Source organism: Bos indicus, chromosome 16 (assembly GCF_029378745.1).
Source record: "Bos indicus isolate NIAB-ARS_2022 breed Sahiwal x Tharparkar chromosome 16, NIAB-ARS_B.indTharparkar_mat_pri_1.0, whole genome shotgun sequence".
NCBI classification, from domain to species: Eukaryota; Metazoa; Chordata; class Mammalia; order Artiodactyla; family Bovidae; genus Bos; species Bos indicus.
Window position 1 is genome coordinate 81,346,517 of NC_091775.1, and position 443,348 is coordinate 81,789,864.

Below are 443,348 nucleotides of genomic sequence, written 5' to 3' on the forward strand. Positions count from 1 at the left end.
GGCAAGAAATGCCACACCTCTTTCCCTTCCGTCACTTTAGGTCAGACAGTCTCTCCTCCCAGCTGGCGAGCAATTCAGGCTGCGGTCCCTACAGCTTGCTCCCCTGCCAGCCGGGGTCACATGGTCTCAGGACCTCACACAGTGTAAACTTGGGGGTGGGCTCTGTCGAGGGCTCGGGGGCCTGCACATCCAGCAGCCTCAGTTTGTGTGACCCAAGCGCAGGGACCCGCCAGGGAGCCCTGGTGCTCGGCCAGCATCGGGTCCCCAGACTGCTATCCCCTTCCTTCTGGGAGCCCTCTTCCTTCTCTCTCCCTCCCTCGCTTCCCCTAAGACCCTGGACCTAACCTCAGTTCACTCGGGGTTTTAACCTAGCATCCAAAAGCAGGTTATCCTCAGAGTTCTGCTTTCCCCCTGCAAAAGCAACTAAGGCAAGGAAATGCAAGAACTCAGCCAAGTTCCCGGAACAAGTGGAGGGGCAAAAACCTAGTGAAAGCAGATTAAGACAGCTCCCGGCAGCACCAGGTCCCTGGGAAACGCTCTGCTCATCAGGTGGGACGCTGGAGCCATTCCCGCAAAGGCTCCCCAAGGCCCTGATTCAGCAGCAGCAGCTGTGAGGTGAGCTGAGTCACCCTAACCCAGGGAGTCAGGAAGACCACCCCACAGAGGTGGGGCAGCTGGAGGGCGGGGAGAGGACACCCTCCCGGCCTGAACCTATGGGCCTGGAGTCCAGCCCGTCTTCACCTGCAGCCACAGCCCCGAGGCAGGGCGAGCTCTGAGGAGGCAGGACGGGAGGGCGGTGCTTCCAGCCCTGACTCGATCTCTGCACCTCCACCTGCAAAGGGCATGGACAGGCCCCTGCTCTGCACGGCCAGGGCCGACCCTGGAACAACACGGGTCTCCACTGCACAGCTCCACAATGACGCAGGCTTTCTCCACCAGCAACTCCAGGGCTACCCCGCCCCTCGTCCCGCATTGGCTGAACCTCGGATGCAGAGAACCTAGGCCCACCTCTAAGTTCTCTGACTGCCCACGTCCCTCACTGTGGTCAAGGATCCTCAGTAGAGAATCTAGGCGAGTTCACAGGTGACAGAGCAGCCCTAACGTCGCGTGCTTCTGACAGGTGGGCGGCTGCCAGCCACTTCCCCCACCCGCCCCCCAAGAGAACCCCCTCTGCCCTTCTCCTCTGGGGCAGCAGGCACTCAACCCAGAACCGATGTATCTGGTCAGGTCCCCAGGCCCACTGTGCTGCTTAGCATCCCCAGCTAGACTGGCTCCTGGTGGAAGGGGCCCTGCACGTGAGGGGCTTGGTATTTGCTGGAATGCCATGGAGCCAGGAGCTGGCTGTGTGTTCCCATCTCCTTAGTGACCATGGGCCCACTGGGCGCCTTCCAAGTACAGGCCCCTTTAAGCTTCCGGAGCAGAGTCCTGTCTGCCCGAGTCCCCCAGCCCTTTGAGCCTCTCTCCTCGACCTGACCTGAGTGCTTGGCCTTCCCCCTGCGGACGCGCCGCCTCTGCCACGCAGCCCTGGCTGGGCAGCAAGCTGGGACACAGTGCTTGGGCCCGCAGCAGGCACAGGAAGGCCAAGGTGGCCCAACAGGGCTCCGGACGCCGTGCCCTGACCCCAGCCTCAGTCTACACGGGGGTTTTACAGATGCAGGGACAGTTCCTGCCACACCGCCCGTTACCGGCACAGATCATGCAAGCACTGCTCTATGCTCGGGAATCCTGGGTGTTTTCACAGGGACTCTTATCAACCAGCACCTTGGAGAACAAGCTTACATAGAGGTTGTGCCCACGTTTGCTCTGGTAGAGATGCTTGGATTCTAAGTTAACAGCCTCCCCAGGGACTCCCTGTTACCCGAGAACCTGATCGGTGTCCACGTCCTCGTCCAGCACTTACTTCTGTAAATGGCCTCAAACCGTCTTCTGGAAGGTAAGGTGTGAAATGACCCCTCGTCGGCCACTTACAAGATGGGGGCTGAGGGCAGAGTGCCCTGGGCGCGCCACAGACCACCCACCGGGCTACTCTGCAGTCAGAGCTGGCGGCCGGTTGCCGCCTGCTGTCCTATCTGGTCTGTCAGTAGAATCAGATGCTGAGGCCCATCTGGCATCACACACTCCAGCCACCCGCCCTTCATGTCGGTCCCCATGGGCCGGCGCTCTCGGGGCGGAAAGGGAGCTGGGCTCTCACGTCCTTTCCGGCTCCCAGTGTGGTCTGCGCCCCCCTCCCCTCCTCCCCACCGAGCTCCCTGAGGCCCAGCGTCCCGGCCACAGACCTTGATGTCCTGGCCGCTCTCCTCCAGGGTCAGGGCGCCCATTTCTCGACTTCTCACCTTGAACCTCCAGTCCTTCTAAGCAGGCAGCCCTGCCCTTCCTACCCGGAAGCTAGTTCTCTTTGGCCAAAGAGATGGACACGAAGGGGGAGTCAGAGGGTAAGTTCTCGTCAGGACCACTGGCCTCCGGGAGGTCTTTTCCACTCCCTGCCGAGTGGATGCAGCCCCTGAATGCACTTCCTCGTCAACAGAAGGGAAACATTATCTGTGCACCTGCCGTAAAGGTGAACGGGAAACAGGAAGGGCCTGCACGTCAAGGGCTCCAGGGAGCGCAGCGGGAGAGGCCGGGGCCGGGCTGGCAGCCCCGCTGGGAACCTGCCCCTCCAGCTTCCCACTGGGGGCAAGGTGGGCGGGAGGCACACCTGATGACACTGAGCCTGAGGCTCCCGCAGCAGCCCTGGGGCCCTTCCCTGAGAACTAGTCAGCTGCACTAGTAGCCCACCCCTGCTGTGAGACCACCGCCTTAAGGAACACTGCGCAGCTATTCAACACGGGCTCTGGTACGGGCACGACCAGAAAAGGGGGTGCAGGGCCACTGGCTCCCTCCCAGAAACTGAGCACGTAGCTCCGTCTCTAGGAGGCCCTTCCCAGAGGCTCAGCTGCACAGTCCGCGGGGCTGCACCCGGCCCCAGCCCCTCACCTCGCTGCTCCTCTGAGAGCGACAGGAGGCAGTGCCAACATCAGAGAGCATGCAGACTGCACTCGTTTGTAAAGATCACTTTACTCTCCTAGAAAAATACACATTGCAAATGTGAGGGCCACAACGTCCCCACCTTAGAGGATTCCTGAGGGAGAGGGACAGCCTCAGTATCAGGCTGTGTGTGGGGCGTGTGTGCAAGAGGCATGTTAAATATGGTGGGGGCAAGTGGACTTTTAAAAAAATTTGTTTTTCCATTTTTTTTTTTTTCTAAAAAAGGAAAACCAAATTGCCATCTGTCTGGCTAACCTCGTGTGCGTGCATGTACGAGGAACAGCATCAGGGAGGGGCTGTCATGCAATGAGGCAAAACCAAGACGGCCTTCTTGGACGGGGACTCTCAGGGTTGCAGGAGGAACAGGGTCCCTGGGGGGCTCCCCTCGGCCCCGAGACAAGTGCATCAGCGGGTGAGGGCAGAAAGCCCACTTCTCTGCGAGGGGAGCTGGAGCGGAACACATCAGACAGACTATGAGACACCAGGTCCGTCCTAGAAGACGAACGGTCGTGACTTCCTGTGCTCCAGGTGGGGGCCCACAACCAGGAACGCGATCGTGCCAGGCAGTGTGCTCTGGCCTGGCCGGCAGAGGCCTGGAGCGCAGAGGGGCTCAAGTGGGAGGAGCCAGTGCTCCAGCGCACGCTCCGAGAGGCACAGGCCACCAGGCCTCGACCGTCAGCGTAGCCTGAGGCCGCTACTGCAGGCCGAGAAGAGAGAGTCCCAAGGCCAGGAAGGGCTGCACGCCGGGCATGGTGGGCGGGGTTCCCCTCAGATGCCGATGGTCTGCAGCACCCGCCTCTCACTGTCGCTGAGGTGGCCCGAAAACATCACATAGCAGGGCTGCTGGGCGAACTGGCAGAGGAAGTCTGTGAGGTAAGCCTAGAGGGCGGGAAGGGAACGCCTGAGGGCTGCAGCCAGGGGGGGCCGGGCTCTGGCCTTCAGACGAGAGCCCACACCCCAGGGTCCAGTCTCTGGCGAGGTTCAATCCAGAGGCGGAGTGCCACAGGCACTTCCCAGGACCACGCCTCACATACTACCCTGAGAACGTGCCACTCTGAGGACTCTGACCATACAGCTGCAGGAAGCTGGGTTCTAGCACTGAGTGAACCTGAGGAGGGAGGGAGAGGGGAGGGGGCACCTGGGTGGGGAGGGGCATGGGGGGGAGGGAGAGGAGGGGGCACAGGGGGGAACACAGGCACCGGGGTGGGGAGGGGCACCGGGGGCGAGCACAGGCACTTCGGGGAGAAGGGCACCAGGGGGAGGAGGGGGCACCAGGGGGAGCACGGACACGGGGGGGAGGAAGGGGAGGAGGGGGCACCAGTGGGGGGACACCGGGGGGGAGGAAGAGGAGGAGGGGAGCACCGGGGTGGGGAGCAGGGGCACCGGGGGTAGGTGGGAGCACCGGGGTTGGGAGCACAGGCACTGGGCGGGGGGGGGGAGGAGCAGGGGTACTTGGGGAGGAGAGGAGCACTGGGGTGGGGAGCACAGGCACCGGGGGGGAGCACCAACACTGTGGGGAGGAAGAGGAGGAGGGAGCAGCGGGGTGGGGAGCAGGGGCACCGGGGGAGGGGGTGGGGGGGTGGAGCGGGGAGCACAGACACTGGGGTGGGGAGCACGGGCACCGGGGTGGGAGCACGGGCACTGGGGCGAGCACGGGCACCGGGAGCCCCTCACTCACAGGGCACCGTACCTGCAGGTCGAGCTGATAGAGCGGGTCTGTCAGGGCGTCGGGGTCGTCCTCCTCGTCGTCCTCGTAGTAGTCCTCCTCTGCAGACACACGCGGGGGCGGGATGGGAAGTGTCACCCACGAGGCTGTGCTCAAGGGGCACAAAAACCCAGGTGCCGCCCTTTGAGGACACCCCCACCTCCTGGCCCCGTGTGTGTACGGCTGTTATCCGCACTCACCATATTTACTCGTGGCAAGAATGTCGGACAAGAGCTGGCCAGCCAGGCCGTCCTCCTCCTCCTCATCCTCCTCGTCCTGGTCCTCCCACATGTCGTTGGCGTCGTCTGCTTGGAGATGAGAAGCAGCTGGCACGCGCCTCCCCTCCCACCAGACTGGCCAGGACGGAAGGCCCCGAGGGTCCCTGCACCACGCCCCTAGTCCCAGGGAGAACCAGGGGTGAGCAGACCCTCCCGGCAGTCTGCCTGAGAGCCGACTGTGCTGGGGGGCGGGAACAGGCTGAGAAGCCCCCAAGAGAAGCCAGCCGGGAAGGGTGGCCTCACGTCAGGCAGCTCCTGGGAGCCAGCCCCACGTGGGCCTGCAAGGCGAGCCCCAGAGCAGTGGGTAGGGAGCGTGCGGGGACGCAGGGCACCTTGGTTCCACTCGGCGGGGGCAGCCTGGCGGGCGGCATTGGCCTCCATGACGCTGGACAGCTCGTTGATGATGAGCTTCAGGATCTTGACCAGCAGAGGGATGTTGGTCCAGCGCTCGGGGTCTGGGGAGAAGAGAGGAGGCTGCCCTGGGCTGCTCCCGCACAGCACTGCACCCAGCACTCCACCCCCAGCCACACACGGCCCCGAGTGCGTGTGTGCAGAGTGCTCAGGCGTGTCCGACTCTGTGACCCCGTGGACAGTGGCCCCACCATGCCCCTCTGTCCATTGGACTCTCCAGGCGAGAATACTGGACTGGGTAGCCATACCCTCCTTCACGGGATCGTCCCGATACGGGGACGGAACCTGGGTCTCCTGCACTGCAGGCAGGTTCTTTACCACCTGAGCCGCCAGGAAGCCCCCCAGTCATGAGGCTCAACGTTAAGATAACTTCATTGTACTCTACATCAGTTTAGAGGTCAGGAGAGATGAGAGCCTTCAGGGGCTAAAGGGGACGAGCTGTGTCTGTGAGAAAGCTGGGACACAGGGGCCTGAGCAGGTCAGAGCGCCGCAGGCCCCAGAGACGCAGCCTCAGGGACAGCGTGGGGAGTATGAACCTGCAGTTGGATGGCAGCCGTGACAGACATGGACGCAGGGTCCCGGGCCCAGAGCGGGCTGGCCACCAGACATCCTGTCCACTTGCAGCCACAAGAGGACCACACACGCTGTGCCCCTGCTGCGCCGGAGGAACCCATCTCTGACGCCCCTTCTGAATGCCCCCCAGGTGTCCTAGTCCAGCGGGGGTGGGGCACGGCGTCACGCACTCTTGGCCGACTTGGAGCGGGTGCGGACGCCCTCGTCGGGGCTGTGGAGCTCCTCGCCCTTCACGCGGATGTCCTGCAACCGCCGGTCGTCGGCGGTGATGCCGTGCTGCAGCAGCTTACACAGTGCCACGGAGCTGCAGGGAGAGAGCGCTGTGAGCCGGCCTCCCCAGGGACGCACCCGACCGCGACTGGGTGGGAATGCGCCTCCGGGCGGGCTGGGGGAATGCCAGAGTCCGACTGAGAGGGGCTCCTGTTCCTAAGGGCGGGTGGGTGAGAACAGCTCTTGAGCAAAGCCACATGGACGTCCACCCTGGAAGGCGTGGGGGGCGGTGAGAACAGGGGATAAAGTCCAGGGTAAATTGTTAGAAACCTGGCTTTAAAAACAAGAGGAAGCCAGCAGCAGCCCTCAGGCGGGGCCGGGGAAGGGCTCTTGCCAGGGAAGATCCCGTTTTCTGGAAATTTCAAGATGGCAGCTACTCGCAGCTACAGTTCAGCAAGAAGGAAGAGGGGCCGGGAGCGTGGTGGGCAGTGGGGCCGGGGGGAGCACGAGGCCCACCTGACTTTGCCCTCGTACTGCCCGTAGAAGAGGTGCTGCCGGCTGGTCCACTCGGCCATCACGAACTCCAGGGCGGGCTTGCCGGTGGGTCCGGGGAGGCTGCACAGGAACTCCAGCAGGGGCTCCAACTGCGTGTGCACCAGGTGTGCGAACACCATGATGAGGGACTAGGGGACAGGGGACAGCGGCTCAGGGACCCGGCACACAGGCCCAGGGCCCCCCGCGGACGCCCCCGCACCTGCATGACGCTGAGCGTCTCGGCCTGCTGCATCTTGCTGAGGACAGCGCGCAGGATCTGGTCCAGGCTCTCGCCCAGCTCCCGGCCCGCCCGGGCGATAAGTGTGGACACCAGGCGGCCCACGAAGGCGGCGGTGAACTCAGAGGTGCGGGGGTCCAGCAGCTGGCTCACCACCTGCATGACGTACCACAGCCCGCTGTGGCCCTGCTCGTCGCGCCACTGCGCCACCTGCTCCAGCGTCACCGACACATAGGCCCGCAGGCACTCGCCTCCGTTCTGCAGACACGGGCAGCCTGTCAGCGCCGGGCTCCAGACCCATACGCACACACCCTCCTCCCAGCCCCTCGTGGGAGCCCAGACACAGATCTCTCATTAGAGGAGGAGCTTCAGCTGCCAGGCTCCACCTCTGGTCCTGGGGAACGCAGCTGAGCTGCAGCTGAGACGGGCCCAGGTCTGGGGACAGAGCAGACCACTGCCTCGAGCCTCCCCAGGTCATCCCTCTGCTGACTCTACTGACGGAAGAGGGCTTCTCGGGGCCCGAGCCTACACGGCTGGGATCTCTTCTGCTGCTCGGACCCCACGCCTTTGAGAAGTCGGAACCTTCCCGGTCCTCCGGACAAGCACAGATGGCAGGGGTTTCTTTCTCCAAGGCAGGAAACGTCTCAGCCTGCTGCTCGTGCGCCACGGCTCAGACACCCACGTGGAGGTACCTGCATGGTGGCGTTGTCGTCCGTGTGCAGGGTGCACTGGGCCACAGCGGGGAAGGCCTGGCAGATGAGCAGCTGGGAGAGAGGGGGCTTTGTGCTCCGCACCACCGTGGTCAGGATGTCGATGGCCGTCTGCAGGAGACAAGTCAGGCTGCCTCAGGGGCGGGAAGGGAGGGAGGGGCCCACGGGCCTGCCCGCCCACCCACCCAGAGACACTCAGGCCCTAGTGAGAGGCCCCACCGTTCTGCGCCCAGGGACACCCCTGCCCCGAGAACACATCACGGCTGGTCAGGGGTGGCGTAGGGCCATAAGGACGAGGACGCACCGCACACAGCCCCGCGGGGATCTTGTCCGCGGGCGCCTGCATGATGCTGACCAGGGTGGGGATCAGCCGTGTCTGCATGGGGCCCTGGCAGGCCTCGATCTGGGACAGCTCCTTGAAGACATCCTGAGACAGGGAGGCCACCACAGGGTCTGGGGAGACAAGACACGAGCGCTCTGTCCACGCTGCCTGCCACTGGCCCACACCCAAGCCGCCAGCTTTTGCCTGACCTTTCACCTGGACCTGGGGCCCGGGGCAGCCGCTGGGGCCTGGGAGGCAGCATGTGTGTGAGCTGACAGAGTTGGGGACAAGTCAGCAACAGCTGCTCTGAAAACAGAACCTGCCTCTTTCCCTGGGACAAATCTCTAATGCCTATATTCCTGTGAAACATGGATTCATTATGAGCCCAAATGCTTAGAAAAGCAGCCCCCACTGACAGCTTGTTAAGAAGACACCACCGCCTCAGAACTGCCTCACACTGATTTTTCCGGGTCCCACATGTTGAGTAGGACTGCATGTCATCTCCTGGGGGTGCTCCCAAAGCCACTCGAGGCAAAAGAGAAGACCTTCAAACAGCAGAGCCTTGTGAAGAAACGGAACTTTAGCTAAACCTGCTTCACCTACCTAAGAAAAACAGAAACACCCTCCAAGGGGCACTCAATGTGCCGGGCGCTAAGATGCACTGTCTGTAGCAGACGAGAACTGCAGCCCACTCGGGGGTGCACGGCCACGGCAGCAAACAAGCAGCAACATAGCCCCTGGGGGAGGCCGCGTGGCGGGCAGGGAGCGTGCAGGGTGGAGTCCTCCTTAGGGCACGCTCTTGTCACACAACGAATCAAGTAAAACACCCACTCCTGCTCAGTTGTTTAAGTTACGTCCAGCTGTCAGTGACTCCACAGACCATGGCCTAAAACGTCCAGTTGACCTCACATTAGTACCACCCCGCTTCCAAGCGTCAATATGCATTCTTCAGGTATACATGTCCTCAATGTTTTTTCTGATAATAAAACCAAAATCTGGGATTCTATTCTACGAGTTTTGGAAAACAATCTATTTACTTACTACAAGGTGAGCACCTCCCTATGGCTTTATTTCTTTGAGACTGGATTATTAATGGCTGCACAGCATTCCATTTTATGGATGTAATTAATCTCTAATTATTTCCAAAGACTTGCTACTACAGAAAACACACTATGAACACCTGATCCTAGACCTCTGTCTGCCTCCTCTTCTTCAGCTCCCCTCTAATCCTAGTTCTAGGCCTCTTCTTTCAGAAAGCTTTTGATTTTGCTGCTCAGCCTCCCACCTCACTGCTGGCTCTTTTCTCCAGCTCCTAAAGACAGCAAGTCACAGGCGCAGGCTCTCTGCTGTCTGCATCTACACACAAGCAGCCTCTTGCTAACTCACGGTCCCCTCTGCCCTAACACACAGCCCACGAGACTCGGGGGCATCCGCGCGGCCCCGCCCCGCGTACCGTTGCTGTACTTCAGGAAGATGGCGATGGTGAAGGGGCAGATTTTGCTCTCCATGCTCGCTGTGAACTCAGGGTCCACCGTGCACACGATGCACAGGGTCTCCATCACCAGGTTGAGGACCTCGGAGCTGAACTGGGCTGCGAGGTGGATCAGGCCGTCCAGGATGCTGGGGAGGAAGGGCTGCAGCACAGCTGTGCTCTCCGAGACTTTCAGCTGGTCACAGTAGCTGGGGAGCGAGACAAGCAGATGCTCACCAGCAGGTCCGCTCTGGGCTCCCCAGTCAGTGTGACCTCTTACAGAGTTCATGAAGCTACTTCTAGAGTTCACTAGACTTTTACATCTTTGTGTAGCTTTTTTTTTTTCTTTTAGAATTTTCAGCACCACCATTTCTATGTTTTCTAAGGTATTTCTGCTTTGGTCTTCACGATTTCCTTTAAAATTTCTTTCATCCCATTTTGTTATGAAATCCCAGTCATAGCTATATCCAGATCATTAAGATATTAAGTCAAATGCATTATGCTTCCTCGGACTACAGTTTTAGGCACATTCCTCAGATAGATAGATATAAAGATATAATATGTACTTTTTTGTTATTTTCCAGTTAGTGTTTTTAAATCTCTTCCAATACAACGGTTATTCATTAATAGTAGACTATTCTTTTACTTTCAAGTTACGAAAATTTTGTACTTTTTGGCAGTTTTTGCATCCTAAAATTAGATCAATTTATAGAAACATTTTACTCATACTTACAAATTTGGTGTACTATTTGTGGGGTTTAGATGTTTGTTTTAAAACAGAAAGACTCACAGACTTTGAACCCATGGTGACAGGGGCAGAAGGTGGAGAAGAGGGATAGTGGGAGTTTGGGATGGACATGCACCCACTGCTGTACTGAAAACAGATGACCAACAAGGACCTGCTGTGTAGCACAGGAAACTCTGCTCAGCACTGTAATCATCTAGATGGCAGAAGAGTTTAAGAACAGACACGTGTACGACTGAATCTCTGCGCTGACCCCTGACACTAACACAGCACTGTTAGTCAACTACACTCCAACATAAAAATTTTTTTAAAATTTACCTTAAAAAAAACATTACACATACTTCTACCTCAGTTCAGTTCAGTCGCTCAGTCGTGTCTGACTCTTTGCGACCCCATGAATCGCAGCACGCCAGGCCTCCCTGTCCATCACCAACACCTGGAGTTCACTCAGACTCATGTCCATCAAGTCGGTGATGCCATCCAGCCATCTCATCCTCTGTCATCCCCTTCTCCTCCTGCCCCTAATCCCTCAGCATCAGGGTCTTTTCCAACGAGTCAACTCTTTGCATGAGGTGGCCAAAGTATTGGAGTTTCAGCTTCAGCATCAGTCCTTCCAATGAACACCCAGGACTGATCTCCTTTAGAATGGACTCGTTGGATCTCCTTTCAGTCCAAGGGACTCTCAAGAGTCTTCTCCAACACCACAATTCAAAAGCATCAATTCTTCAGCGCTCAGCTTTCTTCACAGTCCAACTCTCATATCCATACATGACTACTAGAAAAACCATAGTCTTGACTAGACAGACCTTTGTTGGCAAAGTAATATCTCTGCTTTTCAATATGCTATCTAGATTGGTCATAACTTTCCTTCCAAGGAGTAAGCGTCTTTTAATTTCATGGCTGCAGTCACCATCTGCCGTGATTTTGGAGCCCCCAAAAATAAAGTCTGACACTGTTTCCACTGTTTCCCCATCTATTTCCCATGAATTGATGGGACCGGATGCCATGATCTTCGTTTTCTGAATGTTGAGCTTTAAGCCAACTTTTTCACTCTCCTCTTTCACCTTCATCAAGAGGCTTTTGAGCTCCTCTTCACCTTCTGCCATAAGGGTGGTGTCATCTGCATATCTGAGGTTATTGATATTTCTCCCGGCAATCTTGATTCCAGCTTGTGCTTCTTCCAGCCCAACGTTTCTCATGATGTACTCTGCATAGAAGTTGAATAAGCAGGGTGACAATATACAGCCCTGATGTACTCCTTTTCCTATTTGGAACCAGTCTGTTGTTCCATGTCCTGTTCTAACTGTTGCTTCCTGACCTGCAAACAGGTTTCTCAAGAGGCAGGTCAGGTGGTCTGGTATTTCCATCCCTTTCAGAATTTTCCACAGTTTATTGTGATCCACACAGTCAAAGGCTTTGGCATAGTCAATAAAGCAGAAATAGATGTTTTTCTGTAACTCTCATCCTTTTTCCACAATTCAGTGGATGTTGGCAATTTGATCTCTGGTTCCTCTGCCTCTTCTAAAACCAGCTTGAACATCTGGAAATTCGCACTTCACGTATTGCTGAAGCCTGGCTTGGAGAATTTTGAGCATTATTTTACTAGCGTGTGAGATGAGTGCAACTGTGTGGTAGTTTGAGCATTCTTTGGCATTGCCTTTCTTTGCGATTGGAATGAAAACTGACCTTTTCCAGTCCTGTGACCACTGCTGAGTTTTCCAAATTTGCTGGCATATTGAGTGCAGCACTTTCACAGCATCATCTTTCAGGATTTGAAATAGCTCAACTGGAATGCCATCACCTCCACTAGCTTTGTTCGTAGTGATGCTTTCTAAGGCCCACTTGACTTCACATTCCAGGATGTCTGGCTCGAGGTGAGTGATCACACCATCGTGATTATCTTAGTCGTGAAGCTCTTTTTTGTACAGTTCTTCTGTGTATTCTTGCCACATTAACCTCTTAAATCAATAAACATTTACCAGATGCTGCTCACCATGTCCAATGGGATACATTATAAAAATACATCATCCAAGTCTTTATTTCTGTTATCTATGGAATGGTAACAAGTCAATAACAACACTGTTTCTGTACGTTAACAGAACCTGGTGCAGAGACAAGGCCCTCCCCAGGTTCTCAATGAGTGGTTTCTCTTGGTGTAATTTTTAGATGTCTCGTAACATCTGTGTCAGCCGCTGGGTTCAGAGGTCATGGTGACCAGTATACCTGTGGGCTTGGACCTCAGGTCTGACCACTCCCTGTTCCTGGCTCACAGCTCCTTGATGCTCAAGGCCACTGTGCTCTGCACCACCCCTCCTGAAGAGTGGGCTGGGCAGACACTTGCGCTGGGACTGACTGGGCCCACTCCTCCCAAGGCGGCCACACTCTAATAAGTGTCAGCACAGCCTGGCAGGTCAGAGGGGCCGCCCTGTGTGCTCAGACCATATGGGATCTTCTACGCCATGCTGAAGAGGTTAAGCTTTACTCTGGAAGTCAGTGTGTCTCAAAGTTTTTTTTCTTTCACAAACCACTTCTGACATCTAATTTCTTCTTTCCCCTAGAGTCTTCAGGGGAACCAACACCCCAGGAAAACGCTGTTTGTGTCCAGTGGCCTCATGGATTGCCTGGCACGCTCCTTCTCCTGGGTACCTTCATCCCAGAGCTTGAAGAGCATAACCAGGGCCAGAGAGTTTCCATTGTAGCAGCAAAAATACAAGTACTCAATTCTAGAAAGAGCAGTTTGAGAGCTGAGATAATAAAGATGGCAGCAGTCTGTGGTTGCAGGCAGCAAAACCCCTCGGGGGCCCCTGCAGGAACTCAGGCAGATGCTGAGCACACACAGGGCAGCTGGAGTGGGAGGGGGGCAGGGGGGGAGGGGGAGAGGAGAGTGGGGAACCGAGCTCCAGAGGCAGGGGATGGTGTCTCTGGAAGAGCTCCGGAGGCAGGGGCTGGTGTCTCTGCGAGGACAGAGCTCTGCTTTGGGTGCAGGACCCACAGGTGTGGGGTCTGCACCTCTATGGTGACAGGGACTGCAGGCAGGGGAGGCCTGCAGGTGGTCGTGAGGAGGCTCAGCAGTGGCTGCTGTTAGTCTTCAGGTCCTCACGCCTGTCCTGGTACAGACAGGAGCACACACGTGAACCTGGAGCTGTGGAGAAAGGTCGGCACACATGTGACTAGAGAAATGTGGCCCACGTGTAAGGATCTGTCACCAGTATCCCGCACAGGAGCGCTCTGAGGCAGTGTGCACTACGATGGACAGGAGGCGGGGCAGGCTCAGGGATGCGCTGAGGACAAGCTGGGCTGAGACTGGCTGCAGAACTGAAGAGGGCAGGGCCACACGTGAACCCTGGCTGAGGACAGGCACGGCGAGGACCCTGCCCTCACAGGAGCTCGCCCCCCGGGGTCCGCTCTTCCACACGTGACGCACAGCTCTGTAAACGTGGGCCGTGCCGTTTCTCTGCTCTGCGTGTTCATGGCTTCCGTCAGTTCTCCCGGGACAGCGGCTACACCTTTCAAGAAAGCCCTGCCTGTGTAGTCAGAGAACTGAAAGTTATTTAAAAATTAAAAAAAAAAAAAAAAAGCTTTCTTCACGTATTTTTTTCTGATTATAAAAGCAGGATAAAATGTCAGCTCCTCTCAGCGTTACTGCGGCGTACTCCATCCACGACACGGTGAGCACGAGCGCTGTGGCACCCGGATGCGTGTCCACACCGCACAGGTTTCCCCTCATCCACTTTCTCACCACGTCCGTCCCCTCAGGCTCCCCTGCTGCTGGGAACGTGCGGTCTCCACTCTCCGTTACACACAGTGCAGGCGCCGAGTCGCGCTCCATGCTGGAGCCTCAGGCCTGACTCATCCTGGGACGACAGCGAGCTCCCTTCCCCCTTCCCTGCCCGCACCCTGACCCCGGCCTTCTGCTCTCCTTCACAGCAAGTCTGGCCTTTCCAGAAGCCTCCAGAGGGAGGTGTGTGGCTCAGCTCAGTCAGCACAGTGCCCTCGAGGTCCACCCGGCTGCTGCAGACGGCAGGCTTCCCTTGCACAGCTGAGTTCCGTCCACTGGACACACATCACCTTTGCCCACTCCCCGCCGATGCCCTCAAGCAGCTGCCACAGCCCGGCTACGTGAACAGCACAGCAAGGAGAGCGAGCACAGGCGTCGGTTCAAGATTGTGTTTCATTTCCTCTGGTTGGATCAAATGGTAGCTCTATTTTTTAATTTTTTTAAGACCCTCCATACTCTTCTCCACAGTGGTTGCACCAATTTACACTCCCACCAACAGTACAAAACTGTTCCTTTCTCTCCACTCCCTCGTTAATCTTGTTATCTTTTTTAAAAATATTAACTAGCTTGCTTATTTCTGGCTCTGCTGGGCCTTCACTGCAGTGTGTGGGCTCTCTTTAGCTATGGAGCGTGGGCTCAGCAGTTCTGGCACACAAGCTGAGTTGTCCCGCAGCACATGCAATCTTCTCGGACCAGGAATCAAATCCGTGTCCCCCTGTCCTGGCAAGTGGATTCTTATCCACTGAACCACCAGGGAAGTCCTCTTCTTGTCTTTTTGACACTAGCCATGCTGACAAGTTTGACATGAGAGCTCACTGTGGTTTTGATTTGCATTTTCCTGGGACCTAGTGGTGTTGAGCACCCTGTCACGTACCTATTGGCCACCTGTGTGTCTTCTCTAGGAAAAAACGTCTTTTCCAACCCTCTGCCATTTATTTTTTACCAGATTGTTTATTTGCTATTGAGCTGTATGAGCCTGTTAAATATTTTGCATATTAACCCCTTATCAGATAAATGGTTTGCAAATATTTTCTTTCACTCGGTGGCTGCTGCCTCCTTCGGCTCCCGGCTTCCTGTGCTTTTAGTCTGATGTGGTCCCACTCGTTCATTTTCCCGGCTTCCTGTGCTTTTAGTCTGATGTGGTCCCACTCATTCATGTTTGCTTTTGTTGCCTCTGCTCTTGGTGTCAAATGTAAGAAGTCACTGCCAAGACCAGTGTCAGAGAATTTAATTTTTAGGTTTTCTAAGAGTCTCGTGATTTAGGTCTTAGTTCAAGTCTTCATTTCGAGCTGACTTCAGTATATGGTGTAAGACTATTGTTGTTCAGTCACTAAGTCGTGTCCGACTCTTTGCGACCCCATGGACTGCAGCATCCCAGGCTTCCCTGTCCTTCACTATCCCCCAGAGTTTGTTCAAACTCATGCCCATTGAGTCAGTGATGCTATCCAACTCTCATCCTCTGTTGTTCCATTCTCCTCCTGCCCTCAGTCCTTCCCAGCATCAGGGTCTTTTCCACTGAGTCGGCTCTTCCCAGCAGGTGGCCAAAATAGTGGAGCTTCAGCATCAGTCCTTCCAGTGAATATTCAGGACTGATTTCCTTTAGCATTGACTGGTTGGATCTCCTTGCAGTCCAAGGGACTCTCAAGAGTCTTCTCCAACACCACAGTTCAAAAGCATCAATTCTTTGGCGCTCAGCCTTCTTTATGGTCCAGCTCTCACATCCATACATGACCACTGGAAATGGCCTTGACTAGACGGACCTCTGTTGGCAAAGTGATGTCTCTGCTTTTGAATATGCTGTCTAAGTCTGTCATAGCTTCTCTTTCAAGGAGCAAGCGTCTTTTAATTTCATGGCTGCAGTCACTGTCCACAGTGATCCTGAAGCCCAAGAAAATCACTGTTTCCATTTCCCCCCCATCTACTTGCCATGAAGTAATGGGACTGGATGCCATGACTTTAAGTACGCTTTTTGAATGCTGAGTTTTAAGCCAGCTTTTTCACTCTCCTCTTTCACCTTCATCAAGAGGCTCTTTAGTTCCTCTTCACTTTCTGCCATTAGGGCGGTATCATCTGCATATCTGAGGTTACTGATATTTCTCTCAGCAGTCTTGATTCCAGTTTGTGATTCATCCAGCCTGGCATTTCGCATGATGTACTCTGCATATAAGTTAAATAAGCAGTGTGTAAGATAAGAGTCCAGATTTTCAAATACCATTTACTGCAGAGCCTGTCCTCCCCCCGTGTGTGTTCTTGGCTCCTCTGTCATAAAGTAATTGGCCTCAGAAGTGCAGGTGTACAGCTGGGCTCTCTATTCTGCTCCATGATCTTTGTGTCTGTTTTTAATGCCAATACCATCCTATTTTGATTACTATCACTTTGTAATACAGTTTAAAATCAAGAACTGTGATACCATACAAATTCTGGAATTGTTTGTTCTATTTATGTAAAAAATGTCATTGGAATTTTGAGCGGGACTACACTGAATCTGTAGATTGCTTTCGGTAGTTTGGACATTTAAATAGTGTTCATTATTTCCATCTACGAACATGAAATATCTATTAGTTTGTGTCTTCAGTTTCTTTCCTTGATGTCTTATAGCTTTATGTGTATAGATCTTTCATCTTGGTGACTTATGTTTATTCTTAGATACTTTATTGTTTTTGATGCAACTATTTTTTAAATTTCTCTTTCTGATAGCTCATTATTCTTTTCTAACTGCTCTGCTCAGGAATTCAGTACTATGTTGAGAAGGAGTGGTCACAGTGGGTACCCTTACCTTGCTCTTGATCTTAAGAGGAAAAGCTTTCAGCCGTTCACTGCTGAACATATTAGCTGGGGGCGGGGGGGGGGGGGGGGGGGGGCGGCGGTCATATATGGCCTTTATTGTGTTGAGATGTGTTCCTTCTACGTGCTTTGTTGAAAGCTTTTGTCATGAAAGGGTACTGAATTTTGTCAAGTGCTTTTTCTGCATCTATTGAGATATTCACATCTTTTAATTTTTCATTCTGTTAAGTGGGTATTGCATTTATTAGTTAGTTTACGCATGCTGAGCCCTTTGCATCCCAGGGGTCAGCCCCGCTTGATGGCGGTGTGCTGCCCTTCATGGTGCCACTGGGCTGAGTTTGCTGGCGCTGTGCTGAGGGCCACACTCGTCCGGCACACTGGCCTGTCGTTTCTTTTCCTGTAGTGTCCTTGTTATCAGGGTAATGCTGGCCGAGAAAAAGGAGTATGCAAATGTTCCCTTCTCTTCAGCATTTGGAAGGAGTCTGAGAAGGGCTGGCATTTACTTCTCTTTGAACATTTGGTAGAGCTCACCAGTGGAGCCATCTGGTCCTGGGCTTTTCCCGTGGCAGCTTTCTCGTTACTGACTCACGCTCCTCATCAGCTACTGGTCTGTTCAGATTTTCAAATTCTTCTTGTTCAGGTTTGCTAGGCTGTATGTTTCTAAGAATTTATGCATTTCTTCTAGGTTAAGCAGTCTGTTGGCACACACTTGCTCTCCGTGGTCTCTCGCGAGCCTCTGTCTCTCTGTGGTGGCAGTTGTGAAGGCTCCTGCTTCGTTCGTATGAGGGCTCTCTCTCTTCGTTTTAGTCTAGCTATAGCTTGTCAACTGTGTTTAGTTTTTCAAAATACCAACTCTTACTCTCATCAAACTCTTCTAACGTCTCTCTGGCCCCCACTCATCTGTCGCTGCTCTTGCCTTCCTCCTGCTGCCTCTGGGCTTCATCTGTTCTCTTTTGAGCTCCTGAGGAAGGAAGTGAGGTTGTTTGAGATTGTTTTTTCTTTTTTTGCTTTAATGTAAGTGTTCCTTTGTTAGAACCCCTTTTTCTGTACCCTGTAAGTTTTGGTATGTTGTATTTCCATTGTCATGTGTTTCAAGACATGTTTAGATTTCTCTTTTAATTTTTCCTTTGACCCACGGGTTGTTCAGAAAAGTACTGTTTGATTTCCATGTATCTTTGACTTTTTTAGCTTTCCTACTATAACTAATTTCAAAAGTTTCCTCCACATGTGACTGGAAAAGACACTCGATATGATTTTCACCTTAGATTTACCAACGTTGGCGTCACAGCCTGTCCTGGAGCACACCCCATGCAAGCCTGGGAAGGAGGTGCGCTCAGCTGCTGCTGGATGAACTGCTCAGTAGGTCTGCTGGGTCCATCTGGGGGAAAGTGTAGTTTAGGTCCAATGTTCCATTACTGATTTTCTGTTTGGACAAACACCCCCTGTAAAGGGGATGGAGTATAAATCTGCTGTTATTGTACTGCTGTCTGTCTCTCCTTTCAGATATGACTATCTGCTGGGTGTACTTAGGTGCTCTGATGGCAGACGCACACGCATTTGTGACCGTCCTAGTTTCCTGATGAATCAGCCCCCTTATAGTATAATGGGCGGTTTCGTGTTACAGCTTCTGAATTAAAGCCCACTTGCTGATAAAAGCACAGATTCTCACTCTCTTCTGGTTTCCACGTCACGTGGAGCATCTTTTCTCCTCTACTTTCAGCCTGTGTGTCTTAAGACCTGTAGCCTCAACTGGTTCTTTCTTCTAATCCATTCAGCTAATTTGACTTTTAATTGGAGAATTTAGTCCATTTATATTTAAGATAACTTTTGTAAGTGAGCCCAGTTTACTAGCTGCCATTTTACTAACTGTTTGCTGGCTCTCCTGTGGTCCCATTCCCCATTGCCCCTCTGGCTGTCCTCCTCTGTGAATGGTGATCTTCCAAAGAGAAATGCTTTCCTTCTTTTCTCTTTACTGTTTGTGTGTCTATCACAGACTTTGCTTTGTGGTCACCATAAAGCATTGTACAGACATAAAGAAACTCTACTCCTTTACTCCCATCCGTTAATGTCTCTGATATCACAATTTAACCTCTTTTATACTGTGTATTCATTATAATGAGGACTTTCCTGGTGGGTCAGACAGTAAAGCGTCTGCCTACAATGCGGGAGACCTGGGTTCATTTAGCTGGTTATTTGTAATACTTTCATATTTTACCCTTTAGAATCAGGTGGTTAACACCATCATATCACAGTATTAAGAGTATTCTGAATCAATAATATACTTACCTGTAGCAATACATTGTATATTTTCACATTAGTAATATGCATCTTTTCATTTCAGCTTGAAGAATTTCCAGTGTTTCTTGTAAGGCAGGTCTAGCAGTGAAGAACTCCTTCGGCTTTGTCTGTCTTGGAAAGTCTTCATGTAGTCTTCACTTCCGAAGGACAGCTTTGCTAGGTAAAGTGTTCTTGGTTGGCAGCTTTTTCATTCAGCACCTAGAATGTATTATTCCACTGTCTCTTGGCCTGCAAAGTTTCTGCTGAGAAATCTGTTGCTGGCCTTACGGGAGCTTCCTTGTATGAGCAAAAGGTTTTTGCTTCTTAATGCTTTGAAAATTCTGTCTTTGATTTTAGATAGTTTTATTATACCATTTGATTCAAATGGCGTTTATTTGAAACGAATGGATCATTTACTGGATAACCAGAGAAGGCAATGGCAACCCACTCCAGGAAAATCCCATGGGTGGAGGAGCCTGGTAGGCTGCAGTCCATGGGGTCGGGAAGAGTAGAACACGACTGAGCAACTTCACTTTCACTTTTCCCTTTCATGCATTGGAGAAGGAAATGGCAACCCACTCCAGTGTTCTTGCCTGGAGAATCCCAGGGACGGGGGAGCCTGGTGGGCTGCCGTCTATGGGGTCGCACAGAGTCGGACAAGACTGAAACAACTTAGCAGCAGTAGCAGCATTATACTGTGTCTTGAAGATCACCTTGGACTGAAATTTTGGGGTGAAGTATATTAGCTTTATGACTAGGAGGTGCAAGTCTCCTCTCAGATTTGGGAAGTTCTCATGCATTATTTCTTTAAAAAGGCCTCTTCCCTTTCTTCTGGGGCTCCAATCATGCATCTACTATTTCTCCTAAAGGCACCACTGGGTTCACATTTCCTCCTTGGTTTTCATTCTTTATGCTCTGTCATCCTCTGACTGGAAGGCCCCATCTTCTATTTCACAGACCTCTTCTACCTGATTCATTCTGCTACTGATGCTTTCTATGGTATCCTTCAGCTCCAGAATTCATTTGTTATTTTCTTATGATTTCTCTCTCTTGGTTGAATTTCTCATTTTGTCTGTGAGTTGTTTTTCTGATTTCATGAAGTTGTGTTTTTGTGCTTTCCTGCAGTTAATTGAACTGCTTAAAATGATATTTTGAATTCTTTATCAGATGAATCACAGATCTCCACATCTTTGGGGCTGGTTACTGGAGAGCGACTGTGTTTCTTTTCTGATGCCATGCTTTCTTGGTTTTTCAGGTTCCTTCATGTCTTTCATTGCAGTCTTCACATCAGAGGTAGCAGTCAGCTCCTTCAGGCTGTAGTGACCAGCCTCTTACAAGTGCCCGGTCCTGAATTTCTCACCCTGGTGCCGGGCTGGAGCATCCATTGGGCTGTGGACTTCAACAAAGGCTCCCCCATCTGTGGGTAGCTGGGTCAGTCAGTGTTCTCCAGGAGTTCCTGGACCACTCCTCGATCCAGAGCTGGGACAGCCTGTGCTGCTATAACCTGAAACACAGGTTGGTGAGATTCCCCCTGGCTGCTTGGTGTACGGTGATGATGACAGAACCAAGTCAAATGGAACCATAGCCAGGACTGTGGTTGGCAAATCAGCAGACAGGATGTGAGCCTATCTTCTCCAAACAGCTCTCTTGTCCTCAGGCGGCTCTGACTTGGACAGATGCCAAACTGTGGGTGCAGGAGGGATAGGGCGAGGGCCCCTTGTTCAGGCTCCTCTGACAGCCTGCACCCTAGTGCCCTCTGAGGACACACAGTGATGCCCAGCGTCTCAATCTGCTTCAGAAGGTCAGGAGGCAGTGCAGGTGGGTGGAAGAGAAATTGTGTTTTTAGGGTTTCAAGCAATTCTTAGGACTCAACTGAGGCTCTCAGATTTGGACTTGAAAACACCCCTGCAAACGCCAATGCCTCTCTGGTCTGAGGAGGAGCGCAAATAAAGGACCACCTGAGCCATGAGCTGTGAGAAAGGCGCAAAACTGGGGAAACACGCAGTTTCCAGGCCATATGACCTGAGCCATGAGCTGTGAGAAAGGTGCAAAACTGGGGAAACACGCAGTTTCCAGGCCATATGACCTGAGCCATGAGCTGTGAGAAAGGCGCAAAACTGGGGAAACACGCAGTTTCCAGGCCATATGATCCCAAGTTTGGTTTCTAGCACAGATACCATCAGTCAAGCAGGCGGGCTGGGCTCTCAGCCCGCTTCTATGCTATGCTCCACTACCGTGCAGCCCCAGGCAAGTCAGGTCTCTCTCAGAGCCCAGGTTCGGCCCCTCTGTGGGGGAGGGAGCAGTCCAGATGGTCCCAGAACTGGACTGATTTGAAAAGGAAAGAGGAGTAAAAACAGGACACATCTGGGACTCACAGAAGCCCTGTCCTGCCAACATTCATTCTGCAGGAGATCTTCGTCAGAAATTTCCGAGCGACACGGTGAACAGGTAACTGCTGTTTGGGACTTCTACCCTGAGCAACTTTCTCTTAAGACAGGTCTGCTTGCTCTAAGGTGGCGTACTCACCCCCAGATGGCTCTCACTGCGGAGATTCGAACTGATGGGGGTTGTGTCTCATGAAGACCACTAACCGTTGCCTGAAGAAACTGCTGGATCAATTCAGGGGACATAGCAACTGTAAAGCGACTGGCAGCCCAGAGGGCCCGGCCTAGGAGGAAAGGAGACACTGGGGAGGAGAGAGAGCAGTCAGGGGCAGGGCACGGCACACTCCAGCTCCTCGCCCCTCCTCCCAACCCCCACGCCTCGGCATGCCGCAACAGGGAGGCACTGCCTCACACACACACAGCTAATCAACAGGAAAAGGAGGACTGGAAAAGACAAGCAAATGTGTGACCTATGGCACAGAACCTAGAGCAGTCTCCCAGATTCCCAAGGTACATTCTGAACATTCCTAGACTAAAAAGACATCCCAGCCCTAACCCCACCCCAGCTCTCGCCATTCCTCATGCACTGCTAACCAGCTCTCTGGAAGCTTCTCCATGGCCAGGTTTTCCCTACTCTTGGACCAACTGGAATATTACAAATTACATCTCTGTCATTCTCTTATTTAAAATGTCAATAAATTCCACAGCTTACCAAATAAAGTCCCTTGGATCAGTGCCTCTGGCATCACCTCCAATTCCTCTCTGTGCCTCCAGACTCAGGCATGCAGCCCACCCTAGCTGTCATCTTATGTTGCCATTTCTGTGCTTGGCTTTTAAGCCAACACACTCACCTCTCCTTGCATTATCTAACCGATCTCTTGGGCTGAAGTAATCCTAATTGTCTCTGAGCCACTTTAATCTCACGTCATCAGCTTTCTAACATGAACTATATATATATATATATTCAAATATATATACACTGATATTCCAGCCACCAGGATAAGGATTACTATGCCCTGCCTATTATTAAGATGTTTGAGAATAGAGACTATACTTATTTAGCTGTCACAGGGCTTAACCTTGTTACCTGTACAATAAACATTAGTTGATGGGACCTATTCAACAGAACCTACCAAACTGTGCCAGATAATTACATAATAAATTACATAATGGAGAGTAACAATTCTCAAAATACGGTCCTGGAAGTTACAAAAGTGAAACATTTTCGTAGCAAAACTAAGACAACGCTCAACTGTTTCAGTCTCACTCCCTGTGGAGTACACAGTGGTTTTCCAAAGGTTACATGACGTGTCACCAGGGCTCTAACAGCTAATGGGATGTATGCTTGCAATTCTTATGTTCTGAAAGCTTCTCAGTTTTAATTTCTAGTATGTCAAATAATGTCACATGTGACAAAAAAATCTCCTTGGGGTTATTGATAATTTTTAAAGGTGTAAAGGGGTCCCGAGACCAAAGAGTTTGAGAATGGCTCGTATAGAAAAGCTTTGCTATGGCAAATTCTGGAAAAAATATGCTGGTGGGTGTGAGAAACTCCAGCACTGTCATCAACATGTAATCACACTGTGTGCGTCAGGGGCCAGGCGCTGCGGGATGGAGGGTGTGTGACAAGGCTTCCACTCGCACACGTACATTTCAGCAGAAGAGACAGAAACATTCACCAAGCTCAACAGACTGCACACATGGTAACTGCAGAACAAAAAGGAGTCTCCTCAGTGGGTCTGAGATCACGACGCTCAACTGCTTAGTTCTATGACCCGTGACTCAGAATGAGAGAGGACCTAATGACCTCAACAGAGACAGCGGAGAAGATTCTCCAATGGCTTAAGCTACCCAAAGGGCTAACTCAGGACAAGGACACAGGACAGTGCACTGGCATGGCAGGAGCAATGAGGGCCCCACGACTTAGGCTCAGAGAGGAAGCAGAGACTGAGCTGGGGTCTGGCTCTCAGGAGGCCGCTGTCCCGCGGCCACAGCCCTGTGCCCCGAGGAATGGGCTCCATGCAGTCGAGGCTATTCCTTTTAAGGCTAGCAGTGATCACGGACGTGAGAGCAGAACACTTTAATTATCTAGTTAGAACGGTTTTAGAGAGAACAGATAGTTTGAGAAAACTGATGGGAAGCAAACAGAGAGGATGAGCCTGACACAGACTGCCTGAGGGTACAGGGGGCTCTGCATTTACAACTCCTGCCAGAGTGCTCCCTGCACAGCAGCCACACTTGCGTCCTGTTCAGACGCCAAACACCACCCCGGGCAGTGGGCGTGAACCCGGGGGGCAGATGTGGGAGAGTGGTAAGGAATGAGCAGTGAGGCCGCCCCAGACTCAGAGCTGCTGAAATCTGAGTCAAGGTCCCCGGGCAGTGCAGAGTCAAAGGAGCCCCAGCTCCAGGCTGCAGGAAGAATTCCACCCCAAGGTTTACCTAAGTGAACAACAGAGCTGAGACCCCCAGAATCCTGCTGTGCTGAAACACACCTGAGAGGTTGAGGTCTGCAAGGACGACGCCCGTCAGGAAGCCGTGCATGTCGAAGGGGATCCTGCCGCTCTTCACGCTGTCAGTGACGATGGACTTCACCGAGCCCAGGGCCAGCATGCAGGCCTCGTGGACCTTCCACCTGCCAAAGGGACCCCATGGCCAGTCACACAAACCCCCCGCCAGAGACACAAGCACTCGAGGGAAAGGCACTTCAGCAAGCCTGACCCTGAAGGGCACTGAGCTACTCTTCCAATCTAAGCCTATATCTGAAAACAGTATAATTTAACAGTAACAGGTTTTTCTAACTAAAAACAAAGCAAAAGCCCTTCCTTTCCAGGCTTTTTAAAAAGGAATAAAAGCATCGAACCAACTATTTTAAGGAAAAACTGCTCTAGAACAGGTGATTCAGAGCCAGGATGCCTGCCCTCACCCACCGCCCAGAGGGTGGCCCCACGACGTGGCCCGCCGCCCCCTCTCACCAGTGCTCAGCGCCGCTGCTCTTGGTCTGCTCAGCCTCCTGTAAGTGCCGAGCGGCCGCGGCGGCCAATGCAGCCGCGCTCTCATTCTGGAAATCAGAGGCCACAGCCTAGGATGAGAGGAGAGGTGCCAACGAATATTTCTGTGCAAATTAAAAGCATAAACTGCATTGCTGTGCATGTGGCTAACGTGATCAGATACACTCATAATGCAACCCCGAGCTGTATGAAGGTCTCTAAGTTAAAGCAACACCCGTCTCTCTGCAGAGGCTGAGCTCTCTAAAGCTTACAGAATGGATGGCTACATTCTGCAGAGCATCAGGGGTCAATGAGAGACACAGCTGTGGACAGCAATGGACCAGGTATTTATCTCTGGGAGGTCAACTTGGAAAAGCAGAGCTAATCTACTAAGTGACATGCCGTGGCCCTCCTGAGGTGCCTTAGAAACACCAAAGGACAACAGACTGCCCACCAACAACGAAACGGGAATAAGTGTATCACCAGACAGGCAGCAGCTTCTCCACAGACCTCAGGCTAGAGATAGCTCTGTGCTCCGGTCAGAGCCACAGGAGACGGGCAGCCACCGGGACGTTCACCTCGCAGCAATCGAAGCTTTTCAAATCTGCCAGCCTCTAGTCTGTGCTACACACAGACCCTTGCTGAAGACTGAACTAAACCGAAGAGTTCCTGATTCAAACACCCTCTCCCATTAGAACAACACGCCCCGCACAATTCTTTCATCAATATTGGCATGTAAATCAGAACCAGACCAAGGACTTTAGAATTCCTGCGTCTCACACTTCACTTGAGATGCTCTGTGTTAGTTCTCAGTCACCTCTGACTCTTTGCGACCCCATGGACTGTGGCCCACCAGGCTCCTCCGTTCATGGAATTCTCCAGGCAAGAAGACTGGAGTGGGTTGCCATTCCCTTCTCAGGGGATCTTCCTGACCCAGGGATTGAACCCGGGCCTCCTGCGGGGCTGCAGGCAGAGTCTTTACCACCTGAGCTGCTCTGTTACCCACCCCAGTCTGAGGTAAAGCTGTCCAAAACCAGTGCTGAGCAAAGGCTCGAGGGAGGTCTAGAACAAAAAGGAGAAGCCGACGCCGTCGGGACCCCGGTGAGCGGGTGTCGGGGCAGCCCTCTCACCAGCAGCAGGTCCTGGGCCGCGATCCTGACGGTGTAGGAGAAGGTATCGTCGTCCTCGTCTTCCACAAACTGCTGGGGGTTGGCGGTCCACACTTTGATCTGAAAGAACGATGCGGTCAGCTCTGTGAGGCTCCCTCTTCTAGTCCACACACACGGGAAGATTCCAACCTTCTGTTTTTATCTTGAACAGAACGCTACTCTTTCCGATGCAAAGAAGCAAACCCTTTACCAAACCATGCAGCTACGGCCGCTGTGGAAGGTGGCTGACTGCTGGCCCCTCCTACTGCCAGTCGGCTGTGACCCCAACAGGCCAATTTGCTGAGTCTAGTGGGTCTGATGGAAATCCAATGTGAAAATCATGTCAATTCCTAGGACACAGTGGCATTACCATATTTTTAATGCTCTCTTCTGGTCTAATGACTCTCTGACTAGGCTAAGGATCTGAACGCTGTGTCTCACTATCTACAGAGAAAGGCCAGGCTCTTCTTGCTATCACACCCTTGGTTAGGGGTCCCCTACAGATACCGAAGTGGGAGTATTCTACAAGTCCAACTACCTACCACAGAAGCCGATAAACCCCAGCACCCAGGGCCTTGGCAAAATGATGTGAATGAAATCACAGCTTTCCTAGCACTTCCGGTCACGTTGCTCTTCAGGTATCAGTTTTTAGAAATTAACAGATGCCTGACCCAGACCCCACACTGAAGCTGCACTTGCACGCCGCTCACTGACTCCACCACGCAGGTACCTGCTCCTCAGTGATCTGCATGTAGAGGATGATGTAGTAAATCAACTCAGGCAAGGCCTTCTTGACAGTGCTTTTGAATTTGCTATTTTCCAGGAGAGCGTGGACAAACTCAAAAATGCTAAAGACGAGGTTTTCAAAGCCCAGGACTTCACCTACAGGAAGTACGTGAGAGAAGCTCTTAGTGGCAAGAAGACAGAAAGAAGCACAGATGCTGTGAAGGAACTACACCACCTCTGTGAGCAGGGGTCAGTTAAAGCACTCGTGGGAATGGAAGAGGCCCAGGGGATCAAAGAAGGGAATTTCGGGTACTAGGCACTCTTCGGTTTTTCCAGCACAAAAACCAGGGAATTCCCTGGTGGACCAGTGGTTAGGACTTTGGGCTTTCACTGCTGAGGGCCTGGGTTCAATCCCTCGTTGGGGAATTAAGATCCTGGAATTCACGCAGTGGAACCAAAAGAAAGAAAAAAGAATCTGAAACACTGAATATATTTTCCACTGAGAAATTCCATGATTTCGTAAGACTTATGCAAATGCTGACGAGGAACAGATTACAGATTTTCAATTTTTGTTTCCCCACATCTAATCCACTGACAGGAAACTCAATGAGAACATTCTCAAGAGAGCAAAGCCTCTAATTTCCTGCCTTTGTCCTGGCTCCCTTCTCCACTACGAGGTATACGACCAAACGCGCTACATACCGTCGGAGTCCACAGGATCCTCTACTTCCTCTGTGTAATTGACTTCTGTCCTCACATAAGTATGATGAAGAGTAAAGAAACAGAATTTGCAGTCTGCTTTGCACACATTCTACAAGGGGACATGACACACTCCGACACTACGAGTAGATACTTTAAGAAAGTGGAACCACGTGAATGTGAGGCCCGAGGCTCTAGACCCCCAACTACAGGGGTGGCAGGTCCCTGCCCTCTCCCAGAAAGGATATAAGGCTGCACTTTCAGTCAGGGTGTTCCAAACAATGGGCAGAATCTGCTGCATGGAGGACACCATGTGCTTTGGGAAGTTTTTCACCAGGGCTGTCACTGCCTGAGGAGTTACAGGAAAAAACCCGAGAGTTACAAGTGAAACGGGAGAAAAATTACTGGTGTCAGACCACCCTGCAGACTCCCAGCACCCCCAACAGCAAGCACTCACCTTCAGGACCTCCATCTTGAACCCACTGTCTGACGTGGGACCGTCTGGGATCTGCAGGGCCTGGACAAAGGCCTCTGTGAACTGCTGCACCACGGGAAAAATCAGGACTTTGGCTGCACCCTGAAGGCAGAAATTACGATCAGTCCTGGACTCAGCCCGAATCTATGGCATCCAGGCACATGGCACCTCCAGACCCTCCAGGCTCAGGCCCTCGTCAGAAGGGTGTGGCCACACGGTCACTGGAGGTGTCCCCAGGGTCTGCCGTGTCCTTATTCAACACTGGCGGCTCCTCACCAGGAGCTCCTCAAACCACTCCTGATTCCAGGGACTGTTATTTCTTAGCTAGGCTGGTCCCACACAGGAGGCAATGAAAGCGCAATAAAGCCCTGGGTGCCAGCTAGTGCGAAAAGGATGCAGGACAAGATACCAGGAAAAGACAGACTCAAATGAAAGGAGACCCAGACGCACATGGATGCTCACTGCATCAAAAGCATGGCTGCTGCGCCCAACACGCCCGCCAGCGGCCACGGCAGAGGCGCGCTCACCTTCTCCAGCTCCTCCATGTTGCAGATCATGTGGGCACAGGTGGTGAAGATCTCCACGGCTCGGGAGCGGGTTCGGATCCCATACACCTGGGAGCGAGTCACAGCGGGGCTGTGAGGCTAACGTGCGTGCATGTGTGATTCAACTGTGACCACTCAACCCTGACCTGGGCACAGATTTATTTAATCCACAGAATAAAAGGCAACACAATGTGAGAACTTACTAGAATCAGCCGTGTATAGAGGCCCCTGTGGGCTAATCTGACTGAAAACACGAAGCTGGGTACACCTCGGAATCCCAACACAGTGTAGTGCTTTCAAAATACAGCCCCTGGCTAGGGATGGGGAGGAGCAGCGAGGCTGAAACATCCCCCAGTGGGCAGTCATCAACCCAACACACGCAGTAAGGCCCGTGGTGAGCAGTGCGGGAGACTGTCCCCGACACGCGGCTGAGGGGGCAGGAGGGTGGGTGGCCCCAGAGGGGCCTGAGCAGCCTCTCGGTGGCAGCTTGGAGCTCCAGCAGCCCCTCTGCTCTCCCCAGAGGCCTGGCCTCCCAGTCGCAAGGGAAGGGGCCGAGGCTCGTCCGACGCAGCCCTCGGTCAGCTCTTGTCTTCAGGTATGGGATCAGCAGCAGACACAACAGGCTCCCGAGAGCCAGGGCCGCTCTCGGCAATGCGAAGACCCTACCTCGGCCATGGTGAAGATCTTGTACATCTCTGGGAGGATGACGGGTGCAACCAGCGGCATCTGCGTGTCGGTGACTTCTCGAGTGAATTCTACAGAGAAGAAAGGAGGCAGTAAAAATAACACTGCTTTATAAAGACATTCGTGTGACAACTGCTGGACTGCTCTAGGGAGCATGCAGGGAAGATGCTGGCCAGGAGCCCTACCCTGGGGCGGGGAAGCAGCGTGAAGCATTTGTTAGAAGGGAAAGGAGCCCCGCAGGGGAAAAGGAGCGCACACCAGACTGTGGAGCGCGCGGCCACTGGAGAACCTGGGCTCAGCCTGGCCTGCGCCCGGTGCCGGCACCCAGGCGCACCCGGGGCCGCCTCGCTGGGTTCCGCCTTCAGCACCTGCCCCCCTGAAGCCGCCGTGACACAGGTGAGACAGCCTGGGAGACACCAGGGCCCCGCTCCAGCCTGCACATGGGGACGACGGCGCCGACCAGGGTCAGGCTGCTGCTCAGAGGAAGAGCAAGGGGTCGCTACCCCGTCAGTCTGGCCATCGAGCCAGACTTTCCGTTTGCGTCCAAAACCTCATGAGGCGCCGAGGCAGCAAGCTGAGCTCTGAAACGCATCACTGAAAGTGGAACACAGGACCCGAGCCCTCGTCCGCTCACTTGTCTGCTGCTTGACCAACAGCATTTTGTACTCTAATGCTCATTCTTCACTTTACAGCCCTTCATGTAGTTAAGTCCAAAATAAGTTTTCTGAGGGCACTCATCAAGTCAGAGAAAAGTGCAGGACGCCAGCAGCTGCGTCTCCAAAGCGCTTTGAGACGAAGAGGGAACCAAGGCCTGTGTGTCAGCGGACTCAGCCGTGACAGCTGGGCCTGCGCTGCCTTCCCACAATCAGCCTTGGTTCTCATGGATGAACGGTGAGTTTAATGGGAAGCTTTGCTAAACCAGGCAGACAGGAGCAGGGCCTTGAACAGCCCCGATGAGCCCCTTCTCCTCCCGGCCTCCTGCCCACCCATGGCACCCTGCGCCCTACACGTGCGCCTCAGCGGCCCCCAGAGCGCGATCCAACCTCATGGAGCAGCTCCCTGGTGTGAGGTGGCGCTCTCCACCCACATCCGCTGCCTCCAGCACAGCGGCATACCCTGCCAGCTCCTTCCCTGCGGCCTAGTGCAAAGTCATCTCACTGAGCAGACTCCCCCAGTCACACACAGCGAGGGCTCTGCAGTGAGACAACTCTGGGGACACGGACAACTACCTTTTCTTCCAGGTTTTACAAAGAGCAGCTGAACTTTGTTGGCAGACAGGGAAGGAGTAGGCTTCCTTTCCTTAGCAGAAAACAGATCTGTTAATTGATATTTTGGCATCAAGAGGCTGTGAGTAAAGAATCCTAGAAAGCTCACTCCACAGAAGGGTACGAGAGGCCACCTGAGAAGTAAGCCACACGGAGAAGCAGAGCCATGAGCAGGGAAGCCAGAGTCCGAGCAGAGAGCGTGTGATTTTCTCAGCTGGGTGGCTGCGTGTGCCATGAGCACGTGTCACAGGTGATCACACAAGTGTACCCAGCTGGGCGGTGCGACGAGACAGGGGCGTGGGAGGAGGGGCATGAAACGCAACTCGAGGAGGGGCTGCCTTTGGACGCAGATCTGGCACAACCGTCAGTGTCAGACTGCTGCTGTGGCTCAGCTGCTCAGTCGTGTCCGGATCTTTGCAACCCCATGGACTGTATCATTCCAGGCTTCCCTGACCTTCACCACCTCCTGGAGCTTGCTCAAACTCAGTACTAGATGAACTTGTAAAATTGGGCCCCGATGCCAAGTTTAATAAAGCAAGACCTGTAGAAACGCCGTTCCTAACTAGGTAAGAATACCTGTCAGGAGAGACGGCAGATCACGGAGAAGAAAAGATACGAAAACCTGTAAAGGAGAGGGGACCGTGCTTTCTGACACGTCAACATCCAGCGGCTAAGGTCCAGACAAGGACTCCCTGAAAGCAAAGCAGAGGCGGCGGGAGGAAGCAGGGCAGGATCTGCAGAGGCGGGGCTTCCGGCCGTGTGGGGGCTGAGGGCGCTGAGATCAGGCCTTTGAGGGACTGACAGAGCACCATGCTTAGAAGAGCGCCTCACCAAACCTCTCAGGACCAAAAGCTCAAGCATTTCTCTCAACGGCTCACACCAAAGACTACACATTCCCTAAGCTGGTCAAGTGAAGGTCCTGATTACATCGTGTGACTGTTTTTATCTTCTTTCCACATTCCCAGAAAAACTTGACTACTCTTATCTTTGCATTGAACTACGTAGAAAATACTGTGTAATGATGATGACAATCACAACAGCTACAATCTCTTGCAAACCTGTTGTCCTGGCATAGGACACCTCACCGAGACGAGCTCACCAAAGCCACCAGAAGCCCTTGCCAGGTGAACTGTACCCTCACCTGAACTTTACACACCAGGAAAACTCAGGTTCAAGAGATGAGCAGGTCGGGTCAAGGTACAGCCAGACTGTGAACTGCAGTCTGCACGCCGGACCGCCACGCGTGACCCTCTCCTGAGGGGGAGGGTCCCTGACGTGGGAGGGCAGCATGGAAGTGAGAGCCGGGAGGAGTGGGGGGCGCATGGGGTCCAAGGTCCGAGGCCAGGCTGCGGAGCCCGTACCTGTCAGCACCCGCATGGCACCGTGGACGGCGTTCACATCTCCGCTCACCAGCATCTCCATGAGCAGGTTGAAGAGCTGCGGCCAGGCCTCGGGCCAGTCCCAGTGTGCGATGGCCGACACCGCGTAGGCCACGCTGGAGCGCACCTTGCTTATGGACTCCCTCAGGCCGTTGGGCAACAGTTCCCGGATGACTATCTTTGCCTGGAGAGGAGAGAAGCCCGCCTCCGTCTGACCGGGGTGAGAGAGCAGCAGGTCGCTGCCCAGTTCATGTGCTGGAAAAGCAGCGTGGGGGGGACACTGCACACCTGTGCAGAGCCCCACACACACTGCACCCCGAGTCACCCCCGGCTCCACACTCACACTGTCCACGACAGGAACCACCAGGCACATGCGGCCATTTAAAGTGATGAAAACTAAATGAAGTTAAAAACTGAGCTTGTCAGCCGCCTGAGCCCCATCTGAAGCGCTTGGCACCACGCACGGAGAGCAGCTGTCCCAGACGGCACAGGCACGGAACACTCCCACTGTGGCAAGTTCCAAAGGGCCTCAGCCCCTGAAATGTCATAGGGCCCCAGGACGGCTGCACAGCACTGGACCAGGGAGGAGCGCTACCTCATGCAACCCGCAAACAATTCCCTGAAGCTGGAATTTTATTAGATATTTAGGAAACTGAACCTCAAAAGTTATACTTTAAGAACGTTTTGTAGCTAGTAAAAGGCAGGCTGGAATGTGAACAAGGTCCGCCTGGCACTCGAGCTCTCTCATCTGCAGCATGTTGCCCAGAATGGCAGCCGCCAATCACTCCATCCCCTTCTGCCCGGCCTCGTGACAGCCCCAGCCTCCTACGATGGCCCCTCAAACCTCCACAGCAAGACAAGTCAAGTGCCTCTCCTCACCCTTTCCGTGGTCTCAGGAGGCCTGAACTTCTCCGACTGGGCACACCAGTGAGTCTCCACATACTGTTTCAGGATGACTGATGCCAGCTGTGAAGGAAACAAGCCAGGTGGGAAAGCAAGGAAAGCCTTTCTTCACACATACACCTATACACAGGGCCTGACACACCCATCTGAAGCCTGTCCAAATCTGGTGCAAAACTCTAAGTTATTCATAAATTGGCCTTACCCTTTCACTTTCCCATAAAAAAGTTTTACCACCAAGTAGAGAGAACTTATTTATAAACGGGGCCAGTCAGTCTTGACTTACCTGACGGATCGCCAGTGCCCCCTGGGGATCGACGGTCAACTCTGCCAGGTGGACACCGAATTCTGGAAGAGAAAATTCCACTGTGAGTCTAAGAACACCCAGGAAAGCCATGGCGGTTCACTGAGCTCTAACCCTGATGCCAACAAGAAAGATCTCAGAGTCTGATTCGGCGTCTCCAAAGGTGCTGGTGACCGCTCAGACCAACTTCCCTAAGAAAGACGAGCGGGGAGCCTGCAGCGTGGGCTGCTTGCCGTGGGCAGTCCCAGCACCTCTCACTTCCCCCGTCACTGCGCCCTGTCTTGCCCTTCAAGGTGGCAATAAACGCAGTGTCTAATCGAAAACTGGTGCTACCTAACCCCAAAGAAAACTTAAAAGCTGAGACTTCAGGAGTTGCCCAGATCTACGCCATCAGGTAAGAGATGATTAAGTCTAAGAAAATATGGTCTTAACAGGCTTAATCCTAAAAACACAACCGTTACAAGCCAACAGTTTCTAATAAGTAATATAAGTGGTAATTTCAAAATGCACACTGGGGGCTTCCCTGGTGGTACTGTGGGTAAGAACCCTCCTCTCCACACAGGGGACATGGTCTGGATCCCTGGTCTAGAAGACCCCACGTGCCATGGGGCAGTGAAGCCCGTGCTCCCTGAGAGACGCCACTGCAACGAGAAGCTCGAGCACCACAACCAGGAAAGGCCGTGCAGCCACAGAGACCCAGCACGCGCGTGCATGCACACACACACACACACACACACACACACACACACACAAGCACATACGGGGAGGCAGCATGTACCACAACCAGGAAGACCATGCGGCCACGGAGACCCAGCACACACACGCGCGTGCGCACACATAAGCATATGGGGAGGCTGCCACGCTCACTCCCAAGTTAAAATTTAGATCCTTCAATGCAATCCCTGTCAAAATTCCAATGACTGTCCTGTAGAGACAGAAAAACCCATCCTAAATTTCATATGGAATCTCAAGGGATCCCAAATAGCCAAAACAATCTTGACAAAGACCACCTGAACTGGAGGATCCACTCCCCACTTTCAGAACTTGCTACAAATCGACAGCAATCAACAGTGTGGTGCTGGCAGAGCCAGGCACACAGACCAGCAGGACATACTGCCAACGCGTAAAGAGCGGTCTGCTCGACGACGGGCGCTGCGACAACTGGGACAGCCGCGTGCGGAGGGCTAACCTGAGCCTCAGCTCACACCATACACAGAAATTAACTCAAAACGGCTCAAGAACAGGTGGGATCTTAGCTCCCCAACCAGGGACTCAACACAGGCCCCCTGTCCTGGGAGCACAGAGTGTTAACCCATGGACCACCAGAGGAGTCTCCTTGTCTGAGAAAGTCTTAATTCTTCAGCTTTAAAGGTTAACTTAGCGGATAGAGAATTCTAGGTGGGTGATGTATTTTCTACGATCACGTTAAATACTTCACTCCACTCCTCTCCTGCTTGTATGGCTCCTGAAGAGCCGTCCAGTGTAACTGTTAACTCTTGTTCCTCCACAAATAAGGAACTCTTTTCCTCTGACTCCTTTTAAGATTGTCTCTTTCTCTTGGTTTTCTCCAGTTTGAATATGCTAGGCACAGCTGTATTTTAGTCTTGCTGGTCCTAACTTTTGTCAAATTAAAATTTTAAGGTCGTCAAATTTATCAATCTTTTGCTGCCTTTGGATTTTGGGCCATAGTTAGAAAGCCTTTCTTTATGCCAAAGATAAAGAAAAGTTTTCCCATACGTCTTTCTACAATTTTTATGGTTTCTTTTTAAACATTTAGGTTCTGAATCCCTTTGCCGCTTACTTTTTGTATGGTGTGGGAATGGATCTAATTGCAACCGCTCCCCACGCAGCTGTCCCAGCTCCTTCACTGAAGGTCCGTCCTTACCGCCGTGTTTTGAGACGCCACCTTTGCCAACACTAAGCTCGCAGGTGCTCGCGTCTATTTCTAGACTCGCTGCCTTACTCCGCAGTCCTACCTGCCTGTCTGTGCGCCAGTGCCCCGCTGCCTGTTTCGACTGTAGAGGCTGCAGGTGAGGTTTCAGCGTCTGCTAGAACTAACCCCTCTTCCGTTTGCTGCTTTCGGTGTTTTGGGAGCTACTCCTTCCACGCTTACTTTTTGGTGACCTTCAGAATCAACCCGTCTCACTCAGAGCTGTCCTATCGAAGGATAGCTCACCGTCCTATTCGTCCATGCCCGCTTTTAACCCTTTCAGGATGGCTAGCGCTGCCCCAGGAGTTTTCCGCATAGTTCCTGTTCATCTCACTCCTGGGCACTTATTCTTTTTGTCGCTATTGTAAACTCCTTAAAAAAAAAAAACCAAATCACTATATCCTCTAGCCTTTTACTGTTTGTGTATGTGAAGGACACTGATTCTGTGTTTTAACTTTTTTGTATCTTTAATTTATGCTACCTTACTGGATTCTTACTCATTCTTATTACATTCTTATTTTAAGCTACAATTACTGATACAATCCTATGGCACTTAAGTCTCACTCAGGAAAGGAGAGTTCTTGCAAGACTAAAAAAGTTGCCACATTCTTTCTATAGCAGTTACTAAGTTATTAAATCACAAGCAAACAGTTAAAATCTGCAGAACTACCTCTAAAGACACTGAAGTCCATTCTAATTCTTAGGGTTAATCTGGCTAGTTCAGTCTCTGTTAAGTTTCATAAAACGCATTTTTACTAGAATAAACAATAGGTCCCTACAACCCAAAGATATGGGAGTCAACTTTCCCAATGGACTAACATAGATGAGTCAGACTGCTTGGATACTGACCAAAGCTCAAGCTGAGTGGGAGAAAAACCCCTGAAGTGCACGTGTGACACCCACAGAAGGGGGAGAGGGGAAAGGCGCCTGTCAGGGACCCCACACGCCCTCTGACCTCAGATCCTCGGTGTGTAAACGGGCGCTAACCTGACGGCTCCAAGTCGGCCAAGAAGCTCGGGATTCTCTCCCCTGAACCCTGTCCGCCGATCCTGGTGAGCCTGTGTGAGGCCCTTCAGAACGTCTGTAACACACTCGCAAGTTACCTGGGACACACACTGTTTTCTTTTAAGGCATCATTTCAACAATGGTTGCACGGACCACTCTGATGCGGGTATTAATGTCCCCACCAAAAGTACAAGGTCTGGATCACCACAACAGGGACAAACAAGATCAAGATCAACAAAATCTTTAACCACAAGGTGTGAAAAAGAAAGATACTGAGGTATAAAATGGGGCATTTTTGAAAGGACTTGAAACTTGAGTGGAGACTATAAAGCTTAAGCCGATCTGAATAATTACCTCCCAACGCAAGCACAGATAGAGGTGGAGCGCTCACACTGAGGCTCACAGAAGGGAGAAGGAACCAGGCCTTTCCCACCAGCCCACCCTGCACCCGTCAGAAAAGTCATTACTGCAGAAAGACCAGGCGAACTACACAGGGGCCCTTTCTCACCAACCCTAGAACTGCCAAGCCCACTCTTTTTAAAGAAGAGCTTTGTGTGAACACACGCTTTCCATCCAAGGCCATGAGGAGGTGGTAGTCTGGTGAGGGTCACAGTAATTGGGAGCTATTTACTCAAACATAATCTTTAAATTCATCTTGTCCTGGAACCTATCAAAGATCACACCCCAATTTCCACCAATCACCGTGTTTCACACATCGCTGAGATTGCAGTACAAGATGGTGAGAGCAAGAGACCACGAGAAGGTTAAGATCCATGTGGGGGCCCCAAAACCTACGTCAGCCAGGGGATTTGTACCTTCAACCTGGTTCCACAGAGGATTTTGTCTGCAAGTTTATTTCCTCCACAGAAGAAAGAAGAGGCGTGAAAGTTCAAAAAGATGACTCTCTGCTCAAAAGCCTTAATGGAAATAAAAATCTTCAAAGAGTATCACCTAAGGACAAATCTTTAAAGTAGAATGGATAAACAGAATAGATTTTCTTCACCACAGGCTCCCAGAGTTTCAAGGACAGTGTCATGATCAACTTTGCTTTGGAAACCCCAAAAATTCAAAGACAAAGAGCTCATATGCATTAGGTTAAAGGGGGATATAAGAAGGAAGATAGCAATTTTATTTAACCTAATTTATTCTAGACTACAGGCTTCCCTAGTGGCTCAGACAGTAAAGCGTCTGTCTGCAATGCAGGAGACCCGGGTTTGATCCCTGGGTTGGGAAGATCCCATGGAGAAGGAAACAGCAGCCCACTCCAGTATTCTTGCCAGGAAAATCCCATGGACCATGGACCCTATACACCCATTAGAAATATAGGCAATCTGTCACAATAGGAGTTTCATACTATAAGATTTAATTTTATTTTCAGTTAATCTTAATCTACTTAAAAAACCATAAGTGTGACAAGGTATGACATTGGTGCTGTGCAGATGGAGAACTCTTACTCTATAAAACTAACACACAGGATGAAATGCCACGAAAAAACCTGCAAGCTCTCTGACTTACTTATCAATACCATTGCCTTATCTGCTGATGACTTCTGTGAAGTAGGAAAAACTCCTATTTACAGATATTCACTTAACAGAGATAATATAGTAGTTTTTGATGCACTGTAACTAAGGATATCCATTAAAAAAAAGTATTTTTATTTTGCTGTGTGTTGGGGGATTTTCAGTTTTGCTGAAATTAACGTAATTTCTTCAAAAAGCATGAGAACACCCGAATAACTTACTCTGGGATGATTAAGGCAAGGAAAATACAAGAGACACAGACAGGCATAGCTCTCTTACTTCGTCTTGCTTGAAAAAGACAAATACAGATTAAAGTAAGATTCAATCTATGAACTTAAGCCGAAGAGGGACATTCTCAAGCGGGCTCTAAGAAGTCAGCTTTCTAAAGCCATTTTCCTTAAGAAATTGCATGTCTCTGGTTCCCTTTCCCAAGACGAGGAAGGACAGGCCTGTGAGCCTGGGTTCACACCAACTCCAAGAGGGGCTGGATTCACCCTTAACCCGACCCCACAAGGTGCCTCAAACCTCCTTTGGAGGAAACCTCTCGCTCTCTGCAAACCACCCTCTGGCCTTTCAGTCTCTGTTGCCCTCTCTGGTTTTCCCTGCTCCCCTTTCTTTCACTTCACCCCACTAGGCAAAAACAGGATCGTCTACAACTCGGCTTAGAAGGGAGCTCCAAGGCCAGCATGGAGGAGAGAGGATAAGCTGGGAATACAAGCTCCTGGTCTCAAGGGCCGACTGCAGACTTGAGCTGGACGGTCAGGAGAGCTCCTGTTCCAAGAACTGGGGACCAGCTTGTCTGGGAAGGAGGGAGTCTCTGGGAAAGCCCCCTTTCTCACAGGACTGTCACAAAACCACAGCTGAAAGGAAAAAGAAAACTCCACCACTGGCCTTTTTCCGAGCGCGGCCGCCTTCCGCGGGGCTCAGTGCCCGCCACGCGCCCAGGAGTGCATCTGGATCCTGGAGGGGCTCCCTTCGCAGCTGACAGTGCTTACGCTACACTGCAAGAGAGCCAGAAAAGCGCTCGTGAGAACCAGGAAGCAGACCTCAGCCCGCAGGCGCCGGAGACGGAGTAACACAGATGTCTGGGCAACAGGAGATGCCAGGAAAAGCGCGCGAGAGAATCCCCCTCCCCAGCTCAACACAGCAGTGGTGGGAGGAAAGGAAAAAATGTGTTTTCTGTGACCTATCTGCTGGCAGCAAGACATAAAAAACTAAGTCAAGGCCAAATGTCTTCATTTCTAACAAGAAGAAATACCTAAAAGAAGAAAACCACCTAGGCTCTCACGTCATATAGCAAGTTTACCATCTGCCCCGCAGTGCAGGGGGCGTGCGCTCAGCCCCCGTCAGGGAACTAAGACCCCACACGCCACGCAGCCACTAAGCGCGCGCTGCAGCCAAAGGTCCCCAACAACAACGCGAGGACCTGAGTGCTGTAACCGACCTGACACAGCAAAATGAGTAAGTGTCAAAAGGAAAGTCGGTACTATGCTGGCCTGGAGAATTAAAGCTTACGAATGAAAGCAACACATTCCAGCACTCAGGTGATGCTGCTCTCAGAGGAGAGGAGACAGAGAAGAAAAGAAGGAAACAACTGTGTTCTGAGACATAAAAACAGGCCGAGCATAAACACACCAAAAATGAAGAGCTGACACTCTTCAAAGTTACGATCGTGGTGTAAGCTGTGCGTGCGCACACACACACACAGAGTTCAAAAAGCTGAGTAGAGAACACCAGACTTTGATGTAAGTGACCTTCAATAGTTCATGAACTTTCCTTCTTTTAAATTACCATGTTTATAAGATGCGTGATATGATCCCACCTATTAAATAAAATGGAATTAGAAGAACACTTGAACAGATCAAAAAGACTAATTCCTACTTTACGGAGGCAGAACTAAATTCCTACAAACACTGTTGATAAAACACAAAATCGCAACCTTCCTAACGAGACAAAGGGCACCAATCATCTGCTGGAATTGTACTGTGCAGCCCGGGACCCTCCAGACTCTGAAGTGCTAAGCGTCTCAGGCTGGCAGTGCCGTCTGAAGAGGGTGGCTCTATGTCCTCCGCCCGTCAGCCCTGTTTACAGGCTGCACGAGTCGAGAAGGCTTGCTGGGTTCCCTCAGGTGCCCAGTGACCAGGGAAGCAAGACAATCACTCCAGCACACCAGGCTGATGTAAACAGCCCGTCCTCATCCTTTCAAAGCTAACTCACTACACGAGTCAGGTGGATCTCTCAAACACATACACTTTTTTGGCTTAAGAGAACAGACTCCCATACTGGAAAATCTGGGAACTGGTGAGCGATGAGTTATTTCCTGGAAAATACCTGCTTGCTGGCTGAATGACCCAGATGTACCTTGGGTTCCAGCACCTCAATTTTCCACGATAACTGCTTCTTAAAATTTCTTCTATACCAGACTCTGCTCAGAGCATGACGACCTCTTATCTGTCTACTTAACATGGACTTTACAACTGACCTGTGTCTTCCCCCCCAAATTAAATGAGAGATTCTTCCACTTAATCTCCAAGACTCAGGGTCATCACTCGGCAGCCAAGGAAGGTAGCAGACTGTTTGTCAAAGAGAGCAGATGCCGGGACCAGCTCCCACGTGAGGCAGGAATAAGTGGCTCATAAAGACAGTGTCCTGCCACTTCACGGCAGATAGATGGGGAATCCGTGGCAACAGTGGCTGACTTTATTTTTCTGGGCTCCAAAATCACTGCAGAAGGTGATTGCAGCCATGAAATTAAAAGACACTTACTCCTTGGAAGGAAAGTTATGACCAACCTAGACAGCACATTAAAAAGCACAGACATTACTTTGTCAACAAAGGTCCGTCTAGTCAAGGCTATGGTTTTTCCAGTAGTCATGTATGGATGTGAGAGTTGGACTATAAAGAAAGCTGAGCGCAGAAGAATTGATGCTTTTGAACTGTGGTGTTGGGGAAGACTCTTGAGAGTCCCTTGGACAGCAAGGCGATCCAACCAGTCCATCCTAAAGGAGATCAGTGTTCATTGGAAGGACTGATATTGAAGCTGAAACTGGGTGTTCATTGGAAGGACTGATGCTGAAGCTGAAACTCCAATCCTTTGGCCACCTGATGTGAAGAGCTGACTCATTGGAAAAGGCCCTGATGCTGGGAAAGATTGAGGGCAGGAGGAGAAGGGGACGACAGAGGATGAGATGGTTGGATGGCATCATCAACTCAATGGGTTTCGGTGGACTCCAGGAGTTGCTGAGGGACAGGGAGGCCTGGCGTGCTGCAGTCCGGGGGTCGCAAAGAGTCAGACACGACTGAGTCACTGAACTGAACTGAAAGACAGTATGGCTATTCAAGGGGTCTAGAAACAACCATGTCTGGCTGTCATCCAACCTTGGGCCTCATGGAACCAAAAAAGGATCAAAAGACCACAAATAATAATAGACAGCAACTCCCAGATTTCCCATTAACGCCCAAGTTTTAAGGAAGTGTATTTCCTAGGACCAGAGAGCAAGGTTTCTCCTACTAGTATAAAACTAGAGCAGGAAGCAACTCCAAAGGAGTGGAAAAGATTCATTCATTTGCAAGAACAGCTGCTCACCTTGGCCTGCAGGGTGTTCTAATGCTGGGAGCAAGGCCCTGCCCACTTCACTAGGCCAGACAGCTGGCTGAAGCCTGGCTGGGAAGCCATGTGCTCTGTTTTCATTAAAGAAGAAAGCAACCATGGAAAGGAAACGCGTGAGAATGAGAATATGAGACAGAAGGTACTCTGCACCCAAGGGCAAAACACAGCATGTCAAACACCAGGAGAGGAAGAGAGAGAAGCAAGGCACTGCTTCTGAGGGCGGGATCGCCACCCTCCCTCAGAAACAGGTTACTGAAAGGGATTTCTCTATAGTTTTTACTTAACAAGAATTAGAATATTTGAAAACCTAAATAACCTCCAAAGGGTCCAAAGTACTGCATTCAATTCCACAGACTCGACATAGCCTGGCACACTACATCCCACAGCTGCGTCCACGCCTTCCTACCGGGCCGCCAGCAGCACGAAGTCTCTTCACACCTCCAAGCACGTTCCCTAAGTTATGCGGGGGGTGTGTGTCAATCTATTCCCATCAGTGGCAGCGATCAAATGCAGAAATTCTGCCCTTCTGTTTAATTTTTCACTTTGGGATCCAAAAAGATGAAGTAAGAGAGCAGAACTGCAAGAAGATCTCAAGATGATGGCTGACTCTGCCTAGATGGGACCGTCTTGCTGGCTGTGGCGGAGGGGCCCAGAGCCCAGCTGCCGTGGGACAGCTCTAACAGGAGCCAGGCTCGCCTTCCCGAGGGGCATCGGGCACCCTGGTGCCACCCAGGGAGGGCACCACATCTGCAACATCACTCAAGTAGTAACCTAAATGTGACAAAGTTCCTCTGCTTCTTTCGCCTTCATACCCAAGGGAGGCAGAGGCATTTGTGTGAGTAAAGGAATTTCACCTAGTAGGCAGAGATGACTCCCGCAGATCAGTCTGCACACGGCTCTCAAAGAGCTTTCTCCTGCCCAGTGGTTGCTCCTCTTACAGGGTCTGACATTCACAAAACAATGACAGTTAAAACTGGGCCTTCAAAATGGTCCTCAACCCCCAAAATCCCAGATCTCATAACTTAGGTTTTCAAGAGCTTTCTCATGCTGTGGGAGAATACAAAATTAAATTTATGGGAGCTCTGTGTTAAATTATTAAAAAAAAAACAAACACAAAACCCTCAGTCCATAGGAGGGCCAACTCCCATGGCCAATCTGAGAGGTTGTGGGGCCGTCCTGCTGAGGTCCGGGAGTCCGCAGGTTTGGAGTTTTGCCCACGAAGCCCCGACAGGCCAGCCGTGTTCCCGACAGAAAGCTCGAGCGGATTCCCCTCCTCGGGTTTCAGGATCCAACGCTCGTCGGAGCGTGGCTGCCCCGGGGCCTGCAGAAAGGCCCGCTCGGCAGGAGCTGGCGGACCACCTCAGACCAAAGGCTTGTCTCGTTCTCCATCACTCCCGAGCTCCCAGTAGAAGGAGGCGGACAAAGACACAAAGACAAAGGACGGCCGGCCCCTCCGAACAGCGCCGGCCGATCGGAAGACCGGCGGGGACGCGGCGGGGCGGGGAGGCGCCCGCACAGAGACCGACTCCCGGGGACGCGTGCGGAGGCCCCGCCAGGCCCCCGGCGGGCCGCGGCGGCCGGGAGCGCGCCCCCAGCCCCCAGCCCCGAGCCCCGGGCTGCCCGGAGCCCTCCGCGTCGCCGCCCAGTCCGGCCCTCCAGGCCAGGCCTCCCCGGGCCCAGTCTCCGGCCGGGGCTCGGGCAGCGGCCAGCGCGGCCCAGACCCGCCGCCCTCACGGCGGCCCGCCTCACTCACCCTCCGTCACCTCCAGCACCTTAATCTGCTCCTCAGCGGCCGCCCGCACCTCCTGCACCGGGGACAGAATCCCGGTGAGCGTGTCCACCAGCGCCTCCTTCAGCCCCTGGGCCACCGGCCCCGGTAGTCCCGAGGCCGCGCCAGCCGCCGCCGCCGCCATCTTGCCCCGCGCCGCGCGCCCGCCCCGCGGCCCGACCCGCCGCCGCCGCCGCCGCCGGACGGCTCCCGCGCGCGGCCAATCCGCAAAGCCGCGCCTGCGTGCTGGCCGGCGGAAGCGCGGGGGCGGGGCCGCGGCCCGAGCCTCCGGAGACAGCGCCACCTGCCGCGGGGACGAGAACTGCACTGTCTCCACAGGAACCGGACCCGGTGGCGGAAGAGGGGCGGCCAGCTGCCAGTGCGCAGCGTCCGCTGGAACGCAGCCCTGACTTCCACAGGCACGGATTCCTCAGGTGTAAGACACCACGTCAGAAGAGGGCGGGATGAGGATCTGCGGACACGGCTTTAGGGAGAGGATCCGGATTAGCGCCTACTTCAAACCAACCTCTTTTGCCCCCAAACAAGCGAGTTTTCCTCTCTCAGACGGGAATCCAGAGGTCGGGGGAAAGACTCTGAAGCGGCTGGCAGGAGTGCGTTGGTTTTTCAGGTGGGTGAGTCCAGCCTCAAGGACTGGGCCAGGAGAGACTGCCGTGGGAAAGGGCATTCCTTCCAGAGTAAGTGCTTATATGACTATATGAGAGTAAGCCCTATTAGTTGAGAAACTGTAACTTTTTTCCAAGGAAATTATGGCTGGACCTTAAAGAGGTGGAGGGATGAGTAGTTAATATGGCCCTCCCGGGCCAACCCGGGGCAAGTCTCAAGGTGTAGACACTCCTGAAGCCTGAAGGACTGCTGAGAGGGGTTAGCAGTGCAGGGCAGGGCGCTGGGTCCCTTCTTGGACCGGGAGGGTCAGAGCCAATGGGAACAGGCATTCGTTAGTAAGCGGTTCAGGTTAAGCCCCTTAAAATGTTTCTAGGAACCATGACTCAGTCCCAAGCAGCAAAGGAAACCAGCCATCAGTTCCTAGCCCAGTTCTAAGACTGCGGAGGCTACGTTGGCCGCAGGGAGAAGCCACCTCACCTGAGTATTCTTCCGAAAGAATGATTCCTTCATTACTTACATTGAGAAGAGCTCTAAACCCATTTGCCACCTCCTATTAGATGGCAGAACCCACTCCATCATTCTTGCCTGGAGAATCCCATGGACAGAGGAGCCTGGTAGGCTACAGTCCATGGGGTCGCAAAGAGGCAGACACGACTTAGTGCCTAAACCACCACCATTAGAGGGCAGAGGTGGCTTGTGTCACGGGCACAACTTTGTAGGGGAAAGATGTCCATTTGGAGGCTGCAGTTCCCCAGTAAGAAAGAGGCTGTTCTTTCAGTGGCCAGGAAAAGCAGAATTCCATTAGAACAGACGTCCATTAGACGTCATGTCACTTTTACCCCCAGAAGAAAACTTAGGCAAGTCCGGAGAGGGGTCTGTTTTCGAACATCGTGGCAGTGGATGGAGAATGCCAGAGCCTCCATGTCTGCACTGGACGTTTCAGGCTCTGGTGAAGGACGTTGGTCCAGTATGCAGGCAGGACCCCGAGCCACCCCAGCCAAGGGGGCCGAGGGACTCCTGCTTAAGGACTGAGGAGCAGATATCTGGGCAGGTGGGTCTTAACTCTGGGTTTGGCAAATGACCTTCCCCATCAAGGCATGGACCAGAAGATAAATGAGACAAAAACCAGACAGAGGGAGCTAGAGAGAGCCAGCGGACAACACAGGAGATAACTTTATTGAAACGCAAATGGCATTGAACAGGTGACTTGCTGGGAGGAGACATGCCTGATGGACAGAGGACCCAGGTGAGAGGGCTTCTGGCAGTGAGGGAAGAAGGCCTCATCCGCTGGCCCCAGGATGGATTTAACTGTCAACTGACTTATTATTTAAGACAAATCACCCAGCTCTCTCATGATTGTTACCGCAATTATGTATAAATACAACGGCTCCCTTTCTCTACATCAGATATGAAAGGGGGTAGGTTGAAAGAGGGGAAGACCAATGATAAAAACTAAAATATGAAGACACACACATATCCTGGTTTGGGGGTTTGTGCCCAATAAATTAAAAAAAAAAAAAAAAGTGTTGTAAAGATCCCTGCCCACCTTCCACCGGAGGATCGCCATGCATTTGAGAAACAAAGGCTCCATCACGCAAACAGTGCTGTCTAAAACAGGGCAGGTGAGAAGGACAAGGAAGGGAACCCAGCAAGGGCTGGAACTCATTTGAGAAAAAGGTTGTTCTGTTAAAGAAACAAAAACAAGAACACTTAGGAAGCGGGAGACTCCTGCACAGCAGTGGTCTGGAGACCGTCTGGGACAGGGAGCTCTTGCCTTCTCATCTGTGTCTTCAGTCTGGAGACATGGCAGGGATGCAGGGACATCCGCAGATGAAGAACCTGGCGGGCCGTGGGGTGACTTCAGTGCAGGCTTCACGCCTTCCTCAGGCTCTCATCCTCCTCCAGGCACTTGGTCCCTGACCCCAGGAGGCCCAGTGCCAGATGGGTCTTTGTCCCCCACCCACAAGCGCTCTCACAGGGCAAATGGACTAACTAAACAAGGCCAGTTGTACACACATCTCCCCCATGGCCCCATCTGTGAGTTTGGGAAAATACGAAGCTCTTTTCAGTTAAAAAAAAATTGTTTTAATCGGGGGAAAGATGGACGCCCCGAGGGCCCTCTGCTCATCTCTGAGAAGGCTCTCCTGTGGCCAGGCAGGACCAGGGGTGGGGCGGGCAGAAGGTTCTGGCAGGTGCCCTTTAGAACTGGGACAAGGGTGAGGGGTGCTGCCAGGACAAGCTTCGTGGAAATACAGATCAGACTTTTAAACTGCTCTCATCCCATCAGCAAAAAGAGGCCGAGTTGAGAAGTAGCACCCAGCAGTAGACACCTGGAGGAGGCTTCCCTCCGCGTCCCCTCAGGAAGCCCCCTGGAAATCTCAGAGCTGTGATATTTTCCCCTGGAGGTTGTGTTCTACGAGGAAATGCGAGCATTCCCCTAACTTCTGCCCAAAAGCACACACTCTGTTAAATAAAAGGAAAGACAGAATCATGCGGACACGTGAGAAGACCTTGAAACTAATGTTAAAGTCTGAATTTTACCCTAGAACCTTATTTGTGGTCCTAAAGCCCCACTGTGGGGACTCTGGTCCTTGGCTTTCCCCGACACAGTGGATTGAACCTGTAGTGTCCAGCACAATTACCAAGAGGGTCGTTAAAACAAAACTCGCCGGGCTGTCTCCCTGGTTTCTGATTCAGTAGGTCTGGGACGGGGTCTGAGTTTCATTTCCACAAGCCCTCAGATGCTGCCGACACTGATGGTCTGACACAGATACAAGAACTGCTGCTTTAAGAAATGAAAGAGGTGAATCAAAGGACCGATGTTGACTTCCTTCCACGACCATGCCCGTCACAGAAAGCTCTCCAGACACAGCCATTAAGAGACCCAAAGGCCAAACTGGGGGGACCCAGTAGCACAGGCTTAATACCCCTGGCCTGGCAGCCCTGCAGCTGCTGGGTTTCTCTTGGTGTGTGCCCTTACTCTCAGACTGCGCCGTCTCCCACAGGGTCTGTGACGGGAGTATGTACTCCAGGCTGGGCTGACAAGCACACGTGGGCAGTGGGCAAGCCAAGGTGGTGGCCCCCATGGCTCTGACAAGGTTGACTGAGGGTTCATGAATATATAAAGCTCCTTTCAGTTATAAAGGGCGTTATTCTCAGGCTTTGGTCATCTGAGAACAGTGTCCCTAAAACCATTTTCTTACTGTGGCCTCTCTGGTGGGGCCATGGGCCAGAACTCAGTAGTATAACAGTTATCCAGTTATCATAGGACAGTTCCAGTGTTCCAGCAGCAAACCCTCTGGAAAAGTACATTTCATGCCATCAGTGCGCAGGCAGCGGGGTGGGGGTGGGGTGTTTATAGAGTCTCCCTACTGGCTTCTGCTTAGCTAAGGCCCAGGAGTAGGGGAGGAAGCATGAGGAGAACGCGATCAGCCCTAGAGAGAGGGCTGTGTGAAATGTGCAGTGAGGACAAGACCAGCTTCCCTTCCCAGACACCCTGCAATAGAGGGTCCCACAAGCCTCGCTCTCACAGGCAGCCTTCGCCTCTGTGCAGGGCTCCCGTGTGAGGTGTTGCTGGGAGGGGGCTCTCTCCTCCCTCTGGAAATAAAGTGACCTCTGAGACTGACGGGGTGCCCCCTCTGAATACGTGGGGTCTTGTTGCAAAGAGCTCGAAGTGGAGATGAGATTAGGCCCAAACCAGGAAAAGTGGAAGAAAAAAATTTTTTGAATGCCTATGTTGTCTTAGGTCCTCAAGGAGGATGGGCAGACTAGTTGGTCATTCAAAACCAAAGCTTAGCCTGCGGACCGCTAGGGACTCTGCGAGGGGACCCCCAAGACCTCAGCCAGCCTCCCACTTCCCAACACACAGATCACGCAACAGAGACGCCGAGACTAGACGCGCAGAGATAAGCACCGCGGAGCTGCCTCGGAAGATGCGACGGCGGCAGCCAGCCGCTCCCGGAGACACACACAGACAGCGCGTCCTCTGCCGGCCTTGACACCTCGCGCTTTATTTCTGGTGCCTAAGCAGGAACGGAGGACAAACACACTGGACAAAATGCGGTGGTCTCCTTCATCCAGAAATGGGGGCCGTGCTTGCACCTCTGCCCGGAAGTGGGGCTGGGCGCTGAAGCACATGGTCTGCTCGCCAGATGCGGTGAGGAGAGGAGCTGGGGGCAGGAGGGGGCGGCACCCAGCCCAGTCCTGGAGGGGCCGGGTTTTCTCAAGGTGCCGGGATGCGAGTTTAGTCCTGGGACCTGGCCGTCCCTTTCTGAGGGGTCCCAGCGTCTCAACCAAGAAGCAGGGGGACCAGTGGGAGAGGATGCTGTGGATCTGCACTGGCCACTCACTCCAGGGCAGGGGCGGAGGGCGGGGAGTCGGCTTCAGAGGGGCCTGTGTGAGCGCCGAGGGGCCTAGCACCGTGAGGAGGCTTGGCCGGCCACAGTCGCCACGATTCCTGGGGGATGATGGACGCCCACAGCCAGGGGCCCAGGTGGACAACTGGAAATGGAGTCCAGACTCCAGAGGGACAGTGGTGGGTGGTGCCCCCGCGCTGGCCGGGAGCCCACTTTCTGGAGGCTGGCAGCTGAAGAGCCAAGTGCAACGCTGCCGTTGGCTCTGTGGGCCAGGGCTCAGAGATGAGGCGCAAGAACCCGAGGCCGCCAGGGCCAGCCTGCTGAGATCCAGGCAGACTGCACCGTGGCCTCCACGCTGGCCGGGGAGGCAGGCATCGCTCCGGGAGGTCTGAGACAGTTGGAATGGAGGAAGGGGGTCACCCCTTTCCTTTTTCTCAAGTAGCCAGTAACACCCAGGACAGAAGGCACCGGCCGGGCAGCACCGAGAACAGAGATGGGGCTCAGCCCTGGGGGAGACGGCGCTGGAGCCGGAGCCGGAGCCCAGCCCCGGGTCGACAGCCAAGGTGGGGCTGAGAGGCCAGCGCCCAGGGAAGGCCCACCTGGCGGGGTGTCTTCTCGTCCTTCCAAGCTGGGACGCCCCGCTCCAGGGCCGCCTCCTTCTGCACGGCAGAGACCTTAAGGCAGTGATGTCAGCACCATCCTTGGACAGACAGCCTCTTCCCACAGGAGAATTGCATATTTTCTGGCAGGGTTGGGGTCTTCACAGCTCTAGCAGCATTAACAGACATTCCCTTCAGCAGATAAGATCCGTCATCCCTGGGAGCCACCAGGGGAATTGCAGAAGCCTCTGAAAGGAGCAATCTGACCACCTTTTGGACCTAAGTGAACATCTTCTAATAGGAAGATTCAGATGCAGTTGCTCCTTGGTTTGGTGGGACAGAGAGATCCAGGTTAGTGGTTATTGTGCCTGTAGGTTCTGATAAGAGTGTGTGCTACTTGGGGCTCCAAAGAGCATCACAGATCCCTGGTCTGCAGAGCCCAAAACCACAGCCTCGCCAGGCAACCCAGTGCACTGGGCAGTTAGTCGAGGGCTTCTTTATGGCCAGCTCCTGCGGTTTGGACGCCATTTCTCAGGTGATCCTGAGGGCCCACAAGATAAGATGTGTGTTTAGTGGAGATTAATGTTTCCTGCTAGACAGTGAGTGTAAGGACTCACATCTTTTTTTATACCTAGTGACTGGTACACACTAAGTGCCCAATAAATGCTTGTCCAATGAAGGAATTAGCACTGCCGAACCTTCAGGGCAACTTCTGCAAAAGGTGGATCCCTTTCGAAGGCAGATCTTTGCCACCAAATCAGACTCCTTATATTCTGATTGGGAGCGTCTCACTTGGGTGTCCACTCCTAAGTGAATCTTCGCTTGTTCAGAACCAACAGTAAAAGCCAGCCAGGGATTTTGGATTCAGTTGGGCAAAGCAGTTGCCATCAGAACAGTGCATGGAGGGGCTCCACAGGCCACAGACAGAGGGAGATTTCCAGTTTCCAGTTACCCTCCAGTCCACGGGGAAGCTCAGCTGAGGTCTTCTGTCAGGATGGGCCCACGTTCTCCTCCAGAGACTGGCCGCCATGCTCCAGGCAAGATGTGTGGCACTCGAGGTCCCTCCTGTCCCACTGCTGAGCTGGCACTTCAGGTCCCACGAGAGCCCCCAGAGTGCCAGACACGGCTGCGTGGCAGGCGCCTTGTGGGTGCCAGTTGCCTGGCATTGGATTCTCCACAGGGCGACCTGGAAAAGCCAGAACAGCCCCAGGATAAGCAGCTTGAGCATTTCATGGACTTGTGAGGGTACAGGAAAACAAGCCGAGAAAGAAGAGGAGAATAAATAGGCAAATGAGAGGGAAAAATGGAAACAAAACAAAAATAAAAAAAAAGTCGGGTTTATTGACTCGTGTGCTAACTTAGATGCTGTGAGCAGAGCCGGTGGCGTTTCTCTGAAGGCTGCAGTGGCGTCCTCGTGGTCTGGCCGCGTCTCACGTGGGTGCCGTGTCACTGGTATCCCTCATGTGTCGAGAGGGGGGGCAGGTAGCGCACCTTGCAACTGGACTTCCTCCCTCCAGCTTCATTTTTTCCTTTTTTTTTTTAAACCTTTTACAGATTGATTTAAACGTTGTAAACCACATGCTTTTTTTTTTCCTGCAGCCTGATCTTGGGGGCAGGGAGAGCTGTTGGCAGTGGCTGGAACTGGGCAGGGTCCGAGGGAGGGTCCAGGAGCCGCCTCCTCCCAGAAGACTTCCCCCGGCGAGGCTGTGTCTCTGAGCCGTTCGTGAGAATCAGGAACTACCGCAGGCTTGTCTGATGTCTTCTGAACCCCTCCCCAGAAAGCCCAGGAGTTTGTAATTGAGACGAGAAATCAAGGAAAAAGAGCCAGGATCATCTTCTCCTCAGAGTCACCAGAGGAGACTAGGAGATGGATCTGGGGACGCGGGTCCACCCGCCAGTCCCACAGGGAGTTCTCCAAGGTGCAGCACCAGGAACCTGCCCCTTCCTCCACGGCCCCTCCTGTCCTGGGGCTGGAGAGCCCGCGCTGGGAGGAAGCAGGGCAGAGGGGATGGCACGGCACTGTCCCCCGCCCCGCTGTCCCGTGACTGGCTGCTGGGCCCTCAGAGCGTGGCCTGGAGGCTGGGGTCCAGGATGCTCTCTCTGTCTGGAGACTCGATGTAATTGGCAGCTTCCTGCAGTTTCAGCAGCATAGCCATCTAAAGAGGGGCAGAGAGACAGCTAAGGAGAGTGGGGACTTGCAAGTGGTGGAGAACCCAGGGAGTGCAGGGCTGGTTCCACCCTGTGTGAACCTGGCCCTGGGGAGTGAGGGGCGACTGGGGGTGGCGCACGCTGTGACCTGCTGGCCACTCCCTGGAGGGTGTGGGGGCCCCAAGGCCGCCTAACAGCTCTTCTCCAAGAGGCTGCAGCCCAGAGGGCTAAGCGCCGAACTCAGGTGCCATTAGGACCTGCTTCTCCCCAGGCCCGCCCATCTCTCCAGCCCCGCCCACCCCATCCCTCCAGCCCCGCACCCCTCCCTCCCCACCCCGCCAGGCCTGGCCTGGATGCCAGTGTCTTCACCTCCTGCCCTGGTCCTCTCGGCTTCCTCAACAGGTCACAACTCTGACCCCCTCATTCAGCTAAGGAAGCATCGTTGTTCCAGCCTTCTGTTTACACGATTAACACTGTCCTGACTTAAAAGCCTTTTTATACAGAGAACACCTGTTTTCTACAAGGTCCAAATTTAAATAAAATGTATTAGGATTAAAGTAGAATTTAAATAAAATGTATTAGGATTAAAGTAGAACGATCTCCTACTGGCAGTGTAGAAGTGCAAGATCTTGGGTTTGTGCATGTGTCCATCAGATCAGATCAGTTGCTCAGTCGTGTCTGACTCTCTGCGACCCCATGAATCGCAGCACACCAGGCCTCCCTGTCCAGCACCAACTCCCGGAGTTCACTCAGACTCACGTCCATCGAGTCAGTGATGCCATCCAGCCATCTCATCTTCTGTCGTCCCCTTCTCCTCCTGCCCCCAATCCCTCCCAGCATCAGAGTCTTTTCCAATGAGCATGTGTCCATACCATCTGCTAAACCGTCCTGCCAGATGGCTTGATGACCAACACCCCCTCCAGCAGAAGGAAGGGCCGAGCCTACCACATGTGTGACTCTGCCACCATTGAGCTGGTTACCTCCTTGTCATAGGCTTCCCCCCAGTGATTAAAGAGGGGAAGGGTCGTCTTCCGTTTTTATCCTCTAGTCAAAGCCTGCTCATATCCTTGGTCCATGTTCTGTATGGAAGTTTCAGGGTTTGGGTCATATGTTTTGGGTGTCAGTTCTCTTTGTTACAAGCACTGTAGATATTTTTGTAGTTTGTCACCTGTCTCAGCCCGTTTTTTTCTTTTTTAAAAACTATTTATTTATTTGGCTGCACTGGGTCTTACTGGCCACACACAAACTCTTAGCTTCAGCACGTGGGATCTAGTTCCCTGACCAGGGACTGAACCCGGCTCCTGCCTTGGGAAGGCGGAAGGAAGCCCCTCAGCCCACTTTCTAAGAGCTCCTGGAGTCACTGCACCGTGGCTGTCCCCAGGACGACCCCAGGGAGCAAGGACAGGAGCAGGACCAACATCTATGATCTATGGGTCCCTGGCTCCCCCGCTCTGCATGCTGTTCCCACCTGGCCTCTGCCGGATACACCTGTTGCTGGTTAGCGACACCGCTTAGCTCAGTCTGGGGTTCTGATGGTCAGAGCTACCACCACTGGCCTCACGTTCACCCCGGCCTCTGGGCCCAGCAGGGTGTGGACGAGGCTTCCGTTCTGTGACACCCTGACTTCTGCCTTACAGCGGCCTCTACTCACCAGTGGGTCTGAGTCCAGGGAGCTGGGGGTGCTGTCCTTGACTGTCCTGTCCTCTGGGGGCGAGGCAATGCTGTGGGGGCCCACGGTGGGGGGCGGCAGGTGGTACAGCTTTGACTGGTCTTGTTGGGCTGAGGGCCAGGGAAGAGTGTCCCGGACCCACTCCACAGGGTCCTCCCAAGCGGCTTTCTGCCCGTGAACCTGGAGAGAAAGGAGCAGTGTGATCACTGGTGAAGAGCCCGCGGGTGAGCAGCTCCTGATGTGTGTGCCGCGTGCGCAGTCCCTCAGTCGTGTCCAATCTTCTCGGCCCCGTGGACTGCAGCCCGCCAGCTCCTCTCCATGGGCTTCTCCAGGCAAGAATACTGGGTGGGTTGCCATGCCCTCCTGCAGGGGATCTTCCTGACGCAGGGATCGAACCCTTGTCTCTCGCGCCTCCTGCACCAGCAGGCGGGTTCTTTACCACTAGCCCCACCTGGGAAGCCCCCTGAAGTGTCTATACTTCCTCAAACGTAAAGCCATGAAGTTTGGATTCCTGTAGGGTTTTGAGTTTCCCAAAATGGGAAATAAAATAAGTTGGCATAGGTTGGTAGAAGCCGTCTTCTTTGTTTTTTAAGTTTTGACCACAGCACACGCATGTGGGCCCTAGCCCCTCACCCAGAGACCGAACCCGCGCCCCAGGTGCTGAAAGGCGGAGTCTTAACCAAGGGCCGACGGGGAGTCCCGAGACCATCTTGGAGAATAATTTGGCAAACTGTATTAAAACTTGACATGGACCCCACAAGTCATATGACCCTGCAATTTTACTTTCCAAGTAAGAAATTTCAGTTCGGTAATAATAATACCTTTTGAAAGAAATTTGGGCTTTGCTGAAAGGAGATATCATCTGTGTAAAAATGGTTTAAATTACAAAACTGTTAATAATAACCCAAAATTAAAGGAAAATGGTGACACACGGCATCTCTGGAACTCTCCCACATCATCAGATGGTGTGTGTCACACCGACACATGACTCTTATGGATAAAACATGACCACTGGTCCAGTCACCACGTCACCGGTCAGTGGACCAGTGATGAGTATGCCCTAATTCACGGGTGAGAAAACTGAGGAGGTTTTTAAAAGCGACAGCTGCCTTTTGCACAAAGTTCTTATTCTCACTTTTACAAACGTTTTCACACATTTCATTTGACTTCAAAACAGAGCGAATTTATACTGTCTCCTTTCTTACATACGAGGAGTTTAAAAAGGTCAAGTAACTTGACCAGAATAACATTTTTATTAGTAATTAGTAATGACCTAAAGCTATAATAGGATTTTACTTAATTCTTAACTCAGTTGTTTCTCTATCTGGCCAAATCCCTAGGGAGTCGTTTGAGTTTGGAGGAGACTCAGAGGCCGAGGACTGGACACACAGCCCCAGGCCAGTGGTTGTTAGCCGTTTGCTGGGCGCTGGCCATAGGCAGGAAGGCAGCAAGGTCTGCATAGCGCCTCGCCCGGCCTGTTAGGAGGAGAGCCTAAAAATCTCAGGGGCCGCGTGTCGGACTCTGTCTCCACTCTGTGAGGTGGGCCAGCCTGGCCTCGGTTGAGCAGGGTCCAGGGTGGGCTCACCTTAATGCCATCCTTGGCCCCTTCCTGTAGGTAGGGGATGATGGAATTGTTCCACAGGTCGATGAACCAGGTCCGGAAATCCTCGATGCCGATGGGGCAAGACAGAAAGAAGCAGGGACCTGGCAAGAGAAGAGGGCTGTGAAGACGGCCTAGAGCCTCACTCCCTGGCCGTCTGCCCCACTGACTCCCTAATACCAGGCAGAAGGTCTTGGAACTAGAGCATGAAAGCAGCACAGGGCTGGGCTAAACTGAGATCGTGGGCAAGACAGTGGGAGCTGACAGCCTGCTGCAGCCTCAGAAATGATGTTTCTCCAGGTGGATGGGAGGCGGGGGAGCCAGAGGCAGCTTTCAGCTCCCCTAACACCTCCCCTGCGTCTTCTCAGCGATCCTGGGAGTGTGGGTGAGGTCAGGGCTCTGACAGCTGACGCAGGCAGGGGGACCACACTGGGCACTTACTCAGCGACCCGCGGCTCTAAGGCTGCAGGCGTGGGGCCAGTGAGTGCTCCACACACTGAGGGCATGGAGGGAAGGGGACCCACGCCAGGCGTGGGGCCAGTGAGTGCTCCACACACTGAGGGCATGGAGGGAAGGGGACCCATGCCAGGTGTGGGGCCAGTGAGTGCTCCACACACTGAGGGCATGGAGGGAAGGGGACCCACGCCAGCCCCGCCCAGGCGAGGCGCAGGCTGTACCGATGAGGAAGTCGGAGGTGCTGTGCTTCTCCAGGAAGGTGTGCAGGTGGTACCACAGCTTGGGCACCCAGTCCAGCACCCGCAGCAGCTCCTCCCTGTTGGCGTTGATGTCGCCGTCCGACTCCACCAGCTTCCTCCTCAGGTAGCGAACCAGGAAGCCGTTGGCGGGCTCCACGTTGTTGGAGAAGGTCAGCATCCTGTGGCCAGGGATGCAGAGGGTCGGCGGGGGCACTGCACGAGGGTGTGTCGACTCCGCTCCCACCCGCCCTGAGCCGCCTGCCTCCCACTGATGCCCACGGGTCTGCTGAACTCAGGGCCGAGGAAGAGCTGGCGCTCAGATCAGTGACCCCCTCAGGTAACCATCGGACCCCACTGGCCTGGACGAGGGGTGTGTGGGCAGAGGCTGCACCTCTTCCTGTGTCAAGGGCCCTTCTCCCTCTGCACCGACACGGCACACACCTCCTCTCCCAGCCCACAGGGCGCTGCTACTGTCTTTCCTTCTGCTGTGCCTCTGGCCAGATCCTGGACTGAACTGGTTTACAGACTTGGGGGCATCTGGAGGCCCATCCAGGGCCATAGATCTTACCTGAAGCTTAGGTGCAAGCCGTGATTGGGTGTCATTTTTACTGGTTGATTAGTGGTACCAATAATATAGGGACTGCGGGAAGACAGAGGAAAAAGACTGGCTTAGACCTGTCTGAACACTGGATTTCTGCCGTGTGCTACCTCACTCCGGGGAACGCCTGGGGTGGACTGGGCTCCCCCCGCCCGCCGTGGGGAGTCTGGTCCTGACCCCAGCTCACCATTTGTGGTACTTGCAGGTCAGGGCCCCATTGACCAGCTCGCTGATGGAGCCTGCCTCACTCAGGTCATCCAACAGGATCACCAGGGGGACATCCCCAGTTCCTGTTTCCCGGTCTATCTGGTTGGCCAGGTTGGAGAGATACAGCTGCAGGTCCTGAAATGAAAGAAGGGGGCAGTCAGCACTCAGGAGCAGCGAGCCCCCGGACCAGCCTTGCAGAGGAGGGTTTCAGAGGAGCTGGGCTGGTTCTGGATCCCGGGAGGGGCCTTGGTTCCTGTGTGATGCGCTTGGACCTGGGACTGCAGAAGCCACCACCCCAGCCCCATCAGCAGTGGCCCCTAAACCCCTCAAGGTTGGGGAACACACTTGTCAGATAGCTGTGCACAGGATCTGCACTGGGAGCCACCCGAAATGGACGCGCCTCCCCGTGGGGCACAGCACGCAGCGACCTTGGAGAGGGACCTGGCAGGGCTCAGCACAGCGTGTGACAGTTCCGAGGGCTCCCCTAAAGGACGCCAGCCCACGGTCAGAGAGACGTTCTAGAAAGAGGCTGAGGGGAGGCAGAGGAGAGACTGACAAGGCGGGCAGAGGGCCGGTGGGACGTGAGAGGGACGGAGCGCCCCGGGGAGGGAGGAGCCTGGATAGGGCTGCCGAGGGGGTAGGGCAGCACGGTGGAGCAGGGCGGTCCGGGCGAGCGCGGGCACCTTGCAGGACTGCTGGTGCATGTTGAAGGTGCTGACGATGCCCTCGGTGACCTCTCGGCCAGAGCGCTCCACCAGGTACTCGGCCAGGCGGTTGGTCAGGTAGGTCTTGCCGGTGCCGCTGGGGCCCGAGAGGACGAGCCGCCGGTGCTTGAGCAGCAGGCCGATGTAGTGCTGCATCATGGGCTTGGGGATGAGCGTCTCGAACACCAGGCTGTCCACACACTTCTCCCTGAGACCTGCAACACGCCTGCCTGTCTGAGCCGGCGCCCCTGGGCCCAACAGGACCCCCTGGGCTGGCTCTGATCACGCGGGGCAGGCTGTGTGCTATGGGGGTGGGTGGAGGGGAAGCCCAGGCGAGGCAGAAATGTCCTGTGAACACGTTCCCTGGGACGAGTCCGGAGCAGGTGAGCCTCTCTTGTGTTTCACGGTGACCTCCACCCTGCAGCCCCTCAGCCAGCTCCTGCTCCAGGAATACACGATGGACCGCCTGACAGTCCCCCTGCACCCCACAGCCCTGCACCCAAGGGTCCGGGACTGACCTTTGAGGGAGACCACTATGTTGTTAACCCCTCGGCGGCAGGGGGGCAACTCTGGGGGCTCCGCGTCCAGGAGCCGTTTCACGTGGCTGATGCTGTAGCCGTGGATGGACTCAGTGCTCAGTCCCAGCGTGGAGGCCGGGTCCATCTTAGAGATGTAGTCCTGACGGGAAGGGAGGCGGAGAAAGAAGGTGCTTGAGAGGGACGAGGAAGAGATCAAGACCACAGGACGAGCAACGCTACAGGGCACAGCGATCCACGAGGAAGGGGAGGAGCCGTCTGTCTCCTGGGGGCTTCTGCACAAAGGCTCCGAGGCCCGGGCCCCCGTGTTCTCAGAGGACCGGCAGCCCCTGAGCTCCTGCACCTCTTACCTTGAACACCTGGAAAACAGCGCCGTCCAGCAGCTTCCAGTCAACCTGCCCGCTGACCTTGCTGCACCCCAGGAAGAACTCCTGCTGCTTCAAGTCCTGTGAGGCCAAGGTGGGCGGCTCAGGAGCCACGTACGCTGGGCTTGGGGGTCCTCAGAGCCAAGGCTTCTTGGGTGGAAACGACGGTGTCACGCCCCCCGAGTTCCTTACCCCTTTGATGATGTGCTGGGGGGGCATCCTCACCACCACCCGGAGGGTCACCTCCTCCTTTGGGCCGCAGGTGCTGATGCCATCCATGGGGGACAGGTCTGGAGGTGGGGACAGGAATGCTGGTTGGGGGCACCCCAGACTACCCTACACCTTCTGCCACTCCCCTTTCAACAAAGTCTTTATCTACCCCAAAGAAGTACCAGGAGTCCAAGCCCAAAGAGCGAAGAGGGTTTCAGGACCACAGCGATCCTTGGTGTCTCAGGACTCTGGCGTCGGCTCGCCGCAGCACTGGTACCTCTCTGACCCCGGAAGCCGCACCAGAGTGCGTGAGGGGGGAATACTTTCCTTCTTTTCACCCGCCCAGGGCCTTCGCCCCAACAGGTACCTGTGTCTGCGAGGCTTGGGCTGAAGGAATGGGTGAGCGCCAGGCCCAAGGAGCGACGAGGGGAGGGTAGAGCCGAAGATCCCGGGATCTGCCCAGGAGCGGAGCCCGCCGAGGGGCCTGGGGCCACCTTCAGCCGGTCGTTCTCTGCTTTCAGCAGGTCCACCTCCAACTGTGGCGAGAACAGGCGGGTCTGGAGCCTCGGCCGCAGGGTCCTGCAGCCCCGCCCCGCGCTGCATCCCTCTCGCAGCCAAGGACCCACGTCCCTTCCCATCCTGCAGCCCCGCCCCTCCCCGTATCCCCGTCCTGTGCTCCATCCCGCAGCCATCCCAGCAACCCGCCCCGTCCCGCGGCCCCGCCCCTCGTAGCCCCGCCTGGTTCTGCGGCCCCGCCCCTCCCGCAGCCCCGCCCCGCCCAGGACCGACCTGCATGTTGTGCATGGTCTCCCGCAGCTGGTCCAGCTGGTGGGCCGAGTTGAGGGCTTCCAGGCGGATGTCTGTGAGCTTCATTTCCTTCTCCCACAGCTCTGAGCGCAGCTCGGACACCTCCTTCTTCTCCGGCTCCTCCTCCTCGCTGCCATGGAACAGCCGGGCGTGGGGGGCCGGGGGAGCGGGGCCCCTGGAAGTAGGCGTGGAGCACTGGGCGTTGGACCCTGAGCCCGCGGGCGGCCGTCACTGGCCCCACGGCCTGGGGAGGGGGCTACAGTGGGGGGCGGCCTGGGAACACTTACTCGGGGGCGTCGGTGCCCGCAGAAGACGAGGTGGAGGACTTGATGGAGGGTGAGGCAGTCTCGGTGGACGCGTGCTGCAGTTTGGGGGACGAGGGGGCGGAGGAGTCGGGCGTGGCGATCTCCTCGATGTCAGAATAGGAGGAGGCTGACTTGGGCCCCTTCTTTATACTGAAGGCTTTGTTGAAGGAACTTCGGAGCTAAAACAAAGCAGATTGGGGAGAGAGCTGTGAGGCCAGGCCCTGGAGATGGGGAGGTGGGAGGGGGCTTCTGAGACACGGGCCAGAGGAAGGGATGTGCGGCAGTGAGCACGCCCTCAGGAGGGCTTCTCTGGCCTTGTGACATGAGGGTGGGAGGCTTGCCTAGGGACTCAGGCTGAGTGAGTAAGACTCCCCGCACTGTGGGAACGTCCTGGGTTTTTTCTCCCCCTTGGGGGCTCCCTGCTGTGAAGGGACGGAGGGGACCCCCGGGGCACAGGGTGTACCTCCTGGTGACCCCATCCTGCTTTTTTCAGCAGATCAGCAATTGCTTAGCCTGCAGCCTGGCTCATTTGGGCCTCAGGACCCACCTCTGAGCTGGGCTTATCAGATCAGAGCCTACCCAGCAGACAGGGACAACATGATTCCGTGAATCAAAAGATGGGAGTGAACCAAGCTCCTTTCACTGCCGCCCGCGCTCAGCACATTGCAGGATACAAGTGTTTTCGACCATGTCCACTCAAGTGTGCCAGAATTAAGGGATACTTCCCAGTATTTCCTCCGAGTATGCAGGAGGAACTGGCTTGGTCTTGGGTGCTGACGAGCTGGATGTTAGGGATGCGGGAGGCAAACCAGGGATCTGCCCCGCGCCCGTCACATGCATCCATTCAGCATGCACACACACGCAGGGACACGGAGATGGAGCTGCAGCCGGAGACAGAGTGCGGAGGGCCAAAGCAGACCAGATCGCTGGGACGGCAAGAGCAGAGTGCAAATCTGAGGACTCTTCCCAGGTGTCTCCTGGGGCTCAGGGCAGCTGTGGGTGGTGGTGATGCAGCAGGGGCGTGTCGGGGTCTCTACCAGGAAGGACATAAGGAAGACCCATCTGGCTCGATGGGGGTGTGAGGGGGGAGTGTGTGTGCAGGGTTGTGTCCTCTCTGGGTAGTCAGGGCTCAGTGTCAGAAGTGCAGTTCTCTGTGGAGATGGAGACCTGGGACTAGGACACGAGCCTCCCACTTTTGTCTCGAACCCTTGCGTCTCAGGAGACCGTGTGTGTGTCCACGTGTGAACTGTGACCTCCATCTGCAGGCCCCCCACCCCGCTGAGGTCATGGAGATCCTAAGTGGGAACAGTGCTCTGTGTGAGTCTGTTTCCAACGCAGAACTGCTGGGCAGAGGGACTGTACGGTGCGATGTGGTAAGGGACGCTGGGGTCAAATGATGGAGCAAGACAAACCCAGATTCTGTCCCGAGGGACATCTCAGCACGTCTCCAGTGAGGCCGTGCGTGTAGAAGGCAGCACTCCTCAGATCTGAGCATCTCGAGGGGCTGGTGTGAAACTCGGGGCAATGCCAAGCTATGACTCAAGTTTCAGTAATCACCCTGCTCCCCATGACCGTTGGACAGGCTCTAGGGGACGGAACCTCTCCCTGAACCTCCCGCTTCTGACCGGCATCTGCAGGAAGCACTGCTCTCTGTCCACCAAGATCCCACCTCGATTCCACCTCCAGTGGGCTCCTGCCCCGTATGACACTCTGCCTGCCTCCTGGGACAAGCCGTCTATGAACTCCCAGAGCCTCGCTCACTGAATTAACAAGCATTCTGACACCACTGGATTGTCATCAGTCTTATATAGACTATTTCTGTCTACCTGGCAATTTCCCAGGCTCTTTGAGATCACAGATTCCATGTTTTGGAGAAGGCAATGGGAACCCACTCCAGTACTCTTGCCTGGAAAATCCCATGGATGAAGGAGCCTGGTAGGCTGCAGTCCATGGGGTCACTAAGAGTCAGACACGACTGAGCGACTTCACTTTCACTTTCCACTTTCATGCACTGGAGAAGGAAATGGCAACCCACTCCAGTGTTCTTGCCTGGAGAATCCCATGGACGGAGAAGCCTGGTAGGCTGCAGTCCATGGGGTCGCACAGAGTCGGACACGACTGAAGCGACGCAGCAACAAATTCCATGTTTCCTACCCTCAGACACCCAGCCAGCGTTGGCATAGGGTCCGAGTGGACTTCATGGGTCTGGTGTGTCAGGGTTCGCTGTTTATTTCTGACGTTTATACCCTAATCCCCGAAACCCCTCTGTCAACCCCACGGCTGCTCGGAGGGCTCAGGCTCGGGGGTGATCTGAGGTCCCACCCCTCACCTCTCTCAGGCTCATTTTACTTCAGAGCTAAATCCGCAGGCCGCACCCAAGCTGACCTGGCCTCTGGCGAGCGTGGTAACGCTCACCCCCTTAGAGCCTTCCGTGTGGGGGGTCTAGGGCTTGGTGGAGCGAGGGGCCAGGGCACACTGTCTTGGCAGCCTGATGGGCACTGTCCCGTTTGGCTGCTTTCGTAGCAGGTGGACTTTGGCACCAGGGGAGACGGGAGGGGGCAGCACCCTCCCACTGCCCCAGCCAGACCGCTCCTCTGTCCTCCAGGAGCGGCCGTGGGTCGACATGCAGGGAGGGTTAGGGGCTTGGTGGAGGTGGTCACGGTTAGTTTCATGAGTGGTTGTCTCTGTTTAGGGGGAAGGGGTTGCTCTGGAGAAGGGGAGGGTGTGGCAGAGGCAAAGAGGAACGGGGAGGAATGAGTGTCTTACCTCGTAGACCTGGAAAAAAATAGGGATTTAAGTCAGCATTTTGAAGGAAAAAAAAAAAAAAGAAGCAACACTTAATCACTCATTTCACACAGCGGCCCGTCTGGACTACACCACGCTCTGTGCACAGGCTCACTGGGTGGGGCCAGTGGGTGGGTGTGCCCCTGGGGCTCCCCTTCTCCACATGGGCAGCAGGGGGCATGGCGATGTCGGAAAGGGCACCCCAAGTCAGCTTAAGGTTTTCTGGGAGATACGAACAGCTAGAACATCTCTCTCTGGACCAGTCAAGCAGTGCAACAGTTCCTTTTGGAGTGATCTGGCAAGTTCCACGGATACCTCTCCAGGAGCACCTCAGGTGAGTAGCTCTGTTCATAACATCTCTCCACAGTATGGGAGGGGTGGGCACAGGTAGGCCAGTCCCTCTGAGGACCTCCTGCTGCTGCTGCCCACCAGACATGTGCAGGGCTGCAGGGGGTGGCTGGCGGGGGGAGACCCTGCTCTGGGCGGACACCACCCAGGGCTCCCATCAGACGGGACTCTAGCGTGGCAAGTTTGGGGAGGTCAGCTCCTGTGCTGCAGTGGGGTGGCCCCCCGGTGGCCCACACGGCTCCCCCCAGACCTTCACCTACCCAGCTCTTCTTCTTCTTCTTCTTGGCATCGGCCTCCTTGCCACTGCTGATGCTGGAGTGGCTGGTGATGCTGTTGAGGCTCGAGATGCTGTCGGAGGAGTTCTGCCTCTTGATCCGGAGCTCTGGGGGCCAAGCACAGGGGCGGACACAGACCCAGTGGCTTTAAGGCAACGCTGTGAGGCTGGAGGCCGGGCTTGCTGCAGGAGGAGGGGGAGGAGGAACCCACCTCCTCATCCACATCCTTCACTTGTTGGGAGCATCCTCTCCACAAGCCTTTGTTGGGTGTCAATCATATTTCAACATAAACAAATAAACAAGTAGGAACCGATCCCTGTTCTCAAGAAGCTGCCGCCTAACAGGAGAAAGACCAGCACAGAAACCAGTGCCCTTGGTTCGAGCAGCAGGGATGAGGGGCAGCCCAGGCCTCCACCGTCCCCCAGGCTCTCACTGGCTGCCACCCTTGGGACTTGCTTCAGAAATACTGGCTGCCAATACTGGGAGGAGGCGGGGCGCGCAAGGCCAAGGGCCTTGCATTTAACCCAAACGGGCTTTAATTTCCCTTTTAATCTGATGGGCAGAAAATCTCTTCAGCTTTTGGAAAATGTCTGTAACAGCACCGAAATGCCCTCCTCTCCTACTTCAGGGAAGGAAAGGGTTAATAAAGGAGGCAGCCTTTGAGTGGTGACAGAACAGAAGCTCTTCATGTGGGATGTGGAGAAGCCCCTGCAAAGGCTGCGCGGGGAGCACTGGGGTTTGGGTGCGGGCACAGCGAGGGAGCCGGGCCAGCCGGGTGGGCGAGTCCTGGGTGCCCCTCACAGGACTGTGCCGTGTGCCACAGGTAAGGGGCGGCGGAGTCTAAGCAAAGGCCCCGGGGGATCAGATGTTTTTTATAAATTAATTCAGTTGTTTTTGGCTGTGCTGGCCTTCGCTGCTGCCTGTGGCTCTCTCCAGTCGCGGTGGGCAGGGGCTGCTCTCTAGTCGCAGAGGCTTCTCCCTGTGGTGGCTTCTCTTGTTGCAGAGCGATGGCTTAGTTGCCCCGAGGCATGTGGGATCTTCCCGGGCCTGGGATGGAACCCATGTCCCCTGCATTGGCATGTGGATTCTTAACCACTGAACCACCATGGAAGTTCGAGGATTGGATTTTTAAAACCTTATTTTGAAATCGTTACAGATTCACAGGAAACTGGGGACAAGTGGGCAGGCAGCCCTGTGCAAGGCGCGCGGGCCGGCGAGCTTTTACTGTAAAGGCCAGAGAGCAAACATTTCAGGCTCTGTGGTCGGTTGATCTCTCTTACAACTGCTCAGCAGTGCTGCGTGGTTTTAGAACAGCCACAGACGACACGTGCATTAGTGAGTGTGGCTATGTGCCAGTAAAGCTGTATTTGAAGGCAGGTGGTGAGCCAGATTTGGCCAATGAGCGATGGTCTGCCAACCCCTAGTTTGCATTTTCCTCCAGAACACGTATTGCTTTTGTGACCAATTTAATTTACAATTAGTCAATTATAAAATAAAGTGAAAAGCAGCAAAACAACTGTCATGATACCTGAAGATCCAGTTAGTTGTGAGCCTATCAATTAAAATTTTAAAACATGCTATATAGTACTTTTAAGAGCAAAGGATATGCTTTAGAATCAGTCTTCAGAGAAAAAGTTAGGAAATCTTTTGTGCCTTTAAAATTTCGTGCCATATGCATGTGTTACTATCTATACACCAAATAAAGTTAGGCATCATTGCGTTAAGCATTAGTTCTGTGAAGGCTCCTAGAAATCCTGACCGAGCTGGACCTGGGTCAACAAGAAGGACCACATGGAAGCCAAGGGCACTCCACACAAACGTATCTGAAGAGTCAGGTTACTCGGGAAACCAGAAGCAGCTCAGCGTCCCAGACCTGTCACTAGGAGCCGTGTTTGAGCAAGTTGCCTGTCTTCTCCGGTCTTACTCTGAACTGCAGAGCACACTTTGTAGGGCTGCTGTCTGGACTAGATGAGCTAATGTAAGCAGTGATCAGAGCAGGGCCTGGTGTCCTGCAGATGCTCCTGAAGGCTGGCTGTGTCTGTGGCCAAGTTGGGCAGAGAAGACAGGAGAGGCGACGGGAGACGTGGACACAGCCTGCACCAGCGAGAGGTGGTGCTCCTTTCCTGACGGTTGGATACATTCTCTTTCCCTCTCACTTGCTTTTCTGAAATGTTTCAAACTCACAGAAACACTTAAAACCAAGGCTGACCTCTCCGTTGAGCCCTGAGATCCACTGATCTCTGTCTCACTTGAAGGGGAGCTTCTTTCCCCACAGAGAACCGAACTAAGCATCAAATGGCGTCACACACACGCCTGTGCATGCACACACGTTGTCCAAGTGGAACGTGCTAGCTCTTCAGAGCAGCTTTAGGTTCCCAGCAAGACTGAGAAGGTACAGAGGTGCCCCACTCCCCCCCCCCGGCCCCACGTGTAGGGCCCCCCGATCGGCACCCCCACCGGATGCTACACCTGCGGTAGCCGACGCAGCCACCCAGGCATCTCAGCACCCCCAGGGCCTACGGCCTACACTGGGGTCCACTCAGCGCCACATCCTGGGGGTTCAGACAGACGGACAAGGACCTGTGCCCCCATCACCACGTCCTCCAGAGTGCCGCCATGGCCCTACGGATCCTGTACCCCGGCCTGGCCACCTCTACTCCCCACCCCACCCTCCCACGCCCCGAGTCTCGTCTTTTCCACAGTGTTCTACAGCTGGCGTCACGGAACACGCAGCCTTCCCGCTGGGCTCTGTCACTGAGTAACGGACACTTAATCCGTCGCTGTCATCGTGCGGCCAGATCACTCAGTGCTGAGTGATAGTTCATCGTCTGGCCACCGCACCATTTACTCATACACTTGTCCATGCAGGACAGCTGGGTTGCTTCTGAGTTTTGGCGACTGTGAATAAAGCTGCCGTAAACATCCACGTTTAGGTTTTTGTGGGGACGTGATATTTCTGCTCCTTTGGGGAAATTTCAAGGAGAGTGACTGCTGGGCCGCACCCACTCATTAAAGTGCTATTTTAACAACGGTCTGTGGCAGTCATCTGGGGTCCAAGGAGAGGATCCCTGGTCTCCCTCAGTCCCTTGGGTGGTGGGGGCATGTCCCTGCCACTCCCCTGCTGACTGTCAGAGGACCCTCGCCTTCTAGAAGTTGCCTGGAACATTCTGGGGACACAGAAGCCCTGCAGTAAGTCTCCTTCCAGCCCAGTCCTGCCACTGCCCAAAGGTAGGGGGCCTACCTTTGGGTGTGGCCTCTGAGGCATTGAGGGCCCCTTGAATGACAGCCTGCGCCTCAGAGTTCTTCTTCTTCAGAAAGTCTATGGTTTCCCGTAAGTCCAGCAGCTCAGTGTCCTAGGGAGAAACGGGAGTGGTGTCAGGTGGGAATGGGGCTCCCGCTCTGTGGGCTGGGCCTGACGGGGCGGGCAGGACAGGTGTGTGCCGGGGCAGGGGAGGCCTCACCTTCTCCTCGGCGGTCTCGGCCAGGTGCCGCAGGCGGCAGGTCATGCTCACCAGGCTCTGCTCAAAGGCTGCCACCAGGTTGGCCTGAAAGAGATGGGCATGGGATGCCTCAGGTGCCATGGCGTGGGGGGCGGCTGGGCTGACTCTGGGGGTCTCAGGGAGGACCAGTGCCAACCAGCCTCGTGGCAGCCCTTAAACCTTGCTTCCCACTCTGGCCTGAAGACATGGCCTGGGGCACAGACATCACCATGGTGGGGTGGGTCTCTGGAGGCATCTAGAGGCCCGGCTGTCCCCCGCCCCCGGGAAGCTGTCCCCTCTGGGGCCCTGGCTCTATTCGGTGTCATTCCTTGCCCAGAGCCCGCCACGCCCCAGAACGGCCTGGACTTCTCCCCAGCCCCGCGCCCCAGAGCCTCTGTTCTCGGTTCTCCCTGCTTTTCCCCCGACAGATGCAGCGCAAGGCCCTCGGGGCAATTCCGTGTCTGGCCGCTAGGTGTCAGGCCTGCTCCACGGGAGCGAGGGGTCCCCATGAGGACTTCGAGGCAGGGAGGGGTGAGGGGCCCACAAGGCAGAGAGGAGGGGGTCAGGTGGGGAGGGCAGAGCTCCAGCTCTGCCAGCTAGGGGGCTGGGGAAGTGGGAGCTGAGGCTGCGATCAGAGAGGGCAGGCTCACGGAGGAGAGGGCAGGCTCACGGAGGAGAGGGCAGGCTCACGGAGGAGAAGGCCAGCCTTGGGGGGCGTCTAAGCCAACTGTGACCTGGGGAGGGAGCGGGGGACGCCCCTCGCAGAGCTCTGAGACCTGCGACCCGCTTCCTGTCGCCCGGCGTCTGCCTCCCTGCCCTCAACAAGCCTGGAGGCCTCTCGGATCCAGGGAGCAGGGCCCCCGTGTGCTGGACTCCTGCCTTCCCGGCCCGGGGCCCCTCTTGCTTGGTGTCCACCTTCCTACCCATCTGTGGACACGGGTCCCCTCGCGAGAGGCCTTCAGACCCCAGCTCCTTGGGCCCACCCCAGCCTCTTTGGTCTGGGGCTCCCTCTCCTTGGGGGGTGCTGCTGCCCGCCTCCACATTGTCCCCGCCCACTAGATGGCTCAGATGCCCTTGGCCAGGGCTCAGCTGGGGGCCTAGAGAAAGGCTGGTGAGAGGGAGGGCAAGGTGTCCAGACTGCCCCGTGTGGGCAGCTGGGGAGGCCTGGGAACAGGGCCCAAGGTCTGGAATCAGGACCTGAGGACCTTCCAGAGTGTTGGCGTCGCAGCTCCCACTGAGGGCAGGGCTCCGACCCTCGAGGCCAGGCTGCCTCTGATCCCCAGGAGAGTTGGATCTCTCTCAGCCAGGGGCACGTCCTGCTCTGAGAGTCACCCTCCAAGTCCACAATCCGGGCCCCCCCAGAGAGTGTGGCAGTGACAGGGTGCAGGGTCAACGGGTCAGACGCGCTCCTGCTCTTTGTCCCTGGGGCCCTCAGACAGGGACCCCCCGGGCCTGCGGGTGTGATGGCCTTGGCGGGCGTGGGGCGCGGTCCAAGTAGAGACGGGTCTTGTTTCTCTCACTATTTTGTGTCCCAGCTGCGGGGAAAGGCCTGCCAGGGGCTGCACACAAGCTGGTGAGGAAACACTGACCACTGGGAGCCTGGGGAGGGGAGACAGGGACCCGGGTGTGGGCAGGATGCAGCCGCAGGGATGTGCTGGGGACGCCTGAGCTCTCGGCGCGGTCTCAGTTCCATGGGAGACCCAGGTCGGACAGCTGGGCTCCCCCGGGAGGAAGGCGAGAGAAAAAACCAGCGGAAACTGCAGACACGGCCACTCTGTGCAAACGCTTGGAAGGCTCCGTAGATCCGGCTCAGCTGTTGTTTACAGCTTTTGGGGGAAAATGGCTCTTATGTTCTCTGTTTGCAGCTTGGCCGCTGGGGAGACGCTGCCGTGGCCTTGCTCGGGGCTGCTCTGTTTCTCCCCATCGTGCGGGGTGGAAAAACTGAGGCCACCAGAGACTCGGTCTAAGTCGGCGGACTCTGGCAGGCTGAGGGAAGGGATGAGAAGGCGGGTCCCCAGCAAAGCTCACGTCCTGAGGAGTTGAGGCCACTGTGGCCAGGGGTGGGGGCTGGCTCCTAAAGCCTCACCAGCTGGAGCTCCAGCGCCCAGCCTGGGGCGGTGCAGGACAGGGTGTGAACAGACAGGGCACGCCCCAGGCGGGGCACAGGGCTCCCGGGAACCTCCGTTAATTCTGACCCATGACTAACCACCACTGTCTGAGCAAGGCTGCTTCCTCCTGCACACACAGCCACTGATACAATCCTTTCTCCAGCGAGTTCACAGGCATCACACGGGCACTCGTCCACGCCCGTGAGTTAGGGTGGGGGTGAAGTGGCTGTTTACAAACCCACAGACTTGGGGGAGGAGAAGCCAGCCCCCAGTCCTCCGCGCCCGTGTAACTGAAGCCCAGGGGACACCCGGGGAGACCTTCTCTTCGGATGGACTTGTCCAACTGGGGCTCACACAGCTGCCACCACCCGGGCCCACCTCTGGGCACTCACATTGGCCGAGAGCTGAGAGGTCAAGGTGGCCACTTTCTCCTGGGACGACTCCAGTTCCCTGCGAAGCTTTCGGATTTGCTGTGGAGGGAGAGAGAGGCACACTCACGTTGGCAGAAGGGGTGGGAGGCGTGGGAGGAGGCGGTGCGGGGTGTTAGGAGGCAGAGGCAGAGGTGGGGACCCTACCTCAGACTGCATCCTCTCCTCAGCCTGGAGAAGGAGCCCAGAAGCGGGGGAGAGAGAGGAGGTGGTTACACGGAGGAGAGAGTGCACAGATGCGCAGCGGCAGGAAGCGGGGCGCCAGGCCCTCACAGGCTCAGACCCCAGGCCAGCGTTTAGTCTCCTGCCAGAGCCGCGTCACCCGGGGGCCCAGAGGGAGCTGGCCCGAAGACTGACCTCGTCTCCACCGACCGCAGGACGGCCCAGCCCCGCCAGGAGCTGCCGTCTCCACACACCCAGAGGGTCCCGGACGCTAGGGTTGCCCACCTGCCCTGCCTGGCACAGAACCCAAGACCAGGGCACCCTCTGTGTCGCAGAGCTGCTCAGGGACTGGCTGAGGCCAGAAGGGCCCGCCCAGTGCCCTGACGTTCAGGGGCTCCCACCCGGCCCCCCGCGGCACAGGGTCCAGGGTGCTTACTGAGGAGTATGTGGACGAGGCGCTGGAGGCCAAGGAGAGCACAGAGCCGTGAACTGCAAGAGAGGCAGTGCCAAGGGTTAGCAGAGGGCTCAGGGAGGCGGGGCGGCCAACACAGGGCCCGGCGGCCTGGCCCAGCGAGGACTCCAGGCACGCTCAGAATGGGGCGGCCAGCACAGGGCCCGGCGGCCTGGCCCAGCAAGGACTCCAGGCACGCTCAGAACTGCTCCCCCTCCGAGGGTGGGGGCAGGAGAGGACACGCCCCCGCGGGACTCAGAGTCGCTGCAGCAGAGCTGCTCAGAATGAAACATAATCCTGCCTGCGCCTCCTTTCCTCAGTGGGAGCCTTGTGGATGAGAAACCCCCAAGTGCAAGACACTCATTGTGACCCCGCGATCAGCACGGCAGCCCTACTGAGAGAACTGAATCAAGGCAGCTGCGGGAGCCCCGGGACGAGCGTCCTGAGGTCCCCAGGTCTCCCCGCTGGAAAGCCCAACTCCAGATTTGACCACACACCGGACCGCGGCCCTGAAGCTGGTCTTCGGAATGCTCTGAAAAGAGGATGGAGAAGCCTGCTCTCTGAAGGGCTGGAGCACCAACCCCGCGTCCCTGCCAGCTCCGTGTGGGGTGGTCCTGTCCTCTGACAGGGTGGGGGTGGGGGGGACAGCCACTGCCCTGCCCACCCCCAGAGGCCCTGGCCCCGAGACCCTTCAAGGCCTGGGAGGAAGTGCGGAGATGGCCCGGGGGGATGTTCTGTGAGTCAGACACTGTGAGGGGCGGTGGAGGCGGGCGGGCCAGAGGACCGGTGGAGCAGGGATGAGCGTGAACCGCGCGGGCGTGAGGTCTCACCGTCGTCCGCAGGGTCTCGGAAGGATCCTGACCGGATCATCCCCTTGGGTCTCTCGGCCAGGGACAGGGTGCTCCCCGTTTGGGAGCCGCTGTACAGCTCGAAGGCCGTCTCGTGGGCGGGGATGCTGTTGGAGCGGGTGATTCTCGGCGTGGTGGCCGCGGTGGGGCTCACTGGAAGGACAGAGTGGGGCAGGCGTGGGGAGAGGCGATGGGGGGTCGGGAGAAGAGGCAGGGGCGTCAGCCTCGGTCCCAGGGCGCGGGGGGCAGAGGTGGAGGGGAGGAGGTCAGGAGAGGAGGAAGGCGTGTGTGCTGGGCTGGGTGTGGGGAGCAAGGCCTGGGGGGGCCCTGTGTCTGAACCAAGGGTTCAGAGCGCGGCCTGTGTGAAAGCCCGCCTGCCCTGGAGACAGGGCTGGGGGTCAGGCTGGGGGCCTGGCAGCTCTTCCAAAGCCTTTACCTCGCTCGGATGTGCCGATGAAAACGGGGCCCCGTGCTTCCCTAACACACAAAGGGTGGCCTGAGAGTTCAGAGCAAGACCCAGATCTGAGCGACGAGGAGAGTCAGCAAGGGGAGCCCCCAGTGGACACGCCGCTCTGGGTGGACCTCTGGGACACGGCGGCGCCTGGCCTCAGCCTGGCCTGGGGGTCAGAGCCCCGAGCACTTCAGAGGGCTGTGTAGCCAGCCTCTCGGCCTGCCCGCCCGGGGGGCTCCACAAAGACCCGGGCGGAAGACCTCAGCTCCCTCGGGGCCCCTCAGCCGTGAGGTGACTGACGACCACAGCTTGGCCGGCCCCTCAGTGGGCGGCCCCTCTCCTATGTGGTCCCCGCTCTCCCATCAAGAGCCCTGCGGGGACTGGTTGACCTCTCCTCAGCCGGCTTCCCTCCTGCGGCAAGACGATCCCACCCTGGTCTGCTCAGAGGCCGGGTCGCCTGCAGGTGCGTCCCAGGACCTCGGGCTGGGCCAGCTGCCTTCCTGCAGAGGCTGGCAGAGGAGGAAGCCGCAGGCCGGGCCGGGCGCCATCCCTGAGGGCCCCTGGCAGTCAGCTTCCAGGAGCCAGTGCCGTGAGCCCTGCCTGCGCCCCACCTGTCTCCAACCAGCCGCCCCCTGTGCTTACAAGCTTTCCCTTGCCCTCAAAGGCCAGAAGCGTGTGGCCAGCACGGGCTCACTCGGCCCTGCTCCCGGGGCAAGCCCAGCCCCGGTGGGGGCAGACCCCCTGCGCCCAGATGGTGCCCCTCCAGCCCCCCAGCAGCCTGGCACCGAGGGTGGCACACGGCGTGGGGGGCAGCTGCCTTCGGGCTTGAAGCACCGGTTTCTGCTCTTGGCCGCGGTTCACGGCCTTTCCAACACTCAGACTGCTGATGCTGCACCAGCTACACCGTGTCCCGGGGCCGCCTCTCAGCTCCAGGTCGCGGCGCGCTTGGCCTTCAGGCTCACACAGCATGGGTGAATGCAGGCTCCGCGACCCAGTCCGCACAGGTGGACTCAGCGTGAGGCGGAAGCCGAGGCCCCCCGCCCTGCCCCCTGGGCGCACGGCGGTCCCCGTGGTGCTGACCAATGTTGGTGAGCTGGCCCTTGGCGCTCAGGGACATGGACAGCGCGGGTGGCGACGGCAGCTCCGACTGGTCGTCCGACTCGGGCAGCCCTGCCGCGGCGTGGGAGCGCCGCCGCTCCTTGGCCTCTTCCTGGGATGGCAGCTGGTACCTGAGGGCGGCAGGAGATGGCATGGCTGGGCGTCAGCCACCGGGGCTGGGGGCGGGCGGCGGCAGGAGCAGCCAGGCCGCCCTCAGGGGCAGTGGGAGCAGCGTCTGCCCCCCAGCGAGAGGGGCTGGGGGTCCGGGTGTCCCTGCACGGCTCCCCAAGGCAGGGCCGAGGCGACAGAGCAGGTGCCAGGGCGCCCTCCCTGAGGCTCGGGACACAGCCCGGGGCTCCAGGCACGGGCTGCAGGGCCTGCTGCTGGGGGCAGAGCGACCCAAGGCCTGGGCCAGCACAGGCCAGCATGAGGTCCCGCGTGGAGACTCTCCCTCGTCACCAGAGCAGTGCCCGGCTCCCAGTGGCGCTCGGGCAGGGTGAGCCTGGGAGTGGGCCCCAGAGGAGGCGGGGGGTGGCACGCACGGCCGGGGCTGGCGCAAGCACGGTGGCTCACTCAGGCCAGGAGCCCCACGAGCAGGAAAGAAAATACACATGAGGTAAGTTACCTGAGCCCCTTCTTGGGGAGAGTGTTCCGATCCCGCTGATTACTGTGGGGGAAGAAAGAAAGCTTGTGGGTTCAGAGTTCAGGACCAGAGGCTTGACAGACACGAGACAGGGCCCCGGGCATCGCTGTGAGCCCCTTGGTTCCACAAGCACAGGGCAGGATGGCCCTGGCACCCCTCACGGTCTGAGAGATAGTTCCGAGATGCTCCATGTTTTTCCCCGATGAGCTTTGTTTTTTGACCAGGGATTGAACCCACGCTCTTGGCAGTGAAAGCGTGGAGTGTAACCACTGGACCAGCAGGGAACTCTCTCTGACTTGCTTTTCAGAGATCACATTAGGGGGACATCCCTGGCAGTCCGGGGGTCTCTCTACACTCCCAGTGTGGGGAGCCCAGGTTCAGTTCCTGACCAGGGGGCAAAGGTCCTGCCCGCTGCAGAGCATGGCCAACGTAAGTAAATAAATACAGATAACTGTTCTCATAAGATGATACAATGGGACATGGAAAGCAGCATCTGACATTACAGGAGTGACTTAGGGCCAGGAAGGAGAAGCTTCAGTTGACAGGTGAAACCCTCCAGAAGGTCCTGGAGAAGTCCGCCAGCATCTAAGGCCTGGCTTCCCATACGGGAGGTGAGAATCGGGATCAAAAGACAGAAACGAAAACCTGTTCATCCACAGTTCGAGGGGCAGACAGTCTTAACCACACAGACGCTGAAGCTCACAGAGTGGGAAGCTGACTTGGCTGCCTACCTGTCCAGCTGCCCGGCTCTGGGGCTTCCGCTCCAGGCCAGCTCCTCAGCGTCCTCTGCGGTGGGGGCGGTGGGGGGAGTGGGGCCGCCGGGGGCAGGGGTGCTGCTGGGGAAGGCGCCTGGCAGGCTCATGGGCATCTGCAGGGACTCCATGCTCCGGTGCAGCCCCGAGAGCTTGGGGTACATGCGGGGCTCCTTGGGGACGCCGAAGCTGCTCATGAGCTCCAGGCCCTGCGAGAAGCTAGCCGAGTTGATGTTGAGGATGGGGGCTGGGCTGGGGGTGAAGCAGGAGGCGAGGGGGCCCCCGGCGGCCGGGCCCGGAGTGTGCAGGTCCGCGGCCTTGGGCGCATGGGCGTCGCTGGACGCCGGCAGGTCCAGGCTGTTGGAGTTGACCTTGTCGAGGTTGGCGAGGGACGGCGGCTTGATGAAGCTCTTGGCTGCAGCCCTGGGGAAGCGAAGACAAGACAAACGTGTGGGCTCCAGGGTTAGGGAGGCAACGGGCAGCTGGGACCTGGGCCAAATCCTCGTCCTCTTCAGCGCTCTGGGGCTCTGAGCGCCCCTGAGACCAAGGAGGACCCTGACCTGGCATGGCGGCACAGGCCACGGTGGGCGGGGTGGGCACACACACAGGATGTACCTGAGTGGGGTGGGGGGCAGCTCTGCCAGCTTGGGGGCCGGGGCATGGCCCGCCTGGCTCCGGGGCGTGCTCTCAGGGGAGCCGACGCTCTTCAGGGACAGGCTGTCGGGGCCCAGCGCCTCGGCCTTGGCCTTGGCCTTCTCCTTCTCGCGATCCGTCTGGTTGACGGGGGCAGGGGCGGCCCGCCCGCCAGCCACTTTGGAGGGCTCCTTCAGCCTGGAGGGCGCCAGGCCCGCTGGCTTGCCACTGAGGAGGCTGGGGTCGATGCTGCTGCTCACGGGCCGGGGGCCGCCACGCCCGCCGGTCACGCTCATGGAGCTGGACTTAGCCGGCCGCGGCAGGCTGCGGTACTGGATGTTGGAGCGGGCGCCCGGGGCCAGGAACCCGGGCTCTGTGCTGTTGGGCACGTCCAGGCTCGTCTTGCGCCCATTTGCCGGCTTCACGGGGATGCCTGAGGACTTCTGGGCCTTGCCAAGCGTGGCCGAGCCCCCGGTCTGCACGACGGTAGCCGTGCCCGTGGCAGGAGGGGGCTTCTTGTAGCCGAAGGACCCTGACGTGGACGGGCGTGCGATGCCTGAGGGAGGCTTCTTGGCGTCGCCCAGGCGGTCGCGGCCGGCATCCGAGGAGGAGCGTTGCAGGCCCGCGCTCTTCACAGCCAACTTGGCCTTGTCGGCGGCCTTGCCCTCGGGTTTGCCTGTGGAGGGCGGGCGCTGTGAGCAGGGGAGGGCCAGCGTCTGCCCCCTGGGAGGAGGGGCACAGTGGGGTGGAGGGCCTAACTAGGGGCGATCGGGGACCCACGGGCCGAGGACCCTTCTGGGCAGGCCTCACGTCCAGCTGTTCAATTTCTCTTGTTTTTTGGTGTTTTCCGCTCCCAGGCTAGGAGGTCCCAGTTTGGTTGAAATCACAAGATGATCAAGAAGGGCACATGTCTCATAACAGGTCACCAAGGGCCCGCCCTGGGAGCAGCAGCACTCTGACGCTGCCAGTATCTCCCAGGATGCCACACGGGCCCCCGGGAGGTGTGAGGACGTCACCCGAGATCCCAGGAGAGGAAATCACTGGGCAGCGTGGGAGGCGGGTCAGACCAGGCTCCTCCTGCCCTATGTCTGGGTTCAGCCTTCTATGCAGGTGGAGCCCCTGTGCGCCCATCTGTCTTCCCTGACTCAGGACGGTCTGGAGACCCGCCGGGTGATGTGCCGAAGCTGCATGCAGGCTGCCCCCCCACCTCAGGGGTTAAGAGCCCAGAGGACAGGAGCCACCAGGAAAGCAGGGCGCGGCCCTGGGCCCTGTCCCCGGGCTCACCTGCGACCTTGAGGGCGCTCTGGGCCGTGTGGGTGATGGGCGAGGTGACGGCCACGGGCGGGGTCTTGCCCTTCTTTAGGGGCCCTGGGGGGCCCAGGCCGGCCGGCTTCTTCAGCTCCCCGGCCTTGGACGCGTCATCGCAGCTCTCAGGACGCTCCCGCCGCCACTTGGACGCCGCGGGCTCCATCTTCAGGCTGCCGCTGTCATACTCCAGCTTGCGGGGGGCCTTCTCCTCCGACTCACTGAACCAGCTCAGCCCGCTCTCCGCCAGCGAGCGCTTCTCCGAGTCTGTGCGCAGCTGGAGGCGAGAGAGGGCAGGGTGGATGCTCAGCGGGACAGGGAGGGCAGGGACAGAGGGCGAACGGGTGCTGAGGGGGGCCCTCCTCTCCAGGGGGACTCGGGGACCCAGGCTTCCGCCTGCACCCCAGGCCTCTGGAGAGCACAGCGCTCACAGGCACCCTCCGAATGGGCGTGGGCACCAAACAGACCTGTCCCCAGGAGAGCAGATCACGCCCCAGGCAACTGCCTGGACGCTACCGGTTCCTTCCCGCCAGCTCGAGGACTCGATCCCGTGCACGTGGGGACCAATTCCCCAGATTGGTACACGCAGTGTACATGCCACCCCGCCGCGTGCAGGGCACACGCCACCCCGCACACAGGCGCGCCCGGGTCTTCCCGTGGTAGGCCTGGAGAAGGTGGCCCCACATCTGCACCGGCACCTACCACTATTGTTGAGTTCCTGCGAGACGCCGTGGGCGTGGTGGGCAGGGAGTTGAGTGAGGAGCTGGCGTTGAACTCTTCGGAGCTGAGGTTGTCGGAGGCATCACTGAGCCCACTGCTGATGGAGCTGCTCTCATCCCAGCTGAGGGCAGGAGAGAAAGGTGAGCAGTCAAGACAGAAGCCAGGGCGAGAACTAAAGCTCCCTTAAGGAGAGGACGGCTGCACTCCAGCATACAGACAGGCCACGAGCAGAGTCTGGGGTTAATCCTAGATTTGCCAGCAGCGCAAAGCATGAGTTAAACTTGCTTATATTAAACAACCTGGTGATGTCCTTCCACAAAAGGAAGGGACTGGCTTTATTTGTTTGTTTCCAAGGCAAAACAATCAACATCAACCAATATGACAGTAATCCAAGTCTATGCCCCAACCAGTTATGCTGAAGAAGCTGAAGTTGAACGGTTCTATGAAGACCTACAAGACCTTCTAGAACTAACACCCAAAAGAGATGTCCTTTTCATTATAGGGGACTGGAATGCAAAAGTAGGAAGTCAAGAGATACCTGGAGGAGTAACAGGCAAGTTTGGCCTTGGAGTACAAAATGAAACAGGTCAAAGACTAACAAAGTTTTGCCAAGAGAACGCACTGCTCATAGCAAACATCCTCTTCCAACAACACAAGAGAAGACTCTACACATGGGCATCACCAGATGGTCAATACCAAAATCAGATTGATTATATTCTTTGCAGCCAAAGATGGAGAAGCTCTATACAGTCAGCAGAAACAAGACCAGGAGCTGACTGTGGCTCAGATCATGAACTCCTTATTGCCAGATTCAGACTTAAATGGAAGAAAGTAGAGAAAACCACTAGATCATTCAGGTATGACCTAAATCAATCCCTTACGATTATACAGTGGAAGTGACAGATAGACTCAAGGGATTAGATTTGATAGACAGAGTGTCTGAAGAACTATGGATGGAGGCTCGTGACACTGTACAGGAGGCAGTGATCAAGACCATCCCCAAGAAAAAGAAATGCAAAGAGGCAAAATAATTGTCTGAGGAGGCCTTACAAATAGCTGAGAGAAGAAAAGACATGAAAGGCAAAGGAGAAAAGGAAAGATATGCCCATGTGAATGCAGAGTTGCAAAGAGGAGCAAGGAGAAATAAAGCCTTCCTTAGTGATCAATGCAAAGAAACAGAGGAAAACAATAGAATAGGAAAGTCTAGAGATCTCTTCAAGAAAATCAGGGATACCAAGGGAGCATTTCATGCAGATGGGCACAATAAAGAACAGAAATGGTATGGACCTAACAGAAGCAGAAGATATGAAAAAGAGGTGGCAAGAATACACAGGAGAACTGTACAAAAAAGATCTTTATGACCCAGATAACCACGATGGTGTGATCACTCACCTAGAGCCAGACATCCTAGAATGAGAAGTTAAGTGGGCCTTAGGAAGCATCACTACGGACAAAGTTAGTGGAGGTGATGGAATTCCAGTTGAGCTATTTCCAATCCTGGAAGATGATGCTGTGAAAGTGCTGCACTCAATATGCCAGCAAACTTGGAAAACTCAGCAGTGGCCACAGGACTGGAAAATGTCAGTTTTCATTCCAATCCCAAAGAAAAGCAATGCCAAAGAATGCTTAAACTACCACACAACTGCACTCATCTCACACGCTAGTAAAGTAATGCTCAAAATGCTCCAAGCCAGGCTTCAACAGTACGTGAACTGTGAAGTTCCAGATGTTCAAGCTGGTTTTAGAAGAGGCAGAGGAACCAGAGATCAAATTGGCCACACCTGTTGGATCACTGAAAAAGCAAGACTGAATTCCAGAAAAACATCTACATCTGCTTTATCGACTATGCCAAAGCCTTTGACTGTGTGGATCACAATAAACTGTGGAAAATTCTTCAAGAGATGGGAATACCAGACCACCTGACCTGCCTCCTGAGAAATCTGTATACAGGTCAAGAAGCAACAGTTAGAACTGGACATGGAACAACAGACTGGTTCCAAATCGGGAAAGGAGTAGGTCAAGTCTGTACATTGTCACCCTGCTTATTTAACTTATATGCACAGCACATCATTCTGCAAATCCCAGTACAAAATCCCAGGCTGGATGAAGCACAAGCTGGAATCAAGATTGCCAGGGGAAATATCAATAACCTCAGTTATGCAGATGACACCACACTTACGGCAGAAAGTGAAGAAGAGCCTCTTGAAGAAAGTGAAAGAGAGTGAAAAAGTTGGCTTGAAACTCAATATTTAGGAAACTAAGATCATGGCATCTGGTCTCATCACTCCATGGCAAATAGATGGGGAAACAGTGGAAACAGTGACAGACTTTATTTTGGGGGGCTCCAAAATCACTGCAGATGGTGACTATAGCCATGAAATTAAAAGATGCTTGCTCCTTGGAAGAAAAGCTATGACCAACCTAGACAGTATATTAAAAAGCAGAGACATTACTTTGCCAACAAAGGTCCGTCTAGTCAAAGTTATGGTTTTTCCAGTGGTCATGTATGGATGTGATAGTTGGACTGTGAAGAAAGCTGAGTGCCGAAGAATTGATGCTTTTGAACTGTGGTGTTGGAGAAGACTCTTGAGAGTCCCTTGGACAGCAAGGAGATCCAACCAGTCCATCCTAAAGGAAATCAGTCCTGATTATTCACTGGAAGGACTGATGCTGAAGCTGAAACTCCAATCTTTTGGCCACCTGATGTGAAGAACTTACACACTGGAAAAGACCCTGAGGCTGGGAAAGATAGAAGGCCGGAGGAGAAGGGAACGGGAGAGGATGAGATGGTTGGATGGCATCACTGACTCGATGGACACGAGTCTCAGCAAGCTCCCGGAGTTGGTGATGGACAGGGAAGACTGGCGTGCTGCAGTCCATGGGGTCGCAAAGAGTCGGACACGACTGAGCGACTGAACTGAACCGAACTTTATCTGGCCAAGGAGGATGTTCTATCTGCTTAGCAGAACAGTGTATTATAAAGACAAGGCAATTCTTTTATTGACCTAACTCTACATACCCATGTCCCCTCCAATCGTAAAATCACCATGTCTTTATTTTCAGATGTGTTCTTTTAGGCATTTCGTCTCCCTTTTCTAAAATTCTCTACACCTGGTAACAAGGGTAAAGGGACTGATCTTTTCAGAGTGGCTTAGACCCATCACTTCTCACGCCTCTCTTTACGGGCTTCACCCCATTGTGAGACCAGGTCCCACTTCTCCACAGCAAGCCCTGCTGCTCTGGGTGTGGCGCCCGCTCTGGGTGCGGTGGCCAAGTGCAGGGCCACGTGCTGAGAGGTCCCCTTTTCCTGCCCGCAGCTCGGAGCACCAGACGGCTGTCAACGTCTGCCTAAGCGTCTTTCCATCGGCACCTGGCCCACACTCCCACAGAGCCGGGCCCAGCCTCAGCCACTCTCCTGCAGTGCCTTGGCTATTGATTTCTGCGTTTGACAAGTTTCACTGTCAGAGGTTTACTTTTAATATCTGAAATGCCTCCTGCCCCATTCACATCAGACTCCTCTTGTGCCATCTGAGCTTGCTACCAGAGGCGTCTCTGTGTTCACACATTATTTTCAAAGCTCAAATTTCATCTTCTACAACCTTTCTTCAAACGTCCTGTTCGCCACGCCTTTCCCCACTTCTATTTCTTCCTTCTGGACCCTAACGAGTTCTCCAGGTTCCTGTGAAACCTGAAGTCCCACTTTCAGTTCTGGAGGCTCAGACTGAATACGGACCTTTAGTGAGAGTGCAGTGCATGAACCTGTGTCGGTGGGAACCTCTAAACCCTCGTTCATCAGCTTTGCATGTGTGCTGAAGAGGCTGAAGATGTTTTCCATGAATCTGCTGGTTGCTGGAACACTGTTCCCTTTTGATTTATTTTGAGTTTCATCTCATGGAACAAAAATCAGACACACAAGGCATCTAAGGGCTTGGCCCAGACTTAGGCCGGTCTCCCTGTGATTTATTTGCTGGGAAGAGGAAAGTGGGTGGTTTAGACGTTTGGCTTGTTGTTCTGCAGGGATTGATCCAAGCACAGTGAGAAAGCAGAGAGCAGGGGCTTGGACCACACCGCAGAGCAAGCTCGGCTTCATCACCAGGAATCACGGCCATCATGAAACGACCATCCGCCTCTCCCCCCGAGTGGTGACGTATATTAAATCTCAAGCCTGTCCTGGGCTAAGGTAATCCCCCCACATTTGGAAGAGAAGAGACACTGAGGGGGAAAGATCAATACGGTTGTAACATCCCGTCGGCTCTCCTGGGTCAAGATGAGCTCTCTGGCAAGTACATACACACAATTCCCAGGGTGTTCTCTCAGGTCAAAGGCACAAGAAGTCTGTCCTTCCACTGAACCCTCCACCGAGATTAACTGGTGGTCCTTGAGGCTTCGCAGCAGAGAAAACTCTTACGGGCAATGAGGACTCTGCAGTCCACCAATGCCAAGAAACCTGCCCTTGCCCACTGTTGATGGAAAGCCCAAGGCTGTGATGGGGAAGGGGGGACACACGCTCCTCTTGGCTCCAAAGACGTCCTCTCCCGAGTCACAGGCCCTCCTCCGGTCGTGAGGCAGCACAAGCCCAGCTGTAGGGCAAGGCTTCCTGGACAAAGTCCTCTGTAGGTGCTGAAAAAAGGGAAATTCTGTGTTCATGACTGAAGGGGCAGGCATCTCCAGTGGAGAAATTAGACAAGTATCATATGATAGGCAAGGCTCGAATATCATGTAAAACTATCCAAGGAGAGAGGACAAGCGCCCCCATCTGCGGTGACTGCAGGTAACGGCTCCTTGTGCCCCCTACAGCGCAGCCCGCACGGCCCCCTGCCGGCCCCCGCGGCCTGCAGCCCGACGCCCCAGCCTCGCGCGCCTGGCTCTCAGGGGGAGCTGCGGCCCGTCTGTGTTGGATTCCTCTCGTGTTCCAGTGGTGTGCCTCTTGCAGCAGGTTCCTGGAAAAGCGTCCTCGGAAAGCAAGCTTTATAAGATCTAACACATTACAAAATATTTTTCTCTTTCACGTGTGAGATTTTGGCTGGACGTTGAATTCCTAGCTGAAGATAATGTCCTCTCCAACCATGAGGGCCCTGCTCCACAGCCCAGCATGTGCTGCTGGCGTTCTGACTCCCAGTCCTTAAGGCTGCGGTCCGTTTCCTCTCTGGAAACACTCAGCACCTCCCCTGGTGTTCTGAGGCATCGAGGACGATGGGGCTGGTGAGGCCCTGTGTATGCGTGAGCTGGTGCCCCGCTGGGCCCCTGACACCTAGACACTCATGCCCTCAGCTCTGCGAAACTTTCTCCAGTTATTCCTTTGACGGTTTCTTCCACTTCCCAGCTCTCTCTCTAGACTGTTATCAGATGATAGATTCTAAGGTTACGATTCTGATTTTCTCTTATTTTCCATCACTACACACACACGTATGTATTTTAAACTCTACTCTTTGGGCAGTGGCCCCAGTTGCCTCCTTTAAGATTTCCATTTCTGCTATCAATATATTTCCATTTTATACAACAGCATTATCGGTCTTTCTCTCAAGGATCTCTTCTCTTAACTCTCAGAGACACTCACTCGTCTGTCTGGAGGGGCAGGTCCACAAGCTCTCTGCCTAGTTCCTGGCTCCAAGTAGCTTTATTCCGTCTGTGCTGGTGAGACTTCTGGGAGCGCTGACGACCCATAGCTGACGCTCACCTGTAAGCCTGGCCCCACCCTGAGGTCTTTGGAAGCCCTGTGTTCACAGGGAGGGCCTGCCAATCGTCTCCACTTTCCCCATCTATCTGCCACGAAGTGATGGGACTGGATGCCATTCTCAGTGTTTCGAATGTTGAGTTTTAAGCCAGTTTTTTCACTCTCCTCTTTCAGCCTCATCAAGAGCCTCTTTAGTTCCTCTTTGCCTTCTGCCATTAGAGTGGGATCATCTGCAGGCTGTTGATATTTCTGAGGTTGTTGATATTCCTCCCTGCAATCTTGACTCCAGCTTGTCAGTCACCCAGCCTGGCGTTTCGCATTCTGCTTTCCATCTACACGTCCACACGACCGTCACTGACGACACTGGCATGCACGAGCGGTGTTCTCTTGTGCGTTTACACCAGTTCACAGCATTAACGTGGAGCCAAGCTTCCCCTCCGCGGCAGCTGCTCCAAGAGCGGCCACACATCACCTTTCTCACTCAGCCTGAGAGAAGCAGTGAATGCGTCTCAAGAAGCTCGGGAGGGACTGAGTCACACGGGAACCAGACCAGACAGCAGAGGCGACTCGAGGGCAGCCCCCAGCACGCTGGGGCAGCGCACGCCAGCTTGGCAGCTCCCTCTGCAGGGTGTTCACCTCCCAGTCACCCATCTCCTCAAACCCCTCCCCCTCCCCCGCCACAGCGTAAACTTCCCACCTCCTGTTTCCACCAGAAGAACGACTGTTTCTTCCTGTCTTCCTACCAACACCTTACTACAACTCCAACTCCTCCTCTGTGCTCGCCGCCCAGCCCAGCCCCCAGTCCCCAGACCACCGGCCTGTCTCCTTTTCTTCCTTTCCGTCTCTCTCGCTTTTGCTCCGGGTCAAAGCTGGACGTGCTCACACTCGAACCCCCGTGAAGGCCTCTACCCACCCCACTGTCTACCGAGCTCCCTCTTCCCGGGATACACCAAACAGCATCAGAAGAAGCCTGACAGCCTTTCCAACACCTCCATTAGTTCCTCGCTGCTGAGACAATTGACTCAAACCCTGCATCCATGAACACGCGTGTACTGTATGACTAAGAACACAAACGTGGTGGCCGGACTCTCTGAATTCAAGTCCCATAAACTTTGCCCAGGGTTAAATTCGATGTCAACATGGTGAACACCAGGGAGTCACATCTACGGGGTGGCGTCAGCTGTGGGGAAGTTTGATGAAGACTGGAGAATCAGCTCACCACACAAGGAGGGGAAAGATGAAATGAGACAGGAAATCAGAAGAGAGGAGACAGAGAGCAGGGCGGCTTCATTCTCCACGCACACCCGGGAACGTGACGTGGCTTCGCGGGACACGGGTGGATGGGGCGCTCGTCCCCTTGCCTGTGAGCCCCCGCTCTCACTCTACGGAAGCACAGACGTGCAGGAGGAGGCTCCTCACCACGTGCGTGACCTCTCTGCGAGGGTTCAGGAGTCCTGGCACCACCGTGGGCACCTGACAGGGGGTGCGCAGACCCGACCTGCCTGCACGGGTTTCTCCCAGTCCGCGGGGTGCAGCCAAGGCCCACGCCAAACACCAGCTTCATCCAGGCTCCCGTGGCCCTCCGCGCCACCCTCTCCCGTGTCTCCTCATCGCGTCTCGGGCTCTACTGGAGCGTCCGCCTTGCAGGCAGTCTCCCAAGGGGCAGGGCCGAGGTCTGGTGCCGCCGTGCCTCACAGTGTCTACGCAGAGGGAAGACCTGTGAAAGTGGGGCGCACATCCAGGGAAGCGGTTACAACCTCCCAGTGCCAGAGATCTGTTCTCTAAGAGTGACTGGCAGTTTGTTTCTGAAGGACCCTCGCTTCAGTGGGAATCGATAACCTTTCTCTCTGTAGAACTTCCAGATCTCCGCTTGAATTCTCGGTCTATACAAACACATGATCCAGCCTGTCTACCGGATTCTTCAAAGTCCTTAGAAAAAGTACTCAACGACCCTCCTGCCAGCTTCAACACCGAGTCAGCTGTCGGTTCGCTGCGTCCATCGCACTCCCGCCCGTGACGCTTCCCGACTCTTCACGAGGCTCGTCACTGCTCTTCTGCGCCAGATGCTGCGTGTAGGCGCGTGGGAAGCGACACCTGGGAATGGACGCCCGCGGAGCTGAGGGCGGAGTTGGTCTCCCCTGCGGTGGAGCCAAGTCTCGGCTCTGTGGTCACTTTGGTTAAAGTCGGTTCCGAACATCTCCGGGTCCGGATCAAGGCTGCTCTTCCCGTGGGGCTGGGATGTGCCCGCGGTGACTCCAGCCCTCTCTGTGCCCTACAGCCTGGCTGCCCACTTGCAGGGGCTGCCCCGGGTGCGAGAGGAGGGCCTTGCGCTTGTGGGGGCCTCCTCCGCCCCCGGGCCCTGCTCTCAGCTTCTTCTGTGCCGTGCGGCTGATGGGCACTGGGTGACTGCTCTGTGCACCCTGGCCGGGAAGGGCCGTCTGCCCTGTCTCTCTACCCTGCCCTTGGTCACTGGCTTGTGGCCCGTGTGTGCCCAGGGAAGGTGTCGTGGGAAAGAACTGGGGCTGGCCGGGATTGTACTTGCTCTGTGACTGTGTCTCCTTGTAGTCAGTTCACATGTAGCCTCCAGAAGTTTGTACGGAGTCCAATTATCTCCTTTTCTGCGTCACTGGTAGGTTGACCCCCCTCCCACTGGGCCCCTCGGATAAGAGCCGCCAAGCACTCTCGCTCCCCTGAAACTTAGTTCAGTTAGAACACTCTGTATCCTTAGACACTTATGTTTTTCTTTTCTAGATCATAATTGTTACTTCTCCAGCTTCCTACCATTGGGTGGAAGTGGCGGTGTACGGCCACTCTGCACCGTTCCCGTCAGTAAATCGCTAAGCCTTCCATCTAGGCTGTGAGTGTGGCGGCCCTGGGCTTGTGTGGGTGCACCCATCTCCTCTGTGGGAGGAGAACACAGCCGCGGAGGGAGTGGAGCAACTGGACGCTGCCTTGTTTGTCTGCAGGCTGGGGCGGGCGTACCCTCTGGGATCTGCACCAGCGCTCACAGAGCTCTTGGCTGGGGTTGTGGCCCCTCCCAGACGTCGCCTGCAGAGCTCAGTGGCCGAGGGCGCCTGCAGGGGCCAGAGGCCAAGGGCGTGGGCTGGTGGTAGGATGGGCCGGGGGGCCGGCGATGCACAGGACAGATCCTCAGGTCTCCCTTGTCCAGCACGGTCTTTGGAAATCAGGCCTGACACTGAACCCAGAATATATGTGCCTGATGAAACCACGTTTCTCTGGTTATTTACCACTTTATGGATAAGAGCTCTGTACACAAAATCTTATTTTTTCCTGAGAAATATCCAAGACACAACAGACTGGTGTAAGGGCTAGGCTGATCGTTTTCTTCTTGCGGAATCATTTTTACTCCCAGATGGGGCTTTCCCAGAGGCTCGGTGGTAAGGAATTAGCTTTTAATGCAGGAGACGTGGGTTCAATCCCTGGGTTGGGAAGATCCCCCGGAGAAGGGAATGGCAACCCACTCGAGCATTCTTGCCAGGAAAGTCCCACAGACAGAGGCGCCTAGCAGGCTACAGTCTACGGGGTCGCAAAGAGCTGGACACGACTGAGCGACTAAACAACAGCTGACTCTGAGGGTAGCATCAGGCAGACAACAAGCCGGAAGCATTCGCAGCTGCGCTCTGCGCCCCGAGGGGGCCCCTGGGACACAGTGCGGCACAACTGAGCGGCTGAGCACACGCTGCTCCCAGGGAGAGTTTACGGAGCTGAAGCCTGGGGTTACAGCCCCCGCAGATGCCCAGGCCCTCCTGGTCTCCATCTGGTATCGCTCTGGTCTGAGCGGAAACTCGCTCCAGGACAGCAGGAGGCCCTCTGACCACAGAGTGGAAAGCCTTCAGGAAACGTCATGAAAAGCAGCCCGAGTCAGACATGGGAGGCTTCCCGGGCCCAGCACTGAACCCGCAAGGGTGGCTGTGCTCTGTGAACCCACAGACGTCAGGTGGGCCCCGGGGGAGAGTCACCAACTCGGGACCTGTGATTCAACCCCTTGCAGGGCCAGGCCACTAAACAGGCAGCAGCGAGCGGAGGTGAATCAGCGTGAATCAGGCCTGGGGCAGAGCCCAACCTGAATGCCAAGGTGAGGACAGCGGCTCCTGTGACGGGCCGGCGCGGCTGGGGGTCAAGACAAAGGGAACATCGCACTGGCACAGGAGCTTTAGACGAGGCGCCCGGATGGCGCGGCGGCCCTGCAGCTCAAACTGCTCTACTTCAGGGGGCTGGAAAGGTGGACAGGGCTTGGTCAGGACCAGCCTGAGTCAGAACCACACACGGAAAGAGCCTCCAAATCACTCTGTCCTCCCCGCCCTCGCACTAGGTCTGAAGACAGCCACGGCCTCCCTGCTAACCGTCTAGGACGGAACGTGACGACCGAGCCCTGAGAGGCTGCCGCTGCTGTGGTGGGAGACAGCTGACCACGGGGCGCCTGCTTCCCTCCTCCCTGGGCAGGTGGGGCAGCGCCTGTTTGTTGCAGAACTGGGGAAAGGGTGCTTTTTTTTTTTCAGTATTTTTGTTTTGTTGATGTGGACTGTTTTTAAGTCTTCATCGAATTTGTTACAGTGTTGCTCCGTTTCATGTGTCTGGTCTCCTCTGGCTGCAGGCTCCTGGGATCCTAGCTCCCCGATGGGTGTGAATCCGCAGCCCCTGACTGGAGGTGCAGTCTTAACCACTGGACCACCAGGGAAGTCCCTGAACTCTTCAAGCAGGAAAACGCTGGGTTCCGGATCTGCGTCAGACAGCAGGGGTGGCGGCCTGTGCTGCCTGAGGCCGCGCCTGGTGCCGCAGAGCGTCTTGGATCCCCCCAGTGCACACTTCAGGAGGCCCTGCCCTTCGTGGGCCTCCAGGCCCTTGCAGGAAGGTGAGCAGCTCAGATGGCAGCCAGGCCTTCCTGGAGCTCGCTCCCAGCTCGATGATGGGTCCTGACCTCACAGCTGGCTGGTGAGGCTCCCTCTCTGTCCCCTTGGTTACCAGGCAGTCAACTCCTGTTGTTTAGTTACTAAGTTATGTCTGACTCTCTTGCGACCCCATGGACTGTAGCCCGCCAGACTCCTCTGTCCATGGGATTTCCTAGGCAAGAATACAGGAGCGGGTTGCCATTTCCTCCTCCAGGGGATCTTCCTGACTCTCCTGCACTGGCAGGTGGGTGTTTTACCACTGAGCCACCTGGGAAGCCCAGCCCCTCGTAGGTCCGTGTAACAGGGCAGCCACTGGCCAAGCACATCCATACACCGAATTCCTGAAACATGGCCGGTCCAAACTGAGATGTGTGGTAAGGTTTCACATTTAGTACCAGAGTCCAAAGACTTTGTATGAAAAGAGAATGCTCTGTATCTTACTAATAACTTCACATTAATACTTAAATGATAATATTTTTAGATATAGTGGATTAAATAAACCTTGTTATTGTAATTAAGTCCACCTGTTTCACTTTTTAAAAACGTGTGTACTAGGGAGTTTAAAGTGACAGATGTGGCTCGCACCGCTTCTGGAAGCTGTGTCTTGGAGGAAACTTTCGGTTGACAGACTGTCCACCTGGAAGAGGCGGGGTTCATCGACTGAGGCTGTGGCTGCAGGTCAGTGCCAGCTGACCCTTCCCCGGACAGCACCAGATGTGGCAGAAGCACTGGACACTTACCCTGAATGACTGGCCGCGGTCCTGAGCGTCCGAGAGGTTAAAGCGAACAAATGACACGGCGGGGCCAGAGAGAAGGCGCGGCGATGGAGGAGTCTCAGGAGGGCTGCGCACCTGAGTGAGGCTCAGTTCTGAAACGACCGGGGCCACACAGAGACCGGCATTCTGCTCAGGCGCCGCCAAGCTCGCGCCACCCCGCGTGGCCTCAGCTCTGCAGGGCAGGCCGAGCGCAGCTTCACTACATGTCTGTGGTTTGGCTGAGGCCACAGCGAGGCAGCCGGGTCTGGCCAAGGACGAACTGCAGAGAGATTTAGAGGAAGAGGGGGCGGGGCAGAGAAAAAGCCAAAGTAAACGTCTCATGCTAGGGGTCTGCCAAGGCTAAGGGTAAAGCTCACCAGCAGAAGGAACTCTGAGGACCTGGTGACCAGAGTCCAATAGGAAACAGGAGGATGTGTACAATTAGGGGAATTTATTTGGCCCCCTTAGTATATGGCAGTGAGCTCATACCCCTCACCCCGTCCCTAAGAAAACTGAGGGCTTCAGCAACTTGTTACAGACACTTCCTGGACTGCAGATCCACTGAATTTTGTCCAGGTCTCAGATGCTGAGGCTAATTTTGTGAATGGGCTGGGGACCCTGACATTCACATTTAATCTCTGCAGATCCCACAGCACTGTTTTGGAGCCCGTTACTCTGTGAGATCTGGGGCAACCCCTCGGTGATGAATTCTTACTCAAACCCAGCCTGGAAGATTACAAAGATGAACACCACAGATTCAGGGAGTGTTCCTGGAGGTCACCCCCAACTCAAGTGAAAGTCAAGAAAATCAGACGCCATGCCCTCCTGTACTTCGATTATCCCACTGAGTTGAGGAATCACCATTTCCACTGCCGCCTCTGTCTGTCAAGCGGCTCAGCTCCTAGTTTCCACTTGGGCATCTGGAGGGGCTGCTATAAACACACAGGCTGCTCGGCCACCGAGAGCGTGAACGGCGCCCTCCTGGACTCATCCCCGTCCTAGCTCCCTGCACCTTTCCCCTGCCAGAGTCGACCACAGTCACCGCCCAGCGCGGCCTCCTCCCCTCTCCCGGAAGGGTTACGGCAGAGGGATACGGCCACCCCCAGCCTCAGCAGAACCCCGCCAGGTCAAGATACAGCTTGTGTCCGAATCTGGAGGGAGACTGGCTCACTGGCAAAAGAATGATTTAGAGAATCATCCCGCGGGCTCCGAGTCCTTAACCGGTCTAGAGGACGGGTACTCCTGATCAGCCTGCGGGCAACGTAGAAAGTTCTGTGCATATGTGCAATTTTCGAGTGTCTGATCACACCTTCGGAGTCTCAAATGTCTGTGACTCAGAGAAAAGTTCTTTTAAATTATCATCTTGCCTCCTAACACCCTGCTTCAAGCATGGCCTTCTTGGTCCTGGCATTTAATCTCTGCCCTGAGGTTAAGACAGTTTCTCCCACTTAGACCACTGTTACAGACTGAAATGTGTCCCCCCACATCCTTAAGTTGAGGCCATAACCCCCAGTGATTATATTTGGAGCTAGGACCTCTAGGGAGGTCATTAAGGTTAAGTGAGCTCAGGGGGGTGGGGCCCTGATCCAACAAGACTGATTACTTAATCTTTTAAGGAGGAGGACCCGCCATGCGAGGACCTTGACTTGGCCAGAAGACAGGTCTCACCAGAAACCAAGCACCCTGATTTTAGAATCCCAGCCTCCCAGACTGTGCGAGAATTGATTTCTATTGTTTAGCCTCCCAGCCTTCGGTATTTTGGTACAGTTAGCTGATTCTGTACTCATACATGAGAACATTGCAGCCTGACCACCTCCAGGGTCCAGGCAGATTTCAATTCAGCGGTTTATTAACATGAGGTTTTTGACTGTGACGCCACAGGTCATTACAGATCCCATAAAGCACCCAGGGCCATCAGCGGGCTCAGCAGAAGGTGCGGGCTGGGAGGGGCGAGGAGGCAGGAGTGAGCAGTGGCTGCTGCTCTGACTTGGCAGGGGTGTCCTGCTGGAGAAAACCCATGTTCTTATGATGAAACCAGGTTTTGTGTGTGCTCCACTAACGACACCATACGTGGTCACTCAGCCCTGCAAACAGCTTGGCCAGCACTTTTTGGAACAGAATGGCTACAACTGGATTAGAGGAATCAGTGTATCTCACTGGCATCTCCATGTGGGAAAGGATAATTGCAGGGTGGTGGGCGAGACAGAGAAGGGAGAGGACGGGGAGGAATGAGCGAGGGTTTCCGAGGTGTGGCTTATAGCTTTGCCGTGTCAGCTGGCGGGGCCAGAGCACAGGAAACAGCCGAACGTGGAGCTGTTGAATGGGAGTCTCTCTAATTAGGACCAACTGCGGGTGAGGAATGCTGACTCGGCTGGCCGAAGCCCGATGGGGTTCTCTCCTGTTTCAGAGATTCCTACTTTCTCAGAGGTAGGAGTGAAACAAGGCACTTCCCTATTTTTCAGAGTGAAGAAATCAAATGCTTTACAGAGTGAAACGTAACTGGGAATTTGAAGACAGGGAGAACCCTGCGGGACACAGCCTGCCCGCCTCCGGAGGATGCAGGGCAGCGCGGGGGCCGTTCCCTCGGCACTCGGTCCTGCAGCTGAGTCCCCTGGGCCTCAATCTCCCCAGGTATAAACAAGTCATCCAGCACCTCCCAGCAGGATGTTTTGAAAGTTGAACATCTGGGAAAATAATTTTGATTCCTAACTTGGACAAAGAAAATCTTGACAAGAACTAACGCGTCGCAAAATTAGGGTGCCAAGTGTTAAGAGCGATCCCAGCCTGAGTGTTCGTGTCTTTGTCAAGAGGAACAGTCGACAGCGTGCTGTCTGGGACCCATGGCCCCTTTGCTTCCTAAAGTCGACACAGACGTCCCGTTTCACAGACTTTTGGAAAGGGATGAAGATGCTGTTAGCACTGACGTTTCAGGAGACACTTCCCGCTTCCTCCCCACACCCCTGGCTCTTCCGGAGGCTCTTGTCAGGACGGCCTCACCCAACTCCCAAACCGCTGGCTGACGGGAGGGACGCCGTACGGTCCTTCTTGCACTTCCGCACCGTCTTTAAACCAATAAGGAATTAAGAGACAACTGACGGCACTCTGAAAAGTCGGGACGCTTCAAGTGCCTAGAGCAGGACTTGGCCGAGTTTTTCCTGTAAAGAACCGGTCATCATGTTAGCCTTTGATGGCCACGTTCTATGGCGGCCTCTCAGCTCTGCCCCTGGAGCAGGAAGGCAGCCACAGACAGTAAGGAAATGAAACTCAAACTTCATTTGACTTTCAGGTGTCACAAAATCTTCTTCTTTTTAGTTTTCCCTTTCACATCACTTAAAAATGTGGAAACCATTCTTTGCTTTGTGGGCCAAACCAAAACAGGCGGTGGACCAGATTTGGCCCAGAAGGCCAAAGTCTGCTGACCACTAGGCTAGAAGAAACCAGAGCAAAAAGGAAAATAACTCTTCAGCTGGCAAGTCTTGGACCAAAAAGCAACTCTAGACTAAAAAAGACCTCTACTTTTACTCCCTTTCAGTGCCTTTCTGCTCCAACCTGCTGGGTTTACAAGTCAAAACAAGATTTTCCTACCAGCAACGTTACTGGCTCCTTTTGACACAGGAAAATAAAAGGTAAGGGGGTGGAGGGAGGAGGCAGGAGAGGAAGAGAGAAAGAAAAGAGGAAGCTCTAGGCGGGCCTGCCCTTCACCATTAATCCCCCACCAGAAGGAGGCACTGCCTGAAAACAGGACGAGATGAATTCAAACACATTTGTAGTTTAAGAGTGGATGATGTGAGGCTGGCAGAAGCAAAGCCTTTTCTAGTGAGAAGCACAGGCCTTGCCCCAGGGGTGGGCAGACTGGGACGTCCCTCTCCCTGGTTAGGGTCACGGCAACAGAGGGGTCCTGTCTCCAGATGGAAAGCAGCCTAGGAGCGCAGGGCGGGCATTGGAAGAGGTGAAGGCAGTGCAACCGGGACACCCTCCGCTCTCATAGACGCGAGCACCCGGCTGGGCGGGGCCTGGCCTCCCACAGTCCCGCGTGGGCCTGCCGTCCCTTTGAATGAGTCACACCCCTCTTCTGACCACCCTGTGTCACATCCAACCTTCTTACCTCAGAATCCCTGGCCTTCCATTATCATCTTTCTTCTCTTTTCCTCTATTAGATAATAAAAGCCCACTTTCCAATTTCCTCCTAGTATTTCCACATAAAAACCAAGGAGATCATTTTTCTGGTCACTGAGTCTCCTCATCCACTTAAAAATCCTGACTCGAAACAGAAGGCAACGCACCACCTGTCTCCCTAACGGTGTCCGCGTTTCATCCGCCGAAGAGGAGCATGACGAGGAACACTCATTCGGAAAGCCAGCGGAGCACGGCAAGCACACGCTCCCAACTGGGGCCTGAGAGAAACCTCCCTGCGCCTGCCTGCGTGCACGTGTCCTGCCGGACCCCTGGGAGGGTGTGGTCAGACAGCTGAGGGCCCTTCACGCCCACCAAGAGGATCAGCTCAGGATAACCATGAAGCTGGTGACAGCATGGCGGCCTTTGGGGCACACACAGGCGATGTCACCTGAGTCCGTGATTGGCCTTCCTTTCCAGGAGGAGCACGGAGAAATCAACCCAGGGCAGACGATGAGCACCTGTCAGGAGCTGGCACCCTCCTGAGACCCCCGGGGAGGAGTCCCGCCGACAGCTGGCCGTGGACGAGGCAGGTCACTCTAGAGCAGGTCAGATGCATGGTCACAGAAACTGCTGTCCCTTCACTGAATTCAAGGAAGAAACGTCTCGGCTGGGTGGTAAAGGCGAAGCTGCTTTCCAGGCTCCAGAAGCACTTGGATCTCGCCCATTTAGGCCACCTGCAGTTTTAAGTGGCTCTGGCTGGATTTTCTCACACCTGTAATGCCCGCAACTCATCTTAATGTCATATCCTCACTTAAATTCCAAAATAAAAATGTCGGTCATCCATGCTGGCAGTGGCCAGAGCTGCAGGAGTCCAGGGTGGTAACAGCTCTCTCCACAAAGAATTAGCAGCTGAGGCCTCGAAGCAGAGTCAGTGCATTGCCAGTGAGGCTTCTCAAGTTGCTCCTGGGAGAGCTCATCGGATGCCTCTGTTGCCACCCTGGTATCATTATTTCAGAAGAAATGGTCATGAGAAGGTAGGAGAATTTAAGGGCATGCTTCATAACTGAACGTTTATCTGTGTGGTTTTAACGGTAAAAGATTTCCGTTGTAGCAAAGCAGTCCACGTGTGAGTCAGGCTGCCTCATGCAAAGTTGCTGCTCACTTACTCAGCAGGCAGCCAGGGTCTGACCCAATAGGAGTTTCGACTTGTGCCCACCTGGCAGACAGGACCAGCAGGACTCTTCACTGCTGGACACACGTGCAGCAATGCCCCACACTTGACCAGAGCAAGGTCTGCAGCTGTACTGAAGATGCGAGGCTTTCTGGAAGACATCCTTAAATGATGCTACTGACCATCATGCCACCCAACACCAGAAACGCTGGAGCCCAGCGTGATGGTCCCCTTCTGTCTGCAGAGTCAGAGAAGTCACCAAGCTCACTCATTCGGCTGTCTATAACCTTGCTCACAACTAAGCAGGCTCACCACTTTCCCACCACCCAGTGTACTGTGGATATCCAAATAGCAACTCCTAAGCGCTCACAGGTAAAAGCTGTCTTTAGCACGCTGCTTTCCTCCAGATCCACGGCACCTGCTTTCGTCAGAAGGGCATGCCTTATACATTGTTTTCTAGTTGAGATGGATTTGTGCTAATCCATGCATATATTCTAACCTTAGTTTTCTTGTGAACATCACCAGATTGTGAAAACAAGTTACCGTATGTCCAGTATTTAAATATGCATCTAAGCACTGTCCTGGGCACTTACATACATGCACAACCTCATTTAATATTCATATCAGCCTGGACTAGAATATTATTTCCATTTTACCTGTAAGAGAGGGGAAACTTAAGATTTAAGACCTGGAGAAGGGAATGGCTACCCACTCCTGTATCTTGCCTGGAGAATTCTATGGACAGAGGAGCCTGGCGGGCTACAGTCTATGGGATCACATACAGTCAGACACGACTGAGCGACTAACACTTTCACTCTCAAGGTTACAAGCCTGCCCATGGTCCCACAGCCTCCCTTAGCGTCAAGATATGACTAAAAGACCTGTCATTAACCACTGAGTGGAATAGAAATACTCCCATCAGGAGGGGGACAGCTCTAGTTAGGGGTGGTAGATAGAGCTAGCAAAGCTAAATTGGACATTTGCTCAGATCACAGGGAGCTCTCTGGTGTGTCACTCTGCAGGGTGTGGTTTGGCAGCTTTCTAAATGTTCTGCTGGAACAGGGTGTTCTGCTGGAGGGCAATGATCACTTACAAACCTCCAGGGGACTTCTACAAAAAAGACGGTCTCCAGGTCAAAGGCAACCTGTGTCTGCTCTACTGATTTAACACCGCACCTCAAACTGAGGTCTGGAATGGAGAATCATGAAGACATGGGGTTGGTCCTGGACCTCAAAAGGCCTGAAGACTCAAACAGAAGACTCCCGAGAGTGGTCTGCTTCTCAGTAACTGGATGAGGGCTTATGAGGGCTTGAGCACAAGGCAGGGCAGCCAGCCCCACAGGCCCTTCCACGAGCGCACACCAGCTACCTTAGCACAGGCCAGTGGACAGCGTGCCCCTGCAAGTCTGTGGCATGGGGCTGGGAGGATGCAGGCAGCTCCCGATGACTCAGATGCCTTAGCCTGGGTGGGTGGGCTTTCCGGAGCCCTGTCCACCTCCTTCCACGTAGGATTCATCAGGAGCCCACGTGGCCTGAGTGTGAAGTCCAGTCTCCGGAGTGGCAGTGGGCAAAGGACTCTCGGTGGTGACAGGCGAAATTAAAATACCCCTGACGGTGATGGCCAGGATGCTGGGTAAGGCCCATGGTGGACACAGTGGGCACACCTGCCTTCAGTGTGGCCCTGGAGTGGCAGAGCCCTAACTGGGGGTCCACAGAGTCTTCCCGCGTCCGTGTGGCCCCAGGACCAAGTCACGTACTCCCCACCAAGACCAGGTCGACCAGCCAGCCACTAACGCCACATCCACAGCGACCTGCCCTGTCTGTCAATGGCATGGCGGCTGCTGATTGGTCTGCTTACGGGGAGGCCTGTCTCCCTTCTGGGTGTGTCCCTGTGGTGCTCACTTTCCTGACTTCTTGTCTCTGGGAGCGTCTTCGGTTTCACAACAATCCCCTACATTCACCCACCAGAGGCCAACACTTACGTAGCCCTGCTTCCAAAAAGCCATCCTATGTGGAGTCTTCCCAGGACAGATCGAAAATGAGTCAGGAGCAGAATCCGCAAGGAAGTTGCACGCAGCGCTGTTCAGATGTCTTCCAAGCACACCCTAAGTGGATGCCCCGCCATGGGGGCGGGAGGCCCCTTCCGGCTAAGAGCGCTCGGCATTTGAGCTGAGGCGTCCCTGAGCGAGGTCCCATGGAGGGCGCTTCTCTCCAATCCCAGGCAGTGCTCAAGCTGGAGGCCACCAGGTCTTCCTGTCAGACACCACGTGCTGGAATTTGATTAAACGCGGGCCTTTTCCAATCACCCAGTTAGGGGCTGGAATGTAACACAGTGCAATAGCTTCCGCTTTCTCTATTTATGAAACACGCCGTGTAGTCCCTCATCAACGTGTCCTCGAAGCGGACTGCAGTACTTACAGCACTGTGGCTCCCAAAGACACAGTCTTCTCCCTCGAAACAGCCACCTCTTAAATCCGTGAGGGCCTTTCATCTGGGAAAAGAGTCCTGGGCGGGCGACCAGAGAGCTTTCTTTGCCTGAGGCCATATGGGTCTCTAATCTGTTCTCAGACCCCAGGTCTGGGATGCTAGGCAAGGTAGCTTTTAACTTGAGCCCCCCCCCTCCCCCAACAACCCGTGCATTCTTTCCTCATGTAAAGATTTCCAATAAGAGCATAAAATGAGCAGTTAATAATAGGTCCCAACATGTAAATTACAGTGGTTTCCAAAAATAAAAGCTTCATGGGGGAAAAATCTGCAAGTTACCACTGTGAGGTAGACACGAGGAAAGTTTCCTCACACTAGGGAAAGCGGCGTCTGTGAGGTAGACACGAGAGAAGTTTCCGCACACCAGGGCAATCTGGGCGTCTGCATACAACTGGCAGGCAAGGACTCCAGACACAGTCCTTGGAAATTATTTTCTTGTGTTGACCAAACCCTAACTTTTCCCTACCTCGCCACTCTGTCTCCTTCTCCTCAACCAACCTCACAGTTAAGCACCCAAGGCCTGTTGCTCAGTGTTTCCTTACATTCCTAGAGAGCAAGAAGGGGAAAAAGGCGAGCTATAACCTGTTCCTTTCCCGCACTTGGTCTGAGGTGATGCCTGGAACCCTCGTCGTCTGCTTGCCAGCCTGTTGCTGCTTTCGTCCTTGAAAACCAGCACTTGTTCAGGATTTAAAAGAAGTCCTCCTGAGAGGCCCTCCAGATTCATGCGTTCTGACGGCATCTCGTCCCCTCACTAAGATTCTCCAGTCTTAATCCTCCCAGGGAGGACTGGGCAGGTTTGTCCAAAGAAATCCGAGCATCCAGAAGCCGCACTGACTAGAAAGCTCACTTGTCTCTTTAATCGAGGTCTTAAGGGGGCTGAGCTGTCGCCCCCACCACGAGGGGCCAGTGATCTGCCGCGGTGGGCACTGTGGTTTTTATACATGTCTCGCCTTTATCTCCAAATTAAGCGCCTTCTTATCAAGAGCCATTTAGTTCACGGGCTGCTTACTCTCAGTGAAGCATCTTTGTTGAGGGTTCTGAAGATTTTCACTTCAGAGAGCAGGACAGCTGAATACCACATTGTGTGGGCAGGTCAAAGGTCAGTCTCAGAGGAAAACCCAGCTAATGCAAGTCAAAGACTCAAGTTTTTAGGGAGTCTGCCATGCGTGTGAGAGTAAGCCCATCGCTCACCTGTGACAAAGCCCTGAGCAAAAAGAATGAAAAGAAAAGGAATCTTAATTCTTATTCAGTAAGGAGATGAAGTAAAGATCTTAGTTCAGAGAAACGAACCACAGGCAGGTGTTGAGGCAAGGTAAAGAGACATGCGCTCCCTGCCCCAGGCACGGCAGGCTGCCCGCTCAAGGACGAAGGACGAGTGGAGGGAAAAACAACAGGAAACTGAGAAGGTTTAAACTTCTCAAACCCTCACCTGGAAACGCCAGAGGGAGCGAGCACACAGCTCTGAAAGGCAAGTGCTCCACACGGCTCTTAGAGAACCAGGTATCGAAGTATCCACAGTATTTTGCAAATATACGTACCCAGCCACTTTGGGAACTGGTTATAGCATTCAACACCTTTGAGGATGATTCTTTGAGGCTGACTGCCATCATTCTGGAACAAATTCTCAAGGCACCACTCTCCACTGAAACACCCCATTCCCTCCGAACCCTCTCCCGTCTGCCTCTCCATTGCAGTGGCCCTGCTTCTCCTTCAAAGAAGGGAAACTAGAAGGGGGAGTTTCACCCTAGGTTCCAGAGCAAGTCAGTGGCAAAGCCAACTTTCGATTTTCGGGTACTTCATCTCTTCACTTCAGCATCGAAACTGTTCTCCAACACTGTCTGGGTACAGAACATACACGTACCCGTTCCTCCATCACGCCTCCTGCCACCTCATCTCCCCCAGGTCAAGAGGGAGAGCAGTTTTTGTTCTCTAAAGATACATATCTTAGGAAAAAATAACAGTCTTGAGAACACAGGAAATGACTGGCTATGAAATGACTTTGGGTATTAACATGCTTTTCTTGGGCAACTTGGAGTTGCAATCTCTGCTTTGAGGCTTTCTGACCAGTCTGGGGCTTTCTGCATAATCCTTAAAGAAGTTGAAAGAAGGAAGACTGAAAGTAAAAGAGAAGTTAAAATCAAACCGGCTTGTACTTCTGGAGAAGGAGCCTTCAGGCGACAGACAGAACGAAAACATCCTGTTATTCCTTCCCTTCTGCTCCGACGCGGGACAGATCCAGAGTTACTGCACGTCCAGCCAGCAGCCCCTGCATGCTCTCCCCAAGGCCTGGGTGGCAGAACTTGGTCAATGCCCTGAGGGTCCCTGCTGAGGGAGCAGAACTCCCCTCCCCTCCCATACACCCCAGGCCTGCACATCCTCTGGGGCCACAGCTGTGGCCAGGCTTTCTATGCAGAGACTGCCGGACACAAGCACTTGGAAGATAATGCCAACATGAGGTGCCTCGTGGAGGATGAAGGGGATTTCCATAAAGCACTGGAGGAGACTGGTCTCATTATACATTCCCTCTCTCAGTCCGTTTATAGGAGCTGGCCTGTTAACAGTGGACCAAGCAAAATGCAGGGAAATTCATCAATTAACATACAGCTCTCTATACTTTGAAGGTAATTCTAAAACACATTCAAGCCCTGAGAAGAGTGATCTTTATGGGCTTTCCTCATCCAGAGGAGCCATCTTTGCAGGAAGAGGTTATTCAGAAGTCCTCCCCAACAGCTGCTCGAGGCTGGCCCGAAAGGCAAAGTTACTAAGCACGAAGCCCACCTTCGAGGGAACCCCTCTCCCAGGCCTCCGTGGGAGCTGAGTTCTTGGAGAACAATGCCTCTGGGACCAACTCTCAGGAGCAGCAGGAATGGACATTGAGCTGGGAACTCAGAGCCTGGAAGTTGCGGATGTTTGTGAAAAAGTGGAAGTGAAAGAGAGGAACTCAAAGGGAGAAACCGTATGGAGTACGGGCACGGAACACACACCGAACAGTCAACAGGAAGGAAGGGCCACATGCAGAGGGCGACGACGCGCACCAGCCCACCACGCCCACTGCCCTCCTGATGGCTGCTTCCCGGTGGCCGTGAGTCGCTTCTCTTTCTGACCGCTTGCTTCTCACTGCAGATACTGGCATCCCAGTGTCAGAAGCCAGCATCCCACTCTATTACAAGTTAATCGTACCGCCATGGGCTCTGAAATAAGTTGTCTGTTGTTCTGTCTGCAGTGATCACAACGATGCCTGGCATACAGGAGGCAGTTTCAACAGGCGCTGGTGGAAAACTGACTTGCTTTACTTCATGCAGCCGTTTGGCCCTAAAGAGCTCGCGTGACGGCGCACCGGGCACCGGCACGTTCGCTAATCTCAAATCCGCAGTCCATCCCTCTCCACTCACCCTCCAGAGCTGCAGTCAACGTCCTGTGATGGACCACAGTGGAGAAGAGCGTGGACAACAACACACACACGCATAACCGAGTAACTGCTGGGTAGCAGAAACTAACACAGCACTGCCACATCAACTGTATTTCAATAAAGTAAAATTTAAAAAATATGATTTATCCACATCTGACCTGTTATATAAACTGTTATATAGCCAGCCCTGCTGGCTATTTGTTGTCATCGTCAAAAGAACATTATTAATTCCACATACACATCACTTTTGGGTAAGAGTTCCTGTCTGCAGGAACCTGTGGTTGGACAAAGCCAGCATCATGCAATGAACGACTGCTGGGGGAAAAGTAGAAATAGGTTGGAGAGCAGCTTCCCTGGAGGCTGAACTGGTACATCAGCAGCTCTTGTTCACAGAAAGCGGCCGTTCCCTGAGGAAGCCCCGGCATCCTTAAGCTTTCAGAAAACACCAAGCTCCTTAACCGGACATCTCACCCAGGGTGTGACAGGCAGAGGGACCAGCCAGAGCTGTGTCCAAACTTCTGCTTCAGCAACTTACGACCTGGGATAGGCACGCCTGTCCACCACCCTCACCCCAAACTCACCCTCAGCTCCGCAGTGGTCACATCACCATCAGCCTTTCGAGGTCATGGTGCAGAGTAAACACGGAAAAAGCGCGGCCCCCAGCTTGATGCAGGGCAGGGAAGTCGGATGCAGGGCTTCCCTCCCATCTCCTCTTTTGAATGACCCCCCTGCTACTCAAACGGCCCTGGTAGCAACACATCTGGAGGAAAGTCTGCCTAGGAGGAAGCGGCACTTGCTGCAGCCCCCGTCTGCGCACGGCCGCAGCAAGCATCCCCGACGCCCTGACAGGACAGCTGGGCTGCCGAGCGCGCTCGCGGCGGGTCTGCGGAGGCGCCGCGACCTTCTTTCTTCTCAGTGTTTTCCCGTAGTGGTGTGCCCGTCCTCACGGATCACAGGCATGTCCAGGACCTGAGTATTTCTAGGAAGTTCCCAAGCCATCCCTAGAGAGTTAGGTCAGAGTGAGTCCTCATGGGCGCCGCGTCCTCCACAGGGGCAGCATCACCTGACTCTGCTTTGAGGGGAGGGTGAGGGGCTCTGTTCCTCTGGCCATGAACGTGGTGTGAGGTGACACTGGACCCGGTCCAGAGGAGACAGCAGGTTGTGCTACTAGATCAGAGGCTTTCAGGCAGGGCTCCTGGTGCGGCTGAACATGCAAGGAAGTACAGAGCTGTGTGTCTCACACTAGCAGCCTGTGTGATGGGGGGCGTCCTGGGAAGGGTGGGTCTGGGCACAGAGCCTCCCACCAAGGAGAATCTCCTCCCTCTCTCCTCAGAGGAGTTCATGTTCCTTTGGAAAACTCTTACTTTATCTTCAAGGCCCAAGGAAAATGCCACCTTTGCCATGAAGTCCTCCTGCCCTGTCTGCTTCCAGGTACCACAAGTATGTCCACTTCCTCCTGCTCGACTGCCTCTCACGTCTCGAAATTCTAAATGCCGTATATATGTGTCTGCTGACATTTTAAAAAATTAACTTATTTGACTGCTGGGTCTCTGTTGCTGCTCCAGGGCTTTCTCTAGTTGCTGCAAGTTGGGGGCTACTCTGTCGTGGCAAACGGGCGTCTCTCGTCTCGGAGCACAGGCCCTAGAGCACGGGCTCAGGAGTTGTCTGTCGCAGCTCGTGGGATCGTCCGACCCAGGGATCTAACCCACGCCCCCTGGACTGCAAGGCTGCTTCTTAACCACTGGACCACCAGGGAGGTCCCGTCTGCTGACTTTCGTTTGTCTGTATGCACTGCAAGACTCCAAGCTTGCTGAGGGCAGGGACTGTACGCCACTGTGTCCCCCGTTCCCAGCACTGTGCCCGCATCCGGGGTGCTCATGACACTGCTGAACAGATGGAGAGGTGCCAGCTCCTTGGGGGTCTGCATTCCTCCAGCACCCAGCACGCTGTGGGCCCCAAGTATCACACTGTAGATGCTGAACAAATACAAGCTGGTGTTTTTAAAGCCTGCGTTTTTTCAGGTGGTTTATGTAATCTGCTGTCAAAACAGGGTGTGTAATATACTACCATAATTAGCACAGACTTTGGGCTAGATAGAAGTCTAAAGATGGACCATTAAGAATTTACGTAAAGATCTAAGACATACTGTAAGCAGAGAGCTGTGTAGTCTGTCACACCGACAGGCACCTTCATCAGGGCCCTAGCAGGATGGCAGGGAAGGATGCCGAGGGAGCGGGCGGCCTGGAGAAACGAGGAGGGACTTCGGCTATGTGACATCACCCGTGAAGCCTGCGTGCTGAAAGCACTCTGCTCCTCTTTGCCTGTAACCCGTTTTTTAGTTTGTACTGGAGTATAACTAATGTACAACGTTGCATTCCTTTCAGGAGTACAGTGAAGTGCATCGGTTACACACATACACGTAGACACTTTTTTGGGAAGCTCTTCCCAGAAAGCACTCCATCCTTCACATCCTCTCACCGTCATCCCCACACCCTGGGAGCTTGAGGACACTGAGGCAAGTTGCCAAGCAGCTAAGGCCGCAAAGGGATCAGCAGTGGAACCAGGGTCCCAGTCGGGCTGCACACTGAGTCCAGGCTCTCCCCTCACGCCCGTGAGTGGTCGGCCAGTCCTCGACCTTGTGAGGCCACGACTGTCCTCAGCTTCTGCAGTGTTGGCGTGGCAGGTCCCCTGGGCCTGGGTTAGTGTCTGTGAGAACACCTCCCTGGAGCAGGCTCAAAGGTTGGCTGCAGAGCCACACAGGTGCCCCCAGGGCACTCGTGGGCACATTCACTGACCCTCCCTGTGCTCGGTTGCTCCATCTGTGAAATGGGCTCTTCCAGGACCTGCTGTGGGGACTACACCAGCAGGCGTTGACAGAGACCCGGGCACAGGCTTTGTTGTGGCGCGTCCTGTGACCATGGCAGAGGCGGCCGGCTCGGCTGTGGGCACGGGTGCCCGCCGTACTCAGCATCCTCATGGGCGCGTCCTGCCCTGCGCTCTCTCCTGCCACCGAGCAGGGGGCAGGGCTCCGCAGGGCAAGGGGCCGCTGGCACGCGTGGCCTGCCCATGGCGTGCATGCCCAGCCCTGGAAGCCCTCAACCGGACGCAGCTGCTGACTCTGCCGTCCCCTCCCAGGGGCTGTCCCTGTGCTAGGCCCACACCTACAGCCCCAGGGTCTCTGTGAGCCGGCCCTATTCCCGAGGGACCCCCGGCTCCAGCTCAGGGTCCCTCCCAGGAGGTAGTCCAAGAGAGCCGAATGGGACAACCACCTGCACTCGGGGTTTCTAGCTTGGGTTTGCCGGGGCAGGAGAGGCGTCTCCAGGAGCGACCCTAACACTTGAGACAGCGAGGATGGGGCCGACGGAGGAGCCTCCCCCAGGACGCAGCCACTACGGGCACCTGGGAGGGGAGGCCCGGGGCTGGTTGTGGGGTGCTGGGGGGGCCACTCCTCCCCAGCTGTCTCTTTCAGGGCTCCCAGAGCCTGCAGGGAAAGCGTCTCTTCAATGCCTGTTGTTCCCAACCAAATACCATTACAAGTCAGGTTCTGAGCGGCCCCTTTCTGAGCCAAGGCCTAGGCCAAGCCTCCCTCAGTGGATGAGAGCCAGGGCAGTTAAAGTTTATGTCTGAACTCTGGCAATTCTCGGACAGACCTCCAGTTTATGACATCCCGTCTCTCCTTCCCTACTAGCTACAACCCCCCCTCCACCGGGAAGTCTCAGGCTTGGGTGAAAAGGAAACCACAGGCCAGCCCAGGCATAGCCCAGCAGGCAGCAGGCGGGCAGAGGTGTAACTAGACCTGCTCCTCCACCTCTGTGGCCACAGCAGACAGGGCCCGCCCCACCTGCCCCACCTGCCAGGTGAGCACGGACAGCTGTGGCTCCAGCACAGAGCTCACTGGACAGAATCTGGGTCTCCAGGGTGGGGGTGAGGTGGGCAGAGGGGGCGGGGAGGACTCAAGTCTAGGCACCATGGGGTGACCCCCATGTCACCTGTGCGGTCACCAAGCAAAAAGGCCGGCCGCCAGTGGATGGAGAGACACGTTCAGGGAAAGGATGCTGGGGCCAACTAACAGAGTTCCACTTTCTCCGCCATAGGGAGGGCAGCGGGGCACCTAAGGGTAGAACCAGGGCAATTATAACTTCCTCAGACAGAGCCCTGTGAACCTGAAGTGGGTAAAAGCTACCAGGCAGGGGCAGAGGCTGGGCGGGTTAGGAAGGGACCCTCCCTCTGCCTTCTTCAGGGTCAGAGATTCAGGACTCAGCCAAGGATCTCGGCAGAAGTAGAAATCCTCACGGGTCCCTGAATAGACCTCTGTTCTCTGGAGTCTTCTCTGTTCCTGAATTGGCTGCCGTTATGACACCCCGCCCCCACCGATCAGCTTAGCAAAGGGACCCCACGGGTCTCCAGGTGGAGGGGGCAGGACAAGCTTCTGAGGGGCTCTGGGCGCTGGAGACGCCCGGACCGCGCCTTGCCACCTGTCTGCTCCACCCGGAGCCTACGTGGGCAGAGCGGCCTGGAGGTCCCGGCAGGGACCCGCGGGGAAGGAGGGGCAGTCGCCAAGGACAATCTGGGCCGAGGGCGGGGCTGGGGGCGGAGTGGTCCCAGCAAGGGGCGTCGGCCTCCCATTCAACTCTCTAATCTCCAACTTCCTTCAGCTCGGAAGGCGGAGGAGGGGAAGGTGTCCGCGGGCTGGGAAGCTCCCAGAAAAAGCAGGCAGCATCAGCACGCTTCCTCAGGAGGCAGGACCCCTTAGCTCTCTCAAAAGCGTGGTTTCCAAGTGGGCTGGGGTCCCGGGGCTGCCGCCCTCACCTTCCAGGGCCCAGCGGGCCCCCGGAGCGCATCTCCCGGCCGGCTCTCACCTCTCCCGGAGGGGTCCAGCCCGCTGCGGGGTCACGCGTGCAACCCCGCCCCCACCTCGGGTCTCTGCCCGCACTTCCACCACCTCCCCTGAGCCCAAGGGACCCCCAGAGCTTCCGGGGCCGGGATCGAAGCTCCCCTCCTCCCACTGCCCAGGTCCCAGCGCACTGCAGGAGCCCCGCGAGTCCGGTCCAGTCGTGCTACGGTCCCACTCCGACCGGTCCCAGGGACGCAAGCCCAGCTTCCCTTCCGAAACCCCTCCGCACGCTCACCTCCACCCCGGGGCCAACAGGCCAAACGCTCCGGAGCCAGGGGCCCAGGTGGCGCTGCGTCCTTCCGATCGGAGCCGCGAGGGTGGCCAGGACGCCCTCCTGGAGGACCCCAGCCCACGGCGCGGAGCCGCGTCGCGAGCCGGGGCGCTTACCTGCGGGGAAACTTGGTTCTGCCCGCCCTGGGCGGCGGCAGCTGCAGCATCCTCCCGGCGCCGCGGCCCGCGGCCGGCACCCAGCAGGAACAGCGCGTCTCCCGGCGGGCCGCCGAGGTCTGAGCGCGGCCACGCGGACTGCTGGGGACCCGGCCCGGCCCGCGCCCTCCTCCCCCGCCCGCCCGCCTCGCGGCTCCGGCGGCACTTAAAGCGATAGAGCCTCATTTCCCGTCGCCGCCGCGGGTCCCGAGCCCCGGCTGCGGGCGGGCCCTTTAACGCCCGGAGCAGGTAGACAAAGAGCCGCGGCGGCGCGGCCGTTTAGGGGCCCCGGGGCCGAGAGCTGCATGGTGGCTGGGGTTGCGGCGCCCACTGGAGCGGCTGCGGTCACACCCCCCAGGGCCCCCTCACACCGGCTGCGGTCACACCTTCCAGGCCCCCAACGTCGGCTGCGGTCACACCTCCCAGGCCCCCCCCAGGTCCCCCCACGCCGGCTGCGGTCACACCTCCCAGGCTCCCCCCCAACCACGCCGGCTGCAGTCACACCTCCCAGCGTCCCTCCCCTCCCCAACGCCGGCTGCGGGTCACACCCCCCAGGCCCCCCCACACCCGCTGCAGTCACACCTCCCGGTGGCCCCCCCAACGCCGGCTGCGGATCACAAGCCCTCCGTCCCCACCAGGATGATGGCAGCAGGTAAATCCTGGCTCTTCCTGGAACTGTGCTGGCAGACTGGTGCGCAGCGGGGCACTGGGTCCGGAACCTGGACCCTCTCCAGAGGCTTTCTCCAAATCCCCTCCCTGACTCTTTCCAAGCTTTTAAATCAGTTCCAGTAAGAGTACAGCGCCTAAAACAAGGTCTGCAGATATTACAGTGAAAAAGAGCAAACAGTTTCCTTTTCTCTCTAGCCCTTTCCTGAGCTCCTTTTTCACTGTAACTGTTCTTGACCTGTAGTTGGTAATGGAGCCTAAGCGGATATGTAAATTATATCCTGTACCTTTGCTGTGTTCAGTCGTTCAGGTGTGTCCAGCTGTTTGTGACCCCATGGACTGCTCCACACTAGGATTCCCTGTTCTTCACCATCTCCCGGAGTTTGCTCAAACTCATGTCCATTGAGTTGATGATGCCATCCAATCATCATCTTCTATCATCCCCTTCCCCTCCTGTCCTCAAAGTTTTCCAGCATCAATCTTTTCCAATGAGTTGGCTCTTCGCATCAGGTGGCCAAAGGATTAGAGCTTCAGCTTCAGTATCAGTCCTTCCAGTGAATATTCAGGGTTGACTTCCTTTAAGATTGACTGGGTTAATCTCTTTGCAGTCCAAGACGCTCTAAAGAGTCTTCAACCCCACAGTTTTAAGATATCAATTCTTCGGCGCTCAGCCTTTTTTATTGTCCGACTCTCACATCAGTATATGACTACTAGAAAAGCCATTAGTTCAGTTCAGTCGCTCAGTCATGTCTGACTCTTTGTAACCCCACAGACTGCAGCACGCCAGGCCTCCCTGTCCATCACGAACTCCTGGAGCTTGCTTAAACTCATGTCCGTCAGGTCGGTGATGCCATCCAACCATCTCATCCTCTGTCCTCCCCTTTTCCTACTGTCTTTAATCTTTCCCAGGTTCAGGGTCTTTTCCAATGAGTCAGTTCCTTGAATCAGGTGGCCAAAGTATTGGAGTTTCAGCTTCAGCATCAGTCCTTCCAATGAATATTCAGGACAGATTTCCTTTAGGATGGACTGGTTGGATCTCTTTGCAGTCCAAGGGACTCTCAAGAGTCTTCTCCAACACCACAGTTCAAAAGCATCAATTCTTCAGGGTTCAGCTTTCTTTATGGTCCAACTCTCACATCCATACATGACTACTGGAAAAACCATAGCTTTGACTAGACGGACCTTTGTCAACAAAGTTTCTTTCAAGGAGCAAGCATCTTTTAATCTCATGGCTGTAGTCACTATCTTTAGTGATTCTGGAGCCCCCCCAAGATAAAGTCTCTTTGTCAACAAAGTTTCTTTCAAGGAACAAGCATTCTTTTAATCTCATGGCTGTAGTCACTATCTGCAGTGATTTTGGAGCCCCCCAAAATAAAGTCTGACACTGTTTCCACTGTTTCCCCATCTATTTCCCATGAAGTGATGGGACCAGATGCCATGATCTTCATTTTCTGAATGTTGAGCTTTAAGCCAACTTTTTCACTCTCCTCTTTCATCAAGAGGCTTTTTAGTTCCTCTTCACTTTCTGCCATAAGGGTGGTGTCATCTGCATATCTGAGGTTATTGCTATTTCTCCTGGCAATCTTGATTCCAGCTTGTGCTTCTTCTAGCCCAGCATTTCTCATGATGTACTCTGCATAGAAGTTAAATAAGCAAGGTGACAATATACAGCCTTGACATACTCCTTTTCCTATTTGGAACCAGTCTGTTGTTCCATGTCCAGTTCTAACTGTTGCTTCCTGACCTGCAAATAGGTTTCTCAAGAGGCAGGTCAGGTGGTCTGGTATTCCCATCTCTTTCAGAATTTTCCACAGTTTATTGTGATCCACACAGTCAAAGGCTTTGGCATAGTCAATAAAGCAGATGTAGATGTTTTTCTGAAACTCTCTTGGTTTTTCGATGATCCAGCAGATGTTGGCAACTGGATCTCTGGTTCCTCTGCCTCTTCTAAAACCAGCTTGAACATCTGGAAGTTCGCACTTCATGTATTGCTAAAGCCTGGCTTGGAGAATCTTGAGCATTACTTTACTAGCGTGTGAGATGAGTGCAATTGTGCAGTAGTTTGAGCATTCTTTGGCATTGCCTTTTTTTGGGATTGGAATGAAAACTGACCTTTTCCAGTCCTGTGGTCACTGCTGAGTTTCCAAATTTGCTGGCATTTTGAGTGCAGCACTTTAACAGGAGAGCTTCTGTAGGCAAAGTAACGTCTCTGCTTCTTAATACACTGTCTAGGTTTCTTATTGCCTAGACAGCATACCTATCGCCCTCAAGCTCTGCCTGACCTCCATTCTGCACCTGTTATATTTAACTCTGTGCTAATCACATCCTGTGTTTACAGCACTCTCTTTGCAGACCACCCCTTGTAGTTCTTCTTCTGGTTTTTTTTTTTTTTTTGGCGTTACAGAAAGGAGGCCACAGTAAAGTTCACCAAAGACAATGGACCCAACTAATGGGCTACCTGTCGCTGGCCTAGGAGTATTTTTGAAACAATGCAAGAGGAAGAATACAAGATCCTTACACCTTTGCTCCTAATCACCCACTCCCTGACTGCAAGATCTAGATAATCTCCTAGATTCCTCATGGAGGGGGCACCTTTCTTGAAGCATGAGCCTGCTGTGTCTCAGCTGAGGATTAAAGCCACCTTTCTGTTTTCTCCAAACTCCCTCTATTTTTTTATTCAGCTTTGGTAGGCAGAGGAAGCCAAAAGTTTTGGCGGCATCACAGAGGATGCTGAGGGGGTGAACGGCACCCGAGTGCAAGTACCAGAGGCCGCTCAGGAGAGTGCAGAGTGAGTGACCACGAAAGGGGGGCCTCGCTTCCTCCAGCACGGGGTTGGAGGGCATGCGTATTGGGGTTGACTGTGGGGAGAAAGAACAGCTCCACCGTGCAAGTGTCTGTGCCTTCATCCAGGGGGCATTTTCAGTTGACAGATCAGGAAGAAAAGGATCGCAAGATGTGAAGATTTTCATGCAGAGTAAGAAAAGAAGTGGGGTCCAGTAGCAGGGAATTTCTGGTAACTTAACCCCAGTGGTGAGGAAGCAGGGGTTGCTAGAGGAGAAGGGGCTATGCCCCAACCTCTGCTTTTGGTTCATCCTGCTTCTGAGAGGCGCTGAGTGTGGACGGTAAGGTCTGTCCCAACCCCAAAGTGACCTGAGCAAACAGGGCAGCCGGTGTCTTAGGAAGGGACAGGTTATATCCTCAGTTTCTTAAATCAACAGAAACAGCACCAGCAATGATGCTTTTTTAAAGCCCCAAGGGACTGAGTTAAGATGACGGAGAACCAGAGCAGGTGTATCTCTGGGTCTGAGGGCTCAGGTGACAGCATGCAGAGACCCGGGCCAGTGCTCCGGAGGCCCCTCACCGCCTGGCCTGTGGCTTTACGGCGTCAGGGCTTCCCTGGTGGCTCAGATGGTAAAGACTCTGCCTGAAATGCAGGAGACAGGGTTAGATTCCTGAGTTGGGAAGCTCCCCTGGAGGAGGGCGTGGCAACCCACTCCAGTATTCTTGCCTAGAGAATCCCATGGACAGAAGAGTGTGGCGGGCTACAGTCCATGGAGTCGCAAAGAGTCGGACAGGACTGAGTGAGCACACACACAGGGCCGAGGAGCCCTTCCCCACTTCCCGCCCTCAGGGAGGTGCAGACGGGCTGTGAGACCCGGGGTCGGATCACTGGTCCGGCTCCAGTCCTGAGCACCCAGGCCTCTCACCTGGGGGTGCAGCTCTACTGCCCGAGCGGTGGAGACCTCGCCGAGGGGACTCTGTCCTGGGTCCCTAAACAGTCCTGCTGGTAGGGGGCTGTTTCTGAGGGTGCAGACACTGGTCAAGTTATCCAGATACGCTTTGTGTCCAAAGGGGAGTGAGGGGCTGCAGGGAGCCCAGTACCAAGCCCTCAGTGCCCCCTAGCATGCGGGGGGTGGGTTTTCACTCCCTTTACTCTCTCTAGGGATCTGGGTGGTGAGATTCAGGAAAGGGCCAACAGGTCCCAGGCTGAGTGGCTCTGGGGAGAATCACAGCAAGGTGGGCTCTGCAGCAGCATCGCCCACCTCGCTCGGGGGCTGGTGTCCCCAGGGCAGACCCCCAGCCAGCACCCCATCTTCACCCCTAACCCTAAATGGAGGGTGAGGGGCACGGTCTTCCATGCTGGGCCGGCCTGGGTCATCTGGGAACAGCTCAGGGGAGTGCACCGAGAGGGCCCCTCTTGAGCCTCGCCAGCATGGAATGCCACCAGCAGGGGATGTTTTCCTCCAGGCCTAGCTGTGAATTCTCCCTAATGTTTCTTCCTCCATGCTTCCTGGCAGAGCCCGGAGGCAGGAAGAGGAAGCTAAACGGTAAGGCACAGGGGTTACCTGGAGGGTGGGAAGGTTCCCAGTCACCCCCTCCCCCAACCCAGTGACGCCCCTCAAGCCCAGAGCCGTGGGCTTCGCCCCACCTCGCACCTCAGCCGCCCCCTTCCCTTGGGCCTCCGCAGCCCCTGCATTTCACCCCCACGGCCGCGGGGCGCTGACCAGAAACAGAGCTGGTCAGCCTGCCGTTCAGCCCGGGGAGGGGTCGCAGCTCTCTGAGCTCCCCTTGCCCAGGAGGACTGTGGGCTAGAGCAGGGGTCTGCAGCCTCCAGGATCTAGTGCCTGAAGGCCTGAGGCGGAGCTGGCCTAACAGTGACAGAAAAACAGTGCGCAGTAAACGGTGCGTGCCTGACTCACCCTGAAACCACCCCGCCGTCTGCCCGTCTATGGACAAGCCCGTCTGCCATGGAACTGGTCCCCAGTGCCAAAAAGGTTGGGGCCCGCCAGGCTGGGGGACCTGTAACCCCCTCCTCCTTGGGCCTGGTTCCTGCCAGAACCCAACAGAACAGCCCTCTCTCTTCTTCAAGGAGGAAGGTGGGCTGCACGAGGGGCCACCCTCCCCCACCTTCACCCCCATCCTGAGGCAGAGGCCGGTGAGGACCTCTCCCTGCAGGCTCGGCTCCTTAAGCAATGAGCCCGCAAATTAGCGTCTGCTCTTTCCCACCAGCCGGTCACCGGGTCTCTGGGCACTGTGGGTGACTGGATGCAAGTGCTGCCTGGGGTCTTTCCTGAAGACAGGAGTCACGGCCTCCTTGTCGGCACCCTGACCTCACCCACCGTGGGGGACGGCGGCACACCTGCCTTGAGAACAGGGGGGCCCACAGGTGCAACTGAGCTCTGCTTTCCGAGTCCCAGGCTGGGGTGGGGTGGAGGCGAGCCACCTGCTGACAGGGAGGTGCTTTTCCAGAAAAAAGACCAGCCGCAGAGGAAAGGACCCAATCACCTCCTCCTCACAGAGCCCTCGGGAGCCAGGGTCCCGTGAGTCCCCGCGCTGGGCTCCTGGGTCCTCGGTGGACTTTCTGTCTCAGGTCAGGGAGGCCTGGGCTCTCAGGGCCATGCATGACCCTACGAGCTCTCCGCCCGGCACCCAGTGGGCTGTCCCAGCCCCCACCCCCTCCAGGCCCCCTGGGGGGACATTCTCTATGCTCCCTCACCCCGGGGGCAGCTTCTCTGCCCGCCCTTGTCCTCGTGGGGAGGGCCGGGGGTCTCAAGAAGGGCAAGCGGGCTGCTCAGAGCCGTCCCGCAGACCAGGCCGCCAGGCTTGGAGGAAAGGGGGGACGAAGAGTGGCTGTGATGGGCCTGGAGTTGGCAGCCCGGGACCAGGCCGAGACGTCCCGCAGCAGCGAACGAGCCAGCTGGGGGCGAGGGTCCACTCCCAGCTGTGTGCTGCTCCCCAAATATTTACACAACCTCTGAGGAGGCCGGCCATCCCGCCACCCCACAGCTGGGAGAGGCGGCGCCCTGCCAGAGCACACACAGTGGGTGACTGTTCCACGTCTTCCCAAATGTCAGCGTCTCTGTGGCTCCAGGAGCGCAGGACGGACGGCGCGGTGGCGACAGAGCCGGCAGGAGCTGCCCCCCATGAGGGCCTGCGGACCCTCAGCTGCCCGGGCAGATACAATGCGAGTGTGTGTGTGTGCGAGTGTGCATGCGTGCATGTGACAGTGCATGTGTATATGTGAGTGTGAGTATGCACACATGTGAGGGTGCATGCATGCACGTGACAGTGTGTGTGAGTGTGTGTGCATGTGACAGTGTGAGTGTGCACACGTGTGTGTGCATGTTTGCATGTGATGGTGTCAGTGCATGTGTATGCGTGCATGTGCTCATGTGAGTGTGTGTGTGCAAGTGTGCATGGATGCACATGACTGTGTGTGCACACGTGTGTGCGTGCATGCATGTGACAGTGTCAGCGTGTCTGTGTGTGCTCATGTGTGAGTGTGCACACGTATGTGTGCACGTATGCACGTTGCAGTGTGTGTGGCTGTGCACACGTGTGTGTGCGTGCATGCATGTGACAGTGTCAGCGTGTCTGTGTGTGCTCATGTGTGAGTGTGCACACGTATGTGTGCACGTATGCACGTTGCAGTGTGTGTGGCTGTGCACACGTGTGTGTGCGTGTGTGCATGTGACAGTGTCAGTGGGTGTATGTGTGCATTTGTGTGTGCTCATGTGAGTGTGTGTGAGTGTGTGTACCAGTGTGAGATCCCTGAGGACAGAGCACTGGTTTCAGGACGACTAAAGCTCCCGCTGCCCCAGGTTCCCCGTTTCTGAGCTGCATCTCCAATCTCACCCAGGCCAAGAAGGTGCTAGAAATGCCTGTCGCCTTTCACCCCCAGCCTTGCTCACCACCTCTGCCTCCTCCCCCGCCCCTGCTCCAGCCAAGTGACCCCCACAGCTTCCGTCCCCGCCCCCTCATGGACCCTCTGCAACACAAGACAGACCAGGTGGCTCCTCCGCCGGGAGCCTGCCTGTGGCTTCCCCACCTGCACGCTGGCCCCTGGCTCCCCCGACCTCGTTTCTGACCACAGTCTGTTCTGTTTAATCTGCTTCAGCCACGCTGACCTCCCTGCAGTCCCTGAACATGTGCTCGCTCTCGCCCCATGGCCTTTGCACATGTTCTTCTGGACAGTTTCCCTGACGTGCTCTCCAGCAGCCCGCGTTCATCACTCTGCCCTCCCCTGCTTCACCTTCCCCTACGGTGCACAGTGCCGCCTGACCTACCGGGGTCGCCTGTTGGCTTGTTTGCCATCTCTCTTTTGTGCACGAGTTTAAGAATGATGACTTCTCCCTGGTGTATCCCCCAAGTGCCTCACTGACCACATGAACAAGCAGCTTGAGGAGGGCAGTGTCACCCTCTCCTTTTGGATGGTGAAGCTTAAGTCATCATCCAGGCTCATGCAGGCAGTAGCGACCAACTGAGAAGAAACCAGGGCGGGAGGCCTCTGGAGGGCACCACCGAGGTCGCCAGCCTCCCAAGAACAGGAAAGTAACCACAGGGACCGGAGGAGACACGAGAGACAGGACAGCTGCGGCCGCCCAGACCGCGGGGCTGCCTTCTCAGAGCTGGGAAGGGCGGGACCTCACACGGGAACCTCCAGGCAAGGCTAAGCACAGGCTCGGGGCAGCCATGGGGCGAGTGACGGGCGGCTGGCCCTCCTCTTCTAATGACACTCGGCAGAAAGACCATGTCCTGGAAGCCGCTGCTGCCACAAGTCCCACACCCGGGCCTGTCCGCGTGGCTGCACCCACGGAGACGGTGTCACTCCTGAACAGCCCCTGGTCATTGGACACACAAGGGCTCAGCCAGAAGCCAGATAAGGAGGCTAAGAGATGGAAAACATGGCCAGTGAGAAAGGGGCCAAGAAACAGGCTTGATGGGGCCGGGGGAGTGATCAGGAGAGGAGGGCGGCAGCTCCGGCAGGGCCGCGTCCCTGCCTCTGGCAGGAGAGGCCGCACTGGGAAGACGGCGCAGGGCGCATGGCAGACCCTCTTCATTCGAGCTGGCCAAGGTGGGCAGGGCGGCAGGCTATGAGACCCTAGTCCCTCCCGCTCTCTGAGCTGGACAGTCCCCTGCACCTCTCCGAGACTCCCTGGCCTGTCTGGGTGCCGTCCCCTTCCGTGGCCAGCAGGGCCTGTGCGCACACAGCCTCTTTGTATCCAGCCCCGCACACCGCATCTGGACAGCTCTCACCTGCATCCCCAGCTGCCCGTCACGAAGGCACCAGACCCGGCATCAGCCTGTCCACCCATCTCTCCGAGTCCTGTCCTGTGCGTTCACGGGTGCCAGTCTGTCCTGCACAGCTGCCTGCCTGTGGTCTCTGGACCTGGCTTGTTCTGCCTGTTTTTCAAACCCAGACCTTCATGCATCTGCCTGCACTGGTCCATCATCCCTGACATGCGGCGGAGAGCCTCTGGGGGCAGCCCATTCACAGCTCAGCGGGTGAGTGCACGACCTGGCTGGCTGGCCCTCCTTCAGCCACCATGAATGGTGCTTTGCTGCCTGGCCAGAGACATCTAATAGCCCAGAGACCAGAGGGGCCCGTCTCGAGCATCCTGGGACAGCATCCTGGGACATCCTGGGGCCTCTGGGCCCCAGTCAGCAGAGCTGGACTCACAGGGTGGGCGCTCCTCTGCCCGAGCTCCCCGCAGTGGTTGCTCTGTGGTTTGCAAAGCGCAACCCCATCCTTGCAGACGGAGCAGTCGCTCAGGGGGATCGAGGAAGCCTCCCACAGGGACCCCTTGGCCTGCCAACGGCACGCCTGCTGGTGCCCAGGGAGCTCTGACTGCAGCAGCAGGAAGGCCTGTGGTTGCCGCTGCCAAGCTTAGGGCCCCAGCACGGCGCACGGAGGGAGAGGTCCCCAGGGGCAGAGGGAGGAGGTAGGTGAGCCGGAACCGGCAGGGGACCGTGAGGTGGGGAAGGGGGTGTGTGGGTCAGAGGCCTGGCTCTGCTCTGGTCCGCCACTTTCAAGCTGCGAGCTCCTAGCGAGCCGGCGAGGCCGAGTCCCAGTTTCCTCTCTTTTGTCCTGGGAAGTTAGTTTGCGTTAGTCACTCAGTCGTGTCTGACTCTGCGACCCCATGGACTGTAGCTGCCCCCAGCTCCCCTGTCCGTGGGATTCTCCAGGCAAGAATACTGGAGTGGGTTGCCATTCCCTTCCCCAGGGGATCTTCCCGACTCAGGGATCGAGCCCAGGTCTTCTGCAGCCAGATTTTCTTTACCATCTGAGCCACCAGGGAAGCCTAAAATTAGGAAAAAGAATACCCTAATTCACAGAGTCATTAAGATTAAATAAGATAGTGTTTTGTAAACCACACATGCTATGCAATTGTTAAAGAATTATAAAAGAGCACAAGTTACTTCAGTAAAAATTATACACACAAGTTCCAGGAAGACCCAGAGTCGAATAGCATAGTGGTGCAATGGGGTGCATTTGGGGAGGCTTCAGGTGAGAGGTGTGCCCGGAAAAGACGGTGAGTGACCAGGCATCACCCGCTCAGGAAGGAGAGCTCCCTCTGCAGATGACTTTCAGACTTTCACGGCTTCTATTTTCGAGTGGCCGACCAAGAGGAGGGAGGGAGGTGACATTTGCTGCGCGCCTGCTGTCTACCAAGCGCGTCATTACAACATATTCCATAACGTCCTCACCACAACTCTATTCCTGTTTCACCATCCCCACGAGGATGGACGGCAGCCTTCCCAAAGCCTCAGAGATGGGGTCTGAACCTCCTCCTAACTTGGGCCCCTTTTGTAATACCAGACGGCACGGACTGTCCAGGCACTCCGTGAGCCCAGTGAGCTCATCCCAGAGCAGAAGGCATCAGAGAAAGGGGGAGGCTGAGGATGAAAGAGGAGAGACAGGCGGACAGGCAGGCTGGTGGGGATGAGCCCATCCCTCTCAACAGCTGCTGTAGCCCTTGTCCATCTTGACTGTCAATGAGCTTATATGTCCGCAAACTCAAGGAAAGCCCAGCAGCTCAACTGTAGGTCACAGGACACACTGAGGGGCCCTCCTCAGCCTGCATCCGTTGCCCTGGCAACCTGCACACATCCAGCTGCCCCTCTGGAGTACCTGGCTCACTGCAGCCTTCCAGTGACCCTGTTGGGTCCGCACAGACTCGGTGACCCTGATGAACCCCACACAGACTCAGCAGTGCTTTCGCTGTTCTCTTTTAGGAATTATGGGTGTTTTGAAAGCCAGCAGCTCTCTAAAGCCACCCCTCCTTCCCAGCAGACTGAGGGATCTGACTCCACAGCCTCTTCTCTTCCCGTCTTCCCTCTTCATCACTGATGCTGCCCGAGCTGCCCCCACACCCTCCCTGCAGTGGCTGCTCCCTGGAGCACAGACAGAGCCCCTCTGCAGGCACCTGTGACGCTCGGCCTTTGTGGAGCAGCGGGAAACACCGGGATGCCCCACCCCCTGGCCCTCTGGGCGGGCACGCCCTCCCCCAGGACCCCCAAGTCCAGCCACCACAGCGGCGAGTCCTGCACTGCCTTCCTTTTCTCCCCAACCCACTTCCCCGCCTGTCAGGGCTTTCTGGAATTGTCTCCGAAATAAACCGCTTGTACTCAAACCTTGTCTCGAGTTCTGTTTCTGGGGACCCCGTCCAGGACACGCTTCATATACACACATGCACGCTCAAGGCATGGGCAGCCCTGTCGTGGCAGGAAGGGGCCACGGCCACGTGTGTAGTGCTTGGTGCAATCAGTTCGCTACAGCTGCAAGCTGGCCCCATGGCCAGGGTTTCCAAGCCACACGAGGGCACCACGTGAACAGGCAGGAGCGCTCAGGACGCAGTCCTCCCGCTTCCTCAGTTTGTCACGTTCCCTCTGAGGCTCAGAAACATCACGTTCAAGAGTGAAGGTCAGCACACACTTCCAAAAACCGTCCTATATTTCAGAAGGTGCCTGTGACTGCTGACGGCCACCAGCTTGCTACCGTCAGTCACCAAACGGCTAACATCTAACGCTCATTATATATGAAGTAAGCGTACTCTCTAATTCAGTCCTCGCATGAGCCTTACAGACCAGGCATGACCACTGCTGCCTTTTCCAGCCGAGGGAACTCAGACAAACGGAGAGCGGGCCCCCAGCTCAAGACAAGAGCCGGGCCCCGTCCAGCCCTGAGCCGGCTCCACACCGCTCGGCAACCCCACCAGCCGCCACGGGCCCGAGCTGGCCCGTGCTGGCAAGCCTGCTCACAAAGGCCGGCTTATTTAACTACACACCATAGGACGAAAAGAACATCAAGACGCTGTCAAAAAGCAAAACAAGGTTACCCCGAACAACAGTCTAAGCCCAAACTCGAACTCAGGTGGTAGGTTTAAGAAAGCTTACCCAGACACACTAACAGCTCCTCATAAAGACAGAGGCCGCCAGTCAGGTGAACAGGACAGTATGCTGGGAGTAGAATAAACACATTTCAACCAACAGCTCTTTACACTCTTTAAAGAACACTTTTCTCTTTTCCACCTGACCCTCCCAAGACACAAATGATGACCCTCTGACACACAAACAAACTGAGACTCAGAGGGGCTGGGGGCTTGCTTGGGGCCGCAGAGCAAGCTAGCAGGGGCTCAGGACAGAGTCCAGAGGCCCAGAGGCCCCTTTCCCTGCACCCAGAGGCTGCCAGCCGAGGCCACGTGCACAAGTCTGCAGGCGACAACGTCCCGCCGGGTGTCACCCCGCAGAGATGCAGCCCCCATCCACGTCTTGTTTCTTCTCCTGCCAGGGACACAGCAGGCAGCCCATCCCTTCCAGGTGTGACAGCCTGCAAGGGCAGAACCGGCTTCCCTCCTGAACCTGAATGCTGGGTCCTCCCTGGAACGGCCTCAGCCTCTGCCCCAATCCTGGGTCCCACAGGCACAGGCTGGGCTGAGGGCCCCTGTCTACGGGCGGGATGCCCGCCGGGAAACAGGAGGCAGGCTGAGCAGGACGAGCCTGCTCCCGGCCAGTCACACGGCAGATCTGCCTCCTTCCCAACAAACCCGGCAGATGCGGTGCCTGCAGGAGGATGCGGTCACTGGGGAGGGTGTCTTGGGATCTGGAACCCAGCAAGTGACGCCCCTTCCTGGGAGGGGGCCACTGAGTCCCAGGACGCTCGGCAAGGCAGGAGGGTTTCTTTAAGGCTTGGGCGCCTGCGTCTGGAAGCCAAGAGCCAGCCTGGAGGAGGCCAGGGCCCACGGTTTATGTTATGTGACAGTTTTCAAAGTCAGGCAGTTTAGTGCCAAGGACACGAATGTGATCTGTCCCTAGGCCCCCAGCACCACTCAAGAGGACAAGCTGGGGGTGTGAGGAGGGACATGGGAGGGACAGCAGCCACCACCCGGGGTGGGGACCACCCAGCCCTGGAGACACGCTGTCCCTGGCACACCGCAGGGCTCAGTCTAAGGCTCTGCAGCCTGGGTCTCTGGAGTGTGGTCTTGCAGGGCTGCTGAGACCAATCTACAGCACGCGAAGGGCTCCTGAGAAGGTGTGAGAGGCAGCGCTGCTGCTGATCAGCTGGGTCTCCCGTCTGCCTTCCCAGACCAGCGTTCACACAGACGGACGTGGAGACAGCGAGAGGCACATCCACATCCAAGGCGAGAGGGCACACATGGCCTGTGCACACACACACACACACATGCACACATGGCCCATATACACGTATGCACACACATGCCCATACAAACATGCACACACACACATACACACACAAACAGCCCATACACACATGCACACACACACATACACACACAAACAGCCCATACACACATGCACACACACACACACACAAACAGCCCATACACACATGCACACACACACACACGCACAGCCCATACACACATGCACACACACACACACAGCCCATACACACACGCACACACACACACACAGCCCATACACACACGCACACACACACAGCCCATACACACATGCACACACACACACACGCACAGCCCATACACACATGCACACACACACACACAGCCCATACACACACACACACACACACAGCCCATACACACACGCACACACACACACAGCCCATACACACATGCACACACACACACAGCCCATACACACATGCACACACACACACACACACACAGCCCATACACACATGCACACACACACATGCACAGCCCATACACACATGCACACACACACACACAGCCCATACACACATGCACACACACACACGCACAGCCCATACACACATGCACACACACACATGCACAGCCCATACACACATGCACACACACCCCATACACAACATGTAGACACAGACATGCACACACACCCCATATACAACATGCACACACGCACACACACAGCCCATATACACACATGCACATCCAGAGCACACACGGACACCCCGTACCCGGAGCCTGCTTTCCCCTCCACAGGTGCCACCGCTCCCCCTCCAGCTTCAACCCTGGGGGCCATGGATGGCTGTGGAGCTCATCTCCTTCCTTAGATGAAATCCTAGACCTTCCTACTTTAAGAAAAGAAAATCCCTTTTCTCTTCTCAGGGGCAGAAACGTCCCGCACCGGCACTGAGGACAGGGCCAGGCCGGCGCTGTCCACGGCGCTGTGTCCTGGGCATCATCCCAGCAGGACCACGGCAGGAGGATCAGTCCAGGTGCCCGGTGTTAAGGGGTTGTTGACGACCTGCTTGCACAGGGGGGTGATGAGAACAACAGGGAGCTGGAAATCTGGGTCATTTCAGGAAGTACTGAAATGAACGAGCTTGTCTTTGTCTGGAGAAGAGACTCTGAGCTAGCCTTGAGAACACGACAGACGTCTGGATGGAGGCTTCCACTCGGCCCTTCTTTCCCGGATGACAGCGTCTGAGTCACTGGGCAGAAGTGACGCAGGCGGCAGGGGACACTTGCACGCTTGTGTGTCATCTTACTCTATTTGCAGGCGAATACACCCCCACCAGGCTTCCCAGTGGTAAAGAGCCTGCCTGCCAACACAGAAGATGAGAGTTCGATCCGTCAGGGGGGAAGATGCCCTGGAGGAGGTCACGAAAACCCACTCCAACACTCTTGCCTGGAGAGGCCTGTGGACAGAGGAGCCTGGTGGGCACAAAGAGTCGGACATGAATGAAGTAACTGGGACGCACGCACAAGGCCCCTGTCACTGTGCCCACGCAAATCAAGGCTGAGAGAGGCTGCTGGGGTTACTATGCAGAAGATTTCTTAACTTAAAGGGAAGACGGACTAGCCCCAAATCACTGAGAAGTGTCAGAAAAATACGGCTTCCTGAGTAGCAGAGAATCTGCTGTGGTAGGCAGGGCGGGAGACATGGAGTCTGTATTTTTTTAAAAGCCTTAGTGGTGATAAAACTCTTGGAGAGAAACATTGGGGAAAGGGTTCACGACAGTGGATTTGGCAATAATTTCTTGGCTATGACATCCACAGGCAGGCAATAGAGAAACAGTAGATAAACTGGACTTGATCAAAATGAAAACTTTCATGCATTAAAGAACACCATCAAGAGAAAGAAAAGGCAACCCACAGATGGGAGAAAATGTGTGCAAATCACATCATGTGTCTGATGAGAGATCAATATCCAGAATATATAAAGGACTCCTACAACTCAACCAGAACAACCGAACAGCCTAACTGTCCTAAAAAATGGACAGAGGGCCTGGACAAACACTTCTCTGAAGAAGACATGTAAATGGCTAAGAAACACTAGAGAAGATGTTCAGCATCTCTAGTCATTAGGGAAATACAGATTAAAGCCACAGTGAGACATTGCTTCCCACCCATCAGGATGACTGTTATTAAAAAACAAACACATAGAAAATAACAACTGTAGGCAAGGAAGTGGAGTAATTATAACCCTTGCACATTGCTGGTGGGAATGTAAAATGGTGCAGCTGCTGTGAAAAACAGTATGGTGATTCCTCAAAAAATTAAACAGAACTATCCAGCAATACCACCACTGCAAATACATCCCACAGAATCGAAAGCAGATTCTCAAGCAGATATTTGCACACCCTTGTCCATAGCAAGCTATTCATAATAGCCAGAAGTAGAAGCAACCCAAATGCACATTGATGGGTAAATGGATAAGCTAAATGTGGTGTGTATACACAGTGGAACATTATTTGGCCCTGAAAAGGAAGGAAATTCTGGCGCCTGCTGTGGATGAACCTTGAGGACCTACTGCTGAGTGACATAAGCCAATCAGAAAAAGGCACACACTGTGTGAGCCCATTTCTGTGAGGCTCCTAGAGTAGCCGGGCTCATAGAGACAGAAAGTGGAGGGGCAGGGGCCGGGGAGGGCGAGGGAGTGAGCATCTCACGTGTGCAGAGCTTCAGTCTGGGAAGATGAAAAAGTCCCGGGGATGAACATTGGTGATGGTGACACAGTAATCCGAATGGAATTAATGCCACTGAACTCTTAAACATGGTTAAGATATTCGCCATATAAAAAGACACATTTTACCACAATTGTTTAAATACTTAACTTTAAGTACACAGTGGTTTTGGCAACAGCATCCCCTTTCGTCATCCTGGTTTGCTGAGCTTCAGTTTGAAGAATCTGCCTTCCCTGAGCTCAGCCGGATGCACGACCCAGGAAAGGACAGGGCATTTGGATGGAGTGGGGGTGGGATCTGACTCAGGGCTGAACGCGAACTTGGCAAGAGCTCCAGGTGGACGGCCCCCAGCAGGTAACTGCGGGCACCAGGAAAGCCTGGGGGTCCCTGCTGTCTGCAGCTCACCTGGATGGCTCGTGGCAGCTATCGGCCAGCGGGAGGGGGTGGCCTCACCCCGTCCCGCTGGCCCTGTGCTGGGGCTTTGGAGAGGCAGGAAGTGAATGACCACGGGCAGGGGCTGACAGGGAGATGAGGAGTCGCCGCTGGGAGCGGAGAACAGCTCTGCCTGTTTTATGCGTAGGAAAAGCAGTTTCCTCAGGAGCAGGGCGCTTGGTAAGTTACCAAACCTGGATGGGAACTGCAGCGGGGGAGGGAGGGCCAGGGAGAGGCTGGCAAGCATGGCTCAGGTTTGCTGGAACCCAGGACACCTCGCTTCTAGCTTTCTAGAAAAAAACAACCCTTAACTGTGAAAACTCGTAACTGAGGAGCAACCGCTTACGTTATTTTTATTTTCCATTTTTTCTATATCTATACCGCTTACGTGAAAATTACTGAGGAACATAAACGGACTCCCCTCAACTCGGGCTGCTCAAGGGCACTGAAGGCCTGCTGTGCTCGCGGCGCTGGTGGGGCGGTGAACACTGAAACTCCCTGTAACGGGCTTTGAGCGCGGCTGCTGAGTGCAGCCTGACCGCAGCAGCCTGCGTGAAGCTATCCTGGCTCCAGCACTGCAGGGCACAGTGAGGTCCGCCCGGCGGGTATCGCCCCAGACACTCTGCACCCCTGGGAACTGCAGGCGTCCCTGGACTGTGGGGAGAGTGAACCCAGGGAGGGAGGGTCCCGCACACGGATTCAGGGCATACATGCCATCCAGGGGCAGAGAACAAAGACGGGCGCTCGAGGGTGGGTAAGGGCGTCTTCCCGGCTCCCATCCCCCATCTGTGTCCCCAGGAATGGCCAGCTGCTGACACGTCGGTCCTTGCTGCCAACCCCGGCGGGGCTCTGCGGGACCGCCTGGTCCCCGGGGGGGCGAGTCTGGGTCCCACAGAGGGCAAGAGTCCCTACTGACCTTCGGAGAGGGCGTTTTAACAATGATAGGAATAATAGTAACAATAATACGAATAATGGCAATAAATATGAGCTAACGTGTATTGGGGATTCCCTGGTAGCTCAGACGGTAAAGCGTCTGCCTACAATGCAGGAGATCTGGGTTCAGTCCCTGGGTCGGGAAGATCCACTGGAGAAGGAAATGGCAACCCACTCCAGTACTCTTGCCTGGAAAATCCCATGGACCAAGGAGCCTGGTAGGCTACAGTCCATGGGGTCACAAAGAGTTGGACACGACTGAGCGACTTCAGTTCACCTCAACGAGTATTGAGCATTTACGAAGAGCCAGGAGCTATTCCAAACACCTCCCGTGAGGAAAGCACTTAACCTTCAAAGTCACCGTGGCACGGGTTCTACAGTCGTCTGCACTGAGCAGAGACAAACTGAAGCCTAGAGAGGTTAAGGGACTTGTCCAAGCTCACACAGCCAGTCAGCTGCTGGAGGTGCCATCGCCAGCCTCAGACTGGGCTCTCTCCCAGGGCAGGGGCCTGGCCAGGGAGCACTCTGCATGGCCCCTGTGTGCTTGGGGCGCCGGCTCTCCTGCCTCTGTCTGGTGTGGGGGGCCCTGCAGGTGGGGCCCTGGTCCTTCCCACACAGCAGGGCTTTCAGAGCCCTCAGCCCCAAGGCTTGTGCTTTTGACCTTTCCAGCTGGGTGCTGTCAGGGGGCAGGACCGGACACTTTCTCAGAGAAGAAGGGCTTCCTGGGGCAAGGATCAGGCTCCCAGTGGCCCAGCACACCCTCCGTGCCCAGGAGGAGCTGGACAGCCATCTCAGGTCCCAGCCCCGGGCTGGCCGATGCGAGCGTGAGGTCGGCTGGCCCCTGGGACTTACACCCAGTAAACAGCCCCATTGGTGAGTCAGCTGTTTTGTTTCAGAGCAGCCTGTCAGCCCAACGGGCCCTGCCAGGCCCTCCCAGTACAGCCCCGGGGTGGGGAGCAGTGGATGGCCTGGACCTCAGCTACTTCCCACTCTCCTCCAGTTCAATCTGTTTACTGGGGAGAGGTGGTCCCCAGGGGTCGGGGAGGGGCCCTGCAGCCTCCTGTGTCACGGGTGAGGGGGGGGCGGAGCCAGTCAGGGGTGGGGGTGGCAGGTGGGCGGATGGGGGTGCCCGATGTGGGGGGTGTGTGGGGGTGCCCGAGAGCCTCCAGGAGCGCCCCGGGCTCTGGGAGCCCCTGGCTTGAACACCGAGACTCCAGCACCCCTCTCCTCCTGCCCTCTCCCCTTGCGTTCCAGACTGCTCCCCCGCCTCTCTGTCCAAGTTGCTCCACGAACCAAACGGCTTTAGGCTTTACCGGGGCAGAAAGAGACAAGAGGAAGAAGGCGGGAAAGAAGGGCTCGACGGGCTCTGTTGGATAGACGTTGCAGCGCGGGCAGAGGTTTGCAGGAGAAACCAGGGGAGGGAGGGCGCCAGGGCCGCGCCCGGAGGAGGCAGCGGAGATAGTGCTGCGCCTGGGGCCAGGGCTGCCAACAAACGCGGTGGCCTCTCTTCCAGCGGCCTTTCGGGGGACGGGTCGCTGTCACCCTGACTCTCCAGGCCCACACGCAGCCGCCGGAGCCACTGGCCGGCGGGGGCGGAGACCAGGAGGGCGAGGCTAGGCACAGAGTGACAGCTGCAGGGACTAGTGACGCGGCGCCCTCGCTGACCAATCAGCTCCCCCAGACGCCACCCCCTCGTCTGCCCGGGACCGGCACGCGGTCCTCGACCTTGATCACAGCGCAGCCCCGGCCCCGGGCCGAGGTTCATCCGCCCTAACCCTACGGGGGTCCATGCGCCGGGCTGTCTGCGGTCCCCTCGGCCTCCCTGGGCTATTCGCTCCTCCGCGGTCCCCGTGAACCGTCCCCCGCACCTCCTCCACCCCCCCCATCCCCCGCCCCCGGGGTCCACCCGCCCTTCCCACGTCCGATCACCGGACTGCCCACCTCCCAGCGGCCCGCAGGCCACCCCTACCCAGTGGTGATGTCGTCGTCCTCCGTCATGGTCTTGCCCATGAGGTCGCTGTCGCTCATGTAGCCAGACTTGAGGTCCACGTCTTCCGAGTCCAGGGACTCGACCAGCTCCAGGCGCGAGATGTGGCCGAGCTTGCTCGGGGAGCGCATGGGCATGGTGTGCGCGTAGTGCGCGCGCTCCCCGTGCATGTACCAGGCAGGTGGCCCCTCTGAGCGGCAGCTGCCGCCCACCGACGGCGCGTCCCCGGCCTGCAGCCGCGGGCTGGACTGGCCATAGCGCCAGGAAAGGGGTGATGAGCGGTTGGACAGACTGGACACACTGCGGGGGTTGGCGTCATCACTGTCATAGCAAGTCATCTCCAGGGAGCTGGGCAGGCAGAAAGGCACTGGTTACCCTTGGGCCCTGCGGGGAGCCCCGAGCACTGTCCTCAGGCACCCTGTGGTGCCTCCCTCCCCACTCCTGCCCCAGCATCCCCCCACCCTCACCCCCGGCCTCCAGGTGGCCTCTCAGGGTGTAGGCCCTGCTGCATGTCAGCGCAGGTGTCAAAGGAAGAGGCTAGTGGGCAGAAGGGAAGGGATCCCGTCCACTGCCGAGGGCACAGATTTTGTAATATGACCCCTGTTTGACTCCTCTACTTATTAGATAGTGAGCCAGAGTCCTCATCAACTTTCCTGAGTCTCCATCTCCTCATCTGTCAAATGGAGATGAAACTATAACAGCTTCATCATATATAGATTCAGAAGGACCACATGCAAGTGCCTGGTATGTAGAAGGTGCCCAGTGAACCCATGTGGCAGGGTGGGAGGGGTCACGCAAGAGTAGAAAGCCTCGATCATCCACTCTGCTCAGAGCGTCCAGCACCTCTTTTCTGTTATGAGCTCAGGGTGAGCTGGATGGTGGTCCCTGTAGAAGCCCTGTGGGTGCGCAGGACCAAGACGGCACGGCGGTCAGTGAGCAGGCTTCCTGGCCTGGCTGCTGCCCAGCGTCTCCCCTGGGCCCTCCTGCCGGCCCTGCCAAGCCTTTGCGCACTTTCTCTCTCTAATGACGCAGAGCTTGGGGAGCATGTAAGTTCCCTGAAGGGGGCGCCTATGATCCTGGGAGGTGGCCGGCCTCACTCCTGCTGCTCGGGTCAGACGAGCAAGCAGGAGGATTCTCTGCCTGAGACTCGGGACTGGGCCTCACGTGGTAAGGACTTAATAAAAACAAGCTGCCGTGTCAAGGAGACGAGGAGAGAAGGAAGAGGGCGTGACAGTCCTGGTCGGGATGGGCGCTCTAGGGAAGCCTGTTTTCAGGGCAAACTTGGCACCAAGAGCGGCTGTGCCCCCGGTTCTGTTCTCCTGGCAGTGAGGTGAGGGGGCAGCCCTGACCCCACCACTCATCTTTATCCCAAACATACCTCCAGACACCTCTGAGTCTGTGGCCGAAACTCTAGCTCAAACCTGGGTCCCTGATTTCCAGTCCCAGATCCCACCTTCCAGTCTTGCTCCTCTCTGGGGAGGACGTGTGTGGGGTGGACGGCGTGATGGGCCGGAGCGGGCTGGGGGTGGCCAGAGGGCAGTCTCACTTCCTCTGCAGCCCCAGCCCCCTGACCCAGACTCTCTCCTTGTGGGGGAATCGAGCCAGAGAAATAGGGGAAGTAGCATGGGAGGAAAGGTTTCCAAAAAGGAACTAAACTACAGGCAGCCTGTGACTCCAGGGTGAAAATCGCCTTGCTGGGCGTGCTCACTGGGCCATGAGCTCCTGCAGGACACAGCCCGTGTCTGTCCTGGGAGCTCTGCCCCTGGCTCGCTGGACGCAGAAGCACCCTGATCAGCCTGGGCGAGTCTGGCACGTGGCCCCTTCTCCCCAGCCTCTCGCTGCTCCTCCTCTAACCAGGCCCTGTGTGCACACCCTGTCCGCTCCCAGGGCCGAGGGAGGGCTGATTGATGTAAAGCGTTTGGTACAAGAGCCATCAAAGCTGAGGGAGTCACTGTTTTGGCTATCAGAGTGTGCACCAGGAATAACATAAACCAAAGGCTCAGGGAGGAAGTAGCTCTGGGTCCACAGCAAACAGAAGGGCCGCTTCAGGGCTCTTGGTTCCTCTCCCATAGAGGGAGACGAGCCAGAGGCCCAGGCGCTGCCCTCTAACTGGTCAACTTTACACACGAGGCCTTCCTGTTCCCCTGCGGAAAGCAGCAGGGCCTGCCCGGCGTCAAGCTGCCTTCGTGCGGGGGTTGGGGGTGGGGACAGGAGACGGGGGCTGCTGCCCTTGCCCTGTGGGTGAGTCACCTGGGGTGTGACCCCTCAGGAGCAGAGCGCGTGGGCCTTCTTTGGCATGGGGCTGGCAGGCAAGGTGGGGCTGAGCTGTTCCAACAACTTCCCTAGCTGGGGAAGGAGGGCATCCAAGACTTAATCCACTGGGTCCTCAAAACAGTGAGAGGACTCGAGCCAGACCCCTGTCCCATGTGGGTTCCTGCTTAGGGCTGGGAGGGCTGGAGACGGATGTACAGGGTCCCAGAGCCTCCCAGAGCCCACATCCACTTTCTTCTCGGCCCTCCTCATCACATTCCTTCAGCAGTTAGAATCCTGCTGGCTCGAGCAGAGGTAGTCACAGAGACAGCAGGCTCTGCTTATCACGGGAAATGTTTCAGATGTCTGGGAGCGATGTGCTGAGTGTCCCAGGCGGGGGATGGGGTAGGGCTGGGGAGGAGCGTGGGAAGGAGGGAAACGGGGATCTCAGCAAGGGAGCTGGGAGCTGCTGAGGCCAGACTCAGCTCCACTTCACAGTCACCACCACCCCACAAGGATGGGATGGCTGGGAAGTAATGAGTCCTCTGTCACTGGAGGTATGTAAGTTTGGTTTGCATATAACTTGGCCACACACCTGGGTCAGGAGAAGTCCTTTTCCCACTGCCTATTTGCTCTCATTTTCCAATCCCAGGAGGTGGGGAGGAACCGACTCTTCTCTACCTTCCTGCTCCACACCCCCAGGATTTCTCAATCCTGGCGGTTTGCCCCCTACCCCTAGGGTGTAGCCCAGCCCTCTGTCCCCCTTGGAGCTGACAGCATGAGCTCATCTGGGCAGCCCCAGGAGCCAGTGCAGGAAATTCTGAGTCACGCCGAGCCTGGGGCCAGGACACCAGGGCAGAGAGAGGCGCGGCAGGAGGGTGGGGGTGCCCCGCACGGCGGGGCTGCAAGGGCTCGTGAGGGGCTGGAGGAGGGTGTCCGCACGGCGCAGAGGCTGGGCCGCTTGCCGGCTGAGGGGGTAAGAAGGCTGCTGCGTGTCAGGAAGGGCATGTGGAAGCTTCAGCACAGGGAGAGGAAGGGAGTGAGCAAGCCCTTGAGACAACGGGGAAGTGGACACCCAGGAGGGCGTGGAGGAGGGCAGTCACGGCCTGAGCCACGTGCTGGCTCCTCCTTCCACCCATCCAGTGAGGCTCCAGCCTGATGAGATGAAGTCAAAGTGTTCAGCAGAAGCCGACGCTAGGCAAGGGCGCACTCCCCCCATGGACTCAGTGCATGCTGCCCCGGCCCAGGTGGGGGGCCCGCCCTCCACATAGGGAAGGAGGGGCAGTGGGCTCTTACCTGTGAGTCACCTGGGACCCTCGAAGGCTGGACATGGTTTCCTCCAGGTTCTGGCGCAGATCCAGGACATTCTGCACGGTCCTCTTTCTCTGGGACTCAGGGTCTGGAGGGAGGAGAGGAGCTGGGTGAGTGGGGAGGACTTACTGCTGAGTTCGAGGTGGCCAGAGGCTGCATCCCTGGATGGGCCCTGGGACATGACTGCCTCTCAGGCCTTCCTGAGGGCCTGGGACACACCCTTGAGCCCCTGAGGTCCCAGCCCTGGAAGGGACAGGGGCACCAGCCTTCAGTGTCCTCCCAGACACCCACAGGACCACCCTGGCCTGCATCACTTTGGGGTGCCCTGTAGGCAATGGCACCCCACTCCAGTACTCTTGCCTGGAAAATCCCATGGACAGAGGGGCCTGGTGGGCTGCAGTTCATGGGGTCGCTAGGAGTTGGACACGACTGAGCGACTTCACTTTCACTTTTCACTTTCATGCACTGGAGAAGGAAATGGCAACCCACTCCAGTGTTCTTGCCAGGAGAATCCCAGGGACGGGGAAGCCTGGTGGGCTGCCGTCTATGGGGTTGCACAGAGTTGGACACAACTGAAGCGACTTAGCAGCAGCAGCTTCTCCTAGCAGAGGTTCCAGACCAGGCCCCCGTGGTTGGGGTTAGCCGGAACATCTGCCCAATACCCAGCCTGCCGTGGTGCATGGATTGGTGTTTCACCCTGGCTCTTGGAGGCAGCGGTGCCCGGATGTGTGGTGTTGGCCAGTCTCTGGGGCAGAAATACTCTGCAAGGGTGCTGTGATGTCGCTGAGTCCAGAGCCAGGGAGTGGTTGGTGCTGGGGGTCGGCACTGGGAGCTGGTGGGAGCTGGCATCAGGCCCTGACTGGGAGCACCTGCAGGGGCCGTCGGCGTGCAGGGCCCCGGAGATGCTGGTGGGGAGGGGCAGTGAGCAGCCGCGGGAAGGCTGGGCATGCAGACCCCAGGCCAGAGGTGCACGTCCGGGCGAGTGTGTGTGGGCGCAGCCCCAGTGCAGACTCCTGAAGGATCAGGGCTGTGGAACCAGTTGTGGTTTGCAGGCAGGGCATGACCGCAGACAGAGGAGAGGTGACCACAGCAAACTGAAACAGACCCCATCGCCTTCCCGGGGGAACAGCATCCGAAAGACTGAGGGTACCGGGTGTGAGGACACTCCAGAGCGTCCCCGTCACTCCTGCACTCCAGCCAGGACGCCTCTGTGAAGCGCACACACCGTCCGCCCAAGCCATGGCCTCTCCTGGGCCTTGGACCAGTCACTGAATGTGGACAGCTCCCTCAGTGCCCCTGAAAAGTGACCTGGGAGAGTCAGGGGCCCACAGAGACGACGACAAAGCAACAGGGAAAACTCAACAGCTCTGAGCCCCAGGCAACTGCCCCAACCAGACCCCCGGGGTCTCAGCCTAGAGCCCTTGAGTCCCCCACCCACCCAGACCCAGCAGGAGTGTGCGGCTCTAAAAGCTGTCACAGAGGACATCTCTGAATTCAGGAGGCATTTTCCCCAAGACTAAGTTCGGCTGGCGGCTGCTCAGCCTGCCTTGTCAGCGAGGTGGGGGCAGGGGAGGGGGGCAGGGAGCCAGGTGCACGGCCCTCCCAGAGCCTCAGGGGCACCTTTCCCGAGAAGCAGCTCCACACCCAGGCCAGCGCAGTCCTCTCTCCTCTCCTCCCCTCCTCCGGGGCGGAGGAAGGCTGGCAGCTGGGAGGGATGAGGGCGGGCCTCCTCACATCACTCCTCTGCTGCCCGTGACTGTTTATCCTGGCAAGGCTCACCTGGCGCGGTTTCATGGTTGTCATGATGGTTTGGCGTGGAAAACAGGCAGGGTCAGAAGGTGTATATGTATATTTAAACCTTGGCCCTAAGACGCCTATATGAGGACCAAGAATATGCTGCTGAGACATGGGTTTCTGGGCCAGCGAGATGCTTTCCATGGATTTGGCAGAGACAAGGGGAAAGGTGCACACAGCCGAGGGGTGAGTGGTCCAGAGAGGAGGGGACCAAGGGGCACCTGGAGACCATGTGTGCCACCCCCTGCAGGCCTCAGTGAGTGGAGCGCACGGCAAGTGGGGGAGCTCAGTGCAGCTGCCCCATTTCATGGAGGAGACACTGAGCCCCAGAGGCGGGGCCCTGCACCTCACAGAGCATCTTGGTGCCACCAGCGGCAGGACAGCAGGTACTCAGGGGCCATCACAAGCATGGATGGGCTTGGCCACAGTCAACATACATAAAAAGAATGGACGGATGTGTGTCCCATTAGGACGATGTCTTAAAAAAAAAAAAACAGAGAAAAGTGTTTAACTCACACAGGGTCCTCCTCATAACATGCCAGTAGAGTGGGGCAGAGCTACCCCAAAGTATCCAAATCAGAGCCACAGAAGTCCTTGGAAGTGACCAGTCCAACCGGGTCCGTGGCTCTTGGGGGTGGGTGAGGTGACTGGCTGGAGGTGCAGAAATGTAATAAGGAGGAACATGTGGCACCAGGGTGCCACCCCAGGAGCAGGTGAGCATGGGGGGCAGGCGGGGACAGAGCTGGGACGGAGCAGGGCTGAGGACAGTCGCAGAAGCGCCACCCCATCAATCCCTCCACGCCCCAGCAGCGTCCCCTGGTGGCCATATTGGGGCACATCACCCTGCTCCCCAAAGGCTCAGCTCAGGTGAGGGATGGTGAGGGCGCCTCAGAGCCTGGCGGTGTCTGTACTCTTCACATTTTTAACTCTAAATTACGAATAAGCAGCATCTGTAAAAAGATTCACCCCACACCCCTACCCATCTCTGACCCCAAACCGATAACAGCCGTCATCCCTCTCCTCCCTTTTCCACCATCTTCGCGAGGCTCACTGGGGTGGGGTGTTTTCCGGGGCCCACATGACTCTGACAATGATAGGTTTTGTCGGCTGATGTCTGGACGTGTGCTTCCCAGGCTCAGAAGGTGGCAACAGTCTCCCTAAAACCAGCCATCACCACGGTAACACACAGTCGCCACAAACAGCATCTTCCCAGCATGCACCGGGGCAGAGCGTCTCTTAGGAGACCACAGCATCCTCCCAGCATGCACCGGGGCAGAGCGTCTCTTAGGAGACCACAGCATCCTCCCAGCATGCACCGGGGTGGAGTTTCTCATAGGAGACCACAGACAGACTGCTGTCTCTGTGAGGAGTCCACTCGGCACCCGGTGCGCACACTTGGGGGAGGGGCAGGCACACCCACCCAGATGCACACAGCGTCCCATCGAGGTGGACTCAAAACCAGGCACTTCCCCCATGTGAGACTGCAGGGCTGTTCTTTCCATGACCACGGAGGGCCTCCGACACGCACACACACCTCAGACGCATCCCTCCGTGGTCCGGCCGGCAGCCCGTGGGGGCCGTCACATCAGGATCACAGGCTTCCCACTCTGCCACCCCGCAGACGTGCACATGGAGAGTTGTGTGGTTGCGTCTCCCACCACAAGTGCAGAGGGAAAAGCTGGAAGTAGAGCACAGGGGTCCCTGGGGCTGGAGATGGGGCAGCGCCCTGGGAAGATGATGGCAAGCAGGGTGCTTTCTGCCTGAAGCCTGATCCGGGCAGCAGGCTGCCCCGGACGGCAAGACCATCAATCTGAGTCCCAAAGGAAGGGCTGCCTAGTGGTACCATAGGTCCAGTCCACACAGCCAAGGGCAGGTGCTGGCGGTAACTCCCACCCCATTCCTTCTGACCTGGAGCGAGGCATTTCACCACCCTGCTGAGCTGTATGCTCTACGAAGAGGGGAGAATAGTGTTACCCACTCCCCGGTCTGTCAGGGGGATTAAAGAGCTGTCCTGCGTGCTACGCCCACAGTAAGTTCTCCACAGGAGTGGGGTAGGGTGAGGGGGGCGACCTGGATTGGCTGGAGCTACATGCCCTGCCCAGCTCTTCGCCTTAGATCTGAAACCTGATGTAGTGGGTGAGAGGACAACGACCCCAAGAGATTTAGGGGCATGCAGGAAGGAGTGGGACTCAGGGCCCCTCACCCAGCAGGCACATTTCCCCAAGCTCTGCACAGCTTGAATTACCGGCTGACAATGACGTGAACTTCAGAGGATGCCAAGTGAACACTTGAGACTTACCTGCAACACATTCAGTTCAGCCTGAGGCGGGGCCCAGCCTGTAGACTGGCTCCTGCATCCCGAGTGAATGGACCAGGCAGGAACCAACAGAAGGAACGGAAGTGCCTCAAGAGGAAGATTTTCAAGCCCCAGCATTTCAGAGCTCAAAAGAAACAGCACGTCACTCCAGCTGGAGAGGGTTAGGCTTGTGAGCACCACCAGGTGGGGAGGGGCGAGCCCGAGGCTCGGGCACTGGAGGCCCTGGCCTGGCTGCCCCGTGTTGCCCTGGGGTGGAGAGGCACTCAGATGTCACCAGTGGGGGTGACCACTGTGTAAAGGACCTGTCTGAGACAGCACAAGCTACATCCACCTAGAAACCCAGGCTAGAGGACCTGAGAGAGGCATCTCTCTCTCTCTCACACACCCTCTCTCAGCAACTTCCAAAAAGAAAAAAAAAACTCTCCTGACCCTATTGTCCCAAGGATAGCACCTAAATCTTCTATAAATTCTAAAATTTGTCACAGTTTAGGCCCCTAATACACACAGGTAAAATATCAGTATAATAAGTTACAGTTCAGTTGCTCAGTTGTGTCCAACTCTTTGTGACCCCATGAATCATAGCACACCAGGCCTCCCTGTCCATCACCAACTCCCGGAGTTGACTCAAACTCATGTCCATTGAGTTGGTGATGCCATCCAGCCATCTCATCCTCTGTTGTCCCCTTCTCCTCCCGCCTTCAATCTTTCCCAGCATCAGGGTCTTTTCAAATGAGTCAGTTCTTTGCATCAGGCGGCCAAAATATTGGAGTTTCAGCTTCAGCATCAATTCTTCCAATGAGTATTCAGGACTGATTTCCTTTAGGATGGACTGGTTGGATGTCCTTGCTGCCCAAGGGACTCTCAAGAGTCTTCTCCAACATCACAGTTCAAAAGCATCAATTCTTTGGTGCTCAGCTTTCTTTATAGTCCAACTCTCAGATTTATACATGACTACTGGAAAAACCATAGCTTTGTCTAAGAGCCAGTTACAAACACACATTTCTCTGACAACATGACCCCTAACCAGATGTCCTTGGGCATCTGTGCCGCCACACGACCCCCAGTGTCTATAGATGACCACTCTGTGGACACTGAGTCCCACGTCTTTGGGAGTCTGACTCATTTCTGTCCGTCTTCTCTGCTCTAGGACATGACCTTCAAGGTCTGGCCGGGGCAGGCACTGCAAGCCCACCTTACATATCCTCATTGCTCAGAGGTCATACGGATGGGTTCTGTGGACTCTGGCAGCCAGTGACCCTGCCCTAGATGGACTCCCAGGGGCCGTGGCCTCTGAAGGCTCTGTCTCATGTGAGGCTTGGTGCGGGGCTGAAACTGACAGAGGACAGAGCACCCTGCACACAGACCTCCCCGCCGTCGGGCAGAGCCAAGCGGTCCTCCTGCAACTCCACCCCCTCACCCCTCTCTGAGCCCAGAGGCCCCAACAAGAGCCTGGGGTGGGCCTCCGTGCCAGAGCCTCCCCCTCTACCAGCATGCGGTGTGGAACAGTTTAGTCTATTACTAATTCAGTCATCCCCCTCTTAAGGCACAGTACTGTTGGAGGCAGCTGTTACGGAGCCCTACGGCGTGGCCAGTCCATGCTTCCTGCCATGGAGGGCTCCCAGGTCCCCATCTTTGCCCGGGAGAAGCCTGAACCTTCTCAACCAGCAAGTGATCCTCCCACTGCTGCTGAGTGGGCAGAGCACCCAGGCAGCATCAGGGCTACAAAGCAAGGTGCTGGCCACGAGGCTATGTGAGGCAAGGCGAGGAGCCACCAGGGGCCAGAAGGGGGCAGGAAGGACTCCCCTGGGCTGGAATTGTGAGGCAGGGGTGTCTGCCTGTCACCAGCAGTTTCGATTTTGATTGAATGAGAAGACTTGGCTCAGGGACCCTCAGTAACGTGTCTCCAGGGGGCACTCGGCCAAGAGGAGCCGTGAGGCTGGGGGGGAGGGACAGAGGCGGCTTGGGGGGCTGGGCATTTGGTTTCCGTAGGGTGCGGGCCAGCTGGCTGTGGGGCCTCGGGTAAATTACTCCCCTTTTCTGGGCTTCAGTTGCCCTATGGATAGAGTAAGGGAGCTGGGGCTGGGGACACTCAAGGCTCTAGTCAATTCTGACCGTCTGGCTGTGGAGCTCTGCAGCTGGTGAAGCCTGAGTAAATGTCTCTTCTCCTCCTGGAGAGGGCTGAAAGTGCAGGTGCCAGGGTATCACCCCTAGAGGTGCCCGGGCTGGAGCCAGGGCCCAGGAACCTGCACCGTCCAAGCCCCACTATGGGCAATGCGACCAGGGGTCCCATCTGAGAGCCCGGACACCTTGCTGCAGCCTCAGAGCAGTCTCCCCACTGACACCAGGCTCTGACTTCCAGAGGCCAGGCCTCGGGGCAGTGTGTCCTGGGCCCTCAGCCCAAGTGTGCTCCCTGGGCACAAACAGCACCTTCCTCTCTCTGGGAAAGCCCACTCCAGGGTTCCCAGGCATCACCCCCCTGGAGTCTCTGTGCTGATCCTGGGGTGTGCCTGTCCCCGAGAGGCCACCAGGGGGCGCCGCCGGGCGCTGCTGCAATGCTGAGGGCAGGCAGCTCCCAGTGTTAGCACAGCCCCCTTGGGTGCCCGGCATGCCAGGGCTGCCATCCTCCTGGGAAACAGCCAGGGGCTTGGCACCTCCAGTGGGAGCCGCCGGCTAGAACAGAGGGGCAGTGCCTGCCTCCGGGCACCCGTGGGCTCCAGGCGGCGAGCTCGGATGCGGGGCCAGAGCATGGAGACCCGTTGCTTTCTGCCCCAGCGGCTGCAAGCTGAGTGCCCCCTCTGGAGAGTGGGTCAGGCTTCACAGCCCTGCCCTGGCCGCCCTTCTGCTCTGCAGGGCTCCTGGGCAGACGCGTGCATGGGCAAGAGGGAGCAGGGTCATCGCTCCAGCCCCTGCACCCTGCCCAGCCCGGCCCTTTCTGGGGGCACTGGCGGCCTCTCTCTGCAGCAGGCAGCCCTCAGGCCCTCCAGCCAGCCCAGCACAGCCACTCCCTGACGTCCGGCACGGTCTGCCTCGGGAAAGACCTGCTGGTCCAGGGCAGCTACACAGAGGGCTGTGGGACCCGGGGGCGCCCGCCTCCAGCTCCCTCTTGTCTGCTCCATCTCCCTCTGATGGTTACAGGGCTACAGGGCTACAGGGTTAGAGAGCCAATTCTCGACATTTCTTGTCCAACCCATCCTCCTGGGCCTCCAGGGCTGGCCTCCTGCTGACGGTGGCCTGCCTGCTGCGTGGGGGTCGGGCCCGTCCCCTGACGAGCCTGGCTCTCCTGCCCCATAAACCTCCTGGCTCACTGGCAGTGTTATGGTGATGCTGCCCAGAGCCGTCACGTGACACCGGCTCCAATGGAGTCGCTGCTGCTGGGGGCAGAGCTGTTGTTATGGCAACAGTTCTCACATTAGTGAGGACCATCTGCAGGCAGAGGGGGAGGGGAAGGAAGAGGGTGGGGGCGGGCGGGGCTGGGCCCGGGCCCAGGTGTGGCGACAATCGGAAGGGCCCTGGGGACTTCTAGTAATGTTGGGGTCAGCTGACTGGCCAATTCCTCTGCCACCTGCCAGGCACACTTCTCTGGACTTTCAGATTGTAGCCCGTGTAACTGTCTTGACAACCTTTGAGGTGGTCTGATTATCAGCCCCATTTTACCGTTGAGAAACCTGAAGCCCAGAGAGGATGAGTAAGCTGCAGAAGGCAGTAAAGCCAAGATCGCGACCAGATGGTCTGACTCTGGGAATATCACCATCTAGTATTATCCTGGCCATGATCCACAAATGCACGTATGTATACAGTGTGTTTACAGAGAACTAACTCACGGAGCGTGACAGTCATCCTCTTAAAGTACACAATTCAGTGGGTTTTAGTACATTTGTAAAGTTGCAAAGTGACATTGGATGGCATCACCAACTCAATGGACACGAGTCTGAGTAAATTCCGGGAAACAGGGAAGGACAGAGGAGCCCGGCGTGCTGTAGCCCACAGGGTCACAAAGCGTCGGACACGACTTGGCAGCTGGACCGCACAACAACAAAGCTGTATAGCCAGTGCCGCTGTCGATTCCGGAAGGTCTGTATCACCCCTCGCCCCAGCCCCTGGCAGCCCAGGCCTCCCTTCTGTTTGTGGATCTGCCTGTTCTGGGCGCCCCACAGAAATGAATCTCAAACACGCTGCATTTCGTAACTGGCTTCTCTCACCTTCAAGGCTCATTCACGTATCACGTGTCTGTACTTCACGCCTTTCCACGTCTGAAGCTATACACGCACGCCATGCGCACGGCGTTCCACTGTACAGGAACACTGTATTTTATGTTTCTGCTCTTGTCATTTGATGGGCATTTGGGTCACTTCCATTTTCTGCCTGTTTTATGACTAAAGCTGCTACAACCATTCGTACCCAAACTTCTACATGGACACGTTTTCCGTTCTCTTGGATAAATGCCTTGGAACACAACACGGGATACTGTCTGTGCTGCTTCCTGGAGCGGCCTCACCGACCCGTCTCCACCAGCAGAGCTGAGGGCGCCGACCGCACCATGATCTCGCCAACACCTGTTACTGTCTGTCCTTCTGCTCGCAGCCACCCTTGTGGGCGTCTCAGCAGGGATGTAATTTCCATTTACCCAACGATTTATGCAGTCGAGCATCTTTCACGGTGAAACTACATTTAAGCACAGTTGTATCAGCCACACCTGAACTGCTGAGGGGCCTCAGCCCCGCGCTGGCTGGTGGCAGCACAGCAGAGAGAGGGCAGCTGGGTCACCAAAGCCCCCCAACAGCGCCGCCGAGCCCCCCGGCGTGGTCTGCACCAGTGTCCCGGCGCACCCGCAGGTGCTCCCCTTTGGTGCCCTGCAAGCCCAGCAATCGACTTTATAAACAGGGCCCGTCTGGAGGTGCAGGGGGCCCAGGGTGGGCTGGGCAGAAAGCTGCCGGAGCACAGCGTCCGAGTCAGTGGCAAGCGGGGTGACGCCCTGCTCTGCCCACTCTCACGCCCCGTCTGCGCTGGGCCCCCTCGTCATTGCCTTTCCTGGGCCTCCCAGGGCCCAAGTGACAAGACACACTGTCTCTGAAGGGGCGGCCTTGCTGGGGGTGGGCGCTCCCGGCGTTAACACCCCTGGCTGCAGATCCCCCCTTTCCAGCCTCCTCTGCAGACCTGCCCTTCCTGGCTCCTGGGGAGGGGCTGCACCTTGCCCCCCCCGCCCTCTGCAAGGGGCCTGCAGCCAGCATGGCCTCGGGACCATCCACAGGAACATGATCTGCGACCCCACTCTCTCACCTGTAAGATGAGATGCCGGCCCTGGGACACGGGGACTGGGCTGTGGGTACAAGGTCAGCAGGCCATGTGCCAGCCTGGATGCCCTGCCACCAGTCTGGAGGAGGGCGGGTGTCAAAGGGCTGGCGGGAGCCTTCGAGGCCATTTGAGGGGAGAGACTGAGGCCCAACAGAGTGGCAGAGACCTGGGCAAGACGACAGAGCCAGGCGGGTGTACAGTGGAGGCGGCCAGGCCCCAGGGAGGGCTCGGGGGGACAGCTGGGGGCAGGGCCTGGCTGTGCGGGGCCGCCCTGAGGGGGACCCTCCTAGGAGGCCCCCGCCCCTCGCCCAGGAGCGCATCTGCTCCACAGCAAAGCTGCCGCCCGCCTCACCCGGCCGCCCCTGGGGGCTCCATTTCTGAAAAAGCCTTCTGTGTCACTGATCCCCTCAACCCTCTGCTCCCCGCCGCCCTGGGGGCCCTCAGGCTCAGCCCATCTGCCAGCAACACCTCCAGGGCAGGCCGAACACCCACCGAATGAACCCGGCTAATGAAGGCCAAGACTCCCTCCGTTCACCCGGGCTGGGCCCCAGAGCAGCGAGGTGGGGAGCTAAGTCTCAAGAAGGCTTCCGGCGAGGGGTCTGCCTGTCCGCTGAGTTGCTTCAGTCGTGCCTGACTCTGCGCCCCCATGGACTGTGGCCCCCCCAGGCTCCTCTGTCCATGGGATGCTCCAGGCAAGAATGCTGGAGGGGTTGCATGCCCTCCTCCAGGGGGATCTTCCCGACCCAGGGATCGAACCCGCGCCACATACGTCTCCTCCATTAGCAGGCGGGTTCTTTACCGCTAGTGCCACCTGGGAAGCCCTTCCAACCAGTGGGGGAGGGGGCAGAGCAAGCCGGCATAAACCTGACAAGGCTGGCTGGGGCCCTGCGGGGCAGGCAGTGTCCTCCGAGGCAGGAAGGGAGATGAGCAGGTGTCTACTTAACGCCGAGTGCAGTTATCCTGACTCGATAGGCCAGGCTCAGAGAGGCCACTCAGCTCCCGAAGGTCACACCGCTGGTGTACGTGCTATAGTAGGAATCTTGAGTCCAAGTCTGACTGATGTCCACCATTTTTCAGAATAAATTATAACTGGCAAGGAGGACAGTAGAACTGGGCGCCTGGAGGCCCTTCCTGACAGACAGGCTGGCGTCCAGCATGGCCTTCCAGGCCACAGGAGGAGGCCTGTCCTGCTCTGCCCACGGGATGAATGGGAACAGGGTTGCCAGGAGGCCGCGGGACTGGGCGGCGGGCCAGCCGGCGTCCCCACCTCCAGGACTGCTGGCAGGCATGGGACTGCCTGGCGCTTCCTCGAGGAAGCACTGCCCCTCCGGCCTCTGTCTGCGTAGCCTGCGGGTGCCCTGGCCTGGGAGGAACCTTCCTAGAGCGCCACCCACCAGGCTGCACAGCCCACGTGCCAAGACCAGGCGGGCCGGCCACCCCTGGCCCGGAGTGCGGGAACCCACTGGGCCCCAGCAGCTCCAGGCCGTCCTCCCTGCCCCCACCCCCGGCCTCGCCCAGGGGGGCTGGGGCCCACAGGCTGGGACAGGGCGGCCTCCAGGGCAGCCTCTTCTGGGGCTTGGTCGGCTGGTCCCCACATCTGGGTGAGGGAGAGAGGGCTAGGCAGGGGTGGGCAGGGGCACCTGTGCACCAGGACCCTTCCTCCAGGGGACCAGCCTCAGCTCTGGCCTGGTCCCATGCGGGGAGGGGGTGAGGCCGGGGATGCGCTGGAGGAGCCTGGGACCCACTTAGCGCTTGGCCGGGGAGGAGCAGGGAGAGGGAGCGGGGGACCCTGGGCCTTCTCTGGTCTTTGCCCAACCTCGCTCTCCTGACCCCTCACCCCCCACCCTCCCGCAACCCCACCCCACCCTCCCCCCATGCCCCCCCATGCCCCCCTCCCCCACCCCGACGGCCTGGTAGCTGATGACTGGTTGCCATTTGAATGGAACCAAATTCCCAAGGAAAAGCCCCTGGAGAGCTCACCCTCCTGGGGAGCCCAGCCTCTCCCGCATACCCACGTTCCCCATGGGGTGTAGGTTCTGGAAGAACCCACAGGTCTTCCTGCCGGAGCCTCCTCAAGGGCAGAGATGTTCTAGCGGCGAGTCCCTGCTGTGTGTCGAGGGCCTCCTGTGACCAGGGACACGCACAGGGCTCAGGGGGCGGCTGGGGTGCCCGGGGCTGGGCAGAGAGGGGCCTGCAGAGGACAGGGCCGCCACATGCCTGAGTGGACACGGAGAAGCTGGTGTTCTCTGTGTTCATCCTCCTCCCTGGCGCGAGGGACCGTCCTGGACCCATCAGGCTGGAGCAGGACGCGGAGCTGAGAGGCTGGGACGGGGCTGAGGCCCGAGGCATCCTCCAGAGGAGACCGCGGACCAGAAAGCCAGCAGCTGGGGCTGGCCGCCTGCCTCTGAGAAATACGCAGGCCCTTGGCCAAACTGAGCCCACCTGTCCTACTACCTTGGAAACAAAGAGGCAAAGTAAGAGGTATTAAGCGCCTCCTGTGTGTCAGGAGGTGGCGCTAGTGGTAAAGAACCCCCCCTGCCAACGCAGGAGACATGAGATGTGGGCTGGATCCCTGGGTGGGAAGATGACCTGGAGGAGGAGGGCACGGCAACCCACTCCAGTCTTCTTGCCTGGGAAGTCCCAGGACAGAGGAGCCTGGTGGGCTGCAGTCTAAGGGTTCGCAGAGTCAGAATGACTGAAGTGACTTAGCACGCACCGTGTGCCAAACCCCTCCACATTCACGACACCAGGAGGGTAGGCCCTGCAGCTCGGGGTCGGGGGGTGCATTGGGGGGTGGGGAGGAGGGGAGGCCCCTGCTGTTCCGAGCCCAGCGCCTCTCTGGGACTGCCTCCTGCCCATCAGGGGTCTTCAGTGAAAAAGCACCTAACAGCTCACTGGGACCAGGGAACACCCCTTCCCCCGGCCGCCAGGGGCTTCCCATATCTGTCAGCAGACGGACTGCGTACCAAAGCCACCATCCCGGGGGTTTGTCTACGGTCCAGCTTAGCTTGCTGACAATCTAGGCCCCGGCGTCCTTGCAAATGACTCCAGCCCCTCGCAGCAGAAGGTCCCAGCAGCCGTGAGCCCTGCCCTCCCGGCCCAGGGTCATCCATCATCAATGAGACTGCAGACGCTCGGGAGGGCAGGAAGAGAGATGGGGGTCGGCCTGCGCCAGGTCCAGCTCCAGTTGGCCCTCACGCTGTCTGCTTAAAGGACAGAGGGGGCCTGGCCCTCAGGTTTCCTGCCCGGTGCCCCCACCTCCCATCACAGTCAGCAGTTCCCTCTGCCCCCTCTTCTCGGGGCGGGGTAGCCCGGTGATGACTTGGGGCTCTGCCCTCCTCCCTGCCCCCACCCACCGCTGACAGTTGCCATGGGAACAATAGGTTGGGCTCCTGGGGACCAGGGTAAACAGAGGACTGAACGGATGTCTATGCGTCTCCTCTCCTCCACAGAAAGAATTCAGTATAGAAGTGCCAAGCCCAAGCCAGAGGCTGGGGAGTGGCTCAGGTGGCTTCAGACAGATCCTTCTCCCACCCACAGCCCAAGGATGGGGAGGCCGCGCCATGCGCAGCACCCTGGGCTTCTGCAGGGTGAGAGCTCAGTGTCTCTCGGGTGACTTTCGAGGCCTCCTGGAGAACTGGCCTGGCCTTGTACCACTTTCCCATGTATCACCACCCTTCACGCTCCACCCCTACTGCTCTTGTCTAAGGGCCTTCCCCGCTGGGTGACTCCTACCTGTGCTTCAGTGCCCAGTCACACCTCCTCCAGGAAGCCCTCCTGGCCACCTCAGTGATCACTTCCGCAAACGATGGAACACGTGATGCCTACGTCACTCTGGACCAGCAGCACACCCGACTTTTGCAGGAACCACTCCGGCACCTGCTGGCCTCATCCCCCCAGCCCATACGACATCGACATCGCTGTGTAACCGCACCTCCACCCCAACAGCCCAGGAACGTTTATCTGAACGCAGACCTCCTAGCCTGGAGAGACACCACCCGTCCTGCCCTGAGGTCCCTGCTGGAGCCCGTGGCAGGCTTGCCCAAAGCCTGCACACTGCGTCTCTGTCCATCCCTCACCTCCTCACCCTCTGTCTGCCTCCAGGGCAGAGGCCACAGCTCTCGTCCCCAAGGGCCCGGCACCTGCTCCACGGAGCACAGACGTCCACCTGTCCCACCTTGAGGGACCGCCGCCCACCTTCTGGCTCTCCCTCAAGGAGACTTTCACCACCGCACCCCCCACCCACCCCCCTCACCGCCCCCACCAGCAGCGCCCTCGGCCAGCGCCTGCAGCTCTGTGCGAGTCTGCGCTGGACCGCTTCAGGCCGCTCATAGGATGTGCTTTTCTTCTCCCTGACACCTCCGCCTCTGTTTCCCTGGCCCAGACACAAATCAGAGGAAAGCGGCTCCCCTGACACCAGAAACGCTTTCCATGGAGCTCAGGAACTCACTCTAAAGATCTCCCTGCATTTTCCAGGCCATCACAAACCCCTGTTACCCGTCTGCCCCGTGATTTTCCTGGGGAGGCAGACCTGTATACTTTACTGGACTGATGGCTCTTTAACATGCAGTGAAAAAAGCTACAACAAAACTCTCCATCCCAAACTCATGGAGCTGGGACTCCAGGGATCTCCACCAGCAAGGGTCCCGACCAGCCCGCCCAACGCCCAGTCCGGCAGCTCTTCAGTGGCTGCTTGAGCTCCCCGGGCGCCGTCTCCCCCAGGCAGCCCATCCCAACAACTCAGGGCCACGCCTCCCTGGGTTCCACCATCTGCCTCCACTTGGAGCCACAACTGCTAAATTATACAAAGTAAGTTCCAACAAAAACGTGGACCTTGGCCTTAGAACTCCTGGAGAATCCCCAGTCAGCAGATGTGCTGAGATTAACTGCTTCCAGTGGTAAAGAATTCACCTGCCAAGCAGGAGACATGCATTCAATCCACGGGTGGGGAAGATCCCCTGGAGAAGGAAATAGCAACCCACTCCAGTATTCTCACCCCGGAAATCCCATGGACAAAGGAGCTTGGCGAGCTACAGTCTGTGGCATCACAGAGTCAGACATGAGTTAGCGACTCAGTAGTAGCAGAAAGTCCATGATGACCCCTGGTTACCACACTGGCTGGTCACACGGCTTGTACCCAGTTGCCCCCATGCTCCCACTAGATACACGCAGGCCTTAACCACAAGGTCGGGGAGCGGGCAGCAGGCCTCAGAGCCCAGCTCCAGTCCTGCTGCTCCCGACCAGCCCCTCCTTAATGGAGATGGAATTTATCAAGGCGAGAAGACCCATCCTATCGAGTAGGGGACAGGGAGGGGGATAAAAGGACATTCGACTCCCCGCTGTCAGCCAGAGACCCTAATGAATCCTTTGCTTCCGAAGATGATCATCGGACAGAATAATTCATCGCTAGAGATTAATTGGACTAATTATGTTGGCTTTCAGAATCCCCTGAATAATGACTTTCTCTGGGGTGGGTGTCAGGGATAATTGCCTGATATCTGAGCCTCTTCCCCCAGTGAAAGACCCGCAGAAAGGGATCTCTGGCTCTGAAGGGCGGGCAGGATGGCTCCGTGTCAGCTCTGGCCTGCTTAGAAGGGGCCCGTATTTCACGTAGAAGCCTTTTATGAGGGAGGTGTCATCACGCCTCACGACCTTCCTCCAGCCTCCCTCAGCACGCTCTTCAGAACACCCTGCTTGTCCTGGGACACTCCTTCTTCTCGATGCCGTGGGGTCAGGGAGCCCAGGAGCTGAGTGACCTGCCTTCACGCTGGGGGACTCCCGCACCTGCCCACGAGCCTGCCCGGCCACTCCCCCAGGGCCACCCCGTCCCCAGCGCCCCCAGATCCGCACACATGAGGACAAGTGGCTCTCGTCTGGCACCTCTGCCTTCTCTCCCTCTTTAAATTAAGAGTTGACAGACGCTGAGTACAGAGAAAGAGAATTCAACGTTTAAACAACACGACCAAGTTAATCTGACACATGTAATGGCCCACACTGTCACTTCCTGTTCTGTGGCGATTAGATACAAAATGGCCAGGCGGTCATTCTCCTAACCATGTGGGCAAACAAGGGGCATTTAGGACGGCATCGTCGGAGGGCATGGCACACTGCCCTGGCTCCTACCTTCTCCCACCCCAGGCAGGGCTCTGGAGGAACTGGCTTCCCCTCCTTCTCCTTGGCAGCCTCTACAAACTAAGTTAGTTTCGGGAGACAGTGGGGATCACATGAGTTTTAGGGCTCCAGTCTATTTTGAACCCATATCCAGGGCAGGCAGATGGTAGCTTTAGAATCACTGACTCTTCTGAGGTATGTAAGCCAAGAGTCTTAATGTTCAGAGATCTCATTTTTATTTCACCTGAAAAATGGAAGTAATTAAACATCTAGATGCTCAAGCTGGATTTAGAAAAGGCAGAGGAACCAGAGATCAAATTGCCAACGTCCACTGGATCATAGAAAAAGCAAGAGAATTCCGCTTCATTGACTATGCTAAAGCCTTTGACTGTGTGGATCACAAGAAACTGGAAAATTCTTAAAGAAATGAAAATACCAGAACACCTTTCCTGTTTCCTGAGAAACCTGTATGCAAATCAAGAAGCAACAGTTAGAATCCGATATGGAACAACAGACTGTTATAAAATTGGGAAAGCAGAACATCAAGGCTGTATATTGTCACCCTGCTTATTTAACTGATATGCAGAGTACACCATGTGAAATGCTGGGCTGGATGAAGCACAAGCTGGAATCAGGATTTCTGGGAGAAATATCAAGAACCTCAGATATGCAGATGACACCACCCTTATGACAGAAAGTGAAAAACTAAAGAGCCTCTTGATGAAAGTGAAAGAGGAGAGTGAAAAAGTTGGCTTAAAACTCAACATTCAAAAAACAAAGATCAAGGCATCCAGTCCCATCACTTCATAGCAAACAGATGGGGAAACAGTGAAAGACTTTATTTTCTTGGGCTCCAAAATCACTGCAGATGGTGACTGCAGCCATGAAATTAAGACGCTGCTCCTTGGAAGAAAAGCTATGACCAATCTAGACAGCATATTAAAAAGCAGAGATATTACTTTGCTGACAAAGGTCCATATAGTTAAAGCTATGGTTTTTCCAGTAGTCATGTATGGATGTGAGAGTTGGACTATAAAGAAAGCTGAGCACTGAAGAACTGATGTTTTTGAACTGTGGTTTTGGAGAAGACTCTCGAGAGTCCCTTGGACTGCAAGCAGATCAAACCAGTCCATCCTAAAGCAGATCAGTCCTGAATATTCATTGGAAGGACTGATGCTGAAGCAGAAGATCCAATATTTTGGCCACCTGATGTGAAGAGGTAACTCGTTAGAAAAGACCCTGATGCTGGGAAAGATTAAAGGCAGGAGAAGGGGACGGCAGAGGATGGATGATTGGATGGCATCACCAACTCCATGGACATGAGTTTGAGCAAGCTCTGGGAGTTGGTGAAGGACAGGGAAGCCTGGAGTGCTGCAGTCCCTGGGGTAGAAAAGAGTCAGCAACAACGAAACCTCTACTTCTTAGGGTTACTGAGATGGTTAACTTAGATAACATCTGTTAAGTCCTGGCACACGGGAAGGACTCAAAAGCAGCAGTTAACGATTATTACTATCATCTTGGGCCACTCTGGTCTCAGCTCTCACCAACCCCCCATCCCAACTGAAGACACCACACTTTCCCCTCCCTCACCTGGAGCTGGAGGGATGTCTGTCAGGCGGAGTGGTGATGTGGTTTCAGGGAAGACATTCCTGCTCCACCCTCCACCTAAGGTCCCTGTTTTTGTTTTTGTTTTTTTAAAGCAGTCTATGAAACTGTCCTGTAGTAGCTGACAGTGTCAATCAGTGAAATATGTTCGGTTATATATTGATGGTGAAAGAGTGTGAGGGTCATTGGTTAATTTGTGCAGTAATCTGTACAATACTGTACATACTGGCAAAGAAGACTTCCCTAAAAACGGCAGGGTTTTCTCCTAAGGGAGAAAGGGATGAAGCTAGCGCGAAGGCTGCAGGAGCGGAAAGGGTTCTGTTGATGGGTAACCATGCATAACCGCAGAGCACCTTCCACCCAGGAAGGAGCCTCTGAATTGAGTGACAAAGCAGCTGCCTTCGGAGCTTTCTCAGCAAACCTGAGCCTCTGGACCCTGGCTTTCCTGCGGAGGGCAGGGCGAGGGCGGGGCGGGGAGGTGTGTGAGGCCGCTGCAGGGGTCGGCTGTTCTCCAAAAGGAATGGGGTAGACTGTGACCAGGAGGAGCCTCAGGGCTCTTTAGGAGGCAAAGACAGCCAGACTGGAGCCAGAGAAAAGCTACTTCCAGGAGCTCCTGAAACCAGCAAGTGGATTCAGGGGGTGCGGTACGATGCAGACGCAAGCGGTAGCAGCCTTGCAACAAAATCACAGGTTGTCAGTTCAGCATAAAGAAATATGTTTAGAAACGCTTGGGGCCCCCTTAAGACCAGGTGCAGTTAACAAGAGGGCATCCGATGGCGGTCAGGCCTGCACCTCAAACACTCAAGATGCAGTAACAATCTGTGAAGTCTGAAAGCGTCTTGTCTCACAGTTTTCTCCGTCGGTGTTGTTTTATCTGGTCCATACCACGCCACACAGCATGTGGGAGGGAACCCGGGCCTGCATGGTGAAAGCACCGATCCTAATCACTAGGCCGCCAGGGAACTCCCTTGTCCCACAGTTTAACCAGACTGTGTTCCAAGCATCTAGGCTAAAGAAACGAGTGTTTTGATGGGAACCTTGGGGAATGGTGGATCTGGACAAGCAGCCGGGGCTGGGGACAGGGAGGCGGCCAGGGCCAGCACGACCCCCCCTCCAGGGGCCACAGGGCAGCAGCACCTGCCTCTGGTCAGGTGTGGGCCTCCCCACTCTCCTTCCTGGGTCTGGAGCCTCAGAAGGGCGTGAACCCAAGCTCAGTGAGCTGAGGACAGCCTGTCCTGCTGCCCCGCAGAAGCGTCTTGCAGGGACAGCCTGCAGGAAGTGAGCCCCGGGCAAGTGCAGCTCAGATCAGACCGGCACGGTTCCCCGCAAACCCTGAGTCCACCGGGCATCCTGCAGTCCCAGCGCAGGGCACTTGGCGGACAGGCTGCAGGCAGGGGGCCTGAAGAGGGGAGGCGCCGGGGTCTGCTGCCTGCCCGCCACCAGCTGCCTGTGTCCCTGGGCCAGGACCTCATTTGGAAAATCATCTAGAAAGCATTCAGCTTGCAGGCTCCGTTCAGAGACACGCGAGCCGTGGCTGTGGCCGCAGGGCGGGGAGCGCTGGCTGCTGGCGGGGGCGGGCCTGCTGAGCTGAGGGTAACGGATCCACCGTCTGGCCTCAAACTTGGAAGTATCAGGTGCCCTGGGAACCAGATACGGCAAGAAATGAGCAGAAACACCCAAATGCGGGTAACAGACACCCTGGCGAGGGCTGCAGGCGGCTTCCCGCAGAGCATCCCCTGGAGCTGGTGTGCCCCCCGCCCGGGGGCGAGAGGCCTGCACACCCAGGACTTTCTTTAAATTCAAGTCAATCTCAGACACCTCTGCACGCTTGCTGCAGAGCCTCCGGAGCGCAGTCTTTGCCTTGAAAAGACTGAGATCCAGAAGAAACAGGGGTTTAAAAAGCTGCGTAAGAGGAGGCAGAGGATGCGGTGGTTGGATGGCATCACTGACTCAGAAGACACGCATCTGAGCGAACTCCAGGACACAATGAAGGTCAGGGCAGCCTGGCCGCAGTCCATGGTCACAAAGAGCCTGATGCAACTGAGCGCCTGGACACACACATGAAAGAAGGAACACTGCAGCAAACCATGTGGCACCACACTTACCGGACACTAAGCAACGCCTGTTATTTTCATTATGTTAAACACTAGGGGTGTGCGTGTGCCCAGGCTCCCCAGGTTGTGCTAGTGTAGTGGCAAGGAACCTGCCTGTCAATGCAGGAGATGCCTGAGACAAGGGTTCAATCCCTGGGTGGGGAAGATCCCCTGGAGGAGGAAAAGGCAACCCACTCCAGTATTCTTGCCTGGAGAATCCCCAGGACAGAGGAGCCTGGTGGGCTACAGTCCATAGGGTTGCAAGAGTCAGACATGACTGAAGCAACTCAGCATGCACGCACAGATGTGTGTATACACACCCTGGCATACACATACCTGTCCTCACTCTGTCCACTGAAGGAGTCTAGGAGCAGTGATGCCCCAGGACCTGAGGCCACCAGCACCAGATCCTGGTTTCAAACACCACCCTCCAATGAAAGGACAGGACCCCTTGCAGGAATGGCTGGTTCTTGAACAGGGACTATGCAACAGGAATCTGGAGCACCTTGTAGGGCCAGAAAGGAGGAAACTAAAAAAAATTAGGGTATGTCAAAGGGACACAGGTACCAACTAAAAGCGCTCTACCAACAGCCAAAGCTGAAACAGTTTGATCAAAATAAAAAACACAGGATCAGAGCGTAACTCAAAGAATGAAATAAACAACCGCAAGCACACTGCCCTAACTAAAGAATGGAGAGCAGAGAAAGCTCCTGCACAGGAGGGTTTACGTGGACACTCTCCTGGGGGAGGTGGACCCTAACTGCTCGCCTCCCTGAATGGGGGCACGCACCCTGGAGAAAAGAGGAGGGGGACTTTGCTGGGGAAACACACGAGCACGCTATGTCAGCCGGACGATCAAGGTGAACAACGGCAGATCACGCTGGGAGTAAACACCCTTCATCAGATGTCGTGAGAATGACACTTTGCCTCCCTGGTCATCAAGCCTCTGTCAACCATCAGACCCATGCTGAAGGACACCCTACAAGCTGCCTGGCAAGGGTCATCCCACCCAGGAAAGACTGAGAAACAGCCACGGCCCAAAGGAGCCTAAGGACGCAGGAGGACCAAATGGACTGCGATGGGTACTTGGATGGGATCCTGAAACAGAAGAAGGGCAGGAGGTAAAAATTAAGGCAATCCAAACAAAGCACGGACCTCAGTTAGCAACAGTGCGTCAGTGCCGGCTCAGTAACCACGACACAGCAACACGGGAACTGGGCGTGGGGCCGTGACAGCTCCTGGTAACATCCTTGCAACTTTCTGGTGAATCTGAAACTATTCTGAAACGTTCAAGTTTATTAAAAGACAAAAAGCTGTAGGGGATTCCGAGGCGCAGCGGGGGGATGTATCACGTGACACGTGTGATGACGAGCACTCAGCCCTGCCAGCGAGGGGTTTGGAGTCTGACCAGCGAGGACGGGGCAGCTGCCAGGCAAGAGGCCGAGGAGTGAAAACCAACCGTCACCCGACAGGCACTGTCAGAGGAGGGCTGCCAGGAGGGTCAGGAGACTCCAAAGAGGGTCACCCCCGGGGTGGGGGTGGGGCGTCAAGAAATATCTGGAAAGGATGGGCAAGGCTTTCTGGGAGGACACTGGAGGCAGCGGGTGTTTTAGGCGAGGACGTGGCTCAATCCAAGACACAGAGACGGGAAAACTGGGGCAGGTCTGGGAACCACAGAGTCCAGGGTCAGCACAGACAGGGCAGCGTCCCCCAGGGGCCCACGGACCATCGTCCTCCAGAAAGCCCCATGTGAAGAGGATCCCAGGCCACGCGGGGATTCTGCACCTGCTCACCCATTCCTGGGCAGTAACCAAGCTGCAGTGACTCTACACAGGCTCTGAGAAGTCCTGCAATAGAGAACCCCATCTAACCCTGTTCAGCCGGGACTTCCTAGATTCACGAAACCAAGGGTCTTGTATTTTTCAGCAGAGTCAATTAACAAGTCTCACCCGACTTCCTCAGGGAAATGCTGGCAGATGGCTTGGGCAGAGAAGACAAAGGGGGAGCCAGGAGGGCAGGAAGGTGTGCCTGTGGAGGCCTCGCATAAGAAATCAGAAGGCTGTCCTGGAGCAGCCTTGGGGACCACCCCATGGGGAGCAATGGGGTCCCAGCTGTGCCCGAGGAGGGCACCCCCGGAGCAGGGCTGGGGGCAAACCGGAGACGGGGAGCCAGGATGCTTCCATGAGGGGCTGACGGTGTGAGTTAAGACAACGGGGGGTATTTCACAGGTAGAAGAAACCAGACTGTTGAGTGGCCAAGCCAAGGTGGGGTCAGAGCCAGGGAGTGGGGACAGAAGAGGCGTGGAGCCCCAAGGCTGGGCCACCACCAGTCTACACAACCCCGCACGCGCCTCCCTTCTCTGTTCCCAAAGACCAAGACGCGGCACCTCCAAACCTCACTGGGCAAAGGGCACAACAAAATACATTCAATTCGAGCAACAGAACAGAAAGGGAGACCTGGATCATAACTGAGTACAAACAGCGTGAGTACCTGTGATACGAATCAGGGATGGAGGGGGCCTCCCTGCTGGTCTGGTGGCTAAGACCGACATCCGACGCAGGGGGCCTGGGTCTGATCCCTAGTCAGAATTCTCCAAGCCAGGCTTCAACAGTACGTGAACCGTGAACTTCCACACGTTCAAGATGGATTTAGAAAAGGCAGAGGAACCTTTGATCAAATTGCCAACATCTGCTGGATCATCGAAAAAGCAAGGGAGTTCCAGAAAAAACATCTACTTTTGCTTCATTGACTATGCCGAAGCCTTTGACTCTGTGGATCACAACAAACTGTGGAACATTCTTCAAGAGATGGGAATACCAGACCACCTGACCTGCCTCCTGAGAAATCTGTATGCAGGTCAGGAAGCAACAATTAGAAATGGACATGGAACAACAGACTGGTTCCAAATCAGGAAAGGAATACATCAAGGCTGTATACTGTAACCCTGCTTATTTAACTTATATGCATCATGAGAAACGCTGGGCTGGAAGAAGCACAAGCTGGAATCAAGATTGCCAGGAGAAATATCAATAACCTCAGACATGCAGATGACACCACCCTTATGGGAGAAAGAGAAGAATTAAAGAGCCTCTTGATAATAGTGAAAGAGGAGAGTGAAAAAGTTGGCTTAAAGCTCAACATTCAGAAAACGAAGATCATGGCATCTGGTCTCATCACTTCATGGCAAACAGATGGGGAAACAATGGAAACAGTGACAGACTTTATTTTTCGGGGCTCCAAAATCATTGCAGATGGTGATTGCAGCCATGAAATTAAAAGACACTTACTCCTTGGAAAGAAAGTTATGACCAACCTAGACAACATATTAAAAAGCAAAGATATTACTTTGCCAACAAAGGTCCATCTAGTCAAGGTTATGGTTTTCCAGTGGTCATGTATGGATGTGAGAGTTGGACTGTGAAGAAAGCTGAGTGCTAAAGAATTGTGGTGTTGGAGAAGACTCTTGAGAGTTCCCTTGGACTGCAAGGAGATCCAACCAGTCCATCCTAAAGGAGATCAGTCCTGGGTGTTCATTGGAAGGACTGATGCTAAAGGTGAAACTCCAAAACTGTGGCCACCTCATGCAAATAAGTGACTCATTGGAAAAGACTCTGATGCTGGGAAAGATTAAAGGCGGGAGAAGGGGATGACAGACGATGAGATGGTTGGATGGCATCACCGACTCAATGGACATGGGTTTTAGCAAGCTCTGGTAGTTGGGAGTGCTGGGCTGGTGTTGGAACCCCTGACGTGCTGCATTCCACGGGGTCACAAAGAGTGGGACACGACTGACCGAGTGACTGAACTAAACTGAAAACAGGGAACTAGGTCCCACATGCCGCAACTAAGACCCCACGCAGCCACATAAATAACTATTTTGAAAATTAACTAGCAAGTGATGGAGAAACAAGTACAAGGGGCAGGAAAGCCCGGTCTCCGTACAGAATTCCCAATCGTGTAGGCAGGTTACGGTCCAGACGACAGCACAGAGCCTATGCCCCCGCTGCCCCAGCCCCAGATACCAGTTCAGAGCCCTGTTCACCGCTTCCCAGCTCCAGGCAAGGTAGCCGACCTCCGGGTCTCAGTTCCCTCAGTGGCAGAAGGGGAACAAAACTGTCCCAGCTTGGAGTCTATTATGAGGAGTTCATCTACGTCAAGTGCTTAGAATGGGATCCGGTGCCTGGGCTGCTCCACATTAGCACCAGCGGCGGTTCAGACTGAAGGAGCTGAAGGAAGCTGCTCCCAGTGGAGGGGGGCTCGGGGCGGGGACTCGGGTCCAGGCAGGACAGGGCTTCCTGCCCCTTCCGGGGTGGCCTCTCTGTCTCCCCCCCAGCTGGCCTCCTCCTCATCCTGCCTGCGGCTCTGCTGTGGGGGGACATCTAGACCCCCAGCAACCTGCCCACTTCCTCCCATCTGCACCTCACTGACCAGTGTCTCCGCAGCAGCCTGCCCCCCAACCCCTGAAGGCAGGGAGCAGATGGAGGGGAGGGGCTGCCAACCCCATCCGGCTCCAGGCAGGGCCGGCCTCCTCCAGGGTTGGGACGGAAGTCCCCATGTGGTGAGGGGGAATCACAGGGGGAATGAAGCCTGGGCTCTGTAAACAGCCTCTCTGGTCGCGGGTGGGATGGTATCAGAAAGCTGAACACAACTGCCGCTGAGGCCCTTCCGTACTCCCTGGTCTCGCTCGTCTCAGGGAGGCTGACGTCACTGGGAAGCACCCCCCACCCCCCCGCCCCAGGAGACAGTTCCGGCCACACCGCTACCCTGCAGCAGAGCGACCCCCCTCTCTGGCCTCAAGCTCCTCGCCTGTGCCATGGGGGCAGGGGGTGCTGCACCCCAGAGACTGACAGGGAGACGAACAAGCTGCTGCACGCACAGGGCCCCGAGCACAAGCCTGGGCAGCCGCTCCCTTGGCCTCCGGTCTCCTATCCTCCCTGCCCTCGAGGTTCCCGCGTCAGGACCGGGCACAAGGGCTGCATCCGGGAAGCCCCTCTGCACTGTGGGCGCTGCTTGCTGCGGGAGGTGCAGTTTCGGGGGGGAGGTGCGGCCGCGGGGATACTACAGTCTGCAGAGCAGGGCCTCGGGCCTCCCGAGCTGGCCTCAGCCCTGGTTCAAAGGGGGCTGCCATTGCCTCCTTTTGGGGTGCACGCTGCGCCTGAAGCCCGAGCTGGCCACTCGGGAATAAATACCTCAAACCACGAAGGACAACTTACGGGCCAGGCCAGAGAGCGGTTTCTCCCCTCATCCTCCTGCTGTCCAGCTTTAGACCAGAGGGATTTAGGGTGGACCAGAAGGCGATGGGGCAGCGAAGCCCCAGGACGCCAGGAGAGCTCCAGCCCCAGAAGCTGGGGCAGGGGGGGCGGAGGGCGGCAGATGAGTCCTGTGATGAGAAGCAGTCGCCGGCCACAGCATGGGGGTCTCTGGGGGCCTGGAAGCACCTCAGAGTCCGCTGCTTTGCTTTCAACCTCATCCTGCTCTGATGACCACACACACAAGTGTTCTGGGAACACAGAGCTACCGACCGAGGACCAGATTCAGTAGCAGCAGCAGGGTCTGGGGGGCTGTCCATGGAGCGCGCCGCCCGTGGCTCCCGCTGCCCGAGGAACGAGATGGTGGTGGCAGCGTGGCACCGCGGAGCCAGGCCGCCCGCCCACCCAGTGACTGGTCAGCTGTAAGTGCAGGCAGGGCAGGGGCACGGATAGGCACGGAGCCTGCAGCTCCAGGGCTGTGTCCACAGTCAGGGCTGGCCCTGGGGGAGGCTGTGAGGTGTGCCCCAGACACGGGGCTGTCTGGCCGCAGAGCCCTGGTGCCCCTGGGTACCACCCACTACGGTCCCCACGCCCTGGTCCACGTTCAGAGAAGTGCCCCTGAAGGAGGACCCCGAGGAGCGACCTGCATCCTCCGAACGGAGGCCCTGATGGCAGCTGAGACCCCTCCCCCAAAGTACTTTTTGGTTTTCGACAAGTTTCCATAGCAACCAGAGGGTTACCATGGCGACTGAACTTGGCTCCGCGTCTGCAGCTGAGAAGGGCCCTCGCGCTTATCTGTCAAGCAAGGCTCACAGGAAACCCAGCAAAGGACAGACGAGGACCACAGTGGTCTGGGCAGCCCCTCACCGGCTCCTCCCCGCAGTCCTCCCGGCTGCGATGCGCTCCTCCCAGGCCCTGCCCCTCCCCTTCAGGGATCCTCCCCGAGCCTGCCTGGCTTCGGAGGCCGACTCCTCAGCCTTCCCTCAGGTTGCAGCCTCTGTGCGCGGCCCCTCGGCAGCAGGCCCGGTCCAGCCTCCCTGGGCGCCCTGCATGGGGCACAGCTGTGCCCTGTTAACAGGTCTCTCCTCTGGGACCTTCCGCCTGTGAGGCCAGAGGCCTGTTTCTGGCTTTGAACTCTGAGGAGGCAGGGATGAGTGTGGGGGCAGGCAGCAGGCTTGATGCTCCAGCTGGAAAAGGGAGGCGGGGCCGTGGGGGCCTCACGCTTTCTGGGCAGGGGCCTGAGGTCCAGCCTCTCAGCCCCTGTCCCCCTCCCCGCTGCCCCAGCTCCTCCCCAGGGATCCATCTGACAAGTGTGTGCTTCCCGCAACACCCGCTTCCTGCTCATCTGCAGAGGCCCATCTGCAGGCCTGCTGCCCACACGCCAGGAGCGCTGGGCTCAGATCTTAAAAGCAGCCCACGGAACATGGGGACACACGTACTGTGCTCTGAAATAAATTCTCAAGACATTTGTTGCATCCTCACAGAGCCTACAACAATAAACTCATTAAAAAACAGTGAAAGTGTGTGGTTAAGCTCATTTTTCTTTTTTTTAGCCTGCAAGAGCGTTATGTTTAAAATTAACACCAGTATTATTTTTAAAGGCTGGAGTCAGGCTTTTCTTTCCACACAGGGAGGTCCTGTTCGCCTGTCGGCCAGCGGGCAGAGCTCTGCTCCGGGCCTAACATGGACCCCAGAACTCTGCGCACAGCTGGGGGGATGTCCAGCCACGTGTCCGCTCGGCAGTGGGTGCCGCCCCGTCTGCTCTGGGTCCTCGGGCCTGCCCTCCGGAAGCCCCCAGCCTGGCTCTGACAGCCAGGGTGTGGGCGGTGGGCCCCCCGGCTGGGACCACCTTGTTTCCAAGGCATCTTGGCAGCCAGTGCAGCCCAAGTGTTGAGCGTGTGTCACTTAGCAGCATGTCCTGGCCCGAACCCAGGGCAGGGCAATGACACTCACAACACCTACCTCAGCAAGTGGGTGTGAGGATGAGCTGGTCTGTTATAACACAGCGCCCGGAGCAGCGCGGGGCTCAGGGAGATGCTGCTCCCCAAGTCGGAGTTAAGTCCCGCCATGACACCCCTTCTCAGAGCCTTCTGCGCAGTTTAAGGGCAGGGCTTTCAAAATGTAGTTACCACTTATCTGTAGGTCATGAAGTCAGTTCAGTGCAACCCCAAATTAAAGAACAACACACACGTACGTTTGACATAACTGAAGATTAAGTGCACTGGACCCAGTATTGTTTCAAAAACCTCTTGACTTGTTTCAAAAACCTCTTGACTAGCAAACACACATAATGTAGCAAATCACACAATGCAGTTGCTAGAAGATGTGTTCCCAATGGGGTCAAGATAGGAAAAAATAACTTGAAAATCCACTGCTCTGGGGCTGTCAGTCAGTGACAACCTCTGTGTGAACGAGTCTTTGGTTCTGTCTGGGAGAAAGGGGGGTGGGTGGGGGCAGGAAGGGGAGAACCCAGACTTCAAGTACAGCCTGCACCTCCTGCTTCACGCCTGGGAGCCGGCCTGTTCCTGGTGGAGCAGAGAAAGCCTCTTTTGAGAATTACTCCCTCAAGACCATCCAAGATTATCACCAGAGCCGATGGCTGGGGTCCAGCGGGGAACTGGCAGACAAGGGCCCCTCTAGGGGCAGGTCTGCTGCCTCCATGGTGGGCTCACATGGGGCCTGAGCCTGCACCCTCTCCTTCCTTGATGAGGTCTTGTCTGCGTGACCCAACAGCGGTCTGAGCTAAAAAGGGAAAACATCACCCTCTGTTTACAAGAGATGAGAAAACTCAGGACCCAGGAGGTCGCAGGCCTTGATCAGGCTCAGAGTAACAGCTGCCCAGGTCTGCGCAGGAACAGATGCGGACGGGGCAGGGAAGGGTGTGGCAGGGGGTGTCAGCTTTGAAGACAGTTCCCCAGGGCATGTGTGGAGTGCCTCCGTTCAGGGCCTTAGAGGAGGGTATGGACAGGGGGCGAGATGGGCAGAGTGAGGTGGACACGAAGACCGAGCACTTGGTTACATCGGAGAGACGGCCAAGTTCCCGAGGCCAGGGAGCACCCCCCATCACACGGCTGGGCCCTGGGCTCAGGGACACGCGCTGCCTAAGGGAGCGGGGAAGGGGGACTCTCTGTCGGTCACCTTCAGCCCGAGTAACCTGGCCAGTCTGGGGCAGAGATCACCAGCACCACGAGGGCCTGGCTCGCGTGCACGGGGCGGCCGGGTACTCCCATCCCCTGAGTCTCCGCCAGAAGCAGGACCACCAACATCTGCAGCCTGGTCACCACAACCACACCTCTTCCGCCGGGCCCACACGTCCCCAGCTCAGGACACCCACTGCACCCGCCTCCGGAGGCCGGTTTGCATGAATCACAGACGTTGTAAGTTCAGTTGAGACAAGCTCACCATCTTAAAAAAGCCGTTATTATAAACAACAAGATGTTTTTCTCAGGTGCACCTGTTTTGCATTGAAGAAACTCAGTGTCCAGGCAAAACGACACCCCGGCTTCCTCGGTGTCCATCTGTGTGGCTTGGGGGTCCTACTCACTGCCCCCACCCCCTCCCCTGGCCCCAGGCTGCTGCAGGGTTGCCCGGAGGCTCCGGCTGGAGCCTTAGCGCTGGGGTACCTGCCTCCTCTGGCTGACGCCCACAGCAGCCGGAGCCCCTTCTGAACAACACAAGCCTGGCGTCAGTCCCCCCACTTCCCCGTCTTCCCACTGGACGCGGGGATGAGATTCAGAATCCCAACCCTAACCAGGCCCTGCCGGGTCCAGCCTCGTGCCAGCCCCCTCCCTTCCCCCTGAGCTTCTCTTCCCCGCACACCGGAACGCGCTCCACCTTGGACCGCTGCACACGCCCCCATCCGGGCCGGCTCCTGCAGGCCTGGCCCAGGGCCTTCCCCCAGGACCAGCCAAGGCCCCCATCCTCCTCCCGCCCAGCACTGACCAGTGTGACACGAGAGCGCCCTTCTGTGACCACGTGTTCAAGTGGTCTCCCCCACGAGTCTCACATCCACGAAGAGAAAGGAGGGTCTGCTTTGTGGAGACCCCACTGCTGGGGCCCCAGGCCAGGCCTGGACAGGACATCAGCCCTGCTCCCCCTTCCCTCCTGGGCTCAGGCAGCCCTCGACCAACCCTGGAGACAGAGGACCGTTCTGGGCTGCCCTCACCGCATCCCCACCCCATCTGTCTTCTCTTCCAGACTCATGTTTCTATGCCTAGAGTGGCTCGAGATAACGTGCGATTTTTTTTTTTTTGTAAGGAGGGAGCAAGATGAGAGTGTGTGTGGGGACAGGTCCCCTTCCAGCTCTGTTGGCTGTGGGTGGAGGCAGGGATGGAGGAGGAGAAGGCAGGCATGGAGGAGGAGGAGCCAGACAGGCAGGGAAGGCGTGGAAGCGAGAAGACGGTGGGATCCGGAGCCCCTTCCTCGGCTCCAGCCTTGGACCCCACCCAAACGGGGCTCTCCTTTGACAGGTGGTCTCCCAGGGGAGTTCCGGGTGGGGACATAGACCCCAGCTGCAAAGTGACCCGACACCAGGCTAGTAACGCCGCTCTCCCCAGGCCTCCAGGAAAGCTGCCCTCGGCGGATGGAAGGGCTCCTGGGAACGTTCAGCCCGGTGCGGGTCACTGAGGCCTGAGTCCATCTTCCACGAGGAGAGGAGATGCAGAAAATCCACACCTGCTGGGGGCGGGGCTTCCGGCGCTGGAGCAGGAGACGGGGTCGGTTCTGGCCTCTTAACGACGAACCCTGATCCCGCACCGAGAAGACCAAGGACCCAAGGACGGGAGTGGAGTCTGAGCTCCGCCCAGGGCTCCTCCAGCCGGCCTGCGGCCCCTGCCCTTTCCTTCGAGGAGCGGGGGTTGGAGGACAGGAGGCCTCTGACAGGGGATGCTGCACCGGCGCTGTGACGGGTGCAGACGGACTACTGTTGAGCCCCCGGCACAGGCCTCCGACGTCCAGCGGGGGGACCCCCACCAGCTGCAGGAGGGAGCGTGCTGGAGGCGCAGGGAGCCAGGGTGGTACCCAGGAGGCCGACCCGGGACCCGGGCGGCCCCGAGCTCAGCAAAGCAGGAGGTGGGGAGGAAGAAATACCGCTGGGAGGGTGCTGCAGTCTTTTCACCAAATGCAAACGAAAGGCCGCAGGAAACCTGCCTGTCTGCAGCTTGGTGGTGTCTGCAGAGGGAGCGCCCTGGGGAGAAGCCCCCAGAGCTCACAGACAGGACCAGGCCACCTGGGGGCACGGCCAGGGTGAGATGGAGCAGCGGAGGCAGGCTCCAAGGACACACCAAGGAGAGAAGGGGCGCTCTGGTCGGGGGAGGCTGAGGGCTCTCGAAGGCCGAGGAGGAAGGGCCCAGAACACAGGGGTCTGAGGACAAAGAGCCCTGGCCAGGTCTGCCTGGGGCCCCGCGAGGACAGGGCCTCCTTCCCCAAGACCCACCCAGCTGCAGGGAGGAGGGGGCAGATGTGTACCAGCGAGGCAGCCTCAGATGAGTAAAGATCTCGTTTAATCCTGGTAGCGGCCCGCAAGACAATCCGACCTGCTGAACAGGTGAGGAAGCCAAAGCTCAGGAGGGCCGACTGGCCTCAAGGCCAAGCAACCCGGAGGCAGGACCTGACCTTGGGGTGTCTGCCCGCAGTCTGTGGATCTGACCACCGTGCTCTGTGTGCTTCCTCCCAGGACCTACCAAGAGAGGGGGACACACAGAGCCGCCGCAGACACATTGCACTGAGAAGCTGGGGACTCTGATTCAGAGATTCGATTTCAGCAGGAAACCCAATCTCTGTGTGAGTGTGAGAAAGTGGCTGGAATCCAGTCCCTGACCAGCCGGGGCTGCTCTGGCTCAGAGGCAGGCTGTGTCATCAGGCAAACCCCTTCCCGTCCCCCACTGGACATCACACCCGACACCAGGCCAGTGGCCCCCACCGGTGGCCCCAACACCGGGGCCCCAGGCTGGCTCGTGCACCCAGTGCTGGGTCAGCATCGCCCGTCACCCGTCCTCTGAGACGAGGGACGAGCCAGGACCTCTCGGCCTCATTCCTGCCCAGACGTGCTCCCAGCTGAGCGAAAATCAGCCAGCGGGGCGGACTCTACGACTCAGCCCTGCAGGACATTTCGAGGACCACCAGAGGGGTCGTTGGCCGAAGGAGGGCCTGGGAACCCGGCAGGACTGTCCCAGGGGACCTGAGGGGTAGAGGCAACAGAGCAGAACAAAGCTCGGGGTCGGCCTGAGTCCCCACCCTCCCAGGAGTGAGGGTGTTGCCAACTCCTCCTCGATGTGGACAAGCCCCAGGCCAGAGCCAAAGTCTAGGCAAAGGGACGAACCTGAACATAAGGCGCCCCTTCTGCCCCCAGCCCCGCTGACCTCCAATGCCTTTTCATGCTGCTTCTGCTATTTTCTTTTTATCAAAGTCTAACAGGCACTTGGCTGATAAATGACCTTAAAAACGGCGAAGCTGATTTCTGGAGACTGTGCATCCCTTCTGTCCCGTGAGGCTCAGGCCCCCACCCACGGAGAGATGGGCTGAGCCTGGGACCGAGGAGCCCCGAGCCTGGGCACCACGTCCTGCCAGGTGGACCAGGGCACAAGAGCAGGTCCACCTTCAGGAGGTGAGGAGCCAGGTGTGTGTGGAAGAACACCGAGCAGAAGACGCCCCTCCCCTTGGAAACCCCACTGGCAGCCCCGAGCCCTGAAAGACCTCGAGTGCTGAGTCCCCTCCGCAGGCTGGCCCCAGAAGCCAGAGTCTGAACTAGACTTCCTGGGCTGAACTGACGCCGCCCCACCAGTGATGCTGTTGGATCACCGACCACCCCTGGGAGCCACCATGAAGGACCAGGACGAGGAACCAGGGTCCGGGGCCTGCAGGGGAGGCGGCAACAGAACTGACTCTGCGCTCCAGGGATGCCAGAGGCCCTGAGCTCACACCTCTCTTTAATCCCTCACCCCACCCTACACACGCAGGACGGGTTCAGGGAGGGCGAGGGGCGGCCAGCAGGTAAGGACCCCTCCTGGCCCCCTCTGCACGACCCCAAGCTCATGCTCTTCTGTTACCCTAGGCAGCGCCCCAGACACGAGGCTCCAGCCAAGGACGGCCCCTGCAGCTCTCACACGGCCACAGCTCAGCCAGGACCAGCACGTGGGGAGGCGGCGTGGACACAGGCCCCGCACGCTGTCCACAGCCTGGCAGCGGGACCAGGGGCCCCAGGGGCCGTGCTCGGCGGCCTGCACCACCTGGCTCCCGCGGGAGACCTCGGAGTGGACCAGGGTGTGGTGGCCGCCCAGAGGGCCTGCCGGAGGCCCGGGAGCGTCGCGGGTATGGAGGCTGCTCGAGCCCCTCTGCCAGGCAGGGCACCCAGGCTGCTCCTCTCCCGGTTGGGCGGCTCTGGGGAAGTTACTGAGCCTCTCAGCTTCCTCATGGGTGAGATGAGGATAAAAGCAGCACTGAACTCACCAAGCTGACAGTTATGTGAATCAACACGGCGCTCAGCACGGTGCCTGCTGTGCGTCACCCAATGAGTGACAGGTACTACTACAACCTGGGCTTTCCATGAAGCTGACGTCCCTTGGATCCTCCACGAAGGTAACGTTCCCCCGGATCCTCCATGAAGCCGACGTCCCCCGGATCCTCCATGAAGGTAACGTTCCCCCGGATCCTCCATGAAGCCGACGTCCCCCGGATCCTCCATGAAGCTAACACTCCCCCTCTCCCCCGCCGGATCCTCCACGACGCTACGTCCCCCCGGATCCTCCGTGAAGCTAACGTCCCCCCGGATCCTCCGTGAAGCTAACGTCCCCCCGGATCCTCTGTGAAGCTAGTGCTCCATCAGCCCCTCTCCCGCGTCCTGCAGACACAGTGATCTAAAATCAGGAATACTGACCGAGAAGAAGTGATGCAGGCACAGAAGAGGGAGTTGGGCCCCAAGAGGCAGACGGGGCTGTTCCTGCAGAGCAGCCCACAGCCCGCCTGCCCTTCCCTGCGGAGCGGCGGGTGGGCAAGTCTGACCCAGCTCTGGCCACCAGGGAGGCTGAGGCTGACGGGGTGTGTTCCCTCTCCACAGCTACGGCGGATGGGCCCAGGGCCCACAGGCGCAGGGCCTGGGGGAACAGCTGACCCCAGGCTGACTGTGGGGCCCTGCCCGTTTCCTCCCGGCTGGCCCTGTCCTTCTTATTGCCACGACCTTCCAGTCCACGGAGGAGCCCCCTCCCCAGGAACATGCCGGCAGCTCTGGCTGTTGCAGCCACGGCTGCCCTGTGACCGCCCGTCTGTCTGCTGCTCGGGCAGGACAGCGACAGGAGGCAGGGACATCTGCAGGGGGCTGGAGAGAATGGATTCCCATCAACAGAGGCTTGGGGCCCTCAGCCTGCAGTCTAGACTGTCTGTAGCCGCGGGGCAGACGCAGCTCCTACCCTAGAGGCTGGAGGGTCTGAATGGCCTCGGCCGCGTCCAGCTCTGCTTAAACTTGCTGAGTGACCCTGAACCCTAGGCCTCCTGCGAAGTCCAAGCCCCAGGACAAAGCCAGACACCCAGCTCCTGGGACGGCGGAACCCACGGCAGCACCCGAGGCACAGACACAGACCAGCTGGGCGGCCCCCCCAAACAACAGAGGGTGGGGAAGAGCTGCAGTGGAGACGAGACCCCTTACCATCCCCGGGACCCCGCACTGCATCGGGGCCTCTGAGCAGGCAGGGCCCTTGAGGACTGTCTGCTCCGAGGGCCCCCAGCCAAGGAACCCTGATCCAGCCCTCCCACCCCACCCAAGCAGACCTGGGTGGTTGGAATACCTTGGCTCCTCACGCCCAGAGTTCACGGATTCCTTTATCCCAACTTCCAGCTCCTTCAGGAAGTCTTCGGGACGCAGCAGGTAGGCTGCAGCCGAGAGGGGCGGCCCACCCTACACCCCTATGCGCGTGTCTCTTTGCGCAGGCGGGGCTTCGCGTCCGGTCACTCTGTCACCCCCTCCGGCTCATGTGCTGGTGTCGCCCCATGCAGTCCCGCTCTGCGCTGCCGGGGGCTGTGGGTCGGGGCTCTCCCGGGGCTGGGGGGCAGCACTGACCCCTCGGGCCTCCTCAGAGCTGCTGCTGCTCCCCCTCCTCCCCGGAAACGGCAGGGGCTGCAAAGGGCGCCTTTGCTCGGCACACAGACACGGAAGCCGGGAGGCGCTGGGCCGCCTAGTTCCCACTCAGCACCTCTCCCGGACCGACGCCAGGCTCGGGACACCGTCAGGGGCCTGTGGGGGCCAGCCCCAACCTCCCCCCTCCAAGGGCCTGCCCGGGGCCTGTCGTGGTTGCCGCAGGGAGCCCTCCACCTGCCCACCCACGTCCTTTCCCATCTCCCCCAGCCAGATGGAGCCCCAAGGAAGCCCCCATCCCCTTCTCCTCCTGAGCCCAGTCCCTCTCGTCTCCGCTGCCAGGACCCAACCTTCTTTCCAAGGTGGCTCGTCCACGGTGTCCCCTCGCACCCGGGACACCACACCCGCCCCGCACGCTGAGGGGCTCCAGGCTGCCCTGCCCGCCTGCTCCCTGCAGGGGTGAGAGGGGCCTCCTGTCGGCCCACCCACACACGGGCAGTGGAGAGCGAATGAGCCACAATCATGGAGTGAACGAGCTCCATCCCGGCAGCTGCCTGACAGCGGCCCTGGGCTCGGTGGAGTCATGCTCACCCCGCAGGGAGGGGAGCTTCCTGAGGCTCCTGGCAGCTGGCGGTGGAGAGGTCAAGGTCAGGCCCTGACCCTGCACTCAGGAGGATGACCCACCGTCCAGGGTCGGCGTTCGTCCAGTTGTAAGCACAGGGTCACTGGGCATGGGGTGACCTATTAACCCTAAGGAACAAGAACCTCTCACCCCACGTGATCCATGGGGGCCAGTCATCAGTAGGCCATCACTTTCTCTGGGTCTGTTGATTCCCATGGCGGATCAGATCCCAGCCCGAGATGTCGGAGTCTGTGCCCCATGTCAGGTGAAGAGTCCTGCCCAGAGAAGCCAGGCTTCCCAAGGGGCTGCCAGCGTCCCCCAAGGGAAGGCCTGCTCAGCAGGTCACCAAGGGCAGAGGAAGCCGGGGTCCTGGAGAAGCAGCCTTACAGGACTTTTCTGGGAAGGAACCGGTGAGCCCCAGTGCGGTCTCTACCTGGGGGTCTATCTGGCCGTGTTTCAGACCTTTTCAAGCCTGGCCAGTCCACAGGCAGGCGTGCACACACACACCTTCGGCTTGTGTGCTGCTGCTGGAGGCTGAGTGTGCAGGCGTTTGTGTGCACCGTCCCACGTGACCCGCCACCCTCTGCACCTCCAGCTTCCCAGCCCCACCCACGCCCTGGGGTTCATGTCCAGACACCGGTTCCTCGCCACACTTGCCTGGCTTGCACTCTCAACCCTCACCACCTCCCCTCGCAAGCCAGGGCCACACCTGACAGTCTGGCTCTCCCAGAAAACACCAGCACTTTTCAGCTAACCACGCCCAAAGGCAGCACCCCCTACTGGACCCCCTGCAGACAACCTGGGCGCCCAGACCACACCCCAGGCCTGCGCACCCGAGGCACAGGGGCGCGCGCCGGGCAGCCAGTCTAGGCCCAGATTAGAAGACTGTGCGGTACCGCCCACACAGCACTGGACCTATCATCAGGATGTTGAAAATAGATCTGACGCGGGCTTGAGCCGCGCCCAGCAGGGCTCTGGCCGGGTGGCGCTGGAGAAGAGCTGTATGGCAAACAGGCAGTGCTGGCGGTGAGAACCTGGACGCTGCTGGAGCCAGAGCCCTCGGGTGAGCCCGCAGCCCGCCCACGACAGAGCCCACGCTCTCCTGCCTCAGCAGGAGGAGATCCTGCACGTGCTCTCCCCTACCGCCCCCAACCTCCCTCTTCTCCTGCCAGAGGCACAGGTGCCCGTCAGAGATAGAGCCGGGCCCACCGGTCCTCCAGGCATGCAGGCTGCGGCCGCCCGGGACACAGCCTGGGCACAGACGCCATCCCCAGAGCGTCCTCCCAGCCTGGCCCTGTGCCTGCTGCTCAGGAGGCGACGCTGGGCCAGGGGCTCTGGCTTCCTCTCCCTGAGGGCCAGGTCCCCAGGAGCCACAGCGAGGGAAGGTGTGGGAGTCTGCTGAGGGCTGACCCAGCCTTCCAGGGGCTTCTATGCCAGAGCAGGGCCTGCCCGTTGGGGCCAGGGAGCTGTGCCCGGCCCCCCGCCTTCCCGTGTGGGAGAGGGCAGGCCCTGAGGACATCGAACACACCCGGGTAACGCAGACGCAGGGGGAGGAGGTCGGCCAGCACAAGTGGGAAGCACATGGCACCCATCTTCCCCTGGCTGGCCAGCACAGGGACGAGGGGGACGCTGTGGGATGGACCCCAGGTCGGCCAGGTGCTGGGGTGCGGATGTTACCAGGAGGTGGGGGTCCAGGAATCAGGGGGAACAGCTCGGCCCCTCCTCTGCAAGTCTCACTCCAAAAGAAAAGACAGGGAAGGGAGAAAAGACGGGAGGAGATGTGCACAGGCATCTGAGAGGCGGCCGGCCTGACCCGTGAGGACCCGGGGGACGGTCTGTGGCCTCCACGCTGGTGGAGGTTCTTCGGAGACAGAAAATCGGCTCAGCGGCCTTTCTAACAACGAGTGCTTTCCAGGAAAATGAGGTAGTGAGCCCTCTGTCACCGGGAGTGTGTAAACAGAACACCCACCTGCCTACAATGCTACGAGGGAGTAATTTCGGCTTTAGGTGGGTGGCTCCGCCACACAACTTCACTGTGTGTTCCGAGTCTCAGGGAGGGAGGCAGGGGCTCTTTCCTCCCGCCGTGAGGGGAGGGGTTGCAGAGCAGCAGGGATGAGCCTGGTCAACCCAGGACTGGCTCTCTCTGGAGCCCCCTCGCACAGCGCACCCCCAGCCCTGGATGGAAGAGGCCGTGAGCTGCAGGCACGTGCGGGGAGGGAGCACCGGGGCGGGGTGAGGCTGGAGGTCTGCAGAAGAGAGAGCCTCTGGTGCTGGTGGCTGAGGGGGGGTGCAGGGACGGGACAGCTGTGCCGCAGTGCACGTCAGCTGGGGAGGGGACATGGGCCAGCAGTGAGAAAGCAGCCCGTGACTCCAGGAGACCTGATCCTACTCCACCTTGGACCCCCACCCAGGGAGCCTGGGCCTGGGGGTGGAGGCACTCTGACCACCAGTCTTCTGCCAGGAGCTCCAGGCACTTCCCTCCACGTGTGCTTGTCCTCAGGGCAGAGCAGCGGCCAGGAGCCCTCCTCGGCCCATCTGCTCCCCTCAGCCGCAGAGCAGGGCCTGCAGCAGCTGGAGCAGGGAGGCCCAAAGGGCAGGGGCAGGGCCCGGGAGGAATGGACCCAGGGGAAGGGTCCTGCCAGCTGTCCCTGACACGCGGGGCTCCCCGCGGCTCTGCGAGCCCAGGAGCATTGGCCCCCCCTCTCTCCCCCTTGGGGAGGCTCAGGCACTGCAGCCCTGTGTGTGGAGCGCGGGCACGCGAGTGTGGGCGAGCTCGCACACACAGCCCGTCTGCCCGGGCATCGGAGCTGGGAGGATTCCCCAGAACTCTCCACCCGCCCAGTGTGCTGAACAAAAAGGAAAAGCTCCGCTGGAGAAGGCGGTTCTCTCCCTCCATTCTTGCATCCCTGAATGCAGCCTCTAGAGTAAGCCCCGCCCCCTGAAACACCCCACACCAACCCACTGGCTTAGAGACAGATAATTTCCTGACTTCCTTCCCCTGCTCTACTGTCGGCCAGTGCCTCCAAGGGCCTAGCCGTTGTCAAGGCAACCCCTCACGTGGGTCCAGACGCCTTCGGAGGAGGTGGGAGCAGGAACCCCAGCCGCCCGGGTTCCTCTGCACCTGACGGGCCCAGCACCTGGAGGGCTGAGGAGGGGGTGCCTCCAAGGGAGTCAAGGTCAGGATGGGACAGCGTGTGCACTGCTCTCAGCACCCGCTCTCAGGCCTGGGGGGGCATCGTCAAGGTCTGCTTGCCTCAATCTGCACCCCTCCCTGGTCCTGACCCTTAGGGTAGCACCCTTCCCAAGTGGGGAACCTGAGCTGCAGAGGAGGCCCCGGAGGTCCTGCAGCTCAGGACGTCTGCGCAGGGCGGCAGATTGCAGACTCCCGGCGGCCCCACCCCAGGCCGGCTGTGACCTTCACCTGGGAGGTGTGGACCCTGGAGGAGCCTGCGGTGGACTGCCCACCAGGGCCCAATGCCTCAATCTGCACCCCTCCCTGGTCCTGACCCTTAGGGTAGCACCCTTCCCAAGTGGGGAACCTGAGCTGCAGAGGAGGCCCCGGAGGTCCTGCAGCTCAGGACGTCTGCGCAGGGCGGCAGATTGCAGACTCCCGGCGGCCCCACCCCAGGCCGGCTGTGACCTTCACCTGGGAGGTGTGGACCCTGGAGGAGCCTGCGGTGGACTGCCCACCAGGGCCCAAAGGCATCTGAGCCCTACGATGGGCCCCTTTCCTCCAGACGCTCACCCCCCGGCCTTCCAAGTTTCCAGGCCTTCCCAGTGGGACCCTCGTTCTTTGGCAGCTCCCAGAGCAAGGGAAGGGCAGGGCGCCCGCCCAGACCATCTGGGCCCCAGCTGACTTCTGGGAAGCCGTGACCAGCTTTCATTCCCTTTCGTTTCAGAAAGGCTCTCATGTGGGGCTGCCTCCCTGCCTCCCCAGGAACTAGCTGGGCAGCTCTCGGGGTCTGGGATGGTCCCAGGGTGGGCGTGTCCCGACGCTGAGCTCACAGGTGTGGAACCTGTGTCTCTCACCACCACCTGGAGGCGCCTGACAACCCAGGCACCTCCGTGGGCTCTGGGGCCCCCCCACCCCACTCACAACAGCGGCTCTGCCTGGGGTCACCTGCTCCTCCAACGCCCCCCACCCCCTCTTCAATGCCCTGCTCTCCTGGGGCCGTCCACTCATCAGCCCCACCTGTGGTCAGTCCAGGACGTTTGCCCCACTGTCCACTCTCCCCCACCAGCTCTGCCATGACTGGTCTGGCGGCCTGTGCCCAGCATATAGAGGTTGGCCAGGCCCCTCTTCACCTACCGACCCCCTTCCTTCCATCAGGCCCCCTATGCAGACCTGCGACTCAGGGATCCGCAGATTCTGTCTCCCACCACGGGCTCAGGGTGACTCCAAGAGGCTCCCGCACCCCGGACCAGGGTCTGACCCTCCATCTCCCGATCTCCCTCCTCTCTGAGACAAGCAGGTGCTCAGGGGTGTGAGGGGATGCAGCTCAGCCCTGGCTCTCTCCCCCGGCCCCTCCCCCACCAGCTCCAGGACTGTCTGTCAGGGTCTCTGTGGTCACTGTCTCTTGAGAAGGGCCTCGGCCAGGCAGCCCGGTCCTGGGCAGTTTGGGGACTTGCAGGCCTGGGGAGCCCTGACCTTGAAAGGGGGGCTTGCCCTCTGATTGCCTGTCCCTTCCCTCCCCCAGACAGGCCACACCTTCCCCTGTTCTGTCCCACCCACCTCAGCCAGACGACCCTCAGCCCTGCGCCTCCTCTGGCTCAGTCACGACTCAACAGCCCCTTTTCCGAGGGGCTGAGGCAGGTCTTCACCTCCCAGGCCCTCTCCTGCACCCCCATTTTCTCCATAGCCCTCCTTTTGGCCTGGAATTACTTGCTTTTCTCCTTCATCATCCGTGTCGCCCCTTTAGACTGTAAGCTCTTTGCGGGCAGCGCTCGGCACGGGGTGGGGTATGAGGTGGCCCTTCGACTTTCGCCCCCACCCGCGCCCCAAAGGTCCCTGCGGAGGCCAGGCCTTCAGGCCCCCGCGCCTCCGGCTTTGCGGGTGTCCAGTCCCCACCCACCCCACCCACTGCAGAGCCCGTATGCGGCCTCCTCCGCAAGCCCCTGAATCCAAACCCGCCCTGCTGGGGGTCCGTCACCCCGGCCCAGCAGGCCCTCGGGGTCCCGGGAAGGTCGCAGCCAACCAGTCCTCGCAGCGCGGCCTTCTCCGGCCGCCGGCCGAGCCCCCGCCCGCCCCGCCGCGGCCTGTCCGTCACGAGGGCCGCAACCCGCCGGCCCCGCCCCCGCGCGCGCACGGACACGCCCCTCCGCAGCCCCCGGCGGAGCGGGCTGCTCGTGGGGACCCGGGTCCCTTGGCCCGGGGGACCACATCCCCGCCGCCACCGCAGCGAGTCCGCGGAGCGCGGGCGGCCTCCAGCCCCGGGCCTCGCCGCTGTGCTCCCGGGCACGGCCGCGCCGGCCCCCGGGGGCACCACCTTGCCCCGCACCTCGCGGCTGCCTCCCTCCCAGGGCGCCGCATCCCGAGAGAGCGGGCGCAGCCCCGGGCCTGCTCCAGGTTTGCCGCTCAGGCTCCTCAGGTCGGAGAACAATGGAGCAGCTCTCCGCGCCTCCTCCGCCAGCGAGCTTTGTTCCTCCTCCCCGCCCGGCCGGCTCCCGTTAGCCGAAAAAATAAGGCCTCCCGGTCAGCGGGGAGTCTCCGCATGACCCCCAGACCTCCCCCCACGCGCTGAATACCGGGGGTGGGGTGAGGTGGGGTGGGGGTGCGGGCCACAGCCGGGCCGAGGTACAGGTCGCGCGTCCAGATGCGCGCAGCTGGCTGCCCGCCGGCCCCCAGACCCCAGAAGCATCTCCCTGCCAAACACCCACACCCGAGAAATCCGACGCGCGCTCCCGCCGGGGATTCACAGAGGAAGCGGAACCTCAGCGCTGCTCCGCGGCGGAACAGCGCTCACCTCTGTCCCCCACATCTGGCCTCTACCCCGGCTCCCACCCGGCGCTCCCCCGGCGATGCGCTTCAGCCCAGAACAGACCACGACGCAGCTGTGGTCTCCACCAGCCCCCAGATTTTGCCAGATGAGGACGCTAAGCTTTAAGATTCCAGGAAGCTGATGGGCCCTATCTCTGAGAAGCTAAGGCCGGCACCTCATTGTCCAATCTCACCTCTGACAGGCCAGCGCCGAGCCGGGGCTCCGGCCCGGGGACATCCATACCTACCGAGGCGCACTTCGGCCACATGCAGATGGGAATGGGCCGGTCGGGGACATCTGGGCGCAGTGTCTGGGCGCAGCCCGCCCGGGGTCCGCAGAGCCCCGCAGCGGGGAGGGGACAGCGGAGTGAGGCTTCTCCCCGACCTTCCCCGGCAGCGCAAAGGGAACGACAGGGGAGGGGCGGGACGCGGACTCACCCAGCACCTGGCTGAAGAGCAGCTGCTCCAGGTCTCCCAGCACGGTCACCACGAGCTCGGGGTCCACCTTGAGGAAGGCGCGCTCCTCCTGGCCCTTGGCGGGGGGCGCGGGCCCGGAGCCCTTCTGCGCCTTGGCCTTGCTGGAGAGCAGCTCGTCGTCCGACTTGGCGTCGTCGCTCACGGCCGCCTCGGGAGCTTTGCTGAGCGGCTTGACCTCGGCGTAGGGGCCGCGCGGGATCCGGCTTGGCTTCCCCAGGCTGGGCGCGAGCGGGGCCAAAGGGGTCTTGGCGCCGCCCGCCGGGCCGCCCTTGGCCTGGAAGAGCGAGTGCTCGGACTTGGACAACGTCTTGGACATCAGCGGAGCCTCGCGGCCCTTGGGGCCGCTCTTGCCCGAGCCCTTGGGCGCCTTGGCCATGTCGTCGCTCCACTCGGGCTCATACAGCTGCATCTTCTTCTCCGAGTCCGTAAGGAACGAGAGGTTGGTGAGCGACTTCTGCTTGCGCAGGTTGGAGGCGGGCGGCCCGCCGGGGACTCGGCCGTCCACGCTGCCGGACTTGAAGACCTTGAGCTCCGCCGCGCCGGCCTTGGCCGTGCCGCCGCCGCCGGGCGCCTTGGCGCGCTTGGGCAGCATGGCTCTGCTGTCCGCCGCCGCCTTCCGTCCCGCGCCCCGAGGCTCGTCCGCGCCCTCGCCGCCGCCGCCGCTCAGCTCCACCTCGGGCTGCGCGCTCTTGACGCTGCCGCCCAGCATTCTGCCCGCGAGGAGCGCATGGACGATCCGGGCGTCTGCAGGCACCGGGGGCGGAGGGGGGGCGGGGGAGGGGCGGGGAGGGGGAGGGAAAGGACGGAAGAAACCGCGGAGGAAGGGAGAGGAAGGGGGAGGGAGCCGAGGCGCGGGGGAAGAAACGCGAGGCAGGCGGCGGGGAAGGGAAGAAGCCGGGGAGCGATGGGGCGGGGTCGGGGGGAAGGGGCGGGGCGGGGGAAAGACAAATTAAAATTTTTGAATCGATCAAAGAGGAACACACGCCCAGAAGCTCGCCAGCGCTCGGGATGCCCGGCGCGGATCCCGGGCCCCTGCCCGCCCGCCCGGTGGGTCCCGCGGGCCCTGAGCTGCCCGCCAGCGGGAGCGGAGGCTGCGGGCTGCGACTCGGGGCGCAGGAAGGAGGGGGAGGACGGCGGAGGGGAGGGCTGTGCGCGCGCGCGGAGCTGGGCGCGAGAATCTATTTCTGGCTCTGGAGGGGGTGGTGTCTGCAGCCGAGATCCAGGGGCGGAGGGGTGTGGGGATGAGGGATTCGACCCGGTTTTCTCCTCGCTTTCGGCGCAGAGCGGGCAGGATCTGGGGCACGGATGGTCCCCTGCCGCGCCCGGGGGGCGGGGGCGGTGGGAGGGTCTGCTGAGGCGGTGGGGGAGGGGGGTGCAGGTAAAGGGGGCTGAGGCTTAGCGGAGGGACAGTGGGCTGAGCGGGCCTGGGGGAGACGCTGGGAGGAGTGGAGAAGCCATGTCGGGGCGCCGGCTCCCCGCCCCCACGTCTGGGGCGCTCCCGCCCCACCTCCCGTCCTCTGCGAGGCTCAAGGCTGCCCTCCTGAGGTGGGGACGCCTCCGGAGGACGGGGCCGGGGCGGCTTGGAGAGGCTGGCCTCGTGGACTGGGGAGGGGCCTCCGGTGGAGAAGGGGGCTGATCTTGGTGTCTGGGTCTGACTGCGTGACCTTGTCAAAGTCACTGCACTGCAGCCCCTGGATCTCTGGCTTCTCTCCCGGGACTATAGTACCGGCCTCAGAGTTAAAGGGACTAGACCTGGGAAGAGCTCCATCAAACCCAGGGCATCAGGACGGATCGGCCCTAGACTCTCTCTCGCCTGCCTGAGCAGTGGTGGGGGCTACAAAGCCAATAAAAAGATGTTTCCTTAGCCACCCCTACCCGCCCCGGGAAGAGGGTGGTGTGCAGGGATGGAGACTGAAGGCTGATGGGGCTGGCCCCAAGGAGGACTGGACACTCCTGGCCCTCAGGAGACGCGACACTGCCCAGGCTCCCTGGCCTCCCCGGTTAGGACCAAGTTGCCTGAGCAAACCGTCCTCAGGCAGGAAAGAGAGGGACGGGAGAAAGGGGGGGAGCCCTGGGAGCCACCCCTTCCCCACCCTCCATCTCTGCAGCCCCAGGCACCCCCAGACTCTGAGGCTCCTGCTGCCCCCCCCCCCCCCGCCCCGGCCCTCGCTCGCTCAGCTCAGCTCGGGGCACGCCTGCCTGTGCGAGGCATTTGTGTACCTGTTTGTCCCCTACCGCCCAGCCGGCTCCCACGCTCAGACAGAGCTTGTCTCCCGGCACCTTGGTGGAGCAGATGGTGACGGGTTTGGAGGCCCGGGTGTGGGGCTCCGGGCCTGCTCCATGCATGGCTCCTGGGTGCTGGCAGGGTCCCGGGTCCTGACCGAGACACGTAAAGCCTGCGGGCCCAAGGCCTGTGGTGGCGTGGATGCGCTGGCCACAGACTGAGCACAGACGGCTCAGGCAGAAGGGCGTTTGCTGAGCGACATGGACCCTTGACTGGGCCTTGGAGAAACAGAGAAGGTGGCGGTGCTGGCCTTGGGGGCTCAGTGTCGGCAGAGCCCGCAGAGAACAAACGGGACTCTGACCAGGCTGCTCCCGTTCCTGGGAAACAGCACCCAGGCCCAGCGGCGTGTCCTGCGCAGGCGGACAGAGGTGCGCAGTGCTCTTTCCAGGAGGACCGAGGGGGCTCTGAACCTAGGGGCAGGCCCCCTGTCACCCTGCTGCTGTGACTCCAAACTCCAGCACATACTTGGGCCGTCCCCCATACATGTGAGTGGGTGTGACAGGTGGGAGGACGCGTGAAGGGACTCTCAGAAGCTTCCTGGAGTAGGATCAGCATAAGTAGGGAAGGGTTCAGACCAGGGGGGCAGGGAGCCGGAGGTGGGGGTGGCCAGCAGTGGGGTGGAGGCCGGAGTGGGTGCGAGTTCACTAGATGGTCCCTCGGCAGAGGGCACTGCGCAGACAGGCCTACGGGCCTGCGCAGAGGAGGGAGGCTGGTCAGAAGGTCTTACCCCCTGGGCACACGGGAGACACGTGTGTTCAAGACCAGACCCTCCCAGCTGGAGGATGGGATCCAGTGCCACCGTCGGCACCAAAGGTCTGGGTGACAAGCCCGCCGTTCCCCGACACAAGCCACTTGTCCTGAAATCACAACAGCCTCCAAAGTCCCCAGCCTCACCCAGAGGTCTTCTCTAGCCTGCACACAACACAGTGAATTCAGTCATGAGGGGGTCTCACTGTCCCCAAAACCAGCAGCTCGAGAATCGGGGGACACTGTTCCCTGCTGCCCCAGGGGACTGTGTTGGCGCACACGGACTCCGTCTCCCCCGAGGCAGACGGGCGGGCTGGCCGCCCCGCTGCCGGCCTGGCGCCGTGGCCCATCCCAGCCGGGGTGCCGTTGTGGACCGAGGCCCTGCTGTGCTCCGGTCGGTTCGGCCAGTGTCTTTGCACCCTGTGTGCAGTCCCCTCCTCCCCACCTGGTCTCGGGAGCTGCTCTGGCCCCGCTCTGGCTGTTGCTCTGCCCGCTGCCCTCCTGATCTCGGTGCCCCCTGCCCAGGCCTGAGCCCCTTCCTCGTGGCTGCCCTCACTCGATCGCTGGCTCCTGGGTTTCCGCCTGGTCCCGGCCCCTGTCTTTATTCCCCTGTGTCTCCTCTCAAGGGGCGTCATATGCCCCGGACCCCAAGTCCGTTCCCTTCCCTCAATAATCGGCTCCTGAAATCTCACCTTCTTCCAGAAGAGAGTATTTTCCAGAAAGGACACACGAGCCCGCCTCCCCCTCCCTCTGCGTGAAGCACCACCTGTCAGTCTACAAGACGGAAGACACTTCCGCATCATCTCCTTGGCCAATTCAGTGCTGAGTCCGGGGGGCCAGTCCTGTCTGTCTGCCCGCCCCCCTTCCCCTGTCCGTCTCTGAAGGGTCTCGCCACAGCTGTGGGGAGGTCCCTTTAAACCATCATCCTGGAATGCTCCCTCCCTCCGCTCTCTCTATTCCTTTCACAGCCCCTGAGTTTCCCACCATCCTCCACTGCAGTGGGAGCGCTTGCTGCCGTGGCAACAGCCATTCCAGCATCAGTCGATAAAGCCAATACATGCAGAGTGGTTCCTAAAAAGAGAGGCTCCTGCCCTGTCACGCACGCCAGTGCCAGCCCGGGGCCCTCGACAGGACCAATGGCCGGGCGGGGCCAAGGAGAGGGGCTGTGCGGGGAGGTGGAGGCCCAGCTGGGCGGGGAGTGGGTGCGGACGGCATGGTGGCCTGTGGAGGGGACTGGGCCCTGTGCAGGCTCCAGAGGGGATGTAGGAAGGAGGCTGATTTGCAATCATGATGGCACCCCGTCTCCAGGACCCCAGACTGCTCATCCTCACCATCCTCTCTGCCAAGACACGGCAGTCTCTGCAGTGGGGGTGGGGGGAGTGGGCTGACCGCATCTGCTGACCGATACCGTAGAGCAATTTGAAGAATGGAGACACGGGGCCCCCGGCCAGGGACAGGCACACAGTGTGACACTCCGTCCCCGACCGGTGACTGGAAACCACAGGCCCTGCCCCTCCGTCTGAGAGAGGGCCTCTGCTGGGAAGGGGGCTAGGATGCCCCACCCGACTGACCTTGAAGGGTGACCTTGGGAGAAGAGGGACTCAGGTAGGGGAGTGGGCAGGTGAGTCCACACTCGGCTCCTCGAGGGCTGAGGGCCGAGCAGAGGGGGCGTTCTCTCGATTCCTGCACCCACCGTTGGGACCTGGGGGGCCAGTCGCGCCTTTTAGGGGGCCCTGCTGGCCCCTGTGCTGAGCTCATCCCCTCCCAACTCCCCGCCTCTGTGGAAAGCCCTGCAGCCACTGAGCCCTCGTCCTTCTGCCCTTGTCTCTGCGCGTCACCCCACCCCATGACCTTCCCCCTCAGCAGGGACTTTCTGAGCGTCCAGAGCACACCCGTGGGCAGGCTGCAGGCCGCGCAGGCGGTGGAGCGCAGTCTCGTCTGCAGACGGACAGCCAGCCCCTGCCCCTCATGCCCGCCCAAGCGCCTCCGAAGCCTGCCCTGGCAGGCACTGGGACGCACCAGGGACACTCAGATGGAAACGTGTCTTCCTGGGACGTCCAGTCAAACAGGAGGAACAGGCGACAGGCGGGAGGCTAGCTATTGAGAAGCGCTGAGGAGAAGGAACAGACCTGGGATGGGGAGCGTGAAGCAGCTGAGGGCAGGAGGCGAGCGTGTGGCTGGGTGACCCAGGGAGGCTGTGCTGAGGAGGCACGTTTGAGGAAAGCTCCAAAGAGAGGGCTCGGTCTCTGGGCGTCTGGGGAAGACTTTTCCAGGCAGTGGCAATAGCCCGTGCAAAGGCCCAGGGGCAGGGTGTGCCTGGTGTGTCTGCAGAATAGCAGGATCAGATACACATCTTCTGGAGAGGAGGACAGGGTCAGGGTCAGGGTCAGGGTCAGGGTCAGGACGTGAGGGAAGCCGCGGTGGTCACCACTCGGCCTTGGCTCAGTGGGGTGGGAGCCCCGGCAGGCTTGGGGCAGAGGACCCGCACGGGCAGCTCCCCTGGGGAGGGTCCCATGGCTTCTGGGCCGGGCTCCTGGCAGACAGGGCTGCAAAAATTGAGGGGAGGGAAGATGGTGGCTTGGGGCGGGCGGGTGCCTTGGCAGCAGGGAGGAGTGGCCGACTCTGGGCACGCACTGAAGGTGTAGGGATTTGCCGCTGGAGCAGAAGCGGGCCTGTGAAAGAGAGGGGGCCTAGACCACTCTGGGGACTGCAGCCTGCATAGCTCTGGGCTCAGGGCTGCTGTGAGTCAAGGTCAGGAAGCTCTTGGGAGAGACGACTAGGCCCTCTGTTTCCCAGCCCTTCCTGCGGCCACGGGCCCTCCTCTGCACGCCTCTCCTGACTCCCCACACACTTTTCTACAGCTGATGTGATAATTTCCCGGCATCCAGTCAGCAGGCTTCATCCACCGGTCTGTGATTCCCGAGGATCCACCCTCGGCTGGTCTACCGACCATGATCTTTTCCCAGAACCCACCACCGCCCTTTGCGCACAGCAGGCTCTCGGGAATACTTGGAGAATGACGAGAGGCGGAGTGAAAGGGCGGGGGGGGCTCAGAACAGATGTGTGCGGCTGTCAACAGCGGTGACCTCTGGTGCCCGTGGTGAGAGTCGGCGCAGCTGGGCCGGAATGGCAGCCAGGCCCCGGGACGGCTCCCAGCCACACCTTCCCTCCGGTCCCTGCAGCCCTGGGCCCAGGGAGCCAGCAGTCCCTCTCCCTGCCCCTGCGGGAAGCTCCCGTCCATGTGACCTCGGGATGGGTCACAGCTGAGACCTTCTCCTTCCCCGTCTCTGCGCTGCATACCTCGGGGGCCTCTGGCACAAGTGGGCAAGAAGTCTTCACATCCCCTCCTGCACCGGGCAATCCTGCCCTCCAGGGTCGGTGGACTGCTTCCTACTAGAGGAGAAAAGCAACCGGTGGACGCAGTGATCCAGCATGGGAGCCCCAGCTGGCTCACACCTCGTCCAGGCCCTCCCAGACTGACCTACTCGCTTCCTCCCAGCCTCAGCTTTCCAGGGCCTGAGACATTTCTGTGGACTCTGCGGGGCCCTGGCTCAGCCTCCCTGGCCTGGGGGCTCCCTGAACTTTTGGGTTGGGGGTTTGCTCATGGGCTCAAGGTCACAGGTGGGGCCCAGAAGAGAGGTTTGCCGTCTGCCTGTGTTGGGGAAGATGGGGCCCAGGAAACGGAAGGTCGGGGGTGGAGCCGGGGCTGCGGTCCCTATGTACCTCTGGCCCGGCGTCTCGGGGAGGACTGCTGGAGGATGGGTGCCCCTGTTCCTGGTAAAGCACCCGTCCTGGGCCGGCATGCCGACGGTGGGGTGAGCCTGCCGTCGTGTGATGTGGGGGCCGGGCCAGGGAGGCCCCAGGGCCCAGGGCTGAGGCGGGAGCCCCCCTGGAGGGCCAGGCTCTCCTGGGCTGGGAAGGTGCAGGCCCCCGCCTCAGGGGCTGGCTGCTCAGGGTATGCAGGCCTCCAGGATGGGGACCGTAGCCGAAGGGCTGCTGACCTGGGAGGGAAGGTGACTTGAGGCTGGGCTGCGGCCTCTGGCTCTGTCTCCCGAACGCTCGCCGGGTGTCCTGACCCCGGGCTAGAACACGGGCCCTCCGCTCCTCCATGGGGGCGCCTGGCATGCACAGCCAGACACTGGGGCTCCCCTCCTCCTCTGAGCAGACACCCAGGACCCCCGCATAAAGCCAGAACCCCACGACAGTGGGCAGAAGTGAGCAGCTCTGACTCAGTGACCCCATGGCCTCCCAGGGAAGGACTGTCCCCCTCGCCGACCCTGGTTATCGACCACCGTGGAGGGCAGTGCCAACCAAAAGGCAGACTCGGAGCTTGGCTCTGATGCTCTCCTACCCACCCTCTGGTCCAGGCTGAATCCCACCTATACCTGCCCTTCTTCCCAATGCCTTCTCGTATATGAATTCAACTCCAATTCACCCTTCAAGGCCCAGCCTCAGGGCCACCTTCTCTGGCTACATCCCACACTGATCTTGAACTTTCCTCTCTACCTGTTACAGTCAGGGGGGCGAGTAGACAAATCCTGCCCAGTCATATCCAAGGCAGAAAGGTCCTTTCCCTCCAGCTAAATTGTAAGCCCCCCGTTACAGACTGTGTGTTGACGTCCCCCCAAATTCACGAGCTGAAACTGATCCCCAGTGTGACGTGCTTGAAGATAGTGCGTTTGGGAGGTCATTAGGTCACAAGGGTGGGTCCCTTGTGTCTTATAAGTAGAGGCACCAGGGTGCTTGCTTCCTCTGAGCTGTGTGTGGACACAGCAAGACGACGGTTGTCCCCAAGATGAGAGCTCCCACCAGGAACTGAAACGGCCAGCACCCTGACCTTGGACTTCCCAGCCTCCAGACCCATGAGAAATACACTTCTGCTGTTGAAGCTGCCTGGGCCGCCTGCGCCTCTCCTCCGTGGCGGTCAGCAAGGGCTGTGGGTGCCTGTGAGCTACGGGCCAGGGGTCTCACTGCCACTAGGCACCTGCTGTTGCCAGGGACCCCCGAGACACGTGGTGGGCAAGTTCCATCAAACCCTCCGAATCCACCGCTGTCATTGTCTTTGTTTTACAGAGAAACACGCTTAACCAGGACCACCCTGCAGGCTGCTGCGGGGGGCAGGATTGGAACACAGGCTGGGCACTCACGTCTGCCCGCCAGTTCTGCTGTTTTGGGGACTTACTGAACAACCGCATGTGATCCCAACAAGTGTGGAGCCCCATAGCAGGAAACTCAGGGTCCTGGTGGGGTAGGAGGCCAGGGTCCTGCCAGGGGGTATGGGCGTCGGGAAGGAGGCCCCACCCCTCCTACCTGTCCAGGTGCCCCCTGGGGTCCGGACGCCCATCCCGCCCGCCTAGGGTCTGCCAGATCCAGGCCGGCAGTCACATTTGGCCTGGCCCGCAGAACCCCGGGTTGGGGCGGGGTGGAGGTCTCCTCCTCCATGCCCAGCACCGAGGTCCCTTCATGGCTCAGCCGCAGGACCTCTGTCCTGGGGTCCTGGTCAATTCCGGGGGGCCTGGCAGCCCTAACCATCGAGGACCCTTGGGGGCTTCCCTATTCTCAAGTGCTGGGCGCCCTGGGTTCTCTTCAAGACTCACTGTGTGGCCTTAAGAGAATGTCTACCTTCTCTGCACTTTGGCTGGTCAGGAAGAGGTCTGCTGGGAGTGGGGTGGGCTTCCAGCTGGAGGGGCGGAAGGAAGCACCTAATCCAGGACTCAGTCTGAAACTGGACTTGGTGAAGTCAGAGGCCAGCTCCCAGCTGACAGAGAGACCAGAGTAAGAAGGTGATGTCTCCCAGGTAGGCTCGGCTTCTGTGTTGCCCATGGCAACCGTCCCCCACACACCTGCTGGGATGTGCATTGCATACTGGGCCCCAGAGGAGCTCCATGAGGCCCAGGTACAGCATCCTGAGACCAGGACCAGCCATCGGTTGTCATAGCAACTGCAGGCTGCAGGGGTGGGGGGGTGCGCTGGTGGCAGGAACTCCAGGCAGGAGATGGGGCAGGCGGCGTCTGCTGGCTGTGTGCAGTCGTGTGGGATGGAGACCCGTGAACCGCACGAGTGAGCGTGTCCTCTGTGACCCGCCCACGCAGGGCTGGCTATTCTAAGGCCACTGAACCACAACGCTCAGAAGAACCTCAAAGACAGCTTTACTCAGTTTTCTGCTCTATGGTGGAACTGGTGCTCTTACACGGAACCCTATTACCTCGCTGTGGGCCACGAGACCCAAAAGCCAGATGAAGGAACCACCAGGCCAAACCCAGGTGGTCTGGCAGCCCTGTTATGACCTCACTGCCAACAGAGCAGAATCTGTTAGTCAGTGCTCACCAACTGGATACAGAAAGTCCATAAACCAACCGTCAGATGCCCAAGTTTTGTGCTGTGAACACGTTCATCTCTCTGAAAGACATATCGTAGGGTCCATCAGGTTCTGAAAGAGGTCCTTGATGCCAAAAAACTGAAGCCAGCCTCAGCAGAAAGGAGAAGCCTCCACCGACCTGAGGTTCCGGCTGAGCTAACAAGCCCGCCTCTTCCCATCTGGAGGGACACTCCCCTCCCATGCTTCTCAGGTGGCACCTCTGTGCTTTACCAGAGCTCTGTTAGGTTTTAAACGAGGCATTAAATGTAACAGAAGAGTGCATTGGGGCTCCTATCTCAATGAATGGTGCAACCCCTTGGCACTGACAAACCACCCTGTGAATGCCCGGAATACCCACAGGAGAGGGGCCAGGGACTCGGCCTTCCCACGTGAGCCTGATCTCATCCCAGATGCTTCCGTCCTGTACCCGCACCCCCTCAGCTCCTCGGAGGCCCAGCCTCCCAGGGAGGAAGCATGCGGCAAGCTCATGGGGTGCAGCTCCTGCCTGGACTGTGGACCGGCTCCACCCTGGGACCGAGCCCCTCCAGCTGGAGGTCCCTCTCACTGTGACCTCAATCCTTCTGTTCCCAGAGCCGGCTCTCCGGGCAGGGACAGCCCCGGGCCTGGGGTGGCCCTGCACCCACCCGCCCCCTGCCCTGCCGTTGCAGTCATCTTCAGCTCGCTCTGAAGCTCCTGGCCGCACCCATGGAGACCCAGGAAGGCAGGGTTTGGATTCCTCTTGCCCCTTGAAGGATGAGCAGGGAATGAATGTTACGATCCGGGGTGGTTCTCAGCCCTTAACCCTCCTGGTCACTGTGTCCAGATCCCCTCACTCTCCATGGCGTCTCCCAGAGCTCCTTCTGGGTGGGCTGCAGGCTGTCTTCTTGTGGGGAGTCTCTCAGCAGGGACCCTAATCCTTTCATGGGGGGTGGGGAGCTGTGGGCAGCGGATGCTCTATACCCATTTCTGCCCATTCAGTGGTGCCCAGGGAGGGACTGAAGCCTTGCCCGTCATTGGCTGGGAGGGCTCTTTATCAGCCCAGCCTCCCCAGAAGCTGGGAAGAGGACCTGCCTGTCTTTGCTGGGGTGCGGGAGGGGCGGGAGGGGCAAAGCCCTGTGAAGCTGAGTCTTCAGGACAACCCCGGAGGCGAGGTCTTTTCGCCAGTCACAGAAGGATGGATAGTGGTGAGGACCTACCAAACAGCCCCCACCCCAGATGGGATTCCTATCTGTCCCCCTGCTCCCTGGAAAACTGTCCCAAGGTTGGACAGAGCAGTCTGGTCTGGAGAGACCGCAAGTGACCTGGCCCACCTCCCCTCAGTAAGCACCCTCACCCTTGAGATCCATCCACAGCCTGCAGAGGAATGAGCGCCAGTTCATCTGAGGCCAGAGGTTGGATCTCAAAGCCATGCTGGGAGGAGCTGAGTCCAGGACGGGCAGGCACGGAACACAGGGACCAGGCTGCAGCCTCCAGAAAGACCACGGTGGGCAGTGAGCACCTTCCCTCTCACCATCCTTCCCCACACTGAAGACAGCCACTGCTCGTGTTCTCAGGGGGCTTCCCAAAACTAGAGCCCTGCCCTTGCTTGCTGGGATGTTCGCACATTCCAGAGCTGGGGCTTCACCACGGGGCCTCAGTGCAGCTCATGTGCAGTTGCACAGGCTGAGCACTGCACAGCTCTGTGGCCACAGAAGCCCCACAGGGAAAAGTCTGTGCCTGCTTTGTCCCTGGATGTGAACACTGCACAGCATCATGGCCACAGAGGCCCCACAGGGCAAAGTTTGTGCCTGTTTTGTCCCCAGATGTACCCAAGTGTCTAGAGCAGAGCCTGACATGTACTTGGTGCTGAATAAAAATTGGTTCACTGAGTATAACTCTCTGGAGGTGGATAACACAGGGCCCCGTGCTCTTGGCCAGAACAGGAAACTGGGAAGCCAGGCCGTGCCTACTCCGTACTCATGGGTGCAAACACCTGAGAACCCCTGATGTCCCTTCTAGAGTGGGAGTGGTCTGGGGGCCCAAGCTGCCCGGCCTCTGCTGATTCTGACCCTCCACTGAAATGGGCTGAACCCCCTGCCTGGAGACAAGTCCCATCCCAGAATCCCCAGGTTCCTCCCTCCCCCCAAAGAAACTGAGTCCAGACCCCTTGGGTTTTCCGTCCCTCCTCCCCGCCGGCTTCCTCAGTGACCTCACTGCTCCAGCCTCTCCCTCCCTAACCCTCCCCAAGCCAGGCTCCACCTCACTGGCCGTCTCAGAGCTGTCCAGCCTCCCGGGGTGCCCAGGACCTGGAACGTCCCCCACAACCCTGCAGTGAGGTCACGGCTGGGACAGCCTAGAGCGTGATCTCTGAAGGCTGGGCTCCAATCCTCGCTGGACCACCTTGGGATGTCCCAACCTCCTGCCCCGCCACCTGAAAGGTGGGCACCTTAGGAGCATGCCCCCCCCCAACCCCTAGTCTGCCCCACCAAGCCGAAGCAGCAGGTCAGCACGCGCTGAGCAGCTCTGTGTGCTGGGCAAAGCTTCTCAGGGCTTCGCCTGTGCGGGTACTTTTTAGCCCCATGAAGCCCTCGGAAGCAGGCGCAGGTGTCATCACGGAGGCACAGGGAGGCCAGGAACCAGCCCAAGGCTGCACAGCCAGCAAAGGCAAGGCCACGATGCCCAGTGGGGCCCTGGGTCCCCACCTCCACATCCCTCTGGCCCTATGGAAGCCCTGCCCCTGAGACCACAGCCCACACCGCCTGCCTGGAGCATGGGCTGTGCTTCCCATCGATTGTCTGTGCATCCTCTCTTCACAGATGGCTGGGACACACGCCCGGCCTCAAAGTCCCCAGAGGGTGGGAAGGCGGGTGGGAAGGGGGGTTAGCCCAGTGCAAACAAAACAGGCTTGGGATGCAGAGCCAGTGGCATTCAGGCTGGGCTGGGGCCAGGGCCGGGGGGTGGGGGGACTGTCCCACCAGCGGAGGTGAGGAAAGCCCAGCTGAGCCCAGCACACGAGAAGGCGGGGCCCAGGCTCCAGTCCCGGACAGCCTTTGCTGTGTGTCCTCAGACAAGGTCTTTGCAGAACCTCTCTGAGCCCCCTGCCTGCAGCAGGGCAGCAGGCCCATGGTGAAGCCTGTGTCACGTGCTTACGAGGGACTTCGTGGGCAGCACCTGGTGCTGTGCCCTGCACACAGTAGATGCTCAGGAAACAGCGGCTGTCACCAGCATTTGGTCCTCCCGGCGTCTGGGGAGTTGAGGCAGCGGTCCTGGTCTCAGCTCAGCTGCTCGTGAACCACAGACGCCACTTTGAGCAGGTTACCCTCCCTCCCTGAGCCTCTCTTCCTGGAGAAGATGAGATCACATTTGGGCGAGGCTACCGTCCGTTAGGGCAGCCTCACTGTCCATAAGGGCTTCCCAGGTAGCGCTAGAGCTAAAGAACCTGCCTGCCAATGCAGGAGATGTAAAGAGGTGTGGGTTCGATCTCTGTGTGGGGAAGATCCCCTGGAGAGGAAATGGCAACCCACTCTAGTATTCTTCCCTGGACAATCCCATGGACAGAGGAGCCTGGCAGGATACAGTCCATGGACTTGCAAAGAGTCGGACACAACAGAAGTGACTTAGCATGCATACACCGTCTGTTAGGGCTGTGACCCTCAGTGCCCTTGAGCCCAAGGCCTCTGCAGCCTGGAGACCCAGATCCGGCCCGAGGATCCTGGGAGAGTCGGTGGAGGGTGGCACGTGGCTGCCTGGGAGCCCCAGGGCGGTGTTCCAGCCCCTCCTGCCCTGGGAGGAAGCACCAGATCTGGGGTTTTCTCTCCTAAATCCACAAGGTGTGAACAACTGAGTGTGGCTTAAAGATGGAGTCAGCTCAACAAGAGAGGGAGGAGAAATGCAAATCAGTCTCAAGGGAGAGGCCGGTGGGCAGAGGCTTGTGCCCCAGTGACACGAGGATGCACAGCCGGGGGATGAGAGCAGACCCTGCCACTCCCTGCCGGCTCAGTACCTGCACACGCGTGAAGTGGAAGTAACCACCTGTGCCGATCTTGGGGTGACCCTCCTGGTCCTCTCCCACGTGGCCTCATATGCGGGAGCTGGGGACCCTGGCCCCGGCTTCCCAAAGTAAGATCCAATGGAGACTCAGGCAATGTCCGCGTGACAGCAACAAAGGGGCGTGTCAGCAGATGGGACCAGCGCACAGCCGGTCGGTGTGCGGAGGGCCTGGGCACTGGCATGGACACCCCACACTGCCCGGGGCACACGCGGAAGGAGCAGCTGGCGGTGGACCCACTTGGGACAAAGGCGGCGCCCAGCACCCTGCTTGGGGGCATGTCGTCACGGAAAGCGTCTCCCTGCTGCATGAGCGGCCTGATGGTTTGTTGGTTGAACAAGAGCAGTGACGAGTGAGTGCGGCCCTACAAACTCCCTTCCCTTCCTCTCATCTCCGTTTCTTCAGGCTCAGAGTACAGGCCCCCCACAAAGCAAAAGCAGGCCCCAAATCTCTGCCCATCCCACCCATCAAAGAGCCTGGGGTGTCCTTGGCCTAGGTGGACACTGACCGCAAGGCGGAGAGACTTGCCCGCTGCCCAGGAGGCTTGCAGGAGGTGGGGGACTCTCTACCTTTATGAAGGGGAGTCTTCTCTTTGTGAAGCCCACCTCGCAAAGCTGCCCTGCACCTCGCACCGTGGAGAACCCCGCCTGCCCTCCACCAGACACGGTGCTCGAGCTGGTGAGGGGCCTTCTGGCCGAGCAGCCTGGGGCTCCCAGATGTAGCCAGGGAGTCCTCGCCCCACTCCTGGGTTGGCGATGCCACGCCCTGGCTGTGTGGCACAAGCATGAGGAAGCCATTACACTGGCAGCTCTGATGTAGACACAGTCCGCACGGTCTCCTGGTTACCGCGTCCTGACGCCCAAGGGCCTCTGGGGCCAGGGAGCTGGGCTTCTCTAGTTCCCGCTGCACTCTGACCTCTCGCCCCCAGAGGGAGCCCCGCCCCAGAGGAAGCTCCGCCCCTGGAGGGAGCCCTGCCCCCGGAAGGAGCCCCGCCCCCAAGGGAGCGTCCCCCCACCCCACCCCGGGGAAGCCCCGCCCCCAGAGGAGCCCCGCCCCGGAGCACTTACCCAGGCTCGAGAGTTTCTCCTCAGCGACCCCAGAGGGGCTGGAGTAGCCGTCAGAGGCCCAGCTGCCCTGGCTGAGGGGGCCCGGCTCCGGGTCGGCCTGGACCCTGCAGGACAGAGAACGGGGTCACTCACGGTCACTTGCGCTGGCCTCCAGCGTCTCCCCTCGGAGCTCGGGCCTTCCCTTTTGCTGTGCCCAAATGGGCATATACGCCCCTGGGGTGGGCAGCAGGCCTTTTTGCCAGAGTTACTTAGGCCAGGGGCACCTGAGGGCAGGGGCCCGCCTGACGCCAGTCACCCTTCAGAGTCCCGGAGTCCCTGGACCGTGAATAACCCCGGGGCAGAGGGACTCCGAGTAACCCTGGCCTGGGGGTCTGTGTCCTGCCAGGTCCCTGCCCCCAGGCTGCCCTGTGCACCCGCGGGAGGGCTGCGCTCTGAGGTAGAGGCCGCTGACCCCTCCAGAGAGCTCAGGGGTGAGGAGGATGGAGCAGGAGGTGGGGAGGACCCAGCTGGGTCTCTGTGACCCCCCCGAGGGCGGAGTCTTCTCTGGGCCCATCCTGGCGGCAGGGAGGAAGGGCGGGTCTCCAAGCACCAGCTCCCAAGTGCACACAGGCCTCCTAGCACAGCCCCCGGGTACAGTCCTCCCAGGAACAAAGGCTCCGAGAGCTTTTATTATAGGCAATTACCCGGGCTCTCCCAGCCGCCCGCCTGCCCGGCAGTGTCTCCAGCTAAATGGGCCCTTTGGCAGCTTGAGGGGCTGGCGGGGCGTGTGAGCAGGAGGAGAAATCGGTGGCTGGCCTGGGCCGTGGGACGGGGGCTGCCTCCCCCTCCAGGCTTGACCGTTCCCAGCTCTGGGGTGGCCGGAGGGGGTCAGAGACCCGAGGGACCTCCTCTCTCCCCCTCACTGGGTCTGGGGCCAAGGAGATGCCCTCCAGGCCCAGACCTGCCTGAGAGTCCAGGGCTGTGGGGGCGTTTGCTGGCCAGCAAACTCCCGCAGGTGACCCGGCCCTCGTGGGTCTGCAGGCCCCGCACTGGGGACAGGGCAGGCTCAGAGGGAGCAGGGGGGCCCAACCTTGCTGGGAGCAGTTGCTGCGTGCTGCCGCGGTGAGATGTCTATGGAACAATGAGCTTAAACCTGGCCTTTTCCAGAGGGGGCGCAGTCTACTGGTGAGAAGGCAGTGGGACATTACTAGGCGAGGGCTGAGTAACACCACACACACACACACCACACATCACATACACCACACATACACACACACACCACACCACCCACACACACCCACACACACCACACATACCCCCCACACACACCACACACCACACATACACACCCCACCCCCCCACACACACCACACATCACATACACCACACATCACACACACACACACACACACACACACCACACATACCCCCCCACACACCACACACCACACATACACACCCCACCCCCACACACACACATCACATACACCACACATCACACACACACACACCACACATCACACACACATCACACACACCACATATACACAACCACACACACACACACCCCACACATACACCACACACACCACAGACATACCACACACACACACACACACCACACACACCACACATCACACACACCACATATACACACACCACACACACACACACCCCACACACATACACCACACACACACCACACACCACACATACACACCCCACCCCCCCCACACACACCACACACACACACATCACACACACCACACATCACATACACCACACATCACACACACACACACCACACATCACACACACCACATATACACACACCACACACACACACACACCCCCCACACATACACCACACACACACCACAGACATACCACACACACACACACACACACACACCACACATCACACACCCCGCACACACACCACACATCACATACACCACACACCACACACCCCCACACACACACATACATACACCCCCACACACACACCACACACTCACACACCACACACACACACACCACACACACACACACATATACATACATACACCCCACACACACACCACACCCACACCACACACACACACCACACATCACATACACCACACACCACACACACACCACACAACACATACACCACACATCACACACACACACCACACACACCACACATCACATACACCACATATACACACACCACACACACCACATACATACACCCCACACATATACCACACACACACCACACACACACACCACACATCACATACACCACACACCACACACACACCACATACCACACATCACACACACCACACATCACACACACCACACATCACATACACCACACGTCACACACACACACACACCACACATCACACACACCACATACACCCCACACACACCACACACACACACCACACACCACAGACACACCACAGACACACACACACCACATACATACACCCCACACATATACCACACACACACCACACACACACACCACACATCACATACACCACACACCACACACACACCACATACCACACATCACACACACCACACATCACACACACCACACATCACATACACCACACGTCACACACACACACACACCACACATCACACACACCACATACACCCCACACACACCACACACACACACCACACACCACAGACACACCACACACACACACACACCACACCACACATCACACACCCTGCACACACACCACACATCACATACACCACACACCACACACACACCCCCCACACACACATACATACACCCCACACACACACCACACACACACACCACATACACACACACATATACATACACCACACACAAACACCACAACACACCACACACCACACATATACACACCACACACAACACATACACACACCACACACACACACACACACCACACACATCACATACACCACACTTACACACACACACATACACCACACACACACACACACACCACACACACACCACACATCACACACCCCCCACACACACACCACACATCACATACACCACACACCACACACACACACCCCAACACACATACATACATACACCCCACACATACACCACACACACACACCACACACACCACACACACACACCACACATCACATACACCACATATACACACACCACACACACACACATCACACACACCACACATCACATACACCACATATACACACACCACACACACCACATACATACACCCCACACATATACCACACACACACACCACACACTACAGACACACCACACACACACACACACAGACACACACACCACACACCCCACACATCACACACCCCCCCACACACACCACACATCACATACACCACACACACACACACCCCCACACACACATACACCCCACACATACACCACACACACACACCACACACACACCACACATCACATACACATATACATACGCCACACACAAACACCACACACACACCACACACCACACACATACACACCACACACAACACATACACACACCACACACACACACATCACATACACCACACTTACACACACACATACATACACCACACACATACACCACACACACACCACACATGCACACCACACACAGCTGAGCACCCCGACCCAGCGGGCAGGGGCCAGGGCAGTGAATAGGAGTACCTGGCTGTTACACTGATTGTCACTGTTCTTGTGAGCAAGGGCGAGAGGGGGTGCACGGGGCAGGGCGCCCACCCCAGGCAGTGGGGGCGGGCAGCCTCAGGGCTCTGACCTCAGGAGCGGCGCCCTTTCACCTCCTCCACCCCACACAGCCAGGCCCTGCATCCCCCCGTGATCCCAGCTGGAATGGATGGCACCATCTATGCGGGACATTGGTTGGAAGTTGAACCAGAGAAAAGAAAACCCATGCCTGATCCTCGAGACACTATCGCACCCTCCTAAACCCTCACCCTAACCCTCAGCCTCAGGCCTGGGCTCTTTGTGGAGCAGAGAAGGGTGAGGACAGGGACGCGGGAAGCAGATGGGCAGGACCAGAGTTTGCAGAGCAGACAGAGGCGTCTCTGCCATGTCTGTCCTGCGTGTCTGGGGTGGCTGCCCGGGCCGTGAGGAAGGGACATCTTCCAAGGAGGCAGGAGGAAACACCGCCGCTTCATTCCCTGGAGGAGCAGGAGGGGCCTGGGGTCAGGGAAGCTGAGCCCTCTGAGACCCGGCAGGCTGGAGCTGTGCAGAGGCCGGCCGTGGGGCGCGGGGAGGTCTCCGTGGAAACTGTGTCTGTGACCCCTGGGCGCAGACACGTCTGGGAGGGGCCTGCGGTTCCGCATAGCCCGTGGGGCGTCCTCGGTCCCAGGCTGCCTTTTGAACCACGACCCTCCTGTAACACTAACACAGGCCTGAAACGGTCTGAGAGGTGGGATGTGAAGATCCCTGCTGAGGTGTCAGGACACAATGGTGTCCTAAGCGGAGAAAAATGTCTGTTTAGTTCTGACGGAGATGTTCAGAGGAAAAAGAGCTGGCCTCCTTGGCAAATGTCAGATTCTACATCTGCCAGGAGGCCTGAAGGGTAGATCATGTAAAATCTGGAACCGTGGAGTCAGAGACACATTTCCCCAAAGATGGATCGGTGCGAAGGCAGTCTGGGAGGAGACACAGGCCCCAGAGTCGCAGGGAAGCAGCTCACGGGCAGGGACCAGTCCCAGGATGGGCCCTGACCGCTTTGAGAATCAAGTCCAGAAGCTCACGGGGGCGGGGGGGCATGCGGGCCGCGCCGGGGTGCCCCCAGGGGCGGGGTCCCCACGGGACACTTGCTGGTGGATAATCTGAGCCTCTTCGGTTGCTGGAAAGTTCTTGCTAACTTGTAGACACTGTGACACGGACTTAGCGCTTTGGAGCCGCACCAGGTGCGTCTAATTTGTCACACACACGACAAGCCTGCACGTTCCTCAGAGCAGCCCTCGATCGCCTCGCCACCCTTCTCCAGGGCAGACTGCTTCCTCGCCGGCACACCCTTCAGGGCCTCTTTGGGTCCCTACCACCCTGGCAGCCTTCCTCTCAGTGTGCTTTCCTTGCACCAATGCCCTTCTAGACCGTGGAGTCTGTAACTGAGTGCAGCGCCCTGCAGAAGGCTGGGTATGAGGTGAGGGGGCGTACCCCTGTCCCGGCCCATGTCTGTTACGTGGAGCAGGGGCGCCCAAGGCCTTCCAGGGGTCAAGCCACACTTCTGGCTTCACATGAACGTGCGCTCTCCTCCTCCACCCCAGCTGCTCCCACCCGGGGGACCCAGCATCCAGGGGGCTTCTCGACCCAAACTGGGGGGGAGCTTGTCCTGGAATCAGCCCAGAGGAAAACCCCAGGAAGTCCGCTTAGTCAGGGAAAGCACTTCATTTGCATTCAAGCATCTCGAAACTGTGCCAGACTTGGTAATCAGAACACTGCTTATTTAATAGTGGCCGTTTCAGACAAGAGGTATATGTTATTGTTAACGAAGGACAGAAGACGGAAGCACGTCTCTGAGCTCCACTTGCAGCATCTGAAGAGAGTGGGCAGCTTGGCTTGTTGGCTGTGCTGGGGTGAAGGGTGGCTCGGCCCCCACTGAAGGTGCCAACCACATCAAAGCTGGCCCCCTGGGGATGCACACGGGCAGCTTGGGAAGCGTAGAGAGCGGGCAGCCTGGGGGCTCCTGGGGGTCCGCAGGGATTTCACGACCATGGAGGGAAGGCCTCGCTCAGCGGCGGCTGGCCCAGATGAGTCGGGTCAGGCTGTAGCTGGCTGCATGAGCCGCGCAACACCCTGACACTTGTCCTTGAAGAAGTGAGCATGCTGCGGGCACCTCTCCGGGCCTGTGTCTTGTGGCGTGCTCAGAGTTGGGTCTTGGCGCCCCCTTAGGGTCCCACCCCCACCCCCACGCTCCCCTCCACCTTCCGTTCTCTCCACCAGCCCCTCCCCTCCATGGGCCCCCGAGTCCAGGCTCCATCCCCCCGCTGCCCCCCACAGCTTACCTGTACCGGAAAGGGGCCACAGTGGCTGTGACAGGCTGGCCATGCGTGTGGGCTGAGCCAAAGCTGACGGCCCCCAGGGCCGGGCGTGGGCTCTGCACGGGGCTGCAGGACGGGGAGGGAGGCCCCGAAGCCAACTGCAGTTCAGGCTCCAAAGGCCTAGGCACCCCGGAACTTGTGCCGGGAACGTCTCTCTGATCTTTCCCTGGGTGGTTGGAGGGCTTTTGAGCTTCAGGAGTCCCTGGTATCTGAGTGTCTCCATGGGAGCTGGCCCGGGAGGGGCTCCTGCCGCGGGTCTGGCGGGTCACGGTCCCCTCCTGGGCCCCCCTCTTCTGCCCTGGGGTGCCCCGTGTCTCTCCAGCTCTTCTCGACCTGGGCCGGCTGGCCAGGGCCACCTTGGGGGCCGCGCGGGGGCTGCTCCAGGGGGAGCCAGTGGGAGCTCCCACCCCCTCAGACAGCTCCCTCGGTGCCCCCGTGGCCTTGGGGGAGCCTCTCCCCCAGGGGGCCTTAGGGGACGAGCCCCTGGAAGGGCCGCTGGCCTTGCCCAGTCTTGGGGAGACTGCCCGCTGGGGGCTCAGGGCCAGGCCGGCCTGGCGCGGCCGCAGCTGGGGTGATGCCACTGGGGTCTGGGTCCTGCTCTGCGAGGCAGCGCGGGGCACGGGGATGGCGGAGGTGTGCTGGGGGCGGCCCGCGGCGCTCAGGCTGGCTGTCCTGTCCATGGCCGGCGGGCCTGCGGCAGGGCTACTGAGCTGTGGAGAGAGGACGGGAGACCGTTAGGCCCTGTCCTGGGGGCACCGGCGCCCCTCGGTCGTGTCCTGGCTGCCCACCCGGCTCAGGGAGGACCCTCTGCCTCTTGCAAATTCAGGAGAAAGTGCCATGCACTGAGATGTGCTGTGTGATTGGGTGGTTTACGCTTGTCCCGGCGCCTGTCCACAGATGGGGCAGGCACTCCCCGCCTCAGTCTCTTCTCGAATCCAGAATGCTCTGCCCCCGGGGAACCAACTCCCTGCCCCCGGCTGGCTCCTGCTGTGGCCTCTCTGCCTGACACCCACCTTCCCTTGGACACGGCCGTGGGGTGTTAGCTCCAGATTTTACTGGCCCGCCGGCAGGCAGCCCCTGCAAGTCACAGCCTGCCCGCACCTGTCCTGGCCAGGCTCCTGCCGTCCGGCTTGCACCTGCCTGGCATCACTGCCCTTCTCCCAGCTCCTTCCTGCTGTGCCCACCCACGTATCCCTGGAGATATGGGCACCCAGCCCACAGCCTTCTTCTCTAGCCCTTTCCCTACCCACCTCCTGCCCCAGGCAACCGTTCCTCCGCCCACTCCTCTGGCCTCAGAGACGAGGGTCCCACCCTGAGATAAGGGCGGAGCCCTCTAGGCAGCCCCTACCACCAGCACCTGTCCTTCTCTCCTGGACCTCGATCTGTGAGTCACCCCCTCTCTCCCGTATCCTCCCCAGCATGCTATGAATGAACTAATAGATCAATTAATCACTTTCATTTCAAAGGAAATTTGAAGTCGGCTACGAAGACACACAGTCAACTTCAGAGGAAAGGCGCGGTGTGGAAAGTGAATCACGCAACAGTTAGCAGAAGCCAGGCATGGATGCTCCCGCAACTCTGTTGTGGGAAAAGCCTTTATAGCATTGCACCGAAGGCAGGGATCCTGAAGGAAGACGCTGAGAGGTTGGAGCGCGCAGAATTAAAGTCCCTGGGGGACAGGAAAGCGCTTGCCCAGGTTCAGGCCACCAGTATACTGCAAGCACACTCGCCACCCGGTGAGGCCCAGGGGGCTCTACCACATGGATCAAGAGCAACACCCCCTGGAAGCAGCGGCCAAAAGCTCGAACAAGACGTTCGTGAAGGCATACGGTTAGCCGGAACACAGCAAAAACCAAGGGCTCCGTGAGAATCGAAGAGACGCAATTAAGTCAGTTAACATCGGCCACTATCAAGGTTACTATCTCCTGGAAAATTGTGATTTCTAGTCGTGGTATGAGGGCAGAGCCCTGGCACACGGCCGTGGGAATGGCCCCAGACGCAGAAATGTATCCTGGGGATGATCACAGATGTGGCCTGAGCTGCTGAACTTGGCCACAGGCACAGGGCTGAGCCACACCCTGACCAGCAGAGGCAACGGGCTGACCACCCCTGCGCAGGGCCCCGGACCCCTGAGCACCGCAGCCACGGCTCAGACCTCAGCGTCTGAGCTTCAGTCCCGCACAGGCAGGCCCAGCGTCACGTGGCTTGTGCCAAGACACAGCGGGGAGACAGCAGGGCCTGGTGCCCCCAATCACGCCCCATACTCTCCTCCTCGAGGGACTCGAGACTGGGCAGGGGGTTCCCAGGGCTGAGGACAGGCCTGCGATAACGGTTTACTAAACGTTTCCCTTTCCTGGCCAGCCTCTAAACTCTGTCAGCCTGTCAGGACAGAGGTGACCGGAGACCCGAGCTGTGGGCAGACTGCAGGACAGGATCTCGGGCCACCCCCACCCCCTTGGCCTCCATACCCGGCTTTGGGCTCCAGCAAACCAGACGGAACAGTCAACTGAGTCTGGCCCCAGCGGAGAAGGCTGTGCCCCGCTCAGAGGACATGTGGTTCCCACTGGGGGGCTGTTTCCCTGGCCTCTGAGAGAGAGGCCCCTGAGCACAGCCGCCCCGAGCCACAGCTGAGGGTGTGTATGTGTCGGGGGTGGCGCGTCCCACTGACCCGGTCCCCACAGACGGCTCTACTGCCAGGACCCTCGGCTCCTTTTCAACCAATCAGCCAAAAGAAATGACTTTGTGCCAGTGAAAATCCATGACTTAAAACTGCCCCACCAATCCGGGGGGCAGAGGTGCTGAGCCAGCGGGGGCCCACGGACAGCCCCAGCACTCGCAGCCCCGCACCAAGACCCCATAGGGAGGCTCCCAGCAGCGGCAGCCCTGCAGATGGGTGCCGGGAGCCTGAGTCATGAGGCTGCAGGTGCCAGGCCCTGGGAGGGGCCCACGACCGACCGCCCTGCTTCACCCTATCCCTCCTCCCTCCTGCGTCACGCCCTCTGTGTTGGTTGGTTGCCAGAGGCCTGGCTTCCAGAGGGGATGCACAGCAGATGTGAGAGGAGCCTGGGGGAGGCACGCCCAAGGCCCCTGGGAACTGGAGCCGCACGGTCCCGCGCCCGCCCCAGCCACGAGCCGGCCCACCACGGTCCCGGCCAACCTCCCCCTCCCACTCTGCTCTCAGCCCCAGGCCCAGGGCTGCCTGTCCCGTCAGGCGGAGGCAGGCGACGTCACCCAACACGCCCACTTACTGCTCCAGGCCCCGAGGTCCAGGACCACCAGGCTGGGGCAGGCGGGGTCTGGGGGACTCCGGGCCTCTCTGAAAGCCCACCACTGGAGACCCTGCACCCGCAGTGTGGGCTGGTACTGGTGTGAACACCAGCGACACCGAGGCCTTTGGAGGGGCAGGACACAAACCCACCAGGGAGACCCCCCTGCGAGGTGCCGTCAGGCCTCCTGCCAAGGCACGAGGCCTCGGGCCGTTACCCAAGCAGAGACCTCGAGGGGACGGCGAAGGCAGGTGTGGGGTGTTGGTGGCGGCCCAGGATTAGTCCTGTGCCTGGACTCCAGTGCTGTTCATGCACAGGCCTCAGCAGCGCCATCTGGGAGGTGGGGCAAAGTCGGGGGTGGGGAGTCAGGCTCCAGGCCGCTGTCCTCCAGAGTAGTCGGGGCGGGGGGGGCACCGGCCACCCTGTGCAGAGCATGTCCCAGGCCCCCTCTGGGCCATACTGACCACGCTCCGGTCACTCCTGCTGATGACGCCCCCACGTCGGGACCATCCCCTTCCCAGCAGCAGCACATCCGTGCAGGAGTCACGCACAGAGGAGGGGCCAGGGCTGCAGGAGAGGTTCCCCTCCTCCATGAATCCCCCCAACCCGGTCTCACAGGTCGGCCCCAGAGCCGTGAGGTTCCCAGAGCTCGGCGCCCCAGGGCCCACCAGGCCCAGCAGGCTGGCCAGCGAGCTTGCAGGAGACCCACGTTGGTGGGAGCAGGGGGACCCACTCTTCCTGTCTCACTACTTGGGGGCAGACCCTGGAGAAGCCGCCACCGCCCTGCCCAGGCTCAGGGCCCCACCACTGTCCACTCCTCCTGGCACAGGGGCTCCAGGCAGGGTCCCCCCAAGACGGCTAGCTCAGGAGCTGGACCAGGGCTGCCCAACCAGCAGAGCAGAGGCTCCCAGGCCAGCCGAGGGCGCGGATGGAGAGCAGGAGGGTGCGCTTTCGCACTCTCAGATCAGAAACCCACAGCCACACAGATCACAGATCACTCACCCTGGGCAACAGCTTGAACTTGTGATAACTGTTTTGGAGTGTTGTTCAGGGTCTGGTTCTGCTATTTATAAACTGTGTGGCTTTGGGAAAGTCACTTAAGCTCTCCAAACTTTGGTTGTTTCATCTGAAAAATGGCGGGGGCGGGGGGGTGAGGGGTGGGGACCGACATCACTGAGCTGCTATAAAAATGAAATGAGATAATGCGTGTCTTAGCACATTCTGGCAGCTTTCATGGCATATCATAGATGGGGGTGGGGTGGTGGTGGGGGTTGGGTGGTGGGGTGGGTGGGGCTTATTCCTCGTGGTTCTGGAGGCTGGAAGTTCAAGGTCAAGGAGCCAGCAGATCCGGCATCTGGTGGGGCCTTTGTTTCCAGCTCATGGACGGCATCTTCTCACTATGTCCTCTTATGGAGGGTGGGGTGAGGGGGCTCTTGAGGGTCTCTTTCCGGGGACACTGATCCCATTCATGACCTAACCACATACCAAGGACTCCAGCTCTTCCCACCATCACTTGAGGCTAGGATTTCAACATAAGAACTTGGGGACATAAGCATTCAGTCTAAAGCAGAGTGAAAAACACTTCATGTGGTAGCCCGAGGGGAGTGCTTTTAAAAGGTTAGTTCTTATAACAAAAGTAACATGCTCATTAGAAAAAACTTGGAAAAACCTACAAAAATACAAAGAGGAAAATGTCTATCCCCTACAGGCCTTCTGCTGTTGTTCAGCGGCTCAGTCCTGTCCGAGTCTTTGCAGCCCCGTGGACTGCAGCACACCAGGCTTCCCTGCCCATTCCTGTCTCTGTGTGCCTTACCAGCAGACACTGACCTTCTTACACGTCTTGATTTCTTCCAGGCTCCTTACAATTCACACTTATACCCATAGACATCGTAAAATTGTGATGATACTATACATACATTTTACATCTTTTCACTTACTATGTAGTAAGCATTTTTACTTTCCATTTAAAAACCTTCAGACATTTTCAGAAACATTGTTGTGAATCACTGATAAACTTCTGTGACTGCATTAGACAAAACTGGCTCATCACCCACTGTCACTAACCCTTTGGAGGTTTCCAGTTTCCTACCATTTTGTGTAAGACTGTGATGAACACCCAGGCCAGCTCTGCTAGGGCCTCGGATGACAGCTTCTGGCTGCACTTCTGGAAAGGGGATTACCAGGTCCAAGGTGGGGTCGCAGGAGAACTCAGTCACACGCTGCAGATGCTGTTCTGAAAGCCACATCCAGCCTGTCTCCCCAGTCTGACTCTCAGCACCCTTCCCCCAGATCCTGGTGCAACCGTGGTGGGGGGGGTGGGTGCAGTCTCTGGGGGGCCCGGAGCTTCAACCACGTTCAGGTAGTCAGGCCAAGCAGAGGGGCAGAGCTGGAGGCAAAAACGTGGGGGCAGACCGTCCGGGCAGTCTGCTCTGCCTGCCCCCTGAACACTGCTGGGCCTCGGGGGTTTGGGTCTGAGGCTGGGAGGGGCCTTCCTCCCTTGGGGTGTACCAGCGACTGGGCCCGTCTGGTGCGCTGGGGGCGGGGGTGGGGAGAGCGCTGAGGGCGGCCCGCAGGCGGCAGGGCAGGCCGGGCAGGCCTGCTCTCCCCAAGGTCTGGTCCGCTGCTCCTTGGTGCCCTGTCCGGCCCAGGCCCCCCCTTTCTTTTCAGTCCCTCCCGTTTCTGAGATTGCCCTCCAACTTCTCATCCGGGTGGTTTTCGATCTGAGCCCCATGGTAACCGCCTGTCAGGCCCTTGGATGGGCAGGTGGAGAAGCCAGAGCGAGCTCCAGGCCGAGGGCCCAGGCTTCCTAACTTCCTCCCCACACCGCTCTTTCCCTCGAGCAGTGACTGGAAAACCCTCCATCACCCACTGCCTTCTGCAATGCCCACAGAAAGGTGCTCACGGGCCCCGCCCACCCCACGTAAACGAATGCCTGTGACTCTCCTCCTGGGACCTGAGGGAACGTCCCCGAGAAGACCCTCCAGCCGCACATGCTGACATCGGCCTCGTGACTTGTTGTCTCCTAGGTTCTGGTCCACGCTGTTTGTGACCTCTCTGGGGACCCTGAGAGCAAGCAAGTGACCACTGCGTGGATGTCCCAGAACACAAGGTCTCACCACCTCCTCCAACCACCACCTAACTTCTTGTTCTCTCTCTTTTGGCAATACTTGTTGTCATGGAGATTCTAACGCAATGTAGGAAGCTTGTTACTTGGCAACGAGATGCTGGAGGTACAGGATTGGCTGCTGAGGTCTGAAGGAGCAGCAAGGATGCTGAGGGAAGGTGGGGGAAGTTGAGAAACACCCTGGGGGAGCACCAGGCACAGGGAGGGGAGCAGACGAAGGACCAGGTGACGAGGAAGAGCGAACATGGAACATTCCAGGGCTGGGCCATGCTGTGTGCTTGCTCTGATGCCCTCAGTAAAAGCAAGACAAAACAAACACACAGTAATGTATTTTCATAGCTGTATTTACACTGCAGCAGGATGGATGGGGATTTCAACAAAGAGAAGGTCCTAAGTATCAGAGCGGGGAAATGCCGCAGGAAGGCTCTGTGGTGCAGCGGAAAGGGCAGGGCTTGCGGTCGAAAACTTGGATGTGAAGCTCAACCCCACCCATTCCTCTGCTGAGCTTCAGTTTCCTCATCTGTGAAACGCGAACAGCAGCCTGACCTCCAGGGCCAGCTTGATGAGCGCTGACCAGCGGGAGTGGGCGCGTGGGCAGTGGTCTCACACGTGGCTTCTGCAGGGGCCTTTTGTGACCAACTGCTCCTTGTTATCTTAATCACTAGCATCATGACCAGAACTGAAAGCGTGAGACATGGAGAGGAGACAGCCTAGCTCACTCCCATCCAGACTCACAGGCCTACTGTCTGAGTGCCAGCCTCTCTAGGGGCCAGCTGTCCACGCCTGAAACAGTCTGTTCCTCAGGGCGCCATCAGGAGGACAGATCCCAGCAGGTTCATGAGACGCTGTGCCCGTCCTGAGTGCCCAGTGGGTGCCCCAGACGCCCTAAAAGCCAGGGCAGCACTCCTGACTCCACGCCCAGCTCTGTCCTCGGGGGTGGAGACCACGGCTGCAGAGTTTCAGTCGTCCTTCCAGGAAGGACGGCTCAAGGGTGCTGGGCACCCTCCCTAGCACCTGGGTCACACACGTGGCCCCGGAGCGGTGAGAGCGGGCGAGTGCAGGCACTCGGCAGACAAAGCAATCAGCGAGTTTCCGAGCGATGACCGGCGTCCTCTGCCGGCCCCGGGGTGGCCGCGGCGGCCCGGGGAGCACGGACCCTGCTGCCCCTGCATGCGCACTGCGAGGCGGAGGGCCAGGTGGGGCTCCCTCTCAGACAGGACTCTCAGGATGGTCTGCGGCGACCCCAAGGTACAGGAGAGGCACTCAGGGGGCGGGTCACCTGGGCCGGTGGAGCCTTAAAAGTTCTAGAGATTCCAGGTGACCAGCCTGACCCCACTGCTGCCATCTGCTCCTCCTGGTCCCTCCTGTCCTCAGAGAGCAATGTGACAGCTGAGGACAGACCGGCTCACCAGCTGCACGTCGAACTGACCAGAGGTGGGCAGACGGCGTCTCAGGCAGATGCTGCTTCATTCAGCGCCTCTCTGGCTGCAGCTCGCCAGCCCCCGCACTCTGAAGCCCTCCGTGCTTTCCAGCCTGACTTCTAACGACGCCCGCTCTGAGGGTCCCACTTCCGCTGGGCCTGGGCCAGGCTTGCCCCCTCAGTGGGGGCCGGGCCAGAGGGCAGTGCCTGGGCTCGGGAGACCTGGCCACGGGCCCACGCCTGAGGCTTCTAAGCGATTTCATGGCAACAAAAGATAATTCAGAAAAGGGTTAACTGCAGCAGGGAAAGCACAGAGCAGCCTTGGGTCTGACAGTGTCCCGTCGTTTTTCTCCCGCGCGGAGAGGAAACACGGAGAAGAGGGGTCACCGAGGCAAGAAGAGATCCGGGGAGTGGCCCTCGGAGACCCTTCCCTCGGGGGGGAGGGGAGGGCTGGCGTGAGCCCCAGATGGGGTGGGGGGCACTTGGTACCCGAGCTGGGTGGCACTCTGTCGTCCAAAGGGCAGGGGTCCCACTGCAGCTGCTGTGAGTGGTTGGGAAGTGGTGTGGGCCTTCCCACTTTAGCTTCAAGTTGATCTGTTTGAAGTCTTGGCTCTCCATGTAGGATTTTTTATCACCAATGTGTTTCCCTGCTTCACTCCCTGGGGCTGGGTGGGGTCGGGGACCATGACCACTGGGGCTTCAGTCTGTCCAGGACAGGGAGCACGGAGGGTGCTGGGGGCCTGAGAGCCTAACAAGAGGGAAGGAAGAAGCAGGCTTGAGGACTCACTTCTGCAGAGGCCCTGGGAGGGCTGGGCCTCCCGCGAGGTGGGGGAAATGATGCTTCAGAGCCAGACTTGAGGTCAGGACCACGGGAGCTGGGGGGTGGTCTTCTCAGGACAATGTGGCTCCAGAGGCCCTGCCGCGGGTGGGCTCTCTGCTCCCCAACCAGGAAGCAGGGGTCGACTCCGAAACCTGCGAGCCTCACTATTCTTGAATTTCCTGACTCATCTTTGTCCACTTTTTTGGTCCCTCCCTCCACCGTTTATAAAACATAGTTCATATTTTGAAGTAGTTTCAGATTTACTGAGAAGCTGCAGAGATAGGACAAAGTCTCCATGCCCTCTGGCCCAGCTGCCCTTGTGCTGAAGTCTTGTATAACCAGGTACCTTCGTGAAAGGGAAAAACTTGACATCGGCTCGTAACTGCTCAGTGAAGTACAGACTCTTCTCAGAGTTCACCAGTCTCTCCACCCACGTCTTTTTCTGTGTTCCAGGCGCCCCACTGCACTTAGCTTCCCTTAGCTTTTAAAATTTAAATTTCCTTTTGCAAACTCCGGTCTGTCTGCACTGTGCTCCAAGGCATCTGGGCTGCTGTCACTCAATTCTGAGCAGGTCACGGGCCGCAGGAAGAGCAAGGGATGTGCAGTATTTACAACAGCCAAGTCAGGGAAGCAGCCTGGGGGTCCACTGATGGAGGGGTGGGTAAAGGAGACGGGGCACACACACAATGGACTATTACTCAGCATAAAGAAGAAGGAAATGATGCCATTTGCAGAGACACGGATGGATGATGCAGAGACTGCCATATAGAGTGAAGTAAGTCAGAAAGAGAAAAATACCTTAGATTAATGCATATATGTGGGATCTAGAAAAATGGTACAGATGAACCTATATGCAAAGCAGAAACAGAGACACAGACACAGAGAACAAACATTTAGATACCAAGCAGAGAAAGAGGGGGTGGCACGGATGAACTGGGAGCCTGGGATTGACATATATATATATATAAAACTGGTACTATGCATAAAATAGATAGGCTTCCCAGTGGCACAGCGGTAAAGAATCCGCCTGCCAATGAAGGAGATGCAGGAGATGTGGGTTCGATCCCTGGGTCAGGAAGATCCCCTGGGGAAGGAAATGGCAACCTGCTCCAGCATTCTTGCTGGGAGAATTCCAGGCACAGAGGAGCCTGGAGGGCTGCAGTCCACAGGGTCACAGAAAGTCGGACATGACTGAGTACACACGCACAGAAGCAGAAAACAGGTAGCCACGGAGACCTGCCGTGAGCACGGGAGCTCTGCTCAGCGCTCTGTGCTGACAGAGAGGCGTCTGTGCAGCAGGAACCAACGCAGCACTGCCAAGCAGCTAAAATCCAGTAATAATAACAAAAAGGAGCAAGGGACGGTCTCCCCCCTGGAGCTTTCCTCTTCGGAGTCAGAGGTCATTCCGTATTGCTAAGACTTTTAGAGGTGACCATGGGGTCTCAGTCCCCAAGAGCCACAGGATGAGGGGACCACAGTCACAGATGACCAGATGCTCCCCCCTCAGGGCACACAGCCTGGCTGGAGCCGCCCCCTTGGTCTGGAGCCCAGGGTTGGCCTGAAGCAGAACTCAGCTTGTCTCTGAGCACAGAAGGTTTGGCGATGGGCAGAACCAAGAGGGAGCAGAGAGGGGCCTGCATCTCCGCAGAATTGTTTCCAGAGTGTTAACGTTTTCCCTCTCAGGGTCTCCCTGGCGATGACTGTGATGCTGAAAATGCACTAAAGCTCTCTCCCTGTTTACAGCACACGCCCATCCTCCCTCTGCCCTCAGCCCGGTCTCTTGCTGAGCAGTCACACAAGTGGCCCTGAATAGCGGTCACAGCCAGGGAGCCTGCCCGAGGCCCCAGCTCATGGGAGGGCACCGCGTTCTGAGAGACGCGGGTTTGGGGAGAGAAGCCTAGAAGCTCACTTTGTGCTCTGTGCCCCTTGTCGCAACGTGCAGGCTGAGGCGGGCTGGCTTACGGACTCTGCATACACATCCTCTGCTCTCCGTTCCCACTGAACACGGCCTTGGGAAAGGAGCCCCCTTCCGGCCAGAGGGACTGGGCTGCACGTGAAGATGAGGCGACTTTCAAGGGGCCCTGCACGTGGGACCCAAGAGCACTGTGACATTGTCTTCCCAGAAGCCCCCACCCAGGGAGCACGCTCCTGGAGGCCCCAGGGCAGGCAGGAGGCTGCCGGCTGGCGCAGAGAGCCTCGCACTCTCCTTGTGGTTGAGGGGGCCACCAAAGCCCCGATGCCAAGAGCGGGCGCAGACGGTCTTCTCAGGGGCAGAGCCCGCCTGCTTCTGATGCCCCACATGACGACGGCCACCAGTCCCAGGGACACCCCAGGCACGACTACCTCCAGGGGCTCTGCCGGCCCAGGACGAGCCCCAGAGAGACACCGCACCTCCCGCCTTCCCGTCACCGAGCCGGGGGAGCGCACGGAGCCAGCCTCCTGACGGCAGGTGCCCGCCCTCACCCGTGGCCTTTGCTTCTGCCACCCCAACACTCAGCGAACTTGGAGTTTGGGTCCCGGGTCACAGAGCTGCAGTCAGGCCCCCGATTCCAGGCCAAGGACGTCCAGTCAGCTCCGTGGTTCCTGCGGGCTTTTCCTGGTCCCGCACCCTGTGCCAGGGCCCCAGTTCTGGCCACTTGTTTATCAGAAGGATGGAGGCCTGGTCCCCTGCCCCACTGCTGCCTACTCAGCATGTCCTCACTGAGGGCAGAGGGCCTGGCTGAACCCACTTTGACTGCGACCCCTTCGTGCAATTAAACCAAGCCCCCGGGGCCCACAAGAGCCCCAACTCACTCCCGCTGCCTGCTGGCCACGCCTCCGGCCTGTCCCCGCCGCACAGCGTCCTGTCTTCCTCCAGCTGGCCTCTCCACACCCTCTTGTTTGTCCCGGGCGTCGAACCATCCAGGAGCCCCCGGGGGCCCCGGCAGCACCCCACTGCTGGCTCTCAGTGCCCGTGGCTCCTGGAGAAGGCGGCCCTGCCCTGCTCTGCGCTCCAGCGCCCGGTGCTGGTGGAACAGAGATGCCCAGGGCCCGGCGGGCTGGGCCCTGCTCCTTGTCCAGACCACGCGGCGGCGGTCTCCTGGGCCCAGGAAGCTGGGTCAGGGGAGATGCCTCCCCGCCCCAGGCCGGGGGTGCCACGGGAGGCAGGAAATGAGAGGCAGCTGTGGAGGATGCAGGCCGGGAAGCGTCCCCACAGCGCTGGCAGCAGGTGGGGCGCGGGCACAACCTCCCAAGCTACAGGGAGGGGAGGGCCCTGCGGGAAGGGGTCTCAGTATTGTCCCCTTGGGCTCAACTGGAGGCCCCTGGGGCACGTTGGTGGTTGTATGAGAGGCTGTGGTCTGCATGGAGGCTCACCCAGAAGCTCCAGGCTAAAGACTGGGTGTGTGTGTTGGAAGGGGGAAGGTGGGTTGTGGGGCCAACCCCGGGGGTCTGGGCAGCAGGCGGGCTATGGGGGTTCGCACTGCCTCCTCATCATCCCTTCCGCACCCTTCCTCTTATCACAGACCCCTTCCCCAGGGGGCACGGCCTTCAATCCCACCTGCAGCCTCAGAATGATGGGAAAGGACCCTCAGCACCAGCCCAGCCCTGGGGGGCGTGGGCCACTGGACTAGGCCTACCATTCGGAGGAGGAAGAGCAAGGGCCCCGCCCCCGGCTCCCAGCACAGCACTTACACGAGCCCAGCTTGGCCTCACACAACCTGGGAAGCAGACACCGTCACCCTCCTTCACAGCAGAAGCAACCCAGGTCCCCAGCTGTGTGGTGGGCCCAGAGCCATTCCTGGCTGGCCTCACGGTGAGCCTGGGGCGTGGGGGCCGCCCTCTCCCGGGGCCTCCCTGGGGGGAGCAGAGCAGAGACCTCACCCTTTGCCGTGCTGACTGCACACACGGTGCTCCCTCCCCGACCCAGGCAGTCTCCCGGAGAAGGAGCAGAGACCCGCCATCCCAGGCCTGCCCCCTGTGCTCGCCTCAACCTCGGGGGCAGGGACGGGGCAGGGGCCCCGGGAAGAGCCCGACCCCCCTGAGGCCCCTGCGGGCCAGGCGCTGCTGCTTTCAGCAGGCTCCGTGCTGGACAGCTCCCGGGCTGCAGCCCAGGTGGGCACCGCGTCCTGTTGGGGTGGGGGGCCCTGTGTGGCTGCCTCGCCCACCACCGCCCCATCCTCCCATCTCTCCTGCCACCGGGGCGTCACAGACACGATCTGGTTCCCAGCCTCCCACCCAGTCCCCTCCCTGTGGGAACCCAGAGCCCCAGCCATCCTCTGAGGGCAGGCGGGCCATCCTCAATGAGTCTGACCACAGACCTCTTCACAGCTGGCTCTGGGGGCCCCTCCCACCTCCTGCCAGACCCCGTGCAGCCTGAGTGTGCTCACGTCCCTCCGCTCCAGCAGCCGCCTCCTTCCCCTTCTCCTGGTCATCCTGAGAGCCCCAACCTTGCAAACAGGGCCCCTGAGGCACAGGGCAGACCGGCCGACACAACACCTCCTCAGCACGGGGCCAGGGTGGCTGCCGGGAAGGGCCTTTAGAGCCGCTGCTGGGGCCGGAGGTGTGGTCCTGTCTCGCAGGCAGACCAGGCTCCCGGGCTCTCAGCTGCGGCTTCCCCGGCACCTGCGCACTTGGTCTCTCCGCCCACCTGCTCTGGGGGTGGTTCCGTACACTGACCCCCGGGGCCAAGAGTCAGTCTGGACACCTGCTCATAGCTCCTGCCCATCCCGTGTGCCTCCACCGGCCCCGCTGGGCGGGAGCAGAGGCAGGAGGGGCAGGGCTGGAGTGGGGGAGCCTGTGCGCCCGTGGGAGCCCCAGTCTGATGGGGGAGGAGACCCCATGCCAGGCTCAGCGACCCCGCCCCTCTACTTCGGCTGCAGCCCCTACTCAGCCCTGGAGACCCAAATTTCCACTTTCCGAGGGACGGTTTGGGTTTGGAGATGCATTCGCTGAGGTGTCCGTGCACCGAGAACCCTGGTGATGGGAAGGAGGGGGTGACTGAGGGGTGTGGCCCCAAGCTGAGAAGGGCCGCCTCCAGGAATGACAGACCAGCAGGGCCCAGTCACCCCGGGATGCACCCTGGGGCTGCAGGTGTGGCTCTGATGGAGGAACAGCCCCGAGGCTGCTGCCCCGTCTGCAGGGAGCCTCCGTCTGGCCCACAAGGCCTGGCTCAAACCCACCTCGCGTCCTTGGGACATAACCACCTGCCTCGTCCTGCCGCTCTTCCGGACTCAGCCCTCAGAGCAGGAGTGTAGCACCACCGCCTCCAGGAAGGCCTCCGTCACCGCCTCCTCCAGGAAGGCCTCCCGTCATTCAGTTCCTGAGGCCCACTCACTCACTGTTGACCCTTCAGTGCCACTAAAGGGACAAGCGAACGAGATGTGGTCTGCAGAGCCCAGTGGTCAGCACACCTGCTGTGTGTTCCAGGGAAGCCCTTACGCACTGTTTCATCGATTTCATCACCAGCCAAGGGGCTGAGTCAGAAGCTCTGCAGACCCACTCCAGGCCTGGTGGTGGTTTTGCCCGCAAGGCGGGTAGCACCCTCACCTCATGCCTCCTCTGCCCCTGGGGGCGGGAGCTCAGTGCATCCAGGGCGTCTCCACCATGCCCACCTGCAGCTTGCCCCAGACCTAAGCAGGCCGTGTCCCTCGGGAAGGGGGCCAGCAGGGGCTATAGCCAGGAGCTCGGGGATGGTGCGGTCACCGGAAACTCCCTACCTCCTGACTCAGCTGTCTCACTGCCCAGACTCCCCTGGGGGCTGGGGTGGGTGCTGAGAGCGATGAGCAGGAAGGGGATTCTCGGCCAGAAGGGAGTGCGGAGACCGGGTCGGGCTGTGGGTCTCCTGCCCAGAGGCCTGCACCAGGGGGCTGAGCTGTGGAGACCTGCACGCACCCGCACACACAAGCACACACATCCGCACGCAGCCGCACATGCGTGCACACGCTTGCACGCGGGCACACACACCTGCACACACCCACACACACCTGCACGTGCAACCTTCCCCAGCAACACCCAAGCTCCCCACACCCGCCCTCTGCCAGGCCTGCTCTGCCCCTCCCTGGGTGGGGGCACCCAGCTGTGATGGAGCCCGGGGCAGGGCCCCACTCAGGGGGGCTATGCAGATGAGCACCCCACTCCTCGCTGCCTGAAAAAGGTCTCGGGGGCACACTGCCCCTTTCGGGTCCAACCTGCCCTTGCTGCTGAGGGTAACACACCAGCTTCAAGCCCAGGCGACTCCTGGTGCACAAGAGGAGACATCGAGGGTAGAGCAGGGAGAAGCCAACACCCTGACTCACACGGAGGCAAAGGAGACAGCAGGCTGGGTCCTCGTCCTCAAGCCTGGGAGCTCAGCCTCAGTCCTCTCAGAGCGGGTTCGCCCCCATGAGAAGTGATGAAGGAGGAGAAAGGGGCGCCAGGTGAGGGAGACAGGAGGCCGTGCAGACGGTCCCTGTGGGTCACGGGTGCGGCCTGTGACCTCCTCGCTGCAGAGGTCCCTGCTCAGAGGGACCGTTGGACCGCCTCCAGCTGTACCAGACCAGAGGGCCTGGCCTGCCTCACCGCCCTCCCCGGCACCTGGAGCCCGGCCGTGCACTGACTGCAGTGTGGTGAGAGGCCTGGTCGACTGATGATGAGCCCAAGGCCTGGCGCAGGCACAGCTCTGACCGATGCTCCGGCCTGGCCACCCGCCTGCCACCCGAGTGGAATGGCCACCCGCACCTGCGGGCCATACCCGGCTCGCCACGTGGCCACTACCGCTGTGTCAGAGAGACACGGCCCGGGCCTCCAGGACCAGGAAGGAAGGGACGCGCAGAACTTCCTGAAGGGCTGGGACTGTCCCAAACCACGCTTGTCACGGCACTTAAACGACAGCTTCCGTCTGTGAACGCTCACTGGATTTTCATTTCACGCACCTTGTACCTCAGTAAACCAGCACACACAGCAGGTCAGCAGAGCCTCAGTCCTGGGGAGGTCTTCGGCTGGGCCTCGAGGAGGTAGGCACCCAGGTGCAGGCCCTCCTCAGCCTGGACTGCTGATGCCGCCTTGGCACTTACTAACCGGGCCTGCAGTCTCAGCTTCCGAGACGCTGGCATCCTCCTGACGGGGCGGCCCAGGGAGAAGCTTCCTTAGTGGTGAGCCCAGAGCAGGGGCTCTGGCAACAACAACAACGCTTCCTTCCTTGTTTTACAGGCTTTCCACACAGTAACTCACTTAACATCACAGCAACTGTACGACGTGCTAAATATCATTAGCCCCATTCTATGGATGACATTCTACGGCAGCTGTGCGGTGCAGGAGCAGCGGAGCAGAGATACCCCGCGTCCAAGGTCAGGAGCAGCAGAGAGGATACACTCCCCGTCCAAGGCCGGGAGCGGCAGCCATGATGAGATACCCCTCGTCCAAGGTAAGAAAACCCCACTAAGACGGTAGGCGCTGAGAGAGGGCATCAGAGGGCAGACAGACAGAAACCACAATCACAGACAACTAGTCAATCTGATCACATGGACCACAGCCTTGTCTAACTCAATGAAACTAAGCCATGTCATGTGGGGCCACCCAAGACGGGCGGGTCATGGTGGAGAGGTCTGACAGAATGTGGTCCACTGGAGAAGGGAATGGCAAACCACTTCAGTATTCTTGCCTTAAGAACCCCATGAACAGTATGAAAAGGCAAAAAGATAGGACACTGAAAGTTGAATTCCCCAGGTCGGTAGGTGCCCAATATGCTACTGGAGACCAGTGGAGAAATAACTCCAGAAAGAATGAAGGGGTGGAGCCAAAGCAAGAACAACACCCAGTTGTGGATGTGACTGGTCATAGAAGCAAGGTCCGATGCTGTAAAGAGCAATATTGCATAGGAACCTAGAATGTCAGGTCCATGAATCAAGGCAAATTGGAAGTGGTCAAACAGGAGATGGCAAGAGTGAATGTCGACATTCTAGGAATCGGCAAACTAAAATGGACTGGAATGGGTGAATTTAACTCAGATGACCATCTATTACTGAGGGCAAGAATCCCTTAGAAGAAATGGAGTGGCCATCATGGTCAACAAGAGTCCAAAATGCAGTACTTGGATGCAATCTCAAAAATGACAGAATGATCTCTGTTCGTTTCCAAGGCAAACCATTCAATATCATGGGAATCCAAGTCTATGCCCCGACCAGTAACACTGAAGAAGCTGAAGTTGAACGGTTCTATGAAGACCTGTAAGACCTTTTAGAACTAACACCCAAAAAAGATGTCCTTTTCATTATAGGGGACTGGAATGCAAAAGTAGGAAGTCAAGAAACACCTGGAGTATCAGGCAAATTTGGCCTTGGAGTACAGAATGAAGCAGGGCAAAGGCTAAGAGTATTGCAAAGAGAACGCACTGGTCATAGCAAACACCCTCTTCCAACAACACAAGAGAAGATTCTACACAGGGACATCACCAGATGGCCAACACTGAAATCAGATTGATTATATTCTTTGCAGCCAAAGATGGAGAAGTTCTACACAGTCAGCAAAAACAAGACTGGGAGCTGACTGTGGCTCAGATCATGAACTCCTTATTGCCAAATTCAGACTTAAATTGAAGAAAGTAGGGAAAACCACTAGACCATTCAAATATGACCTAACCCTAGCCCCCACCCTCACCCTCACCCACACCCTAACCCTTATGATTATCGGTGGAAGTGAGAAATAGATTTAAAGGACTAGATCTGACAGACAGAGTGCCTGATGAACTATGGACGGGGGTTCGTGACACTGTACAGGAGACAGGGATCAAGACCATCCCCAAGAAAAAGAAATGCAAAAAAGCAAAATGGCTGTCTGAGGAGGCCTTACAAATAGCTGTGAGAAGAACACAAGCCAAAAGCAAAGGAGAAAAGGAAAGATACAAGCATCTGAATGCAGAGTTCCAAAGAATAGAAAGAGAGATAAGAAAGCCTTCCTCAGTGATCAACGCAAAGAAATAGGAAAACAATAGAATGGGAACAACTAGAGATCTCTTCAAGAAAATTAGAGATACCAAGGGAACATTTCATGCAAAGATGGGCTTGATAAAGGACAAAAATGGTATGACCTAACAGAAGCAGAAGATATTAAGAAAAGGTGGCAAGAATACACAGAAGAACTGTACAAAAAAGATCTTCACGACCCAGATAATCACAATAATGTGATCACTCACCTAGAGCCAGACATCCTGGAATGGGAAGTCAAGTGGGCCTTAGAAAGCATCACTACGAACAAAGCTAGTGGAGGTGATGGAATTCCAGTTGAGCTATTTCAAATCCTGAAAGATTTGAAAGGGCTGCACTCAATATGCCAGCAAATTTGGAAAACTCAGCAGTGGCCACAGGACTGGAAAAGGTCAGTTTTTATTCCAATCCTAAGAAAGGCAATGCCAAAGAATGCTCATACTATCGCACAATTGCACTCATCCCACACACTAGTAAAGTAATGCTTAAAATTCTCCAAGCCAGGCTTCAGCAATATGTGAACCGTGAACTTCCAGATGTTCAAGCTGGTTTTAGAAAAGGCAGAGGAACCAGACATCAAATTGCCAACATCCGCTGGATCATGGAAAAAGCAAGAGAGTTCCAGAAAAACATCTATTTCTGCTTTATTGACTATGCCAAAGCCTTTGACTGTGTGGATCACAATAAACTGTGGAAAATTCTGAAAGAGATGGGAATACCAGACCACCTGACCTGCCTCTTGAGAAACCTATATGCAAGTCAGGAAGCAACAGTTAGAAACGGACATGGAACAACAGACTGGTTTCAAATAGGAAAAGGAGTACGTCAAGGCTGCATATTGTCACCCTGCTTATTTAATTCATATGCAGAGTACCTCATGAGAAATGCTGGGCTGGAAGAAGCACAAGCTGGAATCAAGATTGCCAGGAGAAATATCAATAACCTCAGATATGCAGATGACACCACCCTTATGGCAGAAAGCGAAGAAGAACTAAAGAGCCTCTTGATGAAAGTGAAAGAAGAGAGTGAAAAAGTTGGCTTAAAACTCAACATTCAGAAAACTAAGATCATGGTATCCGATCCCATCACTTCATGGCAAATAGATGGGGAAAAAGTGGCTGACTCCAAAATCACTGCAGATGGTGATTGCAGCCATGAAATTAAAAGATGCTTACTACTTGGAAGGAAAGTTATGACCAACCTAGACAGCATATTGAAAAGCAGAGACATTACTTTGCCAACAAAGGTCCATCTAATCAAGGCTATGGTTTTCCCATTAGTCATGTAGGGATGTGAGAGTTGGACTATAAAGAAAGCTGAGCACTGAAGAATTGATGCTTTTGAACTGTGGTGTTGGAGAAGACTCTTGAGAGTCCCTTGGACAGCAAGGAGATCCAACCAGTCTATCCTAAAGATCAGCCCTGGGTGTTCATCAGAAGGACTGATGTTGAAGCTGAAACTCCAATCCTTTGGCTACCTGATGCGAAGAGGTGACTCATTTGAAAAGACCCTGATGCTGGGAAAGATTGAAGGCGCGAGGAGAAGGGGATGACAAAGGATGAGATCGTTGGATGGCATCACCAACTCAATGGACATGAGTGAGTAAACTCCAGGAGTTGGTGATGGACAGGGAGGCCTGGTGTGCTGTGGTTTATGGGTCTCAAAGAGTTGGACATGACTGAGCCACTGAACTGAACTGAGCCAATGGATGACTATTTCTCTCTCCTTATTGGAAAGTGGGAATTGTCAACCTTTTCCTGTCCAGGTCTCTCGAGTGTGCACACAGAAGGAGAACTGATAGGTCAAACGGCTTCGCTGTATTTAACTTTTTGAGAAATGGCCAAACTGTTCTCCAGAGTCACTGCACGATTCTCACTCCCACCAGCCATGTATGAGGGTTCCAACTTTCCCACACTCTTGTCAAGCCTGTCATTTTCTGTCTTTTTGATAACAGCCATCCTCACAGCTGTGAAGCAATAGCTCATGGTTTTGATTTGCATTTCCCGGATGACTAATTGGAGAAGGAAATGGCAACCCACTCCAGTGTTCTTGCCTGGAGAATCCCAGGGACTGGGGAGCCTGGTGGGCTGCCGTCTATGGGATCACACAGAGTCAGACACGACTGAAGCGACTTAGCAGCAGATGACTAATGAGGTTGAGCCTCTTTTCATTTGCTTGTTGGTCATCTGTGTGTCTTCTCCAGAGGAACATCTGTTTAAATCTTTTGCCCATTTTAAAATTGTTGTCTTCTTTATTGTTAAGTGTAAGAGTTCTTTATGTATTCTGAATACTGGGCTCTTATCAGATATATAATTCACAAACATTTTCCCTATCCTGTGGGCTGTCCTTTCTTTCTGGAGAGTGTACTTTGAAACACAAAAGTTTTAAATTTTGATCAAGTCCAGTGTATCGATGTTTCCCTTTGGTGCCTGTGATGGAAGAGCGTTTCAGAGCCTTTTCCATATTAACACAGATGGAGATTCCAGAAGGCAGATGAGCGACTGCATTTCCAAACCACAGCTGACCTCAGGAGCCCAGCCGCGAGCCTCCATCAGGGGCGCACCGACCTCAGGAGCCCAGCCGCGAGCCTCCGTCAGAGGCACAAGCAGGACTGGAAGCCCGGGACTCCCTCTGAGATGCACAGCTCCCAGGCTCTCAATGCTCTGTAGAAACGCCATCGGCAAAAGACAAGACATCACAATTTTAAATCCTCACACCGGGAATGTCCAGCCCAGGGCCCTAGCTCAGGGACGACGTGCCGAGAAGCTGCTCAGACCTCGAGGGGTGGGGACAGAAGACCAGCGCCTTGTCGACAGCCCCAGTGGGGACCCGAGTCAGGGAGCGCCATCTCATCAGCTGGGCTGGGGGCGGGGGCAGCACCTCAGTCAGCTGCTTTCAAAGTGAGGACGGGCCTGCTTCTCAGGCTTTCCAGCTCCACCCTGTGCAGAAGCAAGGGCTCCACTCCCCAACCCCGGGGCTCTGGGGTCTGGGCTCCCTGCCAGCGGCCAAGAGCTTCCTAGGGCCCCTCCATCGCTGTCTGCACCCGACGCTCCAGGCCCTTCTCTTTGATGACTCAGGAGCAGACCAGCCATCTGTGCGGAAGGTCCAGGATCCGAGCTCGGAAGGGTGTCTGAGCAGTCCCAGCTGTCAGCCGACCCAGGGTAAGCCCAGGCAGCTTCTGTGGACGTGGGGCGACTCCAGAGGCCGTCCAGGAGGGGTCTCGGCGGGTGGCCAGGGGCTCTGCTTCCCACAAGCTCGTCCTGCCCTGGAGCTCCATCTCTGAGCTCAGTCTACCCAGCTCGCAGCAAGAGCCCAGCGCCCGGAGATTATTCAGACTGTTTATTCCTCGACTTTCAGAGCTTGCACACACATCCCAGGCAATCCCTCAGTCACACTGGACCAGAGGGAACGTGGTTCTTTCTGATTCATGCTTTCCTGAACAGACAACCGTCCCGGAGACAGTAGGGAGTCAGCACTCAGACCCTCTGTCTTCAGTCAGGTCATCTCTCCCTCTGCATTCAGCTCCATCGTGTGAGGAGCCACTGAGGTGGGTGGCCCCCTTCATCCACGGGGTCACGGAGAGGGCAACGGAGCTGAGCCAGTCCTCTGCTGCCGGGCGCTTGGCCGTGGACAGCTTCGTCCATCCTTCTGAACCTCATTTCCTCACATTTACCACGGGAATGACATACACGGGGACGTCCTGGCACGTGCTCGGGAGTCAGTAAGCGCCACCTTCCTTCTCAAACCACTGTGTCGAGAGATCATGGAGGGTAATGGGATCACTCAGCTGGAAAGGATCTCAGAGGCTCTCCGGTTGGATCCCCTCGTGTTTCAGAGGAAGAAACTGGAGCAGAGAGGCTAAGTGACTTGCTGAAGGACAACACTCACCGTGGGGCCACGAGTCCCGCTCAAGGTCGTGGCCAGCAGGTCCTGGCCGTCAGTCACGCATGCACTCTGCCCAGAGGCACAGGGCCTCAGCTGCAGGAGGACCCCGGGCTGTGTGCAGTTACTCCAGGAGCCAACAGCGGGAGCAGCCTCCCGGGCAGATGGCCGTGGAGGACAGGATTCCCAAGGCCCAGAAGGGCACCTGTTGGCCCACGGTCACCCCACGCAGCTGACAGAGCCCGTACCACGGGCCCTGGCTGCGTCCCGAGTGGCCCTCCCAGGCCCAGAGGGTCCCAGCAACAGCAGGGGGTGGTTAATGATGCCAGCCTCCAAGGGCTCTGCAGAGAAGGCCCCGCAGCCTGCGGATAGAGCAGCAGGAGATGACAGCTTTCTAACCACAGCTGAGGACAGGCTGGGATTTTGGAGGCTTGGACAATTAACACAGCTGAGCACCAGTCTGATGGGCCCTGGTGGGAGCCTTGCCCTGAAATGCCCCCTCTCCAGGCTCGGGGATCAGGGCCACTGTCCCCACATAGGTCAGCTGGGGAAGCAGGGCCAGGCCGGGCACACAGAGGAGCAGGCCGGGCGGAGAGGAGGCTGGACAGAGCTCAGTGACCCCCACCGTGCCCTGTCTCTGCGGAGGGGTGCCCGGTCTCCGCAGGAGGAGGGGGCGGGCCGCCGGGTCTCGGGGGAGGGGCACCCGGTCTGAGGGGAGGGACGCCGGGTCTCCGGGGAGGGCGGGGGCAGGTCCTGTGGACGCTTTCCTGTGGTGAACATGGAATGTGGCTGTGGGGAGACCCACCAGACCTCACCAGGACCTGGTTGATTGACCCCTCCTCTCAAACGTGGCAGCTGAGTTCTGGATCTTCTTTTGTAATTTTCAAACCCTCCATGATTTACACGCCCAGTTCGGTGCGACAATCCCGACCTGTCCACCTCTCCAGCTTTGAAGTCTCTGCTATGACACGCTGGGCCCAGCGCATGCACAGCTTGACCCCTCCCTGCCCCCACTCCTTCTCAAAGCCTGATCTCGTTTTTCGAGCTGGGGCCCCCTCTCCTCCTGCCTCTGTTCCACCCTATGAATCTTGAATCTCGTCTCCTAAACATCCCCCAAGGTCACCCTGCAGTCCACCCCATCACCACTGTCCACGCCCCACCCTCACTTGAACAGAACACAACCCTGCTGAGTGGACTCAGCACTTCCTGTGTCGTCCCTCCCAGCGTGACAGCTGAGAACACAAATCTGACCACATAATTTCAGGCTTCAAGGGCTTGCCTGGCACACTGGGCCCTCTGTGGTGCTGAGCCCACTCCCTCCCCTGCCCCCTCTGCCAGCTTCTTGAGTTTCATCACACCCCTCCCTCCCAGCCCCACCCCACTCAGCACCAGCTCCCTGAACCCTGGTGCTGTCTGATGGCTCCAAGCCTCTGTACCTGCTGTTTTCCTACTGTGTCTGGCCAGGAATCTGCTTATCTGCCACAGTTTAGCTCAAGCACCACGACCTCTTCTAAGAGTCCAGCCCTGCTTCCACCCATCCTAGGGGTCGGGACCCCACCTCCTTCCAGCCCCCAGCAGACAGCATCTCATCTGCTACCAAAATACTCAGAATGTTTGACTAGATTGTTTGCACATCTGCCTCTCCTTTGGGCTTTTAGAAAGCAAAAAATTAATTTCATTTGTCTCTGCATCTCTAAAGGCTGGCATAGACAAGTGTTCAAAAATAATCCGGGGAAGGTGTGGTGTATTTCTCCGTATTCACCAATGAAGTACAACTGAAAATCCTGGACATGATCCATTAGACAGACACGAGAGGACTGACCCTAAAATGGAGAGAGGAAAAGGCAGATTGACGAGGGGAGCTCCTGAGGGTCTCACGGTGGTGAGGTCCCTGGGATTTCTTTTCTTCACGCACCCCAGACTTGGAGCTGAGGAAGCTGGTAACTCAGAGATGCCAACAGGCACCAACAGGAGCCTGCTCTCTGCAGCCAAAGGACCAGGAAAGAGAACCTGGCAAGACAGAGAACTTTCGGACACTAACTGCTCCTCCTCAGCGACATCCACCCACAACAGCCAAAGCTGAGTGAGGAACAGAAGCCCCTCTCCCTCCCAGGCTGAAGCTGTAATGAGATGCTTGCTGGGTGTTGTCAGAGTAGGACCCCCAACCTGCTGGTAATGAGGCCACAGCCTCTCTCCGTGGTCAGTGGAGACCAAGGGAGGAGCCGGACTGCCCACCCCCACCCAGTGGTGATGAGAAGCAGAAGACAGAAAATATAAAGAAGAAACAAATGGAAAATTTTAAGTTGAAAAACACAAGGGCTGAAATATAAATCTCGGTGGATGGGATCAACAGCAAAATGGAGGAGACAGAACAAAGAATCTGTGAGCCAGAAGACAGAATAGACACTACCCAAGATGAACAACAGAAAGAAAGCAGACTGAAGAGAGAAGCACATCCTTAGGGGCCAGAAGGCCTAGTTCATGTCCCTGAGGTCACAGCAAGAGAGGAGACAGGGGATGAAGCCGAGAAAGTTGTCCAACAAATAACGGCAGAAAACATCCCAAAGTCGGCAAGAGACATAAACCTGCTGATCCAAAAAGCTTAGCGGACGACCAGCAGGGTGAGCCTAAAGAAACCCACAAGACACATCACATGACACTTCCCCAAACTACAGACAGCAAAACAGTAAACTCTATCTATTAGTTTATGTATTAGTTATCACGACTGAACTAGTCGCTCAGTCGTGTCCAGCTCTTTGCGACCCCACAGACTGCAGCACACACAGATGGACAGGCCTTCCTGTCCATCACCAATTCCCGGAGCTTGGTCAAACTCACGTCCATCGAGTCAGTGATGCCGTCCAACCATCTCACCCTCTGTCATTCCCATCTCATCCCGCCTTCAATCTTTCCCAGCATCAGGGTCTTTTCAAGTGAGTCAATTCTTCACATCAGGTGGCCAAAGTATTGGAGCTTCAGCTTCAGCATCAGTCCTTCCAGTGAATATTCAGGACTGATTTCCTTTAGGATGGACTGGTTGGATCTCCTTGCAATCGAAGGAACTCTCAAGAGTCTTCTCCAACACCACAGTTCAAAAGCATCAATTTTTGGCATTCAGCTTTCTTTATGGTTCAACTCTCACATTCATACATGACTACTGGAGAAACCATAGCTTTGACTAAACAGATCTTTGTTGGCAAAGTAATGTCTCTTCTTTTTAATATGCTGTCTAGGTTTTTCATAGCTTTTTGTTCAAGGAGCAAGTGTCTTAATTTCGTGACTTCAGTCACCATCTGCAGTGATTTTGGAGCCCAAGAAAATACAGTCTGTCACTGTTTCCCCATCTATTTGCCATGAAATGATGGAACTGGATGCCATAATCTTAGTTTTTTGAATGTTGAGTTTTAAGCCAGCTTTTTGAGTTAAAACTAAACTTTATCTTTGGGGGGAACAATTAAAATGACTGGATATCTCATCAGAAACCGTGGAGGCCAGAAGGAAGTGGCACAGTATTTTTAAAGTGCTAACAGAAAAGAAGCAGCAATGCATAACCCAGCAAAAATATCCTTCAGGAATAAAAGGAAAGTCAAGAACTTCTCAGATAAGGGGAAACCAGGAGCATTTGTTGCCAGCAGAAAAGACTGGCTCAGGGAAGTTCTCTAAACAGAAAGGAAATGAAAGGGAAGAGACCTCAGAACATCAGGAAGGAAGGGAAAAATCCAGCAAGCAAAAAATGGGTAAAGACAATAAGGCTTCCTTTTCTTATATTTTCTAAATCGTGTTTGATGTTTGAAGCAAAATTTATAACACTGTCTAATGTTCTGAAAGTATATAAAGAAAATATTTAAGAAAATTATAAACAGGGGAAAGTAAAGGGATGTAAAAATAAAGTTTCTAACTCTCCCCCAAACTGATAGTCAGAAAACACCAGTGGACAGTGACAAAGTGGGCATATATAATTTAACACCTGTAGCAACCACTAAAAAAACCATGCAAAGGTAAGCGTAAGACTCATTATGGTGGTCATTTTGCAATAAACATAAGTGCCGAACTGTTATGTTGTAAATCTGAAACTAATATTATGGGTCAATTATATCTTAATAAAAAACTATGGATAAATTAAAGTGGAATTCTAAAAAACTGTTCAAGTAACCCAGAGAAAGGCAGGAAAAAGAAAACAGAGGCATAAAAAAACAGAGAAAACAAGCAAAAAGAAAAATGGCAGACTTAACTCATCCAATATGACATAGATAATTTGAATAGCCATGTACTTATTTAAGAAACTGAGTTCATAGTTTAAAAACTTCCCAAAAAGAAATCTCCAGATGGTTCCACTGGAGAATTCTACAAATATTTGAAGAAGAATTAACACCAAGTTTACATAATTTCTTTCAGAAAATAGAAGAGGAAACACTTCCCTCTTTTTGAAACTTTATGAAATGATTTATTCCAATGCCAACACCAAAGGTAGAACCAAAAAACCGCCACCGCGGACCAACGTCCCTTATGAGCACAGACACGGAAACCGCCACCGCGGACCAACGTCCTTATGAGCACAGACACGGAAACCGCCACCGCGGACCAACGTCCTTATGAGCACAGACACGAAAACCGCCACCGCGGACCAATGTCCTTATGAGCACAGACACGGAAACCGCCACCGCGGACCAATGTCCTTATGAGCACAGACACGGAAACCGCCACCGCGGACCAACGTCCTTATGAGCACAGACACGGAAACCGCCACCGCGGACCAATGTCCTTATGAGCACAGACACGGAAACCGCCACCGCGGACCAACGTCCTTATGAGCACAGACACGGAAACCGCCACCGCGGACCAATGTCCTTATGAGCACAGACACGGAAACCGCCACCGTGGACCAACGTCCCTTATGAGCACAGACACGGAAACCGCCACCGCGGACCAATGTCCTTATGAGCACAGACACGGAAACCGCCACCGCGGACCAATGTCCTTATGAGCACAGACACGGAAACCGCCACCGCGGACCAATGTCCTTATGAGCACAGACACGGAAACCGCCACCGCGGACCAATGTCCTTATGAGCACAGACACGAAAACCGCCACCGTGGACCAACGTCCCTTATGAGCACAGACACGGAAACCGCCACCGCGGACCAATGTCCTTATGAGCACAGACACGGAAACCGCCACCGCGGACCAATGTCCTTATGAGCACAGACACGGAAACCGCCACCCGCGGACCAATGTCCTTATGAGCACAGACACGGAAACCGCCACCGCGGACCAATGTCCTTATGAGCACAGACACGAAAACCGCCACCGTGGACCAACGTCCCTTATGAGCACAGACACGGAAACCGCCACCGCGGACCAACGTCCTTATGAGCACAGACACGGAAACCGCCACCGCGGACCAATGTCCTTATGAGCACAGACACGGAAACCGCCACCGCGGACCAACGTCCCTTATGAACACAGACACGAAAACCGCCACCGCGGACCAACGTCCCTTATGAGCACAGACACGGAAACCGCCACCGTGGACCAACGTCCCTTATGAGCACAGACATGGAAACCGCCACCGCGGACCAACGTCCTTATGAGCACAGACACGGAAACCGCCACCGCGGACCAACGTCCCTTATGAGCACAGACACGGAAACCGCCACCGTGGACCAATGTCCCTTATGAGCACAGACACGGAAACCGCCACCGTGGATAATGTCCCTTATGAGCACAGACACGGAAACCGCCACCGTGGACCAACGTCCTTATGAGCACAGACACGGAAACCGCCACCGTGGCCCAATGTCCCTTATGAGCACAGACACGGAAACCGCCACCGCGGACCAACGTCCTTATGAGCACAGACACGGAAACCGCCACCGTGGCCCAATGTCCCTTATGAGCACAGACACGGAAACCGCCACCGCGGACCAACGTCCCTTATGAACACAGACACGAAAACCGCCACCGTGGACCAATGTCCCTTATGAGCACAGACAGGGAAACCGCCACCGCGGACCAACGTCCCTTATGAGCACAGACAGGGAAACCGCCACCGCGGACCAACGTCCCTTATGAGCACAGACACGAAAACCGCCACCGTGGACCAATGTCCCTTATGAACACAGACATGAAAACCGCCACCGCGGACCAATGTCCCTTATGAGCACAGACAGGGAAACCGCCACCGCGGACCAACGTCCCTTATGAACACAGACACGAAAACCGCCACCGCGGACCGATGTCCCTTATGAGTACAGACACGGAAACCGCCACCGTGGATAATGTCCCTTATGAGCACAGACACGAAAACCGCCACCGCGGACCAACGTCCTTATGAGCACAGACACGGAAACCGCCACCGTGGCCCAACGTCCCTTATGAACACAGACACGAAAACCGCCACCGTGGACCAATGTCCCTTATGAACACAGACACGAAAACCGCCACCGCGGACCGATGTCCCTTATGAGTACAGACACGGAAACCGCCACCGTGGATAATGTCCCTTATGAGCACAGACACGAAAACCGCCACCGCGGACCAACGTCCTTATGAGCACAGACACGGAAACCGCCACCGTGGCCCAACGTCCCTTATGAACACAGACACGAAAACCGCCACCGTGGACCAATGTCCCTTATGAACACAGACACGAAAACCGCCACCGCGGACCGATGTCCCTTATGAGTACAGACACGGAAACCGCCACCGTGGATAATGTCCCTTATGAGCACAGACACGAAAACCGCCACCGCGGACCAACGTCCTTATGAGCACAGACACGGAAACCGCCACCGTGGCCCAACGTCCCTTATGAACACAGACACGAAAACCGCCACCGTGGACCAATGTCCCTTATGAGCACAGACATGAAAACCGCCACCGTGGACCAATGTCCCTTATGAGCACAGACACGAAAACCGCCACCGCGGACCAACGTCCCTTATGAGCACAGACATGAAAACCGCCACCGCGGACCAACATCCTTATGAGCACAGACACGGAAACCGCCACCGTGGACCAACGTCCTTATGAGCACAGACATGAAAACCGCCACCGCGGACCAACGTCCTTATGAGCACAGACACGAAAACCGCCACCGCGGACCAACGTCCTTATGAGCACAGACATGAAAACCGCCACCGCGGACCAATGTCCCTTATGCGCACAGACATGAAAACCGCCACCGCGGACCAATGTCCCTTATGAGCACAGACACGGAAACCGCCACCGTGGCCCAATGTCCTTATGAGCACAGACATGAAAACCGCCACCGCGGACCAACGTCCTTATGAGCACAGACACGGAAACCGCCACCGTGGACCAATGTCCCTTATGAGCACAGACACGGAAACCGCCACCGCGGACCAACGTCCCTTATGAGCACAGACACGAAAACCGCCACCGCGGACCAATGTCCTTATGAGCACAGACACGAAAACCGCCACCGCGGACCAACGTCCTTATGAGCACAGACACGAAAACCGCCACCGCGGACCAACGTCCTTATGAGCACAGACATGAAAACCGCCACCGCGGACCAATGTCCCTTATGCGCACAGACATGAAAACCGCCACCGCGGACCAATGTCCCTTATGAGCACAGACACGGAAACCGCCACCGTGGCCCAATGTCCTTATGAGCACAGACATGAAAACCGCCACCGCGGACCAACGTCCTTATGAGCACAGACACGGAAACCGCCACCGTGGACCAATGTCCCTTATGAGCACAGACACGGAAACCGCCACCGCGGACCAACGTCCCTTATGAGCACAGACACGAAAACCGCCACCGCGGACCAATGTCCTTATGAGCACAGACACGAAAACCGCCACCGCGGACCAACGTCCCTTATGAGCACAGACACGAAAACCGCCACCGCGGACCAATGTCCTTATGAGCACAGACACGAAAACCGCCACCGCGGACCAACGTCCCTTATGAGCACAGACACGGAAACCGCCACCGTGGACCAACGTCCCTTATGAGCACAGACACGGAAACCGCCACCGCGGACCAATGTCCTTATGAGCACAGACACGGAAACCGCCACCGTGGACCAACGTCCTTATGAGCACAGACATGGAAACCGCCACCGTGGACCAACGTCCCTTATGAACACAGACATGAAAACCGCCACCGCGGACCAACGTCCCTTATGAGCACAGACACGAAAACCGCCACCGTGGACCAATGTCCCTTATGAGCACAGACACGAAAACCGCCACCGTGGACCAATGTCCCTTATGAGCACAGACATGGAAACCGCCACCGTGGACCAATGTCCCTTATGAACACAGACACGAAAACCGCCACCGTGGACCAATGTCCCTTATGAGCACAGACACGGAAACCGCCACCGTGGACCAATGATGTCCCTTATGAACACAGACATGAAAATTCCTACTAAAGCATCAGCACGTAGGATTCAGCAACACAGAACTACACACTGTGGTCAAACGGGGTTTACTGCAGGGATGCAAGGCTGGTTCAGTATCCAAAAATCAATCAATGTCATCCAGTATCTTAACAAGATGAAGAAGAAAACTGACATGGTCCTGTCTGTCAGTGTGAAGAAATCTGACAGAAACCAACACCTGTTTATGATTTTTAAAAAACTCTCAGGAAAATAGCTCTAAAGGAGGACTTCCTCAACTTGGTAATCTACAAGAGTCGTATAGCTAACATACTCCGTGCTTTATCCCCAAGACTGAAAATAGGCAAAGACGTCTACTCTTGCCACTCACCGCTCTTATTTAACACGGTGTTGGGTGTTCTAGCCATTGCAATAAGGCAAGGTTAAGTAATAAAGTGAGAGCCATCAGATCAGAAAGGAAGAAACAAAACTACCCTGATTTTCAGATGACATTACTGTGAAGAAAATCCCAAGGAATCTATAAGAATAAACTCCTAGAACTAATAAGTCAATTCAGCAGAGTCACCAGAAATGACATAAACGTGAAAACATCAACTGCATTTTAATAGGCCAACAATAAACACGTAGAAACCAATATTTATGATATTATTTGCATTGTTAAAAAAAAAGATCTGACACCAGAAGCACAGGCAACAAAGGTAAGAATAGAAAAACTGGACTACAAAATTTAAAACTTCTGTGCATCAGAGGACACAATCAACAGAGAAAAAAACCCTATGGAATGGGAGAAAAGTATTTGAAAATTATATATCTGACAAAGAATTAATGTATAGAATATATGTAGAACTCCTAAGATTCAACAACAGCAAAAAAAAAAAAAGAAGTAAAAAATGAGCAAAAGACTTGAACAGACATTTCTTCAGAGAAGATATATAAGTGACCAAGAAACATATGAAAAGATACTCAGCATCGCTAACCATTAGGGAAATGTACAGTGAGATCCAACCTTACGTCCACTACAACGGCTCCTATAGAAAGAAAACACAGTACTCCGATGTTCACTGCAGCAGCGTTTACAATAGCTAAGACCTGGAAGCAACCTACATGTCTATAGACAGATGAGTGGATAAAGGAGTCGTGGTACAAATGTACAATGGAATGTGACTCAGCCATTACGAGGAATGACTCTGGGTCAGTTCTCGTGACGTGGATGAACCTAGAGCCTGTTATACAGAGTGAAGTAAGTCAGAAGGAGAAAAACAAACACCATATATTAATGCACACATACGGAATCTAGAAAAACGGTACTAACGAATCCATCTGCAGGGCAGAAATAGAACCACAAATAGAACAGATTTGTGGACTCAGCAGGGGAAGGAGACAGAGGAATGAATTGAGAGAGTGGACTGAATCGCAGACGCCATCGCATGTGAAACAGACCGCAGTGGGAGGTGCCAGGCTGCACAGACAGCTCAACCGGGCTCCAAGACGACTGATGGGGTGGGCAGGGAGGTGGGGGGAGGTTCCAGAGGAAGGGGACACATGCATATGTACAGTTACGGCTAATTCCTGTGCTTGTACGACAGAAAGCAACACAACACTACAAAGCAATTACCCGCCATAAAAAATAATATAGAAAACAGAAAATAACAAGGGCTGGTGGAGATGTGGAGATGTGGGAACAGAACCCTCGTGCGCTGTTGGTGGGAGCGTAGAATGACGCAGCCGCTACGAAAGCAGTGCTGCGGATCCTCTAAACGGAGCACGACCGTATGATCCCGCAATCCCACTTCTGCTATACAACCAAAAGAGCTAAAAACAAGGTCCTGAAGAGACGTGTGCGTGCCACGCTCAGAGCAGCATTATTCATGATGGCCGGGATGGGGCAGCAACCCATGTCCGCTGTGGCTGAATGGATGAACGAATGCGGTGTGCATATTCAGTGGAGTATTGCTCGGCCTTGGAAAGGAAGGAAACTCGGACATATGCTACTGTGTGAATGAACTTTGACAACATGAAGACGAGAAAAGCCAGACGCAAAAAGACAGACACTGTGTGACCCCACTGCTGTGAGGGCCCTAGAGTCAGATTCACGGACACAGACAGTGGAGGGTGGCTGGCAGGCCTGGGGGGCGGGGCGCAGGGCAGTGACACCGTGGGGCACAGTGGGACAGCACTCAGCACAGCCGAGCCGCACACACAAGGATGGTCAAGACAGTCAGTTCTGCTCTGTGTATTTTACTACTAGTTTTTTTAAAAGAAATATTTATGTGCCAATCTAATAACATGTATAGGGTTTGTAGGCTGACAACTACACAATGCTGATAAAAGAAATCAAAGATGACCTAAATAAATAAAAAGACATATCATGTTCGCAAAGTTCAAGATTCAGCACAGAAAGATGGCAATTCTTCCCCAACTGTTATATGGGTTTGACAACAATTGCTACCAAAATCCAAGCAAGTGTTTTTGGAGACATAAAGGTTATTGTAAAATTTATACTGCAACACAGGGAACTAGAATAGCGACAACAATTTTGAGAAAGAAGAACAGACTAGGAAGAATCTGTCTGCCTGGCTGTGATAATTACTCCGTAGCCACAGTAATCGAGGCCTTGTGGTATTGGCAGAAGGACAGACGACAATCGGCAAACAGGTCAATGCTGGACAGAACACGGAAGCCAGCGGTACACCCACACAAACCTGACCCGCTGGTGTCTAAAAAGGTGCAAAGTGATGCAACAGAACAAAGACAAAGTTTTCAACGAACGATGCTGGAGCAGCTGGACATCCACAGCCAAGATGAGCCTCAAAGAGCAAAACAAAAAAAAGAAGAAAAAAGAGAAACGAATCTTAACCTATGTTTACACCGTACACAAAAATTAACTCCAGATGATCATGGACGGGAACGCTTCACGTAAAACTTCTGGGAAACAGGAAAAGAGCTCCGGGACCTGGGTCTAGGCAGAGAGATCTTAGATCTGATAACAAAAGCACAGTCTATGAAAGGGAAAGCAGACAAAAGGACTTCATCAAATATTTAAACTTCTGCTCAACCAAAGATGCTGTTAAGAGGATGAACAGACAAGCTAGGAGGAAATACTTTCCAATTGCACATCCAGCAAAGGACCAGTACGTCGGATACATAAAAAACTCTCAAAACTCAAAATCCAAACAATTCAATTAGGAAATGGGCAGATGACATGAAGAGACATTTCACCAAAGAGGATACACAGACGGCTAAATAAGTCCATGAAAAGAAACAGTATCATCAGCTGTCAGGGAAATGCAAATTAAAACCACTGCACTCACGTCAGAATTTATAAACAGTTACAACACCAAAAGCTGACGGGGACGCCAAGAAATGGATCGTTCGTAGGCTGCTGGTGGGAATGTAAAATGGTGCAGCCTGTTTGGAAAACAGCTGGGCAGTTTTCTTTAAAACACTTTAAACCCACGACCACCCACAGCTGTGCTCAGGCTCCCAGCACCATCCAACATACTCTGCATCTATGAGCTCATCCAGTCACCAGAGGGACCCTGGGAGGTCAGTTCAGTTCAGTTCAGTCGCTCAGTCGTGTCTGACTCTTTGCGACCCATGAACCACAGCATGCCAGGCCTCCCTGTCCATCACCAACTCCCAGAGCTTGCTTAAACTCATGCCCATTGAGTCAATGATGGCATCTAACCATCTCATCCTCTGTCGTCCCCTTCCCCTCCTGCCCTCAATCTTTCCCAGCATCAGGGTCTTTTCAAATAAGTCACCTCTTCACATCAGGTGGCCAAAGGATTGGAGTTTCAGCTTCAACATCAGTCCTACCAATGAACACCCAGGGCTGATTTCCTTTAGGATGGACTGGTTGGATCTCCTTGCAGTCCAAGGGACTCTCAAGAGTCTTCTCCAGCACCACAGTTCAAAAGCATCAATTCTTCGGCGCTCAGCCTTCTTCACAGTCTAATTCTCACATCCATACATGACCACAGGAAAAACCATAGCCTTGACTAGATGAACCTTTGTTGGCAAAGTAATGTCTCTGCTTTTGAATATGCTGTCTAGGTTGGTCATAACTTTCCTTCCAAGGAGTAAGCGTCTTTTAATTTCATGGCTGCAGTCACCATCTGCAGTGATTCTGGAGCCAAAAAAAATAGCTGTTTCCACTTGTTTCCTCATCTATTTGCCATGAAGCGATGGGACCAGATGTCATAATCTTGGTTTTCTGAATGTTGAGCTTTAAGCCAACTTTTTCACTCTCCTCTTTCACTTTCATCAAGAGGCTCTTTAGTTCTTCTTCACTTTCTGCCATAAGAGTGGTGTCATCTGCATATCTGAGGTTATTGATTCTCCCGGCAATCTTGATTCCAGTTTGTGCTTCATCCAGCCCAGCATTTCTCACGATGTAACTCTGCATATAAGTTAAATAAGCAGGGTGATAATATATAGCCTTGACGTACTCCTTTTCCTATTCGGAACCAGTCTGTTGTTCCATGTCCGTTTCTAACTGTTGCTTTTTGACCTGCATACAGGTTTCTCAAGAGGCAGATCAGGTGGTCTGGTATTCTCATCTCTTGAGGAATTTTCCACAGTTTATTGTGATCCACACAGTCAAAGGTAGTGCTGCGATTATCCTCATTTTACAAAAGAAGGAACGATGTCTCAGAGAGGTTAAACAGCTTGCCCAACGTCACACAGCTCAAAAAGAGCAGACACCAGAACTTGAACCCAGGAATCTGGCCCCAGAGTCCACTCTTAGGGCCACTGTACTACAGGGCCTCTTTATTTATTTTTTAATCTCATAATAGATTTTAGTTTTTTTTTTTAATTGGAGGATAATTGCTTTACAATAATGTGCTGGTTTCTGCCCTACACCCACATGGCTCAGCCATAGTACGTATGTCCTCTCTCTCATGAACCCCCCTCCCACCTCCCACCCGTCCCACCGCTCTGGGTTGTCATAGGACCAGGTCTGAGCTCCTGGCATCACTCAGCAAATTCCCAGTGGCTATCTCTTCTACATACGGAGATGTCTGTGTTTCAATATTGCTCTTATCAAGGCCTCTTTCAGAGTCTCCTGGACAGAGGCTTCTGTGGGCAGGGCTGGCCCAGGCTGTCTGGAGCCTGGGTGGCCGAGGGCAGCTGGGGGGCTGTGGACGGTCCCCCCTCCCCTCACCGGGCAGAGTGGGCAGGGCTGACCCTGCCACGAAGACCAGCCTCCCGGGAAGAGGGCTTCCTGGAGTCAGTTCAGGCCGTGCAAAGCCACAGAGCCGCCTGGCCCAGCGGCTGGCAGCCCTGCTGAGGAGCTGGTCTGACCTTCTCCTCGGCCACACCCAGGGCAGCCACATCCGGGGCTGACCGCGGGGGAGGGCAGGCGGTCTGGAGACGGTGCCGGCCTCCATGATCATCACGAGGGTCCTGACTGCAGGACAGCGAGCAGCTGTGGGGGAACAGACGCTGAGTGTGAGGACGGTGCAGGGACGTGCCGGGGCGGGCAGGCGGGCTGCACACTCCACCCGTCACATGGGCCTCTTCCAAGGTCCGCATCTGTTCCCTCCCGGAGGTTCGGGCGCATGCACCTGCGTCAGGAAGCAGCTCCCCGGGTGAGCAGCCCCACTGTGGGCCGGCTCCCTGCAGCCTCGGCTGGGTATCCAGCTATCTGTGCGTCCTCTGAACCGGTCAGGGCGTCTGGCCGAGATGATGAATTCCTCAGGGACAGCTCTGTGCGCGTGTAATTCAATCTGAGCTTGACCAACACAAATAAACACGATGGACGTCAGGGCTTTAAACAAAGTTTGATGGTTTACTTTTGAGGGGGGCCCATCTGTGGAGGCTCCCAGCGATGACCGAGCTCTGGGAAGGCTAGCCTGGGCCCAATGCGGGGAGGAGCGGCTGGAAGGGGACGCCCGGAAGTACACGGCCAGACGCCACCCCTCAGGATGTCCACGGGGCCAAAGGGCCTCTGCTGTCCTGGAAAAACTAACCCCCGTGTGTCTTCCTGCAGAGACTGAGGGCCCCGCCAGCCTTCTCGCTGGCAGTGAGCGGGTCAGATGGGCACAGACGGCCCACTTCGCTGGCAGCAGCGGGGACTTCAGGATGAACAGGAACCTGCCCCCATATCTCTGGATTGGAGCCCCGAGCTTGCCCGGAGCTAAGAGTCTGGCCTGGGACCTGAGTTCTGCAGGCCTGGGAGGGTCTGTTTGTCACAGAACCACCCCGCACGCCCCAACCTGGAGGCGCCCCGCATTCCTGCTGCCCCGGCTTGTGCACGTCCCGCCACACGCCTCAGATCACGCACACGTCAGTGAGACGCTCCGTCATGAAGGCCTTTGCCCGAAGGTGCTCAGGGACGGCGGCGGGATGACGGGATGATCAGACTTCGGCAGCCCCCGAGGACGCACGGCCCACTCCCGCGGCCTCTGGACGGGGTGTGGTGGGCACCCCAGGCTGAGCTGCTCAGACCGTCTGCGGCTTTTCCACCGTGATCAACGGTTCTGCAGAGAACATTCTTGCTGCTAGACTTTGTACACGTTGATGAGCATTTACTTAGGATGAATTCCTATGTAATCCCTCTTTAATAGTGGGATAAACAAAACCATATTAGGAAGGGGAATGTGCTGCAGAAGAAAAATAAAAGCTACAATAAGCGATTCTCACTAAAAAAAAAAAAAAAAAAGGAGGCTGGCCAGGCCCCCAGTTCTCAGCTGTGGGCAACCAAGGAGCTGCTACAGAGTTGGGCTCCCAGAGCCAGAGGCCAAGGGCAGTCACCTGGGTCCCTTCGTCAGGGCCTGGTCCTTGCTGTGAGGGGTGAGCACGCTTACAGAGGCCCAGAGGACACGGACTCAGCTGTCCGGGGGGTGAGCCAGGCCACAGCGGCCTCTGTGCTAGGACCCGGCCTGCACGACCTCCGCCCCATCATGTTCCCACCCCACGGCCACCCCACCCTCTGCACGTCCAGGAGGTGAGCACCAGGCCCGGGAGGTGCCCAGCGCCGCCCTCACACTGCTGGGGTGGGAGGTTCCGGCCCAGCCAGGCCCCGAGGCCAGCAGAGCTCAGCGTGCGCAGGCAGCCCGCACCATGGTCAGCAGGCCTGGTGGGGATGGAGCAGCCCCGGGCTCCTCCACCCTCGTGGGGGCGGGGTGCACGTGGACACGGCGGAAACGGGTGCCGAAAGGCTGTGAAGCTCAGGAAACGCAAGGCTTGGTCACCTTAGCAACGGGCCACCAGGGTCAGCGCCAGAGCAGAGGCAGCTGCAGGGCTGGCGCTGGAAAAGAGGAAACAGCATCCGGCCCAGGTCCCAGGGATGGGCCTCCCGCTGCCACAGCCAGGCTCCCAGGAGCTGGCCAGAGCACAGGGGCGGCAGGGCCTCCACCACCCAGGGCTCGGCCCTCAGACAGCCTGGGGACACCCTCCAGCAGAAGCCGGGCCGTGAACAGGGTGTCCCACCCCTGGGCGCTGGGCAATGTCCCAGCCGCTCTGAAAACTCACCTCTCGTCTTCTTTGAGGACAGCCTTGAGGGGGCGTGTGCCTGGCTGGGGGCCCCTTCCCGCCACTGACCTATGCTTCCCACGAGCTGTGACTGCAGGCCCAACAGGGACAGGCTGTGTGGCCAGACGCCCCTGGGACCAGAGGGCACAGGGCTGGGCGTTCCGACCCTGGCAGCTGCTGGCTTGCAGGTTTGCTGCTCTGTGTGGGAGGCCCGGGGGCCGGGGGGGGCAGTGGGCACGGCCGCACATGGGCTACAGCCTCACCAGGGAGCACCGCGCTCACACGAGAGGCCGAGCGCCCACCAGGATCAGACAGCTCTGTGACGGCTCTCTCACAGTAAATAATCCTAGTAACAGCATCAGTAGTGAATCATGAGGGATGAAGCAGGTGCTGTATTTACGGTTGGAACCTCGTCACACAAACGCCCTCACTGGTTCTCACGAGAACCCCGTGAAGCAGGCAGGCAGGCGACAGCGTTCCCTGTACTTCGCAGATAAACTAAGGACGAGCGGCAAACTGACTCGTCCAGGGCCGCCCCGGTCAGAAGCCTCCAGGGCCTGGCCCTGTGGCCTCCGCCAGGGTCTCGGGGGTTGTTCAGGAGAGCTAAGGGCGCACGGATGGACGCTGGGAGGGCCTCTGAGGGCCCCGACAGGACAGCGGCCCCTCCTTCCCGCTGCCCCCGCACCCAGCATCCCGGCACCGTCCCTAGAAGATCATGCTTCTCACCAATCATTCCGTAAGCCGCTCCTCCAGCTTAAGGACACCGTCCCTTCCCTGCAACCCCTCCCCACCCCGCTTGCCCCAGTTTAGGTATTGACTCTGGGTCTGCAGGAAGAATCCAACTGACTTCGGTTTTTGGCAGATCTGTGATATTTATATCCTCCAACAATGCCTCGTGTCAGTCACTTAGAGCGTGTGAATTCAAGCCAGGCCTGAAATAGCAGAACAGAAATACACCTGAAGGACCAGAGACATCCCAACACGGAAAAAAGCTGAGGCCGGGTCCAGGCAAATCTGGTGTTTTTAATTTTTTCTATTTTTTTAATTTAACTTTTTGGAAACCACCTTAAAATTAAGAGAAACGTTCCCAGTTTCAGGACAAAGAACTTTCCCCACCTGAGCCATCGGAGGGTAAACTGCTGACCTCAGGCCACCACCCATGACTTCAGGGTTTGCTCCCTACGAGTCTGCACCTTCTACAAAATCACTTGGCAACCTTCCCGGGCAGTAAGTCAACACTCAGGCTTCGCCACTGGATCCTCGTATTCTCTTCGAGCTCGGTCACTGTCTACAGGGCTCTTTGTAGTAGAAAGACCCCGTCCAGGCTCACAGACTGCACTCAGACCCCGTCTCCTCTTAAATAACTATTTAAACGCAGACACACCCTTGGTAATCTAGAACGCCTCACAGGCCTCAGATCACAGAGGGTTCTCTTCACCCACCTCGCAAGTAAAGTCAAGGGCGAGGCCTTGACACCCTCGAGTGTCCCTGGGGCTTCGAGCTCCCTGGAATCGTTTGCTTCAAGAACAAAAGGTGGTGTTGTTGTGGACACAGACTCCTTCACAGAGCCCAGCCCCCTCAGGGCCGGCCCAGGCATCAGAGGGGTTCTCGCTGTGGCCTGATCCCCCCACTGCTGCCTGTCCTCAGGGCTGAGACGGGGCCTAACCGAACTGCCGGCGGCAGGGGGGAAGGGACAGCCTGGTGTGCCCGGCACAGGGAGGAAACGCGCTTCTCCCAGGGGTCCTGCTCACAGGAAGCAGCTGGGCGAGGGGGCTGAGGGGGCCCGCCCTGCACAGCTGTGGGGCCTCGGCCCCGCCCCCCCCCCCCATTCAAGCCAGTGACCTAGAGCCCCCGAGACTTCCGGGCTTTCAGACCAGAGAGACCCCAGGGAAGGGAGGCCCCCAGCGGAGCCCCCCTGAGCACCCCCTGGGCAGGCCCTGTGCCCCGGGTGTTGCTTGCATTACCTCGCTGAGTCCTAACAACTTGACTGAGCGATTAACATCTCGGCTTTACAAGTGAGGAAACAGCCTCCAGGAGGTGGAACCACACGCCCTGCGGCAGTCCTCAGGGAACCCGACTCTGCCCCGCCCCGCACGTAGCGGCGCGTTCGGGGCCCTGCGTGTGCGCGCGGCACAGAGGCCCAGACGGCCGCCGGACGCGCCCCCGCGCACAGGGCCGTGCCGATGGGGTCAGTGCCGCAGCCTTAGGACGCGGTGGGAGCTGGTGCTGGGTTAACAGCCCAGGTCTCCCCACGGGACCTGCCAGCCCGGGACAAGAAGTGCTGCCCCGGGACGTGGCCGCACCAGGGGCTCAGCCTGGGCGGGGCGAGGGGCCCGCAGCAGCCGCCCCCGCACGCCCTCCAGGCCCATCGCCCCTGCTCTCTGTGGGACCGCAGTGCCTCCTCTGACAGGGCTCATCGGCGCTGACTGCACACGCAGGCGCCCCTGACTGCCGGCTGAAGCAGACAGGATGTACCCTGAGACCCGTCTCAGCCCCGCGGCGGCCGAGCGGAGTAGTGGCTGCCCCACCCCCCCCCAGCCCTGTGATGGAGGTCCCTCTCCCCTGAGCAGGCTACGAGGCCCGTTCACCCGTCAGTACCCCTCTGGTGGCTCAGGTCTGGGATGCCCCACCAGAGAGCCTACAGAAACACCCCCCTGCGCCCCCAGAGGCTGCCTCTCCGCTCGCTCGCAGTGTGGGGTGCCCGCGAGCCCCCGCGGCCGGCAGCTTCCTGTGTGACCGACCGGCAGGAAGGGAAGGGTGGGGAGGCCCGGACACTGATTTCCAAACTCCGCCCGGTTCAAGATCGTAATCAGCGTCCCGGGAAGGGCAGCTGGTCACCTCCTGTCTTCCGGTGGCTGGGGGGTGGGGTGGGGACGATTCCAGAGCACCGACTAATGAAGCCGGTGCTCGGTGGTCTGGGATCACAGGCGGGTGAGCGAACTGCGGAACACCAACAGGAAAGAGCGTGCAAAAGGGTGTGTTCTGAGCTTTGATTGAAATGGAAAACGCCTGAGCAAGTATTAAGCAAAAAACAAATACACAAAACTGTAGGCAGGGCATACACCTGAAGTGAGAGAGGAGCTCTCCCAGAAAAAGAAGACACAGCAGCAGGAGCTGACAGTCCCTCCTGGGGGTGGGCAGGGAGGCTGCTCAGCACTGTGCTACTGGCCCATTGGGGCTCCACCAACCCGGAGAAAGGAAAATTGTTAGAACTCAGGGGGAAGGACCCACGGCGGGGAGTCTTGGCACCACACGGTTGACTCCCAAGGGAAGTTGGGTCCCTGGGGGTCTGCGGTGGGCAGGGAGAGAGCCCCGGGGGGCAAGCACCTGGATGAGCGAGGCACAGGCTGCCCGGTCACTGGGACACCCCCCTAGGCAGCAGCGCAGCTGAAGTACTGAGCAGGGGTGTGAAGCCGCGAGCCCTGAGCAGCATCCCTGGGTGCTCAGGGGCTGGGGGACCCAAGGGAAGGGTGCGGTGGCCTTCCTGGAGGCGGTGGGCCTGGCATGGGTCTCCAGTGTGAGCCGGGTGAGGACGCGGCTGCTGGTGCTCCCTGCGGCGAGGCGAGGGTCCTCGGAGAACAGAATGAAGCTGTCAGACCCTGGGTTTGCTGGGGGTGGGGACAGTGGCTAGGGGGGAGGTAGGGGGGAGTCCAGATGCCATGGAAGACCCCTGAGCTAGGGGGCGGTGCGGGGCGGGGTCAGGGCCTGTGAGAAGGACCACAAGAAGCTGAGGGTGGCAGGGCAGCGTTTCTTGCTCATCTTTCAGAGGAATGTTGGGCGGGCACCCTGGTGCTGACTCTGGGCTCGGTTCAATGAACTGGGGGCGGGGGAGGGTCTGGCGCACTTGGTGACTGACGGCTGGTCTCACCCTCCCCACCCCGGGGCTGGGGGTCCAGCCTGACTGTGGGCACCGTGAAGGGGGGGTGGGCACAGCCCCCATCGTGCTTGGGTCCCAGGGGCTCCGCTAGTAAAAACGATTGTGAAACGCTCTGCAAACAGCAGGGCTGCTCACAAGAGAGGGATTCTTCCCCACAGAGGGGCTTCAGTTCCCGTGGGGTCCGCCTGGAGAAGGGGCCCTTCTGTTCCCCCGCGGTCTGGGTGGACGCCACGTCCCCGGGAGAGCGCGCCGGGCCCCGTGCCCGCGGCTGGCAGCCGCCCCCGCATAGCACAAGGGCGCTTTGTGTGTCTCCCCGGCCCGGCACTGGGGCTGCCGAGACCCGTGAGGGCGCGGGCGCCGGGCACCGCAGGGCGACGAGCTGCAGCCAGACGCCCACCGCACCCCCGCCCCTGCTCACGCACCCCTCAGTCTCACTCTGAGAGGGGGACCACCACCACCTGCCAGGGGCCAGGACCCCGACACACCCTGATGCTTGGAGCGTATGAGCATGTCCCCCGACACGAGGGCCTTGGCAGATGTGGTCGGGTTTCAGACCAGTGATGGGTGACCCTGGGTGATCCAGGGGGACCCAATCCAATCACACGGACCCCTCACAGCAGAGCCTCTTTCCCAGCTTCACAGACAGGGTGGCATGGGGAGGGCCCGGGGCCCTGCCGCTGCTCAGAAATGGAGGAAAGTTTCCTCAGAAGCTGCCGAGCGAGGAGCCCCTGAGGAGCACGCCCAGCCACTCAGGGCCTGAGCCCGGTGGTCCCCCAGAGCCCCCATCTACAGAGCCGGGGACGACGGGGGTGCAGAGGGGTGGGGAGCCACCCAGCGGGCGGGGTCGGCCCCCTGGGACACGTCCCCCGTGCGAGGTGGGGAGGGGCAGGGGCAGGAGGAGCCCTGACCTTGGCCCCGACCCTAGGAAATACCCCCAGAGTTCGTGCTCAGCCTGGCCCCATGGGTGGGCGGCTTGCAGAGCCTGCTGGTTGCCCTGCAGCTCCCCTGTGGTCCCTAATCTCAGGCGCCCCTTCAAACAGGATTTGTGCTTTCACCTTGCAGAAGAGGAAACGGAGGCTCAGAGAAGTCGGGGAGGGGGGGTTCAAGCCTGGAGCACACACCCCAGGCATCCAATTCCACCAGCCTCCGGTTCGCGGCTCCAGGGGTCACCCTGCTACACCCTCGCACCTGCGGGATCTGCTGGGGTCCTCCGCCCCCAGGCAGCGCCTCTGTGCCCACCCCCCGCCCCGCCTGGCTGCCCCAGGAAACCACGGGTGGGCAGAGGCCACCCGTGGGGTGAGCTGACAGCCCTCTGCCGTCTGAGCTTCTCCGAGGGGTTCCTCCAGGTCACATTTCCTGCCTGTTTCCTCAGGAGCGAGCCCAGAGCAGCTCCCCTGTGCTGCCCTCTGCCCAGCCTGTCACCTCTGAACAGGGTGGCCACTCCCCATGGGTCAGGGCAGCTGAGTCGAGGGCCCAGGCCGCCCATCCCAGCAAACACCGCTCACGAGGCCCATGCATCACCTCCCTGACCGCCCACCACTTGTGCAGCCTTCACCCACTTTTCAGAAGAGGAGGCCGACATACGACAGAGCCCACGAGCTGCGGTCACCAGGCACAGGGGTCCAGGATCCAGACGACGGTCGTGGCCCCAGAGCCCACCTCCTCCCTGGGCCCCTGCTTCCTTACAGACAAGACCCGGACAGAGCACCGGGGCAGGACCGGCCAAGCGGCCCGCTCCCCCCCACCGCCCGCAGCGCAGAGCCCGCCCCAACCCAGCTCCCAGGGACCCGGTACCGATGCCTGTGAGCTGCCCAAGTGCAGCTTGGGGCTGGGCTGCCACAGGCAGTTACAAAGCAGCCACCCCGCCAGGACCCCTCTGCTCCTCCTGCCGCGATGCAGCTGGCCTCCCCACTCCCAGCCCAGGCCAGCCACTGAGTCCAGGTGCGGCCCGCTGCGGAGGGGCTGCTCTGCTGGGGACGGGGGCGGGGCGAGTCATAGGGCCCACAATCAGAGCCTCCCAGGCCTGCTCCCAGCCCGGCGTCTGCCTCCCAGACCCCCGCCTGCAGAAGCCCCTCCTGCCGACAGCACCTTGAGCTGAGGTCCCGAGGTGGGCTCGCTTCAGCCCGCCAGCCGCTCTCAAACTTAATGGCTCTCAGTTCTCAGAGAACTTTATTCTGATCTTCAAGATCTTGCTCCCAGGCTCATGGCACGGGAACTCCTTCCTTCAGGGAGAGTCCCCTAAACTCACGCGGGAGGCAGATCCCACCCGCAACAGTGCCTGCCGTCTGGGCAAAGAGACTCAGAAGGAAAACCTAGAAACACAGATGATGGAGAGTGAGGCCAGCCGCCCTGCAGGTCAATCTTTAAGCCCAGGAGGCTGACGCACCTGTCGGCCACCAGGCCAGCAGGAAGGAGAACCAGACGCATGCCCGGCAGGGAGGGCCCCTCATCCCCTCTCTTCCTCGAGGCTGGGGGTCCCTGCTCTCTGCCATCCACAGTCACCACCCTCCCAGCACAGAAACCTCACCTCGTTTAGGACAGTCCTTGACTGACCACTCCCATGGTGCCAGCATTAAGGGGCTACCGACACCATCCTTCAAAACAGAGCGGGGACTCGGGGCAGAGCAGGGCCTCCCAAGGCTCCCAGGGTCAAAGCAGGGACTCGGGGGTCTCAGCAAGAGGGGGTTCAGGGCGCCAGGACCCCACCCCCACTCAGCCCCAAGACAGCCCCTGGACGGACGCCCCCTCGGACCCCGAAGGGAACGAGGGCTGGGAGTGCAGCAGGGCGCTAACCCACCCCAGGCCCGGGGCGGCTGTGTGCCCGCGGGGCTGGACCGGAGCGTGGCCGGGCCTCGGGGTTCAGAACATGCTGCCCAGGCCCTCTGTCCAGAGAAGTGGCCCTGCATAGTGGGGCGGAAGGGACAGCGAAGCCACAGACCTGGGCTGCGGAGGCCTTGGGCCCCCGGGGGACACCGACCCGGCCTGCAGGGCCGGGGGGCGGGGTTTCAGGGGGTCTTTCTCCCTCAGGCGCTCTGTGGGGTGAGGCCTTGGGTGGCACAGTCCCAGCCCACCTGCCTCCCGCAGGCTGCGTCGCCCCCTGGCCCTGAACAGGTCCAGATACAGGGCCGCTGGGCTGGCCCAGGACGCCCCCGGGGCGGCAGGCAGTGGTGGAGGAGGGGACGCCCGGGGCTGCCGCCAGCCCCCAAGGCGCAGAGCTGCCGAGGCCCCGGCGGCCTGTGGTCCACACAGCGATGGGACCCGCTTCTGTGGGAGGCTGCGCCCTCTCGTGGCAGCGGCGGGAAGACGCAGCCGCTGCAGACAAAGGGTGACTGTCCTGCTTGGGGCCTTGCACCCTCCGCACAGCACCCGGCCCCACCTGGGGAGGGCGTGGACAGGCACGACCCTGCTCCGAGGGGCTCCCAAATGGAGCCCTGAAAGAGGGGGACCCCACAGCTCCAGGCGACGGCTCCCCCCGCACCTCCAGCCCCCACAAACTGGCCCTTCCACCCAGTGGGGACCCAACGCCCTGCTCCCAGCTCCTCCACAGGAAGCCAGGGCCTCCCCGCCCTGCACGGGGCTCCAGGCAGCCCCGTGTCCAGCCCTCCAAGGGCACACGGCCACTCCTCCAGCAAGACTGGGAGCTCCCCGTGTGGCAGTGGGACTGACCGGGGCCAGTTCCTGGCAGTACCGTCCCCTCTGCGGCTCCCAGGTGCTCCCCCAGGCCTGAGCGGGGTGCCCAAGACCAGCCCAATTACGGGGAGCTCGGCTCCAGAGACAAGCCTCACCCCCGAGTGGACGCTGGGCGTCATCGCCCCATCCCCACCAGCCCAGCCAACTAGGATGGGACACTCCCTGCTGGGCAGTGACCCCCACGCCCTCCTGCCCACCCACAGGGCTCCACGCCCTCCTGCCCTCCCGGGCTCCAACCCCAACAGGAGGCCTCTCCACATCCTCCCCCAAAGCCCAGGCCAGGTGGACGTGCCTGCCCCTCCCCGGCCTTCCCTGGCCCTCCCCAGCCTCCCTGCCTGTGTGTCTGACGGTGCTCAGGTGATCACAGGAAGGGGCCTGTCCCGCCGGCCACCCCAGGCCCTAGTGGCTCCTTCTTTCCCATATGGTGTCTCAGGCCCGTGGTCCTCGGCTCACCTGCCTGAGACACAGGAAGACTCACTGCTGGGAGCCGGGGCGGCACAAGCAGGGTCAAACCTGTCCCCCAGGGGTGACACTGTTCTGGGGCTCTCTAAGGAGGCGGCACTAGGGCCCCTCATGGGTCTCCAGCATAGGATGCGGTCGGCCATCCAGGAGCGGGCAGCACACCCGAGGCGGCCTCCGGGGTGGGCAGGGCCTTGAGAGGAGAAGGGCTGCTCCGAGACCCGCCACCGACCCCCCACTAACCAGAGGCCCCTCTCCGGGACAGGTCTGGGCCAGGAGGATGGAGATCAGGAGGCTGAGGGCTTTGGCCCTGCCTGAAACCCCGCCCCACCCCACCCTCCAACGGCCTCAGTCCTGGGAGCCCGCCCCCCACGAGGCTACAATCGCCCCCGCCAGCCCTGCGCTGGATCTGCTGCATGGATCCCCCCACGGTTAAACCCTGGTTTGCTTTCCCACCAGTGTCGTCCCCGAGCCTGGAGCACCATCCCAGGCCCAGCGCTGCCCCAGCAAGTGCTCAGTGAATGACCGAGCGCTGGGGTGTCAGTGAACGCGGCACCTCCCTCCCACTCGGCTGGAAAGCCCGTGCCCCACCCTCCGGACCTTCTCATGCCTGTCCTCGTGAGCACACAACTGGCAGAGCCGCCGCCAGCCCCCAGCGACCCTGGGCCACCTGCTGACCCCTGGCTCGCTCACCTCCGGGGCCTTCCTCCCCCCCAGGGACCCACTAGCGTCTCCCCCTCTGGCCTGTCTTCCGGAAACACCTTTTTCCTGCCCGCAGGCTGTTGTGCTTCCTGCAGGAAGAGGGCCTTCGGATAGGAAAGTGTTATTTATAGCGCCTCACTGGGGGCTGGCTGATGGCTAGGGCTGCAGGTGAAGCCTCAGGTCGGGTGAGGGTCCGACCCTGAGGAGGGAAGCAGGATGCTGGGACGAGGGCAGGCCTGAGAGGCGGGGCTCAGACACCAACCGGTCCCCTCAGCTTTTCTGCATCTGTCGGGGACCCCACAGCTTCCCCCAGTCCCCAGACATGAACTCTCAGGACTGCGGAAGCAAAGACTTACGGGACTGACACCTGGAGAAGAACCCGGAGACCGATTCTGACGAGGAAACGGAGGCAGGAGGAGGGAGTCTGTCAAGAAGGTACACGTGCCACCATCGCGGGCCTTGCAGGCCACCGCGACAACCGACCTGGCATCATCCTGCCTCATTCTGCGGCACGAGGCAGGCGGGATGTTAGGGGCTGAACTGTGTCATCCAGAAGACGGCCGAAATGCTAACCTCCGTCGCCTCAGAGGGTGACCTCGTTTGGAGACAGGGCCCCTGCAGGCGTGAGTGGTCGTGACCCTGGAGCAGGGCACCCGGGTCAGGAGAGGGAGACCCTGGACACAGACACATGTCGGAGCCTGATACGAGGACTGCAGGGAGGAGGCGGCCCTGAGCACGGAGGAAGAGACCAAGTGAGGAGCTGCCAGCCGGGGGCACCGGGCTGCCAGGGACATGGGGGGCTGGGAGGGGCAGGGCAGGCGAGGGGGCCTGGCCCCGCCCCGCAGGCCAGCGCTCAGCCCCCGCGCAAGACCGCAGTCCACTCTGGCCGCCCCGCTGCTGGCACCGTGTGATGCAGGCCCAGCGGACCAACACACGCCCGGCCCTCTTTGCCTCCCCTGGGTCCGCGGTCAGGGCAGCGGGCTTGCTCTCGTGGGAGGAGTCCCTCCGAGGGTCCTTCTCACCAGGCTGCCCCCCGCAGCAGCCGCCCGTGGCTGACAGCAGGCCTGCCAGCCCATCCGCTCCATCCATCAGTCCAGTGGGAGGCTCCCCTTGGAGCCCAGAGCACAGGCTGGGGCCCCTCCAGTACCTGGGGCTGAGCTAGAGCTTGGACCCCCGGTTGGACCCCCTCTTGTAGCCTCGGTCTGAACCTTCTGCTCCGGGAGAGAAGAGAAGGGTCCACGGCCACAGACAGGGAGCCATGACTCGGGGAGCCATCTGGGCACAAAGGCGAGAAGCCCCCACAAAGACTTCCAGCTCGTCTTCAGTCCCACACCCTGAGAGCCTCTCAGTGAGGGTGGGTGTGACTCCCCAGGCAGGAAAAGCATCAGGAGCTGCCCCACAAACAACCGAGCCCATCCCCACGGCAGGAGTGGGAACGAGCAAAGCACGCCCCTCGGCGCGGATGAGGCTCGGAAACCGCTCGCTGAGTGGAGGAGGCCAGACGCATTCGGGCCCGCTGCACAGTCTGGCTCGTGGAGTCCACGGCAACAAGCGCACAGCAGTGAACCCACGGCGGAGGCGCTGACGGCGGGGACGGGGACGGGCCGAGGGAATCGTCCTGGGTCTGCACTGGGGCGACGTCACCAAGCAGCGCTCTGTCTTAACAGCTCAGCAGATGGACACTTACGAATGTGCGTCTCACTGCATGTAAATCACACCTCGATGAAAACACAGGCGAACAGGGAAAAGGAGGAAAGGGTCCCTTCCCTCTGGGTTGGAGGGAAAGGAGCGCCCGGGCTGTGAAGTGGGCCGTGGACGGCGGGGTGGGGAGGGGGTCCTCCTGCTTCTCTCTGGACCGGGTCTCGCTCAGGCTCTGCTCGGGGCCCGGCCGGCCGGCTCAGGGCAGCAGCGGGCACCTCCCAACGCAAGGCGGGTGAGGCGGGCAGAGGCCACGGCCCTCCTGGCTCAGACACCGGGCTCTGTCCCGCCCTCCCTGGCGCCCTGCTCCCACGGTGACGGCCACACTGGGACTTCGGTTCCTGAGGCTTGAGCTCGTCGTTTCAAGTCTTCCCTTCCTGTGTCCTCTGCCTCAGCCACACCCGTGAACCCTCCCTGCGAAGCCAGGGCTATTTATGAGGGCCTGGAGACAGCCGGGGCCGGGGGGTGCACAGGCTGTGCCCAGGGGCCCAGGGCCCTCCAAGGCCCCCCACCCCTGCCCCGCTCGGACAAATAAACAGCCCCAGGCATAATCCACCCAGAAGCATGGTCCGCGGGGCTGGGCAGCCAAGCATTTGTGGCCAACGTGCTTTGGCCCCAACACCTGGCCCAGCGGCATCTGCCCTCTGAGGACCACGTGCAACGGCGCTGGGGGTGGCATGGGGTGCCCAGACCAAGGTGACGATCAGGGCCGGGGAGAGCCAGGAGTAGGGGCTCCTGTGAGCAGGAGAGGGGACGGATGGCCACGGCCGCCCGGGGGAGGGACAGATGCCCAGGACCACCTGGGAGAGGGAACAGGCACCCGGGAGATGGACAGATGCCTGGGAGAGGGGACAGATGCCCGGGAGAGGGGACGGACGCTCGGGAGACAGACGGGGGCCTGGGAGAGGGGATGGGAGAGGGGACAGACGCCCAGGAGAGGGACGGGAGAGGAGACAGATGCCCAGGAGAGGGGACAGATGCCCAGGAGAGGGGACGGGTGCCTGGGAGAAGGGACGGGCGCCCGGGAGAGGGACGGACGCCCAAGAGAGGGGATGGAAGAAGGGACGGGTGCCTGGGAGAGGGGATGGGTGCCCGGGAGAGGGACGGGCGCTTGGGAGAGGGGCCGGGGGCCGGGAGAGGGGACAGACACCTGGGAGAGGGACGGAAGAGGGGACAGATGCCCAGGAGAGGGGACGGGAGAGTGGACGGGCGCCTGGGAGAGGGGACGGGCGCCCGGGAGAGGGATGGACGCCCGGGAGAGGGGATGGGAGAGGGGACGGGTGCCTGGGAGAGGGGACGGGCGCCTGGGAGAAGGACGGACGCCCAGGACCACCCAGCAAAGGGGACAGAAGCTCGTGACAGCCCAGCTATGGATGCCCCACCGTGTCCCCTGAGGCATCCGTGAGCCAGGATTTCCTGACCCAACTGAGCCAGGACCCTCAGGCTGTTCCAGGTCCAAGTCCAGCCCAGCAGGCTCTCCTCCATCCTGGGCTGCCTCTCCAGCCCTGTGGGCCCATCGCCCCTCCCAGACCCAGACACGGAGGCCTCTGTCTCCACTGCACGTGGGGCTGGGTGTCCTGGCCCCTGTGGCTGGCTCTGTGGGACCCGTTCTACCTTCTCCCCAGTCACGCCAACCCTGGGGCACATTCTGGGCCCCCCAGGGGCCACGGCCAGCACGAGGAGATGGGGTGACTCGGGATGACATGGTCTTGAGAGGACAAGGCCTTGTGGTGACACGTGGTAAGGAGCTGGGTGGCAGTGGAGAGACCTGGGCTCACGGGACTCGGGAGGGCTGGGGCATCAGCTCCAGGCCAGCTGACAGGCCAGAGTGCTCACTGCATCGCCAGACAGCACAACTAAATTCATGCAAAATGGTTATTTTCAACTCTGAGGAGAAAATGAGAAACAGAACTCAAAATATATGCTTTTGCAGTGTTCTTAGACTAACTGGGTGAAGTCTGCAGGGATGATAAGGTTAAGTAGCTGCTCTTAGAGGACAAATCTTAAGCACTTGTCAAAGTAAACGTAATAGCAAAGTTAGTAAAAAGCCGATGTGAGAGAGTCCTGCCCCTGTGTAACAGACATGAGGTCTGCAGTTCACGTCCACAGGCCATTGAAGACGCTGCCCACCGGGGCTGTGCAGGCTGGGGGCAGGGCGCCGCAAAGAACAGGGGTCCCAGGCACACCCGATTCCCTAGAGCTGTGTGGCTTTGGGCAAGTTACCTACCTTCTCTGTTATTGTTGTTCAGTCGCTAAGTCATGCACAGCTCTTTGAAACCCCATGGGCTGCAGCACGCCAGGGTTCCCTGTCCTTTACTATCTCCCGGAGTCTGCTCAAACTCATGTCCATGGAGTCCGACCCTCTCTGGGTCCTGGCTTCACTATCTGCAGAAAGGGGACGTAGGTCCTGCCTCCTCGGGGGTACCAGGGGGAGCAAACAAGATCCTGGAATGGGAAGTCAACCTGCGGGGGCCGCTCACAAAACTAGAGGAACTTCCACAGGGCAGGCTTCAGAAAGAGGCAGCTGGGGACGCGGGACCAGCCCCGTGGGGCTCCAGGCTGGCTCAGCTTCATGCACAAGGTCAGGCCACAGCTGCACACAGTGTGCCCTGAGGGTCTGCGTGCCACAAGCCCTCACGGCACGTCCTTCAGGGCTACCTCTGCACTCATCAGCCCCACCAGCTTCTAAAACAGAAGGCCCGGGGTCAAGGAGACTTTCAGAGGCCTGCAAGGGAACCTAGGTTCCAAAATACAAAATAAAACTGCAAAAACTGAAATTAACCGAAGTGACTGCATCTATAAATCCTAACATCGTGCCAACTGAATCGATAATTAAATTTACTTTTCATAAAATGCATTATATTTGAAAATAAGTGGTAGGTAAATGTTTTCTCACTTCACAATAGTTTCTGCTGAGGTTCAGGGTTACCAAGAAATAGCCTACATTAAATGACTAAGAAATGCATTGCCAATGTCCAAAGACTTTGACAGGTGTTTTTAAATTTTTTACAACGAAAATACCAGTGCTCCTTTGGGGGTGCAGAGTGTGGTGCAGAGTCCTAGGGCTCTGGCTGGTGAGAGTGCCCAGCGGGCCTGGGGCCTAGGCTTAGCATCACCAGTCAGGCCAGCCTGCTGCCCAGGGAGCCGCCACGGCCACCTCTCTGGGGATGACCGACACGACCCGGGACGATACGCCGATAACTTGACTCCCTGTTTCGCCATCTTTAGAAAACACCCACGGTTATCCGACCAAGTCGTAGGAGGGCTTCCCAGGTGGCGCTAGTGGTAAAGAACCCACCTGCCAGTGCAAGAGAGGTAAGAGACACAGGTTCAGCCCCTGGGTGGGGAAGGTCCTCTGGAGGAGGGTACAGCACCCACTCCAGCATTCTCGCCTGGAGCATCCCATGGACAGAGGAGCCTGGCAGGCTACAGTCCGAGGAGCCGCAAAGAATCGGACACCACTGAAGTGACAGCACAGCACAAAATGGTAGGAAAGAAGAACTTCTTTCTGCGTCTCTTCCTCCCAAAGGTTGATTTTCATTCTTCTTACTGGTTATTTCCACCTATAGTCTTGAGTTTCGGTCTCTTGTTTTAGGACAGTTCGACAAGACTCTTGAACCGCCCCTGAATAAGACAAGCGTGTTGGGGACCCTGTCCCTCCCCTCCTGCCCCCTCCCCAAGGCCACACCTGATGCTCCATCGCCCAGAGACCACCACCCGCACTTAACTCCCCAGAGACCACCACCCAGACTTAACTTGCTTCAGGAGGACAGTGCAGGTCACGCTCAGGGTTGGGGCTGGTGAGTGTGGTCTGTACCCTCTCAACTCTCCTCTTTGGTGAGACAGGGGGCGGCACAGCAGGCCTCACAAGGCAAGGTGGGGAAGATAAGGAACGCGAGAGACATGTACAAGACTTTCTGCAAATACACGCTCACTTGCATGCAGCCTGGAGCCGCTGGTCCTGGTGGGACCGTTTGGTTAACTCTCTGACCCTCAGCTCCTTCACCAGTAAAACGGGGAGAAGACCAGTGCCCATCTCACTAAGAGGCTGTGAGCTCAGTTCAGAGCGCTTTGCCCTGAGGGCACGCCTGGCCCAGTGTAAGGGATCGTGACCACAGTTCTTCTTCCGGGAGAGAAATCCACAGCTCAGACCCCAACAGGGCAGGTGGAAGGAGGCACGGCCCTTTGGAGGGAGCACTGGGGCACGTGAACACGGCCCGTGGAGGGGGACACATGTGTGTCAGTGTCATCCGTGTGACTGTGTGGGACATGTGTGTCTGTTCAGTGCCATCTGTGTGACTGTGGGGGACACACGTGTGTCAGTGTCATCCGTGTGACTGTGGGGGCACACGTGTGTCAGTGTCATCTGTGTGACTGTGGGGGACACACGTGTGTCTGTTCAGTGTCATCTGTGTGACTGTGGGGGGCACACGTGTGTCAGCCCAGTGTCATCCATGTGACTGTGTGGGACATGTGTGTCTGTTCAGTGTCATCTGTGTGACTGTGGGGGACACACGTGTGTCAGTGTCATCCGTGTGACTGTGGGGGCACACGTGTGTCAGTGTCATCTGTGTGACTGTGGGGGGCACACGTGTGTCAGCCCAGTGTCATCCGTGTGACTGTGTGGGACATGTGTGTCTGTTCACTGTCATCTGTGTGACTGTGGGAGACACACGTGTGTCAGCCCAGTGTCATCCGTGTGACTGTGGGGGGCACACGTGTGTCAGTGTCATCCGCGTGACTGTGGGGGACACATGTGTCAGTGTCATCCGTGTGACTGTGGGGGACACGTGTGTCTGTTCAGTGTCATCCGTGTGACTGTGGGGGGCACACATGTGTCAGTGTCATCTGTGTGACTGTGGGGGGCACACGTGTGTCTGTTCAGTGTCATCCGCGTGACTGTGGGGGGCACACGTGTGTCAGTGTCATCCGCGTGACTGTGGGGGAAACACGTGTGTCAGTGTCATCCGTGTGACTGTGGGGGGCACACGTGTGTCAGTGTCATCCGTGTGACTGTGGGGGGCACACGTGTGTCAGTGTCATCCGTGTGACTGTGGGGCACACATGTGTCAGTGTCATCTGTGTGACTGTGGGGGACACGTGTGTCTGTTCAGTGTCATCCATGTGACTATGGGAGGCACACGTGTGTCAGTGTCATCCGTGTGACTGTGGGGGACACACGTGTGTCTGTTCAGTGTCATCTGTGTGACTGTGGGGGGCACACGTGTGTCAGCCCAGTGTCATCCGTGTGACTGTGGGGGACACACGTGTGTCAGCCCAGTGTCATCCGTGTGACTGTGGGGGACACACGTGTGTCAGTGTCATCCGTGTGACTGTGGGGGCACACGTGTGTCAGTGTCATCTGTGTGACTGTGGGGGACACATGTGTGTCTGTTCAGTGTCATCCGTGTGACTGTGGGGGGCACACGTGTATCAGTGTCATCCATGTGACTGTGGGGGACACACATGTGTCTGTTCAGTGTCATCTGTGTGACTGTGGGGGGCACACGTGTGTCAGCTCAGTGTCATCCGTGTGACTGTGGGGGACACATGTGTGTCTGTTCAGTGTCATCCGTGTGACTGTGGGGGACACACGTGTGTCTGTTTAGTGTCATCTGTGTGACTGTCGGGGGCACACGTGTGTCAGTGCCATCCGTGTGACTGTGGGGGCACACGTGTGTCAGTGTTTTCCGTGTGACTGTGGGGGACACACGTGTGTCAGCCCAGTGTCATCCGTGTGACTGTGGAGGACACATGTGTGTCTTTTCAGTGTCATCAGTGTGACTGTGGGGGGCACACGTGTGTCAGTGTCATCCGTGTGACTGTGGGGACACACGTGTGTCAGCCCAGTGTCATCCGTGTGACTGTGGGGGACACACGTGTCAGTTTGGTGACATTTGGGGTGACTGTGGGGCTGTAGGTCCTTGCCCTCGGGTAGCGCGTGGGCTGTGGCTCGGGAGACTGCCCGAGCGAGTGGGAGGGCAGGTGGAGAGGGAGGCAGCTTCGGAGCAAGACTGTGGCAGAGCCCAGACGTGCCCTGCGCCAGTCACTGGCCTCTACTGACTGGACATCTTTTCAAAATGAAACATTATCAGGAAAAAGCCTTCCCACATCAGAAGGCCCCACCATGCCCCCAGGGCCGAGGAATCGGGGCCAGCCCTGACCTGACAGCTGCCACCGTCCCCCGAGGGTGTGTGTGTTGTGGGCGGGGTGTGGGGGAGGGCCGAGACCCCCAGAACCGCCCCAGACGGGGCCAGGTCGGCGGCTGCCGGTGGGTCCCAGCCAGGGCCGCGCCCGGCGGCAGGTCAGCTGTCTGCTTTGTCCAAGGAGAGCAGACAGAACAGTTGGCATCTCAGCGGCGCCCGGAGCCCAGCCTCCTGCCCAGCTAACTCAATTATCTGCACCAGTGAGCTGGGCAGAAGCACCGGTGTGACAGTCACCTCTCAGGGTCTACTCCACGCTTTGCCCGGGTCTGCAAAACTAGGGGCCTGCAGAGCGTGGGAGGAGCGCTAACAGCAAGCAGCAAAGGACGCCCGCCACCCTGGCCTCCTGCCCTCCGGCTGCACCCAGCTCCTGAGGGCACCGCCCACGGCGGGACAGCGGCCTCGCCTGGCTGACAAGCCATGACGCCCAAGGAGGGCACGTGGAGGAGCGGGAGCAGAGAGCCGCCTCCCCCGGATGCGGGGGGTCCCAGCTGGCCTGTGGGTGACCGACCCGGGGAAGGGGAAGGCTCCATGGCTCCCACCACCCAATTGCTCCCCCAGGGGATTTCCCAGCCTGGCCAGACCACGGGGATCATGGTGACGGAAGGGGCGGGCTGAGACCAGGAGCGTGGGGAGCAGCGTCTTAGGAGACAGGCGTTTTCGCCATGCCATCCTGGGGAGAAGCAGGGCCTCGGCCGGGTCTGCCTGTGTCCCATGGACGGCACTGCCAAGCTCAGGGGCAGAGTATGACCCTAACGGTGGACATTTGTGGGCTATCCACCGTACGCCGAGGACTTCGCTGCAAAGTCAAGACCTGAACCTTGACTCCCAATCTGCCTTGCTTCACGGTCAACTTCCTGCTGTGACGACACCCATCTTCCCAGAAGGTTCTGGAGATCACGCCAGTGAGCGCGATCTGAAGGAGACGGGTCGGAGGAAGAGCCCGGGGCCACGCCCGGCACCACGTCCAGACCCTAAATGGCTGCCACACTGTTCCGCTCGGCTTACCGCTAGCCCTGCTTCATTCGGGGGTGCATCGGGGAGGCCCCTTTACCTGGGATCTCCACCAGCGGGTGGCAGTCATGCCCACCACAGATTAATCCAAGAGGAAGCCTAACAGGGCGTCCACGTCAGAACCAGGCAGTTTCAGCACACCGTTGCGGGGGTTCCCAGGCCACAGAGGGGTCCCGGCCTGAGGACCCTGGGGGGAGGCTTTAGAGGTGCCCGTGATGTCTGGAAGGCAAATACGGGGCTCCAAGACATGGTTCTTTCCAGCTCTGAGTTTAATTCTACAGAAGTTGGTGTTTATTCTGTTTACAAATGGACTTTAAAATCTGGGGAGGGATGAAAAGTGGGTCAGTTTACTGTCCAGACGGGGAGGAGCAGCGTCACTGCAAGCAGTGACCAGCCCGGGCTTCCGGGGAGGAAATCGGCTCAGCCACTCCCCCTCACTGTCACCAGAATCACCGAGGCAGCCACCTCCAAGCTGAGGGAAGCCCCGGGACCCGTCCTGTCTGAGGTCCCAGTGAGGCTGCCACCGAGCCAGAGAAACACAGCTCATGCCGGGGTGGCCTTGTGTCCTCCCGGCCCCCAGAAGACCCAGAGTCGGTTCACGTCTGTACTTGAGTGAGCTCGTGTCTACACCTGGCTGAGCTCCTGTCTGTCTACACCGGGTGAGCTCGTTTCTACGCCTGGGTGAACTGTTTCTATGCCTGGGTGAGCTCGTGTCTACGCCTGGGCGAGCTCCTGTCTGTCGACACCTGGGCGAGCTCCTGTCTGTCTACACCTGGGCGAGCTCCTGTCTGTCTACACCTGGGCGAGCTCCTGTCGGTCTACACCTGGGTGAGCTGCTGTCCACGCCTGGGTGAGCTCGTGTGCACACCTGGGCTGGTCGTGTCTCTGACGTGGGGACAGTGGTTGGCACACTGTTTTTAAGTCAGGAAGACCTGAGTCAGACGCTCCCTTCTAAGATGCTCCCTTTGGAGGTGGGGTGGGGTCCTTTAACCCCCTGATGCCTCCAAGTCCTGACCTTTCTAGTTTTTACAAAGTATTCAGATTCACAGGAGAAAGCAGGTTGGTGGGGGCGGGCGGGGAGGGGAGGAGCGTGCGAGGCGGCCGTTTACAGAGAGGAGCCCTAGCTCTGGTGGCGGCGGTGACGACAGCAGGGATGTCCTCAGTGCCACAGAACGGTTGCTTAGAGTCATTAAGTGGTCAATTTTATGTTATATATATTGAACCCCAATAAAGTTTTAACATTAAAGTTTAATAACTATAAAGAAGAATATAATAAACATGCACCAACCCACCCAACTACAAAATGTTAGCACTTGGTCAAATTTTCTTCAGTTTTTTACATAAAAGAAATGAAAATTAAAAAAAAAAATGTTTCAGAGGGATTTTTCTCAGGAACTCAAGGGAACATCAACCCAATAGAAACAATCAGTGTGACGTACCAGAAAACACAACAACCTCAACTGATACAGAAAAAGTCATCTGACAGAATCCAACCCGTGTTTGATAAAAGACACTGAGAAAAGTTGGTTTAGGAGGGATTTCTTCAACACAACAAACAGCATTTATGAAAAACCCACGGCAAATATTGTAATCTGTGGTAAGGACTGAAAGCTTCCTTCTCAGATCAGGAACAGGTCGGGGCTGCCGGCTCTCACTGTGGCCGCTCAGCTCTGCACGGCAGGTTCCAGCAGGGCGATTAGGGGAGAAGCAGAAATAAAAGCCATCTTCACGGAAAAGAAGTACATCTATCTCTACTGTTGACACGACCCTACCTATAGAAAATCCCAAAGAATCCACACACAGAAGCCACAAGAGCGAAGAAACAAATGTTTCAGGGGACAAGATCAGAGCCCAAAAGTCAGCGGCAATTCGGTACGCTGGCAGTGAATAATCCAAAGAAGACATTAAGAAAACAACGCCACTTAAGAACGCTTTCAGAGCTTCTGAGGTCTGAGCATCAGGGCAGTCTGGCGGCCTCTTGAGGTGGAAACATCTCGTTATTCACGGTCCTTGCTGGGGGAGCCTGTGTCAGCTCCTTTAATTTTTCATGCCTGTTAGCGCATCTCATTACAACCAAAGAGAGCAAATGCGCTTGATGGGGACGGACGGGCAGGAGGCGTGGGCTACACCCACAGGAGGCCCAAGTAGCCTGGGTCTCTGGACCCAGGAGCCATCCAGCTCCCTTCATGTCTCAAGAGTCACAGGAAACTGGGAGCAAAATCCCAAGCCCATTGGAGGAAACGGGACCTGAATCAGCCTTCCCCAGAGCAGGGAGGAGCAAAGCAGGCCCAAAAAATTGTTCTTAGCGGGGTGTTTTCCACTTGAGAAGTTGGTGGGGATTTTTAAGTTGAAGACGGAACTAGAGGTGTTTTTAAAGATGATTTAGTGACTCAGGGCCAGAAAGATGAAGTGTTATCTCCCAGTTCCCTCTCTGTGGTCCTGAGACTCTCAGCGTTGGGGGCTGCTTCCACCATGGAGATGGTCTCCCTTCCCTTGTTTCTGTTCCTCTCTCTTGCCTACACCTGTGTGACACCTGCTAAGCTCTGTGGATGGAGACTCCAGGAAGAAAGACGCTCTGATGTACACAGGTGACTGGCTGGGAGAGAAGGTGCCCTGGACCAGCACAAGGGAGCCCTGCCTGCCTGGCTGTGTCTGCAGCCCGGCAGGGCGGCTCGGAGCCGCTCTGCTCCCTCCCAGGGGCCCCCGAGTGCCCTCTGTGGACGGGAGGGCGGGCAGGGCAGGGGCCAGCATGGGAAGAGACCCCTTTGACTCATTTTCCTAAAGGCCAAACCCATTAAGAAGTCAAAAGAACTTTAAAAGAGAAGGGAAGTGATACTGATGGAAAATGAAAAGAGGAAGAGAGAAGGGTTTTAAAAGATGGACAAGAGATGTTTCTATTCCAGGCCATTCTGGGGCCAGAGCTGGGCTGACGCCAGACGCTGCCATGGGCTCAGGAGGGGGCCGGGTTTGGGAAGGGAAGGAAAACACTTACAAGGTGCCTGGTAGGTGCTGGGCCTTATAGGTGGTCAGACAGAAGCTGGCAGGAGGGCAGATAAACACACAGAGCAGAATGTGAAACGCCCCCACGGGGAGCTCAGTGGGAGGGGCTGTTCCCTTTAAACCTGGGCAGCTCGGGAAACTAGAGGCTGGAGCACTGATCAGAACAGCCTCATGTGTCCTCCCCAGTATGGACATGAGGAACGACCCGCCCCCAGGTTATCCAGGGAGTGAGCAACACAGGCTGACACAGAACTACAAACAGATCAAAAACTTTCCCCCCAAATCGCTGCTGAAAGCCCAGACTTCTGTGCCGCTTTGTCTGGGGAGGAAACCCAGTCACTGTGATTCCTGGTCTCATTTCCAAGTTTAATCCCAAAGACTCACAAACCCAAACTCAAAGCAGGAAGAAAAACAAAGCATGCATAAGCAGGCTGGAGTCCTCTTGCCTGACCTGAAGGGAGCCCAGGTCCAGGGACCCGCAGCTCCGCCCCCTCGGGGAGGGTTCTTTGTGCGAAGGCAGCGGCCCCATTAGAAGTGAGTTGCAGGGGACACCGCGTTGGAGAACCAGACGCTCACAAGAGGCAAACCCTGGCAAACTCTCTGCTTCTGCGGCTCGAACAAGGCCGCAGGCTCCTCAGCACTGAATTTGAACGAGCCAATGGTGTCCCAACAGCTGAAACAGGAAGCCAGATAAACGGCACTGCCGCGGGGATGCGCGGCCCGGACGAGGCGCCGGCTGCGCCCCAGGATCTCTTAACAAAGTCCCCTGACTCCCCCAGGCCGAGTGAGGTTCCTCAGTTGCGCTGGGGCGAGGAGCCCGTCTGCCGGGCGGGGGTCACTCCTGCACCCCGCCCCTCCGCCTCCCCTCTGGGCCCGAGCAGACCCGTCCGGCTCCTTATCCTCGCCCAGTCTCCGTGGCTATGAGCACAGAAGGGGACCACAGGGACCACACACCCTTAGGTGGGCTTTGAGTCCGGCGGCTCCGGGAAGCCATCTCAGGCGCGCGCCAAGGCCGGCCTCCGAAGACTGGCCCGAGGGCACTTCTCTGCGCATCCCGGAGCCAGGGAACGCTTTCTGGAACAGCCGCCAAGGTCACCTGCCCGGCTGTTCACCGCGCTCTGCTGGGATGGAAGAGGATGTCGGCAGGGTGCGTGTGTGTGTGTGTGTGTGTGCCTGTGTGTGTAGTAACATAGCGCCCGGTATCTCTGATCGTAGGATCTCAACATCCTTTCAACTACACCACAAGGGAAAGATAACGCGGCCCAGACGGGGTGGGCCGGGACGGCCCCCGACCAGCCGACTCCTGCACAGACGCGCAGCCCCGAGGGGACCTTCCCGGGTGCTTGTTCCAGCTTCTTTCCCGCTCCCCGCGCGCAGCCTCCCGCGGGCGCAAGACCACCTCCCGGGACTCGTGCCCAGCCCCACAGGACCCCCGGCCCCGCCCGGTCCCCGCGCCGGCCACTCACCCGCGCGCCTGCGCCCCGGGGCCCGGGCTCCGCGCCGCCGCCGCGCACAGCTGCGCATCCGGACCGCGCCGCAAGAAAGTTCTCGGGCTCCCGCGCCGGGTCGAGCCCCGTGGAGTCTCGGCGTCCACGCTCCGGCCGCCGGTGGCACTAGGGCAGCCGCCGGCGCCGGGCCCATGACGCGGAGAGAGGCAGCATCCCGAACAAAGTGCGTCCCCGGCCGGGCGCGGGGCGGAGCCTGCTGACCCGCTGCCCCGGGCACACGCCGGCTGCCTCCCCGGGCCAGGGGCGGAGGCTGCGCCGCCGAGCGCCCGCTCCCCCCCGCGCTGTGCCAGTCGAACCCACAGAGGGGCGGAGGCGCCGGGGCCTTCCAGACTTTGTCATTGGAAAGCTATTCCCGTAACCCTTTCCTGCCTTCGCCTTCCGTCCCGCCTCCGCGGCCGCAGAAAGGCGGAGCTGGGTGGGGGGCAGGAAGCCTCCGCACAATCGGGCCTTTCCTAGGCCGGGGTACCCGCCGCCCCCGCCCCGCGCGCCCTCGGGCTGCGGCCGTCCCGCCGTCAGCCGTCCGGAGGCGCCGGGACAGATGGGTCGCCCCCCGCCCTTCCCCCGGGGCCCCCTTCCTTCCTCTCTGCCCCTAGGTCTGGCGTGGGACGCGGGGGCAGAGGGGCGGGGAGACTCAAGCAGGGCCTGGCAAGTAGCTGTGCTCAGTGAAACTCCCGCCTGGACTCCATCCCACCTCCTGACCCTGGCCTGTCCCGCCTCCTTCTAGGGCCTGGGACGGGGAGGAGGGCAGGAAGGGGAAAGGAAACGAGTGGACCCTCAGACCGGCTGGAGTAGGGGCCAGGCCGCGTGCCTCCCGGGAGGCTCGCGGAGGTCAGGTGGCCTCAGCTTCTGGAGCCTCTGGCCCCTGAGAAAGGCAGCTGTGGGATCAAGGAGCCAGCAGCCTGGGACCAGAGGCGGCCAGCTCCAAAGAACAGGCAGATTGACATTGTCAGGGGTCAGGTCCCTGGGAGGTCCCCGAACGTCCGCCTGCAACATCCGCTGTGGGCAGAGGGTCAGCAGAGTTCTGCCCAGCCACGGCCAGCCAGTCACTCGGGTCACAGTGGCTGAGCACACAGAGGGTGATAAAGGCGCAGGAGGCGGTGGGCTGCCTGTGACATCGAGGAAGCTCTAAACTGATCAGAGAAAACGATTGTGATGTCTTTTTTGCCTATGAAAGAATGAGTTGTCTGTTCTGGTGGGGAGAGGGACAGAGAGACTGTCCCAGAGGGACACACAGGCGAGTCCTTGCCCTGAGGATGTAATGGCTGAGTGGATGTAAAGGCAGAGTGCCCGGCTCAAGTCCGTCTGCTCCTCACCAGCCATGGGAACCTGAACGGATTCTTTCTGACCATTTTGGTTTCTTCATCTGTCAGATGGGGTAATAACAGTTGCCATCTCGTCCAGTTGTTGGGAGGATTAAGCATGATAATCTAGGCGGCACATGCAGAATAGTACCTGGCACTGCTTGGGAAGCCTTGGTGTTTCTTTGACCTCTCAGTCCTGCAAGCCTGCATCCAGTTGGGCATTCAGTGATGGGCTAACTGGCATCTCTTGCTTTTCACAGGTCCCCCGGCCTGCAAAGGGGAGCCTGGTTCTTTTAGAAGAAGCACTGTCCTGTCTCAAAGGCTCACAGGATAGGCTGGCTGAGCTCCTTGCCTCTGAGGCCTGGGGACCAAGGACCACACAGCAGACCCTGAGCGGCCCTCTAGTTCACCCTGAGGACGCACTCGGCCCCGCCCACACTGGTCTGTCAGGAAGATGCTGTTCCCAGGGTGCTGAATGGGGGAGAAGGCAAAAGCCCTGGTTTCCTGAGGATGAAGTCTCTTCCCTTGTGGGGTCAATATTTCCCTCCCATTTGTGAGTGGCTGATCATACCAGTCCCCAGCCCTGCTCTCCATGTCCTGGTGTGGACCTTCGACGGTGAAGCACGTGGACAGACGGGAGCAGGGAGGAGCGGACCAAGCCTGAGTTGCTGCGGGGCGGAAGCTATGTGAGCCCAGTTGGTGGGACAGGGCCGCGTGTGAGGAGCCACAGGGCCATGGATGCAGCCTCGTCTGGGTGGGCAGCGAGATGGCGGGACAGGGCCGCGTGTGGGGAGCCACGGGACCATGGATGCAGCCTCGTCTGGGTGGGCAGCAAGATCCCGCCCCGCCCAGGAGAGGCCTTTGCCAAGCGCCTGCCTTGTGAGCACTTCTCCTCCAAACCCCATGATGACTCAGTTGCTCTGAATCAAGCAAATGGATTTTCCTTAAATATGAAAATCAATAAGAAGAAAAGCAAGGGCCTGGCTGCCGGGAGAGGAGGCTGAGGGGAGTGGAGTGGTGCCTGGTGGAGTGGCTTGCCACGAGAGAGACAGTGGGATTCAGGCTCAGCACCACCCCTCCCCCACCCCAGGAGTCCTCCAAATGCTACTGACCTCCCCGAGACTCCTTAAGCCCCACAGCTGCCCTGGCCCCTTCCTCCATCCAGCTTAGGGCTGATCTGAATCAGGGCAGGAGATTGTTAACAAGAGGATTAACGTCAATGTGACAAATGGGTTTTAAAAAGTCAGCCCAGCAGCCTGTTGTCACCCCCACAGCCTCAGAGTGGCTTGAGAGGCACTTGCAGGTCCGGCCTGATTTCCTGCGGCCCCGCCCGCCTCCTGCCCCCTGAGCCCTGAGGACTGATGCTCACTGGTGTTACATCTGGGACCCCAGGGGTTTGCAGGGCCAGAGCGCCCACACCCAGCGTGGTCCGCGAGGCCTGCTGTACCTTGTTAGGCGTGCAGGGCGGTCTGCAGGGCAGGGAAGCACAGTGCGTGCCTTTATTCCTTGAGCACGGGATCAACGGCGTCACAGTGACTCTCTGGCTTCCTCCTCAGAAGGACAGTGGAAAAATACCGGGCATCAGAGGACTGAGTCCACATTCAGCCAGCCCTTGCCAGAACCTCTGTGTGCTCATCGGTGAGCAGGTGACACCGGGGGACCCCGCCCCCAGCAGGGCCTGGGTGGGTGTTCAGTGAGAGAGCGGAAGGGAGACGGTGGGTCCCACGGGCCAAGTACATACAGGAGACACGTGGGTGTCAGACAGAAAACACGTCTGACGCCGTCCCCACCCCCCAACCCGCCTGTGTGCTCCATGCTCAGACTGACCGTCTGCTAACAAGCCCTGTCCTCTCCGGCCTGACCTGTGAGGTAGGGGGGAGGCGTCACGCCCGTGGGTGGGGGCACGTGGGTGTGGCTGGTGTGCCCTCAGTGGCCACCCAGCCTCAGGCCCAGTGTCGATGGTCTGAGCTCCTGGGGTCCTGAGAGTGCCTGCGGGAAGATGCTGCTCTCCATCCCAGGAAGTGAGCTATGTCCCCCGTCTGCCCAGATGGCTTCTCCAGATGCCGGGAGGAGAGGGCCTGCGGGCATGAATGGGCTGGGCACGGAGGCGGTCCCCTCTCGGGCGCCTGGCTCTGGCTGGAGCCGATCTGAGACGGTCATCACAGTCCAGGCCTCAGAGCTCTGCTGGGGGCAGCCGCTGCCCTGAGACCGTAACAGGGCTCTCATCTTCGTCTCTGTTTTACACGTGAAGAAACTGAGGCCGCGGTCTTGCCCGAGTCCTCCAGCCAGCTGGCGCTGGAGGTGGACTCGCAGGCGGGCAGCCCGGGGCTCAGCCCACGCTCCCGGCTCGTGGGCGCAGAGCGAGGGGGCGGGGCGGCCGCGCTCTGCGACCCCCCCCCGCCCCCCCCCCGCCCCGGCTGCAAACGCTTCCTTCTTTCTCTCTGCTCCTGCGGCTTTGTGGGGTGTAGCTGACATACTGAAAGTTCACCCCGTCAGCTTGCGGGTCCATGGCTTGTGCTGTGTCTGCAGAGGTGTGCAGCCGTGACCACAGTGGGCTCTAGAACGCGTCCGCCCCTGGACACTTCCTCTTTCCGTTGCTTTAATGAGCCTCAACTCCCTTGTCTGTGACATGGAAAGAGCGGTGCCTGCCTCAGGCCTGTTTCGAGCGTGAAATGGGTAGCTGAGTCAGTTTTTACCATGCCAGCCCCTTAGCGTCACCTTTGTGCAGATCTGGCGTGGCCTGGGAGAATGTCAGACCTCATTCTCTGCTTCAGCAGAGGTGGAAACTGGGGTCCCAGGAAGTCCAGCTGTGCACCACTCGGGACCCGGAGCAGCTGAGCCGGAGGGCTGGACTCGAACTCGGGGCTCTCGGGTGGCGGTTCGTGCACCTCACTTCCCACAGGACCCTCACCTGAGGCTCGGGGCGATGTTGCCAGCACCCCCGCTCTTTGTGGGGACCCCCTCGGAAATGCTTACCGGCAGGCACGGACCACGGGAGTTTGCTGCTGCTGGAGGCAGAAGGCCCAGGACTCTGGCCTTGGAGCAGAGAGCGCAGTTTCGGAAAGCTGGACACGGACTCCAGGGACAGGGCCCAAGGTGGCAGTCGCGGCAGGAATGTCCGTGGTCAGGACAGAGGACGCGTGGACTCAGAGCATCCACGGGCTGGCCAGCTTCGTGGGCAGAAGACCTGTGTGGTCACACAGACCCCACACCGAGGAGGATCCGTGTGCACTTTAATGCTTTGCTGTTGCCATCTTCAAATTCCTAACAAGTTTTAAACACGGGATCCCACATTTTTTTCACACAAGCCCCTGAAAATTGTGTAGTCCGTTTTGCCCATGTGACAGACAGCAGAGCCCAAGCTAGACTCTCAAGACCTCAGTAAGATACAGCGTTTCTCCACCCGGAACTTGCACAGGAGCTAGTAGCCTACACGACACCATTGCAGGGTCTTATTGCTCTGCATTAACAGAAATAAAATTTGCAAAACAATTTGCACACTGTGATCCAAGTTATGGCAAAAGATGCCCCACAAAACCATGTATTTCTATGAGCACTGTACTAATACCTGTATGAAATGTTTTCAGAGAGCTCTGGAAAGTCTCCAAACTGTAGCAGTGGTTCCTGCTGGAAGAGAGTCACCCAGGGGCTTATTAATTCTTCCCGTATGTTTGTGTTGCTGGGGTTGTTTTTACAAGGAGAGCGTATCCAGGTATTACTTACGTGATGACGAGTAAGGTGGTAAGATGCCCTTAATATATCAGTAATTATTCTTAACACATTAAGACGTGTCTTGGCATTCCCTGGCAGACCAGTGGTTAGAACTCCGTGGTCTCACTGCCAGGGGCCTGGGTTCAGTCCCTGGTCAGGGAACTGAGGTCCCACAAGTCATACGATGAGGTCAGAACACAAGTGTCTTAAGAGGGAAGAGAAGGAGCACTGAGGTGTGCGGAAGGCAGAGGATAGAAAGATTCAGATGCATCAGGGCTGCGGGAGGGGGCTGGATGGGAGGAGGCGGGAGCTGGCTTGGGAGCTGTCACCCACAGGGTGGGCTGGCCGTGGCCCCTGAGGATTTGGAGGCCACGGGGACCCCTCTGGCAGCGATAGGGTGTGTTGGGGCGTGAGTTGCCAAATGAACCTGGTGATGACTTTGAGAGGTAACTCTGGCTACGGTGAGCAGAGATGGAGGGTGGGGGCAGGAGGGAATTCGCTCCCCAGGAGGAGGGGATGGGCCCCAGGGCGGGATGTACCCGGAAATGGGAGGGTTCAGGCCCGTCCTCTGGGGAGAGAGTACAAGCTGTGTAGTTTGTGTGTGTGTGTGTGTGTGTGTGTGTGTTGGTCATTCAATCATGTCTGACTCTTTGCAGCCACATGGACTGCAGTCCACCTGGCTCCTCTGTCCTTGGGGTTCTCCAGGCAAGAATTCTGGAGTGGGTTGCCATGCCCTTCTTCAGAGAATCTTCCCGATTCAGGGATCGAACCCAGGTCTCCTGCTCTGCAGGCAGATTCTTCATTGTCTGAGCTGCCAGGGAAGCCCCATGGAGTCAACGGCTGCAGTCAGGTCACCGCATCCTGATTGTACGATGTGACCACGACCGGCGTCTGTCCCCTGGGAGACAGGGGCTCTTGACAATACACACGTGGCAGGGTTGTTGGGCAGATTTGATGAGATGATGTTGGTGAGACATTGGACCCAGCACCTGGCTCACACCAGGAGCCCCGAATATCCCCCTGCACTTTAACTGCCTGCAGTTTGAAGCACGGATATGATGAGAGGTCATGTGCATGTATGGAGAGCCTTCTTTCCAGGACTTCCCTGCAGGAGCTGCATCCAGCCCGCAGAGGCTGGGCCAAGCCGCCCTCCCCTGCCAGGGAGGAGGCAGCAGTCACTGCAGCCAGAGGGCTGGGCAGAGATGGGAGGACAGGGCTCTGGCCCCGGGGCTGCAGGGGGGTCCCTCCCTGGGGTGCCTGGAGGAGGGTCTCTGTGAGTGCTGACCCTGGTCCCCCACATTTGGGGCGTCCCCCCGGCTTGGGGTGGCGCGTGTGCTTGCTGGCGGCTGCGGCTGCCCCTCCCTGGTTACAGACGTGGCCTGCGGCAGCCGGAATGCCCGCCGGCCCGCACCTGCCACCCGGGTCAGCTGCTCTTCTCCTGGGAGGGCAGGCCAGCGTCTTCCTCTGCAGGCGAGAAGGCATGGCGTCTGCCTGTCCGGCATGTAGAGGCTGCCTGGAGGGGACTGGGCCTGCATCTGGCACAGACTGAGCCTGCGTCCAGCCCTGCAGCTGTCCCATGGGGGCTTCTGGTTCTCTGTGCACTCCCACCCCGGTGTGGGGAGGCCAGGGGTCATCCCGGAGGCAGGGGCAGGCTGGAGCAGCAGTGTGGGGTGGAGCAGAGGCCACCGGAGCCGGGAGAGAGCGGGCCGTGGGGTGGGTTGGGGGGTGAGTCTGCAAACAAGGGATGAGCTGGCTGCGTGGCTCGTCTGCAGAGACCTCTGCGGGGGGTGCCAGGCGGAGGGCCCCCTTTCCAGCTGAGGGGGCGGGGTGGAGCTCGGTGGCTTCCTGAGACTCCTTGGAGAGCTGGGCACCCACCCAGCCAGGAACTCGAGGTCCCTGGGAAAACCTCAACAGGACGTTCTCTCTCTCTTTCCTCTCCTCCTCTCTCTCTCTCTCTCTCTCTCTCTTTCTCACACACACACACACACGCACGGTATTGCATGTGTCAATCCACGTGAAAACGTCCTAGAAGAGAACTGGGCGGTGAATCAGCGGGGCCGCAGTCTGGATCACACACCCACCCCACCCACCAGGGAGGGGAGCCTCGAGCTGGCGAGGTCCCCACAGGAAGCTCCCCGTCAACCCCAACCCGCTGGGACCCACAGCCAGGGAGGCGGTGGCCCCAGCCGGCTGTGGGACACTGCTGACCCCTGCCGGCCGCCGGACCCGAGTGTGGGCCCGGCCAGGCGTTTAGGAGGGGTGGGAAGAGACAGCCCGGCTCAGGACCCGCTGGGTTCCTCGAATGAGGCCAAGGAGGAATCAGAATAAAACCCAGACTGAGCTTCTGGGAGGAGGGCTGCTGGCGTGTCCTCCAGCCTCCATGGCCTGGTCAGCTCCCAGCTGCCCAAGAAACCATCAGCAACACTCCACCAGCCAAGTTCAGCTACTTAACCGGAAAGAAAAGGAAAAATTGAACTTTGAGAAAGAGTCTCTGCAGGTCTGCTGCGTCCCTTGGACCTGGGCTGACATGGGGTGATTAAGGCTGTGCTCTCCTCTTCCATGAGAGGGTTTCATGTTACGCTTTGGAAAACCACTACCGAGAAAGCTGACATCTGGAGAATCTGCCTGTGGTTAGATGTTTAAAAATCATTTTGTGTACCCTAGGGATGCAGTTTCCAGGATCTTTACTGGAATGTTCCCAGGGATCAAAGAAGCACCAGACTCCAATGGTTCCAGCAGAGTTATGGTGGAAGCCGCCGGGAGAAGTGAGGCCACGCCTCCTCGACTCCCTTCTTCTACCCCGCCCCCACCCTCACCGGGAGAAGTGAGGCCACGCCTCCCTGACTCCCTTCTTCTACCCCGCCCCACCCTCACCAGGAGAAGTGAGGCCACGCCTCCCTGACTCCCTTCTTCTACCCCGCCCCACCCTCACCGGGAGAAGTGAGGCCACGCCTCCCTGACTCCCTTCTTCTACCCCGCCCCCACCCTCACCGGGAGAAGTGAGGCCACGCCTCCCTGACTCCCTTCTTCTACCCCGCCCCCACCCTCACCGGGAGAAGTGAGGCCACGCCTCCCTGACTCCTTTCTTCTACCCCGCCCCCACCCTCGCACAGATCAGACCTCCCTCCGCTGCACAGCTAGCCTCCTCAGGGTGCACACTCCCCCAGCCACTGCCATCACCAGCGGGTGTGCTCTGCACGTGCCACTGAGCCGCCCCTGCGAAGCGATCGTGGCCTCCTGGGAGCTGAGTCTTGTGTATGCTGCCCAGCTCTCATTCTGCTTGACTGCTATTGCATCTGACGTCTTAACACCACTGGCCATTTATTTATTTACAATTTTATATGAAATATTTTAGACATGCTAAAGGTATGGAAAATAACACAGCAAGCATACCTGTTGCATTCATCAGAGTTCTGCACACAAACGGAACCGACAGGATATCCATTCACTCATTATTCATTTACCAATCGCAAAGAGCCAGCTCAGGCAGTTATGACAGCTGACTCGTAAAGGGGGCTGGCGGCCTGCAGACCTAGGGCAACCAATGGTTTACTTCCAGTCTGAGTCTCAAGGCCTGAGAACCAGGCAAGCTTCTGGTGTAGTTCTAGTCGGAAGGCCACCAGGCTTGATGACCCTGGAGAAGCTGATGTCCCAGTTTGAAGGCAGTGAAACAAGAGGGAGGCTCTCTTATGCAAGGGAGGGTCAGCCAGAGGCCGAGAGGAACAACCCCATGTCCAAGGAGTGGCGGCTGCGCGAAGGCAGGAGGGCCGAGAGGAGCTACTCCACGTTCAAGGTCAGGAGGGGTGGCCCTGAGAAGATACCCCTCATCCAAGGGAGGGAGCAGCAGCTGTGCTTTGCTGGAGCAGCCATGAAGAGATATCCCATGTCCAAGGTAAGAGAAACCCAAGTGAGATGGTAGGTATGAGAGGGCATCAGAGGGCAGACACACTGAAACCAGAATCACAGAAAACTAGCCAATCTGATCACACAGACCACAGCCTTGTCTAACTCAATGAAACTCAGCCATGCCGTGTGGGGCCACCCAAGACACACAGGTCATGGTGAAGAGGTCTGACAGAATGTGGTCCACTGGAGAAGGGAATGGCAAACCACTTCAGTATTCTTGCCTTGAGAACCCCATGAACAGTATGAAAAGGCAAAATGATAGGACACTGAAAGAGGGACTCCCCAGGTCAGTAGGTGCCCAATATGCTACTGGAGATCAGTGGAGAAATAACTCCAGAAAGAATGACGAGATGGAACGAAAGCAAAAACAATACCCAGTTGTGGATGTGACTGGTGATAGAAGCAAGGTCCTATGCTGTAAAGAGCAATATTGCATAGGAACCTGGAATGTCAGGTCCATGAATCAAGGCAAATTGGAAGTGGTCAAACAAGAGATGGCAAGAGTGAATGTCAACATTCTAGGAATCAGCGAACTGAAATGGACTGGAATGGGTGAATTTAGCTCAGATGACCATTATATCTACTACTGTGGGCAGGAATCCCTCAGAAGAAATGGAGTAGCCATTGTAGTCAACAAAAGAGTCCGAAATGCAGTACTTAGATGCAACCTCAAAAATGACAGAATGATCTCTGTTCATTTCCAAGGCAAACCATTCAGTATCATGGTGATCCAAGCCTATGTCCCAACCAGTAACGCTGAAGAAGCTGAAGTTGAATGGTTCTATGAAGACCTACAAAGACCTTTTAGAACTAACACCCAAAAAAGATGTCCTTTTCATTATAGGGGACTGGAATGCAAAAGTAAGAAGTTAAGAAACACCTGGAGTAACAGGCAAATTTGACCTTGGAATACAGAATAAAGCAGGGCAAAGACTAATAGAGTTTTGCCAAGAGAACACACTGGTCATAGCAAACACCTTCTTCCAACAACACAAGAGAAGATTCTATACATGGACATCACCAGATGGCCAACACCGAAATCAGATTGATTATATTCTTTGCAGCCAAAGATGGAGAAGCTCTATACAGTCAGCAAAAACAAGACCGGGAGCTGACTGTGGCTCAGACCATGAACTCCTTCTTGCCAAATTCAGACTGAAATTGAAGAAAGTAGGGAAAACCACTAGACCATTCAGGTATGGCCTAAATCAAATCCCTTATGATTATACAGTGGAAGTGAGAAATAGATTTAAGGGGCTAGATCTGATAGACAGAGTGCTTGATGAACTATGGACGGAGGTTCATGACATTGTACAGGAGACAGGGATCAAGACCATCCCCATGGAAAAGAAATGCAAAAAAGCAAAATGGCTGTCTGAGGAGGACTTACAAATAGCTGTGAAAATAAGAGAAATGAAAAGCAATGGAGAATAGGAAAGATATTCCCATTTGAATGCAGATTTCCAAAGAATACCAAGGAGAGATAAGAAAGCCTTCCTCAGCGATCAATGGAAAGAAATAGAGGAAAACAACAGAATGGGAAAGACTAGAGATCTCAAATTAGAGATACCAAGGGAACATTTCATGCAAAGATGGGCTCAATAAAGGACAGAAATGGTATGGACCTAACAGAAGCAGAAGATATTAAGAAGAGGTGGCAAGAATACACAGAAGAACTGTACAAAAAAGATCTTCACGACCAAGATAATCATGATGGTGTGATCACTCACCTAGAGCCAGACATCCTGGAATGTGAAGTCAAGTGGGCCTTAGAAAGCAGCACTACGAACAAAGCTAGTGGAGGTGATGGAATTCCAGTTGAGCTATTCCAAATCCTGAAAGATGATGCTGAGAAAGTGCTGCACTCAATATGTCAGCAAATTTGGAAAACATGTGGATCACAATAAACTGTGGAAAATTCTGAAAGAGATGGGAATACCAGACCACCTGACCTGCCTCTTGAGAAATCTGTATGCAGGTCAGGAAGAAACAGTTAGAACTGGACATGGAACAACAGACTGGTTCCAAATAGGAAAAGGAGTAGTCAAGGCTGTATATTGTCACCCTGCTTAATTTAACTTATATGCAGAGTACATCATGAGAAACGCTGGGCTGGAAGAAGCACAAGCTGGAATCAAGATTGCCAGGAAAAATATCAATAACCTCAGATATGCAGATGATACCACCCTTATGGCAGAAAGTGAAGAGGCACTAAAAAGCCTCTTGATGAAAGTGAAAGAGGAGAGTGAAAAAGTTGGCTTAAAGTTCAACATTCAGAAAACTAAGATCATGGCATCTGGTCCCATCATTTCATGGGAAATAGACGGGGAAACAGTGTCAGACTTTATTTTTCTGGGCTCCAAAATCACTGCAGATGGTGATTGCAGCCATGAAATTAAAAGACGCTTACTCCTTGCAAGGAAAGTTATGACTGACCTAGATAGCATATTAGAAAGCAGAGATATTATTTTGCCAACAAAGGTCTGTCTAGTCAAGGCTATGGTTTTTCCAGTGGTCATGTATGGATGTGAGAGTTGGACTGTGAAGAAAGCTGAGCACTGAAGAATTGATGCTTTTGAACTGTGGTGCTGGAGAAGACTCCTGCGAGTCCCTTGGACTGCAAGGAGATACAACCAGTCTATCCTAAAGGAGACCAGTCCTGGGTGTTCATTGGAAGGACTGATGCTGAGGCTGAAACTCCAATACTTTGGCCACCTCATACGAAGAGTTGACTCATTGGAAAAGACCCTGATGCTGGGAGGGATTGGGGGCAGGAGGAGATGGGGACGACAGAGTATGAGATGGCTGGATGGCATCACCAACTCAATGGACATGAGTTTGGGTGAACTCCGGGTGTTGGTGATGGACAGGGAGGCCTTGCATGCTGCGATTCATGGGGCTGCAAAGAGTTGGACACGACTGAGTGACTGAACTAAACTGAGCCTTGACTGAATGGAAGAGGCCCACCCACATCATGGAGGGCAATCTGGTTGACTCAGTCTACTAATCTAAATGTTAATCTCGTCGAAAAACACCCAGAGGGCCTTCCCCAGAGCAGACACAGTTCTGTCCCCAAAGAGGGAAGTGGTTCAGCGATTAAGTCTCCTTGCTTCCACTGCAGGTTGATCCTGGTTAGGGAGCCAAGCTGTTGCATGCTGGGAGGTATGGCCAAAAAGTAATGAGAATTATTGAAAACAGAAGCATCCAGAATAATTTTGGCCAAGTACCTGGGCCCAGTCACGGCAACACATAAGTTCTAATCACCACAACCGTAAGCACCATCCAGTGTAAGAAGCGAAGCAACTCAAGAACACAGTTTCAGCTCCCCCGGCTCTGCTGGTTTCTCTCTTCCCACTGCTGCTGCTAAGTCGCTCAGTCGTGTCCGACTCTGTGCGACCCCATAGACGGCAGCCCACCAGGCTCCCCCGTCCCTGGGATTCTCCAGGCAAGAACACTGGAGTGGGATGAATTTCCTTCTCCAATTCTCTTCCCACAGAGGGCCGCTGGTCTGCACTGAGCCTTAACCCTTCCTGTGCCTGTCTTCACACTTTTACCACGGTACGTGCTATGCACGCATACACTATCGTAACTCTGGACGAGTCATGGATGTTTCCAGAAGTCCCCTGGCTCTCCTGGACTGACCAGATCAAGTGTGACTAGGAAACCAGCAGAGATTTTTATTATTTTTATTATTATTTTAATATTATTTAATATTATTATTTAACTAATAATATATTTTATTATTATTTAACTCTGTTCTTCCCTCCTTTTTTTCCTTTTCTTCTTTCCTTTATTCACTTAACTCTGATAGGATACTCACCCAGGCGTCAGGCACGCGGAATTTGACCAAGACACAATTCTGTCCCCAAAGAGGGCTGCTCCTGCTCTGTGTGACACCCGCAGGGGGCTTCTGAGTGATCGCAGTCTCACCTCTCTCCATGCGCCTGCTGCTTGCTTCCTGCTCTGAGCCAGCTGCTCACAGGGCCCCGGCCGGGCCGAGGCTCTGGCCCTTCTTGGCCACTGGCTGTGGCAACACCGCCCAGTTCTTCCCTCTGAGAGTCCATCTCGGCAGAAGCTCACCCGACAGGTCCCCCCAGAGACCACTGTTCCCTTGCCTTGGTGGACAGCTGGGCACGGTCACAGCCCCCCGGGGAACCCTGGGAGTGCAGCCTGCAATGGTCCTTTTTGGAGGCTCCTCGGCAGTGAAATGGTTTGGCCAGTCTTAGTGAGGATGGCTGAGTGGATACTTTTTTCTTTCTTTTTTAAGAGCTGTTTTTTTAAACAATTTTTATTTATCTACTTACGGATGCGCTGGGTCTTCGCTGCTGCTCTTTGAGGTGTGTCAGGTGTCTTGTGGAGCTGGCTTCCCTTGTGGAACCCGGCCTCCAGGAGCTTGGGCTTCAGGCTTCCGTGGTTACACAGGCTTTGAGCACAGGCTCAGTCATTACGGCACTCAGGCTTAGCTGCCCTGCAGCATGTGGAATCTTCCCAGACCAGGGGTCGAACCCATGTCTCCAGCGTCGGCAGGCGGATTCTTAACCACTGAGCCACCAGGAAAATCCTCGGTGGATACCTCTAAACCCTCATGTTTCCTCTTAGCAACACCCCATGTATAAAAGCTGATTTCTTCCCCAGGAAATACGTCCCTGAAGGCAGTTACTGAAGGGACCCACCTGGAGTAACCTACCAGCCTCTGGAAATGGTCTTTTCCCAAAAGAGCTGCAACAGTATTTCTCTGCCCCCCACACGCTCTTCTAGAACCTCCCCATGTGCACAGAAAGAGGGTGCGGTCTGTGTCCACTTCCCCTGAAGCTGGCTCAGGCTCCATGACCCCAGCAGAGCTCAGGGAGGTCCTGCTCTGCACCTCCTGAGGCTGGTTTGCAAAAGACCAGGCACTCCCTCCTGGCACGCTTGCCCTCGCGGCCTAGCCCAGGGAGCTTGCTCGTGGGGTTCCCGCTAAGAGTCCCAGCCACCAGCCGCCGCCAGCCCTGTGGGCAAGGAAGTCCTGTGATAACTCTGGCCGGCCGTCATCACTAGACAACTCTGGTCGTCTCCGTGACAACTGTCTTGCATCACTCGTGTGGTCTGAGCAGGAACTATCCTGCTGAACCCATAACCCCAGAAAAATGGAGTGAGGAACGTGGAGAGAAAGATGAGTGTCTGCTGTGGCTCTAAGCCACTGGGCTTGGGGCGGCTCCTTTTGCAGCCGTGGGTAGGCGGGAGTCCGTCGTTTCCACATGGCCCTGCGCGTCCCTCCTGAGACCCTGCTGTTCTGCACTGTCTGCCTTGCACCCACCCGTCCGGGGAAGCCGGGCTTGGCACACCGTGGGCGCTGCTGGGAGGATGGGGGTCCTGGGCCTAACAAGCTTGCACTACTCCAAAGGCCTTCTCTCCCATCAAGGGCCCAGGGCTTTGGGTTTCTCTGCTAGGAACCCAGGGTGTCTCAAGTGAGAGTCGTAAGAATTTAAGTATCAAACGATCCCGGTGAAAAAAGGATGAAGGTCGCTGAGACCCCGAGGCCCCTGAGGGTGTGATTCACAAGCCCACCAGAAGGGGGCAGCCGTGCTCACAGTTCTTGTGCAAATGGAAACTTTTCGGTGCTGGAGTTTCTAAAACATAAAATACCTCAATAGAAAAGAAGTAAAGCCGAGCACATCTCCAGGCAAGGCGCATGTGAGTTACAAAGGAGACGGAGCCTGCCTTTGCGGCTGTCCGACAGCCGAGTAAACGCTCTCTTTGGATCGTCTGATCGTTTCTTCCGCCTGAGCCTCACTGATCAACCCTGACGGATCAGAGGCCGTGGAGCTCTTGCCTAAAACCGCTCACCCCTCTGCTGGCTGGCCAGGCGACCAGAGATGCTTGGAGGGTCTTGGACAGGAGAACCGGAAAAAAGTATTAGAGAGAGAGGGAACCAGAGGGGCTAGGAGCAGAGGAGGCAGGAGGGGGCTCTCCAGGCCTCGCTGCTCCCCCGCTGCCGTCCGGCCCCCTCTCCTCTCTGCGCCCCCATTCACCGCCCACAGCGGCCTGGGTGAGCGCAGGAGGGGAAGTGGCCTCACGTGGCCTTGGGATGGGGGCGGGAAAGGAGAAGAGGTCACTTAAAAGTCATTCTGCGAGTTTCATAACATCCCCAAGCAGCAAACCGGGGCCTCTTGAGTCCCCTTCCAAGCTCCCTGGAATATTCGTGTGGTTCACGGTTTAAGGGGCTTGAAGAAGGAAACACATTTCCCCGTCAAAGCCCCTGTAGGGCCCTTGTTTCTCTCCAGGTGGATGTGCCCCCATCTTGCTTCCAAACATTTTCTGCTCCTGACATTTACACGTGAACTTTCCTGCCCTTTCTTTTGCGTTCTGGCCGTCAGGCTCATTTCTCTTGCAGATCCCACGGGCTCTGGGATTCGTCCTCAGGAAACATGAAGACAGCGACAGGTCAGGAATGTGGGCCCATCCGTCCGCCCGGTGCCACAGCCTCAGCACTGCAGAGCCGGGTCCAGGTGGATCCAGGGAGATCCCGGCAGATCCAGGCAGATTCAGGTGGATCTGGGGAGATCCAGGGCTGGGAAGGACCTTAGAGCCGCCCCTAAGCCCCACACAGGGCCTGTCACAGCCCAGGGTCCTCAGAGGCCCACAGGACATACTTTCCAAGAGACGATTTCTCTTATCATAAATCATTCTCAACAGCATCTTTTAATTAAACACAGGTGTTTGTGAAAGAGAATGCAAATTTTAAACAATTTTTTACCGTAAAACTGAAGACCTCAGGGCCCTGGGGTGGCCGATCCCGCCCACGTTCTGGGCACTCAGGATGGGCACATCCCTCTGTGCTGGCAGGACCACCAGGTGGGAGCCTTTGATGGCTCAGAGCTGGTCCCAGCCTTCACCTCACACACGAGGAAAACCACGGCCTGGATCACAGCCACAAGGTCAGTGAGCTGATCAATGCCCGCGGTCACTTACATGCCAAAGAAGGGGTGAATATAGTCCCACAACCTTCAGGCCCTGGGGAGCCCAGTGGGGGAGCCACTGGAAAGGGCCCGGAGGGCACTGGTGCAGTCACTGGTGACATCAGTCACTCCCAGTTTTATTGGGTTGTGACTGACACACAGCTCGGGGTTAGGTTAAGGCGTGCAGCACCGCGGTCTGACACACACATCCTGAAATGACGATCACAATGGCTTGGTGAGCCTCCCTCACCTCATACAGATACTGCATTGAAGAAATGTAAAGAACATTTTCCTTGTGATGAGAACTCTCAGGGTTTACCTTAACGACTTTCGTATGCACCATGCAAGAGTGTTAATCGCTGTGCTGCACATCCATCCCTGACCTGTTATCTTATCACCGGAAGTTTGTACCATCTGATTGCCTTCATCCAATTCTCCCTGCCTCTTGTAAGCACAAATCTGGTCTCCGTTTTTTTAATTAATATTCATGTATTTATTTAGGCTGTGTCAGGTCTTCATTTATGGCAAATGAGATCTTTAGTTGCAACATGCTAACTCTTAGCTGCGGCATGTGGGGTCTAGTTCCCCAACCAAGGATTGAACCTAGGACCTCAGCAGTGAGGCCTAGGAGACCTGACCACTAGACCGCCAGGGAAGTCCCAATGTCATTATTTTAAATCCTTGATGACGGAGCTGAGACTCACAATACAGGTTCAGCCTGGGCTCCTTCGGAGCGTCAGAGCCCTGGTCATCCGCAGGCCTTGCTCTCTCAGGTCCCTCTTGGCCGTGAAGTGGCTGTGCCTGCCCTGGGCTTGTGGTCATCACATTCATCTGCGTCTGTCCTCCTCGACCCCTCGCTCCCCGTGTGCCCGGGCAGCTCCCGGCAGACGCTCGGCCCTGCGAGGATTCACTTTCTCACTGACCCTGTGGTCTCCCCCCAGAGAAGGGTTAAATGCGGTGGGTCACTGCCCAGCCTGGGGCCGTCCTGCTGCCTCAGCTCTCTGTGAACCAGCATCGCTCCCCGCTCTCGGCAGCCATCCCAGGGGCAGGACTCAGCACACATCACCCCCCATTTACGAGGCTCTGCAAGAGCCTGCAGGAGAATCCAGGTGTGCTGGCCTTTCCCCAGACCTGCCCTAAGGCAGCTTCCCAGCACAGGTTGACTGTCCTCACTGGGGAAGTCCTCCAGCAGCTTCCCCACCCAGGCAGGACAAACCCAGACCAAAGAAGGAAGCGCCCTTCTGTAAAATCCTGCGAGACTCCAAAGCTGCGCTCCTCGGGATGGGGGAGCTGAAGGGAGGCAGGATGCTCCCGAGAGACAGGCGCGTCTGGGCAGCCGGCCCACAGGCTCTGATGCCTCTGCTCTGCAGGGTAACACGCCTGTTGCATTGCACGCTCGGTGTGGGGTGACCAGCAGTCTCCCTGGGTTTTTCTCCTGCATCGAGGTTGGGTCACATGAGAAGGGCCCAATCTGCAAGAAATCCTGGTGGGGATTTCTTGGGAGGGCCCTGTTTGTACAGAGGGCCCGGCCCAGGGAAAGATGTTCTTAGGGTAGAAAGTAAGAAAAGCTTAGACAAATATTTCATTTTCTGGACTGTAAGATTCCTGACTTAATTCCTGGGAGAGTTGATTCAGCCGCCTGGGGCTTTAAAGGACGGAGGTGGGTATTGAGGCTCTGGCACCTGTCCAGGCTGGAAGACACAGCATCTGTATCTCCAGGTGACCTGGGGGAGGGGCCTGCCCCCAGTGCACCGCCCTGAGCAGAGGAGGCATCCTTTTCCAGAGACGCTGCTGCCAAGAGGGCAGCAGGGAGGGGCACACGACGCCCACCCAGTGGACACAGCACAGTGCAGTGGGCACCCAAGATCAGTGTGCCACATGTCTGCTCAGGCTGCAGTCTGTGCCAGCTGTGCCATCCAGCCTGGAGAATCAGATGGCATTCCCTTTCAACTTAGAAACGCAGTGAATGAGCTACAAAAACTACAAACATAAAGAAAGCGCTTTGTCTTTGGAGGCGCCCCAGGTCCCGGGCACACTACTGTCTCAGAATTCCATGACCCTCTGAGTCCAGACCCACAAGCCTAAAGGGCAGTGAGCCTTGGCAGCCAGAGGCTGGCAGGACCATCTGGGAGGGGATGGCACCTTCCTTGAAAGCCTGGTGCTCTCTGCTCCCCACCAGGGTCCTCCCTGCCAGGAGCCTGGGTGTTCCTTCCCTGTCCAGGCCACTTGGTTTCTGGGCTGTTCCTGTACCCAGGAAAGAGCTGTGCGCCTCTGAGATGCCGCAGCAGAACCCCTGGGTGGCCCACTCACTGGCAGCTACCCCAGGGCAGCTTTCCAAGGCCCGAAAAAAAGCCCAGCGTCACCCCCACTTCTCAGAGCTGCTGTTTGGGGGGCGGAGGGGGCTCCTCGACTGGGGAAGGCCAAGGGGACAGAGCTGTTGGAGGCAGGGTGATCGTCACTGAAGGGCACTGCTGAAGGCTTGCTAAGCCTATAGGATCTCCACTGCCCGCCACAACCCCACTTCCCTGTGGATTATACTCCTTTCACAGACTGGGACCGAGGCCTAGGGGTGGGCCGTCCAAGCCTGGGGACCAGCGGGTATGCGGAAGGGGCGGGATCAGACCTGGGAGGGGGAATGGTGCCCTAACCGGGGCGCGGCACCCCCTCCCCGTGTCCCTGACTTCCTGCTACCAGGACACCAAACAGACAACCCCCCTTCTCCTGCGGCACACGTTTATCTGGGCTCTTGGATCGTGGATCACGGATCACGTGTGTCTCCACCCTCGTCCGGCGGCCGGGACCGCTGAGAAGTTCCGGGCATAGTGAGCCGCTGCTTCCCCTGCGGCGGGGCGCACAGAGGGTCCCCGGAGCTCAGCCGGCGCGGCCCGGACCTGGGGGCGGCCCTGCGCCGTGACATCAGCCCGGGGCGGTGACATCGGCGCCGGCCTGGTGCGGTGTGCAAAGCCTGTGGGTTGGCGCGGCCCGGACACGCCCTCCAGCGGAACAAAACTGCGCGCGGGCCGGCGCGCCCAGCCTCGTTTCCAGAGCCCGCCCTCTCGCCTGCCCGCCGCCTGCCACGCTCGGCCGCTGCCAGGTGAGTGCACGCCGGGCTCGGACGCCCGGCCCGCGCGCCGCCGAGCACCCAGTCCCCTACCCGCCGGAGCGCCTGCCCGCGAGCTCAGGGCGCCCCTGGCCTTCCAGCCCCGCCGCCGCCTCCAGGGATGCTACAGGGAGGGTCGCAAGAAAAAGGGGCGCAGGGTGGGCGCGGGCGGAGGAGAGGGGTGAAGTGGCCGCGGTTCTCCCCTTTCGGGTCCCTCCCCCGGCGGGTCCCGCGGTGGGACAATGGGCGATTCTGCGCTTACTGACGCTCCTTGTGCGGCGGGGGATGAGGGCATCCGTGCCACCCCTCCTGCCGGGGGAACGTGCAGCGGGCGGGGGGGGGGGGGGGGGGCCCGCCTGGCACAGCTGTGCCCGGAGCGCGGGTGCGAGTTTCCCCTTTTGCGAAGGGCTAGATGAAGGTCGCCCCGCCGCCTTCACCCCTGACGCCCCGGGACTTGGCGCGGCGCGGGGACCGCCACCGAAGCCTGGAGGAAGCCAGTGTTTGCAGCCTTAGTCCCGAAGGCCGGGGGCAGTAAGGGGCGCTGTGAGCATACTTGAAGCAAGTTGCAACCCGTTACCCAACAAGCAGCGTGCAGGCAGGCGCGTCCTCGGCGCTCACAGCTGCCGAGTATGCTGCAAACGCTCGTCCCTTCCCGCCGCTTGTGATCTGATCGAGACCCCGGGCTAGACGGTAGCGGGAGTGGGTTCCGCCCCTTCCTGAAGGCCTGGGCCCCGCCCCTGCTCCTGGGCGTGGACGGGTGTGCAGCCCCTCCCAGCTGGGGGGACTTGGCCTGGGGGTCCTGTCGCAGTAGCTCCTGGAGGCCCGCGGGGCTCTGGTGGAAGTGGGGCCTCAACTTGTAGAGGTGATGCCGAGGCAGACTGACCCGGATACTCTGCCGGCCTGGACGCGGGGCTCTGCTTCTCTGGCCGCGGTCCTGGGAGGGCGGGGCAGGTTGTCTTCGCCCCCAGCCTTCCTGCCTCCCAGAAGCTGGAGAGGCGAGAGGAGCTGGCCGCCCCCTGTCATCTCAGAGAGCCCCTGGGATCCGGGCACTCCCTGGGGGTCGTGTTCCCTGCCGCCACTTACTGTCAGCCCCTGAGGGTCAAGGTGGGCTCAGGCTCGGGACCCCGGCCACCTTTTTCCAGAGAGACTGTCCTTGTGGCTGGATCCAAGCCTGCACTGCTGGCCGTCTCCCAGGGAAGGACCCGGTCCTGCAGGGAGGAAATCCGGGGCGGAGGAGGCGGAGAACGACAAGGAAGGAGGGTTACTGCGGAGAGGGCGTGCTGGGAGGGGGAGGGGCAGCGCTGGCCCTTTAAAGAGTCTGGGGGTCGCTGGGGAGAAACCATTGGCACAGGTCTACAGGCCACACTCCCACCCCTGGGCCACCCAGCGCCTGCCCTCCTGGCCCAGGTGTCCCTTCTCTCACAGCAGACCTCTCTGCCTTGTGGTCCTGGCAGGGCCTTCCTGGCCGGGAGTGTAGTGTTGGCACCTGGTTGGCGGGCAGTAGACATTTGGTGAGTGAACGGGTAGACGTGGGCTCATAGCCGAGCTGCCCTGCTGGGCACGCGTGACCCTTGCAAACCCGTGCTGGCCCGGCGCGCCTGTGTGGCACGGAGGCCCAGGTCAGGTTTTCATTAACCGTGGGCCTCCTGGTAGAAGGCAGACTGGGGAGGCTTCTTTGAGAGGCTGCTGGAGCTGAAGTTTCTGTAAGCCGGCTTCTTGTGAGGTTGGGTTGGAGAGGACGGGGGAGTCGTGCATTGGATATATTGAGGCACCGAGGAGAATAAAGGTCGCCACTTGCCACCCTCGGACGTGTCGGCAAATAAGGAAAGAGTCACGACCCTGGGCAGGAGAGCTGGCCTTTCCCGAGAGAACAGCTGGCTGACATCTGTGCTCCCCAGCCCGGGACTGGCCTGTGTCTTTCACCGACTCGCCTGGGGCAGCCTGTGAGGTGGGGCGGAAGCTGGGGCTCAGAGGTGACCAGTGACTCACTCAGGGTCAAGGCTGCTATTGAGACCCAGGCAGACACCTTCCAGGCCTGCACCCAGCCTCCGGGTCACTCTGCCTTTCCTGTCTCTGATCAGCTCTCCAGGGACAGATCCGCCACTCCTGAGACAGACGTGCTTTACAAAGAGCTTTACAGCAGCTTACACACTGCTTAAGGGAGGACACGGCTCTGCTAGTGTGAGTGTGGAAGGAGTCGGGTTAGAACTTGCCACCACTGGGTCCTCTACGGTGTGGGGAGAGGGGAGGGCCTCCCGGAAGTTGGGGCCTGGGTCCCGGGGATGCGCTCTCACCAAGTCTGATGCGTGTTTGGATTTCAGTGTCAGGTTGGCAAGAAAGAGAAGCAGCCTGGAAAAGAGCCTTCCAGAGGAGAAGCCAGGGGCAGAGCTGGGTTGGGGTGGGCAGGGGTGGGTGCCTGCAGACCCAGTGGTCAGGGATTTGCTGGGGGCAGGAAGGGGGGAGGCGCCCACAGACCCAGTGGTCAGGAATTTCTGCGGTGACGCTGGGCTTGCACTACGCAGCTCCCCAGGAATTCGTCTGACGTCATCACCGAGTGATTCCATGTATGGTAAAGAGTGTAAATACGGAGGCAGCTTTTCTGCGGCTTCCTAGGGCCGGAGACAGCGTCTGACTCCTACGCGAGACGAGCAGACCCCCCTCTGCGGTGCTGCCTTTCTGCAGGGCCCGCGGGGGCTGCCTGACTTGTCAGCTGCAAGCAGCCTGTTTTACACAGGCTAAGGGCTCATGTGCTTTGTTTTTGCTTTTAAAAATTTAATCCAGGAAAATAATTCAGACCTTTTCAGCATGGGTAACCAACTGTTACTAAATTGACATCACTTTATCTGTTGGTTAATCTATGGGACCTTGTTATAATATCAGGCTTCCTGTAACAGTTTAAAAATGCTTAAATCCTAGCCCGCTGTTTCTACCTTTGTTGACCTTCAGATTCTGAACCCTGTGGGGAGTGCCCGGCTGGTAAAAGCATGATGGGCGCAGTCACCGCCCCACAAGGGCCTCAGGGCCTGGGCTTGAAGAGAGAACTTAGAGCGGAGAGACAGGGAGCAGGGTGACACGGGGTTGGAGCACTGTGGGGTCCGCACAGGAGTGCTGGCGGGCTGAGTTGCCTGCAGAGTTCCAGAAACTGTGTGACGCTGAGGCCGGGCCTGCACCCCATGTCGGTCCTTGCGCCCCAGCAGTGACTGACCACACCTTTCAGGGCAGGACCATTTCCCGGACTCTGTTTCTCCAGGCACCCCTCTTTCCTTGGCTGCCCTCCGGTGTGGGGGCGGGGAAAGGCTTGAGCAGCAGGTTGGAAAGGATGACAGCTCCCGTGTGCACCTGGCCAGGTACCACCCAGCCTGGCCAGGCCTCGCCCAGCCCACCACCCGGCCCGGCGAGCCCTTCCTGGCCAGACTGTTTGGAGGGGACCTGCCCTCTGGGCCCAGGAGTTGCCCTCTGTCCCTGGGGAGCAGGAGGCTTTGGAACAGAGAAGTTTGGGATTTTCCACTGGGGACAAAGACACGGCAGGGAATGCCATCAGGTCACTGATCTGAGGAGGGGAGACCTTCCCGCAGACGCTGGCGGACAAGCCGGTTTCTTAGACTTGAACTGTGAGCGCCCTGGGCATCACCTCGGCCTGATGTTCTCACACTGCTGGCGGAACGTGAGCGTCTGTCCTCCGCAGCCCCGAGCCCGGCCAGGTCTCTGCTCCCAGGACAGAGGAGCCACGAGCCAGTCTTCATGCTGCAGCTGGACGAGGCTGGGGGCAGCGGGCCGACCCGGGCGCTGGTCGGAAGAATCCAGTCCCGGGCTTCTAGCTTCTGGCAGCCCTGAAGGCCTTGACATTTCAGGGGAATAGCTGTCGGGGTGTTTCCAGCCATCCCACAGGAGATGAAGCCCACTGCTCAGTGGGAACTGTAGACACGGTGAAGTGGACAAACCAAACCCCCCCGGGGGGTCAGGGCTGGTGTGACCACAGGGTCGGCACCCAGAGCAGACATGGCCTGGGGCAAGGACAGCGCACGTCCAGCCCGGGGGTGCCTCAGGAGCGCGACCCACGACGCGCCAGGCCTTGGGCCGCTGCTCTCATTTCCCCCCGACCCTCAGAATGAGACTCGGAGTCAGCGGATGGCCTGACCTAGGGAGGAGCACACAAGCGCAGAAGGGAGCCTGACCTTTCGGCTGGGAAGAAATGGGTCCAGATCCCCTTTCCTGAACTCTGCACTGCCTGGACCCCTCCCCGCTTCCTCCCCTCCTGTGGGGGCGGGGGCGGGGGGGGGGGGGGCTCTGCCCCCAGGCCTGAGGAGGCAGCTGAGAGGGAGCCAGGCGTCCCTGTTGAACTCCAGATGGTCTGGGAAGTAGGTTTCCTTTTAAGGCATTCGGGCTCCGTCAGCTGGACTCAGGCTGGCAGGAGGGAGTGGGTGGAGCAGGAACCTCCCTGGTGAAAGGAGGTGGCCAGGCCCCCAGCTGAGCCCCCTCAACCCATAGATTCCCGAGGGGTCCTCACGAGGGCGGGGGGCGCCCATGGCCTGGGTCAGTGCTCTTTGCCCCAGGGTGCTGAGCCCTGTCTGTCCCCTGGGTTCCTGAAGGGGACCTCCCCCCAGTTTGGGGGTCCCTGGCTGGGAGGCAGCCGAGCAGTTTCCCACCTCGGGTTCCCGGGCCCTGCTGGACGTGGGCCTCCCGAGGGAGGAGGGCTTTTGTGTCGGGAACAAACCACAGCTGGGAACAGCTCCCCACCGCGTGGTCAGGGAACCTCCCCCCTCAGGGGTGTCCCAGGGCTGGAGGACGAAGCCTGTGGGCTCAGGGCCGGGACAAGGCGAGGCGGGAGCCCTTGGGTCCCCATGTCGCCAAGCCCTGTCCACTAAGCGCAGAGGGCCAGCACGGGGCTGGGTGGCCACCTCACCGCAGCCCTGACTGCAGGCCTCCCCCGCCCCATGTCCTCATCCATGCCATGGGCAGGTCCCCGCCTCCGGGTGGCCAGGAATGGTGGATGGTGCTTGCAGACTGCCCGGCACACAGTGGGTCTGCAGGCTCGGGACAGGCTGTCTGCCGAATGCTGAGGGCTGGGGTTCGGGGGTCACGTCCCGGCACCCGTCAAGAGGCAGGAGGGAACCCATATGTCTCTCTGGGAACCGGCTCGTCCCCCAGGACTCCCTGCTCTGCTCGTGGCTGTGCCTGCACCACCCCTCAGGGGGCTGGAGTCACTGAGTGACTTTTGGGTCCAGCTCTGCCCTGAGCACCTCCTGGGGGTCACTTGAGGGAGCGGGGTCTGCCTGATTCAAATGGGGTTCTGCAGCAAGGAAGGGTCGGGAGGCGGCTGGAGGTTAGGCCGACTGTAATGACCACACTACACCACCTAACTGTCTGTCATGGAGATGGTTTTGCAGCCCTGCCACAGGGGGCCGGAGGAACAGTGGGGCCTCAGGGACCGGCCCTGGCGCTATGGGAGCTGAGCCCCGAGCCGGGAACGTTGGCAGTCAGCTTAGGTCCAGTGCCCTGGATGAAAATTGGGCTGATTCCCAAGGAGAAGGGGGCTGTTGAGGGTCAGTGAACCTCAGTGGTGAGAAGAGGCCTGGAGAGGCGGGGAGGTCAGGGTTTGGGGTGAGTGGGTGGAGTGGGGTACAGAGCTCCGCCCCATTCTGGGGTTCAGGATGAGATTCCTTAGTGATCAGAGAAGATTATGGTTCCAGCAACAAAATGGACAGTCAGGAAAAAGAGCATGTTGTAGAGAAAAGGTGATGAGTTCAGGTGGCTGGTGTTGAAATCGAGGTGCTTCCCTGAAACTGGGTGTGTGAGCCTGGACTCAGGGCAGAGGTCAAGGTCAGTGGAAGTGCTCGGCGGGGTGACCACAAGAGCAGTGGCGGCAGAGGAACCCCAACCCTCGGGACGGGGAGACAGAGCAGAGGCCGTGGACAGTGAGCATCCCAGCTCCCTGCACCCCTCACCCACAGGAGCCTGCTCTCGGCCCGCACACCCCCATGAGCATACTGCGGGCCTTGGGCTGCAGCTCTGAGCGTTAGCGGGGCGACGTCTCAGACACCTGTGTGAACACCTGTGTGCCAGGCGCACACTCCTGTACACGCGCCTGTGTGCCAGGCACACGCAGACTTGAGGGCGTGGCAGTGAACCTGGACCGGGCCTCCTCCTTGAGCCGACACCTGTGTCCCCATCGGGGAAGAAATCTCCCTGCGCCCTCCTAGCTCCTTCTGACTTGAAAAGAGTTACCTTGACCTGAGACAGATGAACAGGAGCAAATCAAAGCTTAATAACATGTCTACCCAAAAAACCGAGTAACTCCCAAAGGGGCCCAAACCCTCACATTAAATACCATGCTCAGCTAGAGACAAAAGAGGAAGCTGGGGCAATGGTTTGGGACTTCAGAGGCGAGGAGCCAGTTGACATGGAGAAGGAAAGCAAATGTTTGGAAACCAGTGTTTGCTCGGCCGGGCAGAGATAAGGGGACACAGAGTGGACTGGTCTCCTGGCCCTGCCTGCTTTCCCCACCACACCCGGCCTGTGTTCTTCACAGAGATCTCTGGAAACTGCAGTACTGGGGAACTGGCCCTCTGTCGGAATTCTTTTAGGCATTTGAGGGAAGATTGATGTTTCTTCCTGAGTTTTTTGGGCCTTGATTGTTTTCAGCTTGAAATAATCCACATAGCAAAGAGACATTTCGGGGGCAAGCTTCCTCCCTGAACTGCATCCGATGGGAAGCCCCTGGTGGAAGGGACCATGCCCCCTGCCCCTGCCCAGACTCCAGCTGCCGGCACCACCCCGGGTGCCCATACCCGAGTTCCCATGGAGGGTACTCCTCCCTGGCCCCCCACTGTTTCCCAGCACCCCAGTCCTCCCATGGAGTCCCTCCTCCGTACACTTCTGTCCAAAGAGCTGGAAGGGTCGCCATCCCTGATCCTGGGCTCTGACCCTGCAGCCCTGGGTCCCTGAACTCACCCTGTGTCAGGCACTAAGCCATGCCTCCCTGATTTCCCAGAAGTAACCTGTGATGTAGCTTCTGCTTTTGTCCCCATTTTAAGATGCAGAAACGAAGGTTTACAAAGGCTAGCTCCCTTGCCCAAGGAACACACAGCAGTGAGTGGCAGGGTCAGGAAAGGACTAAACCCACCTGGCCTCAGGACCCCAGCTCAGAACCAACCTCAAGCTTCTCAACTTGTCCCAGGCTACTGCCTTCAGAGTCAGCTGGGTGCTTGTTAAATATTCCTGTTCTGGTGCCCCATCCTCAGAGGTCATGATTCATTGGGCTGGGGGTGGTACTGGAAAACTGGATTTTGCAAATGCTTCCGCCTCCCCCCACCTAATGAGCTCTAAAGCTTCAGTCCTGCCCTCTGTGTCTGACTCCTGCTTTTTCAAAAAAATTGAGTTTTTTTTTGGGGGGGGTGAAATTCCTGGGGAGTTAAGACTTGACACGTTCAATACAAGGGTATAGGTCCGATCCCTGGTCGGGGAAGAAAGATCCTGCAAGCCCTGTGATGTGGCTAAAGAAAAAAATTTTTGGTGAGCTAAATCTTACATACAAAAGAGCATATAAAACCTACATGCGAGGACTTATAGAGCTTATGGAGAAGCTCTATACAGTCAGCAAAAACGAGACCAGGAGCTGACTGTGGCTCAGATCATGAACTCCTTATTGCCAAATTCAGACTCAAATGGAAGAAAGTAGGAAAAAACACTAGACCATTCAGGTATGACCTAAATCAAATCCCTTACAATTATACAGTGGAAGTGAGAAATAGATTCAAGGGATTAGATCTGATAGAGTGCCTGAAGAACTATGGACAGAGGTTTGGATCAAGACTATCCCCAAGAAAAAGAAAAAAATTGGCTGACTGAGGAGCCCTTACAAATAGCTGAGAAGAGAATTGAAAGGCAAAGGAGAAAAGAAAAGATACACCCATTTGAATGCAGAGTTCCAAAGAATAGCAAGGCGTGATAAGAAAGCCTTTCTTAGTTATCAATGCAAAGTAATAGAGGAAAACAATAGAATGGGAAAGACTAGAGATCTCTTGAAGAAAATTAGAGATACCAAGGGAACATTTCATGCAAAGATGGGCTCAATAAAGGACAGAAATGGTATGGACCTAACAGAAGCAGAAGATATTAAGAAGAGGTGGCAAGAATACACAGGAGAACTGTACAAAAAGATCTTCACGACCCAGATAATCACAATGGCGTGATCACTCACCTAGAGCCAGACATCCTGGAATGGGAAGTAAAGTGGGCCTTAGGAAGCATCACTAGGAACAAAGCTAGTGCAGGTGATGGAATTCCAGTTGAACTATTTCAAATCCTGAAAGATGATGCTGTGAAAGTGCTGCACTCAATATGCCAGCAAATGTGGGAAACTCAGCAGTGGCCACAGGACTGGAAAAGGTCAGTTCTCATTCCAATCACAAAGAAAGGCAATGCCAAAGAATGCTCAAACTACCGCACAATTGCACTCATCTCACATGCTAGCAAAGTAATGCTCAAAATTCTCCAAGCCAGGCTTCAACAATACGTGAACCGTGAACTTCCTGATGTTCAAGCTGGATTTAGAGAAGGCAGAGGAACCAGAGATCAAATTGCCAACATCTGCTGGATCATCGAAAAAGCAAGAGAGTTCCAGGAAAACATCTACTTCTGTTGCAGGAAGGGGGACCCCTTCCAGGGCCCGAAACTGGGCTCCTGTCTAACACTCAGAAATGAATTGTCTGAGGAGACACAAGTGCTGAGAAAGCAAGAGATTTTATTGGGAAAGGGCACCCGGGTGGAGAGCAGTAGGTTAAGGGAACCCAGGAGAACTGCTCTGCCGCGTGGCTCGCAGTCTTGGGGTTTATGGTGATGGGATTAGTTTCCAGGTGGTCTTTGGCCAATCACTCTAATTCAGAGTCTTTCCTGGTGGTGCACGCATCGCTCAGCCAAGATGGATGTTAGCGAGAGGGATTCTGGGAAGTGGATGGACACGCGGTGTCTCCTTTCAACGTTTCCCTAACTCTTCCGGTTGGTGGCAGCTTATTAGTTCCCTATTCCTTATCAGGATCTCCTGTCATAACACAACTCATGCAAATGGTTACTATGGTGCCTGGCCAGGGTGGGTGGTTTCAGTCAGCGTGCTTCCCCTAACACTTCTGCTTTATTGACTATACCAAAGCCTTTGACTGTGTGGATCACAATAAACTGTGGAAAATTCTTTAAGAGATGGGAATACCAGACCATCTGACCTGCCTCTTGAGAAACCTATATGCAGGTCGGGAAGCAACAGTTAGAACTGGACATGGAACAACAGACTGGTTCCAAATAGGAAAAGGAGTACGTCAAGGCTGTATATTGTCACACTGCTTATTTAACTTATATGCAGAGTACATCATGAGAAACGCTGGGCTGGAAGAAGCACAAGCTGGAATCAAGATTGCCAGGAGAAATACCAATAACCTCAGATATGCAGATGACGCCACCCTTATGGTAGAAAGTGAAGAAGAACTAAAGAGCCTCTTGATGAAAGTGAAAGGGGAGACTGAAAAAGTTGGCTTAAAGCTCAACATTCAGAAAACTAAGATCATGGCATCTGGTCCCATCACTTCATGGGAATTAGATGGAGAAACAGTGGAAACAGTGTCAGACTTTATTTTTCTGGGCTCCAAAATCACTGCAGATGGTGACGGCAGCCATGGAATTAAAAGATGCTTACTGCTTGGAAGGAAAGTTATGACCAACTTAGATAGCATATTAAAAAGCAGAGACATTATTTTGCCAACAAAGGTCTGTCTAGTCAAGGCTATGGTTTTTCCAGTGGTCATGTATGGATGTGAGTGTTGGACTGTGAAGAAAGCTGAGCACTGAAGAATTGATGCTTTTGAACTGCGGTGTTGGAGAAGACTCTTGAGAGTCCCTTGGACTGCAAGGAGATCCAACCAGTCCATTCTGAAGGACATCAGTCCTGGGTGTTCTTTGGAAGGACTGATGCTAAAGCTCAAACTCCAATACTTTGGCCACCTCATGTGAAGAGCTGACTCATTGGAAAAGACTCTGATGCTGGGAGGGATTGGGGGCAGGAGGAGATGGGGACGACAGAGGATGGGATGGCTGGATGGCATCACTGACTGGATGTACTTGAGTCTGAGTGAACTCCGGGAGTTGGTGATGGACAGGGAGGCCTTGCATGCTGCGATTCATGGGGTTGCAAAGAGTTGGACACGACTGAGCGACTGAACTGAACTGATTTGCGTAGTTTGAAGAATAATTACAACAGGAGGCCCCATGTGATGACCCCTGGCGGACCCCTTTTTCTGTCTTCGAGGTGCCACATCTAAGTCAGTAGTCTCTGATACTCCCTTGTCTTTATCACTCTCTCACACACGTGTAATTCCCTTGACAGTGTGAGTTTTGCCTGTTTGAGACCCGACACAGATAGTTTGTGTTTTATGAGTTCTAGCTTACCTGTTTCTTTTGCTGTGAGATTTGTCTGCCTGGATGCACACAGCAAAGGCTTTATTGTTGTTTCTACGACAGCCTGAGTCTTGTGGGAGTTTATGTCCTAGAGGGCTGGCGGGTGGAGAGGGGAGAGTCGCTGAAAATACAGTGGCTGCGCAGCAGTTCCCTGTGGGCTCCAGGGTGGGAAGCCCCCAGGTTGCCTGCTGGGGAGGCCTCTGCCCCAGGCCCTGTCCTGGGCCATCCAGGTATCCACCTCCCTGGAAAGTTCATTCCCTTCTCTGTGTCCACTTGCAGGATGCCGAACTGGGGAGGAGGCAAGAAGTGTGGGGTGTGCCAGAAGACGGTGTACTTTGCTGAAGAGGTCCAGTGCGAAGGCAGCAGCTTCCACAAGTCCTGCTTCCTGTGCTGTGAGTGCCCGCCCAGGCCGGCTGTCGCCATGGGGATGACCGGCCTGTCGGGCCCTGGGGGACGGTCCTTGGGAGGGACGGTTGTAAACAGCCTGACATTTGGCAGGAGCGCAGCGGGGGCGGGGAGGCGCTTCAGGGCCCCTGTGTTCCTCAGAAGCTGTTTCTAAGGCGGAGGCGGGGGCTGTGGGGGGCTGGCCCGAGGAGCTGGAGGGGGTGGACACACCAGGGCCTGAGAGCCAAGCCGGAAAGATCCTGCGGGGAAAACTTCCCACTCACTTTGTCTTCCCTCTCTCCCTACCACAGTCCTGGCACTTAAGAGCAAGACACTTTTAGCCCAGGGTTTCACCAATCCCTGGACCCAGATTACCCTTTGTTAAAAGGCCACAGAAATCACAGATGCAGAGGATACACTAGTGGGGGGATAGCAAGACGGGGAGAGGATTAAAAGGTACAGACTGTTACATGTGAGATAAAAAAGCTACGAGGATGTATTGCAGAGCACAGGGAGCACAGCAGCACTTAAAATAGTCACAGGTGAGTGACTTTAGAAAAGGTGAGTCTTGGTGTCGGACAGCTGACACTTCATAACACAGTGTGTCAACAACAACTATTGTTCAGGTGCCCAGTCGTGTCCGACTCCATGTGACCCCATGGACCCCTAGCACGCCAGGCCCCCCTGTCCTTCACCATCTCCCGAAGTTTGCCTGAGTTCACGTCCTTGGGCAATGGACATAAACATGTCAGCTATCCCTCAAAGATAAATTCACCAGCAGCAGCCTCATGGGCAGCCGTGTCTAGGGAGGGGCTGGGCTCCCCTGGCATCTCTGGGTGGGAGGCCTCTCCCCTCAGCCCCCACCTCCGCCCGACAGTCCGCGTGAGGGGATGTTGATGTCGTCCCGACGGCTGGGAGGAGACGGGCCCCGTTCACTGCCTGGTGGGCAGGCGTCTGGGCGCCTGGGGTGCTGGGTGTGGCTGGGGCCCAGGTGTCCTGAGCACCGGGCCCTGGAGGCGGGGGGATGTCCGCAGGCTCCTGATTGATGGGCTCAGAGCTGAGGGGCTTAGAGGAGGTGACCTGTTTCCCCTGAGCCCAGGCAGTGGCGCTGGGTGGGCAGGAGCGTGGCGGCCAAGCCCCGAGCCTTCAGAACCAGAGGGTCAGAGACCAGATGTGAATTTCCTTTCTGTTCTCTGGATGCTGAGGGCCAGGTGCCTCCTTCTCTCTCTGCATTTTCTCAACATTACAGGGGAGAAAACAACACCTACTTCTTGGGGCAGGGCTGCGGGAACTGAGAGGAAGGGGTCAGAAAACAAAAGGAGCAGTTGGAGCAGTTGTGAATGTTCAGTCAATGATAGCTGCTCCCTGACATGCACACATACGCACACAGACACACACACACACACACATGCACACGCGCACACACACACATGCACACGCGCACACATCCACACAGACACACACGTGTGCACACACAGACATGCACCCACCCACCCGTGCACATGCGCACACAGACATGCACACTTGCACATATATGTCCACACACATGCGCGTGCTCACACACACACGACACAGAGGATCCCCAGCAAGAAGACTGGGACTCGGGGTGGCCCCAGCCCATTGGGGAGGTCTGGGAACCGGGCCCTGCACCCCCCAGCGTGGCTTCACTGCTTCCGGAGCCCGTTCTCCCGAGCGGGACACAGATCCCCCGGGGCCACCTGCCCTGAAGGAGCACCGGCTCCCACCGGCTGTGGTTGGGCCAGCCAGAAGCCACCTCCAGAGCAGGCAGCATGCGTCCCACGCCTGCCGAGGCTGACGCAGGCTGACCGAGGGCTGTGCCAGCCGCGGGTGGGCAGCGAGCTTGGGCAGAGCCTTTGACATCCGGCCCAGAGGAGGCCGACAGCCGTGTGGTGTCATCAGCAGCTCATTGCGCTCAGGAATTTTCAGGCCATTGATTTTCCTCAGAGGGCATAAGAGGGCTTGCTGCTGGCCAGGGAGAGGGGCCAGACTGCTGGCTCCAAGGACCCCTCTCCACCTCACATGTGGCTTTGATCACCAATGGCAGCTGCCGGGGAGGAGTGGCCGCCAGCTGGGCAGTCAGGGAAGCCAGGGGCGCGGGGCTGGGGGGATGGGATGGACCCTGGGCTGGGCTTGCAGCGTGCACCCCAGTGTCCGAGAAGTGGCAAACAGTCCCCAGCCTGGGTGGGGGGCCTTGGCTCTGTGGGCATCGGCCCTGAGGCTGCGTCGTCCCTGAGCTGTGACAGCCCTGTCCTGGGGTCAGCCCATGGGAAGGCAGAGCTGGTCTGGCCTCGCCCCAGGGTGCTCACAGCCCCACCCACAGCGGCACCCCCTTGCCTGTAGGCGCCAGGCTGCGGGGACATTGGGAGGCGCCAGCTGCACCCCCAGGTCCCTGCAGGGAAGGTCGCCCAAGGAGACCTCAGCCCCCGGGCTGCTCTGTCTCACTCACAGCCTCCTGTCTAGTCTTAGGAATTTCCAGGTCACTCTGGGTCTTACGGGAAGCAGTTCCAGGCCGACTCCCGGCTTCCCACCCTAGAAGGGAATGATGGAGCCCTTGGCCTGCTGTGCCTGCTTCCTCCAGGCCGGAGCCAAGCCCTGGGGAGGCGGCGGGGTGGCCCATATTTGGTTGCCCGCGTGCTGGAAGAACATGGGGATCTCACAAGCAGGACCAGAGGGTCCTTATTTAGTCTGAAGTCTCCAACCTGGCCCAGGGGTGGGGGTGGGGGCAGAGAGCTGGCCTTTAAAGGCAAGGGAAAGGCTGGGAATTCCCTACAGATCCAGTGGTTAGGACTCGATGCTTTCACTGCCAAGGGCCACGTTCAGCCCCTGCCCAGGGAACTAAGATCCCGAGAGCCACACGGTGGAGGTGGGGGTGGGGGGAGGAATCTATCTCAAGGCAAAGAACTGGCAAGGGGCATGGAGGTAAGCTGAGTGCTCCTCGAGAGGAGGAGAGGCTGGCTGCTCCCAGGGTCCCTCTTCAGAAGGATGTGTTTGAGAATGTGGTCCCGGTGGGCACACTGCCTCCCCCATCTCAGGGCCTTCGTGGAACCCGCCTGTTATCCTAGGCCCAAACCTACATCAATGGGACGTGAGTCTCTGGAGAGAAGCACTCGGGGCTGGACGCTGATGGTCTTCTGGGGCCTGGCCCTCAGGGTGCTGACTCTCTCACACTGTTGGGGCAGCCAGCGCTCACGGTGACCTGCTGTGCACAGAGCACTGCGCTGAGCACTTCCCCAGCGAGGCCTCATTCAGTTCTCAGCCATCTTTCGGGGGCACCATTGTCATGTGCTGGTGGGGACACGGGGCTGGGAAGGCGTGTAGCCTGGCCAGGACGCTCCCTGGACGTGGGCTAGCCTGGGCTCCGTGCGACCCTGGGCTCCACACTGTCTCACTCTGGGTCACGGGGCCGCTCTGAGGCCCACAGGAGGCTGCGGGAGTTCTGCAGGCCTTCCAGTGTACCCCATTCCAATCCCCCTTTGCCCCGAGTCAGGGAATTCTCCCAGCATCTGACCTGCGGCCAAGTGATTTCCGACTAGAAACTTCAGATCCTGTTGTCATGATGAGCACAGCCTGTATCTCATTTCCAAGCCGTTCAGGCTGGATGCTGAACAAACGTTGACCTTCCCCCGGGAGCGTCTCTGCCCTGCCCCCGCACCCATGAGCATCCCTTCTGAATTGAATAGCAGGAAGCAGGACGGCCTTGCCCTTCTTGCTTCTCCTCTTGTGTCGGGACCCACGGTGTCTGTCGAGGGCGGTGAGGCCCGGCACACCCCCTGGGGGCCCCATGAACTCGGGAAGCTCTCAGGGTGCGGGGGGGCGAGGAAGCCCACCCAGCTCCAGGAGAGGCACTGGGCCAGCATCCGTAGGCCCTCCTCCCCTCCCAGTTCCCTGGCCACCCCAACCCCATTGCCAGGCCCCTGGCTCCTGGGAGGTCAGGACGTTGCCTGTGCAGCATCCCAGGGAGCTTCGGCAGTGGGGGCTGGCCGTGACCCACTGCCCCCCCCCCCCCCCGCCCCCCGCAGTGGTCTGCAAGAAGAACCTGGACAGCACCACTGTGGCCGTGCACGGCGAGGAGATCTACTGCAAGTCCTGCTACGGCAAGAAGTATGGGCCCAAGGGCTACGGCTACGGGCAGGGCGCGGGCACCCTGAGCATGGACAAGGGGGAGTCGCTCGGCATCAGACATGAGGAGTGAGTACCCCCGCCCAGAGCAGAGGTCCTCCTGTGCGTCAGGCCCCGTCAGAGCAGCAGCGCAGAGGGGCTGGAGCAGCCAGGCCCCTCTCCGTGCGGAGCCGTGGCCGCATTTCCATGCACTGGGAGGAGCCCCGAGAACTGCTGGGCCCCTCTCCTCTGTCCACAGATGAGAAAACCCAGCCAGTATCAGTGACTTGAAGGTGCCCCACAGCCACTGAGGGTCTGAGCCGGACCACCTCGCAGCCTGGCTCGCCGGGTGTTGGTTCCCTTCCTGGAAACGGGCGTCACTAGGCCCACAGCACCCCCTGACCTCTGACATGCTGTGAGCTGGGTGTTGGCAGTCAGCCCGCCGGCCCCTTGGCCCTGGGGGATGGTCGCAGGTGACAGTGACTTTCCACACCAAGGCTGTCACCCCGTGGGAGCGACCTGTCAGCTGATTTCTCCTGGGAAGACTCTAGTAATAGACGCGCTGAAGGAACAGGGGGCAGAGGGGGCCAGTTCTTAGCAGACAAGCTGTCAGTGACTCCGGCGTTATAACTGGGGCTGAGGGGAGTCTGACGTCTCGGGGAAGGAATACTACAGGCCCCTGGTGGGTCACCCATGGGCGGAGGTGACCCTCGGGCCCTTCGTGGGTCCCCCATTGGCGAAAGTGACCCTTGGGCCCTGGGTGCGTCCCCCATCAGCAGAGCCAACTCTGCAGCCCTGGCAGCTACAGCCGTGCGGCGGGCTGGGCTGGGTGCCTGCGGCTGGCGCCCTCCAGGCCTGTCCCCTCCACCTTGTCGCTCCCTGCACGTCCCCTCACCGCATGCTTTTCCCTGAGCAGGGCCCCCGGCCACAGGCCCACCACCAACCCCAACACGTCCAAGTTCGCCCAGAAGGTCGGGGGCTCCGAGCGCTGCCCGCGGTGCAGCCAGGCCGTCTATGCAGCCGAGAAGGTGATTGGCGCTGGGAAGGTAAGGCCGGGCATGCTGGGGGTAGGGAGGGGTGGCACACATGTTCCTGAACCGTGCATTCCGGGGCTTTGAAGTGTGCTCCCACTGCTCAGGGAAGCCTGCGCCCTTGATGTAGCTTCCCCTTCATTTCAGAGCCCACCACGAAAGGGGTCCCTTTGTCTGTGAGGCTGCCTGTCCCCTGTGCCTCCCAGTCTCCAGGGAGCTGAATCCCCCATCATAGCAGCCTCATCATTGGTCCACAGAGGAGGCTGAGTGCCGAAGAACTGATGTTTTCAAATCGTGCTGGAGAAGACTCTTGAGAGTCCCTTGGACTGCAAGGAGATCCAATCAGTCCATCCTAAAGGAAATCAGTTCTGAATATTCTTTGGAAGGACTGATGCTGAAGCTGAAGCTCCAATACTTTGGCCACCTGATGTGAAGAGCCGACTCACTGGAAGAGACCCTGATGCTGGGGAAGATTGAAGGCGGGAGGAGAAGGGGACGACAGAGGATGAGACGGTTGGATGGCATCATGAGTTTGAGCCAACTCTGGGAGATACGGAAGGACAGGGAAGCCTGGCATGCTGCAGCCCAGGGGGTCACAAAGGGGCAGAAGTACCTGACTGACTGAACAACAGCAAACACGCTTCCTAGGGAGCTTCTGATCGATCCATGTCTCCAGAGTCAGGGTCTGCTGAGCTCTAAGGGTACACGTACACCAGCCCTGAAAAGAATGTGCATCGTTGTGTGGGGGTCACATCTCTGTCTGGGAAGAAGATCCATAGCATTCACCACATTTTCAAAAGGATTTGTGATACAGAAATGTTAAGAACCAGCCCAAATCCACAGAAACCCACTCATGTGCCCCCAGGGCAGAGTTATCCAAGGTTCAGGCCCGTCAGAGCCTCCTAGGAGGCAAACTTGGTCTGGCTGTCTTGCCTGCCCCCATTGCAATATTCCAGTAGTAGACCCCACCCCCAGTCACCAAAGTGCAATGGGACCCTCCCTCGGAGAGGCTGCAGGGACAGGTGGCCCTCAGATGAGCTGTCAGAGGGCCGCAGGAGAGGCTTCTTCACGAGGGCCCCGGAGATGGTGCTGGACATTCACGCAGATGTGGCCAGGGTGACGCCGCGGGGCCTGGAGCCTGTCTGCAGCCTCTCTGGACCCGAGTCTTGGCCTCTGGGGCTTCTCAGCCTTGAGCAGCAGCTGGGCACGTGGACAGGGGACAACACACAGGACGGGTCTAGACCAAGCTTGGTCCCCGACTAGCCCTCAGGCCCGCTGGGGAGGGAGTTGCACCTGTGTTACAGGTGAAAGCCCAGGTTTGCCCACTCCTAGGAGCTGGCCGCCACTGCTGGTGCCTCCTCTTGGGGCCATGTTACGCCTTGAAGCTTGTTTCCACCTCTGTCCATTGGGAGAGGTTTGTAAACCCAGCAGGATGACCGCCATTTGCTTGTTGTGAAGCCTAGGCTGATGGATCCCCTCCTGAGCCTCAGCCCCGCATCTGAAGCAGCACACGCAGCAGGCCCGCCAGGCAAGCTGGCTTTAAAGCTGAACGGAGCCGGTGCGGGGAGCCCAGTGCAGTGCAGTGCCCAGGCTGTGGCGGCACCAGTCAGCTACCATCACCGTCATTGCTTTTGTGGGTTCTTGTGAGGTTGAAGTGAAGATCCTTGCTGTTCACTAAATGATATGAAAACAGGAGATGTGATTAAGTTGGTGTTTCTTCTGCTGTGTCTCACTATGAGAATAGGGAATCACCAAAAAATACCTAGGCATCAGCATTTCAATTCCCCCTCGGGGTCTTAGAGTGAGGGCCCCTCTCTCCCTTCCGGAGGAGGGGTTCTCTTTCGAGCAGAGGTGGCAGGAGGAGACCAGCGTCCGTGCCCCCAGAAGGGCTGAGAAGCAGGAAGACTTTAGGTGCTGACCCCACCAGCGGGGCCCGACTGTGTCTGCAGGGACAGTGGCGGTGGTCAGTCCTCCATCTGCCTGGAGACTGGGGGGCAGCCTGGGCTTCCCCGAGGACGAGCTGAGGCAGGGGTGCCCTCAGCACGGACACCGAGGCCCCTAGAGCCCTGGGCAGGAGCCAACACGCGTGGGCCTGGCTGCCAGGAAGCCCAGGGCCTGCCATTTCCTTCCCATCTCCAGCTCAGAAAGGGCAGCTGTGCAAGGGAGCCCCCTTGGCCTTAAAAGGCTGTGTTTCATTTCGTCCCGTCTGCCACCACTGGCCTCTGGCTTTCCCGGTTGTGCAGAGCTGTCAGCTGGGAGCTGGCAGCTGACCTGGGGTCTGGCTGGCCCCCACGGGGTGCAGACCCGGGCCGGCTTCCCCTGAGGGGCTGTTGGCTGTGTGGCTTCCGAGCACCTCATTGGAGCAGCGGGGCTTCTGTGGCCCCTGGCCTTCTCCCGGAGCTCCGTGGACCCTTTCTCCTTCCAGGGTGCCAGGCACCGCCTCTGTACCTGGCCCCTGCCCGGCTGCAGCCTCCCGCTGCAGTGAGGGCCCTCGAGAACTCCAGGGGCCTGCTGACCACAAAAGCCGGCCCTGCGGCCAGGCCCCAGCGTGCATGTCACGTCCCCTGTGAGAAGTGAGGGGGCCACTGGCCTGGAACCACGGCCAGGATGGGTCCGAGCCCACACCCACACCAGGGGTCCCGGTCAGGAGTTGGGACAAAGCTGGGGGGCCCCGCCTGCCCTTCGTGGGGCAGCTGTGGCACTGGCCCCCAGCACCTCCTCCGGGAGGTGGGGGAGGCTGGGCAGACCCCACAGGTGTCTTCATCACACCTCCAAGGGGATGGGCTGGGGCAGCAGAGTTAATTCTTTCCTTCCCTCCCCAGTCCTGGCATAAGTCCTGCTTCCGATGTGCCAAGTGCGGCAAAGGCCTCGAGTCCACCACCCTGGCCGACAAGGATGGCGAGATTTACTGCAAAGGTGAGCGGCCTCCCCTCGATGTCCTCCCTTCCTGGAGGGCTGGGCAGTCAGGCCCGTACGCGACGGCCAGTTCCAGCCTTGGAGTCCATTCCCGAGTGTCTTCTGAGGCCTCTGTGTGCAGCTCAGAAGGAGCCCCGGTGGGGGTGGTGGGAACGGTCAGTAGCCGGAGGGTGGGGCCGGGTGGGGCGGGGCCTGGGCGCCGGGGATCTGACCCTCTGACCGCAGATGGCTCTTCTCCTGGGATTTCAGAGGCAGGGGCATAGCCAGGATGCTCCTCACTATCGGCGTTGATGCTGTGGGGGCTCTGCTGTGTGCCTCACTGCCCCAGAGGCTCCGGCAGGTGCTGGGGCAGGAGTGGGGGTCCTCACCCCTCTCTTCTCTCTGCAGGATGCTACGCAAAGAACTTCGGGCCCAAGGGCTTCGGCTTTGGGCAGGGGGCTGGGGCTCTGGTTCACTCTGAGTGAGCCCCCCGCACCCACGCCCCGCTGCCCACGCCATGCTTCTCATCACCCCCAGCGACCTCGAGATTGCCAGGCTCCCTCCCTCCCTCAGCTAAGGACTAACCCAGGGCGTCTGGCTCCCTTTGGTTTGGGTGTCTGCTGGAGGCCCCCCTCCCAGGCGCCCCCCCACCCCGCCTGGCCTGCCGTGTCACCAGCTGGGCCTCTGGCTCTGGGTGTCCCCCCACCTCTCCCCTTCCCTGCCCTCCCCTCCCCACAGACTCCCGCCCTTAGAGGCTGAGTATCCATCATCGGGGGCCCTGCGGGGGCGGGCCGTGCTCCTCATGGGTGGCCTCCTAGTTCCCTCAGAGCAGGCCCAGGGCGTCCCCGCCCAGGAGTCACAGGGGACATGCAGACAGGCCCGAATGGAGGGGCTACTTGCCCTGGCCTATTGCCTTCGAGGCTGTGGGCCACGGTGCCCCCCAGCTCGGGCGGGGGCGGGGGGGGGCGCAAGCCAGGCCCTAGGGCCCCAGTACAGGACGTGGTCTGGCCTCCCCGGGCTCAAGCTCCCGTGTGGCAGGGCCCTGATGAAACACCCCTGACCTTATGGCCGCCCAAACCTGAGGGCGTCTCTGCCCAGCCTGGGTCCCGAGGCTGTGGGGGATGGGCGTGGGGGTGCTGCGCCTCTGGCGCAGCCCAGCCCCGGAATCGTCCTCAGCATGACCGGCTTGACCCTGAGGGAGGGAGGCGCATGCAGCTTGCCTTCACCTGGATACCCGCCCCAGCCCACCTGGGCCCCACCCTTTTCCTGGGACCCTCCCCCTCTGGCCACACCACCCATCCCTTCCAGGCCCCAGGTCCAGAGCAGCAGGAGGACAGGGCGGGCCAGGCCCGCTGACCCCAGAGACGGAGGGTGATGCCACGTGGCGCTGCCTGGACCCAGGGCTGCAGCGCGGCCTGTGCTCAAACTGACCTGCACCCCATCAATAAAGCTGTCAGAAAGGAGCCCGGCACCTGTCCTGCCCTCGGGGTGGGGGTGCTGGTGTCCTGCTCTGGGGATGGGGGGACCGGTGTCCTGCTCTGGGGGTAGGAGCTGGTGTCCTCCTCTGGGGGGGACTTGATGGGAGCAGCCAGGTTGGCAGGAGGCCTGGGGAGGGAAAGTGTCTGCTTCCTCCCCAGTGTCCATTCTAACTGAACCCAGGCATGGGGTCCAGCCAGCCTGATCCTACTGCCCCATCTGGGCATGAGAGCTGTGAGCTTGCTGGAAGGGGCAGTGGAGTGGGGGAGGGATGGGGGCTTTCCAGGGGCAGCAGCGCCCTCCTGGGGGCTCTGCCTCCCAGAGGCCACTCCCCCAGATTCCAGCATGTGACTGAGGCCACTCCCCCAGATTCCAGCGTGTGACTGTGTGAGGGGGGGGGGGCAGCATTCAGCCCCCAAGTTCAGCACCTCTCACGCGCAGAGTTCCTTCAGCCCCAGAGTCTAGACTCTCGTCCAGGGCCGTAGTGCTGGCCGGGGCTGAGGGGTGCAGAGGCCGGGCACTCATCCCTCTTCCGAGGGAGAACTAGGAAGGGAGAAACAGGGACAAGAGTCTGAAACGGAGTGGGGCCGACGCCTCTGGACCACAAAGCCAGAGACCAACCCTCTGCCTTTGCCCTAGGGCACAGCGGGATCCCCCCACCCCTGCCTGCCGCCAGGCCCCGTGGAGGGGCCCCTCGGCTGACCCCAGGTGGAGGCGGCTCCACGCTCTTGTGATGGGAGGCAGTTCTGGTCTCTGGGTCACCGTCTGGGCCATCCCCCGAGTGTCCTAGGGAACTGCACTCGGCTTCCCTAAGGGCCGACCTGTCCTCATCTCTCCGGAGGTCACCTGGCCGCACCCTGAATGCTGTTTCTGCAGCAGGGCAGGCTGATGTTCAAGGTCAGCTTCCTGTGCGCTCATGAGGCCGCCCTCCGGCACTTCTGTGTTTCCTTGTCGGTAATGGAGAGGAGCCAGGTCGCTCTATCCACACTTTCCCCAGAGAGCTCAGCTAAATACCCTTGATCTGAGGTCCGCCTTCCACAAAATACCAGAGTCTGAACATGCCTGAGCCACGTTCTTCGCCACTTTATAACAGGGTCCCCTTTCCAATACTACGCCCCTCACTTCTGTCATCAGAATGGCGTTTGTCATCAGTATTTCTACAACATTCTGCTTGGAATTACTTCCTCCTCTTGCCCTGAGACGACTTAGGCTCTTTCTCCAATGCTCTCTCCTTTCTGGGCCCTCACTGGAATCCCCTTTCAAGGTCTGTTCACGATGATGTAGGTCTTTTCCTAGCAGACTTTCCCAGACCTCTCCAGCCTCTACCCATTACCCAGTTCCAAAGCCGCTCTCACAGTTTTAGGTGTTTGTTACGGCAGCACCCTGCTCGTTGGCACCAGTGTCTGCCTTGGTCTGTTTGGGCTGTTATAACATAATGCCATGGTCCAGAGGTGGGGCTCGATGGGGCTTCTTAACAACAGGACTTTACTCCTCCCAGTGCTGGAGGCTGGGAGTCCAGGGCCAAGGTGCCGGCAGATTCAGTGTCAGGGGAGAGCCCGCCTGCTGGTTCACAGACACGGTCACCTCACAAGGGGGCGGGGGCTCTGGCTTCTCAGGAGGGCACTAATCCCACTCACCAGGGCCCCTCCCTCAAGCCCTAACCATCTCCTTGGGGATTAGCTTTGTAACGTATGCGTTCCAGTCTCCTCGACCAAGTGCACGGACACGTGAACTTCTGCATGAGCTCGTCTGAGGGCTGCCTGTCTCATGTTGGGGGCTGGGCTCCTCTGCCCACACTGTGGATTTACAAAACAAGAAGCAGCTGCTTTAACAGCAAATTTGTGCATCACATCCATAGGACCAGACCTAGGGGAGGCCTTGACGGGACCCCCACCCCGACTCTGGGAAAGAGTCTAAACATACAGGACTGGTTTAAGACCAGTCAGTGCTGCAGAGTTCAGGGAGTGCGAGGTGAGGCCCCAGGTGAGGTGCCCTCATCCTGGCACTTCCACTCTATGCAGCCCGGGATGCGGTCGACTGGATGTCTTCCCAGAAGGGTTTGCACATTGGCTATGGGGGTGGGGTGGGGATGGATAGTTCCGCAAACAGATCACCAGTACAGGGCTCTGGAAGGGCCCACAGGAACAGCTGGGTGGGGCGTCTGGGCCCCAAAGCTGGGGACAGGCTGCCCTCTGCTGGAGCCGCAGCAGAAGGCCGTCGGCCAGCCTCCAACACCAGCTGCAAGCTTGGGACCACCTGTCACCCAAAGCAGCCTCAGTGGGGAGGATGCCGGATGCACCTCCAGGGAATGAAGCTGGGTTAAGGCAGAGGCTGTTCCCAGAGACCGGTTGCTGGCCTGGAAGCCCCTCAGGGCAGCGTGGGGCAGGTGGAGGAGGCCCGCCTGCTGTGAGTGAGGCCAGGCCCCCTAAAACTGACCCCCCGCCAGGTTCATGATGAATCTCTCCACCCATCACTTTATTCCCTTTCTTGTCAGGATTGAGGCATATCAAAGCCAAGGGGGGCTGAGACCAAGCAGGACACACAGGGCCCTCCCAGTACACCCCCTCCCAGTCCCCCTTTTCCTGTCTGCAGAGAAAGGCTTTGTCTCCTGGGTCCTCCCTGATTCCTGAGTCAAGGGCAAAGCAGATGCTACCCCCTTGGAGAAGACACCCCTGCCAAGGCCAGCTCCCCGTTCCCGATTTTGGACACTTCGTGGGTTTCATTCCGCGTCCTGTGCACTTCGTGCCACGGCCTCTGTGAAGGCCTTAAATGCATTCACCCCTCTGGGGCGGGTCATTACTGCCATTTACAAATGACCCAACTGAAGCCAAGAACCAAACAGCGGCTTGGGATCTGGTTCAAGGTAGACGGCAGAGCAGGACAGAAAGGCAGGAGCTGGGTCTAGGCCCGCCTCCTGCACCACCCACCTGACACTCTTCCTTCGCTGCCATGGGCTGGTGGTGCGGGGCGGAGCAGCGCCCGCACTCTTACCCTGCATACTTGGCACAGGTCTGGGTGCTGTCTGACCTGACCCTCCCATCAGCAGTAAGCAGTGGTTATGTGACCCCTTTATCCTACAGAAGTAGTGAATATGTAAGTGACATATTCAAAGGCACTGCCAGTGGTGGAACCAAGGCTGGAACCAGCTGTGTGACCCTGGGCCCGCCTCCTCCCCCTGGGCGTCAGCCTCTCCCATGTGAATGGAGATGTGACCTCGATTAAGTCCAAAGAAGTGCTTCTCAGGCCTGAGAACCTCCTGGGGATCTTGTGAAGCTGAGACTCCAGCTCGGCTGTTGGGTGGGGCCTGAGACCCAGCGCCTCCTGTGGGCTCCCAGGGGAGGGAGGTGCTGAGGCTGTGGCTTCCAGGCCATCCTGGGCAGTCGGGGCACCTGCCAGCTCTGATGTTCTGCATTTATGGGCCTGGGGAGCCTCCTCCCAGAGGCCATGGAGATTCCGGAGGCTGGTAATGGTGAATAAAGTGCTTAGTGGGCATTTTCTGCCCCAGCTGAGCCCCTGGCCCTTCCACTCTGTGACCTCGTCCCGACCCTCTGGAGGGCTCCTGGGCCACTCCCACTCGGGGTTACTCCTCCCAGCCCCCCTGCTCACCCTGTTCCCTGGTAGAACTCAGCTCACACCCAGGGCCCACACCAATGCTCCTCTCCACGGACATGCCAGGAGCTTCCTCCCTCCCCCAGCTCCTCCACCTCCTCACTTCTCCTGGACCCCAGTCCCAGGCTGGACAGCTACAGCCATCTCTGACTGATCTTGACAAAGGCACCTGTAGGAACATCTCACTTATCAAGTGATGAAGGTGAAAGTTCATAATCCTCACTACGCGATGTTGGAAACCAAGGGCAAGCAGGGAAAACAGTCCTCTCACGCAGGAGGAGCTCCTAGGACCTGGCTCCCTTCCCCTCCATCACCCCCACCCATTTCAAGTCCATGAATCGGCTGCCCTTTAGGAGGAGACAGAAGAGCTACCTGCCAGTGCAGAAAGTGCCAGGGCGGGACAGGGATTTTCAGTCCCTGGGCAGACCCCGCACATGGTCCCCTGTCCATGACCCCTGCCCCTCCCTCTTCTGGGTGCAAATGTGTGTGAGCCAAGACCAAGCTGAGCGGCTCTTGTTTCCGGGGTTGGGGGCCTGGAGGGTGGAAGAAGATACTTTCTTGTCTTAAACTTTTTTTTGTTGGTTGTTGTGGACCATTTTTTAAGTCTTAATTGAATTTGTTACAATATTGCTTTTGTTTTGGGTTTGGTTTTTTAGCCACAAGTCATGTGGGATCTCAGTTCCCCAACCAGGGATCATCCAACCACACCCTCCACACAGGAAGGTGAAGCCCTAACCACTGGACAAGGAAGTCTCTGTCTTGAATTTTCTACAGCAGCCGTGCATTCAAGTGTTGCTCACACTTCAGATCCATTAGCATTGTGAAAAGGCAATTAAAAACACAGCTAGAAGCAGGCGACGTGCCCGAGTCTGCCCAGTGGTGCCGGCAGGCTGGCTGCGGCCTCTGGTCCCTGGGCAGCAGCCAGGCTTCTGATGGGGTCGCCTGGACCCGAGGCCCCAAGGGAGAGCTGCTCCGGGCTCCTCCGGCAGGGGCACCCAGACACCACAGCTACGTGGGAGAGGTGACCCAGCAGGCCGGGGCCTGACGCCCGAGGGCAGCCTCCGCCGACCCGAGCAGGGATCAGAGGCGTCAAGCCCAGACGGGAGAGGGGCAGTGGGCGCTCTCCAGACGAGGGAGCCTGGGTGAATCAGGAAAGTCACTGGGCTGGAAAGCGATTAAAGGGTGAGCGTGGGAGGGGATTTCCACGGAGAGCGACCGGCCCAGAGCAAGTCCAGGCGGGCCAGCTGCAGGCCGCGGCCCTCCTGAGGGTTGTTGCAATGCTGCCCATAAAACCCAGATCCGTGGAGACTGGAGGCCTTGATCTGGTTTCTTTTTTCTTACGTTGCCCTTTAGAAAAACGGATGCAAGGAAACCCCAAAGCTCCAGAACAAGGCGCTCTCCATCAAAGGGGTGTGAGCAGTCGGGGGACGTCTCTGGGAGAGGCCAGCTGGGGGTGTCCCCAGACGGGTGGGCTTGGGGGGACCCGGCTGTGAGGTGACCCACCTTCCTCCGCGTCCTGGGACTGCGGAGGAGACTGTGGGGGAGAAGACTCGCTCCTGCCGTCTCTCCAGAAGGACGACAGCGCATCCTCCCAGACAACGCCGGACACCGGAGGCTGAGGTTAGAGAGGGAACAGACTTGTCTCAGGGGTCACGTATCCACTACTACAGACTGCTCTGATCTCCCCTGTGACCATCTAGGGGCTGTTACTGTCATTTTAAATAATATACCTGGACCTCGCTTTATCAGTTCATTTACTGTAGGTAGTGTTTACTGACTCCGGATAATGAAAGAATGGGAAATTCTTCTGTTATCTTTCTTCCTTCCAATTTTTGTTGGTTCCATTTCCGTTTTATCCAGTCACTCAGCAGCTACGCACTGAGGCCCTACTGTGTGCCAGATGACATGCTGGGTGCTGGGTCCACAGGGTCAAGAAAACACACGAAATTCCCGGCTGGCATGGGGCCTGCATTCTAATAGAGGGGGTGGATAGTAAGTAAGGAAAACATCAAGACTTTCAGAGGGAAATCAGGCAGGGAAGGAGACACAGTGTGTGTGTGTGTGTGTGTGTGTGTGTGTGTGTGAGGGAGAGAGAATGAATGTGTGTCTTTGTGACTGTGTGTGTGACTGTGTCTGTGTGTGTGACTGTGTTTGTGTGTGTGTGACTGTGTGCCTTTGTGTCTGTGAGTGTGACTCTGTGTGTGTGAGTGGGACTGTGTGGGGAGGTTTCAGCAGGGTGGTGGGACAACCTCCCAGAGAAGGTGCTGCCTGAGTACAGAGCTGTGTGAGGGGAGGAGACAAACCCCGAGATGCTGGTGGGGGGCCCCCCCCGCAGTCCAGGTGGAGAGGAGCCATGGCCCCGGGGGAGGGCTGGTGGGGAGGTCTGCGAGCTGAGAGGGGCAGCTCCCCGGGCTGCGTCACAGGCCGCAGGCTCTGAAGAGTTATGAGCAAAGGGGTGACTTGCGCTCCCTTCAGTCTAAGTTTGTCCGGCGTTAATACACATCTTCTTTGTAAATAAATTAATCATCAGTGCTTGTTCTATGGACTGAGCCTCATGATCAATGAGCACTAAAGTGAATTTACAATAAGATTAAGTAAATACTGTAGAAAACAGCAGAGATTTTACTCCCGGTTCCTCTCTGGCCCTGCTCTTGCCTCCAGCCCACCTCGTCCCATCTTCCTTTCCATTCCATTCCAGGCAGTCCCCTGGAGTGGACTGGATGCCTGCAGCTCAGGGCATCTCTAGGGCACTGGTCCCGGGACCGTTTTGTAGTCCAGCCCATTGCAGCTGCTGCAGACGGATGGACGAAGGGAGCAGACCAGCTTCCCTGGGGGAGTGGGTGCCTACGGAGGGTAGAAGGCTGGCACACGGGGACGTTCTGTGCAGCAGTCCTGCGTCGGGTCAGGTACAGAACTGAGGGAGTGCGACCAGGACCCAGCCAGGCCCCGGCCAGGCCCCAGCAGCTGAGCGCCAGCGCTGTGCCCAGGGCTGTGTTCCCTGGGGTGCTGTTCCCGGGGGCGGGGTCCAGATGCTCTGGCAGGCAGGGGCTGTCAGCACTAGCCCTTTGCCCCTCTGGAGCCGTCAGAGGCTCAAGTAATCCAGCTGGGGTCTGAACCTCTCCCAGATGGGGCCACCAGCAGAGATCAGCTCTGGGGAAAGATTTAGTGAGCCATCTCTCCTCATCCCTGACAGACCTGGAGGGCGGGACTCCCAGGTCCTGAGGATCTACGCAGGCCCCCGGGAGCTGTGGGCTGGGAACCGAGGCTTAGCTGCCAATGACCTGCCGTTTCCATGAGAGGGGACACCCTGCTGAGTTCCCTCCTGTGGCCCTCCCTTTACCCCAGTGCTCCTGTCTTTTTCCAGCCCACACTCCTGTGTCCAAAGGCCTGGCGCTTCTCCACCCAGTCAGCTGAAGAGGAGAGTGGGGGTGGCTAGTTCCCACCTAAAAGGAAAGCTGTGTCCCCAGATGCCGACACAGGGGTGGTCCTCTCAGCCACCAGAGTCTCGCCCAGTTTTGTCATTTAGAAGCTGTGTGACTTCATCTAGGTTGCTCCGCCTCTGATCTCATCGGTCAAGAGACTCAAACACATGTGAGGGTGCTCTGCAAACATTTAAAGCCCGCACGTTTGTGAAATCCCCTGGGTCTGGAGAGAGCACCAGTGTGTCCCAGGCCTGGAGAGGGAGGGGTGACCGACAGAAACCAGCTGGAGCAGAGCTGGTCTGGAGCTAGCTCACGATTCTAGATTATGCAGGTCTCAGCCGTCCTGGCGGGCGCCCCCAGGAGACGCCTATGCAGGACCGGGGTCAGGGCCTGGGCGGGGCCTGGGAGCCCCAGGAGGGTGTGGCCGGCAGACAGGCTGAGACCTGGGCTCCCTAAGGCCGGCCAAGGCCCTCACTTGAGCTCCCCCCTCTGCCGCCTCAAACATTACCAGTCTTGATGGCCTCTCTTCTCTCACGGCCAACCACGCCCTCTCTGGGAGGGTTGGGGGCTAGCTGGCCCACATGCGCATGTGGGCGTGTGCGGGCACGTCTCCTGTGGGCTGCAGAGCTGTGGGTGGGAACTGACAGCCCTGACCTGGATGCTGGGGGGGTGCCCCCCTCCCCTGGACACGCTCTGTTCCCGTTAGGCTCCGTGTCACTGGGCAGAAGGGTGCAAACACAAGATGTGGGCACAGCATCGTTGCTGCCTACTGCTATTCCCATAATGATCCACTGCTAACAAGGGTATGTATGAACAGGCTCTTAAGAGACGGGAAGTCCTGGGGGAACGGGCCAACATAGGGTAGCATGATGACCCGGGAGAGCCTAGACTAGTCTCAGGGTTCCCATCTTCTTTTGAAGTCAGTAAAAGTCGGGGAAGGAGTAATGACTTTTTTTCAATTAATTTTTTTGGGCAGCACCATGCAGGCAATGGCACCCCACTCCAGTACTCTTGCCTGGAAAATCCCATGGGCGGAGGAGCCTAGTGGGCTGCCGTCTATGGGGTCGCACAGAGTCCGACATGACTGAAGCGACTTAGCAGCAGCAGCAGCAGCATGCACCTTGCGGAATCTTAATTCCCTGACAGAGGCCCCACAGCAGTGAAACCCTGGAGTCCTAAGGACTGGGCCGCCAGGGAATTCCCTGGAATATTTCTTGAGCCTCCTTCCTGTGCTGTCACAGATGTTATCTTGCTCATTAGAGTTCCCGGAGATCAAAGCCAGTTAACCCTCCTGCTTGACAGATGAGGAAATTGAAAGATAATGAAAGTGGGCAGGACACAGCCAAGGGGAGGAGTTGGGGTCGCAGAGCTGGACAGGGCTGAGAAGCAACCGCAAAGGTGGTGTCCGCGGGAGGCTCTCCAGGCGGCAGAGAGAGGGGAGCCTTCAGCTGAGTATGGGGGGGGGGTGGCCAACGGTGACCTGAACCTCGGAGAAGAGGCAACTGGCCCCGTCGGCCAGGCCTGGCTCCCCCAGGCCCAGGTCTAAGTGGGCGGAGCGCAGCTCTGTCAGGGGCGGTCCCAGGTCGGGTGCAGACCCGGTCCTTCCTCCTCCCCCGGGAGGGGAGGCTGAGGGGCCTCAGGCTCCTGCCTCCTAAACCACATGGGGATGGAGGCGGGCGCGGGAGGGTGGGCCATCCAAGCAGAGACCGCTGTGGGCAGCCTGTCTGGGGCCCCCACACGGAGAAATCTGCCCAAGGCGGGAGGAACCCAGCTTAGCCTGATCCCCCCCTTGCCCACCCCCCCCCACCCCGCCCAAACCCCAGGACCGTCTTCATTTTTCTGATTGCGCAATGCCAAGGGGCAACTGGCCAAGCGAGGAGGAGGGTCAGTAGCTGGGGCAGGGTTCCCGTGGCCTGGGAAGCTCCAGCAGCTGTCTGGCAACCCCCCCACCCCCGGCGAGACTCAGCCGTGCCGGTGGGAGACCACGAAACAGGCCCCTCCCAAGCGGCTAGGCCTCTAGTCTAGACGACAACCCTTCCTTCCTCTTCCCACGCCCCGAGTCCAAGGCCTGGAGGTCCCCGGGAGCGGTGGACTAAAGGCCCGAAGGCCCGAGCGGTGGGACAGCAGCCCCCTCGGTCTCCGCCCCCGCCCACCCCCGCCCCACGCCCCAAACCCGCAGGGTGACCGCGCCCCGCCCCCGGGCGGGCCGGGCGCGCTGGAATGCGCGGCGGCGCAGGAGGCAAGGGGCGGGCACCGGACATGTGAGGGCACATCCCGCGAGCTGCCGCCCGGCGCGCAGACGGCCCAGGAAGGAGCGGGCGAGCGGGCTGCCGGGCTCGGGGGCTCTGGAGCCCGGGGCCGGGGCGGCGCGGCGCGGCGCGGCGGCCAGGGCCGAGGCGGGGCCCGACAGGCACCAGGCGCGCCGGCCTGGCGGCGGGGAGAGCCGGCGGGGCGCAGCGCGGCCTGGCCGCGGCACCGCGCGCTCCCATGACGGCGGCCGTGCTCCGGGAGGGCGTGCTGGAGAAGCGCAGCGGCGGGCTGCTGCAGCAGTGGAAACGCAAGCGCTGCGTGCTCACCGAGCGCGGGCTACAGCTCTTCGAGGCCAAGGGCGCGGGCGGCCGGCCCAAGGAGCTCAGCTTCGCCCGCATCAAGGCCGTGGAGTGCGTGGAAAGCACCGGCCGCCACACCTACTTCACGCTGGTGACCGAGGGCGGCGGCGAGATCGACTTCCGCTGCCCCCCGGAGGACCCGGGCTGGAACGCGCAGATCACCCTCGGCCTGGTCAAGTTCAAGAACCAGCAGGCCATCCAGACCGTGCGCGCCCGGCAGAGCCTCGGGGCCGGGGCGCTGGTGTCCTAGAGCGCGGGGGCGCGCCTGGCCTGCCCGAGGTCGTGCCAGGTGAGCTCCCGGGTCCGAGCCCCCCTCCTGTCTGGCCCTCCTGTCGCCTCTTTCCCCGCCGGAGGAAATGGGGGCCCCAACCTTTGAGCCCCCTCCAGGCTGGGCCGTCCGAGGGCCAGCGGGAAGGGAGAAACCTGGGGGAACGCCCAGGAGTCCAGCCTGGAGCTGAACGCCGGCCTCCCCCGGGCGCTGGCGGGCTGACTGTGACCTCCGTGTCCGAGAGGAGGGTGGGCCGGCAGCCTCCCGAGGCTGGCTCTGGCCTGACTCCGGGAGGAGGCTGGCGGACAGGCCGCGGGGCCTCCACCCCTGCCAGGGCGGGGCTCCTGGGCTGAGGGAGCGGGGTGGGGGTGGGGCAGAGAGGGCTGGGCTTGCCCCCACTTTCTGCTGGGATGACTGTCGCCCTCGAGTTGGAGCGTGGAATTGTGGCAGGAAGACTCCCTCAGCGGCAGGGTGCTCAGGGTTGGGACGGGAACCAAGAAGCCAGTAATCCCCAGGTGGGACTTTGGGGCGGGGGCTGGGCTGGACCTGGGACCCCCCCCTAAGGCCGAGCTGTTTGGGAATCCAGGAGATTTAGGAGGTTTCCAGGCAGGCCACTCCAGCCAGGGGAGGTGGGCCTGTCCACCTGCCCCTGGTGTCCAGCATGTGGGCTGGGCAGAGAAGGGGCCTGGAGGAAGGGCTGGGCCCTGGCGGTGGGTGGCTCGGGCCACAGTCTGTTGTCTGTGATGCCGTGATCTTCTGTGGGCCGTAGGGCAGGGGCAGGGGGCAGGCCTGTGGTCAGGAAAGCGGGGCAGGGACCAGGGCGGAACCAGAAGCCCTGGCTCACCCACCCAGGAGGAAGGGTCTAGTTTGTCTTTCAGGAAGGAAACTGACGTTACCCCCCGCCCCCCGAGCCCAGCCCACCCATTGATGGCCTCTCACTGCGGTGGGGAGCCCTATGCAGTGGGGGGCCCCGAGCTGCTGGCTGACAGGCAGACCCCGGGCCTTTGAGCTGGATCTCTTTTGCCCCTGGCCTCAGGGACCCGGAGGGAGCAGCTCCCTGCGGGGGTCACAGGTGGGTGTTCTGAAATGCGGGAGCAGGTCCGGGGACTCTGCACAAACAGCTCCTGTGGACACGCTCCCCACCACACCTGCTTCCGCCCTGATGGCTGTGCTTCCTCTCCAGCTTCTGGGCCCCCATCGGCTCTCGGAGCGTGACTGTGCTCCTGACTGTGCTCCGAGTGGCGAGGCTGCGGCTGCGGACACCCCCGTGGAGGAGGCGTTGGAGTCACGGGTCAGCGGGAGCCAGCAAGGAGGGGGACAGCCACGGAGAGCTGAGGATGAGGATTCGGCCCCGGGCGCTCAGGCTCTCAGGACGTGCCTGTCCCAGGCCCAGCCTCTGAGCTCCAGCAAAGCCCCGACCCGCTGCGGCCCTACTGTCTACTCTGCAGACTGTCCGACCCAGGCTTGGTGCTGTGCCTGCAGGAGGGCGGCCCCCGGGATCGCTGAGCCACCATCTTAGGACTTGAGAGGCCCGCCTGGGGACCACGAGACGAACCCCCCAGGCTCAGCTCTGGATTCACCGAGGCCCACTCTTGGGGTCGTCTGCTGCTTGGGTCCTTTTCGGGACCCCCACCCCTCCAGGCCCCTCTTTGCACACTTCTTCCCCCCTCCTGCCCATCTTCCCCGCACTGCCGTGCCAGGCCTGGAGGTGGTGGGGTGGGTAGAGGCTCAGCCATTACCATTTCACACCTGTCCCAGAATCTGATACCCTGCAGAGGGCAGTGACCACGCTGTTCTCCGAATGAGAGTCTTTCCCACAAAGACCTGGTATTGGGAACATCCCTCTCCTTGCCTCCACTTTCCCAAGGTAAACCCCATCCTGAAATCTCCAGCCTGGGGAGGCAGAGACCCTGCAATCCAGAGAACACAGCCTCAGAGGTGCTGGAGGAGGGACCCTGGGGCCTGCATAGGCCACTGTGGCCTCTGCTGTCCTCCTGGGAGGCAGCCGTGTCTCCCCAGTGGGGCTCGTCCCTTCGTCACTCACACACTTGGGCCTGCTCCACTGACATCACAAGTCTTCTCCACGTGATGGTTTAAAAGGAATCGTTTCAGCAGCAGAGAAATGGAGGTGGAGACAGCGCTACCCTGAGTGACACAGGGACGGCCCGTTGGCTGACCCACGTCCGGCCTGCCCTGTTGCCGTGTGGCGGCTTCAGAGTCCGATGGGGCAGGGAGGCCGAGTGTCCACCACAGGGGTCTGGAAGCCGCTTCCAGCCCTCTTGCTCCCCGCAGGCTCCTCCTCCCATCCGGTTACGACTCCTGTCCTTTGTCCCCGTCCCCCAGAGCCCTCTGCAGCTTCTCTTTTCTCCAATATGTGAACCTCATCTTACAATTGAATAAGAACTTAAGGTACAAAGACACTTTTACAGATGCCTCATTTGTGCTCATTAGGCTGTCCACCCAGCCCACGATGCAAATAAGCACCCCCGCCCGGGCTGGCTCTCGCTGTGATCAGTCGGTGGTGTCTGCCTTGAGCCTCGGGAGAGAGTGTGGAGGCCAACGGCTCTGTATGTGGGTGGAGGGCGAGAGACCTTGGTGTTGCCACTGCGTCCTGGACTCAAGCTATGTGAAAGGCTTGGCTTCATTCTACTGTAAAACAGCAGCTTCTAAGATAGATCCTGGCTTTTTCCAGCAAACCGAGGGAGGTGTCCAGACACTCAGAAATGGGAGTGTGTTTGTGAGCAGATGGGATCAGGGTGTGGGACATGCTTGTCTGGCAAACAAGCCTCTTGCAGGCAGGCCCTGGGGGAGTGGAGACAGAGCACCTGGTCTGAGCTGAGTCCAGGAGGCGAGCAGTGGCCGCTGTGCCCTCGAGGGGCAGGTGCCGTGGGGGGTGTCCTCAGCAGAGCTGATGGGGGGTCATCCTGGAAGGCTGGCTGTGCAGAGTAGTGAGGGGCATGGCCGGTGTCGGGGGAGCTTCAGCTCTTGGCCCTCTCTGCTTTTGGGGAACACCGCCCTGTCGGCTCCAAGTATCCTTTGGTTCCTGTCCAAGCCCACTTGGGCTGCTCCCTTTGCTAGGAGGTCCTGGCCCCTCTAAGGTTTGTGCTGTGGGTCCTGGCATGGAGTATGCTGGAGCAGCTGGTGGATGTCTGGAAAGGGAGAAGCACTAGGAACCCCAGAGCGGGTGGGGCTCAGACGTTCCTGGGGTGTCTGCTGGGGAAGAAGGCCCTCTCCTGGGATCAGGGGTACCCTCATGCTCTGCCGAGGGGGAGGAGCCTGGGCCCCGTGCCAACCCCCGGGAGTGCTCAGCTGCACTGCTGAACGGGGTCAGGGCCCCCCGGGGGCCCTGAGAGGCCCGGCTGTGCCCTGTCTACAGACAGGCACAGGGTGGAAAAACCTCGCTCACAGGAGGCCTGGGTGGGGCCTCGCCACTCTGCTTGCCCGGCCGCCCTGGCCTCATCCCTGCCAACCCCTGAGTCATCAGTGGGAAAGTAAGGCAGGGCGAGTTCTTGCAGGTGGGGGTGGGGGCCTCTGTTCAGGTGAGCAGGGTGGGGTGGAGGCTCAGACAGCCATCCTGTGGCGGGGACTCGGGGTGGCAGGCGGGAGCCTCCGGAAGCGGGGGTCTGCAGCAGGGGGAGCAGGCACTGTGCCCCGACCCGGAGGCCCTCTCCCAGAGCTGGGGGTGCAGAGGCACCTTGGCGGTGTGCCCACCAGGCCCAGTGCAGGGGCCCTGGCAGACCCTGGCCTGCCGTGCACCTTGCTGCAGTAGTCTGGGCTGCCCCTCCCAACTGCCAGAGTGTACCGCCTGGGACGCGGCTCACCCTCCCGACTGGAACCTTCCCTGGTGCCCAGAGGACGTCCCGGCTCCCAGGGGGTGTGCCCTCCACGGCCAGGCATCTCCTGTGTCCGTCCCCACGCCCGCAGCTGGGACCCCTGCACAGGACAGGCGGGGGCCCTTGTACCCTCACTGCCCCCCGCCCTGGGGACTCTCCCTGCTCTGTTCAGGCCTCAGAACCTCCCTGCTCCTCGGCCATGGCCCCCCGTCACCACTGGGGACGGCCACTCCCGCCCTTCTTGCGCGCCACTGAGTCCCTGGGACTCGGTAGGTGCCTCGTCATCTCGACGGTGACTGAGCTGACTGACTCCACGGGCCCACGTCAGCACAAGGGAGTCATCCAGCCACGGAGGCTGTGGATTCAGAAACAGGTTATGTGACCTGCTAGGCGTCCCAGCGGCTCACCGGTGGGTCCTGGATGTGTGCCCTGAGTCCATGCCAGACAAGCCCTTCTCGTAGGGTTAGCGGGCGAGTGGCCAGGGAGAGGGGCTCGCAGGCAGGTGGAGAGGGTGAGAGCAGAGGCTGGGGGCTGAGAAGGGGCATCGGGGGGCCTGTGTGGAGGGCACTCGCGGAGGGACCCTGCAGTCAGGCCTTGACACAGCACTGGGTCCAACTCCAGGAGGGGACCAGCAATGGGCCCCTGCACTTGGGAGGGTCTGCATGAGCTCGCAGGGCAGCCCTGGGCAGGACCCCCTGGGGCAGCAGAAGGGCCTGGGGCGGGGCAGTGCGCGTCCTGTGTTGGCTCGAATGCTCCGTCTCACGACCTGGGCACAGGGCCCGTCCTGAGGGTGAGGCCTGGGCTCTGCTGATGGACCCTGTGCTGCGTAGCCTGCTCCTGAGACCCACAGGCGGCCCACCTGCTGCCGGGGTGAGCGGGGACTCCCCTGGTTTCAGCACTGAAAGCTCTGTGTCCCCAGAATGCCGCAGGCCGTCAGTCACCCTCCTCCGCACTGCCCAGGGTCAGGAAGCCTGGCCCCCCGCTTTCCTGATTTCAGCTGTCAGGCCTGCCCTTGGCCCAGGGCCCCGGGAAGGGCCCCCACAGAGTCCTGGGCTGTGAGCTGCGGGGCAGGGGCCCAGGGCACTGCCACCCCCGATCCGGCCAGTGGGGCGTCCTGCATCCTCAGGACACACAGACTCCTGGCCGCAGGGAGGAGGGGGTGTCCCCAGGCTGCCCAGTCAACTCTGCCTCTGCTTCATCAGTGCTGAGCCCGCCCCCCTGATTCTGCCTCCCAGAGGTCAGGGAATGCAGGGGAGATGTGGCCGGGGCAGAGGTGCCAGGGCTGAGCAAGGTGAGTTGGTGCAGAGCGCGGGTGCGGCAGGAAGCACAGAGGAGGTGCTGACTTGGGGCCGCTGGCCTGGTCCCCGCTTCTTCCTCCAGGCAAGGGAGAGCCTGTTGCCAAGCTGCTGTTCTTACACATAATCCTTTATTTTATTACAGACATCCATTCATTGAGGCAACTGTGAAAGGATAGAAAATTATAAAGAAGGAAACAAACGTCACCTTGGTGTTTCCATCTTTCAGGGGTCATCTTTGTCAGCTTTTCGCTGTATTTCCCTCGACACTGACTCCTCTCTAAGTGTGTGTGATGCTTAACTGTCACCTGGTTTGCGCCACGCAGGGTCGCACTGTGGGTGCTCTGTGTCTTCATTTCTCACGTGTTGTCCGCTGCTATGAGACCGCGACAGGGAGCGCTTCTACTGCTGTTTGTTTGCCATCCAGCCCCTCCTCAGCTGGAAACCCCCACGCCCTTTAATGCTTATCTCTGTGTATAAGGATGCAAAGAACATTTGCCTATTTGAATCTCTCTGTGTCTCTGGATGTTTCTTTCTGAGAATATTGTTTTTTAATTTAAATTTTCTTTTTTTTTTTTAAATTGAAGTACTTGAAGTACACTTTTGAAGTGCATTCTCTTAAAAAATTACGTTTCAGGTGTAAAATATAGTGACTCACAATTTTCAAAAGTTATGCTCCATTCATAGTTTATTATGAAACATTGGCTCTATTCCTTATTGTGTGTGTATCCTTGTAGCTTATTTACTTTATGCATAATAGTTCAGTCCTCTTCATCGCCTACCCCTGGGTCAGCCCTGACTTCCTCCCGTTCTCTGTATCCGCGAGTCTGCTCCTTTTCTGTCATGTTTGCGAGTTTGTTGTATTTTCTAGACTCCACATGTAAGAGGCATCACACCGTATTCTTCAGGAGAATCCGTGCCGTGCCATGGCTTCATGAGAGCCGGGGAGTGTGGGCGTGCTCCTTGAGGAGGCTGGTGGTCGCAGAAGACAGAGATGGATGGTGGGGGCCGGGGCGCAGGAGGGATACGGGTGAGGGGCTGGTGCGGAAGCAGCGCTGTGGGCCGGGTCTGGAGCCCGACCCGAGCCGGCGTACGGGCGGCAGCTGAAGCCTGAGCCCTGATCACAGCCCTGAGTGCGAACCCCGACCGTGTCTGCTTGCTGACATGGTCTGCCTCCTGGATCGCTGTGAGTCGTGTGGAGAGAGCGCCTGTAAAAGGGACAGCACTTGGGGTGCACAGGCCATCTGCGGGCACAGCCCCGGGTCACTCTCCACCAGCACTGCTAACCAGGCCCCTCTCCAGAGGCCCAGAGCCCTGCGAGCTCACACACACACGCACGCACACACACACAGGCACTCACCTGCACGTACACACGCACACACGTGCACAAGCATGTGCACACACACGCAGACACACACGTGCTCAAGCATGTGCACACACACAGACACACACGGGGACGCCCCTCGGCTCTGGCTTCCTGCTGACCCCTGTGCTCTCCCTGAGCCCCCTGCTCCTTCAAAACTCAGCTCGGGAGCGCCGCTGGTGGGCAGACCCCGTGCAGCCCCGCCGGTGTCTGCCTCTGAGGGGCTCGTGTGCATGCTGCTTCTCAAGAGTGACTGGCCTAGAGACTGGACGGATGTCTCGCCCACACAGTGAGGGCTCCTGAAGGCCTGAGCGTCCGTCTTGCTCGCTGCCTCTGCTCATCCTAGCTCCTTTTTAAGTTTTATTATCTCTTTATTTTTAAATGTTTTTGTTTTTTGCTCATGTTATGTGGCCTGTGGGATCCTGGTTCCCTGACCAAGAATCAAACCTATGCCCCCTGCATTGGGAGCCTGGACTCTTAACCGCTGGACCGCCAGTGACGTCCCTCTTCCAGCCTGCTTTTGAAGGAAACGCTGTGTTGGGCAGGTCCGTGTCGCAGGACTGAGCGTGGCCAACAAGCTGGTCCCAGCGACAATCATGTACGTTTGGAAGCAGGTCCCTCGTGGTTGGACCTTCAGACAAGAGCCCCTCCTGGCCGACATCCTGACCGCTGTCCTGCGATGCCCTGGGGCAGAGGCCCACCAGGCACGTCCAGGCCTCCAGCCCTTGGGGACTGAGACGACACCTGGCCTTGCTGCTGTGGCCATCCCCACGTGAAGCAGACAGGCCGGCCTCATGCATGCCCACCACGGCATCTCCCTGAGGGCTCCCCTTCCCTGGCGCCCCTGTGGGAGGCCCAGGCTGTGTGGGGGGCATCCAGCTGCAGCGCGGGGCTCTCCTTGTCCCCGAGAACAGCATCTCCCCGCAGCACGGGCGTGGCAGTCCCCCAGAGGGAGAGGCTGTCACCCCCACCAGCCCACCCTGCCCATGGGGACCGCTGCGTCACAGGCCTGTCCTGCGGACACAACCCCATCCAGGCTGATGGTCCCTGGCCTGGGCCTGCACTCACAGGTATGATGCAGGCAATCAGCCCCAGCATCGTTTACTGGGGGACTTAAAATGGTCCACCCTGCCTCCAGCCAGGACGGGGCCAGGTGTGCCTGGGGAGGACCCCAGCAGGACCCCCGGGCACTCGGGCCTTCGCTTCAGTTGTTACCAGCACCCAAGAGGCCTTTGTTCAGAGCTGGACTCTGCCGGCGCTGGGAAGGCGCACCCAGCACAGCCTGTTTACCCAGCTCCTCCTCAGCAGACGGTGGGTGTCTGGGGGGCGGGCCTGTTTATCTTTGGCAGAGACTAAATCCTGGATGAACGGCCGGGTGAGGCCAGAGGCTTCCAGCTGTCCAGTCACCCCTCTCCACCTCTCCCGACGCTGGATCCCCTGAGAAAGTTACAGTGGTTCAAGGGCTGTTAGGATATCGCTCACCTTGGGGACCGTGGTCACTAGTCTTCAAGGAACTGGACTGGGAGGGGAGGCCGCTCACTGGGCGGGGACCAGACTGACGGCTTCCCAGCTGTGTGCAGGTGCGCAGCGTCACGGGGTCCCGTCCCTGCCACCTCGTTTGGTCTCCCACCGCTGGGAGCAGAGAGGATCTGTCTCTGCAGAGAGAGAAATGGAGACTCAGAGACACTGGTCGCTTGCTCAAAGTCACACAGTGCTGACCTGCTGTGGGGTCTGCACCCAGGTCTGTGAGCCTGGAACTGGCCGGGACGAGGCTGGGAGGCCTGGGGGCCCGCAGGAGGGACTGCGATGGGTGTTGTGAGGTGGGCCCAAGCAAAGGTTTGGGCGTTTATGCCCCTGCCTGGGAGACTTGGGGTGGTGGTGGGGCTGTCATTGGGTTTTACTGAAGGCTGATGAGGGCAGGGCTCTGCTGGGTGTGTGGGAAAAACTAAATAATTCAGTAATAAAGCAGGAAGGCTGCATTAATTGCCTGGAGCCTTGTGGGGTGGACACACGTGCTGAGCCCTGGCCCCAGCCTTGTGGGCTGGTCTGGGGTGTGAGGCGGCCGTGGGCCCTGACCTGCCCCGCCAGCGCCCGAGAAAAAGATGAGAGTCCCAGAGAGGCTCCTCATGGAACAGACAGCCGGTGGACCGCAGCTCCTGAGCCCCCTCGCCAGCTCCTTCCCCCTGGGCCCTGGGGGTGGTTGGAAGTTCAGCTCTCTGGTGGACCAGGCTGGCCGCTCACCCTCGGGCCCAGTGCTTGGTGGGTCACCTGGAGGTCTTGGAGGCAGGGTGGCACCGGGCAGCAAGCTGGGGGCCGGGAGCTGGCTCTTGGTGGGGCTTGAGGGGGCCTCCTTTGACCCGAATTGGGGGAGATGCTGAGCATCCAGCCCTCCCCGTTGGCCCTCGCCGTGGCCTTGGGCGCAGAGGGTGCTCTGCAGATGAGGAAGCAGAGCTCAGAGAGGCCACCCTGGGATCCACCCCAGTGCCGGCGTGGGGACAGGACTTGGGCTGCATGTCTGAGTGTGTCCAGAGGCTGCCAGAGGGTGGGGCCGGAGTCCCAGGGCACTCCTGTCCCACCCACGCTCACCTCTGTCCCCTTCCCTGACACCCCCACCCCCCAGGGTCCGCCTCTGGGGCCCAGCTGAGCCTGCAGCACCTCGAGGAGTGGCCAGGGCCCCAGCCAGACGGCTGCGTTTACTCAGCTTTTCCTTGACATTCTACACACGCGAGCACTTGGCCGGTGCCCGGAATGCTGTTTATTGGAACAGTCTGTCTTTCGGGGCGCCTGCATCAATTGCCCCATTGTCCCTTCCTTTCCTGGACGTCTCAGGCTGGGGAGACCAGCGTCAGGGAGGGAGGTGCCCCTGCTGCCCTGGTGTGCAGGCACCACGGAGGTGCCAGGGCTGGGTGGGCGGCAGCGGCCTCGGGTCTCTTCTGGCCTAGTCACTTTTCTCTGTTGTGTTCTCAGGTCCCAGCGGAGCAACCAGGGGAGGGGAGAGCCCACCGTGCAGGCGATCAGGTGCTTCGTGAAGGGAGTGCCATTCCCAGTCCAGGGCCAGGGCTCAGCCCCGCGCTGCCCCCAGTAGCTGCGTGGCCTTGGGCAATTCAGCGTCCGCTCTGGGCCAGCTCCGAATCCAGGCTCTGCCCCTCACTGGTCAGGTGCCAGTTGTTTGCCCTGATGAGCCTCAGTTTCTTGATCCATAAAATGGGCTGAATAACAGTCACTCCTCATTGTCTGTATTTGCAAATCGGCCCACTTGCTAAAATGTATGTATCACCCCTGATCAGCACTTGTCGGGCTTTTGTGCCAGGTGGGTGAGAACTGTGAGACCCCTGCAGGCCGCGCTGCCAGCAGAGCTTCAGTGAGGTGGCAGCTGCCTCTGGTTTCCATCTCATGCTGCAAACAAGCGGTCGGTGCCACGCTTCTTGCGTATTTGTGCTTTTGCGGGTGACTCCAGCGTTTGAGATGGCCCCCGAAGTTGGTGCTGCAGGGCTGTCTGCTGTCCTGAGCGTGAAGAAGCTGGGACACGGTTGATGGAGAAAATACATGTTAGATGAGCTTCGTTTGGGTGTGAGTTCTCAGGCTGTTGGCCCCGAGTTCAACGTCAATGAGCCAACGGCATGTATCAGATAAGGTGTCTGTAAACAGACACGCGTGAAGAAGGGCTGTAGCGACAGGCTGGAGCCCTGGGACCCCGGCCCCGTGTCCCGTATGCCGAGGCTCTGGGTTTGCCGGGTCACATTGTCTGATGATGAAACAGAGCCTTGAATGATGAGTCAGCGACACTCGTCACACAGGCTCCGGAGGCTCTGAAGTTCAACTGTGTGCAGCTGGCCGGTAGCTCTGGTGGATTTTACTGGTCCATGATGCCTGGGTCCACAGGTCTGTCTCCTGACCCCTCAGCCTCATGAGGGTCACGTGCCCCCCAAAGTGCACACAGGGCGTCACGGCCAGACTGGCTGGGGCCTGGGGCATCTGGCCCGCACTCGCTCTGCCTGGTCCCCTGTGAGGCTCTCAGAGCCCTGGACACCCGCGCTCTTCGGATGTCTCCTCAGGAGGCTGGAGAGGCCCAATCCCAGCTCACAGGTGAGCTTTGAGTCCAGGGGCTGCATGAGCTGGCTGGGGCTCGCTCCTTTTGAGAACCGCACCTGCTCACTCTGGGGAGATGAGGGCTTCGGGGTCCCCGGGGAACCCTAAAGACAGCCACTCCCGCATGGGGCAGGCGGTAGGGCTCACGGCTTAGCCGTCCACCCACTGACCCTGCCCCTTGCCGGCCAGCTGTGGGCCGAGTCGCCAGCCCCCTCCCGTGGCACAGCTGCCTTCCTCCATCTGCCTCACGTCCTCTCATGAGTTTAATCTGGTCAAATTAAGAGTCTTTACATAAGTGGACTCTGTAAACACTTTTCAGAACTGAGCCAGAATCGTGTGTGGTGAACAGCATTCCCTTTTCCTGGCACTTTGGTTTCCTCCGACGCTAAGGTTCTCCCTGTTTGCCTATGTGTCCACGACGCAGTGAGCCTCCGTTTTTCCCGTTGGCAGAGAGTGCTCAGGCCATCGGAACACAGAGTCCCTTCCTCCCCTCCCCCTTCCTTTCCTTCCACCCCCCGCACCCCGACTCTAACCTGCGCAGGTCCTGCTGGACCTGGGAACCTTCTTTCTCACTGTCCGGGAATTCCCTCCACCTCTGCCTGGCACACAGCCCTCCCCTTCTGCAGGATGTTCATTCAGTGAAACCCAGGCTCCAGAAGCTTCTTGAGAAAAGAGACACAAGACTCTGAAGCTTCATGTATTTAAAAATATCTACACATGAAAAGATGCTCAACATCGCTCACAATTAGAGGAATGCAAATGAAAACTACAATGAGATGTCACCTCACAGCAGTCAGAATGGCCATCACCAAAGTCTACAGACAAATGCTGGAGAGCTCACAATTAGAGGAATGCAAATGAAAACTACAATGAGATGTCACCTCACAGCAGTCAGAACGGCCATCACCAAAGTCTACAGACAAATGCTGGAGAGGGTGTGGAGAAAGGGAACGCTCTAGCACCGTTGGTGACAACGTAAATTGATACAGCCACTATGGAAGACGGCATGGAGCTTCCTTAAAAACTAGGAATAAAACCACCATCAGTTCAGTTTAGTCGCTCAGCCGTGTCTGCCTCTTTGCGACCCCGTGAATCCCACTCCCAGGCCTCCCTGTCCGTCACCAACTCCCACCACATGACCCAGCAATCCCACTCCCAGGCATGTACCCCGAGGAAACCGAGACTGAAAGAGACGCACGTGCCCCATTGTTCACTGCAGCGCTGTTTACAGTAACTAGAACATGAAGCAACCTAGATGTCCATCGGCAGACGGATGGATAAAGAAGTTATGGTATATATACACAATGGAATATTACTCAGCCAGAAAAAGAACATATTGAGTTAGTCCTGATGAGGAGGATGAACCTAGAAGCTATTATACAGAGTGAAGTGAGTCAGAAAGAGAAAGATAAATATTATATTCTAACACATATATATATGGAATCTAGAAAAATGGTACTGAAGAATTTATTTACAGGGCAGCAAAGGAGAAACAGACATCTAGAATAGACTTATGGACATGGGGAGGGGGAGGAGAGGGTGAGATGTATGGAGAGAGTAACATGGAAACTTACATTAGCGTACGTAAAATAGACAGCCAACAGGAATTTGCTGTGTGGCTCAGGAAACTCAAACAGGGGCTCTGTATCAACCTAGAGGGGTGGGGTGGGAGGGAGATGGGAGGGAGGTTCAAAAGGGAGGGGACATATGTATACTTATGGCTGATTCATGTTGGGGTTTGACAGAAAACAGCCAAATTCTGTAAAGCAATTATCCTTCAAAAAAAAAAAAAAAAAACCTTTCCTCCACCCTCACGGTCAGTTGACAGTTTGGCATCTTGGTCTTTCTAGTTGGAAGTCATTGTCCCATAGGATTCTGAAGACATTTTCTCTTGTATTCTGGTTTCTGGCATTGCTACTGAGAAGCCTGAGGCTACTAAAGTTTTTGTGTGTGACCACATTTCTCCCTGGATTCTTTTGGGCCATGGGGTTGCTAAAGAGTCGGAGACGACTCAGGAACTAAAGAGCAACGTTTCTCTCTGGAGCTGGGCTCCCGGTCCTCAGGTTTTGGTGCTCGTGAGGCTGGGTGCTTGAGTCCTGGGAGGCCGGCGCAGGCTCTTTGGTAGCTGACTCATCGGCTCTCTGAGGCGCCAGGGCCCCCAGGTGTGAAGTGCTGGGTCCCCGAGGGCCCCTTAACTTCCTTATCTTCCCTGACCAGTTTCTCTCTGTGCTTTCTGGGAGATTCCTTCAGCCTCCCACCCCGCGCTTCTATGGAACGCCTTGTTGTTGCCATTGTATTGCTGATTTCTGAGAGCTCTTTTTATTTTCAGAATGTCCCTTTTCTTCTCTCTATAGCTTTCTCCCCGGTTCATGGACACGGTATCTCCTCTTTCTCTGTCAGTTTTGGAAGTTTTGCTCTGTTCCTTGCATTTTGTGCGTTCTCCGGACCATTTTGGGTGTGTCGTTCTCTTTCACAGTCGATGTTGTTGGAAAAAAGTTGCACAACATGGAAGTTTCAAGCTAAGTTTCCTTTGGGGCAAAATCAGGACTGGAGACAGCACTTTAGAGAGTTCTGAGAAACTGCTCCGAGGAGGCGAGGGGAGGAGCCAGGTTATAGGGAGTTTTGCAATAAAGGGCAGGTAGTCTGAACATCAAAAGTTTATTGTTAATTAAAGAAACCGGATATCCCAAGTTAAGGAATGCAGGGCTTTTCTACGTGTGGGAAGATGCAGGAGCCTGGGCTCACTGAAACTCCTTTGATGTGTACCTCACCTATCTGGGTCAGTATCTTGTGGATTTTTTAAATTAAATAATTATTGATTTATTTTTGACTGTGCCAGCTCTTCCTTGCTTTGCTCAGGCTTTCTCCGTTGTGGAGGTCAGGGGCTTCTCTGCTTCTGTGCAGGGCGTCTCACTTCGGGACTTCGCTTGTTGAGAGGAGCTCTGGCTCTGGAGCTTGGGCGCGGGAGCTGTGGTGCACGGGGGCTTCTCTCGGACCAGGGCGGACCGTGTCCCCTGCACTGCCAGGGAAGTTCAGTGCCTGGTGTCCTCGCATCCTGAGCTTCCCCCGGGCTCACCGAGGGGTAGCTGCAGTTTGGTGGCTGCTGGTCGGCAGTGCTTCTTCCTCCATGCGTCCCTCAGGGCTCGCCAGTTCACCATCTGCGGAGGCTGCAATCCCTGGTGATGTGACATCCTGGTTTGTTGATGTGGCAGAGATATTCCGTTTCTCAGTTTTCCTCCAACATCTGGTGGTCCTCACTGTACATTTACAGATAGGACCTGGAAGCACGCAAAGGCCGTCGGAAGCTCAGGGTGTGGCTGGGGCTGGAGGCCCTCAGCCTCTCTGCAGGCCCCAGACGTTAGTGCTTCCTGGAGACGGCTGCCTTTCCTAGATCAGAATTCCTATCTCCTTCTGGGCCCATCTGAGGCTGGCTGCCCGTGTGTCCGGAGTAGAGGTGGGGGGTCACCCTCCGTTTGTAAGCTTCACTCCATCCTGAGTCCCGCTGTGACGCCCGTGCTCTCGGCTGAGCCTGTGTCTGTGACTGCTGTCCTCCCGCCTGCCGTCTAGGCCCCTGCTGACCTCACCCTGCCCACGTCCATCTCTTTCTCCTCCTCTGATTTCTGTCTCCCTTCCCTTTGCACGTCTGACCCTTGGGGTTCCCCCTCTCCCTCTTCTGTCCCCGCACCCCGCCCATCTCCAAGCGGCGTGTCCGCTGAGCTCTGCACAGCTGACAGCGTCCTCCTCTAGCCAGCGCCTGCTGCAGTGGTCACTCCCATGGGGCACCCCCAGGTCCAAGGCGCTGGCCTCAGCTAGCTGAGATGCATGTCTCAGGAGTAACGTCAATGCGCTAAGACGCTCACATCTTTCTGGTTTCTCTGATTAGAGGGAACCTTCTGATGTTCAACTACAGGTTTTTGGGTTTTTTCCCCCCAAGAAGCATCCTTTTGTATCTGGCTGCTCCCCTACGTCTTCAGAGCAATTCTCAGCGCGCTCTAAGGGTCTGTCTCCTGGACTGTAACCCTCAGCTGTTTGCTGTCATGTCTGACTCTTTTGCAGCCCCAGGGACTGTAGCCCGCCAGGCACCTCTGTCCATGGGATTCTGCAAGCAAGAATACTGGAGTGGGTTGCCATTTCCTCCTCCAGGGCACCTTCTCGACACAGGGATCGAGCCCACATCTCCTGCATTTGCAAGTGGACTCTTCGCCACTGAGCCACCTGGGAAGCCCAACCTTCATTAAGGTCCCCAAAGAAAACAACTCTCAACGCAGAGGCGGCGTGTTTTCCTTCAGCTGGACTCTCCTCTGTTCCGCAGCAGTGCTGCTCCCTCCCCAGGAGCTGCTTTTACTATTCATTTTGTGCCATTGGGCTTCCACAGTGGCTCAGAGGTAAAAGAGTCTGCCTGCAATACAGGAGACACAGGAAACACAGGTTTGACCCCCTGGGTTGGGAAGATCCCCTGGAGAAGGAAATGGCACCCACTCCAGTATTCTTGCCTTGGAAATCCCATGGACAGAGGAGCCTGGCAGGCTACAGTCCGTGGGCTCACAAAGAGTCGGACGTGATTGAGCAACTGAGCACGTTGTATTGAATGTGATTTATATTATATTCACATTTTGCTATATTTGTTTATTGTGATTATTACTGTGATTGCCTCTGAACTGGTCCCTTGGTCTCCAGTTCTTCCACCCTCGGGTCCAGCTTTTATCCTGCAGCCTGTGTGAACTTTCTCAAATGCACAGCTTCCTGTGTTACAGGAAGGCTCCGTGCTTCCTGTATGGAGTTACAGGGTTACAGCCCTTTGACGGACCTCTGGTGACTGCACAGAGTTCAGGCTGCTCGGCATGTGGGTGCACACCCGGTTTTGTGACTTGTAGTCACCCTACGGCCGCTGCCAGCCCGCCTCCTGCTTGGCCCCAGCCTCATCCTCTACACTCTAGCGAGAGCAAACTGCCCGCAGTTCTAGCTGCCCCACGAGTTTTCCTGCCGCTGTGTCTGCTCAGACTACCCTGGAGTCTGCAATGCCCTTTCTCCTTGGTTGCCTGGTGAATTCCTTTCTATATTTCCTAAGTTTCCTCTCAGGATTCATCACACCACGTCAGTTCTGTCATAAAGCACACATGTTATTTCAATTGTTTGGGGAGTTTTTAATATATTCATGTGAGCAACGAAGCAGGAGGGGAAGCCTTCCCGTCTGTCTAGATTTTAGTCTCAATAATGACTCGTTACGTTTATTGAAGTTGGAGAGAGGATGACAGGTGTTTGTAGCAAGTGTGTGTCTCACGTGGACCCCCTGAATTATTGAGGTGATTGTCCATGGGGGAAGGTGTCGGTGAGAATGAGTACCATTTTGTCACAGGCTCTGAAATACCGTGGTTCCCTGGCCTCCATGAGGGCTCCCGGAACCTCAGTATCCTCCATGTAGAAGCAGCAGGAATTCTCTTCCCCTTCTTTCTCCTTGGGCGTCAGGAACCGACCGGCCCACCGCCCTGCTCAGCACCGCCCTCTGCTGCTGGCTTCCCCAGCGTCACCCCTGACCCCAGAGAGGAGCCGGGTGCAGGGCTCCCGCACCCCGCGAAGCAGTAGGAGTTCCTGGGGACACGCCACTGGTTCAGAGCCCCTGTGTGTCCTGGAGTCGGTTTCAGAGGGTCACGGAGCCTCCTGCCTCAGTGTGCATGTGAAAGGGATGACTTCCAAATGACGTGTGTGCAAGTTACAGATTTCAAAAGTTTTCAGTGAAAGTTCTAAGCCCCTCAAAGTGAAGAACCCCTTAACCACTTAGATCCTTAGGAGGACTTTCAGACGCAGGGACCCGACTTGAAGGAAGATAAAGCAGTGACATGGGGGTCACGGTGACTGCGTTGCAAGCACTTCTGCCAGATGGGCTGTGTTTGTCCTCTCTGGGTCTAGTGCTGAGATGGGCCCAAACCACCTGGGTGGACGGGTGTGCACAGCAGGGAAGGTTCACGGGTGATAGGTTCGGGCCGGACTGAGGACGGCTGACTGCATAGCAGCAAGGCGGCTGGGTGGATGGGGAGAAGGCGCTCAGGTACTGGTCTGTGGGCCACGAATGGGGCACACACACTCTCTCCAAGACTTAGAATCTGGGCAGAGTTTTCTCACCCAAAAATCTGAAATAAGATCCCAGTTTCATGGGATTCCTTCTCGAAGTCTCCCTAACTTGTCATTTCAGGGACATTTTATGAAACCACAAAGCCACAAAATTCCCAGATTACCAATGGCCAGTCCACACTCAATAGCTTGGATATTAAAGAATTTCCTGGGCCTTTCCTGGTGATCCAGTGGTTAAGACTTTGCCTTCCAGTGCAGGGGATGTAGTTTGATCCCTAGTTGGAGACCTGGGATCCCAAATGCCTTGTGGCCCAAAAACCAAAACATAAAACAGAAGTAATGTTGCATAAAATACAATAAAGACTTTAAAAATGGTCCACATCAAAAAATATTTTTTAAAAATAATTTCTTGATTATTCCTGCTTCTGGCTGCCACTTGACAGGATTAAAAACATACTTCACTTTTTTATTGATCATTTTGTTTTTTTAATCTTTATTTTATAGATAAAATAAATGAGCCAAGAAAATAGCATTAATAATCTACTAAAGACAGAACAGTGCTTCTGAGGGGAGGGATCAGTGAGAGTCTGGGGTTAAAATATGCAGACACCGTACATAAGACGGATAACCAACAGGGACCTGCTGTCACAGGGAGCCATACTCAGCATTTTGTAATAACCAATAATGGAAGACAATGTGAAGAAGGAATATATAGGTGTGTATATACATATATGAATCTCTTTCCTATACACCAGAAACTAATACAACATTGCACATTGTCTATATTTCAATAAAATATTTTAAAAAAGAGTAGTGGTTCTCACACTTTTGGGTCTCAAGAACCCTTTATGAGATTTACTGAGGACTCTAAAAACCTTTTGTTTGTTGGTCATGATTACCAATATTTACCATATTAGAAATGGAAATGGGGCAGGGAGGAGGTGCGCACCGGTCACTGGCAGGCCCTCTGTGTGCCTTGGCACCACGTCCCGCTGGTGTTCCTGGCCCCGGTGTGGGTGTGGGTGCAGGGTGGCACAGCTCAGTGTCACATCAGCGAAGGCACAGGGGCCCCGCGCTACCTCCCTGCCTGCTTGAGCTCATCGCTGGAGGGACAGCAGTTCACCCCTGTGTCAAGGTTAGTGAGAGGCTGGACTGCCCGCTCCGGGAGAGGGGGCGGCTGCAGCCTGGATGCTCGGGAGCCAGAGCTTGAGTGAGCAGCTCCCAGCCGACCCTGCCCGGGGCCGCGGGCTCCCCAGGGACCAGCGGGATCTCCTGAGCCCAGAGCTGATCTCCCGCACTGTCTTTGGTCAGAAAGCTCCTCTCCATGTTCGCGTCTGTCCACTCATTGACCCCACGAGCACTGATTAAGCCCCTGCTGTGTGTCAGGCACTGTGCCGGGCACTGAGCGTACGACCAGGAGTAGGACGTGGGGCTGACATTCAGTTTTCTCCGGACAAGTTGGTAGATGACCCTCCATGCTGTGGGTCACGTGCAGGAAAACAAGGAGGCATGGGGCTGTGGAGCCTGGAGGAGGTTCCAAGTGTAGTCAGGGTGGTTAGAGCCGGCTTCCTGGGGGAGGCAACGCTCCTCTGATACTTGGAGGCAAATGGAGTGAGAGAAGGCCTCTGAGAAGCCTCTGTGGCCCCAGGAGCCGAGTGTGTGGAGGCAGGGAGGCTGAGAGGGGGCCACAGGGCGGGCGGCCCACTGGGTCCATGCCAGGGGACGAGGAGTGGGACCACCCCGACTGAGGCTGGGTTCTGGCCAGGGATGCGGGGGATGCCTGCTGCACTCTGGGGCCCCTGGGCCAGCTCTGCTCTCAGAGAGCCCGAACCCACGTGGTCCTGAGGGCCACAAGGGCCGCCTGAACCCCAGCCACGGGCCCGGCCTACCTGCTGCTCCCAAAGCCACACAATCCAGTGTCTTACGTTTCCAGAGCTCCACAACCCACCTCAGCGTCACTGGGCGTCCTGGGCAACTCGCTCTGGAGGCGCATCCTGTCCTCACGGGGGTCTCCCCCGACCTCTGCCTCCTTATCACCCCACCCCCTGAGCTGCCGCTCACCCTCCGGCTCCCAAGGACCACAAGATTGGGTGGGGACCCCACGGACGATTCAGGAGAATCTCCCGGACTCAGCTCCTTAGTTAATCACATTTTCAAAGCCCCTTTGGCTGAGGAGGTGGCATATTTCCATTTTCGTTGGTACATCCGTTGCTGGCGGAGAGTAGGGGGTTGGGAGGGGCCTTGCGCAGCCAACACGGGTAATCCGTCCACACATCTCCCGGGCTGAGGGCACCAGTCCTGATTGTCTGCGGAGGGTCCTCCCTAGCCAGGGGCACGTCTGCACCAGAGCCTTACAGGCTCACAGCCCCGGGACAGCTGTGCTGTCGCTGGTGGGGTGAGGGCTTTGCGGGGGGCGGTTGACTCGGCCTCTGGGCAGATGAGCCCTGAGAAGAGGGGACTTTTTCAGGATAACTCTCAGCAAGGGCAGGAGACAGGCTGCAGAGGTACCAATGGGGAGCAGAGAGGGGGGCCTTGGAGCTGCGGCCTCGGGCTGAGCCCCACAGCACTGTGTGGGCAGCAGGCGGCCCGAGACCGTGGGGCTGAGGACGCTGCAGGCTGGTGGGGTGACAGGTGTGGGTGGGCGTGGGACTCTGGAGCCCGGGACCGGGGTCCGCGTGAAGCCTGAGGATGAATCAAGCCCCTCTGAGGCACCGCAGGGGAGGGTCCAAGGAGCGGATCACGGTCAGCACGTTCTCTGAGGTCGCCTGGCTGCTGGCCTTTTAGGTTGCTTTGACTGTTTTCGTTCTATTTGTCAGCCTGCTCTCTTTGTTCTTCCTTTTCAGAAAGCAGGGTAATCCAAGCAGACAATTCATTTTGTCTTTGCCCATGTTAAGGTTTTGTACGAAAGTTATTGCAAAGGTTATAAACATGATAAACCCACGCAATAAGCTCACCCCCAGCTCCCAGATTCCTCCTCGGACCCCAGCCACTCCTTGGCAGGGCCTGCCTTTGTTTTCCACCCAGGCCACTCCACCTGGAACCGTGACCCCACATAACCTCCCAGACCCCGATCTCTCTCCCTGGCAGCCTTCTTGCATGGAGGCTTCCCAAAGGTGACCCGACAAAAGCCAAATCAGAGCCACTTCTGCTGGCCCGAGAGGGCGGGCTCTGTACCCCCTGTGGCCCTTGGGGATGTCCCCAAGAACACTCCGGTCCACCAGTTCTGTTCCTACCCTCCTGCTGCTGGCACGGCCTCGCCTGGTCTCTGCGAGGGTCAGTGTCCTGCCTGTTTTGCCCCGGCCTGGACTCCCGGCCCATGAGATGACCAACAATAATAGCCACTGGATTAACATAGCAGGCATTGTCTTCCTCTGACCAGAGGGTGGGTATTAGGTGTTCAACCATCATTCTAAAAATAGCCAGTAAACAGGTGCACCGCCCCCCATGCTGCTGGCATGGGGCTGGAGCGGGGGCGGGGGGGGGCGGCGGGGGAGGGGGGTTAGTTCCAGGCTCGGATGTGGGGAGCCATCTGGGAAACCTGCCAGGAGAGGGTGCGGAGCGTCTGTGGACCCTCAAAGTCCACCAGCCCGAGGGTCAGCCCGGGCCCAGGCCCCTCAGTGTACCCCCAGCACTGATGACCAGAGCACCAGGGTCAGGCGCCCTCCTGGGGCGCATACCAGAGTCTGAGGTGATGCCCAAACAGCAAGCCTCTGGCCCTCCTGGAGCCCAAGCTGGGGCCTGGTTTCCACATGTCCCTGCAAGGGATGTGGGGTCAGCGAGACAGCTCCTCAGAGCCCCACTCCTGCTTGGAGCCCCTCTGGTCTGTGGGCCCCCCCTTTCTGGGGCTCCTATCTCCTGGGTATGGCGCCATGTGCCCGGGCTTTGTGTGCCCCTGAGCTGGCACACGAGCGTCTTGGAGCTTGCTGGCTGCCGGGACCTGCCATGGCCCGTCCATGAGGCCGTGTGCGGTGGGCAGGGGGAGCAGGCGGGGGAGGGGCGCGGGTCTGTTCTATTTTTACCGGCCAGTGGCTGCGGGCCGCAGCTTTCATAGCCTGCCCTCTGCTCTGCCCCACAGTCTGCAGTCAGCCGCGAGCCGAGGCCAGCCTCACCCCCGGAGACCAAGGAAGGTGAGTGTCCCCTGCCTGGGCCGCAGCGCTGGGGCTTCAGACTTGGAGTAGGCCGGGGCCTGGGACGTCGAGAAGGGCGGCTCCCACCTGTGCAGCTGGGCTATGGATGGACGGCCCGAGATGGCTCTGCAGGGACAGCCGCCGGCCCGTCTAGGCTGGGAGCTGTGAGCTGGACTTCCCAGGCCCCCGGGAGCCCCACGGGAGAGCCTTCAGGTGGTCCCAGGAGGGAGCAGGGTGCTCTGGGCCCAGAGGGGCAGACGGAGAGCTTGGGGCAAGGGGAGCGGCGGCACCGGGGCAGGAGACGGGGGAGAAGCCGGGGTCGGGGGGCAGGACCCCCTCCCCTCGCCCACTGCTGACCGGGGAAACCCACCACCTTTGCTCTTGGTCTTGGGCGACGTGCTCGGCGCCCAGTGCTGTCTGCACGGTGGATGCAGCAGGAGCAGGCAGAGTGCCAGCCCTCCTCGGGGCTCCAGGGCAGAGAGCGAAGGCGACGGGGCCCCTGGGGGGCTGTTGGGGAGCGCATGGGGGCTGCAACCTGGGTGGGCTGTCTAATGGGGTGCGGGGCGTGAAGTCCGCTTGGCTGGGAGCCTGCCCCCAGCCCCGAGGGCGGATTTTCCTGCTCTGCGCCGGCTGCACAAGCCTTGCTGGGGGTCTGGAGGCCTGTGGTGCCCTTGAGCTGGGGTCCAAGGCTGGGGAGGCCGGGCGGCGGTGAGGGGGAGGCAGACATGAGCCCAAAGGGAGTGATCAGTCCTTTCCCCACCCTCACAGCCACACACACGCAACTCACAAGCCTCACGCCCACAGACACGTGGCCTCAGCCTCCGCTCCTGCGGTCCTTATCTCCCGCCGCCATGGGGGCCGGGCGTGCGCCCCCCACCGCAGAGTTGCCTCCTCCGCAGTTCTTATCGCTGGTCCCCCTTGTTTTCCAGGGGACCTGTCAATGGGTCCCGTCTGCGGGTGTCGGTTAGAGCAGCGCAGAGCTCCCTAGGCCTGGCATTTGTCAGCAGGCAGGCAGGGGGCGGGCTGTGGCTTGGCAGGGGGTCGGCACTGGCTGGGCAGGTAGTGGGTCCCCTGGGAGGCGTGGGCACAACCCGAGGGCAGTGTGTCCACCTCAGGGGGGCTCTGTGCCCCCTGGGCCGCTCGACAGGGGCTGTGAGGACCGAGCGGGTGCTCTCCCTAGCCGCACTCCTCTCGGGACCTCCTCAGAGGCCCCAGAATAAACAGCTGGCGATAAAATCTAACTTCAGCCAAACATCTCTGGAATGTGCGGATTGTTCCGCTCCCCTCTGTGCCCCAAGGTGACAGCTGAGGCTTCGGGTCACATTCCTGCAACCCAGCGGCAGGGGGGCCCACGGACACTCTGATGGGGGAGTCGGCAGGGGGGCTGCCCCCACTTGGGCGTCACAGGCACAGGGGAGCAGGGAGGACTGAGGCAGAGGTGGAGACGGCTCTGGAGGAGGTGGTGTGGTTGCTGCACTCCCCCACCCACTCCAGGACCTGGACCGAATCCAAACTCCCAACCCTGTGCGCAGCCCCCCTCCCCGCCTCCTCTCCCCTCCAACTCAGCTCAGGACTCCTGACCTGCCCTGTGCACCTGCCCCCACCCGTCATCCCTGAATCTTTTGCCCAGTGTCCACCCCCTGCACTGAATGTTCTCTGTTCAGGCTGGCCCCGAGTGTGGTCAGCCCGGCTGGAACATGCCCCTTCTATGGCTCAAGGACCCCTTCCTTGATCTGGGCCCCAGACTGTCAGGCTAAAAGGGGTCCCAGGATCACTGGTCAGGGGGCTTCAAACTGTGCTCCATAGACAGAGGACCCCACCGAGGAGAATGGTGGTCCTGGGCTAACCGCCGCCCCCCCAACCAGGGCTGGCTGCTCTGGTGATTTGGCTTGAACAATGGGTTCAAGAACTAAACTTTAAGTGGAAAATGACTTCTTTGATCCTTGATTTTGCAGAGGAAAACGGGCCTGCAGAGGCTCAGGGTGAAACCAGAGGGGGACCCAGGGCTTGCCCTTCCTCCTGACCTGAGCCCCTCTCCCTGCAGTGCCCCCCACAGCCCTGCTCTGTGTGTACGGCTGTCCATGCGAATGGCGCCCCCTGGAGGTGTGCCAGGCGGCAGCTTCCGGTTTTCTGTGGTCGCTTTTGCAGACCCTTCCTCTCTGAGCCATCCATGACCACCTGCTGCCCACAGGGCGGTCTGTCTCACCCTGTCATCCAAGGCCCCCGAGTGAGCGCCCTCCAAACACCTCTTCCGTGGATACCATTCCGGTCCCCACAGGCATCAGCTAACTTTTTCTGGAAAGAAGCAGATAGGAAATACTTCAGGCTTTGCACGTTACATATGGTTTTGTCACATATTCTTTGTTTTACAACGTTTCAAGCAAAAACAGGCCGTTCCTGACCTGCGGGCTGCAGTTTGCAGATCCTGGCCCCACACACTAGCCCAGCAGAACTGCTTTTGGTTCCTCTGTTACGTATTTGCCTTCGTGAGATTTCTGTGCCCCTTGTATGAAGGAGGAAATGGGTAGAGAGGAAAGGAGTGAAGGGACAAGTGTGTGCCGCCTCCTGACCCACTGGGGGGCGGTATGTCTTTTCCTGCTGTGGACCCTCTCTCCCAGGCTGGGTGGCTGATGCAGCCCCATGCCCAGCCAGTGTGGGTGGGGCAGGGATGGTGTGTCTCGCTCATCAGTAGTTCCTTCTGCCCCAGGTGCCAACCGCCCGTCACCATGCCGGAAGTGTAAGTAGCCCCCCGCCCCTTCCCAGGGTCCAAGAAGGCGTGTCCCTTTGCCGCAGACTTCAGATCATCTGTTCAGTCCCTGAAGCAGTTCCCTGGGAGGCCAGATCCTAAAACAGGGACAGTGCTGCATGCTGGGGTCCCCAGGGCCCCCACAAGGGCTCCCAGGGTTTGAGCAGAACTCCTCCCCGTTGGCCTGCATCTCAGAGGTTGTCTGTGCTGGTGAAATGGGTGGACCACGAGCTGTGACGGTACCACCGAGTAGATGAACAAAGCTTGGGGAGGTTCCGGGCGAGCTTCCCTCTGAGCACCCAGGACGGAAGCTTTCACAGCCCGGGCCCCCTCAAGAACCCCATCCTCCCCACCAAAAGATGACTGGTGTTTCCCAGCGAGGGGCTCCAGCAGCCCACGGAGCCTGTGGCTTTTCCTCCTTGGAGTGGCCCCTCCGCATGGTGTCTGTGTTCTCTCTGGGCACTGTCCCCATGGCCCTGCTCCCCGTCCCCGTGGCCTGCCCCCATCCCCATGGCCCTGTCCCAGCCTGCCCCCATCCCCGTGGCCTGCCCCCATCCCCGTGGCCCTGTCCCAGCCTGTCCCCAAGGGCTTCCCCCCTGTCCCCGTGGCCCTGTCCCAGCCTGTTCCCATGGTCTGTCCCCGTGGCCTGCCCCCCATCCCCGTGGTCCCCCCCCCAAGAAGCTGAGCATTGTCCACACTTACTCTGTTTTCTGCTCCCCTCTGCCCCTGGTCTTCTTGTGACGGACGCCCACAGCGAGGTGAGTGAGACCCTGGGTATCTGTGTCCTGGTTGAGTCTTCAGTTGGGTGATGGGGTGTGGGGTGGACATTTGGGGAGAAGAGAGGGCTTGGGTCAAGGCCTGGGGAAGGGGTGTCCAGAGGCTGAGCAAACTCCCTGGATATGGGGCTCCTCAAGGTCCAGGGAGGGGGTACCCTGTGTGTGACGCCCTTCCCTGAAGGTGGTCCTGAGGTTGGGACCAGTGTGACTGACCCACGCTGACCACCTAGCAGTTCTGCCTTGCCGGGCCTGAGAGTGCTGCAGCCCTGGGGGGCCATCTTGTTCTTGCAGAGCAGGTCCTGGGCAAAGCCACACTTGCAGGGTGGGAGGAGATCCTCCTCGGATTAGTCCATGCCCCACCGACCTCCCCACCCCTCAGTGGGATGTTGAGGGAGGAGCCAGGGTCCTTGCCCCGCCCCCGCGGCGGTCCTCGTCTGTTCAGGCTGGTAAGGACACAGGCTCTGTTCAGCCAAGGTGGGCGCTGCAGTGGGCAGCTCTGGACCCAGGGCTGGCCGACAGAAATCAGCAACAATGGATGGACGCTGGGCAGAGGTTCTCAGTGAGAATCGGAAAGCCTGGCTTTCAACAGTTGTGGGAATCTGTGAGTGTTGCTGAGGCTTGTATGAATGTGAGTTCATGGTGACTGACAGAGTGCAAGGTGGCCCCAAGCTCCCCACGTGGTGGGGAGACAGCACTGCTGGGAAGCATTTCCAAGGGTGAGGGACAGTGGACACTGAGGCTGGCGATGACCTTAGCCACAGTCCGCTCCTGGCAACCACGCTGACTGGACCCCAGTCAGACCCCAGGCTTTCCTAGAGGAGGAGACAGACCACACTGAACGGCGGATTAGAAGCTTGCTCCAGGCCCCATAGCCCATTCATCTGCTCCCATGGGGACTGCTCATGGCCCATCATTTCCACCTCATGCACAGGAATGGCAGACCGAGCTGTGGTCTGGGGTCAGTCCAGTAGCTGCTGGCTGGAGTGGGGTTTGTGATCGCCTGTGTCCAGGAGGGGACAGGAGCCCTGGGAGTCCGGGGTGGAGAGGTGACCCCTTCGCTTCCCTGGAGAATACACCTACAGGGCTGAGACCTGTTAGACCGTATCTAGTCAGCAAGAGATGTCAAAGATTTTTAATAAGAGGAGAAAATACTGTTTTCTGAGAGTGATTATGTGGATAGTGTCGACATCAGCCAAAAGTTTGACGACTGAAGTGATAAGCTTCTTCACTGAGGAACTCACAGCTTGTTTCTTTGACATGAGGTGGAGTTGCCCCCAGAGATGCGGGCTGTCCTTGCTGCTGGAGGCCTGTGCTTGTCCAAACCTCACTCTGTCTACAGTCCCTCTGCTGGCCTGGGGCGGGGGTGTCTCAGCCCCCTGATTCACAGATGAGGGAGGGGTGCGCAGACCCCAGGGCCCGCAGGGTGTTTTGCAGGATCCAGCGCATTGGTCAGGGAGCTGAGTCTCTGAATCTGAGGGGTTAAATCACAGACGGGCACTTAAGGGACCCTGAGGCAGGGGTTCTGGGTGCTGAGGGTGACTGGGCAGTGTTGGTCCAGATTTCTGGTTCTGTGCCCTCTGCCTCAGCTGTCTCTCCTCCTCCTTCTCAGAGAAAACCCAAGATCACTGCCTCCCGCAAACTCCTGCTGAAGGTGAGCGGGTTCCCCGCCCTGGGGGAGACAGCTGGGGAGACAGCTGGGGAGGCAGAAGGGTGCAGGGCTCCTCTGAGACTGGGGTGGCCGGGGAAGGGGAGATGGCTGAGGAACGGAGGCACAACAGAGGGGGCCAGTGGAGCCCAGAGCCTGAGCTCTGGGCCTGGGGGGAGGCCGGACCCCTCGTGGGGACAAGGGCTGGTTTTGTTTTGGTAAGTGTTTCTCTCTCAGGCGCTCTGGGTCCTACAAGGATGGGAAATGATAAGAGGAAGGTGGAAGGGCAGTGAGGCCCAGGGTCCGAGCGCCCACGTGGTCAGATGGGTCCCAGGGTCTGGCCTCGTGAGGTGCACACACTCCGCACGTGTGGCCTCCTTGTGCCCACGTGCCTCCTCAGGGGCGGGGCCAGGGCCCGCCCAGCCTGGGGCCCACCTTCCCGTGTGGTGCTTGGATACTCATCCGGCTTGGCTCCGTCCTGTGCAGAGCCTGATGCTGGCCAAAGCCAAGGAGTGCTGGGAGCAGGAGCACGAGGAGCGCGAGGCTGAGAAGAAGCGCTACCTGGCGGAGCGCATCCCCGCGCTGCAGACCCGCGGGCTGTCGCTCAGCGCCCTGCAGGTGTGGGGGCGGGCAGGTGATGGTGTGTGGGTGGGGGGGTGGCAGGTGGGGTGGGGATGGGGGGTGGGGTCTGGGGGGAGAGGGGCCCCGACAGGTGACCAGGATGGGGGGGCAGGCCAGCCCAGGGAGCCCAGCAGGCAGGTGGGCAGCTCGCTGGGGAGGCCCCTTCTCCAGAAGGGGCCTGGCTTCCCCTGCAGATGGCTTTAAAGTTTTCCTAACATTAATAAGAGGGTAGATACCAGTGACTGCAGAGCAAAGGGGCTGGAAGGAAACAGATCTCCTTTGACGTAGGACGTGGCTATGCACTGATAAACCACTGAATGTGAATGTGTGTGGTCCATGCCTCGTTCACCACACATCACAGCTTGCCGGGCCCAGCCTAATAAGTGCAGGGCACTCACACAGCCGACAGTTGGGTGAAATCAGCTGACAGGAAGCCTATGTTATGATGAAGAGTTGAATATACCCTGTTATTCACTGAAGATGAGAAGTGGTTGTCTGGCACGAATGGCTCCGAGTGTTTTGATGGTTCCCTGCCTGAGCATGGGGCCGCCCTGCTTGGCACTGCATGTCAGCCTGAGGAAGGTACAAATCCAGAATTCCAAGGATGGTTTCTGCTGAACGTGCATCAGTGCCTCACCACCACCGTCATAAGTTGAACCATCCTTAGACCAGGGACCGTCTGTAAACCAAGGCTTCCAGGTGGTGCAGTGGTAGAGAATCCCCTGCCGATGAAGGAGACTCAAGAGATATGAGTTTGATCCTTGGGTCAGGAAGATCCCCTGGAGAAGGAAGTGGCAACCTGCTTCAGCATCCTTGCCTGGGAAATCCCATGGACAGAGGAGTCTGGCAGGCTACAGTCCACGGGGTCAGAATCAGACATGAATTAGCAAGTAAACAACAATCTGTAAATCAAGACGTCATCCATGGTTCCCTCCAATTGGTGGCAGTATTCTTATTTTATTTATTCTCATTAATTATTCTTACTTTATCTTTTTGGTTAATACACAGCTTTCAAAATTTTACAAATAACGTATTCTTTTTATCAAAAGAAAACTTTCTGGCGATAACAAGTACATTCAGAAAGGAAAACAAAGGGCTTCCATTCAGAGTGAGGGCTCCAACAGCCCCTTCAGGTTGAGGGTGGGAGGTGGCCAAGGGCCCCCGGCTGAGGGGCGGAAAAGGGTCTGGGGGCTGAGCGCTCCTAGTCTCCCTTCCCGATTCCCTGCTTCCCCAGGACCTGTGCCGTGACCTGCATGCCAAAGTGGAGGTGGTGGACGAGGAGCGTTACGACATCGAGGCCAAGTGCCTGCACAACACCAGGGAGGTGAGGGGCTGGGAGGGTGGGGGTGGGTGGGGCCGCTGGGGAGGGAGGCGGGCTCTGACTGGCAGGAGTGGACCGGATCCCCCTCCCACTGCGGACTCTGGAGATGCCCAGCCCTGGAGATGGCGGGGGAGGGCGGTCTCACTGATGAAAGGCACGACTTCCTCCAGCCCGCCAGGAGGGCTCCGCAGTGGGACAGCAGCCCCCGTTTGCTCACCCACACACATCGTCACAGCCTGGCGATGACAGCTCCCCTTGGGCACGGCCTTCCTGTGCACTATGCCTGTGATCACTCTGCGCGCCTGTGCACCAAGTGGTGCTTTTATCCGCACCCGACAGATGAGGGCCCTGAGGTTCAGCGAGGCTGGGAACCTCGGCCCGGGTCACACAGCAGTGGGCCTGGGACAGTCTGTCCCTGACCCCGACTCTGGCGCTCAGCGCTCCCTCAGCGTGGGGCGTGGGGGCGTCAGCTCCAGGGGGGTGGGCGGGATGCAGGGGGCAGGGCTCCTGCGGGGGGGTGGGCGGCTTGCGGGAAACTGTCCACGCAGAGAGGCGTGGGGAGGGACCGGAGGAGGACTGCCACCCTGGAAACACCCTGGGGCGTGGCCCTGCCCTCAATGGGCTGCTCTGAAGGCTCACCGGGAGGGACCTGTTGGAAGCGGGAATAGGAGGACGTGCCCCCCTCCCCGCCCCCGGTTCCAAACGGGGCTTCCAAACGACACATCGGTCTGTGGCCACCACGGCTGACCGCCTTTCCCGTCCGAGCAAGATCCACCCACCCCTGTGCCAACAACATCGGATGGAACATAGGTGTCTGTCCACGAGGTGGCGGTGGTCACGGGCGTCCCTGGGGGCCTGGCCCGGAGCCCTGAGCCACCCGCTCCCTGCAGATCAAAGACCTGAAGCTCAAGGTGCTGGACTTGCGCGGGAAGTTCAAGCGTCCCCCGCTGCGGCGCGTGCGCGTCTCCGCGGATGCCATGCTGCGCGCCCTGCTGGGCTCCAAGCACAAGGTGTCTATGGACCTGCGCGCCAACCTCAAGTCCGTGAAGAAGGAGGACACAGAGAAGGTAAGCCCCACCCGCACCAACGCGGCCGGCCCTGCAGCCCCTGGGGGAACCCCGCCACCTGGCAGAACATTCCAGAACCCCTGGGGGCGGGGGGGGGGGGCTCCCCGCCCTCTTCTGGGGGAAGGAGGGCTGGGGCTGCCCCGCCTTCTAGGACAGGCTGACTGCCCATCTCCCAGTCTCAATTGCGCCTGGCGGGCCGGCGCTCAGTCTCCGTGTGTGGCCCTCGCAGGAGCGGCCCGTGGAGGTGGGCGACTGGAGGAAGAACGTGGAGGCCATGTCTGGCATGGAGGGCCGCAAGAAGATGTTTGATGCCGCCAAGTCCCCGACCACCCAGTAGAGGTACCGAGGGCCAGCCCCCTGCTCCCGGCCCCGCCCCCAGAGCCAGCCCCCTTCTTCCGGCCCCGCCCCCAGGGCAGCAGGGACTCCGACCACCCAGTAGAGGTACCAGGGCCAGCCCCCAGCTCCCGTTCCCGCCCCCAGGGCCAGTCCCCAGCCCCCAGCCCCCAGCCCCCAGCCCCCAGCCCCCAGCCCCACCCCCAGGGCAGCAGGGACTCCAGGGCGGCGCCCCCAGGCTGGGCCTTGTGGTCTGAGGAGAGCGCCCTGAGCTGGGCTCAGTTTCGTCCCCAGATGTTCTGGACGCGTCACTCCTGCTTCGGGCCCTTGCCCCCTCACCTGCACGGGGCTGTATCAGCTCCATGGTTGCCCAGGTGTGCACCCAGCACCACCTTGGGTGCAGATGACCTGGCCCCTCTCAGGCCCTCTGGACCCCAGACTCTGGGGCAGGGCAGCCCCTGGGTGACTCTGATGTAAGAGCTTAAGACCTGGGCTTCAGTGGCCTCCAGGACCCTCTGGCTCTGACTTTCCTAAAGTATAAGCACGTTTAACTGCCTGCTGGGGAGTCCTGCCAAGTGCCCAGCAGGGGTCCAAGAGAGACGGGGCCGCCCACTCTCCCAGGAAAATGCTGGAGAAGGCACAGAGTCAGGCCAGGTGTGCCCTGCGTCAACGAGCCGGGGGACACATGACAGGCAGGGTCTGTCCACAGCCCCGTCGTTTGGAGAAGCCCCCTGGAGGGGTGAGGGTGCAGTGGGGTTGCAGACGCTGGGAGAGCAAGTCAGGGGCTGACGGTGCAGTCGAGCTCTGCGCTGGGGATCACTCGCCAGACGTGGAGGGGACGCCCGGCCGGGCGGGGCGGGGACCCCGTGGGGCAGGGGGTGTGGGAGGGCACCGGGCCCGGCTGAGAGCTGAGGCCCAGCCTGGCGCTGAAGGCCCTGCCCCTCTGTCCCTGCAGGCGGGTGGCACCGCTGCGCTCCTGGCTCCCCGCCCGCCCCGCCCTCCAGCCCTGCTCGCCGCCGCCCCGCCCTGCGCCGCGGAGCGCCCACCTGGTCCACGGCTCCCTGCCTGCCTGAGCGCCCCTGGCAGGGTTGGGGTGAAGACCTCGCCTGGGGGGTGGGCGCCTGCGGGTCCCGGGCCCCCTGTGCCTGTTGCCCGAGGGCGTCACGCCCCCCCTCCCCCCATTAAAGCCAGTGTCCCGATCTCCCGCGGCTCTGGCTGTGAGTACCCAGGGGAGGGGAGGCGGGGAGGCCGTGAGGGCTTCCGGCAGACACGCACAGAGGCACGCTAAGGGGATTTCACACAGCGCAGCCTCACCCCGGGGGCTCAGCTCAGTGCAGCCTGACCCCCGGCCGTCAGTACGGAACTCAGGGGCTCCGCACTTCAGCCCCCGGCCCTGCCGCTCCGGAGGGCCGTTCTCCAGGCCCCCTCTACAGGTGCTCTGGTGTCCCTGACCCTCGGGCTGAGCCGCTGGCCCCTCCAAGGAGACGCCCCGTAGTTGCAGGCCCGGCCACCAGGGGGCCCCTTACACTGCCCTGGACTCTCTGCCCCACCCCCGGCCAGAGTGCCATCTGCCCGCGGAATCCCGGCCAGATTTCCCTTCACACTTCTGACAGGGAGTGTGCCCCGGGACTGATTCTTCCTAAGGTGGGGCAGTCAGGGGTCTGTCCTCTAGGTGAGGTCCTTTCTCCATCCCTCAGGCAACTGGACCAAGTCCAGTGCGGGCTGGAAGTGTGCTGGGATGGAGTGTGGGTCTGGAGGCACACGGGGGACAGCGGCCCATGGAGCAGGGACCAGCGTCTGGGCTCGGAGGATCTGGCTTTTCCGGGTGGTGTCATGTGAGTCCTGAGCTGTATCCTCCGGGGAGTGGCTGCTCCCTGCCCTGGCCCTGGGCTTCTTGGCTGCCCAGCACTGGTTCCAGGAGAGGCTGGGTTGAGTGCAGAGCCCTCCGCCTGCCTGTGAGTCCCTGCTCTGCCCTCTGCTCCCAGTGTGCTACCTGCCATAAATGCCCGAAGCTGGGAGCAAAGTGCAGCGCCCGGGGCCCCGGGGCAGGGCCTGGCTCCTGTCTGCCTGCCAGCGCCCGAGGGACAGCAGCCTGGAGGAGCTGGGGAGCATCCTGCTTCAGTCCTGCCTGCAAAGAGCTGGGTGGGCAGAGAGACAGACGTGTTCAAAGAAACTGCTCCTACAACACGGAAACCCTTAGGCACAGACACGCCCAGACACACACGCACACCCACACACTCCCAGCTGCAGAGCCTGGCAGGCATGGCCGGTTCACGCCAGAGAGCGTGGCTTGCGCTTCACACCCAGGCAGTCCCGGCGCCCCTTCCCTGCCCCAGGGCCCCTGCAGACGGCCTGGGTCCAAGGCGTGGCCCCCGCCTCTGCCCTTGGAGGCCCGGGGTTGCAGAGGCAGCTCTCAGTTTGCTGGCTGACTGTTGAGCTGGGTCCCGGGTACTGGGCCCCACCCTGCCCTACAAACCCAGGCCTGATTCAGAGCAAACACCCAGTGCAGACAGCCCACGGGACGGGGCCCTGGGGTGGGCCCCAGGCCTGCTCAGGGGCCTCTGGGGATGTCCAGACCTCTGGTTCACAGCAGGGCCAGACCTCGGCTACCTGCCGCGTCCCCTGTGGGCTGGATGGGGCGGGCTGGGCTGTCGCCACAGCAGGGACTGGGCAGGAGGCATAGTCTCTGGAGAGACGCCCACCCAGTCCCCGCTCACCTTTCAGGGACCCGGGCTGGCCTCGGGCAGAGCAGAGCTGGGGTCAGACCAGCGGCCGCAGCACTCACTCTGTGCCAGGCTCCTCTCTCCGCACCTGATTACTCCTCAGACATTCACATCCCCTGAGAAAGGGACCACCGCCACTCCCGTTCTCCAGAGGCAGAGAAGCCACAGGCTCCTGAGTGAGGGACCAGGACTGAACCATCTAGTCTGTAAGGGCCCAGACTCTTAGTCACGGCTAATAACACGCTTTGTCAGAATCACTCATTACATTCTCACAGAAACCCAAGGCTCAGATCCTGTTACTTCAGATCCATTCACACACGAGGAGACAGAGGTTTGGAGAGCTGAAGTCATTCACCACAGGTTTTGGGGTTTGACAGCCGCAGGCTGGGGACAGGGACCTGGGGGTCACCCTTTTCTGGGGTCAGACTCAATAGGGCCCAACCTGTAACTTTCCAGAAGGGACGTGGCCGGGCACCAAGGGCAACACACACAGCTTGGAGTTTGCTTGTCCCCACAGAGGGGAACATTCAGATGAGATGCAGACGCCCCCGACGGGCTAAGGGTTTTCCCCCACCAGCAGGGACGTGGACCTGCAGTGGTGCCTCGGGGCGGCGTGTGGGGGGTGCGGATCCGCTCCTCCTGAGGACCCCCAGGCGGAATGCCTCCCACAGGCGCTCCGACCAACCCCGAACTCTGTCTCCTCGTGGCAGGAGGCCGAGCCCACTCTCCGCCTAGAGCCCCCCTCACAGCAGGCTGGCCCCGGCCCAGGGCCACGGGGACTGAAGGGCCCGCCATGGAGGAAGCCAGTTAAACATTAGCCCCAGTGGCCCCCCACGAAGGGAGGCAGGCTTCCCGCAGGGCTCTGGGCTGGCTAGCATTGTTCCAGGTGGGTGACCAGGCTGCTGTCCCAGCCAGGGACAGGCCGCTGGGACTGTGGGGGGGCAGCCTCCTCTCCTGACCCCCAGAGCAGCCTGTGGTTACAGGAGAGGCACCACCTTGCACCCGGGACAATTCCTGGCGGATCTGTGGGTCCTGGAACATGAGCCCCACAGTGTCTGGAGACAGAGAGGGAGTGGCTCCTTGAAGGCCACGGCCCTAATGGGGCTGAGACCCAGGGGCTGGACTCACTGCAGGCGGCAGGGGCAGGGCCCAGGGGCCTGGGCAGGCGGCCCCTCTGGCTCCAGCTCCGCACCACTGGGCTCCACGGTCACACAGGCGGGGTGAGCCCACCCTTGGCTCTGGGCTCAGCATAGAAGTCTGGTCTCAGCTGGGCGCCAGGACAGGCATTCCCATGCCGGAGCCCCATGGAGGAGTGTGTGTGTGTGTGCATGTGAGCACGTGTGTGTGCATGTGTGTGTCCATCGGAAGTGGTGAGCCTGGTGTGTGCGCCCCTGTGCACACGCCTGTGAGGGCGGTGGCTTGCCTGCCTGAGTGTGATGGATGGCGTGTGTTCCTCCTGTTAGAACTTCCCAGATGGCGATTCTGGTCAGATCTCTGCCCCAAATCTTACTGCTCTGCGGCTTGCTGGGAAACCTGGCCTTGAAGTTTCCGTAAAGGTAGTGTATTCAGTGAAAAGGATTCTTCTCTGTTCAAGTATGCATCAGTCAGTCAGTTCAGTCGCTCAGTCATGTCCGACTCTTTGCGACCCCATGAACTGCAGCACGCCAGGCCTCCCTGTCCATCACCAACTCCCGGAGTCTACCCAAACTCATGTCCATCCAGTCGGTGATGCCATCCAACCATCTTATCCTCTGTCGTCGCCTTCTCCTCCTGCCTTCAATCTTTCCCATTAGGGTCTTTTCTAGTGAGTCAACTCTTCGCATCAGGTGGCCAAAGTATTAGAGTTTCAGCTTCAACATTAGTCTTTCCAATGAACACCCAGGACTGATTTCCTTTAGGATGAACTGGTTGGATCTCCTTGGAGTCCAACAGACTCTCAAGAGTCTTCTCCAACACCACAGTTCAAAAGCATCAATTCTTCAGTGCTCAGCTTTCTTTATAGGCCAGCTCTCACATCCATACATGACTACTGGAAAAACCATAGCCTTGACTAGACGGACCTTTGTTGAGAAAGTAATGCATGTCTTAATTTTATTATTTTAGTATCAAATACATTTTACTTATGGGGTGGGAGTACAGGAGGTGGTAATTATTGTCTTTTAATTACTTACTTCAAAAAACAATATGGTAGCATTTGTATATTCATATTTTTAAAAAGTATTAGTTTGGGAAAATACAAAGTCAGGGAACCACTGCCTTGGATTCTTTAGGGTGTGGGTCTTACCTCTCATGTGGGAACTGACAGTCAGGCTGACTCACAACCCTCCTGGCCTGGGTCCCACCAGTCTCCACTCTGGCTTCTGGGGAAAAAGAAGCTTCCTTATGTCCTATGTAGACAGGAGTTGGGGGCTAGGAATTCTAGAGCCTGACATCGTCCTTGGGAGGGGAAGCGAAGGGGCTCTCCCTCCCACTGGCTGTGGAGTCTTGAAAACCCCTGTCCTGGAGCAGGGGTTCCTGGGCTGATAAACCCTGTCTTCTTGGATTCTCCCAGGGGAAGTGGCCACTGCAGGCTCACAGTCAGTACGTTCCCTGCACCAACCTCTAATTTTATGAACTAGGGGATTGCATGGAGAAGGCAATGGCACCCAACTCCAGTACTCCTGTCTGGAAAATCCCATGGATGGAGGAGCCTGGTAGGCTGCAGTCTATGGGGTCGCTGAGAGTCGGACACGACTGAGCAACTTCACTTTCATTTTTCACTTTCATGCATTGGAGAAGGAAATGGCAACCCACCCCAGTGTTCTTGCCTGGAGAATCCCAGGGACGGGGGAGCCTGGTGGGCTTCTGTCTATGGGGTCACACAGAGTCGGACTCGACTAAAGTGACTTAGCAGCAGCAGGGGATTGCAATTCAATATCTTGTAATAATGTATAGTGGAAAATAATCTGAAAATAAACAATTCTATAAGTATATATGTGTAACTGAATCATTTTGCTGTATATCTGAAACTAACACGATACTGCAAATCAACTATACTTCGATTAAAAAAAACTAGGTGATGGCAAATGCTTCTGAAGCCCCTGTGTGTCCCTTTCCAACCAGCCGTTTCTCGCCCCAAAGGCAACACGTCCTCAGTTTGTGTTTTCATTGCCCTGGTCCTTTGTGTTTCTGGTTCCTGAAACAATGCATTGTGTTTTGTTTGTCAGTCTGACATAAACGCGTGCTTTCTGCTTTGAGGTTCATCAGAGGGAGAAGGCAATGGCACCCCACTCCAGTACTCTTGCCTGGAGAATCCCAGGGATGGAGGAGCCTGGTAGGCTGCCGTCTATGGGGTTGCACAGAGTTGGACACGACTGAAGCGACTTAGCAGCAGCAGCAGCAGCAGAGGCGGAGATTGTAGTAAAAGAAGAAAATGACAAAATACCGACATTTACTCACCCATTTTCCTGTGAACAGACCTCTGGGTGGTCTCCAGAATTTTGCAACTGTAACCAGTGCTGCTCCGAGAGTCCTGCTGGCCCCTGCGGTCACAGTGCTGGGCCAGCAGCCCTTGCTGGGTTGTGCCACGGATGCTCTTGCAGCAACTTACCGTCAGGGCGACCCCGATCCTGGAAAAGATGGGTCCTGGGTTCTGAGAGACCTGACGCAGCCACCCGGCTGACCGAGGCGATCTTGGGCCTCTGGGGTTTCCTGGTCTCCTTCCCAAAGCAAGTTAGTGCCATTCTCCAAGCCTAGACACGGGTGAAGGAGGCACCCGTCCTCTCCTCAGGACGCTCGGGTGTCAGGGCACCGCACAGCATGGATGCGCGGAACACTGCCCCTGCCTCATGAGTGTCCCCTCTCCCGCTGCCTGCACGTGCCCCAGGGGCTGTGTGCTGAGCCCGTGCTGGGCAGCTCCCCGCTGTCTCACGGCCTCCCCATCCATCGGGTTGGCCAGGGGCACTGCTGACCTCATGAGCTGTGGACGACCCCACGCTGCGCCCTCTCAGGCCCCGGGTCTCAAGATGCCGAGCCTCAGGGCCCGGGGACACCTGCCCTCATTGCCCCTGCAGCGAGTGGGCACCTGGCCTTGCCCCCCACCTACGGCCAGCCCTGTGACCGCTCGGCCTTCTGGAGCTCCGCCGACGCTGCTGCCCCTCCTCTGGGCTGCCCATGATCAAGCCCTTTTTTTCTTTTATAGACTTAAAAGTAACCCCTCCGCGGTGGCCTGCCCTCTCCAGCCTGACCTCTCGACCCTCAAAGTCTCAGGGGTTTTCCTGCTCAGCTGCCGTTCACCTCATTTCAGGCCTTTCCTGTTCTGCGGGGTCACAGCCAAGCCCCTCTTCCAGGTCCAGGAGCACCACTCCTTGCCTTACCGCCTCCCGCTCACACCTGTGTCTTCACTTGCACCCCGTCTTGTAGCTGGTCTGTTGCCACCTTCTCTGACGAGTGAATTTGTTTCACTTGCCTTCAAGCCCAAGCCAGGTGTCCCTGTCCTTCAAGGTGCCCCAGTCTGTCCGTTAGAATGAATCTCTCCTGATGACACAATTTTAATTTTCATCACAGCCTGTCTTTAAAAAAAATTTATTTCCACTGGAGGATAATTGCTTTACAATATCACGTTGGTTTCTGCCATACATCAACATGAATCAGCCACAGGTATGCGCGTGTCCCCCCCCCCCCCCCCCCCCCCCGTCTCAACCTGTCGTGAACGCAGCGTGCAGTATGCACCACAGAGGAGTGCATGTGAGTAGGTACGCTTGTGCACGTCTGTGTGAATGCAAGTTTAGGAGCACACGTGTGTGTGCCTCTCCACTGCCCGAGTGGGAGTGTCTTGGAGTTAGGAACCCAGTCCCCAGCATCTTTGAGTCACTGAAAGCCAATGCCGTTTGCTGACTGCAGCAGGAACTGTGTTCTCCCACCAAGATATGGGCAACCCGTAAGCCCTGCCAGCTGTGAATGCAGCCTCTGCCGATATGATCAGGGTGGGCCCTGGGCAGGGACTGGTGTCCTGATAGAAGGGGGACTTTGGACGTGGGTGCAGAGAGGCCAGCACGGCTCCCCGGCTTCCGAAGGCAGATGAGGAGTCACGCAGCCGCAGGCCCAGAGCTGCCGCAACCACCGGCGGCAGCAGGAGGACGCAGGAGGGATCCTGCCCCAGGGTCTCTGGGGGAGCGTGGTCCTCTGAGGGACCCCAGCCCCTGGAACTGTGAGAAAATAAACACCTGAGCTCTGCAGCCACCGAGCCGGTGACACTTGTTACTGCAGCGCTGGCCCTGTACATGCATAGCGAGCGCCCGGGACACAGGAGGGTCTGTCCTCAGCGGACTGTAGGGCCCTAACGCGCACAAAGCTCGCTGTCGTGCGCCTCTGGAGGGCCTGCACACCAGCCTTCCCGGTCTTTCGGTTTTGTGTCCATAGCGCCAGTGTGGGAGTTTGAACTTTTAGAGACACTCCCTACTGCTGGCTTCACGGAGCGTCCCTGGAAGGGCTGGGCTCCCAACGACACGGGTTACTTTTCTTTCTCAGTTGACAAACCAAGGGAAGGACATTTTCTGGGTCCCTGGGGACAGCAGGCGCCCCAGAAGAGGTGGCCCCGAGTCCCAGCATGCAGGGGCCAGGTTGTTGCCACCCCCTCTTCCTTGCTCCCAAGCAGCAGGCTTGCCCTTCACTGGGGATCTCAGAGCTGGGAGGCACTGTAGAGACCACCAGCTCCGGATCAGCGCCCCAAGGGGACCAGGCTGGCCAGCGAGACCCAGCAGGCCACGTCATTTCCAGTCCTCCTACTCCCCCCCTCCCCCGTCCCGTCTTCTTCTACTGGTGTCGGGGGTTGCACCTCTTTCCCCTGGGAGCCGCAACAGTTCTGATTCACAGGGAAGACAAGATTCCCCTGCTAGGCACTGATCCTCCCCGGTCCCCTGAGGTCCTGTTGGATGGGAGGCGCACGCAGCGGGACGTGCACCTAAAGGGAGCCAGGTGGTACTTCACTCGCTCCAGAATTCTCGCACTACTCCCCTGTTCTCTGTTCCCCGAGGGGGAGCGGGGGGAGGGGGAAGCCGGCCGGGTTCAACCCCCTGCCCCGCCAGCCCAAAGTCCGAGGGCACCTCCGAAGCCTTGGCTTCTTCGGAGCCCTGAGCGCTGCGTGTGCAGAAGGGATCCCGGCTCTTCTTTCTGGAGGGGCGGGCTTTGCACGGGGCGTGCCCGCAGTTTTCCGCGTCCCGCGCGCTCCTCGGGAGAGCTCTGGATCCGGACCCAAGACGCGCGCCTGCCCGCCCGCTTCCCAGATGGGTTTCGCGTGGTCGAGCCGGTCGGCGGGCGGAGAGCGGGCTTGACCCGGGGCACCCCACTCCCGGTCGGGCACCCGCGGGAGGGGGCGGCCCGGCGGGCTGGTTCGACAGGTTCCGAGCAGGAAGTCTCGGTCCCCACCCTGGGCGGCCGCCCCGCCCTGCGCGGCCTGTGCGCCTGTACGCCCGTCCATCCGTCCGTCTGTCCCTCGGTGTGGCGACCGGTCTAGGGCGCTGGGCTGGGAGGCCGGGGTGGGGACCGGGGAGGCTCTGTCCGCAACGTCCCCACCCGCAGGCCAATCCGAGGCGGCAGGCGGTGCGGCTGCGCGGCTGCGCGGGCGCGGCCCGGGATAAGAGGCCAGGTGAGCCAACCTGCGCCGCGGGCGGGGCGCGGGGCGGCGCGGAGCGGACGGGACGCTCGGCGGTCTGGCGGCATGTCGGTCAGCAGGAAAAGCTGGGCGGCTCTGTCCAGGTGAGTCGGGGTCCTGACTGCTCCGGGGGCCACAGAGTCGGGGCCATGCCGCGCAGCCCCCGGGGTTCCGGCCCTCTTCCTCCTTGGGGACGCAGGCCGGAGCAGGCTGCCTGCGGAGGGCTGTCCAGCCCGGAGAGGCCGCTCTGAGGGCTGGGGAGGCGTTCAGGAGGTAAACGGCCGAGTCTCAGCTTCTGAGCCGCCCCTGACTGCCTGTCTTTCTCTGGAGAGTCTGAGAGGCCCCTCCCGGGAGGAGGCGGCCGCACTGCCTCACAGGGTCAGTGAGTAGGCCGAGCAGGCAGGTGCCCTCCCAGGGATGAGGCTCAGGCTCTGGGCACAGCGTTTCGGGGTGCTGTTGGGGCTGGGAAACCTCACGCCTGGCGCTCTCCCTCTCTGCGCTTCAGTCTTCACTCATGAGCAGGGCCTTCAAAGGGTCTGGGGACAGGGTCAGAGAAGCCTGGGGGGGGTGGGTGTCCAGAAAGCAGCACCCTCATGCGATTGGTGACCCCTGAACTTCTCTTGGGGTCCCCCCAAGAGCATCTCCTGACCCCCCCCCCCCCCACGCCATCCACAGAAGACTGAGGCCCATGTAGTGGATGGGCAGGAGCTGAGTCCCTACTCCTTGACCCAAAGGCTGTTGCTGGTAGAAATTGGCCCCAGGCGGACTTTTGGGTGATGAGGCCAGGCTGCCTTTGCAGGTGTGGGCAGCCCCTCCCATCAGGACCTTGACTGTCCCCTCCCCCCACCCCCAAGGGCCCCAAGCTCCAGGGACGCCCCCATGGCCGCACCCCCCCAGGGCTGGGGTCCCCCTGGACTCTCTGTCCTCACTGCTCTGCAGCAGAGGCCTGTGGGGTCTGGAGAGAGGAGGATACGCCCCAAGAAAGGAGGCACTCGGTGCTCTGGATGGGGGCCCAGCGTCTCAGAGGCCAGTCACACCCAGGGAGGGTCTGTGCAGAGGGTGGGGCTGGCAGTCAAGGTCTTGGACTCTGCCTGTGGGTCTGATGCGGGAGTGTCTGTGTTTCCAGGCGGGGCCTGTCTGTGTTCGTGTGTGTGTGTGTGTGTGTGTGTGTGTGTGTGTGTGTGTGTGTGTGTGCACAGGCACGTGTGGGCCTTGTGTAGTGCGGAGAAGTCTGGGTGGGTGGGAGGTTCTGACGTTGCTGTTTGGGCGTTCGCGTCCACTCAGATGTCCATTGAGGATGACGGTGCAGGGTCTCGTCTTCGCTGGCTCTCTGCTCAGAGGCCCCAGGCTCCTGTGGCTGTAGGGGTGGGGTCGAGTGCCCTGGGGAAGCTGCCCTGCCTCCCCAGTGCCCTGGGCAGCCGCAGCTTGCCCAGGAGGCAGCTGGAGCCGGGACCCTCCGCCCCACTCCTGGGAACAAGCCCCAGCTGGCAGAAGGAAGGGCTGTGAGTCACTGTCAACCGAGCTTCCAAGGCGAGGGTGGGGGGCACTGAGGAAGGGGTGAGGAGGGTGGCTCCAGGCAGGGCCCAAGTGGGCAGCGGAGGGCCAGCGGGCCCCCCATCCTTGGCGCTAGGTCGAAATGCAGACGCCCAGCCCTGGATGGGCACCTGGCACCCAGCCCTCTCCTCCCGGTGAGGCGGGGCGGGCCTGTCCGCGGGGGGTGAGGGTGGGTCGAGTGCCCAGGACAGAGCGGCTGGGGGTTAATCATTTCCCCGCCCGGCCTCCCACAGCCCTGCCACCTCCCAAGCTGCTTGGTTCTCCCTGGCACCTCTCCCTAGACCGTCAGGGCTGGAGGGGACCTCACTGACCACCCACAGTGGCCCCTCGCCTGGGGAGGCTGGCTCCCCTTGGGCAGCTCACTGGCCCCGGGTCACAGGGCCTGGTGTCAGGCCTGCACCCGTTCTTCCCCTCCCAAGGTCTGCACATCCTGCCCTTTGAGCCTGGGCCTCCACGGAATGCCCTGGGGCAGCCCTGTGCCCTCCCCTGCGAACCCTCCCCAGGCAGCTGAGCCCTGACCTCTCACACAGCAGATTTCTGTGTGCGATTCCCTTAGGAAGGAAGGGTTCTGCTGGTCAACTTGTCCGCAGGGATACCCCTGCCCTCAGCTGCTGACCATGGGCAGGGCAGACTCAGGAAGAAGGGCCTGGGGCAGGGAGCCGAACTGGCTCTCCCCTGCACAGTGGGCAGGGAGTTTCCCGAACCACAGAAGGGAACAGATCCCTTCCTCTAAGGATGGAGTGTGGGGGCTGGCAGGCCTGGCGAGGGGGAGGTGTGGGGGCAGCTGCTGGGGCTTCAGCTGGTGGCTGTGGCTGGGACCTCCCCGGGTGTCAGCGTGCACTGACCCTGGCACTCTAAAGGACAAGCTGTTGGCCGCTGGGTCTCCCCAGACCTGCTTCCCCAGCCTGCACCAGAGCTCAAGCCGGGCTGGGGAGTCCCACACATTCCGGCCCCTCCCAAGCACCCCACTCCCTCTGACTGCTCAGCTCCTGGGCTCCTGAGAAGGTGGAGCCTCCCTGGGCGTCCTTCCTGGCACTAGGCCTTGTGGTTAACACGCTGCCCTGGCTGGGAACCTCAGCTCCTTCTTTTACTGGCCACCCTGCCTTGGGTACCTTGTTGATCCTGTGAGCCTTGGAAGCCTCATCTGCAGAATGGAGGTGCCCCACCTCCCCCTGCCCCCCGCATTCCTCAAGGTGGTGGGGCCTCCTGTCAGTGGCACCTCCTGTCAGTGGCACCTCGTGTCAGTGGCACCTCCTGTCAGTGGCACCTGTGGGCATCCGGTGCCATCTAGGCACACGTCAGCGCCCTCACCGCTTCCTTTATTGGTGTACTGGTCACTGTATTCACCAACACGTGTGCTTCTGAGTGCTGAGCGCTGCTCTGGGCCCTTTGCGGTTCAGTCCCTCAGTCATGTCTTTGCGACCCCATGGACTGCAGCAGGCCAGGCCTCCCTGTCCATCACCAACTCCCGGAGCTTACTCAAACTCATGTCCATTGAGTCGGTGATGCCATCCAACCATCTCATCCTCTGTTGTTCCCTTCTCCTCCTGCCTTCAATCTTTCCCAGCATCAGGATATTTTTCAATAAGTTGGCTCTTCCCATCAGGTGGCCAAAGTATTGGAGCTTCAGCTTCAACATTGGTCCTTCCAATGAATATTCAGGGTTGATTCCCTTCAGGACGGACTGGTTTGATTTCCTTGCTGTCCAAGAGACACTCAAGAGTCTTCTCCAGCACCATAATTCAAAGGCATAATTTTTTGGTGCTCAGCCTTCTTTATGGTCCAACTCTCACATCCATTAATGACTACTGGAAAAATCATAACTTTGACTATATGGACCTTCGTTGGCAAAGTGATGTCTTTGTTTTTCAATGCACTATCTAGGTTTGTTACAGCTTTCCTTCTAAGGAGCAAGCATCTTTTAATTTATTGGCTGCAGTCACCGTCCACAGTGATTTTGGAGCCCAAGAAAATAAATTCTGTCGCTCCTTCCACCCTTTATGCTGTGATTTTAGTTTTCTGAATGTTGAGTTTTAAGCCAGTTTTTTCACTCTCCTCTTTCACTTTCATCAAGAGGCTTTTTAGTTCCTCTTCACTTTCTGCCATAAGGGTGGTGTCATCTGCATATCTGAGGTTGTTGATAGTTCTCCCGGCAATCTTGATTCCAGCTTGGGATTCATCTAGCTGCATTTTGCATGATGTAGTCTGCATATAAGTTATAAGGGTGATAATATACAGCCTTGCTGTACTCCTTTCCCAATTTTGAACCAGTCCATTGTTCCATGTCCAGTTCTAACTGTTGCTTCCTGACCTGCATCCAGATTTCTCAGGAGGCAGGTAACGTGGTCTGGTATTCCCATGTCTTAAAGAATTTTCCACAGTTTGTCGTGATCCACACAGTCAAAGTCTTTAGCGTAGTCAATGAAGCAGAAGTAGATGTTTTTCTGAAATTCCCTTTCTTTCTTTATGATCCAGCGGATGTTGGTAATTTGATCTCTGGTTCCTCTGTCTTTTCTAAACCTAGTTTCGCAATCTGGAAGTTCACAGTTCACGTCCTGTTGAAGCCTAACTTGAAGGATTTTGAGCATAACCTTAGCAGCATGTGGAATGAATGCAATTGTCCAGAAGTTTGAACGTTCTTTGGCACTGCCCTGGGCCTTTGGGTACCGTATATTCATTCCTGGGCTTTTACTGTTTTACCTGCCCCTCTGGGAGCCTGTCCTTCTCTCTCTTCCTTCTCTTAAGGAGGGTCGCTCTTTGTTGGTGGAGATAACGTTTCTCTTGGGCTGGGGGTGTGGTGGGGGTGGGTGGCCACATCACCAAGGTGAGCAGAGGGGTCTTGATGTGCAGCTGGGGGTCACTTCAGGACTCCTGGGCTGACACCCTCCGGGCAAGGAGCTGCCTGGGGTGAGTCACTTCCCTGAGACTAGGCTCCGACGCTGTCTGACCCAGGTTCCACTGACAAACCAGCAGCTCCCCTGAGGGCTGAGCCGCCTATGTGGGAACAGGCTTGCTCAGGCCCAAGGAATCCTGTGCATTCCATCCCTACCTGGCCACAGGTGTGCGGGGGAGTCCTGTCCCCGTGGGCCAGTCTCCCTGCAGGGGGTGGTCTCTCATCTCTGCAGTGCATGGCTGACCCCAAACTGTGGACTCGAGGGAGGGTCCACAGGGGAAGGGCTGAATGTGTGGACCCAGGGGAAGCCACGTGCAGGGGGCCTTTCTCAACTGGACGAGGGTATCGGGGCCTGGCTGGAGGGGCCGTGGGTTCCCATGGAGTGAGTGATGGCAGAGGCCTGGGGTAGTCCGGTTTCCACCCGTGATCAAGGCCGTGGGGCCTGGGCTGGAGCCCTTCCCATCCACTCAGGGGGAGTCGAGCCCTGACAGGCAGGGGCACTGAGGTCTGCACTGCCAGCATGCCTGATGGCCAGGTGTGGGCAGGTGCCAGTGTGGGGCCTAGGGTTTGCTGCCCCTCTGTGCTCCCATGGGTCAGGCAGAGCTCTGGTGACCCCGCGAGGAGGAGCGCCCTGCCCCCTGTACCTGGTGCCACATTTGGTGGCCGGCATGTTCTGGGCACCGTGGTGGATGCACCCTGTCCCATGGCCTTTTCTCTCCCCGTGGGACAAGCTCTCCACACTTTGTTTGCAAATCTCTGACACAGCTTTTTGTTAACCCTTCTCAGATGCTGGGCGTCACCAGCTCCTCCTTCTGGAGCCCCCTGGTTGTCTCTTGTCCAGTCGGGCTCTTTCTAAGGGTCTTGGAGCCTCTTTGCCCAGCACTGCCCTGGTGGGCCCCCTCCTGCAGTGCCAGCACATCCCCTTCCTGCGGTCCACCAGGCTGGCTCCTCCCTCCTCCGTCGAGTGTCTCCTCAGCCTTCACGTCCTCCTGCCCCTCCTCCCCGACCACTGCTGCAGACATCGCACTGAACCCCTCTCTCCCCGAAGGCCCCCAGCCTTCTGAAAGCACCACCAGGAGCTGCTCAAGCCCGCTTTCCTTCATTTTTCTCGTTTCCTTGCTGGCCCCCCATCTCCATCCAGCCCCCCAGCAAACCCAGTGGACTCTGCCTTCAAATTGTGTCCTGAGTCCATCACTTAAGTCTCCTGGTGGCTCCCCACACACAGAGTGAACCCACGTCTCCCTTGGTCCCCAGGGACCTGCCCTGTCGCCCCTTCTGCTGAGTCGTGTCCCCCACCACTGCCGCACATCCCAGCCAGGCCTGGGCTCCTGCTCTGCCAGCACACCCGGCTCCTCGGGGCTCCATCCCCTCTGGCACTGCCACCCCTTGTCCTTGGTCCCTCCTGTCCTTTTGTTCATGAGCAGGGGAGCCCTGGAACCCGCTTGTATGTAGATCCTGCTCAAAAAATGGGTTTACTAAACACCAGGTCAACGAACATGATGCTGGGCCTGAACAGGTCAGGGTGGTGGTGTGGCTCCTGCCGCTTTTAGGGAGGAGGACTGGGGAGGTGCAGGGAAGTGACTCCCCCTTAGGTGGGGGGATCAAGCAGGCTGTCTGACCTGGCCCTGCAGAAGTTTCCCCAGGGGCTGGGGGCTCTTTCCTTTAGGAAGCTTTTTAGATAGGTTTTATGTCATTCAGTTGATAAAATTTGTGGGTTTCCCCCTAGAAACGTGCCTGCTCCTCCCATGATACTTCTTCCGTGGTTGCATGTGAGGCTCTGTAGAGGCAGGCGAGGCCACGGTAGGAACAGGGCAGCGGAGAGGCTGGGGAACAGGCGCTGACCAGGACGGGGCCTTACTACCCTGCAGTGATGCTGGGAGGCGAGAGGGCAGCCTTCCCCGGACCCTTCTCATCGGGGCCCGGACAGTGCTGGACGGTACCCTCGGCTCACAGGGCCCGGAGCTTCTCCTGTGGCCCCTCGGGAAGCTCTGCCTCCCTCCCCCGCAGGCCCCGCCCCCGGCCTCCTGGCCGTCCTGTCCCTCCTCTGAAGTCCAGACCTTTCCCTCCTGGTGCAGAGTGGGGCTCACTTCCCTGTCTCTGTATTTGGCGGGTGGGTTTCTGTGACCCCACAGTTCCCAGTGGGAGGCTGGCCCAGCTTGGTTCCTCAGAGATTCTTTGCTCTTTGGCTAGAATGGGGTGGGGCGCTGGGGGGAGGTAGGTGCGCGGGCAGGTGGGTGAGGATGACTGGTGGGAGGCTGGGGCAGGGTGCTGTAGGGACATGGGGCTGGAGGCGGGATGGTGGAAGGCGGGGTCCGGGGGGTGGCTATGAGGGGGACCGGTATGAGAGTGACTGTGAGTGACTGTGGCTGGGAGAGTGACCGGGGGCCAGAGGCCGGCTGTGCCCCTCGCTCCTGCCCACGGGAAGGCTGGTTTTCAGAGGTGAAGGAAGCTGACGGAGCGCCTGGGTGGTGAGGGAAGCGATCCTGGGTTCCCCTTTGGGGATGGCTGGTTCATCTGGGATCTCTGTCTGGGGGCTGGGACGTCCTGGGGGAGCTGGGGAGCTGGGATGTTTCTCAGTAACTGTTCATCTAAGAGCCTCAGATCAAAGCTGGGCTCTGCCAGGTTCACCTGCCTCCTTCGGGCTGAGCAGTGACCACCCTGCCACATCTCTGGGCGCCCAGGCAGGGTGGACCCCCGTTCCAGTGGGGGTGCGGGGGCGCCCAGGTGGGTGGACCCCCGTTCCAGTGGGGGTGTGGGGGCACCCAGGTGGGTGGACCCCATTCCAGTGGGGGTGCGGGGGGTGCCTAGGTGGGTGGGCCCCCATTCCAGTGGGGGTGCTGGGGTGCCCAGGCAGGTGGGCCCCCATCGCAGTGGGGATGTGGGGCACCCCGGCGAGTAGACCCCCTGTTCCAGTGGGGGTGCAGGGTGAAGTCCGGCCCGCCGCCCCCCTCCCCCCAGTGTCGGCCACCGGGACGCTCTGGGCATCACCCTGAGGCTGCGCTGACCCCCTGTCCCCCCAGCCTGACCCGGCAGTGGACCCTGGAGGATGAGGAGGAACAGGAGCGAGAACGCCGGCGGCGACACCGGAACCTGAGCTCTGCCACGGACGACGAGGACCCACCTGCCCGGGACGAGGACCCGCTGGCCCCCGAGAGGTGTGGGTGGGAGGCGGGACCCCACTGAGGATGGACTAGCCGCCCCTGCCTGGGGAGCGGGCTGACTTTCTGCGGGCCCCACTCTGGTCAGGACAGCAGTCAGGACCAGTGTGGGTGAGCTGGGCCGCTCTTGCTGGGCATTTTATAAGCATAGCTCATCCTTCCACGCTCCTGAGAGGGTGCTAACCTGGCTCATGGGTAGGCAGCTGTCAGAGAGTGCACGGCTCGAGCACCGGGGGCAGGGCCTGGGGGTCATCAGGCCCTGGGCCGACCATGCCCCTTCAGCCCAGACCCCTCCTGCTAGCGGACCCCCGTGGTCTCTGACAGGAAGGAGGTGCCGCTGGTCTGACCACCAGCCCCGAGGCTGAGCACCACGACACGCCTGTCCACAGGGACGGGGCCCACTCGGGGGACGCGTCTCCTCTCGTCTCCAAACGAGCCCAGATTGCAGATTTGGCAGCGGGCTCAGCCTGCGAGTGGACTCCCCCAAGTTGCAGGTGGGCGGGTGGAGGCGCAGGAGGGGCCCCTCTGCTGCAGGCCGGGTTTGGGGCAGCTTCGTGTGCTGCTCCCTGGCTCCTGGAGAGGGGGCTGCGAGGCGTGCAGCCGGCGCTGCACCCACGTGGCTGCGGAGGCGCGGAGGCCTGGGTACCACTGCTGGCTTCCTGCCCGTCACCGTGTGACTCGGGCCAGCTCCCTGCCCGTCTCTGCTTGACATCTGTAAGTGGCAGGGCCTGACACAGGAGAGGTGTTTGTTGAACATGGAGTGGTTGTACCTTACAGGCGTTTATAAATTTTTTTTTTAAAGCCTCTTGTGCTTTGTTCCGGAGAAGGCAATGGCACCCCACTCCAGTACTCTTGCCTGGAAAATCCTATGGACGGAGGAGCCTGGTGGGCTGCAGTCCATGGGGTCGCTAAGAGTCGGACATGACTGAGTGACTTCACTTTCACTTTTCACTTTCATGCATTGGAGAAGGAAATGGCAACCCACCCCAGTGTTCTTGCCTGGAGAATCCCAGGGACAGGGGACCCTGGTGGGCTGCCGTCTCTGGGGTCGCACAGAGTCGGACACGACTGAAGCGACTTAGCAGCAGCAGCAGTGCTTTGTTCAGATGATACCTTGGAGGCCTGATGGGTAAAGCAGATGAAAGCGATCCTGATTTAAGGGACAGTGGTTCAAGGGGTTGGGAGGGCACGAGGCGCCCTGAGGCCTCCCCCTGGGTCAGGTGCTCCCGGGGTCTCTCCCGTTTCTGACTGTCTCCCGCCATCTCCCTTCCGACTCAGACTGCTGAGCGTGGAGGAAGCAGAGGGGCCCCGGCCACCGGCCGCAGACCCCAGAGATGAGGAGGATGTCCGGGCCGTCCTGAGGACGCGGCAGGAACGGAGGCAGAGGCGCCGGGAGGCCCCCGTCCCGGAGCTGCCTGAGGCCAGGCAGTTGCCCCCGGCGCCCGAGGAGCAGGTGCAGTCGACGTCCGGTCGGAGACTGAGCCCGCAGCGCGGCTCCACAGAAGAGGGGGGCCTGGCGGGCAAGGCGCCTGCGGGCTCCGAGAAGCCGTCTGCTGCAGGGAAGACACTTGAGCCGGAAGCGAGCCTGGACCCTGAGACCCCCAGCCCCAGTAAATGCTCCGTGTCCCAGAAGATCACTGTGCTGGAGGAGAGAGCCTTCTCAGGAAAGAGGGCGGTTCTAGACAAAGCCAGCATCTCAGAGAAGAGACTCGTGTCTGAGAAAGCCACTATCTTCGAGAAGACCCCGGCCCCCGAGACGCAGCCGGCCCTAGGCAGGGCCATGGCCCCAACGCGGCCCCTGGCCCGGGAGCACCCAGCCTCAGTGGAGTGCCCATCCAGCCCCAGGGGGCAGCGGGGTGCTGGGGGTGCTGGGCCTGAGAAGGAGCCCGAGTCCTCGGTGGGGCCTCTGTCCCGGGCTGGCAGCCTCCCGCCCGTCACTCTGCAGGTGTGTGGTGCCCCCCGCCTCTCTGTCCTCCCGGTGTCTCTGGCTGCCTCCCTGTCTCCTGTCTTCCTCCCTCCAGGCCAGCCCCAGCTGTGTCTCCTCTCCCCGCCTGCTCTGCTGCCCGCAGGACAGGGGGCTGGGCTGCGGTCTCACCTTGCACCCACACCACACCCTCATCCCAGACCCAGACTCCAGGGAAGCCTCAGATGCTTCTAGAAGCCCCCCGCCCCGGAAGCCCTGTCCGCTGGCTGGGCCCTGGGCCTGTGGCTGCACCCCCACAGCCGAGGCAGTGGGTGGGAGCAGAGGACTGGCCTGCTGCCACCGTGGCTGCTGGGGTGAGCCGGCCTGCGGGGGCTCCAGGCCGCCTGTCTTCCTGCGTGACTCACCCCCTGCTCTGTCCAGGTGAGGACCCCCAGCATGGAGGCTGAGCCCGAGGCCCCCTCGCCGACACGGGCCTCGCCCACCTTCAGCAGCGCCCTGCAGCGCTCCAGCCCCCGCACTATCTCCTTCAGGGTGAGCCTGGCTGCCGTGGGCCCCTCACTGCAGGGCTCGGGGCAGTGGGGAGGTAGGCAGGAGGCACCCTGAGAAGATCTGGGGGCATCGAGGGGGGTGTCTCTTGACCTGGCTTGATGGGAGGGGCTGTGCCCCAGGCCCGAGGTAGGCCTTTTGTGGGGGTGTGGCTGGGGTCTGTGCAGAGGAGGGTGGGGGCGAGACCCCAGGGCGGGCTGCGTTCTGAGAGCTGAGTCCTCCCTTGTGGAGGCCGTGGCTGCCACGGACCCCGCTCACTGGCACCTTCCTTCTCTTTCCAGATGAGCCCCCGGAGAGACAGCTCAGAGGTGGCCTTAACCCGCAGGTCAGGGCCTGGGGGCCCCGGGGCTCGTCTGCCGTGGGGCTGAGGCCCGAAGTGCAGCAAGGGGAGGGCCCGGCTGCCTGGAGGGGGCGGGAGGGAGGGGCCGTCCTGAGCCACTAGGTGCCCGGGTGGTGGGGGGGAGTGGGTGCACCGGGGTTGTTTGAGTCAAGCACTGGGGATTCATGCATGCGGGCTGCACCATCTGCCCCGAGACTGTACTGAGGCCGGTGGTCCTGGGCGAGGCCGGCGGGCGTGGGGGACATAGTAGATGAGGGGGTCACTGCCCTCGCATCAGAGTGAGACGTGCAGGAACCATGGGGCATGGAGGTTCCGAGGGTTCAGGATGGGAACCGAGGGCTGGAGCCCCTTGCAGTCAGGGGATCTCAGCCTGCGAGAGTGGGGCGAGGGCACAGGGCAGCGGGCGGCAGGGGCGTGAGGTGGGGAGAGCTCTGCAGGCAGCTCTGGATGGAGGGTCGGTGAAAGGAGGGGCTTGGAGCGGAGTCCACATGGAGGTCAGCCGGCCGGCACAGCAGCATGAGGTGCAGGGTGGGGGCGCCAGGGTCAGGAGGGCATCAGACCCAGGTCATGAGCCTTTCACGCTGCCTGTGCCTGAGGGCAGGATGGGGTTGATCTGGGATGGGGGGCCTGGGGGCCAGGGGGGTGGAAGGTGGAGAGAGGGGAGCAGTGTCTGAGGCGGGACTGACTCCACGGGGCAGGGACAGCAGCCATTTCTGGCCTGGGGTGTCCTGTTGAATGGACTGTGTCTTGGGAGGACAGGGAGTGCCCACAGTCTGTATACAAAGGCTGCATTCTCTTCGCCAGAGTGAGGTGGGGCACAGGGGCAGGCCTGGTGTCCTGTGGGCGGGCAGGGCCTCACCTGCTTTGTCTTGCCCTGTCTTCCTGCCCTGCAGTGCCAGTGTGAGGCTCCCAGCCAGCTCAGTCAAATTAGGCCCGAAGCTGGAGCGATACCACTCAGCCATCCAGGTGAGTGGGCTGGTCCCTGGAGTGTGCTGGGCATGCCAGGGCCCTCACCCTCCAGGGTCACAGCCTGTGCTCTCTGCTCCCAGAGATCAGAGTCTGTCAAGGGTGCAAGCCCGTCCCGCACTGAGTTCCTCGTGGCTCCTGTGGATGTCGCCAGCAAGCGCCACCTCTTCGAGAAAGAGCTGGTGGGCCAGAGCCGAGAGGGCCCAGCTTCCAGCCGCAAGGTGAGTGACTCTGGCCCGCCAGGCATCTGCAGGCCGCTGAGCCTGGGATCTGCAGAGCTGGAGCCTGGGGACTGCAGGACAGCTCCATGCTTTCCTGCATCTGTCTGGCGGACTCAAGGGCCCAGCCATGCCTGTTGCTGAGCCCCCAGCCCAGCTGTGCACACAGCTTCAGGGGAGGGTCCCATGGCCTGGCTGTGTGGATGTGGTGAGGGGGGCCCTCTGGAGATGCCAGCCCGGCCCCAAGGTGGGAGCTCTCTTCTCAGGAGAACTTGCAGCTCTCAGGGGTGGTGACGTCGCGGCTCAACCTATGGATCAGCAGGACCCAGGAGTCAGCACAGCAGGGCCCGCAGGTACTGTGCGTGCCCCTCTGCCCCCGGTCTCCCTGCAGGCCTGTGGTAGTGGGATGACCCGTCAGGGGAGGGACAGCCCCGAGCGCAGTGGAGATGCTCTGCACGCGGGACGGCTGTGGGGAAGCCTGTGGGTCAGAGGGTGGAAGGAGGAGGGCCTGGGGTCCTCCCCCAGGAAGGGGCGGGCCAGGGGGCTCTGTGGCAGCCTGAGCCCGGTCTCTGTCCTGATACCCAGAACCAGGAGACGCAGAGAGAGTCGGCAGCTGGCAGGAGGCCCCAGTGGAGGAAGAAGCCAGAGCCCCCGCTGGGTGCCGAGGTGTGTGGGGGCCCAGGGGCTGGGGTGGCTGTCCCTGGAGAACACGGGCCGGTAGGCGCCCACTCCTCCACTGCAGGCCTGGGCTCTGCCCAGCATGGGAGGCCTGGGGAAAAGGGAGCGTCCCTGCCCCACCCCAGGACCCCCCTTGTCCTAACGACTCTCGGTCCCACTGCAGGTGTGAGGAGCCAGTCTCAGGCCAGCAGCCATGCCAGTTGCCTCTCCTGCCCGCTTTCCGCCTTGGACCTGGGAGGACCCTGGCCGGCATCCTCTCCGCCCCTCTGGGGCAGGTGTGCCCCGTGGCTTGGCCGGCATCTTCCCCACACCCCTGTGGGGGCAGGTGTGCCCTGTGCCTTGTCCGGCTGCGGGCACTGCGCGTCTGCACACAGCCTCGCCACCCTGTCCACACCGACTCCTGCTCTTCCTCCTTGGGGCTGTCGGGTTGCACCGGTGTCTCCGTGCACCTCTCCCAGGCTGGCCCCCACCGTCCCTGCGCCACCTGCCAGGCTGGAGGAGCCGCTCCCAGGACCTGCCTTGCTCCCCTTCATGCCCTACCTGCTGCCCTGGCCAAGCCGTCCTGTGCCCCCTCCCCACTCTCAGGAAAGAGCTGATAAACTCATTCACTCTCAGGTGTGACCAATGATACCTTAAAAATCATTCTTTCCAGAAGCTTTGCTTTTCAGTGGAGACTAAATGGCGTGGGGAGGCTGTGGGGGCCCGAGAGGGGCAGGCGGTCGTCTGCCAGCAGCCTCTGTGGCCACAGCCCAGCACGCCTGCCCCCAAACCCGGTTCTCCACTCCCCTGCCCTCCTGAGCCAGGGTGGATGCTGACCTGTGTGTAGACCAAGCATCCAGAGCCAGCCTGGTGCCATCAGCCCTGCGTGCTGTGTGTGGCTGAGGATGTGTGTGTGTATGGGGCGTACGTGTGTTTGTGCACAAGTCTGTGTGTGGTCCACACGTTTTCCCATCACTAGACCTACGTTAGAACCCTGCTCTCAGGTGCCTGCTTGGGTTTCTCTGGAGTCAGTGACACCTCACACCCCCTTTGCCCCAGCCCCACTGTGCGTATGGTCCTGAGGGAGGCTCCCGTCCCACATCCTGGGGCCAGGGACGGAAGGGCCTTGGGGCCCCGCCTGTGAGCCGACTGGCCTGCCTCCAGCAGGGGGTCTCGCATGGCCGGCCCTGTGCCCGCCTGGAGCTGGGGGCAGCGGGACCTGGAGGCCCTGGCCAGCCACCCTCACCCACCACCACACGTGCAACCCCAGAGTTCCTGGATGGAGCCAGGAGGGCTGGACTGGGCACCTCCAGAGAGGCAGGCCCCGCTCTGTGCTGTCCCACCAGGAACTCAGTCAGCAAGCGACCAAGAGGTGCTGAGTGCTCGCGTGCTACACTTGGGAGGGTCCCAGCGGGTGGCTTTGCCCAGCATAGCAGCGCCCTCCCTCCAGCATGGGGGTCTGAGAGGGGCCCGAGGGGTCTTGGCCCACCTGGCTCTGGTGTCTGGGCATATGGCACTGCTGTCCCTGGGGGGAGCCCTTGGTGCCCATCGGGGCTGCCTGGGCAGGGTGTGGAGGACAGCACCACGCTGCCCACCCCCTTGCACTCGCTCATCTATACACAAAGGCCCTGCACTCATCCTTCTGGGGGGGATGCACGCCCAGGGCGACCTCAGGTTGGCGTGTGAGGACAGCACTCAGCCTGGGCGCCCACCTGACCGTGCCCGCCTCCCGTGCCGGGCCTCCTGCGGGTCCTCAGGGCTGTGGGCACCGTCTCTGCGTTCTTGTCCCTCCTCTGCTGTAAGCTCAGAGAGGTGACTTCACTTCGTGTGCAAGGGCAGGGCATCCAGGGCAGGCCAGCTGTGGTGGCTGCAGTGATGGCCGCCCACGTGCCGAGTCAGTCCATCCTGCCTTAGGACGGTCCCTGGAGGCCACACACAGACAGGCCACAGATGCCTGGAACCTGCCAGTCTTTTCCTGTGGGGCCTCGGGTGCCAGAGCCCTCTCCCAGGCATCCACGCAAGCAAATTCTGTCCCATTCGAAGGACTTTTGAGCTTACAGGGGACCCACTGCAGTAGCTGGAGCTAAGGGAAGCTGTAGGAAAAGCGGTTCCTAAACTGCAGGAGATTTCGGGCCAGGACACAAAGCCCGGCTGGGCCCCCGGGGGCCAGACCAGGAGAGCGGGTGGCAGCCTGGCTGCTCACTGTCCCCCGGTGCCGGCTGCTGGCTCCTGGCTTCAGCAGGTCCCGACCCGGATCTACTGGTGCGGGAAGGGCCACTGAGCCTAGAGGAGGCGACTCAGGCCACTGGGCTCAGAGGCCCCCGGGGACCGTGGAAGGACAGCCTCAGCTGAGACGGGGCCAGGTCGATAGCAGAGCGGGTGAGGAGCGCGTGACGGACGGGGCCTGGGGCTCCCCAGGCAGCGAAGTTGAGGGGTGGGGGCGGGATGTGGGTCAGGAGAGGGGGGAAGTGGGGAGAGGCTGTCCTTGCCTACGGAGAGGAGTGTTTATCGCCCACAGGCGGCTCTTGGCAGGGCTGGGGCTCAGGGCCCAGGAGTCGGGCAGGACGGGGGCCCTGAGAATTCAGAGCAGGCCTCCCCTAGGTCGGCTTCCTCTTCTTTGTTGTGTCCTGAGCCCTTCCGTGACCCAGGTGCTGTGCTGGAGGCCGCAGGCACAGGCATGCAAGCAAATGCGAGGCCCCTGGGTGCTGGCCGCGTGGACATTGTAATCTAGTGGGTTTAGCAGATCGTAATTTTAAAGCCATCGTGGCGTGAACTTCAACCATCTTCCCTGCCCCTTCACTCAACCAGCTGCCTCTTTGAAGAGAACCCTTGCTCTTGGCTGGAAGTTCGACCTTGAATCTGACCCCCTGCAGTGGGTCTACTTCCTGCCCAGTGGGGAGGGCTTGCCACATGGCTTGGGGGGCAAGCAGACCCCTCTGTAGGTGTGCTCACTGAGGCTGCCAGAGCCTGCCTCTCCCCCAAGGGTGTTCACCCGCTCGAGGAGCCAGTAGCCTGGAAGCACCCTTGTCCACACATCACCACAGCTGAGCTTCTGCCCCCACCCTCCCCCCAGCCTGCCTTCCCGACTGCTGGCATCCACTTTATCGGGGTTCTCGGGACAGACAGCTGGCTTGTGTTATGTGCCTGCTCCCTCCTGTCCCCTGCCTGTCTGTCCTGGTTTTAAATAGCTTATCTGAGCAGCTGGATGACCACATGGGCTTATATGGCCTGGGGTACATGTTCCCTTAGCCCTGTCCCTGGCACCTGCCAAAATAGCAGCCAACACCCCCTCTCCCCCTGCCCCCGCCACCCCCGGCGTGACTCCTGCGCACATTCCTCCCACCGCCGGGGCGCGGGCCTGCTTAAAGCCTGTCCAGCCCCTGCCCTCGCCCAGAGCCCGCGAGGTGGAGCAGACACCACAAGACCCGTTGGCAGCTCCTGTTCTGGGTAAGACTGGGGCAGGCTCTAAGAGCAGAGGGGTGCCCTGTAGTCTGGGCCCTCTGTCCCAAGTCGCAGTGTCCACTCTGACTGGGTGTCGGAGCTGGGAGAGGCCCCCTTCCCTCGGGAGCTTTAGAGGGTGGCATCTCTGAGATGAATCCCTGAGCCTAGTTTAACCGACCCTCAGCCTGAGGCTGGAGACTCGGGTCTGAATCACAGACCTCCCACTGAAGGCCTGGGGCGGGTGGAAGGTCTTGGGTGAATAGCTGTCCCTCCCTGGGTCTGTTTCCTCCTTTGTAGGATGGAGAGATAATTGCCAGGCCTCTAAATGAAATGATGCTCCGACCCCCGGGGACCCTCTCCTGGAGCCTCCTCCCTCCAGGCGGGGAGCCCCTGCCCCATCCTGGGCAGGTCCTCCCCACTCCCCGGGGAGCAGAGTCGGGCCGTGGGTGCCCACACAAGTCAGTACAGTCCTCGCGGCCACATCCTCCTCCCTGGGGTTCAGAAGCTGTCAGAACTGATGAGAAAGGCTGCCTGCCAGAGGCAGCCAGGGGACCAGGGACCCCGGAGGCTCTTCCAGGCGGACGCAGGGTTGGGCCCCACCCTGGACAGGGCGCGGGCTGAGCGGCGTGGAGAGACCCACTTCCCGGTGGGGGGGGCCCGGCTCCCTGGGTCAGCGTGTTAACCCTGAGTCCAGTGCCACCAACCCAGGGTCCCTGCCCCCCATGCCCCTGGGGAGAGCGCCTGCTGGAGCTCTTCAGGGAGAACCACTCCCTCCTGAAGGAACACGGGGAGCGGGCGCCTGGAGATGGGCGTTTGAGGCTCGTGCTTGTCCTGGTGCAGCTGGGAGGCCTGACCTCTTGAATTCCTCCTCTGACCTGGGTCTTCGGGCAGGAGAGGAATCTGGGAGGATCGCATTGCCCTGGTCCAGCTCTGAGGGTGGGCCAACAGCTGCGGTCAGGTCCAGCTGCCTGCCGGGCACAGGGCTGAGAGTGGGGCCTCCACTCTTCTGTTTCATGGATAGGTTAACGGAGGCACAGAGAGGTTAAGTGACTCTGCTAAGGTCACACAGCAAAGCTGGGTATTAAACTTGGGCCTTTGACAGCATGGCCAGTGTTCTTTCTGCCTTCTATGGTTTCTGCTTTATTCCCCAAGAAAGGTCACCCTGGCCTTTTGGCTGTGATGGCAACCTGCTAGAAAGGGCGGGTGGGGGCCTGCCGGCCTCTCTCCCAACTGGAGGCCCCCCCGGCCCCCCGCCTTCCTGCCACCAGCGCCTGGACGCGATCTCAGATGCCTCCTCTGGGCTGGAAGCCCTCCCCCACCCCAACCTGCCTCTTGAGCGGCTCTATTTTTAGGAGCTGTGTTTGTAGGAGCAGGGGGGCTCACAGGGCTGTGCGGGGGCTCAGAACTGGCAGGGGGGCGGGCCACAGAGGAGAGAGCGTGAGAGCCGCCCCCCAGGCCGGCCAACCCCCTCCCTGAAGACCTCCCTGAACCCCAGGGTGACAGACTCCTCCCAGGGCTCAGGCCCCTGGCCTGACTGCTTCCCTGGGGCTCCAAGCAGTGCTGACCTGCCAGTTCTCACCCACCCTGGGCTGGGGGCTATCCCCCTGCTGCTCTCCCCCCAGGCCCCATTTGGAGACTCTCTGGGATGAGTACCCCCACCCAGGGGAGCCAGCTTCAGTCCAAAGTGCCCTGTTGCCAGCCCCGCCCTGCCTGCCCCACTGTAGGTCTGTTTGCTCTGACCCAGCAGGGCTGGACGACTGGGAGCAGGTTCAGAAGAGTTGCCAGCCTGAGGCTGCGGCCCGAGGCAGCTGCAACCCCGGGGGCTGTGGGCGGGGCACCTTCAGCACCTCTTAGCTTCAAAGGGGCTGCCTTGTGGCAGACACCATGCCACCTGCCAGAGCTGGGGCTCGCGGCACGTCTGCAGACAGGTGCCTGGGTGGGTCTCAGCGGTGAGGGTGGGGTCTGGGGGATAGGTGAGGGGGCATCAGCACCCCATCCAGGGCGCTGTCACTGCGGCCTGAGTCACAGGTTGGCGGCCGCAGCGCTGGGTGCAGCCTCCCTTCACCCCAGCCTTCCTCCCCTTGGAGAAGAGGAAACTGAGGCACAGGGGGCCAATGGCCTTCCTATGGTCACACACACGGGGTGTGGAGCCCGTGTCCCGAGCCATGCCTGCATCCCAGCCACCCCTCTGGCCTCTCCCTGGGCTCACAGCGACGGGGCAGCAAGACGCTTCCGTGTGGGACCCTGGGCTGCCTCCACACAGGCCTTGGGATGGGGGCTCGGGCCCCAGCTTCTGTTCTCAGCGCAGCGTGGGGGATACCCTGGAGAAACTCCACGGAACTGGGCTTTTCGTAGAGACAGCAGCTGTGAGAGATGAACAGACCCCACACCCGCCCAGGGTCCCCAGGGAACCATCACACAGGCGGGCACGTGGGCATTCCCTCATCTGTGATCCTCCTTGGATGCCCTGCTCAGCTTGCACTCCCCGTGTGTGGTGTGTGTCTGGGGTGTGTGGTGTGTCTGGGGTCTGGTGTGTGTCATCTAGTGTCTGGTGTGTGCTGTGTGTGTGTGTGTGTGACCGTGTGTGAGGGTGAGCCCCCCAGCCGTTTACCTGTGTGTCTGTGGAGCCACCAGCAGAGTGGCCCTGGGCAGCTTTGCAGCCACGTGTCCCCCACGTGTCCCCCGGGTGTCCCTCTGGCCTCCACAGGCCCCGCAGCCCTGCTCTGTCCTCTGTGTCTGCCCCGCGGCGGTGCTGAGAGCTTTACAGACAGAACTGCAGGCAGCGGCCCCTCCCTGTGACCGTGGGCCCTGATTTTGGCTCTGGGTGTCGGCTGACCCTGCGGGTTCTTCCCTGTCGCTGAGCTGCTTCCGGGGGAGAGGCCTGGCTGTGGAAAGACTCAGAGCCGTGTCCAAGGGGCGCGGAGCCTGCAGCCTGGCCCTGCTGGGACGGTGTCTCTTCCCGACAGGGGCGGGGGCCCGGTGCAGCTGGTCCAGGGCTGGGGGATGGCAGGCCCAGGGCTTCCCGCAGAGCTGGGTGGCTGGCCCTCTGCCCACCCGGACTGTCTGTCTCTCTGCAGAAGGAAGAGGAGGCCATGTCGGACGTGGAAGAGGCCGTGGAGGAGTATGAGTGAGTCCTGGGGTGCTGGGCAGGGGCTGTGCCCGTCGGGGGCGTGGGGAGAGCTGCACCCTTGTTTCCAGCCTGTTGCCTCGGGCTGCCCCAGGCAGGGGGCTGGCCATGAAGACCCAGGGCTACGGGATGGGCTGGGCTAGGGGCTGGGGGCTGGGCCTCCTGAGAAAAGACCAGAGAGTTTCCGTGAGGTCCCAGAGGCCACAGAGCCATTGTGCCCAGAAACCCGCCCCAGACCTGGCATCACGGCCTTGGGGGCTGCTGGCCCTGCCCTCTTCCCTGTCCCGGGGGCCAGGGAGGGGGGCACACTGCAACCCATCAGTCAGTCGTCCCTGGGGGAGGCAGTGCCCAGGGCAGATAGGACCGCAGACCTCGCTTGGACCCTGAAGACCCCGTACTGGGCACCGAGGGTGCAGAACTGGGGGCTGAGTGGAGGGCTTGTGCCCGTGGGCTTGGGCCGGGTGGACGGGGATGGGGGCGTGCAGAGCCCAGGGACCAGCACTTGCCAGGTTTCCTGGGGGGGTCGGGGGGAGGCAGCTGAACGGAGCCGGGCTTGGCTGGGCTGTGGGTGGGGCTGGGCAGACTCCAGGACCCAGCACGGGGGTAAAAGTCTCCTGGAAAAGGTCATGGGGTGTGTGCGCGCGTGTGTACACGTGCGTGCTGTGTTCCTGACAGCGTCTCCCCTCACGCTGCAGGGAGCAGGAAGGTAAGCACACCCAGACTCTCACTGGGCGGGAAGACAGCCTGGCTGGAAACTGACTGTCTCTTCTGTCCTCTCTTGTGCTCACGCCTCCTCCCCGAGCAGAAGCAGCCGAGGAAGGTACGGGGGTGGGGGTTGCCCAGGAAGCATCTCGCCTGTCCCCAGCCCCTGCTCCCAGCTGAGCAAAGTCCCCCTACCAGCCCCCGCTTCCTGCGGGCAGAGTCCTAACGGGGCCATGCCGCCTGTCTGCTCCACCGCCTGACTGGGCTGGGGGCCACACCCTGCCAGCAAGTGATGAAAATAGAACCCCCCCCCAGCCCCGAATTCTGCCCAGGCCCTAGCCCTCTCCCATGCTGGGCAGCCTCTCACCCACACGGGTCCTTTCTGGTTCCAGACACTGAGGAAGGGGCTCCAGGGCCTGAGTCTAGGACAGGACCCTGACCCTGTGCTGTGACATCAGAGAATGAGCTGGGGAGGGAGGCTGAGTCAGACACGGGGCCCAGAGGCGGCCCCACTGTGACAGCACCTCCGGGTGCAGAGGGGCCTTCAGCCCCAGAGAGGAAAGTTTCAAACGAGAGGACCTTGCATAGACTTCCCCTGAAGGAGCAGACACGGAGCATTCCAGGCTTTGTGGCCCCTGGTCCTGCTGAAGCTGCCACTCCAGGAACATTCTAGAAACGGTCTGCAGGCCATTGGGCCCTAGTTTGCAGCTTCTGGTTTAAACCAAGAATAGAGCGGCCCCTGTCAGCCACACAGGTCCCCCCACACTCACTGGGCCCCACCCCTCCCTGCGCCGGGCCCGCTCACTGTCTGGTCCGCTTCTCCAGAGCACGAGGAGGCGGTGGAAGAGGAGGCTGGAGGCGAGGCTGAGGCTGGGGAGCCCTGCACCGCAGGTGAGGCCCCTCCTGGAGCGAGGGGGGAAGGGGGCCCTTCTGAGCTTGGGGCAGCAAGGGCCCCAGCGCTGCTCCTGAGGCAGCGGGAAGGCCCCCTAGACCGTGCTCTGCAGCCTGGGCAGCCCCCCGTCCAGGCCGGGCTCAGCCTCGTCAGTACACGCTGCACCTGCTTCTTTTGGCCAGGCGGTCCTGGGCCCTGGCAGGTGTGCACAGGTGGATCCTGGACCTGGAGCCCTGCAGGGCCCCCTTGGCTGAGGACGTGTTGGGGGGACAGGGGGCTACTGGCAGGGCCTTGAGCTTGGAATCGGGACCGTGACTCCTTTCTCATGTTCTGTTCAGAAGATGGAGAAGAAGAGGAAGGTAGAGAGGCTGAAGGTGAGGCCCACTGGCCATTGGGACATGGTGGGGAAGCCCCTCCTGCAGCTGTGGGGGAGACCCTGGTGGGGAGGGGGAGACCTTGGGGGGAGGGGGAGACCCTTGGGGGGAGGAGGGGGAGACCCTGGGGTGGGGGAGACCCTAGGGGGAGGAATGGGAGACCCTAGGGGGAGGTGGAGACCCTGGGGGGAGGAGGGGGAGACCCTGGGGAGTGGGGGAGACCCTGGGGTGAGGGGGAGACCCTGGGGGAGGAGGAGACCCTGAGGGGAGGGGGAGACCCAGGGGGGGAGGGGAGACCCAGGGGGGAGGAGGGGGAGACCCAGGGGGGAGGAGGAGACCCTGGGGGGGGGCGGGGGAGACCCTGGGGGGAGGAGGGGGAGACCCTAGGGGAGGAGGAGACCCTGGGCGGGAGGGGGAGACCTTGAGGGGGGGAAGAGACCCTGGGGGGGAGGAGGAGACCCTGGGGGGAGGAGGGGGAGACCCTGGGGGGAGGGGGGAGACCCTGGGGGGAGGAGGGGGAGACCCTGTGGAGTGGGGGAGACCCTGGGGTGAGGGGGAGACCCTGGGGGAGGAGGAGACCCTGGGGGGGAGGGGGAGACCTTGGGGGGCAGGAAGAGACCCTGGGGGGGAGGAGGAGACCCTGGGGGGAGGCGGGGGAGACCTTGGGGGGAGGGGGAGACCTTGGGGGTGTGGGCATAGAACCATGTGTGTCTGCAGGTTGGGCTCCTCCTTCCAGAAACGGTGCCTTGGAGGTGCCCAGGGGGAGGGGGCCAGGTTGGGTCAGGGCAGTGGTCACATCACATCTATCCATGAGGTTTCTGCAGCCTGGGTGAACCACGGGAGGGTAGGGTGTCTGGGGCTGAGATCCCAGGCGCGGATGGTCCATGGGGTAGGTCACTGCTGTGGGCGCTGTTGACCTACAGCCTTCACAGGGGCCCAGGTGGCCCGAGTCACACACTGGGGCTTGGAGTCACACCCATCAGCTTCCGGTCCTGAGCCGCCTCAGGTCTGGGGGGCAACTGCGGAGGCAGAGACTTAGGCAGGGACTCTGGGGCCAGGACCCCAGGATGTGTCCCCGACCCCTCCTCCCTGTGTGGCAGGCGCTGCTGACTGAGAGCGCTGTGTGCACTCGCATCCCCGAGACCCCCTGAGCATCAGCCCTGAGTGGAGCCTGGGGTTTGCAGCCCTGCCGCTTAGTGCTCTGGTTGCTCCTGCAGTCCGGGGATGGGAGGGACTCACTGGTGACGGGCAAACGGAGGCTCATGGGTGCCAGCTTATCAGGGGCACAGTGGGGCCAGATCCAGGCCTCCCGACCCCAAGTTCACGTGCTTTCCTCCTCTCCAGATGGCCCGGTGGAGGAGTTCAAGCCCAAGCCCAGGTGAGTGGTGAAGCCCTGGGAGCAGAGGGCCCGTGAGAGAGAACCCTTGGGACAGGACTGGGTGCACGTGGCACAGTGGGCACAGGCTGGGATGCGGCAGACACAGACCACCCTGTACAGCTGTGTAGGTTGTGTGCGGTAAAAGAGTCTCTGCTGGGTGTGTGGGGGTAGGGGGTGGGGCGGCTGAAAACCACCCACACTCCGTCACCAGCGCCTTAACCCTAACCCTAACCCTAACCCTAACCTTAACCCTAACCCTAACCTTAACCCTAACCCTAACCCTAACCCTAACCCTAACCCTAACCTTGCTACAGTCAGCACTATGCCCATCTAGAGGGAAAGGACAGACCAGCCATGGACCTGGGCAGACACCCTGTCCAACCCCTCAGGAGAGCTGGGACACTGTCCTTGGTGGCTGGAGGAGGACATGAGGGAAAAAAATTTGGAGAAGCCAAGCAGTGAAAGCGTGTCAGTCTAGGCATATGGCTTCAGAGGGTCACAAAGGGCCATACAAGGCAACTTGGGGCTATACAGGACACACATGGGAGCTCTGTGTGCAGAGGAGGGTGGGGCTTTGGAAATGCCAGCCCCGCGATCTGATGGTGCCTCAGCACACAGTTCAGGAGACGCTCCAAAAGCAGCCCAGCCTGGCAATCCCAGCCCCTTCCCATCCCCTCATTGGAGCAAACACTGCGGTGTCTTGGTTCAGATCCCCACACCAGAGGGCAGACAGGAAAGCAGGGCTCAGTGTCCTAGCCTGGAGTCCCACAGTGAGTGGGTGAGGTGTGTGAGGCTGACCGCTGCCTCCTGGGCTCCTGGGGTCGGGGCCAGGAGTGTGGGTCAGCCAGGGTGCAAGCCAAGCCTCTCTACTTCCTGGCTGCATGGTTTTGAGCAAAGCCTTATGTCTCTGAGCCTCTGTCTTCCTGAACGAGATGAGTGGTTTCCACTCCAGGTGACTGTGAGGATACATGAGGCCACTGTAGGCACCCCAGTCCCGAGTGGGCGTGGGGACCCCGGGTGGGCACTGTGCTGTTGTCACCGCGTGGAGGCTGGGTCTCAGCCTTTCTGCAGGGAGGAGAGGGACCTGCCCATCCCCGGTACCACAGCCCCTCTATGCAGGGAGGGCTTGGTACTCACCCCTCCTTCTGCCCACCAGGCCCTTCATGCCCAACTTGGTGCCGCCCAAGATCCCTGATGGAGAGAGGGTGGACTTCGATGTGAGTGCCAGCTCAAGGAGGGCAGCCCCCGCCCCACTCAAGACCTCAGCCCCCCGCCCCCACACCCCGCCACGCTTGGGGGAGGACACGGGGGGAGGGGCACCGTGTCCGACACCACCCTGAGCTCAGCCCCAGTTGGTCCCACGACCCCAAGGCTTCGCTCCTGCCCTGCGGGCGGGGTCGCCTCTGAGTGCCGCCCCCCGCCCCCCACCCCAGGACATACACCGGAAGCGCATGGAGAAGGACCTCAACGAGCTGCAGACACTGATCGAGGCGCATTTCGAGAACCGCAAGAAGGAGGAGGAGGAGCTGGTCTCCCTCAAAGACAGGATCGTGGGTGTCGTGCCCTCTGGGCGTCTGGGAGGAGGTCCAGAAGGAGCCCCCAGGGCCCCGCCCCGTGCTCTCTTCCCTTCCCCACCCCCCAGGGCAGAGCGGAGTTGGCATCTCAGCTCCCACCTCCCGCACCCTGGGCACAACCCCGCCCCAGTGATGAAGGGCAGATGCCGTGACCCTGAGCCTGGATTCTCTCTCCACGCTCTAGCCCCTCCTCCCCGCCCCGCTCCTGCTCCACAGGGCTTGGCCCCCACCTCCCTGCACAGAGTGGTGTCCACACCGGCGGGGGCGGGGCCGGCGGGCACTCAGGGGCCGCGGCGAAGGCCGTCGGGCCCTCTCCGGGGGCTGAGGTCCGTCCCGAGTGACCGCAGCCTTGCGTCCTCCCCGCAGGAGAAGCGGCGGGCAGAACGCGCGGAGCAGCAGCGCATCCGCGCGGAGCGCGAGAAGGAGCGGCAGACGCGCCTGGCGGTGAGTGGCCGCTGGCCTCCGTCCGCGGGGCCCAGGGTCGCTGTCCCGGCTCTGACAGCAGAGGAGACAGAGATGCCCAGAGTGTCTAAGGAGACGCCCCATCCCTCCGCAGCGCGCCCCCGGGAGCCGAGCCCGCATCCCCCTCCTGCGCAGTTGTGGGTGGGCCCCCACGGCAGGGCCTCCTGTCCTGGAGAGTAGCAGGCCCTTGGGAGCTGGAGCCCATCTGTTCAGCCCCTCTTCTCCCATCGGGCACCGCCAGCGCCAGACATGTGCCGGGTGCGCCCTCAGTGCTGGCCCAGACTCAGGGCGTCTGGCCCCCAGCGTAACCCATTCTCTCCCCGCGGGAACCAGGAGGAGCGAGCCCGCCGAGAGGAGGAGGAGAGCCGCAGGAAGGCGGAGGACGAGGCGCGCAAGAAGAAGGCTCTGTCCAACATGATGCACTTCGGAGGCTACATCCAGAAGGTGGGGCCTCCGGCTCCTCCTGTTGAGGGGGTCTCGGGAGAGAAATGCCCAGCCACTGCTGGGAGACCGCGTTCTCACACCCAGACCCCGAGCTGGCTCTCCCTGGCTGGCTTTCCCTGGGAAGAGCTGCCGGGCTGGGGGCTCCAGAGCACCAGCGCTCTTCCCGGGTGGCTGGTGCAGCCGGCAGGCCCGAAGCGCCATCTCAGGTCTGCCTGGTGTGGCCTCCTGCAGCCTGGAGGCTGTCTCTCCATTTGTAGGATGGCATTAATGGTGCCGTCTGCCTGCTCTGAGATGGTCAGACGAGCTACCCTGGAAAGCAGCTGAGTGCTGCCTGGATGCAGGCTGGTTTCCTCCTAGGACCCATCACAGGGCCTAGTGTGGTGCCCCCTGTTCTTGGAGTGGGGGGGAGGGGGAGCAGAAGTCTCTGCGCTGTGGACCCGGCCATCCCCCGGGCCCTGCCTCCTGGTGACCCTCAAGCAGGGCCTGCTGGCAGTCGGCCCTGCCCCCAGCCCGCACACGGGTCCAGCAGCGGGCTCCCCAAGGCAGCTGACGCCTCTCCTTCGTGTCTCCACTCTTCCTGTCCCTCCCTCTGTCTGTTGCCTCTCCTGTCTTTCTCTGGGGCTCTTCTCCCGCTGTCCTGCTGTGCAGGCCCAGGTAGGTTCTGGTCCTCAGGTCCTTCCCCTCTCCTTTGGGGAGCCTGGGGAGGGCAAGGTGCTGGGCTGGAAGGCGGGGAGGCTGGGTGTTGCTGGCCTGGGTGTGCAGCAGGGAGGTGAGCAGCAGCCGTGCTGCAGGCAGGCCTGTCTCCCTGCCGGGCCTGGGGGTGCAGGGAGGGCAGGGCTTCTCTAGCCCCTCCCCCGCTTCTTACTCTCTCCAGACAGAGCGTAAAAGTGGGAAGAGACAGACCGAGCGGGAGAAGAAGAAGAAGATTCTGGCCGAGCGGAGGAAGGTGCTGGCCATCGACCACCTGAACGAAGACCAGCTGAGGTGGGCTGCCTGCGGGGCTGCACCTCTGGAGGGCGTCCCGCCTCGCATCACCGGGTGCTGCTGCCCCACTTTCCCGCGGGGGCTTCGGGGGGCTGGCCTGGGCCTTCTTGGCAGGCAGCGCTTGGTTCCCTCTCCTTCCCGCTGGGGCTCCCCAGCTCCATGTCCTAAGGCTTTGTCCTGGCAGCGCTGGCATCCGCCTGCAGTGCTGGGCACTGCCCAGGCCAAGCCAGGGTGCAGGGCCTGGGGGCGAAGGAGGGCAGGGCTGGGGGGTCAGGATCTAGATGCAGGCAGGTGGGGACCTTCTTACTGCTCACCTCTCTTGCTGGCCTGTGCAGGGAGAAGGCCAAGGAGCTGTGGCAGAACATCTACGACCTGGAGGCGGAGAAGTTCGACCTGCAAGAGAAGTTCAAGCAGCAGAAATACGAGGTAAGCGGCTGCTGCCCGCACCCCTGCTGGTGGCCTCTGTCCCCCCACAACCCCTGGGGCCTGTCTGGTGGTGCTCCCCACCCTTGTCGGGGCTGGTGCTCCTGGAGCCTGAGGGTCACTGGGGCTGAGCAGACACTTCCTGGGGTCCCGGCCCTGAGGGCCCCCACTTCTGGCCTGAGGAAGCAGCTCAGCGCCCTGAGTCCACCGGGAGGACCATTGCACAGGCCAGGCCTCCTGTGGAGTCGGGGGCTCACCAGCGATTCGGCCCCTTCGCTCCCCCACGCTCACTTGGGGCCCAGTGTGGGTCCTGGGAGAGGCAGTGTGGTCCCCGCCACGCAGATGCCAGGCAGGAGGACGGCTTGCCCCCCAGCCCCGCCCACCTCCCCAGGCCACCTGGGCCCCCTCGCGGGGGGTGCCTGAGCTACTCTTCCCACCGTTTCTTTCAGATCAATGTTCTCCGAAACAGGATCAATGACAACCAGAAAGTGTGAGTGTCTGACTCCAGCTTCCACCCCCACCCATGGTCTCCCGGCCCCTCCCCACTCCTGTGGTCAGGCCCCTGCCCTCCACGAGGCTGCTTCGGGCTGAGCCTCTGCAGGCAGCTCAGTGTGCCCCTGCCCCCATCGGCCCTCAGCACCCCCACAACCCCTGGAAGCTCCCTCCACCACTGCCGCCCCCGTCCACCCCGTCCCCCCTGACTGGGTCCTGCTTCCTGCAGCTCCAAGACTCGAGGGAAGGCCAAGGTCACGGGGCGCTGGAAGTAGAATGGCGCCTCCTTCTCCAGGACCTACTCCTCACCAGCTGCTCCTGACCTACCTTCTCCTGCTCCGCACTGTCCACACCCTGCACAGCCACCCCCTCCACCCTGTCCCCCGCCGCAGACTGGCTGGAAGCCACACTCGTGCCGCTCCCCACCCCCATCATAATAAAAGCACCGTGCCCCCGCTGCACTCCTGTCTGTTCTCTTCAGGGGGAGGGGGCCCGTAGGGCACCCGGCCCCCAGGGGCTGCGCAGAGCTCCCGTTGAGGCAGTGGTTTCTGAGCTGAGCCCTCGGGGCGGGGCTTCTGCTTCCACTTCTGTGTCAGGGTTGCCACCGCACACCCGGGCACGCTGGCACTGGTCCACAGAGCTGTGTCCGTCAGTGACCAGTTCTGTTTCCGGCTCAGCCAGGGGTTTGTCCCTTAGGTCTGGTCTGCTGGAGTTTGCAGCTCCATGACCTGTGGGTGCAGCATTAAACGGGAGTGCTGTGCTGGATTCAGGGCTGGAGTGACTTGAAGTCTCAGGGGGGATTGTCGGGGAGAACGGCTTGGCACTTTCCTGAAGGCAGCCCGCAGCCCCCTTTTTGTTGCAGCAAAGGGAGGACATGATGAGGCGCACACAGTGGGGATTGCCCCACGGTGCACCTCTCAGCGTCCTGAAGTGTGCCACCAGTAGCTGCCACAGCTCACAGACGAGGAGACCGGCCCTTGGCAGGCTGTTCTAGTTGTTCTGAGAAGTAGGCGGCAGGTTGGGGGACACTCCCCAGGGTTTGGATTAGCACCCCAAGGCTTATCTTGTGTATCATGGACATACAGTTTGAAGGGTTTCTTTAGGTCTGGTAGTCCAAAGCTGGAGCTGACCTTTTTATTGTCTCAAAGGCTGTTTGGCCCTCTTTACTCCAAGTAAGAGGCTCAAGGTCATGTCCCTTCAGTGTCTCAGGGGCTTCCCTGTGAGCCCATAATTTGGGATCCAAATCAGATAAAACTCTGCCATTCCCAGAAAACCTTGCAGTTGTCTGCAGATCTTCGGTGCTCCCAAACCTGCAGGCGCTTGCTTTCCATCAGGCAAGAGGTCCAGTTGTCCTTGGGAGAGGACAAAGTCCAGATATGTGACTTGTTTGCATATCTGGGCTTTTTCCTGGGGACCTTATATCCACATTTGGCCAAAGAGTTCAGGGTCCTGATAGTATTCTCTAGACACTTGTGATACGTAGGGCTTGCCATGAGCATGTCATCCAGGCTCCATGTCATCTTGCTCCATCCAAAGAGCAAAAGCCCTTCATCCAACATTAAGTCTCTGAGGTCTCTAGCCAGCGTTTCCCCAAACGAGGTAGGGGGTTTGAACACTTGCGGCAGGACTCTCCAACAGCGGTGTTGGATTCGCTGTGTTTCCAGGTCCTGCCATTCAAAGGCAAAGAGCAGCTGCAATTCCTCTGCAACAGGAGTGCAGAGGAAAGCATCCTTCACATCCAGGACTGAGAACCAACTGTGTTCTCTGGGAACAGTTGTGAGCAGAGCGTGTGGATTAGGCCCCACAGGGTGTAAGTCGTGGACTACTTCATTAATAGCCCTCAAGTCCTGAACAAGACAATACTGTCCTGAGTTTGGTTTTTTACGGGGAGGACAGGGGTGTTATATGGAGACCTGCAAGGTCTGATCAGTCCTGATTTTAAAAACTTCTCCAGAACTGACTGGATTCTTTGGGGCATCTTGTCTCAGGGGATATTGTTTTAAATTAGGTGTTCCAGCATCATTTTTAGTGGGATTTATATTGGTCTTTGTTCGCAGTGATGCTTCCTAAGGCCCACTTGACTTCACATTCCAGGATGTCTGGCTCTAGGTGTGTGATCACATCATCGTGATTATCTGGGTCGTGAAGATCTTTTTTGTACATTCTTCTGTGTATTCTTGCCACCTCTTCTTAATATCTTCTGCTTCTGTTAGGTCTATACCATTTATGTCCTTTATCAAGCCCATCTTTGCATGAAATGTTCCTTTGGTATCTCTGATTTTCTTGAAGAGATCTCTAGTCTTTCCCATTCTGTTGTTTTCCTCTATTTCTTTGCACTGATCGCTGAAGAAGGCTTTTTTATCTCTTCTTGCTATTCTTTGGAACTCTGCATTCAGATGCTTATATCTTTCCTTTTCTCCTTTGTTTTTCGCTTCTCTTCTTTTCACAGCTATTTGTAAGGCCTCCTCAGACAGCCATTTTGCTTTTTTGCATTTCTTTTCCATGGGGATGGTCTTGATCCCTGTCTCCTGTACAATGTCACGAACCTCATTCCATAGTTCATCAGGCACTCGATCTATCAGATCTAGGCCCTTAAATCTATTTCTCACTTCCACTGTATAATCATAAGGGATTTGATTTAGGTCATACCTGAATGGTCTAGTGGTTTTCCTTACTTTCTTCAATTTCAGTCTGAATTTGGCAATAAGGAGTTCATGATCTGAGCCACAGTCAGCTCCTGGTCTTGTTTTTGCTGACTGTATAGAGCTTCTCCATCTTTGGCTGCAAAGAATATAATCAATCTGATTTCGGTGTTGACCATCTGGTGATGTCCATGTATAGAGTCTTCTCTTGTGTTGTTGGAAGAGGGTGTTTGTTATGACCAGTACATTTTCTTGGCAAAACTCTATTAGTCTTTGCCCTGCTTCATTCCGTATTCCAAGGCCAAAATTGCCTGTTACTCCAGTTGTTTCTTGACTTCCTACTTTTGCATTCCAGTCCCCTATAATGAAAAGGACATCTTTTTTGGGTGTTAGTTCTAAAAGGTCTTGTAGGTCTTCATAGAAGTGTTCAACTTCAGCTTCTTCAGCATTACTGGTTGGGGCATAGACTTGGATTACTGTGATATTGAATGGTTTGCCTTGGAAACGAACAGAGATCATTGTGTCGTTTTTGAGATTGCATCCAAGTACTGCATTTTGGACTCTTTTGTTGACCATGATGGCCACTCCATTTCTTCTGAGGGATTCCTGCCCGCAGTAGTAGATATAATGGTCATCTGAGTTAAATTCACCCATTCCAGTCCATTTCAGTTCGCTGTCCACAAACAAAGCTAGTGGAGGTGATGGAATTCCAGTTGAGCTATTCCAAATCCTGAAAGATGATGCTGTGAAAGTGCTGCACTCAATATGCCAGCAAATTTGGAAACTCAGCAGTGGCCACAGAACTGGAAAAGGTCAGTTTTCATTCCAATCCCAAAGAAAGGCAATGCCAAAGAATGCTCAAACTACCACACAATTGCACTCATCTCACACGCTAGTAAAGTAATGCTCAAAATTCTTGGAGAATTCAAAATTCTCCAAGCCAGGCTTCAGCAATATGTGAACCGTGAACTTCCTGATGTTCAAGCTGGTTTTAGAAAAGGCAGAGGAACCAGAGATCAAACTGCCAACATTGCTGGATTATGGAAAAAGCAAGAGAGTTCCAGAAAAACATCTATTTCTGCTTTATTGACTATGCCAAAGCCTTTGACTGTGTGGATCGCAATAAACTGTGGAAAATTCTGAAACAGATGGGAATACCAGACCACCTGATCTGCCTCTTGAGAAATTTGTATGCAGGTCAGGAAGCAACAGTTAGAACTGGACATGGAACAACAGACTGGTTCCAAATAGGAAAAGGAGTTTGTCAAGGCTGTATATTGTCACCCTGTTTATTTAACTTATATGCAGAGTACATCATGAGAAATGCTGGACTGGAAGAAACACAAGCTGGAATCAAGATTGCCGGGAGAAATATCCATAACCTCAGATATGCAGATGACACCACCCTTATGGCAGAAAGTGAAGAGGAACTAAAAAGCCTCTTGATGAAAGTGAAAGAGGAGAGTGAAAAAGTGGGCTTAAAGCTCAACATTCAGAAAACGAAGATCATGGCATCCAGTCCCATCACTTCATGGGAAATAGATGGGGAAACAGTGGAAACAGTGTCAGACTTTATTTTTCTGGGCTCCAAAATCACTGCAGATGGTGATTGCAGCCGTGAAATTAAAAGACGCTTACTCCTTGGAAGGAAAGTTATAACCAACGTAGATAGCATATTCAAAAACAGAGACATTACTTTGCCAACAAAGATTCGTCTAGTCAAGGCTATGGTTTGTCCTGTGGTCATGTATGGATATGAGAGTTGGACTGTGAAGTAGGCTGAGCGCCGAAGAATTGATGCTTTTGAACTGTGGTGTTGGAGAAGACTCTTGAGAGTCCCTTGGACTGCAAGGAGATCCAACCAGTCCATTCTGAAGGAGATCAGCCCTGGGATTTCTTTGGAAGGACTGATGCTAAAGCTGAAACTCCAGTACTTTGGCCACCTCATGGGAAGAGTTGACTCATTGGAAAAGACTCTGATGCTGGGAGGGATTGGGGGCAGGAGGAGAAGGGGACGACAGAGGATGAGATGGCTGGATGGCATCACCGACTCGATGGACATGAGTCTGAGTGAACTCCGGGAGTTGGTGATGGACAGGGAGGCCTGGAGTGCTGCGATTCATGGGGTTGCAAAAAGTCGGACACGACTGAGCGACTGATCTGATCTGATCTGATATTGGTCTTGCATTTATGGCCTTCCCCAGTGTGCCATCAGCCCACACTTCTGACCTCACCTTGTGGTAGACTTCAGGGGGAAAGAATTCTGTTTCCTTTTCTGGGGTTTCTATGACTGTCACTTGTAGGCTCAAGGCGTGCTCCAGTGGAACCCTGATGTCAAGCTCTTCTGGTGAGATGGTTACTTGAGCATTTAATTTACAAAGGAGATCTTGTCCTCAAGGGGAATTGGACCCTCTGGCTTATATAAGAAGCTATATGGAAGGGTAAGATACCCTAATTAGCATTCCAGAGGTTGTAAAAATGTTTAATTGTTTTACTTCTCCAGAAATCCCCATGACCCTGATAGACTGGGACGTTTTCTGTGCTGCTTTGGTGTTTACCACAGAGTAGGTGGCACCCATGTCTATTGGAAAGTCAGATTAACTTGTTCCCCACTGTCAGGGTTACCTGGGCCTCCTGGGGGAAATTAAGATCAGATGTTTTAAGTCCAAAGGAGCCCCCAGCTTCTGCGTTCGTCACGGGTGCTTCTTCCTCCCAGGAGAGAGGCTCCCGCCTTCCCTCTGTTATTTTTCAGTATCTTCTCTCAGCGCTTCTCTCCTTACGTAAGTGCATTGTCCCCCACCACCTTCCTTCAGGCTGCTGGTCTTCAGCGCTGCTGCCAGAAAGGCCGCCTTCTGGTTTTCACCTTCTTGTTTCTGCATTGTTCCCTGTTGTCGAATACCTTAAAAGTAATTTCTACTAATAGAGAAAGGTTCATTCCAAACGCACCGTCTAGCTTCTGTAATTTCCTCCTTGTGTCTGGGGCGCTTTGCCCGACAAAGGTCGTATTTATCACCCTTACGTTCTCATGGGCCTCAAAGTGTGTAACGCCTATAAGCTTGATAAAGCCTTTCTAGAAACTCTGATGGATCTTCGTTTGGTTTTTGTTTTAGCTCCTGAATTTTGTTTAAGCTCTTTTGTCTGGGCCCTCCTTTTCGAAGACTCATTAAAATACATCCATAATGTTGTAGAAGTGGGGTGCCCCGTTATTAGGGTCTCAGTTGGGCTCGCAGTGGAGACTGCGATCAGCTGTGAGTTGCACTCAGATCCACCAGATGGAACTGGTGCACTTCCTCCCTAACTTTGTCAATAACCATTCTTTCTTCTTCAGTTAATGTCAAATCCATAAGCGTGTGACTATCCACCCAAGTGGAGTGGGGAGTGGCAGATATGGAGGTGAAATGCTCAGTCATGTGGAGTGGGTCCTCTTGATGAGCAGGGCTACAGATCTCAGGTAAGAAAATCTGAGGCGGAGAAAGGAGTGGGCCATTTGCATTAAGGCCCGCTGGGGTTTCGGCACAAGGGGAGTTGCTCTGCTGCTGAAGTGGCTCCCAGGCCAAACTGAGCGCCCTGTCTGGGACGGTGACACCCGACCAGGCCCCTGTGACTCGGGGGTTGCCATGGAAACATCTGTCTGTTCCCCATCAGCAGTGTAAACAGGAGGCAAGGAAAGCGGAGAATATGCTGAAGACATGGGAGTGGGGGGCGGGGCATGCAGCCTGCTCAGCGGGTGGGGTTCAGGCTCTGGCATAACCGTTCCCCATTCCCACCTTCTCCCCGTGGAGTGGGCTTTCCCTTGGGCTTCCTTTCAGGTCGCTGCCCTACAAGGCGGCAGTCCTTGATTCTTTTTCTCCTGATGTAATAATGTAATAGCGTAAACGCTTCTGTTTATGGAATTTCATCTTTCTGTCCTTTTATTTTGCAGAACATTCCTAACCATGAAATTGTATTATAAATGGGGGAGTCATTCAGGGGTCTTTGCTCTTCTGATCCTAAAATATATTGGGTCCACACTTCATTACAATATTATATCTTTCCTGGTTATAGGCTCATGGCTGTATTTTGCCCATTTATCTAATATATGCCCCAGATGGGGTACCCCCATTGCTACAAGCTTTGTAGCACCACGATACAAAGGACATAAACAAATTCCAACAAAAACAGCACAAAATCCAGCACCGATGCATAGAGGATCTGGCTCCAAATCAAGTAAATAAATTTCACCCTGCAAAACAAAGGAACCAAGTTCAGCTAGGCTAGTCCTGCCCCACAAGAACTGGCTCCCAGATGAATCAGTTCCCACTCGAACAGTCCAAAAAACACCTTTCCCCCACCCCAAACAGGGTACCTCAACCAAACTGGCTTGTCTCAAAAAGGAAAAGTCCTAAGCGAGGGAGGAATATGCTCCCGGTGTGCACACCAGAGTGATCTACCCTACAAAACCCGAGCCGTCAACTTACGACACAGGGGCACACAAACCACAAACAAATGAGCTGGCTATTGAATTGAGTAGACTCACCCTATAGATTAAGTCAGATCCTTGTTACACCTTCCACACACTGGGGGCAGCTGGCACCATTTTCAGGGAATCTTGAGGGAAAGACTCCCAGAACAGTCGGTACAGGAGCTGCTTAGGATCCCATCTCAATACGGCGAGCCACGAGCAGCAAAGCTCCCACACTGGCATGCCTAGTTGTTACCAAGTTCAAGCTCACTCTGCTCGCCACACCCTAGGGCAATAAAGGTGTTGAGGCAAGGAACATGGCTGTATTTGGGAAGCTGGCCGACTGAGAAGATAGTGGACTAACGTCTCCTAACAGCCATATTATCGGGGCCTCGATGCCAGGAGCTCTTACGAATCAGAGATGGGGGAGGTTAGGACACAAAGTAAAGAGGCCATTCAGTCCTTGCAAGCATCCCCTAGAAGGCGAGCCTTGGGCAGAGGGATGTGCTAGTTTTATTCCCTTACAGTCATCTCATGGGTGGTGTGAAATGGAATATCTTCTGTCATATCAACAAACAAAGATACCACAGCTATCTGTGATTCTGTCCTCTCCAAATGTGGATTTCTGAGCGGTAAGCAGGTGAGAGGCGCCATTTGCCACAGAAAGAGCTCAGGGATCTCACAGTCCTTCACAGGTGAGAGGGCAGGTTGTCTCTCTGAGGCAGGCCATTATGTACCCCCACAATACCTACAAGACATGGGTTAAAGTCGCAGAAGCAGACCCAGTGTTAATTCAAAATTAACTGTTCTGGTTACAGACTGACTTTCCTAGCACCCTCTCCAGCACTGATTCTCTGTGGCGTGTTTGACAATGGCCATTCTGACAGGTGTGAGGTGATACCTCATTGCAGTCTGGATTTGCATTTCTCAAATAACTAATAATGTTAACATAATTTCCTGTGATTTTTTTTTAAAGGGTGTGAGTGAAACTTATCTCTTGCCAGTAACTTCTTGAACATCTGCCGTGTTTAGAATTGGTTCTGGATGAACACTCCTGGAATGTTTCTTGAGGACAGCTGTTGTTTACTCACAACCCGCAGACCTTGTGAAGAGCGAGTGCCCATGAGCACAGCTTTTGACGTTGTTGTGGAAAGCAGTCACAAGCTTTCTTCCTGTCCCTTTTTCTGTTTCCTTTTTCCCTGTGGTTTCCTTCTGATCTTATGTTGAAGTAGAGCTGGTTTCCAGTGTCGTGTTCGTATCAGGTTTACAGGAACTCAGGTCCCTCACAGCGGCTGTCTGCCGGCTTCAGGCGGAGCTGCTGTTCAGGCACCTTCCAGCTTGCCGGTGCTGACGCTGAGGAAGCGCTGAGCAGAACACGTTTTAAGTCCTCCAGTGACCGGCACTGGCATCAATGTCTGTTTTCCAAATAAAAAAAGGCAGTTCCATACTCCTCTCAGCAGTGATTCTTACCATTCACATCTCATCAGCACCACAGAAGTGCTCCCTTTTCTCTATGTCTTCTCCGTATTTATTCTTTGTAGGCTGAGGATGGCCTTTCAAAGGTGCAGAGTGATCCCTTGTTGTGGTTTTGATTTGCACGTCTCTAACAATTCGTGATGTGCAGCAGGTTTTCACAGTTTTTGTTTTAAACAGTGTGTGTGGAAGTCACCGTGGAAATTTTCTTCTTCACTTTCTGCTCAGTTTTTAATTATTTTCGATTAGTTATGCACGGACATTTTTACAGAGCCGGTATCATTCAGAGCCGGCAGCCTTGTGACTGTGAAGCGCCCATGAGGCTGGGTCCCTGGCCTCTCCATCCTCTCTTAGGGCCTGTGGCGTCGTCTCCACGGAAGCAGGGGGTCAGCTTGAGCCCAGCCTTCCTCTCTGCACGCTTCTTCTTTCTCTCCCAGCAACGGTGACGGCCGAGCTGTGCAGGAGCAACCCGGCCGGGAGCGTGCTCCCAGGACGCTGAGAAGCGGGAGCATGCGGGGCTCCTCAGAAGCGTGACCGTGACCGCGGGCAGGGGTCTCCTCCGGGCGCCGTGCCCGCGCCCTGCTCACCCGGTTGTCATCAGACTTGGTGGTGTACGGGGCCACGGTATCGAGATTTCACGGGTAGAAACCATTCATTTCTTTCCTGCGAGAGGAAGGTCCCCTTCTACTTTGTTTGGGAGACCCCCTACGCAGATGACACCACCCTTATGGCAGAAAGTGAAGAAGAACTAAAGAGCCTCTGGATGAAAGTGAAAGGGGAGAGTGAAAAAGTTGGCTTAAAGCTCAACATTCAGAAAACTAAGATCATGGCATCCGGTCCCATCACTTCATGGGAAGTAGATGGGGAAATAGTGGAAATAGTGGCTGACTTTGTTTTTCTGGGCTCCAAAATCACTGCAGATAGTGATTGCAGCCATGAAATTAAAAGACGCTTGCTCCTTGGAAGGAAAGTTATGACCAACCTAGATAGCATCTTAAAAAGCAGAGACATTACTTTGCCAACAAAGGTCCGTCTAGTCAAGGCTATGGTTCTTCCAGTGGTCATGTATGGATGTGAGAGTTGTGAACAAAAGCTGAGCACTGAAGAATTGATGCTTTTGAACTGTGGTGTTGGAGAAGACTCTTGAGAGTCCCTTGGACTGCAAGGAGATCCAACCAGTCCATCCTAAAGGAGATCAGTCCTGGGTGTTCATTGGAAGGACTGATGTTGAAGCTGAAACTCCAATACTTTGGCCACCTGATGCAAAGAACTGACTCATTGGAAAAGACCCTGATGCTGGGAAAGATTGAGGGCAGGAGGAGAAGGGGACGACAGAGGATGAGATGGTTGGATGGCATCATTGACTCAATGGACATGGGTTTGGGTGGACTCTGGGAGCTGGTGATGGACAGGGAGGCCTGGCGTGCTGCCGTTCATGGGGTCGCAAAGAGTCGGACATGACTAAGTGGACTGAACTGAACTGAACTTTTTAATAAAGAAAGATGGCTAGCTTTAATTACATAGTAAGGATTACACTGTGTACATGTATACAGTAATCATAAAATCATGAGACAGAGCAGGATGAGCGGACACCCAGGAGTGCCTTCTCCAGTCGCAGCCTGCTCCCCTACCCCAAGGTTGCTGTCCTCTGCCTCCGAGCCAGTGGTCTTGTCCGCGTGGTCCCCCTGGCATGCGGCCCAGCATTGCCCAGCCCCACTCTGTGCGCATGTGCTGTGTGTGCTGGTTGGCCCCCTGGGTGGCTCAGCAATGTCTCCCTGATTCTTTCATCTGGGGGGTAAAATTTTTTAAAGATAATTTTTATACCTAAACACAAACTGACTTGACGGCTCTGGAGCATTCCCTCATCTGAGCTTGCACGCTTCATCTCTATGTCGCTCATGATGTCCTTTAGGTTGGTTTTGGTCTGGCTCCTGAGGGTGCAGAGTCCACACTTGTGCGTCCTGGCGCGGTGCTCGTGGGTTTGTGTTCAGGTCGGAGCAGCACTGTGGGCCATGTGTGCTTGGACCCTGCGGTCTGAGGCAGGGTAGGTTCAGAAGTGGTCGCACCCCAGCTGCACCAGGCTTCCCATTGCTCCGGGTCCTGCTGGCGTCTGACGCCGTGATTTTCTTGTCAGCCAGGCTGACGTCTGACTGTGATTTTCCTGTCTGCCAGTCTGGCAAGTGTATGCATAGCTTATTCTTATGGTTTCAATCCCTCGATTATTAGGAAAGTTGTACATCTTATTGCATTCACTGACTGTCTTCTTTTTTTAAGTTTTAAAAATTTGTGGTTACATACATGTAACATTTGCCATCTTAATCCCTGTTGAAGTGCGCATTTCAGGGTCCATCACACTGGTGTGCAACCGTGACCGCTATCTCCAGAACTACTTCTATCTTGCAAAACTGAGACAGTCCCCATGAGACGCTCAGTCCCCATTCCCCTCCCTCAGCCCCTGGCACCCACCATCCTGCTTTCTGTGTCTATGGAGCCGACTGCTCTCCGCCTTGTATGAGTGGACTCAGACATCACTAGTTCTTCCATGTCTGGCTTATGTCCCCGAGCATAATGCGCTTAGCGCTCATCCATGCTGCAGCCTGTGTCAGAACCGTCTTCCTTTCAGGCTGAACAACATTCATTGTGTGGATGGGCCATGGTCTGCTTGTCCATTCTTCTGTCAGTGGACACATGAAATAGCTACATTCATCTCTTACATCTTATAATATTTGTGGGATGACTTCAGAAAGTGCCATGAACCAAAATTCATTTACGTTAACTTTATTTTTTAAAAACTTTTTATTTTGAAAATCTTCAAAGCTAAGAAGAAGGGAAGAATACATGTGAGCTTCTTTTGTGTTTAGGAATTAATGTTTTATGGTATTCACTTTAGGCCTGTTTGCCTCTTTACCCCCATGAGGCTCACCCTACCTGGGGTTCCTGGAGACTCCTCAGGTGGGCTACCTGGTAATTATTCCAATATATCAGCACATTCAGGTTGAGTAGGGAGGTAGGTTCACCTGGTGAATTGATTGCAGGGCACGTGGATCAGGCAAAAAGCCAAAGGGCAAGTGAGGTTGCTGCTGGAACCTCCTTCCGGTCGATGGTCCTTACTCAGCAGAGACCAGACCTGCCCCTCGGCTCCCAGCCCGTGTGTGATGTGTTTTCTCAATACTTCAGTGGGGCAAGAAAGGACCAAGCCTGCCAGAACCAAGGTGGTGTGTTCAGCGTTATCGTGACAGCTGTAAAAGCAGTTAACATCACACAGAACCAAAGCGAAAGGGGAGGACCGCTCTGGGACAGGAGACTGACCCTGGGCTTCTTTCTGCCATCCCAGGAGGTTACAGAAATCCGCTTACTTCTGCCTTGAGGACCCAACAAGCAGATACGTGGGGTCCTAACCAAGGGTCGTCCACCCCAGGGGCAGGGTCTGGGGACTGTGTGGGTCTTACCCCATCCACATGGGTCAGGAGCCTGTACCCAGAGACCACATATCTGCCGTTTACCTGCGGTGTGTCTTGTCCCCGCTGAGATGTCCAGCATCTGAATTGAGGGTGTTGCCTTGATTGACCTGTGCTCCTTCTTCTTAACCTTCTCGAATGCATCCACGTGAGGGCAGGCGGCTCTGAGTGGGCTGCTGCTCTGTGTTCTGCTGGGTGAGAACCTTTGGTGGCGACATATTAATATCACATCACATGTCCAATTCATAGGGTCACAACTGTCTGGTTTCCCCTAGACCAAGCTCAGGTAATTTAATTTGTAATTTATTTGTTATTTTATATTGGAGTAGAGTTGATTTCCAATATTTTGTTTGCTTTAGGTGTCCATGAACTTGATTCAATTATACATAGATGTATATCTATTTTTTTCCTGGTTTTTCCTTAGATAGGTTATTAGTTTGTTCAGTAGAGTTCCCTCTTCTATTCAGTTGGTCCTTTTCCATTATCAACTCGGTATCTTCAGTTCAGTTTAGTTTAGTCGCTCAGTCGTGTCTGACTCTTTGTGACCCCATGAATCATAGCATGCCAGGCCTCCCTGTCTATAACCAACTCCTAAAGTTTACTCAAACTCATGTCTATCGAGTCAGTGATGCCATCCAGACATCTCATCCTCTGTCATCCCCTTCTCCTCCTGCCTCCAATCCCTCCCAGCATCAGGGTCTTTTCCAGTGAGTCAACTCTTCACATCAGATGGCCAAAGTACTGGAGTTTCAGCTTTAGCATCAATCCTTCCAATGAACACCCAGGACTGAGCTCCTTCAGAATGGACTGGTTGGATCTCCTTGCAGTCCAAGGGACTCTCAAGAGTCTTCTCCAACACCACAGTTCAAAAGCATCAATTATTCAGCACTCAGCTTTCTTTACAGTCCAACTCTCACATCCATACATGACCACTGGAAGAACCATAGCCTTGACTAGATGAACCTTTGTTGGCAAAGTAATGTCTCTGCTTTTGAATATGCTATCTAGGTTGGTCATAACTTTCCTTCCAAGCAGTAAGCGTCTTTTAATTTCATAGCTACAATCACCATCTGCAGTGATTTTGGAGCACAAAAAGATAAAGTCTGACACTGTTTCCACTGTTTCCCCATCTATCTCCCATGAAGTGATGGGACCAGATGCCATGATCTTAGCTTTCTGAATGTTGAGCTTTAAGCCAATTTTTTTACTCTCCTCTTTCACTTTCATCAAGGGGCTTTTTAGTTCCTCTCCTGCCCGGTGCCATCGTGAGGAACTCTGCCTGTGGCAAAGGTCATGAGGAAGGAGGCTCGGCATATGCAAAGGCGGGATCGAGCCTCAGGAGTCCCCCTGGAAATTCTCCAACATCTACCCCCAAAACCAGAGTCTGCCTATTTTCTGCTTTGTGCTCTCACCTACACCTCTGACTTTACGTGGGGGCTGTCCCCCACTACCTCTCTCTGAAAAAAGAGTTAACTTACAGCTCCAGTTAATAAAGTTCCTGGGTCTGATAGTGTTTCAACCTACAAACTCCTTTGGAAGTCCTGTAGCCTGCCTGAATAGGTTTTTCAGGCCACATGTGATTGTTCAGAGCCTCCCAACTGTGAGAGGCATGAGATGTTCTAAACTGTCTAAATACAGATTCCTTTGAGCAGTTAAAAGATTGGTTAGAAATTGTATTGGTGAAGGATTTTTCACTTTTTGGACCAACGTTTGCTGCTAAGTTTCCACATCCCTTACCTGCTGTGTCCCTGGCAGTGTACTGATTAATATAATTGGTGTAAGTAGTAGCTTTAATGTTTGTAACCTTGGACCCTTGAGTTAATTCTTTTTCTTAGCCCACCACACCTTTGCCCTGTAGGAATGCAACTTTATCTAATGCTTTTGGAGGGTGGCGCCTGACTAATCACCTTTACTGCTGCTGCTAAGTCGCTTCAGTCGTGTCCGACTCTGTGCAACCCCACAAACGGCAACCCACCAGGCTCCCCCGTCCCTGGGATTCTCCAGGCAAGAACACTGGAGTGGGTTGCCATTTCCTTCTCCAATGCATGCAAGTGAAAAGTGAAAGTGAAGTCACTCAGTCGTATCTGACCCTCAGCGACCCCATGGACTGCAGCCTTCCAGGCCCCTCCATCCATGGGGTTTTCCAGGCAAGAGTACTGGAGTGGGGTGCCATTGCCTTCTCTGAATCACCTTTAGAGAAAAATAAGTTTTCTGAAGAAAGGGTCTTAAAATGTTAACAGGCCTCCGGGCCAGAAGATGATGCAAATCACCCAAACTTTTGCATATGGTAAGTTTGCAGGAAGAAAGCCTGGCTTACTGCATGACTCTACCCCTTCCCCCATTATCCTCTATGCATAACTTAAGGTATAAAAACTACTTTGGAAAATAAAGTGCGGGCCTTGTTCACCGAAGCTTGGTCTCCCCATGTCGTTCTTTCTCTCACCTTCTGGCTGAATTATTCAGCCTCTTTTCTCCACTGAATTTTCCTGCTGAGCTATCTGTATTCTATTACTCTTTATATCCTTAATTAACGTTTAATTAAGCAATTGTTTCCTGATCCTCGCCGACGCCGTCCCCACTTCGAATTCCCTGGATCCACCGGGGCTGGACCCCGGCACTCTCCACTTTCTGCCATAAGGGTGGGGTCATCTGCATATCTGAGGTTATTGATATTTCTGCCGGCAATCTGGATTCCAGCTTGTGCTTCATTCAGCCCAGCGTTTCTCATGATGTACTCTGCTGCTGCTAGTGCTGCTGCTAAGTCACTTCAGTCATATCTGACTCTGTGCGACCCCATAGACGGCAGCCCACCAGGTTCCCCTGTCCCTGGGATTCTCCAGGCAAGAACACTGGAGTGGGTTGCCATTTCCTTCTCCAATGCATGAAAGTGAAAAGTGAAAGTGAAGTTGCTCAGTTGTGTCTGACCCTCAGCGACCCCATGGACTGCAGGCTTCCATGCTCCTCCGTCCATGGGATTTTCCAGGCAAGAGTACTGGAGTGGGGTGCCATTGCCTTCTCTGGATGTACTCTGCATATAAGTTAAATAAGCAGGGTGACAATATGCAGCCTTGACGTACTCCTTTTCCTATTTGGAACCAGTCTGTTGTTCCATGTCCAGTTCTAAATGTTGCTTTCTGACCTGCATATAGGTTTCTCAAGAGGCAGGTCAGGTGATCTGGTATTCCCATCCCTTTCAGAATCTTCCACAGTTTATCGTGATCCATACAGTCAAAGGCTTTGGCATAGTCAATAAAGCAGAAATACATGTTTTTCTGGAACTCTCTTGCTTTTTCGATGATCCAGAAGATGTTGGCAGTTTGATGTCTGGTTCCTCTGCCTTTTCTAAAACCAGCTTGAACATCTGAAAGTTCACGGTTCACGTATTGCTGAAGCCTGGCTTGGAGAATTTTGAGCATTACTTTACTAGCGTGTGAGATGAGTGCAATTGTGTGGTAGTCTGAGCATTCTTTGACACTGCCTTTCTTAGGGATTGGAATGAAAACTGACCTTTTCCAGTCTTGTGGCCACTGCTGAGTTTTCCAAATTTGCTGGCATATTGAATGCAGCACTTTCACAGCATCATCTTTCAGGATTTGAAATAGCTCAACTGGAATTCCATCACCTCCACTAGCTTTGTTTGTAGTGATGCTTTCTAAGGCCCACTTGACTTCACATTCCAGGATGTCTGGCTCTAGGTCAGTGATCACACCATCGTGATTATCTGGGTCGTGAAGATCTTTTTTGTACAGTTCTGTGTATTCTTGCCACCTCTTCTTAATATCTTCTGCTTCTGTTAGGTCCATACCATTTCTGTCCTTTATTGAGCCCATCTTTGCATGAAATGTTCCCTTGGTATCTTTAATTTTCTTGAAGAGATCTCTAGTCCTTCCCATTTTGTTGTTTTCCTCTATTTCTTTGCATTGATCGTTGAGGAAGGCTTTCTTATCTCTCCTTGCGATTCTTTGGAACTCTGCATTCGGATGCTTATATCTTTCCTTTTCTCCTTTGCTTTTCACTTCTCTTCTTTTCACAGCTATTTGTAAGGCCTCCTCAGACAGCCATTTTGCTTTTTTGCATTTCTTTTCCATGGGGATGGTCTTGATCCCTGTCTCCTGTACAATGTCACGAACCTCATTCCATAGTTCATCAGGCACTCGATCTATCAGATCTAGGCCCTTAAATCTATTTCTCACTTCCACTGTATAATCATAAGGGATTTGATTTAGGTCATACCTGAATGGTCTAGTGGTTTTCCCTACTTTCTTCAGTTGAAGTCTGAATTTGGCAATAAGGAGTTCATGATCTGAGCCACAGTCAGCTCCTGGTCTTGTTTTTGCTGACTGTATAGAGCTTCTCCATCTTTGGCTGCAAAGAATATAATCAATCTGATTTCAGTGTTTACCATCTGGTGATGTTCATGTGTAGAGTCTTCTCTTGTGTTGTTGGAAGAGGGTGTTTGCTATGACCAATACATTCTCTTGGCAAAACTCTATTAGCGTTTGCCTTGCTTCGTTCCGTACTTCAAGACCAAATTTGTCTGTTACTCCAGGTGTTTCTTGACTTCCTGCTTTTGCATTCCAGTCCCCTATAATGAAAAGGACATCTTTTTTGGGTGTTAGTTCTAAAAGGTCTTGTAGGTCTTCATAGAACCGTTCAACTTCAGCTTCTTCAGCGTTACTGGTTGGGGCATAGGCTTGGATTACCGTGATATTGAATGGTTTGCCTTGGAAACGAACAGAGATCATTCTGTCATTTTTGAGATTGCAGAAGCATGCTGGCTGTGATGGACCACGCAGAAGCATGGCTGAGAGGAGCTACCCCTCGCCCAAGGTTGGGGTGGTGACCGAGAGCACTAGGCTGCGATGGTGCAGGAGTGGCCGAGATGAGCTACCCTACATCCAAGGTCAGGGGTGGCGGCCGAGACAAGCTACCCCATGCCCTAGGTCAGGGGCAGCGGCTGAGAGGAGCCACCCCACGTCCGAGGTCAGGGGCGGTGGCCGAGAGGAGCAACTCCATGTCCAAGGAGTGGTTGCTGTGCAGGCTCAGTAGGGCCAAGAGGAGCTACTCCACATTCAAGGTCAGGAGGGGTGGTGGTGAGGAGATACCCCTCGTCCAAGGTAAGGAGTGGTGGGTGCGCTTTGCTGGGGCAGATGTGAAGAGATACCCCACGCCCAAGGTAAGAGAAATCCAAGTAAGATGGTAGGTGTTGCTAGAGGGCATCAGAGGGCAGACACGCTGAAACCATAATCACAGAAAACTAACCAATCTGATCACACAGACCACAGCCTTATCTAACTCAATGAAACTAAGCCATGCCGTGTGGGGCCACCCAAGACACACGGGTCATGGTGGAGAGGTCTGACAGAATGTGGTCCACTGGAGAAGGGAATGGCAAACCACTTCAGTATTCTTGCCTTGAGAACCCCATGAACAGCATGAAAAGGCAAAATGATAGGATACTGAAAGAGAAACTCCTCAGGTCGGTAAGTGCCCAATATGCTACTGGACATCAGTGGAGAAATAACTCCAGAAAGAATGAAGGGATGGAGCCAAAGCAAAAACAATACCCAGTTGTGGATGTGACTGGTGATAGAAGCAAGGTCTGATGCTGTAAAGAGCAATATTGCATAGGAACCTGGAATGTCAGGTCCATGAATCAAGGCAAATTGGAAGTGGTCAAACAGGAGATGGCAAGAGTGAACGTTGACATTCTAGGAATCAGTGAACTAAAATGGACTGGAATGGGTGAATTTAACTCAGATGACCATTATATCTACTACTGTAGGCAGGAATCCCTTAGGAGAAAGGGAGTAGCCATCATAGTCAACAAAAAAACTCGGTATCTATTAGTTTATTTAATTTCATCCCAAACTCTTAATTTATCCCTCCCTTCTGACTTCCTTTGATGATCGCAGCTCGGTTCTCTCTGTCTGTGAGTCTGTCTCTGTTTTGTGTACCCGTTCATTGGGATGAATTTATAGGTCCCACCTGTATGTGCTCCCACAGGATATCTGTCTTTTTCTCCCTGATTTACCCCATTAGGATGATAATTTCTTGGTACACACTTGCTGCTGCCAGTATCAGTATTCCGTTATGTTTTGTGGCTGAAGAGCCTTCCAGTGTATCGATGGGCCACACAGTCTTCATTTTCTGTCAGTGGTGAATTCTGCGTCTTGGCTGTTGTGATAGTCAAAGTGCACGTGTCATTTTGAATGGTGATCCTCTCTGGACCTAAGCCCAGGAATGGGATTGCAGGATCATATGATACCTCTGTGTTTAGTGTTCAAGGACCCTCCATGCTGTTTTCCATCGTGGTTTCACTGTTTACATTCCCACCAAGATTGTAAGACGGTTCCCCTTTGGCTCAGAGGGTAAAGCGTGTACCTGCAATGCAGGAGACCTGGGTTCGATCCCTGGGTCAGGAAGATCCCCTGGAGGAGGAAATGGCAACCCACTCCAGTACTCTTGCCTGGAAACATCCCATGGACAGAGAAGCCTGGTAGACTACATTCCATGGGATCGCAAAGAGTCGGACATGACTGAGCGACTTCACTTTCACTTTCTTTCCCCTTTCTGTGCATCCTCTGCAGTATTTATTCTTTGTAGATCTTTTCAATGACGGTCACTGTGACCAGTGTGAGGTGACACCTCACTGTGGTTTTGATTGGCGTTGATTTAATAATCATTGATGTGGAGCATCTTTCTGTGCGCCTTTATTTTACACTTTGTGATTACAGTTTACCTCTTGAAAGCTGGCCCTGTTTGGAGTTCTTTTCCAACGATTTACCCAGGACATTTCTTGAGGGCAGGTGTCAATTACAACCCTGCTGGCCTGGTGGCTGTTTAGAGCCCTTCAGCCCCTGTTTCACAGTGTGTATGTTGATCTGAACCAGCTCGTTGCTCGCTGTCCCTCCGCCTCTCTTTTTCGGTGTCCATGCATTCCTCTTCTGCATCTGTGAGGCTGTTTCTCTTTTGTAAAGAAGTTCACACGTGTCTGTGTTTAGTTTCCACCAGAACTGATGACCTATGACACTCGCCTCAGTCTTTCTCACTTACTTCACTTAGTACCATCATCTCCAGTTTCTTTCCTGTAACTGGAAGTGACATTATTTCACCCTTCTTTGTGTCTGATTAATATTGCGTTGTGTGTATGCACCCAATTTTTCTGTATCCATCCATCTGTCCTTGTATACTTAAGTTGCTTCTGTGGCTCGGTTATTGTACCTGGTACTGCCATGATCTCTGGGGTGCAGGTGGCTTTTTAAATTTTGGTTTTCTCTGGATCTATGCCTAGGCATGACACTGCCAGTCTCTTGGTTCTTTTATGTTTGGTTTTTAAGAACCTCCATCATCTTCTCGCTAGTGGGTGTACTGATTTATATTCCTGCCATCAGTGTAGGAGGGTTCCCTTCTCTCTACACCTTCTGCAGAATTTATTTAGGTTTCTTGATATGGGCATTCTGATCAATGTGAGGTGATACCCCGTTGTACATTTGGTTTGCCTTTCTCTGAGAACTAGTGATACTGAGCATCTTTTCTTGTGCTTTATGGCTGTCTCTATGACATCTTTGGAGAAATGTGTATTTAGATCATTGGCTAATATTTATTGGATTTTTAAAAAAAATATTGAGCTGTGCAAGTTGTTTGTATGTGTTGGACATAAATTCTTTGTAGGTATTTTCCTTTGCAGGAATTTTTTTCCGTTCTGAGGGTTGTCTTTTTCTTTCACTGATGGTTTCCTTTGCTGTGCAAATACTTTTTAACAGAAGGTCCCATTCATTTATTTTTTTATTTTTCATGATTCTACGAGGTGGATCAAAAAAGAACTTGCTGCATTTTATGTCAAAACGTGTTCTGCTCTTTTCCTTAAGAGTTGCATAGTACCTGTCTTTTTATTCAGATCTTTAATCTATTTGGAGTTTGCTTCTGTGTATGGTGTTAGGGAGCATTCTAACTTCATTGCTAAGGAACCTGCCCGGTGTCCTCCACAGTGGCTGCTCCCTATTTCCGTTCCCAGCGTCAGTGTAGGCTCCCTTTCTCTACACCCTCTCCAGCAATTCCTGTTTGTAGAGTTTCCATCCATGGCCATTCTGACCGGTGTGAGGTGATACCTCACTGAAGTTTTGATTTACATATCTCTCATATTTAGTGATGTTGACATCTTTGCATATGATTTTTAAAATTTGATTTATTTATTTTAATTGGAGGCTAATTATAATATTGTGGTGGTTTTTGCCATACATCGACATGGATCCGCCACTAGTGCTGCATGTGATTTTTTAAAACAGTGTGAGGTAAACTTACTTATTCAAATTGTCTTCTTGTATGCCTGCTCTGTTTTTAATATTTTTCTGATGACCTCCCCTAGGACATTTCATGAGTGCAGGTGTTTTTCATTTACAGCCTGCTGGCCTTGTGAATATTAAGTGCCCATGAGCAATGGTGGAGAAGGAAATGGCAGCCTACTCCAGTATTCTTGCCTGGAGAATCCCATGGACAGAGGACCTTGGCAGGCTACAGTTCATGGGGTCTTGAGGAGTCCGACATGACTGAGCAACTCACACTGTACGAGCAATGGCTTCAGAGTTGTTGTTACAGGAAATGGCCACAAGGCGGCAGCATATTAATGCCCAACTCTGGTTACTGGGGCAACCAGAGCCTTAGGAAAGGTCCTATTCCTGGGTTGCCAATTAGAGTGGAATGTCCAGAAGAAACACCCAAGGCTTGTGTGCCGTTCCGTCTTCCTTCCTTAGTCCTATGTCCTGGACACATCACAGTTCCTGGAACACCAGTCAGTGGAGGGTGCTGTCATCATAGGTGGGGTGACCCCAAGGAAGGAAGATGGAGGCGGGAACCCTGTCACCAGGAGACTTCGAGCCCAGGGGGCTTTTCAAAGCTCTTCTGGGCCAGTGGCGCCACCGTCCTTTGGGTGTATTAGGCGGAGTTTTGCTTCAGGAGGACCTATGTCTAGTCCCCTCAGCCCCCAAGACAGTGAGCTCATGGGCCCCAGGCCTGTCCAGGCTTCAAGGATAGGGCAGCAGCCAGGCCACCAAGGTCCAAGGGGAACAGTCAGCGTTCCCTTTCTGTAACCTGTGTTTTGCATTGGCGTGTAGGTGACTTACAATGTTGTAGAGCGTGTTGTTTGTTTCAGGTGGACAGCAGCGTGATTCCCTCATGCATAGCGTGTATACATTGCTTTTTGGGTTCCATTCCCGTATAGTTTATTATGCAGTGTTGAGTAGGGGTCCTCGTCCTATAGTGGGTTCTTGTTGATCATTTTACAAAGAGTCGTGTGTGTGTGTTCATCCTACCTGCTCATTTCCTCCACCCACCTCACTTCCCTCTCGGTAACCATAAGGCACTGTGCTATGTTGTCAGGCCACTTCTGTTTGGTAAAGTTCATTTGGATCCGTTTTTAGAATCCACCCCTAAGTGATGTCATAGGATGTTTGTCTTTCTTTGTCTCACGTCACTTAGTGTGATCATCTCTACTCTCTTCCTTGTTGCTGGACATGGCGTGATGTCATCCTTTATGACTAATATTGCTCTGCATGTGCGTTCCCCACTTTTTTACCCATTCATCTGTCCTTACCCACTTAGGCTTCTTCCGTGTCTTGGCTCTTGTACATGGTGCTGCCATGAACACTGGGGTGCACCTGTCATTAAAATTATGGTTTTCCCTGGATCTGTGCCCGGGAATGGGATTGCTGGGCCCTATAGTACTTCTCCCCAGACAGCCATTTTGCTTTTTTGCATTTCTTTTCCATGGGGATGGTCTTGATCCCTGTCTCCTGTACAATGTCACGAACCTCATTGCATAGCTCATCAGGCACTCTATCCGATCTAGTCCCTTAAATCTATTTCTCACTTCTACTGTATAATCATAAGGGATTTGATTTAGGTCATACCTGAATGGTCTAGTGGTTTTCCCTACTTTCTTCAATTTAAGTCTGAATTTGGCAATAAGGAGTTCATGATCTGAACCACAGTCAGCTCCCAGTCTTGTTTTTGTTGACTGTATAGAGCTTCTTCAACTTTGGCTGCAAAGAATATAATCAACCTGATTTCAGTGTTGACCATCTGGTGATGTCCATGTATAGAGTCTTCTCTTGTGTTGTTGGAAGAGGGTATTTGGTATGACCAGTGCGTTCTCTTGGCAAAACTCTATTAGCCTTTGCCCTGCTTCATTCCGTACTCTAAGGCCAAATTTGCCTGTTACTCCAGGTGTTTCTTGACTTCCTACTTTTGCATTCCAGATAGGAAAAGGAGTATGTCAAGGCTGTATATTGTCACCCTGCTTATTTAACTTATATGCAGAGTACATCATGAGAAACGCTGGGCTGGAAGAAGCACAAGCTGGAATCAAGATTGCTGGGAGAAATATCAATAACCTCATATGCAGATGACACCACCCTTATGGCAGAAAGTGAAGAGGAGCTAAAAAGCCTCTTGATGAAAGTGAAAGTGGAGAGTGAAAAAGTGGGCTTAAAGCTCAACATTCAGAAAACGAAGATCATGGCATCCGGTCCCATCACTTCATGGGAAATAGATGGGGAAACAGTGGAAACAGTGTCAGACTTTATTTTTCTGGGCTCCAAAATCACTGCAGATGGTGACTGCAGCCATGAAATTAAAAGACGCTTACTCCCTGGAAGGAAAGTTATGACCAATATAGATAGCATATTGAAAAGCACAGACATTACTTTGCCAACAAAGGTCTGTCTAGTCAAGGCTATGGTTTTTCCCGGAGAAGGCGATGGCATCCCACTCCAGTACTCTTGCCTGGAAAATCCCATGGAGTTCCAGTGGTCATGTATGGATATGAGAGTTGGACTGTGAAGAAAGCTGAGCACTGAAGAATTGATGCTTTTGAACTGTGGTGTTGGAGAAGACTCCTGAGAGTCCCTTGGACTGCAAGGAGATCCAACCAGTCCATTCTAAAGGAGATCAGCCCTGGGTGTTCTTTGGAAGGAATGATTCTAAAGCTGAAACTCCAGTACTTTGGCCACCTCATGGGAAGAGTTGACTCATTGGAAAAGACTCTGATGCTGGGAGGGATTAGGGGCAGGAGGAAAAGGGGACGACAGAGGATGAGATGGCTGGATGGCATCACCGACTCGATGGACATGAGTCTGAGTGAACTCCGGGAGTTGGTGATGGACAGGGAGGCCTGGCATGCTGCGATTCATGGGGTCACAGAGTCAGACATGACCGAGCGACTGAACTGATGGTACTTCTCTGCTAAGTTTTAAACGAACCTTTGTCCTAATCTCCTTTGTAGATTTGCTGACTTTCATTCCCACCCACAGCTAGGAGGGTTCTTTTCCCTCCATTCCCTCTCCAACATTTATTGTCATAGATTTTCTAGGCTGACTGTTCTGATGTGTTTGAGGTGATGCCACTTTTGATTCACAGTTCTCTAATACTTCAGATGCTATCTTTTCATGTGCTTCGTGGCCATCTCTGTGTCTTCTGTGGAGAAAGGTCCGTTTAAATCTTGTGCCCCCATTTGACTGGGTTGTTTCTTTGATATCAAAGTTCATAAGCTGTGTGTATTTTGAAGAGAAATTCCTTGTGGGTGTTTATTTGCACAGATTAGTTCCATTATGAGGTTTGTCTTTTTGTTGTATTTATGGTTTCCTCTACTGTGCCAGCATTTTAAAGGGGAGTTCAGTTGAGTTCAGTTGCTCAGTTGTGTCTGACTCTTTGTGACCCCATGGACTGCAGCATGCCAGGCCTCCCTGTCCATCACCAACTCCTGAAGTTTACTCAAACTCATGTTCATTCAGTCAGTGATGCCATCCAACCAACTCATCCTCTGTTGTCCCCTTCTCCTCCTGCCTTCCATCTTTCCTAGCATCAGGGTCTTTTCAAATAAGTCAGTTCTTTTCATCAGGTATCCAAAGTATTGGAATTTCAGCTTCAACATCAGTCCTTCCAATGAATATTCAGGACCGATTTCCTTTAGAATGGACTGGTTGGATCTCCTTGCAGTCCAAGGGACTCTCAAGAGTCTTCTCCGACACCACAGTTCAAAAGCATCAATTCTTTGGTGCTCAGCTTTCTTCACAGTCCAACTCTCACATCCATACATGACCACTGGAAAAACCATGGCCTTGACTAGATGGACCTTTGTTGGCAAAGTAATGTCTCTGCTTTAATGTCTAGGTTGGTCATAACTTTCCTTCCAAGGAGTAAGCGTTCTTTAATTTCATGGCTGCAGTCATCCTCTGCAGTGATTTTGGAGCCCTCAAAAAATAAATCAGCCACGGTTTCCACTGTTTATCCATCTATTTGCCATGAAGTGATGGAACCAGATGCCATAATCTTAGTTTTCTGAATGTTGAGCTTTAAGCCAAAATTTTCACTCTCCTTTCAATTTCATCAAGAGGCTTTTTAGTTCCTCTTCACTTTTTGCCATAGGGTGGTGTCATCTGCATATCTGAGGTTATTGATATTTCTCCTGGCAATCTTGATTCCAGCTTGTGCTTCATCCAGCCCAGCGTTTCTCATGATGTACTCCGCATATACGTTAAATAAACAGGGTGACAATATACAGCCTTGACGTACTCCTTTTCCTATTTGGAACCAGTCTGTTGTACCATGTCCAGTTCTAAATGTTGCTTACTGACCTGCATACAGATTTCTGAAGAGGCAGGTCAGGTGGTCTGGTATTCCCATCTCTTTTAGAATTTTCCACGGTTTATTGTAATGAACACAGTCAAAGGCTTTGGCATAGTCAATAAAGCAGAAATAGATGTTTTTCTGGAATTCTCTTGCTTTTTAGATGATCCAACAGATGTTGGCAATTTGATCTCTGGTTCCTCTGCCTTTTCTAAAACCAGCTTGAACATCTGGAAGTTCCTGGTTCACGCACTGTTGAAGCCTGGCTTGGAGTGTTTTGAGCATCACTTTGCTAAGCATGTGAGATCAGTGCACTTTTGTGGTAGTCTGAGCATTCTTTGGCGTTGCCTTTCTTTGGGATTGGAATGAAAACTGACCTTTTCCAGTCCTGTGGTCACTGCTGAGTTTTCCACATTTGCTGGCATATTGAGTGCAGCAGTTTCACAGCATCATCTTTCAGGATTTGGAATAGCTCAACTGGAATTCCATCACCGCCACTAGCTTTGTTCATAGTGATGCTTCCTAAGGACCACTTGAGTTCACATTCCAGGAAGTCTGGTTCCTGGTGAGTAATCACACTGTCATGATTTTCTGGGTCATGAAGATCTTTTTTGTACAGTTCTTCTGTGTATTCTTGCCACCTCTTCTTAATATCTTCTGCTTCTGTTAGGTCCATACCATTTCTGTCCTTTATTGTGCCCATCTTTGCATGAAATGTTCCCTTGGTATCTCTAATTTTCTTGAAGAGATCTCTAGTCTTTCCTGTTCTATTGCTTTCCTCTATTTCTTTGCATTGATCACTGAGAAAGCCTTTCTTATCTCTCCTTGCTGTTCTTTGGAACTCTGCATTCAAATGGGTATATTGTTCCTTTTCTCCTTTGCTTTTTGCTTCTCTTCTTTTCACAGCTATTTGTAAGGCCTCCTCAGACAACCATTTTGCTTTTTTGCATTTTTATCGGTGATGAGGTCCCATTTATTTATTTTTGTTTTATTTTTCATGATTCTAAGAGGTGGGTCAAACGAAAACTTGCTGCATTTTATGTCAAAGTGTGTTCTGCTTTTTCCCTTAAGAGTTCCATATTTTCTGTCCTTTGATTTAGGTCCTTAATCTATTTGGAGTTTATTTTTCTGTATGCTGTTAGGCAGTATTCTAATTTCATTCTCATGACCATTTCTTAAAAAGCCTGCACACGGTTCTTCATGGCGGCTGCTGCTAACCCACCTTTTCACTAACAGCGTGGGAGGGCTGCCTTCGTTCCACGCCTTCTCCAGCGTTCACTGTTTGTCAGCTTCTGGACAATGGTCGTTGTGAACCATGTGAGGAAATACCTCATTGTAGTTTTGACTTGCGTGTCTGTAATATTTAGTGATGTGGACCTCTTTTCATGTGATTCTTTTAAAGAATGTGAGTTAAACTTACTTCTTGAAATTGGCTACTTGAATGCCTGCCTTGTTTTGAATGTTTTTTCAGTGACACCTAGGACGTTGTGCATTAGATGCCCCGCAGCGCTGCTTTTCACGGTGTTGGTAAATTAAAAGGCCACGAGGGGGCAGCACGTCTCCATGTCCTGCTCCCGCCCCCCCCCGCCCCGCCCCCGGCCGTAATCTCCTTGTTATTTTATGTTGGGATATTGTTGATTTCTGATGTGTTTGTTTCAGTTGTGCAATACATGATTCAGTTATACATAGATGCTTATCTATTCTCTTTGGGTTCATTGTCACGTATGGGTGATTATTACAGTGTGTTCATCAGCTTTCCTATGCTATTCACTGGTTACATTTTGATCATCTGATATGTATTTCTGTGTATATGTTGATTCCAAACACCTAATTTCCCCCACTTGTTTCTGAAGGTTGGGGGCTCTGCAGAGGGCAGCAGGCACCCCAGGTCCACCTTGGGGGGACACTGCCTGCCACCTGCTCCTGGCTCCCTCAGCCCCAGTACGCTCAGCCTTGGTGTCCAAGCCAATCAGACTCCAGGGATGGGACACCAGCCCAGGTCACTGTGGCCTGAAGGGAATAGAACCAGCATTTCTTGTTCCATATTTTTCTGTTTTTACCCTATGGTTTGAACTGGAGTATATAGGTGAATCACAATCTTGTGGGGCTTTTTTTCCTTTTCAGTCTAATGCAACTTAATTTTCTTGGTGACCAGAAGTTTCTTTTCTAAATCTGTTAGGCTGTGTTTCTTTGTGAAAGAACTTCATTTGTATCTATTTTTAGGTTACACCTAGAGGTGATATCACATGACACGTGTCTCTCTCTGTCTCCCTTACTTCACTTGGAATGATCGTCTCCACTTTATTTCCTGTGGCTGGACTTGGCATTATTTCCTACTTCCTTATTGTTGAGAAACATTGCATTGTGTACATGTACCCGGTCTTCTGTTTCTATTCATCTGTAATTTCTACATTTAGCTTGCTTCCCAGACTTGACTATTGCACCTTGTTGGGCCAAGATTGCATGGGTTCCTGTGTCTTTTAAATTTTTAAAAAATTTAAAAAAGTGTTGTCTTTTACATTACCAAGTGTGTGACAAAATGGTTCTGCAGTGCCCCCAAACTGTGGTCAGATCAATGACCCTGACGGGGCTCTATCATCTACCTCTACAAAGATTGAATCATGGCCACTGAAGCGGCTGAGCTTCAACACCCCTGAAAGGAGCTCAGGGTGGAAATTAGAAATGGGGCACTCTGCGCTTAAAAAAACAAAAACAAAAACAAAAAAAACTGCAGAAGAGGGCTTCAGATAGTTGGACAGTAACTAAACTTCATTCTGTCTCGTTCCTCTTCTACTTAAATTTAAAAAGTGGGTGCTTATCATTACAAACTGTTTTCTTTGCATTTGCAGGTATATCAAAATATATGCAAGTATATCTTTTTCATAAATATTGCTGCACTACCTCAGTATGCAGAATACATTTTTCACCAAATATGTCAAAGGATCTTAACATCTGTATGTAGACTTCTGTATGTAGATTTATCTTATTCTTTTGAATTGATTTATAATTTTCCAGTGTATGGCTGAAACATAAATTAACCATAACCCTGCTGAAGCTGAAGCTCCAGTACTTTGGCCACCTAATGTGAAGAACCAAATCATTGGAAAAGACCCTGATGCTGGGACAGATTGAAAGCAGGAGGAAAAGGGAACAACAGATGATGAGATGGTTGGATAGCATCACTGACTCGATAGACATGAATCTGAACAAACTCAAGGAGATGGTGAAGGACAGGGAATGTCTTTACTTAGAACATAAGAACAGTATTTGTGAGATTTTTTTTTTAGAAAGGGACTTAGTATGTCAAAGGATATCCTCATTAAAATTTTTAGAACTATTGAAAATTAAAATCTATAGAGGTTGTATCAATTTACACCCTCAAAAATAGTGTATGGTGTTCTGTTTTGCTGCAGCCTATTTCAGAAGGCCATTAAAGTGATTCATGCCATCGGTATCTTATTCTGATTTAATTCTTTTAACTTGTTGCTTAGACTAACCATATGTCTCTTTGGGATGTAGAAACTACAATCCTACATCTTTTATTGATTTCCTTTTTTGGACAGTTACAATTTTCTTCTTGACTTTTTCCTGTGTGTTGAGGGCTCCCTTGTCTAACCTCTTTTTTTTTAGTTGCTATGGCTTAAGTTTGTGATTGAATCAACCTATGCTTTTTTTTTTTTTTTCCCCCAGTGGATTCAGGAGTTTGTGTCACAGCAGACAGATCTTTTTATTTCTGAGATTATAATTATCTACCTTTTTACACTTAAATATTGATCCATCTGGGAACTTATTTTAAAGTAATGTAAAGAGTTTAAGAATCAATAATATTGAATGCTTGTTTCAAACAAAAATTGTGCCCCATTTCCATAATATAGAATTTAGTAGAAATATGGCTGCCCAGTCAAGGACTGCATTTTCTAATTCCTTTGATTGACGTGTGTGGCCGTGTGACCAGTAGTCATGTACGTGGGGGTGGTGTGTGTCACCTGTAGGCCAAGATCTTAGAAGTTCTCTGTCCCATCTGCCATCTGGACACAGACAACAGAAGAGGCCATTTGGATTGTGGCACCAGAAGTTGGCAGGAACCTGGGTCCCTGATTTACAGGGGTCAAGATAGCCACTCACTGACCAGGAACACCAGCGGTGACTGTTACACGAGTAAGAATTAGACTCACACTGTGAGGAGCCACTACACGGTTGGGGTTTATTTATTGAAGTGGCCAGTACGGCTTCAGCAATACAGGATCCAGAGAGGAGCTAATGTTCCCTGAGCACCTGTGTCTGAGCACACTTCATTCTATTCAGTGAGCACTCTGCCCACTGTCAATGAACAGGAGATGTTAGTTACATAATGTTCGTAAAGGATGGGGAAGGGGGTGGTATGTCAGTGGGCGACTTTCACAATTAACTACATGTTAAAGTGAAAATTCTATTCAGTGCACATGTGTCATGTACATCACTAGACTGGACCATGGAAAAATCTGAACATAAAAAGCAGAGGTATATCAAACCAGTCCAGGCTTATTTTAATTCATCTCTTAATAATAAGACTTCATTTAAAACAAGGCATCCAGTACAAACTTAAAATAGGTGGTATACCAGGATGACAGCAGGAACCAATTTTGGCTGCTGGAGACAGAATTCACAATTGTGTAGGAAATTTATCAATGACCTATATTAAGCAAAATAGGCTTCATCTGTAAATGTGAATGGATAACCCAAGATTACATCTGGAGGAGTACATGAAGGAGGAGGAGATGAGCTAATAAAACACCTAAAGTGACTGAACAACAAATATTTGGCAATTAAGTTGAGAATGAATTAAAAATATTCAGGCATGATAGTACACAGCTGTTTCTCTTAGCTGCCCAGTATCAGAGTTTGCAAATGCTTGATTCTTTGTGGAACTGCTTTGAAAATCAAGCTGTTGGGGGGAGGAGCCAAGATGGCGGAGGAGTAGGACGGGGAGAACACTTTCTCCCCCACAAATTCATCAAAAGAGCATTTAAACGTCGAGTAAATTCCACAAAACAACTTCTGAATGCCGGCAGAGGACATCAGGCACCCAGAAAAGCAACCCAACTCTTCGAAAGGAGGTAGGAGAAAATATTAAAAACAAAAAAAAAGAGACAAAAGAGGGAGGGACGGAGTTCCGTCCCGGGAAGGGAATCTTAAAAAGAGAGAAGTTTCCAAACATCAGGAAACCTTCTCACTGCCGAATCTGTGCCGAGCTTTGGAAGCACAGAGGGCAACATAACAGGGAGAAAAAATAAATAAACAATTTAAAACTCGCAGATTGCGAGCCCTACAGTAACTCCCCCAGCAGAGAAGCAGCGCAGACGCCTGCATCCGCCATTAGCAAACCGGGGCTGGGCAGGGAGGCGCGGCGTGGGCTGCATCGCTGAGAGTAAGAATCTGGCCTGAATACCCTGAGCGCTATCTGAGCGAAATAATTTGGGCTAGCAAACCAGACTGTGGGATACCTACCACGCGAAAAGCCAGCCCTAACCTAAGACCGCCAGGCCCGCGCACGGAACAAAGGACTGAACAGAGATAGCCGGCTGCAGACCTTCCCCCTCCGGTGACAGGCAGCCAGAGCCGGAAGGGGGCAATCGCAGCCCCAGAGAGACATTATCTATAAAATTGTAAGCAGGCTTCTTTGCTAACTAAAACTTCTTGGGGGTCTGGACGGTCAACATCTGCCTGAGAAGGTGCGCCGGTTTTACATCCAGATAACCGAGTGGCGGGGAGGCGATAAGTCGCAGCATTGGCGCTCGCCTGGGAAGAGCAAATTGGCGCTCGGACCTGGGAAGAGCACAAAACGCAGGCCCAACTGAGTCTGCGCCTCTGAGGACTACCCGAGTGCCTGAACCTGAGCGGCTTGGACCTGGGAGGTGCATGCAGCCCAGGGCCAGCCTCGGATTGTTCCCGGCGGAACAACCTAGAGTCCGAGCAGTGTGGACAGGGAGGCTACACGCGCCGTGAGCAGGGGCAGACCCAGGGTGGCTGAGGCACTGCGAGCCCAAGCCAGTGTTATTTGTTTGCAGCATCCCTCCCTCCCTCCCCACAGCGCGACTGAACAAGTAAGCCTAAAAAAAAAAAAAAAAAAAAAGTGTCCTCCACCGTGCCCTTTGAGTCAGGGCGGAAACCAGATACTGAAGAGACTAGCAAACAGAAGAAGATATAACAGAGGGAAACGCCTTGGAAGCTACAGGCAATAGATCAAAACCCTGTGGTTACTACGGACTACATAGGAAGGGGCCTATAGATCTTGAGAAATATAAATCTGACCAAGGAACTAGCCAAAAATGAACTGAACCCACAACACCCAAAAAAAAAAAAAAACAAAAAACAAAAAAGTCCTAGATATATTTTTATTATTTTTACGATCATTCTTTCTTTTTTTTTTAATTAAAAAAAAAAATTTTAAGTCCTCTATTGTTCCTTTAATTTTCACTTTTATAACCTATTACTTTGCAAAAAAAAAAAAAAAAAGACCCTATTTTTTTTCTTCTTCAGCAAACTTCATATATATATATATTTTATAATTTTTTGACCTTGTTTTTTTTTGTTTGTTTGTTTTTGTTTTTTTCTTCTTTTCTTTAACATTGTACTTTTGAAATCCCAAACTCTACTCTAGATTTTTAATTTTCGCTTTTTGGTATATGTTATCAATTTTGTACCTATAGTTTTTTCTTATATAATTTCTGTGACTTTTTTTTTTTTTTTCTTCTTCTCTGTTTCTTTCTCTTCTTCTTTTATATAACATTGTATATCTGAAATTCCAAACTTTACTCTAGATTTTTAATTTATGCTTTTTGGTATTTGATATCAATTTTGTACCTGTATTTTCTTTATAATTTTTGTGACATTGTTCGTATTTGTTTGTTTGTTTTCTCTCTTTATTTTTCTTCTTCTTCTTTTTTTTTTTTTTTTAACATTGTATTTTTGAAATTCCAAACTCTACTCTAGATTTTTAATTTTTGCTTTCTGGTATTAGTTATCAATTTTGTACCTGTACTTTCTTTATAATTTTCGCGACCTTGTTTGTTTTTGTTTGTTCGTTTTTTCTCTCTTTCTTTTCCTTCTTCTTTTCTTTAACATCGTATTTTTGAAATTCCAAACTCTACTCTAGATTTTTAATTTTCGCTTTCTGGTATTAGTTATCAATTTTTTACCTGTACTTTCTTTATAATTTTCGCGACCTTGTTTGTTTTCGTTTGTTCGTTCTTTCTCTCTTTCTTTTCCTTCTTCTTTTCTTTAACATCGTATTTTTGAAATTCCAAACTCTACTCTAGATTTTTAATTTTTGCTTTTATGTATTTGTTACCAATTTTGTACCTTTAAGGACCCAATCTTCAGGACCCATTTTTCACTAGGGAGTGAGATTACTGGCTTGACTGCTCTCTCTCCCTTTGGACCCTCCTTTTTCTCCACCAGGTCGCCTGTGTCTCCTCCCTAACCCCTCTCTACTCTACCCAACTCTGTGAATTTCTGTGTGTTCCAGACGGTGGAGAACACTTAGGGAACTGATTACTGGCTGGATCTGTCTCCCTCCTTTTCATTCCCCCCTTTTATCCTTCTGGCCACCTCTGTTACCTTCCTCCTTCTTCTCTTCTCTGTATAACCCCGTGAACATCTCTGAGTGGTCCAGTTGTGGAGTGCACATAAGGAAGTGACTACTGGCTAGCCCACTCTCTCCACTATTGATTCACCTCATCTCATTTGGGTCACCTCTAACTCCCTCCTCCCTCTTCTCTTCTCCATATAACCCTGTGAACCTCTCTGAGTGACCCTCACTGTAGAGAAACTTATCATCTTTAATGTAGATGTTTTATCAATGGTGCTGTATAGAAGGAGAAGTTTTGAAACTACTGTAAAAATAAGACCGATAATCGGAAGCAGGAGACTTAAGTCCAAACCCTGACTCCAGGGAACTCCTGACTCCAAGGAACATTCATTCACAGGAGCTCATCAAATGCCTCCATACCGACACTGAAACCAAGCACCACACAAGGGCCAATAAGTTCCAGGGCAAGACATACCAAGCAAATTCTCCAGCAACAAAGGAACACAGCCCTGAGCTTCAAGATACAGGCTGCCCAAAGTCACCCCAAAACTATAGACATCTCATAACTCATTACTGGACATTTCATTGCACTCCAGAGAGAAGAAATACAGCTCCACCCACCAGAACACCGACACAAGCTTCCCTAACCAGGAAACCTTGACAAGCCACCTGTACAAACCCACACACAGCGAGGAAACACCACAATAAAGAGAACTCCACAAACTGCCAGAATACAGAAAGGACACCCCAAACTCAGCAATTTAAACAAGATGAAGAGACAGAGGAATACTCAGCAGATAAAGGAACAGGATAAATGCCCACCAAACCAAACAAAAGAGGAAGAGATAGGGAATCTACCTGATAAAGAATTCCGAATAATGATAGTGAAATTGATCCAAAATCTTGAAACTAAAATGGAATCACAGATAAATAGCCTGGAGACAAGGATTGAGAAGATGCAAGAAAGGTTTAACAAGGACCTAGAAGAAATAAAAAAGAGTCAATATATAATGAATAATGCAATAAGTGAAATTAAAAACACTCTGGAGGCAACAAATAGTAGAATAACAGAGGCAGAAGACAGGATTAGTGAATTAGAAGATAGAATGGTAGAAATAAATGAATCAGAGAGGATAAAAGAAAAACGAATTAAAAGAAATGAGGACAATCTCAGAGACCTCCAGGACAATATTAAACGCTACAACATTCGAATCATAGGGGTTCCAGAAGAAGAAGACAAAAAGAAAGACCATGAGAAAATACTTGAGGAGATAATAGTGGAAAACTTCCCTAAAATGGGGAAGGAAATAATCACCCAAGTCCAAGAAACCCAGAGAGTACCAAACAGGATAAACCCAAGGTGAAACACCCCAAGACACATATTAATCAAATTAACAAAGATCAAACACAAAGAACAAATATTAAAAGCAGCAAGGGAAAAACAACAAATAACACACAAGGGAATTCCCATAAGGATAACAGCTGATCTTTCAATAGAAACTCTTCAAGCCAGGAGGGAATGGCAAGACATACTTAAAATGATGAAAGAAAATAACCTACAGCCCAGATTATTGTACCCAGCAAGGATCTCATTCAAGTATGAAGGAGAAATCAAAAGCTTTTCAGACAAGCAAAAGCTGAGAGAATTCTGCACCACCAAACCAGCTCTCCAACAAATACTAAAGGATATTCTCTAGACAGGAAACACAAAAACGGTGTATAAACTCGAACCCAAAACAATAAAGTAAATGGCAACGGGAACATACTTATCAGTAATTACCTTAAACGTAAATGGGTTGAATGCCCCAACCAAAAGACAAAGACTGGCTGAATGGATACAAAAACAAGACCCCTACATATGTTGTCTACAAGAGACCCACCTCAAAACAGGGGACACATACAGACTGAAAGTGAAGGGCTGGAAAAAGATTTTCCATGCAAATAGGGACCAAAAGAAAGCAGGAGTAGCAATACTCATATCAGATAAAATAGACTTTAAAACAAAGGCTGTGAAAAGAGACAAAGAAGGTCACTACATAATGATCAAAGGATCAATCCAAGAAGAAGATATAACAATTATAAATATATATGCACCCAACACGGGAGCACCACAGTACGTAAGACAACTGCTAACAAGTATGAAAGGAGAAATTAACAATAACACAATAATAGTGGGAGACCTTAATACCCCACTTACACCTATGGATAGATCAACTAAACAGAAAATTAACAAGGAAACACAAACTTTAAATGATACAATAGACCAGTTAGACCTAATTGATATCTATAGGTCATTTCATCCCAAAACAATGAATTTCACCTTTTTCTCAAGCGCACATGGAACCTTCTCCAGGATAGATCACATCCTGGGCCATAAAGCTAGCCTTGGTAAATTCAAAAAGATAGAAATCATTCCAAGCATTTTTTCTGACCACAATGCAGTAAGATTAGATCTCAATTACAGGAGAAAAACTATTAAAAATTCCAACATATGGAGGCTGAACAACACACTGCTGAATAACCAACAAATCACAGAAGAAATCAAAAAAGAAATCAAAATTTGCATAGAAACGAATGAAAATGAAAACACAACAACCCAAAACCTGTGGGACACGGTAAAAGCAGTCCTAAGGGGAAAGTTCATAGCAATACAGGCACACCTCAAGAAACAAGAAAAAAGTCAAATAAATAACCTAACTCTACACCTAAAGCAACTAGAAAAGGAAGAAATGAAGAACCCCAGGGTTAGTAGAAGGAAAGAAATCTTAAAAATTAGAGCAGAAATAAATGCAAAAGAAACAAAAGAGACCATAGCAAAAATCAACAAAACCAAAAGCTGGTTCTTTGAAAGGATAAATAAAATTGACAAACCATTAGCCAGACTCATCAAGAAACAAAGGGAGAAAAATCAAATCAACAAAATTAGAAACGAAAATGGAGAGATCACAACAGACAACAAAGAAATACAAAGGATCATAAGAGACTACTATCAACAATTATATGCCAATAAAATGGACAACGTGGAAGAAATGGACAAATTCTTAGAAAAGTACAACTTTCCAAAACTGGACCAGGAAGAAATAGAAAATCTTAACAGACCCATCACAAGCATGGAAATTGAAACTGTAATCAAAAATCTTCCAGCAAACAAAAGCCCCGGTCCAGACGGCTTCACAGCTGAATTCTACCAAAAATTTAGAGAAGAGCTAACACCTATCCTGCTCAAACTCTTCCAGAAAATTGCAGAGGAAGGTAAACTTCCAAACTCATTCTATGAGGCCACCATCACCCTAATACCAAAACCTGACAAAGATCCCACAAAAAAAGAAAACTACAGGCCAATATCACTGATGAACATAGATGCAAAAATCCTTAACAAAATTCTAGCAATCAGAATCCAACAACACATTAAAAAGATCATACACCATGATCAAGTGGGCTTTATCCCAGGGATGCAAGGATTCTTCAATATCCGCAAATCAGTCAATGTAATACACCACATTAACAAATTGAAAAATAAAAACCATATGATTATCTCAATAGATGCAGAGAAAGCCTTTGACAAAATTCAACATCCATTTATGATAAAAACTCTCCAGAAAGCAGGAATAGAAGGAACATACCTCAACATAATAAAAGCTATATATGACAAACCCACTGCAAACATTATCCTCAATGGTGAAAAATTGAAAGCATTTCCTCTAAAGTCAGGAACAAGACAAGGGTGCCCACTTTCACCATTACTATTCAACATAGTTTTGGAAGTTTTGGCCACAGCAATCAGAGCAGAAAAAGAAATCAAAGGAATCCAAATTGGAAAAGAAGAAGTAAAACTCTCACTATTTGCAGATGACATGATCCTCTACATAGAAAACCCTAAAGAGTCCACCAGAAAATTACTAGAAATAATCAATGACTACAGTAAAGTTGCAGGATATAAAATCAACACACAGAAATCCCTTGCATTCCTATACACTAATAATGAGAAAACAGAAAGAGAAATTAAGGAAACAATTCCATTCACCATTGCAACAGAAAGAATAAAATACTTAGGAATATATCTACCTAAAGAAACTAAAGACCTATATATAGAAAACTATAAAACACTGGTGAAAGAAATCAAAGAGGACACTAATAGATGGAGAAATATACCATGTTCATGGATTGGAAGAATCAATATAGTGAAAATGAGTATACTACCCAAAGCAATTTATAGATTCAACGCAATCCCTATCAAGCTACCAACAGTATTCTTCACAGAGCTAGAACAAATAATTTCACAATTTGTATGGAAATACAAAAAACCTCGAATAGCCAAAGCGATCTTGAGAAAGAAGAATGGAACTGGAGGAATCAACCTACCTGACTTCAGGCTCTACTACAAAGCCACAGTTATCAAGACAGTATGGTACTGGCACAAAGACAGAAATATTGATCAATGGAATAAAATAGAAAGCCCAGAGATAAATCCACGCACATATGGACACCTTATCTTCGACAAAGGAGGCAAGAATATACAATGGATTAAAGACAATCTCTTTAACAAGTGGTGCTGGGAAATCTGGTCAACCACTTGTAAAAGAATGAAACTGGACCACTTTCTAACACCATACACAAAAATAAACTCAAAATGGATTAAAGATCTAAACGTAAGACCAGAAACTATAAAACTCCTAGAGGAGAACATAGGCAAAACACTCTCCGACATACATCACAGCAGGATCCTCTATGACCCACCTCCCAGAATATTGGAAATAAAAACAAAAATAAACAAATGGGACCTAATTAACCTTAAAAGCTTCTGCACATCAAAGGAAACTATTAGCAAGGTGAAAAGACAGCCTTCAGAATGGGAGAAAATAATAGCAAATGAAGCAACCGACAAACAACTAATCTCAAAAATATACAAGCAACTCCTACAGCTCAACTCCAGAAAAATAAACGACCCAATCAAAAAATGGGCCAAAGAACTAAATAGACATTTCTCCAAAAAAGACATACAGATGGCTAACAAACACATGAAAAGATGCTCAACATCACTCATTATCAGAGAAATGCAAATCAAAACCACTATGAGGTACCATTTCACACCAGTCAGAATGGCTGCGATCCAAAAGTCTACAAATAATAAATGCTGGAGAGGGTGTGGAGAAAAGGGAACCCTCTTACACTGTTGGTGGGAATGCAAACTAGTACAGCCACTATGGAGAACAGTGTGGAGATTCCTTAAAAAACTGGAAATAGAACTGCCTTATGATCCAGCAACCCCACTGCTGGGCATACACACTGAGGAAACCAGAAGGGAAAGAGACACGTGTACCCCAATGTTCATCGCAGCACTGTTTATAATAGCCAAGACATGGAAGCAACCTAGATGTCCATCAGCAGATGAATGGATAAGAAAGCTGTGGTACATATACACAATGGAGTATTACTCAGCCATTAAAAAGAATACATTTGAATCAGTTCTAATGAGGTGGATGAAACTGGAGCCTATTATACAGAGTGAAGTAAGCCAGAAGGAAAAACATAAATACAGTATTCTAACGCATATATATGGAATTTAGAAAGATGGTAACAATAACCCTGTGTACGAGACAGCAAAAGAGACACTGATGTATAGAACAGTCTTATGGACTCTGTGGGAGAGGGAGAGGGTGGGAAGATTTGGGAGAATGACATTGTAACATGTAAAATATCATGTAAGAAACGAGTTGCCAGTGCAGGTTCGATCCACGATACTGGATGCTTGGGGCTAGTGCACTGGGACGACCCAGAGGGATGGTATGGGGAGGGAGGAGGGAGGAGGGTTCAGGATGGGGAACACATGTATACCTGTGGTGGATTCATTTTGATATTTGTCAAAACTAATACAATTATGTAAAGTTTAAAAATAAAATAAAATTTAAAAAATTAAAAAAAAAAAAAGAAAAAAAAGAAAATCAAGCTGTTGCCCTGCAAAGTTATTGAGTTAGTTTGTAAAACTGTGACTAGTTTCTGAATAGAGTCCTCTACTCTTTTTTGTTGCAATTTTTTTCAAAATCAGTGTGAATAATCAAAATGTTCAGTGAAGGAACACCATAGAAACATAAAGTTTTGCAGACGTTAGCAGAATGGAATTCCTAAAAACGCGGTATATAAACAGGAAGCAATTGAATTTGTCACTGCGAAAGTGAGCAGCAAAATGACAAAATCAAGTAAGAGGAGCGCAGTGTACCTGACTGAGCCTTCACAGCTGTGGTTTGTGATTTCATAACTCGTGAGAACAAGTTTTGAATGAGCTTCCATTTGGGGGTAAATTTACATTCTGTAACAAATAGAATGAAATGGAAAAGCCCTATTATTTTGTGACATCTCTGTTTTGTTTGGCAAAGTATTCAAGATAATTAGAAATGGAGACAATACTGTTGAGTTTTGTGTTATAAAATATTTGTCTAAGAATAAGTCTTAATGAAATAAAAATGATATGATGAAAATATTTGGACTAAAATATTTAAACATTTCCATACATAAAAGCATAATTATGTGCCTTCACTGAGAATTTTCCTGAGCTTACCAGGAATCTCAACATATGTAGAAAGAGTTAATTTTTTTCAACAAAATATGGGCTACAGAGAAGAGTTTTTTGAAAGTGTCAATAATTTTCAATTTATTAATGATAAAATGCAATCTTGGGGAATATTATCATTTTATGACAACTGAAAATAATGAGAACATATTTATAATTAAAGTCACTGAAGGAAAGGGGAGAGACAACGTGGCAGAAAAACATTTGAAGAAATAAAGGCTAAAGTATTTCCAAATATGATGGAAAATATCAGGCCACAGGTCCTAAGTGCTTAAAGATATCTAAGAAGATTGAATAGAAAAAAACACACACACATATAATCTCATCATAGTCAAATTGCTGAAAAGAAGTAGTAAAAAATATTAAATTAATATAGAAGGGAAAAAGGCATATTCCATAGAGAAGATCAATGTGAAAGTGAAGACTGAATTCAACAGCATTGCATCAAGAAGACAATGCAGTGACATTTTTAAAGTGTTGAAAGAAAAAAAGTCTTCTCAACTTAGAAATCTATATCTGTTTAAACTATTCTCCAAAAATGAAGAGAAAATAAAGGTATTGTTTAATTCATGGTCAAAGAAGAAATCACAAGGGAAATAGGAGCTTATTTTGGAATGAATGATAATGAACATCTCTCATAAAAAATTTTTTTGTGGATACAGTTAAAATAGTAGCTAGAAGGAAATTTATAGCCAATTGGAAAAACGGCAAATTCCATACAAAACAAACACACCAAAATTGACCCAGGAAGAAAAAAACATTTTAATGGCCTTCTATTAAAGAAAGTGAATCTGAAATAAAAGCCCTTCTCAGAAAAACTCCACACCCAAAGACCTCACTAGTGAATTCTACCAAACATTTGATAAGAAATGAAAAAATGATGTCAACCATACAGCATATATTTCAGAAAACAGAAGAGGAAGAATATTTATTGGCTTGTTTCCTGAGGGCAGTATAACCCTGATACCACAGCCTGAGAAAGGCATTACAAAAAAAGGAATTGTAGACCAATATGCCTCATGAACACAGGGACAGATATCACTGACAAAATATTAACAAAAACGGCAATATATGAAGATAATAACATGCCATGACCAAATGTGAAGTATTCTAGGAATGCAAGGTTAGTATAAAATGATTCCATATAAGTTGATTTAAAAAAATCATTCAGTTTAAGTTGTCACATTCCACAGACTAAAATAGAAAAACAGACATGATAATTTCAGTTGACAGACAGAAATTTGACAAAATTTAATACCCATTCACTTTAAAACATGCCAGAAAACTAGAAGTAGAAAGGGGCTTCCACAATCTGACAGAAGATGGCGATGAAAAGCTTCCAGGCCATCATCATATTTGATGAAATACTGATTCCATTCCGTACAAAGCTGACAGCAGGCAATGGGGCCACTATGCTGTCCTATATTTTCCCGGGCGTTTTAAGCCTGTGCAGTAAGGTAAGTAAGAGATAAAGTTACGTAGGGAGAAATAAAATGGTCTTTATGTGATCTTGACATAACTGCATAGATTAAAAACTACTAAAAAAACTATAAAAATCTACATGAATAAGTGAACCTAAAAAGATTACACATAATAAGGTAGGTATACTGAAACCGATTGTATTCTCATGTACTAGTGAAAAAAAATGAAAAAGGGGTTCAAAGTATTTACAGTGCTAAAAAATGATTATGTTTAGAAAGTAAATCCATGTGTATTTATAAGACACTTCTGAAAAACATGAAATAAGATAATAGGTAAGAGACAAACCATGTTCACAGATTGGAGGATTTCATATTGCTAATATATCTGTTTTCCCCAAATTGATCTGTAGACTCACCACGACCCTATTATGATCCCAGAAACCTTTTTTTTTTTTTTGGATATAAGGACAAGTGAGTCTAAAATTAGTATCTAAATGCAAAGAACCTATAACAGCCAAAATAATTTGGAAAAGAGGGAAAATGCTGGACAACTTACCTAACCCAATTTCCATAATTAATATAAAGCTTCAGTAATCGATACAGTGTGGTATCCACTTTATTACAGAAAAACAGATAATAGAGCCACGCATAAATTGTCACTTGGGTCTCTGACAGAGGTGCCAAGTTAGTCCCTCTGGTAAAAGGACAGTCTTTTCACTGAAGATGCTGGGACAACTGGATAGCTATAATGGGAAGAAACAGAGCCTCTACCCAACTCCTCACAAACACAGGTCTGTGATTCATCTGTAATATGATACAAAATGTAAATATAAAACTATTAGCTTTGAGAAGAAAATACAGATGATTTTTTGCAATCTTGGATTAGGCAAAAATTTCTCAGAAAACACTAACCATAAAAAAAGAGATAAATTTGATTCCAAAACTTTAAAAACTTCTGTTCATCAAAATACACCATTAAGAAAATGCATAGAAAAACCCCAGACTAGGAGAATAAATAATAGCCAGTTACACTTTTACACAATAATGCATATGAGAAGTACAATGAAAATAATATTTCATTTTCGAGTATAATACATAAAATATTTGAATTCCATGCATAAATTACTAATGATGAAATAAAAGGACAAATAATTGGAAAGTTATGCTTGATTGTATAGACCATAATACAGATGAAAACACTTAATTTAGTAAAAATATTTTAATGTGAGACATTAATTATTCTCAGGATATTTTAAATAACATTTTAAAACAGTATTTACAAGCCAAGGAAACATGCCTTTGTTTTTAGTTTATTGACTATTCTTAATAGTGCATTTTCATCAGACTGGATTGGGCCAATCAGGAATTCTATAATTGGTCTTTGATTTGTTAGTGGCTATTCAAAGGCTATGGTTTTTCCAGTAATCATGTATGGATATGAGAGTTGGACTGTGAAGAAAGCTGAGCACTGAAGAATTGATGCTTTTGAACTGTGGTGTTGGAGAAGACTCTTGAGAGTCCCTTGGACTGCAAGGACATCCAACAAGTCCATTCTAAAGGAGATCAGCCCTGGGTGTTCTTTGGAAGGAATGATGCTAAAGCTGAAATGCCAGTACTTTGGCCACCTCATGGGAAGAGTTGACTCGTTGGAAAAGACTCTGATCCTGGGAGGGATTGGGGGCAGGAGGAGAAGGGGATGACAGAGGATGAGATGGCTGGATGGCATCACTGACTCAATGCACGTGAGTTTGAGTGAACTCCGGGAGTTGGTGATGGACAGGGAGGCCTGGCGTGCTGTGATTCATGGGGTCGCAAAGAGTCGGACACGACTGAGGACTGAACCGACCGATTGACCGATTCAAAGTAACTTTCAAAAAAAGGTTAAGAATACTGGGATAAAAATTAGACCATGAGCAGCTCCAAATACCATCACAAGAAACATAATCTTGAAAAATGTCCTGAAGATGTATGCTTTAGCTGCAGACAGGACACACACCCCTATTATTGTTGAAACTGCACTCTGTAACACGGGGTAGCCCAGCAGATACAGGGCCTCGATGGCTTTTCGGTTTACTGAGGGCTCTGAACTGGAAACAAAGGCATAGGAAATGTGAGCAGAAAAGTCAAAAGAAAATCCTATGCAAATGACAAGATTAATCATGGATATGGAGTCAAGGTTGACATTCCAGAAGGCCATAAAACCCGTGACACCCACAATCACAGAAGCAATAGCAAAAGTTACCCACAGAGAACACAGGGGATGAGGAATTAATAATAAGGAAACAATGAACATAGCTGCGGAGGCAACAATCACATTTCGCACAGTGTTCTCTACTATTGCAGAAAACTGATCAAAATATATGAAAGCCGAGTTGTACACCATCAGGGGAACCTCACACTTCTCAGCCGTGTCTCGGAACTGGAGCAACATCAGCTTCCTACTGGTTGAAGAAGAAATACCCGTGGTTTGAACGAAGGCCCGGGAACAAATGATTTCCTGTGATGATGTTATATTAATATCATATGCAAAAAGTGGAAATTCCATTAAAAAAGTGGGAATATTGCTTAGAAATGCTGTCTTATCATTTATATGTTGACGGAGGTTTTCCATATATTTTGCATATTCTCGTAACCAAAACTCTGTAAGGTTTTCATCTACATACTCATTGTTTTCAAAATCTGCCAGACATTTTTCCAGTTTTTGCCTAGCATCTTTATCCCAGTAGTCATGAACCTCAGTAATGATTACCATAACCCTGGGACCGTAAGTATAAAAATGTTCTTCTTCTACATTAAAATACGGTGTGATGTAGGAGTCGTCACTTGCCAAATTTCGGAGGTCTAAACCTTCCTGCACTCGGAAACACCCATATAAACTAGTTATGGTGTACGACACATATGGGAACACTACAAAAATCTTGGCCTTGGTGCTTGTGAGAAAAGGACCAAAAGAGTCTCTAAAGAACAGATTCATTGGGTGGATGTCGGCTTCACACTCGTCTTGGAGAGAGCTACCTGGGAGGCAGCAGGACTCTTTCAATGAAGAACATTCTTGGTTGGGCGTTTCTGGCTTCTTCAGCCAGCGCAGACAGACTCCTTCTCTTTTCCCATCCAGGGCCATACATGCCCCAAAACAGGTGATGCTGTAAAAATAACAGAAGAGCAGGGCTGTTCCTGTGTAGATGCAGAAGTATTGTACGGACCTGAAAGAGGTCATAATGCCTGTATAGAAGGCCAGGACGTTGGTCACGGTGGTGACCGTAATGGACACTGCCACTTTTGAGTAGACATCGGACATCCGCTTGCTTATGCTACCCGTGAGGCTGGTCTTCTGCAAGGCAGAAATCATGATAAACATGTCATCAACTCCAACACCTGTTAGAGAAAGAAACAGAGTCTTTGTACTTTTTAACATCCATTAAAAATTAACCAGATCAACTCAAACCGTTTTCTTTGCCCGTCTCTCAAGGTCTCACTGATCTTGCGGAGTCTGTGTTTGGATACTGCTTTCTCTGATGCCTTCTCTGGTTGCTTCTGAATCCACAACACAACTGTTCACTCCTTGCTCTGTAATAACTCTGCGCTCTGTACACATAGCACAGTACACTCTACTCCTAGTCCTCATTCAGGGTGTTTCAATGAAGAGTCAGGAAACCTGGCTGACTGGGTATTATTAACCATGCATCTTGGATTCCACCAGAACATTTGAGAGACCATTTTCTCTTATAAACCATTTTACTCTAAGGCACTAATACTGAGTTAGCATTCTGTTGTTTAAAATATGAGCTGGATTTATTTGTTCTGCAGTTAGCACCTAGCTATCAATGTGGTATGTACACACACACACACACAGATGTACACACACATGTCGTTTTCTGTTAGTCTGGTTCTGACACCCAGATGCTGTCATTCAAGCTTCACTTGCCCAGGTTAAGGCATTATGTCAGTAAAATGCAGGTACTCTTGAGATCAGAAACATGTACCAAAGTGAACCTTAAGAATCCTTTACATAATAAGTGAATACTAAAGTAACCAGTCTCTTCCACAGTGACGTTTCCTGACTGATTTGGAATAAAGAGGCCAGGAGAACATTTGAGGACTCTGAAGTCATCACTGAAGGTTAGGAGAGGAGGACTACAGAGAAGAAAGGGGATTACCAAGGACAGCCTAAGCACGTTGCAGATAAACTTCACTTCCCTCAAGCTTCCTACGCTTTCACTCCTAAACACCTGTCTCTGTGTGTATTGATACAAAATCAATACTTGGAACTGAATGCTGATTGATTTTAATGTCAACCTTGGAAGATCCTCTCCATGGATGACACGGGAATGTACTGGGAATTGCACTTGGCCTCTAATTGGGCTGCTCGGTGCGTGTGATCTGGCAGAAGGCCTGCGGTGGCACAGGCTTGTGTGGTCTGTCACATCTGCATCCTGACATGCCCCCTGCAGCCAGCTGTCTGGATTTCACTTGCATTCAGCTGGATGAAAGGCAAGAATCTGAAGTACTAAGGACTACAAATAAACTCATTGATATGGAACAGGTATTTAAAAACGGGTTTTATTATTTATGGAACTTGGTTCAGAAACTGTCCTCACACATTTCTTGAGCTACTGAAATCACAGCCCCCCCACACACATGCACCCCTACACTCACGTCTATGTATATACAGATAATATGAAGACGTTGATATGAAATCAGTTGTCTACACGTCAGTTGCTTATGGCTGTGGGAACACTGAGTGTATAAGCATGAGTGTGTGCTAGGAAGACACACATCCAGTGCACAGTTCCTCTCCTATCTCCCCAAGGAAACCAGTTATTAATTCTTCCAAGTTGCTTACCACCCAAAATAGAAACATATTTGCCTTCTTATACTTATTGTAAAATAAATCCTGAAAGTACAGGCAAATACAAAGAAAACCTTTAAACAACTGTAATTCTACCTGTCAAGGATAATCCTTGCTAATGTTTTAAGTATTATCTATCCAGAATTTGCTCTATACAAATATATATGCATATTTGTATATCACTCTGTTTTAAACATCTTGTTTCATAACCAGCATTTTTCATTTAACACTTTATATCTACCTCTTTTGAAAGACTGAATAGGATTCCAAAACTTTAATGTGATCTGAGCAGACCAATCCCATGTTGATATAGGATTAACTTGTTTTTGTTTTTTCCTATTCTAAATCACACTAAAATGAACATGCTCATTTATTTTGTGAAAATCCGTCCAATAACTAGGACAAATTCCCAGAAGTGGAGTTGGCAGGTCAAAGGTATTCCATTTAAAATTTTTAAGTCTTTTGATTTGTTGCAAAGTTATATCTTAAAAGTGAACCAATTTACAAATCTCCCTCAGCAGAATATGAGAGAGTTGACTTGCATACAACCTTCTCCAAACCTTCAATCTTTTTATAATATTCATTAATCTAATAAGAAGACAAATTATCTCACTTTTGGTTTAACTTGCATCCCTTGATGCCATTACACAAGGTCAAATATTTCTTTCTTATATTTTCAATGATTATTATTTTGGATTCTGTGTGTGTGTGTGTGTGAAATGCCTGTTCATGTTCCTGGTCTGTGTTTTTCCATTTGGGGTACCAGATTTTTCCAACTCTAAAGGCATATAATTCCATTTGATTTTCTTTTTCTCCTGATTCCTCATTTTGGGTCTGTAGTCACCTACATATAACTATTCCACCTGATCTAACACAGTGCCCGTCCTTTGCCCACCCCACACCCCCATGTGCAGCATGCAGCCTTGTGCTTCCTTTTACTCACCGAGGATAAGAAACGGTGAATTCGCGACTATGAGCACAAAGGGCACCCCGACATACAGCATCAGGCCAAAGCCACTCACCACGGCCAGGGCGGTAGAGATGACTCCAAAGACTGCGACCCACATTTTGTTCTGCACACAGTCACACCTGTAAATTTGGAGGGAAAAGTCATGGAACTTGAGGTGGTAGCTTCCATACTGAAATTCCAGCCATTCCTAACATTCTTGACTCGGACACCTCTTCAGAGCCCTCTTGGGCAATAATCCCCATACCTGTCTGCTAGAGAACTTTAATTTCCAGGCACTAGCCCAGACCAACTGAACAAAAACAAGGGTGGTGAGGGGTGGGGGGTGGGGTGGGGCAGAAAAGTTGGGAATCTGTACTTTTACCAAACTATACTGGTTGATTCTTATGCAGTGAGCCAAGCATGAATCCACCGACTGGCCTTTCAGAACCACAAAAAGATACTAAAACATTGCAAAAGGCTAATTCCACTCTGATCTCCAAAGGAGCGTGAATAGAAGCAAGCAGTATGAAAGTGCCCACGTCGAGGTAGCTTCTCACCCACTTATGACTCCCATCAGCCATAAACACAATCCCAAATACCTCCTGTATGTCAAAGCTGGTTTAATATATATTGTGGCTAACAACAAGAATGAAAGCCTCCTTCTAAAAGTTTTTCATGGTTCTCTGCTAAAGAAGTGTGCTCTAGAAAAGAGGCTGTGTGTGTGTGTGTGCTCAGTCAATTCAGTTGTGTCTGACTGCTTGTAGACACAACCATGAACTGTAGCCCACTAGGCTCCTCTGTCCATGGGAGTCTCCAGGCAGGAACAGTGGGGTAGGTTGCCATGCCTTCCCTCTAGGGAAGCACCCACCCAGGGATCAAACCCGCATCTCCTGTGTCTCCTGCACTGCAGGCAGATTCTTTACCACTGAGCCACCAGGGAAGCCCAAGAAAAGTGGCTGCTGCTGCTGAGTCGCGTCAGTCATGTCCGACTCTGTGCGACCCCATAAACGGCAGCCCACGAGGCTCCTCCATCCATGGAATTCTCCAGGCAAGAGTATTGCTATTGCCTTCTCCTAGAAAAGTGGCTACTAATTGCAACCAAAAAAAAAGTAATATATACTTCATTTTGAATAACACAGCTTATGTCTATTTCTTGGTTGGACCAACAAAAATGGGAATATTTATACAGCATTTGAGAAAGACTGGATTTGATACTTTAACTCCCCAACAACCGCAACTTTACATTTTAAAGTATTGACGACAATCTCTAGGTTTCTGTTTTACTTCATTGCCAACCGCGTCAAAACAATGACTGACGGCTGCCTCTAGAAACTTGAGGAGGAGAGAGAAACAGTCTGGTTTGAAGACTAGGAAAGTCAACCTCGGAAATGGAGCTGCTGATTCCCAAAAGCAAGACTATAACTAAAGACCTTATTCATGCAAGGCCACATTAAAATAACCAAACTTTCTTATTAAAACAACTATGTGTTGCCTGTATTTCAGTTTTTCTCAAACTGCTGGTGCTATCTGTTAAACTCAGGGCCCCAAATCAACATAGATACACGCACCGAAACAAAAGTATTTTGTTTTGATTACAAAACAAAATTTGATTACAACCAATACTGTCTTGTGGGCTTCCCTAGAGCTCAGATGGTAAAGAATCTGCCTGCAATGCAGGAGATCTGGGTTCAATCCCTGGGTCAGGAAGATCTCCTGGAGAAGAAAATGGCAATCCACTTCAGTATTCTTGCCTGGAGAATCCCATGGACAGAGAGGCCTGCTGGGTACCGACCCTGGGGTCACAAAGAGTCAGACACGATTAAGTGACTAACACATACACACAATACTTTCTTAAAGCAACAATACTGGTTTATAGGAGTTTAAGATAAAAGTAACACAAATTAACCTTGAAATCAGAAAGATTAACAGGATAAAAGCTGCATATGACATGCTTAGCCCTATTCCCTCTTTCAGGTTTCTGGACTGTTGGTATAAATTTCTCAGAGGATGGAGGGAGTGAAGTGTATTATTGGCTAGAGTGATTTGACTTCGACTAGTCGCTGTGCTGGCTCTCTAAGTGATCCTTATTTTAATGTTCAGTAGGCAATAGAAGGAAAGATGTGAATGCAGAACACCAGTGAACACACTCGCAGCTTTTCTAGTCCCCAAGGACGACTTTGGTTAAGCAGTTTATCAGAATGACTTAGCAGAGTCTCAGAACTTTAGATTCCTGCAGTCCTGGAACACAGCTCTGCAGATTCTGATCTACAGTTTGTAGGGAAGTTGCAGAATCCATGTGTCTAAAAATTTCTTCATGTGATTCCAGTGCTCAGGCTGACTTGGGAATCACTGGCAGCAAAATGACCAATCAAAACAGCCCACTAACTACACATTAAAGAAGGCCCTAACCCTAACCCTACAGAATGCATGGAACAGGAGTTCCCTGGTGGTCCAGTGGTTAGGACTCCTCAGCACTTTCATTGCTAGGGCCTGGGTTTGGCCAAAAAAAAAAAAAAAAGGTATAAATGGATGAAATGAAGGATAATAGCTCTAACATATACAGAATATTAAATACCCAAACAATAGAAGTAAGTCCTTCCTTGTCAGAAATTATTTTAAATTTAAACAGATTAAACTTTCCAATCAAAAAGCACATATTGTCAGGATGGATAAAACAGCATGATTCAACTATATGCTATTTATAAGAGATTCACTTTAGATCCAAAGACATAAATAGATTGATAAGAGGACTGAAATAGATTCTCCATATGAATAGGAACCAAGAGACTAGGAGTGCCTATACTGATAACAGACAAAATAGACTATTTCAGAAACTGTTAAAAGTTTTGTGACAGAAGGAATTATATATTTATAAAAGGGCCAATTAATCAAGAAGATATAACTATAAACATAAATGGACCTCATAACAGGGACCCAATATATATGAAGCAAATATTAACAGTATTATAGAGATAAATACATAGCTCTACAGTAATAGTTGGAAAGTTCAATACCTCCTTTTCAGTAATGGATAAACCATCTAGGCTGATAATCTATAAGGAAAATGAAAACATACAAAATACCATAAAACTTATGAGATGTAGTGACATCAGTGCCCAGAGGCAAATTTATACTGCAGTAAAAAAAAAGAGAAAAGATCTCAAACCACTTTGTGGATTTAGACACCTTGTGGAACCAGAAAGAGAAGAGAAGACCTAACACAAAGCTAACATAAGGAATAAAATAAGAACAGTGATAACTATAATTGAGAATAGAAAAACAATGGAGAAAACCAACAAAGCCAAAAGTTGGTTATAAAAAAAAACAAAAAACCAACAAAATTAAAAGACATTTATTTAGAGTGATAAAGGGGAAAAAATACAAATAACTAAATGAGACATAAAAATGGGGACATCACTACTGAATTTACAGAAATAGAAAGGATTTAAGGCATTACTATAAGCAACCTATGCCAAAAAACTGGATAACCTAGATAAAATACACAAATTCCTAGAAATACACAAAGACCTAAACTGACTCAAGATGAAACTCTCGACAGAACATGTAAAAGGACTGATCCATGGTCAAAAACCTCCCCTCACCTCCAAAATAAAATCCAGGCTTGATGGCTTCAACAGTGAATTTTATCAAATATGTAAAGAAGAATTAACACCAATCCTTTTCAAACCCTTCCAAAAAAACTGAAAGGAAGGGAACACTTCCTAACTCTTTTGATGAGGCCATTATTACACTGATATCAATGTCAGACAGATACCACAAGGAAGCTACAAATGATACCTCTTATTAATATAGATACAAAAATCTTCAATAAAATTCTAGCAAACACAATTCAATAAGCATATTAAAAGAAGTATACATCATGACCATATGGGATTTACCCCAGGAATGGAAGAGTGGTTCAACGTAAGAGCATCAATGTAACACAGCACACTAACAGAACAGAGGATAAAAACCAGACGAATCTCTCAAAAGGCACAGAAAAGGCACTTGACAAAACCCAGTGTCTTTTCATGATAAAAACTCTCAAAAACAAGGAACGGAAGGAAAGTTCCGCAAAATTATGAAGGCAGTTATGAAAACTGCACAGCTAATGTTATACTCAATGGTGAAAAAAAGACATCTTTCCCTCTAAGATCAGGAACAACATAAGGATGCCCACTTCCATCAGTGATATTCAAAGATGTACTAGAAGTGCTTATCAGAGCAATTAGACAGGACTTTGAAATTAAAGGAATTCAAACTGGAAAGGGTTAGGCAATGGCACCCCACTCCAGTACTCTTGCCTGAAAAATCCCATGCATGGAGGAGTCTGGAAGGCTGCAGTCCATGGGGTCGCTGAGGGTCGGACACGACTGAGTGACTTCACTTTCACCCTTCACCTTCCTGCATTGGAGAAGGAAATGGCAACCCATTCCAGTGTTCTTGCCTGGAGAATCCCAGGGACGGGGGAGCCTGGTGGGCTGCCGTCTATGGGGTCGCACAGAGTCGGACACCACTGAAGCGACTTAGCAGCAGCAGCAGCAGCACAGCAGCAAACTGGAAAGGAAGAATTGTAACTCTCTTTTCACAGATTATATGACCCTACATATGAAAACTCCAATGAATCCAAAGGAAACTACTAAAGTTAGTAAACAAATTCAGTAAAGCTGCAAGATACAAGATCAACACACAGGATTCAGTTGTTTCTATCCATGTGCAATGAACAATCCCAAAAAGAAATTAAGAAAGTGATTTCATTTAGCTTTTAAAATAATGAAATACTTAGGAATACATTTAACCAAAGAAGTGAAAGACTGGTACATGGAAAACTACAAAATACTGGTGAAAGAAACTAAAAAAGACCTAAATTAATGGCAAGACTTTCACAGTCCATGGTGGGGGAAGACTTAATGTTGTCAAAATGACAGTCTCACCTAAGGCGATCTACACATTAAATACAATCTCTTATCAAAATTCAAACAGCTTTTATTCAGAAATGTATAGGTCAATACTCAAATTCATATGGAATTACAAGGAGCCCTGGATATTCCAGAATAACCTTAAAAAGAAAAAATAAACGGACAACTGAGATTTCCAGATTTTAAAACTTATAGCTACAGTATTTAAATCAAATTGATAGTAGTATATGGACAGACATATAGACCAATGGAGTAGAACTGAGCACCTAGAAATAAATCCATGTATCTACAGCCTGTTAATTTTTGACAAGGATGCCAAATCCAATCAACTGGGAAAGAGCAGTCTTTTCAACAAATGGCACTTGGATGACTGCATTTCCACGGGAACAAGAATGATGTTGGACCCCTACTTCACATCATATACAACTATGATTACAAATTGTAACGACCTAAATATCACAGCTAAAACCATAAAACTCTTGAAGGAAACATAGAGCAATTGCAGCCGACCTTGCTTGTCACTGGAAGCGTAGAGGCAACACCAAAGGCACAGGCAGAGACAATGGGAATAACAAGCGGAGTTTCATCTGCATTAGAGCCTGTGTGCATAAAGGACATCATCAGCGAGTGAAGAGAGAGTCTACAGAGCGAGCACCAGAGCCTGTGTGCATAAAGGACATCATCAGCAAGTGAAGAGAGAGTCTACAGAGCGAGCATTGAAGCCTGTGTGCATAAAGGACATCATCAGCGAGTGAAGAGAGAGTCTACAGAGCGAGCATTAGAGCCTGTGTGCATAAAGCACATCATCAGCGAGTGAAGAGAGAGTCTACAGAGCGAGCATTAGAGCCTGTGTGCATAAAGCACATCATCAGCGAGTGAAGAGAGAGTCTACAGAGCGAGCATTAGAGCCTGTGTGCATCAAGGACATCATCAGCCAGTGAAGAGAGAGTCTACAGAGCGAGCATTGAAGCCTGTGTGCATAAAGGACATCATCAGCGAGTGAAGAGAGAGTCTACAGAGCGAGAGAAAACGTTTGCAAATTATATAACTTGATAAGGATTTAATATCCAAAACATATTCTCAACAACAACAGAATTCAACAACAAAAGGACAAACAGTTTCACTAAAAATGAACAAAGGTGGGAAGTCCCGTGGTCAGAACTGCAAACTTTTGATGCCGAGGGCCTGGGCCCAAGTTCAACCTCCGGTCAGGGAAATAAGATTCTTCAAGCCTTGGGGCGCAGCCAAAAAAAGGGCAAAGGACTTGAATAGACATTTCTCCATAGAGGATATGCGTGTGTGTGCAGTAGCTCAGTTGTCTGACTCCTTGTGACCCCTAGCCACCAAGCTCTTCGGTTTATGAAATTTTCCAGGCAAGAATACCAGAGTGGGTTACCATTTCCTTCTCCAGGGCATCTTCCCAACACAGGGATCGAAACCAAGTGTCTTACATTTCCTGCACTGGCAGGCAGATTCTTTACAACTGCGCCACCTGGGGAGCTCCAAAGAAGATATACAAATAACCAATAACCACATTAAAAAGATAATCATGGTTAGAATGTAGAGAAATTGGAAAACTTATACATTGCTGGTAGGATATAAAATGGTGTAGCCTCTGTGAAAAATGGTGTGGTGGTTCTTCAAAAAGCTAACCAGTGAATTATCACACAACCCACTGATTCCACTCCTAGGTATATACTGAAAAGAACTGAAAACAGGAGCTTAAACAGAGATCTGGACAGCATGGTTCACTGCAGCATTACTCACTATAGTCCAAAGGTAAAAATATTTCAAGTGCCCATCAGCAGATAGGTAGCTAAACGAATGTGGTATATACATAAAATGGAATATTATTCAGCCATGTAAAGGAACTCATGCTACAACATGGATAAATGTGGAAAACATGGTAAGTGAAATAAATCAGTCACAAAGGGAAAAATACTGTATGATTCCAGTTATATGAAGTCTCTAGAATAGGCAAATTCATGGAAACAGAAACTAGATTAAAAATTAGCCAAGACTTGGGGGAGACAGTGGGGAGTTATTACTTAACGGTTACGGTGTTTGTTTGGGGTGATGGAAAATATTCATAAAGGGATAGTTGTGATGGTTGCACAACACTGATAATGTAATTAATGCCACTGATCTGTACACTTAAAAATGGTTTTTGAAATGACACATTTTATGTTATAAATGTTATATACACATTATATACATTATTACAATAAAATATTTTTTAGAGTTTAAAAAACTAATACAATAGCTTTACCTGTAGCATGATACAATTGCAAATAATATGATTAGAAGGTAGGCCAAGTGAAACAAGGGGACCACGGTCATAGAAGTTGCCTCAAATTCCAGTTGTCTAGAAAGTGATGAAAAGTAGACAACCTGCCACAAAAATATATTCAGGTAAATGACTTTCAATTCTGATATTGCGTGTGAGTTACATATGATACTGAAAAACTACAACTTACTAATTTAAACATTAAAATTCAGTGAAAAATCAAAATATATGGATTATGATTTTAAAATAAAGAAGGTAATAAAGATTCGCTTCTTCCCACAAATCTCTGGCATGCTTTTCAAAGTTTCTTTAAAAAAATCTAAAGTTTAAAACTCCTGAATACACAAAATCTGAATCTTATATAAAACTGTGAAAGCATTAAGAACTATAGACATGATAACTTTTTCTAAACTTCTATTCAGTCCTTATCTTTTACTATTTTAATTGTACAAACATCATTTCAGACAGGCTTGGGTATTAAAAGGCTTTTCCCAGAAGATATCTTCTCATTTTCACCAGTTTTATTCAGAGTATTAGGTTTGCCAGTCCCAAAATTACTGAACAGCTAATATGTGCCTGGCACTATGCTATAATTTACTTTTAAAATGCTCATCTTTCTCAAAAACATCATGGAACTTTTGTTTAAAGTTTTGCTTTTTTATTCCAGTGAACTCCAGAGTTTAGGGGGCTCCCAGAAACAGCAAAGGCTTAAACTGAAAGCAAGAATTACAGAGTAATTTGACCAGATAAACCAAACTAAACCTGAAGATCGTCTGTACTGAACAGACCTACCCTGAGAATGTACCATTTGTGTTTTTAACAAGAATGTTACCAAGGATTTAAGATTTGTGGCATTCTTCTCCTTTTTTTTAAAGTCCTCTTTTTACTTTATTAAACAAAATTATTGTAGTATACAGAGAAGGACATGCAATCCACTCCAGCACTCTTGCCTGGAAAATCCCATGGACGGAGGAGCCTGACAGGCTGCAGCCCATGGGGTCACAAAGAGTCGGACACGACTGAGCGACTTAACTTTCATTGAAGTTCATTTTCAATGTTGTGTTAGTTTCGTGTGTAGAGCAAAGTGAGCCAGTTATACTCATATCCACTCTTCTTTAGAATCTATTGTGGCTTTCTTCAGTGTGCTATTTTAAGAAAGTTGGATTATGGATCAAATAAAGCAGAGCACACCTAGCTTCCAGCCAAGGGCTCTATCTGATAATCCGGGAGCGCTGCTGCCATGGTCCTTGGAACGAGGGCTCTTATCCCTCCCGCCTTCTCCTGGCCTCCCATAAACCCCAGCCACTAGGTACCTGGATCTTCTTCAAGGCCAGACTCTCTTCAAGGCTGCCAACCTTCATCAGGAAATGGATCATCCACGCCTTGCTACGTTCATTTTCCTCTCCACCTGTCTCCAGGTAGTACTGCAGCCGCATGGCTTTGGCCTGGAGGAGTAACTGGCTCGGCCCCATACTCTCGCCCGAGACAGTTCCTCCCAGGATTGTTGGCCAGGGAGACGATCTGACTGGCTAGGCTGTAGATCGGGAAGGTGATGGTTTTCAGGTTGAGGCCCTTGTTCCTTTTCCAGGCGAACAAGAGTGGGTTGGGGGGGTGGGGGGACACAGGAGCCCTGGTTCTTAGTGCACACCTCGCTGTAGGGGATCTGGGTTCCGTTGTCCTGGGTCACAGTCAGAGCCTGCACCGCGTCGTCCACCTTGCTGATTTCCTCTAGGATGTCCGGCTCCAGCAGGGTCTCCGTGTTGGAGACCACGAGGACGGAGGCATAAGGGACCTCGGCGCTCTTCCTGGAGATGGAGAAGACGAGAGAGTCATTGGCGGTGAAATGTCCCTGCACGAAGCGCCGCTCGGCCTTGGCGGGGCTCCCGATCGGGGTGTACTGCTCCTCCAAGTCTTCTCCATCCCGGGGCAGGTACATCAGGCCGGTGCCCAGGACGGCCGTTAGCGCCACCGGCAGCAGCAGGAAGATCCAGGGGGTGCGCGCCCACCTTCCCGCCCAGCCGCCGGAAGGCCCGCGACAGCGGCGCCTCCAGGCAGTTGGTGTGGCAGCGGGGCCGCGGGGCCCGAAGGTTCTCAGACCGCGAGGCCGGAGGGGGCGGCGGAGCCTCGGGCCCGGTAGGGGGCTCTGCGCTCGGCCCCGCCGCCCGGCCGCGCTTGGGCTCCCGGTCCTGACCCGCCGCCGAGGGCGGCTCCGGCTCCGGCTCCGGGCCAGGCCCTGAGGGCGGCCCGCTCTCTCTCTCCGGCCCTGGCCCCTGGGCCTCGGACTCAGGCCCTTGTCCTGCCTCCCGCTCCGGCTCCGGCTCAGGCGCAACCTTCGAGGGATTCAGGCTCATTTCCAGGAAGGAAAGCCCACGTTCTCAGCGTGGCAGATCAGAAAGGAGCTGCCGTTCGGAGCCCCCTCTCCACCCACCAACGGTTTCCTGAAGTTCCAGGCGCGTCTGTTTGATCCCAGGCTGCTCGCGCCCCAGTTGACGGTCACGTGGTTCAGTTGAGGTCAGTTCAGTCGCTCAGTCGTGTCCGACTGTGTGCGACCCCATGAACCACAGCACACCAGGCCTCCCTGTCCATCACCAACTCCCGGAGCTTACTCAAACTCATGTCCATTGAATTGGTGATGCCATCCAACCATCTCATCCTCTGTCGTCCCCTTCTCCTCCTGCCCCCAATCCCTCCCAGCATCAGAGTCTTTTCCAATGAGTCAACTCTTCACTTGAGGTAGCCAATCTGATTACACGTTTACAATTCATGTTGATTGGTGTCCACTTAATCTACCTTCATTCTTAATATAAGTGGAATACATTTTTTTTGTCCTTGTTGACTCTTGGTAATAACACCAACATAAAAGCACATCAGAAGCAGAAGTAATTTCTCATGAATGAGTTTATTCTTGTTTAAGGGCTAATCCAATTAAAAGAGGTGCACAATTGAACATGTGTAGAAAGACTCTGAGAAGTAACACTTACTTGTGGTAGTATTACTGGAAAGATGGATTCATTTAAGCACAGAAAGTATTGTTACTCAGGCTAATGTACTAATTGCCCACAAGCCACATTCCCTCAGATTGGTTCTGAGAAAAAGCAGATGGTGGGAGGAGAATTCTTTTTCATAACTTTAGGTTCTGAGCAGGAAGAAAGAGTACCATTTGATTAGTATTGGGAACTACATTAACAAAGTTTTTTTTTTTTTCCCCCAATGTTTTCAAATCACCCAAGTTTGCTTCTAACAAGTTGGTGTCAAGTATGAAACGATAGGCTGCTCAAGAAACAATCGTACTGACAGAGATCACTGTAACTTGACCCTTTAAGATCACATTTTCTGTGATCCTTATGGCAGACATATTCCTCAGTGCCCACTATTTTATGTTTTATTTTATAAGTAAAACATTTGTCATCCAGCTGTTCACCACCGTTTCCATTGCCCCTTGTCAGTGGGATACATAAGGTTGTCAAGTCTTGGCAATGAGCCATCCGTAGAAAGTGGTGCCTGAAACCTAAAGATCACCTTCTCTATGTTAAAGCCATTAGATACAGACTTTTTTTCTCTTCCTTCCTACTTGAAAATGTTGCCACTGAAATGATCACTTTTTAGACAAAGATGGAAACCACATATTGAGGGTCTAATTGCCTTTCCCAAACTCCTTAACTCATACTGCTGCCTGAGAAAGGAATAAATTACTTTAAGTCACTGCATCTTGAGAGTTCACTTAGCTATAGTGCTATATTTGCTCTTATAATACTTTCCATAAACGTATCCTTGGCAGTTCACCTCTGCATCTTACTACTCACTAGGACAATTTTTACCTGAGAATGACCAAGTCTCTTCAGAAACTATTCTCGTATTGAGAGATGGGCACCTTGTCTTCTGTCTTAACCAGAAGGAGAAAAACTCAAGCTTCTGATCTATATTAGATATTAGGTTATATATCCCTTTCCCCTAACTACTTGATGAGTCCTTGGGCTTGTTATGAGCTTTAAGACTCCAGTTGTCACATTAACTGGTTTTGCATCCCTTTTGATCCATCATCTAGGCCATTTTGCTAGCCTTTTTAGGTACTTACAAGTCTCTTTCTTAAGCTTAGGAAATCTCAGCTATTTTTTTTTTTTTCTGCACTGTGCTTGCAGGTGTAGATAAGGTGTGTTTTCACCATACATTTGAGCCAGCACATCTTTAACTGTCCTTACTTATTAGTGGGGCTTCCCCAATGGGTCAGCAGCAAAGAATCACCTGCAAGGCAAGAGACATGATTTCAATCCCTGGGGGAACATCCCCTGGAGAAGGAAATGGCAACCTACTCCAGTATTCTTGCCTGGAAAACCCCATGGACAGAGAGGAGCCTGGCGAGTTACAGTCCATAGGGTCACACAGAGTCGAACACAACTGAGCATGCACACACTTACATGCACTTATTATGAGTGAAATTGTTCCCCCAAAAGATGTGTTAAGTTCCTAACCTGAAGAACTTCAGAGTTTGGTTATAGGATCATTGGGTTATAGGGTCATTATTTGGATATAGGGTCATTGAAGATGCAATTGTTAATATGGAGTCATACTGAAGTAAGGTGGACCATTAATCCAGTGTGAGTGATGTCCTTACAAGAATGAAGAAATTTGTACACAGATGTAGAGGGAAGATGACCATGAGAAGACAGCAGAGACTGGAAAGATGCTTACAAGACAAGGAATGCCTGGGACCATGAGCAGCTGGAAAAAACAAGGAAGGAACCTCCCCTAGAGCTTCATAGAGAGCCTGGTTCTGCCAATACCTTGACTTCAGACTTGTAGGCTCCAGAACTGTGAGAAAATAAATTTTTGTTGTTCTAAGTCAATGAGTGTGTGGTACTTTGTTAACACAGACTGATGAAACTAATATATTTCTTTTCAGTAATTTTTAAAAGTTGGAACTTGGGTTTTACTTAGTTTTTCTTCGTGTCCCAGGCTACCATCCTTTCTGCTCTAGGAGCTCTTCAAATGTATCTGAAGTTTCTTTGGTAAACCTGTGGTTTTGCAGCAACCTCCCCTGAATCCAGTGTGCTACCCAGAAGGGGCACCAGATTCCTTCTGAAAGATTCACTGACCTTTAAACCCTTCTCACATTGCCAATCTCAGGTCCAGCCCTTACTCTGCAGTTCACTATAGAAGCTCGCTGCTGTGCTTCTAACTATTTAAATTATACTTTTGGAATTATTTAAAAAATAGCAACAACAAAGATGTTCTCCTCTCTTGAGTTTTATCTTTGGCAATTGACAGTCATGATTCCCAAGATTAATTTCTCTGCAACTGTGCTCCCTGACCCCAAAAGAAGTTGATTTAAGAACTTGAAAATCAGGATTGCAATTCATTGCTTCTCTTCAGAATTTGTACAGTTTACATCCACTTAGAACACCTTGTTGCTGCTTTAATAATGGTGTTGAGGTTAGGTGAGGCATAAATTAAAATAAAGTTTAATATAAATAATTTAACATGGCAATATTGATGTCTTCACATAAATGTGAAATCTAATTTAACAATGAAGTGTTTACTAAGATAACTTGGATAAAATAAGTTAAGCTGTTTCTAAATAACTTATACAATCAATTTTTTGCCAGTATTTTCCAAAATAGCAGACTATTCAGCATATTCAGGAATGTTTTTGATTTTGCCCTATGAGAATAGCTCACAATATCACCCACATGGTAGACACCAAACATTTGAATCTGAATTAAAAAAAAAAATTCCAGTTGATGGTTTAAGTGAGTCTTAGATTGCATCACTTTACAACCACCCCAACATAGAACAATATTCCTGGCGTCTGACAGCAACCATGTTTATAACTTGGTTTTAAACTACTGCTTCCTGTCAAACCATTGTAATTTCTTCAAATCCCCAAAATATAAAAGGATCTTAAGCTTTGCTGAGGGAATATAGGGGTATGTTTGCATTTTTGTTTTGATACAGAAAAAGAGAGTATGACTTTCCAAAAGCTGACCCTGATTTCCAGATCTGCGTGTTGAAAAATGACATCTTTTCAAACAACACGAGAACCATGCAATTACAGAGAGTGACCGCCAGTGAATCTAGTGGGAGTCAGAAGCAGAGAGGAATGATTTTTAGCAGATAGGGTGCAGTTGAGGAACAGCTACTGCCTGGAATGACATGGGGATGGACAAGAAATTTACTTTACCACCTCCCTTGTTCTGTCTCCACAATGTGTAAAATAGAAACATTTTTGAAAGCAGCGGCTAAATCTTATTATCAGTTACATAGAAACTATCCAGGTCAAAACTATCAAGTGTCACAGATGCAAATAGTAGCAATTTATTAAAAATGTGCAGTATAATCTTTTAAACCTTTTATCTTACTTATAAATTATATGAAAAATAGGACACATGTGCAAAGTCATTTTGCTCATATAAAAATGGTAGAAATAAAATTAACCTATCAAAGATAATAAAAACAACCTATCTGTGTGTGGCATAATTCCAAGACAGTCAGTGTTACAAGATACATTTTAATGTTTATTAGAGACAGGAAATAACATTTTTAAAAGGCTTTTCTCAAGGCATTTTTTACCTCTTGGTTCCTCAGGCTGTAGATCATGGGATTCAACAAAGGAATGACTATTATGTAGACAGAGGCCATTTTGTCTGTGTCAAGGGAATGGTTTGATTTGGGCTGCAGATACATGAAGATCAGAGTCCCTTGGAATATAGTGACAGCAGTCAGATGAGAACCACAGGATGAGGATGCTCTGCGCCTCCCTTCTGCAGATTGGATTCTCAGGATGGCAGCCACAATGTATAGGGAACAAATAAGGACCGTGGTCAAAGAGCTGATCATGTTGAGTCCAGCAAAGATAAAAATCAAGATCTCTTTGAGGCTGGTGTCTGAGCAGGCAAGAGGCATCAAAGGGACATCATCACAATAGAGGTGATAACATTGGGGCCATAGCAGATCAATCGAAAAGTAACAGCTGTGTGGAGGAAAGCAACAGAAAAGCTGTATCAGTAAGGGCCTGCGACCAGTTGCATGCACACCTTTTGAGACATGATCACCATGTAGAGAAGAGGATCGCAGATGGCCACATAGCGGTCATAAGCCATTACTGCAAGAAGGAACGTCTCCAAAATCAAGAAGTTCAGGAAAAAGCCCAGCTGTGCGCACATGCATAGAGAGATATGGACCTGTGCTTGGTCAGGAGGGTCTCCAGGAACTTTAGGGCTATTGATGAGGAGTAACAAAGGTCTACAAAGGCCAGATTACTGAGAAAAAAGTACATGGGTGTGTGAAGGTGAGGATCCAACCGGATTAAGGAAATCATGCCAACGTTTCCCACCATTGATAGAGAATATACCACTAAAATGAGAAGAAAGAGAAGGATTTCAATCTCTCTCTGGACTGAAAAACCCAAAAGAATGAGTTCCATCACCTGGTAATATTCTCTTCAATCATTTGTTCTAGTCTCTGAACTGCTGAAAAGAGACAAGTTAAAGACAGATAAGTTATCAGGAGTAAGGGATTGTCATCAGATGCCAAAACGTGTGTGTTTTAACTTGAGAAATTATTGCTCATTGAAGCAGAAATAAGTGAAGTTGCTCAGTCATGTCCGACCCTTTGCGACCCCACGGACTGTAGCCTACCAGGCTCGTCCATCCATGGAATTTTCCAGGCAAGAGTACTGGAGTGGGTTGCCATTTCCTTCTCCAGGGGATCTTCCTGACCCAGGGATTGAATCCAGGTCTCCCACATTGCAGGCAGACGCTTTACCGTCTGAGCCACCAGGGAAGTTCCCCAGAAATTCTGAAGCAGAATATCAGAACAAATAAATATATCCCCTCTCAAACTCTCCTGTCTGACTATTTATAATTTTATGAAGCCAAAAATTGAGGTTTAATAAAAATAATGTTTGTAAATATATGTAATATTTTAGGGTTAGATTATTTTTAGTCATATTAAATAATAGAGAGAATAAAGACATTTTAAAATATCCTGCTCCCATATTTACTTCTCAGTGGAGTAAAACTTTAATATGTAACATTTTATTTGTTTTAATAGACATTTTAACAAATGTCCATTATGCTAAATATAATACAAAGCAAAACAGGATATTCCATGGATAGAAAAGTGGAGGAAATTATTTGTGAATTATGGCACAAATTCTATTTGTAAATTAGGCACATTTTGTATTCATATGTAATTTATTCATTTTCAAATACTACTTTCTAAAAGTGAAAAAGTACAGTTGTAGTTAGAGTTAGAATACACATATGTTAAAAAGTAGAGTCCTTTATAATCATTTACTCAATGGACTTGAGTTTGAGCAATCTCTGGGGGACAGTGAAGGACAGGGAAGGCTGGCATGCTGCAGCACATGGGGTTTCAAAGAGCCAGACACAACTGAGTGAGTGAACAGCAACAAATAGTTTTACAGTAATTATTTTCAACACATAATCAGGAATACTTTCTAAATTATTGGTGTAACATTATTGGTGTTACCAATTTTTAGTGATTTTTTGTCCAGGGAGCCCTAACGCAGGGCGGCCCAGCAACTGCCTGCAAAGGCCTCCCATGGCTGTTTGCTTCCTCTACCAGAGCTAGCTGTGCTCTCCGCTTTGGTTTTTCGCAAGCCAGGGCTCCTGCCACTCTTTGCCGGGGACCCATGGGAGGTGCCAGGTGCCCTCAGCTAGGTGACCCCAGCATGGCACCCCACTGTGGTGTTGATACACTCCTGAAGCCTCCTTCCCCACGGGCAGTACTGCGCTGACCTAGAAATGTGTTTGCAAGGCTCAGAAAGTGTAGGTGACACATGGCCCTGACTTGGGAATTGAGGCCCTTGGAGCAGGCTTGGTGGTCTGACCTCTGAGGAGCCAAACCCCAGCTGCAAGGAGAGCCCTGAAAACATTCTCTCGCCTGCCTTTCCTTCCTCCAAGATAGATAGCTTTCCCAGTCTCTTGTGTGCTGAGAGTCACACAGGGCTGGAATGCACTTGCTTTAATGTCATTATTCAGTAGCAATTGCCCCTGAGGCCCTGCACCTAGGTTGGGCTCCCACACTCACAGGCAAATCAAAGTGACCTCCAAATGAGTAAGCTCTTTGCATCAAGTGGCCAAAGTATTGGCGTTTCAGGTTCATATTTGTCCTTCCAATGTATATTCAGGCTTGATGTCCTTTAGGATGGAGTGGTTGGGTCTCCACAGTCAAAAGCATCAAATCTTCAGCAGTCAACTTTCTTTATAGTCCAACTTTCACATCCATACATGACACATGGATAAACCATAGCCTTAACTGGACAGATCTTTGTTGGCAAAGTAATGTCTCTGCTTTTTAGCAGGCTGTCTAGTTTGGTCATCACTTTCTTTCCAAGTCGTAAGCGTCTTTTTGGAGAAGGCAATGTCAACCCACTCCAGTACTCTTGGCTGGAAAATCCCATGAACGGACGAGCCTGGTAGGCTGCAGTTCATGGGGTCGCTAAGAGTTGGACACAACTGAGTGACTTCACTTTCACTTTTCACTTTCATGCATTGGAGAAGGACATGGCAACCCATTCCAGTGTTCTTGTCTGGAGAATCCCAGGGACAGGGGAGCCTGGTGGGCTGCCGTCTATGGGGTCACACAGAGTCAGACACAACTGAAGTGACTTAGCAGCAGCAGTAGCAAGCCTCTTTTAATTTCATAGCTGCAGTCACCATCTGCAGTGATTTCTGAGCCCCCCAAAATAAAGTCTGCTGCTGTTTCCACTGTTTTCCCATCTATTTGCCATGAAGTGATGAGGCCAGATGCCATAATCTTAGTTTTCTGAATGTTGAGCTTTAAGGTAGCTCTTACACTCTCCTTTTTCACTTTCATCAACAGGCTCTTTAGTTCTTCCCTTTCTGCCATAAGGATGGTGTCATCTGCATATCTGAGGTTATTGATATTTCTCCTGGCAATCTTGATTCCAGCTTGTGCTTCATCCAACCCAGCATTTCTCACGATGTACTCTGCATATAAGTTAAATAAGCAGGGTGACAATATACAGCCTTGACATATTCCTTTTCCTATTTGGAACCAGTCTGTTGTTCCATGTCCAGTTCTAACTGTTGCTTCCTGACGTGCATACAGATTTCTCAAGAGGCAGGTCAGGTGGTGTGATGTTCCCATCTCTTTCAGATTTTTCCGCACTTTATTGTGATCCACACAGTCAAAGGCTTTGGCATAGTCAATAAAGCAGAAATAGATTTTTCTCTGCAACTCTCTTGCTTTTTCCTTGATCCAGTAGATGTTGGCAATTTGATCTGTGGTTCCTCTGCCTTTTCTAAATCCTGCTTGAACATCTGGAAGTTCATCGTTCACGTATTGTTGAAGCCTGGCTTGGAGAATTTTGAGCATTACTTTACTAGCGTGTGAGATGAGTTGCACTGTGAGGCAGTTTGAACATTCTTTGTCATTGCCTTTTTTTGGGACTGGAATGAAAACTGACCTTACATCCTAGAGGTTTTCAATTGCAAATGCTAAAAGAACCAGTTTTGCAGTTTCCAAGAAAAAAAAAAGTATCATTTTAACCAATTTTCTCTGAAATCCAAGGAATATCATGGCCATCCTGCATCAAAAAGTCATCTTTCCTTTATGTAGTCATAGTTTAATGCCTAAATTATAGACCAAATAATGCTCAAATTGACTCTGATATTAGGGGCAGATCAGCTGATAAAAAGCTTGGATTGTCCCTCTGGAGGGAAGTGAGACCTTGGTCCCATCAGAAGAATCTGAGGGGTTAAGGGAATTTGCAGGAGTGGGGAAAGCTTGGTCCATCCTACATGTACCATAATCTTAAATAATGCTTATTTACTTTACCGAAGTAAAAAAAAATTATAAAAACAAATATAAATCACTTAAAGGTAAAGAAATTCATAATCTGTGATCGAAAGCTTCATTCTAAGAAAACTGTGTTCTCTTAACCTAGTTCAGTTCAGTTCAGTCACTCAACCGTATCCGACTCTTTGCAACCCCATGAATCGCAGCATGCCAGGCCTCCCTGTCCATCACCAACCCCTGGAGTTAACTCAGACTCATGTCCATCGAGTCAGTGATGCCATCTAGCCATCTCATCCTCTGTCGTCCCCTTCTCCTGCCCCCAATGCCTCCCAGCATCAGAGTCTTTTCCAATGAGTCAAGTCTTCACATGAGGTGGCCAAAGTACTGGAGTTTCAGCTTCAGTATCATTCCCTCCAAAGAAATTCCAGGGCTGACCTTCAGAATGGACTGGTTGGATCTCCTTGCAGTCCAAGGGACTCTCAAGAGTCTTCTCCAACACCACAGTTCAAAAGCATAAATTCTTTGGTGCTCAGCTTTCTTCACAGTCCAACACTCACATCCATACATGACCACAGGAAAAACCATAGCCTTGACTAGATGGACCTTTGTTGGCAAAGTAATCTCTCTGCTTTTCAATATGCTATCTACGTTGGTCATAACTTTCCTTCCAAGGAGTAAGCGTCTTTTAATTTCATGGCTGCAGTCACCATCTGTAGTGATTTTGGAGCCCAGAAAAATAAAGTCTGACACTGTTTCCACTGTTTCACCATCTATTTCCCATGAAGTGATGGGACCGGATGCCATGATCTTCGTTTTCTGAATGTTGAGCTTTAAGCCCACTTTTTCACTCTCCACTTTCACTTTCATCAAGAGGCTTTTTAGCTCCTCTTCACTTTCTGCCATAAGGGTGGTGTCATCTGCATATCTGAGGTTATGGATATTTCTCCCGGCAATCTTGATTCCAGCTTGTGTTTCTTCCAGTCCAGCGTTTCTCATGATGTACTCTGCATATAAGTTAAATAATCAGGGTGACAATATACAGCCTTGACATATTTCTTTTCCTACTTGGAACCAGTCTGTTGTTCCATGTCCAGTTTTAACTGTTGCTTCCTGACGTGCATACAGATTTCTCAAGAGGCAGGTCAGGTGGTCTGGTATTCCCATCTCTTTCAGAATTTTCCACAGTTTATTGTGATCCACACAGTCAAAGGCTTTGGCATAGTCAATAAAGCAGAAATAGATGTTTTTCTGGAACTCTCTTGCTTTTTCCATGATCCAGCAGATGTTGGCAATTTGATCTCTGGTTCCTCTGCCTTTTCTAAAACCAGCTTGAACATCAGGAAGTTCACGGTTCATGTATCGCCAAAGCCCGGCTTGGAGAATTTTGAGCATTACTTTACTAGCATGTGAGATGAGTGCAATTGTGCGGTAGTTTGAGCATTCTTTGGCATTGCCTTTCTTAGGGGTTGGAATGAAAACTGACCTTTTCCAGTCCTGTGGCCACTGCTGAGTTTTCCAAATTTGCTGGCATATTGAGTGCAGCAGTTTCACAGCATCATCTTTCAGGATTTGAAATAGCTCAACTGGAGTGCCATCACCTCCACTAGCTTTGTTCGTAGTGATGCTTTCTAAGGCCCATTTGACTTCACATTCCAGGATGTCTGGCTCTAGGTCAGTGATCACACCATCATGATTATCTGGGTTGTGAAGATCTTTTTTGTACAGTTCTTCTGTGTATTCTTGCCACCTCTTCTTAATATCTTCTGCTTCTGTTAGGTCCATACCATTTCTGTCCTTTATTGTGCCCATCTTTGCATGAAATGTTCCCTTGGTAGCTCTAATTTTCTTGAAGAGAGCTCTAGTCTTTCCCATTTTGTTGTTTTTCTCTATTTCTTTGTATTGATCGTTGAGGAAGGCTTTCTTATCTCTTCTTGCTATTCTTTGGAACTCTGCATTCAGATGCTTATATCTTTCCTTTTCTCCTTTGCTTTTCACTTCTCTTCTTTTCACAGCTATTTGGATGGTGAGTTGACACTTGACAGGTGAGCTTTCCATGAACCACGTAGAAAGTATGGTTGGTAAGCCTCTGACACAGATTCCCCCATGGGAAATCATTGTCACCTCCTGAGACAGTCCTGGGAACAAAGTCAATGACCAGAGGATTCAGTGTTTCCAGACAAATCTAGTGGTTGTTGCAGACACAACCTACCCCTACATCCAAGATCAAGTGTGACGAAAGGCATAGGAGCAGCCTGAACCAGTCAGCTCTGCTCCTCTCCTGGCTGCAGTCCAATAAACTCCAAATAGAATGCCTCTCTGTTGCAATCAAGTGTCCAGTTCTAAAATTTTGTTAACAATGTATATAATAAAGGAGAGGGAAAGCCAGCTTTACTGAAACTTGTGGATAATGCAATTCTTATCCATGCTACTGTTTGACACAATTCGGGTTTAAGAGCATCTTATTTTCCAGGAAAGATACTATATAACTAAAGGTATAAGTTCTAGTGCCTCCTTAATTTTCCAGTCTCTGGCTATGAGAACTGCACTGAATGTTCTCTAGTATATTTTCAGGGACATGACAAAACACTATCAAGATCCTTCCTGATAGATGTTCTGAAACAGAACTAAGTAGCTGCAAGAACTAAATCTCAGTTCCAACTCCAGTAGAGGAGAAGCTGCATTGCTGGACACAGTTCAAATAGACACTGAATCTTCCCAAGAATGGGCTGGGCACCCCCAGCATTTACCTTGAGGCTGCAGCAAGGAATAATAAATCTGATCCCGCATTAGGTCTGTTTCTTTAACGTTAACCTTTACACTTTATCCCCGATTTCTTCAATTTATGTACATTGCCTATAGCCTGAGATATACAGGATACGCCCGTTGTCAAGGCTCAGACTTTTGAGTCTAATATATTTCCATTCATATGCTGATAGAAATTTGCAGAATAGAGAACAATATTTATCTTGTTGGAGGTTTACAGGAATACCATGACCTGACATATGTGGAAACTTCAAGAATAAATTATTCCCAAACCAAGAGGTTTGTAACAGCTAACCAGGCCACTCTCGCACATTGCCTAGAAAAATGCTTGGATGAAATGCTGCAAGAGGTTCCATGTATTTTGGGCATGTGCCACCCATCATCTCTGTCTAGCCCTGCAATAAATTTTTATTTAAACTGACATTTTGGTATGTTCACCATGCTTCAGGCACATGACTTTGCATTTTTAATCAAGGTCATCTGCAACATCTGGAAGAGACCATAATGGAAAAACATGAAAGTGCTATTCTTAAAGATATGTGAATCATTTTCATATGTAGTATTATCTAAATAAAATACTATCCATTATTTTTGGAAGGTTCTGTATTTTCATCATTTCATGGATGTAAATCTGAGGTTATTAGAGACCACGAAATATACCATCTGCATTTCAGACTTCCCAATTAGACTGAACTTGTGAAATCGCTCTAGGCCGAGATGCCAGATGGCCGCCCTGCCGCTTGGTGTCTGTCTCCATCAGCCATGCCCGAAAGGCACGTGAGATCACAGACAGCACGTAGCGCGCCCAGAACACACAACAGGATCCTCCTGAACCCAGAACGGCGATTGTTATGGATCCACGTGGAGGGCGTCGATATCCCCACCTGATGCGTGAATAGGAGTCACACAGACTCGATGGGTTTGAGCTTGGATGGGGTGCCCTATCCGGAGAGATCACGTGGGTCAGAAAGCACACAAGGAACAGAATAAAACCAAAGACCACAGCCAAGTCGAGGGAGGGCTGAACCCGAGGACCTCACCGGTCCCGTGGCATCACGTGCCGTACACGGCCTCTCTCGATGGCCGAGCGGGACGTGGAATGTATGTGTCCCCGTATTGGTGTGTCGTGCCCGAAACCACGCCACGGAGAGGGATCGTGTCTGATGCTCATCATCTCTCAAAAGATACATACACCGGGTCTCTTGAGAAAACGATGGAAGGATATCTTTGAATGCCAAAGGGTATGACGTGGGAAAGACACATCCAAGTGGAATCAGCATGGCCAAGAGAGCTCCCCCAAATAGAGAGGGGAGGCCATCGAGGAAGAGGTCCGTGTGTCTCAGTCTGGATGGAATGTACACTTGGGGCACTGACTGGGTCCCAGAGGCCTCCAGATCATCTAAGGAAACAGTGTTCCCGAAATTCAAGATACCTCTCACACCCTCCCCTTTCCCTAAATACCTTGTGACCGTCTACCCTGGAAGAAGAAACATGTCCTTTGTTGCATGACAGCAAATCCTAATTGCTCTCAGCTGGCTTGACAACCTCACGAGGTTCAGCTTTCTAGGCCCCTGACTCTTTCCTGTGGAATATTCCCTGGGTTTTATTGAAATCTGTGTCCCTGCATGGCAATATCTAAGACCCTCCCCCTCCCCCCCCCCCACACACAATAAAGCTTTCTTTTCTTTTTTTTTTTTTGGTGTGCAGCCAATACTGACCATTCATTGAAAGATAATAAAACTAGGTGATGTTATGTGTTTCATGTCCCGGTGTATTGAAATAGAATGCTCTTCGTTAAGGACATACAACATCCTCTGTTCTAACGTGTATAGAATGGTGACTTGATGCACCTGTCTGTTGCAAAAGAATCATTCATGACCACCCAAGCCGTAGCTCATAGCTTGATCACAACCCATACATGTCATGACTGTACGCGAAAGAAAGTGAAGTCACTCAGTCGTGTCGGACTCTTTGCGACCCCACGGACTGTAGCCAACCAGGCTCCTCCGTCCATGGAATTTTCCAGGCAAGACTACTGGAGTGGGTTGCCATGTCCTTCTTCCATTGTATGGGAAGTGAATGCGTCATGTCCACCGTCATGGCGACTTTCGAATAGGATAATGCTGCTGCTGCTGCTGCTGCTGCTGCTGCTGAGTCGCTTCCATCGTGTCCGAATCTGTGCGACCCCGTAGATGGTAGCCCGCCGGGCACCCCCGTCCCTGGGGTTCTCCAGGCAAGAACACTGCGGTGGGTTGCCATGTCCTTCTCCAAGGCGTGAAAAGGAAAAAGGGAAGGGAAGTCGCTCCGTCGTGTCCGACTCTGTGTGACAACGTGGACTGCGGCCTACCGGGCTCCTCCGTCCACGGGATTTTCCAGGCAAGAGGACTGGAGTGGGGTGCCGTTGCCTTCTCTGAATATGAGACGATGATAATACTAATACTATTCTTTAGAATCACCATGCTCTTTGTGACATAGACAGTATATATGTACCTTATCCGTGAAGATCCCCCCCCCCGCCCCCCCCTCCCCCGCCGTTACATCGGCATCTTCCCATGTCTCCCTCCCCCAGCCGCTCTGTGATGATCGTTTTCATTGTTTTAGGTGGCCTTGCATGGCATGTCAGTGACAGGAGAAACTCCTTTTCTTTCTCTACCTGACTTCTTCATTGGGCATCACTCCCTAAGTCCCACCTATGCGATCACGATGTAAGACTGTGTTCATTCCTGGGGCTACCTGGGACACCTAGATCTACCTATCGATCGATCTCTACCTGGATCGTGTATCTTCTTGATCTAGTCTTCCCTTGATGGACACTTGGGCTGGTTCCCCATCTTGACTCTTGTGAATGGATGCTGCGATGGACCTGGGAGTGCAGGCCTCTCTCTGCGAGTTTCAGGTTTTATTTTCTTTCGAGGTCTACCCAGAAGTGAGATGGTTGGCAGGATCCATCCTCTCTCCACCGAGACTCGTGTCTAAGTCCTTCTGAGGTGATCCAGTTGCTGCTGCTGCGGCTGCCGTTAAGTCGCTTCCGTCGTGTCCAACTCTGTGCGACCCCATAGACGGCAGCCCTCCAGGCTCCCCCCTGTCCCTGGGATTCTCCAGGCGAGAACACTGGAGTGGGTTGCCACGGCCTTCTCCAATGCGTGGAAGGGAAAAGGGAAAGGGAAGTTGCTCGGTCGTGTTCGACTCTTCCCGACCCTGTGGACGGCGGCCTACCGGGCTCCTCCGCCCATGGGAGTTTCCAGGCGAGAGGACTGGAGTGGGTTGCCGTGGCCTTCTCCGGTGATCCGGGGAACGATCCGTTCTTTTCCAATAGACGCCGTTTGAATCCACGTGACTGCGTACGTCTTAGGGAATACGGTGACGATGATGACGACCCAAACGCTCCCGTGAGCACCGTGGAACTGGAGGGTGTGTCCGCGGGATGATTCCCCGGTGCCAGCTTTCCACGGCTCGTACGCGTCCAAGAGCCCCCTGTGGTCGGCATGTCATTCGATAGACACGGAACCACGGTTGTCACGGACCGGGGTTGCCTAGGTGCCAGTCTATCCCCAGATGAGCGGAGGGATGACAGAGTCCTTAGGGAACAGAGCGGAGATACAGAGAATGATTTCCACGAGACGAGGGCGGTGAGACGAGAAGAACGATGGGAAGTGGTGCCCGGGGAGCCAGACATGGTCGAACAGGAAAGAAAACGTGTCAGACGAGACGAGAGGGGAGAAGGATTCCAAGTCAGTGGAGCAGCACGGGGGAGACAGGCCCAGAAGATGCGAGCGGATGCTGGGGGCACGGCACACCTGGACCCGTGAGCTCGCAGGGAGCCGAGAGGGATGGCCGTCCATCGCCTGCAGGTCCGCGTGGGCCGATCTCCAGGGCCCGGACTGTGAGGGACTTCGTGAGAACAGTCATGCTCACGGTGCCCACGGGTCACGTCTCCACGGTGCTCTCAGCACTGTACGGAGAGCTCCCCGAGCTGCCCATGGCACAGTGAGCTAGGGTTTCTTTATGTGTATTGACAGAAGATTCAGGGAGCTTCCTGAGTGATGGGACTAGGTATTGGCCGATCGCCTCCGATTTCAGGCAGGCTGTCTCGCTCGACGATCATTGGACGTATTTGATGTCTGTGGGGGCGTGCTGTGTCTTCGTGGCCGTGCAAGCTGTTCTCTCTCTGTGGAGAGAGGGGGTCGCTCTACGGTCATGTGTCTGGGCTTCTCGTGGCTGTAGTTCCTCTTGGGGGGCAGGGGCGCCGGGGCACGTGGGCTTCAGTGGCTGCTGGGTGTGGGCTCAACACTCGCAGCGGCCAGGATCTAGAGCACAGACTCCATCACTGAGGCGTATGGGTAGCGTGTGGGCTCTTCCCGGACCGGGGGGCAAAACCCACTTCTCCTGCATGGGCACGGGATCGTTGACCATGGGGCCCCCGGGGGAGCCCCAGTCCCGAACTCAAGACGGATCTCTTGACGTCACCGCTTTTTCTTGGAGAGGTTCGAAACGATCGGGCCAGGGAGAAGGACACAACCTGGACGTCCTTTCGATGGGATCCCTGAGTCCAGGAGGAGCCGTGCAGATGCCGATAAGGGAGGAAGGGGATGATTTTGCCTTTTTGTAAGGCGAGGATTGGACTCGCAGTCCACACTCCTGTTCCCACCGCTCCCCTCCGGGAACTGGAGTTCGAATCTAGATGGGCCTCTGAGCACACACCTGGCCGGGCTCCATCATGCCGGGTTGACCTTCGGTGCTCACAAACCGGCACGCTTGCTGCCTCTCGATGTGTCCTAGAGAAGAAGACATCGGATTCCGTATCAGATCAGCTTCTTTGATGAGCGACGGCATGACAGCCACAGCAAGTGGGATGGATACACACAAACGTTGGTTTCTTTTGGACTATGAGCCCACCTCTGTTCGTGTGTGTGTGTGTGTGAGAGAGAGAGAGAGAGAGAGAGAGAGAGAGAGAGAGAGAGATGCCTTTGTGGTTCTAAAGCAAGAAGCACTGAGGAGTGAAGACATTCTCGAACGAACATATTTTCCTTCATTTCAGTCGTGATGGTCCAATGGAGGACGACGTGGACTGTTTCGGGGTAGATGATTTTAGAAGGCTGTGAAGGGACTTCCCTGCCTGGTGGTCCAGTGGTGAAGAATCCACCTGCTGATGAGGCAGGGGACAGGGTGTTTTCGATCGATCCCTGATCCGGGAAGATGCCGCCGGGCTCTGGGCAGGTTCTATATGAACCTACAGAATGGACGGACAGTGCCAGGCGTGAAGGCGAGGGCAGGCAGACAGGGGACTCTGGACGAGGATGACTGACACGGACGGACACGGACGCCTCCGTTGTAGGTGGGCTGTGGCCGGCCGGCACACTCCTCTGGGGCAGGATGTTCCTAGGACCGTTGGGGAGCGTGCCCGTGCGTGCCCATGGGAGGAGCAGGGGACCGAAGGGAACTCTCTGTCCTCTCTGCTCCACGGGGCCCGCGGCACCCTAATCGGCTCCAAGAGAGGATGCCTCCGATGGAAAGACAAACCCACACGTGAGGGACCCTCCCTTCTGGTTCACTTGGATTCGGAAAGCGTGACGGTCAGGTTCACTCAATGCTCTGGATGTCTGTGCTTCCTGAGATCCCGGCCTACTCACGGGAAGGACCCGCGGAGCCGGATGAGATCTCCCTCTGCACGGCGGCGGCGGCTCCAGGGTGCACACGTTTCAGTGGCTACGGCTTGTGGACATCGATCGCACCGAGAGCCTAACCCCCGGTGTGCCAGACGCCTGTGTCCACGATGGGTGAACAGTTCTAAGTGTGGGAAGCCCCAAACTTGCCACTGCCTGTTCTATCTGCAGGGACTCTGAGAAGCACAAATGTGCCCGGTCTCCTGACCGATCGATCCCCTTTTCGGAGCCAGCCTGGTGCGTGATCTCTTTTCCAGGCCGCAGGCACACACTGGCGCTGGGGAGCTGTGTTCCTGTTCCTCCTCCTCCTCCTCCTCCTCCTCTCTGCCCCCACCCTTCCCCCCACACGCAGGCTCCCCCACCCCGCCTGGCCCCGGCCCGTCCGGGTCTCCCCCACCCGCGGAAAAGGCCAGGAAAAACATGGTCCCTGAACGACGCAGCTGAGAAACAGTGGAAGTCCACTCGGATGCGGTTAGGAGACACCTGAGCATACCTAGGCCAACGCTGCCACCGTGTGGGGTGAGAGGCCAGCGCGAGGGGAGCTCGACAGTTCAGGGTGGGGGAGGGGAGGGACAGGCTGAAGCTGTCTCAGGGCTATGACGTGGATGAAAACGTTCCCCTTCGGACCTGGAGAGCACAAAGGGCTTCTTTTGGAGGCTGATCTTCAAGCTGGGAGTGGGGGTGTGGGGTGGGGGAGGGGAATCATCCAGACAGAGGAAAGACACCAGGCTGAGAAGGCAAGAGAGATTCTTTACACAAGTGAATCGGATGCTTTTCTGTCCATGTGTTCCCTAATCACACCATCACGGAAATCCAGCCAGCCAGCCAGCCAGCCACCCACCATTGTTTCGCTCCTTTCCTGTTCTCTACATTTTGAACGGCGAGTGAGGGAGAGAGTCTTTCAATGGTTTGAGAGGAGTTTGGAATGTCGTGGGACCATGGTACTTTTCAGCCATGGATGAACGTGACGGCTTCTTTTGTCCGCTTCGGCGTTCAGGGTTATCCCCAACTCCCCCTGCCGAGTGAGGCCTGTGTGTCGCTGTGTGCTGGAGGACACCGTGCTGTCCCCATCTTGATCTTGGACTGAACAAAACCACCATTGGGAGTGTGTTCGGTTGCTTGGCTTCGTTTCCTTTCCCTATGGCACTCACCTGACCGTCCTGTCCACTCTTGGGATCTTTCATCTCCCCCTCCCCCTCAAGGCAATCGGGTCCTTTTCTTTCTCCTCCTCCTGCTCCTCCTCCTCCTCCTCACCCTAGTTTCTCCCCCCCCACCCCCCCCCCACAAGTCCCACTCTTCTCAAACGGACGTCTGACTGCCAACGTTTACTTTTGCCTTCTTTCCTTCCTTCCTTCCTTCTTCCTTTCCTTTTTTTTGGGGGGGGGGCGTTCCCCCTTTAATTTTCAGCTGTACAGACGATGTTTTAGTGTAGCACATGACACAGCCATCACCAGGATACATCTAGTTAGTGACTGTCCGTCACCACTTGGTGTCACGGCAAATGACATTTGGTGTCATGACATGCCCGTGACTCATGTATTTCATAAGTAGAAGGTTGCACCACTTTGTCTGTCTCCCTCGCCAGGGGCACTCACTCATTCTCTCCTCACCCCCGCCCCCCGCCCCCCGCCCGCCGCCCTGCACCGTTCCCCCTCCCCCGCCCCTCCCTCCTCTGGGCAGCCCCCCACCCCCCGCCCCCGTGTGTTCCTTTGTAGTATGTCTGAGCCTGTTTCTGTTTGGTTCTGTTCTGTTCACCGTGTATGGTTTGGTAGGTTCTGCATGGAAACGACTGATCTGAGGTATTTCATGTAGCATAACACCCTCTAAAGGTCTCTCCAGGTTCCTGCAGACTGAGATTTCATTCCCTTCTGGTGGTTGAGTCCCATTCCTCTGTGTGTGTGTGTGTGTGTGTGTCTGCATGCGCGTGAGCACACGTGCACGTGAATAGATCCAGGCATAGGCACACAGACAGAGTTCTATCATGATGTGTGTACGGAAGTCGACCTAGGTATAGGGGTCGATCCCACACATGCACACATCCGTATCTTCTTTGTCCCTTCCCTCCGTGGGCACCCTGTGGAGTTGCTGGGTTGGGTCGAATGGGGGAATCTTTGCGGGAGTGTACATCGCAGGACTCTTTTCCCTCGGGATGTGGTTTCTCTGTCTGTGAGGCGCCAGGGGATGAGATCTGATCTCTCTGAGTCCGCCCACAGTTTTCTCAGCTGCAGAAAAGACACGTTCGATCCATCAGGAGCCACTGTCCTCTGATGGTTCGAACTTGCTGTCGTGATTGCGATTCCCGGCTCCTGGGCCTTTCCCCTCCGAATGAGAAGGATCATTGTCCAGGGAAACGCCCCGGGGTGGGGTGCTTCCGTGAGCCCGCCCCCACCCCCAGCAGCCCCAGCTCAGCCCAGCCCAGCCCAGCCCAGCCCTGCCGTGGATGTGTGTTCTACCTTGTGCTTCTGGGTGTCTGTCTGTCTGTTCCACCTTTCTTTGGAAGGAAGGGGTCTGTTCGGGCCTCCTGCCCACTTCGCTCATCGGGGATTGTTTCCCTTTTGGAGGTTGAGGTGTCTGATGCCTTGATCGGTGTTGGACAGAAAAGCCCCTTTTGCAATATGCTTGTGCTTTCCCCGTATATACGGGCGTGTGCGCGCACACGACTGACCGACCGACAGACCGACAGACCGACAGACAGACAGACAGACAGACACACACACACACACACACACGGATGTGTGTTTCCGTCCGGGTATGTACGTGTGTCTGTGAGTATATATATGTACGTATGTACACCTATAGATACACACACCACACACGCGCACACGTAGACATCCACGCAGACACATGGATATAGATGCACACATACACTGATGCATATGTACATGTATGTATACACACGCGCGTTTGCGTATGCGTATACATGTGTGTGCATCTATGCACATCAATCTGTGTATAGGCACTCTAGGTACACACGGGCACCCGTACCTACGTACATGCGTGCATGTCTACGTATATATACACACGTGTGTATGTAGGCACAGATACACGCGTGCGTCTGTGTGGACGTACATACGCTCTCTGTAGATGTCTGCGTATGCGTCCGTACGTATGTATACATATGTACATACACGTGTGCACATACACACGCAGATATGTGTGTCTATGCAAGCATGCACGTACGGGTACGCATAGACGTGCATCCACACCTGTGCGCAGACATCACACGTATACACACTATACGTGCATCTAGATGCGTTGACACGTCCGCATGTACGTGTGTGTGTGCGCCTATGTATCCCGACGTCTCTGCACATGTGAGCATGTGTGTTCACGCCTGTGTCTATCCGTGTACGTATGTGTATAGATGCCTCTGTATGCGTATATACATGCAAGCATACAGGCACACTAGAAACGCCTAGGCATACACGTGCGCACACAGACACGTGCGTGTACGCGAGCATGCCCTTCGTACGTGTGTGTTTATACGCGTATGCATATGTACACGTGTATATGCACATGTGTATGTGTTCTCCCTCTCCCTCTCCCTCTCCTCTCTCTCTCTGACTTTTAAGCTGCCAGGACAGTTCCACGAGTTGACTTTCCTGCCTGGTGGTTTTGTTTCATTTCGTTTCTGAGCTACATGAAAAAGTTATTTATTCATTGAGTTGGCTGTTGTCATGGGACCCGGGGTTTATTTAGTGGATCCCTATGGACTTGGTCCTCCTCACCAGCACGCCCCTCAACATCACCCCCCCACACCCTCCCCCCAACCCCCCACCCCCCGCAGCCCTGCCACCCCAGACCTCCCAGGCCGTTCGCCTTTCCGCTGTTTGTGGCCAGTGGTGTTGAAATCCATGTTCTCCTGACCTCAAGTGCACTTTCCCCACCCACCCGTGCATGCTTGTGTGTGTCGTCTTTGGACTTTGTCACGGTGTCTCTACCCAGGTTGAGTTTTGTTTTCTCTTCTTGGGGGTCCGAGTGTCTCCTTCTTTTCCTTTCTTACTCCTAGGCTTGTGTGTCTGTGTCTGAGTCTGCTTTCGAAAGTCCTGCTTTGTTCTCCCAGCAGCGCTTGCCTGGTTTCGCTTTGCCGGTCCCTCCCTCCCTCCCTCCCTCCCTTTCTCCCTCCCTCCCTCCCGCCCCCCTCTTTCGGGGGGCCGGGGGCCGGGGGTTCCTGGGATGTCACTGGTGCCCCCTCTCTCGGCCCACCCCACCCCGAGCCCCCGCTGCCCGCGGGCGTCTCCGTGGAATGTCCCCCCACCACCCTGGAATCGCGTGGGGGATCGCGGCTCTTTCGTGGCAGCCTCCAGGGGAGAGATCTCCCGGCTCCTCTCCCTTCCTCTGCGGCCGGGGTCGCGTCACGTCGCGTCGCTCGGCGGCGGAGGCTCCGGGCCGAGCTCGGGCGTTTGGGCGGCCAGCGCTGTGGCGTCCCCGGCGGCCGGCGATAGCGACCCGTCCTCGGGACGTTCGAGCCGGTTGTCGGGAGCCACCTGGCAGCCGCTTGTATATTGTCCCTCCCCCTCCGGAGCTTCGGCGAGCCCTTCAGGAGGGTTGTGACTCAGCCGCCGGGCCCGAGGCAGAGCTCTCAGACACCGGCTATGCTGGCGGAGACAGTCCCGGTGGCGCCGAGGCCTAGGGACGTCCTGCTGTCGCCGGAGATTGGTTCTTTAGGTTTCTGGGGAGGGTGATCGTCGCGGCGCTCCGGGGCCGGGCTCTGGGGTGGCCGGACCGGGTCGACCAGCATCTCCCCGTGCCCCTGTGGCCGCGGAGAAGGACCGGCCGGACCCTCCCTGGGCCGGGCCGCCGCGGTGGGCAGGGAGAGGGTCTTCCCTGCCCGGAGCGCCTGGACTCGGGCTCGGCGGTCCGGACTCCTGGGCCGCCCTCAGGAGCGTTTGCTTCGCCCTCGGCCCCGCTCCGGAGGTGGGGACCGGCCCGGACTGTGGCTTGGAGGTCGCCAGAGGGCGCACCTGGGTCCGGGCCCTCGGGTACTTTCTGACCGAGGTGTTTTCCGCGTCGCACTCCGGAGGTGGGGACCCGCCCGCCGGAGTCGTGAGGGTTGACGGGGAGAGGCGGGCGCGTGTGCGGCTGCCCCCCAACCCCCCACCCCAACCCGTGGGGTCCGGTCGCCCGAGGCGTCTCCTGGCACACATGCTGTTTCTTTTTCAAAGTCCCGATGGGTCCGGAGACGTGGATGGACCGGACCCTGCTTCCGCGGGTGGCCGGGGAGGGCGCGCTCGACCCTTCAGCGTGCCTTCGTGGGTCTCGGTCGTCGGATGCGACTTTGTCTCACCCCTCCCCACCTCCCTGAATCCCGGTCAGGAGGTGGGGACCGGCTCGGGCCGTCCTGGGTGCCCCATCTAGGACGGTCTGGGTCCTGCCCGGGCGCGGTCCCTGGTCGGGGCCCGCTCGTCTCGTTGGAGGCGCCTCGCTGACGGTTCTTCCTTCTTGTTTCTTGATGCTCATCGAAGCCAAATCCCCGTTCGGAGACTCCGACGGACCGGTAACCCTACCCGTGTGGGCGAAGCGGGAGAGGGCGCCCCCGGCCAGCTCCCTCTCCCTTGGTGGGTGTCCGCGCCCCCACTTTGGCCATCACGCGCCCCCTCCCCCTGCTCCCCTTCCCCTGGTCGACCAGATGACTCCACCCGCCCCCCCCCCCCCACCCCGCCACGAGAGCTCTGGGCCTGGTGTTTATGGGGTAGCGCTGGGGACAGGTGGCCGGGCCAAGGTTCCGGGGTTCCTCCATGCGGGGCGTGGATGGGCCCTGCTGTCGGCTGCTGTCTTTTCGTCGCCCTTAATGGGCCTTTTTTACCACCAGACAAGTGCTGATATGGTTGGCTTTGTTGTCTTCTGCTGAGGAAACTTTGGGTCTCTGGATGTACACGGGGCTCTGGGCCTTTGGGATGCCAACTCTGGTGCCCGGTTCGGCCTTTGCTGCTGGACTCACCCGCCTGGGCCTGTGTGCCGGCTCCCAAGTGGTGTTTGGCTGACCCGACTCGTGGTGCCACCTCTGGTCTCTGGGCGACCCAAGGGCGGTGGGGCGAGGTGAGGCACTGTGGGTCTTCTACCTGTGTGCTCCCCACTGTGGGCACCCGGTGAAGGCTGAGATGCGAACCCCGCCCTGTGGGCTTCGTGCCACGTGTCAGGTGTTCTCGAATCTCTTGGGGTTGTGGGCCGCTCTCGCCCCAGGCGAGGTGGGGGGTGGAGGTTGCCGGTGAGGCTTAAAGCGGGGCTCTCTGGTGACTGTCCTTGCCGTGCCTTCCCCCCACCCCACCTTGGCTCATACGATCCATGTGGTGTGGTCGTGCTCTCCCGGGCCGGGCCTAAGACGTGCCAGATGAGGGACAGGCGTTCCTGGTGAACGTGTTTGCTCTTCTTGGTCTGTCCGCGGGGCCTCCTCGCCTGACTTTTTCAGCCTGGCCGTCGGGGAGGGGGAGGAAGGTGGGGGTTGGGTTGTGGCCTCTGGCCCTGACCTTTGGTCTCCTGTCCCCCGCCTCGGGTGGCGTCAGTGGGGGCCGTGGGTCTTCTGACAGAGCAGATGCTCTCGCTTGGCCTTCCCGGCATGTGCTGCGCGAGCGGCCTTCCCCGCAGTGGGGAGTGCTGTGCCTCTGCTGTGTTGTGCCCCCCCCCCGGGTGCGCGAGCGAGCTTTGTTGGACCCTCGGTGGTGCCCCTGGAGTGCTCCAGGTCGTCGCTTAGGTCCCTGAGGCCGAGTGGTGGTGGTGTTTCCCTTAACCCCGGTGTCCTCCTCGGGTCCCCACCGCGGGGGTGTGTGTGTGTGTCCCCTGAGTGGTTCTCTTTGGGGGGGTCGAGGCGGTAGGGGAGGCGTGGTCGACCAGCCGGCCCGGCGGCACTTGGCCTCCGCAGGGCGGGGGAGACCGGTAGACCAGCTGGCACTGCGGCACTTGGACTCCGGAGGGCGGGCGAGCACGGTCGAGCAGCCGGCATGGCGGCACTTGGCCTCGGGAGGGCGGGCGAGGCCGGTCGACCAGCCGGCCCGGCGGCATTTGGTCTCCGCAGGGCGGCCGAGCCTGGTCGACCAGCTGGCCCGGCGGCGCGCGGCCGGTCGACCAGCCGGCCCGGCGGCACTTGGCCTCGGGAGGGCGGGCGAGGCCGGTCGACCAGCCGGCCCGGCGGCACTTGGCCTCCGCAGGGCGGGCGAGCACGGTCGACCAGACGGCACGGCGGCACTTGGCCTCGGGAGGGCGGGCGAACCTGGTAGACCAGCCGGCCGTGGCACTTGGCCTCGGCAGGGCGGGCGCGGCCGGTCGACCAGGCGACACGGGGTCACTTGGACTCCGGAGGGCGGGCGAGCCCGGTAGACCAGCCAGCCCGGCGGCGCGCGGCCGGTCGACCAGCCGGCCCGGCGGCACTTGGCCTCCGCAGGGCGAGCGAGCATGGTCGAACAGAAGGCACGGCGGCACTTGGCCTCGGGAGGGCGGGCGAACTTGGTAGACCAGCCGGCCCGGCGGCGAGCGGACGGTCGACCAGCCGGCCCGGCGGCGCGCGCCCGGTCGAACAGGCGGCCCGGCGGCACTTGGAATCGGCAGGGCGGGCGCGGGAGGTCGACTAGGCGACAAGGGGGCGCTTGGACTACGGAGGGCGGGCGAGCACGGTCGACCAGCAGTCACGGCGGCGCGTGGCCGGTCTACCAGCTGGCCCGGCGGCACTTGGCCACCGCAGGGTTAGGGTTCGGGTTCGGGTTCGGGTTCGGGTTCGGGGTTCGGGTTCGGGGTTCGGGGTTCGGGTTCGGGGTTCGGGTTCGGGTTCGGGTTCGGGGTTCGGGTTCGGGGTTCGGGTTCGGGTTCGGGTTCGGGGTTCGGGTTAGGGTTCGGGTTCGGGTTAGATTAGGGTTAGGGTTCGGGGTTAGGGTTCGGGGTTAGGGTTAGGGTTAGGGTTCGGGTTAGGGTTCGGGTTAGGGTTCGGGTTAGGGTTAGGGTTAGGGTTAGGGTTAGGGTTAGGGGTTAGGGGTTAGGGTTAGGGTTAGGGTTAGGGTTAGGGTTAGGGTTAGGGTTAGGGTTTAGGGTTAGGGTTAGGGTTAGGGTTAGGGTTAGGGTTAGGGTTAGGGTTAGGGATTAGGGTTAGGGTTAGGGTTAGGGTTAGGGTTAGGGTTAGGGTTAGGGGTTAGGGTTAGGGTTAGGGTTAGGGTTAGGGTTAGGGTTAGGGTTAGGGTTAGGGGTTAGGGGTTAGGGGTTAGGGTTAGGGTTAGGGTTAGGGTTAGGGTTAGGGTTAGGGTTAGGGTTTAGGGTTAGGGTTAGGGTTAGGGTTAGGGTTAGGGTTAGGGTTAGGGTTAGGGTTAGGGTTAGGGTTGGGTTAGGGTTAGGGTTAGGGTTAGGGTTAGGGTTAGGGTTAGGGTTAGGGGTTAGGGTTAGGGGTTAGGGTTAGGGTTAGGGTTAGGGTTAGGGTTAGGGTTAGGGTTAGGGTTAGGGTTAGGGTTAGGGTTAGGGTTAGGGTTAGGGTTAGGGTTAGGGTTAGGGTTTAGGGTTAGGGTTAGGGTTAGGGTTAGGGTTAGGGTTAGGGTTAGGGTTAGGGTTAGGGTTAGGGTTAGGGTTAGGGTTAGGGTAGGGTTAGGGTTAGGGTTAGGGTTAGGGTTAGGGTTAGGGTTAGGGTTAGGGTTAGGGTTAGGGTTAGGGTTAGGGTTAGGGTTAGGGTTAGGGTTAGGGTTAGGGTTAGGGTTAGGGTTAGGGTTAGGGTTAGGGTTAGGGTTAGGGTTAGGGTTAGGGTTAGGGTTAGGGTTAGGGTTAGGGTTAGGGTTAGGGTTAGGGTTAGGGTTAGGGTTAGGGTTAGGGTTAGGGTTAGGGTTAGGGTTAGGGTTAGGGTTAGGGTTAGGGTTAGGGTTAGGGTTAGGGTTAGGGTTAGGGTTAGGGTTAGGGTTAGGGTTAGGGTTAGGGTTAGGGTTAGGGTTAGGGTTAGGGTTAGGGTTAGGGTTAGGGTTAGGGTTAGGGTTAGGGTTAGGGTTAGGGTTAGGGTTAGGGTTAGGGTTAGGGTTAGGGTTAGGGTTAGGGTTAGGGTTAGGGTTAGGGTTAGGGTTAGGGTTAGGGTTAGGGTTAGGGTTAGGGTTAGGGTTAGGGTTAGGGTTAGGGTTAGGGTTAGGGTTAGGGTTAGGGTTAGGGTTAGGGTTAGGGTTAGGGTTAGGGTTAGGGTTAGGGTTAGGGTTAGGGTTAGGGTTAGGGTTAGGGTTAGGGGTTAGGGGTTAGGGTTAGGGTTAGGGTTAGGGTTAGGGTTAGGGTTAGGGTTAGGGTTAGGGTTAGGGTTAGGGTTAGGGTTAGGGTTAGGGTTAGGGTTAGGGTTAGGGTTAGGGTTAGGGTTAGGGTTAGGGTTAGGGTTAGGGTTAGGGTTAGGGTTAGGGTTAGGGTTAGGGTTAGGGTTAGGGTTAGGGTTAGGGTTAGGGTTAGGGTTAGGGTTAGGGTTAGGGTTAGGGTTAGGGTTAGGGTTAGGGTTAGGGTTAGGGTTAGGGTTAGGGTTAGGGTTAGGGTTAGGGTTAGGGTTAGGGTTAGGGTTAGGGTTAGGGTTAGGGTTAGGGTTAGGGTTAGGGTTAGGGTTAGGGTTAGGGTTAGGGTTAGGGTTAGGGTTTAGGGTTAGGGTTAGGGTTAGGGTTAGGGTTAGGGTTAGGGTTAGGGTTAGGGTTAGGGTTAGGGTTAGGGTTAGGGTTAGGGTTAGGGTTAGGGTTAGGGTTAGGGTTAGGGTTAGGGTTAGGGTTAGGGTTAGGGTTAGGGTTAGGGTTAGGGTTAGGGTTAGGGTTAGGGTTAGGGTTAGGGTTAGGGTTAGGGTTAGGGTTAGGGTTAGGGTTAGGGTTAGGGTTAGGGTTAGGGTTAGGGTTAGGGTTAGGGTTAGGGTTAGGGTTAGGGTTAGGGTTAGGGTTAGGGTTAGGGTTAGGGTTAGGGTTAGGGTTAGGGTTAGGGTTAGGGTTAGGGTTAGGGTTAGGGTTAGGGTTAGGGTTAGGGTTAGGTTAGGGTTAGGGTTAGGGTTAGGGTTAGGGTTAGGGTTAGGGTTAGGGTTAGGGTTAGGGTTAGGGTTAGGGTTAGGGTTAGGGTTAGGGTTAGGGTTAGGGTTAGGGTTAGGGTTAGGGTTAGGGTTAGGGTTAGGGTTAGGGTTAGGGTTAGGGTTAGGGTTAGGGTTAGGGTTAGGGTTAGGGTTAGGGTTAGGGTTAGGGTTAGGGTTAGGGTTAGGGTTAGGGTTAGGGTTAGGGTTAGGGTTAGGGTTAGGGTTAGGGTTAGGGTTAGGGTTAGGGTTAGGGTTAGGGTTAGGGTTAGGGTTAGGGTTAGGGTTAGGGTTAGGGTTAGGGTTAGGGTTAGGGTTAGGGTTAGGGTTAGGGTTAGGGTTAGGGTTAGGGTTAGGGTTAGGGTTAGGGTTAGGGTTAGGGTTAGGGTTAGGGTTAGGGTTAGGGTTAGGGTTAGGGTTAGGGTTAGGGTTAGGGTTAGGGTTAGGGTTAGGGTTAGGGTTAGGGTTAGGGTTAGGGTTAGGGTTAGGGTTAGGGTTAGGGTTAGGTTAGGGTTAGGGTTAGGGTTAGGGTTAGGGTTAGGGTTAGGGTTAGGGTTAGGGTTAGGGTTAGGGTTAGGGTTAGGGTTAGGGTTAGGGTTAGGGTTAGGGTTAGGGTTAGGGTTAGGGTTAGGGTTAGGGTTAGGTTAGGGTTAGGGTTAGGGTTAGGGTTAGGGTTAGGGTTAGGGTTAGGGTTAGGGTTAGGGTTAGGGTTAGGGTTAGGGTTAGGGTTAGGGTTAGGGTTAGGGTTAGGGTTAGGGTTAGGGTTAGGGTTAGGGTTAGGGTTAGGGTTAGGGTTAGGGTTAGGGTTAGGGTTAGGGTTAGGGTTAGGGTTAGGGTTAGGGTTAGGGTTAGGGTTAGGGTTAGGGTTAGGGTTAGGGTTAGGGTTAGGGTTAGGGTTAGGGTTAGGGTTAGGGTTAGGGTTAGGGTTAGGGTTAGGGTTAGGGTTAGGGTTAGGGTTAGGGTTAGGGTTAGGGTTAGGGTTAGGGTTAGGGTTAGGGTTAGGGTTAGGGTTAGGGTTAGGGTTAGGGTTAGGGTTAGGGTTAGGGTTAGGGTTAGGGTTAGGGTTAGGGTTAGGGTTAGGGTTAGGGTTAGGGTTAG

The 443,348-nt window shown here is 55.9% G+C and overlaps 7 protein-coding genes and 2 long non-coding RNA genes across 22 annotated transcripts; 6 read left to right on the forward strand and 3 right to left on the reverse strand.

Moving 5' to 3' along the window:
• Positions 1 to 3,035: 3,035 nt before the first annotated feature.
• IPO9 (importin 9) lies at positions 3,036 to 42,561 on the reverse strand. 2 transcript variants are annotated; one of them, XM_070768812.1, is made up of 25 exons: positions 42,375 to 42,516; positions 37,903 to 38,012; positions 32,539 to 32,600; positions 32,232 to 32,318; positions 31,335 to 31,536; positions 28,691 to 28,779; positions 28,007 to 28,093; positions 27,462 to 27,581; positions 27,253 to 27,353; positions 27,008 to 27,066; positions 26,310 to 26,461; positions 25,562 to 25,660; positions 24,417 to 24,523; positions 23,937 to 24,076; positions 21,587 to 21,746; positions 9,459 to 9,685; positions 7,988 to 8,136; positions 7,666 to 7,794; positions 6,956 to 7,231; positions 6,718 to 6,884; positions 6,162 to 6,295; positions 5,340 to 5,462; positions 4,930 to 5,037; positions 4,715 to 4,791; positions 3,036 to 3,903 (listed from the first exon to the last, which is right to left on the reverse strand). In XM_070768812.1, exons 5-25 carry the CDS (start codon positions 31,393 to 31,395, stop codon positions 3,793 to 3,795), a joined length of 2,676 nt encoding a protein of 891 aa, XP_070624913.1. In that variant the 5' UTR covers positions 31,396 to 31,536; positions 32,232 to 32,318; positions 32,539 to 32,600; positions 37,903 to 38,012; positions 42,375 to 42,516; the 3' UTR covers positions 3,036 to 3,792. The 2 variants fall into 2 exon arrangements, with proteins under 2 accessions (XP_070624913.1, XP_070624912.1); XM_070768811.1 differs by lacking the exon at positions 37,903 to 38,012 and having other exon boundaries at positions 4,930 to 5,034; positions 42,375 to 42,561.
• Positions 32,315 to 38,868, forward strand: LOC139176499 (uncharacterized). Its single transcript, XR_011560995.1, has 2 exons — positions 32,315 to 32,950; positions 33,119 to 38,868. It is a non-coding gene; the product is annotated as an uncharacterized lncRNA (long non-coding RNA).
• Positions 42,562 to 44,163: 1,602 nt separating the features above from the next.
• Positions 44,164 to 245,914, reverse strand: NAV1 (neuron navigator 1). 8 transcript variants are annotated; one of them, XM_070768815.1, is made up of 33 exons: positions 245,424 to 245,914; positions 185,970 to 186,715; positions 179,955 to 180,058; positions 171,803 to 171,895; positions 165,433 to 166,215; positions 124,856 to 124,958; positions 121,292 to 121,657; positions 74,279 to 74,417; positions 73,556 to 73,853; positions 72,254 to 72,947; positions 71,618 to 72,061; positions 70,869 to 70,910; positions 70,226 to 70,374; positions 68,677 to 68,847; positions 67,832 to 67,884; positions 67,381 to 67,404; positions 67,198 to 67,275; positions 64,680 to 64,763; positions 64,460 to 64,571; positions 61,204 to 61,325; positions 57,794 to 57,990; positions 57,489 to 57,681; positions 57,067 to 57,235; positions 56,682 to 56,779; positions 56,475 to 56,570; positions 56,107 to 56,266; positions 55,568 to 55,803; positions 54,865 to 55,019; positions 54,648 to 54,719; positions 54,062 to 54,258; positions 53,370 to 53,488; positions 51,767 to 51,964; positions 44,164 to 50,123 (listed from the first exon to the last, which is right to left on the reverse strand). In XM_070768815.1, exons 2-33 carry the CDS (start codon positions 186,683 to 186,685, stop codon positions 50,028 to 50,030), a joined length of 6,561 nt encoding a protein of 2,186 aa, XP_070624916.1. In that variant the 5' UTR covers positions 186,686 to 186,715; positions 245,424 to 245,914; the 3' UTR covers positions 44,164 to 50,027. The 8 variants fall into 8 exon arrangements, with proteins under 8 accessions (XP_070624916.1, XP_070624917.1, XP_070624918.1 ...); XM_070768816.1 differs by lacking the exon at positions 67,381 to 67,404; XM_070768817.1 differs by lacking the exon at positions 171,803 to 171,895 and having other exon boundaries at positions 245,424 to 245,913.
• Positions 83,586 to 85,484, forward strand: LOC139176501 (uncharacterized). Its single transcript, XR_011560996.1, has 3 exons — positions 83,586 to 84,066; positions 84,304 to 84,434; positions 84,586 to 85,484. It is a non-coding gene; the product is annotated as an uncharacterized lncRNA (long non-coding RNA).
• An 18,346-nt stretch (positions 245,915 to 264,260) lies between the features above and the next one.
• On the forward strand, positions 264,261 to 284,756 carry CSRP1 (cysteine and glycine rich protein 1). The gene is made up of 6 exons (XM_070768824.1): positions 264,261 to 264,415; positions 275,144 to 275,256; positions 279,289 to 279,457; positions 280,284 to 280,413; positions 283,221 to 283,314; positions 283,702 to 284,756. The coding sequence occupies exons 2-6, from the start codon at positions 275,145 to 275,147 to the stop codon at positions 283,776 to 283,778; spliced, it is 582 nt and encodes a 193-aa protein (XP_070624925.1). The 5' UTR covers positions 264,261 to 264,415; position 275,144; the 3' UTR covers positions 283,779 to 284,756.
• Positions 284,757 to 294,035: 9,279 nt separating this feature from the next.
• On the forward strand, positions 294,036 to 297,097 carry PHLDA3 (pleckstrin homology like domain family A member 3). The gene is made up of 2 exons (XM_070768825.1): positions 294,036 to 294,698; positions 295,861 to 297,097. The coding sequence occupies exon 1, from the start codon at positions 294,288 to 294,290 to the stop codon at positions 294,657 to 294,659; it is 372 nt and encodes a 123-aa protein (XP_070624926.1). The 5' UTR covers positions 294,036 to 294,287; the 3' UTR covers positions 294,660 to 294,698; positions 295,861 to 297,097.
• Positions 297,098 to 332,942: 35,845 nt separating this feature from the next.
• LAD1 (ladinin 1) lies at positions 332,943 to 346,207 on the forward strand. 3 transcript variants are annotated; one of them, XM_070768826.1, is made up of 10 exons: positions 332,943 to 333,420; positions 340,784 to 340,918; positions 342,200 to 342,866; positions 343,266 to 343,376; positions 343,673 to 343,716; positions 344,625 to 344,697; positions 344,781 to 344,918; positions 345,182 to 345,268; positions 345,501 to 345,581; positions 345,757 to 346,207. In XM_070768826.1, exons 1-10 carry the CDS (start codon positions 333,383 to 333,385, stop codon positions 345,760 to 345,762), a joined length of 1,380 nt encoding a protein of 459 aa, XP_070624927.1. In that variant the 5' UTR covers positions 332,943 to 333,382; the 3' UTR covers positions 345,763 to 346,207. The 3 variants fall into 3 exon arrangements, with proteins under 3 accessions (XP_070624927.1, XP_070624929.1, XP_070624928.1); XM_070768828.1 differs by lacking the exons at positions 332,943 to 333,420; positions 340,784 to 340,918 and adding exons at positions 340,925 to 341,635; positions 341,724 to 342,050; XM_070768827.1 differs by lacking the exons at positions 332,943 to 333,420; positions 340,784 to 340,918 and adding an exon at positions 340,925 to 342,050.
• Positions 346,208 to 348,445: 2,238 nt separating this feature from the next.
• On the forward strand, positions 348,446 to 360,395 carry TNNT2 (troponin T2, cardiac type). 3 transcript variants are annotated; one of them, XM_070768829.1, is made up of 11 exons: positions 353,668 to 353,733; positions 354,073 to 354,108; positions 355,453 to 355,486; positions 356,643 to 356,703; positions 356,920 to 357,036; positions 357,427 to 357,504; positions 357,856 to 357,966; positions 358,841 to 358,950; positions 359,286 to 359,376; positions 359,823 to 359,863; positions 360,095 to 360,391. In XM_070768829.1, exons 4-11 carry the CDS (start codon positions 356,650 to 356,652, stop codon positions 360,138 to 360,140), a joined length of 648 nt encoding a protein of 215 aa, XP_070624930.1. In that variant the 5' UTR covers positions 353,668 to 353,733; positions 354,073 to 354,108; positions 355,453 to 355,486; positions 356,643 to 356,649; the 3' UTR covers positions 360,141 to 360,391. The 3 variants fall into 3 exon arrangements, 2 of the variants coding, with proteins under 2 accessions (XP_070624930.1, XP_070624931.1); XM_070768830.1 differs by having other exon boundaries at positions 353,701 to 353,733; positions 354,076 to 354,108; positions 360,095 to 360,395; XR_011560997.1 differs by lacking the exons at positions 357,856 to 357,966; positions 358,841 to 358,950; positions 359,286 to 359,376; positions 359,823 to 359,863; positions 360,095 to 360,391 and adding exons at positions 348,446 to 349,019; positions 352,091 to 352,140; positions 352,836 to 352,960.
• A 40,916-nt stretch (positions 360,396 to 401,311) lies between these two features.
• Positions 401,312 to 414,824, reverse strand: LOC109578212 (patched domain-containing protein 3-like). Of its 2 annotated transcripts, XM_070768832.1 has the most exons (5): positions 414,715 to 414,824; positions 414,380 to 414,600; positions 413,049 to 413,170; positions 405,855 to 406,000; positions 401,312 to 403,437 (listed from the first exon to the last, which is right to left on the reverse strand). In XM_070768832.1, exons 2-5 carry the CDS (start codon positions 414,536 to 414,538, stop codon positions 401,933 to 401,935), a joined length of 1,932 nt encoding a protein of 643 aa, XP_070624933.1. In that variant the 5' UTR covers positions 414,539 to 414,600; positions 414,715 to 414,824; the 3' UTR covers positions 401,312 to 401,932. The 2 variants fall into 2 exon arrangements, with proteins under 2 accessions (XP_070624933.1, XP_070624932.1); XM_070768831.1 differs by lacking the exon at positions 414,715 to 414,824 and having other exon boundaries at positions 414,380 to 414,647.
• Positions 414,825 to 443,348: the final 28,524 nt, after the last annotated feature.

Coding starts and splice junctions, on each gene's coding strand:
- PHLDA3 (XM_070768825.1), top strand. CDS start 294,288: ATGACGGCGGCCGTGCTCCGGGAGGGCGTGCTGGAGAAGCGCAGCGGC.
- IPO9 (XM_070768811.1), bottom strand. CDS start 42,534: ATGGCGGCGGCGGCGGCTGGCGCGGCCTCGGGACTACCGGGGCCGGTG. Junction 24,524..25,561: donor CGGCCCAGGACCTGCTGCTG/GTGAGAGGGCTG, acceptor CTCTCATCCTAG/GCTGTGGCCTCTGATTTCCA. Junction 6,296..6,717: donor CAGTACGAGGGCAAAGTCAG/GTGGGCCTCGTG, acceptor CTCTCCCTGCAG/CTCCGTGGCACTGTGTAAGC.
- TNNT2 (XM_070768829.1), top strand. CDS start 356,650: ATGCCCAACTTGGTGCCGCCCAAGATCCCTGATGGAGAGAGGGTGGAC. Junction 357,505..357,855: donor AGCGGCAGACGCGCCTGGCG/GTGAGTGGCCGC, acceptor CGCGGGAACCAG/GAGGAGCGAGCCCGCCGAGA. Junction 359,377..359,822: donor TCAAGCAGCAGAAATACGAG/GTAAGCGGCTGC, acceptor CGTTTCTTTCAG/ATCAATGTTCTCCGAAACAG.
- CSRP1 (XM_070768824.1), top strand. CDS start 275,145: ATGCCGAACTGGGGAGGAGGCAAGAAGTGTGGGGTGTGCCAGAAGACG. Junction 280,414..283,220: donor AGGTGATTGGCGCTGGGAAG/GTAAGGCCGGGC, acceptor TTCCCTCCCCAG/TCCTGGCATAAGTCCTGCTT. Junction 283,315..283,701: donor TGGCGAGATTTACTGCAAAG/GTGAGCGGCCTC, acceptor TTCTCTCTGCAG/GATGCTACGCAAAGAACTTC.
- LOC109578212 (XM_070768832.1), bottom strand. CDS start 414,538: ATGGGGCCGAGCCAGTTACTCCTCCAGGCCAAAGCCATGCGGCTGCAG. Junction 406,001..413,048: donor GCAATTGTATCATGCTACAG/GTAAAGCTATTG, acceptor CCAAATTTACAG/GTGTGACTGTGTGCAGAACA. Junction 403,438..405,854: donor TTCACCGTTTCTTATCCTCG/GTGAGTAAAAGG, acceptor TTTCTCTAACAG/GTGTTGGAGTTGATGACATG.
- NAV1 (XM_070768815.1), bottom strand. CDS start 186,685: ATGGACAGGACAGCCAGCCTGAGCGCCGCGGGCCGCCCCCAGCACACC. Junction 56,571..56,681: donor CCCAGCACATCATCAAAGGG/GTAAGGAACTCG, acceptor TTGGCCTCACAG/GACTTGAAGCAGCAGGAGTT. Junction 53,489..54,061: donor CACCTCCGACTTCCTCATCG/GTACAGCCTGCG, acceptor TTCTCTTGCCAG/GTCCCTGCTTCTTTCTGTCT.
- LAD1 (XM_070768826.1), top strand. CDS start 333,383: ATGTCGGTCAGCAGGAAAAGCTGGGCGGCTCTGTCCAG. Junction 340,919..342,199: donor GACCCGCTGGCCCCCGAGAG/GTGTGGGTGGGA, acceptor CTTCCGACTCAG/ACTGCTGAGCGTGGAGGAAG. Junction 344,919..345,181: donor GCCCAGCTTCCAGCCGCAAG/GTGAGTGACTCT, acceptor CTCTCTTCTCAG/GAGAACTTGCAGCTCTCAGG.